This window comes from Sus scrofa, chromosome 13 (genome assembly GCF_054392235.1).
Source record: "Sus scrofa isolate SSC_HxYL_T2T_F1_AM1 chromosome 13, Sscrofa_HxYL_maternal_Yorkshire_Landrace_v2.0, whole genome shotgun sequence".
Classification (NCBI taxonomy): domain Eukaryota; kingdom Metazoa; phylum Chordata; class Mammalia; order Artiodactyla; family Suidae; genus Sus; species Sus scrofa.
In genome coordinates, this window is record NC_139395.1 from 88,912,406 (window position 1) to 89,489,121 (window position 576,716).

Sequence of the window (576,716 nt, forward strand, 5' to 3'; positions counted from 1 at the left end):
TTCTTCACCTGCCCCACCCTGCCAGCATTTGGTTTATAAATCTTGTCTTAAACCACAGTCTGTGTCTCTCTTATTCTTTTTCTTTTCTGTGTCTTATGCCATGTTTTATCTCTCTGTGCCTTAGCCCTGGATGACAGATGTGTCCTCAAACTCACATAGTAACCACCACCAAGGAGGGCTTTCTCAAAGCTGGAGAGAATAAATGGGATTATTATTCACTCATTTTAATATTTTAGTTACTGTTCCTGAACTTGGATCACAGGCCATATTTCGAGGTGAAGTGGACCACATGAAGTCTAAAGGCCTTAGATTGCTCATTTGGCCTTACAGGTTAGAACTGCATTAGAAGACAATTGTTATTTAGTGTTTATTATATTCTTCTACCAAAGGAAGCACCAGGGGACACATGATAGGAAGGTACTTGGTCCTCACTTCCATGAACTATGAAAAACTAACAATTTCTGGTTTTGTCATTTATCTTCTTGACAAAATATATTTTGATTATTTTCCTTACATCATTCTCAGGGGGTGTGGGTACCACAAATTACACCCACTGAATGAAGTAGTACTTTTTCATAAACTTCCCCAACCTCAAGTTTCAAAGGGCCTTCTGCATTCCAGGATTTCAGAGTTGGGTGATCAACTTATCAATACTTCTTTTGATATTGGAAATTGTGATTGTCCCATTTCTTAGCTTTACCATCCTGAAATGAAAAAAAATCTCTCCCTTTATAGCATTTAGTCTTATATGGGAGCTTTCTGTCTGGTGGAACTCTTGCCTAGCTGCCATTTCCTGATATTTTTTTTCCAGGACTGTTGTAGTTTTCTTGAATTTTAGTAACCAAAAATACACAAAGTTTTATTAGAAAAAAAAATATATTTATTTTGAAAGATATTTAACAACTAGCTGATAATTTGAGCTATAGTGCCACATTGAATTAACATTCTGGAATGATATTACTCCTTTAGTCATAACCAATCATGGATAGTAATTCCTTTTGTACATAGATTTTGGATTATTTATGAATTACTTTTTCCTATAATGTTTTTGAATTTGTCATTTAATGATATAGTACAATGATTCTAAATTGTGGTCCTTATGCAAAAGCATCAGCATCACTCAGGAACTTATTAAAAATATGCATTCTCAGTCCTTACCACAGACCTGCTGAGTCAGACACTCCAGGAGTAAGGCCCACTAATTTTGTTTTTACAAGACCTCTGGGTGATTTTAATGTACACTGAAATTTCAGACCCACTGATATAGTCTTCTGTAAGTGTATGTGATAGGGTGATTGAAAAATTCATAGGAAAATACATTTCTACTTAGAGTTAGAAAAATTGGAATGTAAAGGAATGCCATATCAAAAGTATGTTGTTGTATTGCCTTTTTAGCTTCTAGGATTTATGGCTATTGAAAAAAATCACTGGCAATGTGTACAAGGTGTCAGCGGTTCATATTTGAAGTTGTACTATCTAGGTTTGATGATCTTACTATAATTAACAGCGGGGTAGGGGGGAGGAAGAGATGTGAGAATAGACAAAATAATTTAACCTGAGAGGAATTTAAATATTTACACAGGCCTGTATTAGCAGGGAGAACACAGTCAAGCAAGGAAAAGAAATATGAAGGAATGTTAATAATAAACCCTTCTAATAGGTAATGGCAAATGTCTGGTTCAGAGTAGAATCATCAGAGATGTTCACAGAAGTAAAGGGAGGATTCTGAGAATGAGAGCTTCCATTTACTTCATAAGTGTTTACTGAGCACCTACTCTACACCACGCATTGTTCTAGGGGCAATTGATTGTTCTTGCCCAATGCAAGACAAGACAAATGATCCCTGCCCTCGTAGAACTTAGTGGACTAAAACTAAAACACTGAATGGCCAATTTTAATACAATGCAACAGAGGCCATGTTAGGGGACCTGCCAATTAGCTCTGGGAATGCAGAGGGGAGGTGCTGAATTAAGATTTGGGAGATGGAGGGAGTCTATGAAATGGCCATTACATTGTTTAGAGCAGAGGTATATTGCAGGAAAAAATAAGGAAATTAGTATAAAACTTCCCTGAAGATCTCCCCCCCCCCTTTTCTAGGTCGGGGGTTCCTAGTTTAGGGGTCAAATTGTAGCTGCAGCTGCCAGCCTACACCACAGCCATAGCAATGCCAGATCTGAGCTGAGTCTGCAACCTACAACACAGCTCATGGCAACACTGGATCCTTAACCCACTGAGCAAGGCCAGGGATCGAACCTGCATCATCATGGATACTAGTGAGGTTTGTTACTGCTGAGCCACAATGGGAACTGCTGAAGCTCATTTATAATTATCTCTCTGAAGTGGAAAGCATTAGTTTCCATTTGAGGTTTTAATAGAAAATGTGTGTAATAAGGATATGTGACAGAGGGGAGACATCTTGGACCATGGAAATCAAAAGCCTTGACAGAAACACAGTACTAGGTCCACAGTTCTCTTTGAAACCATTTCTAACATTTGAAAGCACAGGTCATGTTGCCAAAATATTGGCTGCCTCTGTTATACCAATGTCAAATAGAACTTTGGAGACAGAGCTGGAGGAACAGAAAAAGTAGCTTTCATTGCCAGGCAAAGAGGGGAACACAGCATGATATTGTCTCAAGGATTGTGCCCCACCCCCCACCCCCCAACAGGGTAGTGTGGAGTCTTATGGTGTTTGAGGATCAGGGCATGATCAGGTCATTGACTTTTTTCTGATTGGTGGGTGGTGAGGTAATTGGGAGTCAATGTCACCAATCTTCTGTTTCCAACTGGTCTGGGGTCTATGTGCTTGTGGGCAGCACACAGTTGACTTCTTCTACCTAGTGGGGGCTTCAGCACCTGCAAAACAGCTTCAAGGACATGGCTCAGAATATTATCTATAGTCTTTGAAGAACCAAAAGTCCTTGACTTTGTTGAATGGCTGAATTATTACTACTGTTTTCCTTTTTCTCGTTATTTTCTCCCTTCCCTGATTAAATTGGTTCTTTGACTAAAGTTTTTCTATAGATAAAAAAGCTAGGTGGAAGACATGAGTTGGGGTCCACTCTGGGAAGACTTCACAGGGTCCTGATTGGTTACAGTCATTGTAATGATGGGGAGAGGGCCTCTAGCCAAGAGAAAAATGAATCTGTTAAAAAAAAAAAAAAAAAAAAAAAAGACCTGAATAGTTTCCCTAATGGGTAGCTATTCTGAGATCCTCTCAGGAGGAATTATAGTCATAGGAGCTCTTAAGCATAAGTAGCTATGAGTACATATGAGGCCCCTTGGGGCCCCTGGTTTACTAACTTTTGTCAGAGGACTATTGCTGATGGAGCAGGAGATGGCTGATGGAATTCTAAGGGAAGCCTGTTATGAAAAAGAAAGAAAATAAAGGGTAAGGGGCAAATGGCCTGTAAACTTACTTTATTTCAATTTTTTGGTTTCTATATTTTTATTTATTTACTGAAAATAATCGATTTTAAAGCAGGTAACACTTACTGAATATTTATTATGTGTCAGACTTTCAGTTAGTTTTAAACCTGTAAATTTAAGTGTAATTGGCCAAGAAATTCACAAGCGCCTGTTAATGTCCAAAGATAAGAAACAACAAAAAGAATAGGGCTGCCATGGGTGTGGCCCTGAAAAGACAACAACAAGAACAACAAAAGAATAGGGCTACATGTAATACTTATCAGATGTAGTCAAATAGCCATTTCATTAAGTTATTTTAAGTCAAGCAAAGCCCTGGAGACTATGACTGAGGTTAAAAAACATTGACTATTTAAACAAAAGTAATTTTGGGGATTATCTTTTCTCAGATCTCTTCTGAACCCCTTTAACAAACATCTACACTTTTATTTATACAAGTCACCCCTCTGAGTGAGAAGATTCTCTCAGTCCTGATGGTTTGTCCATATTGATTTTGTTTAACTTTCCAAAGTATTTTGAGTACATGGTCACTATTACAGTCAAGTAATTCTAACTCACTCATCTTTGTGGAGAGCCTAGGAAAGGAAGTCTCTGTATTATTCCTTCAGTATCTTAATTTGCAGCAAATAATTCAGCCTGTAAAGTATGTTTCTTTCCATTCTGGAGCAAATCCTTTATCCCCCCAAGATGAAAGAATTTCTCTTACTCTTTGAGTGACTTCCTTCCTTTGACATGTTAAAATAATCTTCTTTTATTGCTTTTCTAGACGCAGGCAAGGTGCTCTTCAAAGCATTTTTATTGTAGTTATTATTCTCCTCATTTATAATTGATTGGTTTCTTCATTTTCTTCACATGAACTCCCTTACCAATTTGGGAGAAATGCCCTCTTTTTTTCTCAAATAATGTATAAAGCTCTACAAGATCTCTTTTTAGCCCCTACCTCTAATGCTAGTTACTTTTGCTCCTTGGTATATGCTTTTCATGGAAAGCAAACAGCAATCAAAAAATATATAGGATTTCTTGTGGGTTATTGACTTTTAGAAGTCTTTTCCTTCCATTGCCTTCTAAATAGGGCCAATATTTACCACAGTTCCCTTTTAAAAAAAAATCTAGGATGGGTTTCTTGGTTTTCCCCTGTCCCACGAGGATGTAGAATTTAAATATGCTATTAATTTTTGCCAGTGGCTCACCCACAGCAATCTCTAGGGTCCATTTCTGATCCTGTTTAGGATGAAAGTTCCCTTTATTTCCCTTCCTTGTGGGATTTAGAAAGCAATCCTCAATTTCTTAACATCCAGCCCCCATAGCCCCACCTCCCATCTCTCATCCTGATTGAGCACTTGGTTACTTTGTGTTTGGATAACTAAGGACTCCTATTATTATTATTATTATTATTATTATTATATGGATACATTTTTCTAGCTTCCAAATTCCATTTGACATTTCACGTCTCATCATTTCATTTGAGTAATTTGTAATATACACTTTTTAGGTATGGAGAAGTTTTAACATGAATTGATTTTACAATTGAAAAATTTTATATGAAAAGTTATAACACACATCTGTGCTGTGATGTTTATTCAGTTAATACTTTTTGAGTGTCTGCTATGTACCTGTTCTAGACACTGGGGATAAGCAGAGACTGGAATCAAAATCCATGTGCTTATATCCTGGTGAGGCTTGGGTAGGGAGACAACAAAGAAACAATTTGTCAGATGTTGATAAGAGCTAAAAAGAAAAAAAAATGTAGGATGATAGTTTAAAGAAACCTTTTCTGCCACTTCTACCAGAGAATTAAGCTTTGATGCCCAAAGTCACCCTTTATATACAGTGACTTAACTTCTCTCCTATGCGGCTAGAATGATACTAGCTGTGTGCCATCCTTGGGAGATGGGAGAAAATGGTCACTGAAGTCATTGTCTATAGGGCTTAATATTCTCATGAGACCCTGGTTGAGAAAGTTGGGGTAAGATAGTGACAGTTGTGGTAGGAGGGCTTCTTTGGATCATCTGACCAGGGAAGACCCCTCTGACAAGAAACCCTTCGAGCAGAGACCTGAATTTAGTGAGAGAGGAGGGGCCCTGCAGATGCAAGGTGGGTGGGGAGGGGTAGGAGGTGACAGCTGAGTATTCCAGCCAGAAACTAGAGTGGGCTTGATATATTTGAGGAACAGTTAAGAAGGCCAGTGTGGCTGGAGCTGAATTATTAAAGGACAGAAAGGTGGGGATAAAATCAGAGAATCAGAGAAGTGGCTGGTGAGGGGTGGAAATGGGATGGTGAGATAGGCCAGAGACACTTCAGCTCAAGTCAGTTCAGCAGAGATTTACTGAGCTCCAACTGTGTGCCATGACCTGGGGTTTCACAGGTGAATGAATTGTGGTCTCTGTTCTCATGCAACTGACAATATACAGAATATCACTTGACTTAGACTAAATAAATAGAGTGTGATAAATGCTACACCTTAATAAGCAGACAGGTGGCTACAGGTTGAGTCCTCCCAGAAGCAGAGCCGGAGCCAAGCATTCAGTGCTAGTGATTTATAAAAGAATAATCCAAAAGAGGAGTTCCTGTTGTGGCTCAGTGGTTAACGAATCCGACTAGGAACCCTGAGGTTTGCGAGTTTGATCCCTGGCCTTGCTCAGTGGGTTAAGGATCCAGCATTGCTGTGAGCTGTGGTGTAGGTCACAGACGTGGCTTGGATCCAGCATTGCTGTGGCTCTGGCGTAGACTGGTGGCTACAGCTCTGATTCAACCCCTAGCCTTGGAACCTCCATATGCCCTGGGAGAAGCCCAAGAAATGGCATAAAAAGACAAAAAAAGAATCATCCAAAAGGATGAGGAACTCAAAAGAGCCAAGTAAGGGTGGGATTTCAAGCAAGAGACTCAGCCTGATCTATGGGGGACTCTGTGGTATAAATGACCATGCAGAGTTTGTCACAAGCAAAAGAGCTGCTAATCATTGGCTACAGACTGCCCAACAGGGTGGTGTCACTCTCAGGAATCTTTGGTTCCATATAAGTGAGTCTGGTGTCAAAGGTAATCCTCTGAAGATAATTGGAGAGGGACTAGAGGCTGTGGGGAGGGGTGGGAGAGACAGAGCTGGAGAAAGGGATCCAAAGGTATTTTGATGGGGCAACAAGTTTCCATCCCAAGGCTAACAGAGATCCTCAGCCTAGAGAGTAAGGCTTGAAGGACATGTAGAACATAGTAAGCTTTTCCTGGGTGGAAACCATGCCTATTTGCTTGGTGCTGTGTCCTCAGCATTTAGTCCAGTCCTTACTTATTCACCATATCAAATCCCAGAGGTGTTTCTGAGCAGGAATGAATGCATATATGAATGGCATCCCAGCCCAGGAATTAGCCTTGAGAATTTCTAAGAATCATTTGGAGGAAACCATATGCCTCAATACTACATCTTCAAAGAGGATGCTAAGCTCTTCTGCATAAGAAAGGCAAGGTGGTAGAAATATAGTTCAGAAATCTGGGAGATACAGCCACAAAAATGTCATATACACTTGAGTGTGTGAGCAAGTGAGAAGTAATGCATCTAAGAGACAAAATTCCAAACTACCTAGAGTATGATATGTTTTATTAAAAATGACCATGGAGTTCCCATTATGGTGCAGCAGAAACGAACCCAGCTAGAAGCCATGAGGTTTCCAGTTCGATCCCTGGCCTCCCTCAGTGGGTTAAGGATCTGGTGTTGCCATGAGCTGTGGTGTAGGTCGCAGACATGGCTCGGATCTGGCGTTGCTGTGGCTGGGGTGTAGGCCGGCAGCTGTAGTTCCGATTAGACCCCTAGCCTGGGAACCTCCATATGCCAAGGGTAGGGCCCTAAAAAGTGAAAAAAACAAAAACAAACAAAAAAACCACCAAAAAAATCAGTGAAAATAATCTCTAAATTTTCAAGAAAATATTTAGGTGTGTCAGCAGCTAGTTTTTTTGTGACTTGGTGTTGGACTGAGAGGAACTTTTATCATAGGGAACTTGCTTAAATGTAGACAACAATCAGTACAGTGTCACTAGTGAGTGTCACTAGGATGTAGAGCTCTAAATCAGAGTTGTGTCAGACACAAGAGAGGGCTGAAAGTTCCCCCTGGTGCCAGTTCTGACTGCTTGAACTGGAAGGTCACTAATATTGGGCCAAGAAGGCCGCATCCATGTTTAGGAGGATACTATTAATAATAGCTAACATTTATTTAGCACTTCCTAAGTGACAAACATTGCTTAAGCACTTTATATTATTTAATTAGCTTCTTAATAGCTATAAGAGACAAGTACTTTTGTTGCCATTATGTTTCCATTTTGCAAATGAGAAAACTGTGTAATCATTAATGCAATATCTTCCAAGGAATAAATTGTTCAGGTTTATACAGGTGCTAAGTGGAGGAGCTGAGGATTTGGTCCTAGATTCTATTCTTAATCACTAGAATAGAGCTGAATGACATGCTTGATTAGAAGAGGGAGGAAGGATGTAGCATGCATTTGCCATCCCTGCATTCTGCTTTTTTCCTCACCTTTCAATCACTTTCCTTCCCCTTTCACAGCCAAATTAAACACTTACCCTTCCTCAATGTTCCATCCTCTTGTGCTTTAGTATGGGCTGTTGCTAGCCCCCAAACTCCCTTCTCCTAGCCCTTTGCTGGCTAACTCTTGCTAGTTCTTTGGAATTTGGTTCAAGCATCACTTCTTGCAGAAAGCCTTCCTTGTTTTCATCAATAAGAACTGGTGTTACTTTTCAGTGCTTTCTTATAGTGTATGTGCCTCACTTGTAACACATTATTTTGAATTGTGATGACTTAAAGTGAGCTAAAAGATAGTATTCGTGTAGTGTTTTTAATGGATGAATGTGACTTGATTCCTCACCTTATTTCTGTTCCACCGTACTTGTGTTATCTTCTAAGAGTTACCTGCACAAGTGTTGGACCACATGGAATATCCAGCTCTGTTATCCTTTTATTATATCAGTTTGGGATTCCCAAACATTTTATTAAGAATTTTTCTCATTTATATCTATTATATGCATACAATATGATGTCTTCTTCCATAAACTATTCTCTCTCCTTTGTAGCTAAGCTTAACAGCTCAATCTAAAAGTCAGCTTGTTGGGAGTTCTCGTCATGGCTCAGCTGTCAATGAACCCAACTAGGAGCCATGAGGTTGTGGGTTTGATTCCTGGCCTTGCTCAGTGGGTTAAGGATCCGGCGTTGCCATGAGCTGTGGTTTAAGTCTCAGACTCGGCTGGGATCCAGCGTTGCTGTGGCCGTGGTGTAGGCCTGCAGCTACAGCTCCAACTTCAACCCCTAGCCTGGGAACCTCCATATGCTGTAGGTGTGGCCCTAAAAATCAAATAAATAAATAAATAAATAAAATAAGTAAAAAAATAAAAATCAACTTGGAAGGGGTATATGGGGGCTTTGACTATATGAGTAATGTCTTATTTCTTAAGTTGGGGGAGGTATAGAGGGGCATATCATACATTTAAGTATGAAATATTTTATAAAAATATAAAAAAGAATATTTATCTTTATAAATAACATAAAGAATATAAAGAACATAAACTTACCTTAAAAATTTCCAGTGAGTTAGGTTAAATCTGAACACAGTTATACCACTAAATGAAAAAAAGCTACCAGTTATTAAAACACAGATACATAGACATAAAATGTTATACTGGCTAGATTTATATGACAGATGGAGACTAGAATCTTGGGCAATTTGTGGGTCTTCCTTTTAGACATGCTATTTATTGTTAGATTAAAACATAATTAGAAATCATAAAGCAGTCTCTGGGGGTTCTGATCATCATGGAGCAATGGGTGTATTTCTGGAGACATAGCTCTTTGTATCTTATCTCTTTCTTTTCTTTTCACATATACTTGAATCTTTTGCTTAGCAATTTTGGAGGTGGGGGAAAGCATGGCTTGCTTAAGTAACTCTTGATTTATATCAGATACTAACATATCCATTTCCTGAGATAGGATAGCCAGGTTATACTTGTGAGGCAATCAGACCAAGAAACAGAAAATGAATGAAAGCATGGGTGTTCTTTTTTCAATTTTTTTTTTTTTTTAAGGGCTGCACCTGTGGCATATGATATAGGGCAGAAGTTCCCAGGCTAGGGGTTGGATTGGAGCTGTTGTCGCAGGCCTATGCCACAGCCATAGCAATGCTGGATCCAAGCTGCATCTGCCACCCATGCTGAAACAACAACGGATCCTTAACCCAATGAGTGGGGCCAGGGATTGAACCTGTGTTCTCACGGATACTAGTGGGGTTCATTACCACCGAGCTACAACAGGAACTCCTCTCTTTTCAATTTCTTATCCTCAAGCAAGAATCCATTTCTTGTTGCCTCTTTTTGTAATGATGACACTCATAAAAAGAAATTAAATGCTTTTTTCTAGTTAAAAATTTAAATTACTGATGCTGCTTAAATATCAGCGAAAAATGTCCTTATTTTACCCAGTAGATAAAGCTACAAGTTTACAAGGTGAGAAAAATTTCTCCCCTGGCTTGAATGCCGTGAAATGTATTTTTAAAAGTGTCAGAGAATGGGGAAGTTAGATTGCAGGCTTACACATCAGGCTTTCATATTTCTGATATGGCAAATAAAGTCATTTTCGAGCAAGATGGCTATTGTTGGCAGAGTGTGCCAAGGGGACCTCACTAACTCATTTAAAAACGAGGTCATATTCCACTACAGCAAATAGCACTCCATAGAAAAAACTCTATGCAACAATACCTTTCCAAAATCCAGGCACTAATCATTTTTGTAGCAAAATACAAGAATTTGGTAAAATCCTAGTAAAGAGACTTGAGACTCTCTCGGAATACTTTAAAATAGATTCAACTCCTTTATTTAGTTCTCATGGCAAACTAAATTAATATCCAGCTTGAAAGTTTGTCTTATGTAGGTGTTATGTATCAGGAGGTATAACTTGGACTTAACTAGTGCTGCCTTCAGAACTGTCACAGGAGAGAGGCTGGAGGAAGTTTGGCACAGGGGCTTGGGAATCTGTGTTTTAACAGGGACTTAAGGTGATTCTGTTGCACATTTTGGGAAAAGTCTCAGAGAATAAGTCTTAATAATTCTCAAATAGAAACTTGCTTTTAGTTAAGAAAGGCATAAAACAAATCAAGATATCACCCAAGTTGGTCAGATTGGTGTGGTTAACAAAAGGTAATATGTTCTTTTTGAAACAGTTACTAAATCAAGTGGAATTAACCTTGTCGTGAACCTGGCTTTTCAATTTGGTCCACTGAATAGTCTTTGGAGTATTTATTATCTATGAATTACTTTGGGCCTTTAAAAAATCATTCTCACAAATTATGTGGAAACTTCCTCTGTTTTCAGAGTCTATGTCATTAGTGATCAATATTGTAGAGTTGACTTCTCTTGTTAAACAATGAATTCCTCAATCTGGCAGTTTATGTAGGTGTTTTGAAGCAAGGCTGGATACAAATCACCTGTAGAACTTTTTTTTTTTTTCTTTTTTTCTTTTTAAAGCTGAACCTGCAGCATATGGAAGTTCCTGGGCTGGAGTTGAACTGGAGCTGCAGCTGCCTGCCTAAACAGCAAGACTGCATCTGGGACCTACACCAAAGCTTGCAGTAATACTGGATCCTTAACCCACTGAGCAAAGCCAGGGATCAAACCCACATTCTCAGGGACACTATATTGGGTTCTTAACTTGGTGAACCACAATGGAAACTCCACCTGTGGAACTTTTTTTTTGTCTTTTTGCCTTTTCTAGGATGGTGTATAGAGGTTTCCAGGCCAGGAGTCTAATCGGAGCTGTAGCCACCAGCCTATGCCACAGCCACAGCCACGCTAGATCCGAGCCACGTCTGCAACCCACACCACAGCTGATGGCAATACCGGATCCCCAACCCATTGAGTGAGGCCAGGGATGGAATCCGCAACCCCATGGCCCCTAGTCGGATTCGTTGACCCCTGAGCCACGAGAGGAACTCCAGAACTTTTTAAAACTATACTCATCCAGGCTCCACTCCTCATTCCAATCAGAAACTCTAGGCACAAGTCCCAAAATCTATTTCCTTAAAAGCGTTACTATACACTCAGGCTTAAGAACCACTGTTTAAAGACAGCAAAATAAACTTTCTCTGAGACTTTCAATCATGTTTTTCTTGGTTAGACATTTCTTTCCTCTTGCTGCAACCAGAACCATTGTTGTGCTAGATTCAATGTGTTCCCTGCAACTCTTGAGTTTTGTGCTGTGCTCTCTCTGATAGAGACACTGGTGAACAATGTCTGAGATTGCTATGTGGGTTTCACTTCTGGGACTGATAAGCCAGAGGCTGAAGACACACTGACAAGGGTGAAGTTTTCTCCAAGGGACAGTTTGGTCACTTTGATGAACAGTGAGAGAAAAGTGTTTGAAGCAGTGTCACACCACCTGGTCTGAAGTAGGAAGAAGGTTTTGGAGAATTAAGCACTTAGGCCTTTGAATCATTTTGGTACCCTATTGGGAAATAAGAACTCGACTATGATGAACAACAAATATTCTAGCAGCCAGTCTGAAAATTCTTAAATTTAGGTCAAGTTTGAGAGATGACACAGGTATTAGGCTTCCTGACTTCCAGACTCTGGAATTGCTGACAGAAGGATATCTGGACAATTTTAAAGCTCTCTCCCTGGTTTATTTTGGACAGTTCTGACAGTTTGTCCAAGATGCTGTAACAATTAGCTCACTGAGTGTTACTCCTATGTGCTTCTTACTGAGTTTGCCTGTACAGTTCTGTGACAGACTGCAAGTTTCCAGAAAGAAGAAACTACTTTTGTTACTTCTCTGGCCAAGAGTACAGCACAGTGACACACATGCCCAATATTTTAGGATGACCTAATGTCCTCAATAAGGAGTGTCCACCAAATTGGCAAAGGTTGCTGTCCCATAGACTAAGGGTGGGTGATGAAATTAAACATACTCTTCCTCAGCCTGTGCCCAAATTACGAGTGTCACCGAGGCACCCCATGTTTCGTCAGTCACTGGGATGCTTTCCATCACTTGAGGAAGAGAAAGGTCTTGAAACTTTCAGATAAAATGGAGCAGGGATTATAACCATCATTTTCTGACAGATGCCCTTAAAATCTTGCTATCCAAAGCGTGGTTCTCAGACCAGGAGCATCATCAGCACCTCCTAGGATTTATTAGGCAGAATCTCGGGTCTCCATCCCAGACTTACTGGATCAGAATCCCCTTTTTAACTAGACGTCCAAGTCATTCCTATTTATATTTAGAATTTGAGATGTTAATTGATCTAGTAATTGATCAGTCTACCGCCAATCGTCGCTCCCCCCAAACAGAGACTCAGCCCTTTGTGCACGCCTCGCACCCGCTCCACTCGGTAGCAACCGATCCTCTGGGGACATCGGTGCGGCTGCTGCCGAGGGCAATTTGGTGATTGGCTGGCCGGACCACGTGACCGGAGCTGGCCCTCCCGTGCGACTGGATTGGTTCTCGCGGACGCTGACAGACAGGGCCGGGGAGGGCCAAAGCCCTGTCTGAGGGGCGCGCGCGGGGGCGCGAAGGCGCGAGAACGCGAGTGCGCGTGCGCGAGCGGCTGGGCTTTCTCCTGAGCCGTCGGAGGGAGCCGGAGCGCTCCTCTTGAGGTAAGAGCTGCCGCGCACTCCTCTCCTGTCCCTCTGCGGCCGGGTGCAGGCGAGAGGGGTGGGGAGAGGCCTTGGGTTTGCCCACCCCCGGAGCCTCGCTTCGGAGAGGATGCAGAGTCAGGCTCAGCCATCTCCCTCGGTGCCTCGGTTTCCCTTTTTCTGCAGGCTAATGCATCTCCCCATCCTCCTCACCGCCGCAACGGGTCTGCCGGAGGGGAGTTGCCCACCTGGCAGCCTCGCCTCCGCCTTTGTTTCTCGCCGGGAGGGATGCTGGTATCGGCCCCCTCCCCATGTGAAGGGTGGTGGGGCCGGGGCGCCTCGGGCGCCAGACCTGGGCTGAGGTGGGCGAGAAGGTGTCTTTCTTGTAGTGGGACCTGTCACATGTGAGAACGAAGAGAAAAATATAGTGTCACTTTGGTCAAGCCGCGGGACTCGAACTAATCCCCTGGCGAGCGAAGCCGAATTCCTGGCGCAGCTGTGCGGGCGGGACCGATGGGCCGAGCCCAGGTGCGCCCGTTGACCATTTCTCCGGACCTGCACCGAGCTCTTACCCCAGCTGCACCGAAACTGAACGCTTTTAGCCTGCCAAAGGAATCCAGAGATTCGTTAAGAGACGGGGGGAAAATTTTTTTTAAAAAGCAGTTGAGCACGAGTCGGGCAGGTCTAAATGAGAGGCTACAATGAGAAATTACAGCGAAACTGATGACTGGTAATTGTGAAGGGAAGGATGCCTGCAGTGAACTGCAGACCACACCATCACACTGAGATTCTCCTTCAAGAAAACGGTGTTTGTGTGTGAAGGGTGGGGAGTGGGGGGTGGGTGCAGTTTATTTCTGTAAACTGGTTATCTCTGTAAACTGAGGTTGTTCTGGATGGCTGAAGAAAGTAATGACTTATTTTCAGCCTGTTAAGGGACTGTAGGGAGAAAGGAAAGCAAGGTCTAAATTACACCTGTTTAGATCTCTTTAATTCTTTGAAAAGTGCGTGTTTAAATAGACCATTTGGATGCCAAAAGCTGCCTTGTGCGCTTGGCGAAGGGTGAATGTCTCCTTTAAGTCATACTTTAAAAAGGGAGGCATCCCTGCCTCTTTCCTTCTCCATTTCCCCAGACCTACAGTAGCAAGGGCATGCTGTACATCTTATAAGGAAATATAAGAAGTCCCTTCAGTTTTCCACTGGTTAATTTGTTGGATATAGCTGGTAGTCTGCTGGGTAAGAAATGGTTCAACTGTAGTTAGGGAGATTTTTACTGTATTCTGGAGTTTCACCGTAACTCATTTAGAACTTCTGGTAGGAGAAGGGCAGGAATCACTCTACCTGATTCCTTGGGGACAGCCTGATTCATTTCTAAGGACTTTTTTTACTCTTACCTTCCCCATACAAAGTTTTGTTTCTTTAGAAAACAATGTGATTTTTTTTTTTGCCCAAACATGTAAGACACTCTTCATCTCTGTGAAATGCCTGTACCTGCTAAGAAATCAATTTACTTGTTAAAACAAATTGAAGAGGAACACTTAAATTTGTTAGGGGGAATCAGAATTAACATTTATTAGCAAATCAGTAGCTTATCAACTTTTTGGTGACTTTCTGGGGTAAGTGAAAGTAAAAGAACATGCTACAAAGCTTGTTGGTAATATAGCAGATGACCCTCGTGAAGTGAAATATAGATTGGAACATACAGCAAATTAGTGGGAATAATTTTAAAATTTGTCAGTGATTTGTTTTTTCATTGGTCTGCAGTGAGAGAAGGAAGGAATTCTGAGTCTGGGGAAGATATCATAGGTATATGCTTTTTTTAAAAAAAATTATTGGGAGTATAGTTGACTTATAGTGCTTTTATTTTTAGAGAGAAAAATGTCACTTTTGTTATATAAACTACACAAAGGGCATGCAGTGTTTATGTTTAGCCTGGGGAAGGGAGGTAGGGATTTTGAAAAGGTTGAGAAACTCTTATTAGGTTACACAAGGGAAAAGAGGAAGATTGGCAGGCTTAGTTCATCCTGAGGGAAACAACATACCTCAGTGACCTACAGGACAAGGTTTTGTTCTCTGATTCAATAAAAGCCAACCACTGTTGCTTTCAAAGCAACAACAAAATCATTTCCTTTTGTCGTTTCTGTCCCCTGGGTCAGGAATGGGGAGGATGGAGAGTGAGTCAGAGAGATTAGAGTCAGACCTGCATGCCTAAGCAGTAGTGTCCTTTGAGCAGGATCTGTGTCACATTGTGTAAATCTAAGAGCCTTCACATTTGTGAGGGGTCTGAGCACCTTCCCTGGGACGCTTGCTGTGAGATAGCGTGGGATAACGTTGCTACAGGTGGGGGCATGAGTGAGATCATCTGATACAGAAGCACTGGAGGAAGAGAAAAGCTGGGAAATGTTTAATTCAGTGAGACTGCCTTTGGAGCCTTGGGGAAGCATTTCCAGGCATAGCCGCCTTACTATTGGCTAGCCTGGCTGGCCTTTATATGGCTTCCATGGGACCTGCCATTCACAGTGGAGGCTTCTTTGGAGTTCCGTGTTTCAGGTTGTAAGCATCAGTTATCTTTGTGTTGTGCTCTAGAAAAGGAAGGTCCACAAAGACACAAATCTAGACTGCCATTCTATCAGATCCTTGGCATGTCTTACCCATGAGATTCTAGAAAACGAATTGTGCCCTCCCTACCAGTAGATGGCACTGCTGTCTGGGAATTCCTGGAGGAGGTGAAATAGGGCGCTGGCAAACCAGCCTCTAGAAGATTTTGAAAGGCTGTATCAGTTCCTAAAGAGAATCTCAAAAAAAAAAAAAAAAAGTTATGAAAGCCAAAAATGTTTATATAATGTAGGAATAATGGTTGTGGAGGTTAAGGAATGGGTGCAGTTACTTTGCTGGTTGGGTGTGGGAGAAAGCAGAGAATAAACTGTCAATTAAGCATCATAGCACAAATTTTGAAAGCACTTGGTAGACATGTTGTTGGTTAAATGAAAATGAGTTTGAAATCATGATTCAGTCAAACTTCCCAAATATCTTCATAGTTTCTACTTTGCTTTAAAAACTAGTCTAAACTCCTGGATGGGACTGTGGAAATACACTTGTAACTTTTAAACCTGATCAGTATCCAATGATTATATGCTCTGATCTTAGTGGTTAGGGTATTAGTAAAAACAATGCTTGTTAAGTAGTATACTGTATTCAAGCTGTCCACACAGTGTAGGTCAAAGTATTCTGAATGAGTTTCTTCAAAAACTTAAAAATTCCTAACAAATATTTTTAAGATTTTCTTAGCTGTTTTTTTTTGTTGTTGTTGTTTTTTTTAAGATTTTCTTGGTTGGAGTTCCCGTTGTGGCGCAGTGGTTAACGAATCCGACTAGGAACCATGAGGTTGCAGATTCGATCCCTGGCCTTGCTCAGTGGCTTAACGATCCAGCATTGCTGTGAGCTGTGGTGTGGGTTGCAGACACGGCTCGGGTCCTGCATTGCTGTGGCTCTGGTGTAGGCCGGTGGCCACAGCTCTGATTAGATCCCTAGCCTGGGAACCTCCACATGCTGCGGAAGTGGCCCTAGAAAAGGCACAAAGACAAAAAAAAAAAAAATTTTCTTGGTTAAAGCTGTCCTTTTAAGATTGTATTAACAACTTAAACTTTGAACTTTGGCTTTATTGACCTTATTATCCAGGGTTCATTCATTCCTTCCCCTCTTTTGAAATAGCTATTTTTGGTGTGTTTTGTAATTGACTGCTCTTTGTGATGGATTTTGTAGCCATGCTATTTGAGGGAGGTGGTGCTGTTGCTAGTGAGGTGGGTTACAATGCATATGAGCTTTGACCCTACTGGAGGCATCGAACACTGCTGTTGGGAGTCACCTGCTTCCTCATGTTGATCCAATTCTATGGCTCAGCTTATTTGAGTTTTATTTCTATCTCTCTTCAAGGGGACTCATGAGCTAGTTTTACTACCAATGCTGAATCCTAAAATCCTGCTCATGCTAGAAGGCAATAGACACAACAGTCCAATAGCATTGCCTCATGTGATCTCAAATTTCTGTGCTTTTCTGAACTTCACTTTTTTTACCTGGTCCCTGGGATTGGTGAGATGGGATGCATGTCTTTTAAAATCCCTTCCAACCCAAATTCTAAGGCAAGGTAATTCGCATAAGGTATTTCTGAGGCCTCTGAAAAATTCTCATCTAGGAATTGTTTTCATGCTGTGAACCTAGCGCAGAAAGAAATCTTACTGATACTTCTTCTCAGAGAAATGATTGTCTTAGAATCCTGTTAATTCAGATTTGGAAGAAGCCCTAGACGATTGCTTAACTCACCCTTCTCATTTTGTAGACAGAGATGAGTGACTTGACCAAGCTAACAGAGCTAGTTGTGGCAGCTATTTAGAGAACTAGGACCCAAGCTCAGGCTCACGTCAGTCTTGCCTTTTCCAATCTGTGTTTCCTTACTGGCCATCACTCTACACATAATATGCTGTGTCTACAGGGCTGGAGCCAAGAAAATTCTGAGTAATTCTTTAATGTAGAGTTTTAAAGCCATAACACAGATAATATTGGGTTTGGGCAGAAATTCAAGGTCAGGCTTCTCTTTGCAGCTCATTCTTTTCTTCACTGTCTGTTCCTGAGCAGGATTCTTTACTATGCATCCTTGTTATTTTTTTAAAAAACTCTTCTGCATAACCTTCCTGTAAGAAAAAACTTTCATCATCCTAGAAGTAATTTTCCAATAAGATGATTTTAAATTTGGTCCATGGACTCTTTGAAGGCTGTATGGATAGAAAAATTTTTCCATATCATTGGCTTCCTTTGTAATCTTATGTATATTTCTCTATGCATTTAACAGATTATTCTGAGAAGGAGCTCCTTATGCTTCAATGGATTGCCAAAGATTGGGGGTGGGGGAAATCCTTGGCACAAAAATTGGGTAAAAATTCTAGGGTCCAAAATAGGTTCTGGGAAATCGACAGGATGGGAGAATTTTTGAGGCACTAAAAACACCATGGTGAAGAGAGTTGGGGGTGGAGTATAGAAGTAAACCTATAGAATTTTATAGGACATTTTACCTTTATTAAAGTGCCTGAAATTGCTCACTAGATTAAAATGCTAATAATAGCATTTTACCCATCTTAATGATATATATGCAAATATTGATTTCCATTTATCATTCCTTGCTCAATAAGTACTCCTTCTTTTAAACAATTTTATTTTATTTTATTTTAGTCTTTTTTGCCGTTTCTTGGGCCACTCCTGTGGCATATGGAGGTTCCCAGGCTAGGGGTCTAATCGGAGCTGTAACTGCCACCCTACTCCAGAGCCACAGCAAGGCGGGATCCGAGCCTCGTCTCTGACCTACACCACAGCTCACGGCAATGCCGGATCGTTAACCCACTGAGCAAGGTCAGGGATCGAACCCACAACCTCATGGTTCCTAGTTGGATTCGTTAACCACTGTGCCACGACAGGAACTCCAGTACTCCCTTCTGATTTTACCAGAACACTTTCAAACTTATGTTGCCTTATTGGAGACATGCATACTAAGAGGTTCCCTTCTTCCCCAATCTGATTTGATTTCCAGGTAAGTCAATGCCTTTCTGACTTAGGACTTAAAGGTCTAAGTTTGGACTCTTTATCTTTCATTACTGAGGCCCTACATTTTACTTTCTGCTATTAGTTCCTAGGACTTACCATGATCTCAGAGATGCAAAATAATTCAAGCATCAGGATGAAAAATCTTGAAATTCCTTTTTTTTTTTTTTTTTTGGTCCCCAGGGTTGACCACAGAAACCACTGCTCCTTCTTAGTTAATTATTTCCTTTCCCTCTTTTGTTTGCAACCCCAACTTTTCTTTTTCTAATTTTCCCCAATAGGAGTGATTCAGTGTGTATATAGTGAAAAAAATTCCTGTCTTTGCCAGAAGACATAAAGAAGTTAATATGTGCTCAAATCACATTTTGGACATGTGAGACAAAACTTAGGTGGGGAGCACTGTATTTCGAAGAACATCTTGAAAATCTTGGTCTCTGTTCTATGATCCCTTACCCACATTTGGTACCATGATGACCCATGCTGGTGAATGCCACCTTCTGTTACCTTTCTAGATTTGGACCAGAGTAGTGTTTATGTTCACTTTAACAGAAGAATAGAAATTACTTTTTCTTCTTCAGAAGATTATCAATTGAATTTATGTAATAACAAAAGAAAAAGGCAAATTTCTGCATTCTAATCCCAACACACTGAGTTATTATATGATTTGGGTGGGAGGGCATCATTGACTCTAAGTTTGATTCCTTGTCTGGAAAATAAGAGGAGAGAGCAGTGAACACTTAAATTCTTTTCAGCTCCAAAATTCTGTGGCTATGAAATTCTATCTAGTACCTAGACTGAATGTATCCTGAAAATGCTAGATAGTTAGGAATTCATTGACGAAGTCAGTGCCGGGATAACTCTTTATATCTGCAAATCACTTTGTGGTATACAAAAATATTCTCTAATTTTTTTTTTTTTTAAAAACATCTTTTCTTCTTAAAGTATGGTCAGAAAACAGCATTGCAGAATCTCAGGTCTCACCCAGTATCTACTGAATTGGAATCTGCATTTTATTAAGATGTCCAGATGTTGTGCATGCACATTAAAGTCTGAGAAGTGCTGCTTTGTCTTATTTTGAGTCTGACATTGACCCACAGGTCCATGAAGGAAGCAGGGAAATCAGGAGACTAGATCTCAGAGTTGTTAAGTAGTTAAGTCAAGTTTACTGGGCTGTTGTCTCATCCAGAAAGCCATACTCTAAACCTACTGTTGTCTTCTTGGTTGTGCTGGAGTCAGGCTTGTAAAATACTGATTGTTGACTACCCAGGAAACCCAGGCATGGGTGTGGCTGTGTCATTGAGTTCTAGCCAACAGAATGTGAGTGGAAGTGGAAAAGTGTTGTGGTCTACTTCTAGGAAGAAACACAAAAAGAGGGTGCCCATGTGAGTCCTCCATGCTGTTTTATATTCCTCACAGGATGGATTGGAGAGGACCCCGGGATGAGCATGGAAGTTATCTTTAAGGACTTTTATCGGCTTGGGTGCACAGATCACTGATCAGGGAGGGCCACTCCCCTGACGATTCACTTGTCCAGTATGTACAGGAGCCAGAAACAAACTTACTGAGCTCAAGCCATTATATGTGTTTGGGTCTCTGTGTTAAGTAAGCACTGAGCCTACCTCACTGGAGCAGTGGCTTGGGACTTGAAGTTATGGATCTTCTGGCCTAATGTGTTCATTCATTTTTCATCTTTGGTAGTTGGTGATCGACCATTTGTGGTCCAGCATGCACAAGTGAGTGGTGAAAGGCTGCAGAGCTGATGGGTCGTGAGGATGTAAGTGCGTTTGAAGGCTCTCACACTCTCTACTCCAGGGTAAGTTACAGGCCTTCTCTGCCATTGTTGCTCTGGTTTTACTCTTATCTTAATGGTCTTTTGGAGTCCATGCAATTTGTGTGCCCTGTCTGAAAGTTCCCAAAGCCTTTAATGATTCAGCTCATAGATGCTATTCAGATTAGTACTTACAAAGATAAAACCGTGGTCAGGGTAATGGGAAGGAATCAGTATGTGGAAATATCTCAACACAATAATTTCACTTAGTGACTTTGTATGAGATGTGATTTACATGGGGGCTGTGGGGAGGATGTTGGACCTTCCTGAGATACACTGCAGAGCATCCTCTCTCTCAGCACCCTCCCCCTCCATGGATCACTTTGCATAACTTTTCCTGCATTAATTACCTTTTTTTCAGGTGTTGGGGGGGGGGAACAGCTTGCCAGAGAGTTGATGATTCCCAGTTTCACAGATGATATAGCTAAGTACTAGCAAAGTTTTGCCCAGTGTCACTGGGAGTCACTTGTACCCGCTCCCCCACCTCTCTGCAGTCCCTAGTGCAATGGTGGTGGGCACTGGGAGTATTTTAATGAAAGCTGGCTTTATTTATTTATTTTTATTTTAAAAAGTTTTTTTAGGGCCGTTCCTGAGGCATATGGAAGTTCCCAGGCTAGGAATGAATCTGAGCTGCAGCTGCCAGCCTGTACCACAGCCACAGCAACGCTATATCCAAGCCGTGGCGGTGTCTTACACCACAGCTCTTGGCAAGACTGGAAGGCTGGACCCTTAACCCACTGAGCAGGGTCAAGTATTAAACCCATATCCTCATAGGTAATAGTCGGGTTTGTTATTGCTAAGTCACAATGGGAACTCCACCAAAGTTGGCTTTAGATTTTAATTTGTGCTAAAGATTTTGGGGACCAAAAGAACATCCCATTCACTGTGAGCTCTCCAGCTTCTAGAGCTTAAACTAAAACCAGATTCATTGAAGAGAAAATTATAATTAATAAAAATCTAAGCAGAGCTAAGGATGGTTAGAAAAGAGGGAAAAAGGAAGTTATTTTTTAAAAAAGTACTCACCTGAAAAACTGGATAGATGGTTGTTTTAAGCATTTCAGTTCAATAGTGTGGAGCCCTTGCTAGATAATGTCCCATTACCCAGGCTCAGACAGAGGGCACCCAGAAAGGCTGATGTTCTTCAATGCCTCATATGGATCAGTAAGGAGCGAGTACAATTTACTAAATGAAATAGACAATTAAGGGCTATAAATCTCTGGAGATTCCCGTAAGCATACATTGTTACTGCATTGGGGGGATGCACGTGCTTAGAGATAAGCAAAGCAGAGGCAGTAGCTGCAAGGCTTGTCACAAAATGAAGAGTCCAGGGGAACAGCCAGATGCAGACCCCTGCCTAGTGCCTGGGGGTCACTAAGGAAAGGATTTGGTCTTTGCTAAGCTTTCTCCTTAAAGGAAGGGAGCTAGATGTTGCCAGCTTTCCTCATTTTCTTCTGTGGCTCCCATTTATTTTCTATTCTAAAAGTAACTAAAAAGTATAACATGCCAGAAATAGCACTCAACTGGCATGTTTCTGTTTAAATACCATTCAATGATCAAATTATAGAGGAACCCATTCTTTAACTAGTGATTAGAGGGCAAAGAAAGTAATGCTAGAGATGCCAGAGGATCAGGGATCCTTATCCTCAGCACCATTAACATGCCAAGCCTGGTGATTCTTTATTGTGGGCTGTTCACACATTGTAGCACATCTTTGGCCTCTACCAGCTAGATACTCCCCTTCCCCCACCCCAGAATCGTGATAATCAAAATGTCTCCAGATACTGCCACTTGTTCCCTGGCCGGTGGGGGGCGGAATTCTGGTTGAGAAGCACTGCTGGTGGCATACAGTGATTTAATCTTGCTCTGAATTTCTCTGGGACTGTTTCAATCATTAGCCTCCTTTTGCTACAATTTCCCTACCTGTAAAATAGACACAGCATTTGTAACTCAGTAGCCTAAGGAGGTACATAGTATTGTGTGACTATTTGGGAGCTCATAATGCCAATACCTATATCCTAGTCTTGTGAAGACAGAGGCTGAGGAGCAGGGGAGTTGGAAGGGTGTGAGAAATGCGGAATGGTATTGGATTCTGATTTTACTAGAAGGCTTCCAATTCTAGTTCATTTCAACAATATACTCTTGAACGAAGGCTTGTGGGGGAGGATTAAGAAAGGGGACAATAAAGGAGGGAAAAAGAGGCTATTTAGAAGAGCAGTCAAGGAGATTGCTTTTGATCTGGAGGTGGGGGGTGATCTCTTATCGTTAAAGTGATTTATGTGTAATTAGACCAAAGGACATAAAGAAGTAACCCCCTTGCTCCAAAGAAAAATATTCTCCCAAATGACTACTGATCCTAGAACAGATTTTTCAGGTAATACAACAAAGACTGGAGAGTGTTGGAGAAATCTGTTTTTATTCTAGAACATTTACATTTCTGCTGCTTCTCTTCTTTGGCTTATCAAAAAAGGTCATCTTCAATCCATGCCCTTTGATACATACAATGTTTGAGTATGACACATGCTCTTCTGATACTCTTCTAGAACTCTGTATTGGAATGCTGAAAAAGGCCTATCACCCTGACCCAGGCCTGAGGTGATCACACTATTTTACTAAGGCAGGGCAAGTGCAGGGATTAGATGTAAATTGTCTTGGTAGGTTTGAATTCAGCCTTGCTGTGTTTCTGGTCCCTGTAATTATTAGACATACTCACAAAATTTACAACAATGCTACCTTGTTGACGCAGACTCAGTGGGTCCAACATCAGAGGAAATTCTGTTGGACAGCACTGCTTTAGTCTGTCAGGACCCTGTTTGTTAGAAACCCACCCTTGGAGTGCCAGCATGTGTTTGTTATGAAAAGACCTCACCTCATTTAAAGCAGGATTGTGTTTTGGACTTCTCCATCCTAGGGGGCTTTTCAGTCTGTGAGTGGATCTTGCTGAACTTTTTACCTTGCTGCGGCATCTGTCTGTTAAAGAAATTGCCATGGGCCTGTGTTTCTGACATAACTGAGTTCACTGTCTCTAAAATATTTGCTCTTTAATCCAAGGCTGCTGAACCGTCTCTTTCCATTTGGTCTCTCCATGCCCTAACCCTCAGTGGCAAAGCTTGTTTGTGCAGGATGTCTCTTTTGATACTGCCTAGAGCTTCAGCGTCTGGGAGAGGTGGTGAGAGAGTTTTCACCTCCTCTTCTTTCAAGCCCCAGTGTAGCTAAAAAAAAAAAAAAAAAAAAGTGGATATAAAAGGATGTTAATTCATAAGCTTAAGCTATGAGGAATTATCCCCTAAAGAATTAGTCTTTAAAGTAAATTTTCCAACAGATATATTACAGCATAAATTTAGTAATTAAGCCCTTTAGCAACATGGAAGAATTTCCAGTCAATATTATATATTACTAGCTGCCAACATTAGTTGCTCAGAAACTGTCATAATTAGAATAAATGAAAAGATGTGGAAATAAGTGCACACATTTTAAAAGATGTATTTTAAATCTAACCAAGCCCAAGACTGTTTTGCGTGGGAGAGGGGATGAGAACAAGGAGTTTGTTTGCTGTGAGTTTGTATGTTGCTGGAGGCAAGGGGAAGGAGGTGGCCAGGGCTGAGATGGTCCTTGGACAGCCTTCACTCAACTGCTTCATTAAAAAAATTTTTTTTCTTTATAGGGCCACATCAGCAGTATATGGAAGTTCCCAGGCTAGGGGTCGAATCAGAGCTGTAGCTGCTGGCCTACAACATAGCTCACAGCAACACCAGATCCTCAACCCACTGAGCAAGGCCCGGGGTGAACCCACATCCTCATGGACACTAGTTGGGATTGTTACCTCTGAGCCATGATGGGGACTCCTCAATTGCTTCACTCTTGATGGTGCACTGCTGGTCCTCTGACTGCCCTCTTCTCTTCACTTTGCCTTTCTTTCCTGCTTTGGTCTGCCCAGAGTGTTAGAGGGGAGTCTGTGTTTCTCAGTGAAGGTGCTGTTAGCATTCTGATAGAATGATTCATCATTGTGTGGAACTTTTCTGTGCACTACAGAATGTTTAGCATTCCCAGTCACTAATTGCCGGTATTACTCTAACCAAGTCATTGAGTCAACTAACATGGCCCCCACATTTCTAAATACTGCCTATGATTCAGAATCCCCGACTGCTAGAGAGATGAGTGAGATCTTTTTCTTTCTTTCTTTTTTTTTTTTTAGGAGGGAGAAGTAGAGTTGTGGAAGGTGTACTTGCTTCTGAGGGGCTGGCTCATTGACTTCTGATATATATGACCTGTCCTTTCTCCAGTGCTGGAAGTGCTTTGGGAGCCAGTCATATTCTATGGGCCAGAAGAATCAGGTTTTGCCAATGGAGAATTTGGTCCCTGAACCTTGAAATCAACCTAGAAGACAAGGGGGTGGGGAGAATCTGTCAGTGCCGCAGAGGGTGACTACTACCCCTCCCATGGGGTGCTGGGTTTTAATTCTTGACTTACTGTGACTGAACCTACATAGCTACTGAAAGTAAATGGTGGTCTACATGTGGCAGTGATTGACCAGGAGGAAAAAAAAATGCAGCAAGGGCAATTTAAAAACAATCCAAGGGAGATGGGCTATGCCAACCCTTTCTTTTCATTCTCTTTGATTGTAGGGCAGCCCCTAAATTTGTGAGGTTATGTGTAGGCTATCAGATTGGAAGATCTGAGGTTGTTTCATGGTAAAGAGAAAAGGAACACTTTCATATGTCCTGCTATGTGGCCTCTGTAAATGTTTCTGATCACTAGAGCAGAAACTCATTTGTTACCTTAAGAAATGGAAGGCTTAAGGAAGAATGTGTGAGAAAATGTAACAATGTCAGACATGTGGCACATCGAGAGCAATACCAGAGGCCTTTTCAGGATGAGGTGGTCTGGTCAGATCTCATGGAGACTGGACCTGACTCAGGACCAGGAAGATTGTCCCCCAATCTGTTGCAACTCCAGGATGTGTCTGCACTAACCATTCAGCCATTAATGTGGCTCAACATTTCCATTTTGGCTTCTCTCCTCATGTCTTCCTGATGATCTGTATATGGACCATGAAGGAAAGGAGTATGATAATTCTATAGTAACTGTCATTCCTCTGGCCAAAGCTCTTCTACCAGGCGATCTTGGGTGTACTGATACCCTCTCTTCCTCTGTACGGATGTGGACTAGGTCTTCTTACCTTAGTAAGGACTGTGGTTTCTCTGGAAGGGAGTGATGATGGGGTAGACTGATAGAACACAAGACCTCTCTGGCATAAAGTCTCTGAATTCTTAACTCCCAGAATCAGTATAAAGAGTATTTTGGGGTTGGTTATGTGTATAATAAAAAATTGCAAGATTACTTGCAAGGCCTCGGTAGCAATTGTGAAAAAGCTTGACTTAATCCACTTATTTTTTTATTTTTTATTTTTTCCCTGTTTTAAAAAATGAATTTTATTACATTTATACAATGATCATCCCAACCTCCATTTTTTTTTTTTTTTTTTTTTTTTTAGAAGCCTAGCTGTATCCCAGTGCAGAATGGTAGGGAAATTGCTGGGTTAGAAGATTGGGAAATTAGGAGTTGTATTTTCCATATGGATATCTTATTTTTTGCATCTGTCAAATGTGATTCTTTTAGCCACCTGTGTATCCCACAGGAATAATGGCTAGGTGCTGGTCTAAATGTTGAAAGACGTTTTGACATCTCTGACAAGTGTTGTTCAACAGCTGGGTTTGTAAGATTCCAGTTCTGACAAAGGAAAATAACTGGGCTTATTACTCCAAAAATAAATTCCATATAGATGTTGTCATTTGTGGGATTACTGCCTTACAAAGCAGACTTTAAAATGTTTTGTGTTGTAGTGTGTTTTGTGCATTTACACCTAATCTTGGAGAGTTAGTTTCATTTGAACCGATGATTGAATATGACTTTACAGGGGAATGTTTTCTTATATTGCAGGAGACTCTGTTCTTATTTGTGATTCTGTGACAGAGTAAGAATGATGGTCCCAGCTTCACAGACCTGCACAGCTGTGCGGGGTGTGCTCTGTGGCAACACAAACAACCCATTGGTTCATGGAATTCATTTAAGGCTCTCACACTTATCAAGTAGCTGGAGCACAGTGGTGCCACATACAGAGTATTACCTCAGAGAGATGCAGCTTCTGTTGAAAGAGGCAGAAGAGGAGTTCCACAGGGCTTCCACAATTTCTAGTGGGGGAAGGACCGCAGTGTGATATTAAAGGGTAGCCGGGATTAGCTTTCTCACCCAACTGCCGACTACCAAGGAGAAAAGAGCAGAGGTTGAATCTTTGGCTTGTTTCTCTTCTTACTCTGTGAGGATCCCTATCCCCTCTACTGAATTTTTTTAATGAGAAGGAAAAATAGAGACTTGTATCCAATTAGTTTTAATATATATATTAGTGCTTCTTCTGAACAGGAAAATTTGTATATAGTAATCATATACTGCCAGATTAAAACAATTTTAATTTTAAAGAAGTGCTAATCTTACAGTATAAACTAAAGATAAAGTAACCAAAATTTGTGCATATGTAATTTATTTTTTACAAAAATAAAACAAAATTATGTTTGTTCTCATAGAACAAGGAATTAATTTGCAGTCCCAGCATGAAGATTCTGTAGCAACAGTAGAGACATCTGCTCTCTCCATGGTGTAAAGAGATTCTGAAAGATGGCTGGGAGCCCCAGATCCTGAATCCTGAAATTTTGTCCTGCTATAGGCCACTCCCTGCGAGGCTGTTGGGGATAAATGTGCTCGGGAGGCAAGGACTGTGGACACAGATGCTGGAGAGGAGAGCTGAAGCCTCCAGCCTTGGTGAACTGCCCTGTCCTTCCCATGAGGCACAGGAAGGGGTGATAGATCCTACTCAGCCCCTCCTGAAGGGGTGATAGATCCTACTCAGCCCCTCCTGTACCATTGGATCTCGGCCTTTGCCTTTACAGGAAGTAAAGCTGTGGCTATAGTAATATCCTCAGACATGATCTGTTCCTCATCAGCACACCCCTCTTAAAGGAGCTTCCTGCACTAGGAAGAAGGCAGACAGGTGCATGCTTCCCTTAGCTCTCAAAAGCGGTCCCTGTACTATTGGAAAGAAAACTTATTAGATCACTTCCGAATTTTTGATTGTTGGCATTAGTAAAATATTTGCTAAACATTATACATAGGGCATTATTAGGGACACCCAACTTAGAAAATGTTTGTTTTACTTTGAGAGCCCCAAATCCTATTTTAGTATAGTACTGGGCTGTAACTTCTTATTCTTCCTGGTGTTTCTCTAAATGCCTATTCCATCTTTTCCCTCTTCTCATTAACCCTGTTACCTATTTTATATCCTTTGTCCGCCATCTTATGTCTATCTGGATTTCTAAAGTTCTGTGGTTCCCAGCAGCCTGCAGGGCAGTGTGCTTCTCAACCAGTCACAAAGGCCGTCCACAGTCTGACTCCAGCTTACTTTCTGACTTTATACTCTTTCTATGAACAAATTGCTTTTTACTCAGACTGGCTTTGGTCCCATTGTTGACAGACTTTTGGCCTACTAGCCAGATCTACAAATCTCTTTGAGATTTTAGGAAGGTAACTTTGCACATAATATTTAATTTATTTCAGCCTCAGTTTTCTTATTTATAGGTTGGGATTCATAATATTCCCTTTATAGGATGCTTGTGAGTGTGGTATCTGGGGTGCTCTCATCCGTGTCCTCACTTCTGCCTGCCCAGCATGAGCTCTGCATGAAAGCACATCATATGTCCTTGCTGATGAAGTTACTGAACATCAGAATTCTTAGGGCCAAACCTGTGGCATATGGAGTTTCCCAGGCTAGGGATTAAATCGGAGCTGTAGCTGCTGGCCTATGCCACAGCCACAGCAATGCGGAATCTGAGCCGTGTCTGACCTACATCACATATCATGACAACACCAGATCCTTAATCCACTGAGTGAGGCCAGGGATTGAACCTGTGTCCTCATGGATGCTAGTTGGATTCGTTTCTGCCATGACAGGAACTCCTCCACATTTCTTGAAACATCCTCTGCCTGCCACTGCCACAAACCTTTTCTAACCACATCTTTCTTAGATAAGACCCCAGTCCCTCATCCCTATCAGTAAGCACCTAAAGATACACTTTCCTAGGATGTGGAAAAAAGGGAACCCTCCTACACTATGGGCGGGAATGTAAATTAGTGCAGCCACTATGGAAAAAAGTATGGAGTCCTTAAAAAACTAAGTTGCCATATGATCCAGCAGTCCCACTCCTGGGCATATATCTGGAAAAGACAAAAACTAATTTGAAAAGATACATGAACCCCAGTGTTCATAGTAGCACTGTTTACAGTAGCCAAGACAGAGATAACTTAAATGTCCATGAATAGATGAATGGATAAAGAAGATGTGGTACATATATACAATGAATATTACTCAGCCATAAGAAAGAATGAAATAATGCCATTTTTGGCACAATGGATGAACTTAGAGATTATCATACTAAGTGGAGTAAGTTAGATAAGGTCAAATATATGAGATCATTTACATGTCGAATCTAAAAAAATAGTACAAATGAATGTATTTACAAAATAGAAATAAACTCACAGATATAGAAAACAAATCAATGGGAAAAGAGTGGGGAGGGATAAAAATAGGAATTTGGGATTAACAGATAAACATGACTATAAAATAAACAAAGTCTTTATAGCACAGGGAACTGTATTCAATATCTTATAATAACCTATAATGGAAAAGAATGTGAAAAATAATATCTATGTATAACTAAATCACTTTGCTGAACACCGAAGACATTGTAAATCAACTGTAATTCAATAAAAATAAATAAATAAATAATAATAAATGATTGAATGAACTTGGTACTTTGGAGGAAAAAAAAAGATATATTCTCATCCCTCTCCTTGTGCTAATGAAAATTATATTCCTGAACCCTCATAGTGTCATGGTCTATCTTCCCACATCAGAAATCGAAGGTAATTTCAAGGCTACTCTATACAGCCCTGAGCTGTATATATGAGTATATATGTATATGTGTATATATATGTGTGTATGTGTATATATGTGTATATATTTATGTATGAGATGTATTCATTATCTTCACATTTGTTTCCTTTCATATATGGTGAGATTTACCATGAGGATCAAATGCTATGATTATGGCTGCCATTATAAGGTATACCTCTTTAAAACAAAGTTTTCCAAGACCCAACCAATGAGCTGTTTATTCCAAACATCATTTAATGAAATGCAACATGACATTAACAGGATTGCTTGTACAAACGCTTGAAGTTCATTTAAGCAGATTCTGCCCCATATTGATTCTCAATTATAAGGTTTAGCATGAATAAACCTGCCAGTGTTCTCAAATAATGGTGATGCTCTCCTGGCAGTGCTGCCCTTCTGATTGTGGAGCTGAAAGCATATCAGTGTTTCTTTTCTTTTTTTTTTCCATTTGCATATCAGTGTTTCTTTTTGTTCATTCTATTTCAATTATGGCCTTCCACCTCTTGCACAAATGATTTAAGCCATATGTTAGGTTTATAAATTGTAGTTTCTTAAAAATCTAACTCCTTCCAGTCCTTCTCACTCTTTCTTCCTCTTTTTGCTCCATTTTCCTTATTGTCTTATGCACAAAATAATGCTTAATTTTTTTTTCTACTCAAGGTAAGAATAACTTAAATGCTTTTATTACTTTTCTGATCTTTTTTTTTTTTTAGTTATTAGCATGGGCTGTAATTTCATGTATATATGTGTGTGTGTGTATGTGTGGGTGGGTGGGTCTCATTGCATTAATTTTGTCTTTTTTGGCCTGAGTTTATTGATGAGAGATATAAGTACAACTGCGTGGGTTCTTCTGCATTTTTTTGGTGATATGAATAGTAGCTCATTGAACCCTTACCAATTGACCAGTTGCTTTGACTCTTTTTACCTCACACTTTTGAGGGAAATATATAAAAAGCCATAAGAACAAACACTTAACGATATGAAAGGATCCATTGAAATATACAGTCAGCCCTTCATATCTATGCGTTCTGATCCACAGATTCAACAAACTGCACATCAAAAATATTTGAGAAAAAAATTCCAGAAAGTTCCAAAAAGCAAAACTTGAATTTGCTGCACACTGGCAACTATTTACTTAGCATTTACATTGCATTTACAACAATTTACGAAGCATTTACATTCTGTTAGAATATAGAGAGGATGTGAGTAGGTTATATGCAAACCATTTTATATGACAGACTTGAGCATCCTCAGATTTTGGTATCTAGTGGGCAGGAGGGGCTGGGTCCAGTTCCCAGCAGATACCAATGGACAACTCAGTTGTTCTTTCCAGATCCAGGTGAAGAGTTAAGATATAGGGTTCTTGTTTTTTTTTTTTTGTTTGTTTTTTTTTTTCCAATTGTTTGTTTAGGGTTTTGGGCTCATAGTCAGAAAGATTATTTGGTGTAACTTCTCAGAAGGGAGAGCTTTTATAGGCAGGCAACAGGAACCTCCCAACCACTTCTTTCCATGAGCTCTGATGGTGGGAGTGCCTGTGTGTGAATGTGTTTTAGGGTGGAAAAAAGGGAGAGTGGAAAGGAAGAGACCCCGAGACTGGGTTGCATGAAGCTGCTTGTTAATCCTCCTGAAGGGGAAACACCAGGGCCTCAGCCATGTTTCCTTGCTCAGAGTTATTCAGAGTTGGAGGAGGCAAAAAATACACAGCTTCTGATCAAGTTGGACTTTTTAAAACTGTTGATTTTGAGTTTTTTTTTAATTTTTACTTTTTATTATGAGCACTAGGATGAGGAAAGCACGTGGAAGAAGAGGTACAACAGCTCAGATATGTGTCCATCTTGTAACTTGTGGTAGGGTGGGTATCTTACTCCATCTTCAGTTTTAAATAAATGTCTATTTCCTGCTCTGGGAGCTAATGAGAACTTTTCTTCTCCTGGAAGCTCTCCCCTGTCCCCTCAGAATTTAGGAAGCAGAGAAGACATGACTGAACCCTGCCTCAGAAAGATGGATAGCTACTCCAAGGCTTTGTTCTTGAGGAGGGAAAAAGAATGCACATCTTCATGTCACACCCTGCTCCACCCTCAGGATCCCTGCTCTCAGATTTGCACTCTCTGCCACATCCTTTCTGTCTCGGGTTCCCTTCTCGTCTTTTGTTTGGGTGCTAGGCAGGCCATTGGATGTTGTGACTACTCTTGTGCCTACCAGCCCTCCTCCCAGGGTGGAGAAGATGGAAGAGGGATGCTCTTGAGAGGTGAGAGGCCCCACAAGAAGAGACCACGAGGGGCCAAGGGCAGAGCTCCAGGCCTCCCTGCTTACCTGGCTTTGCTTCTTTGGGGTGTATAGTTTGAGGCCACATTTTGGGACTAGTAGACTTTGTTACTTGCTGAAATTTTTCTCCTCAGTTACGCATTTTTATCCATAGGTAGACAATGAGGTCTCCAAAGGCACGGACCCCTGCCTTGAACTTCTCTTTCATTCTGGTGTGGCCTACACAATTGGAGGCACATTTCAGGGGCTCAGAATATGGGGCTTCATTGTGTTACTAGTTTCTCTTTGTAGCAGATCTTACCCATTCCCTTACCTTCACTAACTTTATTCAGTGACCACTTGCTTGGTTTTCCCTAGAGTGGTGTTTATTTTTCTGGGAGTGTACAAATTTTGCCAAAGCTGTTCAAATGCCTCAAAGCTATCTGTAGTAGGATTGACATGGCTGTATCCGACTTCGTTTGTTGAGCTGAATCTTACCTTTCCCTCTCTTGTAACCTTGCAAAGATCCTGCAGGCTCAGGAACACGAGCCCCACTTTTGACTTAAGGGGCTTCCTTAACTACCAGGAGATGGAAGGGGACTAAATTCTTTTCCATCAGAGCTCTCTTAAATTGGCTGTATGGTTACAGAGTCCACTCACCTCTATAGTGTACTTTCATAATTGAGAGTATTCCCAGATCCTTTTAATTATATCACTTATTCTGTTACTTTTGTTTTCATCAAAGTTGTCCTATTCCTTTGCCCTAGTTGTTTAATGCAGTTTTTCTCTCACTTCTTTGAAGGACAGCGACAAGACCTAATTCTTGTGTATCCTTGGCTGCCCTTTTTCTTCCAATAGACTAAGCATAAGACTGTTCAAATTAGGTGATCCATAAATGCTTTAACATAATTAAACCCAGGCATTTATAGAATTCAACAGGAAGAAATCCCTTTAATACATTAGCATCTAAGCATACCTTAGAGGTCATCTGGTCCATCTTGTTTATTGATCACTTCATTGATTCACATATTTCTTCATTCATCCCTCCCTCCTTCCCTCTGTTTGTGCCAGGCATTGTGTGAGGGGCAGGGAATCTGAGGTGAGTACAAACATAGAGCTTACCATCAATTGGAGAGGACCGACAGTGAATAAACAATTAAGCCTGAAAGCTGTAAGTACTGAGAACTACAGAAGCCCCCCACGGGGAGCTGCCTTAGGGTCCAAGGAGGCTTTTGTGAGGATGTGATGTTTAAGTTGAGGATTATCAACCCAGAGAAAGGAAGTGACTTGCCCAAGGCCAGTCAGTAGCTTCTGCCTAGCAGAGCTTGGCCTTGTTCATTTCTCTGAATTCCATGAGAATGCTGTGAAAGCTCTCATTATAAAAGTACTTTGATCTGAATTTCATTAGCTATTACATGAATAGCTTACATTTTGATAACGAGAAAACCTTATATATTTTTTCTTTCCTTGCCACCTGTGAAGCAATATACAATGTTTTACTTAGTACAATGTTTTACTCCCTCTTGCTGGAGTAGTTATTGGCTCCCTTTCTATTTCCTTCTCTCAACCCTGTGATAGTTTAATTTCTCCCAATTCAATAGGGGATTTTAAATTTTGTCCTACAGGGTTGTAAAAATGAAAGATTCAGGAATTATAGAAATTGAGACTGGCTACAAGGTATGCAATGATAAGTAAGAAATTTAATAACAATTCTAAAATTTCAGAGTAAACTTCAGGAGCTCTCTGAGATGAGACTGGTAGAAACTGGAAGGTGATATTTTTGCCACTTTTTCCTAACTCTTCAAAACTTGTTTGCCATATGTGGGCTTGGCCAGTGATGCCAACTGGCCAAAACTGAAGAGAACTCTACATATTTACTCACAACTCTTTGGTGAATAAAATTTGCCTGGGAAGAGGATTGAGGCAGTGGGAATGGATTCCTGCAGAAGGAAGCTGTTAAATGGGAGCCCGCTTAGCCTGTAGATATAGTGGGTATTTCTGCATTATGCCTGCATGGGTAGTTCTTTGAGAGAAATGTTTTATCATTCTATATTAGTTTTCAGAGAAATGCAGAAAATACGTTTTGTGCAAGCTCACACATCTGGTTAATGAAGTCTTGAACTGTGTGAAATTGTCTGCAAAATGTTTACATTTAAGGGCATTTTTTTCCCTGGGTAGTTTTGGTTTCATCAGATTCTCAAACAGGGTTCTCATCACAGAAAGGTTAAGAATAATGATACTAACAGAAAATACTGATTTTAAAAAGTTTGGAATGATAAAATCTTTCCATATGTGTCATGAAAATCTGAAATTGTTAAAAATTGCTCTTTTATAGCATAATATGTTGAAAATCACTATAAACAAGATTCAAAGATGTGACTAACTGAAAATATTGAGCATGTTTATTTTTAATATCTCTACTATGCAGTTAGAAACACATTGGCAGTGATTATGAGGTTCAACATCATGGTGTTGGTGAGAGTGAAGACCTCTGGAGGACTATGGTTGGGTCTATGTTATAACCTTTCAGGAGCACATATAGCAGTATACATAACTATAGAAGATATGCATACACTTTGGTCAAGCAATTCAACCTCTAGAATTTGCCTAGAGAAGGCAATTGTACAGCTGTTGAAAGGTGCATGCACAGAGACATCCGTTGTAGGTTTTTGTTTGATAAGAAAAAACTATAACTAACCTAAGTATCCATTAGTAGGAAACCTGTCACTAAAAATGGTAACACATCTACTGTGGAATACTATAGACCCATTACAAATGATCCAATTCTGAACAGAGAGCCTGGAAGTGAATCCACACTTGTATGGTCACTTACTCTATGACAAAGGAGTCAAGGATACACAGTGGGGAAAAGACAGCCTCTTCTAAAAACAGTGTTTGGAAAACTGGACACCTACATGCAAAAGAATCAAACTGGACTTTTTTCTCATACCATGTACAAATGTAAGCTCAAAATCAATTAAAGACTTAAATATAAGTCCTGAAACCATAAAACTCTTAGAAGAAAACACAGGCAGTACACTCTTTGACACTGGTCTTAGTGATATTTTTTTGGATCTGTCTCCTCAGGCAAGGGAAACAAAAGCAGCAATAAACAAATGGGACTACAACAAACTTAAAAAAAACAAAACTTTTTCTCAGTGAAGAAAAATATCAACAAAGTGAAAAGGCAGCCTACTGAATAGGAGAAGATGTTTGCAAAGGATATATCCAATAAAGGAGTTAATATCCAAAATATACAAAGACCTCTATACAACTCAACATCAAAAAACAATCCTATTTAAAAAATGGACAGAGACCTGAATGGACATGTTTCCAAAAAAGACATACACATGAAAAGATTCTCAGCATCAGTAATCAACAGGGAAATGCAAATCAAATCCATAAAACTTCACACCTGTCAGAATAGCTATCATCAAAAAGACAACAAGCAACAAGTATTGGCTAGGATGGGGCGAAAAGGGAACCCTTGTGCACTGTTGGTGGGAATGTAAATTGATACAACCTCTATAGAAAATAATATGGAGGTTCTTAAAGCTAAAAATTGAAGTTCCTGTCATAGCTCAGTGGAAACCAATCTAACTAGTATCCATGAAGACACAGGTTCAATCCCTGGCCTCCTCATTGGGTTAAGGATCTGGCATTGCCATGAGCTGTGGTGTAGGTCTCAGACACGGCTTGGATCCTGCATTGCCGTGGCTGTGGTGTAGGCCAGCAGCTGCAGCTCTTCTTTGACGCCTAGCCTGGGAATCTCTATGTGCCACAGATGTGTCCCTAAAAAGACAAAAAAAAAAAAAAAAAAAAAAAAAACCACCAAAAAACAAACAAACAAACAAAAAAACACACAAAAAAACATCACAAGAACTAAAAATAGATGTATGATATGATTCAGCAATTCCACTCCTGGGTGTATATTTGAAGAAAATGAAAATAGTAATTCAAAAAGATACATGTACCCAAATGTTCATAGCATTATTTACAGTAGCCAAGATATGGAAACAACTGAAGTGCCCATCAACTGATGAATAGAGATTGTATATGTGCCACATATATTCACTGCATACATAAATAATGAAATACTAGCCATACAAATGAAATCTTGTCATTTGTGACAAGATGAATGGACCTAGTGGGTATTATGCCAAGTAAATGGGTCACAGAAAGACAAGTACTATATGATTTCACTTACATGTAGAATCTGAAAAAACAAATGAACAAACAACAGAAACAGACTTAAAGATACAAAGAATAAACAGTCTCATTGCCAGATAGGAGGAGGTGGGGGTTTGAGTGAAATAGGTGAGGGAGATTAAGAGGTACAAACTTCCAGTCATAAAATGAGTCAGAGGGATGAAATACAGAGCATGGCGAATGTGGTAAATAAAATTGTGATAACTTTGGTGACAGAGGATAACTAGTCTTATGTGGAGATCATTTTGTAATGTATAGAAATAGCAAATCACTATGTTTTTTAACATAACTAGCATTGTATAGTATGTAAATTATATTTCAATTAAAAAAGATTATGGGTTTTTTTTTGTTTTGTTTTGTTTTTATTATTGGCCACACACAAGCCACATAGAAGTTCCCAAGCCAGGGATCAAACCAGAGCCACTGCAGAGACAACACCATGTAGTTATGATGTGAGCCGTAGAGGAAGTCTGAAAAGATTGTTTTAATCTATGGAAAATTAATTAAAATCAAGTTAAATTAAGTTTGCAGAAAAATTTCAATAATATGAATTCATTTATAAAAAATTTGTTAATAAATATGTCTGTATGTGAACACAAGGAATATTCAGGAACATTTTAGCAGGGTTTTTTCCAAGTGATTTTTACTTTTGTTTTGGCATTTTGCTGTATAATTTAAATGCTTGTACAATGAGCACACCTCATTAAAATTCATAACAATTTTTAAAATCTTGAGAGTTCCTGTAATGGCTCAGTGATAATGAACCCCATGAGCATCCGTGAGGATGCAGGTTTGATCCCTGGCCTCTATCAGCGGGTTAAGGATCCAGTGTTGCCCTCCAGTGTTATGGTTGTGAGTCGCAGGCTTGGCTTCGATCCCGCGTTGCTGTGGCTGTGGTATAGGCTGGCAGCTGTAGCTCTGATTCAACCCCTAGCCTCGAAAATTCCATATGCCTCCGTGTGGCTCTAAAAAGCAAAAACTGAATCAAATCGAATCGAATCTGTGTGGCCCACTGATCAAGTGTTTGTAGCACCATCTAAACAAGGTAGCTCATTAAGTGGGTGGCAAGTACTGGACATAGTTTTTATAGGACATCTGTTAATTTCAGCTGTCTATATATCATGACACTGAGTGCTACCTAGGAGCTTAAAGTCTAGAATAATTCCAAAGTGATATGTTATCAGGTAGGAATGCAGTTCTGTGGCTGATGTATGTATCTGCCTAGGGGAGCTTTTACAATGGCATGTTATTTTTATCTTGAGCATCAACCCAAATGTGAAAGGAAAATCAGTGAGTGCTTTACTTTTCCAACTCCAGAATCATTTAATTAAGTGTTGCTAACAGTTTTGGCATGTATCTTTAAAGGGAACTAGCATTGGGAGGTCCCGTCATGGTGTAGCGGAAGTAAATCTGATTAGGAACCATGAGGTTGCAGGTTCGATCCCTGGCCTCGCTCAGTGGGTTGAGGATCCGACATTGCCATGAGCTGTGGTGCAGGTCACAGATGTGGCTCAGATTCTGCATTGCTGTGGCTCTGGCTTAGGCTGGCAGCTGTAGCTCTGATTGGACTCCCAGCCTGGGAGCCTCCATATACCATGGGTGTAGCCCTAAAAAGCAAAAAATAAATAAATAAATAAATAAAAAATAAAAACTAGGATTTTCTTTCATTGGCAGTTCATTAGGTATCTTAAACATCACAACCAAATTTTACAGCATTTCCATCCCAAACCCTCAGTGCATTCCCCGCCCACACACAACCTATCTCATTTGGAAACCATAAGTTTTTCAAAGTCTGTGAGTCAGTATCTGTTCTGCAAAGAAGTTCGTTGTGTCCTTTTGTCAGATTCCACATGTCAGTGAAAGCATTTGATGTTGGTGTCTCGTTGTCTGACTGACTTCACACAGCATGATAATTTCTAGGTTCATCCATGTTCCTAAAAATGCTGGTATTTCGTTCATTTTAATGGCTGAGTAATATTCCATGGTGTATATGTACCACCACATCTTCTTGATCCACTCCTCTGTCGATGGACATTTAAGTTGTTTCCATGTCTTGGCAATTGTATATAGTGCTGCAGTGAACATTGGAGTATGTGTGTCTTTTCGAGTCTTGGTTTTCTCTGGATGCCCAGGAATGGGATTGCTGGATCAAATAGTAGTTCTATTTTTAGTTTCCTGAGGCATCTCCATACTGTTTGCCACAGTGGTTGCACCAATTTACATTGGCACCAACAGTGTAGTAGGGTTCATTTTTCTCCACACCCCCTCTAGCACTTATTGTTTGTAGACTTTTTGATGATGGCCATTCTGGCTGGTGTAAGGTGGTACCTCATAATGGTTTTGATTTGCATTTCTCTAAGAATGAGAAATGCTGAACATCTTTTCATGTGTTTTTTGGCCATCCATATGTCTTCTTTGGTGAATTGTCTGTTTAGATCTTCTGCCCATTTTTTGACGGGGTTGTTTGTTTTTTGGTATTGAGCTATAGGAGGTGTTTATAAATTTTGGAGATTAATCCCTTGTCAGTCAATTCATTTGCAAAGATTTTCTCCAATTCTGTGGGTTGTCTTTTCATTTATTTTAGGGTTTCCTTTGCTGTACATAAACTTTTAAGTTTAATTAAGTCCCATTTATTTATTTTTGTTTTTATAGTCATTACTCTACACTAAACACCTGCATTTTAAATGTGGTAGCTTGGACCCTGCATCTTCTCCGTGGCAGTGCTGGAAAGTCAGAATGCATTTTCTCTGTGGATGGACATTCAGGATGTTTCCATGTCTTGGCTATTGTAAATAGTGCTGTGATGAACATAGGGATGCATGTATCTTTTTCAATGAAACTTTTGTCTGTATATATGCCCAGGAGCGGGATTGCTGTGTCATATGGTAGTTCTCTATTTAGTTTTCTGAGGTACTGCCATACTATTTTCCATAGTGGTTGTACCAATTTATGTTCCAACCAGCAGTGAATGAGGGTGCCTTTTTCTCCACACTCTCTCTAGCATTTGTTATTTGTTGACTTGTGAATGATGGCCATTCTGATTGGTGTGAGGTGGTACCTCATTGTAGTTTTGATTTGCATTTCTCTAATAATCAGTGATGTTGAGCATTTTTTCATATACCCGTTGGCTATCCATATGTCTTCTTTGGAGAAATGTCTGTTTAGGTCTTCTGCCCATTTTTCAACTGGGTTGTTTGTTTTATTCTTGTTGAGTTACATGAGTTGTGTATGTATTTTGGAGATTAGGCCTTTGTTGCATTATTTGCCAACATTTTCTCCCATTCTGTGGGTTGTCCTTTTGTTTTTTCAATGGTTTCTTTGCTGTGCAAAAGCTTTTGAGTTTAATTAGGTCCCATTTGTTTATTTGTGTCTTTATTGTCATTATTCTAGGAGGTAGATCAAATAAGATGTTGCTGTGATTTATGTCAAAGAGTGTTCTGCTTATGTTTTCCTCTAGGAGTTTTATAGTGTCTGGCCTTATATTTAGGTCGTTAATCTGTTTTGAGTTTATTTTTGTGTGTGGTGTTAGTGTTCTAATTTCATTCTTTTACATGTAGCTTTCCAGTTTTCCCAGCACCATTTATCGAAGAGACTATCTTATCTTCTACTGCATGTTCTGTCCTCCTTTGTCATAGATTAGTTTACCATAGGTGCTTGGGTTTATTTCTGGGCTTTCTGTTCTGTTCCATAGATCTATATTTCAGTTTTTGTGCCAGTACCATATTGTTTCAATGGCTGTAACTTTGTAGTGTTGTCTAAAGTCAGGAAGCTTGATTCCTCTACTTTCATTTTTCTTCTTCTTTTTTTTTTTTTTCCTTTTTAGAGCCACACCCATGGCATATGGAGGTTCCCAGGCTAAGGGTCTAATTGGAGTTATAGCTGCTGGCCTACGCCACACCCTCATCAGTGCTAGATCTGAGCCACATCTCTGACCTATACCACAGCTCATGGCAATGTCAGATCCTTAACCTACTGAGTGAGGCCAGGAATTGAACCTGCAACCTCGTGGTTCCTAATCAGATTCGTTTCTGCTGCTCATTTTTCTTTTTCAATATTGCTTTGGCTATTTGGGAGTCTCTTGTGTTTCCATTCAAATTTTAAAATATTCTGTTCTAGTTCTGTGAAGAATGAGATGTGGTACATACATATAATGGGATATTTATTACTCGACCATAAAAATGATAAACTAATGCCATTTGCAGCAACATGGATGGAGCTAGAGATTCTCATATTACGTGAAGTAAGCCAGAAAGAAAAAAGACAAATACAATATGATATCACTTATTTATGAAATCTAAAATATGGAACAGATGAGCCAATCTAAAAACAAAACAAAACAAACAAACAAAAAAGAGAAGCAAGTCATGGCCAAGGAGAGCAGACTTGGGATTCCCAGGGAGGAAGGGAGAGGGAGTAGAGTGGATGGACATTTTGAGGGATTTTTTAGTTGGCGACTGTCATATATTTGGAATGGATGGGCTATGGGGCCATACTATAAATAAAATTTAAAAAGTTTAATAAATAAAACTTAATAAAATAAATAATAAAATTTAAAAAGTTAACATTACAAAAAAAGAATGCATTTTCTAGGAGAAAAGGTCATTCATTAGCTTTGCAAATAAAATGAGGTTTAGTCATTCTTTCATTCAGTTTTTCTTTTTCTGACATGGATGTTTTCCTCTAGTATCATCATATTTTCTTTTTTTTTTTTTTGTCTTTTGTCTTTTGTTGTTGTTGTTGTTGTTGCTATTTCTTGGGCCGCTCCCGTGGCATATGGAGGTTCCCAGGCTAGGGGTTGAATTGGAGCTGTAGCCACCGGCCTACACCAGAGCCACAGCAACGCGGGATCCGAGCCGCATCTGCAACCTACACCACAGCTCACGGCAACGCCGGATCGTTAACCCACTGAGCAAGGGCAGGGACCGAACCTGCAACCTCATGGTTCCTAGTCGGATTCGTTAACTACTGCGCCACGACGGGAACTCCATCATATTTTCTTTGACATTGGAAAACCATAACCTCTTGAGCAAAGGCACAAATAATGGCCATGAAATCTTTTTAGAGTTTTTGAAAATTTTATTAATTCCCCATTAATAAAATGTAGATCTCATTATTTAGATCTATCTTAATTTTCTGTGGGCTTAGAGAATGAAAACATCTGTTTGCAGCTAGTGGCCAGAGACTAGGAGCCTGTGTTCTGAAGAATCACTTTTAGGGAAAGTTAGTGAGCCTAAGTCTTTAATACTCTCTGCCATCCAATCTCCCCCTTTACTTTTATGAGAATTTGTGCTAAGGAGAGTCTTTGGGATCGTCTTCTAACTCAGAAGAAGATGCACTGCCTTAGAAACTTGAAGCAAATATCATATGAAATGTACTATCACAGAATTAAATTTTGTTTCATTTTGAAACCTGGTGACTTTTTTTTTTTTTTTTTTTTTTTGTCTTTTTGCTATTTCTTTGAGCTGCTCCCGCGGCATATGGAGGTTCCCAGGCTAGGGGTCGAATCGGAGCCGCAGCCACTGGCCTACGCTAGAGCCACAGCAACGCGGGATCCGAGCCGCATCTGCAGCCTACACCACAGCTCGCGGCAACACCGGATCATTAACCCACTGAGCAAGAGCAGGTACTGAACCCGCAACCTCATGGTTCCTAGTCGGATTCGTTAACCACTGCGCCATAACGGGAACTCTGTGGTGACATTATTTAATGCCAGTTCATTTCCGCAAAGATTTATCAAGCCTCTGTGGATTCAGGGAGAAGAAATATGGGAGACAGCACTTTTGAGGAATTTCATCAGTCCCCCAGGACACGTGAAGTGATCCCTGGAGATCTTGGATTTAGAGTGAGAGCCTTCAACAGAATTCTGTCTTTCCCCAGGCTTGTGCATGAATGAGTGGAATGAGGAAGTTGACCAGGGTGTGTGGCTTCACCAAGTGATCAGGTCCCTATGAGTATGAGAGGGATTTCACTCAGGGAGGGACTGCTTGTGACAACTGAGTGTGGAATTTAAGCTGGTGAAGGAGGTGATGCCACACAGGAGGGGGCTGAGGAAAAGTGAGAACTGGTAGGATCAGTGGCTTGCAGTTCTCACCGGGGTCCCTGGAGTTGGGGTACCAGATGTGGGAAGCTGACAGTGTGGTGGTGTTTGGAGAGGAATGTGGAGGATCCTTAGTTAGGAACTGGTTTGTGTTCTTAGGGGGAGGCCAGAGCCTGGGAAGTGGGGCACTGGAGGGATCATCCATGTGGATGCTGAAATCATCTAGAATCGTGGCCATAATAGTGATGGAGAGTAACTGGGAGCCAGGAAATTAGGTCTTCTTGGAATGTGGGGGAGTGAGTGCTATCGCCTGATTTTGTGTGATTCAGAACTCAGAGTTTTTATAGAAGAAGAAAGAGGGGACAGTGTCTAGATGTGGTAAGGAAAAGCAGTAAGGACATCCATCCACCCTACCTCTAAGCCCTGTGGTTGGAGAATATGGAGAGAAAATAGCTACTGCTTGAGAGGACTGGGGGAGTGGTAGAGGAACAGCCATGGAGGAAGACAGAAGGAGCATTCAGAGAGGAAGAGGACCTTCTTCATGGCTGCCCGTGAGTTCCAGAGAGCAAAGGAAAAGGGCTTCAGACACTAGGGGGGAGGGGGTGAGAAATAGGGTCAGGAAAATGAATGAAAAAGGACATGTGCTGGTAGAATTTGGAGGAGTAAGAAGTGACCTGGCTTCTCATTGTGTCTGTTGTCGACAGGATTAAGAGGTGTAATGAAATCAGTCCCGATATTGACAGGGCTACAAGCATAGGAAGTGGGATGGGAGGCAGGCAGTGTGGATATTAGAGCACCCAGAGTTCTGGGTCTCCAAATAGACTTCTGCTTGAGGGGTAGTCTTACACTGAGTACATAGGGCTCCCATTTAACCCTAGCCAGAAGAGGAGGTGTCTTAATTCTAAGCACTCAGTTAATCCTTACACCTGACCAGGGAAGAGTAAAGAGTACTAGAAGGTCATGGAAGGCTGTTCTGTTTTATTCAGCTGCGTGAATCACTTCACATATTTCACCATATAGACAGCATCTCTTTGATTTTAGCTTATTTCTGTTAATTACTTGGTGCCTGATAAAGAGCCCTCAATTTCTTTTTTCTTTCCTTTCCATTTATCCTCTTTGTACTGCTTGTGTCTAGACGGATGAAAACTGTAATGTATGCTGGTCTGAGGGCAGAGTATTGCAATATGCCCTACTAGGCTCTTCACAATCAGATGCTGTCTGTATGAAGGCATTTGGTTTAAAACCAGGGATCACTTCTGCCAATCTCGGGGCATCGGTTCTGTCTTCTGGGCAATCCAAAAAGAATTCCACAGTACAAACCAAAAAACCAAACTCGTGAACTGACCTTTAAGTGATCTATTTTGGATAAATTAATTTGTGTTTAACTCTTTGTGAGTACTGGTTTTAAAATTCAAAATGAACTCCTTGATAAATTCTGTCTCCCTGTGGACAGATGCTAGTGTCATAGAGAATCAACTCTATGTCATAGTCTGGTGAGTCCTAAATACACTCATATGAAGAGATCCAAGAGAAGTTTGCTGAAAGGACCCAATTCTTTTCTCTTACATTTTTAAAAATTAAAGTGTAATTTATTTACAATGTTGTGCCAATTTCTGCTGTACAGCAAAGTGACCCAGGCACTTGGGATATATAATGGTATATCCCAAGAGACTGAATATAGTTCCCTGTGCTATACTGCAGGACCTCATTGCTTATCCATTCTAACAAAAGGACCTAATTTTAATTCTAAGTCACCTTTCTGGAGTCCTGCTACCTTTATAAGGATATCACACAGAAAAGACACTTGATGAGACATTCAAGTGGTATTAACATTTTACTTCTAAAGATATACTTTGAGGAGGACTTCTAAGAAATGATAATAATTTTCAAAATAAAGGGAAATGAAATAATAATTTCAACAAATGTGAATATAAATTTTAGTCAGAGGAGGAAATCCATCTTTCTTATGGAAAATTATAGCATATGGTAGCGGTTTCCGAGATGGGAAGATAATGATGGAATCATGGTTTTAAAGGTACCCCTTCCTTACAAAGAAATCTATCCTATAGCTCACTTACAAGGTACATAAATAATAAACACAACCAAAGTTGATTTACCGGCATTTTTTCCAGCTTTGCATTAAATTTCCTCAGTCTGCAGTATGGTCATGATCGTAGTTCAGCCCCTGCAAGATTCTGAAAGTCCTGAGATAGCAAAGTTAAATCATATCTCTGTGAGGCTGTAAACTTTTAAAAAGAAGGACCAGGCTTATTATATCTTACATAGTGACTTTGGAGAAATGATTTCACCCTTTGAGATGCCTAGATTCCAAAGCCGCAATGAAGTGGTACTTGAATGAATGTAAATGTATTCAATGTATATTTATTCAATAAATTATGGTCAGTGTATTATTTAGTACTTTATATTTTCTAATTCTTTGGGTGCTAGTACTTTGTAGGGAAACGTACAAATATACACACATACACGCACACACGCAGACACACACACAGACTTTCACTGACATAGGAGATACTAGGATATATGTGTGTGTGTATATATATACACACACACACACAGAGAGAGAGAGAGAGAGAGAGAGAGAGAGAGAGAGACATCCTGACTCTTAGCTAACATAATTTTCAATTAGCCAGATTATTGCATTCCCCAGCTAGGCATGCACAATAAGTTTACTGTAAATAAAGTTGTATTCTGCCCCCCCATTTCAGTCTTTTGCCTTGCAGAGGAAACAACCAGATTTAGGAAACTATGTCTTAGGAAATCAAAATCAGACAGCCCAGGAAGGGAAATGTGGCATCTTGTCATGGTAGCTTAAACCTAATCTCTCTGCCTCTGACCTAGTTTTGAAATTTTTAAGCTCTAATTTGTATAGAAGAATCCCAATTTTTTCATACTCTAGAAATTGTTATTTCTGAAAAAAATGAAAGGACCTCATAGGGTCATATTCCTTTAATTAAGAGCTTCTGTGATGCAGGAGGGGATCAAGGTTGGATAGGAGAATGTGGAACTCACCTCTCCCCACAAACATATAAAAAATATATCTATACATGGAACAACACTTCCTGAAAGCTAACTGGAAACTGGCAGAAAGATTCCTGTACAACTGAAGTTGTAAGAAAGATCCACATGGAATTTGGTAAGACAGGAAGAGAAGTTATCAGATCAGGATTTGTGTCTCAGGGAGGAGATTCAAAGGAAAAGGGAGATCATAAGGGCAGAGATCCCCCTTGTGGAGTAAGCCATTTGAGCCACATATTGGGCACCCCAGTCCTGAGGTCTGACACAGAGAAGACAAAACTCACTTGACTGGTTGGAGGGTTGGCAAGACTTAACAGGAGGGCTGTTGGAAGCCTGGACTCCTCTCTTGAGGGGTGCACACCCAGTTTCTTGCTCTTAAGGCAGCGGAGAGACCAACCAACTAGCATGGGTGGTTGCTGGTTTTGTACAGTTGTCCAGGTGTATGCCTCAGCCTGATCCAAGTAAGTGGTTCAGAACCACTTATTTTGTGTCATAGCTACACAATGGAGTGACAGCTTTCCTGGTCAAGAAAAGAGCTTGGCTGTCAGATACAGAGATGAGTGGCTCAGACTCAAAGCAGCATCTGAGCAGGATAGGGACAGCTATTACTGGCACTTGGCATAGACAGTGAATCAGAAGGAGCCTTGAACTCTGTCTGTGGCTAGACTTCCACAGCCTGTACCTCATCATATGCCAAGAATTGTCACATGCTAAGAGCTTATTTGGGCCCTTCTTGCTCCAGCAGTATTGCTGGGACAATGGTGATGTTGCTGGGTGGTAGGAGAGCTCACACTTAAAGGGAAGAGAGCCAGTTCAAACCCAACCCTCAGGGCTTCTACCAGCAACTTAGGATCTGCCCCAGCCCCTGCCCTGATAAGGCAGTGATGGCCATTTAGCAGATGGGAAGCCCTGACTCACACCTGGTTCAGGCCCTAGCCTTTCTTTGTCCAGTCCCTCCTCTCACCTAAGTGATAGCTGCTAACACAACATGCAAAAGATGTGACGTGTGATCACATCAGATCCCACCAAAGCTACTGGGCACATGCAGTCTGTATAAGGATGCTCCTGAATAAGTTCATCCCTTCAAGACCTCAATAGGTAACTGTTTCATCTCACTTTGTAGAGACAGAGGAAGTTAAGCAAAATGAGAAGATAGAGGAATGTCTCAATCAAAAGAGCAAGAGAAAGCCCCTGAAAAAACAGATAATGAATCAGAAATGATCAATTTACCAGATAAAGAATTCAAAGCATTAATAATATTAACTGAATTAGGGAAAAGAATAGATGAATGTGGTGAGAATTTTAATAAGGAAGTAGAAAATATAAAAAAGAACCAGTCAGAACTGAAGAACACAGTAACTGAAACATAAAACATACTAGAAAGAATCAGTAGCAAACTAGATGATAGAGGGGAATGCATAAAAAATCTGGAAGATAGAATGATGGAAATCACCTGATTGGAAGAGCAAAAAAAAAAAAAAAATTTTTAAAGGAGAACAGTTTAAGGGATCTCTGGGTTCAATGAAGCTTACAAGCATTTGCATCATGGGGTCACAGAAGGAGGAGAGAATAGGGGGTTGAAAATGTATTTAATGAAATTATGGCTGAAACTTCCCAAACATGGAGGAGGATACAGATGTACAGGATCAGGAAGCACAGAGAATCCCAAATAGGATGAACCCAAGCAGATGCATACCAAGACATATAATGAAAATGGCAAAAGTAAGACAGAATTCTAAAGGCACCAGTAGAAAAAAAGTCATGTATAAGGGAACCTCCATAAGACTATCAGCTGATTTTTCGGCAGAAACTTTGCAAGCCAGAAGTGATATGATATAGTCAAAGTGCTGAAAGGGGAAAAGCTGAAATCTAGGATACTCTACCCAGTAAGATTATCATTTAAATTGAAGGTGAGAGAAAGAACATGTCAGACAAGCAAAAACTAAAGTTCGTCAATAATAAACCTACCTTAAAAAATGTTAAACAGTCTAGGTGAGAGAGAAAAGGCTATAAAAAGAAGTGAGGACCTATAGGAAAGGAAAAAAATTCTACATATAAAGGCAAATATGTAGTAAAGACTGAGATCAACCACTTAAATTATCTATTACAGGGGTTAAAAGACAAAAAATTCTGAAAGCAGCTGTAATTATAATAAACAGTGACGTGATAAACATGAGGATGGGAACTATGACATCAAAAACAAAATGTTGGTGGAGGGGAGCAAAAAATGTAAATCTTTTAGAATGTGTTTAAACTTAAATGACTACCAGTTTTAAACAAGATGTAGTTTTAGGTGAATGTATGTGAATGCCGTGGTAACCACAAATCAAAAACCTATAATAGATACACAAAAACTAGAGAGAAAGGGAAACAAGCATACCACTAATGAAAACCATCAAACCATAAGGGAAGAAACTAAAGGAAGAAGAAAAGCACACAGAAGAACTACAAAATAACTGGAAAATAAGTAATAAAATGTCAATAATTACATAGGTATCAATAATTACTTTAAATGTCAGTAGACTAAATGCCCCAATCAAAATACATGGAGTGGCTGATTGGATAAAAAATACAAGACCCATCTATGTGCTGCTTACAAGAGATTTCCTTCAGAGCTAAGCCATGCAGACTGTAAGTGAGGGGATGGAAAAAGCTAATTCATGCAAAGGGAAGTGACAGGTAAGTGGAGGTAGCCATACTCATATCAAATGAAATATACTTTAAAACAAAACCTTGGAGTTCCCATCATGGATCAGTGGTTAATGAACCCAGCGAGCTTCCAGGAGGACACAGGTTCAATCCCTGGCCTCGCTTAGTGGGTTAGGGATCTGGCATTGCTGTGAGCTGTGGTGTAGGTTCAGGTGCAGTTCGGATACTATGTTGCTGTGGCTCTGGCGTAGGCTGGCAGCTACAGCTCTGATTTAACCCCTAGCCTGGGAACCTCCATATGCCATGGGTGCAGCCCTAAAAAGACAAAAAACCAAAAAACCAAAAAAAAACCCCAAAGCCTATAACAAAAGATAAGGGAATTATATAATGATAAAGGGATCAATCAAGAAGAAGATATTGCATTCATTAACATATATAACCCAATATAGTTGCATAAATATATAAAGTGAATATTAACAAACATACATGGATAAATTGATAATAATACAATAATTGTAGAAGTCTTTAACACCCCAGTAATGGACATATCATCCGGACAGGAAATCAACAAGGCAGCAGATGTTCTAAATGACACAGTAGACCAGTTGGACTTAATAGATATCTTCCAAACATTCCATCCAAAAAAAAGGGAGAATACACATTCTTCTCAAGCACACATGGAATGTTCTGCAGGATAGATAACACACTAGGCCACAAAACAAGTTTCAGCAAATTTAAGAGTATAGGAAATATATCAAGAATTTTTTTCAATTTCAGTGGTATGAAACAAATTCAAGAAAAATAGGAAAAGCACAAACATGTGGAGACCAAAAAACATGTTACTAAAAAAATAAGTATCTCAATGAAGAAATCAAAAGGAAAATCAGAAAATACCTCAAGACAAATTAAAATGGAAATGCATCATTTCAAAAGTCTATGGGATGCAGCAAAAGCAGATCTAAGAGGGAACTTTATAGCTGTGAAAGTCTACCTCAAGAAACAAGAAGGATCTCAAACAAGCTAACCTGCCTATCTAGCAAAATTATAAAAATAAGCGCAAATAAAGCCCAAAGTCAGCAGAATTAAGGAAATAATAAAGGTCAAAGAGGAATAAATAGAGACTAAAAGAAAACAAATAGAAAAGATCAATGAAACCAAGATTTGGTTTTTTGAAAAGATAAACAAAATTGATAAACCTTCAGTCAGGATCATCAAGAAGAAAAAAGAGATGATCCAAATAAAAAAATAATGAAAGAGGAGGAATAACCAATACCACAGAGATATGAAAAATCATGAAATAATACTATGAACAATTATATGCCAACAAATTGGACAACCTTGAAGAAACAGACAAATTTCTAGAAACACACAACTTTGTGAAGACTGAATCAGGAAGAAATAAACAATATGAACAGACCTATTGCCAGTACTGACATTGAATCAGTAATTAAAGACCTTCCAGCAAACAAAAGTCCAGGATTGGATGGATTCACAGGAGAATTTTACCAGAATATTTACCAATGTGAAGAACTAATACTTATCCTTCCCAAAAGTATTCCAAAAAACTTAAGGAGACAGAACAACCCAAATTCATTCTCTGAGTCCACCAGTACTATGATACCAAAACCGAAAAAGACACAATACAAAAAGTTGCAGGCTAATATCTCTGATGAATATAGATGCAAAAATGCTCAGTTAAATATTAGCAAACAAAATCCAACAATATGTAAAAGGATCATACGCCATGATCAAGTGGGAGTTATTCTGTGGGTGCAAGGACGGTTCAGTATCCAAAAATCAATCAGTGTAGGAAAGGAATCTGAAAGAGAATGAATGTGTGTACATGTATGACTGGATCACTTTGTTGTACAGTGGAAATTGTCACAACATTGTAAATCAACTATACTTCAATAAAACTTTAAAAAATGAAAAAAATCACACAGCGTGATACACCACTTTAACAAAAGAAAGAATAAAAATCACATGATCATCTCAATGGATGCAGACAAAGAATTTGACAGAATTCACCTTCCATTCATGATAAAAATCCTCATCAATGTTGTTATGTAAGGAATATCTCTCAATATAATAAAGGCCATTTATGACAAACTAATAGCTAATATTATACTCAGTGGTGGAAAGCTGAAAGTCTTTCCTCTAAATTCAGGAACAAGACAAGGATGCCCACTCTTGTAACTTCTATTTAATATAGTATTGGAAGTCCAGACAAGAAAAAGAAATGTCATTCATATTGGAACAGAAGAAGTAAAACTGTCACTGTTTGCAGATGACATAATATATATAAAGAGAACCCAAGGTCTGTATAGAGAACCCTAAAGTTTCCACACAGAAATTATTAGAACTAATAAGTGAATTTGGCAAGTTAGCAGGATACAAGATTAATATACAGAAATATGTTGAGTTTTCTTACACCAATATTGAAATATCATAAAGAGAAAATTTAAAAAACACTCTGGTTTAAAATTGTATCAAATAATAAAATACCTAGGAATAAACTTAACCAAGGAAGTAAAAGACCTATACTCTGAAAACTATACCACACTCATGAAGGAGTCTGAAAATGATTCAAAGAAATGGGAAGATACACTGTGTTCTTGGATTGGAAGAATGAATAGTGTTTAAATATCCAGGCTATCAAAAGCAATCTACAACTGTAATGCAGTTCCTATCAAAACACCATGCCATTTTTCCACAGAACTACAACAAAAAATCCTAAAACTTACGTAGAACCAAAAAAGGTCACAAATTGCCAAATCAACCTTCAGTAAAAGAACAAAGCTGGAGGTGTCATGCTCCCTGACATCTGACTATACTACAAAGCTATAGTAATCAAGACAGCATGGTACTGGCACAAAAATCATGGACTTGGAGAATAGACTTGTGGCTGCCCGATGGGAGAGGGAGGGAGTGGGAGGGATCGGGAACTTGGGGTTATCAGATACAACTTGGAATGGATTTACATGGAGATCCTGCTGAGTAGCATCGAGAACTATGTCTAGGTACTTATATTTCAACAGAACAAAGGCTGGGAAAAAATGTATACATGTAAGAGTAACTTGGTCCCCATGCTGTACAGTGGGAAAAAAATAAAAAGAAAAAAAAAACAGATACACAGATCAGTGGAACAGAATAGAAAGCAAAGAAATAAACCCCTGTACTTTTGTCAGTTAATCTATGACAAAGGAGCCAAGAATATGCAAAGGAGAAAAGACAGTCTCTTCAATAAATGGTGCTGGGAAAACAACAACTACATATGAAAGAATGAGATTAGAACATTTCCTCACACCATACACAATAATAAACTCAAAATGGATTAAAGTATTCAATGAAAGATCTGAAACCGTGAAACTCCTAGAAGAGAACATAAGCAAAACACTCTTTGACATAAATCATAGCAATATTTTTGGGGATCTGTCTCCTCAGGCAAAAAAATAAAAGCAAAAAATAAACAAATGGGACTTAATTAAACTTAAAAGCTTTTGCACATCAAAGGAACCCATGGACTAGATGAAAAGACTACCCACTGAATGGGAGAAAATACTTGCAAATGATAAGGGATTAATATGTAAAATATGTAAGCAGCTCATACAACTCAATATCAAAAAGTCAAAAAGTAGAAGATTTGAATAGACTTCTTTTTCCAAAGAAGAAATATGGATTGCTATAAAGCACATGAAAAGATGGTCAGCATCTCTAATCATTAGAGAAATGCAAATCAGACATAATGCACACCAATCAGATGGCTATCATCACAAAGTCTCCAAATAACAAATGTCGGAATGGATTTGGAGAGAAGGGAACTTTTGATGGATATGTAATTTTGTGTGGCCACTATGGAAATCACTATAGAGGTTCTGTGAAAGAAAACTAAACATAAATATACCATATAATCCAACATTTCCATACAAAAAGTCATTCCAAAAGATACATGCACTCCAGTGTTCATAGCAGCACTATTTATAATTGCCAAGATGTGGAAGCAACCTAAATGTCCATCAAAAGGTTAAGGAGTAAAGATATGATACACCCCCCACACACAAAATGAAATATTACTCAGCCATAAATGAATGGAATTCTACCATTTTAAGCAATATGGATGGATCTAGAGGTTATTTAGCTTAGTGAGGTAAGTCAGACAGAGAAAGTCAAATCTTATTACTTACATGTTGGAATCTAAAAAATAAAGCAAATGAATGGATATAACTAAGCAAAAACCCCATAGATATAGCAAACAAAGTAGTGGTTGCCAGTGGGGAGAAGGAAGTGGGAAGGGAAAAATAGTGGTATGGGATTAAGGGACACAAACTGCTATGTATAAAATAGGTAATCAACAAGGATGTATTGTAGAACACAGGGAAATATAACCATTATTTTGTAATAACCTTAAGTGGAATATAAGCTATAAAATATTTAATCACTGTGCTGCACACATAATACTAAAATAATATAAATCAACTATGCTTAAGTTTAAGAATGAAACACATGAATAAATTTTATTTTCATTTTTTTACAAAAGAGCTTCTCTGATGTATTTAATTAATAACTCCTTGATCTTATTTCTGGCAAGTTGTTTACTCATAACTGGGCCAATTTTTTAAATGAAAGGGTTTTTTTTCCATATGGCATTCATGTGGTTATGAATATTTGTATGTAGTATTCTAGGAAATGAAAATTGAAATACCAGCATGTGTCTGTTTCTACATAGTTTAGCCACTTCGAAGGCTTAAAGTGGGTGGAATCACACATCTGAGTTTTTCAATATAATCGTAGGGTAATTAATGCTTGGCAATTTGGGGGTCTGTAAACAGGAAATATACTCTTCTGAAGGTTCTTCTGTTGTGGGTTAATATATTCTCTGAGTTAAGTGTAAGTATTTTAAACAACCATAACAGCTATGAATAACTTAATTTTTACTTCATTAGTGTGGTTTCTGTGAGTTTTTATCATGATCATATTTTTTCGCATGTACTTATACCCCAGTTGCCTTATCATGTTTGGCAGCCCAAGCATGATATTCCTCACTTGATTTTCATTGATTTACTTATACTCACTCATCTTTTCTGTGAAGTAAGGACTTCCCTGGAACTTGAAATTTAATTGGTATTATATTGGGATAACCACCAACTTTATTCCTGTTTCCATCTGGAACAAGCCCCTTTAGTGTTTTGTGTGCCTGGTTACAGGATGATCCCTTCAAACTGTTCTGTATTACCATATTACTTCAACGTATGTCTCATTTATTTCATACCACATCTTGCTTTGTAAAGGATTTACAAGGCTTTACAAAGATGCGTAAAATATAACAAGCTAAATTTTAAGAGTGAATGTGAAAGAAGAAAGAAAAAGAAAGGTAGGGTAATAAAAAAATAGAAAGCTAAGAAAATTGTTGTTTATAGGACTGATGATATTCTGGCTTTTGAGAGGACACACACATGGCCTTGGGCTTTATAGCCAGCATTTTGCAGGGATCTTTACTCCATTGCACAGTATCCTTACTATAAGAACAAACCATTTACTTTTCCTGTAGTTTGGCATTTTTTAATTGTTTAAAAAGAGTCAGTTTAGAGTACTTATAATGTACATGTAAAGTAAGACATGTACTGCCTGTATACCTCTGCAGAGCTGAAAAATAGCACATTACTGCTTCCTTTGAAGCCCCAGCGTGCTCTTTTCCAACTGCAGTCCCCTCCTTCCCCCTTACTAGATGTAATCAATATCTTAAACTTTGCAGTTATTCCTTACAGTTTTTACATTATTTACCTACAAAGTAAAAAAAAAAAAAAAAAAGAAACCACTGTTTTTCTGTAACTCTGGTCTTGTGCTCAGCGTTGAGATTCCTCCATGTTGAAGTTTGTACCATGCTTCCTTCACTTTCCATCGTGTGAGCGTGCACTCTTTATTCCCTTATGAATCACAGTGCTCTCAATGCTCCCATTTGTGCCTCCAGGTTCATGTCTCCCTTGTGTATGTCTTACATAGGTACACATATCTGAGACTTGCCCTGGCTCTATAACTATCAAATTTTTGTCATAGGGATTGTGCACATTCAGCTTCCCTAGACAATGCCAAATTGTTTTCCAAAGTGGTTATACCATTTCATACTCCATCCAGTGTAATGGGATCTCTTGGCCTCCATATTCTGATAATACTTGGTATTGTCTGACTTTTTAATATTTGCCCATCTGGTAGGTGATTGATGTATTCTATATAAAGGTACTACTGGCCAGAAGCCTGACACCAGAGGTGAATTTCCTGCTCATTGGATCCAAGAGACGTTTTTAACAACTTCCCTTTAGTTCCTGAAGTTTTCCTTTATGCTATCCACCAACACTTTAGTATCTCACCTGCTTGAGCTCTCTGAACTACTAATGTTTATATGCTACCATCTGCTTAGATGAAGGATTTGAACATAATGTCTTCAGTTATGGTTTTCTCTATTAATATATAAATCAACAATTACTTGGCACTGCATCTAGTCTGTGTCAAGATATGTGCTCTGCTCTTAGAATCCTTATATGTCCTGTTAGGGTGAGGGCCTTGTTAGGGTTAGGGTGAGACTATAAACAAATTAAAAGATGCTGTGCAGGAAGCATCACATGCTGAGATGGAGAGTACTATGGGAAATGCACTTCAGGTGGTGTGGGCAGAGATGGCCTCTCATACAGGTGAATTTAGCTGAGATATAATGGATAGGAAGAGATTAGCTGGGGGATAAGACTATTGTTGACCCTTTGAAGAGCACAGGGGTTAATCTGCATATACCTTATGGTCAGCACTCTGTACCCATGGATTCAACAGACCAAGAACTGTGTAGTACCATAGTATTTATTATTGAAAAAATCTGCATATGAGTGGACCCATGCAGTTCAAACCTGTGTTGTTCAAGGATCAACTGTATCGTGTGTGTGTGTGTGTGTGTGTGTGTGTATGTGTATGTTGTGGGGGCAGGTTGGAGGAAGGGGAGGATACAACATTTCAGGCCAAGAAAGAGAGAACAGCATGTACAAGAAACTTGAGGCAGGATAAAACCCAGCATGCTTATGAATTGTAAGAAGGCTGGAGTTCCCATCGTGGCTCAGTGGAAACAAATCCGACTAGGAACCATGAGGTTGCAGGTTTGATCCCTGGCCTCGTACAGTGGGTTGGGGATCCAGTGTTGCCGTGAGCTGTGGTGTAGGTCACAGACGCGGCTCGGATCTGGTGTTGCTGTGGTTCTGGCGTAGGCAGTCAGCTCCAGCTCCAGCTGGACCCCTGGCCTGGGAACCTCCATATGCTGTGGGTGTGACCCTGAAAAGAAAAAAAAAGGCGGCATATATGGCTGGAAGGCAGATGCTGCTTTGGTGAATATTGTGCTAAGAGAGGAGCTTGGAGATTAACAGTAAGCCAGAACATGTAGAACCTTCTAGGCAGGGTAAGGAGTGTAGATTCCCACTTTAGTGCAGTAGAAAACTGGTAAAGGGTTTGAAACGGAGGAGGCCAGAGGAGGGTGACATGACCTCGCTGAGCTTTTAGGATGGCTTTTGCTGATATCTGAAGAATGAATTGAAGAACAGGCAGCATGTTCATAGAATCACAAAATTATAAACATAAGAGGTGCCTGTGTTGTCTGTGAGGATGCAAGGTGAAGTCCTTACTCTCCAGAAGTCATTCACAATCATTTGGGATGGTGAAGCACATAAGAAAATTGATAGCACTAAATGCCAGGCTTGCTGTATGAAGAAGATAGGCTTTAGAGATTGAGAAAAGGGAGAAATCACTGTGGAGGGGAGCAACCCTGGAAAGCTTGGAGCAGTGGCCAGGTTCAGTATGGACCTGGAAGCATGGGTAAGTAGCAGTTAAACAGCAGAAAAAAGGGAAGGCATTCTAAGCAAAGCAGCATGGTATAGACCTCTGCATAAAACAGAGGGATGAATTTAGAGAGAGGGAAACCTGTTCCCAGATTGTGAGAGACCTTGAATGACTTCTAACCCTAAAGGTGGCACCACTAGTGGAGCAGTGAACTGCTGCATGCTGCACAGCTTCATAAGGATGTAGCAGACAGCGCTAGTTTAGAAGACTTCACTAGGAGGAGTTTCCTTATGAATAGCACCATTTCATCTTTGATTGTAGACTGACTTTCTTGGTCCTGGACTACTTTCTTAGGGAACTTTACTGAGTCATATGGTTGATTTTAATTTGTCACTGAGTCTTTACATAGAACCAATTCTTTTTTAAATAACCCATGAAGTAATTAGACAAATACAGATCTAGCTAGTAAAATAAGGGCACTTCTCTTACTCCCTCAAGACTTTCCTTTATTTCTGCAGTAGTGTGAAGAAATGGTTGGGGCAACATTCATCAGAGGATTTATGTATTTAAATCAACTAAATGAATAGGATCAAGTCAAATCTGGTGTTCTGAAGGAATGTAAGGTCCAATTCAGTACAAATCCTTTTATTTTCCATCCAAGCCCTTCCCCTCCATATGTCACTCTTTGCATAATGCCCAAACCTCTCTCTAGGCCCACCCTTAAGCTGGAGATAGTGAGACCACTTGGTATGTCATCCTGGATTCTGTCTTCCTTAATTTATTCCCATAGCTGGGAGTGGTCTATGGTTTGAGCTGTCTTTGGTCATAGTCCAGCCATATAACCGACTCATTTCACTCTCATGCTCCCAGCATGTGTATGTCCTTCAGTTCCCTTAACTTACCTGCTTTTCCTCAGTGTCTTGTATACCTGTATATATTCCCTTGGTTTTGACAATTTAATATATATTATTTTTACTCACAAAACCTGATAGAGTTCTGTCCTCCAGGATAATAAATTTTTCTTTGATTGATGCTTCCCAAAGCCTTCCACCTTTAACATGTCCTTCTAAATTTAGTTTCCTATAAAAGCCCACTGCTGCATTTTTACCCATTATTCTCTTTTGTTTCAAAACCCATCCCCTCGCCATACCTCATTAAGTGCTCCTCTCTTGGGGGCACTGAGTGGCACCATCAGTATAACAACTGTTGTAGGTCCTAGCCTATCTTCTCAGCCCTCTGAGAAGAGTGGCTTGAGCCTTTTTGGTACCTGTCGAGTCTCAGATTCAGAGTGACCTTCTACATGCCCAGTGTGTGTGTGTGTGTGATGTGCCTGGCTTCTGGAAGAAGAGGAGTGATGCACAAGACTGGTTTCATCCAGTTGGTGCATCACCTATGTTGAGCAGCCCAGCCTGGGCACTTGCAGGGCTGTGGTGTTCCTGATACCACTGTCCCTTCTCCACAGCTTGTGGGCAGTGATCTGTAGAAGCTGAGCAAATTTTAAGTGATTTTCCTCCAGAAAAGTCTTAGAATTCTGATGCAACTTTTGGGAAGTGCTGTGAATACAGTGGTGAAGGAAAAATATAATCCTGAAAAATGTTTATTGAGGGAGTTCCCTTGTAGCACAATGGGTTAAGGATCTGGTGTTGTCACTACAGTGGCTTGGGTCACTGCTGTCATGTGGGTTCTATCCCTGGCCTGGGAATTTCCATATACTGTGGGCATGGCAAAAAAATTTTTTTTATTAAGAAGAGAGCATTATTTAAATCTCATTATAACATTTCATTATAAGGACTCACACTCTATAACAAAGCACTGTCCTGGCAGATGACCCATAGAAAAAGCTTTTCGCTGGTCTGACTACAATAAACTTTTTGCAAAGAATCGTTTCTCTGATTCTTGTTCACTTAATAGCCACTTGTCGTTAGAAATGAATTGTGTTCTGAGCTGGAGATGGGTACATGGGAGCCAGGCTACAGCAGCAACTCCGAATGTTCTATTCCCTGGCCCCCCTTTTAAATTTTAACACTTAATTGCCCTCAGGGAACTCACCTTGAGGAGATAGGGACATTGGACAGCCAACTAATGCAGGTCTGATATCCTTGAAGGCAGGAGCTTGGACATTTTTTCCCCCTCTGTGTTACCAGTGCTTTGTATAGTGCCTGACATGCAAAAAGTACACAGTAGAAATTTACCTTTTTAAAATTTTGGTTTGGAAATAAATTAAAACTTTTAGAAAAGTTTAAATGCAGTACAGAGATCACCTACATACCCATTACCCAGATTCAGATTCACTTGTTGTTAATATTTTGTCCCATTTGCATATTCATGTACACATACTTTCTCCCTGCCTCTCTCTGTATGTAGGTGGGTGTGTGTATATATATATATTTTTTTTCTTTGAAATTGTTGCATATCTTATAGTTCTTTACCTCTAAACATGTTAGTATGTATTTCCTATGACTAAGGATATTCTTTTAGATGACCACAGTACCATTACCGACCTTGGTAAATTTAACATTGGCATAATACTTTTGTCTGATAGACTGTCCACATTACATTGACCCAGTAAAGTTTTTTTAAAAAATTAAAGTATAGTTGATTTACAATGGTGTGCCAATTTCTGCTGTACAGCAAAATGACTCATATATATATATTTTTTTTCTTTTTCTTGTATTATCTTCCATCATGGTCTGTCCCAAGTGATCCCTGTGCTAAACCAAAGGACTTCATTGCTTATCCATTCTAAATGTAATAGTTTACATCTACTAACCCAAAACTCAGTCAGTCCCACTTCCTCTCCCCTCCCCAGAACCAAAAGTCTGTCCTCTATATCTGTGAGACTCTTTCTATTCTGTAGATAGGTTCATTTGTACCATATTTTAGATTGTACATAGAAGTGCTATCATATGGTATTTGTCTTTTTCTTTTTGACTTACTTCACTTAATATGAGAAACTGTAGTTGTATTTATGTTGCTGCAGATGGCATATTTTGTTCTTTTTTATGGCTGAATAATACTCCATTATGTATATATACCACATTTTCTTAATCCATCTGTCAATGGACATTTAGCTTGTTTCCATGTTTTGACTATTGTAAATAGTGCTTTTATGAATACAGGAGTACATGTATATTTTTGAATTGTAGTTTTGTCTGAGTATTTGCCCAGAAGGGGATTGCTGGATTATATGGTAGTTTTGTATTTAGTTTTTGGAGGAACTTCCATACTGTTTCCCAGAGTGGTTGTACCAATTTACATTTCCACCAACAGTGTCGGAGTGTTTCCTTTTCTCCACACACTCTCCAGCATGTATTATTTGTAGACTTATTAATGATAGCCATCTGACTGGTGTGAGATGGTACCTCATTATAGTTTTGATTTGCATTTCTCTAATAATTAGTAATGTTGAGCATTTTTATCATGTGCCTGATGGTCATCTCTATGTCTTCTTTGGAGAAATGTCTGTTTATTTTTTTCCCCATTTTTTCAATTGGGTTTTTGTTTTTGTTTTTGAATTGTATGAGTTGTTTGTGTATTTTGGAGGTTCAACCCTTGTTGGTTGCATCATTTGCAGCTATTTCCTCCCATTCTGTAGATTGTATTTTTGTTTTTGGTTGGTTTTTTTATGGTTTCCTTTGCTGTGTGAAACGAAAGTTTGTAAGTTTGATTAGGTCCCATTGGTTTATTTCTGTTTTTATTTCTATTGCTTGGGGAGACTGACCTAAGAAAACATTTGTACCATTGATTTCAGAGAATGCTTTGCCTATATTCTCTTCTAGGAGTTTGATGGTGTCTTGTTTTCTGTTTGTCTTTAAGCCATTTTGAGTTTATATTTGTGCATGGCGTGAGGGTGTGTTTTAGTTTCATTGATGTACATGCAATTGTCCAATTTTCCCAGCACCACTTACTGTAAAGACTGTCTTTTTCCCATTTTATATTCTTGCCTCCTTTGTTGAAGATTAATTGACCATAGATGTCTGGGTTTATTTTTGGGTTCTCTGTTCTATTCTGTTAGTCTGTATGTCTGTTTTGGTCCCAGTATCACACTGTCTTGATTACTATAGCTTTGTAATATTGTCTGAAGTCTGGGAGAGTTATGCCTCCTGCTTTGTTTTGTTTTTCCTCAGGATTGCTTTGGCAATTCTGGGACCCAGTAATGCCTTTTACAGCATATTGTTCCCTCCAGTCTAGGGTCACTTATTGCATATAGTTGTTATGACTATTTTCTTTTATTCTGGAAAAGTCCCACAGCCTTTTTTTTTGGGGGGTGTACTCATGGTATGTGGAAGTTCCCAGGCTAGGGGTCAAATCAGATCTTCAACTGCTGTCTTATGCCACAATCACAGCAATGCCAGATCTGAGCTGCATCTGTGACCTACACCACAGCTCATGGCAACACTGGATCCTTAACCCACTGAATAGGGACAGGGATTGAACCCTCGTCCTCATGGATACTAGTCAGGTTTGTTACCACTGAGCCACAATGGGGACTCCCCCATAGCCTTTCTATGTCTTTTATGATGTTACATTTTTTAAAAAACAGCTCTCTTGGTATAGAATTTACATGTGATAAAAATTACCAGTGTAAGCATACAACTCAATAATTTTTAGTAAATTTACAGAATTGTGCAAGCATCACTGCAGTCCAGTTTTAGAACATTTCAGTTACTGTAGAAAGAGCCCTTGTTTCCAGTTGCAGTCAATCTCTGATCCTAATCCAGCTCCATAGGAAACCACTAATCTGCTTTCTGTCATTATATATTTGCCTTTCCTGGACATTTCATATACATGGAATATACAACATGAGGTCTTTGCATCTGACTTTTCATTAAGCATAATGTTTTTGAAGTTCATTCTTGTTGTAGCATGTATCAGTACTTTTTCCTTTTTATTGCTAAATACCATTGTGTGGACATACTATTTTGTTTATCCTTTCATCACTTGATGAGGAGTTTCCATGTTTTGGTTATTATGAATGATGATGCTATGAACATTCATGAAAAGTCTTTGTGTGTGTGTATACTTCTTCATTTCTCTTGAATAGATACTTAGGAATTGAATCATGATATTATATATTTCTTGGTAAGAAACTACTAAACTCTTTTTCTTTCTTTCTTTCTCTCTTTTTCTTTCTTTTCTTTTTTTTTTTTTTTTTTTTTTAGTCTTTTTTTTTTTTTTTTTTTTTTTTTTTATTTTCCCACTGTACAGCAAGGGGGTCAAGTTATCCTTACATGTATACATTACAATTACAGTTTTTTCCCCCACTATTTCTTCTGTTGCAACATGAGTATCTAGACATAGTTCTCAATGCTATTCAGCGGGATCTCCTTGTAAATCTATTCTAGATTGTGTCTGATAAGCCCAAGCTCCTGATCCCTCCCGCTCCCTCCCCCTCCCATCAGGCAACCACAAGTCTCTTCTCCAAGTCCATGATTTTCTCTTCTGAGGAGATGTTCATTTGTGCTGGATATTAGATTCCAGTTATAAGTGATATCATATGGTATTTGTCTTTGTCTTTCTGGCTCATTTCACTCAGGATGAGATTCTCTAGTTCCATCCATGTTGCTGCAAATGGCATTATGTCATCCTTTTTTATGGCTGAGTAGTATTCCATTGTGTATATATACCAATCATACACAATCATCTGGTATACCGAATCCAATCATCTGTCGATGGACATTTGGATTGTTTCCATGTCCTGGCTATTGTGAATAGTGCTGCAATGAACATGCGGGTGCATGTGTCTCTTTTAAGTAGAGCTTTGTCCGGATAGATGCCCAAGAGTGGGATTGCAGGGTCATATGGAAGTTCTATGTATAGATTTCTAAGGTATCTCCAAACTGTTCTCCATAGTGGCTGTACCAGTTTCCATTCCCACCAACAGTGCAGGAGGGTTCCCTTTTCTCCACAGCCCCTCCAGCACTTGTTATTTGTGGATTTATTAATGATGGCCATTCTGACTGGTGTGAGGTGGTATCTCATGGTAGTTTTGATTTGCATTTCTCTTATAATCAGCGATGTTGAGCATTTTTTCATGTGTTTGCTGGCCATCTGTGTATCTTCTTTGGAGAAATCGCTTCTCGGCCTTTTGGCTAAGATCAAGTGTAGCATCTGTTCTTATCAGTTTTTTTTTTTTTTTTTTGTCTTTTCTAGGGTCACACCCATGGCATATGGAGGTTCCCAGGCTAGGGGTCCAATCGGAGCTGTAGCAGCCGGCCTACACCAGAGCCACAGCAACGCCAGATCCGAGCCATGTCTGCAACCTACACCACAGCTCACGGCAACACTGGATCCTTAACCCACTAAGCAAGGCCAGGAATCAAACCTGCAACCTCATGGTTCCTAGTTGGATTCTTTAACTACAATGGGAACTCTAGCCTAAACTCTTTTCTAAAGTAGCTGTTACCGTTTTACCTTCCTACAGGCAATGTATGAGTGTTCTAATTCCTCTACATCCTTACTAATTTTGTTATTTTCTGTCTTTTTAATGATAGCCATCTTAGTGGGTGAAGAAGTATCCCATTGCTTTAATTTATGTTTCCCTAATGACTAATGATGTTGAATCTTTTTTTATGTGTTTATTGACCACTTTTATATATTCTTTGAAAAAATCTCTATTCAGATCTTTTGCCCATTTTCATTTGAGTTATCTTCTTTTTAGTTTTACGTTATTTTTATATTCTAGATGTGACTCCTTTGTTAGATATACAATTTGCAGATATTTTCTATGATTTTTATTAATATTTCCTTTTGATGTGCAGAGTGTTAAAGTTTGATGAAGTCCAATATATCATTTTTCTTTTATGTTTCATGCTTTCGATGATTCTAAGAAATCTTTGAATAATCCAAATCATAAAGATATTTTCTTATGTTTTCTTACATAGTTTACGTTTGTATCTATGATCTACCTTGAGTTAATTTTTGAGTGAAATTTGAGGCAAGGATCCAAATTAATCTTTCTGCATGAAGTTATCCCGTTGTCCAAATACTGTTTATGGAAAACACAGTTCTTTCCCTGTCAAAATGCCTTGACACCTTTGACAAAAATCAGTTTATCATAATTATAATAGTTTATTTCTAAACTATCAACTGACATTCACCTTTTTGAAGAAAACAACATGCCCCCACAGCTTTTTTTTTTTTTTTAAATAAACAAATCTAAAATGAGGAACACTGTGATAGTTCCTCATGAGTAGATTCAGGTTATGCATTCCTGGTCAGGAAACTATGTAAGTTGTATTGGATCCTTCAGAGATAATTACATTTAAAAGTGCTTGATGTCCACCTGTCTTACATTTATGGTGGTAGTTAGTTTACCTGGTCATGATGTCCAGTTTCTCCACTATATAGTTGCTGTTGCAAATATCTTGCTTCTTCTAAAATATTTTCCCCTAAATTTAGCGTGCAATGATGATTCTTACCTAAATCAGTCTTTCCTGGGATTGTTGCAAAATGATTTTTCCAGACCTCCCTGCCCCCACTTTGCATGTTGGGCAATCAGCACTGGACATTTTGCTGTTGGCAAGAGCCCTTCTCTACCATTTATGTGTTTCTCCATCTATCTATGATAGTTGTGGACTGAAGGATTATTTTTTTCAATGGTTTGTAATTCATTACTATCTTTAATTATTTTAGTGCTCAAATGATCAGATTTGGGCAAGTGGAAATTATTTGAATTGATTGTTTATATAAGCTGCGTAAGACTGAGTAGCCTCTTGGGTCAGTCACAGTATAGTTTCATATCCAGAAATTGTCTAACATCCAGCAGTCAGAAATAGTCTGATATTTCACTGATATCAGTGAAAAATGGTTTAAATCTTTCCTAAAGTTTCTTAAACAAGAACCACAGGGGAGTTCCAACCATGATGCCCAGTGGCACTTACACATCCTTTTTCCCTGTCTGTTTTAATCTGTCTCACATATCATGTCTAACCAGCTGCTCCCCCATCTCTTCCCTCTTGAAACTCATGCTTGCTTGTCTTCTCTCTGTTCTTCTTACCTTGAGCTCCTCTCTTCTAAATGACCTCTTTAGAAGAATGCTTATTCAAGACTCTGCCCTTTTTTATTTGGTGGTTTGCTTTTTGATCATGAGTTGTATGAGTTCTTTGTATTTTTTGGATATTAACACCTTATTAGATGTATTGTTTGCAAATATCTGCTCCCATTCAGTAGGCTGCCATATGCCATTCTGATCTTCTCCCCCTAAAGGCAGTCATCTCAGTTTGTTTACGTACATATCTTGTTTGAGTATATTCTAAAATTCATATTGTTTTGTATTCACATAACAAAACCTATTTCATGTCTTTGTCTGCCACTAAACATTGTGTTTTTAAGAAACTATCCATATTGCTATATATACATCTAACCTGCTCCTTCTCTTTTCTGTGCTTCTCCATGACACACCTACCACATTTTACCCATCTGTCCAGTTAATGATGCTCACCCAGATTGCTTCCAGTTCCTCTTCCCCACAAACAATGCTGCCACCAGCAGCCTCTTTTGAATGTGTATGAGCATTTCTTTGGGATATATATACACACACAGGGAATGGAACTGCTGGGTCATACTTAATTTTACCAAGTAGTATTTAATTGCTCTCCAGAATGGCTGTCTTAGATAGTCCCCCCACTAGCACTTAGAGATTTCCCCAAGTCCCACCAATGCTTGGTATTACCCAACCTTCTAAATTTTGCCAGGATGTTATGTGTAAAGCGAAATCTCATTGTTTTTTGCAGTTCTTGATCACTAGTGATTTGAACATCTCTTGCTATTTCGCTCTAATTTCTAGCAAGTTAAAGCACCTTAATTCAATAGTAATCTTACTTCTCAAGGAGTTCACATCATCACAATATTCAGTTGTCATCCTTTCTTTCATCACCCTTCATATCTAGCAAATCCATGTAGTTTTAATTTCTCCTCTCTGGCCATAATTCCTTCTCCCTTTTTCCTTATCCTTTGTGAGGTGGTAGAAAAGTTAGGATATTTAGTCCACTCTGTGTTTTGTTGCTGTGGGAAACAAGGTGCTCTATCCTGCTTTGTACCAGTGGTGAGTCATAGAGGAAGTAACAGATGGTTCTAAAGGTGAGAATAAAAGCACAAAGCCACATGGGAGTAACATTTCTTTAAAAATCAGCATTCAAGGGGAAGCATGTAAAGGAGGCTGAAAGAGTGAGGAAGCACAAGTCAAGCTGCTAGAAAAAGGGGTGGTATCTGGAGACCATGAGGTCTAAAGGAAGGAGGAGAGGATCTTGAAAGGAATATAGCTTTGGACAATGTGGGGCATTAAAGGAGAGTGATTCATTGAGACTTGGAGAGGGAGGAAAGCAGATGTAGGATTTAAGGGTCAAGTTTTCTAATACATGTACTTGTAAATACAATATATGTAATAAAATACATGTAGTTTTAAATACATGTACTTGACCTTGTGATGTATGAAATATACTCTGTAAAATTAAGCCAAGAGTCATATTGTCAGCCCATAAAGGACTACAGTCAGGTAGATGAGCTTTTAATTTCTTCAGAAAATGTGAGTCAGGGAAGATACCAATAGATACTTCTACAACACATACTGAAGTTGTGTGGATACCATGATTCATTCTGTTCCACTCTCCTAGCTGGGGGCTTTTTTCACTCTGGTTGGTAGCGGTGACTGATAGTGGTTGGATGAGTTCTCTAATGTGGTGGAGGAAGGGATGGAAGAGAAGGTGGAGATGAGGATCATGTTTCTAAATGAATAGGCAAAGAGGTCAATGATGCAATAAGAGAAACCTGTCAGAGAAACAGCCCAGATCCACTTTGCCATTACAGAGGCCTCGTTATAGCATCAATGCCTCAGCTTAACTTTTTTGTCCTCCCCACAATTCACAGATTTTAATGATACCTGACCCTCTTTATCTTTCAGTTACAGCCCTCTGAAAACAGCTGATTTCTGAATTTCTCCCTCTTGGTTTTTGAGATCAGTAGTGGAAGTTGCTGAGAATTATGGGCAAGGAACAAAGGAAAAAAACCACGAGGATAGGCTAGGGAAAATGCCATGATTCAGCAAGGATTTGAGGAGGAGATTATAAGGCCCCCAGCATGTTTTTTCCCTTGTCAGACAAGTATTTAAAGCCAATAGATCTTGGTTAGCAGCTCTGAATTTCACTTATTTTACACCTTGTCCCACTAGGGTCCCTAATCTTTGAGTCTAGGAAAGTCAGTCATTTAAGAGCTAAACTGAGAGGCAAGAGTGAAAGGTTAAGATTTGAGAACAGATTAAAGGCAGTGATAATACTCTCTTATGTGTCTGTCATTGCAGCTTAGTGTTGTTCTCACACTTGGAGGAGTCAGGGGTATGACTGCCATCCTCACTATGCTTGCAAGGAGGCTGAGACACAGTGGGGAGAGGGACTTCCTCCAGGTCTCCTGGAAGCTGAGACTGCTCCTAGAGTTTTGAGAAACTTATTGTTTATTTCTGTGACAAAATGCTGGAGATTGGAATGGAGTTCCTGGGCCAGTTGACCATAAACAGGAGAACATAAAGGGAAGGGAAGTTAAAGGATCAGAAAAGCTGCAGAAGCAAAGTATGTAATAAAAATTAAGCTACTCTGCCCTAAAGTTGATGTCTTATAACCTATTTTTTTTTTTTTTGTTTCCTTGGATTTTTTAGCATCTAGAATCAAAATGTTAGAGCTGATTACATTTTTGATTTTCTGTTCCATTTGGCTGAAGGCCAAAAGACAGATTTCCAGGTTAAAATGTAGGAGAGCCTTGGAAGTAGGTGGAGCCACAATTGCCTAATCCCTGCAAAAGGGCTTAGCCTCTTTCTGTGTACTGCATTTCCCAGGCTTACTGTCTGAACCCCTTGTAGCAATGAGTGGTGCTCAGCAAAGCTGCTCTGAATTGCTGAGCTGAGCATACACAGATTAAGCAAGGATGAGAGAAGCGCAAGAAAAAGTAAAGCCATAGTTACTAGATGTCACCCTCTGAAGAACCATGGAATTACTAGTGACATTTCCCATTTTAAATTATTGATAGTGACTCAGTAATTTACGTGAATAACCAACTGAAACATAAGTGAAACTTAGCAGGAAGTAATTAGAAATTTGAAATATTCTAATATTTGAATATTTGAAAACTGGAAGAGTTTTAAGACAATCTATTTTCAGTAATTGCTCTATTTAAATAAGATTAAATTATTCATTTCCTACATGTGAAATGTTCCCCCTTTATAAAAACACATACACACACCCCTTAGTTATATCTTATGCTTGGATATTGTAGAAAAAGTGGAGAAGAAACTTATAAATGGATGGATAGATACATTGATTTAGAAATATAGTTGATTTACAATATAATATTAGTTTCAGGTGTAAAACAGTGATTCACAATTTTTAAAGATTATACTCCATTTAAAGTTATTAAAAATAATGATTATATTTCCCTCTGCTGTACAGTAGATCCTTGTTGCTTACTTATTTTATACGGAGTAGTTTGTGTCTCTTTATACTCTACCTCTTTCCTCACCCCACTGGTAACCCTAGTTTATTCTCTATATCTGTGAGTCTGCGTCTGTTTTGTTATAAATATTCATTTGTTTTATATTTTAGATTCCACATATAAGTAATAATACAGAATATTTGTCTTTCTCTGACTTATTTCACTAAGCATAATAATCTCTAGGTCCATCCACATGGTTGCAAATGGCAGAATTTCTTTCTTTTTTATGGCTGAGTAATATTCTATTGTGTGTACTGTTGTGTGTGTACATATAAACACACACATGTGTTTTTAAATACACATATGCACACACTACATATTCTTTATCCATTCATCTGTTGATGGCAACTTAGATTGTTTCCATGTCTTGGCTATTGTAAATAGTACTGCTTTGGACATTGAGGTGCATGTATCTTTTCAAATTACTATTTTCATTTTCTTCGACTATATACCCAGCTGTGGAATTACTAGGTTATACAGTAGTTCTATTTTCAGTTTTCGGAGGAGCCTTCATGCTATTCTCCATAGTGGCTGCACCAGTTTACCACCTCCTACCACCAGTGTACTAGGGCTCCCTTGTCTCCATATTCTTGCTAACATTTGTTATTTGTAGACTTTTTGATGACAGCCATCTGACTGGTGTGAAGTGGTAATCTCATTGTTGTTTTGATTTGCATTTCTCTAATGATTAAAGATATTGATTATCTTTTCATATGCTTTATAGCAATCCGTATTTCTTCTTTGGAAAAAGAAGTCTATTTACTCTTCTATTTTTTAATTGGGTTGACTATTTGATAATGAGTTGTATGAGTTGTTTACATATTTTACATATTAACGCCTTATCAGTCATATCATTTGCAAGTATTTTCTCCCATTCAGTGGATTGTCTTTTCGTCTAGTCCATGGGTTCCTTTGATGTGCAAAAGCTTTTAAGTTTAATTAGGTGCCGTTTATTTTTTGCCTCAGGAGACAGATCCCCCAAAATATTGCTATGATTTATGTCAAAGAGTGTTTTGGTTATGTTCTCTTCTAGGAGTTTCATGGTTTCAGATCTTTCATTGAATACTTTAATCCATTTTGAGTTTATTATTGTGTATGGTGTGAGGAAATGTTCTAATCTTATTCTTTCACATGTAGTTGTCCAGTTTTCCCAGCACCATTTATTGAAGAGACTGTCTTTTCTCCTTTGCATATTCTTGGCTCCTTTGTCATAGATTAATTGACAAAAGTACAGGGGTTTATTTCTTTGCTTTCTATTCTGTTCCACTGATCTGTGTATCTGTTTTTGTGCCAGTACCATGCTGTCTTGATTACTATAGCTTTGTAGTATAGTCAGATGTCAGGGAGCATGACACCTCCAGCTTTGTTCTTTTACTGAAGGTTGATTTGGCAATTTGTGACCTTTTTTGGTTCTACGTAAGTTTTAGGATTTTTTGTTGTAGTTCTGTGGAAAAATGGCATGGTGTTTTGATAGGAACTGCATTACAGTTGTAGATTGCTTTTGATAGCCTGGATATTTAAACACTATTCATTCTTCCAATCCAAGAACACAGTGTATCTTCCCATTTCTTTGAATCATTTTCAGACTCCTTCATGAGTGTGGTATAGTTTTCAGAGTATAGGTCTTTTACTTCCTTGGTTAAGTTTATTCCTAGGTATTTTATTCTTTGATGCAATTTTATTTTATTTTATTTACTTATTTATTTTGCTTCTTAGGGCTGCACCCACGGCATATGGAGGTTCCCAGGCTAGGGGTCAAATCAGAGCTACAGCTACTCGCCTATGCCACAGCTTTGGCAACATAGGATCCACGCTGCATCAGTGACCTACACCATAGGTCATGGCAATGCCAGATGCTTAACCCACTGAGTGAGGCCAGGGATCGAACCCACAATTTCTTGGTCCCTGGTTGGATTCATTTCCACTGTGCCATGATGGGAACTCCCTGATACAACTTTAAACCAGATTATTTTAAAAATTTTCTCTTTCTGATATTTCACTATTAGTAAAAGGAAACTCAACAGATTTCTGTATATTTATCTTGTATCCTGCTACCTTGTCATACTCACTTATTAGTTCTAATAATTTTTGTGTGGAGACTTTAGGGTTCTCTCTATAGACTTCAGGGTTCTGTCTATCTATCATGTCATTTGCAAACAGTGACCATTTTACTTCTTCTGTTCCAATTTGAATGACATGTCTTTTTCTTGTCTGAATGCTACGGCAAAGACTTCCAATACTATATTAAATAGAAGTTGTGAGAGTCGGCATCTTTATCTTGTTCCTGATTTTAGATGAAAAGCTTCCAGCTTTTTACCATTGAGCATGATGCTAGCTATGAGTTTGTCATAAATGGCCTTTTTATGTTAAGATATGTTTCTTCTTTACCAACTTTGATGAGGATTTCTATTATACATGGACGTTGAATTCTATCAAATGATTTTTTTCTGCAGCTACTGAGATAATCATGTGATTTTTATCCTTCCTTTTGTTAATGTGGATTGATTGATTTTTGAATGTTGAACCAATCTTGCATCCCTGGAATAACTCCCACTTGATCTTTTTTATATATTGTTGAATTCAATTTGCCACTGTTTTCTTGAGGATTTTTATATCTATATTTATCAGGAAATATTGGCCCATAGTTTTCTTTGTTTAGTAGTATCTTTTGTTTTTGGTATCTGGGTACTGGTGGACTTGGGATTGTTCTGTCTCCTTCTATTTTTTTGAGTAATTTGAGAAGGAGAGTTATTAGCTCTTCTCTATATGTTTGGTAGAATTCCCCGGTGAAACTGTTTGGTCCTGGACTTTTGTTTGCTGGGAATTTTCTCTTTTATTATTATTACAGATTCAGCTTCACAACTAGTGAATGTTCTGGTCAGATTGTCTGTTTCTTCGTGATTCAGAACTGATAATTTTTAAAGAACCAAAAAGTTATTCATTTGTCCAACAAATAAATATAGAGATCTTGGAGTTCCTGCTGTGGTGTGGTGAGTAAGGGTCTGGTGTTATCTCTGTGGTGGTGCTGGTTCAGTCCCTGGTCCAGTGCAATGGGTTAAGGATCCAGTGTTGCCACAATTGTGGTGTAGGTCTCATCTGTAGCTTGGATTCAATCCCTGACCCAGGGAACTTCCATATGCTGTGGGTGCAGCCATAAAATGTATATATATATATATATAATTTTGTGTATAGCTCTCTGCTCAAAACTGTGATGAGAATGAGACACTTAAGACATGGTTTTTACCTTTAAGAACCCTTCCGTTAACTTGAAAAATAGTATGAAAATATTTTAGTTATATAATGGTCAAAGACAGTAAGCAGTAGCAGTGGTATGTAATTAGATCCTAGAAGAATGACACAGAAAGAGCTGACATAAGGAGGGAAAGAGAGCCTTGGTAGCTGTGTTTTACCAAATCATTTATTTTCCCCAAGATTTGTTTCCTGCATGTAAAGAATGGGCCTGTAAGGCTAGTCAGTTAAGACAAAATATGTACTGCATACTACATTTACCTGGGACTTTGTCCCAAAGAGTGATCTCTCCAAAATCGCAGTGATCCAAATCTTCCCAGTAATTCTTTGGAGATTGCCGGATATGCACATAAAGGAAGAGCAGATCAGAAGGGCTCATAGTTCCTCTCAGATGAGAAGGGTCCCAGAAAGTTATCCTTCTGAAGTAAATGGCAGATGGAGCAGGCTTGAAAGTAGAGAAGAAAACCTGTCCACAGTTGGCATCTTGCTCATCTGCTGGGATGCAGGTGTCTTCAAGGAAGAACCTCACCAGAGGCATAGCGAAGCTGCTGAGTGCAGCTGAGGTGCTTCTCTACAAGACCAGAAACCTTACTCCAATGCAAGGGGTTCTAGACCTGTTTAGCAAAGGTATTTTCTGGCTGCATGCCAGGGCATAAATAACCAGAAGCAGACTCTCTTCACATACTTTACCTGTTGTCATTTTGTCCAAGGGAATTGTCACTCATAGTCATTCTTTGTTGTATATTGAGTAAGTAGGAATAAGCATCTGAAGGCAAAGGAATAGTGAATTTCAGATTCTTTGGTTTGTGATTAATTTACAGGGGCTTCTAAAGAACTGACTAATGGGAATTGTGATACTGAAAATAAGCAACTCATTTGCATTTTTGCCTTTGCCTTACCTTCTCTGGGCAAATGCCTCCAAGGGAATTTGTGAGTCACCTTTGGTCTTTGACAGTGATTAGGGAAGGAAGGCTTTATCTAATGCTTGTTCCTTCTTCAAGGCCCTATAAACACTTTCTGCCCTGAGATCCTTCCCTGAGTTCTTTAGTTGAAATCAATGGTCTTCTATATCTTCTCATAGCTCTTTGTTCATATCTCTTATGACCACATATTTAGTTATTCACATGTCTATCTATTTCCTCCATTGAATTTTAAGATCCTTAAAGACAGATTCCATATATTGATTTTTTTCACCCTCATTATTATTAGTGTAAAAAAAACTATTTCTGGCTATTATTAGTGTAAAACTATTTCAACACTATTTCTAGCTTCCTGCCTCAGAAGCTAGAAATAGTAGGCATTCAGTGCTATATACTGATGGAAAGATGTTTATATGGAGGATAGCTATAAATAGTGGGCATCCCAGGATAGCCAGTGCAGGTCAGTATTGTTATTGAGAAGTACTATGAGCTCTGTGCATAATTTTTAGGTATTTTCTCAGATTTTGCAAAAAACACTAGGTTCTGATGCTTATGGGGATGTAATTTTGTATCAAGGCAGACCTTAAATGGGATGTCTTTTGTCATATATCAAACAAAATTCAACATCTTCCTCTTTAGCTCCTTAAAACTTTCCCTCTGGGTTCCTCTGTCTGGTCTGATAAAAAGAGCATGGACTGTAAAGCTAACCAGATTCATGACTCGGGTAAGCTGCTCTCCTCTATTGCACCCATTTCTTCTGGTGTAAAATGTGGGTGATTACTGTTCCTTTGCATGGTTCAAGGACATGTGGTTAGGCTTTGTCACTTATGCTTTCATCCATACTCTCATCACTTCTCATCTGGGTGTTTCACTGGAAGATAATTGTGCTGTTCTTTCAAGCCATTCTCTACCCTCTTGTTTGTGGTGCATAGATCTGTCACCACTTTCCTATAGTTCAGTACTCCTTTATGCTCCCAGGGTAAAAGTCAAATTTCTTAGCATGGTACTGGAGGCTCTGATTCCTGTTTCATGCTTCAGCTCTGTAACCTTCTATTTCATGTTGGTCTATTCCTCTAGGAAGCAAATACCAATATGTGATTACAAATGCAAGAAATTTATAGGGAGTATGGGGTGGGGAGGGACACATGGCTGTGAAAGATAATGGGAAGAAGGAGTAGGAACAGGAAGGGAAAGCTTTAGATGTGATGCTGATCTGACATTTGTAGAAAAGAAAGGGGAGAGAAAGGACAGTTGGGTAGGAAGAGCCTCAGACTTAAGTACAGCTCTGAGAAAGTCTTGTCTGACCCAGCAAGAAGCTCTGGGTCAAAAATCACCCATAAGGAATCCCTGCTGGTGAGGAATGTTGAGCCTTGCTCAGTCATTAACTGCAACTGCCTAGGGAGAATATAGCCTCAGCTTGACAGTGGACGCAGATCCAGACCCAGAGCTAGGAGCTGTCAACTAACTGTGCTCCTTGTAGCAGGTTCTCTGTTGAAAATGAATCTGAGCAGCATATCTCATGACTGCTGTAGCCTGCTTTATATTCTCACCTCTACCATGCCACGTTCCTTCAACAACCATTCAACAGATGAGAGTGCCCACTATGCTGGTAACCAAGCTTGCTGAGCAAAACCAGGCTTCTCTGGGGCCTATGGTCTAATGGGGGAAATAAGAGTGTCAGTTGTTCACACTGGCAAGGGCATGACTACCAATTGCACTGAGATCTCTGGCGGAAAGGAAGACCTTTCGATGGGAGCAGGTGACAAAGGAACCTGAATTCCCTGAACTCATCTCAGCCTCTTGCCTTCTGTCTTTGCACATGTTGTCCTTCTGCCATAACATCCTTCCCCTGCTGCTTTGCTTGGCCAACATCCTTCAGTAATATCAATGAACACATGTATAGGGAGACCAAATGTCCCATTTACTTGGATAATTCTGGTAGATTCCTTCTGTTTCAGTGTACGTATTGGCATCACCCTCTCTCATGCTCAAAATACCTCAGTTAGGTCAATATACTATATAGCCATTTATTTGCCAAGAATTTGCATTATTCTAGACCTTCAAAATATTCACTTAATTCTCAGTATACCTTTCACACAATAACTCTTCTTAGAAAGCCAGTTGTTCACTGTGAAAGTGAGAAGAAGTTAAATAACTTGATGACAGTCACAGAGCCAGTGATCCAGGCAGTCTGGCCATGAGTCTGTGCGCTGGGCTATCAAACCATTTTACCTCTCTCAGAGCTGTACTTGTGAAGCCCTCCTCTGATGCTCGGCTTCACCCCTCAGCCAGGCTGAGCCGTTTCTGCATGAGCCTCTGTTGCAGCACATCATGGAGACTGCCTCTCACTCTGTCCCCCCCAGCACTTCATACACACTGAGGGTCAGGAGGTTGGCTGAATGCCCAGACTGAGACAGATGAGAGCGGTCGATGACTACCACGTGGACTGGAAACTGGAACAGCCCCTTGGATGAGCTATTTTGCTCTTTTTTAGATTTTTTCCCTTTATCCAACCTTCAGATGTTATTTACCTTCTCCTCCTGGCTGAATACTGTCCCCAGACCTACCCAGTTAAGAGCTCTGGGGACTAAAAAGGGACCCTCTTTGAAAGAAGTGTATTCCATAGTTTTTTGTTTGTTTTGTTTAATTCTCCTTGTGGTGTCACATTCACTGGGCAGTTTATATTTCTTTTCATGTTCCTGAAGTAATATTTTATTTTTAGATAGTTCTAACCCAGAGGGCATTCCAAAGACAATGATATTTCCAGATTTGTTATAAAGGAATATATAATTAAAAAAAACAACGCATTTTACATTTTGCTAAGACTTTCAGAGGGATGAGACAGTAGAGTAATTGGGAAACGAAGTTGTTTTTTTCCACCTTGACTCTATTGCTTTTCCTTCTTACCTTCCATAGGAGCTAGTCCTGAGGTAATGCAGAAGGGGGATATATAGTAATTCTAAAAACTATTCTCCCTTTGTGTTCATAACCAAGATCTTCCTAAATAAGTAAATTCTTTAAGATGTTGAAGATAATGCTCTGAAGCTCTTGACATGGTTATAGGGAATAGAGATAAGGCATCCAAGAGATTACTCTTTATAACTGAGGAGGACCCTATGGGGCCTTCCTGGAATGGACCCCATGTGCTCTGCTGTTACTCCTCTCTGAAAGTCCCCAGATAATAGTATCTCATGAATAGTTCCTGAGTATCCCAAATACTAAAACCCTCACCAAATGGAAGAAATTACTTACTTGATGATCATGGGCACACAGCCTTCAGACCTTATGGAGCCTGAGGATTGCATCACCATTAGTCAGTCAGATTCTGCATGAGCTAATCACATACCCTGCCTCCCCCTCACTTGGCCTTTAAAAATACTTTACTGAAACCCTTTGGGAAGTTAGGGGCTTAGAGGTCACCAGGTACCCGCTCTTCTTGCTCAGCCCTGCAATAAACCTTTCTCTGCTCCAGACTCCTGTGTTTAGGTTTGATTGACCTCACTGTGCCTTGGGCACACAAGTTTGTGTTTGGTGGCATCTTCAGCCAGGAAGTTTTCATTCATCTGTGCAATCCATACCCCAGGAATATGGAGGATGAGGTTTATTTTCAACCATTAGATATCTTAAAATTTCATAGATTAAAAAATATTAGGGATTTTCAACTGATAAAGATCAAAAGAGAACAATATCATGAACCACATACATGTACCCAGCTTTAATATTTATCTGTCTCTGTCAGTCTTATAACCAGACTTTCCAGCCTAAGTCATGAGTGCTACACTCTCTAGTCAATCAGTTTTATCCCAGTGCTTAATTGGTTAATTAGTTTCCCTTTGGTTTGGCTCCTTTTATTCTTATTTTTTTAAAAAAATCAATCTGTTAGACCTATTCCTACCACTCCTCCCTTGTCTTCTTATTCTAGTGAAAAAAAAAAAAAAGGTCTTACACCATATTTTGGAGCAGGATGCTGTGAAGTTAACTTATCCTGAAATGTGTAGACATCCAGGAGCTATCAAAGGACACAGTGTTGTAGGAGAACAAGGGAGGCAAAGAGGGGCAATTCCTGCTGGAATGATGACGCCCTCAGAGCTGGTCTCTGAAGGATTATTAGCTTTCAGAACTATTTTGGATAACAAAAGAAATAGTACTTGCAATTTTTTATTACCAAAATGACAACAATAGCTAACATTCTTGGCATGCTTACTGTATGCCAGGCACTGTTCCAAGCACTTTAGATATATTATCTCATTAATTCTCACAGCAGGCAAGTGAAGTGCAAGAACTGTTAACATTCCTACTTTACAGATGAGGAACCTGAGGCACAGGGGAGCTAATTCCCCCCAGGGGGCACATAGCACAGGGAGATGGAGGTTCAGACGTCCATGGACTCATAGAGTGGGAATGAAGGTCAAGGAGACTGACCTTCAGGAAACCATAGCACGAGGGGTAAGGAGCTTCTCCAGGATGATAGATCGTGGGTGGCAGGGTTAAGAATCTTATCCAGGAAGAGACTTGTGGCTGCCTGATGGGAGGGGGAGGGAGTGGGAGGGATCGGGAGCTTGGGCTTATCAGACACAACTTAGAATAGATGTACAAGGAGATCCTGCTGAATAGCATTGAGAACTATGTCTAGATACTCATGTTCCAACAGAACAAAGGGTGGGGGAAAAATGTAATTATAATGTATACATGTAAGGATAACCTGACCCCCTTGCTGTACCGTGGGAAAATAAAAAAATAAAAAAAAAAGAATCTTATCCAGGACCCTACCATGGGCCTGGTGTGTTTCAGTTGTACCACACAGCTGTCTCTACTTCCAGAAGCTCCCCAAGAAGTCTTTCAGCTTTTGTTAGGATTGACACTACTCTTACTATCTCTTCCTTCCAGGAATATTTCTTCCTTTATATATATATATTTATCTTAACTCCACAAATTACTGAACTTTGCAAACATTTAGAGAATACAGCCTATTCAAGATGTGGTACAAAGTCAGTGCAAAACTGGGGGCAGCGTCTCTTGCCTCGAAAGGCCTCTTTATCTAAATATAAAATGAATTGTTTTTATTCCTTTTCCCATTTCCTCTGCCTCATAGTCTCAAAGGTATCCGAAGGATAATTTTTTGTTCTGTGCCAAGAAAGGCATTGCCCACTGTGGTGCTGATTCACTTTATTTTCCTTTTATAAGGGAAAAGGGCTATCTATATGAAGCAAAAATCCAATGGGCAAGGAACACCAAAGCACAGCACTGATTCTCAAATCAGAGGCTGTAAGAAGAGATAGGAATATGATTGAGTTATAAGGATTTCCCTTTTCCTTTTTATTTTTTAATGTGTGTTACTGTATACTCATGAGTTTTTTAATCTATTCACTGTGTTACAGTAATAGTCATTTCCCCCTCCCCTAAAGTTGGTCACTGGAAGTTTCTTTAATCTGGTTCCTGTGTCTTTCTGACATAACCCTATTAATCTTTGAGTTGTTCCTTGCTTTCTATGACAATAAAATTTCCCAATAAGATGTCATGTTGAATGTTCTTACTAGATTTTCTCTTTTTTGTAATGACTTTAATTTTTTCTTTTGTGGAAGAATAGAAGGAATAATTTAGATTAATGGATTTTAGAGCTTGAAAAAGTTTGAAAGCCATTAGTTAAATCAGTGTGCCTTCTGTGATTAAAAAAAAAAGTATTTCTGTCTTCAAGAGCAATATTTTTAGAGTGGCACCTTATTTTGGAGATGGAATTTATAAGTTTTCTAAATCAAGTGTTTCTATTTTTTACTAATTTCATCTTTTCTCTTTTTCAACTCTTCCATTCAATTCTCTTTTGCTGAACTGCATTTTTTTAAAAAAAGAAGAGAAAGGATACACTGATAATTGCTTACTAAGGAAATTTCACATGAAAAGAAATAGAATTCTCAGATACTGATCCTGCCCAGAGAATGGTGAAGGGGCTGGCATACCCAAATACTTGCTGTCCCTTGGTGACTGTCTCTGCTTCCTCTGACTTGAGCCCCCTCCTGGACTGTGTCTGGCATTGGCTAGAGGTAAAAGCAGCTTTTTCACTTTAGAGCCATATATACCTAGAGTTCTCAGTTAATTTCTGGAGCATTTTAGTTCCCCCCACCCCACCAAATCTGCAAGTGAAACAAAACCACCCTTGTAAGTTGGAGGTGAGGATTAAATGACAAATGCTACACAGTGTAAAGTACAGGACTGGAGGCATAGCAAGGGTTCAGTAGTTGTTGAATTCTGTCTGCCTTGTATTATATTTACCATGCAGAGTATTTATCTGCCTCATTTCTCTAAAGTTTTTTGTTGTTAAATATAAGACAACTACAACTGCATAAATTAATTAGAGTTTGGTGAACTATCATAAAGTGAGCATTCTTTGAAATATCATCCATGTGAAACAGGTCTTGTCTTCCTCCGTTGGATGAGGTATGCGCTGAAGAACAGGACATGGTCTTGCTTCCACAGAATGGATGATTCTCTAGCACCTTGCACTGCCATAGATCAGACATGGTAATGAGAGAGGACATTTCATTTAGCTACATTAATTTGGCCCAAATCCAGCAGAGACCTTGTTAGCAGAAGGGAGAGCTCTGTGTCCAGGATGCTGTGGTTTGGGCACTGCTATGGGTTAGCTGTGCAATCCCCACCTGACTCCTATAGCTATGGAAGGAGTGGTCTGCTTAATAGTTTTTAAATTATAAAATGACTAGGAAAAATGCAGATGTTCAGAAATCCTTGTCCCAGGAATCCTAAGCTCCCACTTGTAAAAGGTAGCTCAGAACATTGGGAATCCCTGAAGAGATAGACTCAAGTTTAGGAGCTTGGCTGTTCTGGACCTTCACTGAGTGATGTGCAGCAGTGGCTGGCTGCAGTCCTCATGAAGATAAACCTGACTCGTCTGGTCTCCCTCTTCTCTGGGCTCCACAGTCATGCTCCACAGTCATACCCTTTGGCTGTGACTTGATTTGTATCTCCCTGACCTGCTCTCTACTATCTAGAACTCTGGGCTGGATAGAAAGTCTGAGCATGACCTTCAGGAGTTCCCATCACACACTGACTCATCTTTGTAGTTCTGCCCAGTTTGGATCTGGTAACACTTTAGGATAAATCTTCTGGAAACCATGTCCCGGGCTCCACATCTTATAACTACAGCACTGGCCAACTTGCTCTATTGTCCAACACTCATCTGAGAGATCAGACACTGGCTTCTACTGGCTAGGGGTTAACCAAGGGAATGTCTTTTTTTTCTTTCTGTTCATGTTTGCTTTTTTGTTTTCATTTTTGTTTTATGCTGGCCCTTAAAAGTCACAAAAGGAGTTCCCTGGTTGTATAGTGGTTAGGATTCAGCACTTTCACTGCTGTGGCCCAGGTCAGTCCCTGGTCTTGAAACTGAGATCCCATATCAAGCTGCTGCACTCCACAGCAAAAAAAAAAAAAAAAAAAGCACAAAGCTGTGGCATTATGACAGCCAGCTCTCAGTATTGCTCTTCGGAACCAGATGAAGAAAACTTGCTTCCTTTGTTAAGACTGGTTGTGCCAGGCTCACACTGTCTACCCAAGAACACCCTTCTTACATTCCCTGGCATTGCTGATTAGCTTGCCTGGACCTTGTCTCTCTAATAAGACTATAGATATCTTGAGAGTAAGGCCCATGTCCATCTTTCTTCCTTGACACTCAAGCCTTCAGTGCTATATACCATATGTAGAGGCAGCCAGAGGAGAGTTTTGGTTTTGCTTTTTTGTCTTGTGTAGTCATCCTGTGTCAGATTAGGTCTTGCCTATTATGTCATTAAAATCAAGATCGAACTAACTGGTGCCTTCGCAAAATAATGCCTTCATTAGAAATGGAGCCCACTTTCCTTAGATTTTTAGAGAGCTATAGAAAAATATCATCATATTGTATTGTACCTGTTTGACGAAGAAAAATAGATTGTTATTAGAATGTTGAAGTAGACTTTAAAGTTTTTTTGTTTTTGTTTTTGTTTTTCTCAAGGCCCAAATATTTTAACCCATGATAGGCATTTGGGGCAGTACAAGGATGGCCATGGTCATTTCTCCTGAGGTGTCTCTAGTCTTCTTGAGGAGACATGGCCCAGCGCTAACCAGCAATGTAAGGGCATCTGAGAAGAGTGATCTGTGGGCAGACAACATGTGTTGCAAGGCCAACAAGGTCAGAAAAGGCCACACAGAGGTGGTAGAACATGAAGGCCTTAAATTGGACTTTCATAAATGGGATCATTCTTTTATTTATTTATTTTGTCTTTTTAGGGCTGTACCCGAGGCATATGGAAGTTCCTAGGCTAGGGTCCAATTAGAGCTGCAGGTGCCAGCCTGTACCACAGCCACAGCAATGCAGGATCTGAGCTGCATTTGCGACCTACACCACCCACAACTCACAACAATGCCAATCCTTAACCCACTGAGCGAGGCCAGGGATCCATCCCTCATCCTCATGGATACTAGTCAGATTTATTACCACTGAGCCACCACAGGAATTCCCAGACTTTCGCAAATGGGACCATTCTTAAGAGCAGAGAGGAAGGTTGTGGAGGAGGAGACCAAGTTGTGCACAAATGTGCAGGATATAACTGAAGGGACTGAGTAGGAAAATTAGGTAGCAAGAGGATAAGACAAAGAAGTAATAGATAAGTTGAGAAGGGTTTGTCATAGATCATAGGGGGCAGTAAATGCCAGCCTAAGGGATTGGAGGTGAGAAAGAGTGTTCCAGTGACGGTTATGTTCTCAGATTAGCCTTGGAAGAATGTGCTGAGTAGTAGGAATAGGGCGATGCTGAGAATAGGGGAATTGTGGGGCGAGACTGCTGCTGGGACTGCTTTTTTGAGTAGCAAAGCTTAGCTCACTGCGTTCTCCTCCTAAATTAATTCCAAACCATTTTTATAGGTCTGTGCTAGCAGTTCATTACATAAGGAGTTTTTGCATGATTTATGGTGCCAAACAGTACTTTAACACTGTATTTGAATGTTTGACTCAGAATAAATATTGACATTAAAAACTCTTTGAAGGACATCTCAATAGCTCTCTTACTAGAGTCTAAGAGTAGTGTAGCTGTGGCATTATGACAACTCTTGACATTGCTTTTTGGGACCAATGAAGGAGGTATATCTTGTCATTATTATTGGCTGTGCCATGGCCACAGATACCACAAACAGCCACCTTATGTGTGCAGCCTTGGTCATGGTGAACATTGATACATGGGAGGGTCACCATCAGAATGATGTCAGTTGTCTGGTCAATTTGCTAGTTTATGTTCTTTGCCTTTTCTATACTTTAAATATATCATTATATTTTGAATTGTTATTAAAAATAGATTTTAGTTCTTTTAAAGAAAATGCATATGAATCTTATTTGGCACTATAAATAATTCATTTTTATGGCTTTTTTTTTTTGGTCCACTTTGATCTGAATGTGTCTCATGACCCTTTACGATGTTCAGTAGCCAGATAAATTTGGTAACACCAATATAGGTTGTTGCTTTGTATGGACAGTGACTGAGTAGGCAGTAAGGAAGGTGAGGAGAGAAGAGGTTCAGGGACCACAGAGAATCTGGCTTAATGAATATCTACCTTCCTTAACTCCAGATTTGTTCTAGACCATGTGATTTCAGAGATGCATTTTCTGACTCTTGGGGGAAAAAGCCAATGGTCTGTTTATAAATCTTGTTCATTTATAAGCTGACCTATTGAGGGTAGGTCTGAGTATCTTGAAGAGATGGAAAACAGGTCTCTTGGCTGGCTGCATACCAGCATTTGGTGAACATTCCAGGTTCAATCAAATGTCAGTTTAGCATGTGTTCAATGTATGAATTAATTCCTGAACCAGAATACATAAAAATTAAAGGTTCCACTAATGGAATTTAAAGATAAGTTCATACTCTGTCAGCTTTGTAGGTTAAAATAAGACCAGCAAAGGGAGTTCCCGTCGTGGCGTAGTGGTTAACGAATCCAACTAGGAACCATGAGGTTGTGGGTTCAATCTCTGGCCTTGCTCAGTGGGTTAAGGTTCCAGTGTCGCTGTGAGCTATGGTGTAGGTTGCAGATGTGACTCAGATCCCTCGTTGCTGTGGCTCTGGTGTAGGCAGATGGCTACAGCTCCAATTAGACCCCTAGGCTGGGATCTCTATCTGCCATGGGAGTGGACCTAGAAAAGGCAAAAAGACAAAAAATAAAAATAAAAAATAAGACCAGCAAAGATGAAGGACCTAGTAGGGACAGAACAAGACGACCAGTGGGTCATACTGGCAAATTACTGAAACCCTGGAGAGCTTGTGGCAAGTGCTAATTACAAAACGGAACATTCATTACGTGAGAGGGAGATTAGTGGTTTAAATACATACAGATCCCTAAAATTCTGTGTATAAAGCACTGGAGCCAAACAAAAGTTGCCAGTGAACATTTCTGAACCCTCTGGCATCTCAAGGCAGTGATATGATTCTCATTGCTTAATAAATATAACAATTCTTCAGGAGAATCTTTTCTGCTCACTTAATTTTAAAAGGAAATTTCACGTAGCTTCTGTTTTGTTGGGGTATAGTCTATAAGGGTTTGGGAGTCCATGAATCATTGGCTCCCTCCCATGACAGCTCTTGGCAGGACTTTGGGACAAAGCTGTCAGTATGCACCAGTAATTCATTTCTACCATATAAAGATATTATAGACTCATATATTGCCGAATAAAACTTGATAAATCAGTGCACTGCCACTCTTGTGCTGATTCTGTAAGAAACTCCAAAGTTTCATTTTAAGAGTGAGGTGAAGTGATCTTCCATGCAGCCAGCATCTAGAGAAATCTGTTGGTTCACAGTTTGGAGTTTTTCCTTCCAGTATAATTTACATACATATAGCTATATATTTTTATTTAATAAAACTGAGATCATACTGTATATAAGAATATATATATTCCCTTTATTTTTGCACATCATATAATTTATCATGTCATTAAATATTCTTTGAGAAAATGAACTTTTAAAGACTAAATAGATTTCTATGGCTGTCCCAGAATTGTTTTCATTTTATTTTAAATGATTTTTATTTTTTCCATTATAGCTGGTTTACAACATTCTATCAATTTTCTACTGTACAACAAGGTGACCCAGTCACACAGTCATATATACATTCTTTTTCACACATTACCCTCCATCATGCTCCATCATAAGTGACTAGATATAGTTCCCAGTGCTATACAACAGGATCTTATTGCTTATCCATTCCAAAGGCAATGCTTTGCATATATTAACCCCCAATTCCCAGTCTATCCCACTCCCTCCCCCTTGGCAACCACAAGTCTGTTCTCCAAGTCCATGATTTTCTTTTCCATGGAAAGGTTCATTTATGCTGCATCTTAGATTCCATATATGTGATACATGGCATTTGTCTTTCTGTTTCTGACTTATTTCACTTAGTATGAGAGTCTCTAGTTCCATCCATGTTTGCTGCAAATGATATTATTTTGTCCTTTTTATGGCTTAGTAGTATTCCATTGTGTATATATACCATGTCTTCTTAATCTATTCATCTGTGAATGGACATTTAGGTTATTTCCATGTCTTGGCTATTGTGAATAGTGCTGCAACAAACATAGGGATGTGTGTGTCTTTTTCAAGGAAAGTTTTGTGTGGATATATGCCCAAGAGTAGGATTGCTGAATCATATGGTAGTTCTATACTTAGTTTTCTGAGGTACCTCCATACTGTTTTCCGTAGTGGTTGTACCAATTTACATTCCCACCAACAGTGTAGGAGGGTTCCCTTTTCTCCACATCCCTTTTCTCCACATCCTCTCCAGCGTTTGTTTACTAATGTTCCCTTTTTGTTAAGTGATCATTGTCTGCTGTTTTTTATTTGTATAATAGACTGATGGTTATTCTTGCACATTTGACTAGTGTTTTTGAATTTTTAAGATAAATTAATCTAAGTAAAGTTATTGGCTAAATACATACATTTTTAATAAACATTACCAGAATGCTTCCAAAAGGCTGACTCTAGTTTATATTTCATCTGGGAGTGTGAGAGCTTGTCTGTTTTGGTGTGCTACACCAACACTGAGTGTTACTATTAAACATTATTTTTTAAATTCAGACAAAACATTTTAATCGGTATTTTTTTGCCCAAGAAGTTGAATTTTTCATATGTTTGTGTACTTTTGTTTATTAATTTTTTGGCTTATTCTGCACTTTAGAAAGTGATCCTCTTTACAGATTGGCTTCCTATATGAGCTTGAATGATGGGGCAATTATAGTTTATAACTAACCACAAACCCAGGTGAAGTACAGCCATTCTTATGCATTGGATAATTAGATTAGCCGTTGTATCTGCTTTTATATCTACTTAATGCACATCTATCATAACTTTGTGTTCCTTATTCTTCCCCTGACTTTTATTGATTCTGGTGCATAATATGGTATAGTAAGTCATTAAAAGAGCTATCTGATGAATGGAAAATTTTTTCTTTTTATGAATTTAAAACTTCATTGGTACCACATTTGTAAAACTGCATATTTTGTTAAATTCTACCCTCAACTTATTCACCACCAGCCTGTTCACATTCTTTGGCTTGAAGAAGACTGTGAGAAGCCATCAAGAACATTTTTATGCCCTTAGGCAAAAACTAATCAAATTAGCCTGGAAGAGGCAGTAGAGGGAAAGCACCATATTAAGTCTGAAGTCTTCGTTTTGAACCTTGGCCCTATGAATGACCTTGGCCAAGCCAGACTTCTCTGAGCCTTAGTGTCTCCTGTAAAATGGGAATAATAATCCCAGCTTCATTCACCATAAAAGTATTCATTAAAAAATAAAATATGTATATAATATATAAAATACTTTGTAAGCTTTTATAAAGTATAGAAATGGGAGGTATTTGTAGAATTTATTCTCTTATTTCATTAAGGAATTCAAATTCATGAGCTGTGTAAACACTGTTTTGTACATGGCCTTTAGGCCATGTTTTGTACAAAGTTTGGCTCATACCTGAAAAAGCATACTCTAATTCTCTCTATACCTACTAATCTTCTCTTTCTAAAAACTCTGATAAAGATATACTTCTATGGAGTTCCCTGGTGGCTCAGTGGTTTAAGGATCTGGTATTGTCACTGCAGTGGCTCGGGTCACTGCTGTGATACAGGTTCAGTCCCTGGCCCAGGGACTTCTACATGCTACAGGTATGGCCAAAAAAAAAAAAAAAAGAGAGAGAGAGAGAGAGAGAGAGAGAGATAATTCTCTGATTTGAGAGTCATCTAAGAACAATCTTGATAGTATAAGAACATGAATCTATCATGCTTATTTTGATCCTCTCTGAAAATACATACTATCTGATATCTTCTCTTGCTAAATTTCGACTGGTTTGTCCCTGTCTAATAAAATACTGAGTCTTTAAACTATGGTGACTTCAGCAATACATACAGATTCAAAATTGCAAAGTATGCCTTGGGAGAAGGCTTGTAGCTTTTCCCTCTGATGCCAAACTAAGGTATTCTTAGATGACTGTAGAAAGGCAGGGAGGGGAGCCAGGAGGAGACAGTCCATCATTTGAGCCTCTACTTTATGATTAATTAAGTGATGGAAATAAATCAACTGCATTTCAGATCCAAACTGATAAGGAACCAGCTATGAAAAGTCAGCAGATTTCTTTCTCATTGATTATGTGGCATACTCAGAGTGCTATGAATTATCTCTGTTGGTTTCTGAACTCCAGGGTCTGAGACCTGCAGCTGATAATATCTTCAAGCCTCTTTTACCCTAGTGATATTTAAAATTTTTCTATCAAATTTTAAATGTAGAATTTGTTTTAGTTGTACACTTTAAAATGTATCAAAATACTGTAATGGTTCTCTTTTTAGAATCTTAGAAATTTAAAAATAGCATTTGCTAATAATTCTATAAATGCAACCAATGGCTATTATTATTTTTAGTTAATTTTTTACCTTTTTTAGAAATAAGATTTTACAAAATGTACTCATAGATTATATTCAGTATTGTAACTTGGATGTTTTTCCCTTAACATTAAATCCTAAAAAGTTTTCCTAATTCACAGTATAGTCTTAATGTTAAATACCAAGTTAATATTTGTAGCAAATTCATTTTCCTTCAGGTGCTCATACTCTTAACCATTCTCTATTGTGGATATATCCATAGCTTCTAATTTTATAATGATCTTTGAAGCTATATTTATGTTATAATCCAATCATTCATAGAAGCATCAAATATTTAAAATGAAAAAGGATATTATGTAGAAGGAAATGGCACAAAGCCATGGAAATATGTAAAAAGTTCACTTAGATTTACTTGAAACTGTTATTCTGTCACATCAGTGGCTTGGGAAGGAGATAATCTCACTGTTCTATGTTTGTAGGTAAGGATTTGAGAGATCAGAATGAAGTCCCACTTATTGGGACCTAGAACTGTCCCTATCAAAGCCTGAACCCAAGCACACTGTGCTCTGATAGAGGGAGTGAACTCCTTCTCCCACCTTGCCAACATGGAGAACAGAAAGAAAGCTCGTTCCCCAGGCCTGAGGTGGGCAAACAAAGTCTGGAGGTGGAAGATCTGCTTCTGGACTGTTTCCATATGTTTATTTTATATCTCTTGGCCAAGTCACTCTTTCTCTCAACTACTTCCATTTTATGTGAAAATAGAATCAGATCAGTTATCTGTCTAAGATATCTGTTTAAGATACTCACCAACATTCTCTAATTCTGTGCTTTGTAAATATTCTATCTGCTCAACACTACTTGGAGTGGTCTGGAATTATGGGAAATTAATATGACTGACTGAGTAGAGGAAACAATTCTGATGGAGGCAAAAATTTCTCAAGTAGAGATAGAAGGCCTGATGCAACTTGCTTTAAAATGTTTTTATGTCTTTCTTGGCATTTTATGTTTACTGTTGAGACAGCTTATCTTTCTGAATTGCAAATCTGGCTCTGAATAGAGATGCTTTCAATTCGTTTAAACTCAAATGGTGGATCACTGTGACTCCTTTTCTGTTGGTTCCATTTTATCCTGCTGAGAAGGCAATCCTTGACCATCTATGAAGTACTATTTACAATAGTAATGACAGTGAGGGGAGTTGATGTTTGAAGCAGGCACCTTGATAGCTAAGGTCTTAGAAGCTTGAGTTGTTAGAGTTCATAGACCAGCTATTGTATGGATGGCAAATATTGTAGCCAGGTGTCCAGTTAAGTCCTTGTTTCCAAAAGAAACTTCTCTCATGATGTGAAAATGTGCAGGTCTGTGTTTCTTAACCTTCTCACATACCATGTCTCTCTTAATTAACCTCAGAGTCAATCATTCTTTCCTCCTCTACTTTCATGTGTACACATACATATATGAGAAATGCTTCTAGCTAGCTTGTTAACCCTTGGCACAAATGGAAAAAATATTGCATTTATTCATGTCAGGGCAACTTGGTCATAGTCTCAAATCAGCTGCTTACTAGCTCTGTGACCTTGGATAATTTATCAAACTCCTGTTTTCTTTTCTATAAAATGAGGGCTTTTTGGCTAGATAAACTTATACCTTCAGAAGATTGAGGCCTAAGACATAAAAAAGTGCAGGCCTGGCACAGTGATAAAGGAGAACATACTGCGCCTCTGGCATTTCCCCTGTTTCTGCACACCACAAATTTCACTGTCCTTCCCTTCATTCCCCATCCTGTATCTGGCACCCAGTACGCTTTTGCTGCCTCCTGCTAACCGGCTCCTTGAAGCAATAGGTTAGTATTTTTGTGCCAGTTTCTTTAGCCATCTCTCCCACTTAGTGTGTTCATGTGCTAGTTTTCCTTCAGCACTCAGGTTAAATGCCTTCTCTATGAAGCCATATTTGATCATTTCATCTACATTAATCTCTCTTATCTACTAACTTACATAATAATATCCTTTAAAAAATTCATGGTCTTTATTCATGCTTTGTAGATACAAATAGTATTTCTTTTACTGGATTATTGTCCTTCTGAGGGCAGAACTGTATCCCAATTCCTGGTTTATCTGTTGAATGAATGAACAAGTGAATGAGGAAGGCAGTGAATGAATGAGTGAATTAGTTCATCACTGTGTTCCCACTTGGTACTATAGTATTCAGTTAGTGGACCCTCCTTAAGTGTTGGTAAATGAATAATTCCACTTTTCCCATCACTCCCTTAGGTCCTCTCTAGATAACTAGCTTATTAATTTCTGATTAATGAAGAGGTTATTAATAGCTGATAACCTAGTATGTTCCTGCTCAGAAAGGAATTTGTGTTCTAATAGCAGATTTAAAGGTGTGACTTATTAATGGTGTCCATGTCAGAATAATGGACTAGAAGAGGTTTATGGAATGTGTGGGTGCATGTATTCAGATAGGAGGTGGTTCCACCTACTATGCAGGTGCCTGCTTCTCAGCCTCTGTAGAAAGCTGGTCTGACTTACTTGTATTAAATTTTAATTTATTATTAATAAATTATCCACAGAACACTTAATAATTGTGGCAGAGCTGACAGCCAGATACTGTTTTGTTCCCTCATAAATATTCTTTCCATTCAGCTACAGCATTTTCACTTTTTCCCTCTTGGCTATGAGTCTGTAAGCTATACTAAAGGAGGAGAACTGTCTGAGGTTGTCCCAAAGAATGAAGATCTGGTCCTCAAAATTTCTTCATGAAGTGATATCAAAGTAAATCAGCCATAGGTATATACATATCTACTCTTTTTCAGATTCTTTTCCCATCTAGTATTACAGAATATTGAGCAGAATATGTGTGCTATGCAGTAGGTCCTCGTTAGTTATTTATTCTGTATGTAGTAGTGCTTATGTGTCAATCCTGAACTCCCAATTTATTCCTTCCCCCCATGTTTCCCCCTTGGTAATATAAGTTTGACTTTGAAATCTGTTCGTCTACTTCTTAATGAGCTTATTTCTGCAAATAAGCTCATTTTTATCATTTTAAAAATTAGATTCCGCATATAAGTAATATCATATATTATTTGTCTTTGACTTAGCTCACTTAAGTATCATAATTTCCAGGTCAATTCATGTTGCTGCTCTTGGCATTATTTCCTTCTTTTTTATGGCTGAGTAATAATTCATTATATAAATGTACCTCATCTTCTTTGTTCATTCCTCTGTTGATGGACATTCAAGTTGATTCCATGTCCTGGCTGTTGTGAATAGTACTGCAATAAACATTGGAGTGCAATTAAAAATTAGGGGTTTTCTCTGTATATATGCCCTGGAGTAGGATTTCTAGATCATATGATAACATTATTTTTAGCTTTTTAAGGAATTTCCATACTTTTCTCCATAGTGGTTGTATCAGTTTACATTCCCACCAACAGTGTAGTAGAAGTTCCCTTTTCTCTACACCCTCTCCAGCATTTATTATTTGCAGACTTTTGATGATGGCCATTCGGATAGGTGTGAGGTGATACCTTATTATAGTTTTGCTTTACATTTCTCTAATAATTAGTGATGTGGAACATCTTTTTGTGTGCTTTTTGGCCAACTGTCTTCTTTGGAGAAATGTCTGGAGCTTCTGCCCATATTTTGGTTGGGTTGTTGTTGTTGTTGTTGTTGTTTTCGATAGAGAGCTGCATGTGCTGTTTATCTATTTTGGAGATTAATCCCTTGGTCACTTCATTTGTGAATATTTTCTCCCAATCTGGGAGTTGTTTTTTGTTTTGTTTATGGTTTTCTTTGCTATGAAAAACTTTTAAGTTTAACTAGGTCCTTTTATTTATTTTTGTTTCTATTTTCATCACTCTTGAAGGTGGATCAAACAAGATATTGCTGTGATTTAAGGCAAAGAATGTTCTGCCTGTGTTTGTCTCTAAGAATTTAATAGTATCCAGGCTTACTTTTAGATCTTTATAATCTATTTTGAGTTTACTTTTGGGTATAATGTTAGAGAATTTTCTAATTTTATTTTATTACATTCAATTGTCTGGTTTTTCCAGCACCACTAACTGAAGAGACTATCTTTTCTCCATTGTATATGCTTACCTCCTTTGTCATACATTAGTTAGGTGTGTGGGTTTATCTCTGGACTTTCTATCCTCTTCCCTTGATCTGTATTTCTGTTTTTTTACCTATACCATATTTTTTGATGACTGTAGCTTTGTAATATAGTCTGAAGTCAGAGAGCCTGATTCCTCTAGCTCAGTTTTCCTTTATTAAAATTGCTCTGACTAAACATGGTCTTTTTTGTTTCCATACAAATTAAAAATTTTTTGTTCTAGTTCTGTGAAAAATGCCATTGGTATTTTGACAGGGATTCTGTCAGATATGTAGATTGCCTTGGGTAGTATGGAATCAATTGACAATATTGATTCTTCCAATCCAAGAACATGGTATTACCTTCCCCAATGGTCTAGTGGTTAGGATTTAGCACCAGCACCTGCCTCTGCAAGAACATGGTATATCTTTTCACCTTTTGTGTTATCTTTGATTTCTTTCAACAGCATCTTATAGTTTTCTGAGTATTGTTCTTTTGTCTCCTTAAGTAGGTTTATTCCTAAGTATAAACCTTATAGTTTTCTGAGTATTGTTCTTTTGTCTCCTTAAGTAGGTTTATTCCTAAGTATTTTATTCTTTTTGTTGTGATAGTAAATGGGATTGTTTCCTTATTTTCTCTTTCTGATCTTTAATTGTGTAGGAATGCAAGAGATTTCCAAGTAATAATTTTATATCCTGCAATCTTACCAGATTGATTGATGAGCTCTAGTAGTTTTCTGGTAGCATCTTTAGGATTTTCTATATATGGTATCAGGACACCAACAAACATTTTACTTCTTTTCCAATTTTGATTGCTTTTATATCTTTTCTCTGATTGCCATGCATAGAACTTCCAAAACTATGTTGAATAAAAGTAAGAGTGGAATCCTTGTCTTGTTCCTGATCTTAGAGGAAATGTTTTCAGTTTTTCACCACTGAGAATGATGTTAGCTATGGGTTTGTCATACATGGCCCTTTATATATTGAGATAGGTTCCCTCTATTCCCACTTTCTTGGGAGTTTTTATCAAATGGATGTTGGGTTTGGTCAAAAGCTTTTCTGCATCTATTGAGATGATCATATGTTTTTTATTCTTCAATTAGTTAATGTGGTATATCACACTGGTTGATTTGCAGATATTGAAAAATCCTTGCAGTGCCAGGGTAAATCCCACTAGATCATGGTGTATGATCCTTTTCATATATTGTTGGATTAGGTTTGCTAATATTCTGTTGAGGATTTTTATATTTATGTTCACAAAAGTTTTTTGTGTGTGGTATTTTTGTCTTGTTTTGGTATCAGGGTTGTGGTGGCCTCATATAATAAATTGGAGGTGTTTCTTCCTATGATAGAATTTGCCTGTGACTCCATCTGGTCCTGGACTTTTGTTTTTTGGAATTTTTTAAATCACAGTTTCAATTTCAGTACTTGTGATTGGTCTATTCATATTTTCTATTTCTTCCTGGTTCAGTCTTGGAAGGTTGTACCTTTGTAAGAATTTGTACATTTCTTCTAAGTTGTCCATTTTATTGGCACATAGTTGCTTGTGGTAATCTCTTATGATCCTCTGTATTTCTGTGGTAGTATAGTAACTTCTTTTTCATGTCTAATTTTATTCATTTGAAGCCTTTTCCTTTTTTTTTTCTAAATGAGTTTGTCTAAAGGTTTGTGAATTTTGTTTATCTTTTCAAAGAACTAGCTTTTAGTTTATTGATATTTTCTATGTCTCTATTTCCTTGATTTCTGTTTGGATCTTTTTTTTAATAAGCCAGGATAACTTTAATTTCCTTTTATTTATTTTTTAATTTTGAAATTTAATTTAGACTTGCAGAAAAGTTACAAAAACACTGCAGAAAGTTCACGTATACTCTTCTCCTATTTCTTTAAAGTGTACTGTGCATAACCATAGTACAATTATTAAACAAGTTAATTAACATTGAACAATACTGTTAACTAAGCCACAGTCCTTGTTGAACCTTCACTAGTTTTACCCCTAATGCTCCTTTTCATTTGAGGATTTAATCCAGGATACCATATTGCATTTAAGTGCTATAACTCCTTAATTTCATCCAAACTGAGTAATAGTGAGTTATTTTGAAGAATGTTCTTCAGTTTGGTTTGTATGATGCTTTCTCATGATTAGATGGGTATTATGCATTTTTGGCAAAAATATCATTAATGTGGTATTGTATGTTTCTTTAATTTTAGTCTGTCAACTTACAAGAATTTTTTTTTTATTCAAGTATAGTTGATTTACAATGTTCCTTCAGTTTTTGCTAATACAGTGAAGGGACCCAGCCACACACACACACACACACACACACATACACACATAATTTTTTTTTCATACTGTCTTCTGTCACGTTCTAAACCAAGAGACTGTACACAGTTCCCTTTGCTGTACAGCAGGGCCCCATTACCCATCCATTCTAAATGTATTAGTTTGCAATTACCAACCCTAAACTCCCTGTCCATCCCTTTCTCTCCCCCTTCACCTCTGGCAAACACAAGTCTTCTCTCCATGTCCATGATCTGTCTATGTTTTGTAAATGGGATCATTTGTGCCATATTTTAGATTCCACATATAAGTCCCATCAAATGGTATTTATGTTTCTTTCTAACTTACTTCACTTAGTATGAGAATCTCTAGATCCATCCATGTTGCTGCAAATGACATTATTTTGTTATTTTTTATGGCTAAGTAGTATTCCATTGTATATATGTACCACATCTTCTTAATTCATTCATCTGTTGATGAACATTTGGGTTGTTTCCATGTCTTGACTATTGTGAACAATGCTGCAGTGAACATAGGGGTGCATGTATCTTTTAACTACATCGTATCTGGAGGTCTATGATGTTGACATATTTCCTTACTGGTGAGTAGGATATTTGCAATGTATACACTTATTGGTAGTGCCTTTTAAACAAATAAACATTTGGTTTTATTTTAAAAACCTTAAGGCTTCTTCTGCTCTGATTTTTTATGATTTCTTTCCTTCTACTAACTTTGAGTTTTGTTTGTTCTTCTTTCTCTAGTTGCTTTAGGTGTAAAGTTGGGTTGTTTATTTGAGGTTTTTCTTGTTTGCTGAGGTTAGATTTATTGTTCCTTCTTAGAACAGCTTTTGCTACATCCCATAGGTTTTCGATCATTTTGGTTTTGTTGTCATTTCTCTCTAGGTATTTGTTTTATTTCTTCAGTAATCCATTGGTCGTTTACTAAAGTGTTGTTTAGCCTCCATGTGTTTGTGGTTTTTTACAGTTTTTTCCTTATAATTGGTTTCTAATCTCATGGCATTGTGGTGAGAAAAGATGCTTGATATGATTTCAATTTTCTTAAATTTACTGAGGCTTGATTTGTGGCTGCAGATGTGATTTATCCTGGAGTATTATCCATGTGCACTTGGAAATAAAGTGTATTCTGCTGCTTTTGGATGGAATGTTCTAAAAATATCAATTAATCCATGTGATAAAATGTGTCATTTAAGGCCTGTTTACTGTTGATTTGTTCTTTTATAGCTGTTAGCACTTTCCTTATTATTGAGGTGCCCCTATTTTTGGATGCATATATGTTTACAATTGTTATATTTTCTTCTTGGACTGACCTCTTGATCATTATATAGAATCATTCTTTGTCTCTTGTAAAATTTTTTATTTTAAAGTCTATTTTGTCTGATATGATTTTGCTACTCCAGCTTTCATTTGATTACTATTTGCATGGAACTTTTTCCATACCTTCACTTTCGGTCTGTATGTATCACTAGATCTAAAGTGGGCCTCTTGGAGATAGCATATATATGAGTCTTATTTTTGTATTTGTTCAGCCAGTGTGTGTCTTTTGGTGGGAGCATTTAGTCCACTTACATTTAAGGTAATTATTGCTACATATGTTCTTATGGGCATTTTCTTAGTTCTTTTCAATTTGTTTTTGCAGGTGTTTTTTTCTTCCCTTCCTTTTTTTTTTCTCTCCTCTTGTGGTTTTATGACTGTTTAGATTGCTTTTTCTTTTTTATGTATCTATTGTATTTTTTTTTGGTTTATAGTTCACATGAGGGTTTTGATATAGCATTTCAAATATATATATATGTGCATTTCTCATGTCCTGCATTTGTACTTGCTTCTCACAGTTGCTGGTTTTGATATCATCTTTGAGTGTGGATGATGTCATACTCTTACTGTATGCTTCCCTTTACCAGTGAACTTTCCCATTTGTGATTTTCTTATTTCTAGTTGTGATCTTTTTTTTCCTCCACCTAGAGAAATTCCTTTAGCATTTGTTATAAAGCTGGTTTGATTGTGCTGAATTCTCTTAGTTATTGTTTGTATGTAAAATTGTTGATTTCTCCATCAAATCTGAACAAGAGCCTTGCTGGGTAGAGTATTCTTGGTTGAAAGTTTTTCCTTTTTATCCCTTAAGATATCCTACCATTGCCTTCTGGCCTGCAGAATTTCAGCTGAAAAATCAGCTGATAACTAAAGGGGTATTCCCTGGTATATTATTTGTTGCTTTTCCCTTGTCACTTTTAATATTTTTTTGTCTTTAATTTTTATCAATTTGATTAATAAATGTCTCAGCATGTTCCTCTTTGAGTTTATCCTTTATGAGACTCTCTACACTTCCTGGACTTGAGCAAGTGTTTCCTTTCCCATGTTAGGAAAGTTTTTGGCTATAATCTCCTCAAATATTTTCTTTGGCCCTTTTTCTCACTCTTCTCCTCTGGGACCCCATAGCTATTCTCATTTCTTTTCATTCTTTTTTCTGTATCCTTTTCTGTGGCAGTGATTTATACCAGTTTATCTTCTAATTTACTTATTCATCTGCCTCAGTTTTTCTATTGATTCCTTCTAGAGTATTTTTTATTTCAGTTATTGTATTGTTCATCTTTGTTCAGTCTTCTAGCTCATTGTTAAACATTTCTTTTAACTTCTTGCTCTCTGTCTCCATTATTTTTCCCAGCTCTTGAATCATCCTTACTGTCATTACTCTGCATTCTTTTTCACGTAGATTGGCTATCTCTTCTTCATCTTGTTATTTTTGTGGGTTTTCTTCTTGTTCCCAGTGCACATGGATCTTGTGTGCACCCTCCAAAAATGGAGTCTCTGTTTCCCCCATTCCTATGGAGCTCCTGCATTCAACCCCCACTGGGGATTCAATACCAAATGTTCTTGAGGTTATGCCTCCCAATGCCAGACTCTCAGGCTTTCTCAGAGGGCTCTTTTTATGGGGAAATGTTTCTGTGTAGCCTGCATGGATATAGTATTTTTTGGTGCAAGGGCTGTTTTTAGTACAGATGCCTGTTACCACTTTTTTCAATGTGTGCTGTCCATTATTCCCTTGATAGAAGCTGTGAGTGAGGCTATGGTGACCAGAGTCTGCACTCAATATTGAGCAGGACCTCCTCTTTGCTCTGTGGTTGTCATTGCTCTGGCTGGGGCAGGGTCTGCTCTCTCATTGTTGGAGTAGAAGCCCCCAGATCTATTTTCAAGCTGTTACTGATCTTCAGCGTGAGGTAGGCAGGATTAGAGTACTCCCACTGAGAGAGGAGCCACTCAGAATTCCTTTGCTGGGGCTATTCCCCTGTGAGTGTGCTCTGTTGTGCCACCTTTTACCCATTGTGCAGGTGCACAAAGTACACTGTTTTTGACACTTCCCTTGACCCTATTCAACTATAGGAATAGTAATAATCGGCTGTGGTGTCTCTCAGGCATTGTTTTCACAAGGCCACCCGCACAGACCCACTAAAGTCATTTCCCAGGACTGCAATAGTCATGAACCTGGACCCACTGTGGGAGCTAAGGCAGTTCAGACTATGGCCTGGCCTAACCCCCATGTGTGCCCAAAAAGCCCACAGCTGCTAAAGCCACACTCATCTGCAAGAGCACTTGTTTTCTGTTTAGGTATTCTACGAGTACTGAGTTTACAAAGCTGGCAGCAGAGGTTTAAATTGGTAGTTTACATAGCCACAAGTAAGGATTTCAGCTTTTTTACCTTAATTGCATAGCCCCTGGTGCTCTTCTGTGGTTTCAGGCCCACCCCTCTGTGTGAGCTACCCATCAGCATCTGCTCCTGAGGTAGCCAGAGCAAATTGACCTGCCTAGGCAGGAGGGAGCATGGGTGGAGGCTAGGGCACGTGGGCCCACCATAGTATGGGGAACCTGGAGTGATGGCCGGGGCATACAGGCCATTTGGACAGAGTGTGGCTGGATGGCAGTTGGGGAATGTGGGTTTGTAACTCATTATAGCTTTGATTTGCATTTGTCTAATAATTAGCATTGTTGACTGTTTGTATTTCTTCTTTGGAGAAGTATCTGTTTAGGTCTTCTGCCCATTTTTCAATTGGGCTGTTAGTTTTCTTGTTGTTGAGTTGTACACGCTGTGTGTATATTTTAGAAATCAAGCCCTTGTCAGTCATGTCATTTGTAAATATCTTCTCCCATTCTGTAGGTTGTCTTTTGTTTTCTTTATGGTTTCCTTTGCTATACAAAAGCTTGTAATTTTGGTTATGTCCTACTTGTTTACTTTTGGTTTTATGTCTATTTCCTTGGAGACTAACTTAAGGAAAAAATTGGTGTGATTTATGTTGGAGAATGTTTTGCCTGTGATCTATTCTATGATTTTTATGGTGTCATGTCTTACGTTCAAGTCTTTAGGCCATTTTGAGGTTTTTTTTGTGCATAGTGTGAGAAGAGTGTGTTCTAACTTCATTGATTTACATGTGGCTGTCCAGCTTTACCAACACTGTTTGCTAAAGAGATTGTCTTTTTCCCAGTATATGTTCTTGCCTCCTTTGTTGAAGATTAATTGAGTATAGATATGTAGGTTTACCTCTGGCCTTCTATTCTGTTCCATTGATCTATATGTCTGTTTTTGTGTCCCCATACCCTGCTTCCTTGACTACTGTAACTTTGTAGTATTTTCTGATGTCTTGGAGGGTTATGCCTCATGCTTTGTTGTTTTTCTCCAGGATTTCTTTGACTATTCTGGGTGTTCTATGGTATGAATTTTAGGATTATTTGTTCCATTTTTGTGGGAAATGTCATGGGTAAATTGATAGGGATTGGATTAAATCTGTAAATTCCTTTGGGTAGTATGGCCAATTTTTTTTTTCCATTTTTGGCCATATCTGCAGCATTTGGAAGTTCCCAGGCCAGAGATCGAATCTGAGCCACAGTTGTGACCTACACCACAGCTTCAGTAATGTTGGATCCTTAACTTACTGTGCCAGGCTGGGGATCAAACCCATGGCACCTCAGGGACAATGTTAGATCCTTAACCCACTGTGCCACAGTAGGAACTCTGGTATGGCCATTTTAAGAATATTAATTCTTCTAATCCAAGAGCATAGGATATCTTTCCATTTATTTAAATCATTTTCAGTGTCCTTTATTAATGTTTTATAGTTCTCAGTGTATAAGTCTTTTAACTTTTTGGTGAGGTTTGCTCCTAAGTGTTTTATTTTGGGGGGTATGATTTTATAAAGTGTTGCTTTTTTTTTTTTTTTACTTTCTCTGATATTTCACTGTTAATATTAAGAAATGCTGGAGTTCCCATCGTGGCACAGTGGTTAACGAATCTGACTAGGAACCATGAGGTGGCGGATTCAATCCCTGCCCTTGCTCAGTGGGTTAATGATCCGGCGTTGCCGTGGGCTGTGGTGTAGGTCACAGACGCGGCTCGGATCCCACGTTGCTGTGGCTCTGGTGTAGGCTGGCAGCTACAGCTCCGATTAGACACCTAGCCTGGGAACCTCCATATGCCGCGGAAGCGTCCCAAGAAATAGCAAAAAAGACAAAAAAAAAAAAAAAAAAAAAAAAAAAGACAAAAAAAAAGAAATGCAACCAATTTCTGTATGTTAATCTTGTATCCTGGTACCTTGCTCAATTCATTTATCAGTTCTAGTAGTTTTGTGTGGAGTCTTTAGGGTTTTTTATATGTAGTATCAGGTCATCTGTATATAATGACAGTTTTATCTCTTCCCTTCCAATTTGGATACCTTTTATTTCTTTTCCTTCTCTATTTCAGTGGCTAGGACTTCCAATACTATGTTGAATAGAAGAGGTGAGAATGGGCCTCCTTGCCTTGTTCTAGATTTTAACAAGAAGTTTTTCAGCTTTCTGTTGTTGAATTTTATATTGGCTGTGGGTTTGTCATATATTGCTTTTATTATGTTGACATGTGTTCCCTCTATACCCATTTTGGTGAGAGTCCTTATCAGGAAAGAATGTTGAATTTTATCAAATGCTCTTTCTTAGTCTATTGAGATTATCATGTGGTTTTTGTCTTTTGTTTATGTGGTTTTGTCTTTTGTTGATTTGTGTATGTTGAACCATCCTTGTGAACTTGGGATGAATCCCACTTGGTTATGCACACTACAGTTTCTTAATCCATTCATGCATTGATGGACACTTAGGTTTGTTCCATATTTTGGCTGTTGTAAATCTGTGATGAATGTGGGGGTACATGTATCTTTTCAAATTAGTGTTTTTATTTTCTTTGGATAAATACCCAGAAGTGGAATTTCTAGAGTGTATGGTAGTTCTATTTTTAATGATTTGAGGAACCTACATACTGTTTTCCATGTTGGCTATACCAGTTTATGTTAACACCAGCAATACATAAAGGTTCCTTTTTTTCTCCTTACCTTGCCAACCCTTTTTAAAAATTTTTTTTTTGATGATAGCCGTTTTAAGGGGTATAATGTGATAGCTCATTGTGGTTTTAATTTTTATTTCTCTAATGATTAGTGATGTTGAGAATCTTTTCATGTACCCTTTGGCCATCTGTATGTCTTTGGAAAAATATCTATTTAGCTCTTAGGCACATTTTTAATATTGGGTTGTTTCTGGGGTTTTGTTTTGTTTTGCTATTGAAGTATAGGAGTTCTTTATGTATTTTGGATATTAGTCCCATATCAGATACATTATTTGTAAATATTTCCTCCCATTCTGTAGGTTCTGTTTTCATTTCTTGGTGATTTCCTTTGCTGTGCAGAAGCATTTTAGTTTGATGTATTCCCACTTGTTTTATTTTTGCTTTTGTTCTTTTGCTTTTGATATAGATCCAGAAAAATTATTGCCAAGACCTAAGTCAAGGAGCTTACCACTTTTCTTTTGGAAGTTTTATGGTGTTAGATCTTATGTTCAAGTATTTAATCCAGTTTGATTTTTACATATGGTATAAGATAGTTGTCCAGTTTCATTCTTTTGCATGTAGTTGTCTAGTTTTCTAGCAGCTTTTTTCAATAAATTGTCCTTTCCTCATTATATATTCTTGGCTCTTTTGTCATAAATTAATTTACCATATATGTGTGGGTTTATTTGGGGCTCTCTATTCCATTCCATTCATCTTTGTGTCTTTTGTTATGAAAGTGTCATACTGTTTTAATTTCTATAACTTTGTAACATAGTTTGTTGTCAGATAATGGGATAATTCCAGCTTTCTTCTTTTTTTAAAAAAAATTAATTGGAATGTAGGTGATTTACATGTGTACTTTGTTCTTTTTGAATTTATTTTTTAAGTTAAAGTATAGTTGACAGTGTTGTGCCAATTTCTTCTGTACAGCAAATATATATATATATATAGTACATATTTATTTATAATTGTTATATCTTCTTATATTGATCTCTTTATCATTACATACTGTCCTTTGTCTCTTGTTACAGTCTTTGTTTTAAAGTATATTTTTTCTGCTGTGAGTGTTGCTACTTAGGTTTCTTTTTGTTTCCATTTATATGGAATAACTTTTTTCAGTCCCCTCACTTTGAGTCTTTTAGATGTGACCTGTCTCTCCTGTAAGGAGCCTGTAGATGAATCTTGTTTTTTTAAACATTCAGCCACTCTGTCTTTTGATTGGAGAATTCAGTGTGTTTACATTTAAAGTAATTACTGTTAGGTATGTGGTTATTGTAATTCTGCTGTTTTGTGATTTGACTTTCTTTAATGGTATTTTTATTTTTATCTTTTGTATGTTTACTATAGGTTTTTGCTTTGTGTTTATCATGAAGCTTACATATAACCACTTATAATTATACATTCTATTTTAAGTTAACAACTTAAGTGTGTTCCCACTTTAAACTCTATGTTTTTATTTACTGTCCCTCACACATTTTATGTTTTTGATGTCATAGTCTATATCTATTGTTTTATCCCATAGCTAATTATTATAATCAGTTAGTTTTACTACTTTTGTCTTTTAACCTTTACACTAGTTTTATAAGTAATTAATCATTACCTTTACTATATATTTACTTTTCCACTGCAATTTATTCTTTCATATGTGTTCTTGTTACTAATTAACTCCCTTTCTTTTCAACTTAAGTCCTTTCAGTGTTTCTTGTAAAGTCAATTCAGTGGTGAAGAACTCTTTTAGTTTTTGCCTGTCTTGAAAAGTTTTTATCTCCTTCAATTTTGAATATGGACTTTGCTATGGGTAGAGTGTTCTTGTTTGGAAGTTTTTTTTTTTTCTTTCAGCACTTTGAGTGTATTATTCCACTCCCTTCTGGCTTGCAAAGTTTGTACAGAAAAATCTGCTGATAGTTTTATGAGAGTTTCATAGTGTGTGAGGGTTTAGACATCTGGTAAAAGTCTATCATAACCAATTTTTAATGTATTACTGTTTTTTCTGTGGTAATTCCAAGATATATTTATTGTGGTTCTGTGCCATAAGTTTAAGCACAGAGGTGTTGATAATAACCCAGTCTGATTGCTTTTATCAAGCCTGTGAGTTGATTTTCAGTTGCAGTCTCTCTGCATGTTCATAACCTGCCACCTTTCAACTTATCATTTTTTGAAAGAATTAGAAAGGATAAAATTAGAAAACATAATATGCTTTAATAGAGTCATAAGTTTTTTTTCACCTATAAAGTGGTATGATAATATCTTCATCATAGGAGCTAAATGAACTAATAAATGAATGTGAAGTCACTTTGTGAATGTGAACTACTTTATATTTTATTTTTATTATAATATGGAAATATCCTTTCATCTCCAGCTTTTGTCACATTGCCTTTCTGTTTATCTAGCAATCACATGTGCATGTAGGTGGCACTGAGAAGGTTGTTTTGAAATTACCTATTATGTTATTAACATCTATTATATTTACTATTACCTATTTTATTGTTTTACTACTGTATGAATGTTAAACTTCTATGCAGAATTTATTTGTAGTTATACAGAGAGACAGACATGTGGTTTATTGTTACTTGTTTAAGACTAGATCTATTAGTAAAGGAAGATAAGCCTCATCATTTCCATTACTCTGTAAAGATGCCATGCTTAACTCACCCATGACTTTATAAAGAGCTATCTGTGGAATTCCCAATATAGGAATATTTGCTTTAGATTTTTTACCTCAACCTTCTGATTTCAGTTCCATTCTGAGAAAGGCCAAGTGAATCGAGGACAGAGAAGGGCTGCTTTGTGAGGATGCATTTTAAAAATGAGAATTTTAGCCTAGATAGATGCTTCCCAATGGGGATATATGATTTAATCAAGAAAATGGTTAAGGGTTAATATTTGTTAAATACCCTCCCCAAAGGCTACCCTTTAAAACTTTAAATATGCATTAGATTTAGATTCCCCTATTGACTCCATCAAATGTGAAACCTGGAAGTAATTTTTTTCTAATACTTTTCTGATTTTATCAGTAATATGTCAGTTGTAGAACATCTAGAAAATACAGTTGAGCACAGTAAAGAAAATAAAAAACCTATAATCCCACTTCATAGAGACCATTGTTATTAATCACAACCATAATCACTTTGAATACCATATAGGCTTTGTTGTGTTTGTGTGTTTACACCTATATCTAGATATCTGTATCTCTATATATCTATAGCTATATCTATCTATCTATCTATATATATCTAGTTGTGTATATAACTTTAGATTTTCAAAATTGAAATCATAGTGTGTTTATTCCCTTAATTAAGCATATTTCCTCATTTTCACATGCATGTATGTGAAATATTCACTATTTAGATGAACCATAATTTGTCTGTGGACATTCCAAGTTACCTCCCAGGTTTTGTTCTTATACATAATGGAACAGTGAAAACAGTTTTGTATGTAAAAACTTATGTGAAATTTTGTAATTATTTTATTATGGACAGTGCCTAACAGTGGAATAGTGGGGCCAATGGTACCTGTAGTTTTAAGGATTTTGAAACATACTGCCAGATGTTGTCCAGAAGAATGCAGTGAGAGCCCCTATTGCCACCACTTTACCATTGTCTCCCCAGCTTGCCAAGTATTGTTTACTTTATGCACTAATTGCAAATTATGTTCCTCTCACTATCCCAGTCTTAGTTAAAGCCTCATCATTTCTTCACAGGTTTACTTCAGTAGCCTACAGTCTTGACTCTCCAAAGCATTCTTCATGCTTCCATCATGATCTTTTTCAACCAGGATTCTTATCACCTCAGTGGCTTCTCTATAGTCAGTATGTGAACCTGCATATTCCAGCATGTATGCAGAGCTTGTGGGCATTCCCAACTTCCAGCCTCATCTATAGATACTTCCCTCTTCTAGTCTTGCTTTCACTCCTCTCGAATTATGGTAGAAGCCTTCTAATATGAGAGATGATTTCATAATAAAAATATTGGGGGAGTTCCCGTCGTGGCTCAGTGGTTAACGAATCCAACTAGGAACCATGAGGTTGTGGGTTCGATCCCTGGCCTTGCTCAGTGGGTTAAGGATCTGGCGTTGCCGTGAGCTGTGGTGTAGGTCACAGATATGGCTTGGATCCCACGTTGCTGTTGCTGTGGCTGTGGCGTAGGCTGGAGGCTGCAGCTCTGATTCAACCCCTAGCCTGGGAACCTCCATATGCCACGGGAGCAGCCCAAGAAATGGCAAAAAGACAAAAATAAAAACAAACAAACAAAAAAAAAATAAATAAAAATATTGGTTGAAATAGGTAGACATAAAAGTGATATATTAAAATTTTTTATTTTAACTTAAAACATATATTCAGGAGTTCCCGTCATGGCTCAGTGGTTAACGAATCCGACTAGGAACCATGAGGTTGCGGGTTCGGTCCCTACCCTTGCTCAGTGGGTTAACAATCCGGCGTTGCTGTGAGCTGTGGTGTAGGTTGCAGACTCGGCTCGGATCCTGCGTTGCTGTGGCTCTGGCATAGGCTGGTGGCTACAGCTCCGATTTGACCCCTAGCCTGGGAACCTCCATATGCCGCGGGAGCGTCCCAAGAAATAGCAAAAAGACAAAAAAATATATATATATATATGTATATTCACATTTGTTCACTAATCTTTCAACGTAGGGCCAAGGCCTTTCCCTTGAATGTGGGTCCAGTCATCAGAGTCCCTCATCAGTTTTGTTATGTAACCACACCCATGATATGTCACTTATGAGTTCTAGTTTGAATTTCTTTCAAGTAGAGTGAATAAAAAGGCAGCATATTCTAGGTTGTTATGGTATATTTTCCAGTCTTATCCAGTGGCTATCTCACTCACTCATAGTTTGACAGTAATTTTTGGACAGCTAGTCTTTTTGAGTTTCCAAAAGATTCAACCTGGTTTTCTTAGAAACAATAACTCTTTTGGTTCATACTCATATTTCATTGGTTTGTATAATATTGAATTAAATTACATAATAATTAAATTAATTAGACTATAAGTCCAAACACAACTAGCATTCACATGTTGAGAACCAATATAAGTGACTCTTGGCAAGCATATCCCTCAGCTGGGGGAGGGATCATGTGCCCCACCCTACTGGAGAGAAGCTGTCAGTATTCAGCTTGAGATCAGTGAACATGTCTTTCAGAGAGAATGGAGAGTGTTAATTCAGGAATTGGTTTAAGAGAGGTCAGTAAAAGTTTTCCACTGATAATTTTTCACTGTGTTTACAGCCCCTTAAATAAGTTATATCCTTCCCTTTTAATATCTCTGGCCTGGATTTCCCATCGTGGCTCAGCAGAAGTGAATCTCACTAGCATCTATGAGAAGGCAGATCAATCCCTGGCCTTGCTCAGTGGGTTAAGGATCCAGCATTGCCGTGAGCTGTGGTGTGGATCGCAGACGCGGCTCGGATCCTGCGTTGCTATGGCTCTGGCGCAGGCCAGCGGCTACAGCTCCAACTTGACCCCTAACCTGGGAGCCCCCATATGCCACAGTTGTGGCCCTAAAAAGACCACACACACACATACACACACACACACACACACAAAAGCAAAAAAACTCTGGTCTGCTATTTGCTCTCAGATCCTTGCAAATTGAATTCTGGTATCTTGACTCTTCTAGGAGGCTTTTCATCACAATCCCCCCCCCTTCCAGCCAGTTGTTCTTCCTATATGCTCACTTAGCACTGCATGCTTTCCCCAAGTGTCCCTATATTCAACTCTAAGACCAGGGGCAAGGTCATTTATCTCTGATTCCATAGTCTTGGCTTTTAAAAAGTATTGGATGCATTAACTTGAGTTTGTTTTTTTAGGATGATGGTACATATGCTGAAAATATAAGTACATTTCTTATTTATTATGACACGTTTAGTTCCTGAAATTTGAATAGGACTTAAAATAAATGTGTTTCTTTATAACCTTAATAGCTATTATTGAATTGATAGTGTATCTTAAACATCAAAGAAATGAAAGTGAGTAAAGAAAAGTGAGATCACTTTAGGGTCAGCTAAACTTAATGAGCACAGTCATCAAGTATAACAATATTCCTCCATAAACACCCCCTCTGTGCTATTGTAAGAATCTCTACTCTGGGCCTGAGTAAGCAGTATTTCTTTTTGATCTCTTAAGTCCTGAGAGTGGCTCAAGGGGGCTCTGCAGCCTGTGGATAAGAACATGAACAGGGTGGTCAGGGTGCCCGGATCAGGCCTCAGCCGTGTCTCTTACTCTGTGCCCTGGGACAAGTCACAGCTTCACTTTCTCCTCTATAAAACTGAGAAAGTCATAACTTATGATCCATAAAAATCACTTAAAGCTGCTCGACATACACAGTGCTGTCAAGATTAGTTAACAGTTGCTATTGCTATTATTTTTTTTTTTTTTATCTTGTTATGGCTGCACCTACAACATGTGGATGTTCCCAGGCGAGGGGTCAAATTGGAGCTACAGCTGTAGGCCTATGCCACAGCCAAAGCAATGCCAGATCCAAGCCATGTCTGTGACCAATGGCACCAGCTTGCGGCAATCCTGGATCTTTAACCCACTGAGCGAGGCCAGGGATCAAACCCACATCCTCACGGAGACAACGTAGGGTCTTTAACCCCCTGAGCCACAATGGGAACTCCTGATATTATTGTGATAGCAAAGAATTCATAAAAATGTTCCTATAAATAGTATAGTCACAGAAAGATTTATAAAAATGCTTTTATAAATAGTAGCATTCTTCTGCATACTCACTGCAAGGAATTCAAAGAGGAAGAGCAAGGTGGGTAGATATTTGAATCTAGAATCTACTGTTTACCAGCTGTAACATTCTGGACTATTTTCTTAATGTCTCTTAGTCTTGATTTTTCTACCTTTAAAATAGAGATAATGACAATGCAGGACTCAGGGGGTTATTAAATTATAGGATGCATATAAAGTAAGCTTCCTGGAAGACAATAACTACTTGATAAAGGGTATCCATCTCTGGCAGTTATAATCAGTCATAGGCTCAGTATGCAAAATAGAGCTTTATTTATAATTGAATTTTTTTCCTCACCTTTTGAGCCTCCATTTTTTTCATTGGCAGAAAATTTTCATGCCAACCTAGGGTAAATTCAGAGACTTCCAGATACTTCCTCTTAATTTCTAGTTTGAGTAAATACTCATTTGATTTGGGATTCTTTCCTTCTGTCTTCTACTTTACTTCTCCCTTAGGGTAAGTTCCTGGTGATTAGGTGTTATTCTGAGATCTGTGACACTTAGTTCAGATGTAGGATTTCCAGTGGTCTTTGGCTCTGCTGAGTGCACAGTTGAAGGTTTTCATTCTGCCTTCTGGGCTCCAGATCCTGCTGATACCTCTGGTTCTCTGAAGCCTGGTGTACTTTTGGAAAATTCTCGGTGTTCTCTAGCACGTCACAGGAGACCTCAGACTGTACGGCAGCCCTCATGCATGTCCATGCTCCCCCGTGCTGCCATGGCTCTTCCATCCCTCTGGACCCTGCTGGGTGTCTTATCTCCCCTAGAGTTTCTTTTGCTTCATCCCCTATCCACATGGGCTTGGCTTAGAGTACAGATGAGAAGAGAAAGTTTCTGTTTCCTTCTCAGAAACCCACAACAGCATCAACTTTCTTATTCTTTGCATTAATTTTCTATTGCTGCCATAATAAATCACTGGAAATTTAGCAACTCAAAGCACCACACATTTGTTATCACACAGTTATGTAATCCAGAAGTCCATGGTGACTCAAGGCTAAAATTAAGATTCACTTCAGGCTCACCAGGTTGTTGGCGGAATCTAGTTTCTTGCCTTTGTATGACTAAGGTCCCCATTTCCTTAAGGACTGTCAGCCAGGGGTCTTTCTCAGCTTTTAGAAGCCACCCACATTCTTTGGCTCCTGGCTCTCTTCTTCCATAATCAAAGCCAGCAATGGTGGGTCAAATTCTCCTCACATTTTGATTCTCTCCCTGCACTTCTGTCTTATCTTTTCTGCCTTCCTTTTTCCACTCCTCTCTTTGACCCCTCTGCTTTTCAGGGTAAAAGTAATTACATTGGACCTAGCCAGATAATTTCCCTGTCTCAAGGTCAGATGATGAGTAGTCTTAATTCCACCTGCAAAGTCCCTTCAAAGTATCTAGGTGATTGGCTGTCTTAGTAGCCAGGAACAGGTAATACAGGGGGAGGTACATCTTTTGAATTCCACCTGTAACACTCTTACCCCCAAACTTCCCTTGACTTTCCTCTGTCAGTGGAGGGATAAAGTGGCTAGGCATGTATTCCTCAAAAAACATTGCTTGTCCTAGGAGCTCAGCTTTTGATATCTAGGAGATGTTCCAGTGCCAGACTATTTTTTCTGTCATAGGCTTCAAGATACTCTGGTTGTCTAGAACTAAAAATCACCTTTCTCTCTGTAATATCATATGTATCCTGTGTTCAGAAAGCCCTCCCTCTCTCTTTGGATGGTAGTTAAAGGATAAAGGCATGCCAGTTTGGTTACTCACTTATTGACTTCTATAGACAATGTTATAGGAGATTCTGACCTTAAGGAATTTATAACCTAATAGGGGCGAATTTCATTTGAATAAATACTTACTTACAGTAGATGCACATAGTGCTGTCAGAACCTGGAGGAGGATGCTGGGATTTCCAGTTGAGAGGTGAAGCTTTAAAAAGAATTGTTTAAATTTGCTTCTAGGTATTTTTTAATTTCCTGTTTGATTTTTTTCAGTGATCCATTGGTTGTTTAGTTGCATGTTGTTTAGTCTCCACGTATTTGTGTTTTTTGAAGTTTTTTTCTTCTTGTTGACTTCCAGTCGTATAGCATCATGGTCAGAAAAGATGCTTGATATGATTTCAATTTTCTTAAAGTTACCAAGGTTTGATTTGTAGCCCAGGATGTGATCAATCTTAGAGAATGTTCCATGTGCACTTGAGAAGAATGTGTATTCTGTTGCTTTTGGATGGAATGGTCTATAAATGTCTATTAAGTTCATCTGATCTAATGCTTCATTCAGGGCCTGTGTTTCCTTATTGATTTTCTGTCTGGATGATCTGTCCATTGCTGTAAGTGGGGTGTTAAAGTCCCCCACTATAATTGTGTTATTGTTAATTTCTCCTTTTAAGGTTGTTTAGCAGTTGCCGAATATATTGTGGTGAACCTGTGTTGGTTGTGTAGATATTTAAAATTGTTATATCTTTTTCTTGGATTGATCCTTTGATCATTATGCAGTGACCTTCCTTGTCCCTTAAAATATTCATTTTAAAGTCTGTTTTATCTGATATGAGTATTGCTACTCCAGCTTTCTTTTGATTCCTGTTCACATGGAATATTTTCTTCCATCCTCTCAATTTCAATTTCCACTCTCACTACCTACTATTTAACATAGTTTTGGAAGTTCTAGCCACAGCAATCAGAGAAGTAAAATAAATAAAAGGAATCCAAATTGGAAAGGAAGAAGTAAAACTATCACTATTTGCAGATGACATGATACTATACCTAGAGAATCCTAAAGACTCTACCAGAAAACCGTTAGAGCTCATCCATGAATTTGGCAAAGTCGCAGAATACAAAATTAATACACAGAAATCGATGGCATTTCTATACACTAACAATGAAAGATCAGAAAGAGAAATTAGGGAAGTAATCCCATTTACTATCGCATCCAAAAGAATAAAATACCTAGGAGTACACCTACCTAAAGAGACAAAAGACCTGTACTCTGAAAACTATAAGACACTGATGAAAGAAATCAAAGATGACACAAATAGATGGAAAGTTATACTATGCTCTTGGATTGAAAGAGTTAATATTATCAAAATGACTGTACTAGCTAAGGCAATCCATGGATTCAATGCAATCCCTATCAAATTACCAAGGACATTTTTCACAGAACTCAAACAAAATATTTTAAAGTTTTTTTGGATGCATAAAAGACCCAGAATAGCCAGAGACATCCTGAAAAAGAAAAATGGAGCTGGAGGAATCAGGCTCCCTGACTTCAGACTATACTACAAAGCAACAATCATCAAAACCATATGGTATCAGAGTTCTCGTCATGGTTCAGTGGTTAACAAATCTGACTAGGAATCATGAGGTTGCGGGTTTGATCCCTGGCCTTGCTCAGTGGTTAAGGATCCAGTGTTTCCGTGAGCTGTGGTGTAGGTTGCAGATGCGGCTTGGATCCCATGTTGCTGTGGCTCTGGTGTAGGCCAGCAGCTATAGCTCCAATTTGACCCTTAGCCTGGGAACCTTCATATGCTGCGGGAGTGGCCCAAGAAATGGCAAAAAGAGACGAAAAAAAAAAAAAAACCCGTATGGTACTGGCACAAAGACAGAAATATAGATCAGTGGAACAGAACAGAAAGCCCATAATTAAACCCATGCTCATACAGCCAACTAATCTATGAGAAAGGAGGCAAGAATATACAGTGGAGAAAAGACTCCCTGTTCAATAAGTGATGCTGGGAAAACTGGACAGTTACATGTAAAAGAATGAAATTAGAACACTCCCTAACACCATACACAAAAATAAATTCAAAATGGATTAAAGACCTAGATATAAGACCAGACACTATAAAACTCTTAGAGGAAAACATAGGCCAAACACTCTCTGACGTAAACGACAGCAACATTTTCTCAGATCCACCTCTTGAGTAATGACAGTAAAAACAAAAATAAATAAATGGGACTTAATTAAACTTAAAAGTTTCTGCACAGCAAAGGAAAATGTAAACAAATGAAAAGACAACTTACAGAATGAGAGAAAATATTTGCAAATGAATTGACTGACAAGGGATTAATCTCCAAAATTTACAAACACCTTCTGCAGCTCCATACCAAAAAAACAAACAAGCCCATCAAAAAAATGGGCAGAAGATCTAAACAGACAGTTCTCCAAAGAAGACATATGGATGGCCAAAAAACACATGAAAAGATGTTCAACCTCACTCATCATTAGAGAAATGCAAATCAAAACCACTCTGAGGTACCACCTTACACCAGCCAGAATGACCATCATCAAAAAGTCTACAAACAATGAGTGCTGGAGAGGGTGTGGAGAAAAAGGAACCCTATTACACTGTTGGTGGGAATGTAAATTGGTGCAACCACTGTGGACAACAGTATGGAGATGCCTGAGAAAACTAAAACTAGAACTACCATTTGATCCAGCAGTCCCACTCCTGGGCATCTATCCAGAGAAAACCATGATCCGCAAAGACTCTGATGTTCATTGCAGCACTGTTTGCAATAGCCAAGGCATGGAGACAACCTAAATGTCCATCGACAGAGGAGTGGATCAAGAAGAAGTGGTACATATACACCATGGAATATTACTCAGCCATTAAAATGAATGAAATGCCAGCATTCTTAGGAACATGGATGAACCTAGAAATTATCATGCTGTGTGAAGTCAGTCAGACAACGAGACACCAACATCAAATGCTTTCACTGACATGTGGAATCTGACAAAAGGACACAATTAACTTCTTTGCAGAACAGATACTGACTCATAGACTTTGAAAAACTTATGCTTTCCAAAGGAGACAGTTCGGGGGGTTGGGGGGATGTGCTTGGGTTATGGGATGGAAATTCTATAAAATTGGGTTGTGATGATCATTGTACAACAATAAATGTAATAAATTAAAAAAAAAAAAAAAAAGAAGAAGGGTGGTGTACAGAAAGGCCTATAAGAAAAGGGGTGGCTACTCAGCCATAAAAAAGAATGACATAATGCCATTTGCAGCAACATGGATGGAACTAGAGAATCTCATACTGAGTGAAATGAGCCAGAAAGACAAAGACAAATACCATATGATATCACTTATAACTGGAATCTAATATCCAGCACAAATGAACATCTCCTCAGAAAAGAAAATCATGGACTTGGAGAAGAGACTTGTGGCTGCCTGATGGGAGGGGGAGGGAGTGGGAGGGATCGGGAGCTTGGGCTTATCAGACACAACTTAGAATAGATTTACAAGGAGATCCTGCTGAATAGCATTGAGAACTATGTCTAGATACTCATGTTGCAACAGAAGAAAGGGTGGGGGAAAAACTGTAATTGTAATGTATACATGTAAGGATAACCTGACCCCCTTGCTGTATAGTGGGAAAATAAAAAAAAAAAAAAAAGAAAAGGGGTGGCTGGGAAATAATTTTATATATTTGCAATCTACAAAGTACTTTTCTATACTGGGTTTCATTTAATAATCAGTTACTTTTTGTAGCAGGTATTGTAGTATTTGTGTTAGAGACACAGGGACTAAGGCTGAGAGACTTGTTCAAAATCAGATTCCAGTCTTCGGCTGACTGAGATTGAAGCCAGTTTCACTAATTGTAGATCATGTACTTTTTTTTACTAGCCATATTATGGTGAGCAGGAGCAAGAGGGTCAACCCATATGGCAAGGACTGCGTAAGAAAGGCAGTGAGGTGGCTAGTATGGTATGCACAACAGCCAGCCTCCAGTAGCCTCCTATGATCCCCACCTACTGGTATTCACACTTTTGTATAGCCCCCTCCCAAATTGGATAGGGCTGGCCTGTGTAACCCATAAGTTATTATAGAAATGGTGATGTGTGATTTTGAGACTAGATCAAAAAAGTCATTGTAGCTTACTGGTGACTTTCCTGAGTCTCTCGTGCTGAAGGAAAATAGCTACCATGCCCTAAGAGTCCCTTTGGGGAGGTTCATGTGACAAGGCCATGGGAAAGCCATTTTGGCAGCAGACCTTCCAGTCCAGTCCTGATCAAACCTTCAGCTGACCGCAAACCCTGTGGAGATCTTGAGCTAGAGTCAGCCATTAAGTTGCTCTCAGATTCCTGACCCACAGAAGCTGTGTGAGGTATTTATTGTTTTAAGCCATTATGTTTTGGGCTAACGTGTTTCACAGTAGTGGGTTACTAATATAGCATGGTTTTTAAAGAGTGAGTACTTAATCTTATTTAATTGGTATTGAGCAGATTGTAAAAAACTTGCCCTGCAGTCTAGGAACCTTAGTTTTTATTCCTTAAGAAGGAGGCAGACATCGAAGGGTTTTGAATGGCAGAGTGCTTGGAAAAATATACTGTTGGAGAGTCTTGCATATGAAATATTTACAAATTTATTGACTTCCATGCCATTTGGGGCTGGAAATCAGTCACTGAGGATTTAAATACCTTCTAAATACTTCTGTCTCATCTTTTGCTGAGTCTGAAAGTCTTAATATCTGTATCTGACTCTGAATCCTAGGAATCATATTTGATTTTTATTTTGCTAATTAGTGGAGAGCTCTGTACTTCCAGCATTCCTAAAAGCTAGCACAGGCCTCTGAAGGACAAAATGGCCTGTCCTAGAGGCAAATCTATTGGTCACCACCAGGAGGAAGGGTAAGTGGTGTGTAAGCATGTGATGATTAGATTGCAGCTAAACCCAGGCGTAGGGAAAAATGTGCAGTAGAAAAAGTTCCATCTGGAGCCTATACTCTCCGGCCTTCTGGTGGAGTCAGATCTCTGGTAGTTAGCTCTGCCTGAAGCTCAGAGGCAGAATAATACAGCAGGAAGAACAGTGTATTAGAGAGTCTGAAGAGGAAAGGGCTAGTCCCATCATGCTTCTGACAAGCTGCATGATCATGGGCAAATATCGAATCCCCAGAGCCTCAATATCTTTGCCCATTAAATGAGGGAGGGTTGAATTAGATGATCCCCAAGGTTTATTCTAATTACAGTACTCTGTGACTTAGGATTCCTTTTATGAGATATCTCCATCAAAATTGAGTACCATGTATCTCTAGGGAGAGTTTAGAGTGATAAGCTGACTATTTCTAAAGGGAATAGGATAAATATTACAACCAAAAATTATCCTTGGAATCTTTTGCACAGTTAACAGTCACAGTGTATATCCATTTGCTTCATTTACTATATAACATGAGTACTCCCTTGTAAGTATATGAATTATTTTATTTCTAAAACTCATAAAGGTTGTGGTGGGAAAAATTAGAAATGCCATCTGCCATTGCATGTATTAATAATACATAAATCAGTAAGTGAGTCCATGCTATAGGTGTTGTTCAGTGTGTTTTTTATTCTAATTAGTAATTGCAATTTTAATTGTGATTTTTTTACTATCATCTTAACACCTTGTAGAAGATGTGCCCTCTTTCTGCTATTCAGACTGATCTTAGTTTTGGTGCAGCATTAGTGCATAGTAGGATGCTTGGGAATTGTGATTCGTAGCTGTTACAGATTTTCTTTTCAGGGTTGGTAAGTAGAGATAGCACCCCTTACAGAACTCTACAGGATAATGAAATCCACTAATTCATCATAAATCCTGTATTTTAGCTCCCATTTTAATTGTAAGTCTCTTCCCCAAGCTATTTTGCCCACCTTTTTTTGTTTTGCCTTTTTCCCCTCATCCATCTTTTGGAAGATGAGCGAAAATACAATCAGATGAGCAAGTGGATAAAGACAAGGAAGAAAATCAAGGGGCCTAGATGTTGTAAGTGCTACATAAACTCACACTCTGATGATCCTGGAGTTGATTTGAGTGTGGGGAGGGGAGGTAGCAGGGAGGCTGGTCACCAGATACAGTAGCTTGCTTGTTTGAGCATGCAACACTAATTTCAGACACAGGCAGACAGGATGACAAACAGAAGTAAGTAGTTGGTGCTGGCTATGTGAAAGGGAGTATTTTGACATCAGTCCTTCCACTGTGGGCCCTATTTACACACTCCAATTGGTTTTTTTTTTTTTTTTTCTTTTTCTACACTCCTTTAATTCTAAGAGGATTACATCCTTCATTGCTTTCTGTCCACAAATCGTCATGCCATTTGATTGGCATATTTGTGACATTTTTGATTGGATCAAGACTTGACCCATACTTCTAATGGCCTGAGGAGGTGGCAAGTGTTGCTGGGTGACCAGAATAGCCAGAGAGTGGTGTGAATTCTTTGCTAAATAGTGGAACAGGGCCAGAGGGATGGGGGGATTCTTTTATTAAATCAGACCTTTGCAAAACTCTAACTTAAAACAGATGCGGACTCCTCAACCTACTGAAGCAAAACTCTATCTCCTAAGGGTGTGGTTCTTAAACTGAGTTACAAACCCTTAAGCCTATATTTTCTTATTCAGTCACTATGAAATAAGGTCCAATAATTTACACTTCTAAGTCTCCAGGTATGCAGATGCTGCTGGTGCCATTTTGGGAATTGCTGTCCTAAAGGTTCTCCCAACCTAGAGTGATTAGAAATCAGGCTACTGTCCCTGTGGATTTCTCAATTCTCTAACTTCTTTGGGGCCAGCTTGGCTCTGACCACTGTCCCTTGGGTCTGGGGGTCATGGATGTGTGCTCATATCCTGTCCTTCAGACCCAGAACTGAGTACTCTGGGACACCCAACTATCTGAATTTCTGAACATACTATAAAACCAGATTTACCACAAAACTTGTGACCCCCTGAGACCTTAGGAACATTGTTGTTTAATCTTGAAAATAACTCTAGGTGGAATTACCTGCCCAGGAAATAAATGGCTAAACTGGTATTTGAACCCAGGATTATGGCTTCAGTGCCTGATTTTCCTTCACCTACATCTCTCTTTCTCCTGGGTTCCATTTTGAGCTCTTTCCTCATTTTTATGTAGCCAAGATTATCAAGACTCTAATTAGGGTTTGAATTATGACTTACCTATATATGTGTATATATTCATATATATGTGATTGTATATACATACACACATGCTCCTTTGCTTCATTTTTTATTATTTTGTGTATATTTTTATCATAGTTTCTCATATGCATCTTTGAAGTTACCCTAGAGCAGTTTAGGGTCAGGGCAAGAAATACATTTTACTCCATTTTCTTCCATACCTCACATTAAGTCTAAGAAAATATGTCTCTTTGGTTGTCATAGACTTATACTAAGTTCTATCTGTGCCCTTGACTGCCATCCATAGATGGAGTTTGAACTGCCTTTGCTGTTCTGCCCTCCCCCATTCTCCCCAGTACTACTCCATTAAAGGAGAAGATTTAGGGTATTGTTTAGTTCTGGTGGGAGACAATTGGCAGGTCTGTACTGACAAATCCAGTCTGTTGAAAAATAAAAACAAATCCTGAGGGCTTTGAGAGTGTGTCTGTGGTGAGAGCTCATGTACTTTGTCCATATTAATAGCAGTGCAGGTTTATTTTTTTTTTGTTTGTTTGCTTTTTTCTCCCTTTCCTAAAAAAAAATAGCTCTTTTCCAATGGAGGAAAAACAAACCAAGAAAAAAAATTCTGGCATCTACCTTTGAAGGCTGTAGTGAACAAGGAGCTGGATTTCAGGAGGAATGGTGAAGGGAAAATTGGTTGTAGGTACCCGCAGGAATGAAATGACTGGGAAAACACAAAATCACTTGTTTTTATTTTGAAATTTCTTGTGAAAGTGGGCATTGGAAAGGTTGTAGCTTATGAGTTATTGTAAGTGGTGGAAGGAGAGTTGTTTGAAATCTGAAGGGAAATTGTAAGAGCAAATGTGGATGGGTGAGCTAGGTAGCTGGTGGGTGTTAGGGGTATGCGCACATTTGTGGATAGCCTTTGGTTCAGCTATGTGTGGTTTTCTGCAGTCACTTAGTGGCCAAATTTCTCATGGTTGAAATTGTTCACATGCAAACACAAAATTTGCGTTATGCTCAAATTTTTCCCTGGTATGTCAATTACACTGAAACAAATTTGTGTTTTCAAACAGGCATTATAGCACAACTGACTTTACAAGTCAATTCTTAGAGGATTCCCTGTTTCCCTTGTTATGGAGTACTTGCTTAGGGGAGTGTGAAGATGGCTCTTTTATGCATACTTACTTTCCTATCTCTTATAAAATTTTAGATAATATTAAAAAACATAAAGTAATGAGTAAAGTCCCCCTCCAGTGTCATGAAACAGATGTTAACTTTTTTAGGCCACATAAAAATTTCCATATCACAAATGGCCTTGTTAAGATGACATATTCTTGCCCCATCCCCATCCCACCACTACCTTTGAGCCAAGCTGAGTGGGGCTGAATCACTGATGACTGGATGCTGTTCATTTTCTCCTTGGTGATTTTCTTTTTCTGATGGTCCAGAGAGGAGCCTATTGATGTAGCTCTGTATTGTTTGGTGAACTGCATATACTCATTAGTTTTGGATCTCAGGGCATTTCCCAGGGTCTCATTTATTGATTTCAGGATATGGACATGCATATTAGATACTTCTCAGCAAATCCTACATGCAGAATATTTGCGATGGTTAATTCTGGGGGACTCAGGGAGTTTTATCCTTTTCAGTTCAACTTGGGAAGAAGAGAAAATCCACATGGAGAAAGAAGTAGCTTCTCATCTTAGAGCCTACATTTGCAAGGAAGGCATGACTGGGAAAAACATAGTCAAAATGATGTTTTTGGAAGGAGCATCTGGTCATTTTCAACAGGTTCTGTTTCTCTCTCGCAATCACATGTGGCAGCTGGATTCTCATGTGTGCATTCAAATTACAAAGAGATAAATGTTGCACCACTAACATAATTTCTGGGAAAGGTAGTATGCATATAAACATGTAGGAAATGTTTAAAAATCTAGACCTAGGAATAAACTATAAGGTTCTAGAATTTAGGACTGGAAGGAAATGTGGAGAGAGAGGGTATTTTGTCCCATGTTCATCTTTCAATAAGGAATGTGAGTCCCACAAAAGCAGCACAACTAGCCAGGAGATCCTGGCTTATTATAACGTAAACGAACCAGGAGGTAAACACTAGGGTTCCTAGTTCTTCTCTTTGGATTGTGGTGTGGATTTTTGTAATTCATTAAATTCTGACCACTTTAGATTCCAGGAAGCCCTCATTCTGTTGCTCCTTAACCCTAGTATTTGTCACACCTGCTTGATTTTGATTCCCTGGCTGCCCACTTCCATTTTATATTTTAAGGCTGAGAAAAGTGAGGGTTGCTTATATTCAGGACATAGCTACCACTAGCTGCTTTACTTCTTTAGGTGACATCCTTTGTTACTTCAATGAATAGAAATATGAATAAGATAATTCTTGTAAAAGGAGAACAAAAGTGCTAGCCTACTTAGTATAGAAGCCTGTTTTCAACAATTCTGTTTTAACTAGTCAGTGAAGCCTGCAAATGTGCTGCTGGAAATGTAAGGATCTGGGGGAAAACACCCCAGAAAATTTCAAGGAAAATGTTTGCCTCCTCAAGATATTTTTGAAAACCGAGTTGGAAAAAGGTATATTATGAGAAATGTTTAGAATGAAATAAAATAGTTCAGATTAAAATGTTCAGATGCTATGTGGCCTTTAGCCCTTCCAAATGAATTATTAAAACCTTGTAATTGGAGGGCATATATAAAAGACTGTTTTTAATGTCAATTTAGTACAATGTCCATACCCCAAGGACAAGCTTAATCATACTAATAATAGCAGCAGCAGCAGCAGCTAACACTCACTAAGCACTTACTGGGTGCCAGGCACTATTCTGCATGGCTTACAGAGAATCATTTATTTAATCCTCAGTACAATGCCATGAGAAAAATGTTATCATTATTACTCCATTTGATGGAGTGAAACTGAGGTTCAGAGAAGTGGCTTGACTTGCCTAATGCCACATGCTAATAAGTTGAGGAGCTGGGGTGAAAATCAAGGCTGTCTGCTTTCAGGCTTACACTCCTGGTAGAAATGAAGGGAGAAGCTAAGAGCACCTCAGCTCCCTCACTCATTAGGCAACTCATCATGCCTTCATCCAAGCAGTTTTTTCTCCATTAAAGGGGAATAAGAATAATACATAGATTTCCTTCTTACAGATTTGTTGTGATAATCTAAAATAAGGAAGGGAATTGGTGTTTAATGAGCATCTACTCTGAGCAGGGACCCCAGGGGATGAGTATGTTTCACATAGCCTAATTCCTTGCTGCTGTCCCTTCTACTGCTGTTGTGAAGGTCTTTATTTCTCTGGGGACTGCAGAGGCACTGCCATTTTCAGAAGATGGATTAGCTGCCATCTGTTCCCATGTGTGGGTTTTCTTGTTGCCTCTCTTGCCTGTCTTGTTCAACTGATTTCACTGGGGGCGGGAGATTATTTTTAAAGTGATGCAGTTATTTGTAGAAAATTTGGGCAGAGGTTTGAAAAGGCATTTAAGAGGAGGAAACTCAAAAGGCCATCAAACATTGGAAAAGATACTCTAAGTCACCAGTGTTGAGAGATGCAAATTAAATAATGATATCTGTAGCATTTTAAAGAGCTCAGTTATGCTCAGCATTTCTTGGGCTTTGGGGACCTTCATGCATTACTAATAGAAGATAAGACCGATACTGCCATTTTGGAGAGCCTATGACACCACTTGTTCAAATTAGGGCCACTTATACCCCATGACCCAGCAAAACTACACTCTTGGAGATATATGAAAATGTCTTTGTTTTATATGTGTGTGTATATACACACACACACACACACAATATAAATACATATATATATATGTGTATGTATGTACATGTAAAACATCATGATAGGACATAAGAAGGTATTCACACAAGGTTATTTTGATGGTAAGAGGGAGTTGGGGGTAATTTGAGTGTCCCTCACTAGGAAAGTAGTTAGTTCAAATTTAGTTGAATGAACATAGAGGAGTATTGTTCATTCATTAGAAGCAATTGATTAAATGAATGTTTCTCAGCATGACTACGTCTTAAGGGCATAGTGTCAAGTAAAAAAAAGTAAGAAAAATGAGATGCAGTATAAAACCATTTTCCCAAATTAAAATACATGCCCATGAAATTATACTCATGTTGCTGTAAGTGCATATAAAAAAGAGGTACCAGTTAAACCCATCAGAATGGTTGTATGAGGGGCGAGGAGGAGTAGGGAGAGAAAAAGGAAATAAAGTAAAAAAGCACTTTGCAAGAACAATGAAAGTAACGTGTTATAAACAGGATAATGATTAACTCAACCTCCAAAAAGAAAAAAATTAGAACAAAACAAGAAAATAAAATTATGCATAAATCCATTTACAGGTAACTGTTAAAACTTCGGTGTGCATTCTTTTAATATTTTATATACATGTATGTGTATATGTATACATATATTTTATATATATTCACAAAATGTATTTACATAAGTAAATGAAATGTACTCTTTTTTTGTATCCTAGCTGTGAAGTTGTACTAAGTGATCTCTAAAATGCCTTCCAGTTTTAAGACATTCTCCCTTCAGGATAAACACCATATCATCAAATTCAAATTTTAAACTGACTGTGTTCAGAATAACCAAGACATATTTGCTAAACACTCTTGAGAGATTCTAATGCAAAGGAAAATACATCTGTATTTGCATTTAATTCTAATACTACTTATTTTGGCTTGGTTGATAGAGATCCTTTAAGTGTATTCAGACTATTTCACAGGCTGATAGTTTACTGTAAGGTTGAATCACAGCAACGATGAGTGTTGGTCCCAAATGGAACAAGTGAGGTTGAAACTTGGTCTGATGTAGCAGGGAACCTTCCCATGTGTGTGACTGAATGGCTTTTAATAGGTTGGAGCTGACTGTTCAAAAACAAGTAAATTACTGAATAATAGAGTTCTGAACCTTTAGTCTCTGTTTTGTATGTGGACTGTGAATAACCTTTAATAAATAGTACATTCCTTTCTGCCAGAGACAAAAGTCTATCTAGGCCTCTTACAAATGCAGCAGAAACCTCCCAAGAGAGACGCAGATCTTAAATCATTGCACTAGGAGCTAAATATGACAGAGCACCTATTGGCTGCTGTTGCTATGGTAATCATTGCTGACCTCACAGGTCCTTCCTAATGATATTCTCAACAGGTTCACTTGTAGCATTTGCTCTGTGTGTACATGTATGTGTGTATGTGTGTGTGTGTATAGGTCTGTTTGTTTACTTGTGGCTAAGTTGTCATTTTACTTTGAATCTAAAATCAGAAGGCAGTAGGCACCAAGGCCTTGCACATAATAAATGCTAAATGAAGATTCATGAGGCTGGAATTGGTGCATTGGGTTTGGAAAAATCAGAGGTATAAGGAGTTTCTCAAATCTCTGCTGTTCCCAAAGTATATTTCTTGAAACCCATGTTACTGGCTACCTTCTCCCTTGAACAGTTCTAGCTGCTCAGAATATTCAGCAAATGTGTAAGGTTTGCAACTCTCCAACCGCAACGCTCCCCCTCCCTTAGCCGGAAGGGAGTGGCTATATTAAAAATGCTCTTCTTGAGGGTTTATCATTAAGCTTTTAGGGGGAAGGAGCAGCATGGATTTAACAGGCTACTAGCTACTCACCAGGTTGCCTGGTCTCTGGGGGTTGGTTGATAGTGGTTCTCACATCTAACTGAGTATAAGCCCTTTGGTGAGACTCTGGTGCCTTCCAGGTGTGAGAATCACCCAATGCTATAATCTCAACTGTTTTAAAACTTTCCAATCCTGAGATTTCTCCAAACCTAAACTGACATTATAATTCTATCATACTTTTGCTAATGTCTCCAATGAAAAAATCATCTCTCCCATAGTAATATATGGCTTATGGTTGTAGAGTGTCATGAGCCCTAAATAGAATCAGTCTTTCAAAAAAAAGGGAAAGAGAATGTCCAAAATGTTGGAGGTAATTTAATTAATCATTTATGTTAAGTTTGGTGTTTGCAAAATACATGAGTTGCCTCTCACTTACCCTACAAGCCCAACCACTCCTGCCCTCAGTGTACATCTCAACTGTACTAAGAAAAAAAAAATTCAGAACAGCTTATTTACTTTGTACATTGCCCCCAAACCAGCTGTTCCAGAACCTAACAAGTCCCTTGTGAAATCACAGTGAGGCCAAGGGCCACGTACCACCTGTTCTTCTCCACCCAGGATTCTGCTTCACATGGATATAAGAGAGCTACGCCAGGGGCTAGCAGTTTACCCAGGGGTGTGTAAAAAAGCCTTGATAAGTTCTGGGCAGTGTGGTGTGGGAACATCACTGCAGACTAAGTGTGGGAGGGTTGACCTTGACACTGGGCTATATCATTTTCTAATAGTGTGGCCTTGATCACGTCAGTAGCCCCTCCTACTTATAAAATGAAGATATCTGCTTTTCTTGTGTCACAGGTGGTTGTATCAAATGAGTACTATGGATCATTCTTTGCGGCTTCTGAAGTGCTTTGGACATGTGCTAGCTCCATTCATCAGAGTCTGATAATTCTATTCAGGCTGCAAAAGGCGTTGGCACATATGCTTTTCCTGAGTCTAGGTTGTCAGGCTTCTTAGGCTCTTCAGTTTGAACAAGCTGTCAGAGCGTATACCAGAGTAGCAGATAAGAAAGGAAAATAACATAGAAAAGAAGGGGAAAGTGTGGGTACTCCCCTCAAGCCACTTTCCTACTTCATTCAGCACACTGATTTCATTCAGCAGTTCTTTTCTGCTTTGTATGCAAGGACAGAGCCTCTTGTGATAATGCATGTGAGCAGTGGAGTATAGATACTCGTTTAAAAATAAATTGAGATATTGTTGGCTGCAGCCATCTGACAGAACCCTGGATCTCCCTTCAGCAATTTCAGCCATTTGTATCCCTTGATTCATGGTCTTTAATAAGTTTTTCAAGGTAAGTCTGAAGTTTACTTTGTTTTATCTGTGAAGAAAGAACCCACTGAGAAATTGAATCGTGTAAATAAATTTGCTAGGAAACATATTAACCTGCTCAAGAGAAAGGGCTGTATTCAAATGCCTTACTTACATCTATTTATATTCTAACTATGTACTGATTATGAGTGATTTCAGTCATTAAAGTAGTCCTATGAGAATTTCTACTTGGTAATATTTTATTAGCATTTAATTTGAATTACTCTAATACAACTCCACTTATTTAAAACTCATCCACAATTCGATATTGTCAATGAGAATATCTTCCTTCCATCAATATGAATTTGTTGTAAGGTATTATTGTAATTAATTACATGGTTGCAAACTATGTGGTACTATTACAACCCTGAACAAGACTTTCAATTTTCCCTTGGTTTCTTAAGATAAAAATGTCTTGACAGTTAAATGGCATTACTAAAGTTTGGTTGCAGAGAAGAGTTGCATATAGAAGCCAACTAGGAAAGTAAGTAGATAGTACGTAATCTTCACTATGACTGGATCCCAGTCCAAGTAAAAGGCTAACTTCTTCTCCTGAAAACTTGGTTAGATTTCTATAATTGCATTAAAAAAAACCTTTATTCATAAAACACCTTCGGTTCTATGCTTGACCAATAGTAGACATTCAATACATAAATGAATGAAAGTATGAGTATATATGCATCTTTGGAGTTTTCCTTTTTCATTCATATAGTGTCTTAGTGTTGAGCAGTCTACATTATAGTAGGAACTCTGCAAGAGGATTGTATTGAAAGTACTACCTGTGTTCATGACATCCATCCATTTACTCATCTTTCAAATATTTGGGTGTAACCTACTATGGAACCAGCCAGGCATGGAGAAGAGATAGTCTTTGCCCCTGTACATGTCATGTTTAGTGTACACTTAACCTTAAGTGGAGAGATTGGTAGTCTTTTGCCTCTCACTATACTCAGAGTTGCCAGGTGCTCGGTCCAAGTCCTATCCTAGCTGTCCTTCTGTGGTTATTGTTTTGTGCCTGGTTGGGCCACCTGTCATAAGGGAGGTGTTGTGGGCAATAGCTAATCCTACTTTATATTTGTATCTCATAATTTTAACTTTATTCTATGATTATGTAACATCTAGGGACTCCCTAGTATTAGGCATCCACAAATCTAAGTAAATAAAGTAGCTTTGTACTAAAGGTATTAGATAACTTTTTTGAGTGTTTGCTTTGTCCATGCCAGGCACTTTCCTAGGAACATTTTTTATATTCTCTCATTTAATCCTCAGAGTATCCATGAAGTTAGTGTTGTTGTTATTTCTCATTTTACAGATAAGGAAACTGAGTCACACAGGAATATATTTGTATAAGAGAATTTCGCAAAAGCAAACTCTTGCTCTCTTCAATAGTAAGACCATTTTGGCATCCCATTTGTTTTTTAGATTGTTTTCCATGTGTTACCTCACTTGATTTGACAAGTCCATCCCCATTCATTGATGTGGGAGAAGTGGGGCAAATGAGGGTGAATCTCTGCTTTCCATGGTTCTTCAGGCCAAGGACTGAAGTACTTAAGCCAGGGCTTCTGAATCCTGATCTAAGACTCTTCCTCCAGAAACACACTGCCTTCTTTCTGCTCATCTGACCAGATCTCTGATGAAGATGTGGGCCTATCAGTTTTGGGGGAAGATTCAGAATCTTGGTGGCTTTAAGCAGTTATCAGGAGAGCATTATAATATAACATGTTTCATATCCACTCCATTTAGTCAAGGATCTTTCACCAACTCCCAACCTTTTTTCTGCTCCTTTGTTGTATTGTTATCTGGAACCTGCCCTTAGTATCTCTAAGAGTAAGAAGTAGTACTATGCCCAAAAAATCAGTACTGCTTGGGAAATAAAAGAAAAGCTCCAACAAATTTGTCTGTCATTATGATTCATTCTTTCATCCTTTGTAGTACATTTTCAGGGTCTCAGAGAAGCTTCTCTGTCTATGAAGGTGCTTGTTGAAGCATCTTGTTTTACATATGATGAAAATGGAGAGAGCACTTCTTTTGACAGGAAACTTCACTTCTTGTTACTGAAAAACGTCACAACAATCATTATGTCTAGCTTTCAGAGATTTCCTGGAGTTAGGAGAACAACAGACAGTTAAAATGGCAGTGTCAAGAGCATTCTGGGTTTTATAATGAGTACCAGGGGAAATTTTTTTTTTCTTGAGTTGTAAGAAAGGTAAGAATATTTGGGAGGCTGGAATAATGTGGAAATGAACTTTAATGCTCTCTTTTTTAAAAAACAGTGTGTTCTTTCTAACCTTTAGAAGTTGAAAAAATTAATTTTGTACCATGTTTCCCATTTTTCTTGTTACTGAGTTGAAAGTGACTAAGGCAAATTTCTTTTTGGCTGTCCCTCTCTGTATTTTAAATATTCTCCAAAAAAAGACACATTTGCAGCTTTCTGACTTTTTATTTGATTAAACATCATTTAGAGTTCTTGGATCCAGTTTATTGTTAATTTTAATATATATGTTCAGGGCTTCTGAGGCTTCTGATTTCTAATTTAGCAGCAGGAGTTACTTCTCTGCTTCTTCCTTCACCTCCTCCACCTCCAAAAAAAAAAAAAAAAAGACTCAAAAATTAGGAAGAGATGTTTATTTTGGATTTTTTTCCTGTGGCTGCAACCATAACATATGGAAATTTCCAGCCAGGGATTGAATACAAGCCATAACTGCAACCTGTGCTGCAGCTGTGTCAATGCTGGGTCCTTTAAATCATTGCACCGGGCAAGGGATCAAACCCACACCTCCTGTGACTAGAGCCACTGCAGTCACATTCCTAACACAGTGCACCATAGCAGGAACTTCAGTTTTGGCTTATTTTTTGTGTATTGCAATGTGTTTTGCATAATTTTTACCTTAATTTACATAGCTTTAATATAATTTTTTAATTTCTATGAAGTTTTGATATATTTACCATGTTCAGCACATTAAAAGTATAAGCTTTAGGAGCAGGATCAAGATGGTGAAGAAGAAAGACACAGTGCTCACCTTTTCCCACAAACACATCAAAAAAAAAAAAAATCTGCATGTAGAATGATTTGTACAGAACATCTCCTGAATGGTAGCAGAAGACCTTAAATCTCCAAAAGGGCAAGAAACCCTCCACATAACTGGCTAGAACAAAAAGAAAAAGGGGGGGGGGTGTAGGGGGAGGGAATCAGTACAGGACCAGCACTCCTGAGAGGAAGCTGTGAAAGAAGATAGGAACCTGTACCCTAGGTGGCCACCTAACTGATGGATATCAGCTGAAAAGGACGGACTGCAAAGCCTTGGAGAAAATCAGAGCAGCTGGCTGAGGAGGGCAAAGAGAGACTCGCAAACCACCAATACCACTGCCCTAAGACACCACAGCCTAAGATGCTCAGATTGGGGCTGGGCACTGAGACTAAGTATCCAGAGGTCAGTTCTAGGGAGAAGACTAGGGTTGGCAGTGGGGAGAAATCCTGAGGGGCTAGGGAGTGGTATGCCACAGCTGAGGGAACCCAGGAGGAGGCCTGGGACTGAAGGAGGAGCAAGATGCCATTGTTGGGGAGTGTGAGAGGAGGAGGAGTGGGACCACCTTAGGAATATCTTTCTCTGTGCACATGCAGGCTCTTGGGCAATGGGGCACCTCTTTGGCAGGCTGTGGGTGGTGGGGCACCTCTTACATGGGCTACAGGCAACAGGGACAAACCACCACGGCCATCTCAGACTCCAGAAGTGGATGTGGCCTGCAACCAATAGGGCTCCATGAACAACCTGCATCCCCAGTCACCTCAAGGGTCAACACAGAGAAGGGCACTGCAACCAAGCACCACCAGTTGTTGCTCTCACTCCCCTGGGAGTGCACACACTCTGCTGCTGTCACTGAAGAATGCTCTGGGCACTGCCTACACCTGCCTGAGGGTCATTACCACTTCCCAGGGCCCAGCAGCCTGCACCACCTTCCTCCCGTCCTTGACATTGTCAAGGGCCCAGCAACCAGGCACTGGCTACTAACCCTGCCCATGGCCTCTGTCTCCCTGGAAACATGCTCAGGCCCATATATCAGCACAACTCCTATCAAGAGGATAACAGCCTGCACACGCTGAGGAAAGAGACAGCAAGCATCCAAACCAAAAGCAGCCCTCATGCTCCCCCCCAAAAAAGTAAGCACTCACAAAATACCTAGGGGCACTTTCACATATAAGTAGCCCTCTAAGACTACAGTAGTTGTTTTCCATAAACTCACAGAAAAAGAAAAATATAAGCAAAATGAAGAAGCTCAGGAACTGTTCCCAGTTAAAAGAACAGGAAAATTCACCTGAAGCAGCAAACAATGAAACGGACCTCTGCAGTCTAACAGATACCAAGTTCTTTTAGACTGAACTTGAGATGGTGAAAATACTGAAGGAATTACGAGTGGATATGAACAGTAATGCAGATTACTTTGGAAAGGAACTAGAAGATATAAGGAGGAGCCAAGAAAAATTACAAAATTCATTTGCAGAGACAAGCTGAGTTAAAGGCACAGAAGAGCAGAGTGAATAATGCAAAGGAACAAATAAGTGACTTGGAAGATAGAATAATGGAAATGACCCAATCATGGCAGCAGACAGAAAACCACATGAAAAAACATGAAAGCAATATAAGATATCTATGGGTTAATATAAAGTGGGCAAATATATGCATAATAGAGATTCTAGAGGGTGAAGAAAAAGGAAAGAGGGTTGAAAATATATTTGAAGAAAATATGGCTGAAAACTTTCTAAATTTAAAGGAAACATATCAAGATACAGGAAGCACAGAGGGCCCCAAATTAAGTTGAACCCAAACAGGCCCACATCAAGATATGCTATAATGGCAAAAGTTAAAGGAGAGATATCTACAGGCAGCAAGAGAACAAACAAACAAAAAAAAAGAGTTAATTATAAGGGAACTCCCATAAGGCTATCAGCTGATTTCTCTGCAGAAACACTTGCAGGCCAGAAGAGAGTGGCAAGATATATTCAAAGTTCTAAAAGGGAAAATTTTGCAGCCTACCCAGCAAGAATATCATTTAACAGAGCAGGAGAAATAAAGAATTTCTCCAACAGGTCTTAATCTCTAGAATATATAAACAACTTATACAACCCAACAGCAAAAAAGCCAATCAATCAATGGAAAAATGGGCAAAAGACCTGAATAGACATTTCTCCAAGGAAGATATACAGATGGCCAGCAAACACATGAAAAAATGCTCAACATCGCTGATTATAAGAGAAATGCAAATCAAAACTACCATGAGATACCACCTCACACCAGTCAGAATGGCCATCATTAATAAATCCACAAATAACAAGTGCTGGAGGGGCTGTGGAGAAAAGGGAACCCTCCTGCACTGTTGGTGGGAATGTAAACTGGTACAGTCACTATGGAGAACAGTTTGGAGATACCTTAGAAATCTATACATAGAACTTCCATATGACCCTGCAATCCCACTCTTGGGCATATATCTGGACAAAACTCTACTTAAAAGAGACACGTGCACCCGCATGTTCATTGCAGCATTATTCACAATAGCCAGGACATGGAAACAACCCAAATGTCCATCGACAGAGGATTGGATTCAGAAGATGTGGTATATATACACAGTGGAATACTACTCAGCCATAAAAAAGGATGACATAATGCCATTTGCAGCAACATGGATGGAACTAGAGAATCTCATCCTGAGTGAAATAAGCCAGAAAGACAAAGACAAATACCATATGATATCACTTATAACTGGAATCTAATATCCAGCACAAATGAACATCTCCTCAGAAAAGAAAATCATGGACTTGGAGAAAAGACTTGTGGTTGCCTGATGGGAGGGGGAGGGAGTGGGAGGGATCGGGAGCTTGGGCTTATCAGACACAACCTAGAATAGATTTACAAGGAGATCCTGCTGAATAGCATTGAGAACTATGTCTAGATACTCATGTTGCAACAGAAGAAAGGGTGGGGGAAAAATGTAATGTATACATGTAAGGATAACTTGATCCCCTTGCTGTACAGTGGAAAAATAAAATAAAATTAAAAAAAAAAAGAATTTCTCCAACAAACAAAAACTCAAAGAATACAGTGATACTAAACCCATTCTAATAGAAATACTGAAAGGTCTCCTTTAAATAGGAAAGAAGGAAGAAGATACAGGGTGGAGGAAATGACAGTTGGAAAGCAATCATTTAAATAAGGCAGTATACAGATCTAAAAGGAAAAAAAAAAAACCCATTTGTAAAAGTGGTGGTAAACAAAGGGAACAGAAAGAGATAAACATGATGATGTTAAAAAAAAAGTACATCAAAATCATAAAATGCAGGGAAGGAAGTAAGAAAATCTAGACTCTTTTTTGTTTAGACTGTGTTTGAGCCTATATGACTATCAGACTAAAGCAAGCATATATAGGAAGGGTTTAACATACTTGAAAAACAGGGCAACCACAAATCAAAACAATACAATAGATTCACAAGAACTAAACAGAGGACACGAGCATAAAATAAAAGGAAATAATCCTACCAGAAAAAGAAAAAGAAAGGAACAAAGGATAACTTAGAATCAACTGGAAAACAATGTTTAAAATGGCAATAATGTATGTCTATCAAGAATTACCTTAAATGTCAATGGACTGAATGCCCCAATCAAAATACATAGAGTGGTAGACTGGATAACAAAACAGGAGCCTACAATATGCTGCCTAGGACAAAGGACACACATAGAGTGAAAATGAGGGAATGGAAAAAAAAAAATATTTCATGCAAATGAAAGCAACAAGAAAGTAGGAGTTGCAATACTCATATCAGACAAAATAGAATTTAAAACAAAGGCTGCAAAGAAAAAGAAGGACAATAATGATAAAATGATAAATTTAAGAAGAGGATATTATACTCATCAATATATATTCCCCTCATATATGCACCAAATACATACAATAGATACTAACAGACGTAAGAGGAGGATTGATGGGAATATAATAATAGTAGGCAACTTTAACACCCTACTCACATCAATAGACAGACTCTCTAGACAGAAAATCAGTAGGGCAACAGAGATCCTAAATGACACAATAGAAAACTTAGACTTAATTGATATTTTCAGGACAGTATATCCAAAAAACCCCAGAATATACATTATTTTCAATTGTACATGGAACATTTTCAATGATTGACCACATACCAAGGCACAAAACTAACTTCAACAAAATTAAGAGTATAGAATTATTTTAAGCATCTTCTCTAACCACAATGACATGAAACTGGAAATCAACCATGGGAAAATAAATGAAAAAATCTGACTATATGGAGACTAAACATGCTACTAAAAAAACCAGTAGGTCAATGAGAATATGAAAAGGGTAATTTAAAAAATACCTTGACACAAATGACTATATACACATCTGTTAAAAGTCTATGGGGGAGTTCCCGTCATGGCACAGTGGTTAACGAATCCGACTAGGAACCATGAGGTTGCGGGTTTGATCCCTGCCCTTGCTCAGTGGGTTAACGATCTGGTGTTGCCGTGAGCTGTAGTGTAGGTTGCAGACTCGGCTCGGATCCTGTGTTGCTGTGGCTGTGGCGTAGGCCAGTGGCTACAGCTCCGATTCAACCCCTAGCCTGAGAACCTCCATATGCTGCAGGAGCGGCCCAAAGAAATAGCAAAAAGACAAAAAAAAAAAAAAGTCTACGGGATGCCACAGAAGCAGTTCTTGGAAGTTTATAGCAATACAGACCTTCCTCAAAAAAAAGAAGAAAAATCTCAAATCAACAACTTAACCTACCACCTAAAAGAATTAGAAAAAGAAGAACAAAGAAAACCTCAAGTCAGTAGAAGGAAGGAACTTATAATATCAGAGAGGAAATCAGTAAAATAGAAATTAAAAAAACAATAGAAAAAAATCAATAAAACCAAAAGCTGATTCTTTGAAAGAGTAAATAAAATTTACCAGCCTCTGGCCAGACTCGCCAAGAAGAAGAGAGAGAAAACCTAAATAAAGAAAATAAGAAATGAAAAAGGAGAAATCTCAGTAGATACTGCAGAAATTAAAAAAAAACCATAAGAGAATGTTGTGAACAATTATTTGCCAACAAATTTGATAACCTAGAATAAATGCACAACTTTCTAGAGACATACAGCCCACCCAAACTGAATCAAGATGAAATAAATTGACTGAACAGACTGATCACTAGAAATGAAATTGAATATGTAGTAAAAACACTCCTTATGAATGAAAGTCCAGGAACAGATGGCTTCACAGGCGAATTCTACCAAGCATACAAAGAACTTATACCCATCTGTCTTCAACTTTTCCAAAGTTGAAGAAGGAACACTCTCAAAGTCATTCTGTGATGCCAAAACCAGACAAAGATACTACCAAAAAAAATTATATGCCAATATCTTTGATGAATTTAGACACAAAAATTCTCAGCAAAATTTTAGCCAACCAAATATAACAACACATAAAAAAGATCATACACCACTACCAAGTGGGACTCATTAACAAGAAAAAAGTCAAAAACCACATGATCATCTCAATAGATGCAGAAAAAGCATTTGACAAAATCCAACATCCATTCATGATAAACACTTACCAAAGTGGGTATAGAGGGAACATATCGTAACATAATCAAAGCCATTTATGACAAACCCATAGCCAATATAATATTCAACGGAGAAAAGCTGAAAGCTTTCCTGCTAAAATCTGGACCAAGAAAAGGATGCCTCCTCTCACCACTTTTATTCAACATAGTATTAGAAGTCCTAGCCACAGCAATCCAACAAACAAAAGAATTAAAAGGTATCCAAATTGGAAGAGAAGAGGTGAAATTGTTACTCTGTGCAGATAACATGATACAATATATAGAAAACCTTAAGAACTCCACATAAAAACTACTCAAACTGGTCAATGAATTCAGCAAAGTAACAGGATACAAGATTAACATTCAGAAATCAGATGCGCTCTGTACACTGACAATGAAATATTAGAAAACAGATATAAAAATGTAATACCTTACAAAATTGTACCCCCAAAAATTAAATACCTAGGAATAAACCTGATCAAGGAGGTAAAAGACTTATATGCTGAGAACTATGAAACATTAATCAAGGAAATTAAAGAGGGTTCAGAGGAATGGAAAGATATTCCATGCTCCTGGATTGGAAGAATTAATGTCATTAAAATGGCCATACTGCCTAAAGCAATCTACAGATTCAATGCAATCCCTATCAAATTACCCATGACATTTTTCACAGAACTAGAACAAACAATCCAAACATTTATGAACCATAAAAGACCCAGGATTGCCAAAGCAATCCTGAGGGGAAAAAAACCAAGCAGGCAGCATAACTCTCCCAGACTTCAGACAATATTACAAAGCTACAGTAATCAAGACAGAGTGGTACTGGGACCAAAACAGACATACAGACAGACCAATGGAAAAGAAAAGAGAACCCAGAAATAAACCCAGACATCTACAGTCAATTAGTCTTCAACAAAGGAGGCAAGAATATAAAATGGGAAAAAGACAGTCTCTTCAGCAAGTGAGAAAACTGGACAGCTGCATGTAAATCAATGAAACTAGAACACACTCTCACACCATGCACAAAAATAACCCCCAAATGGCTTAAAAACTTAAACAGAAAATAAGACACCATCAAACTCCTGGAAGAGAACGTAGGCAAAACATTTTCTGACATCAACTATGCACATATTTTCTTCAGTCAGTCTCCCAAGGCAGTAGAAATAAAAGCAAAAATAAACCAGTGGACCAATGGGACCCAATAAATTTGACAAGTTCTTTCACACCAAAGGATACCATAAAAAAACAGAAAGACAACCTATGAAATGGGAGACAATTGTTTGAAATGATGTGACTGACAAGGGCTTAATCTCCAAAATATACAAATAACTCATAAAATTCTTTTTTTTTTTTTTTTTTTTTTTGCTTTTTAGGGCTGCACCTGCAGCATATGGAAGTTCCCAGGCCAAGGATCGAACTGGAGCTACAGCTGCTGGCCTATGCCACAACCACATCAACACAAAATCTGAGCCATGTCTGTGACCTACACCACAGCTCATGACAGAGCCCGATCCTTAACCCACTGAGTGAGGCCAGGGATCAAACTCATGTCCTCATAGTTATTAGGTTCATTACCACTGAGCCATGACAGGAACTCCAAAACTCATACATTTCAGTAGCAAAACAATGAAGAACCCAGTTGAAAAATGTGCAGAAGACCCGAATAAACATTTTTCCAGAGAGGACATGCAGATGGCCAATAGGCACATGAAAAAAAAAAGCTCAACATCTCTAATTATTAGAGAAATGCAAATCAGAACTACAGTGAGGTACCCCCTCACATCAGTCAGAATGACTGTCATTAATAAGTCTACAAATAACAAATGCCAGAGAGAGTGTAGAGAAATGGGAACCCTCCTACACTGTTGGTGGGAATATAAATTGGTACAACCACTATGGAAAATAGTATGGAGGTTTGGAGATATCTCAGAAAACTAAATATAGAACGAACTACTGTATGACCCAGCAATCCCACTCCTGGGCATATATCTGGACAAAACTTTCATTCCAAAAGATGCATGCACCACCTCTATGTTCATTGAAGCACTATTTACAGCAGCCAAGACGTGGAAACACTGTAAATGTCCATCAACAGATGAATGGATTAAGATGTGTACATATACACAATGGAATACTACTCAGCTATAAAAGAGAACAAAATAATGCCATTTGCAGCAACATGGTTGGATCTAGAGATTCTCATACTAAGTGATGTAAGTTAGAAAGGGATGGAAAAATACCATATATCACTTGTATGTGGAATCTAATATATGGCACAAATGAACCTATCTAAAGAAAAGAAACAAACTCATGAACATGGAGAACAAACCTGTAATTGCCAAGGGGCAGGGGGAGGGAGTGGGGTGGATTGGGAGTTTAGGGTTGGTAGATGCAAACTATTGCATTTGGAGTGGATAAGCAATGAGGTCCTGCTGTATAGAACATGGAACTATATCCAGTCACTTGTGATGGAATATGGTGGAAGATAATATGAGAATAATGTATATATATGTATGACTTGGTCACTTTGTTGTACAGCAGAAATTGATAGAACATTGTAAATCCACTATAATAAATTTTTTTAGAGTACAAGCTTTATAAACAAGTTATGTGAGCAGCTATTTCCACTTGCGTAGTTTCTCACTTAACACAACAGCTGTGGGTTTGAGGGATTCTTGTATTAGTTACATGGTAAACCTGAGTGATAGAAATACCTCCTGTCTCTATTTTTTGAAAAAAATACTGTTAATCCCTGTGCTATACAGCAGACTTAATTGCTTATCTATTCTAAATTACTTGTGATAGAACATGATGGAATATCGTATGAGAAAAAGAATGTGTATACACACACACACACACGAATGAATGACTGTCACTTTGCTGTATAGCAAAAATTGATACAACAATTAAATCAAGTATGCTTCAATTTAAAAAATTAAAAATACTATTAATATGAAAGCAATTATGAATTATTAACATTTTTAAAGTCTGAATAAGACTTTGTTTTAAAATAAATGGGGGAGTTCCCATCATGGCACAGTGGTTAACAAATCTGACTAGGAACCATGAGGTTGAGGGTTTGGTCCCTGCCATTGCTCAGTGGGTTAACGATCCGGCGTTGCCGTGAGCTGTGGTGTAGGTAGCAGATGCGACTCGGATCCCGCGTTGCTGTGTCTCTGGCATAGGCCGGTGGCTACAGCTCCAATTTGACCCCTAGCCTGGGAACCTCCATATGGCCTGGGAGCAGCCCAAAGAAATAGCAAAAAAAAAAAAAAGACAAAAAATAAATAAATAAATAAATAAAATGGGGACTTTAAAAATGTATAAAGTAAAAAATGTCTTCCTCCCTATTCTCTGATTCCTAAATATCATTATTTAAAGGTATCTACTGTTAAATTTCTGCAAATTCTTCCAGAAATGATCTAATGTTCATCTAAAAACACACATATAAACATATGTATATACATATACATACATACGTACACATATAAATAACATGCATCTATACTTCCATATGTATGTATGGAAATGGATATGGATTCTGTTTTTCCGTATGCTTTTCTTAGCAATATATCTTAGATATCTGTCTATATCAATACATATAGATCTCCCTCATTTTAATGTCTGTATAGTATTCCATGGTGTTGGCATGTCATAATTTAACTTAGGTTCTAATTTTTTTGGCTACACCCATGGCATACAGAAGTTCCAAGACCAAGGATCAATCCTACACCACAGCAGTGACAAGGCTTAATCCTTAACTCACTGAGCCACCAGGGAACTCCAAACTTGTGTTCTATTTACCGACATTTGGGTGTTTCCAGATTTATCCCATTGCAAACAATGGGGCAATAAACATATCTTTTTACGTTTTTTCTTTTTTTTTTTTTTTTGTCTTGTTGTTTTTTAGGGCAGCACCCATGGCATATGGAGGTTTCCAGGCTAGGGGTCAAATTGGAGCTATAGCTGCCGGCCTACACCAGAGCCACAGCAATGCGGGATCTGAGCCTCGACTGTGACCTACACCATAGCTCACAGCAACGCTAGATCCTTAACCCACTGACTGAGGCCAGGGATTGAACCCGCATCCTTGTGGATGCTAGTCAGGTTAGTTAACTGCTGAGCCATGGTGGGAACTCCTCTTTTTACATTTTTTTAGTACATATATTTGTAGGATACCTTCAAAGCAAGGGAATTACTAGTGAAAGTGTGCTCATTTTTAGTGTCACTAAATAGTGCCAAATTGTTCTCCAGAATCACTGCATTAACTTATACTTCCACTGACAGTGTATATGATGTTTTACTTCAGTAAACACTTACTGAGTACTTGTGTTTTCACTGAAATAGGATCTCTAGATCAAAAATTATCCTCGTCAAGTCATGAGAGTGAATTAAAAGTATTTACTAATGTCAAATTTAAGTCCTATTCTTGGCCTAAATTGGCAACAACCCCTTTTGCTTTAGTGGCCTTGCCTTCTTTCTGGAATCAGTAGCTTTTGTTTTCCTCCAGGACCTGCCTTGATGATCTTGTCAATTGCTTTTAGGAGCTTTCACCCACTGTTGGCCTCTGTTCTATAAGGACAACAGGGAAGCACCAAATCCTATTAGTAGAACAGCAGAAAGGCAGGAGAAACATTGTTTATTCATTGTTGAAACTCCTTCACCTCTACAGATTCTCAGAGAAAGTACTTCACTTTAGTGCACTCCAATTATGTTATAGTCACTGAGTCTGTAACTCATTGCCTCTAACGAAGTCAATGAGGAGGAAAATGGGGATCAGTCATTTGGGACTACTTATGTTTCTGATCCCAAAAGTACCTAAATGAGTAATAGACAATTGGTAAGGTAAAGTATTTGGTTGCTAGTCTGGTAAGTAAATCAACAAATAAGAGGATCCTAAGTACATAGCATAATGGATGGATAAACCTGATTTTCTGAATGGAGTCAAATATACTAACAATTCAACTCTTAGAGCCGAGGATGAGCAACATCTGCAGTTCTCTAAGAACTGAAATTTCCCTGGAGCTAGCCCAGAGTGAGCCCTTAGAGTTGTCCACTTTGGGCCCATCACCTTGAGCATGTGGACATTTTACCCTGGGAAGGAGGAGGCTACATTTTGCCCAGTAGCTCTGTGTGCTCCAGGCTGTACCCCAGGAGGCTGTCTTGGCAGCTGCCCTTTCCAAAACCAACCTGCCAGCTCCAAATGTATTCTAAAAGATAAAGAAAAAAGGTAAGCCCCTTTAGAGGGGCTGGAACAGGCCAGTAGTTGCTAAGCAAGTTAAAGTAATTCAATGTCTTTGCCAAATGTCTGTCATGCAAATGGGGAACTTTCAGGGAAGGGGGAGTAAGACTGTGGTGAAAGTTGGTTGCCATAGGAATGTTTTCCTGATTGGAAGGAGACCACAGAGTGGAGAGAGCAAGCTGCATCTTTGGTTCTTTCTGCTTGGGGATGGAGGCCCAGAGTGGGCGGTGGAGCACAGGTAAGCCATTGTGGGGGAAGGAGCAAAACTCAAGGCTGTCTAAGGGTAAGGGTGTGAGAAAGCTAGAAAGACAGTGCATCCTGTGAAGGGAAGAAAGGCCCCAGCTGGTGAGACTGTAGATACTAGCCCTGTGAAACTAATGGTTTCTGAAGCTAAAAACAGGAAGGAGGAGAAAGGATAATTACGTGATGAACTCCTATGCTATTCTGAAGACCTGAGACCTGTTGGAGAAGATATAATTTAGAATTAAGTCAGGGAGAATTCAAATTAGATTCTGGAATAAATCCAGGTTTAAATTAGGTGTAGATTTAAAATAGTGAAACTTAGTGGGACGAGATACTTAATTTGAAGGTATTTTTTAATTTATGTGTATATTATGCTAGATATATCTTTATTTTAATTCATAAAACAAAAGTAGTGATTAAAGATTTGTTAAGTATGCTACTATATTTATCAAGTTCTCTTCTTATAGGGGAAAAAAGCGCAGTTGACCGAATCGTGGGCTGCTGGTATCAAACCTTAGAGACCCTCTGAGGCAGGCTTACCGTTAATGAGTGCCTTACACATTGGTGGCGGCTTCCAGAATGACAGTTAAGGGTCCAAGTGGAAATAAGCAGCTTTTAGCTTTTCCAGTTGTTGAAGCTTGAATGTGCTATTTAACTTCTCTGTGATTGATCAATTACCAAATCTTAGAATGGAGGTGATAGCTAATGCTTGCCTCTCTGGAATGTTGTGAGCCTAGATGCTGCCAGCATTGAATACTATTTCTGGGGTTGGGGGATAATCCCAAGGTGCCTGTGGTGATAATGACGAGCTTAGTTCTTCATAGTGAATTAGGTCAAAGATCTTTATTTTTTAGGTTAAAATCTTAAGGGGACCTTTCTTTGATAAAGTTTTAGTTGTACATATGAAGTATATATAATTATTATCATTTGCCATATATTTGATTCATGTTCAGAGGGTATTTAAAGTAGTTTCTTTTTTAGAATATATGCATGTATATGTATATTGGGATTATGTATAATTATTTCTTTACTTTTAATGTGGTTTCTTTTTGGAGTCATGTAGAAAACTAATAAGAATGTGGTATTTATTATCAAATATTTGAATTATAATGATGTATAAACACAGAAGATTCCATGGGACCCAGATTAGGGTTTACTGTGTTCTGTTTCAGAGCTCACTACTTTCAATGTTTCTTGATCTGCAATTTTAGTGTTATTGTTATTTTAATTGATCAGGTGCTGGTTGATTGACACAAATTAATCTGAGGCAGATTTGTAATCTAAATGTCAAATTTTAGTTTACTGAGAGGGTGAAATTATAAAGACTACCTTTGGGCTCTTCAGATGATATAACTTTTTGCTAGTTTTAATTTTGACCAAGAAGCCAAAATGTATAGTGGTTATAATATTTTTTGAAATAATATTCTTATCTAGACCCTCTAGAATCTAGAACAGCACTGTCCAACAAAAATATAACCTGAACCTCAAGTATAAGCCTTCTTTTTTTTTTTTTTTTTTTTTTGTCTTTTTGCCTTTTCTAGGCCGCTCCCGCAGCATATGGAGATTCCCAGGCTAGGGGTCGAATCGGAGCTGTAGCCACTGGCCTATGCCAGAGCCACAGCAAAGCGGAATCTGAGTGACCTGACCTATACCACAGCTCACGGCAATGCCGGATCCTTAACCCACTGAGCAAGGCCAGGGATCGAACCCACAACCTCATGGTTCCTAGTCGGATTCGTTAACCACTGAGCCACAATGGGAACTCCAAGCCTTCTCTGTTGTTTTATTATTTTTTATTTCATGGCTGCACCCACGGCATATGGAACTTCCCAAGCCAGTGATTAAATCTGAGCCATACCTGCAAACTGCACCATAGCTGCAGCCATGCTGGATCCTTTAACCCACTGTGCTAGGCCAGGGGTTGAACCCATGCCTCCACAGTGACCTGAGCTGCTGCAGTCAGATTGTTAACCCACTGCAGCACAGCAGGAACTCCCCTATGTAATTATAAATCTATTAGTAGCTGCTTAAGTGTAAAAGGAAATAGGTAAAATTAAGTTTAATATATTTAACCAAACATATACCAAAATTACCATTTTAACAGGAAGAAAACATTATTAATGAGATATTTTGCATTTTTCATATTAAGTCTTGAAACCCAGTGTACATTTTTCACTGACAGTGCATCTCAATTTGGACAGTAAATTTTCACAAAAAACACATCATCCGTATTTAGATTAAAATCTACAGTTGAGGAAGTTCCCATCGTGGCTCAGTGGTTAATGAATCCGACTAGGAACCATGAGTTTGCGGGTTCGATCCCTGGCCTTGCTCAGTGGGTTAAGGATCCAGCGTTGCCGTGAGCTGTGGTGTAAGTTGCAAATGCGGCTCAGAGCCCACAGTGCTGTGACTCTGGTGTAGGCTGGTGGCTACAGCTCTGATTCGACCCCTAGCCTGGGAACCTCCATATGCCGTGGGAGTGGCGCTAGAAATGGCAAAAAGACAAAAAAAAAAAAAATCTACAGTTGAAAAAGTGGATTCACATACCCAGTTGGTTCCAAACATTGCATATCAGTCTTCCAATAACTGAATCAGTGTCTATTTCTACACTTTAATTTAACTAAAGTTAAAATTTAAAATAAAATTCAGTTTCTCTGTCTCACTAGCCATGTTTCCACCACTTAGTAGCCGTATATGGCAAGCTGTGGCTGCCATACTGGACAGCATTGAGAGGACTGCTTTTCTCAAGCTTCCTTTCTTCACTCCCACATCCCTCAAATTGAAGGACCCATCTAAGAACTCTAATGGAGAATCTCACTTAATAAGCACAGAACTACAAAGAGTTCACACTCTTAAAGGAAAATTTCCATTCAAGCTATATTAGAACTTGTCCGGCAAGGAGCTATCTATCTGGTTGACTGTACTGAGCCTGCCCTTGCTCCCAAATAGACCCTCATTGTCTTTACAACAGATAGAAACATGCCAGGGTTGACAGTGTGCCTCCTTCAGGCTCCATGCAGGCTCATTTCCATTACATCAGTGCATTTCCTGGTTATAGGCCTGCCTTTATTTTTCTCATTGTTTCATTTTCCATATTTGGCTCTTATTTCTATTTATCTTAGTGAAGGATTCAATTGTTCAAATTCCAGTTTAGGTCTTAATTAAGGTTACAGTGTTTGATTTATGTTACTTTGAAAAAAAATTTTTCCTCTTCTGTCCCTTGCTCCAGATTGCTAGAGTGGCTGAGCCAGTAAAGCTCACCTTCTTATCTACTTGTTCAAGTATTTTTCTTTGGGCAAATCATGGTTCTTCAGTGTGGTCACTTGTGTATGATCAGATCTGTTAATCTTTAAGAACCTCTCTTTTGCTTAAGAGTAATTAAGAAATATGTAGGTAAGGGAGAACAGAATGTCTTGAAAGATGAAGGACTTACCCCCTTAGCCTTGCCAGAAGTTTTTGCCTTGCACTTTGCTAGGGTCATTCCCTTGTTTGGCACACAGTATATAGACCCCATCACCAGGAGTTTTTAGAGCTCAGAGTTCAATAGTTCTTATTGGGCACCTGCCACTTTGGAGGGGTGTCACTGATTACAGTGTTGAAATTCACCCTTTGTGTCCTGGAATATACAAAGTGAAAAATAGAACAGTATGTCAGCCAAATCCTCCTTTGACAAGAAAGCTAGCTCAGAAATTAGGAAATGTTCAATCTGTTAAGTCATTTTGAGTTAATCTGAGTAGAAATGCAGGTGTGCGCCTTCCTCATTACCATCGGGAGCAAATAATTTTAAATAGGGCTTTGAGAAATGAGTAACAGTGACAGCAAAGAAACCTTGGATGTCCATCCCTAGTCTATGAGCTGTGAGAGGTGTGACATCAAGAAAGCCCCTGGCTCGCTCTAGGCCTCACTTCTCACCTGTCAAGTGAGAGTGTTAGACCAGGTGGCCTTGAGAGCCCTCTCACCCATCACATGTTTTGATCATCTCAGCTAATCCCACAGCTCCCCAGATGAAGAACCAGAGGCCTGCAAAGTCACTTCCTGATATCATGTAGCAAATGGGAGGCAGGTCTCAGTCATGTTCTCTGTCCGCACAAGAACTTCATTTATGCACTTAGAGGCTAAGCGAGAACCAGATAAAGTTATCCAGAATGATGGCTGCTTCTGTTTTTCTCTATAGTATCATTTATTTTGTCTGCTCATATTTTTGAGGTTACTGGCCAAAACCTCTAAAACCCCTGGGTTGCCAGTTTATAACTGATCAGTGATTCAACTCAGGCATCTCTATGGCATAAAGTCCCCCCACTGGCCTCTAAATGAAAAAGGTAATTATGTGAGGGAATGGAGATGTTAACCAACCTTACTTACTGTGGTAATCATTTCTCAATATATACTTATATGAAGTTAGCCTATTGTATACTTTATAGATACATATAAGTCAGTTAATACGTCAATAAAGATGAAAAAAGTTCTAAAAAAAGAAAAAGAAAATGTTGTGATTGGATCAAATAAGATCAACACTGTGAACTGACCTTCAGATTTAGCAACTTAGAGGACATTCAAAGGAGCAATTTTGGTGATGTAGTGGGGAAGGAAGTCTAATAATGAAAGGAGATGCACTGGGATGCACAAGGAATATCGTTATAAAGGCAAAGAGAAAATAGGAGACAGCCAGAGAAGGAAGTGAAATCAAGAGAGGTTTCTCTTTTATTTGATAATGGGTGGTTGGAGGAGAGGTAATGAATGAGTGTGTGTGTGTGTGTGTGTGTGTGTGTGTGTGTGTGTGTGTGTCTTGTATATTACATGAAGGCCAACCCCTAGTGCAACAAAGACCATCATAGCCCAGCAGTCTCCTCCAAAGGTAACTTCTAAAATGATGGTCCTTGACTGTGGTGCTTTGTGAATCACTTAATCCCAACTTTTCTATTAAAGATCTTTGGAAGTTATATGTTTGTATCTATCTATCTAGTCAGTTCTTTGTTGCTGAAGATGCATGAAAACAAAGGAAAAAGCAGTAGCTGGAATGCAGAGTTAAATTTGCTCTGCATTTAAACAACAATTATAACAAAGCAGAACAGAGGGCCCCAGTGAAGTGCTTCTGTTGAAGGTCCCTGCGTGGGTTGGAGGCCCACTTTCCAAGTGTGGGAGCAGCACTCATAGATAGGAAGCTGAGCCTCACTTTTTCTGGAGGGCTGCTGTGGCTGAGTAAACCTAGGACCTTCATACTCTTTTAGCCTGTCATTCAGTTAAAACAAACAAACAAACCACAGGTGTTAAGGAAAGGAAACTTATTGATTGCCTATTAGGTGTACGAGGCATGGTTAAGTATTTTTTATGTGTTGGTTCATTTAATTCTGTAACCACCCTACAAAATAGATACATATTATTTCCATTTTACAGATCAATAAAAGGACTCGGGAAAGTTATGTCGCTTGCCTAGGGTCACATAGTAAGTGAGCAGGGATTTTATTTGGCTCTAAAATCTGATTGCTTTCCACTAATTCCACTAATATCCAGCAGCAGTGATTTCATTTTTGTTCCACTGAGTTTCAGGAGGACCCGTGATGCCAGGTTGTAGATACCAGCATAAATAGACCAAAAGGAAAGGGAGTTACAGTCACTGAATAAATTTCATTTATAAGCAAGGGTTGTTAACCTGCCTCTCAAGATCATACTAAAAGCAAAAATATTAAGGAAAATTTTTACAAATAAAGATATCCACTAATCTGCATCCTTGATCAGTAACGAAAGGTGTAATCCTAAATCAGATTTAACTTTCAGAGGTGGTGCTTGCTACTTTTTGAGTGAAATACCATACCGTCATTTTGGTTTTTAAGAAGCTGTGTTGTTTGGGTTGATGGTTCTCAGTCTTTTATCCTTTGGGTACATGAGAGGGTGACATTTGCATTCACTGTCCTTCCCATAGACACTAATGACAGCAGTTATCTAATGCTACACAACAAAGTTAGTATCTTAAAGCAACAACAATAGTTATTTTGCTCACAGATCTGCAATTTGGGCAAGGCTTAGTGGAGACTGTTCATCTCTCAGCTGGGTTAGCTTGGAGGCTTCAATCCTCTGAAGCTCACTCATTCACATGTCTGGAGCGAAGGCTGGGAAGACTGGAACAGCTACACTCCTGCAGCATCTCTCTTTCTTTGTGGTCTCTCCAGCAAAACTGCTGTAGGGTAGCCAGACTTCTTCTGTGCTATCTCAGTGCTCTCAAAGCACATGACCCAAGAGAAAAAGTCAGGCAGGAACCTTATATTTTATGACCCACCCTAAGAAATCGTACAGCATCCCCGTAGTATAAGAATACTGTTCATTGAGGCAGTTACAGAGGCTGCTCAGGTTCAGTAGGAGTGGAAATAGATTTTATCTCTTGATAGGAAAGTGGAAAGTTTCTGGAAGAGCTTATGGAACTGGAAATACTTCAGTGGCCATTTTTGGAAAATACAGTCTGCTACACAGATGAGCCCGCTGCGGGTTATATGCCAGTGGCCAAGCCAGATGTATCTCAGGGCATTTCTCTCCCACCCAAGGGGAGCATATTGTTATACAAGTGAAATATAACTTATTTCTCTATAATTTAACCCAATGTAATTTACACTTTTCAAAAAAGTAAATCATCTGCAAAATGTTGGCACTCTCTCCACTGTTAGAAACAAATTACTTGGAAAACACGAGTGGATTTGGCTAATGAGGTAGATAGTTGACTTTCCCTGAATTTTCCATCATTGAGTCGATGCCTGTTTAATGTTCCTGAATTGTCATCATATTTCTGCTTTTCTTCCTTGCATGCAGTGGTAAACGGCTGAATGTTTATGTGAACACCTTTGCCTAGAAACTTTTCCATTTAAACCTAAAAAGTGGAGACAATTGTACTTGAAATTGAATGTTTCTTGAAGGAGTTTATTCTAGCATTTTACTCCATCTTCTTTTGGAGATGAAATGACTATTTCAAGACATTTATCAAAGTTTACAAAACTTGTATCTTCTTTCCAGCTTTTTTTTTTTTTTAATTTTTTTTTTATTTTCCCACTGTACAGCAAGGGGGTCAGGTCATCCTTAGATGTATACATTGCAGTTACAGTTTTTTCCCCCACCCTTTCTTCTGTTGCAACATGAGTATCTAGACATAGTTCTCAATGCTATTCAGCAGGATCTCCTTGTAAATCTATTCTAGGTTGTGTCTGATAAGCCCAAGCTCCCGATCCCTCCCACTCCCTCCCCCTCCCATCAGGCAACCACAAGTCTCTTCTCCAAGTCCATGATTTTCTCTTCTGAGGAGATGTTCATTTGTGCTGGATATTAGATTCCAGTTATAAGTGATATCATATGGTATTTGTCTTTGTCTTTCTGGCTCATTTCACTCAGGATGAGATTCTCTAGTTCCATCCATGTTGCTGCAAATGGCATTATGTCATCCTTTTTTATGGCTGAGTAGTATTCCATTGTGTATATATACCACATCTTCCTAATCCAATCCTCTGTCAATAGACATTTGGATTGTTTCCATGTCCTGGCTATTGTGAATAATGCTGCAATGAACATGAGGGTGCATGTGTCTCGTTTAAGTAGAGCTTTGTCCGGATAGATGCCCAAGAGTGGGATTGCAGGGTCATATGGAAGTTCTATGTATAGATTTTTCTTATAAAATGTAGGAATCCTGTGTCATGGCACACCACAGACTTAGGTACTTTTTGCATTAACTTGACTATGTTCTAGACCTTTTTTCAAACTGTAAAATATTTCATCCATATAAAAAAAGAATATAGTGAGTTCCTATTGTAGTTCAACAGAATGAACCTGGCTAGTATCCATGAGGATGCAGGTTTGATCCCTCTTCTCACTTAGTGGGTTAAGGATCTGGCATTGCAGTGAGCTCTGGTGTTGGTCACAGATGCGGATCCTGCGGTTGCTGTGGCTGTGGTATAGGCCTGCAGCTACAGCTCTGATTTGACTCCTAGCCTGGGAACTCTCATATGCCGTGGGTATGGCTCTAAAAAGACAAAAAAAAAAAAAAAAAGGAATATAAAATGTATAGGTACAGCTTAAAGAATTAAAAACATGAAAACCTGTGTACATAGCATCCAAGTTAAGAAGTAAACCATCACCTTCCAGTTACACCCTGAAGATCAAACCGTCTTGACTTTTGTGCTAAGCATCCCCTTTCTTTCCTTTATAGTGTTACCATATCTATAGTCAAATCCTTTGTTTGAACCTTCACACAATTCTTTTCACTTCAATTAAAAATATTTCATATAAAAGACTTGCACATCTTTTGTTAGTTTTACAGTTGGCCCTTAAGTAACATGGGTTTGAATTGTGCAGGTCCACTTATAAATGGATTTTTTTCCCAATAAATATGAGTCCCAGCACTACACAATCTGCAGTTGGTTGAATTTGAAGATATGGAATTGTGGATATAAAGGGTCAAATGTAAAGTGATATATGAACTTTCAACTGCTTGGGTGTTAGTGCCCCTGACCCTCGTGTTGCTCAAGGTTCCAGCTGTATTCCTAGGTCCTTTATATTTTTGTTGCTGTTGTTAATGGTATTATTTTGATTATTGCTAAGCATAGACATGCAGTTGATTTCTACATGTTGGTTTTGTGAAAGTCAGATTTGCTAAACTTCATTACTGGTAGACCTTGTTTCATGGTGCCTCACGCCTCACTGTATTGTACTTCATAGATACTGTGGGTTTTTTTTTTTTTTTTCTTTTTACAAATTAAAGGTTTGTGGCAATTCTGTGTCAAACAATTGTATCAGTGCCGTTCTTCCAAAAACACTTGCTCACGTAGTGTCTTTGTGTCACAGTGTAGTAATTCTGGCAATATTTCAAACTTTTAAATTATTATTATGTTTGTTGTCGTGAACTGTGATCTTTCCTGTTACTATCGTAATTGTTTTGGGGCAGCCAGGAACTGCACTCATAAAAGACAGGGAACGTAATAACTGTTGTGTGTGTTCTGACTGCTTCTCCAACTGGCTGTTTCCCTCTCTCCCTCTCCTTGGGCTTCTGTATTCCCTAAGACAGAACAATATTGAAACTTGGCCAGTTAATAGTCCTACAGTTGCCTCTAAGTGTTCAAGTGAAAGGAAGAGTTGCCCATCTCTTATTTTAAATCAAAGGCTAAAATGATTAAGTTTAGTGAGGAAGGTGTGTCAAAAACTGAGATAGGCTGATAGCTTGGCCTCTTGTACCAAACAGTTAGCTATGCTGTGACTGCAAAGGAAAAGTTGTTGAAAGAAACTGAACGTGCTCCTCCAGTGAATACATGAATGATGAGAAAGCAAATAGTCTTATTGCTAATACAGAGAAAGTTTTAGTGGTCTGGATAGACAATCAAACCAGTCAAAACATTCCCTTAAGCCAAAGCCTAATCGAGAGCAAGGTCCTAACTCTCTTCAATTCTCTGAAAACTGAGAGAGATGAGGAAACTGCAAGAGAAGATTTTGAAAATATGAGAGGTTTAAAGAAAGAAGCTATCCCTGTAGCATAAAAGTGCAAGATGAAGCAGCAAGTGTTGATGTAGAAGCTGTAGCAAGTTATCCAGAAGACCTAGCTAAGATCATTAATGAAGGTGGCTACACTAATCAACAGATTTTCAAGTAGACAAAACAGCCTTCTATTGGATGAGAAGTTTCCATCTAGGATTTTAGCTGGAGAGGAGAGGTCAAATCCTGGCTTGAAAGCTTAAAGGACAGACTGACTCTCTTGTTAGGTGCTAATGCAGCTCATGACTCTGAAGCTGAAGCCAGTGCTCATTTACCATATCCAAAATCCTATGGCTCTTAAGAATTATGCTAAATCTACTCTGTGTGTGCTCTAAAAATTGAACAACAAAGCCTGGATGACAGCACGTCTGTTTACAACATGGTTTACTGAATATTTTAAGCCCGCTTTTTTTTTATTGAGACCTTCTGCTCAGAAAGAAAAAGATTCCTTTCAAAATATGAATGCTCATTGACAATGCACCTGGTCACCCAAGAGCTCTGATGGAGATGTACCAGGAGATTAATGTATACATGTCTGCTAACATAATACCCATTCTACAGCCCATGGATCAAGGAGTCATTCTGAATTTCAAGTCTTATTATTAAAGGAATAATAAGGCCAAAACTGCCATATGTAGTGATTCCTCTGAAGGATCTGGGCAGTCAACTGAAAAACTTCTAGAGGGGAGTCATCATTCTAGATGCCATTAATGACATTTATGACTCATAGGAAGACATCAAAACATCAACATGGACAGGAGTTTGGAAGAAGATGATTCCACCCCTCGTAGATGACTTTGAGGGGTTCAAGACTTTAGTGGATAAAGTGCACAGATGTCGTGGAAATAGCAAGAGAACTAGAATTAGAAGTGGAGCCTGAAGATGTGACTGACTTGCTGCCATCTCATGATAAAACTTTAACAGGAAAGGAGTTGCTGCTTATGGATGAGCAAAGAGAATTGTTTCTTAAGATGGACTCGGCTCTTGGTGCAAATGCTGTGAAGATTGTTGAAATCACAATAAAGGATTACATAAACCTATTTGATAAAGCAGCAACAGGGCTTAAGAAGTTTCACTCCAACTTTGAAAGACGTTCTACTATGGGAAAAATGCTATCAAACAGCAAAGCTACAGAGAAATGGTTCATGAAAGGAAGAGTCAATCGATGTGGCAAACTTCATTGTTGTCTTAGTTTAAGAAATTGCCACATTGTGATGATCGTTGTACAACTATAAACGTAATAAAATTCACTGAGTTAAAGAAAAAAAAATTGCCACAGCCACCCCAGCCATAGGCAACCACCACCCTGATTGGTCAGCAGCCATCAACATTGAACCAATACCCTCCACTGACAAAAAGATTATGATTCACTGATGGCTCAGACAATGGATAGCATTTTTTAGCAATAAGTTTTCATCAAGACATGTACATTGATTTTAGTTTTTTTTTTTTAGATATAATACTATTGCATACTTTATAGTATGGTGTTAAGTATAACTTTTTTTTTTTCTGTCTTTTAGGGCCGCATCTTCGGCATATGGAAGTTTCCAGGCTAGGGGTCCAATCGGAGCTGTAGATGCCAGCCTACGACACAGCCACAGCAACGTGGGATCCAAGACGAATCTGCAACCTACACCACAGCTCATGGCAATGCCGGATCCTTAACCCACTGAATGAGGCCAGGGATTGAACCTGCAACCTCATGGATACTAGACAGATTCGTTTCCGCTGCGCCACAATGGGAACTCCAGTATAACTTTCATATGCATTAGGAAACCAAAAACCATAGAGTTCCCATCGTGGCTCAGTAGTTAATGAACCTAAACAACAGATTTCCAAAGTAGAGAAAACAGCCTTCTATTGGAGGAAGATGTCATCTAAGACTTTCATAGCTGGAGAGGAGAAGTGAGTGCCTGACTTCAGAGTTTCAAAGGACAGGCTGACTCTCTTGTTAGGGGCTAGTATAATGAAGGATGTAGCTTTAAGTTAAAGCCAGGGCTCATTTACCATTTCCCAAATCTTAGAGCCCTTAAGAATTATGCTAAATCTACTCTACATGTGTTCTAGAAATGGCCAACAAAGCCTGGATGACAGCACATCTATTTAAAACATAGTTTAGTGAATATTTTAAGCCCACTGTTGAGACCTACTAGTCAGAAAATAAGATTCCTTTAAAAATATGACTGTTCATTGACAATGCACCTGGTCACCCAAGAGCTCTGATGGAGATGTACAAAGAAATTAATGTTCTTTACATGCCTGCTAACGCATTATCCATTCTCTTGCCTATGAATCAAGGAGTAATTTCAAGGCTTACTTAAGAAATGCATTTCTGCATCTCCTCAGAAAAGAAAATCATGGACTTGGAGAAGAGACTTGTGGCTGCCTGATGGGAGGGGGAGGGAGTGGGAGGGATCGGGAGCTTGGGTTTATCAGACACAACTTAGAATAGATTTACAAGGAGATCCTGCTGAATAGCATTGAGAACTATGTCTAGATACTCATGTTGCAACAGAAGAAAGGGTGGGGGAAAAAATGTAATTGTAATGTATACATGTAAGGATAACCTGACCCCCTTGCTGTACCGTGGGAAAATAAAAAAAAAAAAAAAAAAAGAAGTGCATTTCTGGAGTTCCCATCATGGTGCAGCAGAAACGAATCTTACTGGGAACCATGAGGATGTGGCTTCTATCCCTGGCCTCGCTTAGTGGGTTAAGGATCTGGTGTTGCCGTGAGCTGCGGTGTAGGTCACAGACATGGCTCAGATCCCGCATTGCTGTGGCTCTGGCATAGGCTGGTGGCTACAGCTTCAATTAGACCCCTAGCCTGGGAACCTCCATATGCCGCCGGTGTGGCCCTAGAAAAAAGACGAAAAGACAAAAAAATGCATTTCATAGGGCTGTAGCTGCCATAGAGAGTGATTCTTCTGGTGTATCTGGGCAAAATAAATGGAAGACCTTCTGGAGAGGATTCATCGTTCTAGATGCCATTAAGAACATTTGTGATTTATGAGAAGAGGTCAAAATATTAAGATGAACAGTTTAGAAGAGGTTGATTCCAACCCTCATGGATGACTTTGAGGAGTTCAAGACTTCAGCAAATAAAGTGTGCAGATGTGGTGGAAATAGTAGGAGAATTAGAATTTGAAGTGGAGTGTGAAGATATGACTGAATTGCTGCCACATCATGATAAAACTTAAACAGATGAGGAGTTGCTGCTTTTGGATCAGAAGAGAAAATGGTTTCTTGAGATGGAGTCTACTCCTGGTAAAGAGGCTATGAAGATTTTTGAAATGACATCAAAGGATTTAGAATATTGCATAAACCTAGTTGATAAAGCATTGGCAGGTTTTGAGAGGATTGACTTCAATTTTGAAAGTTATGTGGGTAAAATTCTATCAAACATGTTACAGAGAGATTATGAATGTAGGAGTCCATCCAGGTGGTGAACTTCATTGTTGTCTTATTTCAAGAAATTGCCATAGTCATCCCAGCCTCAGGCAACCACCTGATCAGTCAGCAGCCATCAACATCAAGGGAAGACCCTCCACCAGCAAAGAGATTAGGATGCACTGAAGGGTCAGATGATGGTAACATTTTTTAACAATAAAGTATTTTAAAATTAAGATATGTACTTTGTTTTTTTAGACCTGATCTTATTACACACTTAGACTACAGTATAGTATAAACATCACTTTTATATACATTAGGAAACAAATTCATGTGGCTCACTTTATTGTCATATTCACTTTGTTTAAATCTTATCCTTACTGATTTTGTAAAATTTTTATTATAGTTGATTTACAATGTTCTGACAATTTCTGCTATATAGCAAGGTGACCCAGTTATATGTATATATCCTCCATCATGTTCCATCACAAGTAATTGATATAGTTCCCTGTGCTATACAGTGGGACCTTATTGCTTATCCACTCCAAATGCAATAGTTTGCATCTACTAACCCCAAACTCCCCGTCCATCCCACTCCCTCCCCATCCGCCTTGGTAATCACAAGTCTGTTCTCTATGTCCATGAGTTTGTTTCTGTTCTATAGATAGGTTCGTTTGTGCCATATTTTATTTTATTTATTTATTTTTATTTTTTTCTGTTTTAGTTGGTTTACAGTGTTCTGTCAAATTTCTACTGTACAGCAAAGTGACCCATTAGTTGGTTTACAGTGTTCTGTCAAATTTCTACTGTACAGCAAAGTGACCCAGTCACACACACATATATATTCTTTTCCTCACTTTATCCTCCAACATGCTCCATCACAGGTGACTAGATATAGTTCCCAGTCCTATACAGCAGGATCTCATTGCTTATCCATTCTAAATGCAATCATTTGCATGTATTAACCCCAGATTCCCAGTCCATTCCACTCCCTCCTCCTTGGCAACCACAAGTCTGTTCTCCAAGTCCATGAATTTCTTTTCTGTGGAAAGTTTCATTTGTGCTGTATAATAGGTTGATTACTTGGTCATATGGTAGTTCTATATTTAGTTTTCTGAGATACCTCCATATTTTTTCCATAGTGGTTGTACCAATTTACATTCCCAACAACAGTGTAGTAGAATTTCCTTTTTTCTATACCCTCTCCAGCCTTTGTTATTTGTGGACTTATTAATGATGGCCATTCTGACTGGTGTGCATGTGTGCCATATTTTTGATTCCAGATATAAGTGATATCATACGGTATTTGTCTTTCTCTTTCTGACTTAGTTCACTTAGTGTGACAATCTCTAGTTCTATCCATGTTGCTGCAAATGGCATTCTTTTGTTCTTTTTTATAGCTGAGTAGTATTCCATTGTGTACATGTACCACATCTTCTCAATCCTCTCATCTGTCCTTGGACATTTAGGTTGTTTCCATGTCTTGGCTATTGTTATTAGAGCTGAAATGAACATAGGTGCATGTATCTTTTTGAATGAAAGTTTTGTCTGGATATATGCCTAGGAATAGGATTGCTGAATCATGGTAGTTCTATATTTAGTTTTCTGAGGTACCTCCATACTGTTTTCCATAGTGGTTGTACCAATTTAATCCTTACTGATTTTTATTTGCTGAAACTGCCAATTACTAAGAAAATTATATTGCAATTCCTCTCTGTAATCAGTAGTGATTTGTCCATTTCTCTAATCATCATGTCAGTTTTGGCTTTGCATGTTTTCAGATAATATTAATAGATCCATACAGATTTATAACTCTTCTGTGTGTGCATTGTTTCATGTTTTAGATACGTCTTTTACAAGCGACATATAGGGAGATTTTTGTTTACTCAGTCTGAAGATACTTACTTTCAATTAGAAAGTGGGATCTTTTACATTTGTTGCAATTGATGATAATTTAAATTTACTTTTATCACTGTAATTATTTATTTTTGTGAATGTTTTCTATTTCCCATTCTACCCTTCTTGCTATCTTTTGAATTGAAAAATTTTTCCCACTCCAGTTTTCCCCCTGTTTCTTTGGAGGTTATATGCTTTATGTCTACTCCTTAGTATCTGTTCTTGCTGTTTTAGCAGACATACTTTAAAAAGTTTCTATTTAATGAATATGTTACCACTTATGCTCCAAATTTCAAAGACTTACCTCTCCTCAGCCTCCTTATTTTTCCTCCACAAATTACACATTTTTCTTATAGTTTTAAGTAAAGTTTCCTTGGTTTTATCCATCTATTTTTCATTATTTTCCCTTATTACTCTATTCCATTTCAAAGTTTCCATCTGGATTCATTTTCCTTCTTTCTGAAGTGTATCCTTTAGAATTTCTCTTAATGAGTCTTTTTTTAGTAGTGAATTCTGTACTACATATCAGTGATATAGAAATGAATAAGAAACACTCCCATAAAGTACATAATTGCAGGACACTTAGGTACAAAACTCAAGATCAGGACAAAGTGTTGAGAGCACAGAGAGGGGAGGCTGAGTATAAGGAGCACGGGGTGGGGGACATCTCAGGAAAGGCCTCATTAGACATGAAGTACAGGGGCTATGGGCATGGTCATGAAACATTCATCAGCACAGCAGGCTGGAGCTTAGGAGCAGGTGGGTGTCAGATGGAGCTGGAGAGGTTAGCTAGCTAGCTGGTGGGTTGTAGAGAGCCTTAAATGCCAAACCGAAGGCAACAGAGAGTTGGGGGAGGTTTAAAGCAGTGGAGTGACATGATTAGATGCATTATTTACGCTCTGACTGCTTATCAGGCCATGAATGCAACAGCCACCTGGGAGGAGGCTGGGAAACTAAACCAAGGCAAAGCAAAGGTGATGAGAGAAAATTCAAAGTTTTAAGACATTGACAAGGCAAAAATCCAAATAGCAGATTTAAAGCAGAGAGATTAGAGGAAACGCTCCCAGGACTCTGATTTAGAGGCCTGTGGCAAGATTGAGAGCAGGGGGGTGGAGAGAGGCCAGGGAGAGGGGAAGTTTAGTTTGTAACATAAGCCATTTGATGTGTTTTCAGGGCAAACGGTGAATTGGTTTTAGAGAATTAATGTTTATATATTAGGGATATCTACGTGCTGAGAACTTGACAACAATTTCTGATTATGTCTAGTGGTTCTGGTCATTACTGTTTTTCCTTCTTTTGCTTTCTGAGTTGGAATATAGATCTTTGCTTCAAGATGCAAAGGATCTATTTTCAGCAATAAATAAAATATAATTAAATGATAGTTGGGTTTTAGTTAAATTTTAGGTCAGGAATTTGAAATGTAGGGCTGTCTTCACTGCTCTTTGCAAAATGATTACTACTGGGCAGTGTTTGCTCTTGGCTGATGGGACCTCTTGTCAGGGGTCTGTTTTTATCTTAGCACTGTCCACAGGCTGGCAGATGTGACCCAGGGTGTTTAAGAGCATCTGGTAAGACAGGAGGGAATGGAAGGTAGGAAGACAGGGACAGAGCAAGGGAAGAGGGAAGGGGGAAAAATCCTCCATTTAATTAAAGTGTTTGCAAGGGTTATGCTTCTTACCTGCTGTTTTTAGCTGGCAAGATCAGATTCTCCCCCTAGACATTGCTGGACATTGCTCAGCCCCTGTGAGCCCAGATGGGAGCTTTCTTTTTGATGCATGAGTCATCACAGTGATTCAGTGACTTACTCATCACTTACATGTAATGATTGCAGTGGGCACTGCTGAGAGTTGAGAGGAGCTTCTCTCTGCCAGGGTGGTGAGTAGCTTTAATAGCAGATGTGGTGTGTTAATCTGGAACCTGAGCAACTCCTTGCCTTCTACCTGGTGCCATTGTGGACTCAGACTCTGGACTCAGTGATGCAGAGGGTCCCATCACATCCAGGCATTTCTTGGCAGAGGAGGGAGCTGGCCCGGGATTTTTGGGGGGTAAAAAAAACCAAAAAAACATGTATTATGTTTTCTGGAGTTCCCGTCGTGGCTCAGTGGAAATGAATCTGACTAGTAACCATGAGGACACAGGTTTGATCCCTGGCCTCTCTCAGTGGGTTGAGGATCCAGCATTGCCATGAGCTGTTGTGGGGGTCACAGAGGTGGCTCAGATCCTGTGTTGCTGTGGCTGTGGTGTAGGCCGGCAGCCGTAGCTCAGATTCAACCCCTAGCCTGGGAACTTCCATATGCTGTGAGTGCGGCCCTAAAAAACAAAACACACACACACAAAAAGTTTTCTTTTGGGAGCTACTCTGACAGCATCATGATCTGAAATAATTCCTAATCTTTTTATGTTTGACCTTTTAGAATTGACTCAGGAGGAAAAGTCAAAGGTACTCATTTCATGCTGGAAGAAAGAAAGAAGGAAAGAAAGAGAGAGAGGGAAGGAAAGAAAAAGAGAGAGAGAAGGAAGGAAAAAGAGAGAGAAGGAAGGAGGGAAGGAAGAAGAAAGAAAGAAAAAGAAAGAAAGAAAGGGTGAAATTGAGTTCTCAAACTGCAGAATGATTCCTGTAATTTTTGCTGTTGATGGGTTTGTCACTGTAGCACATGCCCCTGGATGGCATTGGTAAGACAGAAAGTTGATGACATAGGTGAGCATGTATGAACAGTATTTTATCTAAATTTTACCTAAACCATCTCATTTAATCAATTGTGCATTTAAGGAAACTCAGAGAAGCTCAAAGAGAATGTAAACTGTCCGAGGTCACTGAGCAGGTGCATTGTGGCCACAGTTCAAACCTAGGTATGATTGGTGGCAAAATTCATATCCCACTGCCTCAGAGAATGTTTTAGTATTTATTTTTTCTTATTTGAGAGAACAGATGAGGTTTCTGTGATGAATTAGTCTCTCCTAGGTGTTTTCCCTTGATAGACACCACCCCTCTATACCTGCCCCATGTTCCAGCCTTCTATCCCTAGATGCTTCCTTTAATTGACAAAAATAGGAAAAAAACCTGAAGAATAATCTTGGCCAATGGTGCAATAGCCAGTCCTATGGATTCTTTGCTTTGCACTCTTTCTTGGATGCCTGTTAGGTTATTTGTCAGTGATTTGCTTAAACTATTAAAGTTTCTGGCTGTCCTTATCACAGAAACAGATTATACAAGGTTCTGAGCAGCAAAGATGTCAGCTGTATAAACACAGGGATTTATTCCTTATTTTTCCTAGCAATTTAAAATTGACTAAATGCAAAGAATGAGCCAAATGTCAATCTATCAGGAATAACAGGAACATATAAAGCTTGTCTTGGAAGCAGGTTTCCTTGGTGCCAAACTAAAGTAGCTTCCTGCATTCTACCAAGCTTTGGGGAAACAGAGCCTTTAATGTACATGGAGTGCTCTGTTGTCTTCAAGAGAACTCATAATCACTTGCTTGAACAGTAGAATTTACAGTAAGAAAGCTTGAGGACATGCATGTATACCCTTTGATTATAGAAAGAAGCTGTGTTATAAAGATAAACATGTTAATAGTTTGGGTTGACAGTTGGAACTGGAGTATATAGCTATGTCATAGTCATATTCCCTGAAAAACCAAACCAGGCACCAAACCGAAGACTGCAGTATTGATAGCATGGATTATCACCCACAGAACACAGAAAATGAAGAGGTAGAACCAGCAGTCCATGCAAAATGGAACAGAAGGTAAGAGGAATGGTTAAGAGCAATGACTCTAACATAGGAACTAGTACGATCCAGTACAGAGTTTATCACCTTTTTTTGAGAGCCCACATCCTGAGGAGCCCCTATTTGTCTCTTCTTTCAAAAGAATTCTCAAGAGAAAAGAGTAAAACAAAGGGAAAGGAGACTAAATTTAGGATAAAGATTGGGGAAGACCTTTGTGTATGTTTGATAAAGGTAGTCCTAAACTTACCTGACCAGTTTGTATTTAATTTTATGTCATCCTTTTGGAGATAAGTGAATTTCAGCAAAGCCCTAAGGAGCCTTTTGTAATAACCTCTGTTGATTGATTTTTCCGCTAACTTTTAGAAACTCATGTTCTTAAACTATACGAAGGCTTTGGTTTTACCATCTGTGTAATAAAGGAGACAGTGCAGATGGTCTGTAATGTTGTATGATTTGTGACCACAGTGGGTAGGTATAAATGAGTTTAGTTAACATTTGATGTGCTAGACGCACAGTGAATATCTAGGGGAAAATCAGCCAAGGACAAATAGCAGGTAGCTTATTAGAGCCTTGTCTGGTCTCTGCTGAGCATGCACAGCTTTCCAGAATACCAGCAATAAGGCAGCTCTTAGCCAGGCTCTTTGCTTGTTTTCTTCCTTGGATCTCCTTATTAAATTTTTGGCTTGTCTGCCATTTTGTGCTTGTCCCAACCAGTATCAAGACCTCAGGCTGCTCATGATGTTATTCTTTCCTGATTGTTTGCCACTGAGATAGCTATTGTTTCCAGCAGTGCTCAGGCAGGAATTTTTCCATGCTCTGCTCCAAATAAAGTCAGCCTCCTACAGCAGGGCAGCAGAACTGCCAGCCAGTTCCCACAGCCCTGTGCATCTGCTGAAGCTTAGATAGAATTTCCAGGTAATGAAGCTGATGTGGGAGGGGGCAAGGGATGGGAGAAACCCCTGTCTAAAGCATCGCCAATTCTCACTGTTCTTACTGAGGTTCAGTAGGTTTTCTCGAATAAATCTTTAATTTGCTGTATACCTTTGGTCAATTTCCAGAGTCTTTAGTCATTTTGTTTTGTTTCCATGTTTTTGTTGAAATATAATTGACATATAACATTGAATTAGTTTCAGTTTTACAACATAACAAATTGATATATGTATATATTTAAAAATGATTACTACAAGGTTTAGTTAATATCCATTACCATACATTGTTCTAGTTTTTTTTTTCTCTTGTGGTGGAACATTTAATATTTACTCTCTTAGCTTCTTTCAAATATACAACATGGTATTTTTAACTATGGTCACCATGCTGTACGTTACATCCCCAAGGCTTATTTATCTCATACATAGAAATTTGTACCTTTTCACCACCATGACTCGTTTCTCCCATCCCTATCCCACACACACACTCTGCCTTTCATAACCACAAATCTGTTCTTCAAACCTATGCATTAATTTTTTTTCCCTTGGATTCCTCATGTGAGTGATCATACAGTATTTGTCTTTCTCTAATTTCACTTAGCGTAGTTCCATCAAGGTCTGTCTATGTTGTCACAAATAGCAAGATTTCTTTTTTTATGGCTGAATAATTTTCCATTATGTGTGTGTGTTTATCAGAATTCCTTTATATGTTTATCCATTGATGGACACTTAGGTTGTTTCCATGCCTTGACTATGATAAATAATGCTGCAATGAACATGGAGGCAAATATCTTTTAAAATCAGTGTTTTTATTATCTCATTATCTTCAGATAAATACCCAGAAATGGAATTGCAGTATCATATGGTAGTCTGTTTTTAATTTTTTGAGGAATCTTCACTTTGTTTTCTATAATGGCTACACCAATTTACATTCCCACCAACAATGTACAAGGACTTCCTTTTCTCCATACCTTTCCCAGTGTTTGTTATTTCTTGTCTTTTTGACAATAGCCATTCTAATAGGTGCGAGGTGATGCCTCATTGTGATTTTGATTTTCATTTCCCTTATTATTAGTGAGCATATTTTCACATATCTCGTGGCTGACTGCATGTCTTCTTTAGAGAAGTATCTATTCAGATTTTCCCATGTCTTTATCATATTATTTGGGTTTTTTTTTTTTTTTTGCTATTGACTTGTATGAATTCTTTATATTATGTGGAATTAGCTCCTTATAAGATATGATTTGCAAATATTTTCTCCTATTCTGTATGTTGCCTTTTCATTTTGTTGATGTTTCCTTTGCTGTGTAGAAGCATTTTGGTTTTATGTAGTCCCACTTGTTTAATTTTGCTTTTGTTGCCTTTGCTTTTGGTACCAAATCCAATGTCTAGACACTTACCCCCTATATTTTGTTCTGGTTTTATGGTTTCAGGTATTACATTTAAGTTGTTAATTTATTTTGTATATGGTGTAAGGTGGTAGTCCTATTTCATTCTTTTGTATGTGGCTGTCCAGTTTTTCCAGCATCATTTATTGAAGAGACTGTTCTTTCCCCATTGTATATTCTTGGCCCCCTTGTCATGAATTTATTGACCGTAAGGCAAGTTTTTTCCCTGGGCTCTCTATTCTGTTCCATTGATCTATGTGTCTGGTTTGATGCTAACCTTATACTGTTTTGGTAAAACTGTATCTTAATAGTGATAGTATTAAATTAGAAAATGTGATCTGTCCAGGTTTGCTCTTCTTTCTCAAAGTTACCTTAACAATTCAGGGTCTTTGTGGTTCCATACAAATTTTAGGACTGTTTGTTGAATTTCTGTGAAAAATGCCATTGGAATTTCAATAGGGATTGCACTGAATCTGCACATTGCTTTGAGTAGTGTGAACATTTTAATATTCTTCCAATCCATGACTGTGGACTATCTTTTTACTTATTTCTGTCTTCTTCAGTGTCTTATAGTTTTCAGTATTCGGGTCTTTCACTTCCTTAGTGAAATTTATTCCTAGGTATTTTATTTTTTGATTCAATTGTAAATGGGACTTTGTAAAAAATTTCTCTTTTCTGAAGTTTGCTTTTAGTTAATAGAAATGCAGTAACTTTTTGTATTGATTTTGTATCCTGCAACTTTCTGAATTTGTCTACTAACTGTAACAGTTTTTCAGTGGAGTTTAGGATTTTACATATATAACCGCATGCCAACTTTTTAGTTTTTGTTTCATTTATTTCCCCTCTGATTTTTGCTATTTTAACAAGTTTCAACAAATTTGGTTGTTTTCGACAAATTTGTCCAGGTTTATCATTGCTTTTGGGTCAAAGTTTTGCTGAGCTCCTCACCCAAACATTTCAGAAATTCTCCCTCTTCTTTATGTATTTCTATAATTTTCTTCAAGACCTATTTTATAGTTACATGACTTGAAATTGGTGCATGTACACTCTAGTAGTAAGCATCTGAGTCCCTTCAGTTATCTCTCTGAGTCCTGCACGTGCAGTTTATCAACTGAAAAAAAAAAAAAAAAAAAAAAAGCACAACCTGAAAGTTGAGAGTTATGTTTTATTCAGCAAACAAAACTGAGGACTTAAGCCTGGGACACAGCTTTTCAGATAACTCCAAGGGACTGCTCTGAAGAGGTGAGGGGCGGGAGGAGGGGGGCACAGGGGGAACCGGGATATATAGAAGTTTTTGTAACAAAGGTCAGATAGTCAGAACATCAAAAGATTTCTGTTAATTAAAGAAAACCAGATTTCTCAAGTTAAGGAATTTAGTGCCTTTCTATGTATGGGAAGAGGTAAGAGCCTGGGCTCACTAAAATAATTGTTTTGATATCCACCTTAGCTATGGGGGGCCAGTATCCTGTGCTTTATCATCCTGAGTGTCCTGAAGGTACACCTTGGGGGCATGGGGTGATGGCTGCAGTGTCTGATGGTTTGAGGTGGGCATCTTCTTTCCCTCCTTTGTTCCCTCGGGGCTCCCCACAGGTGGAAGAAGGCAGCTATAGTGGCTGATGGCTGCAATATCCTTTGTTTACTGATATGACAGGTGGCATTCTTAGTCCACAAGTTTATCATGACTTCATAAGCCATACTGATTTAATGCAAGGAATCAGTTATGTGTATTACCTCATGATCTATTGGTAATGTTGAAGATCATGTCAAAAGACACCATCCCGTGAATGGTAGAATATTTGTATTTTTTTAAATTCAGAGACTAGGTTGATTCGAAAAAATACTAGCTGAGCAATTTTGTACTTAATAACTGACAAGTTTATAAGGTTTTTTTGTTTGTTTGTTTTTGAGAGAAAAGTTTGAGGAGTTAAAGGATGGTAAAGAGTCTTAAAAACACCCTTACTGGAGTTCCCATTGTGGAGCAGCAGAAACAAATCCGACTAGGAACCATGATGTTGTGGGTTCGATCCCTGGCCTCACTCAGTGGGTTAAGGATCCAGCGTTGCTATGAGCAGCAGTGTAGGTCGCAGACGCGGCTCGAATCCCACGTTGCTGTGGCTCTGGTGTAGGCTGGCAGCTGTAGCTCTGACTGGACCCCTAGCCTGGGAATCTGCATATGCCATGATTTCAGTCTCTTCCTGCCATTCATCCCCATCCATTTTCTCCATGGCATAAGAAGTCTTGAGCCATCATCACATCGAGTGATGGAAACACCTAGTACCATGAGACAGAAAATTCAGATGAAATAAGAATGAGATGGTAACCTGTCATAATTCACTTATGTTATAATTATTATAGATTGTGCTATTAGGCTTTTTAGAGTATTTGCATTATGTCCTCCTCACCCCCCGCATTTTGCATGTGCCATCTTGAGCTCCACCTCAGTAGTGAAATGGGCTGTGCCTCTTACAATAGATGAGGGGGTGGGGGGAGGCACTCACTGTAGAGGTTTTCTCACAGGACCCAGCTTAATCAATCACAGTGGTGCTGCTCACATCTTTTGGAATCTAAATTATTAAAAAATACAGGTTAAAATCATCCCATCTATAAGGGAAAAGTTAATATCCAAGAGAAACTTGAGGACAGAGGAACTAAGCCATTGAGGAAAGTAGGCACAGATCTCTCTAATGGTCAGGCTGGTTCCAAAGCTGCAGTGCCAGCAGGGCCATTGAAACAGGCTCGCAGCCAGTGACTAAGGTGCTGGGAGCAAGGCCCATCTCCTGGACAGCTGAGCCTGCTGAGAGTCAGAGGTAGAGGGTGAGGGCCTGAATTTTAGGGTTGAACTGGAGCCCACTTAGGAGTATTGGGCTACTGCTCATTTACAGAGACAGAGCAAGTCTGGTGGTTGGTAAGAAAAAACTGCAGTGAGGTAGGCATGTGGGTGCCCTGGAGTCCACTCCAGTCCCTGTAGATACATCTTGGCAACAGTAAAAAAATTAACCTCAGAATCTACTGCCCAGGTGACAAGCTCCAAATGTCCAAGTAGAAACCTGCGCTGAAGCTGCTAGTGAAAGTCCTTCAGAGCCTATAGCTGGGCTGAGGTGGGAGGAAAGGATGATCTGTATGGTCATCTTCTCAATGCCAAGGAGGTGTCATTGTCTTTATTCAAAGAATTAATCTCTGCTGCTGGTGCTACTAAGGATGACACTAGTACCACAAAACCCAAACAATGTAAAGACAAAATATGCCCTATTGTTTTCAAGATTATTATGCTGGTGTTAACCCCGTGTTGGTGGATATGACCCTTGAATGAAAGTTGAGAATTAGTGCTTAGTTCATTGAGATACTGTAGGAAAAAAATCATGAAATTGGAATGAATCTCATTTTTCCATTGCCCTAGATACTGTTGGACAGAAGTTACTCAGCTATAGTACAATGAATATTTTGAACTAGGTAATTCTTTGTTATAGGAGAGGGTAGGCTGTCCTGTGTATTACAGGTTTTTTTGCAGCATCTCTGGCCTCTACCTACTAGATACAAATAGCACCTCACTTCCCCTGTTGTGTAGCCAAAAATGTCTCCAAATATTGCCAAATGTTACCTGGACAAAATCATCCCCAGTTGAGAACCACTACTGAAGGCTACCAAAGTAGCCTTTGTAAGACATGGCTCTGTTTTTAAGGAATTCACAATCCAGTTGGGTGGACACATCTGATACACATGGATAATGTAGTAATTTTTGCACAATTTTGTTTGGAGTGGCATAGTTCTCAGCATACATATGAAAAGAGTTAAAAACAGAGTTAGGATTGTCTGACATGAGGAATGGTGCTAAAGAGGAGCTAGAAATGGAAGTAACATTTAAGGATGGATGACATTTAACATGTTTAGGGGAAACGGGAGGCCCATTCAGCTAGTGGAGTAAGGGTGGGTGCGTTTGTTGGGAGACTGTGAGAGTACTGCATTGCTCAGGGTGGAGGGTGTGCTAGGAAGTAGAGGGAAGGAAGAGAATGAGAAAAACTGTATCGATCAAATAAACAAGTATGTAGCACTCATACCCATAGCCTCTGCCTCTTGGAAGTCCAAAACTGTTGCCAAGGCATGAGCTTGTCTTCTGGGAGTTTATATTCCAGGGCTGAATTTAAAAGAGGCTCAATATTTGGAATTAATATCATAAACAATTTGGATATGTTAAAAGTACAAGAAACATATCCTGCTTTAGTCATTTTTTTCAACAGGCTCTTTTGAATTTGTCTCATTTCCAGATTTTAATACATACTCCAATTAATACATATTACCTTATATTTATATACCTTTTAGACAAAAAGAAATGATACATTTGTGAAGAAATGACAAGGCAAAGGGATGTGGGCTGGGGGCAGTAAAGTGTGGAGAAGGCAATAGGACATATATGGGGTGGGAGGGGAGGCAGTGGAAGGTAAAAGTTATTTCAGTGTTTGTACAGAGCCATTTCAGCATCAATTACTAGTCTCTGGGGATAAGGATGTTCTTCTCTTCCTGATACAGGGAGGTCACCTTTCTCATAAGAAGTTTTTATGGCCTGTTTTTAGGTATAAAAGGAGAGGTCAGAGAGCCCTTCCCGCTCTTTCTCAAGTGCCTTTAGTTCATAACAATCAATATGCCAAAGTGACATATTTTTAAGTGGCATGTCCTGAACTCCTTCAAGGACATTAGTGACTGAGGAAGTTTAAGAGGTAGTTTAGTCAGTACTGTCATTCCAGTGTTAATTACTTTGTTTACAATTATACCATGGTTATATAAAATGTTAGCATAGGGAAGTTAGGTGAATGGTATATAAGAAGTCAGAACTATCTTTGCAGCTCTTTTTTTTTTTTTTTTTTTTTTTTTTTTTTTTTTTTTTTTTGTCTTTTTGCTATTTCTTGGGCCGCTCCTGCAGCATATGGAGGTTCCCAGGCTAGGGGTCCAATTGGAGCTGTAGCCACTAGCCTACGCCAGAGCCACAGCAACACAGGATCCGAGCCGCGTCTGCAACCTACACCACAGCTCACGGCAACGCCGGATCCTTAACCCACTGAGCAAGGGCAGGGACCAAACCCGCAACCTCATGGTTCCTAGTCGGATTCGTTAACCACTGCGCCACGACGGGAACTCCTCTTTGCAGCTCTTTTGTAAATTATTTCAAAATTAAAAGTTTAAAATTTTTTCTCTCTTTTTTTATTTTTTCCTTGCTTTGCATTTCTTCAGCACTTCCCTTTACAGACCCCACAGGGCCCCAATCCACTTACTTATATCTTGATTAGGAATTATGTTCTTTCAAATGTGTATGTTGCCTCTGATTTTATGTAAGCACTAAAAAAAAGAATTAACTTTTTTGTAACCTCCTTGGTTCTAAATATATTTTTCTCTTAAAATGCATTCTTCTTGGAGTTCCATTACGGCTCAGCAGTAACGAACCCAACTGGTATCCATAAGGATGTGGGTTCGATCCCTGGCCTCGCTCAGTGGGTTAAGGATCCGGCATTGCCATGAGCTGTGGTGTAGTTAGCACACGCAGCTCAGATCCCACTTTGTTGTGGCTTAGGCTGGCAAATGCAGCTCCAATTCGGCCCCTGGCGTGGAAACTTCTGTATGCTGCAGGTGTGGCCATAAAGAGCCAAAAAAAAAAAAAAAAAGGCCAAATGCATTCTTCTTTAATGAATAGATAAATAAATGGACAGGCAGAAATTGATTCAGAATACTGGAAAATTATTGAAATATACCCAGTCAGTATCCAGTGCATGCAGATTTGTTAGTTGGTTATTTGGGGTTTTTTGTTTTCTTTTTATAGCCTCACCTGCAGCATATGAAAGTTCCCAGGCTAGGAATAGATTATGAACTGCAGCTGCTGGTCTAAGCCACAGCAGCGCAATACCAGATCCGAACTGTATCTGTGACCTACACTGTAGCTCACAGCAACACCGGATCCTTAGCCCACTGAGCAAGGCCAGGGATCAAACCTGAATCCTCATGTTCTTAACCCACTGAGCCTCAACGGGAACTTAGGATATTTTAAATTTTACTTTATTTATTTTTTCTTTTTCCTTTTTTTTTGTTTTTTTAAAAAAAATTTATTAGAATATAGTTAACTTACATAGTTGTGTTAATTTCAGATGTACAGCTAAGTGAATCCATTCCTATTCAGATTCTTTTCACATTAGGTTATTACACAGTATTGAATAAATTTCCCTGCACTGTATAGACAGGTCCTTGTTACCCATATATTTTATTTTTTGGTCTATTTTTAGGGACACACCAGGGCATATGGATGTTCCCAGGTTAGGCATCAAATCGGAGCTGTAGCCATTGGCCTATACCACAGCTGTAGCCAAAACAACACCAGATTCGAATCGTATCTCCAGCCTATACCATAGCTCACAGCAACACCAGATCCTTAACCCACTGATTGAGGCCAGGGATCGATTCTGCATCCTCATGGATGCTAGTCAGATTCCTTTCCGCTGAGCCACAGTGGGAACTCCCGTCTATTTTATATATAGTATATCTATCCCAACCCCCTAATTTATCCCTCCTCCTCCCACTTTTCCCCTTTGGTAAATGTAAGTTTGGTTTTGAATCTTTAGGAAATCATTAACAAAAGGAAAAGACAACCCACCAAATGGGAGAAAATCTTTGCAAACAAAGCAGCCAACAAGGGATTAATCTCTAAACATCTCATATAGCTTTATATCAAAAAAAGCAACCCAATTAAAAATTGGTTAAAAGACCTAAATAAACATTTCTGCAAAGAATACAGACAGCCAAAAGCACATGAAAAGGTGCTCAACATCACTAATTATTAGAGAAATGCAAATCAAAACTACAGTGAGGTATTACCTCATACCAGTCAAAATGGCCATCATCAAAAAATGTTTTTTGATTTTTTAAAGGTATTTCTCAACCATGCGTTCCTCTGAGGATCAGTTAGCTCTTTGGTAAATGATTTTTAAGCAAACGGCAGTTTTCTCAATTATATGCATATAGTAGTATAGAACAAGGTCCTCAAGACCCAGTTGGGTCTTAGAAGGACTAGGTCACAGTTTATATGTATTATTTCACTGCAGAATAAATAAGATCTAACATATGCCTATGTTTTCCTAATTTAAAGAATATTCGGGGAGTTCCCAGGTGGCTCAGATGGTTAAAGATCTTGTGTTGTCGATGCTGTGGCTCAGGTCCCTGTTATAGCATAAATTCCATCCCTGGCCCAGGTATTTCTGCATGCCATGGGTGTGGCCAAAAAAGTCTAAAATCTTTTAAGTTAAGCCTAGCAGAAGTCATGACATAGCCTGTTTGAATTCCTAGCCAAATATTTCCCTAGGTTATAAAACTCAACCTCATGTACTATAATTAAATTGTGCTCATGGGATATATGTTGCCTGAAAAGTTTATGATCACACTTTAGTTTTCAGGGATTCTTTAAGAGAAGCAATTAAAGTCCATATAATAGCTGTTTTTCTTGGGGCAGTTGAGAAATGCAAAGGATAACTTTGGAGCCAGAGAGCCTGGTTTTGCTGAGGTGGTTACATTAAATTTTTCCCAAAAATTACTTTCCATGAAGCATATGATTATGCTTCTAATTATATGATCCTAACACTGGACAAAGTCCTGAGGTTACATTTAAAGGTCATCTATGCATTCAGAATATAAGTATACATTAGTAACAGGGTTGCATCATAATACTTCTTTTATTCCTAACGAAGATCATTCAAGAGGGCTTCTCTATTATATTTAGTTTTCTTAGGTACTTCCATACTGTTTTCCATAGTGGTTGTACCAGTTTACATTCCCACCAATGGTGTTCGAGGGTTTCCTTCTTGCCACACCCTCTCTAGCATCTGTTATTTGTTGACTTGTTAATGATGGCCATTCTGACAGGTCTGAGGAAGCAATCCCACTCTTGGGCATATATCTGAACAAAACTTTCCTTGAAAAAGACACATGCACCTATATGTTCATTGCAACACTATTTACAATAGCCAACACATGGAAACAACCTAAATGTCCATAGACAGATGAATTGATTAAAAAGATATGGTATATATACACAATGGAATACTACTCACTAAAAAAGAATAAAATAATGCCATTTGCAGCAACATGGATGGAACTAGAGACTCTCATACTAAGTGAAATAAGTCAGAAAAATAAGGAAAAATACCCTATGATATCGTTTATATCTGGAATCTAATATACAGCACAAATCAATCTTTCCATGAAAAAGAAACTCATGGATTTAGAAAACAGACTTGTGGCTGCCAAGGGGAAGGGGAGAGAGTGGGATGGACTGGGAATCTGGGGCTAGTAGATGCATACTATTGCATTTGGGGTGGATAAGCAATGAGATCCTGCTATAGCACAGAGAACTATATACAGTCCATTTTGTGATGGAAAATGATGGAGGATAATGTGAGAAAAAGAATGTATACATGACCAGGTCACTTTGCTGTACAATAGAAATTGACAGAACACTGTAAATCAACTATAATGGAAAAAATAAAAATCATTTAAAAAGCTGAACAAAAGAGTGCTTCTCAACTTTCAAATGTACTGGTAAGGTTAAAAAATTTGTTTAACCCAGCTTATATAATAATAAAAATGTCTAATTCAGATAGAATTCACTTCACTATAACTTTGGAGAGGAATGGCCAACATTGATTTTAGGGCTTGGTCACCCTTTAGCCCTCGGAAGACAGAGTTCACCTTCTTTAATCTTGTTTCTTTACCTGAAAAGTTAGAAAAATTAGAATGTATGATCTTTAAAGTCCCTTCTAGATCAAGAACATGATTAACTGATAACTTAGCTTATTTATTTACTAGTTTATTTTTTTCTTCTATGTCCTTTTAGGGCCACACCCGCAGCATATAGAGGTTCCCAGGCTAGGGGATCTAATTGGAGCTGTAGCCACCAGCCTACACCACAGCCACAGCAATGCCAGATCTGAGCCACGGCTGCAACCTACACCACAGCTCACTGCAACTCTGGATCCTTAGCCCACTGATCGAGGCCTAGGATCGAACCTGCAATGTCATGGTTCCTAGTCGGATTTGTTTCCACTGCACGGGAACTCCAGCTTTTTTATTTTAACAAAAGTGTTATTTTATACCTAGGAAAAATTCATTCAGTGGTTATGAAATATCTGTAATAGTTTCTAAAGTGGGGCTGTACTAGGGATATAATGATAAACATGATAAATGTAACAATTATTGTTGTATTTTATATATGAAAGTTAGAGAGTAAACCTAAGAGTTCTCATTACAAGGAAAAATTTTTTTTACTTAATTTTTATCTATGTGAGATGATGGATGTTGACTAAACTTATTTAGTATTGTATGCTGTATATGATCATATCAAATCATTATGCTGTATACCTTAAACTTACAGTGTTATATGTCAATTATATCTCAATAAAACTGGAAGAAAAAAGTAAAATAAAATAAGAAATGAAGTCCTGCCCCCAATTTTTTAATTAAAAAAAAAAAAAGATGGGGCTGAGTGGCATTATGTAAGCAGAGAGCTAGTCAGACCATCATCACTCCAGCGGGTACCAAGATGGCAGGAGGCCATGTCCAAGAACGCTCCCGCTTTCCCCCAAAGCCCTTGAGTGCCTCTCCCATAACTTGTAGAATGAGGCCAAACACCTTCATCTTGGCTTCCACAACCTTTCATAATTTGGCCCCAGTTTATCTCTCTTGACCTAATTTTCCCAACGCAACTACAAATTTCTTTCTTTTTGTTCAGTTGCCCTGTGCACTCTCTTCCTAGACTGTGTACTTGATACTCCCACTTCCCAGGATGCTTTTCTGTTGCTTCTTCACCTCTTCTGTTTTATCACCATTTCTTCTAGGCAGTCTAGGTTAAAGTGTACTGTCCATGTGCCCCTTTTAGCACTGATCCCCCTCTATCCTTAGCACCTGGCATGCTGCGGTATATGTGCCTGCTCCTTTTCTGTTGTCCTCTTGGCACTCTAAGCCTGAGGGCAGGGAACATGTTTATCTTGTCCACATCCCTAACACCTTACTCAGTTCCTGGTATCAGGATGCTCAATAAGTACTTGTTGAATAAATTAAAATAATTAATGAGAAATAATAAATCTGAACTAGATTATTGAAGAGATTTTGCAAAGTTCACTCAGGAGGTATTCAGTGGGAAAACCACCATGGAAATAAAATTACAGTCTACCTTTGAAGCGTAAATATTCTTTGTAAGGTCATGTTGTCACTTATATTCCAAGGGGAGTCTGACAGAAACTTGGGGTGGGGGAGGATCATTGGCATGAAGCCCAGTATTTTAAGCAGTGGAAATAAATAGTAACAAAGAACCTATTGCACTGCAGTAAAATAAGCCTTATAGTTTCAGCTAATTTAATGAAGTATTTGAGTGCCAGATCTTACTTTCTTTTGTGTTTATGTTTAAATAGCAATAGAGCAGTTACATGACAGTTCTTAAATATTTTTAATTGCAGATTGTCGTTAAATTTTGTGCTGTTTTCTAACATTAGGTAGAAGTTTGTTTAACCATTCCCCAGTATTGTGGTTGCCTGACACATCAGTTACGTCTTTTAGTGCTAGTGGCAGTAGAACGCAAGGTTGGGTACCAGAATGGGAAGTTGAATGACTTGGTAGCTGCTGACCAGAGTAGACCAGATTCTATTGTGTGCTTCTACAGTTAACCTGCACAGATACTGATGATGCATTTATTTGGTTTTTAGAGACTGTGTTGATGAAAATAGCATCTGATTTCTCAATTCCATGGACAAACTTGATCAGTTGAGTAAGTCCTTCCAAGATACCAGTGTCCATCTTAATGAGAGACTCATGTCACATTTCAGATACAAAAGACAGAAGAAGATATTTAGCTCTCCAGTCACAGTGTCTTTGAAGAATAGCATTGGTTGCTAAGGAACAGCAAATAGCATATTCTTGTGCAAACAGCTGGTCCGCTGGGAATTCACATTACTCTGTCAACCAGGCTCTCTGCCCAGAAGGAGGCAATATCTCTTTTTGGCTTCCCAGTGTGATAGCAACATGCTGACTTCAGTTCACTTCATCTATTTTGGCCAAGAGGTATCTCAGGTGAACCTTTATAAGGGCAGAGGGGAAGCAAGGTGCCATACCTACTCTCCATTTTTATCCTGGAAAGAAAGGATAAAAAGAGGACATCCATCTTTATAGCTGTTTTGGAAATTGCCATTATCTGTTTGGGTAATACCTTTGTCACATGGCTCTTCTATATCTCCCTGGGGTTACAAGGGTCATGATTTATATTTCACAGATAAAGATTTCAGCAGCTCACTTTGGAGGAATTGGAGTTTAACTATCAGAGTCTAGAGTGCCTGGAAACTTGCAGGAATTTGCAGACCCTTGTTACCTGGAAAAACACTTAATGCCCTTATCTAAATCTTTTAAAAGAGAGCCAGTTCAAATCATTTCACTGTAAAGTACATTGCAACATAGCAAGTATTTCTGTTAACTCTTAAAATTCATGCAGTGTGATGGTTAAAGGCAACCTAATTAAAAAAAAACAACTGGAGTTCCCGTCATGGCGCAGTGGTTAACGAATCCGACTAGGAACCATGAGGTTGTGGGTTCCATCCCTGCCCTTGCTCAGTGGATTAATGATCCCGCATTGCCGTGAGCTGTGGTGTAGGTCGCAGACGTGGCTCGGATCCCGAGTTGCTATGGCTCTGGCATAGGCTGGCAGCTACAGCTCCGATTAGACCCCTAGCCTGGGAACCTCCATATGCCACAGGAGCGGCCCAAGAAATGGCAAAAAAAAAAAAAAAAAAAAAAAAAAAAAAAAAACCAAAAACGAAAAAACTGACAGTACCATTAAACTGGTGAGCAAAAAGAAGTAATTTCAGACTAGAGTCCTACTTCTAGGATGCAGAAAGCTTTGATTTAATATTTGGGTTTGTATCCTTTTGTACTCAGGACAGAATTTAACAGTGATGGGTGTTGGTTGTGTTCTATGTGCTTATTAATAAATAGATGGATTTTCAGAAGAAATGAAAGCTAACCAAAGTGAATCAACTTTGATTCATGTGGAGTCAAGTAGACAGCTTCTTTATCATGTCAAATGCTGTTCTAAACAACATGTTCCTCCTAAACATAAAACTATAGTCAAGAGACTTATATCCCATCTTGGCCTCACCATAAACTCTGTGATCCCAGGCAAATCTCTTGAATTTCTCTGGAGCAGGTGGATTTCAAAGCCCTAAAATTTCCTTATATGTTAATATTGGAGCTCAATTGGCTCAAGTGGGAGCATTTGGCAAAATTAAAAAGAAAGTAATAATCAACATTTGAGTGCCCACTATGTATTAAGATTGTTCTAAGTGTTTTTGCATTACCTCATTTAATCCCACAACAACCCTATGTAGTAAATACCATTATTATCCCACTTTACAAACAAGGAAATTGAGGAAAGTTAAGTGGCATGTCCTAGGGGAGTTCAGTCTGTGGTTGTATTAAGGCAAATTATACAAGCTATTAGAGAACTGCTTTCACCATTATCACCTCTGCTTTTTGTTCAGATTTGAGTGCTAATCAAGCACTTGGTTTTTGAATCATCCAATCTTGCCGTATATCCAGAAGGGCTGCATTCATTCCAGTGTTTCCAGTAGGAGTCATCCTAAGGGGATCTGTGGGAAGTGACATTATGATGGCAAAATAACTTTTGGTGAATTCACAGAGGAACTTTTAGAATCAAAACAAAGGAAGTCTGTGCAAATCTGCAGAGACTGTTGTAAGGGTGATGCATTGTCAGTAGTGTGTGGTACGATTTTTAAAAAATCTTTATTTTTTACTGGCACATAGTTGATTTACAATGTTGTATTAGTTCCAGATGTACAGCAAAGTGGTTCGGTATTGCATATACATATATCCATTCTTTTCCCATATAGGTTATTACAGAATATTGAGTAGAGTTCCCTATGCTATGCAGTAGGTCCTTGTTGATTATGTATTTTATATATAGTAGTGTGTATCTGTTCATCCCAAACTACGAATTTATCCCCACTGGCCACCTTTCTCCTTTGGTAACCATAAGTTTGTTTTTGAAGTTTGTGAGTCTCTTTCTGTTTTGTAAATAAGTTCATTTATATTGTATCATTTTTTTTAAGATTCTACAAAGAAGTGATGTCATATGATATTTATCTTTTTCTGTCTGGCTTACTTCACTTAGTATGATAATTTCTAGGTCCGTCCATATTGCTGCAAATAGCATTATTTCATCTTTTGATGGCTGAGTAATATTCCATTGTACATATGTACCACATTTTCTTTATCCATTCATCTGTTGATGGACATTTAGGTTGCCTCTATGTCTTGGCTATTGTGCTGCAGTGAACATAGGGGTGCATGTATCATTTCGAGTTATAGTTTTCTCTGGATAGATGCCCAGGAGTGGGATTACTGAATCATATGGTAGTTCTATATTTAATTTTCTGAAGAACGTCTATACTGTTCTCCGTAGTGGTTATACCCAGTTTACATTACCACCAACAGTGTAGGAGGTTTCCCTTTTCTCCATACCCTCTCCAGCATTTGTTATTTGTAGACTTATTAATGATGGCCATTCTGACAGGTGTGAGATGGTACCTCATTGTAGTTTTGATTTGCATTTCTCTAATAATTAGTGATGTTGAGCATCTTTTCATATGCTTTCTGGTCATCTGTATGTCTTCTTTGGAGCAATTTCGGTTTATATCTTCTGCCCATTTTTGAGGGTTTTTTTAAATATATATATATGGAGTTGCATGAACTGTTTCTATATTTTTGAGATTAATCCTTTGTGGGTTGCTTCGCTTGCAAATATTTTCTCCCATTTTGTGAATTGTCTTTTCATTTTGTTCATGGTTTCATTTTCCTTAAAAGCAAAAGCTTTGAAGTTGATTAGGTCCCATTTGTTTATTTTTTTAAATTCTTATTGTTATTTCCCCAATACAGTTTTTTTCCTACTGTACAGCATGGTGACCCAGTTACACATACATGTATACATTCTTTTTTCTCCCATTATCATGCTCCATCATATGTGACTAGACGTAGTTCTTAGTGCTGCACAGCAAGATCTCATTGCTAATCCATTCCGAAAGCAATAGTTTGCATCTGTTAACCCCGAGCACCCCATCCATCCCACTCCCCCCCCCCCCCGCCCCGGCAACCACAAGTCTATTATCCAAGTCCATGATTTTCTTTTCTGTGGAAAGTTTCATTTGTTCCATATATTAGATTCCAGATGTAAGTGATATCATATGGTATTTATGTTTCTCTTTCTGCTTTCTTCACTCAGGATGAGAGTCTCTAGTTCCATCCATGTTGGTGCAAATGGCATTATTTTGTTCTTTTTTTGGCTGAGTAGTATTCCATTGTGTATATATACCACATCTTCCTAATCCAATCATCTGTCGAGGGACATTTGAGTTGTTTTCATTGCACTAGAAGATGGATCCAAAAAGATACTGCTGTGAATTGTGTCAAAGAGTGTTCTACCTATGTTTTCCTATAAGAGTTTTATAGTATCCTGCCTTATGTTTAGGTCTTTAATCCATTTTGAGTTTATTTTTGTGTATGATGTTAGAGAATGTTATAATTTCCTTCCTTTACATGTAGCTGTCCAGTTTCCCCAACAGTGTGTGGTGTGATTCAATATGACGAAAATGAGATGCACATGCACATCAAATTTCACATCTGTGAAACCTGTGCCTGTAAAGGCAGGTGGCATCTGGAGGATGTCTCCAAATGGCACAGCCTTAAGCACTCCTTAACAATTAAGTAGTTGATTTAATTTATCCAATTGTCTCTTTGTTCTGTGATGCCTGAAACATGGCCTTGGTGTTCTGAAAATAGTGATTCTGCAGGTGTTTTACAAGTCAACCAAGACACACTCAGAAATATACTGCCTTTTATGATCCTATAATGGTTGAGATGCTGTAAAGAACACAGAGGAATATATGACAATATGTCCTCAGGAAACCCATAATTTAGAGATGTAGTATATGTATAATATACATGAAGAGTAATGTAATATAATGTGTTAAATGAATAAATAGTGGAAGTAAATAGCAATGGAATCTACTGCAAATTATGTATACGAAAGTTGTACCTCAGTAGCTTTTTAACTAAAAGATTAAGATTTGGAGTTGCCAAACTTTTTGACTTAACCAGGTGATTTAAACAAGTCTTAATAATCTCTGTGAACTTTGGTTATTTTATTTGTAAAAAGGATGCTGATAGAACCCAAACTGTAAGGGTAGAGTAGAAATGCAATGATATGGAGTTCCCGTCGTGGCGCAGTGGTTAACGAATCCGACTAGGAACCATGAGGTTGCGGGTTCGGTCCCTGCCCTTGCTCAGTGGGTTAACGATCCGGCGTTGCCGTGAGCTGTGGTGTAGGTTGCAGACGCGGCTCGGATCCCGCGTTGCTGTGGCTCTGGCATAGGCTGGCAGCTACAGCTCCGATTAGACCCCTGGCCTGGGAAACTCCATATGCCGCGGGAGTGGCCCAAGAAATAGCAAAAAAAAAAGACAAAAAAAAAAAAAAAAGAAAAGAAATGCAGTGATATAATGAATGTGAAAGAACTTCTTAGATAAGTTGTAATTTAAGATGGCAGTTAATGATGTTCACCAGAAATATCCAGCTTGGCGCCTTTCAGACATATGATAAAATTGTACTGTCTTGTACCTGTGATGTGAGGTATGGATGTGTAACTTACTCTGACCAATGAAATGTGAACCCACATGGACATTTGTCACTTCAAGGTGGAAGTTTTAACAGACTGTGTGTTATTCACTACTTTCTCCCTTCTTGCTCTGTGACTGTATTGTAGAAGCGTAAGAGTACACTTTGTCTAAAATATGACCTTTATTGTGCTTTAAATCAACCTGTCATCCCTCAAGTGGCCATGATGAGCAGAGCTCCCAGCCAACTAATGTTGAGCATAGAACATGACCAAGAAATACATTCCTATCATATTAAAGTAATAAGATTTGGGGTTGTTACTATAGCATAATCTCCTAGCACACTCTGACTAGATTGTGTATCATTCATCCTTAATATTATTTGATTACCTATATATTCAGATTCTAGAATTCTTTTTTTTTGGTCTTTTTGCCATTTCTTGGGCCGCTCCTGCAACATATGGAGGTTCCCAGGCTAGGGGTCGAATTGGAGCTGTAGCCACCAGCCTATACCAGGGCCACAGCAACTTGGGATCCGAGCCGCATCTGCAACCTACACCACAGCTCACAGCAACGCCGGATCCTTAGCCCACTGAGCAAGGCCAGGGATTGAACCCACAACCTTATGGTTCCTAGTCGGATTCATTAACCACTGAACCACGACAGGAACTCCAGATTCTAGAATTCTTGTACTGTCTGTTACATATCAGAGTTGTTTATGCCTTTACTGACTCTACTTTTTCAAAAAAGATATTGGTCAAACAAGGCTTGTTTTTCTTATTTTTCCTGGCAGATATTTAAGGTATCCACATAATAAGAATAGAACTGGGCTTTTCTGTCTACTTCTGTTTTTCAAAATAGAATAGCTTAGTTGAAGGGAAGTTATTGTTGAGGACAGAATTTCTAGTTGATCATAACAATAATTGGAAGACTAGTTAAAAAATAACAAAACATGAGTTACCTTTATTATATGTATTTTTTCTTTTAAATTTTTTAGTCTGTAGTTAACAATGCCTGGGTCATATTTTAGGCAAAGTGTACTCTTACTCAGGTTTCATGTTCTTACTCTACTTGCCATTCTTTTTTCACTTCGTGAGAGAAAATTGGACACATTTTAGACAATACAACTATGAGCCTGTGCTTGAGAGCCATGTAAGGAATGGCATTTTGAATAAGAGAACTTTGAAAACTTCAAGATAACTTCCTCTTGGTTGGTGCCTAAGATAGCATCCCTTTATATTGAAACTTTTTCTGCATGAAAGAGTATGGCACTATCATCTCTAGCCCTGAGGATCTGAGCCGTTGACTAGAATGAGGATTCAAGTGTGCCCCACTGAAGGTAGCTTTCTCTAGGTGTAGGTGAGTGAGATGAATGAGCCCCTTTTTGTTCTTGGATGAATGATTAGCCTGTCCCTGCGCAGTATGATTATGTTGGAAGACTGGTTGGAGCCAGCACTGGAGATAGTGACATGGGCCTTTTGAGTATTTAGTCTTTTCAGACAGAACAGATTAACCTATTTGTGGTTGCAGATACTATATGCCATATGCCACTTTTAAATGGGTTTATCTCCTTTAATCCTTTTAACAGTCCTGTGTCTTATCACCACCCTTTATTTATAGATTAAAACAAACACAAAAAACTGAGGCACGTTTCTCCCTCCACTTTTCTCTTTTGCCTCATATATCTTAAAGATTGGTTAGATTTGAAGTAGGTTGGCCTAAGGAAACAGACTTTTTGTTCTTTTTTTAACATCACAAAAATGACTCATTTTTCATAGATAATGCAAAAAAATGCCAAAGAGTTATTAGAAAAGAAATTGCCCATAAGTCAACCATACCTGAAGAGAAGTTATTGGTACTTGGTCAGGCCAACCCCAGGTGTGCGCAGCATTGCGTGGACGGACATGGGAGAGGGAAGGTCCCTCTTCCAGCAGGGCTGGGAGAACTGAGTATCTCAAGAGTGTGGGGCAGGAGAATTAGTTCAGTAAATAGGCAGTAGTGAGAGATGCTATAGCAGGGCTAGTATCCCTGGTTACTGTCTCCTGTTGACCTTTCCCATGGCTGGCAAATGCCAACCACCTGCCAATCAAGGTGGCGTGGGAAAAGTTGGCTAACACTGCAGAGTAGATTTCAGCCCTTAGGTATATTTACCAGGGTGTAAACACCACCAGCCTTTCACTTTCATGAAGAGTATGACAGTTATTGTGTATCTGTCAAAGAATATAATAAATCACTTGGAAAAGGACAGCAAAAATGCCAGCTTGCCATACACAAAGGAAAAGGTTCATTTCTCCCCAGATTGCATTCATCTTGTCCCCAGATTTTCACTTGTGACATCCCGCTGTTGCTGATAGATGGTCCTCTCTGGTTGTCTCCTGTTTAAGCCAGGTGGTGAAGTGCTTTGCATATCGCTGGTTATCATACTGGTTGACAATGATGAGTAGAAACCCATCACTATGACTATTTTGTGGTTTCCACCTGTAAATTAGTTTTTGTTCCAGTTTTCTTAATTAAGTCAGGTAAATCCCCATAGCCAATTTTCCTGGAATTTAGATATTTTAAAACATTTATACACCTGTGCAATTCTCTCAGTTCTCCTTGGCTGCATTTATCCATGCTCTAAAAGGCTATTTGATTTTCCTCCATCTGCTCAAGGGGATCCATCCTTCTAACTACTTAATCTTTGAGGGTTCTTATACTTTACTTGGCATGTTTCTTATGTAATTCTTTCCAAGCATAGAACCTCAGGTTTACACTCAATTTTAAGAAACCCCAGTGATAAGGTTGGCGATGATGATTAACACCCAGCTCTAACTCTGGGCAGGGCACTGTTCCACATGTTCTTTTTTTTTAAGCTTTTTTTTTTTTTAACTGAAATATAGTTGAGTTACAATGTTGTGTTAGTTTCAAACGTATAGCAAAGTGATTTAGTTACACACAGACAAACACGCACATATTCTTTTTTGGCATTCTCTTCTATTATTGACTCTTAGAAGATATTAAGTTCTCTGTGTTATATAGTTGGTCCTTGTTGGTTATACCAGTGTGTTTATTTTAATACCTGACTCCTAATTTATCCCTCCCCACATTTTCCCCTTTGGTAGCCATAAATTTGTTTTCTGTATCTGTGAGTCTATTTCTGTTTTGTAAGTTCATTTGTATCATTTTTTAGGTTCTGCATATAAGCAGTATCCTGTGATATTTGTCTTTCGCTTTCTGGCTTACTTCACTTGGTATGATAATCTCTAGGTCCATGTTCTTGTTAACTAATGTGTTGTTCAAGTAACACCTGTTCTCTTTAACTTAGTTCTCACAAGAACCCTATGAATGGGGGCTGTTATCCCCATTTTACAGAGAAGAAACAGTCACAGAATGGTTAAATGAATTACTAACTGTCATGCAGCTAGTCCTGGCGGAGCTGGGATTCAGACCCAGGCAGTGTGGCTCTCAGGTCTCTCTACCTGCCACTCTGCTCCCTTTCACTCTGCCTCCACTTTTTACTTTTTCTGAATTTTTTCTCAATTGGGGTGAGGTCTCTTTCTCTTTTGTTTGGTATAAGGCTTCCTCCAAGGCAGGTGGACTTGCCTTAGGGCTCACTTCGTGTCAGGGGCATCACTCACCTTCAGGTAAAGTCTCAAGCTCATGAGGGCTATCATGTAGGGAAACCAGTGTTTGATGGCTGGGGTCAGGAGTTTCCAGCATTCCACAGTGGAGGAGTTGGATATAGAAAGTAGAGCTGGTGGGAGAAGAGGAACTGACAGCATTCAGTAGAATCATGTGAGAAAACAACTATGTTTGCTTGGTTAGTGGGTCTGGGTGAGATTGCAAGAATATCTATGTGGTTCCAGTTCTCAAACCATAGCCACATCTGAAGAGCTTGGACTTGGGTCTAAAACAATACTCCATTTTCATTCTAGGTTGATTATGCAGTCTTAGCAAACTAGAATGCATTCTATTTAGCAATTTAGTATCTTTTCACTTCTATTATCCAGATTCCTGCACTTGGGGGGAAGCTGGGTATAGGGACTGACCATCTTACTATGGATATGGACCCTGTGGCAAAGAAAAGAATGGAGCAGCTTTATGTTAGGTAATAATATAGGCGTTCTATCTCTCCTCCTCCCTTCTACCCCACACCCAGCTTTATGATGTTGTGCAAGGACCTCTGTTCATGGATGGTAAGCCACCGAAGATGGCCGCTCTCTTGCTTTATGTACCTCCCCTGCTCAGCCAGTCCCTGCTTCACCTACATCATACTCACCTAACCTACCTTCCTTCTTAATCATAGAGCCCAATCAGTAAATGCCTACATACTTGCCCTGGCCCCAGCTAGTGACTGTTCTAATCTTTAGATCAGAACATCTCCACCATGACAGCTTATCTAAGGGGTGGTAGAGGATGTGCTCCCTGGTAACCAAATAAACCAACTTGATGTTCATTTCTGCTGTAATTGGTAACCTCTCTCTCCGCACAAACCCTGGAGCAAAGACTGCCACCATGTCCTGCCCACCATCCAGTGCACATGGGTGTCACAGAACCCTGTTTCAGACATGTAAGCTCCCCCGTCCATTAAATCACTGCTATCTCTGTCACTGACACCAGGCTATTTCTTTGGTCTTGAGGCTGAGCAAGTGCAGGGCTTGCAGGCCTAGGGGGTGCAGTGCAACAGTTAGAAACCTAAAGCTTAAACAGAAGTAATTCCATATATGACATATTAAGTCGTCTGTCATCTATAATCCCCATTCAGATGTGCTCTGACTTTGAAAGAATACTTAGATACTTTTTGAGGCTGGAATTGAATTTAGGGAGTACACTGGTCTGGGCTCCTTTGTAAACAATGATCTAGAGGGCTGAAGAGATTTGCTCAAGTTTCTCACAAGTAATTGTCAGGGCTACAGCCCTGATCTCTGGCCTGCCAGCCCAGTGTTCTCTTCAGCTACTTCATTTCCAGCTTCTGCTTATTGCGGGAGGGAACAAATTGTTAGCTGGAGTGCTTTGAAGGTTGACAGATGCCATCTGCTAGAATTTTTTTAACCTGTATTATATTTTAGTATAACTTGCTTAACTGTGAACAAAATCAGATTTTGAGGTAGGCCTCTGAATTTACCCAACCCTGTCTCTTCATTTTTTTCCATGTTCATTTAAACAGGCATAATATCTGGAGTCTAGATTGAAAGAAACCTTTTTCTAGCATGATGGACATTTACTTGGCTTAAGGAGGCAAGGGGGGAAAAGGAGAGGGCAGAGGCAGGGAGAGAGACCTGGAGAAGAGATAGAAAGGTGGGGTAGAAAGGGAAGGAGACGGGGAGGAGGAAGAGAAAGAAAGAAAAGAAACAGGCAAACAAACTAATAGGACTCCAACTTTGTGACTTGGGGAACTTGGTAACTTTTCTCAACATCTAATTAATGTACTAGACTTGAACTACCTTAGTAATTAACTTTTGTTCCCATTTACTTGTATTATTCATTTAACATTGAAATACTGACCTCAACAGGAAGCTGAGGTTTCTGTGAAAACTGAAGCAATGAAAGGGCAAGGGACCTAAAAGCTGCACCATGGCCTTTAACTATACATTTTAGGTCTTTGTCATGAGTAAAGAAGTTGTAGGAAGGTACTTAGGAAAAGGGCTTCCGCTGGGTACTCCATTCTGCCCTCCAGAACTAAACAAGGCCTGGTTTGCACACTGAGGTCCTAAATGTCCCCGAGCCCTAGGACTTATTCCAAAGAGTCTGAACACTGTTTGTCCAGACAAGGTCAAAAATATTTTATTCTTGGACCCTGGGGCCAGGAACCCTAATCAGAGCAAGGCCACCTTGGTCTGCCACCTTTGAATGCTTTCTCTGTGCAGAAAAACTGACAGAGCTTCTCCCAGGGGTGATCTAATCAATTGACCAGGCCTTGCTGTACTGCTCATGGCAACCAGTTTTTCTTTTTCTGTCTCCCAGCTCCCAACCACAGAACTCTCCTCAAAAACCTGTGGCCTGGCTGAGCACCTCCTGTATTGAACCCATTTTCTGAATCAGCATAACAGAAAGTCAGGAGTCAAGCAGGCAGGCCTGGGGTTGGGCAGGTGGAAGTGAGGCCAGGGTATTCACAAGTTCACACACACACAGGGCAAACAAGCCAACTAAATAAAGATCTTAGTGAATTCTGACCTGGATGGTTTTAAGAAAGACTGTACTAAATGGCTCTCTTTGGGGACCACTGAATCTCAGGAACTTCTTATTAGGAACCAAATACACAGAAGGTAAATGTCTTCATTCTTGGTTTTCTGCTGCAAAGCTTTGGGCCCCAGACAGGAGGAGATGTTTCCTATCACAGAGCTCTTCCTCTCTTAGACCCTTACTGACTCTGTTAGCTGTAGTTATTAACTCACTTTATTTCATTTTTAACTACTATGCATTAGAAACCAATCCTGAAAGGGAAGGGAAATGGTTAGAGGCAGAGAAAAGAAGGTGATGCCAAATAGCCTGACGTGAGCAGACCAAGACAAAGTATACTCTCACTACCACGTCCTCACGGCGACCCTGACCCTCAAGTGGGGCCAGGTCCCACTTTATCCCTGACTTTTTTCTCCAATAGTGGGTTCCAGCTTCCAGAGCCATCAGTGTTCTGCTAGGCTCCCTCAGGTCTAGCACACATTGCAAGATAGGCTCTTGAGAAGACAGGATGCTATCAGGGAAGCAGGGCTCTACTCTGCAAATTGCAGGGCTGTCAGGGCAGCTTTCTGGAGCCCATGCTGCTCCAGCAGCTGACCTCAGCTGATTCATCAGGTTATGAGAGGAGCTGGGAAAAGAAATCATTTCCCTGGGGGATCCCCACAGTATAATAACTGTCATTTGTATGCAGTTGAATGATTTGCAGAGGAGCATGGCTCAGAGCTCCCAGCTGCATTCTGTCTGTTTATTTCTGGCAGCGAATGAAACAGTTGGGAATGTGGTTTCCAAAAAAGTGACGTGGGCATTATAGCAACATCTGGGGCTGGGGTTTTCTCCTACCCATTTTATTTTGGTCAGAGGTCTGCACCCAAGAAACCTAGATTGAATAGCTGTGGCCTGCTTTTCAGTCACATGCCTGGTGGTTCTCCCCTGTTTCTACCTGCCACAGTCCCAGCCTCTTGGCTGCCATCCCCGAGTGCCAAGGGAGGGAGTTAGACATAAATATTCATGAGGGAAAGAGTGAGACTCAGAAGGCAGAGGTCAGGGAACCTTTCTACTGAAGTGGGCTTTTGGCTTCTTGTTAGGCTTTCCTTTCCTTCCCATCCATCTTTTGAGTAAATTGACATTTAAAGAGACTGTTATCTTCCCTATCAAGTATGGAAGAGACAGGGTAATGGAGACAATAGCAGGAGAGGTATGGGAACCACAAGTGATCCCCTGGGCGTGGCACAGTGTTTGGCAGCCTGTCTCACACCAGCGATAAGTAAACTGCCTCATCATTCCTCATACATGCCAGGAGTCACGGAGGGTGCGATAAGTAGGGCAGAGAATTACAGGCAGTAAATGCTGTCATGGTCAACAGTGGAGAGGTGGGGGTCGGAAATCCTGTACCTGTTTGCCTTTGTCAGGCCATCTGGCCCTCTGCCCTGGGGACAGTCATTCAGGAGCTCACACTGCCTGCGCCTGATCCCTCAAGCCTTTCTGCACCAAGATAATCAGATTAAGAGGATCCACATCTGCAGTCTCGAAGCTGGTAGGATAGGAAGGGCAGTTCAGCCCTTTGCCTCCAGGAGGGTGGTCGGGGGTGGTCAGAGACGGAATCTTTTTGGAAAAGAAGTATTACAGGTGTATATAGAATATTAACTATAGTTATCATTGGATGATATGATTCTGGGCCTAACTAGACTTTTCTATGTTTTCCAAGCTTTCTGCAGTAAACGTGTATTTCTTTTATACTCAGAAAATGATGACTGTAAGCAAAACTCTAAAGTATTATCTGTGCAGGAAAGGGACTGTGTGCTGCTCACTATTTTATCCCCAGTGTCAGGGCTGTATATTAGAATCACTGAGAGAGCATGTGAACTGTATGGTCTGAGCCTCACCCCTGGAGATGTGACTCAGACTGTAGGAGAGGAGACTGCCAAGGAACGTGGAAGCAGATGCTAGCCTAAGTCATATTGAAGAGTATAACCAGAACCATTATTTCCCATGTAAACTCCAGGTTCATTGTAGCATCAGGCTAAACATGTACTCTAGTTGAGAACTATCACTTTAAGCTTCCTTTTGGCTTCAGTAGTTGTTCTACCTGGGAAGGCTATAGCTACTTCAGTTCCCCTACCCCACCCCCAGATGCCTCATAGGCTCCTGGGATTTGGAAAAGGCAATTATCAATCAAATACCAGATGGCTGTGTAGATTAGCCCTGATGAGTAACCACAATGATGCAAACAAAAGACGTGATTATCTGGTTGGAATAACAATGTACCATCTCTGCACTGGAAACTAGGGGGGTGTTGGATACAAAAGTTTTTATTTTCTTGGGCTCCTTAACATTGGTACACTGAAAGACGTTAACAGAGCTATGGGATAAACAGATAAAAAGTTACGTGCTTTTAGAGAGTAACAATTTTACTTAAGGATGTTAAGGGTAAAATAATGTAGTTTTATTAATGGTAAATAATTAACATATTTTGGTATTAAAATGAATTGTACATATATCAGAATATAAAGTAAAATGTGTTTGGTCTTTAAAACAAAACAGGAGACTTGAAGGAAATTTCTTGCTTAGAGAGGCTACTTTCCACTATACCCTGAGACTCCAGAATGTGGGATTAGGGTAGGGGCAGGTGGTATATATATATTTTTTTTCTCATCTTGTATTAGGTGTTTTTCTGTGAAAAGATTGAGGAGTGCTAGATGAGGGCATCAAGAAAAATAGTATAAAGTTTTGTTAAATAGATGTCCATTTAGTTATAATTATGCAGGGATTCCATTCAGTTACACTTTTTTTTCCCAGAAAAAAAAAGCCTACCATTTATATGAGCCAAGCATAAATCACTACCCCATTTATGAGAACTCAACATTTAGAGATAATTTAAAGAAATACAGACGGCTAGAGTCTCACTATTTCCAGATAGAGAACCATTAGTTTCTTCATTTACCTACTTTAATGACTCATTTACCGCTTTAGGTGTCAGAAGTCCCCGTGATGTACTGCATACCTGGGCTCTGGCTGCTAAAGCTTTTCTACAGACCCTAATGATGATAATCAACACCTATATAGTGTTTGCTGTGTGCCAGGCACTGCTGTAAGTGCTTTTAACTTAACCCACACCAACAACCCTAAGAGATGCAGTTATCCCCCTTTTCCCATACAGGTGAGGAAACTGACGTACAAAGAATACAGGAAATTTTCCAGGGCCATGTGGCTTAGAAATGGTAGAACCAAAATTGAGCCCTGGGTGATTAGGCTCCAGAGTCTTGCTGTAAAACATTACCTTTTCCTGCTTCTGATCATAGAAATTATTAAACATGTACTGTTTACAAAACTAGAGTTTATGAAGTAGTTGGAAGTGATGCTGGAGAACCACTTGAGTTACATGAACAACATTAGCAAATGAGAAGCTGCTAGAGTTAGATAATTGTGACACAGTAGTTGTCTATAGAGAAGAATCATTTGGTGAATAAAGGACATAAAATGAAACCCTGAAATAGACTTTTAAAATACTTTCATTATGTTGTGCTGTGAACATCCCTGGAGAAGTAAGGATGTGGTACTATTGGGCTGTTCTTCTAAAAAACATCCTCCCCAAACCAGCCAATTTTTTCTTTTTTTTTTTTTTCCTATGGCCACACCTGCAGCATATGGAAGTTCCATTGGCCAGGGGTTGAATCAGAGCTGCAGCTGAGGCCTATGCCACAGCCACAGCAATGCCAGATCCAAGCTGCATCTGTGACCAATGCCACAGCTTGCTGCAACCCTGGACCCTTAACCCACTGAGCAAGGCCAGGGATCAAACCTGCATCCTCAGGAGACTTTGTCAGGTTCTTTTCCTGTTAAGCCACAATGGGAACTCCTAATTTATTCTTTATTCAGAGAATTAGCGTTCTTTTCCCAATTGTTTTAAGATAAAGACAATCTGTATTAAAGCGTAGGCTCAAAAGTTATCTTTAGTTATTCGCTCAGGGAGCTAGGCAGCCCAAGGAAGTTGATGGTGCTGAGTGTCTTTACTGACACTAAAGGTTCAGAGGAAACTCACCTGTGATCCATTTTCCTTTCCCAGAAAAGAACCTGAGTGGTCTTACCTATGCCCCATCACTCCCAATTTCATTATTTTTCTGTTATCATAAGAAAAGAGAGAACCCTTCCTCTCCTAGCAACCATTTAGGGGCTACATTGTTTCTTAGGACTGCTCTGAACTTGGAAAGCATGTATGTGCGTGTTTAACTTCAGTCTAGTTCCACTTTCCCTTAGTCCTATGCCATGAGAGGGCAAAATCTGCATTCCTTCTAAATACCGAATGCCCGAGGCCACTTCTTCATCACTCCAGTTGCCCCTCCCACAGCCTGGGTTCAGGTAGAGATTATCCTCTTACTGAAGAGACCCCACTGCAAAGAGAGAAACATTTTTGGGCCCATTTAGGTGGAACATGTAAAGGTTTTCAAGGAGTGATTTTGTTCTAAGAAACTTAAGCTTTTAGCAGACTAAATCCAGAAACACAAATTTTAGTTAAGCGGAGGAAAAATACTTCATTATCACCATATTAATCTTGAATTTTGATAATAAGACCAGAGATTAACCAGCTGACCAACTCAAAGCATTTCTGAGTCCACTCTTGGGAAGTTGTTATCAAATACCTTGTCAATGATCAAAATTAAATTTTAGCTTTTCTGCTTTAGTTTTGAAAATTTGAAGATGGTTGATATTGAAACAGAATCTAAATATTCAGAAGTCTTTTTGCCCAGAGCATTGAATCAAAATATTTTTCAGCCACCATGAACCCTGTAGCAGTAGATTTTGCCTCTGAACCCCAAGTTACCCCACCTAATACTCCACCAGGTAGATCTCACCCTGTCTAGACAACCCCACTTGGTTTGATCTACTGCCATGCTGCCATTTATCTGTCAGATGCACCAAGGTCTAATAGTATCCATGTGCACTTGACTACTGGCTTTTCATTCCAATTTTAATGGAAGCAGATTCATTTCTTCCCAGTGGTAGATCAATTAACCACACTACATTGAGAGCAGGGAAGGTTATCTTTTTAGGACTGATTGTCCTAAGCAGAATATAAAAGATTAAAGTCTCCCCAGAGAGCTCTGAGCAGACTCTTTAAAAAAAAACCAGCTAGGGGTCACCCTTTGGGAAGAACAGCCTGAGATTCCTGTATAGATTTACCACTGGAGACATCTGTGCGTCAGCTGACCATGCGAAGGGAATCCTGGGACTCCCAGGGTCATTGGGTAGTGGTATACTATTGTCATGATGCAGTTTTTATGTCCGCTGCTTTGAAGGCTCATGATAGGCATTTTCTTTTGTTTCTTTCTTAAACACGCCACTTTCTGCCTTTATTTGCCACTGTGTGTGACAGAAACTGCTTCAGCCAGCAAATCTTATTCTTCCCTTGTCTCCAGAGCCTAGGGCCCAACTAGAGGTATGCTGAGTATACCTGTCCTGTCAGTGAAGCCTTCTGGAGTCCAGGGAGCCTACCTCTTGTGAGATAGGAGCCAAGCCCAATATGTCTTGACAATGTGGTGTTTCTGTAGGAGGTACCCCTGACTCAGTTTTGTCCTCTCTTGACACCACCATTCTGACTCTACATTCCCGTCCAGCCATCCGTGTATAACACCAGTAGGTGTTACTAGCTGGAGGTAGAGGAGACTTTATAATAACAATAGAAGTATTAGTTGGGAATGTTTGAACCCTCACTTTGGAATGATAGGTGAATACATAAAGAAAAACAAATAAAGGTATGTTTTCATGGATATTAAATAATATATTTCCACTTCCTTCCCATTGAGTCTTGTCTCATCATAGCACATCCTTCCTAAGGCACAGTGGGCTTACAGCTTTAGTGCAGGAGACTGGTGGGATGGTGCTCTGGAAAGCAGGCAGTGAGGAGTGGGGAGGCCCATGAAATTCCTCTACCTATTCCTTAGGTAAAGAAGACAAGCCTGGAGGGTCTGGCTCCCAGGGTTCTCCCATTGTTTGGAGACTGGATTCAGGAAGAAGGAATAGGTGGTATTAGAGAAATAAAAGGTCTGCAAAGATACAGATGGGAGGAAGGAAATAGATGGAGGGAGACAGAAGCAAGCACAAGAGGGGCATCTTCAGAGTTGTCTCTGAGGTCTGGGTGCTAGGAGGCTGAAGCATTCAGGAGAGCACAGGGCACAGATTCTATCCCTGCACCCCAGGTGGGACTGGGATGTGGGAAGGAGATAACCTCCAACCAGAACTAAGCCACTCAGTGACCTCATAGTAGGGGTGCCAAAGGGAGAAGCAAAAGCATCACAGCAGATGTAGGTGCAGTCCAGGCAGTCAGGGCCGAATGCGGCTGGGGCACACTTTGGGGTCTGAAGCCAGCTGACAGCAAAGAAGAGTTGGCCAGCCCTACCTGGGAGCATTGCTGGAAGTCAGAGAAGGAACAGCCTCATAGTTCACCATCAGAGGCAGAAGGGCGCCTAGTGACAGGGAAACAAGGGGCATTACTGCACACCAGTGGGTGCCAGGCACTGTACATGACAGGACAGGTCCCACTCCCTTGACTCTCCGCACCGCCGCCAGACACTGGGAGGTTGGATGCCATTATAGGAAAGGCAGACACTATCAGGGAATCAATATTTTCTAAAGGAACTTTTAAAATTATTGTATTAGGCTAAATTTTAAGCTGCATTAAACATTTAGTTGCAATAAAAGGCCTTACATCAGAAATGATCAGAGCTAATTTTTTACTAAGTGGTTAAAACAGGATCATAATAAATTAACATATATGTATGTATATATATATATTAAACATTTTATTTTAATTTAATGTAAATTCACATTCACACAGCAGTCTTTTAATATGGGCTTAAGGTCTTTGCTTTGCATACTGATCTTCCAGTAAAAGTTCTGGTGCTCGTTTCTGGCGTAAATCACCTCCATAGAGCTTTGTCTACAGTTTCTTGTTGTATTTTCTTTATTGGGTTGGTGACTCTTTAAGACTTGCAAAGAAATTTAAGCATAGAATCTTAGGTTTTTTACTGTTTAAAAAAATATCTTATGGTTGCCTTGGCAGCTAATTGAAAGCATTGTTAAAGGAAACTTGCCGTAATTGAGTATATTCAAAGCTTTCGGTTTAGTTTTCATACAGACAACTCTTTGTAGATATTTTTTTCTCATTTCACAGTGTTATACTGTGTAACTCATATAACACATAAAATGAACCTAAACATATTTGGAGACACAGCTGACCCTTGAAAGCAGACAGTGTGGAGACACCCCAGAGAAACCTGTGAGTGCTCAGTGTTCTAAGGTCAGTGTGATATGGAGAAGGAATGGGGGGCTGGTTCATTCGGCAGGTCAATTAACTGGGGGTTGGTTATGAGTATGATTAGTGGAACATCTTTTCTCTAACAGCATTTTCATCTCTAACAGATGAGGGCTCAAAAGGAAGGCCATTGGGTTATAGAGGACATTTTCAAAGTTGTGTTCTCCCCTGCACTTCCAGTTTGCAGGCACTGTGGGTTAAACTTTGAAAGCCCACTGCATACATTCTGTATTAATTAACCCAATCATAAATGTATGTTGCTAATTTGTAAAAGGATATTCAATGAAAAACTAATTTTTTTTCCTGCTGATTCTTTTCCATGATATTCTTGACTGCTAAACTGATAGGATTTTTCTTTATTGTCTAGAGAGCCTATTCTAGTTTCTACTTACACCCCTCCTCAAAGGTCTCTTAAAATGTGATTTTCATTGGTATATTTGGAAGGAAGTTTGCTTTCTGCCACAGATTCCCCAGAATTACAGCTGCCTGATCTACTGCTTAATTCAGATGTGGCTTGGCTTTGTTGCTCTGGCTCTATGTTTCTCTAATCTGTGTCCTCTCTCAATTTGATGACCTCATTACTCAGACTAATAGGAGAGGATACTTTCACCTACTTTTGGTTGGAAGAGTAACTCGGGGGTCCCAGCTAGAAACAGTTTTTCCCCCATTGAACCAGGCATATGGGTGCTTTCTGTTTAACTCTTAAATTTCACTCTGCCCTTTACCCTACCTGCACTCCTCTGTCTCCAAAGGGGTGCCTAACTAACCATTTCATGTCCAACACCATGTACACTTCTTTTGTCCAGTGGTCTGAATCCATTTACTTATGCGTTAGTCTAATCCCCACTAAGACCCCCTGAGCAGGTGGAAGGGAGAGTTGGTGAGCTCTTCCTGACATTCTGCCCATGCGTATATGTGTGTGCATGGGTACGTTCAGAGGGAGAGATCCTACAGGCAAATTCCTGGTGCTGGAGCAGGGGCAGAACTTCAGCAAGTGTACATCACTTTCTCCAGCTACAGGAAAAACCTCTCCCAAAAATGAGCAGGTGCCACTGCTGCCTTTGGCAACTGAATTGAGGAGCTCCCCATCCTGTCAGAGGATGCAGTTTCCAGAACAGGGCTAACATTCTTCTTAGGTTGGAAGGTCAGGAGGAATACCCACTTTTTTTGGTTTCATTTTGTTATTGTTTTCTCTAGAGTCAATACCATCCACTTTATTAGGAGCTGTTAAGTGTTGCTTCACAGTGTTGGTAACTATTTGTAATCCATTTGGGGCACATTTCTGAATCTTGCTTTCAAAACATTGGAAGTGGGAGTTGGTTAACTTCCCTCAAACCATTTGACTTGTTGCTACTGTTCTGTTCCTCCTATAGACACAGTTTGTGGGAGTTCCTGTATGGTGCAACCAGTTAGGTATTAAGCTTTAAGGATTAAAGGTTAAGGTTAAGCTCAGGTCGCTGCCTCACTGCCACGGTGCTGGTTTGATCCCTAGCCCAGGAACTTCCACATGCTGCAGGATGTGGAAAAAAAACCCCAAACCCCCCCCCCAAAAAAAAACAAAAAACAAAACAAAAAACCCACAGTTTATAATTTATTTCTTACTGTCCTAGCTCTGAACCATGCCTGCAAAGCCATGCCATGTGAAACGATTTTTAAAAAGCATGGCATCAACTGCTGTGCTGGGGTCAATTTTTTAATACTCTAAAAAGGCTTAGGAATCAAAATCCAGTTGAAAACTTAGTCTGTCCTGTTTGTGAGTAGAAATGGAAATGCCAGTTAAAAGCATATTATGACAAATCTCTGGCAAGTGTGTCACCCATTGGTTTGTGCAATTCTCCCTGGAAAGAGCATATAAGGAAATAAATCTTCCCAATCCAAATTTCCTTTTGAGAAAGCCTTGGCAAAGCATGCAGCTTTTCTAATCCTAGGTTTCAAGTCTTTAAGAATAATTTTGCTGGATGATGCATGCTTTGAGGATATGATATTTTAAGTACCATCATAATGCTTCCAGACATCTGAGGTTTTAACATGCAAATTGGTGTATCATTTCTCCTCTCTTTTCGTGTGTGTGTGTGTGTGTGTGTGTGTGTGTGTGTGTGTGTGTGTCTCCTGTCACATCAAACCACTCGACATATCAGAGACAGACCTTTGCCTCTCAGGGCTATCTCCTCACATTATAATGTGAAGGAGTTGCATTATGTTTTAGTTTAAACATTCTACAGTTATAACATTCTTTTATGGGAAGGAATTTTGAGATCACATGCTTATGTGTGCCCTGCATACACAGACAACATAGACTAAAGTTTATCTCTGAGAGCCTGGACCAATAAGACTCACATATGTACAAGGACTGTCCTCTTACCTTTTGTTGCATATTTTAATATATGTAGACTGAGGGGAGGGGGTAAAAAAAGATTAAGATCTTTTCGACTAAATATTAGATCCACTCCCTAAACCAACTGTCACCATTAGCCCACTGCTGCCAACCCCAGTTCTGGGCTGGAGTCCCCACAAGGTACTCACTAACTCACTAAATTCCATAGTAGTCTTGAGTGTGACCTAACAGGACTACATAGATTTCCCAGCAATTTCCTACCCACATTCAGGAGAGGGTCCTAGCTTACTTTTAAGCTTTGCATATATCAGGGCACTGAAAAGAAAAAAGACAGGAACAAATAATCGATAGGCTTAAAAAGAAATCTGGTACCTCTTGTGCCACTTTTCCTCAGAGCCATTAAAGGCTGTCTTTTAGACTTAATTCTCAGTTTCTAACCTGCTAAGATGAGAACCATAGCTAGTCCTCGCCTCCTTTCTCAATTCTCACACCCCATTAAGACTGAGGCTAATTTGTCACATTGACACTAAAGAATGTTATTATTCAAAGCTGAATTAAAAAGGGAATTTATACAGAACAAAACCAATAAGCCAAGCAGCCTTGACATTTAATTTTCTGAGAAACCTTTCCCATTGAACTAGGAAAGTCTGCATACTATGCATTGGCAAAATGAAAAGTGGTGTTGGAAGAGGATAATGTCCCCATAGAAACGATGAGTGAATAATTTGAAAGAGATTGGATGTAACAGATGATTCTTTCTTTTCCCCTTGTCCTCCTTGTCCCTACCCTGAAATGATATTTGTAAACTCCAGCTTTTAGCTCCAGCTATTTGTTTTATTCCTTTTTTTCATAGACAGGGAGAGTTTGGGAAAATAAAGGATGAGAAATTTTATTTATGTTTTGGCCATCAATTCCAAGTTTGCACTAACTATTAAGAATATTACTTCTTGGTCCTTAAGCTCAGAGGATCAATGAATAGTGTACATCTACCAATAGTTGCCTCAAAATTTTAATGAGTTATGCAAGGTTAGTTTAGGACACTGTTTGGCTCCTTAAGGTAGACTGAATATACAGAAAGGACCATGTTTCAGGATCCATTTAGCTGCATTTTTTTTCAGTTGGGTAGGTAATGCTGGTTCCTTTAACAAAAAGTCAAAAATCTCAGTATTTTGACGTAAAAATTTATTTATCATTCACATCCCAATCCAAGGTAGGTTGGCAGGAGGTGAAGTAGAGAAGGGCCCTGTTCCATTCAGGGACCTAGAGTTTCTCTGTAATGTAAGTCTGTCCTCTTCTGTGATTCAGCATCTCTCCACTAGGTTCTCTGTGTCTACCTGACAGTGAATGAGGGGAAAAAAAATAGAGGATCCTGCAGGTGAGACATAGATGTGTCTGTATCCAGGCCAGAACTGCTTGGTCACATGGCCCCACCCAACTGCAGAGGAGTTCTGGAAAAGCAGTTTAGCTCTGTGACCTGCAGAAGGAAGAAACGAGTTTAGTGAACCCATAGTAACGACTCTGCCTTGGTTCACTTTCCTTTTGCTACCCATGCCTGTGTACACTGTTCTCTTCCTAGGGTCTACCTATAATGACACAAGGGCATTTAAACTGACTGATCTAGTGGTTAGGCTTGTACCCACTTGACCCTATTTTATTCCATTGCTTTTCTCTGGAAGAAGACCATTACACACAGAGGAGGGTTTTTCTCCTTTCAGGATAAACATGTATAAATTCAGACCCTGCTTGAAACTCTATATTTTTAAAGTGGAATTCTACAGGGAGTGGCTGTTGACTGTTCAATATATACTCATGGGAAATCAGAGGCGATATCATCCATTCATCTATTATATTAGGCAAGTCTTTGATTGATTTATCCTCTCCACCAGCTGTTCCTCTGTGGGGAAGAAGAAAACATAGGATTTCAAGATGACCTAATGATCAAAAGAAAAACAAAGCCAGAGAAATGTCAGATTCTATGGTAATGGAATAAAGTAGCACCAAGATGTCTAGTAACAGATTACTTGATTACAACTTTGAGACTCAGTGTTCTAGACAGATTCATTTACACCCTATTTAACCTTATTCCAAAATTCAGGGTCAAAGGAATTGTCAGCTCAAGTTGGTTCTTGATTAAGAGGCAATTCATACATTTTTCTTTTTCTTTTTTTTTTTTAGGGCTGCAGCTGCAGCGTATGGAAGTTCCCATGCTGGGAGTCAAATCTGAGCTGCAATTGCTGGTCTATGCCACAGCCGCAGCAACGCAGGGTCTGATCCATGTCTGCAACCTACCCCACAGCTCACAACAATGCCAGATCCATAACCCACTGAGTGAGGCCAGGGATTGAACCTGTATGCTCATGGATAATAGTCGGATTTGTTACCACTGAGCCACATTGGGAATTCAGATATTAAGAACTTTTTAGATGGGGCCAAAAGAAGTAGAGAAACATATTGACAAGGAACTGATAGGAGGAACTGATAGGGATTGGCTTGTGTACTCTGACTTTTATTGAATCCTTCAGCAGAGCATGGTAAAAGCATAGATTGGGTTTCATTGGGCATGCTAGTGTTTCACAAGGGAAGTTTCTACCTATGGACATTTAAGACCCATCAAATGTGGTTATATGCTTTTGCTTAGAATCCTTTCCCCAAGAGAAACATGGGAAAGTACTGTTTTCTTATTGATTATAGTACTACCTTCATCTGCCAGCAAAAGGCTAGCACTACAAGAAAAATCCCATCTCCATGGCAACAGAGATCTCAACTTTTAACTTGATATTCCATAAAAAAGAAATTATTTTTTCTCTAGCCTTAAAGATTGCAGTTTTGTGGATGTGGGAGTGATCTTTGGCAACAGGGTTTTATTAGAGCATCTGAACCAAAGGGCTAAAGTCCAGGGTGAAGGCCTTTAGGATGTTTAATATGTCAACCCTGATTTTATTTACATCAGGGGAAGAAGTGGTACTTAAGCCATGTTAGATATTGTTTTCCTACCCAAAAACAATGACCTTTTTTTAAATTCCAGAGGTTATCTCAACAGAATAAGAATAAGAAATTTAATTTGTTAAACTTCCTTGAATATTGCTAGACTCCCAGAAATAGAGTAGGGAGGAGCTAATTAAATTAATCTCCATTGGCTGGTACTGCCTTCTTTTCTTACTAACAACTTTTATTGTCTGTCACTAAACCTTTTAATATAGTGGAGTCAGTCCTGTAATGGACACCTGATCACCCTGTTCTAAAAAAGTGAGATTCCCTAGAAGCTGTGCTATGGAGAAATCACCTGCCATCTGTTTTAAAACCTTAATATGACAGTAAGTCTGATCAGCCAGATCTCTTCAATCAAGGCAGGAAGGAGCCTGGGCATCAGAGGAGACCTGATGTTCAATCACAAGCTCTGTACCAGGCACTGTGCTGGCTGCCTGAGGTATTCAGACCAGAGTGTGTCCAGGCTTCCTGGCTCTTATGAACAAGGAAGGACATTGGCTCATGCTGGGTGTCATTAGAGGCAGTCACTTCTATATGAAGATCTAAACTAAGGGTTCAACACGACATTCTATAGTCGTTGGTGTCAAATATGTTGTGATTCCATTAGAGTTTGACTGAGCTGGAATTTCAATTAAACAGTAGTTCATTGCAAAGAACAAAAACATCCTAAATGCACCAATCTGGCCTCATTTTTATTCTTAATAACAAAAACCATTAAACCCTTTTTCAGGCTAATTGAAAGAAGCAACAGAATATATTTTTGAGTAGTACCATTGTAAATAGAATTTGAGGATAGGGATGGGGGTACCATAAGCAAGACAGTGTGCAGAGATTGTTTTTTGCAGAAAAATGTGGAGCATGAAGAGGCAAAATCAGAAAAGGGAATCAGTATTGACAAAGCATAATCCCCAACAAAACCTTAATAACTAGTTTTAAATTCATCGGTTTTTAAAAATTTCTTATTAGACTTGATTTACAGTGTTGTGTCAGTGTCTCCTGTACAGCAGAGTAACCCAGTTACCCAGTTATATATATTCTTCTTTTCACATTATCTGCCAACACATTCCATCACAAGTGATCAGATACAGTTCTTTGGTATATAGAGCAGAATCTCATTGCTTATCCATTCCAAATGCAATAGTTTACAACTCCCAGTCCCTCCTACTCCTTCCCCTGCCCCACAACCACAAGTCTGTTCTCCATGTCTACGAGCTTGTTTCTTTTCTGTAGATAGATTCATTTGTACCATATCTGAGATTCCATATATAAGTGATATTGTATGGTATTTGTCTTTCTCCTTCTGACTTACTTCACTTAGTATGAGAGTCTCTATGTTGCTACAAACAACATTATTTTGTTCTTTTTTATAGCTGAGTAGTATTCCATTGTGTATATATACCACATCTTCTTAATCCAATCATCCATTGTGGACATTTAAGTTGTTTCCATATTTTGGATATAGTGAATAGGGGTGCATGTATATTTTTCAATGAATGCTTTGTCTGGATTATGCTCAGGAGTGGGATTAATGGGTCGGTCATATGGTCGTTCTATATTTAGTTTTCTGAGGTACCTCCATACTGTTTTTCATAGTGGTTGTACCAGTTTACAGTCCCACCAACAGTTTAGGAGGGTTCCCTTTTCTCTACCTCTCCAGCATTTTGTTATTTGTAGATTTACTGATGATGGCCATTCTGACTGGTGTGAGGTGGTACCTCAATGTAGTTTTGATTTGCATTTCTCTAATAATTCGTGATGTTAAGCATTTATTCATGTGCCTGTTGGCCATCCATATTTCTTCTTTGGAGAAATGTCTCTTTAGTTCTTCTGCCCATTTATCATTGGGTTGTTTGTTTTTTTGCTGTTGAGTTGTATGAATTATTTTTATACTTTGGAGATTAAGCCCTTGTCAGCTGGTCACTTGCTTAGTTTGCAACTATTTTCTCCCATTCATAGATTGTCTTTTCGTTTTTTTTTTTTTTTAATGGTTTCCATGGCTGTGCAGAAGCTTTTGAGTTTAATTAGGTCCCATTGGTTTATTTTTGTTTTTACTTCTTTTGCTTTGGGAGACTTACCTAAGAAAACATGTGTCGGTTGATGTCAGAGAATGTTTTGCCTATGTTCTTTCTAGAAGTTTTATAGTGTCTTATGTTTAAATCTTTAAGCCATTTTAAGTTTATTTTTGTGCATGGTATGAGGGTATGTCCTAGTTTCATTGATTTATATGCAGCTGTCCAGTTTTCCCAGCACCACTTGTTGCAGAGACTGTCTTTTTCCCATTGACCATGGGTGTATGGATTTATTTCTGAAAGACTTCCTGCTAAAATCTGGAACAAGACAAGGATGCCCACTCTCACCACTTTTATTCAACATAGTATTGGAAGTCCTAGCCACAGCAGTCTGACAAACAAAAAAATAAAAGGTATCTAAATTGGAAGAAAAGAGGTAAAATTGTCACTCTACGCAGATGACATGTTACTATATATAGAAAACCTAAGGATTCCACACAAAAACTACTCAGACTGGTCAATGAATTCAGCAGGTAGCAGGATACAAGATTAACATTCAAAAATCTGCTACATTTCTATGTACTGACAATGAAATATTAGAAAAGGAATATAAAAATAAATACCTTTTAAAATTGCACCCCCAAAAAATTAAATACCTAGATAAACATGACCAAAGAGGTGAAAGACTTATATGCTGAGAATTTTATAAAACATTAATCAAGGAAATTAAAGAGGATTCGAAAAAATGGAAAGATATTCTATGCTCCTGGGTTGGAAGAATTAATATCATTAAAATAGTCATACTACCCAAAGCAATCTACAGGTTCAATGCAATCCCTATCAAATTACCCATGACATTTTTCACAGAACTAGAACAAACAATCCAAACATCATATGGAATCATAAAAGACCCAGAATTGCCAAAGCAATCCTGAAGGGAAAAACCAAGCAGGCGGCATTAACTCTCCCAGACTTCAGACACTACTACAAGGCCACAGTAATCAAGACAGAATGGTACTGGGACCAAAACAAACATACCGACCAATGGAACAGACCAGAGAACCCAGAAATTCACCAGGTTTTTTTTCCCTGCTATACTCATTACCATTGTTTATAGAGCTAACGTTTACCTCTTCTCCTTTAAAGTTGTAAGAGGTGTTTTTAAAAGTCATCACATCTGCCAGGTAGGCTGATTTACCTTGTGGTAGTAAACAATCACAGAATTTTACTTCTCATTCATGCTACATGCCAACAGAGACGGACTGCAGCTCCACTTACTATCATCTTTACTCCGAGTCATAGGCTGAGGATATAGCCTCTGTCTGGAATGCCACCAGTTTTGTGGTAGAGAGAAAAGAGGATTCCTTCCTGTTATCGAACACTGGCTGTTAAAACTTCAGTCCAGAATTGACACACCTCACTCCTGCTCACATCTCATTATCCAAACAGATCATATCATGAAGCTTGGGCATAGAAGGAAGTCCTTCCTCTCTTTCCAAATTTAATCTTATATACCTTGAACTTTAGGGAAGATGCCCTTGAGCTCTTTCTCCTGGGCTATTTTTTTCCACCTGGGGACCACCTTAAGCCATTCAGAGGTTTTTTTAAAGATTATAAAGGCTATGCCTTTAACTTGGTACTTTGCCCTGAGACTGAGATTTAATTAGCCTTCATTGCTCTAAGGTCTCCTTAGTTTTTTCTATTACATTTTGAGTTTTAAAGAAAGCCTTTGTCTAATCCTATAAGATTTGGAATTTCTGGGCTCTCAGTCTCTTTTATTTCTGCTTTACAAAGTGTTCATTTCCTTTTTTTAAAAATCATCTCTTTCTCATGGTACCTTGTCAAATGCAGCTAGCAGCAATCAGAGGATGCTATTAGCATTCCATTTTTCACCTTCTTCACCTAAAACAATAAGCTCATTAGGTGCATTATATGTATTCTAAGTTGTCACAGGTGACAATTTTAGCAAATGTTTTCCTGCTGCAAGAGGGATTGTTGTTCTTCTAGGCACCACTAAAAGAGTTTCTTCTTAGGACCACTGCCTGGCACCAAGCCAATGCTCTGTGTTTTAAAGCTTTTTGTTGTTACAGGGGCACACTATTCATGATAGCAACAAAAGACCTCCAGATCTGAGTAATTTAAAACAGAGGTGTTACTGTCCCCTAACCCTATATGCCTGTCACAGATCATCTGTGTCTTTACTCCTCTAAGAAAGGGCTATGGGTATTTAACACTATGGTCAACTATGATTATTGACTCAAAATGTTATTTCGCTCATAAAATCTGATTTTGCCCCATCTTCATATACTTGTATTAATACATGCATTCAACAAAAATTTATCGGTTGCTGACTGTGTGTTAGACTCCATTCTTAGGCTCTAGGGTAACAACAAAGAGCCAGGCAGACAAGAGCCCTGCTTTCAAATCAGCCCATCTCTCTAGCCCTTTGACTTTGCTTTAACAAAAGCATTTTCCTTTTCCTATCTATCCCATGAAGCTGTCTTGATCAAACTCCGCACAAAAGATGATATTTAAGCCAGCCTATAAAAATAAGCAGAGCTTGAATAGGCAAAGGAAGAATAGAGACTAGCACTCTAGGCAGAGGACCAGGAAGGACTGGAGTTGAGAGAGTATGAGCCTAGGGCAGGGAGTCCTGGGCTGAGCTCAGAAGGCATTGGGTCCTCTTCAGAGTGGGTACAAGCAAAAGGAAGGATGGTCCCCTGAGGGATCTTGGTTTTCAACTTTTGTCTCAGACCTTTGTTCTGTATCACCTCTGATAAGGTTCATGAAGCAAGAGCTTCCTGAGACAGCTGTCCTTTCTAACTTCCTGTTTCCAGCCACTCAAGATTCATGCCCTTGTCATTGCTCGTGGGTGGGAGCCACGGAAGAATTTAAATGCAGTACCATGGGATCAGCTTGAGCTCCAGAAACTAAGAGATAGGAGGTGGAACATCAGTAGGAAACTATTACAGATGTCTGCCGAGTCTTGGGCCCTGCTGAGAATGCATTAATGGGGAGAAACTGCCCCTTTTTTAAAACATTGCCATGAATGTAGTCATGTCAGTTTGCTTGAATGTGTCAGGTAAGTTTTCCCTGGCTGTTTTGCTCAAATGCATGCATGTCCCATGGCCAAGGATGCCCAGGCTCTGATAGGTTGAAGAACCAATGCTTGGACATAGGAAGGAAAGGATACCCTGAAGTTCTTACCTGAAAAAAGTAAAATGTGAGAGTGTCAACTAGGATTATTAAGAGAATAAGTCCTTTACCAAAATAGGGAACTCAGGGAGATTGTTGAAATATGTACTAGCCGTTTGAATGGTTAACTAATCTTATTCTTGGCACATTGAGTTTGAGGTTGGAACAGGATTCCTCTGAGGAGTTGTAAAGCAGACAGGTGGGAAGCTCAGAAAAGCGTCCACAGCTAGAATGCAGAGGTAACTGAAATGTGAGAGTTTGAAGGGGATTGTATAGGGATAAAATTTAGAGTAAGAAAAGAATAGGGGGAGGCCAGGATAGGCAGGAATGACCACATGGAAGAGGTAGGGAGCTGAGGAAGAGAAGACAGAAAAATGAACTAAGAGAAATGTGGAGAAAAGGGAGATGAACCAGGAAAAGGGATGCCACAGAAGCCAGTCTGTTTTTACATCTGCAGGTAAAATTGAGCCCTCAGTACACTGACCATTGTGACAAAGTTTACTTCTGTTCTGTGTTACATGGAAAGATACTGAAATAATTCTTGGAGTTCCTGCCATGGCACAGTGGTTAACGAATCCAACTAGGAACCATGAGGTTGCGGGTTCGCTTCCTGGCCTTGCTCAGTGGGTTGGGGATCCGGCGTTGCCATGAGCTGTGGTGTAGGTCACAGATGCGGCTCGAATCTGGCGTTACTATGGCTGCGGTGTAGGCTGGCGGCTACAGCTCTGATTCGACCCCTAGCCTGGGAACCTCCATGTGCTACAGGAAACAGCCCTAGAAAAGGAAAAAAGACAAAAAAAAAAAAAAGATACTGAAATAATTCTTGCTGTTTATCTCTTGAACTGTGTCTTCCGAACAGGAGCAATTTTGCCCCAAAGGAATGGAAATTGGTTCTAGGTGAAGAGGCAGGATGGCTCAAGTCTTAGATATGGTGATAGATTGTGGCCTTCCCAAGACTCAGTCCTATCCAACTGAATGTAGCAAATATGTTTGAATTGCCAGAGGGAGGGAAAGAGGACCTTCATGGTGGGTGATTCATACTGAGGTAGAAATGAGCAGCATGAAACTTATGGGTAAATGTAGATGGCTGGAGGTACTAAGTATGCCAGTTTGATGAGGAAGAATGTGCTGGAAAGCAGTAAGAGATGAGATGTGGGAGTTCCCATTGTGGCTCAGCAGGTTATGAACCCAACTAGTATCCATGAGGATGAGGGTTTGATCCTTGGCTCTGCTCAGTGCGGTAAGGATCCCGCATTGCTGTGACTGTGGAATAGGCTGGCGGCTGCAGCTCCAATTTGACCCTTAGCATAGGAACTTCTATATGCTGCAGGTGCAGCCCTAAAAAGCAGGGGAAAAAAAAAAAGATGGGAACATGTGGAGGAAATTTGATGTTTCTGGCCTAAGGAAGCTTACATGGATTCTTTGAAATGAAATTTGTGCTGTATACTTGTGTGATTTCATCAAAAGAAGGCAGTAGCTTCAGGAGAAGCATGGAAAGCAGTGAGAAGGCTTTTTCAGGATCCTGTACCTGTTATTAGTTGCTCTAGAACAGTACCTTCCTGGATGAGGAGAAACTCCAGAACATGTTTGAACATGGTTTTGCAGTCATATTTTATTTCTTATGATGAAGCAAAAATTTGGTGATCTAATCTCCAGTGTTGGAGGCTAAAGAAGAGGTAGAACTTCAGAGATGATTCAGTGAATGAAAAGCATTTATTTAGGAGCCTGTGTAATTATTGATACTGGGAATATTTGATAGATTTGGGTTTTCAAAACTGTCTTTTAAGAAATTCAGTGTGAGGAGTTCCCGTCGTGGCACAGTGAAAACGAATCTGACTAGGAACCATGAGGTTGCGGGTTTGATCCCTGCCTTTGCTCAGTGGGTTAAGGATCTGGCGTTGCCGTGAGCTGTGGTATAGGTCACAGACACAGCTTGATCTGGCGTTGCTGTGGCTCTGGCGTAGGCCAGTAGCAAGACAGGGGAACTTCCATATGCCGCAGGTACGGCCCTCAAAAAAGACAAAAAGACAAAAAAAAAAAAAAAAAAAAGAGAGAGAAAGAGAGGAAGAAAAAAATTTGGTGTATGTTTTTATCCCAAAGAGAATAACATGCTTTGATGGAAAGACAGTGAGTTTCAGAGTCCTGAGTTAACATCGTGATTCTATCAGCAGCTTAACTTTATAACCTTGAATAACCTAAATTTTCTGAATGCCCAAAAAAACCAAAACCACTAATGCCTATGTAATGATATGAAGCCGCAAGTGAAACAGTCCCACCTAGCATGTTGGTAGGCACACAGTCATTGTACAATGAATTTTAATTTCCTATGCTTTTTACCTACTATTTTATTTTTAATTTATTTTTATTATAGTTGATTTACAATGTTCTGCCAATTTATGCTGTATAGCAGAGTGACCCAGTTATACATATATATGTTTCTTTCTCACATTATCCTCCATCCTGATCCATCACAAGTGATTGGATATAGTTCCCTGTGCTGTACAGCAGGATCTCATTGCTTATCCACTCCAAATGCAGTAGTCTTCATCTACTAATCCCAGACACCCAATCCATCCCACTCCCTCCTTCTCCCCCTCTCCCCCACAAACACAAGTCTGTCCTCCATGTGATCCGTTTCTGTCTTGTAGATAGATCATTTGTGCCATATTTTGACTGCACATATAAGTGATATCATACGGTGTCTGTCTTTCTCTTTCTGACTTATTTCACTCAGTATGAGAGTCTCTAGTTCTATCCATGTTGCTGCAAATGGCATTATTTTGGCCTTTTTATAGCTGAGTAGTATTTCATTGTATATATGTACTACATCTTCTTAATCCATTCATCTGCCGATGGGCATCTAAGTTGTTTCCATGTATTGGCTATTGTGAATAGTGCTGCAATGAACATATGGGTGCATGTATCTTTTTCAAAGAAAGTTTTGTTGGATCTATACCCAGGAGCAGGATTGCTGGGTCATGTAGTAATTCTATATTTAGTTTTCTGAGGCATTTCTGTACTGTTTTCCATAGTGGTTGTACCAATTCACATTCACACCAACAGTGAAGGAGGGTATCCTTTCCTCCACACTTTCTCTAGCATTTGTTGTTTGTTGACTTGTTAATGATGGCCACCCTAACTGGTATGAAGTGGTACCTCATTGTAGTTTTGATTTGCATTTCTCTAATAATTAGTGATGTTGAGTATTTTTTCATGTGCCTCCTGGCCATCTGTATGTCTTCTTTGGGGAAATGTCTATTTAGGTCTTCTTTGCATTTTTCAATTGGGTTGTTTGTTGTTGTTGTTGTTGAGTTGTATGAGTTGTTTGTGTATTTTGGAGATTAAACCTTTGTTGGTTGAGTCTTTTGCAACTGTTTTCTCCCATTCTGTGGGTTGTCTTTTGGTTTTTTAATGATTTCCTTTGCTGTGCAGAAGCTTTTGAGTTTAATTAGGTCCCATTTGTTTATTTGTGTCTTTATTGTCTTTATAGCAATATTAAAAAGAAAAAGAAAAAGAAAAAAACGAACTGGAGGAATCAGGCTCCCTGATTTTAGACTCTATTACAAAGTTTCAGTCATCAAAACAGCACAGTACTGACACGTAACAGAACTATAGATCAATGGAACAGGACAAAAAGCCCAGAAATAAACCCAAGCACCTGTGGTAAACTAATCTATGACAAAGGAGGCAAGAACATACAGTGGAGGAAAGACAGTCTCTTCAATAAGTGGTGCTGGGGGTTCCCATCATAGCTCAGGGTCGTGAACCTGAGTAGTATCCATGAGGACGAAGTTTCAATCCCTGACCTTGCTCAGTGGGTTAAGGGTCCAGTGTTGCCATGAGCTGTGGTATAAGTCACAGATGCAGCTTGGATCTTGTGTTGCTGTGGCTGTGGTATAGGCTGGTGGCTTCAGCTCTGATTTGACCCCCTAGCCTGGGAACTCCCATATGCCATGGTTGCAGCCCTAAAAAGACAAATAAAATAAAGATCCTGGGAAAACTGGTCAACTGAATGTAAGAGAATGAAATTAGAACATTTCCTAACACCATACACAAAAACTCAAAATCAATTAAAGACCTAAATGTAAGGCTAGATACTATAAAACTCCTAGAGGATAACATAGGCAGAACACACTTTCCATAAGTCGCAGCAACATCTTGTTTGACCCACCTCCGACAATAAAGATGCCTACTGTTTTAAACTATAGTGTCCATGTATATGGACAAAACTTTCCTTGAAAAAGACACATGCACCCTCATGTTCATTGCAGCACTATTCACAATAGCCAAGACATGGAAACAACCTAAATGTCCATCTACAGACAATTGAATTAAGAAGATGTGGTATGCAATGGATACTACTCAGCTATAAAAAAGAACAAAATAATGCCATTTACAGCAACATGGATGGAACTAGAGACTCTCATACTAAGTGAGTAAGTCAGAAAGAGAAGGACAAATACCATATGATTTCACTTATATCTGGAATCTGATATAGGGCACAAATGAACCTTTCCACAGAAAAGAAAATCATGGACATGGAGAACAGACTTGTGGTTGCCAAGGGGGAGGGGGAAGATGTAGGAGGGACTGGGAATTTGGGGTTAATAGATGCAAACTATTGCCTTTGGAATGGGTAAGCAATGAGATCCTGCTGTACAGCACTGGGAACTATGTCTGGGTCATTTGTGATGGAGAATGATAATGGGAGAAAAAAGAATGTATACATGTATGAGTGACTGGGTCACCTCACTGTGCAGTAGAAAATTGACAGAACACTGTAAACCAGCTATAATGGAAAAAATAAAAAACATTATAAAAAAATAATCTGTAGTGCCCAGGTATGAATGGTGATGCTTTAGATTAGGTTTATTTCTCAGATTACTGACCAACTGGATTAAAGAGATGGGCAAGTTTTTTCATGTAATTAAACTCTTTGTATGAACATTGAGTTTATTATTAAGCTAGTCAAATATAAGCATTAACTGGAATCATATTTATTAAATATTTAATTATAAGTTTCAATTGAAAATGCCTATGAATAGTAGGAACATTAATTTTTAAATTATATCAACCTCTGCTTAATTTAACCTCATCTCTTTTGCCATAAATTAGTACTATAAGTAATTTCACTGATTATTATCTTGAAATCCTACCTTTCCTAGAGCATGTTTATGCCAATTTTGCTGTGGGTAGTCTTCCTCATTTATTAATAATATTTTTTCAAATTATATATCTTCTCTAGCAACTAGACTCATGCCAAACTAGACAAAGAGAAAAACATAAGTTGCATCTTCCTCTCTATTTTTTAAGCCAGCTTTATGAATGTTCAGACTTATCAGCATCAAAAAAGAAAGTAAAAGCCTGATAATATTTTTGTCATTATCAAATCCTATAATTTTATTTTCCAATCAACAGGTAAGCTAATTCTTTCTCTCCAAGTTCACCCATTCTTACTTGTCCAAAAGCTGCCTAGGTGTGGTGAGGAGCAAAACATGAATTGTATACTAACTTCCTGTCGATACGGAGTTACTTTCTTTGTTAAAGGCTTTAGATTTTCTTTCTGGTTATAAATTCAGTTATGAAATTATAAAATCTTTAATACTATTTAACATGGCGAAAATCATAAAAATATAAAAATTTTCATTATAAAGGCATGTTTGTATGTTGGCATAACAGTTACCACAAATACTAACATGGTAAAATCCAGTGTCAGATTTCAGAGAACTAACACTTCATGTGTGTGTGTGTATAAGACAACTAACCTTTTAGTGGTCTGTTATATAAGTCCCATATGATCTTAAGTCTGGAAAGAAAAAAACTTGTCCCATTCATACCTTGAACTTTTTCAAAGAATTTCTTAGTCCTGTTTGCTGTATGTGGAAGAACAATAAAGACAATCATAATTAGACAACTGATTATATCTCTATCATTTATAAGATAGTTCCACATGTATTGTCTAATTTAATACTTGCAATAAGCAACCTCCGAAGGGTGGCACTGTTTCCTGTTCTTATAGGTCACAAAGTGTCAGTAGCATGTGTAAGATCTAAGTAGCATGTGTAAGAACTAATTCGGGGACAAGATCCGAGTAGAGATTTTATACTCTATTCTCTTTCCATCACATTTACTACTTTTTCATTCAAATATTCCTTTAAAAAACATAAGTATGGTCACACTAGCTGTCTTAGTAGTCAACCTGTGATGGATTCACTATAGAGATATCTTTGTATGTACTACTTTTTTGAATGGACAAATGATTAGAATTGATTTGTTTTTTGCTCCTGGTTTTTTTTTTTTAATTTTTATTGAGGTATAGTTGATTTACAATCATGTTAATTTCTGCTGGACAGCAAAGTGATTCAATTATGCGTATACATATACATGTGTATATATAAACATTTTTTCTATATTCTTTTCCATTATGGTTTATCCCAGGATATTGAATATTTTTTCCTGTGCTATACAGGAGGACCTTGTTGTTTATCCACACTCTATATGGTTTGCATGCTTAGAGTTGTTTTGAGTAGAGCTCCCACAGAGCTTTTCCTCACCATCTAGCCTATGAGCTTGAAACCTACTAGTTGAATATTTGAATAGTAGCTAATCAAAGTGTAAACAAATTAGCAAGGTAATTACAAAACAAGTACATTGTACCTTTTTAGAATATATAGTTTCAGTTTATAAGGGCAGCCATGTAGATTGATGTAATTTTTTGTAAAATAATTTAGCAACACATATAAGTTTATGTTTAATACCTCTTTTGACCTGGCAATTTTCTTCTGGGTGTCTAGTTAAAGGTAATAATTCTACAGGTAAAGATATGAATGCAGTGTCATCATGTAGGGGATCATACCTAGTAGTGTCAGAGAAATGATTATAGGAGCTTAACAAAATAAATGTTTACCTTTTTCACATAAGAAGAAGTGAGGAATCGAATATTCAGTGCTGCTGAAGCCTTTTCAGGCTGTCAGCATCCCAGGCTTCTTCAGTGGCTTTTGTCCTCACTGTCCCTTGTGGTTATAGGATGGCAAGTTTATCTTATGTCATTGTTCCAGGTGGAAAGAGAAAAGGACAAGGCAGACAGGTAAAACTTTCCAAGAAATCTCAGATGGACTTTTGTTTATTTCTCATTAATCAGAACTGTGTCTCCCCTAGCTGTAAGGGAGATTGGGAAATTAAGGTTTGGGTTAGGTAAATTGTCAGGTTAACCCAAAATGGGTTTTCTTAGTAAGGAAAATTGGAAAAATGGCTATTGGTAAAATAGCTAGTAATAAATGTACTAAAGATAATGAAAGTAAAATAATAGAGGCATACTTAATATCCATTTGTAGAGTAATGGATAAATAAAATGATCTAACATGTGACAGAATATTCTATAACTGTATTAATTATAGTTAAGTCAGGAAAACAGAAGCCAATCTAGGCATAAAGACTAGGAAATATTTTAATACAGGGAATTAGAAGCTTGCACAACCCTTGGAGGGTTGAAGGAATGGTCAGGAAGACCACTATCTTAGTTTGGATTCCTCCCAAAGCAGAGCCTAAGGCAAGGACTACGAGTGGGTAGTTTACTTGAGAGGTGAGTCCAGAGATCAGAGGTAGGAGAGTAGGGAAAGAGGAATGGCCAACACAGCAATAATGCACAGGAATGGTGCATTATAGAGGTTGCATTATGGCAGGTAGGAGCTTGATTCTGTCAGAACCTGCTGAGAAATATACAGAGTACCTGCCAGAATTGCCTGTCCAAAGAATGGGTGTAAGGTAGGAGAATTTATCTGCTGGTTCCCAAGAATTATTCCCAGAGAACTTAACTTGTATTTCTGAGCTGCACATGTGTATGCGGGCCCAGCTAACTCTCATGACATCTGAAACATTGAAGGAACCCTGAAGCAGGTAATGGAAATGTGCATCCTGCACTTGAGGTGGGATGCTACCAGCATGAAATGAGTTAAAGCTTGTATGGAACTGTGCTATGATGGCTGACATCAGAGGTAAAGCCAAAAGGATATACAAGCCACGGTGCAAGGCATCTGCTACAGCAAATACCAGGAAACTAGGAAACTGGACGTGATGGAGTCATAAGGGAGTAGCCACTAAAGGCCTTAACTGCCTGCAGTAATGCAAATAGGTGGTTCTCTGGTGGATGCTCAGAAGCCTCTGGCAAAGCCTTCCATCTCTTGTCTACCACTCTCCCACAGCTGCTGGTGGGGATAATGACTTCTCTTTACCTTTCAGATGTCATCAAGTGCTTCTGATTAGAGAGAATCTAATGGGAATCCTGATGGCAAGGGCCTCTGAGAAATATAGTTTCCAGGCTTTATGCCCCTCAGGTACAAGAGAAAGCTCAGAAGGGTGGAGGTTGTCCTGAATATTCTGGCCCAACAGCAACTGATGAATTATGGACGAAGCATCTATAAACTCATATAGAACTTGTTTTGATTGTTTCTTATTCTCTTCATGAGTGGGGGAAGGATCTTGGCCTCAGGGTTTAGGGATGGCCAAACATACAACATCCAACACTGGATAGCTGAGGTCTGCAGAAACTGCTTAGCCACATGGACTCATAGCTGGGGAATAAGGACAGGGCAGACCACCTGGGGCACATGGGAGCTGCATTCAGGAACAGTGTGAACAAGGCTGTGAGAGGCAGGCTTTGTAGTATCAAGAGGCTAAGGAGCCCTTAGGTGAGTTTGGCGTGCTTGGAGGGAACTTAAACCAAGAATAAGCAGGAACTATGCCTGGTCCTTTTGATAAGGAGAGTTGCTTGGCTCAGAGACCTTGACCATTGGAGCAGAGTGTGGAAGGAAACTAGCAGTTAGGCCATTCAAGGCCTTCTCAGTTTTACCAGAGGTCAAGGCAGCCTTAATTTGAGGGCTTATACCACATAAATGATAAGAAGTATCCATTAGAGAAAAAGGGCATGTTTTAAAAAATATATTAAGATTAAATGGCTCTCATTTCACCATCTCACTTTGCAGGGCAGCCCTTTCTTCCCAGGGTTTCTTGTGTTTGTGGCAAGCCCAAGAACCTCAAGCCCCAACTCAATCCCAGGGATAAGGTCTTGGACACTCCCCTAAGAAACAAAAACAAGAAGACAGTACCTGGCTCTTAGTGAAGACACTGAAAGATACTTGAATGAGTGAAAATAATTGAATGAAGAGCAGGTGAACTGTAAAGCAAGCCGAGCTGATAGAGGCGCCCGGACTCAGTACTGCCTTTGCTTCTGCAGACGCTTGCTGTCTTTTGACTTCCAGTAGTTACTCTTCTGCCAGCTTTTGGGTCCATTGGTTCAGCACCACCTTGTCTCTGGTGGGGAACGAGTATAGACTCTCTCTCCTCTTTAAATCTGACACCCAGTCTTTTCTGCCTCAATGGCTGCTGCCACAGCCTTCAGCGGGTTGAAGGGAAAGTGGGAAGAATCCAGAGTCCAGGAAGCATTGCCTGCCCAGCCTGCCCTCCCCTGAACCACTTCCCACTGTCAGAAATCATAGATGATAAGTTTTCTGCACCACACTCATGATTTTTCTTTTGTTGTTTTTTCCCCATGCATTTTCCACAGTCACTATAACTGTGCTGTCCAAAACAGTAGCCATTTAAATTTAAAATTCATGTCCCCAGCTACTCTAGTCACATTTTAAGTGCTCAAGAGCCACCTGTTGCTAGTGACCACTGTATTGGGCAGTACAACATATAGAACATCTCTGTTACCACAGAAAATTCTGTTTAATGGCGCGACAATTTTGTGTACAGTGTATCAGTTTTGTTGGGTCATTGGTGCTTGCAGTATGCTGATATCCTACTGTGTGTCTGACTGTATTCTAAGCACTGAGGATACAACAGTAGACCATACAGAATTTCTGCCTTCCCAGAACTTACATTTTAATTTACAAAGCCTACATCCAAATGCTAGTGTATAGCAATAGCTTGAGGAAGGACAGACCTAGAAAACAGATGGCTATTTGTTATTTTAAAAGCTGGCTCATCCCCAGACTGACTTCTTTAAGGTGTAGCTCGGTTTTCTTCAACTCTTAGACCTCTGAATTTTAGACTTCTAATTTGGACTGATTTTCAAGGCCCAAGTGGCTTACACATTTAATTTACCTTTAAGTACTAGCTGCCATTGTTAAGTTTTTTGATGAGAGGTTTATTTGAAAGTAGTTGTTCTAGGATTTAATCATTTAAATCAGTCCTGGCTGCCTGTGTTTAGAATTTTAATTCAGTGCAAGGGCTAGTTCTTACTAATTGTATATAACCACAGCAGAGACAAATACATTGCAATCATTTCATTGGTTTTCCTACCACGAAGCCCATGTTTCAGTACACTTCCCATACAAGGGTTACTTATAGACCATTAATAATACCAGCTTAAAATATTGAATAATAGAAATGGGTGGTATGTCTAAATTAGCCATTAGAATTCAGACACCATGCTAATGCCCTCAACAAGAGCCACAAATGCCAACACCAACAAGCTGGTTGAACTAATGAACTGTAAATGTTTTCTCCACTGGTGAGCTGATGAATTATAGTCTGTTACAGTTGAAAGGGACCTTGGAAATGAGACTTTGGGCTCTAACTCCCTCTTTCCCCGTTTATTGGTTCTTTGACGATGGAAATGATTTGTCCAAGGCAATGGTTGCAGAGTGAAACCCTGCCAGAGTATAATAAAGGGGTCCAGAAATTCCCCTGTGCAAAGCAGGGCTGCTCAGACTTCAGTTTGCTTCCTGGCGCTTGTTGAAGCACAAATTGCTGAGCTCCATCCCCTGAGTTTCTGATTCAGTGGGTCTAGGGTAGAGCCTGATAATTTGCATTCCCAGTAACTTCCTGGGTGCTGCTGGTAGTCTGAGGACCACATTTTGAGAGCCCCATTTCATAAACTATGTGCTCCATAGCTACATAGCGAGCCTAGAGATCTGAGAATCCAGCTGCACTATCCAGTTCTATCCAAGTAGAAATTTGGGTCTGTACCAGCTGGTGGGTGGTCATCAATGCTGAGTAAACACTCTGGGGATGATGCTGGGTCCTGTGGCTATCTGGGACTTCCAAAACAGTGACATTCCAGCTATCACATGGTTAGTACGCATTTATTTTGCTGTTCAGATCTGGGAAGATTGAGCCTTGGGGGCTCACCTTCTGGATCTCTGCTTTCCAACCAGGGCCCACTGCTTCCCTTCAGACTTGTTCTCTCCTCCATATTTCCCTCCCATCCCTAGAAGATGAAATTTTTGACCCAACTCTGTTTAAGAAGCTGGAGAGCCAGTCATATTATATTCAAAACTGCATAGTTTAGGAATTTTAAAGCATCCAGTGGTAGTAGTGGGTCTTCTGTTGTTTAATACACTCATCCAAACTCCTGTCCTCACTCAGCACCATTGCACTTTTCTACCTATACCAGTCAAAATCCTTCTCAACCTTGAAAGTTAATGAGGTTCCATCTCCTTCAAAAATCTTGTCTGTACTCTCCAGAAGACATCATTTTTCCTACTTCTGAAAGGATGGGGAAATTGTTTCATTCTCAACCCTGCAGTACAGGTGTGATACCTGTTTTACAGATAGGGATGTTGAGACAAGAAAGATAACACATTTTCTAATTTGTTATGATTTGCTATAGTATAATGTAACAATTTGTTGGATACAGCTGGTAGGGCTAAGTCTGGCTGAAGAGTGATTTTTGATATGCTTATCTCCCTGCCCACCCACCCACTAAACTGCAAGCTCCATGGGGACAGGGATGGTGTCTCATTGGCTTTTCTTTGCAGCCCTAGCCCCTGCTACTGACATAGTGCATATTACATGGTGGCACTCAATATTTTGCAAAGCATGACTCTCCAAGCTCACTGCTGCTTGTACTATATCCTCCTGCCCTGCTTCTCTCTGTGCAGTTGGCTGTGGTCCCCTGCAGGGAAGGGTACCCTTCAGTGTGGCATCTTCCCCCTGTCCCCACTCAAAATTTGCAGTCTCAGCTCCTTATTCTGTTTCCTCTATGATGCAGTGTTCAGGAAAAGGAATATCACTCCACCTTGGGCACAGGTGACTTGGGTGGTTTCACCTGTGTGCCAGGCTCTTAGTCCGCATGCAACTTCCACACCCTCTTCACTGAGCCTCAGTCTCTCACCCTTTCAGCCCTTATCTCTTAATCTTGGACATTTCTAAGAAGCAAGTAGCAGTGACACATAAGTTTATCAAAGAGAGCGTGAGTAAAAGATCACAGAGTTCATGTTGCTTAAAACTTGAATTGCATGAGAGGCTGTGGATCTAAATATTTAAGAAACAGTGAATCATTCATTTTCTCTTCTGAATATAACTTGCAAATGTGGTTTCATTTATTATTCCACTTCCTCCACCTCTGAGAAAACTGCCAGTTTCAGGAGTAAGAACAAGGGGGACTGGCCTCAGTGGCTCCAGTGCTCTTTTAGGCGGGGGCAAGGACACCTTGTTCTCCACCACCTGCACATTACAATCCCTGAAGGCCTCCCTCAGTCCCTCGGAAAGTCTGATTTGATAGGTCTAGTACATTCCTCCAGGGTTCTGATGTGTGGTAAGGGTTAGAACCACTAGATTCAGTTCTTGGTTTCCATGCCCAGCTTATCATGAGAGCCAACTTGAGAGCCTTCAAAAATTGACCCATATAAGAACCTGGAATTAAAATTCCTGAGGGAAAAAAACCTGGGAATTTATTTTTAAAATAGATTCTGAGGAGTTCCCATCGTGGTGCCGTGGTTAACGAATCCGACTAGGAACCATGAGATTGCTGGTTCGATCCCTGCCCTTGCTCAGTGGGTTAACGATCCAGCGTTGCTGTGAGCTGTGGTGTAGGTCACAGACTCAGCTCAGATCCCGCATTGCTGTGGCTCCGTTAGACCCCTAGCCTGGGAAACTCCATATGCCGCAGGAGCAGCCCAAGAAATGGCAAAAAGACAAAAAATAAATAAAATAAAATAAAATAAAATAAAATAAAATAAAATAAAATAAATAAAATAAAATAAAATAATAAAATAAAATAGATTCTGATCAGCAGCTAGCTTGGGGAACACCAATCCTGGCTCTTCTGGATAGTTTGTCTAGCTCTTCCAGTCATCAAAGCCAGGAAGAATTATCAACACAGTTAATGAGCTATTCAGTATTTCTGGCCCTCACAGGTGAGGTCAAATGTTTTACTTTATTCATGCTTCCTGGAGCGGGACATAAAATTGAGAATCATCAGGAATGCTGGGAATACCATGGCTTCCCTGTGGCCTGAGCTTAATTAACAGTAATCTTTTGATGTTCTGACTGCCTTTGTTGTAAAAATGCTTATATATCTTGGCTCCCCCCTTGCCTTTTTGGAGCAGTCCCTCACAGCTATCTGAGAGGCTGCTTCCTGGGCTTGAAGTTCTCAGAAAATCTCCCGAATAAAACATAATCCTCAACTTTTAGGCTGAGGATTTTTTTTTCAGTCAATGAGTTAAAATTAAAATTTAGGTATTACTATGAATTTGTGAATAATTTCACATACTAAAATGTGTTGCCTGTTCAAAGCTTGCATCATGGGTTTAAGTGCTATTTCCACATGTAAAACATTCTGATAAGAGTTTTGCCTATTTTCTAAGGCCTTGCCTCCCTTTCCATTGTAAAAACTTGGCACGTCTTTCAGAACAAATGCCTGCTGTCCAAAGGAAATACACATGTTTTTTAGATCCCCAAATTCAATTTCTGAGGATGTTTCTCAGGCACTGCAAAAGAAAAAAGAAAAATGTGTGAGTTTGCTGTGGACAAGAAATAATCTTTTTCATAGCAGTGCAGTCAAAATGATAGAAAATGCTCCTTTAGTATTTGGCATTGCTACAATATCATTTAATTCCTTGACCTCAATGTTCAGTCTTTAATACCAAAATCATAAAAAGGGAAGTGTGATATGTATTCTTCACCTCACACAAGCACCTTCTGTCTCCTCAAATGAGATAAATGGTCTTAATACACTTTAATGCCGGAAGGAGGAGGTCTGTGTCATTCTCATAGGCCCCGAGTTTCTGGTCCTATTTTTACCCTGTTGCTGACCTCAGTGTCTGTGGACAGCAGAACACCCTTCCTCAGCAGACACGAATAAAGTCCAGCTGGTCTTGAGGAACATTTAGGCAGTTACCTCTCGGTCCTCCAAGCAGAATCCACATCATTGATTGAGCCCCTTCAGAAGGCCTTTCCTTTGCAGGAGATGAATAATTTTTGCCCTTTTGTTTGGAATTCAGCATCTCAGTGGATCTGATGACCTTCAATATTTTCTTCTTCAGAGAAGGAAGAGAGAAGAGGAAAGAGCTCTGCTAAAGATATTTTTTTATCCTTTAAGATTTACTGAACCCAGAGCTCCTGGAGAACTGGTGGGCTGGAGCTGAGCTGGAAGGCAGAGCTGCAGGCCTCCATCAGTGCCCTTCTCCCTGACCTGCTCCCACTCTGCTCCTCAGCTATAAAAGTGCTGGCTCCTGCAGGCGCTGTGGCAGGAGAGCCTTTATAAGTCAGCAGCCACCACAGCCCTGTTTCTTTTGGCATGTAATCTTGGTCCATATTAATTAATTGCTAGTATTTTAAGATAGGGAGATTCCTCTGAAGTGTCTGGCCTCTTGAACATTTAGGGAAAAAATTTTTGAGGGTATTTTCAGTTTCTTTAAGCCAAAAAAAAACCAGGGAGTTCCCATCTTGGTTCAGCAGAAACAAATCTGACTGGTATCCATGAGGACACAGGTTTGATCCCTGGCCTTGCTTGGTGGGTTAAGGATCCAGCGTTGCTGTGAGCTGTGGTGTACGTCACAGACATGGCTGGATCTGAGTTGCCGTGGCTGTGGCATAGGCTAGCGCTTACAGCTCTGATTCAACCCCTAGCCTGGGAACCTCCATATGCTGTGAGTGCAGCCTTAAAAAAAAGAAAAAAAATAAAAGCAACAAAGACCTGTTTTCCTGCTGACAATTAGCTGGACACAAAACTGCTGTTTTCTCCTGCTTTCTAGTTCACCATAGTTCCCACTACTCCATACATAAACTAAACTCCCAAAATTGAGACAAAGCAATAGTCACTATAATCATGCTCACACTGTTGATCATAGATTCAGAGGAGTGAATTCTTCTTGCACAAAAGTGAGAAAATTGGAAGAAAGACTAGAAGGGCTACAAGTTTTAAGAAAAATGAGAGAGAATATCTGTTCTTTTTGAAAGTAAAGGATATCCCTGTGCTTAATATGCAAAGTGTCTACATCAAAAGAATTTGACTGGAATTCCCATCATAGCTCTGGGGTAACAAACCTGACTAGTATCCATGAGGATGCAGATTCGATCCCTGGTCTTTCTCAGAGGGTTAAGGATCTAGTTTTGCCGTGAGCTGTGGTGTAGGTCACAGATGCAGCTCAGGTCCCACATTGATGTGGCTGTGGTGTAGGCCCACAGCTGCAGCTCTAATTCGACCCCTAGCCTGGGGACCGTATGCTGCAGATGCAGCCCTAAAAAACAAACGCAAAAATTAAAAAAAAAGAATTTGGCTTAAAACACTATTATGACTCAAACCCAGCCCTAGGGGCACATACATCCATTTGTGCACCCATTTGTGATTCAGTGTAAGTAACCCTGAGAAGCCTAAAGAGTTGCCTTTCTGAGCTAGTCCAACAGCTCAGGCCCTGGACTAACTTGCTGAATGAACATCAGTTCCTCCTGTTTTCCTAGTTCTTTCTATCCCCACACAACTGGAAGCAGTGTGTCTGTACACTGTTGGCTTAGGAAAAAGGGAGAGACCCATACAAGATACACAGTAAGTGCTTTATTTAATTTATTCTGTCAGCAGTCAGCTGCTTTAGGTATAAGCCCCATTTATAAAAAATCTGAGACTCAGAGAAGTTACGTAACTTGCCCAAGATCATTTAGCAAAGCTGCTCAGGGGCAGGCCTGCATGACCTTTTCCCCATAGCATGGTGCTCCTGCTGCTTATTGAAATGCTTTCTGAATTACTACTTAATACAGACATTAGCTTTTATAGTGGTTTGGTAAGGAGCAGCCATGGCAAGAATATTCTGTTCGAATTCTATGAAACTGCTATTCAGAATGCTCATGCTTATCAGATTTGTCTAGTGGTCTTTTCTTGGAAGTTAATGGCAGAAAGTTTGTATTTCTGAACAAAATAGAGAATGTACTTCTATTTATGAAAATGGTACTGGCTGTCCTTTTTGCCTTTATTTTCAGGAGGCTCCACGGGAAATAAATGATCTCATTGCATCTTATGTAAAGTGAATACCCCCTTTCTCCATGTAACTCTGGATCTCTCTTTCTGATGTCTTTAATGTGCTTTGATATGTTAATAGTTCTCTTGTACAAATTGCACCTAGTAGTAATTGTCTCAGATCCTTTTTATGGAAGACAAAGGTATACATTATAAATAAAACCCCTATAAGTACTTTCTACATTCAATTTAATTAAGACACTGGATTCAACAAAATGAGCTATTTGGGGAGTAGCCGGAAAGCCTTCGGTTCATTAGAAATGCTTAGGAGAAGCAAACCTAAGAGATAGTTGGTGAGCTCTGGCCTTATGTGTCCTTCTCTTGCTTCTGCTATTGGGTGATAGTTGCTAACTTGCACTGAGCACTTACTATGTGCCAAGTACTGTGAGTGCTTTGCATGCATCATCTCAGTCTTTGCAGCAAGCATATCAAGGATATTTTCACCCCTTACAAGAAATTCAAGGATTTCCAGCTCTAGGTCTCACAGCTAGTAGGTTTGATCTTGAATAAAGATTGTGATTTCTTGGTATCTGTGTCTCTACCTATAAAGTGGAAGAGTATGCTTCTTTCCAGACCTCCTTGCAGGCCTATGATGCCAGTTGATATATCAACTCTCCTATTCTTCGCCTCCTCATTTTCGCAGAGGTCACTCTCTTATGGTATGTTGGCCATCAGCTAAATCAGATCTTCTTTTGTCCTAAAGAGATGGAAAGCAACTGTTGTTTTGTTCAAGCTCCATTCCTTACAAAATATTTTAAAGCTGAACTCAAATACCGCTGATTCTTATTACTCGTAGTAGTTATGGTCTGTAAAGTTGCTGTGAATACTGAATGAATGAATACTGAACCATTGCTCCTAAGGGAAATACATGGTTAGGTTCCTAGGAGCTCGGGTCACATTTTTTTCGTCAACTGATCAATATAGTCTTGTTTTATATGTGCTTCTGTTTAAAGACCATGTGTCATGTACATTGTTCATTCATTAACTTTGAACTCATGGCCAGTTACACTATAAGTAATGCCTGAGCAAAACTTAGCTAAGACATGCATTTTCTTTTAAGGCCTTTTTGCACTTAGCAATACTAGACAGTCCTTCAGCACTATGCTTGGGGCCATTTCAAACAGATATAGACAGCAATGAGAAGCACAAAAATGCTAAAAAACATGGTTCTAAATTGCCTATAGAAAGGACGCTGTTCATAGCATGAGACCTAAAACAGAAGATAGAGCATGCCTTGCTTGACCTCAGCTGGGAATATGTGTGTTGGGTGACTCAAATTTTTGCCACTCTGTGCATATATGCAAATAACTGCAAAAGCACCATGAATATTGATTTTTGAGTTATAAGTAAAATTGAGGGATGGTAATTCTTTACTTGGCATAAGTTGAATGTTTTTTTCTAGTTTTTCATTTGTATTTTCACTTAATTGTAGTTTTTACTGTGTACTTTTTATGTAATAAAGTTTATCTTTTTCCTTATTGCTTCAAACTTTGAGAGTTAGCAAAGCTTTTTTACCCACAAGTAATAAAAGAATTACCCATACTTTCTTCAAGTATTTGTATACTTTACTTTTTTACATTCACATGTCTGCCTCCTTTGGAATTTATGCTGGTGTGTGGTATCAGGAATGAGTACAATTTTATCTTTCTCCATATTACTCTGCCATTATCTCAATATGTTTGCCTATTTATTTATTTATTTCTGTGTTTTTGCCTTTTCTAGGGCCACTCCTGAGGCATATGGAGGTTCCCAGGCTAGTGGTCTAATAGGGGCTGTAGCCGCCAGCCTACACCAGAGCCACAGTAACACAAGACCCTAGCCGCATCTGCAACCTACACCATAGCTCACGACGCCAGATCCTTAACCCGCTCAGCGAGGCCAGGGATCAAACCTGCAACCTCATGGTTCCTAGTCAGATTCGTTAACCACTAAGCCATGACAAGAACTCCTTGCTTGTTTATTTATGTATTTCTTTAAATGATTTTTATTTTTTTCCATCATAGCTGGTTTACAGTGTTTGTCAGTTTTCTACTGTACAGCAAGGTGACCCAGTCACACATACATATATACCTTCTTTTTCTCACATAATCATGCTCTATCATAAGTGACTAGATATAGTTCCCAGTGCTATACAGCAGGATCTAATTGCTTATCCATTCCAAAGTCAAGATGTTTATTTAAAAGCTGATCTTTTTGCCAGCTGATTTAATAATTCTACCTTTATGATATCCTGAATTTCCATGTATAATTTTGTATATTCAAATATCATTTTCAAATTGTTCTAATTACAGAGGCTTTTGAGGGTGTTCTAATGTCTGGTAGGCCCTAGCAGTCCCTCTCTCCCCTGACTCCATCTCTTTTTTTCTTTTTTCTTTTTCTTTTTTTTTTTTTTTTTTTTTGCTTTTTAGGGCCACACCCACAGCATGTGGAAGTTCTCAGGCTAGGGGTCAAATTAGAGCTACAGCTGCCAGCCTACACCACAGCTCATGGCAACACCGGATCCTCATACCCACTGAATGAGGCCAAAGATGGAACCTGCATCCTCGAGGATACTAATCAGATTTGTTTCTGCTGTGCAACAATGGGGACTCCCTGTTTGGGTATTTTTGGTTTTGTTTTCCCAATTTTCCTGGCTATTCTTCCTTATTTCTTCTCTATGAACTTGTCATTCAAGTTAATTTACATATCAAATATCAGAGCTTTTCATTTGGCTCTTTTTACTTCTTCCCTGCTGCATGGGCATTTCTTTTTTTATCTTTTTCTTTTTTGCTTTTTGGGGCCACATCCACAGCATATGGAGGTTCCCAGGCTAGGGGTCTAATCGGAGCTAGAGCTGCTGCTGGCCTACACCACAACCACAGCAACACCAGAACCTTAACTCACTGAGTGAGGCCAGGGATCGAACCCACAACCTCATGGTTCCTAGTCAGATTCATTTCTGCTGTGCCATGACAGGAACTCCTGCGTGGACATTTCTAATTAGAACATTTTAAGGATCTCTGAAAGAGAGATTTCCCTCCTGAGTCAATAGAACTGATACAACCATTCCATTTGAGGCTAAGGAAGAGGCAGTGTTCTAAGAGGCTTGCTCTTGTTAAGGAGTGGTCTGGGTTCTTTGCACCCCTTCATTTCCCCAAGCTAATAATCAGCAAGGTCCCCACCTGTGCCAGTGTCTATGCAGGTTTAGTCAAATGTTTTCATCATTCTTCTCTGTCATTTTTCTTCCCTTCAGCCTTTTGGCTATAAAACCCTATATTTCCTTAGGATTTCATCCCAGAAATTACTTGTCATCCTCGGAGCTCCCAAATTGTTCCCTGAGGGACCAGATACAATTAATGTTTCTGACTATGTGATTAAAAAGAGCCTTTTGATGGAATCTCATTGTGCCTCTCCATCTAGCCAGAGCAGCGCAATTGACCCAAGAGACTTAGCTGAGAAACCATCATTAGAGCTCTAAGTGAGTTTAGTTAGGTCATAAAATGAATATACAAAACTCAGTCATTTCCGTATAGAAGCAATTAGGAAATGTGATGGAAATAGAAATTCCATCACTGTGGCAAAAAGATATATGTGTATATATGTATAAAATGCCTAGGGATTAACTCAACAAGACTATAGAACTTAAATGAAGGGAAAACATTACAGAACTCCACAGAAAGATCTAAATAAAAATTAATTTCGAATAAATACTAGGCCATATGGTGCTTGAAGCTAGAATAGCCCTGTGTAACCCAAATAATCTCAAATGTCCCAGATTTATGTGCTTAGTTGTTTTTTTGATATGTGAATGACATGGCTCTATTACATATATTATGGCAAGTCTAACAGTTTCTCAGAAATCTCTAAGCATTTCCAGAGATGATTGAGGGGTTTGTGTTCCCCTTGATCAACATCAACTACAGCTGTTTCTCAGCTCTCCTGTTACTTGATTATTCATTTGTTTATTCACCTGTTTGTTTATTCTCAGCACATTTGTGGCATGCTTATAGCATCCTGAGCACTCCGTGGATGCCCACCAACATCTTACTGCATCCTGAGCACTCTGTAGATGCCTACCGTAAGCATCTGTAGATGCTCATGGCCCCTGTGACTCCTACCTTTGTTCCTGGTCATCCTTATCTTGGGACATAGTCTCTTCTTTTCATTGCCCAGATGAGCACCACTAATACATGGCTCTTTTGTGTAAGATTTTTGCTGAGGGTTTTGAGGGTCCTAGTGGCAGATAAGTATTGTGGAAGAGAAGGAAGACACATGTGTGTACAAACAGCATAAAATAAGAAGCAATAAAGGAGTTCCTGTCGTGGCGCAGTGGTGAACGAATCCGACTAGGAACCATGAGGTTGCGGGTTCGGTCCCTGCCCTTGCTCAGTGGGTTAACGATCCGGCGTTGCCGTGAGCTGTGGTGTAGGTTGCAGATGCGGCTCAGATCCCGCGTTGCTGTGGCTCTGGCGTAGGCCGGTGGCTACAGCTCCGATTCAACCCCTATCCTGGGAACCTCCATATGCCGCGGGAGCGGCCCAAGAAATAGCAACAACAACAACAAAAGAGAAAAAGACAAAAAAAAAAAAAAAAAAAAAAAAAAAAGCAATAAAAATTAAATATTAGGGAGTTCCCATTGTGGCACAGCAGAAACGAATTCAACTAGGAACCATGAGGTTGCAGGTTCGATCCCTGGCCTCGCTCAGTGGGTTAAGGATCTGGTGTTGCCGTGAGCTATGGTGTAGGTTGCAGACGCAGCTCAGATCCCATGTTGCTGTGGCTGTGGTGCAGGCCAGCAGCTGTAGTTCTGATTTGACCCCTAGCCTGGAAACCTCCATATGCCTGTGATGCAGCCCCAAAAAGCAAAACAAACAAATTAAATATTACACATCTTAAATTTTGTGGGGAATTTCTTACTTTATCCTTTATTCTTGGGTCCCACCTGCTGCTGTCTTTTGGAATTGCCTCTCTTCTCTCTCAGCATCTCTTATTTATCATCTCCTCAGCATCTCTTATTTATCATCTCCTCAGCCTCTCTGATTTCCGGGCCACTCAACACCTTTTTCCTAACTTTTGGGAACTCAAACCTCCTCTTATTTTATAATGGAGAGCAGTTACTCAGCTAGATCACACTCGGGGTGGGAGGAGGAGCATGTTAATTTGCCTAACCAAACATATCATTCAGCTGTTGCACCCTCATTCCCCATTCTGCCCCCAACCCTCTCTTCCCCTTCTCCCCCAAACAAGAGCACTTCTCTGCCTCTGAAGGGAATTCTTCTAATTTCTAGAGAAACAATCTTTAAAATATTATTTTCCCCTCAACCACACTTGGATTTTGAAGAGATTAGTCTCTCCCAAATTAATAAAGATAATTCCATCTATAATCCCAATGATGTTGTTTCTGAAATTTAGTAAAATTATAAGTTAAATTTGGGGGAAAAAACAAACTCAAAAAACAAAGTAAATCTTAAAAAGAAGAGTGATAATGGATAACTAATTCTATCAAGATTTTAATTTAAGCAACCTATATTGTTTAATGGAAGAATGAGCAAACAGAGAAGTAAAACATAGCACAAAGCCCAGAAACAGATCTAAAGGAAAAAAAAAATATACCAGAAGAAAAATAACAGCCAACTATTTACATAATCTTGAGTTAAGTAAAGAAGGCTTTTCTAACCATTGTAATGTATATGTATGTGTATATCATTCTTACAAAAAACAAGTAAGGAAAGAAATAGCATGCTTTTTAACATGGACGGACCTTAAAAACACAATGCTAAGTGTAAGAGCCAGGCGCAAAAGGCCATATATTACATGATTCAGTCTCTGTAAAATGCACAGAATAGGCAAACCCATAGTAGATTAGTGGCTGCCAGGGACTGGGAGAGGGGACAATGGGAAATAACTGCTAATAATAGTGGGAATTTCTTTTTAAGCATGATGAAAATGTTCTGGAATAAGGTACTGGTGATGGTTGCACAACTTTTGGATATGGTAATAACCACTGAATTGCATATTTTAAAGGCTTAATTTTATGATACATTAATTATATCTCAAGAGATTTTACAGATAAATCAGTTCCACTTGGGGCATCATAGGAATAAAATCTAGCATGCCAGTAGAGAATGATTAAAGAATGTCTTTTAAAGATGTTCAATGACACCATTTAGGATGGCAAGGCATACTTTTTTCAGGACCATCTGGATAGTGCAGGAATCACTGTGATGGGATTTTATAATGGGGGAGAGAGAGTGGGCTCCACTCTGAATACAGCATGGAGCAGTGGGAATTTGTAGCCAAGGAACAGGATGGGGGTCCATGGATGGAAATTTACTAAGAGGAAGCATCAGTGGTAAGGGGTTTAGCTCAACTGACCTAACAAGGTTGTTACTGAAGACAGGCCAAGCTAGGGCATGATAGGAGATGATGAATCTGATCAGATATTGAAGATGATTACATATGGGGGGTTGGGATGCTCTTAAACTGACTCGAGGTTCTCGCTAAAACTGGGTTTTACAAGGAAGTACACAGACAGGCCTAAGAGAAGTTTCAGGAGTGTGAATAAAGAATCTTTGTCAATTGTGAATTTAAATTTTAAAAAGACAAATGACTTATAAACCTATAAATGCAAATTAAAGTGATGAGATGAAATACGTACCTATTTATCTGGCAAAGGTGGAAAGAAATTACAAATTTCCATCATTGGGTAGGTTATAGTCTAACGGAGAGTCTCAATATTGTACTGGTAAAGGCAGTATATTTCAAAAGCCTAATATTGTGTCCTTGTAATTCCATTTGTAGGAATTTATCTTGAAAAAATACTGTGTGCCATTTCAAATAAAGTAGTATAGTAACACACAGAAAGATGTTTCTGCTGCTAGGGAGAAAAGTTAGAATGTATAACATATAAAGCAAAACAGACTGATTAAAGTGTGTATTCAGAAGGCTGGAAAGATATGTAATTTGTAGTTTCTTGTACATTCTTATCTCTATTTTGTTTAGCTATGTTCTCCAAATTTCTTTTCTTGAGATAATACTTAATATTTTAAATTAAACTATAATTAATTTACAATGTTGTGCCAATTTCTGCTGTATACGAATATTTTAAATTCAAGGTATCTTTTGTAATCAGGAAGTCATAGAAAAGTTATTTAATAAAGTACAGTTTCAAGTGTGGTGAAGCTTTTTGGAGTGTTCTGTTTATTTGCTTGAGCACCACAGCAGCAATGAGATTAGAAATTTCTTGTTTCTCCTGTTGTAAGACTAGAGATTCGGGGGAGATGAAGTGGAAGTCCTCAAAAGTTCCAAGCTGGATTCTTACTCTCTAGTTGCCCATATGCATGGTATATATGGTTTCAGAATCTAATTGATTAATTGGTGGTTTTATAACATAGGCTGTAGTGGTATAGTGACCCCAAGATTTTTTTCTTTTCAAATCAGATACTTTAGGCTTTACAACCAGGATCACGTTAAGTGGAGTTCAGTCTGATTATTGACTTGAATTATGTTTCCCAGATGTAACAATTTTCTTCTCCCAATTTCCTAGACAGAATCATGAATAATAAACTGGAGGACAAGCAGGACCAGATGATACCATGAAGAGAAGTTTACAGGCCCTCTATTGCCAACTGATAAGTAAGTTGATGTCACATTTATTGTCTTCTAAAAGAGAACCATGTTCTTGTTTGCCCAGTGCCAGAAACTTACACACTTTCTGAAGGAAGACCAGAATATGGTCAGTGAGGGAGAACGGTAAGTTTTTCCTCTCCTTCATCTGGGTATTTGTAGTATCAAGCACTGAGTCGTTCTGTTGCTTTGGGCATTAGTTACAGCGCATATTTCCTGTAGACTTCGTTATAATTCTCCATTGGCATGTTAAGCGCAGTCAATTTGAAAACGAGTGTCAAAATGTTATTACTGCTGGTTTTGTGGCAGAATAAAGGGTGGTCCAGTCTGATCCTCCCTGGGTTCCTCATGAAGAGGGAATGGTAGGCGGTGGGGTTCAGTCACAAGGAACCTGCTAGCATTCAGAGACTCTATAGCCTTTGACTCGGAGTGTTTTGCATAGTTAGACATGTTCTTAAGTAACAAGTGGTGAAAGTGTGGCTTGTTTAGGTTTGGTGGTAGAATGGAGAGCGTTCCATCATGGTTTTCTCCACATGTTGCTCAAGCGTTTGGGGGATTGTGCCACAAAATGCCAATTTAGTGACTGTATGACCTCTAGAGTTGAATTGTTACTGAGTGAATGTAAAAACCAATACATTTGGTGAGTTTGATGTTCAGATGGACCCATTTGGGACAACAGACACTGGCCTCTCCAGATCAGACAAAAGCCATTGAGTTAGGAAAACATAAAATTCACTGAGCTTGTCGGATTGTTGCTGAGATAAACAGAGGAACTATTTTTTTTTTCTAGGCTGAATGGCTCCTTGTTAACTTTTGCCAAGAAAATAACATGAAAAGAGATTGAGATGCAAATCACCACTAAGCCCTTTGAATTTAGTAATTCAGGTTATGTTGCACCTCCAGTGCAAAGCACTTTATCTGCAGACAACATTCTGGTTGGGTGTTTTAATTGACTCATTTTTGCTACTGAATTCTAATCCCTGAAACACAGATCACGTCAGCCTGATTTTAGCCTGGTGGAATGTTGCCAAGAGTTATAGGGGCTCTCTCATGTTCTTTCTCTATGCGTTCTATAGGGTTTGTTGCCTTTTTAAAAAATCATAAGCTTACTTGTTAGAGAAAGGGCTTTATGGATTGAAGAATAAATGTCATCAAGGAAAAATTAATTCTGCCAAGATGGGAGAGGGAACATTTGAAGGATAAGTAGGATTACACACACACATACCCCCTCACCCTAAAGAGGGTGAAGCAAGTTTTGCAGGCAAAAGACACAAGAAATGAAAAAGAGCATAGTATATTTTAGAATATTTGTTGAATTCACCTCTGCTGATTATATGCCCCAAAGTTTGCATAATATTTTAAGGTCATGTATTATCTGAAAGGGATTAGAAAAGTATTCTGTGGTTTGGAGTCAAGTCTCATGCTGTAACAAGGGCCATCCTCCCAGGTTCAGTATAACAGAAAGCTAAAGAGATTTTCCTCAAACCTTGTCTGGATAGCTGCAGAAATCAACCTTGTCTTAACACTTTTATTGTTTGCAAGCTTGTCTAGAAATGCAGCAGCCTGGAGTAGATATTTTCTTGCTAGTTTAGGAGATAAATCATTCTGGTTACTAGATAGCTGTTTGTGGGCTGGAGCTCTGCTTTGTACAGCTCTGAGAAGGTGAAGAACTTGGGCACTACATCAGTTAGTCTGACTTCAGGGAATGGTTTTCACAAATTCATTGAGATAAAGGGCTGCTATTTGTAACATTTTTTTTTCCTCATGAGAGGAATTAAATATTTGATAAGGTCCTAGATAACTTAAACTCCAGCATACATACACACGCAATGTCAAATATGCCATTGGTCAGTCGATTGTTAAATTACTCTTGGATTAACATTGTCCACTAACAGAATTTTTTTAGTAAAAAATAGACTTAAGAACTGCAGAATCAACATAAACTTATTATGTTACTTTATGTAACTCCGCAAACTGGTGTTTTTAACTTGGGGGAAAAAAACTGATGGAGTGTTCTGGTTATCTTTTGTTGTGTAACAAATCACCCCCAAACCTTGTAGCTTAGAATAACAGCAATCATTTCTTTCACTCATGAATCTGCAATTTGGGTACTCTTGCTCCACAGTGGCTGGGATCTGAGCTAGAATAATTCTAACACCTGGGGCTGGTTCGCCATTTTTTGTCCCTCAGGCCCTTCCCCAGGACAAAGTGGGGCTTCCTCACAGTGTAGTGGCCTTAGGGTGGTCAGATGTCTTACATGGCAGCTCACAGCCATGAGGCCAGGGCAAAACCTGCAAGCTTCCTAAGAATTAGGCTTAAGAATCCCAGAACAATACTTGAGCCACATTGTATTGGTGAAGGAAGTCTCTAAAACCAAACCTGATGCAAAGAGAAAGGGATTGGACTCCACCCCTCAAAGGGAAGGACAGTAGGAGTTTGTGGTCCTCTTTAGTTTACTAGAGAGTGACTGTTTAAAAGGAGAAAACCCGGAGTTCCCGTCGTGGCGCAGTGGTTAACGAATCCGACTAGGAACCATGAGGTTGCGGGTTCGGTCCCTGCCCTTGCTCAGTGGGTTAACGATCCGGCGTTGCCGTGAGCTGTGGTGTAGGTTGCAGACGCAGCTCGGATCCCGAGTTGCTGTGGCTCTGGCGTAGGCCGGTGGCTACAGCTCCGATTCAACCCCTAGCCTGGGAACCTCCATATGCCGTGGGAGCGGCCCAACAAATAGCAACAACAACAACAACAAAAAGACAAAAGACAAAAAATAAATAAATAAATAAAAAATAAAAGGAGAAAACCCTGCAGTGGCTCCCCAGTGGATGTGAGCCAGTCCACAAGCCTCATCACTGAAGAACCTACTTCCTCTGAGTGCCTGCTGTGTTCACAGACTGCTGATCTGTTCACCTGCATCGTCTCACTCATTCCAGAGGTAAATGCTTCAAGATGAAGAAGTGTGAGCGATGAGTAAGTTAAGGACTGGCCCAGGGTGGCCAGTGATGAGTGGAGGTGGAATTCACACCCAGGCCTCTCGGACCTCTTTGTTTATGCCTGTTTTTTCATTCCACCTGGTGCCTCCCACACACAGAGAAAACAAATCAGCAGTGTGGCACCTCTGCTATTGCTAGACAGGAGTATTTCTAACCCACGATGGGTAAAGTTTACATCCTGTTAGTGAAATCAGGTAAAGCTTAAAAAAAAAAAAACAAAAAACATCCAGGCTCTCTGGGGATCTCTTGTCATAGCCACCAGTCACTGGGGCTTCTGTGTGCCTGATAGGGGCTCAGGGATGCAGTCTTTGGCAGGCAGGGCAATTGAGGTTTTAATATTTTACTTTTATTACAACTGACTGTCTCTGCTTTTATTTTATTTCTTGGGCTACATTCCACAGTGCAGTGCTGAGTGTTTCCTCCTGCCAGTTTTAGCCCTTTGGGAAGATTTAGCACATTTTATACTATACTTTGGGACACCTAAGAGCTTGAGGATGAGGAGGGTTATGAGAACCTTCATGGTTATATAAAAAACAAATGCTGCCTTTATTTTTCCTTTTTAGACCTTAGTCTTTAAAGTAGGTGTGAAGCTAGTGACAGGAATACCTGGATTTTTGAGTTGCAAACCAGGGTTCTGGTGGTATCCCAGCCACTTAGTAGCTAGCTTCTGTTAAATTACTTAACCTCTTTGTGCTTCATATGTAAAATGGGATATGGCCCACCCACTGAATTAGGTGGGTATTCAGTGAGCTAATATAGCAAATAGAAGACCTACAATAAACACCTGCGCCCTTAGTGGGCCTTCCCCATTTGCAAGAGAAGAATGTGCCTCCCCGGGAGCTCTACTATAATACTTGCATGGGACTTTTTGGTTCATAAAACGTTTTTGCAGAATTTGATCTTTACAAACCTCATAAGTCAAGTAGGACATATATTATCATTGATCTCATTCTACAGAGGAGGGAGTTGACATGATCATGACTGCCTTTCCCAGGCCATTTCACAATTTTTTAAAAAGTAATAATGGGAGTTCCCATCATGGCTCAGCAGAAACGAATCCCACAGGAACCATGAGGTTATGGGTTTGATCCCTGGCCTTGCTCAGTGGGTTAAGGATCTGGTGTTGCTGTGAGCTGTGGTGTAGGTCACAGGTGTGGCTTGGATCCTGCATTGCTGTGGCTGTGGTGTAGGCTGGCAGCTCTAGCTCCAATTTGACCCCTAGCCTGGGAACTTCCATATGCCACAAGTGTGGCCCTAAAAAGAAAAAAAAAAAAAAAAAGGTAATAATGAAAAGTAAAGAGCATTATCACAGACCTTAAGAACATGACATGGCTGAGGAGACACTGAGTTCTGAGTTGACAGATTTGGTCTTTGCCTGAGTTCTGTGTACTAGAAATTTGTTGTGTTACTTCATTTTTAAGAAAACCAAGACAGTTCTTTTGAGTTTATGAAAATAAGTTTTTATATACCAATATTTATTTGAATCAGAGTTGTTTGAATACTTAGAGCTGAGAGATCATGCTTAGTAAGTTAAGCATCTGTTCTGCCTGTAGGCATTTGTACTCTTTAAATTGTGCTCTGTATTACTAATACATCTTGATTGCTCTTGTATCCTCTGTATATACTGAGCTATGTTGACTGAACAAAAAGTAATCCTTTGCTCAGCCCAGAGAACTGTCCACAAACCCCTATTCCTTAGGATGTAGAAGAGAAGAGAACTCCTGTTGTAGATTTGGGCCCCTACCCTGTAGAATTTAGAAAGTAAAAGATACCCCCTTTCTGCCCTCTTTACCTGCAGCATGGGGGTTGCATCTCTATCTCAGACTTGAATTATGCACCTATACACCCCTCAAAATCTATATTACTCACCTCTCTAGACTTTTTCAGGAAGAATGATAAGCTGGTTGAGGGTGGACTTCATTTCTGATGGAGTGATCCACCTCTCGTCTGATTTTTGGAACTGAGCAGAAGCCCCTGAACATACTTTAAAGTGAACAGAATGTACTTGTTTTTCAGCTCTGGCTATCCCTTTTGCCAACCAGCTACCTAGTGACTGTATTTATCCCTCCAATCAGTTCTTAAACTAAAATATCCACATAGTAATATCTTCCACAGGAGATTAACATTTTCCTTTTTTCCTCCGTGCTTATCCTGATAGACCCGGGGTCCCACCATGGTATCTACCTAGGCCAGTTGTCCTACTGTGGGCTCTGATCTGACATTCTCATGTGTTCCATTACAGTGGAAAGGAATCTGAAGTAATTTCTTATGAATGAATGAATGCCAAGATGTGCTTCATTAGCTAAGGAACCTTCAGGTGCTTCTCTATAATTTTTAGGAATATTTGCATTTTTACCTTCTCAAGGCAAATGCTATGTCAGTGTCATTTCAAACTGTATTGAGTATAGCAGTTTAAAGATACAACTTTCCCAGGGCCTGTTCATTTGTCTGGATCCCATTTTCTTTCTGGCTCATCCCTTACCTTTTGGCCAGCTAAAATCAGAAGTGATCTTCCTATACCTTACCTGTACTGTATTATCATCACCATCCACCCAGATTTCCAAGCCCTAAATACCTAAAGTCATCCTGACTTGTTCTCTGTCCCAGCCTGGATGCATTTGGATACATGCTCCCATGGCCTCTACCTTGTTGGGAACCCATTTCTCTGTATCCATACTGTCTCTTCTTAGAAAAGAGCTTCCTGTGGTCCCTTTTAATAGTCTCCCTGCTTGTTGCTCTGATCTCAGGCCTCCTCCTTATAATTCACCCTCACATTGCTGCAAAATTAGCTGCCTATTCTCTGCTGATGGTCTTTTAGTGGTTTTGCATTATGAGGAGCAGCAGTTCTTACAGTGTGGCCCAAGAACCTCTGGAGTCCCTGAGACCGTCACAGGAAGTCTGTGAGGCTCCCTTTCTTCAACTACATGTCTTTATGAAGCCAGATTTTCTTCATATTCTTCAATCATATTGCAACAGATTGAATGCAGAAGCAGGTATGAAAGCCAGCTAGCTGTCTTTCATAAGCTAGATATTGAGACTTACAAAAATATTAAACAATGGCACATTTCTCACTGACTTTTTTTTTAGAAAATATGGTTATATTTTATTTAAAATGTTATTTGTTAACATATAATGAGTTTATTGTTATTTTAATGGATTAATATTTTTTGTTTCTCAGCTTTAATCTTTAGTACAGTAAACATTAGAAGATATAACCCATATCAACAAAGGCTCTTTGTGGTCCTCAGTTTTTGTGTGTGTGTGGATAAATATTTATTGACTACATATAACAGCAAGAAGAAACAGCAACAATAGCAGCAGTACAGTTATTCAACAATAGTAATACATAAATCAGAAAGGGCATAAATGGATTAAATTTTCATAAGGCACTTACATTGTCTAGGAGGAGAATAAAAGTATCATTTAACTATATTTTATTGAAGTATAATTTACAATGTTTTGTTAGTTTTAGGTGTACAGCAAAATGTAGTTATAAACATACATATGTATTTTTTTCAGATTCTTTTCCATTATAGGTTATTATAAGACATTAAATATGTGCTATGTAGTAGTTCCTTGCTGTTTATCTGTTTTATATATAGTAGTGCATATATGTTAACCCCAAACTCCTATTTATCTATATCCTACTCCCCACCACAATCCACAGTGGTAACCATAAGTTTGTTTTCTGTATCTGAGTCTATTTTTAAATTTGTATCGTTTTCTTAGATTCCACAAATAAGTGATAGCATATGTTTTTGTCTTTTTCTGTCTGACTTATTTAACTTAATATGATAATTTCACTCAACATGTTGCTGAAAATAATATTATTTCATTCTTTTTATGGCTGAGTAATATTCCATTGTGTGTGTGTGTGTGTGTGTGTGTGTGTGTGTATATATATATATATATATATATATACATATATATATACATATATACCACTTCTTTTTTTTAATATTTTTTTTAATTTTCCCACTGTACAGCAAGGGGGTCAGGTTATCCTTACATGTATACATTACAATTACATTTTTCCCCCACCCTTTCTTCTGTTGCAACATGAGTATCTAGACATAGTTCTCAATGCTATTCAGCAGGATCTCCTTGTAAATCTATTCTAGGTTGTGTCTGATAAGCCCAAGCTCCCGATCCCTCCCACTCCCTCCCCCTCCCATCAGGCAGCCACAAGTCTTTTCTCCAAGTCCATGATTTTCTTTTCTGAGGAGATGTTCATTTGTGCTGGATATTAGATTCCAGTTATAAGTGATATCATATGGTATTTGTCTTTCTGGCTCATTTCACTCAGGATGAGATTCTCTAGTTCCATCCATGTTGCTGCAAATGGCATGATGTCATCCTTTTTTATGGCTGAGTAGTATTCCATTGTGTATATATACCACATCTTCCGAATCCAATCCTCTGTCGATGGACATTTGGGTTGTTTCCATGTCCTGGCTATTGTGAATAGTGCTGCAATGAACATGCGGGTGCATGTGTCTCTTTTAAGTAGAGTTTTGTCCGGATAAATGCCCAAGAGTGGGATTGCGGGGTCATATGAAAGTTCTATGTATAGATTTCTAAGGTATCGCCAAACTGTTCTCCATAGTGGCTGTACCAGTTTACATTCCCACCAACAGTGCAGGAGGGTTCCCTTTTCTCCACACCCCCTCCAGCACTTGTTATTTGGTACCACTTCTTCTTTATCTATTCTTCTGTTGACAGACACTTAGGTTGCTTCCATGTCTTGGCTATTGTAAATAGTGCTGCAGCAAACATTGTGGTGCATGTATCTTTTTGAATTAGAATTTTCTCCAGATATATGCCCAGGATTGGGATTCTGAATCATATGATAATGCTATTTTTAGCTTTTTAAGGAACTTCTATACTGTTCTCCATAGTGGTTGTACCAGTTTACATTACCACCAACAGTGTAGGGAAGTCCCCTTTTATACACACTCTCTCCAGCATTTATTATTTGTAGACTGTTTAATGATGGCCATTCTGACTGGGGTGAAGTGATACCTCATTGTAATTTGGATTCACATTTCTCTAATAGCAATATTGAACATCTTTTTTATGCTCTTGGCCACCTATATGTCTTCTTTGGAGAAATGTCTATTTGGGTCTTCTGCCTTGTGGTTTTCAATTTTTAAGAGTATAAAGAGGTCATAAGACCAAATGTTTGAGAGCCACTCAGCTATGGATAAAGCCTAAATTCCTTGGGATAGTAGTCTGGTCCTAGACTACCTCTTCTGCCTCAACTCTCAGCACTTCTCTCCTTCATGTATATAAACTCACACACACACACACACACACAAAACCCCTTTGCTTTGTGGATACCTACAATATGCTCCTGCCACCGCAACTGACATTTCATCCTGCACAAAATGCAGTCATCACTCAGTGTCTGTGGAGGTTTAGTTGCATAACCCCCTGCAGATACCAACTTCCATGGATGCTTAAGTTCCTTACAGTCAGCCCTGTGCATTCTTACAGTGGGGTAAGCGTGTATAATTGTTGAAAAAAAATCCACATCTAAGTGGGCGCATGCAGTTCAAACCTGTGTTGTTGGCAGATCAGCTATATTTAGCTCTGGGTGTGCATGTGCTTGTTTCCTCGTCTTCTAGCTCCTCTGCGTGGGGACTCCATTCATCCCCCTGTCTCCTGTCTACTCTACAGCTTGAATCATAGTGGGATGCAATATGTGTTTAATGTAATTACCATATTTCAGAAAATCTAAGATGTCATTAATTGTAATATACACCATCATTTTATGAACCACTAGGAAGAAATGCTTCAACTATGAAACTATCACACGCCATCAGTTACACCTTACAATGGGGAGACACATGTATGGATATAATACGGAATTATTAGGGTGGATTGTGGCTGACTGGGTACTATGTCCCTGGGTTTCTGCCACTAAATTCTCCTTTAGGACCAAATCTCAGCAAACCCGTGTGTATTCTCAATTCCCACCCTAGGCAGGCCCCATATTACAGAGGAACTTCCCTTTGGAAGCTGGAGAAAGATCAGAGTAGCTGGGCTATCACTAACTGAAATTGGTAAGGGTATTCTGTCTTCAGTATGATTTTACTGATAAATGAGAGGAAGTTTTCCCTGAGATTAAGGAGGGAGAGTTGATATATATCATAACTGATATGGAATTTAGGTCCAAATGAGTTTTGACACCAGAAAGTTAGGCTCTTTTAGATGTTACAGACATCCATAAAGATATTGCATATTGAAGGTGCTTCCCTCTGTCATTGAAGGTGCCTGGCCATCACCTCCATGGAGAGTGACACTGTGGTACCCACGGTTAAGGACTCAGATTCTGGATTAAGACTACTTCGGTTCAAATCCTGGTTTGCCATGAATTCTTTTTCAGATGGTTTTCACCCCTTTCCATACAAAACAAGCCAAGTGAGCACGCCTCCACTGCCCAACAGCTTTTGGACTATCTGTCCTCTACCCCTTGCATATTTATCACTCTGGATGCCATTAAAGACTCCCCTCTTCAGAAAATAAAAGAACATGCTCCATTTAGTAGCAAAGCACAAAGTGCTACCCCCAGTGGCTGTAATGGTAATGGTAATGACACATTTGGTCCCCAGTCAGAATCCATTTCATCAGCACTGCTATTTAGTATTTTAACTGGATTAGTCTGATTGGCTTTCATCTGTGTTTCTCAAATCTGGATGTACGTTAGGATCACCTGGAAAGCTTTTAACAATTCCCCTTGCTTAGACCCCACCCTAGATCAGTTAGAACTTTTGGGAGAAGTGAGTGGGGAGTGTGGGGCCTGGGCATCCGGTGATTCTGCTGTGCAAATAGGGTTGAGAATCACTGGCTTAGAGCAGAGTTTTTAAACATAACTATGGTTTTAAACAGAATCATCTGAAAGGCTTGTTTAAACACTGATTACTGGGCTCTACTCCTAGAGTTAATGCTTCAGTAGATCTGGGATGGAGACAATAATTTGTATTTCTAGTGTAATTTTTAGTGATGCTGAAGATTTGGTCCAGGGACTATATGTTGAGAATCTCTGTCTTAGACTAAAGGAGGGCTATCCTGGGGCCAGAGATGCTTTCAGCTTCCTTGCATCATTTGAGCTTCCTAGTGGTAAAGTGGATCTTAGAACAAAATCAGAGTCAGTTAGGAAGGGAGAGGAGGAGAGAAGATATCAGGAGGGAACCAGCAGAATCACAGTGTTGTAGGGTTAGGAACTGTTGGAACTTGAAGTTTCATGTTATTCCTCAGGATACACTGGAGGTTAGTTTTTACTCTGTTTTAAGAAAGGGCAAAGGGAATGTATGAGCTAAGGTTATAAAGCAAAGACAAAACAAAAGAGTGGTCCTGGCACTCACCATTGCAGTGGGCGCACTTCAGAACTGTTATAAGACTATTTCTTCCTCATTTCATGCTGTATAATTCTTCCACGAATCAAGAATTTGAGTATGGATTTTTTTCTTATGAAAAAATTTGCAAATGTTCCCTAGGGAGAATGAGTCTCTTTGGTTCTGAAGGTTAAGTCTTTCACACAGAAAAATTGGGGAAGTAACACTTTGAAATGTGACATTAACCCAGGAAGTTTATGCATACTGGGTCCTTAAAGGTGTCATATTGACTTAATGTCTTTTACATTTTAACCTGTGATTTTTAAATTTGTGTAAATCAACAACTCTTTTATGGATTAAACAAACCATAGACGTTCTTATTATAAGCAATGATGCTAGTGAAGGCTGAAGAATAAAATATTTTAAAGAAACTCAATTCTATGACTTTCAAGTATATTCCATTATATAGTTGGCAGGAACATAGCTGAAGGAAGTCCTGCTCACACTGAGAGCTGTTGACTTATGCAAATTTAAATGTTAACTCTTAATGAATAAATTCAGTTTTCTATATGGAAGTACTTTCGCTAAGACATATGGTGGGAGAGAGCATAGAATTTGGATTTAAAGAATGTACTTTGAGTTCTCACATGTTCTCTTAATAGCACACGTAGACTTTGCACAGAGTACTTAACCTCTCAGAGCTCATTTTCCTTAACTGCAGCACACAGATGATGAGTAAAATATCTACCTTGAGAATTGTTGCTAAATGATACGGTATAAAAACATTTCATGAGTTGTAAAATACCTTCCAAACATAGGTTGTTGTTTTGCTATTGTCCTTAAATAATTTATTTCCTTGGTTGTTTAATCATACTATTGTTTAATAAATCTCATTTTAAAATTTTAAAAAGGAAATATGAAAGGCAATCCAGCATGTCCCCACCCAGATCCTCATTCAGTAGAATGCTCATTAATGTGCAAAGAGATCACCAATGGGGGCTGTTCTAACAGGTGGTATCAGGATCTGATAAATTTCTCTTTCTTTTTTTTTTTTTTTTTTTTTTTGGCTTTTTAGGGCCTCACCTGCGGCATATAGAGGTTCCCAGGCTAGGGGTCAAATCAGAGCTACAGCTACTGGCCTACAACACAACCACAGCAACGCCAGATCCAAGCTGCGTCTGCAACCTAAACACAGCTCAAGCAACACCAGATCCTTAACCCACTGAGCGAGGCCAGGGATCGAATCCGCAACTCATAGTTCCTACTCGGATTCGTTTCCACTGTGCCACAACGGGAACTCCTGAAAAAATTTTCTAAATAAGAGAAGTTGGAAAAGATTTTTTAAATGAAGCAAAGGAATTTTTTTCCAGCAGATTCATATTAGCTTGTAATAAATCTCTTGGGAGTTCCCTGGTAGCCTAGTGTTTAAGGATTTGGTGTTGTCACTGCTGTGGCTCAGTTAAATCCCTGGCCCAGGAACTTTTGCATGCCATGGGTGCAGCCAAAAAAGAAAAATCTCTGAAGTTTTCTGAGAGGTTTAATCATTGCCTTTACAAATGTGATGGACACTGGAGAATCTTCAGGCTAGAATCCAAGAAGTTCTCTAAGCCACATTGCCTTTGCCAGCTCTTCTTTTGTGTCTCCTTTTCCTGTTTACCCATTCCCCTTTCTTTTCTTCGGGTCATTTCTATCACCAGGTTCTCTTTTCTCTTTGCTCTTCCCCTTTCTCCTGCAGGGCATAAATCTGCTGCCAGTGTCCCAACAGCCCCTCACAAGAGAATTTCTTGCCTTTGCTCTGGTGGCACCAGCATATCACTCAGGGTATCCGGGTGCCCTGTGAGCTGTCCAGTTGTATTACTCATTCCACCCCATGCCTTCAGCATCTTCATCAGTTCCCCATCTGTAAAAAGCTCCCTATGGCTGCCCTATCAAATTAGCACAAATGTGGTGGCTTATAACAACAGAATTTTTTTCTTTCACAGTTATGGGGGCCAGAAGTCCGATATCAAGTTGTCAGCAAGGCTACATGCCCTCCAAAAACTCCAAGGGAGAATCCTTCCTTGACTTATCCATTGCGGCAGCTCCAAGATGTTCCTTGTTTTGTGGCTGCCTCCTCCAAACTCTGCCTTGTCTTTACATGGCCTCCCCTCTTATCCGTGTGTCTCTTATAAGTACACTGTCATTACTCAGATAATCCAGCATGATCTCATCTCAAGATCCTTAATTACATCTGCAAAAATACTTTTTCTGAATAAGGTCTCATTAGCAGTTTTGAGGATTAGGATGTAGATAGAACTTTTGAGGGACCAGCATTCAACCAACTAAAGCATGATAGTCCTTCATAGAGTTGTTAACAGAAGTACGTTAAGCACCTAGCACAGTGCCTCATTCAGAATAGTTGCTCAGGAAGTGGTGGGTGCGGGTCAAAGCGTAGAGTGTGAGGATATGGACCCAATGAGTTTATACAGCTTTTTGGAGAAGTTTTACCATAAAGAGAGGGCTGTGTCTGGTGGTGGTTAGAAGGCTGAAGGTTAAAAAGAAAAAGAAGAAATGGTTAATTGAGCCAGTATAAAAGTTCCCAGGAAGGGCTTGCAGAAACAGTGCTGCAGAGCTGTAAGCTTCAGGGACATGAGGTGCATGTTGATGATGAGCCCATAGGTAGTTGGTGCACAGGCTGTTTCCTGACCTTGCCAATGAACCAGTGCTGGGTACATAATTGTGCTGTGTTTGATGAGAAGAGGCAAGAATTAGATTCCCCTGAACTGTGATGCGTGGGTATGGTTATCACTGAACATAAGTGCTTTAATGATTTCCCTGAGATGTTCTCTCAAAGTCAGACAACTGTCTTCCCATGGGGCAGAACCCAGGCTCTATGCTGGCAGCAGTGAGGTCTGCTAATTATTAGGTGGCTCAGGAGAGAGCCCAAAACCCTCTGAAATGAAAAGATGCTACAGTTTACTTTGAAATTCCTTGATTAGGTGAGGAAATGAGAGCATACCCCTCCTTCCCCAAAAACCAGAGTCCAAGAGCCACCTAGATGGGAGAACCAAGTGCCCTAGCATACGGGCTGGATCATGCCCAGGCCTCCCAGGTTGCAGTGGGAGGTGAATGCTAGGGCAAGATTGAAACTCTAGAGTGGGGGCACTTGCACAAGGGTGGCCTGGAGGTCATTATGAGGCATGAAGAGTCCCTGAGGTTGGGGGAGTACCAGCTTGATAGGAAGCCTGAGTGGCTGGCCAGCTTTCTTGTCTGAACATGTGGGGTCTTATCTAAGCAGCGCTCACAAAAGGAGGCTCAGACAAGTCTAGTCCCGGTGTGTCTTTGATATGTTATTATTATTCTAACCTGTGGTAAGTGCAAAATAATTGAGCCAAAAAAAGCATTTATTTTTTATTTATTCCACTAAATAGTTTTATTTACTATTTATTTAAAAAGCTAAGCTATAGAAATTCCATAGGGATAAAAATGTCCCATTCTTAACCCCAAAAATTGATCTGATATTGTCAGGTCATTCAGTTTCTCTTTTGGCAAGTGTCTTCGGTTGAGCTCCCTGGAAGCAGACCTTGAGCCCTGAGAAGTGACTTATTAGCAAACATTCCCAGGAAACTGACAGGGGCCTGGGGGGGGAGGCCTGGAAAGGGAAGGAGGTGCCCTATCCATCAAAGTCCCACAGAGGCTGACTTGGGCTCAGTTTCTCCTGTGAGCCTGGTAAGAGTGCAGGTCACATCTTGGCCTTGTCCTCATCCTCGGTGACAGAGGTGGAACATTGGATTCACAGATCTGTGGGTCAGTGAATGTGCCAGGCACTGTTTAAACACTTTAAATAAAGTGACACATACGTTATCACTTTAATACACTGAGACACGCAAAGCATTTGGAAGAGAACCACGTTATTATTATTCTCACCATTGTTATCAACCCTTCTGTTACTCCTCCCATCACTCTGGACTTAAAACCTTATCTCTCTTTTATCTCTAGGACCTTGTCTCATTCTTATGTACCATATTTACACATGCAAACTATTACATCTCCTGTCTCTTCCTTATGAGTACCCCCTCCTAAGTCTCCTTCTTTGAGAACCCGTCTCGAGTCCCATCTGAGGGCCAGAGGTGCCTGGTGAAGAATTGGTGATGAAGGTACTTGAGTAATTGAAATCCACCCCACCACCACCGAAGTGGTCCCATGGGCTCCTGTCCATCATTGTTAAATTGGGATGATAAATAAGTTTGACCAGGTATTTTCCATTTTAATCTTTTCCTGGAGATGTGGCTCTTACAGATGTGGTCTCCTTGGAAATATTTTCCATAGATGGAACTTTGGCAGAGTCATTACCAATCCAAGAATCCAGAGTTCCCCAGTCAGTGAATACTTCAAAACTATAAGGTTCTGAAAACTAGGAAATCACTGACAGACTTTTGAAGGAATTGTAGTGTAATTATAAAGGAAGAGAGCAGTCTTTTTGCAGGACGTCTAATGGTTCTTGTGAGGAAGCTGGTCCAGGTTTTAAAGAAAAACTTATGTGTACACCAGGGAATTAGAAGTTTACCTTCTGATGCTGTATGAGAATGAGTTGGTTTGATACAGAATACATTTCATTTAAAAAAAAAAAAAGGAAGGGAGAGAGGAAGAGAAAGAGGAGATGTCAGATAAGCAGTTACTAAATCTTGAAAGAGATTAGAGATCAGGATGTTTCCATTTGCGTCCTCGTCCTTCCATTTTCCATAACAGGATTTTATTCCCTAGAATATATGGAAGAGTCCTAAAACCATGCACTTCCAGAGATGAATGGACAATCCCTTAGTAATTGACACCCCACTTAACAGATGAAGAAACTGATGCCAACTGCGAAGATAAAGTAACTTGTGCAAGATGCAAGCCTGGTTGATGTGAGGGCAGAGGCTCAAGCATGGGTCCACAGAGCAGGCGCAACGCTCACTCTAGGCTTTCCTTCCACCATCTTCACCTTGCTCTGGGCTCCAGTCACACTGATTTTCTCTTCATTCCTCACTTATTCCAACAACCTGTCGTGACTGGCTCCCTGCTGCTCAGGTGTGGCCCCCTGACCTTCTCCCAGCAGCTTTCTCACCCCCCAGCCTCTTTCCAGCACATTAAATTCTGCATAGCACATGGAGCTCTCTGATGTTTTTCTTTGCTCTTTATTTTATATTGCCTGTGGAATGTAATCTACAAGCCAACTTGCTATATCCCCGGCATTGAACAGTGCCTGACTCATGGAAGACCCCCAACAATAATGGCATTAAAACAGAATGAACTGGGCCAAGGAACAATGGACAGGTTTCTTGGGTGGTTCATATTGTCAGGTGAGACTCCATGGAGAGAAGGGTGGAATTATGACCTATATCAGCACTATCTAATTAGAGGGTGCAAGCCACAGTTTACATTTTCTAGTAGTCACATAACAAACAGTGGAAAGAAATAGGTGAAGTTAATTTTAGTAACATTTTATTTAATCCAGTATACATAAGGAGTTCCCTTGTGGTGTAGAATCCGGCATTATCACTCTAGCAGCATAGGTCACTGCTGTAGCACAGGTTTGATCCCTGGCCTGGGAACTTCCATGTGCCATGGATGTGGCCAAAAATAAAATAAAACAGGATATTATTATCTCAACATGTAATCAATATTTTTAAAATTCTTAGATATTTTGCTTTCTTTCATACCAAGTCTTTGAAACTCCATGTATAATTGACACTTACAGCCTGTTTCAATCTGGACACTGAATTTTTATCAGAAATACCGGATTGGCATTTAGATTTGATGAAACTTATAGTTGAACAATTAGATTCACATACTTAAAATTTTCTAACAATTGAATTTGTTAGCAGTTTTGAAGTTTAGTTAAGAATAAGTAAAATTTTAAAATTCAGTTCCTCAGTCACACTAGCAGCATTTCAAGGGCTCAGTGCCACCCATGACTCATGGCTGCACCAGTCTATATCAGGGCCATCTGACTGTGGTTTTGAAGTTCCTCTGCCTTCCTGTCCTACCTTAGTCCTGTGGTACAGAGCCTGGTGTGTGGAGCCATGAAGGCAAAACACCAGGGCCTTGTGCCTCTAGCCCAAAAATCTCTGAGCTATCATGTTAAAATGTAGGAGTTGGTAAATCCTTTTAAGTAAGGTTGTTTTATTCTGATTTGTTTCAGAAGAAGAGCAAAGTCAGGGGATTCTCATGCTGCCTACAGAGAACGTGTAGTCCAGGGTTGAGCACAAAACACCCATGTGAGCCTATCTCAAATGAGTGGCATCAGACTCTTTTAGCCTCTCAGGGTTAGAAAACACAGAATCACATAGAGCAGAGGGTCTGACACTGGAGCAGCCTTGCTGGGGTGGCTGTAATGAGGTGCCTTGGAAACACGGAGAATTTCTCTGCCCAGCAAGGCTTCTTCCTCATATCCTCTGCAAGACCCTGAACTAAGAAGTGTCCTGACCTCTGCTTGAATCCTGGCCTGGCAGCACTGTGTCTCCCTCAGTTACCGGGTAGCTTGATGCCAAGGGCAGAAGTTTTAGTTCTCACAGTTTCCCTGTACTTGCTGGAAGGCCTGGGTATCATGCTGTGAGCTGATTTCACCAGCAACTCCGCTGGAGACTTTAATGGAGCTCTTGCATCCCTTGGGAGAAGAACAAGCGTCAGTGTTATACTCTGAAACATTGGGTATCACAGGCTTCTGTCATGCCTCTAAGTTAATTACCAAGTGACACTTCTTCTCTGCTTCTCAGAGTAGCTCTAATTGAGATATCCAGAGCACAGATGCCCAGATAGCCAAGTGCCTGATGTGCAGACAAAAGTTAAAGTTTGTCATGGGGAGAACTGCCTCACATAAATTCTTAAAAACAAACAACTTGCAGGTAGAGCTCTTCCCAAATGAGTGAATTATCAAGAATGGAATTTTTAGGGCTACTTATTTTTTTTTTAATATTTATTTATTTATTTATTTTGTATTTTTGAGGCTGTACCTGCAGGATATGGAAGTTCCCAGGCTAGGGGTCAAATCGGAGCTACAGCTGCCAGCCTAGCCACAACCACAGCAACTCTAGATCTGAGCCGTGTCTATGACCTCCACCACAGCTCATGGCAAGGCCAGATCCTTAACCCACTGAGCAAGGCCAGGGATCAAACCCGAATCCTCGTGGATACTAGTCAGGTTTGTTACTGCTGAGCCATGATAGGAATGTCTATAAGACTTGCCTACTTTAAATCCCTCTCTACCCCCTGGGTAGATCATTTGGTACTCTTCTGTTCTCATTATCTTTCAATTCACTTTCATAAAAAAAAAACCTACTGCAGCTCCGCACTGGTGGAGAGAGAGGCTTTACATAGAGAACCATAGTACAGATGTCATCATGACCCCTTGTCAAGCAGAGCATCTGCTATATGTGTGGTTCTGGGAATACAGAGAGATATAAGGCATAATCTCTACTCTACAGGAGCTTGTAGTATAATCAAGACAGGTACAGAAGATAAAAAGAAAATAGTACTTTTAGGATATAACAAGAACCACGTGGACTTCCCATTGTGACTCAGCAGTAATTAATCCGACTAGTATCCATGAGAGTATGGGTTTGATCCCTGGCCTTGCTCAATGGGTTAAGGATCTTCTGTTGCTACGACCTATGGTATAGGTCACAGATATGGCTTGGATCCCATGTTGCTGTGGCTGTGGTGTAGCCTGGCAGCTGCAACTCCAATTCGACTCCTGGCCTGGGAACCTCCATATGCTGCAGGATGCATCCCTAAAATGCAAAAACAAACAAACAAACAAAAACCCACAGATCAAGCAATGTTCTTATGTCCAACTAGTGATAAAGATGACATTTTGATTCAACTTCTGACTCCTCTATATGTATGTCTTCATGGATTCCCAGATTGGAGGAAGGCAGTGATTAGTCCCTAAAACCAGCACTACAATCCTGAGCCTAATGAAAACAAATTGTTTATACTTCAGAAAGTGTTTTCATCATCCTGACAACCCTATAGTTGGGCATCATTTTTAACACCATGTTACCAGGAAGAAAATGGAAACCAAAGAAGCCAAGTGCTGTGCCTAAGATCCTGCAAGGAATTTGGACACAGGTCTTCTTACTCCGAGTTCAATATCTTTTCCCACAGCCTCTCATATTTTATCTAAATCACTGTCTTTGTACTGGGAATACTGTACGACCCATTGAGGACAGCTATGCTATCTGATTGTGTGTTTCTTCTTGGAGTTTTAAAACTTCAGTCAGTGAACTCCTCCAGCCTTTCCCTTGCAATATGCCACATCTGTTTTAGCAGCTTTGATAGTCGGTCTTTTTGTCATTCCCACCCCACCACCTCTGATTTGTTTAAAGAAATAAAACAAACAGTAGCAGGCTAGAGGTACTGGCTCCCAAGTCAGATGTTGGCTGGGTAATATTTGGGAAAAGAAACGTTGCAAGCTGTTGAGACAGTGGGCCATTCCTTTTATAAGCCGATGAAGCTGGAGTTCATTTAGCCTCATTATTTCTTAGTTAACAAGCTCTAGTTGTGGCATCCTTATGGCTATATTTTTAGAAGTCTTAGATTATTATAGCAACTGTGAAAAGGGATGGGAAAAGAAATCTGGCTCCAGTATACATCCGCTTAATTGTTTCTTGAATTAGATTTGTCTTCATGTAGCCTTCAAAGGACACTGCACCCATCCCTGAAGCTGATTGAAAGCTGCTGCCTTGTGTGGTTGCTGATGGGGCTTCTGGATGATGAGGGCTGTTTCAGGGTGCTGCAGGTCCTCCTCCTCATCCATTGTTTATTCTGGGTACCAGCTGGACCTGAAACGGTAGAGGTGGAAAAGACCGGAAAGAAGCATGGATAACTATGACATGACATCCCCCTCACAGCACCAAGTGAAACATCAACAATTTGTGTTGAGTTTGATGTTCCGGTCATGGCACTTAAGCCTTGTTCAAGCTGATGTGACAAAAGGAAGAAATTGTAATAGGACAACCCCACTGCACATTGGAGAGTGACAAGTAAATAAATATGGCAAACTATTGGGCTGCATTAGAGCAGCCAAGGGCAGGGAATGTTAGCCCTTAAAATGGTTTCTCTCACACTATGGCTAATTATAGAAAAGGTTTGAGAGAGTTGTAGAGGAAAAACCAGAATTCCCTGAGCATCAGAGATATAAACTGACGATTTACTGCCACTGCCTGCATCCTACAGCAGCCATAGCCATCACCCCCCAACCTGCCCTGCTGCTGTCCTGAGCATCTCACCTGCTGTCTTCTCGCTCACTGGGCTCCCTCAGCATCTTTCCCTAGGGAACTGGATTGTGTTTTCCATAAGTCCTCAGCACTGAGAGCCTGTCCAGACAGACTGGTCCCCAGGACTGTGACAGGGAAGCTGACTTGGCCTGGAGTCTTTGGGTGTTCCTAAACTCCACAGGTTTAAGAACTCGTGGCCTGTCCAGCTTAAGGTAGGATATGACACATCCTGTTGGACTTCCCCAGTTGTCAACAGCAACATTGTCTGGAGCGGCTTGGTTTTCTCTAGCTTCTCCCCCTGCCTGGTCTTGGCTCTTCTTTCACATCATCAACAGTTCATTGCTGAGGGGCTACCATGCCTTACTGCCAGACCCATCCAACATAGCTTGTTTTCCTTCAGAATTTACAGTATTTCAAGATATGGTCATGTGACCAGTGAAATAATCTGTTCTGCCTTGTTTCCCCAGAGGAAGGATGATATAGTCCAGTGAGGAGAAGGGAAGTGATAAAAATATTTTGAATATTTTGATAATATTTAAGGTCTAGTTATTGTCTTAGCAACTTTCAAGTATTTAACACAATATTAGTAACTATAATCACCATGCTGTACTTAGTTTCTCAGATACTGGAAGTTTAAGCTCTTTACCCCATACCCCTGGTACCCATTATTCTAATCTCTGTTTTTACAATTTCAGCATTTTTGGATGCCACATGTAAGTGAGATAACACAATATTTATCTTTCTCTGTCTGACTTTTTTCACTTAATTTAGTATCCTCAACTTCCATCCATATTATCACAAATGACAAAACATCCTTCTTCAATGCCCAAGGGTTCCCTCTTTTCTATACCCTTGCCAGTACTTATTATTTCTTGTCTTTTTGATGATAGCCATTCCAATTAGTATGAGGTGATATCTCATTGCGGTTCTGATTTGCAATTTTTCTGGTGATTGGTGATGTTGAACATTTTTTCATGTACCTTTCGGCCATTTGTATTTCTTCTTTAGAGAAATGTCTATTCAGTTCCTCTGCCTATGATTTAATCAGATTGTTTGTTGTTATTGTTGTCTATGGTTTTTGTTTTGTGTGTTTTTTGGTATTAAGTTATTTGAATTCTTTATATATTTTGAATATTAACCCCTTATCAGATGTATAATTTGTAAATATTTGCTCCCATTCGGTAGGCTGCTTTTTCATTTTGTTGTGATTTATGTTACCATGCAGAAGCTTTGATTTGGTTTGGTTTAGCTTTGGTTTGATATAGTCCTACTTGTTTATTTTTGCTTTTGTTGCCGTTGCTTTTGTTTCAAATTTTAAAAAAATCACTGCCAAGGCTGATATCAAGGAGATTTTTACCCATGTTTTCTTCTAGTAATTTTAACGTTTCATGCCTTAGGTTCAAATCTTTAATTTATTTTGAGTTGATTTTTATATACAGTGTAAGATAGGAGTTACATGTATTTTTAAAATATGTATTTTTAAGGTTCAAAAATTATGCCTTCTTGGGATATTAGTACATCATTGTGATCTCCAACTGTAGAGGTGGGGTAGCTTTAAAATTTTCCTAGTTCTCTGAATTCTGATTTGATTTGTCTTCTGTTTTTCCTCTTTTTTCTCTCTTCTCTCAAAGCAGAATTCTTTGGCATTGAGCCACTTGCCTAAAATCATATAATGTATCATTGCAACAAGAATGCCTTAGATTTTGTTTATTTTACTTCATTTGAGGTCTAGTGTGATGTGTACAGTCATGCTGGCATTTCTGGTGGGTTGGTCAGCTTCTCTAGGATCTCAGTCAGTTCATAGCCAGCTATTCTGTGCCGCAAACAGGTGCTGAAAGAGATTCATGACAAAATTATGCCCGGCACTGTACTAGATCCTGGATGTGTCCCTTAAAAACAAGTAAATAAAATCTTTAAAATCTTACACTCCCTGAGAAAGACATCTGAAAATTAACCTTTTTCAAAACAAATTTTCTTGGACATTCCTTAAGCATTTGCTATGAAGGCACTACTGAGGTTATAATGTATAAAGACAGAGTCTCTTCTCATTAAAAGAATCTCATACAACCCACCAACAGATGTTCATTGTTTTAATCAGTATAGGTCATCTGCTATAATAAATAACCCCAAGATCACAATGGTTTAACATAACAAAGGTTTGTTTCTCATTCACCCCAAGTTCCCAAGTAGATATTTCTGATTGGGTGTCTTTCCTCCAAGATTTGTTCAGGAACCCAGGTTTCTTCCATCTTACAATCCCACTGTCTTCAGTGTTGGCCTCCAAGACCATCACAGAAGGGAGCTAGATATTGGATACTTACCGTCTTCTGCCAAGAAGTGATACATATGAATTTCTACTCCCATCCCATTAGTTCAGTTTAGCCGTATGACCCCATGTAGATACAAGGGGACCGGGAAGGGTTGTGTACAGATGTGCAGCCACTTCTCAGGAATAAATATAAGTTTCCTGGGAGGGAAATGTGAATCTTGGATAGTCAGCTAGTCATCTCTGTGTTCTTGGCTCCTCACTTAAAACTGTAGTTGGAAAGATAACTAATGAAACAAGAAGCCTGTTAAGCATTCAATTCTTCTGACAGCCTGTAGGATAGAGTAAAATAAAGGCAGTAGGCATGGTTTTTAGAAATAACCAGTTCTAATCACTGTTGCTATGTAACTCTTGCAGCATTGATTCATTAATAGTTTTCTATTACAGAGTTCTGTTACCATCACTGTCATCATCTGTTGATGTGAGTGCCCTTGAAATAAATGAGTGAGTGACCAGAACCACATTAATTTCAAGTTTTGATAGACTCATGGGAGTAAATACTGCCGTTCACAGATGGAGACGGATGAAAGGAAAGTAAAACATTCATTTCAAAAGAATGTATTAAAAGAGCTGAAAAAGTCTGGGTGTGTGAGATGAATGGAAAAGGGCCATTATCTAAGGTTATTCAGGCTGTGGAGTGCACAGTGGTAGGGGCACCATTCATATGTGGACTGTGTTAATAGTGTCCTCATGGAATTGTGTGGTTGTTCCGTGAAGGACTGAAGGAAAATTTTAGCAATGAAATAGTAAGGGAAAAATAGTGTTTTAGATACAGTTTATGATGCTTTAACTTGAAGTTCACATTAGGACCTAGTAGATAACTTTCCTTTTAGATTTTTCTGATATGTTTTGATCAAGTTTTTCTTGAAACTATGTATGAGGAAGTCTTGTTTCATAAGCAAGTGTTTCGTGTTTCTGTGAAGAAGTAGAAAGTAAAATCAAGAGGACTAGAGTTGAGAATATAATAAAGATAGAGGAATGGAAGATTGAAAGGTCAAGGAACTAGGACATTTTGAGATTTAAATGAGTGGATGGGGAGACCTCTCTGAGCCTCTGGTCACTCATCTGTGAAATGGGAGGCTTACCCTCGGAGCTCCCTGACATCCACTCCTGTGTACAGTGTACAGTGTTCAAAGAAACAGGATGTAAAGCAACCCATTGCAAGGGTTTCTGTTTTACCCACAAATGTCACATAAAACGAGAACTGTTCTGTGACAGAAACATTGGTCTGCAAGTCAGAACAGCTGGATTCTAACACTAACTATGTTACTAATACCGCTCTAATATCACTTTTATAGTCAGTTATTTCATCTTTCTGAGCCTCAGTTTACCCATTTCTAAGGAGTCTCAGTTTATCCACCTATAAAAAGAACTTTTAAAAAAGAACATCAAGTGTTCTACAAGGTTGTTCCTACTCTTAATATTCTCTGACTCTAGAATTTAAAAATGGATGGATGCTTTTGCCCTAAAACAAGGAAAAAGATCCTACATGTCATTGGATCTCCACACTGGAGTCAGGTTGCATGGGAAAAGCTTACCAAAGAAGAACCTAAGTAGGGGCACGCACGTGGTCTTTTCAATTAGTCCGTTCCAAGGGTTACTGCTTATTAAACATGTACCAAACTATCTAACTCTTTAGGTATGATAAGACTGACATGGAAAACTGAAGTACGTGACACCCTTCTAGGCTTTCTCAATTCTAAATCTATAGGAAGATTTCTTTTGCCAGTGGTCAATTTACTTTCACCTGTTTTCATTGTTTATCAAGCTTCCCCTTAACTGGCTAATAGTTGTCTTTAAAAATGTGTCTTGTAGGAGTTCCCGTTGTGGCACAGTGGTTAACGAATCTGACTAGGAACCATGAGGTTGTGGGTTCGGTCCCTGCCCTTGCTCAGTGGGTTAACGATCCGGCATTGCCGTGAGCTGTGGTGTAGGTTGCAGATGCTGCTCGGATCCAGTGTTGCTGTGTCTCTGGCATAGGCCGGTGGCTGAAGCTCCGACTGGACCCCTAGCTTGGGAACCTCCATATGCCGCGGGAGCAGCCCAAGAAATAGCAAAAAGACAAAAAAAAAAAAAAAATGTCTTGTATATTTGAAATTTGCTAAGAAAATAGATCTTAAATGTTCTCACTACCAAAAAAAAAAAAAAAGTAACTATTTGAGGTGATGAATAGGTTAATTAGCTTGACCATGGTGGTTATTTCACAATATATCAAAATATCGCAGTATACACTTCAGATACATGCAATTTTTGTCAATTATACCTCAGAAAAGCTGGGGGGGAAATAAACATCAACAAAAAAAGTGTTCTGTGCATATTGGGCTTTTGTCGTCACCGTGAGTTTTAAAGAAAATAAAAGAAAAAATATAATTGGCCTAATTTCACAGAGCTTCTAGTTATTTCCAATAGGTATGAGGAATAGGTAATTGGAGAGGTAATTTTAAGAACTAAATTGTAAACCTGGCTGCAGCACTGCTGGGGGTCCTAAACACGTCGTGTAGAGGAACATAAGCCATATTCCTATAAAGGAACATATAAAATATATTTATTAAATACTTGTAGGTTGAATACCTGTGCCTAGGAAATATCTACCTGCAACAAAGGCAGCCAATGAATAAAGTTATCAGTCACTCTATGGCTGCTAGTGAAGAAAAATAGTACTCACAGTAGCCTCCTTTGAGAAGTCCAACCTGCTTTCTTGTGCTAGGAATTTTGAATCTATATTACATGTTCAGTATAGGTAACTTTGAGAGGAAATGTAAATAAAAATGGTCCTAGTGATAGCACCTTCTGGGAGCCAGCCAAAGCAAATGGAAATTGTCTTGGTAAAAAAGCATCCTCAACCAAAGGGCCTCAGGATACCTATAGATTAACTTAAGCGAAATACGAGTTCTCAATGGAAAGTTACCAAATATATAAGGAAATGAGCTGTGATAGTAGGGTGTTAGCAGGAGAGAGAGGAGAGATATCAGGTACCAAATAGGAATGAACTGATATTCTCATAATCTGTCAATATGTAATAAATTCCTCCGGAACTTAGTGGCATCAAACAACATTTGTTATACTTATGGAGTCTGTGGGGCAGGAACCCAGGGTCTAGGGGAATGATTTGTGTCAGCCCCATGTAATCTGGGTCCACAGCTGACTGGCTGGAAGTCTGGAGAGATCAACCACTGGCTGCTAGAATACTCTGACGACTCCTTTACTCATATGTCTGGTGTTCATACTGGCTGTGATTGAGACCTTAGCTGGAGTTATCAGCCAGAACTTCCAAATGTGGCCTCAGCTCATGGCCTGGGCTTCCTGACAACCCAGGAGCTGGTTCCCAGAGCATTTGCAAAGAGAGACAGTCAGAAGCTGTGTCTCCTTTTCAACCTAGCCTCAGAGGCCTGACAGGTGACTTGCATGGCCTTCTGTTTATCAAGGAAATCACAAAGGCCTGGCAAGGCTTGCAGGAAAGGAAAATAGACTTTACCTTTTGTTGAGGGTTGGCAAGATTCTGAGAGGGAATTTGATACTAGAAATATTGTCACAACCATTTTATAAAAAATAATCTGTCATAGTAAAAATATTTTAACAAATAAGAGATGGAAATGGGATAAGGTGATCAGGGGATAATAAAACATTAAAATTGACCAGTTAAATTTTTGAAAAGAACATGCTAGAACTTATAGAATTACAGAATATGTAATCATTGGAATTTGAAACTCAGTGGATGGCTTAAATAGCAGATTAAATATCTTTACAAAATAATTAATGTACTGGAACACAGAGTACCTGGAATGTGATGTAGAAATAAGAAGGTACAAAGTTTGAAAGTGATCAAGACATGGAAGATAGTTTGAGAAGGCCTAATAGGTATAATTGGGGGTTCAATATGGAGAGAATAGAGACAGTGAGGAAGAAGAAATATTCAAAGGCTCGGAATATTTTCCAGGATGTGAATACTCAGATTCCAGGAATACTGTGTGAGTCTGAAGAAAAAAATAAAAGGAACTTCACACCTGAATATATAAACAATGAGATTGCAGATAAAGGGATGGTCTTAAAAGCAGGCAGAGGAAGAGGTTACTTATAAAGGAATAGCACCTAAACTGGCAGTGGGTTTCTCAACAGCCACTGCAGCATCCAGGAGACAGTGAAATTACATTTTTTAAATGCTCGTAGTTATGGATCCAGTGAAACAATCTTTAAAGCATAAGAACAAGTGAAGACATTTTTGTATTTTTAATAGAGCATTTCACAGATGGGCCCTCATTTATAAAATTTCTAAAAGATGTACTTGAGGAAGAAGAAAAATTTTCTCAGAAGGAAGAGAAATCGATGGACCATTTCATGTATTAATCAGTATAAGTAATTTCTATTTTGTCAAGTCAAAGAAAAACAAAACTAAAGAAATATACTGGGCAGTAGTAGCATTTAAGTTGGGAGGAATTGAACCGAATCAAAGTCTTTTAACTCCCATGTCATGTTTGAGAGGAAGGAAAATACATCAATTAATTTAGACATTGTCAAGGTAATTAGGCATAGCAAAATTTTAAAGGAAACACTGAAAAATAGAAATAATTTCCAAACAAGGAGAGCAAAAGAAAAACTTTCGGAATAAGAAAAAAATACAGTCCAAAGGAGGGCAATAAAAAATGGACATAGAGAAGGTTGAATAACTAGGACAAGGTAGAAATACACAGAAATATTAGTAAGCACAGTAAATGTCAGTGGAACAAACTAACCAGTTCAGGGCTTCACAGCTCACTTTAAGAGATTACTGTATGTTTAATGTAAAAGTCAGAAAAGGATAATATGAAAAAGGAACATTACTGGGTCAATCTGATGCCTATCAACATAATTGTAAAGTCACGCCTTAGTGGGAGGGCTGGTGTCCATGAAAGCTGCGAAGGGCACAGTGCTTGCAGGTGTCCATCCTGCTTTCAGGATGCCTCCAGGGACAGGACTGGCCTGGAGGTTGGCTGGAGGTCTTTATTGATATCAACTCATTTGAAGCTGTCTCTTAATATTCATGACCTGAGGCTGCTGCACAGTGCCTGTTATATAACAGTACTTCTTTTACAACCCAGGATGTCACAGTCTGATGAGTAATGAGGTGCTTGTGGGAGTTGTAGAAGGATTAACTGTAGACTCTTAACCAATCCAAGAGTTGCAGGAGATGAGGCACCATCATAAAGAATTTATCAAAGTAATTCGTCCCTGCTGCTATGGACAGATTACATTCTCATTCAGTCTCTGAAAGTTTATAACCAGTCTCTGAGTAGTTACAAATGTATTATTAATAATCCTTAGAAAAGCAATACATTTGCATTGGTTTCAGCATTGTTCATGTCCAGAAATATGCAGTGGTCAGACCTGACCTCATAATATCACTGCTTCTTAAAATTTGATCCTCCTGAAACAAAACCTAAAGCAGTAGTGTGTCCTTCCCTTTGAATGCAGAGGATCTGCCTGTCATCTATGCAGTGGCATGTTAAAGCTTGAGTTGACGAATTAGGTTAAAGTTAAAAGTGCGGATTTACCTCTCCTTCCCCTCTCTGTGAGCACTGTCATTGAGTAAAAGGCAAATGGAAAGGGATAAAAATCACTCATAGGATTAGATTGTGTATCTGAACTGGGCAGAGGAGATGATGCCGTGTTGTAAACTTTGGTTAATTCCCAGTGACGAAGGAAACAAGTGCAGGGACTTTTCTTGCAGGCACTGATCTACTGAGCGAATAGCCCTGAGCTCTGCCTGTTGTGAAGAAATCAGAAGCCCAGTAGAAACTAGAGGAAAGGTTCTTCCCAACATAAAGGGCAGAGGGAGCTCTTCCCTGTGTTTCCCTCAGGGACCTTATGGGAAGATGTTGCCATCCCGCTTCCCATTCCCTGCAGCTCAGGGGTAGAGGTGCAATCCCAGTGGCGTTGCCAGGGCCACCTGCCACACTTCTCCATCCTCTTTGGACCTGCCCACTTGGTAGTAGTCAACTTCAGCACTTTGAGGAAAGCAAAAGCAATTCCTGTCTAGAGTGGGCGTGGAAGAGGGGGCAGGGTCAAGGCAGAAAGAGAGTCGGAGAGAGCAAGGAATTGAAAAACATCTTCTCATGCTATGAACAAAGGACAAAACATTATGTATGGACACATTTTTTTCTTGAGGTTAGGTAAGGTTTCTTTTTGTCTTGGAGTGACATCTCTATTGATAAAAGATGTCATTTCAGTCTCTTGGGCAAAATTTGGACTATGAAGAGCAGTTTCAGGATTTGCTGAGTGTTAGTGCAGCTGAGAAATGCTAAAGCAGACCCTTTTTGGACCAACAGACCTATGGACATGCCTGGAAATAGTTGTTAGGTTTTTACCTTTCTGTTGTCTTTTGATTTACAGGTAAATGTAAAATGCTGAGTTACTCATTTGCTGTGTTTTTCAGAATTCTTCTGCCTGATTTTTAGATTGTCAAGGCTGCAGGTGCTGGTAGTTAAAAGTAGCAATTGCATTTTACAGTAGAACTGTGTTGAAAATTTTCTACCAATATCATTATTCTATATGTCTACCTATTTCAACATGACTAGAAGAAGTAAGAAACAAAACCAAACTCTAATATTATGCTAAATCAATTTGACCTTTAATATTACTATTTATGCTTCATTGCCAAAGATCCAAGATTTGTCAGCATTATTTTACTTTAATTTGAGCTGATTATGAGCTCATATTATAAAATATATACAAAATAATGACAAGAGTTTGCCATTTGAGCTTTGAAAAGCTTGGATTGGACCCTTGGTCCTGTCATTCACTAGCTGCCTCAGTTTTCTAATCTGTCTGGAAGGAATACTATAACCTACTGGGTTATATCCCAACCAGGAGGTTGTGAGAATTAAGGGAGATTACTTATCACCAATCAGTTCCACACATAATACCTGGTACCAATAGACACCAAATAAATCATAGAAGCTGTTCATGATTCATGTAGCTCTCTAGTAAAGGCTTTGGGCTTGATGACTGTGGTTTAAGGTTGGATAAGAAACTCTGAGAGAAAAAAGAGCATAATCTCATTCAGACGGAAGTCTAGATGGTACCTGGTGAGGCTGATGCCCAGCCAAGAGCCTGTAAGGTCTGGAGCTGCCTGTGAGAACCACATGAAAGTTCCTTTCCCTTTTTTTTCTACTTCAGACTCCTAAATTTCATAAATTGGACTGGAAATATCAATAATCTGAGCTATGTGAGGCCATAGGAGAAGATCATGAGCTTTCTAACCCTGGCTTTACCAGCTAGAGGACTTTAGTTTGTCTCCTCACTTATTAACTGGGAAAAAGCGTAACTCATTCTCCACTGTCCAGTGAGGTAGCATATGTGGAAATGGCAGTTCCTGTTAAAGATACACGGTGCCTGATGCCCACATTACTTCCTCTCACCCACCCCATCTGCCACACCCCCCTTTGACCTCTCTTTTGTGTTGGAAAAGCTGGTGCTTCCAGCAGATTATCAACTAGTATGGAATAGCTTCTTGGTGGTGTCATGGCACACAGATTGTAAAAAGCATTCTTTTCATAATAGGATTTTAATCCCTGGATTCTGACTTCAAGCCTTCCTTTAGCTATTGCACGTTAACAGGAGAAATACTGAATTATCAAAAAGAAACAATAGGTTTTGCAACAGGAAGAGAAAGGGTAAATCTTTGAGTCCTAATGCAGTACAAAGTGGCCTGTGGTAAGGACAACTTGCACAGGGCAAAAAAAGTTTTTCAATACCTAGAAAGTACAGTGATTCTATAAATAGGATAGGCCTCAGGAAAATAGGTCTGGCAGATCAGTCCTCTGAACTGTCCAGTGGTCCAAGAGGCAGTTCCTGAATTGGCACAGAGTAGGAAGATGCCCACAACAGACTCTCCAGGGTCCAGATAATTGAGTGCCTTGTGGAGACAAAGCCCAGCATCAAGGATACCAGGAACTGCTTTTGTGGGTTCAAGGGATAAGTGAGACTTTTATCAGATGTGGAAGTAACTATAGCAGCTCACCAACTCAGGTGTGCCAGAAGCGAGGTATTGAGGGTCTTTATTAGCACCTTACTTGTATTCAGTGAAGTAGTTTCTTACTCACAGAGCTACTCACTTGTGACTATGGCTTGCTTTTTGTTTTTACTAAGAGTTTTAGGCTTCTGTATGCTGGGCCTCATTCTTGATAGTGAATAAGTTGAGTAAGATCTCTGCCTTCGTGGAGTGTACAGCTGGACAACCCAGACAAAAGGAAATTTTTAAAACACTGGAAAGAGAACCCTAGCCTGCAGAGATCTAATCAAGTTTTTGTGATAATGGGTGACTGGGGAGCTAGTTTGATTAAGTGGTCAAGAAAGGCATCTCAGAGTAGGTAACATTAGCCTCAAATCTTATTGAAAAGAAGCAGCCTGCTCTGCCAAGGGGGAATAAAAAGGACAAACCTCCCAGATAGGGAAGGACAAAAGGGGCAAAGGCCCTGAAGTGGGGACATGCTCATAATTGTTGAGGAACAGCAAGATGGCTGGAGTGCAGTACATGAGAGGACCAGTGGAATAAGGTAAGGTATACAAGGGTGAACAGGGGCAAGAAGTTCGGATTAAACCCCCATTTATTGTTTGAGCTGCTTGTCCACACTTGAGTTTATAAAGAAAATGATAAGTAAGCCTTTGCTGAGCTTGGGGCTGATGTCAGTGCCTGCATTATCTCTAGATCCTGGGATAGCTTGAACAAACAGACAATGAGAAACCACAAGGAAAGAATTGGGGCTCTCTTTGGAAGTGGTAGCTGTTTCATTCATTTATTCATCAAATATTTAATATCTGATATGTATAGATGTAGCTAAGTGCTATAAATAAGTTAGAGCTAGCTAGGAAGCTTACTCCTGTGTCCTTGTAGGAATCTTCAAAAACAGCCCACCTAAAAGTTATATCTTTAAATTGAGATCTCTATGGATACCAAGTCAGTCAATGTCTTTAGTAGACAGAGCAGCCCTTTGATTTCTGAAATGGTTGTGGCCTTTCTAAGCAGGAACAATTTAGGCCTTTTCCCTAAGGCATTTCTAAAAGAGTGCGGGCATCTGTGCTCTTCCTGCCTGCAAAGCAGTGATTGTTCTTCTCACTTTCTCACCGACCTCTTCTCATTTACTCATCCCTGAGACTTACTAGATCCAGTGGCAGCAACTGTGACTCTTTTCCTGGAGGAGTACAAAGGGTGCCTAGAGTGCTCTCTTTTACCCTCATAAGATCCAGGCTGCATTAATTTATCACTGAATATTTCCTTTTAAGAAGCTGTTAATTCCAATAAACACTGATGGAGGTTTGAAGCCCAAACATTTTAATGAAGTCATAAATTAAGAAGCCACAGCAGCTTTCTTCATATGTCCTCACATGGGATTATCTGCAGGATAGGTTTCCTAAGGTGTTCTAGTGCCTACTTTGGGCAGGCAGATACATTCTCAGCTCTAAGCTACAATCAGCACAGTCTAAAAATGGCGTGGAAAAATCTTGTGGTTCAAGTGTCAGTCACCACATGCCCTTTTGTTCCCGTCTCAGATTCTAGCTTTGATCACATGCAGCCTTAAACTTACACATGGCAGGGGACAAGTATCACTGACAGGTGTCTTTGTTTCTTTAGTTTATCCCTGTCCTTTTAACTGCAGTAACCAGTGTACTCACCATTCAGATCAGGTCCCAGATTAGTATCCAGCCTCCACTCAACATAGCCTCCTCAAGTGCTCATGTTTGGGATTCCACACATTCCAACCTTTATGAGTCCAAATGAGAAAGTGTCTTATCTATGGACTGAATTCCCTCTGGTATTTTTTCAAATGTCTTAAAATATTCACTTACTTATAATCTCATACTTAATGCAGTTTTCCTGGGCTCAGTGGATCTCCATTTCAACATATTGTATCTGTTTTATATAGTGTCATGTATTATTTAAATGTATTTATTATATAATGGGACATGCATAGGCTTTGCAGATTGCCAAAGAAGTTGCCCTCTGGGCAGATTTTTCTATGAACTTCATCACTCATGATCTCCTCTTCCTCCCCACTTACATTTACAGAGTATCCTGATACCAGGCGTTACCATAGTAACATAGAAATATTGTTGAAACAAAAGTGGGAGAAAGAGAGAGAGCACTGAGCTTTCATCTTCATGGCTTGAGGTTTCTTTGAGCCCACCAACCCAGACAGAGGTCTGGAGAAAGCAGGGAGCCCTGTCCCCGAGGTTATTGACTATAATTAGAGATAAGAGTGTTGTAATACTTGTGGATTCTGAAAATTCAGTTCATTGGCTATTTAGTAAGTACCCACTGTGTCATGCAAGCAGCAAGAGATATGGTTGCTGCCTTCAAAGGACTTGCAGTCTAGTAATCAAACCCCTTTCATACAAAAGGGTTGTTTAGCAGAAATGTTAACAAAATTTCCAAAGAGAATCCTTTTATTATGAAGCATCTTTTCTCCAACTCTCTTGAGACTAGACCCTTGGTTTATGATTATAAAACAAAATTTTGTCCTGAATAGCCTGCTAATGGGATGAGAATGAGATCCTCTATTTGTAATACTTAAACAAGCTTTCTATGTTTTTAGAAATTCTCTGCTGCTATACACCATAGGTGATGGTTTATAAAACCTTATAATCCAATTGCTTTATTCTTTTGCAAAGATCCTGGCCTATTCAGAATAATCCAGGTGAGGAAGAGGGCACAGAGGTTAAAGAACTCCAGATAGTGGTAAACTGGAAATGCTTGTAGTTTCTTGGAGAAAAATAATAAAAATACCATGGTGGTAAATTAGAATGAATTGGAATGACAAGGGAGAAATTAGCTGAATTCTATTTTCTGCGTAACCAAGTAAATAGCAAGCAACAGTTATGTCATCTGAAGCTAAGTTATTTCTTGGGTGTTTGCTACCTTTGAAAGCTGTGTAGGTCCTTCTGGTATGCTCTATATGGTCCTGTTTACAACATCACAATTTTATCCTAATTGCATTTATAGTAAGTGAGTCTTTTCAGTGCTTTGAAAATCTGACTTATAACAGTAAAATTTCTTCATGGATCTAAAAGTGTCATAGATGAGCTCACGACATCATGTTATTAAGAGACAAATATTAAAGAATACTCACTGATAGTAACAGCTGATTTATTGGTTTAAATGAGTAGCTTATAATCTTGTGTTTACCTCCCTCAAAGCATCTCTGTGTAATAATTTCTTTCACTGAAATTTTAAAATGTCCAATTCCATGTAGTATTTTTTGTGTTGAAAAAGAAAAACCCAAATAAAAATAGAACGTCATTAATTCCTAAAATTTGACCTTCCCTGATTCCTTGAACGCTACATCTTTACTGTTTGACTCATCAGAAGGGCGAAAAGAAGCTTTCAGTGATAATACTTAGAAACTCTAATGATACTAAAAAGTCAGATCCACTGGTTTGAGTTGTAATTCTATCATGAATTCCAGCCTCTAGAAGGATGGACTTTTAAGCAATCAAATGGTCCAAAGTTAGCAACAGAAGCTGGAGAAGAACACAGATAATCCACAAACTGTGTGGTCAAAGCTTGCAGGCAGCATCTGGGCAAGTTGAAGAGGTCAGTCCATCATCCTGTCCTGCAGACCACGTAGCCCCTGCTGGAGGGTGAGGTGGGAGACCTGCTGCCCAGGTCACAGCCAGCCTAGCAGTGATTGTTTTCTCCTCCTCAAGCCTGAAAAAAACTATCACAGAGCAGTTGTTTGCTATGTCCATGAAGTGGTCGACAGCCCATCCTACAAAGAGATAATTGAAATAGAGAATATTAGGAATCTGGAGGTAAAAATGCTTTGAGTTTAGATACTCGACTTTAGGGAAGTAAATTACAGTGTTATTCACCAAAAGAAGGCCATCCTTTAGGTTGTTCTCCCAGTAGTGATAGGTCACTTCAGCTATCCACATTCTCTCGTCTAGTTTGCTCTTGAGAACCTTGAGAAGAACCTCATTGTAGCTGCTTGTCTGTGGTTAGAGATTCATTCTTTGAACTTGGAACTATGACTTTCTCAGCAAGAACACAGCTAACTTGGGATCGAATTTTTGTCCACAAGTAAAAACACCATTTTCTAGCAAAGATAACATCGTCTTCTGCAAATCATCATTACATTCTATTCCTTTCTGCTTTGGGTACAGTTTTATCACAAAAAGAAGGATTGATGTTCTAAGCACATGCTCTAAGCACAAATTTTAAGAATTAATGACATTCTGTTTTCATTTGGGCTTTGGGTAGTTGAAACAGTTTATGATATATGTCTAGATCTGTTTGGATTTGTTTGGAGAAAAAGATGAGACCACGAATATGCAAAGCACTTACCCCAAACAGAACTGAACTTGATTATCTGTGAAACAGGCCATGGTGAAACAGGGTGGCTGAGGGGACTAAAGAAGATAACGCAGGAAACGAGTGCAGGAAGCGGAAATCGAGCATATAGGGATTATGTGCTTAGTAAGCTGTTGGAAAGCTGGGGCAGTAGGAGTCAGGAGCTGTCAGGAGCTGTAGCAGCAACACAGAGTGTAGGAACCACCACAGCAACCACCACTCTCGTCTTGAAGCTCCGGCATGTTGGGCCACCAAGTAAAGCTGCCTCACTGCTTTTCCTTCTGAGCAGCAGCTGATCTGCCAGCAGCCGTAAGAAGTAGGACCGTGGCCTCTCACTTGCTTCTGCCTTCCCAGACTCACAGCACATAGTACTCATCCAGAACATGGCCACACATAGGAGTCTGGGAAACATGGCTTTAAACTCTTCAGCCTCTCCAACTAGGAGGAAGCTGAAATGCAGGTTGAGAAAACCAAGTCACATTATTTACAACAGAAACACACTTAACTACAGGGCCTACTGAAGTCTAGTTACATTACTGTTGCTTTTGATATTTAGACCTCCGGTAGTACTTTTAAGTACTCTCATGTTTCCATCTCATTTCCTAGAGCTCTTTTGACAGGTGGATTTTTAATGGCATCCAGAGACCAAGAATGACTGAGGAGTTGTTGTTCTCCCCGAAGGCTTGAAGTTGACACTCCTGGCTTGGGAGGCCCTGTTGATTTGAGACTGCTGCCACAGCTCTCAGGGTGTGTGACCAGGTGTCCCATGGAACATACAGCTTTCTTGCAGACACTCTTTCCTAGCAGATGAAGTCAGAGCCTCAATTAGTAGTTCCAGAGGAGAAGCAGTTTGCCCCATACTCTATAGAATTGTCTAGTCCTGTGATAACCACCTAAATACATGTGGTGATCAAAATGTAAATTATTTGTAATCAGTTGAAATATGGTGTTTCTCAGGAGCAACATGTAACTAGGGGTACATCATACCGGACAGTGCACACATAGAATAGTTCCATCAATTTCACCAATTTCTATTGCATAGCACTGGTAGAATGTCTATTCACATGTGAGTCAGAACTTGAAAGCATAGCTGAACCCTATAACCTTTGGAAGTTTTCTGAAATATTTGTGGCATGGAGTATCATTTTAGGGTCTCAGTCCTTTCCATTCTGCACCTATAGTCCTCAGGCTTTTCCATGACCCCCAAAGTTGCCCTTTGTGTTTGACCAGGAGAGCCAGGAATTTGGTGGTGACTGATACCTCACTGACCATTTGACCCTTAATCAAAGATTGAGTGCCCCTAATGGACCAATTTGGCATGGATCCACTAGAAATCATCCTAGCCAGACAGACAAGGCAGGATCCTTTGATTATGTGTTCTTTCAACTTACTCCCTCCAGACAGCTGCTTCTTCTTTCCTCTAACATTCTGTATGCTTTTGAGGTTTGATGTTGTAACTTGAAGCTTTCAAATAATTCATTAAATTTGTCCTTGGAGTTTCTGTTGTGACTCAGCAGTAATGAACCCAGCTAGTATCCATGAGGACACAGGTTCTATCCCTGGCCTCGCTCAGTGCATTAAGGGTCCGGCGTTGCCCAGAGTTGTGGTGTAGGTCACAGATGCAGCTTGGATCCCACATTGCTGTGGCTGTGGTGTAGGCTGGCAGCCACAGCTCCGAGTCAACCCTACCCTAGGAATTTCCATATGCCGCAGCCCTAAAAAGATTAAAAAAAAAAAAAAAATTGTCCTTGAGCTTCCAACCTGTTGGTCGACAAAACAAATGCTTCAGGTTCGATGTGATCACTGTATCTTGTGCTACAGTGCAGTGCTCACAGCACTAGCACTTGCAGATAACACATACCCATCCTTACATCACTTGCTGACACTGTAGTGCAAGTATTCTGAGCCCTGTGGGCAGGAACCTTTGTGAACTAATGTAGTTAGCATTCATTACATTCCTCCACACTTTCTTTTCTTTTTCTTCTTTTTTTTTTTTTTTTTGGCTTTTTAGGGCCACACCCATGGCATATGGAAATTCCCAAGCTAGGAGTCCAAAATCAGAGCTACAGCTGCCTGCCCACTCCACAGCCACAGCAATGTGGGATCCAAGCTGCATCTGCGACCTACACCATGGCTCTCGGCAATCCGGATCCTTAACCACTGAGCGAGGTCAGGGATCAAACCTACATCCCCATGGGTACTAGTCAGGCTTGCTGCTGCTGAGCCACAGTAGAAACTTCCCCTCCAGGCTTTCTATCTCCACCTTCTTTCCATGCTTGGCAAGCTAAACTGCATTGGGAGAATATCCCAAGTTCAGACTCAGGAGTGAAGAGATGGCCACTGTTGAGCTCCTACAAAAAAAAAAAAAAAAAAACCAAGTGAGATTGTTTATAATGAATGGACTATTCATAGTTTCCTCCTCCAGGTTCTATAATTTTCTTGTATCAAGCCAGATGTCAAGGAAGCTACATATTTTATTATTTGGCTCTCCACTAGAAATACCTTCACCACCCTAGAATTTAACATTATCCTTTTGGCTTTTGTTGAAAGTAACTGTATTGAAAAGTTTCCTGCATTTTTTTTTAAGTATCAGAGACGTCATTCATTGTATTATTCAATGCTTCTTACATAAAGACTTTTGAGATAATTCCTCTTATAGTTCAATACTAGACCAAAAGTTGTTTTTACTGGAAAACTTTTATGCTATTTATCTCAAATGGTGAAAGTTATATAATCCATTCACATATCTTTGTCTTGATTCCAAGGAAGTGCTAAAATATTTTTGTTCACTTGGAGTAGTTTCTCTAGCCAAGGTTTTCTGATATAATAATCATCACTTACCAAGACCCATCAATGTTCGTATTATACTTCCCTATATTTAAGAGTTTGGGGGGGGGCTATTATTGTTTTGTTTTAGTAATCACATGTTCTTATAACCCTATTCTTTTTGGACATAAATTAAACATCAGTAAATCAATGAATATCAACTTGTGTATGAAAAGTCATCTATGGAGACTTTTAAAATGTGCATGTCTGGTCCTCACCCACAACTAGTGAGTCAGAATCTCTGGGGTGGATACTAGAGCATATATGTATGTGTGTGTGTGTGTGTGTGTGTGTGTATTCTTTCAAATCCATATGTATGTATGTATGTATGTATGTGTGTGTGTGTGTGTGTATTCTTTCAAATCCATATGTATGTACGTGTGTGTGTGTGTGTGTGTGTGTGTGTGTGTATTCTTTCAAATCCCCACAGGTGATTCCCATGTGTTCTTCTGGTTAAGAGCCACTGAAGAAACTCAGTAAATAAGTGGTGTGATAAAAAACTGGAAATTCATCAGTCAAGGGATTGAGTCGTAACTGGCCCATGTGAGATGGCAGGTCAAGCAAGTAGTGGCAGGTGCTTATAGAACTTCCAAGTTAAAGGGATTTAGTTGCTATAAGGTCATGATTCCAGGGAAGTTGACTTCATTCATTTGCTCATTCCAACATATATAAATGCCTGCTCTGTTCCGGGTACTATGATTGGCACTCAGGATATCAAAATGATATAGCCCCCTGCCTCTAAGGAGCTCATAGTCTAGTGGGATTATCAGACATATAGATAATGACTAGACATTGTAATCAATATAGAGTTGTAGGCACACCCAGGGCATCATGGCTGCCCAAAGAAGAAGCATCTGGCCACATCTTGAGGGAAGAAGTCAGTGAGGGCTTCCTAGAGGAAATATATGGAAATCTGGGTCTCAAAGGATGAACAGAATTTATACACATGAGAGGTTTTCCCAGAAGAGGCGTCCGCATCTATAGCTGCACAACACATTTTCCTAAAACTTAGTGGCTGGAAGCAATAAACACTTATTAACTAACAGTTCCTATGGTTCCTGGATTTGACAGTGGCTTAGCCTGAAGAGTCCTAGCTCAGGGTCTCTTATTTGGTTGCAGTCAAGGCATCAGCTGGGGCTGCAGATATCTGAAGGCTTTACTGCAGGTGGAGGACCTGCTTCTGAAAATGTTCACTCATGTAGCTGTTGGCAGGAGGCCTCAGTTCCTTACCATGTGGATTTCTTGACATGCCTGCTGGCTTGTTCATATGACCTGACAGTTGGATTCTCTAATATTAAATGATCCAAGAGAAAGCAAAGCAAAAGCAAAAGTATCTTTTATGACCTAAACTTAGAAGTCACTCAAAATTCTGGTGATTATACAAGTTAGCCCTGTGGAAGATGGGAGGGGACTACACAAGAGCATGGGACGGAGATCACTGAGGAGATCTTGGAAGCTTGCTACCACACAAGGACATCAAGATTAAGATACAGAGTGGGAGAAGAAGCTGGCAAGGTGTGAGGCCTAATCATGAGGGAGCCCAAGGTCCATCATTAAAGAGCTGAGAACTCACCCATGGGCAGCGTGGAGTCACTGAAGGGAGCAGTAAGAAGAGAAGAGTGGCATCAGGTTTATGTTTTAGAAAGGCCTCTTGGACAGTATGGAGAAAGAGTTTAGAACAGTAGGACCACTGAGCTGTCACAAAAGTTCAGTGAGATGATGCAGGCCCAGATCAGTGCAATGTAGATCTTTGCTACTCAAAATGTGGTCCATGGAACACAATGCCAGGCAGCACTGGCATCATCTGAGAGCTTGCAGAAATTCAGGATCCCAGGCATCACCCTAGACATAATAATAGAATCTGGTTCACATGGACCTAAAAGTTTGAGAAGTACTGTTACAGAGGATGCAGTTGAAGTAACTAGGAATGTGAATGCTAAGGAAGAAGGATGACAGAAGATTGACTCCTAATCCAATTCAAAGCTAGAAAGTATACTGTAGACATTTTTACCTGAACATACAGAATGAGTCTAAAGAGCTATGGAGTTTTATGATGTTGCTAATGATGTGATATGATCTAATAACAGGAAGACTTCTCTTTTATTATGAATCATAGTCATATAAATGGTGCCAGTACAGGAAACCTACTGAATACTTACCTGTTGTAAAGCTTCACATTATTTTCTAGCCGGTGTATTTGTTTTGTCTCCGTCTGAAGAACAGATACCTGTGTTTTCAGAAAAGAGGCCATGAAGAATGGATAATATGATAAACAGTGATTTGGAAAGCTACAAGATAATGCACATTCTGGAAAATGTCCTAATTTCCAGGTGACCTTTCTAAGCATTGTCTTTTCTGGGATCAGCTTTGGGAGCCAGTTAACTCCTGGGCCTCACACAGTAAATGTCTGCCAGGAAATCCATTACTTGCATTATGGTCAATGGGAGCCACCACCCAGAGGTTTTTGCGTTTGTTAAGTTCAAGTGCATCCTGTGATGTCTGCCCGCTGGCAAGCACCAGCTGTCACGTGCCAGGTGTCAATCTTTGCTTTTTTCCTTCCTTACTCTACTCCGATCTTTTCAATTTGGAAAATTGTATAAGTGAATTAGTTCTGGATCTCAGAATTCAAAAGATATTAGCCAGTAATGCAAAGAAAGAGGGAATGAATATATAAAAATAAGTAAATCAATCAAACAAACCACCAAGCCAATTATAACCAATCATTGGCACAATAAGAGTATTCTATTCATGGAGGAAGGAGTGTCCAATGAAGTAGTGATCATTTACTGAGTCATTTTTAATTGGCTTCTCACAATGATATGAAGTTATCTGTTGCCATTTAGAGTGATCAGGCAGGTCACTGAGCAGTAAATCTGAGGCTCCCAGATAAATCCAGAGCCTTGGGTAGTAAATCTCTAAGCTGCCTGTCACTGGTAACCTCCTCCTGTGGGATTTCCAAGAATCCCTAGTTGTGTGTAGGGTGTTTTCAGTAGCGCTGCACCCCTGCTGAGCTGTGGGACTTTCATAACAGTACTCCTAACCCAAACCCTTAGTGAGTATTGAAAATAAGATCCACCTTCTCCTATGGAAATGAGCTAGAGTAGAGGAAAGAGCTGCAGATTGAGGTCATTCCCACATCTTATACAAGATAAACCTCATTTTTTCTTTCTGATTATGTCACTTCAACAGGCATCATGTCTCTATTCCTCAGGTTTACTTAGGAAGCCATTTTTGAGATTCCAGATAATCATCCATTAGAATTTGCAACTCACCCTCTCCCCCACCCCTGACTTCAGCTTTCCTACTTCCTTAACCTAATCTGTCCTATTCCATCCCATAATGCTGATCGCCTTCTAAACTACAATATAATGTACTTACCTTTATTATCAAGATCTCTCCACTAGAATGTAAGTTGCACAGGACAAGGATTTTAGTCTTTTGTGTTTTTACTGTATCCCAAGCACCTAGAAGGTACCTGGTTATGTAATAGGCACTCAATAAATATTATTTGAATAAATTTAAGATCCTGAAGGACCTTGAACCTTGTAGCACTTTTGTTTAGAGGTGAGATTCAAACTCTTATCTCTAACCCCCTGTATAGTTTGACTTGGTCACAACAGCTACATAGCTAGTGTAGGTCACACAGCTAGTTTGCAGAGGCAGATTTAAAACTCAAACCCAGGTTTTCCTCTCAAGCCTGTGTCCTTTTCACCACCCCCTGCCATTTCTGGCTGGTGGAGCTGGGTTGGGGAATGGACGCTACTAGTCCTAGTCCATAAGAAGGGACTTTCTGAGGCCTGCCCACATATAACCAGGTATCATGGACATCTGCTCTCAAGAAGACCTTGTAGTCACATGTGGCTGAAACCTTTCATTTCTTGGTCCTATTATTCAATTTCTGCTGCTAGGAATTTCTCCCTGCTTGAACATGGCCCTCACATAAGCACACACAATTCTCCAGCCTCCCCGAGTCAGCATACAGCTCTGTCAGAAAGACTCATAACCTCTGCCCCAAGCCTTTTTGGTGCAGCCTGCGCAGACGGACTGGTGATGGAGTCATTGAGGAGCAGAAGCCCCTTCCCAGCCATTTCCTCCAACAAGCACTGCTCAGACCTTTGAACTACTGCAGGGCTCTACCTACTATGACTCTTTGGTTCTTACCACTCCTGATTACTTCAGCTGATGACACAGCCCAGCTCTGGACCCCAAATCCATACGCCAACATCTGGGAAGTCTTGCTTGCCCTTTCTCCTACCTCATACCATCCTCACCATCACCAAGGAGCCAAAAAAGAAACTTGTAGAAAAAAGCAAGATTGAGGTCACCAACTGAGGGAAGGGTCAAGAGTTCCACAGTAGAAGGGGAAGAACTAGGAAAAAGGAAGAGGACCAGGAAATAGGCAGGGCTTATAGTCCTGCAGAGGAATGTTGTCTCGGGAGCTGAACCAACCACATCATATTGTCATTAGAAAATAGTAACTTTTTACCCAGTGAATACTATGTTCAAAACCTCTCTCACAGGGCTCACAAACTTCCTTATTACAGGGCTGTCATCTTTCAATGGGAATATTCAGATTCAGCAGTTCAGAAGTGATTGCTTGGAAATAATTTCCTACATGATGTTAAATCTCTAGGGAAAAAAAATGTAGATCTTTCTGCCCGTCAGATGCTGTTCACTAGAGAGAGCTTGCATGCAGGAATTAATAGTATGCTTTCTTTGGCTTCACCAGGACTGTCTAGCTAGTGCATGAGTTCACGAAGTGTCTCATTTGCAGGGACAGGATGATTAACACACCAGGTGCTACCCTGGCTCCCCTGGGAGAGAGAGAAGATGAAGCTAGAAGGCTGTATTCACAGCTCACCCTTATGAGCTAGCCCCACCTAGAAGCTAATCCAGCATGTTTTTATTAATTCTTCCTTCTAGCACACAGGCCAGCCTTTTTTCTGCACCCCGTTTCGTTCGTCTGAATCCCTACTGTATGTCAGGCTCTGTACTAAGTATGTTCCACGGAGGCAAAGCTGTCTTCAAAGACAGATGCTTGGTAAAAATATAAGCAGCCGAGAAAATAGTCAACAGCTATTGACAAAATTAATGCGCCATAATAAAAATGCACTGATATTAGCTTATGGGCTCTTAGCTGCTTCAGGAGCTAAAGCGGGCCTTTGAGAGGAGTTGCCATCTGAACTTGGTGCCTCACAATTTCCCTGAAGGCCGTCAGATTCCTAGATTCTCACCAACAAGCCCAATCCTAGGATATCCCCTTCCCTGGGACTTTTTCTATCTTTTCTTTCTTTACTAGACATCTAATTTGTATGGTCTAACACTTAGGGCTGTGAAGGGGCATGCTGGGTCTTTTGTGTCTATCTCAGCCTTGTAGGAGTACTATATACTTTTCTCCCCAAAGAGGATTTGTTATAATATCTGAAAGGAGACTTCTGGCAACTTCCTTGAGGTACAGAAAATCCCATAGACTCAATTCTCATTACTGCATAGAATCATCCAACTTCAGAGCTGAACTGACCATCAAATCACTTCATCTTGTTTACAGTCAATGGACATCAGCCTAGGGAGGCCACAAGGACTGCCCAGGAGGGCCATGTCTGAGACCAGGCCAGGGTTCTGCACGTTTTTAGGTACCTTTCAGGTCCCTCCAAGGAATACATATCTGTTAGCATATAGAGTGACTAGGAACAAGTGTGACACTCAAAGAAGGGGTGATATGTGTGAGGTGTCTCTGCATCATAGGGCTGGAAGGTCATCTCACCCACCTCCCTCATTTTCCTGATAAAGAAAGAAAAGTGGGGGAGGCGAACTTAATTTTCTTAACCAGGGAGGAACTGCCCTCTAAGGGGGATTTAAAAATGTGTATGGGAGTTCCCGTCGTGGCGTAATGGTTAACAAATCCGACTAGGAACCATGAGGTTGTGGGTTCGGTCCCTGCCCTTGCTCAGTGGGTTAATGATCTGGCGTTGCCGTGAGCTGTGGTGTAGGTTGAAGACGCAGCTCGGATCCCGTGTTGCTGTGGCTCTGGTGTAGGCCAGGGGCTACAGCTCCTATTTGACCCCTAGCCTGGGAACCTCCGTATGCTGCGGGAGCAGCCCAAAGAAATAGCAAAAAAAAAAAGACAAAAAAAATTAATTAAAAAAAAATGAAAATGTGTATGATCATTTTGGTGTGTCACAATGACAAGGAGTGATAATGGCACTTAATGGTCAGGTACCAGGGATGCTAAACATCTTGAAATGAGTCCAGTGGAGACTTGACCAGCCCCAGATGTCAGCAGTATGTTGAGAACCACGTGATTAAAATGACTGTGCTTAGAGCGAAAAGGGCCCAGTCACAGCACAGAGGAAACTGGCTCTGTATAGTGGGGCACCAACACCTCTGAGAACTGATTAAGAACATCCTCTTCATGGAAACCTTCACATACACATGAACTTTAATGGGTTATAAGCACCTTTAAGCCCATCAGTGAACCCTAGGTTAAATAACTCTGTCTCAAAAGAAACATAAAAGTAGAAGTTAAATGTGTATGTATTTTCTTATGGATTAGAGTGCCTGCCTAATGGAATGAAGAATACATGTCTTCTTTTCTATCTAGTGGGCAGGGTGCTATCCAGGCTATTAGACTCTTTTATCATTCATCAGAAGCTTTGGATTTTATCCATCACTTGAAAATTATAGCTAATGTTTCCTAGTGAGAGCCCACCAAACACTGAATCAGCTTCTAGCACTTTCCTTTCTTTCTTGTTCCCACATTAGAAGTGCTGGGAGCAGGACAGAGGTGGCAGTGGATACTCACTGTTGGCAGATCTCTTTCCTGAGCTATGAAGAGTCACTTTTGCGACAGCTAAAGAGTGTGCCCTGGCTGAGCGTTAGAAGGGCATCAGGTTTAAAATACTAGTCAAGCTGTAAATTATACACCGTGTTTTACAAGTTTTCTAAGTGGGCTTCTGACTCATTTACTCAGTTACATGGCGAAGCGCTCCATTTCAGGATGCTCTGTTCCTCTGTTTGTGGCAGATAGTGGATTGTCAAGCCTCTGTGTGCTGTTGTGCAGGGGAGGGGAGGGATGAAGGTGGAAGGGAGAGGAAGAGAGGAGAGGAAGATGGGCAGCTCGCTTCCACCCTGTGAGAAAGGACTTCGACTCAAGTGTAAATAACAAGTCCAATAGATATTCCGAATAGTTACTCTTCAAGAGCTTTAATTCACTCACACCTGGCAGAACCCTCTGGGGCATGTTTTCTTATCTGTTTTACTAATGACAAAATATTAAGTAACTTTTTCACAGTTAAATAAAATTCCACCTCAGCCCTGTGTGATTCCTAGGCCAAGTTCTCTCCACCCCAGTGCTTCCCAGACATCCAGCTAGTTCGTGTAAATGAGCAAACACAGCTGATGATGCCTTCAAACAGCTAAAATTATTCACACAGCAGGGGCCTCAGTGCCTACAGATTGCAGAAGCTCCCCAGCCATGGGGCCCTTTTTAAGTTGCTCTGGGTGTTCCAGGATGTTGGGGTGGATGCTGCTAACTTTTCATTTAGCTTTTCGTGATCCATCAAGCCCTACAGAAACCTGTCAAGGTCACATCCCATGGGCTTCCTTCCCCCTTTCTCTTGGCTTTGAGCCTTTCCTTCTAGACTGCTGTGGGAGGCCTGGCCCTGCTGATGCACATGCCTGGGAATGCAGCCTCTAAGGGCTCCCAGACCTGGCTGGAACAGGTCAGGAGGGGGCCTGCATCTACCTTCACTTAGCTGCTGGCTTTGTTTTATACCCCACATTTCCTGTTCCACTCCCCTTGGAGATTTGTTTCTCCCTCAGTTCAGCCAAATAGAGCATGTGCTGGTGGCCAAGAAGCCCTTTCCCACTGTCAAGGGTTGTACTGATTGCTGAATAACGATTCCATGCCCACTCAATGCAGCTAGCATCTTATTACTGAGCACCTAGTGTCTAGAAGGTGACCTTTCTGGGGATAGTGGACCTTTGTTTGTAACATTTGTCAACCAGAGAATAAGACACATATGCTACCCTTCCTTCTGGGTGTGATTTTCCACCCTGGACTGATCTTTAGTGGAGTTGAAGAAGGAACTTGGATCTGATCTGAGTCTGAGTGAAATTCCACCACCCCTCTGGCAGGGCACTCACAGCCTCTCCTTTTCTGAACCTGCTGAGAACTATTGCATCAAATGGAATTAGTGAACTACCAATCTTTCTCATTTGCTTCTCTAAGTCTGTTATGCCTGAAACCCTTGGTTACAAGTTGATGTTTGATTTTTCTTACTTCCATCAGCAAGAATCACCAACCCTCAGACTCTAAAATTGGCCTGAGAATTCCAGTGCCAAATATAGAGCCTACAGACCACTGAGAGGCTCATCCTTTGAGGATTTTCATTCTGGAATTAGGTCTCTTGAAGGGGAAATGGAAAGAGCAAGAGTAAGAAGACCAAAGGTTTAGTTGGACTCAGCAACCAACAGCCCACATGACCTAAGTCACTTTCTCATTTGGTTTCGCCACCTGTAAAAAAGAATTTTACATTTAGATATTCTCTAAAGCACTGCTTTCCACTAGAAATATAACAGGAGCCATATAAGTAATTCTAAGTTTTCTAATAGCTACGTTAAAATAGAAGAAAAGAAATGATAAAATTAATTTTCATAGTATATTTTATATGACCTAATATATCCAAAATAACATTATTTTAGCATGTGGTCATATATTTTATGTTCTTTTTCCCTGCTAAGTTTTTGAAACCCAATGTGTATTTTTACCAACAGTACATCTCTCTTCATTCAGACTAGACACATTTCAAGTGTTCAATGTAGCCACATGGCTAATGGCTACCATGTTGGACAACACAGTTTTAAAGTCTTTCCTGGCTATTAATTTTTAAATCTGCTACAGTTCTTTATTTGAAACATTTGAAGTCAGATGTATGATTCAGAACTTTTCATATTAATAGAAAATACAATATTTATCATATATTATATGATACCCCTAGGGGGTCTGGAGCAGTACTCCATGATCAAACGAATAAATATTTCTGTAGCAGGAAGTATGAAAGTTCACCCTAAGAAAGATAAATGAGGATGATAAATAGTATCTTGTAGGTTGAATGTTGCTGCCAAGTGAGTTAAATAAAAATACTTTTGATTTTCAGAGGGTTTTATCTTTTGCAATTACCATTAAAGGATGTGAATCTGCACCATGAAAGCTGTGTGTGCTTACCTTCAATATTTACTTAGTTGTTTCCTTTATCAAAATTCATTCCAGCATTAGTATGGCAATGCAGTTGTCCATTTGCTAGCCATGGCCGTGGTGTGATGATTGAGTCTTCTCTCTTATTTTAAATCTCAGTAGTGAAGCGGTCTCTAGCAAACTTAAAAGGTGATCGACGGGAGTTCCTGTTATGGCTCAGTGGGTTAAGAACCTAACTAGTATCCATGAGGATGTGGGTTTGATCCCTGGCCTCACTCAGTGGGTTAAAGGGTCCTCATTGCCATGAGATGCAGTGTAGGTTGAAGACGTGATTTGGATCTGGCATTGCTATGGCTGTGGTATAGGCCAGCAGCTACAACTCCAATTCGACCCCTAACCTGGGAACTTTCATATGACGCAGGTGCAGCCCTAAAAAAAAAAAAGAGAGAGAGATCCACAGGGCATAGACTTCATGTTGCCAGAGAAAATACAGGTCACTCATTTAAATTTAAATTTCAGATAAACATCAAATGACTTTTTATAAGAGCGTATTCTGCACACTATTTGAATATCAGATAAAGTTGATCCAAAATTCAAATTTACGTGAACATCCTGTGTTTTTATGTATGAACTCTGGCAAGTAAAATCAACTTCAGAAGTAGATTACTACTTCTTGCATGCTGGTGAAGGCAGTGTGAGGGAAAACTTTTTTTTCATCCTACATCACATTTTCTTAGACAGAATATATAAAGCAGCCTGGATGGTTAAGAAGACTAAAGATCCTTTTTTAAAATCCAGAATCCAAAAAATCTAGACTGATGATGATGCAGTTACTAAGGTGATGTTTGCAGCCCTCATGGCAAAGATCATGGCAGGGGAACTTTGAGCCAGAGGCTAATCTGACAGATACTCCTAATTGACTATCTTACTGTTCTAAAGAATGTTGTCAGGTCATAAGCCACAAACCAATCATGTAACCCCAGATTTGGGGGCTTCTTAATCTCCACCAGAAAGAATTCCAGAAAAACTAGGGAGGGTAAATTAGGAACCATCCCTATTTTTCTAAAATGTGTGGTGGGCAATGGTGGGTATTTGTTTAGAGCATTACTCCATCTCTAAATTCCTCAGAAATCAAGAGGTGCTAAGAGGAAGTGCTCCTTTAAAGCCATCTGGCTCACTCAGGTGCATGGGCAAGGAGGCTCAAAGCTTGCATTGAAAGTGGGCTTCTGGAGTTCCTGTTGTGGCACAGCAGAAACGAATCCGACTAGGAACCATGCGGTTGCAGGTTTGATCCCTGGCCTCGCTCAGTGGGTTAAGGATCCAGCATTGCCATGAACTGTGGTGTAGGTTGCAGATGCGGTTCAGATCTGGCATTGCTGTGGCTCTGGTGTGGGCTGGCAGCTATAGCTCTGATTGGACCCCTAGCCGGAGAACCTCCATATGCCACAGGTGCGGCCCTAAAAAGACAAAAAACCAAAAAAAAAAAAAAAAAGTGGGCTTCAGCTCCTGTAAATACTGTGGTTCCCAGCCTGCCCTACCTAGCTGTGTTTCTCAGAGAGTCGGCAGAGCAGGTGGCAAATTTGACAGATGAAGGAGAGGCCAGTGTGGTACCCACTGGTTCAGTGGGGTGTGCTCAGCATCTCCCAAACTCAGGTGACAGCCTTCCCAATGCCTTGTGAAAGTGCTGGGTCAAAAGCAGCTTGACCCAGGAGGAGCAGTTCCAGATTAAAGGAGACCAGAAGGGCATGGCAGGCAAATGCACTCTACCATCTTGATTGAACCCTGGATCAGGGAAAAAAAAATTGCCATAAAGGACATTATTGAGACAGTTGGTGAAATTTGAATAGAAGTCATTTATTACACAGTAGTTTTGTCATTGTTAAAATTCTTTATCATAGCTCTACTGTGAATAAAAGAAAGTCTTTTTTCCTAGTTTTTAAGGGTAGCATTTTTATAGTTTCAGATGGCTCAGAAAAAAATATATATAATATTCTCACACATATGCACAGAAATGTGACAAAAGTTAACTATTGGTGAGTCTGTGTGAAGGTTACAGAGGTTCATTATACTATTCTTTTAACTTTTAGTAAAAAAAAAATTTTTTTTTTTTTTTGGCTTTTTAGGACCATACCTACAGCATATGGAAGTTCCCAGGCCAGGGATCGAATCAGAGCTGCAGCCTCCAGCCTACACCACAGCCACAGCAACCCCAGATCTGAGCTACATCTGTGGCCTCCATCACAGCTTGCAGCAATGCCAGATCCTTAACCCACTGAGCAAAGCCAGAGATCAAACCCATACCCTCATGGATACTAGTCAGATTCTTTACCCACAGAGTCACAATGGGAACTCCAAGAATTTTTTAATAAAAAAGGAGAAAAGGATGTCAGCCTGACAAAACCCCCAAACAGATGTTTCAAAGGAATAGCCATGGGAGAGGGCAAGGGCCCTGACTCCCTGAGTCAAGAGCTGCCAGAATTAGAGTAGGTTTAGTCTCCTTGCCCTTTAAACTTCATTTTCAATTTCAGAGGTAGTGTGGTGTGGTAATGAGAGCCCACACATCAGACACACTTAGTCCTGGTGTTCTGTTGGGCTACAGGGCCCAAGCTTTTTAACTTTGATGAGCCTCAGTTTCCTAACATGTGAAAAGGGGGCAGTGTAACTAACCTCACAGCTTTACTATAAGGATTAGAGGGGATGTTTGCAAAGTACCTGGCTGAGTGTCTACCATGTAATAGGTATTCACAAATTAAATATATCTTTTTTTTTTTTGTCTTTTGTCTTTTTAGGGCCACATCTGTGGCATATAGAGGTTCCCAGGCTAGGGGTCTAATTGGACCTGTTGCCGCCAGCCTACGCCAGAGCCACAGCAACGCCAGATCCAAGCTGCATCTGTGACCTACACCACAGCTCATAGCAATACTGGATCCTTAACCCACTGAGTGAGGCCAGGGATCGAACCTGCAACCTCATGGCTCCTAATCGGATTTGTTTGCACTGCGCCAGGACAGGAACTCCCCCAAATTAAATATATCTTTATTTCTACAGAAACCCGTGGCTGGCTGGCTCTACAGTCTTTTATTATTATTAGGCACAGAAAACAGCAGTCTGTTGCCAAGTCTGTGAACCTGAGGTTCAGGCTCTGCTGGCTACCTGCCCTGCCCACCCCCCCACCTCCCCAGACCTCTAACTGCAAGCCCTGATGGAAATCCTGTTCGTTTAACTGCTCCAAGCAATGTTTCCAAGCATGATTGATTTCCTAGCAGGAGTAATCACTCCAGACAAAACCACGGCAAGCCCTTTCTAGACTGCTTTTGAAAATCTTTTCTTCCCCAGCTGCTGCACAGCATGAGAAGTGAGACCAGGTTATCAGCTTGAAAGTTTGAAAAGGATGAAATTAACTCTGGACTTTAAATTTGAGACAAATGACCTCACAAGACATGGGAGGTAAAACACAAAGAGCTGTCTGGGGCTGTGAGTAAATGGCAGTGGTGCCAAACTAGAAACCAGGAGACTGGGGTCAGAACACTGCTCTGCCACTTACTAGCTAGGGGTTCGAGGCAAGCCACTCTGAGCCTGCAGCTATATTTATGACATGGGGTGCCAGTGCTTCAAAACTGGTAAGTTCATCAAAGGAGACAGAGGAGCCAGGCAATTGGTAAACTGTAAAGGAGTGTATCATATAAAGCCTTGCTCCAAATGTTCGGCATCAATTTCATAGGTAGACAAATGCAGACTCCTGGGCCCCACTCCAGACCTACTGGATCAGAATCTACATTTTAACACCATTCCCAGGGCATTCAAATAAATGCACAGGAATGTTTGAGAAGCTGAGGTAAAACACCACTGGAGCTGATTCTTAAAGAGGCCTGAGGGGGCTTACTTAAAACCAGACCTTCTGAATTGCTTGTTTACCGAAACTTCAGGAGCTACCTGATTTTCAGTGTTTCGTCTCTTAAGGCTATAAAGTATGCCTTGCAAGGGCCTGGGAAACCAGCATAGTCTCCAATTAACATTAAAAACACACTGAGCATTCTGACATAGCTTTTGCCTCAACATAGCGCCAAGTTCATGGACTTAGGCCTCGTGCCACCTGCACCATCACCCCGCCATAAGTCAGCTCTGAGCTTGGAGACAGGTGTTATTCCCAAGTGTGGCCTTTGTTCTGGAGACCACCGTGTCTGTCATGAGACCATCCTGCTTTTGCAGGGAAAGGAATGTAAGGGCTTAGCCCAAGATCAGCTGCAAGTAGGAATTAGGTCTGTCCATACAGTCTCCCTGTGCTGCCAGAGATAGAAAGTGATGCTGATCCTTATGGTGGATTAAGGAAAAGGCCTGGAATCAGATCCTCACTCCATAATTCTTTTCATCTGCTTTGCTTTGGGCCAAGGCCTGGCTAACTCAGAGCTGTCAAGGGCAGGAGCTGCAGGCCTCTCTCCTGGTTCTCAGCGCTTAGATGAATAATTGGCCCTGATAAATTGCTGCCCAGTGAATGATTTTGATGAAGACTTCAGCACAATGCTTTATCAATGTTAAGTGCTCAGGAAATAGCTATTTTCTGATTGACTAGGCCAGGGCAGACTTTCCTGTTAGGCACCTGTAAGCACAGAGCCCAGAACCTGTGAGTTCTTCAAGGGACTGTGCAAATGTTTGCGACCTGACGATCAACAACAAAATTAATGACTCCAAATACAGAAGGAAAAGTGCAAAGTAAACATTAAAAGGTGTAATTAGCTGGTCATAATATATATCATGTCAGCTAGTCAAGTGCAACTTGACCCTGAGAGTTCTGTACAAATTACATTAAATTGTGAGAAGTGGGCACATTTTAACATGTTACCGTATTAAATGCGGCATGAGTAGACCTCCAAAAGTTAGTGTGTGGGGGTCCAAGAAGGACTCAAAACAGCCCTTCCATAGCAGTCAGGTGGTGTAGCCCCCACCCCTCCCCTGCAAGAGTGTCTGGAGCAGGTGTGGATGAACTGCTGCCTTGTGGAAGGGGACTGAGGCAGCTCAAAGGTAAGGCCCTAAGACATAGTGGCAGAGAAACGGCACAGCAAAAATCAGGGAAGCCAAGATGTTTGAAAAATTATAGGCTTTTCACCCTCTCCCTACATAATTTTCTTAGTATATTTTTTGTAAAGAGAAAATCTTTTGTAAGGAGAGAATTTTCTGCCGCTTGTCTTACTACTCTAGTATTGATTAATGACATGCTCTACATCCTGTGGATTTCTATTTATTTCCTTAAATACAGGCTATAGAGATTGGGGTGGGCTAAGTGTAGGGGAAAGTAGGAATCAAATTTTCATCAATCTTTCCCATTTCCCTATTCCCCTGAAGAAAATAATTTTTGTTCTAAATTCCCATTAAGTTACTCACATTAAAATACTGTACAAAAGTAATTGGGAAGTGTCCCTTTGCTCTGAGAGGCTTAATTTAATAAACATTCCTGCAGACAGTAATAAAGGGTCTATATCAGTTGGCTTTGCATCATAATAACTTCCCTCCCCACTCCCAAAACCTTAGTGGCTCAAAACAACCATCGTTTATTTAGCTCACAGTCGAACCGGGCAGCCCTGTGGGCTGGACTCAGCTGGGTGGTTCTTCTGGTTTTGGCTGGACTCACTCATGCTCATCTGCCAAGTGAGTTGGAGAGCTGGCTGATCTGAGATTCCTCATTTAAGGATGGCTCATCTCTGCTCCACATGGTCTCACTTGCTCCAAAAGACTAGCTCAGGCTTGTTCATAGAGACATTGAGTGGGTGTCCAAGAGAACAGGCAGAAATATACAAGATCTCTTGAAGTCCACCCTCAGAGCTGATACACTGTCACTTCCACTTGATTCTGTTGGCCAAATCATTTCATACACCAGCCCAGATAAAAGAGATGGGGAAATAAACTTCACCTCTTCATGGGAAGAGCTTCAAAGTCACATGCAAGGGGGAGCATATAGCAGATACTATGAAGGGAAGAACTGTAGGCTTTTTTTTTTTTTTTTTGCTTTTTAGGGCTGCACCTGAGGCGTATGGAGGTTCCCAGGCTAGGGGTCCAATCAGAGCTATAGCTGCCAGCCTACACCACAGCCACAGCAACACTAGATCTGAGCCGTGTCTGCGACTCACACCACAGCTCACAGCAACGCTGGATCCTTAACCCACTGAGCAAGGCCAGGGATTGAACCCACAACGCCAAGGTTCCTGGTTGGATTCGTTTCCGCTGTACCACAATGGGAACTCTGAGAACAGCAGGCATTTTTTAAATCTGCCAGAGTCATAACAAAAAAAATACAGCCCTGAATGAAATCAGTAAATAAAGTTTAAAATGCCAGGGCCAAAGAAGAGGTGATGAGGGGTCAGAGGAATTACATATTTAAATGCAGTCAGACTGGTCATTGCACTAGCATTTGCAACGTTAGTTTTGATGGGGAAACAAATTCTTCTTTAGGAAAGGTGTGTGGATGTGCTTCAAAGATATTCAATAGAAGCCTAGCATCAGATAAAAATAAGCCTTGCAATAGACACCATGGACAACTGGGAAAAACCACAACTAACTGAGCATCTTTCTCTGTGCACTGTAACCAAGGACAGAGAGGTTTAAACAAACAAACAAAAAATGTTGCAGCACATAGCTAAGAAAGTGCCAAGCAGAGGTAGCACTTCCAGATGGAAGCATGAGAGCAGTTGGCACGCTGGGTGGTGATGGAGAGGGGTACTGTGGCATGCAGTAAGGGGGTGGTTCAAGGCAACTCTGCTCCTGGTCCTGGCTCTGCCACCAACCATCTCTGTGATGTTGCCCAAGTCACCTTCCCTCTTTGGGCTTTGGTTATCTTCTCTACCGAATAGTAGAATGGGTTTGATCATCTCTGTGGTTCCTCCCAACAGTGGAATTAGAATTAACAGGCTAAATACTTCAACACATAATGGTTTATCTCAGAAGCTATACAGAGGGAAAAGAGTATTCTTAGACCACTTTTAATCCTGGGCTCTAGTCCTTTAATCCTTAGGCCACTTTTAATCCAGGGGCCTCTGCCAAACCCAGTTTGATTATTTTCTTAGAGATAAGAGAGTAATTATGCAAATGAGAATCAGAAGGGACTTCACAGAGATTTAGAAGGTTCTCTCTTTGCCCAGTTTTCCCAGTGGCATTTTAGGCAACACGGGGCTCCCATTGGGGTCCAGGGAGTCAGGATCTTAACACAGTCATCTTGTTGCTTACCTCCTTGTATAAACTGGCATACTTAGAAAACTTTCTTTGACTTGGTGCTTCAATTCACTGATGGATTGGATCACCAAGAAGTCTTCAGATGGTACCAAAGAAGGCTCTCCTGTGCCCGGCACCGATTAGACCACAAGTGCTTGTCCCACTGGTATCCACTTCCATTTGCCCCTCATGATTTCATTTCTTTCTCTATCATTGTGAGTTTAAGAATGTGTTTTCCGGAGTTCCCACAGTGGCACAGTGGGTTAAGAATTTGTCTGCAGTGGCTAGGGTCAGTGTGGAGGTGCAGGTTCCATCCCCAGCCCAGTATAGTGGGTTAAAGGATCTGGCATTCCTGCAGCTGCAGCTTAGGTGACAGCTATGGCTCAGATTCAGTCCCTGGCCCAGGAACTCCCATATGCTACAGGTGTGACCATTTAAAAAAAAAAAAAAAAAAGAACGTGTTTTCTGTCCCCAACTCCATCCATCCTTCTTATAAAGGGTCAAGTTCACTGCAGTAGTATTTGTAACAGTGAAAAGTGGGACAAACCTAAATGCCCATGGGGGAAGAATGTTTTAATAAAATAGGGCCCGAGCTTTTCAAGGGAATATAGTGCAGCAGTGAAAACGAGCAGGGTTTATTGGTATTATTATAAAACATCTTCCAAAAGATAGGCAAAAGTGGGAAGACAAGAGCAATGTGCCTAATAAGGTATTATTTATGAAAAAGTGAACTTAAAGAATGTATTTCAGTGTAAGTATAGATATTTGTACACAGGGAGAGACTGTTCAGGAAGGACACCTGAATAGGTAACAGCAGTTTTTACAGGTCAGCAGAGTGGGTGGGGGATACAGAGAGTAATGAGAATGCTTGTTTATCTGTATTACTTAGATTTTTAACATTAAACATATAACCATATGTAGTTGTGAAATTTAAAAAAAATTAAACAGAATTTTTGTAAATAGGTGGTGATGGTTTATGTTTATGTCTGGATGTAAAAAAATAAAAAATAGGAAAAAAAATTGCTTACTCTTTCTCAGATTAATAACCCAGCACCCTGTCATAAACTTTCTGACCTGCCAGTGTGAAGGAAAATAACACAACAAAGATTGCAGGAAATAAAAAAACAAAACAAAACAAAAAAACGTGTATTCCAACCCGGACAAGAACCATCTAAAAACATCTGCATTCAGTTTTAATTACTGTCATTCCAGCTTTGTTCTCAGAGCTAATTCTGAGAAGTGACAGCTTTTCTCAAATACTGTGCAATTTAATTGCAGCTAACTCCTTACAATTTAATTACAGGAGAGTACTGTTTCTTAGGAATCTGGGTAACCAGAAAGCCCATATAATCAGAAGCTTCCCTCTCTACTCTGCTTTTTGAAAGAGACAAATAAGAAGCTTTGAAATCAGAGAATTCTCCTAAAAGCACCTTTCAGGTTCTGTCATAGAGTCAGTCTAGATGATGCCTGATTTTTCCACCTTCAGCAGTTATAGTACCATGTAGCTGATAACTGCTGTTTATAATGATGGCACTGAGATATTGCAAGTTCCTAATGCAATTCTGAAGATTTCAAAGAAAGTTAAAATGTGAGTGGTATCTGGTGTTGCATTCTGTGTTTTTGAAAATTATAATCCATGTACCATTTATTTGGTGCCTCTCAGGTATTGAGAAAACATAGCAATGGCATCATATCCGAGTCGAGAGACATGGGCAAAAAGACTTGCACAGAGTGTTTCCAGGTATCAAATGTGGAATAGCCACCTAAGCCTGGTGGCTGCCATAATGGTCAGCACAATTCTAGAGCATTCTGATAGGGAGTCTTCCTGGTGAGGGGGGGAGGAGGGCTGTTAGGATTGTGGTGTCTGCTAGAGGAGGGTCTGGCTATCCCCCTGCTAAGTGCTCCCTGGTCCTCAGCCCCCAAGCAGCCAGAGGAGGTGGCATTGTCTTCTCCCCAGTCAGCCCTTTCCTCCACCCTCACTGCCATGGCCTTCCTGGCTCCCATGCCTTCCCAGGGTTCTATCCATGCAGGCATAGGAAAGGCCACTTGTTAAGCGGCAGCATGACTTAGGCCTCCTGCCTCTCTCAGGCGAGCTGTTTCTAAGCACTGGCAATGGGCTGTTCTTGCTCCTTCAGTCAGGTGGCCACATTTACATGGAGGTGGCCCTACTTGATCCTATTCTCATGGCTGCCGAGGCCACTAGCTGACTGCCTAGCGACTGGCCTATGACTTACCTCTTTCAAGAAAAGGCTTTTGTCTCTTCTTTCCATGTGATTTTTTCTGAACTGCTGCCTTTGCAGCTCAAACCTCCCAGATTAATGTCAAAACCCTGACTCATTCAAGCCAAGAAAGAACTACAACCCTTCTTTTTTAGTTTTTGCAAGAATATTTTGCTTTGCCTTTTGTGCTTCACCTGGCTTCATTCCTTGGTTTTGTCTTGAAGTTCTCTAATGACTAAATCACTGTATCACTGTCTAGGGTTTATCCTATGCATTAAAGTTTTTTTTTTTTTTTTTGGTGAATATGTACTTAATTACCAACTTTTTAACTGGTAAATTTTCTTATTCTTTTTTTTTCCTTCTTTTATCATTTCTTTCTCTGTTTTTCAAGTGGAAGGTACTACTTCATTTAGTGTTTTTTTTTTTTTTTTTTCAAATGTATACCCAGAAGTGGAATGTCTGAGTCAGATGGTAGTAAACTATGTCTTTTTTTTTTTTTTTTTTTTTTGGTCTTTTTAGGGCCACACCCATGGCATGTGAAGGTTCCCAGACTAGGGGTCAAATCAAGCTGTAGCTGCCAGCCTACACCACAGCCACAGCAATGCCAGATCTGAGCCATGTCTGCAAACTACACCAGAGCTTGCAACAATGCCAGATTCTTAACCCACTGAGTGAGGCAAGGGATCGAACCTGCGTCCTCATGGATACTAGTTAGGATACTAGTTTCCACTGAGCCACGACAGGATCTCCTAAACTATGTCTTAAAATGTGTGACAAAGTTCCTGCTCCAGAGTAAGATGGTGATCATGGAAAGAGCTATGGGTGACTTGGTTCATAGCTTAATCAAACTATGACTTTGTTGTTTTCCCTCCCTGGAATTTTCACCTGCTAAAAGCTGCAGTAGCTAGAAATGATCCTTTTTTTTTTTTTTTTTACTTTTTTGCTTTTATTACTCAAATGAATTTAGCACGTCTGTAATTGTATAATGATCATAACAATCTGATTTCACAGGATTTCCATCCCACAGACCAAGCACATCCCCCCAACCCCCAAACTGTCTCCTCTGGAGACCATAAGTTTTTCAATGTCTGTGAGTCAGCATCTGTTCTGCAAAGAAGTTCCGTCTGTCCTTTTTTCAGATTCCACATGTCAGTGAAAGCATTTGATGTTGGTGTCTCATTGTATGGCTGACTTCCCTTAGCATGATAGTTTCTAGGTCCATCCATGTTGCTAAGAATGCTGGTATTTCATTCTTTTTAATGGCTGAGTAGTATTCCATGGTGTGTATGTACCACTTCTTCTTGATCCACTCCTTTGTCGATGGACATTTAGGGTGTTTCCATGTCTTGGCTATTGTAAATAGCGCTGCAATGAACATCAGAGTACATGTATCTTTTGCAACTTGTGGTTTTCTCTGGATAGATGCCCAGGAGTGGGATTGCTGGATCAAATGGTAGTTCTAGTTTTAGTTTTCGGAGGCATCTCCATATTGTTGTCCACAGTGGTTTCACCAATTTACAATCCCACCAACAGTATACTAGGGTTCCTTTTTCTCCACACCCTCTCCAGCACTTATTGTTTGTAGACTTTTGGATGATGGCCATTCTGGCTGGTGTAAGGTGGTACCTCATCATGGTTTTGATTTGCATTTCTCTAAGAATGAGTGATGTTGAGCATCTTTTCATGTGGTTTTTGGCCATCTGTATGTCTTCTTTGGAGAATTGTTTGTTTAGATCTTCTGCCCATTTTTTGATGGGCTTGTTTGTTTTTTTGGTATGGAGCTGCAGAAGGTGTTTGTAAATTTTGGAGATTAATCCCTTGTCAGTTGATTCACTTGCACAGATTTTCTCCCATTCTATGGGTTGCTTATCATTTTGTTTACAGTTTCCTTTGCTGTGCAGAAACTTTGAAGTTTGATTAAGTCCCATTTATTTATTTTTGTTTTTATTGTCACTACTCTAAGAGGTGGATCTGAGAAGATGTTGCTGTCATTTATGTCAGAGAGTGTTTGGCCTATGTTTTCCTCTAAGAGTTTTATAGTGTCTAGTCTTATATCTAGGTCTTTAATCTATTTTGAGTTTATTTTTGTGTGTGGTGTTAGGGAGTGTTCTAATTTCATTCTTTTCCATGTGGCTGTCCAGTTTTCCCAGCACCACTTAGGGAACAAGCTGTCCTTTCTCCATTGTATATTCTTGCCTCCTCTGTCATAGATTAGTTGGCTGTAGGTGCGTGGGTTTAATTCTGGGCTTTCTATCCTGTTCCGCTGATCTCTATTTCTGTCTTTGTGCCAGTACCATATGGTTTTGATGACTGTAGCTTTGTAGTACAGTCTGAAGTCTTGAAGCCTGATTTCTCCAGCTCCATTTTTCTTTTTCAGGATGTTTTTGGCTATTCTGGGTCTGTTGTGCTTCCAAACAAACTTTAAAATATTTTGTTTGAGTTCTGTGAAAAAATGTCCTTGGTAATTTGATAGGGATTGCACTGAATCTGTAGATTGCCTTAGGTAGTATAGTCATTTTGATAATATTAACTATTCCAATCCAAGAGTATAGTATAACTTTCCATCTATTTGTGTCATCTTTGATTTCTTTCATCAGTGTCTTATAGTTTTCAGAGTACAGGTCTTTTCTCTCTTTAGGTAGGTATACTCCCAGGTATTTTATTCTTTTGGATGCGATGGTAAACGGGATTGCTTCCCTAATTTTTCTTTCTGATCTTTCATTGTTAGTGTATAGAAATGCTGTCAATTTCTGTGTATTAATTTTGTATCCTGTGACTTTGCCAAATTCGTGGATGAGCTCTAACAGTTTTCTGGTAGAGTCTTTAGGATTCTCTAGATATAGTATCATATCATCTGCAAATAGGGATAGTTTTACTTCTTCCTTTCCAGTTTGGATTCCTTTTATTTCTTTTACTTCTCTGATTGCTGTGGCTAGGACTTCCAGAACTATGTTTCAGAGTAGTGGTGAGAGCAGACATCCTTGTCTTGTTCCTGATCTCAGCAGGAATTCTTTCAGCTTTTCACCATTGAGAATGATGTTTGCTGTGGGTTTGTCATATATGGCCTTTATCATGTTGAGATAGGTTCCCGTTATGCCCACTTTCTGAAGGGTTTTTATCAGAAATGGGTGTTGGATTTTGTCAAAGGCTTTTTCTGCATCTATTGAGAGGATCATATGGTTTTTATTCTTCAGTTTGTTAATGTGGTGCATCACACTGATGGATTTGTGGATATTGAAGAACCTTTGCATCCCTGGGATAAATCCCACTTGGTCATGATGTACAATCCTTTTAATGTATTGTTGGATGCGGTTTGCTAGTATTTTGTTGAGGATTTTTGCACCTATGTTCATCAGGGAAATTGGCCTGTAGTTTTCTTTTTTTGTGGTATATTTGTATGGTTTTGGTATCAGGGTGATGGTGGCCTCATAGAATGAGTTTAGAAGTATTCCTTCCTCTGCAATTTTTGAAATAGTTTCAGAAGGAGAGGTGTTAGCTCTTCTCTAAATGTTTAATAGAATTCGCCTGTGAAGCCATCTGGTCCTGGACTTTTGTTTGTTGGAAGTCGTTTAATCGCAGTTTTAATTTCAGTTCTTGTGATTGGTCCATTCATCTTTTCTATTTCATCTTGGTTTAGTCTTGGAAGATTGTACTTGTCTAAGAATTTGTCCATTTCTTCTAGGTTTTCCATTTTATTGGCATATAGTTGCATATAGTAGTCTCTTATGATCCTTTGTATTTCTGTGATGTCGATTGTTACTTCTCCTTTTTCATTTCTAATTTTATTGAGTTGTCTTCTTTTTTTGTTGATAAGTCTGGCTAGGGGTTTATCAATTTTTTTGATCTTTTCAAAGAACCAGCTTTTCTTTTCATTGATCTTTTCTATGGTTTTCTTTGTTTCTATTTCATTGATTTCTGCTCTGATCTTTACGATTTCTTTCCTTCTAAAAACTTTAGGTCTTGTCTGTTCTTCTCTCTCGAGCTGCTTTAGATGTAAAGATAGCTTGTTTAGTTGAGCTTTTTCTTGTTTCCTGAGGTGGGCTTGTATTGCTATAAACTTTCCTCTTAGAACGGCTTTTGCTGCATCCCATAGGTTTCGGAGTGTTGTATCTTCATTGTCATTTGCTGCTAGGTATTTTTTAATTTCCTCTTTGATTTCTTCAGTGATCCATTGGTTGTTTACTAGCATGTTGTTTAGTCTCCACGTGTTTGTGTTTTTTGAAGTTTTTTTCTCCTTGTTGACTTCCAGTCGTATAGCACCGTGGTCAGAAAAGATGCTTGATATGATTTCAATTTTCGTAAAGATACCAAGGTTTGATTTGTAGCCCAGATGTGATCAATCTTAGAGAATGTTCCATGTGCACTTGAGAAGAATGTGTATTCTGTTGCTTTTGGATGGGAAGTCCTATAAATATCTATTAAGTCCATCTGGGTTAATGCATCATTCAGGGCCTGTGTTTCCTTATTGATTTTCTGTCTGGATGATCTGTCCATTGCTGTAAGTGGGGTGTTAAAGTCCCCCACTATAATTGTGTTATTGTTGATTTGTCCTTTTAAGGTTGTTAGCAGTTGCCTTATATATTGTGGTGAACCTGTGTTGGGTGTGTAGATATTTAAAATTGTTATATCTTCTTCTTGGATTGAGTCTTTGGTTATTGTGTAGTGTCCTTCCTTGTCCCTTAAAATATTCTTCATTTTAAGGTCTATTTTGTCTGATATGAGTACTGCTACTCCAGCTTTCTTTTGATCCCCGTTTGCGTGAAATATAGAAATGATCCATTTTTCACTCTAGTTGCACAAGCAGACGAGCCCCACCTCAGCCCATGACCTCAAGCTATGAGCAAGGTTCTCACCGTGTAGGTACTGCGAGTACCTTTAGTCCCTTTATCTTGCCAGTGTTAGACTCCATCACTGCCTGCCTCCAGACGGATACCCTGGTGGCCTGTGGCCTCAGCTCTATTCACTGCTTTACCTTACTTTTCCATTTCTGGCCCATGGATTGTTTATCTTGTTTTTGAGTTCTGCTGGGTCTTTTTTGTTTTCTCTTTTTATGTTATAACTGATATTCCTTTGTGCTTGAAGCGAGGACCAAAGAGGGAGGTACATCAAAAAACAAACTTACAAAGCTATCTTGACCACTGGTGTCACCTCCAATATATTTCTTTTTTTAATTTAATTTTATTTGAGTATAGTTGACTTACATTGTTGTATTAGTTTCAGGTGTACAGAAAAGTAAATCATCATACATATAAATATATCCATTCCTTTGTCCCATATAGGTTATTACAAATTATTAAGTAGATTTTCCTGTGGTATAGAGTAGCTTCTCTCTAATACATTTCTAATTATATCACACAAGTAAAGAATTTTTCATTCCTATATTCATCAATCCTCAAGCATTTGCTTACAAGTATAAAAGAATACAGGACAATAGGCTCTCATTAAATATTTGTTGAATGACTATATGTAATATCAAATTGAAAGACAAACATTATCTCCAGAGCAGAAACCCACAAATTTCCAATAAGGCCCCATCTGTGTTATCTTAATGGGATGATATACAGTGTATTCAAAACTATTTCACCACGCCACACAGGCCCCTAGAAATAGAGCAAATAGGAATAATTTATTATCTCAAACCAGACACTTTTGAGAGTGAAAAAAAAGGATGTTCTTAATAATTACTCCAGAATAAGACTTAAATTGGGACTATCTCAAGCAAACCAGATTGAATGGGCACCTTACCCTGTGACCATTTCAGTGGTCTGTAGTCTCATGATAAACTAACGCCAAGCATCATCTTCTTTTGCTCACTTTTCTGTTGATGTTCCAGGTGAGGGGCCACAGCAGTTCTTTTACACCTTCTCTTCTCTGACTCCATCCTTCCCTTCTTCAAAAAGATAATGTTTTTAAGAATTCAGTATCCAATATAGGGAAGATATTTTTCCAGATCTCTTTCTTGCCTCCTCCAAATCACTAAAATGGTCCATTCTACACAACACTCAAGCAAAACCCCACACACCCAGATCCCTCTTGAATGTTTTCCCTAACACTTCTCACTCATCTTGGTTTCCTTTCAGCAAAGCCAGCATCACTCTCAGTGGTCTCCTCCAGACCAGCTGTGACCTTGAGACTTTTCAGCTGATCCAGTTCACTAGTCATTTAACAGCATACTAGCCATTCTACCCCAGTATCAGTTAGCTGTAGTCCTAGAAGTAGCAGTTATGGTATGGTGCTGTGAGGCAGTATACCTGGTGTTCCTATAATCTATCGCTGTGTAGCAAACCACCCTAAAACTCAGCAGCTTCAACATTTTATTGAACCATTTTATTATACCTCATGATTTAATAAGACAGGAAGAATGGTGTGCAGTGTTCAGCTGGACTATTCTTCTGCCCCATATGGCATTGGCTAAGAATTCCTGGTGCTAGTCTGCTGGCAAGGGAGTTGGCCTGGAAGATGTGAGATGATTTTGCTCACATAACTTAGCAAGGAAAGCTGGAAGGTCCTTGCACTGTTGGCTGGAGCACCCACATCTGGCCTCGCGTGCAGAATGGCCTCAGGGCAGTTGACTTTCTTGCATGGCAGCTTGGGCACCTAGAGAGACTGTCTCTCATGACAGCTAGGCAGATGCTGCAAAGCTTCTTTTGAGCTAGTCTTGGAGGTCCCAAGAGTCACTTAAATTGCATTTTATTGGTCAAGTAAGTCACTAAAGCAGACTCAGATTTAAATGGAATGGGAATTAGGTACCACCTCTTAGTGGGAGGAATAGCAGAGAATTTGTGGTCATCTTTATCATACCTGACTTTTTAATTATCCTGAAAGGGACTCCAAAATGTGATCCATCTGTTTGACCAGTATCAGTCTAGGGCTATAATAGGATAGCAGCAAGAGGAACAAAGCAATAGTGAAACCTCTGGCCTGGCTGCTGACTGGTCCTGAGCAGGATCCAGTGATCATCCAGGTGGGTCTTGCAGTTCCACCCCTTCTGCCCTAGTAACCAAAAAAGCTTCTCTTATCAGGAAGAGCAGAAAACAGATCAAATGTGGAAAGGAATTGGATTCTGTTATTTGCTTCTCCGATCCTGTGATTATCTTAGATTTTCATCTGATTAATACTCACATTTTGGAGTTCCCGTCGTGGCGCAGTGGTTAACGAATCCGACTAGGAACCATGAGGTTGCGGGTTCGGTCCCTGCCCTTGCTCAGTGGGTTAACGATCCAGCGTTGCCGTGAGCTGTGGTGTAGGCTGCAGACGCAGCTCGGATCCCACGTTGCTGTGGCTCTGGCGTAGGCTGGTGGCTACAGCTCCAATTGGACCCCTAGCCTGGGAACCTCCATATGCCGCGGGAGCGGCCCAAGAAATAGCAACAACAACAACAACAACAACAACAACAACAACAAAGACAAAAGACAAAAAAAAAAAAAAATACTCACATTTGAATATTTTCTATTTTTCCAGTTCCAATATTGAACCCTATGCTTCTCTTTGCTTTAAGATAGGCAGGGAGGAGTTCTCGTTGTGGCACAGCAGCAACGAATCCGACTAGGAACCATGAAGTTGCAGGTTCAATCCCTGGCCTGGTTCAGTAGGTTAAGGATCTGACATTGCTGTGAGCTGTGGTGTAAGTCACAGACTCAGATCTGGCATTTCCGTGGCTGTGGTGTAGGCCAGCAGCTGTAGCTGTGATTAGACCCCTAGCCTGGGAATCTCTGAATGGCACAGGTGTGACCCTAAAAAGCAAAAAAAAAAAAAAAAAAAAAAAGACAGGGAGCCTGGACAAGTAAGAGGGCCAGGTCCCTCATAGTTCTGCCTCACTGCTGCTAGGATTGAGGATATAGCTGGTAAGGAAGTTCTTAGTATTTTTAATAATTCACCTGCTCCAGACAGTTTTATGTAGTGAGGTTCAGGAGATAATGAGCAGATCACTTATAAAGAATATGGATTAAAATTCTCTCAAAACCTTATTTATAAACCTTTTTAGAAGTAAATCAAGGCTGAGCATATTTATGGGTGTAAGTGACCTCAATGATTCCATTAACCCAGGAAAAACTCTTTGAACAAAGCATCATGCAGTATTCAAGTATATGTTTATCATATCTCACATGTGTTTACTCCCTGAACAAGGTAATAACAAATATGATTTTATTGAATTCCTACCTGCCTAAGCTGCATGGAGGTTAGTAGAATTATTTCCAGCCAATTCACTCTGTTTTTTCAGAATGTTTTTCTTTGCTCTTTATATGAAATCACAGGTTGTCTTTTGGGAGGAGCTAGATTAAAATGATGATGTAGTGTTGATAGCAAGTTATAATAAAATTAATGCTTTTAGGGAGGATATACTAATCAGATTACAGAACAAACATCCCAATGTGAGGTATGCTCAGTACCTAAAAGAAATGGATGCTGGTTATAGATGATTTAGTTGTAAACTTTGCCCTTGGGCTAAATAAAACCCAAAGAATTTTAGTTAGGGTATTGCTTAGGTTGGTAAACCAAAGATTCTAAATTAAAAAGTACAGATCAAGCATTTGTTCAGCTTTGTCTAATACAAATGATCATTTAGCTTCTATGGCAAACAAATTCAGGAAAGCTGAATGGAGATTTTTGCTGCAATAGCATAAAAGTCAGAGGCGTGCTTAATGTTCCTGTCATTACTGGGGTGCCTTAGGCTTGGTTCAGGATGATGGACCGAGAGACCCCAGGAGGGCAACAATTAAATTACCTTTTAATTAAGCCCCAGGAGGAAAGGGAAAATTATGTATAATTATTCAGAGAAAATAGCAGTTGTTTCTTGCCCCCAGACTCGTTTGTACACCTGGTGCCTGAACAGCTGGATAAATTAGCAGGTGTGCGCCTCACAATCAGATGTGTATGTGGGCAGTTACACCAAGGTTGGACCTGTCTCCCTAAACTAATTTTTCCTGGTTCTTCCAAAATTGTGCTATTCTAGATGAGCAGTATCCTGATAACTTAAAAACCCTACTGCTTCCGAAGTGCCAGGAGGTAAGAAAGAACTTCATTTTCTCCCTTACCCAGAGAACATTTCTACCCAGAACCAAGAAATAAGAGTAAACTTGAGATGGTTTGGTTGTTTATGAAAAGCATCTGATGCCATTTGAATGTTGTGTATTGTCTTAGGTGGGTACACAGAAGTTCCTTGTGGAGAGAATGTTTGCAGAAAACCTATGTGGGGGGCAGGGTGGGGGGTGATGAGTGCACTTGTAGCAGCCCTGCTCCCTGCAATCATGTGTATTCCTTTATGCTGGGGGACACAAAACGCATTACTTTTTTCCTGTACAATGCATCCCTGGAGGGGAGCAGGGTGCTTATGTATGGTGTTGCTGCTAGTGCTGAGATGACTGTGGAAATAGTACCTAACACTTCAAGATATTCTGCACTCTGCTTAATGCCTTTTACATATATTAATTCATTTAATTCTCAAAGAAACCTAAGAGGTACTGAAATATTTACAGATGAAACTTGAGGCTTATATCTAAATTATGGGAGAACAGAGTATACAGAGTATGGCTGGAGCAGAGTTGGCCGTAATTGAATGGTTCTTGTGTCTTAGTGATGGGAAATGTTTTATTCTGTGTGCCTTTATGTAGGTTTGAAATTTCTTCGTAATGAAAAGCAAAATAAAACCTACAAGGTAGATATTATTATTTTCTGTTTCTTATAGATGGGAAACCTTGCCCAAAGGTTTGCATCCAGCCACTCTGCCCATGGTTCTCAAACCATACCACAGCTCCCCAGGGCACAGCAGTGAATATCTAGGAGGTTTGGGACATTTAAGTTGTGAGTGGTTGGGAGTAGTACCCCATACCTGTCAGAAACCACCTAAACTACTAGCGCGAATTCAGTGTTCATGTGAGAACACATTGCATTCCTGTGATGGTAGCATATTCTTGTGAAGCTGTTTTTTCAGCACTTGTGATAAAAAGCAGGTACCACATGAAAAAATAAATATGGAACAAGAACTGAAGGTACTGGTGTCCAGCCTGATTCTGAGGTTAGAGATGTTGTGCCATTGTCCCTAATAGTGCATGTATCTCATTAGTAAGTAATTGTGGTATTAAAGAATAAAATTAAAATATTTTTCTTTTAATGTGTGTGTACTTGTTTTCAAATTGCTACTAAATTGTTAGAACATAAAAACTTCTTAAGTTTTTTTACCTAAGTGCCCTGTGAATCAGGGGTTTGGGCATTTCTTGCCTAAACTGCCTCAGATGTGAAAACTAAAACATGGAGCATCTAAATGTCCCCTATGCTAAGTCAGCTACCTCATTAAAAGAAAGACAGGTTCACAAAAGACCCCAAATACCCAAAGCAATCCTGAGAAAACAAAGTCAGAAATAGCGTATTTCCTGATTTCAAACTATACTACAAAGCTGTAGTAATTAAAACAGTATGGTACTGGTCTAAAAATAGACACATAGGCCAATGAAACAGAATCAAGAGCCTAGAAATAAATCCCTACATATATAGTCAACTAATATTTGAAAAAGAGCCCATGGGAAAAGAATAGTCTTTTCTACAAATAGTATTGGGAAAACTGGATAACCATATACAGAAAAATGAAATTGGACCTCAGTCTTATATACCACTCATAAAAATTAACTCAAAATGGGTTAAACACCTAAATGTAAGACCTGATACAGTTACCTCCTAGAAGAACACGTAAGAAGAAAGCTTCTTGGCTACGGTTTTGGTAATGATTTTTTGGATACAACATCAAAAGCAAAAAAAAAAAAAAAAAAAAAAAAAAAAAAAAAGCAAGTGTAACTACATCAGACTAAAAAGCTTCTGCACAGGAAAAGAAATGATAAGAAAAATGAAATGCAGTCTCTGGAATGAGAGAGAATATTTGCAGACTATATACTAGATAAAGGGTTAATATCCAAAATATATAAAGAATACCACCACCAACAACAAAAACAAGTAATCCAATTTTTAAAAGGGCGGAAGAATTGAATAGACATTTTTCCAAAGAAAATATCCAAATGGCCAACAAGTACATGGAAGGTGCTCAGCATCACTAGTCATCAGAGAATCAAAACCAAAAATGGGGTGTTCTCACTGTGGCACAGTGGATTATGGTTGCTGTAGAGGTACAGATTCAATCCCACACCCAGCAAAGCAGCTTAAAGGATCTGGTGTTGCTGCAGCTGAGGCCTAGTTTGCAGCTGCAGCTTGGATTCAGTCCCTAGCCCAGGAACTTTTATATGCTGTGGGTGCAGCCATAAAAATTAAAAACAAAAAAAATCAAAAATGAATTTACTGCACACCTGTTAGAGCGGCTACTATCAATAAAACAAGAGAAAAACAAGTGTTGAGGAGAATATGGAGAAGAGGGAACACTTATAGACTGTTGGTGGGAATGTAAGTTGGTTCAGCTACTGTAGAAAACAGTATGGAGATTCCTCAAATTAAAAACACAACTACTATAGGATCCAGCAATCCCACTTCTGGGGATATAGCCAAAGGAAATGAAAATATAGTATCAAAAAGATATGCACATTCCCATGTTCACTGCAGCAATACTCACGATGACCAATATATGGAAACAACCTAAGTGCCCATCAGCAGATGAATGGATAAAGAAAATGTGATACACCCATAGGCATATTATTCAGCTATAAGAAAGAAGGAAATCCTGCCATTTGTGACAACATGAATGGACCTTAGTGAGATAAGTGAGACAGGGAAAGACAAATACTGTGTAATATCACTTAGATGTGTAATCTTTAAAAAGAAAAACTCATAGAAACAGTAAAGTATTGTGGTTACCAGAACCTGGGGAGTCGGGGAAGTGGGGAGATGTTAAAGAGTACAAACTTGCAACTAGAAGACGAATGAGTTCTGGAGATGTAATGCACAGCATAGAGATTAGAGTGCACAACACAGTATTATATACTTCACAATTGCAAAGAGTAATGTTCTCACCACAAAAAATAGAGGGAGTAGTTATGTGACATGATAAAGGTGTTAGCTAAAGCTTCGAAAGTACTCATAAGGCTGTATGTAAATGTATCCACTCAACATGTACACCTTAAGCTTACACAGTGCTGTATGTCAGTTATATCCCAATTTTAAAATGTGGTTCATCCATGAAGTGGAATGTTATTTTGGAAGGAAATTCTGACACATGCTACAAGATGGATCGACCTTGAAGACATTATGTTGAGTGAAATAAGCCAGACAGAGAAGGACAAGCATTGTATGGTTCCTCTTATATGAAGTACCTAGAGGAATCAAATATCAAAATCACAGAGACGTAAAGTAGAATGATGGTTGCCAGGCGATGGGGAGTTAGTGTTTCAACGGCATAGAGTTTCAGTCAGGAAGATGAAAAGGTTCTGAAGGTAGACGATGATGGTTTCACAACAATGTGAATGTACTTGATGCCACAGAAATGCACACTTTTTAAACAAGGTTAAAATTGTAAAATTTATGTTGTATATATGTTGCTACAATTAAAATAATCCTCAATTAATTAATTAAAAGCAGCTTCATTCACTATTTACCCATACTTACTGAACACCTACTACATGCCAGGTGCTGCGATACAGCAGTGTACGAGACAGGCAAAAGTGCCTCCTTGATGGGACTTACACCCTTATGGGAAAACAGATAATCATCAGAACTAATACACACTAAGCATGTGTTATATTAGATTTGATAAGTGCTACGAATGGAACATAGGAAAGGTGGGGCAGGAGGAGGTGACATTTTAGATAAGGTGGCACCAAGATGGCACTAAGACCTAAAAGAGGTGAGAGAACTATTAGCCACTTAGTTATCTCTTAACAAAAAAAGTAAACTGAAACAGAGCGCTGAAGTTGTACAACAAACAGAAAACTAATGAGAACTGGCCTACGTCAGATACAATAATTCATGAGAAAGCAAAAGAAAAATGTTATACAACTTCTCTGTGGATTACCTCACTTCACTGTTTTCAGTGGAACCTGAACTTGGAGAATGAAGGAGCAAATGTAGTAAATAATCACAGCAGCTCAGGCCTACCCCTCAATTACAATACGAAATGAAGAAGGGCCCAGAGATTTTATGCAAATAAGAAATCATATTCTCATGATTTGAGAAGCTAAATGACGCTAGCTAAAATGCGTAGTTGTTTTAAATGAGATCCACATGATACTAACACCAGCTGCTCGCATAATAACAACTTAACAATATTTTGCTTTTGTATGTAGATGTTTTGTGAAGGTGGGAGTGGAGAGCCATGAAGGGATTTTTTTTTTGCACTGCAAGTAACATATAGAAGTCAACACCAAAAATGTTAACAGAATTTAGAACCATCAGTCATTCAAGCAGTAGGTGGTTCTCCTTCTGGCACCCTTTAAAAACCTTATAAATGGAAATATCAGTAGGGAAAAAGTTTAAGTTACCACCACTGGATTTTTTTTTTTTTTTCCATGCAACCTTCATGGAGCTGTGGAATTTTCCTGAGCCTCACCCATGAAAAAATTTCAGATTCATTGATTATTAGCCCTCAGATGTCCTGTGTTCCTCAGCTCGCTTGTTGTCTCACTTCTATGTCCTTAACAAAGCCATCACACTCAGAGAGCAGGGTTCCTAGAGGATTTGGAGCCATTTCAGCTCCTTTGCTTTCTTCCTTGGCCTTTCTCAGCTCCTGACCTTCAGCTAAGTATAGACCTAGATTATCTCTCTGCCACCTCCTCCCAGAAAGTTTGGAGTTCACCCCTCTGTAAATCATCTCTTGTTAAAACCATTTTGCAGGGCAGGATCTGCAGTGGTTTCCAATCCTGACTGCACACCTGAATCCCCCCAGGAACTCTATAAGAACAGAAATCTTTTTTTTTTTTTTTTTTTTTTTTTTTGTCTTTTTGCCATTTCTTGGGCCACTCCCACGGCATGTGGAGGTTCCCAGGCTAGGGTTAGAATCTGAGCTGCATCTGCTGGCCTACACCACAGTCATAGCAACATGGGATCCAAGCCGCATTTGCGACCTACACCACAGCTCACGGCAATGTCAGATCCCCAACCCACTGGACAAGACCAGGGATCGAACCCACAACCTCATGGTTCTTAGTCGGATTTGTTAACCACTGAGCCATGGCGGGAACTCCAGAACAGAAATCTTTATTTAGTACATAGGAGATAGGCCCACAAATTTGTATGTTTAAGTGCCTTGGATGATTTTGTCAGGAAACACCTCATGGGACTCTTGAAGGGTGAGTAGAAGTTTACCAGATAGGCAAAGGGAAGAAGGGAATTCTTTTCATGTGGATATAAAATACCATGGGTGCAATTATGGGCAAAGGCGTATGGGTGGCAAGTTCAAGGAAATGCAGGTTTTCAAACTACTGAAATGTGCTTGGTAGCAAGGAAGCTATTTTGTAAATATCAGAATTCTTGACATTTCTTTTAATAAGAATCTCACTGCCAGGGTTCCTGTTGTGGCTCAGCAGTAATCAACCTGACTAGCACCGATAAGATTGCGGATTCAATCCCTAGCCTTGCTCAGTGGGTTCAGGATCTGGCATTGCCCTGAACTGTGGCGTAGGTTGCAGATGTGGCTTGGACCCCAAGTTACTGTGACTGTGGTGTAGGCCAGCAGCTACAGCTCAGATTCTAACCCTAGCCTGGGAAACTCCATATGCCTTGGGTGTGTCCCTGAAAAAAGAAAAAAGAAAAGGAAAAAAACCTCACAGCCACACTCCTCTCCAACTCTGCTGCTTCAGCCTTACCGGTGGCGGAATTCCTTGCCCAGTCCTCGTAGGTTCAACGCCAGGGTCTGGGTTGGTCTCATGCTTCTCTTTGATCCTACTGTGGTTGCCTCTTGCTTGTCCCTTGGTTTGGCACTGATTGTCATCATAAGGGGGATAAACAACATGGCTGGAACTTGGAACTCAGCTGCTTATAAAATGTTTCAGGCAGTAGCAGCCCACCCCAAAGTCCTCTGTAGCTGGCAATGAGCTTGTGTGGTTTTAGCCTGACCACTATGGAAGCCCCAGAGCAGTTTCCATCAAGTTTTTTCCAAGTATCTATCCCATACTCTCAAGCACAAAGTCCTCTCCTCCTTTGCTCAGACAGACAGATGCCCTAGCCACAGCTCCCCTTTTGTAGAATTCTGAATTTAATATCAATTTGATCAAATGGAGCTCTGTAGACAACTCGGCTTCAGTTAGGTAACATTTGGCTTCCCTTTCTATGTTATATGCTACTTATTTAACTTCAGCCGAGTCACCTGGCCAGACAAAACCTCTCCTGTCTTAGTTCTTCTTTCTATAAAATTGGTATAGTAGTATGCTTCACATACTTTCTGTGGCCAGGAATAATGGAAGAGATCTCATGTGAATGGAGCTTTGAGAAAAAAGGATATGTGCTCCTAATGTGGTACCATTTCTTAAAAACAATAGTGAACCAAACCTTGCATAAGTCAACCTTTTAAGAAAGGTTGCTTTTTCTGAGACACAAAGAAGAATCAATTTACCAGTAGACACCTTTCAGAAAATGTTAGCTCTCACTGATAGCATTTACATCTAGATGATCTGCCATTCATCAGGGAATCCAGCCCCAGGTTTCTTCAACACTGAATCCACACCTAGAGTCAGTCGGGCCTTCCCTTGAGTTCCCACTGAAGGTAGCAGTCCCTCCCTGAAAGCCTTTATCATGATCCTCAAGGGCAGAAACCTCGTTGTATCTGTCCCCAAGCCTAATACAAGCCCTTGCACATAGTAGGCCTTTAACAAATGTTAGCTATTGAACACATGAGCTTGGACACTGTCCAGCATTGGATTAGATGCCCTTTAGGCCAAAGATTAGCACAATACACATTCCTGAGTTGGAATGGATCTTAAGGATTCATCTTACCAACTTCCTGCCCTTACCCAGAGCCAACTTTCAAGCACCTAACAAATCAGGGTCCTTTATTTTCAGTTCCTTCCTAAGAAGGACATTGAGTAGTTTTTTGCTAGCTAACTCATTAGACATCCTTTGTGCAGTTGAAGTCCATTTCCTCTTTCTTCACTTAAGTGAAAGGGGTCAAACATGCCCACATTTTGTGTACAGGAGGTTTCCTATATCATAGAGTCTGATCTAGGTCAGGTTTGAAACAGGGACCATCATTCCCACTAGAGTTCAAGAGAAGAGCTTGTCAACTTGAATTTCAGAATTATTTCCACTGGCAGCTGGTACTGAGGAGGTATGCTGCAGCTTGGAACTCTGCTATCTTTTTTGCCAAAGATAGACTAGACTAGTATGCAGAAGATCTTGGATTTGTTAGGTCTGAATATTAAGTTTCTAGTCTCTGAAGTGTTTAGTCCTCTGTGATGTGATTTGAGTGAATTTAATTTACTAGAAGTGCTGTTTTGGAGAAGGAACATTTGTATTTCTCTTTATAAAAATACTGGGCATCCTCAGGCACAAGGAAAGTGATAGTATTAAACCTAAAGACAAAGGTTTTATTGTCCAGTAAAAATCTCCCAACCCTAGAGCTGTTTTGAGCTGACAGCAACATGGCTTTAAAATTATTTGAACTTCTAGAAGAACGTAGTAATAAAAAAGTGAAACTGCCATTTTTGCTACTTGTTTTACTTTAAAAAAAAAATCCAATTTAGAGTTGAGAAGCCAAAGAAAACTATAAAACCATAAAAACATACAGCACTATATCACCGAGCCATCACCTCATGATGACTCATCTCAGGATGTTTTCTCTACTTCCTTCAAACATGATTATTTCCGGACAATTTAATTCAAATGCTGGTGTATTTCTGGAGATGGGGGCTTTGCCTCCTGTGATAATTCTCTTATCTGCCAAAGGATAGAATCAATTTGATTCCCAAGTAGCAATATGGAGATGTATTTTTATAGGTTTGCTTGATTATTTTTTAAACTCCTATCACTATTGATGGAAACTAATTAAAACTAAATGCACATCAGCTTTTATTAAATGGCTGCTACAGAAATGGTGAAGTTTAGGAAATGGTAGGCCAGCCCATTCCCTTTAATGATGTTGGCTGCTTCACAATTGGGGTAATTTCAGATTTATGAGATTTCAAGCACCCATATGTCCTTACTGTTTCCTGAAGAATTCTTTTTAAAGAAATGAATGTATATGCCATTTAAATCTAATGAGAACAGAACTACCAACTGAATAATGTACATCCCTTGCCTGAAATAAAATTTCACCAACTCTAAGAGTGTTACTGTGGGCAAAAACATTTGGGGTTTATCTATCAAGTTAAAGGCTATTTTCAGCTACTCCCCACTGTGTACTTTTGTAACAAAAAATTATGGAAAATGATGAATTTAGATAAAACTCAAGATGCTAACATCACATATTAGCATGTAGGTCATAAACTTTTTTCTCATGAGTTTCATTTAGAGATTGATATAAGCTATCCAAAATCGTTGATGCAGAAACTTGAGAGAGTTTGCCCTGAACCCTGAGAATCATACCATTTGAGATCTGAAAGGAGCCTTTGAGAACAACTCCCCTAGAGGGAGGGATGGAGAAGTGGGCAGAGCAGAGCTCTGGCTCCATCCATACCCGCTTGCCATTGTCTAGCCATATGACCTTGGGCCATAGGTAACCCCTTGGCCCACAGTTTCCTTATCTGTAAATGGAAATGGTGATAACATCTATTCCAACCTGGAAAGTTATAAGCATGGAATGAAATCACCTGAAATCACATGAACCACAAAGCTCAATGTCGGGGTTAGTCATTGTTGTTATTTATAAAACCCCCCTTTCCAATGAAAAGCAGAAGTATGCATGACTTGCCCAAGAACATTCTTTGGCAAAACGAGGCCTGGAATTCAGGAGGTCCCAACATCCAGACCGGGCTCTTCATATCCACTAGGGACACTGACAGAGCCCAGAAGGAGATTGTGAGTGCAGCTTTAGGGCCACCATTGGCTCTGGGCCATTGGTTATACTACTTTGCTTCATCCACTCCAGAGCGATAAACAATTCCAGGCCAGAGATGCTGCTGCTGGATAAGCAACACCAGCATAGCAGCTGGCCCACTAAAGAGGAGAGAACTTCACAGTGAGGGGTATACAGCTCACCAAGGCCCACTGGATGAATACAGTCTATAGCCAACAAAGGGTAACAGGGCTATTGGGGAACAACTTCTACTAGTAAAATGAAGGAATAAGACAAAGCATTTTAAGACTGGGGAGGACTTTTGTCCAAACTTACTATTTCTCCCTTATTTTCATTCCTGGTTTCTGATAGTCACCCTCATTCCCCCACTACCACCCCTGTGTTTGTCCTGACCATTCTGTGTTGGCTTTCAGCCCCACTGTTCATCAAAGGCCCCAACACCGTCTTTTCCTGCTCCATTGGCCCCTGCCACATTGGTGGCCTTGTTTCAGGTAGGTGCTTCCCCCTACCTGTCCATCTTCCCATAAGGAGTAGGACAGAGATCTAGATAAACATAAACTTCAATGCTCTTAGTATGTGTAATGACTGGGTATCCACCCTAACACTCTGGTTCAAGTATTAGCAAAAGTACCTTTTTTCCTTGGTTTTCTTTTAGTTATGTTGAAGTTTTCTCAAGAATTTTACTTAATACAAAGGCGGGCAAAAAACAAAGCCAAAGTAATAAAAGAAACATTAAAGCTATCAGAGCAGTGAAGTTGAAATTTACATCTCAGAGCATCTGCCCACAAAGCCCTTGCTTTTTTGAGTGTGTTAAACATAAAATAACCATTACATCATTAAAACGGAAATTACACACAGAAGGGAAGGTGCTTAGAATTCTCAGGGGATTTATATTTACACACAGAGTGCACAAAAAATCTGATGCGCAAATCATGTTTCTGCCTGTGTCTCCAGAACTCAAACTATTGTGAAGCCAGGCTAACCAAGAAGTACCATGTAAGTATAAACTAGTAATACCAGGTTACTATGATGCCCAAAATACACTAAGAAAAAGCAACAATCTTGACATTTCCATTGAACTTTATGGTTGTCCAGATCTCTGTCCCACTCCTTATGGGGAGGTGGACAGGTTGCAGGAGAGACCTGCCTGAACCAAGTCCACCAATGTAGCAGGAGCCAGTGGAGAAGACAGGGGGTGTTGAGGACATTGGTGGACAATGGGGTTGAAGGCCAGCACAGAATGATCAGGAGCAAACATGGGGTGAGTATCAGGATGACTTCCAGAAACCAGATTTGAATGAAAACGTGTCTGATTCAAAGGTATAGAATCTAAGCCAACAGCTTTCTCATTTGGTGGGAGGAAGAAGAGAGAATATGAACAATGAGAATGATGGACCCCTGGTGATGTCGGCCACCCCTACTTTCTTGGGGAGCCTGGCCCTCAGATATCTGATCAAGACAATAGAGCAAGTCCCGGGTTTGAGCTGAGTCTCAGGCCCTCTTTTTGATGGAGGTCAGGACAGTATTAGACTAACAGTAGCTTTTCCTTAAATGCATGCAGACACACTAATGATGCTCATTAGGCATGGAGCTCATCGATTTAATTTAGAATGTCTCCTTGTGTCCCTATGCCATTGCCAGGACAGATGTGTGCATGGCTCAGGCATACTTCTCTCTGCCTGAGACAGATGTCAGGATATTGGGCAGTGCTGGAACAATGCCAGTATGTTTACTAGTGACAGTAGATTTTCAGCCTTCCTTTCCCCCAGCCGAGGTTTTCATTTTTGTAGTTAAAATGTCAGTTCCAGCTTAAGGAAAAAAAAAAAAAAAGATTTTGAGAGCTATAGAGGAAGAAGTAGAGTGAAAGTGGAGAAGAAAATAGAAAATGACCTAGAGCTAAAAGAAAAGGAAAAAGCTGTGGGTCAGATGTTTCCTATCACTAAGACGATCTAGGTGATTTATGATTCTCACACATGACTGGTATTCACCTTGGGAATAGCAGGAGATTTAAAATGCAGAATCAGAGTTCCCGTTGTGGCTCTGCTGAAACAAACTCAGTTAGTATCCATGAGGATGTAGGTTCGATCCCTGGGCCTCACTCAGTGGGTTTAGGATCCAGCGTTGCTATGAGTTATGGTGTAGGTTGCAGACACTGCTCGGATCTGCCATTGCTGCGGCTGTAGCATAGGCTGGCAGCTGCAGCTCCAATTCAACCCATGGCCTGGGAACTTTCATAGGTCACCAAGTGCAGCCCTAAAAAGCAAAAAAAGAAAAAGAATCCTGGCCCCACCCTAGAGTTTCTATTTCTTAAAGCCAGAGACCTGTATGTATTTAAGTTCCGCAGGAGTGGTCTATGGGCCAGCCTTGAGAGCCACTGGCTGAGGCAATTTCTAAGGTTTCTTGAGAATCTTTTCTTAGCAGAAAAGAAGAAAAGGGGACTTGGAGATAAACCCAAAGAGCAGGACTGCTGTATCGAAGTTGCTTTATCCTGGGGAAGAGGCTGCCCTCCTGGGAAAGGCTGACAGGATACCAAGGTCAGAGGAGAAGAGGGAAGGATGCTTGGTGTTGGTTTTGGTGGTGGTGTTGGTTTCTTTTGTTGGAATTGCATATTTCATTAACTGTGGACAAGTCTCTGCCTGACAAATGAGGATATTCTCTCCCTACTTTGTGGGTCTCAAATGCTTTGACCTCTTTGATGTCTTTGTCTACCTAACTTGCCAATATGCTCTGAGCTTTCTCCTTCCCCATGGGCCACACCACTAGGCAGAAAGGAAGTGCCTGTCTGCTGACTTTAGTCCCTCTTCCCTGCTTCTGGATGCTGAAACCTCTCTCCCTCCATTAGGTCCCTCTCTGAGAATATTCTTATGAGTAGGTTTCTACTAACTCTTAGTAGACAACCCTCCCAGCTCTGCCAGAGGACCAGGTGACTCATTCCAACCAGGGCCCCAGAAAGAATGTTTCTCTCCCACCACTGCCTCACACACCTTGTCAAAACTTTCTTAAAACTTACAAAAGCTATACAGAATGTCTAAAAAACATAGGATGCCCCTGAATCTCAGTACAAGTGTTTTCATTTTATGTAGTCCCTTGATGAATTTTCACATTCGTATTTTATATAAGGTACTTACGATTTTGTGGGGCCTTTTCTGTTATAAGCATTTTCCTCATTACTATATAACCTTAATAATGATCTTTGTAACAGCTGCAAAAAAAATTCTCCATCTAGGAAAGATACCACTTTGTTTATCGAATGCTTACATAGTGCCTTACATATACCAGGTACGTAAATATTATAATAAATATTTACTCATTTCGTCCTCATAATATTGATAAATTCATTTCACACTCCTAGCACCTCTACTATGTACCTCATGTTCTAGATGAAGAAGTTGAGGCTCAGAGAGGTTAAGTTACCTGCACAAGGTCACACAGTGAATGAGCAGCAGAGACAGGCACACATGCTTGTCTGTGCTCATGACCACTGTGCAATGCCAACAGTTTAATTAGCTGTCTTTCTGCAGTTTAACATTTAGTCTGCTTATGGTTTTTCTTAGAATTATAAATAACTGCAGAGAACTTCTTATTGCTCATGGCTTTTTTTATCCTCTCAGATTTCTTGTTTAGGATAGACTTCCAGGAGAGCTGCCTACCCCATTCCCTGTTTTGAGCTGACGACAGATGTGGCAGTCCTACAAAAGTTCTCATCAGGGAAATATGCACTATTGGGGGAAAGGACACTTTCTTGTGAGATTGTTGGTGTTTGATTCATGGCCAGTGTAATCTCAGTGTAATCGGGGGAAATTGTAAAGCTTGCAGCCTAGTGAAGGTGAAGCCTACAGACATTGGATGAGGCTGGGTGGTCTGCTGTTGCTCACTGCCTACCAGGCCACCTGGAAGCCAGAAAGCCTCTCTTCAAACAAGAGGAACAAATTGTCTCTATTTATTTCAGTAGAGGAAATAACAGAATTACTCTTCAGTGGCAAATACATTAACCAGCCAGTTGGTGAATCTAATCTTTCTCTTTTAATCTGGATGTTTGACAACCTGGAAGCACAATTTGATTTGGAGGTTAACCCCAAATCTCTGGAATTTCTGTGTCGATCGATAGAGATGGGGTTTGACAGTCTTTTTGACTTGTCTTCAGGCCATATTGGTACAAGCACAATTTTTCCTCCTGCAACACATTTATTCAGCAGATGGCTTAGCCTAGAGAAGCTCATGGAAATTATGCAGCCTCCTTGACCCACCACTGTGTCAGTCAGGTCACACTTAAGATTTTTGAATGACATTAGACCAAAACCATCAGAGATCTTAGTGGATCACAGGCATTTCTTTGCTTTTTCTCCCTTGTAACAAAGCCCCACCGGTCTCCTTTGCCTAGGATGATACTATAAATAGCAAAAACAAACTGGTTCCATTTCTTCGAGGCCAATGTATATCCTCAACCAGACACATACACGCTCTTCTCCTAGGCCACCCCAGTGAAAACAATCATATGTCTGTTCCCCATTCTCCCCAATTATAAATGTGATTATCATATCTCATTAGCACATTTTATTAAAACGGTCTTCCTGTCACACAGAAGTGATAACTCTGAAAACCAGAGATCCAAACAGGAGAAGGTCAGAGTGAGAAGAAGAAAATAGGACTAGCTGATTTTTTGCCCTAAGTTTTCGGAAAATTACAGTGCACCAATGAGGCCTGAATGAAGTGTTAATGGCTTGGTTAGAACTCATAGATCACCTCACAGGCCCATGCCTTCTCTTGCTCCATAGCTCATCGTATCACTTATGAAGCCATTGAAAACCTCAAAGTGTTTTTTCAAAAGATAAAGGATTTTTTTTTTTCCATGTGGACAGAGCGGGGAGGAGTTTGGCCCTGACCACAGCTTAAGAAAGCAAAACAAAGAACTAAGGGGAAAAAAAAAAAGAACTAAGTAAATAAGTCTTGAAGGAGAATGATTAATGTCCAGGGGCTATAGGCAGCATACCTCATGGTGTTGCCTGGCAACCTCGGCTATTCCTGGAGCAAGAGAGTCCCAGGTAAAGAGGGAAATCAGGGATGTGTTCAGAGAGCTAATTTACCATCCCTATTCCTTTTTTTTACTCTGAATACAATTGGGTAAGGGCCTCTGTTTTAAAACATACCCAGGGTTTGTTTCAATCAGGTGTAGTAGGACAACACATACCTGGAAATGACTGTCATGAAGGAGTACCTCACAGATCCCTAGAAGCAACAGGCATGGCATGTTACCTAGGGCCAATCAGGAACACCAGGGTCAGTCAGGAGGCCTCAGGGCAGGGGGAAGCATGGGTGAGGATCTTCACTGTGGTTTTCATGAGAAAGAGAGGGAGAAACAGGCTAAACAGAGTAGACACGTTTAGGATTGGCTAGCTTAAAGAAGCTTAGTGGTGTCTGGCCTATAAATTGTCCATATCCTGACCCTGGTATAATTAGGACAGAGGTGGAATGTCCCAGACTGCAAGGACCTGATACCAGGAGGTGAGTTGGGGGCTAGATTTAGGATTATTAAGTTGGTCTGCATGTCAAAGGCAGGCTCACAGGCAATTTCACTGTCCCTACGAATTAGTTAACCCTGGGAGGAGCAGTCCTTCCTCAGATCTGAAAGGCCCCAGATGCCAGAGCATAAGAAATCAAAAAGTAAGAAAATATAGTTGAAAGACGCACAAGCAAATGTTCTACTGTCTGTTTTGTGATGTAAGAGGTGTCTGTGTTTTAGGGGCTGGCATTCCTAGAGTAAGAGAGGAATCCCAAATAGCAACATTAGAAACATCTCCCATTCCCTGTCCCTTTGATGCCCAGGAGCATGGTGAGCACACCTACTAATGTCAAGCAAGGTGCCTCCAGAAAAGCCAGTCTTCTTTCAAGATGTGCATTTAGAACCTAAAGAACCTTGAAGCATTCTATGCAGTACCAGCATGTGGTCCATGAGATACAGGCTTGAGAGGAGTGCAGGAGTATTAACTCCAAGCAGTGCAGGACTCAGATCTGGTCATTTGGATCATCTCAACACAGAAAAGTGGCAAATACTTTTTCTTTAGCTCACCTGACAGATTTAACCAGAGTTCAGGCATGAACTGTGTCATTTCCTATCACACACAGTGAGCATTACTAAAAAGCATTATCTGGGAGTACTGTGTCATGCTGTCGTTGAATTAGTTTCAGTAATGAGAATAAACATTTGCAGAGCCTTTTGTGTTTGTAAAATGGTTTACAAGCACCGGCTGGCTCACTTGTTAATAATGACTTTGGGGGATTCTTAACAATGCATATTTAGGAGATAGAAGTGATGATTTGGATGGGATTAAGGGAAAAGACAAAGTAATAGAAAAGCATTTAGCACAGTTATTTTCAGTTCCATAGTCTCTGCAAGCCTGTACTGATTAACCATCGTTTTCATTGTATTTGTTTACACATTCCTAATATTCAAAGCCCAGCACAAATGTACAAACATGGGGTAAAACAAGTTTTAAACTTTATGTTATTCACTCTTCCTTATTGCCCTTTGATGTCTTGATTTGCATATGACAGGGACGAAACCTAGGAGGCATTCTGTGAGTGCACCTGCCACCCACCGTGGGGCAGGAGACCTGGCCTCTGTGTGATGGATGACCCCAAGAACTTCTCTATACCTTTAAGCCTCAGTGTTCTCGGTTGTAAAATGGCAGAGGGGAGGTACTAAGGGTCCAGGGGATCCATAAGGTCCTGGCTTTTCCATCCAGTGAGTCCATGGTCTTAGCACTTTCATTGTTTGGTATGCCAGTGACTAATTTCAGGCATCTCTTGCTCATTATCTCACTAAAACTTAAACTGACACGTTAGATTATATGAGCATGTGTGCATACAAACACGCACACAGACAGACAGACACACACACACACATTTCCAAACCTTACGTACTGGGCATTTACACCCTTGGTGAACTGAAGGCATATTCCAAAGCCACTCATCAAGAATGTAAAATTTTATGAATCTTCTGAATTTTCATTCTTAATGAAAGAATGTAATATTACATTTAATATTACAGTGTTTTTACTCTAATCTTCAAGTAATAGTAGGCCTCGGGGTCAGCACAGTCCTGTAACATCTGGTGTCCCTGGAGCCCCGCCATGTGCATCATGCCTGCCCTTGAGCAGGAAAAGAACAACACCAAGCCTCTTGTGGCTTTGACCTTGCTGGGCCTTGGAGCCTAAAGTGAGGTGGTAAATGGGGCAGTGCACTTCTTACCTCTGTCCTATTTTCTCTCTCTTTTTTAAAAAAAAGTCTTCATTGGGCCATATCTGTGGCATATCGAAGTTCCCAGGCGAGGGGTCAAATGGGAGCTACAACTGCCAGCCTATACCACAGCCATAGCAATGCAGGATCTGAGCCACACCTGTGACCTGTGTCACAGCCTGCGGCAATACCAGATCCTTAACCCACTGAGCAAGGCCAGGAATGGAATCTGCATCCTCATGGATACTTAAGTTGGGTTCTTAACCTGCTGAGCCACAGTGGAAACTCCTTCTAACTGTCTTTTGTTGAGTTCTGCCGGTAGAGGCCAAAATGGTCCAGGAAATATGGTCACATCCAAAGCCTGTCTGATAATAAGGCTATTCAATGGGAAATTTTTCTACAACAATCATCTCTGATTTTACAATAGAATTCTAATTGTAGACACAAGTGTTCTATAGAGCCAACAGTGGTAGCACACTTCTCAAGAATAATCACTGAATATTTCCGTATTAGAGCTGCCATTTTGAAAACACTTTTACATACATTTTAATAGTAACCACCTTATTTGAAGGCTGAATAAGCTACATTCTCTTTTACGTCAGCCGTGTCAGTCAGAGTCCCCATCCGGAACAGGTGGCCCTCGCAACAGGAAAGTGGGCAAGTTATGGACCTTCCAAAGGAAATATTTCATCATTGTTTATTCATTATTTATTCATTAGTTCTCTAATCCTAATGCAGTATGAAAGCCTGCTTTAACATCATTAAAAAACCACGTACACTTTAAAAATGAACACTGTTAATTTACTGACCCAAAATTGATTTATGGAGGTCAAATCACATGTAATTATGTGACAGTCACTTTGCAAAACTTTACTGCCATCATAATGAAATATCAAGGAAATCCAATTTTAATTGATTACTTTGTTGTCTTTTTTTTTCAATCTACTGGAAAGACAAATGGTTGTATAGTTATGTGGTTGCTATTTCATTTCTGCCTAAGCAGGAAATTGAAATCTCTTTCTGTTAATGTAGTTTCTGACTTTATAACTATTCCTGGCTTAGAACTCTACTTTTCCCATGCCTTGTTATATAAGCCAACATTGCCATGTGGCAGCTACTTCCAATAAGCCTCGTGATGTGAGATCCAGCCTCATCAAGACATTTTAATAGGGCTTTACCATCCTAACAACTTCTGAGCCCAGACCTGCAAAATGGGAATAATTATCATCTTCACTGGCTGTCATGATGATTAAAGAGAACAGATATAAGAAAAGGGAAGTGAGTGACTTTGAAATATGCCTTGAGTTCACTATAGTGCCTGGCACATACTTGCCTGGCTCAATTCTTTACCTTTTCTACATGAGCAATGAAAGAGCTGTGGTCATCTCACTCCAAAATAGTAGTTAATATTCTCATTCAACTGTGAGCATATGAGGATAGTTAGACAGAGTGGAAGCCTTATTATGTATTACACCTTCCTTCTGAACTTGATTATACAGATGGTCTCCAACTTATGCTGGCTCAACTTAGGTTTTTTCGATTTTTTTGACTTTACAGTCGAGTGATACACATGCAGTAGAAATCATAATTTGAATTTTGAATTTTGATTTTTTCCTGGGCTGGTGGTATACAACACAGTCCTCCTTCATGATGCTGGGCAGCAGCAGTGGCTGCAGCTCCCAGTCAAACTCACAACCACAAGGGTGAACCAGCGATACACTGATGACCATTGTCTTTTACTTTCAGTACAGCATTCAGTAAAGTTCATGAGATACTCAACCCAGTGTTAGATGATTTCACCCAACTGCAGGCTAATGTAAATGTTGTGAGCTAGGTAGGCTAGGCTAAGCTATGGTGTTCAGTAGAGTAAGTGTATTAAATGCACTTTCAACTTGTGATATTTTCATCTTAACAATGGATTTGTCATAACTTGGTCCCACTGTAAGTTAAGGAAAATCTGTACTGATTGTTTAAACAACTTTTAAACTTCAGTTTGAATTTCATACTATAAAATTCACCCATTGCTCGTGTAAAATTCAATTATGTTCATAAATGTATGCATTTGTTCAACTGTCACTGTGGTATGGTTATAGAACATTTCTATCACTGCAGAATTTCATCTGCCCATTTGCAGCACCCTGCTTCCACCACTGTCCTAGGAAGCAACTGATCTGCTTGTGTTCTCTATCACTTTACCCTTTCTAGTCATTTGTATAAGCAGAATTATACAACATGTGTAAGTCTTTTATATCTGGCTTCTCCACTGTGCAAATGTTTTTGAGGTTCACTTATGTTGTATTGTTGTATTAGTTTTCCAGAGGAATAGACTAATAGAAAATGGATAGAAATGGATATATAGAAAAAGATTTAATATGAAGGATTGTCGCTTGTGATTCTGGTGACTGAGACATCCCACAATCTGCCATCTGCAATCAGAGGCCCGGGAAAGCTGGTGTTGTGGTTCTAGTGCAAATCTGAAGGCCTGAGAACCAGGCTAGCCAGTGCTGTTAAGTCCTGGTCTGAGTACACAGGTCCAAGGACCAAGAGTGCCAGGGTCCAAAGGCAGGAAAAGATGGGATATCCCAGGTCACTCAAAGAGAATTTGCTCTTTCTCTGCCTTTTTGTTCTAGTCAGGCCCTTAAAAGATTGGTTGATACCCACCCAAATTGGCGGGGCACGAGGGCAATCCTCTTTACTCAGTCCACTGATGTAAATGCTAATCTCTTCTGAAAGCACACTCACAGACACACCCAGAAGTAATATTTTTTCAGCTCGCTGGACATCCCTTAGCCTAGTCAAGGTGACACCTAAAATTAACCATCACAAGCATGTATCGATATTTCATTTCTTTTAATTGCTGAATAGTATTCTATTGTATGGCTATACCGCATGTCATCATCTGTTCGCCAGTTGACTGAAATTTGGATTGTGTCCAATTTGGTGCTATTAAGAATATTCCTGCTGTGAACATTCATTTACAAGTCTTTTTGAACATTTGTTTTCATTTCTCTTGGGTAGACTCCTGAGAGTGAAATTTCAGGGTTCCATGGTAAGTTTGTGTTATCTCTTTAAAACTGTCAAGTTGTTTTCAAAAATAGCTTACCATTTTACACTCCCACCAGCAATGTGTGAATATTCCAGTTTCTCTACCTTAATACCAACCAACTCTTGTATTGTCTTTTTTTGTTAGAGCCAGTCTAGTGGAAATGAAGTGATATTCATTGTGGTTTTAATTTGCATTTCCCTGATGATTAATAATATTTAGCATCTTTTCATATATTTATTTACCATGCATATGTCTTCTTTGGTGAAATGTCTAGTCAGATCTTTTGCCCATTTTTAAATTGGATTGTTTTCAATTGCATTTGTACATTCTAGATACAAGTTTTGTCAAATCTACATTATGCAAATATTTTCTCCTGTAACCTATGGCTTGTATTTTTATTTTCTCAATAGTATCTTTTGAAGCATGGAAGTTTTTTATTTTAATGAGTTTGGTATTGTTTTTGAGAAATCTTTCCAATCCAAAGTCATGAAGATTTTCTCTTCAGTTTTCTTCTAGAAATTTTAACTCTTACATTTAGGTTTATTTGCCACATCGAGTTAATTTTTGTGTTCGTATGAGATAAGGATCTAAGTTCATTATTTTTGCATGTGGCTATACAGTTGTCTCAGCATCATTTATTGAAAATACTCTCTGCCATCGCCACTGAATTGTCCTGACACCTTTATAAAGAGTCAGTTAACCATAAATATGACTTATTCCTAAATTCTCATTTCTATTCCATTGATTTACATACCTGTCCATGTGCCAGTACTACACTGTCTTCATTACTGTGACTTTATAGTAAGTTTTGAAATCAGGTAGTGTAATTCCTTCAACATTGTTCTTTTTCAAAATTGTTTTAACTATTCTAGGAGGTTTGTGTTTCAATATAAATATTATGATCAACTTGTTAATTTCTACTAAAAACCTAAGATTTTGATAGGAATTGTGTCAAATGTATCAATCAGTTTGGGGAGAATTGATGTCTTGACATACTTGGGGCACTTTAAAACAGCTTTTTGTAAGTGCAAACTTTAAAAAAAAGTTTGTAAGAATAGTACAAAGAAAACTCATGTACCCATACTCACTAAATGTTAACAGATTGCCCATTTTCTTTATCATTGTCTCTCTGTATGTGTATATGTAATTATCTCTACAGCATTTGAGGATAAGTTACATATATCATGCCCTTTACCCCTAAGGACTTCAGTACATTCCCAAGAGTGACATTCTCTCATACAACGACAGTACAATTACTGACTTCCCTAGATATGCCTTCATCTGATCCTTAATTACCTATATTCCAATCTTGCCAACTGTAATGTGCTTCATTGCATATCTTCCTCTTGAACAGGATCCAATCGATAACCATACAGGCCATTTAGTTGTCATGTCTTTTTAATCTGGAGCAGTTCCTCAGCCTTTCTTTGACTTTTATAACATTGACAGTTTTGAAAATACATTTTCAAAAAAAACAGGAGTTCTCATAGTGGCGCAGCGGTAATGAACCTGACTAGCATCCATGAGGATGCAGGTTCAATCCTTGGCCTCACTCAGTGGGTTAAGGATCCCCATTACCATGAGCCACAGTGTACGTCACAGATGCAGCTCAGATCTGGTGTTGCTGTGGCTGTGGCATAGGCCATGCAGCTCCAATTCAACCCCTAGCTTGGGAACTTCTATATGCTGCGGGTTTGCCCCCCCCGCCCAAAAAGAAAAAAAAAAATTAGACAGTACCTATATTTTCACAGTTTTGAAAATAATTTTAACATTATTTTAAAATAATTTTTGTTATTTATTTATTTTTAAAAATGTATTTTAAAGTAAATATTCTTTGCTTTTTCTTTGTCTGATGTTTTCTCCTGATTGCCTTCATGTTGTGCTTCTCAAGCTGGAACACCACTTAGGTGATGGTGTATCCTTCTCAGTGAGGCATCACACTGGAGGCACACAATGTCCATCCGTCCCTCACTGATGTTAATTTTTATCCCCTAATCAAGGTAGGTCCAGTTTCTCCCTGTTCAATTACCATTTCTCCTCGCATTTAGTAAGTCTTCTGATTTCTTTTTGGACCAGCATTTCAGATTTTTCTCAGTGCCTCTAAATAGCAGGGAAAGGAACTACTCCTCTGCTTGGAAAAATACAAGTAATTGCTACCCCCTGTGAAGAGATCATTGATAATGGCATTAAAGCCTGAAGACCTTTTTAATGTGTATTTAAGGCTTTTCCCTAATGCATGGATGATTAGAATTAAAGAAAGTACTACCAAATGGATGACAGTTTTCTTATCCACTATAATCTAATACAAGATTAACTCCTTTCCGCTGTTCTATTAATATCTCCAGTCAAAGACATCCCTGGTTTGATCCCTGCCTTGCTTGTTCATGAATAAATGGATGGAGCTGTGTTCCTGTTGGGATTTTTAAGAGTTCATCTTTTTTTTCTATTCCATCAAATCAAGATAAATGAATAGCTCAGAACAAAAGAAATGGCTCAGACGTTATTGGAAAGCATAATACTTGGAGAAAAAAAATAATTTAATAGCTAAGGAAAAGAAAAAGAATGATAACAAATCCAAAGTGTGTGCCACCTCTCATCAGCATCTCAGCATCCAGTTAATAGGGGAGGATGACAGCTTTGTTATTAAATTATGTAGATGCTAATTGAAGGCACAACCAAATGGGAGGTTCAGTTGCCTTCAGAAGCACTTTCAGATTATTAGCTGTGATTTCAGTGATAGAACTCAACTTCTAGACCCACTTCTAATTCTCAAACTGATACTTCTCTGTTTTTTTTTAACTTTTTATATAATGATTTTTATTTTTTTCCATTGTAGATGGTTTACAGTGTTCCGTGTACTTCTCTATTGAACATGCTTGCTAGGGAATGAATGTGTATAGCTAGTCTTCACAGGCAATCCTCATTCTCTAGAAGGCAATCCTCTTCTCTTGCGCTAGAAGATGTGAACATTCCCCCATTATATATCACAGCCGAGGTCACAGGAGTGCTATAATCTGCACAATAAAGCCATTTCTCTACCTAGTCGCACAGAAATAGGGGATCTGCTGGAGCTTTGTAACATGGAATCTATCCTGATGATTAGTGGATGGATTAGAGTTTGCCTAAAAGTCTGTGGAGCAAGGACAGTTTAGGGTTTGGAATGGCCCAATCCTTACAGATGGCTCAATGCACCCATAAAGCTCATTACTATTGATACATCTCTTTGAGAAATACGATGGCAATGACTATCTAATTTGAAGACCCCTTTTCCCTTTGAAAGCATTTTTGGAAATATAGCCAGAATGCTTTCGTGGAAATCTTGATCTCCTGCCTGTGTTATCTTAGAGTTGTCTAAACTTGCTGTGGCTCAGTTTCCTCAGGTGTAATATGGAGATAATAGTGGTTCCCTGCTCATAGGTGGTCATGGGAACTAAATGAGATACTATTGGTAACGTGCTTAGAACGATGCTTGTCACACAAGAAATGCATGATACAGGTGTTGTCATCCTAATATTCTACTGGAGAAGGCAAAGTCACAGATGGATATCCTCTTTTTATGGATAAAAAAGTAGAGGCTAGCAGTTCAGTGACCTGCCTATAACCACAAAGCGATTGTTGGGGGACCTAAGAGAAAAGCTACTCTGAGCTTGTGAGTCTTGCTCTAGGTCCCTCCAGTCTTTTGAGCATTTTTTTTTTTTTTTTTTTTTTTTTGTCTTTTTGCTATTTCTTGGGCTGCTCCCGCGGCATATGGAGATTCCCAGGCTAGGGGTCCAATCGGAGCTGTAGCCACCGGCCTACGCCAGAGCCACAGCAGCGCAGGATCCGAGCCGTGTCTGCAACTTACACCACAGCTCACGGCAACGCCGGATCGTTAACCTGCTGAGCAAGGGCAGGGACCGAACCCGCAACCTCATGGTTCCTAGTCGGATTCGTTAACCACTGCGCCATGACGGGAACTCCCTTTTGAGCATTTTATCACACTAAATGGTTCTGAAGCACAGAAGCCTTGAGGATCCCACCTGAATATGTGAAACAAGGCCTGGACCAGACTGTGTCCCACAGAAATGCTGACTCCTTGCCCAGCCCCCAGGCCCACCAGAGCCTGGACCTGTAGTAGCTGCCAGACACAGATTCAATGAGGAGCTGGGAGATGGTGGCCCCTGTCCCTGCCCTGCCAGGCACCCAGCTACCCAAGCAGGAGATCTCACTGGTGTACTGGTTCCACCAAGCTGGTTCCAGTCACAGTGGCAGTAGCAAATAGAAAGAGTTAGGTTTCCTTCAGAAATAAAGACCATGGAAATATCTGAGAGATGGCTTTTGCAACATCCAATCTGGAGGGAATGAAAATTGAATTTGACACAACTTTGACAGTAGACACCACAGAAGCATTTGTTTGCAAAATCACTTTCATTTCTGTAGTACACATTAAGAGAACAAAGCAGAATATGTGATTGAGCCCAGTATCATCCAGTTATTAAGGGAGATAAAAAGACTCCACACACACTCTCCAGCTTTAGCAAGCACCTGCTCTTAAAGTAAACCACCTTCCTGCTAAGATTCAGGGACAGTGTAAAGCCCTGCATCCTGTTCTGAAATTCACGCAGATAACTAAGGCGAAGAGGACAAACATTGCTTCCAGTAATCAACTGTGTGGGAGTCCCTGTTTCATTAATTATTCCATTAATCACACAAAACAGGAAGGATGAAAGGAAATGCATATATGGGGAGAGGAGAAAAGGACTTAAAACTTAATTAAAAAGAAATATACTCCTCACAGCCTTAAAAAAAAAAAAAAAAAAGAAAGAAAAGACTAAAAGTAATGTACCAAGGGTTGAGTGATTCCCTTTCGGCAGTGAGATTGTGGGTGTTCAGTTTGGATCTTCCTTCTATAGGTACCCTCCGAATTTATAAGAATATAATTTATAATGGAAATTGAAGAAAGCAGTCTCTTTAAAAGAAAATCAGTATCCATTGGGTACCAGCTGTAAAAGTCTGCACTGAAGAGCCAGTGTCTCTAGCATCATCACTTAGGGAGCTGTGTAGATGAACACTAGGTTGGGTTCCATCCTGTTGAGACAGTGCTGAGCTATGTGGAGCCAGCTCAGCAGGTTAGGGCTGATGAACGGGTGCTGTGAAACTTAAGGAAAAGTTAACATAAAACAAGACACAGAGACATTTATCTTAACTAAAGGTGGGAACTGGGGGCCTCAAGGCCTCAGGGACCAAGAGTACTGCCTCAAGAAACCACGCTGCTTTTATTGTGCTCTTTGGGATTACGTCAAGTGAGGAGGGGGCTGTAGGTGCAGGATATAGGTTTTTTTATTATTATTATTTTATAAGTTCTTTTATTATTTTAAAAGTCACATAGCTGGTAGATGGTTAAGCTTTTACTCCAACCTTTAGGCATTTAACAATCATTAGCATTTGAGGAAGCTTGGCCTTAGCTATCTATGCATAGCATCTAGAGACTCATCACTGTGCTTCCACAAATGGCATGCCTATCTGCAGCAACCTGGCATGCCTAGACCAACGCATTATGTCCTCATTCAGCTGACCATATCAATAACTTATGCCTTTAGGTCTTTGTTCTTAAGCTTAAGTCATTTACCAGCACTGCGACTGTTTTTCAAGCAGGAAGATGGGACAAAGTAAAGCAGGACAAGATGGCGTTTTCAGCATAGAGGCTAAGAAAATATTGTAGAAACATGTCTCATGACAGAGTTAGTTACTAAACATCACTTTGCCTGGTAATTAACAATTCAAGAAGCCTGAACCTCAGAAACTGAGGACTTGCCATTACGAGGAGAGAGGTAGGGTGTATAAAAACGCTAGTGGACATCTTTTCTTTGTGAGTAAAGAAATGTAGCCAAGCCATGTATCTCGCCACTGCCTCTGGAATGATTTGGAAATGAGCCAGAGTGTCAGATTCCTCCTCTTACTCAAACAAGTCCCCAGGGGCCAAAATCAGAACTTAGGTGAGCATGTTTGGCCCTCAGTTTACCATATCTAGACCAAGGGGCAAGCTGAAAAGCAGCTTTCAGGAGGTACCAAATCAAAAAGCCAGAAGAGGGAGTTGGTACAGACAGAGCAGGAAAGGCTGGGGGACAGGAATGAAGTTGAGGGTAGGAGAAAGTTCTGTGTGGGAAGGGGAGGCACCACAGAAGATGCGAACGTGGCCTGTGTGGGATGGTTTGTAAACTTTTGCGCTTATCAGTGTGAGAATTGATTCAAAAGTGAACTGCAACTGTTACTGTGAGTGATTTGGAAAGGATTCCAAGTTCCTGGGCTGACAAACATTCTCTGTGTTTCCATAGCCCTGTTATTGCCCATCTCAATCTGACTACAGGGAAATAGAAAGGGGTTTGTATCCCCAAGAAACACATGCATTGCTGTTACTATATTACTGCGATGGCTTAAAAAAAAAAAAAAAAAAAAGTGTTCCATTCCCTTGATACTAAATGCTTGACAGGCTCTCAGTAAAAATGCTGAGCTTTTACTACCTTTGCTAAGGCAGCAATAAACATTATCTCAAAGGGAGGAAAAAGATTTTTCCAAATCTTGAAGATCTTGGCAGATATCAGTAATATGATTTTTATAAGAAATGAGATTCTCCACATTGTGGGTAATGGATTTACAGATTGCCCAGATGGCTTAGGGAATAAGAGATTGGAAACAGAACATAAATTATAGGAACATAAACACAAACCAAATTTTGAAAATAAGCAGAATAGGAATCTGAAGAGCATTAACAAATAGTAATTGCTTATAACCTTTAATGTCACCTTGGCTAGAGATGTGGTTTGGTGTGGCTGCCCCAAATAACAACTGAAAAGGCTTTTTTCAACATAGTTCAAACAAGCAGATACGAATTGAGTGCCTTCCATGTGCCAGACACCATTCTAGAACATGTGGACACAGAGCAAACAAAAGAGCCCCAGTCCCTACCTCGTGATGCTGGCATTCCAGTAGGGAAAGATTAAGCAACAAGATTAAATAGGCAAAATATACAGTATGTTAGATGGGGATACATGCCATGAAGAAATCTAAAGCCAGAAGGGGGAGTAGATGTGTAGAAGGATGGTGCTTCGGCTTGGAAGGGGGAGAAATGCACCAGAGGCCCTAATTTCAGGGTAGAAATGGTTTTCAGAGTGAACACAAGAGGCTCCGGCTGGTCACCCAATTCTCTGGATCACCATTTCCCCATCGTTCAAGTGGAGCAGTTAGACTATGATCTTTGTCACAAACGGGCTCTCACAGCTCTGGTTGATAGCAGTGCTTTGATAAATGCCACAAGGGAAATTAAGAAACAGATTGGATTTCAAACTTGCAAAGTAATTCACCAGATAGTGTTCTCTTGTGCCAGGAAAACAAAGCCACAGCACACCCACAGGGGAGGCTTCTGCTTTGGGTGGGTGCTCCCAGAAGTGGCCACACTGGTGCTTCCACTGCCATGGGCGGCAGATGGGAGGGAAAATGGGGATAACTCTTTTACGTCTTGAGGATGTTATAGACTTATACAAGTTACCCCTTCAACACTTTCTTCTTTGACATTCACCACTTAGTAGGCCTTGTCATTTTTCAAGCCCATTTTATAGGTTAGAAAAATGGAAAATAAAGATTAAACAACTCAAATAAATAAAGATTAAACAATTCAAATTCAGTTACTTACAGTTCCAGGTTTTAAACCCAGATCTCTCTGATCCCAGAATATATAGTCTTTTATTACCCCTGGCCATGTTCTTCTAAACACCTCATTCTTTATCCTAAAAACCTCTCCCAAATGTAGATGCACTCAGCAAAATCCAGAATATGGGACATTATACAGGACAAATTACCTGGCTTCTTCAGCAAGTAAATTTTAGGAAACAAACCTATAGATTACAAATGACTTAAGAGACAACCAATTCCAGTGTTTGGACTTTATTTGGAACTGAATTTGAACAAGTTGTTTAATATCAATAACATATATTCAGGAATTTGAACACTAACAGGAAATTTGATAACTAAAGAATTATTTTTATTTTTTCAGATGTGATGATAATATTGTAGCTATGTTTTTTAAAAGAGTCATTTTAAAGGTGTATACTTATGTATTTCCCAAGGAAATAATAGGGGGTCTGGGATTAACTAGAATAATACATTGGAGGGAGTGTAAGTAAAAAGGTTGCCATGTGTTGGTCACTGTTGTAGCAGTTTGTTATTCTAGTCTCTTCAGTTCAGTACATGTCAATCTTTTGCAAAAACCAAAAGTTCCTGCCATGGTGAATGTGGAATTGGTTGCCCTGACCACCTACCATTGTCTTAAGTGTCCAGGCTCTTCCATTAGCTAAACCAAGTCTAATGGTCAGAGGCAAAAACCAAGTCTAATGGTCAGAGCCCATCTGCCATGTCTGGGGCTGCCTTGGTTTATAAAACTGACCAAATGCTGGACTGGGCGATTCCCTCCCTTGTCCCAGGTCTGTGCTTCTTATGCAACCAGACACCCGGGCCATCTTACCCAAGGAACCAGGCAGTAATGTGATAGGATGAAAAGAATCTAGCTTTACTCTTTAGGAGCTGCAAACCTTGAGCAAAGCCCTTCGTTTGCTGAGCTTTGGGGAGGTGTGGCAATCCAATGGAATAACATTAAACATAAGAGAATAGGATAAACGCTGAAGATCCATCCCACAAATCTGGACTCTCAAATGCACCAGTCAGCTAAGACCTAGCAATGAATGGGGAGGAGTCCCTCTGTGGAGGGACTGACTAACATTTTCTAGATCAGCTCTCCCTCCCTTTAGATCATACCCCCTGAGAGGAGGAACCTACCTGTGCTTCTTAGTGTTCCCAGGATGGTGAAGTGAGAAGAACATGGCCTTGGGGTCAGAGTCCTAGATTTAAATTCTGTAGCTGTTGCTTACCTACCATGGAGCTTCGGGCAATGCTTCTAACTTCCTTATCTGTGAAATAGCAATAATAATGTCCACTAAGAGGATTTAGGGAAAGAAGAATTCAATGCCTAGCTTATCGTTGGGAACTCAGGGACTCAGGGAGTGTTAGTTTTCCACCACCCTCAGGTATTCTCTTGATACTTGGTGAATGACCAAGTGTAACTAGATGTTCCTCTGTATGTGGGTATCTCAACAGCATGGTCATCAGGCACAGTTGCCCAGGCTTTTCACTGAACAAAGGCACCTGGCTGGACTCAAGCCGTGTACATGAGTGTTGGATTCTTTGTCCAAAAGAAGGATGCCTTTGTCTGTTTTTTGTAAAGATGCTGAGTAGGCTACCAGCATCCCTGCTGAGAAGGAAAATGCCAGTCACCCAGAGAAAGGCATTTGTTTTTCTAATGCATGACTCAAGCTAGTGCTGAGAGTCAAGAGGAAAAATAACTCCAGTTGATATCATCAGAGCACTGGGCCTTTTTTGAAACAAACCACATTTTGAGACCATGCTAAAATTTCTTATTGGTTGGTTCAGGTCCCTAGCCTGGGCATTGTGGTACCAGGGTTATTAAAAAGACAGAAGCATGAGGATGCTAGTTATGCAAATGGGCTGTCTGAGGAAGGTGGCCATCATGGAACTGGCTGCACATTAAGATGAACTTCCCCTGGCCCACCCTCAGGTGCCAGTCAGCTCTACACACCCAGACTGTGGGTGCATGGTCGCTGCATGAATCTTAAATAGTGATCGGAGGCCTCCTGGCAAATGCCCATGGGCAGAAATGCCCAAGGGCTATTACTTCCTTTGAAGCATTTAAAGAGGTGCTGCCTCTCCAAAGTGGTATCAGAATCAGTGGGGTCTGGGTAAGCATTTACATCTTCTCTGCCCCATCACAGTCTTGCCACTTCATCTCAGAAGTTCAAGGCTGCAGAGGCTCAGGGGCAGGGGTCCCACCCTTCTAAAAGGAAGGAGCAGCAGCAGAGCCCTTCTCTGTAGATGAGTTTGAGGTAGAGGTCAGAATGATTCTAAAGTCTGTCAGGACAAGCAAAGGCAAAAAGAGAGCCAAGAAATTTCAAAAAGAGCAGTGAGGCTCAATGAAGGAAGAAGGAGATGGGCATAACAAGTGTCCAGTGCGAAATGTGTGTATGGATCAAGTTTTCCTAAATGCTTAACTGATTGTCCCAATACCATTTGTTAGAAGCTCACCTTTTTCCTTTTCCCCAAAACCACCTTTGTAGACTGATTTTTCATCTTTGGTATGTTTTCTGTTTAGTTCCATTCATCTGACTCTGATCACAGGCCAATGTCTCTAGTTGGTATCTAGGAGTTCTATAGTTCAAGGGGGATTTGGGACCACATTCAGAATTAAAGTTATATGTGTGCTTCCTTAAACAGGAATTGCTATCATCTTTCATTTCATTTTTTAAAATTATTTATTTATTTATTTTGTCTTTTTAGGGCAGCACCTCAGACACATGGAAGTTCCCAGGCTAGGATTTGAATCATAGCTACAGCTTCCAGCCTATACCACAGCCACAGCAACACAGGATCCAAGCCGTGTCTGCCACCTATGTCACAGCTCAGAGCAACACAAGATCCTTAACCCACTGAGTGAGGCCAGGGATCAAACCTGCAACCTCATGGATACTAGTTGGGTTTGTTAACCACTGAGCCATGATAGAAACTCCATCCTGCATTTCAGAATCTAAGGTCAGAAGGAACTCTTTCAGGCAGTGGTGTATACACATGGGGGATTAATTATTTGTGCCTGAGTGTAAGAACATACCATGCATGACCTACTAACCACAAGGGAATAAGGGGATGGTAGGACAAAAACTCTAAGCTTGTCACCTATAATTAAAAATCAGAGATTGGAAGTGCCCTGGTGGCCTTGCAGTTAAGTATCTGGCATTGTCACTCCTATGATCTAGGTTCCATCTCTGGCCTGGAAGCTCCTGCATGCCATGAATACAAATTAAATAAATAAATAAATAATCTGGTAGAGATCAAAAGTAGAAATAGAGCTACCATATTATCCAGCAATCCCATTTTAGGGCATATATCTGGAGAAAACTCTAATTTGAAAAGATACATGCATCCAAATGTTCATAGCAGCACTATTTATGATAGCCAAGACGTAGAAGCAACCTAAGTGTCCACTGAATGGATAAAGAAAATGTGGTACATATACACAATGGAATGTTACTCAGCCATAAAAAAGAATGAAATAATGCCATTTGCAGCAACATGGGTAGACCTAGAGATTATCAGATTAAGTAAGGCAAATCAGCAAAGACAAATTATCGTATGATATCACCTATATGTGGAATCTAAAATATGATACATATGAAATTATTTACAAAACAGTAGCAGACTCACAGACTTCAAAAACAAATTTATGGTTACCCAAGGGGAAAGGTGAGGGGTGGGGGGATAAATTAGGAGTATAGGATTAGCAGATACAAACTACTGTATATAAAATAGATAAAAGAAAACAAGGTCCTACTGTATGGCACAGGGACTATATTCAATATCTTTTTTTGTTGTTGTTGTCTTTTGTCTTTTGTCTTTTTAGGGCCACATCCACAGCATATGGAGGTTCCCAGGCTAGGGGTCTAATTGGAGCTGTCGCTGCTGGCCTATACCAGAGCCACAGCAATACCAGATCCAAGCTGTGTCTGCAACCTACACCACAGCTCACAATGCCAGATCCTTAACCCACTGAGCAAGGCCAGGGATCAAGCCCTCAACCTCATGGTTCCTAGTCGGATTCATTTCCACTGCGCCAAGACGGGAACTCCTATATTCAATATCTTGTAATAACATAAAATGAATCACTTTTCTCTATACCAGATACTAACACAACATTACAAATCAACTATACTTCAGCTTTTTTAAGTGAGAAAAAACCTGGTAGAGATCAATGAAGTCCTTGTAATTTGATCAGTTTTTCCTTTCTCTCCATTTTACACCGGTGTGTGAACTCTCACTGCCCTGCTTACTGTGTGGAACCCCCAGCTTGGGGCAGCATGCATCTTCCTTCTGGCCCTGTGAGAAGCAGAGGTTGTTTCTACTAATGTTATAGGCATTTCGTTGTTCTACCTGCCTCACCTCCTGCTGTCAGGCTATCACAGGGCTTCACACAGAGCCAGTCCACTCTCTCAGAGCAGCAGACAGAGGAAATGAGAATGTGTTTTATTTTAATGGCCAAGCTTGTAGCAGGGTAGGTATAATGTAGGACAGAACCCTGAAGAACACTCTCTACGACCTCTGTGCCACAGGTCCCCAAATAGTTGGGGATAGGAGGAAGGAATAAAGGAAGGAGTTGGTTAGAGGTGATTTTCATACCTCCCTTTTCAGTCTCACTGTGTTAAACCCATATTGCTGTTTTAACCTTTATGACATGGTGATAGTGTTTACTTTTTTATCTGTATGTCGCCCACCCACCATCCCACCTTGAGCTGCTTAAGAGTGTCAGGACTGTTTTGTTTTGTTTTTTCTTTTTTGTTATTATTATTTTTTAAATAGTTATTTCCCCAATACAATTTTTTTCTCTATACAGCATGGTGACCCAGTTATATATACATGTACACATTCTATTTTCACACATTATCATTCTCCATCATAAGTTCCCAGTGCTACACAGCAGGACCTCATTGCTAATCCATTCCAAAGGCAATAGTTTGTATCTATTAACCCTAAGCTCCCCAACCACCCCACTCCCTCCCCCTTGCCCTTGGCAACTACAAGTCTATTCTGCAAGCCCATGATTTTTTTTTCCTGTGGAAAGATTCATTTGTGCCTTATATTAGATTCCAGATATAAGTGATATCATATGGTATTTTTCTTTCTCTTTCTGACTTACTTCAATTAGTATGAGAGTCTCTAGTTCCATCCATGTTGCTGCAAATGGCATTATTTTGTTCTTTTTTATGGCTGAGTAGTATTCCATTGTGTATATATACACCACATCCTCCTAATCCAATCATCTATTCTATGATGCCACCATCACCCTAATTCCAAAACCAGACAAAGATACCACCAAAAAAGAAAACTATAGGCCAATATCTTTGATGAATATAGACACAAAAATTCTCAACAAAATTTTAGCCATCCGAATCCAACAACCTATAAAAAAAGATCATACGCCACGACCAGGTGGGATTCATCCCAGGTGCATGAGGATAGTTCAACATACGCAAATCCATCAACGTCATACACCACATTAACAAAAGAAAAGTTAAAAACCACATGATCATCTCAATAGATGCAGAAAAAGGATTTGACAAAGTCCAACATCCATGCATGATCAAAACTCTTACCAAAGTGGGTATAGAGGGAACATACCTTAACATAATCAAAGCCATTTATGAAAAACCCACAGCAAATATAATACTCACTGAAGAAAAGCTGAAAGCCTTCCCACTAAAATCTGGAACAAGACAAGGATGTCCACTCTCACCACTGTTATTCAACATAGTACTGGAAGTCCTAGCCACAGCAATCAGACAAACAAAAGAAATAAAAGGCATCCAAATAGGACAAGAAGAGATAAAACTGTCACTGTATGCAGATGGCATGATACTATACATAGAAAACCCTAAGGACTCAACCCCAAAACTGCTTGAACTGATCAACAAATTCAGCAGAGTAGCAGGATATAAGATTAACATTCAGAAAACAGTCACATTTCTGTATACTAACAATGAAACTTTAGAAAAGAAGTACAAAAACACAATACCTTTTAAAATTGCACCCCAAAAAATCAAATACCTGGGAATACACCTGACCAAGAAGGTAAAGGACTTATATGCCGAGAACTATAAAATATTAATCAAGCAAATTAAAGAAGATGTAAAGAAATGGAAAGATATTCCATGCTCCTGGATTGGAAGAATTAATACTGTAAAAATGGCTATACTACCCAAAGCAATGTACAGATTCAATGCAATCCCTATCAAATTACCCATGACATTTTTCACAGAACTAGAGCAAACAATCCAAAAATTTATATGGAACCACCAAAAAAAAAAAAACCAGAATTGCCAAAGCAATTCTGAGGAACAAAAACCAAACATGAGGCATCACTCTCCCAGACTTCAGGCAATATTACAAAGCCACAGTCATCAAGACAGTGTGATACTGGTACCAAAACAGACATATAGACCAATGGAACAGAATAGAGAACCCAGAAATAACCCCAGACACCTACGGTCAATTAATCTTTGGCAAAGGAGGCAAGAACATAAAACAGGACTGTTTTAACCATTTTCAACAATCCAGTATGGTACCTGGAACATAGTATGTGGTGAATAAGTATTTGAAAAATTAAGTGAGAGAGTCCCAGAGTGTCTGACATCACTAGTGCAACAGTGGAAAACCTTGTACCTATGTTTAATCTGGCAACCTTGTGTGTGGTGAAGGGGTAGATGGGGGAAGGAAAGCATCTCCTTTAAAAAAAAAAAAAATTAACTGCCCCACAGTTACCTAATACCTTAGAACATTTTCCAGGTCTAGTGATTCTAATCACTAAAATCAGAGAAGGAGTCTGGGAATGGGGTTGGGGCTCTTTACTGAGGAAGATAAACATTGTTCTCTAAGCAGGTAACACACTGAGTTCATCCCTGCCTAAAGCCCATGACAACCTGGTGGTAACTGGCAGAGCTTTTCTGGGTCTTGGGATCATGAGGCCTTGTGGAAAAGCTCCAAGGAAAAGGAGGAGAGAATTTCTGGAAGTGGGGAAAGCCTGGTTTCCACTGGCTCCTTCACCCTGCAGCTTCGACTCTGGGCAGCTTTGACAACCATGCTGGAAAGTCGTGGGGGGGCAGATTTTACTTACGCTTGGCTAGCCTCATATTTATTTATTGTTTTCTTTTAAGGCAAAGAAAAAGTTCAAATAACTCATAGCCACATGAAGTAAAGGCCCAGGGCCCTCTGTTCAGCCCCACCCCAAAATGCACACACAGGCAGCATCCCAGAATCACCCTGGGAGTGAATGGTTAGTTGCTAATTAAACCTTCTAGACTATGATCGGGGTTTCCTGGGAGAAGGTTACAGGGCCGTATGTGGTTACATCCTCTCCACAGAAAGATTAAAATTCCCCATAAAGAGAAACTTGGTGCTGCGGAAAATGCAGTGTGGTTCTTATAGGAACAAGTTGCCCTGTCTTTTCCTCCTTTGTATCTAGCAGTCTTGCTTTTGAAAAGAAACTATCACAATAATGTGAAGGAGGGAAAGGAACATTAAAACTGTCATTAAAAACTTCCAACTATTTACCTACCCTGAGATGTGCTGGGTACACACAATTCCTCTTGTAAAAACAACTTTTTTTATAAGAAAGATGTCTTTAGATAAGAAGCTTTATCTTGGCCAGTTCCACTTCCCTGCAGAAGCCTGGAGTACAGTTGCAGGGCTATGTGTCTAAGGCTCCTCTGTTGCTGTGGCCAGGAGACCCCACTGGGGGAGGCAGAGGGACAAGAGAAACATATTGGAGTGTGTGTGTGTGTGTGTGTGTGTATGTGTGTGTGTGTGTGTGAGGTGGGGGTGGGTACAGAGAAACAAAGAGAGAGTATGTTGTATTGAGGCGTGGCTTATAGTTAGTTTTCTTGGAAAACCCTTTTCCAGAATGACATAGGTGAAAACCCTAGACAATAAAACCATCTGGTTGTATAGGAAAGTATCTGATCAGATAGAGGATACCTTGTGTTTGTCTTTTTGTTGCTATTGTTAGTTTCAGTGGCGGTAATTTTGTTTGTTTGTTTGTTTTTTGCTTTTGCTAAAATAAAATACAGTGTTGTGTCTCCCAGCTACAGACAGCCCCTTCTAGAGAATGAAGCTTGCTTTGTGGACTGGATTCTAACTCATGCTTTCTGTGCTGACCAGATCACACCTGTTTGTTTGTTTTTTATTTTTTCAATGTATTAAAAGTAATGAACAAATAAGTTTGTAACATAATACATCAGATAGGGGAAGAAAGGGATCCCTAAAAAGTTTGATATTTGGGATTCACTTCAAATAAAACATTAGAGATGAGAAGTAGACAGTGTAACACATCAGGCAAGGGGGAGAAGAGAGATCCCTTAAAAATAGTTAAAATTGGGAGTTCCCGTCGTGGCGCAGTGGTTAACGAATCCGACTAGGAACCATGAGGTTGCGGGTTCGGTCCCTGCCCTTGCTCAGTGGGTTAACGATCCGGCGTTGCCGTGAGCTGTGGTGTAGGTTGCAGACGCGGCTCGGATCCCGTGTTGCTGTGGCTCTGGCGTAGGCCGGTGGCTACAGCTCCGATTCAACCCCTAGCCTGGGAACCTCCATATGCCGTGGGAGCGGCCCAAGAAATAGCAACAACAACAACAACAACAACAACAACAACAAAAGACAAAAAGACAAAAGACAAAAAGAAAAAAAAAAATAGTTAAAATTGGAATTCCTGTTGTGGCTCAGCAGGAACGAATCTGACTAGCATCTGTGAGGATGCAGGTTCGATCCCTGGCCTTGCTCAATGGGTTAAGGATCTGGTGTTGCCTTGAGCTGTGGTGTAGTTTGCACCTCAGATCTGATATTGCCATGGCTGTAGTGTAGGCCAGCGGCTACAGCTCCAATTCAGCCCCTGGCCTGGGAACCTCCATATGCCACAGGCGTGGCCCTGAAAAGCAAAAAAAAAAAAAAAAAAAAAAAAAAAAGTTATAATTATATAATGTTTAGAAATTTACCTCATTATAATTATATATTGTCTAGAAATTTACCTCAAAGCAATGCAAGAAAGGAGGGAAGTAGATGGGGGATTACCTGAAACAGGACTAGCCAGGAGGTAATAATTGTTGGCACATGGAATCTTCCTAATACTGTTTTGCCTACTTTTATGTGGGTTTACATTTGCCTATAATAAATGGTAAAAAGTTGTATCTGTGTCCCTCAGCCCTGAGATGTTGAAGAAATCACAATAAAAGAAATCAGGCTGCAGGCCACTGAGACATTTTACTAAAAACAAACAAACAAACAAAAAAACCTGACATTTAATGTGGGTGGTTGCTTTATTTAGGGCTGCTCCCAAATTTCTTGGTAATGGAAAAAAGGCTGAAATAAAGAAACTCCTGGTTATGGATTTGATCCAAACTTAATAGGCTCTCTCTGTGCTCATTACCTTATGGGGCAATTTACCATCCTAATGAAACATTCCTCTGATGGAACATCACAGGCAGAGAAACTAGACAAATGACTCTATTTCCCAAAACCAACAGCAAAATATTCAGTGCAGACTTCAGTGTGGATTGAACAGCCAAAACCTTGCCTTTCTCCATCTATTAGAACCCTCTGGGGATATGAAAGCATGTGGAATCTGTCCTTAGCTGCTCTATCAGTGCCATTTATAGGCTGCAAGCTACATATCCACAGGGCCCCCCAGGGACCCATGTTGATTATCATTTCTTTCTCTTCTGGTTTCCCCAGAAGCATGGCTCCCTGTGTTCCATGATGCACGTCTTTCCCTGGAGACAAACCTAATTAAATCTCAAGAATCAGAGGAAGCAATCTTATTAATATTTGTCAGGGGAATTCCAATGATGGAGAATGGGGAAGTCTCAGGAACCAAAAGACCAGACCAGGAGTCAATTTGTGTCAGAAATACATACTTGGAATTCAATTTTGTGGCTGAGAGCTTTGCATCATGATCTGCCTAGATGATTCAGGATCCTTAGAGGGGGCTGAAGTGTCCAATTTGCCACCGGAATAGCCACTTTTTGTGCTGGGAAGGACAGTGTATGAGAGAAGAAAATAATTTCCCTACTGAATCATCTCATCTCTTGGAGGTTTGAGGAAGCTGCAGATTTCACCTGGGTTAAAGATCCCATTAGGAGTAATTCTCTTGAAGGGGGTGCTGAATATCTAGAGAAGTCTCTGTATGTCTCTCATTGTAGCCATGTCAAAAACGGACAGAGCGAATGTCTTGGAATCCAGACACTAAATGTGAATCAGCCCATTCATTCCCACCGGCTCTAGGGGATGGTTATGCTCAACTAATAGGGAAGGCTGGAAGAGTTGGACTGTGCAGCGGGAGACACTGATAGTGAGGCACAGAGACCAGAGATCTCCATCTCTGCTGGAACCCTCCTAGTAGTGTTAGAAAAAAGTCCTTCTGATACTGTGGTAATCAGCCTGTTTGGGAAATGCTTTTGGCCCTCAAATTAAATGCAGAGCCAGATTTTGGTGTATTTCAGTACTTTCTGAAGATGGGGTGGAAGGGAGGACTTGTAAACCTTAAAGCCCTTCAATTGCAGCCTTTATCAATCACCAGAAGAAGATTCAGTCTTCTTCCTATCCATCACGCCGATTAGTCACATTGCACAGTGTGTTCCTGTAACCAAGGAACCACAAGGAACATGGGTAACCACTAGTGTCATCTTTGTGAACTATTTCAGGCAGATAAATTGAGAGAAGAGAGTCTATCACGTAGTGCCGTAAGTGTCGGATCCCTGAGCGTTTGTCATAGAATAAGACCACCTCCTCAGTCCCTGACACTGATCCCTCAAGAGCTCATCTGAGGTGAGGTTTGAATGGCTGCGTATGCCATGATATTAAGACCCTAGGGAGCTCTCTGTGTGATCAAGCCCTCTCCAAGCAGGGTGAGAGCCTCTTCTCTAGAAGCCTGTGGCTTACCTGCAATGCCTCTAGTTCTGTGATGAAAGGTCTAGACCTGTACCTTCCAGTTACATGTGGCTATTAAATTTAAATTTTAGTTAATCAAAAACTCAACTCCCCAGCAGCACTAGCTGCATTTCAAGTGCTCAAGAGCCATGTGTCTTCAGTGGCCACCATATTAAACAGTATAGTTACAGCACATTTTTCATTACTGAAGAGAGTTCTTGTGGCTAGCCCTACTCTATACCATAGATCAGCACACTATGCCTTGTGGCCCAAATTCAGTCTGCATCCTGTGACTGTAGATGAAGTTTTATTGAAAGACAGCCATGCCCACTCTTTTATGTATTATTTATGGCTACTTTAATGCTATATGGGCAGAGTTGACTAGTTTGCAACATAGACTGTCTGGCCCACAAAGTCCAAAATGTACACTCTGGACCTTTACAGAAAATGTTTGCCAGACCTGCTATATACCCTTTTCCCAGAAAAATGTACATAGCTCCATACAAAATTTTACACACAATTTTAGGAACCACTTGCTTCCACCCATGTAAACCAAGCTCGGCTTAGACATTTCTTTGCTAGTTCTATTTTTCTAGAATTTTTTGGTGTCAGTTTCATATCACTGATATCTACAAATGCTATATTTATACAATTTCAAAAGATTAAAAACATTTTAAATAACTAATACCACTGCAAAGTTTAGGGCTGAGCTAAACTGTGTGTACACTTTGATACAGCATCACAGATAAGCTTACCATCATTTAAGAATCTGGCCTTTGCCTCCATTTAATATAAACTCCCTTCCTGCTTTTTAATTCTTCCTTCAAGAGTCTAGATTCAATGAGATTCTATTGTTGGGTTCACTAGCTAAACTGTTATCTGAAGAATGTTGTCAAAATCCTACATATTTCACATCTCTTCTGATTCTTGAGATCTTTATCACTAAATACCTTCATTTAGTCTTTTCCTTCCTCTAGCTATTCTGTTCACTCTCAAATAAGTGCACAACCTGCTGCCATAGTCATACTCAGAGGTTACCACCTTAAGGTTCTAAAGTAAATCCTTGCAAGTTTTTTTGAGTTGTATATTGGTTGGAAGAGAATTTGTACATGTGTATACATGTACATACACACACACACGCTTACCTAGACATTCTCTAAGTTTAGCTTAAGTACCTGGCTCAATTAGTCAAGAAGACAAAATATAATCTGAAGCCATGAGATGTGGGGGTGCACCAGGGGCAGAAGATGATAGTTTTTGCATCATATCTCAAAATACCTCCCTTTAGCCCCCAGAGTCCTCAACACTAACACACAGCTGCGGGTGACATATTGGTCTGTCCAGATCTAAAAAAAACTCTCATTTTTCTATATCACAACATTTTACACCAGCAACTTCCATCATCATCCAGAAAGAATATCATCTAATGCTCTTTGTGCTTCTGTTTAGGGCCCTTTGACAAATATTAGACCTTCCTCTATTTTTTAGACAAACTCTGCATCAGCAAGGCATGAGCATCTTCATTCAATCTGTCATTTATTCTTTTTCATTCATTTATCAAGTATCTGCTATTTCCAGGAACTGTTCTAGCTATTGGAGAAAGGTCAGTGAACAAAATAAAGATAAATGTTACCTTAGTGGTGCTTATATTCCAATGGAGAAAACTGAAAATGAATTAATTTTAAAATAACACAGGAAGTGAGCATAGAAGGAATATACATCAATGTAATAAAGGTCATATGTGACATACTCATAGCTAATATCATACTCAACAGTGAAAACCTGAAAACATTCTCTCTAGGATCAAGAGTAAGGCAAGGAAGTTGCCACTTTTATTCAACAATTTTGTAAGTCCTAGCCACAGCAATCAGAGAAGAAAAAGAAATAAAAGGATTCCAAATTGGAAAAGAAGTAAAACTATCACTCTTTGCAGATGACCTGATACTATACACAGAAAATCCTAATGACACTACCAGAAAACTAGAGCTCATCAGTGAATTTGGTAAAGTTGCAGAATACAAAATTAGTATTCGGAAATTTGTTGCATGTCTATACATTAACAATGAACTATCAGAAAGAGAAATTGAATAAACAATCTCATCTATTATAATCACATCAAAGAGAATAAAATACCTAGGAATAAACCTACCTAAGGAAGCAAAAGACCTGTACTCCAAAAACTAAGTTGCTGCGATATTGAAGTCAACACAGATGGGAAGATATATCATGTTCTTGGATTGGAAGAATCAATATTGTTAAAATAATCATACTCTCCAAGGAAGATTCAGTGCAATCTCTATCAAAATACCAATGGCATTTTTCATAGAACTAGAACAATAATTTTTTTAATTTTTATGAAAACACAAAAGACCCTGAATATACAAAACAATCTTGAGAAAGAAGAACAGAGCTGACGAACTCATGCTCCCTGACCTCAAACTATACTACAAAGCTACAGCCATTAAAACCATATGGTACTGGCACAGAAACAGATACATAGATCAAAGGAAGAGGATAAAGAGCCCAGAAATAAACCCATACACTTATAGTCAATTAATCTATGAAAAAGGAGATAAGAATATACAGTAGAGAAAAGACGGTCTCTTTATAAGTGGTACTGGAAAAACTGGACAGCTACATGTAAAAAAATGAAATCAGAATATTCTTAACACCATATATACAAATAAAGTCAAAATGGATTAAAGACCTAAATGTAGGACTAGATGCTATAAAACTCCTAGAGGAAAACAGGCAGGACACTCTTTGACTTAAATTGCAGCAATGTTTTTTTTGATCCATCTCCTAGAGTGATGGAAATAAAAGCAAAAATAAACAAATGGGACCTAATTAAACTTGAAAGATTTTGCCCAGCAAAGGAAACCATAAACAAAATGGAAAGACAGGAGTTCCCATCATGGCTCAGTGGTTAACGAATCTGACTAGGAACCATGAGGTTGCGGGTTGGATCCCTGGCCTTGCTCAGTGGCTTAAGGATCCGGTATTGCTGTGAGCTGTGGTGTAGACTGCAGACGAGGCTTGGATCTGGCGTTGCTGTGGCTCTGGTGTAGACCGGCGGCTACAGCTTTGATTAGACCCCTAGCCTGGGAACCTCCATATGCCATGGGAGTGGCCCTAGAAAAAGCAAAAAAAGACCAAAAAAAAAAAAAAAACAAAATGGAAAGACAACCTAAAGAATGAGAAAAAATATCTGCAAATGATCATACAGCTCAATTATCAAAAAAAGGAAGAAAACAAAAACAAACAACAACCAAAAAAAACAAAAAAACAAAACAAGCAACCCAAAAAAATCATAGGCTGAAGACCTAAATATAGAAATTTCTCCAAAGAAGACATGGAGATGGTCAACACTCACATGAAAAGATGCTCAACATTGCTAATTAATAAAGAAATGCAAATTAAAGCTACAATGAGGTGTCACCTCACACCAGTCAGAATGGCCATCATCAAAAAGTCTACAAATAATAAATACTGGAGACGGTATGGAGAAAAGGGAAACCTCATACACTGTTTGTGGGAATGTAAATTGGTGCAGCCACATGGAAAACAGTATGGAGATTCCTTTAAAAAAACAAAAATAGAGTTACCGTATGATCCAGCAATCCCCACTCCTGGTCATATATTTGAAAAAGATGAAAACTCTAATTCAAAAAGATACATGCTAATGTTCATAGGAGCACTATTTACAGTAGCCAAGACATGGAAGCAACCTAAATGCCCACCGACAGATGCCTGAATAAAGAAGATATGGGACATATGTGCAATAGAATATTACTCAGCCATAAAAAAGAATAAAATAATGCCATTTGTAGCAACATGTATGGTCCTAGAGATTATCATTCTAAGTGAAGTAAGTCAGAGAAAGACAAATATCATATGATATCACTTATATGTGTAATCTTAAAAATGATACTAATGCACTTACTTACAAAACAGTAATAGACTCACAGACATAGAAGGCAAATGTATGGCTGTCAAAGCAGAAAGTGGGGGCAGAGGGAAAAATTAGGAGTTTGGGATTAACAGATACAAACTACTGTTTATTACAAAACAGACAAACAGGTCCTACGCTGTAGCACAGGAAACTAAATTCAATATCTTGTAATAACCTATAATGGAAAAGAATCTGAAAAATAATGATAGATAGACTGAATCACTTTACTATACACTTAAAACTAACACAACATTATAAATCACCTATACTTCAATGAAAAGTTCTTTGGGAAAAAAAAGACATGTAATATGAACCAAGGTAGAATAACTGTATGGAAAAAAAATAAGGTAGGGTCAGGGGATGAGGCTGATGGGAGTGCACTTTCATTTGTGAGATGGTCATAGGCCTTTCACATGATCTTGAAGCAGAGCTGACATCAAGTGCAGGAGGAGCTTCATCAATTTCAGAGATCCTGAGGGAGGAGCCTGCTTGGAGTGTTGGAAGAGCAAGTGGAAGTCAGTGTGGCTGGAGCAGAGTGAGAGGGGGAAATGGGAAGAAAAGAGGTCAGAGGAAATGTCAATGGCCGTTGTTAAGATTTGGGCGTTTGCTCTATGTGAACTGAAAGTCCTAGAGAGTTTTGAGCAGAGAAGTAATGTGTTATCATATGTTTAACATTCTTTCTCTGAGCAATATTTCTGGCCCCTATTTTTAAGACTCCTGGAAAATATCGTCTCAGGCCACCCCAGATTCTGATTTAATGCTACTTTTTGGGGGGGTCATCTAGATAGGCACTGAGTTGGGTCTGAGGACTTCAATCCCAAATCCATTTCCCCTGGGCCAACCAGCCTCAGATCTTTTCAATCTACCTTTTACTTTAACTGTTGCTGGAGAAATAAGCCACATGGAAAAATAACTGGACAGCTCATGAATGCCACATTTTTCTCATTCTGACTCACTTTCTCTGCCACAGCCATGTGGGATGCCTGTGGGGCCCACTCAGCCCTTCTGTTACATGCATGTTCACTCCCGACACGTGAGCAGGTTAACATCCCAAGAGGCAGGCACCATTTGACTAATGAAAGACAGAGCCAGACTTTCCCTTTTCTGTCCTTGAAAGGAGAGTAAGATATACTCCGTTTTGCTCTTTCAAGGATCCTCAGACAGACTATGTCTCAATTGTCCACAGTGGTGATCAGCTCAATAACATATGCTTAGATGTTCTCTCGCGCCTTCACTTTTTCACTCTTTCCAGTCCCCTACATCTGTTCCTTGAAATCACACTCCACAATGAACTACCAATGTTTAAGGCATGTCTCAGCCTGGTTTGGGGCATAACCAGGGTTAAAACATCCCCTCTCCTTTTGCCTTCCTTATTCTGCTCCTACGTCTTCATTCAAAAAGAAAACACATCAAATAATCTTAGAGTCAGAAAGACCTGTAAGAACATTCATATCCACACCTTTTGGTTACAGATAAGGGTCAGAGGGTCATATTAAAGAGATTAATATGCCTCTGCTTTAACTTGTCTTTGTGAAAAAGATAAGAGCAAGTGGAGAATCAAAAACATGTAAAAGACAACAGAGCCTGGCAGATAGTTCCAAGTTAAGAATAAGGCTTTTTAACAGAGAGAAAAGAGAGCTAACCTTTGGCATGGCATAAAAAGTGCCTAGGAGTTGAAATAGAGAAGTAATTGTACAATTTTATAGTAAATAATAAATTTTTAAGAATATTCAAATTTTGTGGTCAACTGCATCTCTCTGGAGAGTCTAGTTTCTTAGTAAGTGATCTCTATGTTTTCATTGAGCATTGTTTCATTGAGGTTCATAGTGGTGCTTCAGGAGAGTCAAAGGGCATTTTGAAATAGCTCCCAGCAGGCTGGAGATCAGGAAATTGAACATCTAATTATATTTTGGTCGTTAATTGACTCTGTGAACCTAAGCAAGTCATTTTCCCTCTCTGGGATGTGGGTTGGTTTCTTCTTTGTGAACGACTATTGATCTTATCACTAAGTCATAGAATGTTGAGATTTGAAGTGGATTAGTGTTCATCCTCATTTTACAGGTCCAAAGAAATGAGGTATTTCTGCCCTGAAGGGTCCCATAATCAAATTGAGGAGACACTTGACACACAGAAGATACAGATAACAGATAAGATCCAATAAGCAGAACAACAACCACCACTTCTTTGGCCAGTCAAAGAATCAGGTTGTCAGAAAAATCATTGAGATTTGGGCTGATATTTGAAAAAAATGACTGGATGGAAAAGATCATTATGGATGTAGGAAAGTAGCCATAGAAAAGTCATGGACATGGGATCAACCAGGAGACAGTGATTGGTAGGTGGGTGAATGCAGTGGGTGAGAGATGGTCCTGGGAAAGGAGTTCTTGTCACTCTTCTGTTCCTTGAGACTGATCTGAAACTACATCTATTGAGGAGATCTGACTTATTTCAGTCTATAATGAAGGGAAGTAAAATGTGGAAACTGACCAAGATCTCTTGTGAAAATGAAACAAAGGCTAATTTCTAATCTGTCCTCCAGCAGTTTTATTTTTAAGTGACACTTTACACATAAGTGATTCACAGTGTCCCTGGCACTCAGGCTAGTTAGAAAATTCAATTAGTAGAATAATGAAGAACAATTGACCTATTCTGCTGGTAGTTCTTCGGAAGAGACTGTCTGAATAAGTAAACTTATTAGAAACAGAAATAAATAAATAAATATGTATGAGGCCCACTCAGCTTGATAAATTACTGTTTTAAGTGGGATTGGTGGGAAGGAGAGGAAGGGAGTCAAAGTTTCATGTTTGGCATGGATAATTAGAGAAACATAATTATTGCAGGACAGTGGCAGTTTTTATACCTTAAAAACAAAGAGGGAGTTCCCGTCGTGGCGCAGTGGTTAACGAATCTGACTAGGAACCATGAGGTTGCGGGTTCGATCACTGGCCTCGCTCAGTGGGTTAAGGATCCGGCGTTGCCATGAGCTGTGGTGTAGGTCGCAGACATGGCTCGGATCCCATGTTGCTGTGGCTCCGGCATAGGCCGGTGGCTGCAGCTCCGATTCAGCCCCAGCCTGGGAACCTCCATGTGCTGCGAGAGTGGCCCAAGAAACGGCAAAAAAAAACAAAAAAAAAAACAAAGAAACAAGTGAGGAAACATGAAAACAACAAAATAGAAATCATAAAGCAAGTTGGGAGAAATAAGACCTAACATTTATGAAGTAAATATAACTCCAGTTCCTTATTATATGACAGAGATTTCCATCTAAAACAAAACATAGCTAATGTGCTCCATTCACCTAAAACACAATGACACGAAAGATTTGCAGATACAAAGATAGAGAAAAATCAGCCAAAAATAAGGCAGAAGTATGTTTTAACTCCAAAAAGCAAATAAAGAGGCAAAATGACACAGGAGTGGCAATATTGATATTGGTTAGATTAAAATAAGGGGGAAAATTTTTGGATTAAAAAGATTGTTTTGGAGTTCCCGTCGTGGCGCAGTGGTTAACGAATCCGACTAGGAACCATGAGGTTGCGGGTTCGATCCCTGCCCTTGCTCAGTGGGTTAACGATCCGGCGTTGCCGTGAGCTGTGGTGTAGGTTGCAGACGCGGCTCGGATCCCGTGTTGCTATGGCTCCAGCGTAGGCTGGCAGCTACAGCTCCGATTGGACCCCTAGCCTGGGAACCTCCATATGCCGCAGGAGCGGCCCAAAGAAATAGCAAAAAAAAAAAAAAAGATTGTTTTATAAAAGGTAAGATCTGCAAAGAATGTATAATGTACTGTAAATAGAACAGAAATATAGAGATCAAAGCTATTAGAAAACAAATCAGGAAAGAAACACAATTGTTATGGAAAAATTAGCATGTTGTATTTTCAGTAAATCATGTAATAAAAATATAAATAGGATTTAAATATACTTAATAATTGCTTATGTGTCAGACTTCGTACTCTACAGATGATATAAGCTTTTCAAATATTCATAGATCATTTAAAAAATTATTCTACACTGGATCAAAAATTTTAAAAATTCAGTAAATTCAAAAAAAATTGATTTTTCTTCTTAATGCAATAAAAACTAGGGTTAGAAATTTTTTTAATAAAAATTTAAACCAAAAATCTCATGTTCTCAAATATCCTAAATAAATATTAGATATTAGAGAAAGCAAAAAAGTTCAAATATAGATTGCATAGAAAATAGGAGCACAAAAACTGTATGTCAAAACTTATGGTGATTAGAATATGCTGTTTTGTAGAAATAGTGAAGAGTTGAAGAAAGAAATAGTTGTAATAGTGACCTGATAGTGGAAAAATAATTGAAGGAAGATGGATTTGTAATAAGTTTTGAATGCAAACAAACAAACAAACAAAATCCTTAAGGCTCAAGGCTCAGTTCAGACAAATCCATAGCCTTGAAAACTTTCATCATTTAATGAGGAAGAATGAAGATAAATTACCTATGAAATCAGCTGAAAAAATTAAAACAACAATAAAATATACTTAAGGGAAGCATGAAGAAGAAAATAAAGAGAGTAAAATTGTAAATTAGAAAAACAGTCACACCTACAAGTATATTCAAAAGTTGATTATTTGAAAAGTGAAATATGCCTTGACAAATCTATTAAAAGAGAGGGGAAAAACAAAATTCAGTATGAGAAAAGTATATAACAGATAAGGAAATTTTTAAACAAGACTAGTTTGTATGATGTATTTAGTGTGAAAATTTCAAAAAAATTTACAATTTTCTAGAAAAATACAAGTAACCAAAATTATGTAGCAAACCAGATTTAACTATATCATAGAAAGTATTTTATTTTTAAACTGTCAATTTTTTGTTTTTAAGTCATTAAAGAATTTTCTCCAAAAAGGGGGTTTTACCATTTTACAAATAATCCAAAATAAGTTTAATGAACAAATATTTGACATGCTATATAAAGTTGCTCAGATCACCAGAAATACTTAAAACTTCTCAATTTGTATTTCACAGCTCATGTAACACTTAGCAAAACCTAACCTGGTTCCGTAAAACAAATATCTCAAACTTATAGACCAGTCTTAATCATAAATCAGATATAACAATCTGAAACAAAATTCTGTGAGGATCAAATGAGAGTTATTCAAAGAAGGCACAGGTGGATTGCTATTAGTATCTGTTAATGTAGATCATGAAGTATAATGAGAATAGTTGAATGACCAGCTCAATAGATTACAGAAAGTTTATTTGGTTTATTTACTTCCCACTCCTTTAAAAAAATAAGCTCGGAGTTCCCGTCGTGGCTCAGTGGTTAACGAATCCGACTAGGAACCATGAGGTTGCGGGTTCGGTCCCTGCCCTTGCTCAGTGGGTTAACGATCCAGCGTTGCCGTGAGCTGTGGTGTAGGTTGCAGACGTGGCTCGGATCCCGCGTTGCTGTGGCTCTGGCGTAGGCCGGTGGCTACAGCTCCGATTCAACCCCTGGCCTGGGAACCTCCATATGCCGCGGGAGCGGCCCAAGAAATAGCAACAACAACAACAACAACAAAAGACAAAAAGACAAAAAAAAAAAAAATAAGCTCACAATTAGATAGAGAAGGATATTTCCTTAACCTAATAGCTGTTATTATATATAGTGACTCCCATTAAAATTAAGATCAAGGAGTTCCCGTCGTGGCGCAGTAGTTAACGAATCCAACTAGGAACCATGAGGTTGCGGGTTCAGTCCCTGCCCTTGCTCAGAGGGTTAATGATCCAGCGTTGCCATGAGCTGTGGTGTAGGTTGCAGACACGGCTCGGATCCTGTGTTGCTGTGGCTCTGGCGTAGGCTGGTGGCTACAGCTCCGATTCGACCCCTAGCCTGGGAACCTCCATATGCCGCAGGAGTGGCCCAAGAAATAACAATAAGACAAAAAAAATTAAAAAATAAAAAATAAATAAAAATAAATAAAAATTTAAAAAAATTAAGATCAAAACATGTATCTTTAACCCACTTGTGGTATAGTAGGTTAAAGATCCAGCATTGCTGCACCTATGGCATAGGTTGTACCAGTGGCTCAGACTTGATCCCTGGCCCGGGAACTTCCACATGCCATGGGTGTGGCCAAAAAAGAAAAAACAAAAAGAAAACAAGGGTCCCTATCATGATCATTGTTAGGTAACCTTATTCTGGATGTTCAAATCAGTGCAATTAGATGTAAAATAAAAGTTAGAAAGAGTTACTTATGAAAGAGTAATACAGACTATTCATAGGAGTATCATTGTTTTTCTGAAAAACTCTAAACCATTAGAACAAATAAGAGATGTTAATAAAGTGTATGGTTATAAAATCAACATACAAAAAAGTAATAGTTAATGATTCTATTTACATGAGGTTCAAAAAAAGACAAAACTAATCTCTAACAATATGAATCAGAACAATAGTTGCTCTGAGAAGGGGAGTACTACCTGAAGAGTATATAAATTTTCTGGGGGTATGGAAACATTCTATAATTTGGTTGGAGTGCTGATTATCAAATGTGTAATGCACATTTAAAATATGTTGGCTGATTGGGTTAAAAACAAGACCTACCAACATGCTCTCTATAAGATACTTACTTCAGGGCTAAAGACACACACATGGATTGAAAGTGGGAGGATGAGAAAAGATAATTGCATGCAAATGCAAATGACCAGAAATTAGGGATAGTGATACCCGTGTCAGATGAAATAGACTTTAAAACAAAGGCTATAACAAAAGACAAAGGACACCGTATAATGATTAAAGAATCAACACAAGAAGAGGATACTATACTCAATATACATGTACCAATACAGGAACACCTAAATATATAAAAGCAAATACTAATAGACATAAAAGGAGAAATTGGCAGTAAGGGTCTTTAACAACCAACTTAAATCAATGGACAGACCATCCAGACAGAAAATCAGCAAGGCACCCATGGACTTAAATGACACAATAGATCAGTTGGACTTAATAGATACCTATAGGATATTCCAACCCAAAACAGCAGAATTCAAATGCCAAGTGCACATGGAATATTCTCCAGGATAGATCACATGCTAGGCCACAAATTCTCAACAAATTTAAGAGGATAGAAATTATATCAAACATTTTGTCCAACCACAATGGTTGAAACTAGAAACCAACTACAGAAAGAAAAGTAAGCAAAGAACAAACATGTGGTGGCTAAACTACATACTACTAAGAAAACAATGGGTCGATGAAGAAATCAAAGGGGAAGTCAGAAAATAACTCAAGACAAATGAAAATGGAAACACAACACTTAAAAATCTATGGGATGCATCCAGAGCAGTTCTAAATGGAAAGTCATATTGATATAGGCCTTCCTCAAGAAACAACAAAAATCTCAAACAACCTAACATACCACCTAAAAGAATTAGAAAAAGAAGAAAAACAAAGCCCAAAGTTGGCAGAAGAAATGAAATAAAGATCAGATAGGCAATAACTACATATTAAAAATAAACAATAGAAAATATCAATGAAACTGAGCTGTTTTTTTTAATTTTTTTAAAGATAAACCTATAGCTGGGCTCACCAAGAAGAAAAGAGAAGACCAAAATAAACAAAATAAGAAATGAAAGAGGAGAAATAATAATTGGCATCACAGCGATGCAAATAAAAATCATAAGAAAATACTATGAACAGTTATATGCCAACAAATTGGACAGACTAGAAGAAATGGACAAATTTCTAGAAGCATGTAACCTATCAAGACCTAATCAAGATGGAATAGACAATTTGAACAGACTTAGTAGTGAAACTGAATTTGTTATTTTTTTTTTTTTAACCCCCAGAAAACAAAAGTCCAGGACTGGATGGCTTCACAGGGGAATTCTACCAAACGTATAAAGAAGAAGTAATACCTATCCTTCTCAAACTATTCCAAAAAATTGAGGAAGATGAGACATTTCCAAATTCATTCTGCAAGGCCACCATTACCCTGATGCCAAAACCAGACAAAGACACTACAAAAAAGAAAGCTATAAGCTAAGTCAATATCTTTTATGAATATAATATGCAAAAATCCTAGACAAAATATTAGCAAACCAAATCCAGTAAGTATAAAAAGGATCATACACCATGACCAAGTGGGATTTATTCCATTCTCAAGGATAGTTCAACATTCGCAAATCAATCACTATGATATACCACATTAACAAAGGAGGGGTAAAAATTACATGATCATCTCAATAAACACAGGAAAAGCATTTGGCAAAATTCAGTATCCATTTATGACCAAAAAAAAAAAAAAAAAAAAACCTAATGAAAGTGGGTATAGAGGAAACATATCTTAATATAATAAAATTCATTTATGACAAACCTACAGCCAGCCTTATACTCAGTGGTGAAAGCTGAAAGCCTTTCCTCTAAATTTATGGAAAAGATAAGGATCTTCACTCTTACCACTTCTATTTAATGTAGTATTGGAAGTCCCCAATTGGACAAGAAAAATAGATAAACAAAAGGCATCCAAATTGAAAGGGAAAAGATAAAACTGTCACTGTTTGCAGATGATGTGATACTTTATGTAGTGAACCATAAATTCTTCACCCAAAAGCTATTGTAACTAATGAATTAATTCAGCAAAGTTGCAGGACACTAAATTAATATACAGAAATCTATTGCATTTCTGTACACTAATATGAACTATCAGAAAGAGAAGATAAAAAACAATCCTGTTTAAAATCATATCAGGAGTTCATGCTGCAGCACAGTGAGTTAATGATCCAGCTTGTCTCTGTGGAGGCACCAGTTCAATCCGCATCAATCCCTAGCCTGACATAATGGGTTAAGGGTCCGACATGGCTTAAGCCGGGGTATAGTTCATAGCTCTGGCTTGGACCAATCCCTGGCCTAGGAAACGTCCATATGCTCACTCAGATCCTATCCCTGGCCTAGGAAACTTCTGTATGCTGCAGGTGCAAATGAAAAAGAAAAAGAAAATTCACATCCAAAGAAATAAAAATACCTAGGGATAAACTTAACCAAGGAGGTGAAAGACCTATACTCTGAAAACTATAAAACATTGATGAGGGAAATTGAAAATGATACAAAGAAATGGAAAGATATCTCATGCTCTTGGACTGGAAGAGTTAATGTAAAAATGACCATACTACTCAAGGCAATCTACAGTTTCAGTGCAATCTCTATCAAACTAGAAAAATAATCCTAAAATTCACCTGAAACCACAAAATACCCCAAATTGGCAAAGCAATCTTGACTAAAAAGAACAAAGCTGTAAGTATCACCCTCCCAAACTTCAGACTATACTACAAAGCTAAACTAATCAAAACAGCATAGTATTGGCACAAAAGCATACATTTAGGTCAATGGAATGGAATAGAGAACTCAAAAATAAACCCATGCACTTATGGTCAATTAATAAACAACAAAGGAGGCAAGAATATGCAATGGAGAAAAGACAATCTCTTCAACAAGTAGTGCTAGAAAAATTAGACAGCTACATCTAAATAAGATATAACATTTTCACACCATATACAAAAATAAATTCAAAATAGATTAAAGATCTCAGTGTAAGACCTGAAACCATAAAACTTCTATAAGAGAACATAGGAGAATACTCTAACATAAATCTTAATATTTTTGGATCTATATCCTAAGACAATTGAAATAAAAGCAAAAATAAACAAATGGGTCAGATTAAACATTTCTGCACAGCAAAGGAAGCCATTGGCAAAACAAAAAGACAACCTGCAGAATGAGAGAAAATATTTGCAAATGATGTAACCAACAAGTTAATACACAAAACATATAACAGTTCATACTACTCAATGTCAGAAGAACAAACAACTCAAACAAAAAGTGGACAAAATAGACATTTTTCCAAAGAAGATATACAGATGGCTAACAGGCACGTGAAAGGATGCTCAGCATTCATAAGTACTAGAGAAATGTCAGTCAAAACAATGAGATATCACTTCACACCTATCAGAATGGCTATCATCAAAAAGTCTGCAGATTACAGATGTGAAGACGATATGGAGAAAAGGGAACTCTTGTACACTATTGGTGGGAATGTAAATTGGTGTAGCCACTACAGAAAACAGTATGGAGATTCCACTAAACACTATAAATGGAATTACCATATGTTTCAACAGTTCCACTCCTGAGTATATATCTAAAGAAAATAAAAACATTAATTTGAAAAGATATATGTGCTCCAGTGTTCATAGCAGCATTATTTACAATAGTCAAGACATGGAAGCAACCTAAATGTTCATTACAAATTGAATGGATAAGAACTGTGGGAGTTCCCATCATGGCTCAGCAGTTAACGAACCCGACTAGCATCCATGAGGACGTGGGTTCAATCCCTGGTCTTGCTCAGTCAGTTAAGGATCTGGCATTGCCATGAGCTATGGTGTAGGTTGCTGATGTGGCTCAGATCCCTCGTTGCTGTGGCTGTAGTGTAGGCCAGCAGCTGCAGCTCCCATTGGATCCCCAGCCTGGGAAGCTCCATATACCACGAGTGAGGCCCTAAAAAGACAAATAGACAAAAAAAAGAAGAAGAAGAAGAAAAAATTGTGTGTGTGTGAGAGAGACAGAGACAGCAAGATACACACACACACACACACACACACACAATGGAACATAAGCCATAAAAAGAATGAAATTCTGCCATTTGTAGCAAAGTGGGTGGATCTAGAGAATATTATGTTTAATGAAATATGTCTGACAGAGAAAGACAAATACTATATGTCACTTGTATGTAGAATCTAAAATACAATACAAATTAACTTATATGTATTCAAAATAGAAACACATACAGAAAGCAAACCAGTGGTTATATTGTAAATCAACTATACTTCAATTAAAAAATAAAATGTGTTACTGCATGTAAATTGGAATTGCATAGCCTCCAGCAACATCCTTTGGCCAGGGAAGTTCCAGGAGAGGGAATCAGCTGTGACCCATCAGCAGCCAACACCTATTTGAAGGAGGACTGCCTCAGCCTTGAAGAAGGAATCTGAGTTGCACACAACATCCACCACATGATTAAATGTAGAAGATGAAATTATGAAACAAATGGAGGGAAATATTGATAAACAGTCCCCACAATGGGATTGGAAAGGACTTTCTTTTGTGAGGTTTTCCAAGCCATATAAAAAGAGATATAAAACAGCTGTTATGACAATTGGTTTTATCAAGGTGGGGAGTAAAGATGAGAAGAGAAAGCAACGGGAAAACCCACCAGCATCACTGTGGTCTAGGTACAACCTCCCTTGCTAAAAGCCCGAACATCTGAAGGACTGGCTTTTCCTGACAGTGCTGCTTTTCTCAAAGCCTGGACAAATAGAGCACATCAGCCTTGGTTAACAACATGAGCTATTTGCTCCTGGGACTCTCAGGATTACGTCACATTTGTGTATGGTGGGGAGGGGCTGATTTTCAGTCACCCAGAGGACCCTGCTTATTTCAAACTCAACATGCTTGTAAGAATATGTGGTCTCCAGTGAAAGACACTGTCATATGTCATCTCACCAAACCTCCATAAGTCTCCTTTTTAAATAGGAAGAAAGAAGGCTTAGAAGGATCAAGTTGCTCAAGGTCACACAGATAAAAGCACTTTCCTGAGCCACCTGGATGTGAATGAAGAGCTGTCTGATTCCAAAGACCTTATTATTTCTGCCACCTCAGTCCCTCTCTGACTCCATTCAGTGAGGTGGGCTGTAGAGGCCACAGGCAGGAGGCAGTGTGCATCTGTGATTAGATGAGTGATTCTCAGTCTTGGCTGCACATTAGACTCATCTAAAATCCCATTGGTTCCAGTGAGAAGCCAAGGTTGAGAACTGCTTACTAGAGGCACCCCAAAAATTCCCTAGAATACAACGTTGGTGTTATCTTCAAAGTTAATGTTACCTCTTCCTCATGCTTCAAAAAGATTGCATCGCTGGATAATCCTGTGACTATATTGAGCATTTTATGTACAACTTTATTTTCATATTAACCTAACAGAGATGGTAGCTAAACAAAAACATAGCAGCTTCAGTAGCTTAGAAATTTTAGGTACTGCCATGTATCCTCACATGTGCTGGGGAGTCATAGCTCTGAATAGAGTTGGAAAACCTTAGGTTCGTGTTTCAGCCCTGCCACTTACCACCTGTATGATTTGATCTTAGTTTCTCCTGAATCTGAGGAAGCCAGCTAGATTTTTGAGCAGCAGAATGACATGTGGGGTTGGGGTGGGGGAGAACTTCTTTCCACAATATCAGAAGGTGGGGTACAAAGATGTTGTTCAAAGGATACAGGGTATTGATAATTTCACCACCCACCCACCCCCGGAAGCTGAGGGTAAGGAGAGCTATCTGATGCGAATTTTGGCTCAAGAGTTAGAAGAACCTGTTTTTGTTAGGATTCCTTAAATGGAATTTGTTAGTCTTAGCTCTTCCAAAATGAAGATGTTAAGACCCAAATCTACCAGTGCAGTGATATCGCAAGAATCTGATGTGACTTCAGATATCCTAAAGATCCTATCCATCAGGGAACCGGGAGCCAGGTGTCCAATGACAAGGACTGCTAGGTCTGCTTTTGCCCTTTGCAGTCTCCTCATCTCTGGCACAATAAATCAGGACCTTAATCTAACTCAAAGTGGACATGTGGGGTCTGCCCCAGCTCTGTCACCCTCATGCTTCTAGATTGACAGAGAAGTACTAGGTGTAAGATGTGAACTGGGAGAATGGCAGTGCCCTGGAAAGAAACAGTCACCTCTTACACACATGGAGGCAGCTTAGGAGCCAGCCAACAACCTCATTGTTTTCCCTGGTTGCTATGTCCAGGCCCTCCGTTTCAGAAGAAGAATAGTTTTGTGTCTTGCCTACTATCCATTTTAATCCTGCAGCCCATTTCCCAAACTTTCCTTCACAGGCAACGGGCAGGCATGAGACTTCTTCCAGATTTAGTTCCTTGACATTCTGCAGAAGCACCAATTTGCTTATGTCCTTTAAGGTTGCTTAGCAATGGGACCACAGGAGGCAGGGTGAGCAGCATGGGATTTCACAGGTGGCTCTTGCCTCTCCCTGTTGCCTTTGTTCCCACCCTCTGTTTCACTCCTTTTAGTCTTCCTGTTCCTCTGTGAAGTGTTGATCTCAGTTTTTTTGTTACACGACTTAAGTTTGTGCCCATCCTGTTGTAAACTGCCTTGAAGCCTTTTTAAAAGCACGAAAGACTCACGTAAAAAACAAATTATATAATTTTGGACCTGCACATCTGTGGAGTGTGTGCCAGTGAAGCTCTGAGTGGGGGACACATCTGGAGGTTGACTCACCCAGAGGCAGCCAAGAAACCTGGTCAGGCATCTAACAGACTCCTGCTTTGCCAGAGGGGCACAGAAGGATGAGCCGGAGCCCGGAACATTGCATCACTCAGCAACCCCCATCTCCAGGGGAGCATGGCCAGGAAACTTGTTTACTACAGTGGGTTGTACAGAATAGAAATTTTAGGGTTTTGATAGGGATTCCAGCAACATGTTTATGAAACTGTGTAAAGTGGAAAGGACAGGGGTTTGGGGTTGGTCAGACCTGGGTCTGAACCTCAGGCAGAAGAGAAGCACAAGGTCCATAATCAAGAGAAGAGGCCCCCCAGTACAGTGTGTGCTTCTCCCACTGCACCAGCAAGCACCCACACCTTGCCAGATCCCTGCATCACCCCCTTGCCAAACAAAGCCTGGCAGGCCCTCTCGGAGAGGGACTAAAGGAGCCAAGCAGCCTCCTTAACTGTAGCAGTAGTTGTCAGATCTTACTTTAAATGTCATATAACCATTTTTTACATGGATATAAATTTCTAATTTGGCTTTTTCCTTTACACATTCCTTTGGCATATGTGCTAAGCACATGTTTAAAAAAAAACCTAACTGTAGCTTAATTCTGATTTTCTTCCTTTTAAATGATCATCACTCCACACTCTAATGCATTATTCATTAAGTAAACCATAAGAGTTTTTTTGAGCTCACGGGAGGGAGGGCAAGTGTGAAGATACAGTTTTGTGGGTCACATCGTTAGCACCTGCCAAGAGTTCCATAGTCAGACCTGTTTCCATCCAGGTGACTTCCAGAGCACAGATATTCAACTGAAATACCTGAATATCACTGTATAGCATTTGAAAGTGATTACAAAGAAGGAAGATGTTACAACATCCTGCTTCAAGGCAGTTGGTTTCTTCTTTACCTCCTAAAGTTTGAAAATAGGACTTTAGGCACACATCCTCCTCTAGGTTTACATTGTTAGAGAAGCCTCTGTTTGTTTTGACACCTCTGAAACCAGGTTGCATCTGATGGTTGCTGCCAGCCAGATAGTACTCCAACATGGCTCTCATTGCCCATGCGTACGAGTGATTGTTCCCCTTGTCATCTTGCCACTTGAGGCACGTGAATCACTGTGCACCATGAACCGCTGTTTTAAAGTCTTCAAAAAGATTCATTTTGACTCAGCATTGAAACGAAAGGTTGTTCTGTGTGCAGAGGGTGTTAAAGCAGAGGAGCAGGGCAGAAATTTGACGTTTGTGGAACAAATGTTCATGTTCATCACTGTAAGAATGATCTCTGTTTCATATTCCAGAGCCACAACCAAGTTCTAGATAGGACTAAAGGAAAGAAGAAAGACCTTCCACAAAGCAGTTGAACTGGGTTGTGTCTTTTTGCTAAAGTGCTTGCAAAAGGATTGGCAGTTATGTACCACATGATGTGAGTGAAGGGACATGGGGTAAAAGTGTCTGGATAAGTCTAAAGAAGCTGTTTCAATAGTACAGAATGAACATTGTAAATATAAGAAAGCATTGCATTATTATTTAATTGGCAGTGTTTTGTTTTGTTTTTTTTCTCTCTTACTGGTACATAAACCATAGTACAGTTGCTTCTTTTGTTTGATGAAATATGGTACTTAGAAGAGCTAGAATTTCCTTAGATAACTCTTATATCTGTTGCTTGGTTGTTAGCATGAGAACACTTATAAAATTTACTCTCAGAATCACATGTCTGGCCACAAGCTGACACACTCTCAGATGGTTTCAATGTGAGCAATAAAGATTTCATGGACTCCTAGAATGAGGAAGCTGTAAAAGAGTCTTGGGGATTCTATGCTCAAACCCAGAATCCAGAAGCCTGCATTCAGTCACTGGGCATTTATTTAATCAAATGGACCATGAGAATGTGAAGCAGAGATGCCCTTTTCCCAGTGTACAGCTGGACATTTGGGGCTTAGGGAGGAGTGAGCTGGGGGAGAAGGAGAGGAGAAGTGGGAAGGGATAAGGTTTCAGGTTAGGAGGCTATTCATTCAGCCCTTAGCAGGATTTGCTTTTTGTGGACACCTTCCCCACAATTCCCTCTTGTGTTTCCATTCTCCCTCCATCCCTGCCTTCTTCCTTAGCTTTTGTCCACTCCTCTCCTCCCTTCCTGCCCTCCTTCTAAACCTTGAGAAGGCAGATTAGTTATTGCGGGGAAAGGGATGGGTCAGGCAGGGAGAAAATCACACAAACAGAAGGCCTTGAGGAAACATTTTAAAAACTTAGCCGGAAACTTTTCCATCTCAAATCCTACCAGACTCTAGAGCAAGGGGTGACAGACTACAGCCTTCTGCCCTCTCTTTGTAAATAAAATGTTATTGAATCACAGCTGCACCCATTCATTTCCATCTTGTCTATGAATGCTTAATTTAACATAGCAATGGCAGGACTGAGTATCCACAAAGCCTAATGTTTACTAGCCTGGTCTAGATAAGTACTTACCCAGGAGTATTTTGTGGAATCCTGGTTCTGCAAAATGTTAAATAAGTGTTGTTGGAAAGAAAAAGATTCCCAAGTCAAATAATTCTGGAAATTGTGCTTTTTAATTGGGGAACTTCTTAGAGCCTTTAATAGCCAATGTGCATTGTGAATTTCTGAGAGGTAGCTGAAATATACAGGGTTTTCCCAAGTTTATTTGGAACCTTTTTCTTACAGAGCACCTGATGGGTCTAGAGTTCCTCAGAACACACTTTGGAAATGGCTCTTTAACAATATCCAAGATATGTTATTAAAGCTATATCCGTTACACACTCATCAGTATAAAGAATGAAAGGAAAAAATGTAGTTAAGTGTTTGCTTGTGAATGTTTCAATCTCTTGAAAGATCCATAACAAACTGGCACCACCACTTACCTTGAGGTGCATTGAAACGGGGAGGGAGACTTTTCACTGTATTGATTATTTACATTTGGACTTTGGGATCATGCCAATAGACTTCATTACCTAAACAATCAGTCTGTCAATCAACATAATTAAATTTTAAAACAAAAATGTAAAATGGTAAACCACTTTGGAAAACAGTTTGGCGTTTTTAACAAAGTTAAATATATACTTACCATATGTCCCAGCAGTTCTACTCCTAGGTATTTACCCAAGAGAAATGAAAACATATGTCTAAGCAAAGACTTGTAAACAAATGTTCATAGCAACTTTATTTATGATAGTCCTAAACTGGAAACAACCCAAATGTTTATCAGCAAGTGAATGAATGTACAAATTGAGACATAGCCATGTAATGGAATATTACTCAGCAAGGAAGAAGGAGCAGGCCACTGACACACTTTGCAAGTGGATACATTTCACAGAAGTTACACTGGGTGAAAACCAGACACTAAAGATTCTAAATCCATTTATGTGAAAATCTAGAACAGATGAAACAAACCTACAGTGATGAAAATCAAATCATTTGTTGCCTGGAGTGAGTATGGAGGAGATTTTACTGCAAAGGGACATGAGGGAACCCTCTAGGGAGATAGGAATGTACTATATTGTGATTATGATAGTGGCTAAACAAGGATGCACACTTGTCAAACTCATCAGTCTGTATACTTGAAATGTGTGGATTTATTGCACATGCATTGTACCTCAATAACTTTAATTTTTAAATGAAAGAAATAAATGTCTCCAAAGGGAGCAGTGAAAGAAGAAGAAGTATTTGTAATGAGAAGATGAGGTTAAGTTCACCCTCCAGGATGTCTGTAAATGGGCTAAGTCTCCATCCTGTAGTGTAGGAACCCCGGAGAAATGGAGAGAATGGAGCAGACTTTGCCTGACCCAGTTCTTTCTTTGCCAGCTGGGGGTTCTGATCTGGAAACCAAACCAAACTTATTACAGGTTGTTTTTTATAACCTCATATGAGAACTTGGAACTCATAGTGTCACAAGTCTGCCCAGATGAGAGGGAGGGAACATAGACGCCACCTCTAAATGAATATCACTATCACATTGTAGGGGGAACCTGTGGGGTGAGCAATTTTGGTGTAATCATGTTTGGGAAATATAATCTGGTAGAGAGTAAAGTACATGCCATAATACCTGGAACATAGTAGGACCAAACAAATGATACCTATCTGGGCATTACGACCACTGCCACCATGTTACTGCTATCACTTTTGTTGTTAATATTATAGGTTATTGCCAGGAAATCTGATGTACCCATCACTGTTGGTGTTCTGGTGCTTGCTCTTCCTGTGATGGTTGAGAGCCCCAGACCCAAAATAATTTTTAGGAAATTGTTACATGGAAACCTAAATGCTGGCCCAAAATGTCTGCAGCATAGTTCACAGTTAGTAAAGGTGGTATCATCGTCGTGAGTAGAGATGGCTGTGAGTCCACAAGCTGTAGGTGAAACCTGGTGGGTGGGGGGGCAGAGAGCAAAGACAGGCTTCCATGTAAAGATGAGTTGGTTATGTACCTGCAGCCTTCTCCACAGTGATGGATCCCCATGGAGCCCCTTTTGCTCAGCTCTCCCATCCCACTCCCCTAGGGAAAGAAATGCAGCAGGAGCTTCGTAAGTCCTTTAATTCACAGTGGGTGCTACCCACACCCAGTGCCTGGACATCTCTGGACTGGTGTCCCTCTGTATGACCCTACAGAAGACTAACAGCAGAATTTGAGCTTCATCAATTGAAAGGCATCCATTCACTCTTAGCCCAGGAGAAAATAAAGACCACAAATTTAAACTGCAAAATCATGCAGTCAGTGTAGAATCTTTTCCTAATAGAAAAGGATTTCTACCACCACCTCTAATCCACCGTCACCACCACCTCTAATCCTCCGTCAGCTTATGGTGCTCTTGGGAAGCAGCTGTGTTTAGAAGCTGACCCACTTGTCACAGGCAGGCTCCTGAGCTGCTGCCACTTCTTTCCTACAGTCTGTCTCTGAACCTGGGCTGCCCAGTTGGCTCCAAACCCACAACCCTGGGAAAAACAAGGACACCTTTTGAGGTTGTGCTTTACAAATGCAAATTAACTTCACCTCCAGCAGACTGCTCAGATTCCCTTTGTTCTTGGCTCACTTAAGGTTAAAAAGGTGCAGGGGACAAGGAACCAAGCCGGGCTAGACAACATTGTTTCCAGAAAAAGCTGCACCTGAAAGAGCCAAGCAGAGGAGGATGGAGCATTGCTGTAATTCATCTGGCTTTTTTTTTTTTTTTTTTTTTTTTAATCTTTATTTCAGCTGAGTGTTACTGGGTTGTTTTTGTTTGTTTGTTTGTTTTGCGGAGGGGGCGGGGTTGGCCATGCTTGTGGCATACGTAAGTTCCTGGGCCAGGGATCGAACCAGAGCCACTGCAGTGACAATGCCAGATCCTTAACCTGCTGAGCCATGAGGGAACTCGTCACCTGACTATTTTTCTTTCAAACTTACTAAGTGCCTGGACCATTTTCTGTGTGGCCTCCCCACCTGCCTTTTCTCCACTACCATCCTGTGTATGATGACCTGGTCTTCTCCTCTGATAGAGTAGAGGTCCTGATTCCTCTATGTCTAATAGAGATAGGTCCTGATTCCTCTCCAGTCCCTTAGGGAAGCACCTTTCAAAACCTTTGGTGAGATCAGAGTCACCTGGAGATTTTGTTTTTTAAAAAACAAAAATTGCCTAGCCTGTTCCCTGTGTTTCTAATTTAATAGGTCTGGAATGGGGACCCAAGAATCTCTATTTCTCACAAGTTCCCAGGTGATGCTGAAGCTGCTGGTGGTCCACACTTACAGTAGCTCTTCTGGTGGTATATACACCTCTATCGTGGTGTCTGTTATGTTCTGCTTTTCATTGTTATTTTATAGCAGAGACATAGATCAGTACTATCTGATAGAACTGTGACCCACATATACAATTTTAAAGTTTACAGTAGCTACATTAATAAAAAGAATGAAATTAACTTTAATAATATATTTGAAATAATTAAATATATCCAAAGTATTGTTTCAACCTGTAATCCATACCAAAAAAATCAGTGGAATATTCTACAATTTTCATACTAAGTCTTCAAAATTAAGTAGGTACTTTACGCCTACAGCACACTTCAACCTGAACTAACCACATGTGGAGTGCTCCATGGCCACATGTGGCCAGTGGCTACCATATTGGGCAGCGCAGACTAAGATAATGCTTACTGTGCCCTAGATGGTGTTATAAACCCCTTATGTATTAACTCACTTAATCCTCACAGTAGTCCTAGGAGTTGGGCAGTATTATTAGTCTCATTATATAGATGAAGAAACTAAAGCACACAGAGTTTAAGTAACTTGCTCAAGATCACTGAGCTAGAAAGTGGGGGCAGGGGGTTTGAAGCTTGGCAGTCTGGCTTCAGGATCAGCCTCATTACCACAAGCCCCCGCTGCTCAACCACAGTTCCCTGGAGGCTAAAAAAGAAACATGATCTTTGTATGTCTCCATACCACAGACCATGCTTAGCTCAGATGGGACATCCAGTAAATGTTTGCTGGATGAATTAAATGAGACAGGGAGGAAGGTTTTGTCACATATACAGCCAAGAGGATCGGAAGACCATCACTGTGTGTGACTGGGTGAGAGGGGATTTTTTTTTTATATCTTTTTAAAAAATTTTTAAATGATTTTTATTTTTTCCATTATAGTTGGTCTTCTCCTCTGATAGAGTAGAGGAGAAGTATTCTGTCAATTTCTACTGTACAGCATAATGACCCAGTCACACACACACACACACACACATATATATACTTTCTTTTTCTCACATTGTCCTCCATCATGTCCCATCATAAGTGACTAGATATAGTTCCCTGCGCTGTACAGCAGGATCTCATTGCTTATCCACTCCAAATGCAATAGCCATGTGGCTCACAACATAACTACTCGGCGTTGCTTCTACAGTGGCTGTGGCTCGAGAGGGGATATTTTAAAATTAAATGTGAAATTGTCTGTTCTCAAGTTTCTACCAGGCTAATAGAAAGATGTGATAAAATACACAATGACAAGAATAAAGTTCCTACATACTGTAATTTAGATTGGCATTCATGATTATGGTGACCAGAACCAAGAAAGAGATACACTGAGATGGGCTACCCAAACTCAGGGAATCTGTAAAGGGACATTAAGTAAAGGGATATGGTGGGGTACACAGGGAAGCAGTGATGAGAAGGAATAATCATTGTCCTCCCTCATCAGCACTGACTGAGCGCCGTGTGCTGCAGACCTCATTTCCAGGAAGCAGACTATTAGCTGCAGATTTGCCAGAAACACCTTCAGGAGAGTAGTGGATCAGGAGTGGGAATGGGGAGAGGTTGGGCTGTGATTTCGCCACAAAAAAGGCCTCAGCCGACCCCACTGAGAACTTCTAAGCTAGAGTGATCCTCCCAAATTGAGGCAAGGGGACTAGTCACTGGATGAACTGATTGCTGGATGCAAGTTTCCCAGGAAAGAGATGTCACACTGAGCTGAGAGCAGTTCCTGAAGAAAAACTCAAGTCCTCAACTCGGCTGTGTCTTCAGCTGCCGGCATTCCTAGCAGTGATGGAATGAAGACCTCCTTGTTGGAAAGCAGGAGGAGGAACTAGGTGACAGACAAGTGTTTACTCTACCAGTTCAGAGCAAAATGTAAAGAGCCAACAAGAGAACATCATTACAAATGGGAATCATGGGACAGAGTCACGGGGAATTGATGCAAGGCCTGACAACTATTGAGTGAATTTGTACTTAGTTCTGTTTGGGTCCAGTGTCCATGCTCTCTCCATAACTCTCCAGGAAAGAGGAGAGAGAGGTGAAGAATAGAGCTTAAATGCCCTTTTTGAACAAGTGTCTTGTTCCTAGATCTGTAGTATTCAGACACCATATGTCCTTGATTCTAAAAGAAACCTGGAGGAGTTCCCATTGTGGCTCAGTGGAAACAAATCCGACTAGGAACCATAAGGTTGCATGTTTGATCCCTGGCCTTGCTGTGTGGGTTAAGGATCCGGCATTGCCGTGAACTGTGGTGTAGGTCACAGATGTGGCTTGGATCTGGTGTTGCTGTGGCTGTGACGTAGGCCAGCAGCTGTAGCTCTGATTTGACCCCTGACCTGGGAATCTCCATATGCCATAGGTACGGCCCTAAAAAGACAAAAAAAGAACAAAAAAAATTTTTTTAATTAAAAAAATAAAAATAAAAGAAATCTGGACACATTTGGGGGCCACATTTACCCATGAGTACCTGACTTGTTGACTTCTTTGGCTGGGGTGAGGGGAGAACAGCTAAGGAAATTTCAGTGACAGGGAACCATCCTCCTTCTCCCCCGCTGCCTAGGAGGAAGCGGCAGCTACTTTTCTACTACCAAGGAAGGTGTCTACAAAAGACAGCATTCTCGGAGTTCCCATCGTGGCTCAGTGTTTAGCGAATCCGACCAGGAACCATGAGGTTGTGGGTTCGATCCCTGGCCTTGTTCAGTGGGTTAAGGATCCCAGCATTGCTGTGAGCTGTGGTGTAGGTCGAAGACACGGCTCGGATCTGGCATTGCTGTGGCTCTGGTGTAGGCGGCAGCTACAGCTCCAATTGGACCCCTAGCCTGGGAACTTCCACATGCCATGGCTGCAGCCCTAGAAAAGACAAACTGACAAAAAAAAAAAAAAAAAAAAAAAAAAAACCAACATTCTCAAGTTGGACTTTGAGGGTGGTCCCCACACCACCCCCAGTCTCGACCTGGGGATCAGAGCCTTTCATGGATATGCCTCAGTTTTGGCACATTTTCTTAGGTTCAGATGAGAGATAGGGTTTGAACTATGTGCCTGGAGTGGAGCCAGATCAGAGTGGAACAGCCTTTGAGAGTCTGACTCTGCATGATCAGCCATTTGTCCTCTCTCCAAGGTCTGCTGAAACTAGGAGTCCTTTGATCAGGTGGTAAGCTCCCTGGGAGCAGAAATAATCAAGTGTTACCATTAAAGGGCTTTTGCAGTTGGCAGTGTCCACTGAAAATAGAAAAAGAGAAGGAAAGTAGGGGAAGACTGAAATATTACATGTGCATCATGGGTCCTCCTGGAATGTATGACCTTGAATAAATCCTTTAATCTCTCTGTACCTCAGTTTGAGGGAATGAGACCCACCTCACAGAAACTTTTATGAGTATTAAATCAGTTTATAAGAGTGAAATATTTGCAAATATAAGAATGCTTATTAAATATGTGTTGTTATTCCAGACATTAGCACACTACAACATGTTTCCCACTCATGGATAAACTTACCTTTTCAGAATTTGCTAGAATTTTCTCTGCCAAGGTGCACGTTATTACCTATGGTGGCAATGGGGTAACAGCAGCCATCTCTCTGGCTGAGACCAGGATGCAGGTTTATCTGAGAAACACAAAGCCACACTCAGCTTAGCCCTTAGAAAATGTTTGTTGAATGTGTGACTGAAGAAATAGGATGAATAGTGGAATGGTAGTAAGCAGATGCAGCTTTTCCTCCAGAAAGCCTTCCTGGGTTCCTCCAGCTTTTGTGGGTTTCCTGGCAAGCTGCTGCACATAAAATCTGCTCTATCCAACACAGTCCTGTATTATATAGACCACCTTCCATTGTTCTCTCTTTGTTCTGTGTGTGTGCTCATCTCCTTGGTGTCAACAAGATGGTTTCATTCTTTTTTCCTCCAGAAAGCTAACTCTAAGTCCACATTAAATTATTCATTTACCTAAATCCACAGGTTTATACCCCTAAAGAGAATAATAAGGGGGTAAAGGGTGAGTACCCTTATAATTATATAGGATATGGGTTGAGAATTATTCTTTCTTATCTCAGGGTTTTGTGAAGACTAAGATGACATGAAAATTTCTCAGTAGAGTGCCTTGCATTTATTTAGTAGTACTCCATAAGTGGAAATTTAGAATTAGTGGTAGTATCAATATCCATATTGGGGAGGACAGAGGATGAGGTGGGAGGAGAGGGAACGAGGTACGAGAAAGCTTTCATGCCCAAGCACGCTCAGCCTGGAAGGCTGACTTTCAGAATTCAATTGTGAAATCTAACTCAAGCCCCAAACCTAAATTATACCTTGGGCTATGGCCACCCTGCCTTGAAATGGGAAATTAGACAGTTTCACAAGGATGCACAGCTGTGTTGCCTGAGCCATTTGTTCCAGGGAAACTGGAACAGGCGGTGAACCTTTGGCAACCAAGGAGAGTGTTGCCAGCCAGCCTGCAACCTGCCTGACTGGAGCTGGTCCAGCATACCAAGCAGCCAGGGCTCAGGAGAGGGCGGGTGCCAGAGAGCGAACACCTCCTTGACGTCAGCCCCTCCCCAGTCGCCCCGCCCTGCCTGCCACTCCTCCCAGACACCTTGCCACCATCCTTGCTACATCTCTGCTACGTCCCTGCCAACCTCCTCTCTCCTTGGCAAACTTGCGAGGAGGGGCGGGCGGGTGCTGAGAGATGACACTGCAGACAATCGGCAAGCCCAAGAGGATGACAGGTCGAAGGCCCCAATGTCCTTTTTAGGTAAGTGACTATCAGACATGATCAGACTGGGGCTTTCTCTTCTCCTCTGGTTTTGGAGAATTTGGAGCTGAGGGTAGATAGATGCCTACATGCTCAGGTCGGGACCAGCCTCTTTTGGCAGGTTCTGGGACTCCCCAGGGCTTCCTCAGGGGTCCGAGAGATCCTCTTTTAGTTGCTGAGGCACCCACTGGACCAGACTTCAGGCGGCGGGGCTGCAGGCTTGGGGAGACTGGTCTTATTGGGTTTGTAGGAGCCACGCACTGGGAGACACCACAGCTTTGTAGGGCATGCGAGCCCTCCACAGGCTGCCTCGCCAGCTGCCGCCCAACAAAAGTCCTGTTTGTCCTGCTTCCTTTCTGCTCTTATCAAAACCTCCTGAGAGCACACACTTGGAGGCAGGAAGCCAAAGCTGGGACTTGTCTTTAAAACACAAATCCTGGCACAAATATTCACACAACCAGTCAGAACTTTAGAAAGACGTGAAGGCCGACCTGCTTATGTGAGGAGAAGCGGTACCGGCTGCAGCAGGTGCACGCGTGCACTTGGGTCTCGGGAGGGAACTGCACGTTCCATCCTTCTCAGCCTTCTCTGGCCTTTCTGGCTATGAGACCTGTGTTCATTTAACCTGTTCGTGTTAATCAGAGACAAGCAAAGTGAGAATGATATGTGCACACACACATACACACACCCCACGCTCCCACATCATAGGACTCATTGCTTGCTGTTTTCTTTTGTTGATGTTGTCTTCAAAATACACATGGATAATTTCATGGTAAGCATTCAGCTGCAAATAACTCAAATGAATGGAATTCTATAAATATTCTTTCATCCTCACATTTTTTTAAGAAAACATTATTGTACTCTTGATACAAGTCAGACTGTAAACTCAGTTCCAGGGGTCCAGATGCTGAAGAAGCTCAGGGTCCCAGGGGAATGACCTAAATGTAGCAGAAACTGGATTTCCACAGTGGTGCAGTAGGTTAAGAATCCAGCTGCAGCAGCTTGGGTCACTGTGGAGAAGTGGGTTCAATCCCCACCTGCCTCATTGGGTTAAGGATCCGACATTGCTAAAGCTACAGCATAGGTCATAGCTGCAGCTTGGATTCAGTCCTTGGCCCAGGAACTTCCATATGCCATGGGTATGGCAAGAAAAGAAAAGAAAAAGGAAAGGGGAAAAAAAGTAAATGCAGCAGAAACTAAAAGCAGTTTCCACTTGTTGAATCCAGGCCCTGTCTGGGGCCTCTGTACATCTTCACCTCATATTCCCAGCCCTGAAAGCACCATGAAGGGAGTTGTCTTCCTTACATTAGTCCAGGGGAAGAAAGCTGAACTAATCTGCCTGAGGTCCCACCGCTAGGCAGTTACAGAGCTGGGATGGACCTAAATCCCACTGACCCCAGGTCCCCACACCTTCCTGCCGCATTCTTGGTGGAAGGGCCATGTGGAGAGAAGGGCCACATGTGAATAGGAGCAGGGTCCCCTGGGAATACCAGGCAGGAAGCCACCATTTCTGATTGGACAAATTAAGGAACTGTGACCTCATCAAGACAATGGAGCAGTCAGGGTGGGATTTCAGAGATAGTTACATTGTTACCTAGCAGGAGAGGGGTGTGGGCAGGACTTTGAATGAGTATGCGTATATCCATATGCATATATGTGTGTGTGCATATATCGTCACACCTCATAAGGCTTTCATGTTTAGACAGCAGTGCATTGTTGCCTTGTCATAATGATGAATAAGCTTTGAGTTTCATGCAGCCTGCTTCCTTGGTTAAGACAGTTGGAGTTCCCTGGTGGCTCAGTGGTTAACAAATCCGACTAGGAACCATGAGGTTGTGGGTTCGATCCCTGGCCTTGCTCTGTGGGTTAAGGATCTGGCATTGCCGTGAGCTGTGGTGTAGGTTGCACACGTGGCTCTGATCCCGCATTGCTGTGGCTCTGGCGTAGGCCAACAGCTACAGGTCCAATTTGATCCCTAGCCTGGGAACCTCCATATGCCACAGGAGTGGCGCAAGAAGTGGCAAAAAGACAAAAAAAAAAAAAGAGTTTATATTACAAAGGTAGCATGTAATATAAACTGACCCCTCAGCTGGAATTTGAACAGGTTAAAAAACCATGTATTCAGGCTATTATTCTCCTTGGCCATTTCACCTCCAGACTCCACACTCTGAATCAGAATATTTTAAATGGTGAGAATCAGAGGGAATATATATATATACATACAGATGCAGCAGTAGTCATGGGATTTTCCACCCTATCTAAGTGGCCTCCAAAGTGTGTCTGTGGGCACATGCTTTCTCACCAGGGTGCTGGGAAAGTTTCCCGCAAATCTCCTTTCAGCAGTCTCCTTCCAGGACACACCCTCACACACTCTGTGCTGTCTGACCTCCATGGAAACTTTTTAAAATTAAAGAATAGTTTGAACTTACAGAAGAGTTGCAAAGGTAGAACAGAGAGCTCCTGTGTAGCCTGCACCCAGTTTCCTGTTATCACCATCTTACATTACTAATGACACAGTATTGATACATTATTATTAACTGAAGTCACACTTTATTCCTATTTCCTTCACTTTTCCCCAGTGTCCTTTTTCTATTCCAGGACCCCAACCAGGTTACCACAAGACATTTAGTTGTCATATCTCCTCAGGTACCTTTTTTCTATGAGTGCTTCAGACTTTCCTTATTTTTATTTTTATTTTTTATTTTTTATTTTTTTATTTTTTGGCCACATTCATAGCATGTGGAAGTTCTGGGGCCAGGGATCAAACCCACGCCACAGCAGTGACCTGAGCCACAGCACCAACAATGCCAGATCCTTAACCCACTGAGCCACCAGGGAACTCCTGGATTTCCTTTTTTCTTCTTCTTCTTCTTCTTTTTAGGGCCACACCCATGGCATATGGAGGTTCCTAGGTCCCATGCTAGGTGTTGAATCAGAGCTGCAGCTGCCAGCCTACACCACAGTTAAGGGTAACGCTGGATCCTTAACCCACTGACGAGGCCAGGGATTGAACCCTCATGGTTACTAGTCGGGTTTGTTACTGCTGAGCCACAATGAGAACTCCAGGCTTTCCATATTTTGATGAACTTAATGAGGAGTGCTGGTCAGATATTTTGTGGAATGTCCTTCAATTGGGATTTTTCAGATTTTTTCTTCTGATTGAACTGAGGATATAGATTGGGGAAGGAAAGCTACAGAGATTGAGTGCTATCTCCATATCCAGGGTTCATACTATCACCATGACTTTGTCACTGTTGATGTTGACCTTGACCACCTGGCTGAGGCAGTGTCTGCTGGGTTCTCTAATGTAAAGCATGAACCATTTTTATAAGCCTTTTCCTTTTAGTTTGGGAGAGAACAAAGCAGTCTGGACTGGTGCATTTGTGTTCTTTCCCATGATGTCAGCGAGATGTTACCTGAATTTTAATGATCCTGTTATTTTATTAGGAACTGGGCTGACCTTTTCATCCATCTAATTCTGACTCTCATTGTTGTCAGAGAAAGTCTTTGAGAGAACATCTTTGGTGTGTGGGTTTGTTCCCCCTCACAGCTAATTTTCAGATGGCAGCTCCTTGGCAGAAATGGTCATGTCTTCAATATACAGTCCCATTATACTAGGCTCCTCTTTATTCCATCTCCCCCCACCCAGCCACGAAATGCTTGTGTACCAGCAGTTTTCATGCCAATGCTGGTATGCATTTGTTCCTTTTGTCCTTTGGGGGAACTTGTAGCTATAGATCAGAGAAATCAGGATGCTATAGAAAGAGCCCAGCCTTGAGATGCTTCCCTTTTCTTAAATCTGGGAAGGAGAGGAGGAAAGGAACCGAACCCAAGTGAATATCAGCCTGTTGAACTTTAGCATTTTAAAAACCTGATGCTTAAATCCAGAATGGTCACTACAGAGCCTTAATTATATTTCTCCATAGATGGTATTCAAGTTACTCCTACTGCCTAACAAACCACCTCAAAACTTGTGGCTTAAAACCCCAGTCATCATTTATTTTGCTCATAGCCCAGTTGGGCAGGGATCACTTATCTATGCCCTGCTCAGACTTGCTGGGGTAGCTTGAGTGGGGCTGGAAGACTCACTTTCAAGATGGCTCACTCCCTGGTGAGCAAGTTAGTGCTGGCTTCATCTGGAACTTCAGCTGAGATGGAAGGCCAGGGGTCTTGATTCCTTTCCACATGGACCCCTCCATGGACTGCTCAGGCTTCCCCTCAGCACAGTGGCTGACTTCTGAGAGTGTGGACTAGGAAGTAGTTGTGCCATCCTTTATGACCTGGCCTCAGAAGTCACGTAGCATCTTTTCAACCATAGTCACAAACCCACCCAGATTCCAGGGGGTGGAACATAGACCTCACCTCTCACTAGGAGTGAGGTCACATTTAGGAAGAGTATGTCGGTTAGGATGTGCTGTGGTGGTTATTTTTGAAACACATAAGTTGTCACAGCTGGCTAGTGATTGATTTAAAAGAGGCTTTTTTGGCCAGTTTTATTTAGTTGTAATTGACATGTAACATTGTATTACAACATGATCTTATATATATATATATATATATATATATATATATATATATATATATATATATATATAATGAAATGATTACCACAGTAAGTTTGGTTGACATCAGTCACCTCACATAGTTACAAATGAACATGATGAAAACTGTTAAGATTTAGTATCTTAGCAACTTTCAGATATACAGCACATATTGTGAACTATAGACGCCATGCTGTACATTATCCCCAAAATGTATTTATTATAACTAGAAGTTTGTACATTTTGACCACCTTCACCCATTTCCCACCTCCACTCCCCACCTCTGGTAACCACCAATGTGTTATCTGTTTCTGTGAGCTTAATTTTTTTAATTTTTTATTTGTTTTATTTTATTTTTTCTCTTTACAGTCATACCTGCAGCATACGGAAGTTCCTGGACTAGGGGTTGAATTAGAGCTACAGCTGAATGCCTACACCACAGCTTACAGCAACGCTGGATCCTTAACCCACTGAGCAAGGCCAGGGATCGAACCCACATCCTCACAGAGACAACATTGGGACCTTAACCTGCTGAGCCACTGCAGGAACTCTGTAGCTTGATTTTTTTTAGATTTCACATGTAAGTGAGATCATGTGGTATTTGTCTTTCTCTGTCTGACTTATTTCAGTTAGCATTATGGCCCTCAAGGTCCATCCATGTTATTGAAAATGGAAGGATTTCCTTCTTTTTGTGTCTGAATAATATTCTTTAGTGTGTGTGTGTGTGTGTGTGTGTGTGTGTGTGTGTACACCATATTTTCTTCCACTCATCCATCAATAGACACTGAGGTTGTTTCTTTGTCTCAGTTATTATAAATAACGCTGCCTTGAACATGAGGCTACAAATATCTCTTAAAGATAGTGATTTTGTTTCCTTCAGATATGTACTCAGAAGTGGAAATGGTAGAAGTTCCTGCTGTGGCACAACAGGACAGGCAACATCTCTGCAGCACCAGGATGCAGGTTCAAACCCCGGCCCAGCAGAGTACGTTAAAGGATCCAGCATTGCTGTAGTTGAGGCATAGGTTGCAACTGCAGCTTGGATCCGATCCTTGGCCTTGGAGCTCCATATGTCATGGGGCAGCCAAAAAAAGAGAAAAAAAAGTGGAATTGCTAGATCATATATTAGTTCTATTTTTATTTTTTTGAGAAATGTCTATCCTGTTTTCCATAATGACTGTACCAATTTACATTCCCACCAACAGTGCACAAAGTTTCCCTTTTCTCCACATCCTTGCCAATGCTTGTTATCTCTCATCTTTTTGATTATAGTCATTCTAACAGATATGAGATGATATCTCATTGTGATTTTGATTTTCATCTCTCTGATTATTAGTGATGTTGAGCATCTTTCATGTACCTGTTGACCATCTGGATGTCTTCTTTGGAAAAATATCTTTTTTTTAATATTTTTTTTAATTTTCCCACTGTACAGCAAGGGGGTCAGGTTATCCTTACATGTATACATTACAATTACAGTTTTTCCCCCACCCTTTCTTCTGTTGCAACATGAGTATCTAGACAAAGTTCTCAATGCTATTCAGCAGGATCTCCTTGTAAATCTATTCTAAGTTGTGTCTGATAAGCCCAAGCTCACGATCCCTCCCACTCCCTCCCCCTCCCATCAGGCAGCCACAAGTCTCTTCTCCAAGTCCATGATTTTCTCTTCTGAGGAGATAGATGTTCATTTGTGCTGGATATTAGATTCCAGTTATAAGTGATATCATATGGTATTTGTCTTTGTCTTTCTGGCTCATTTCACTCAGGATGAGATTCTCTAGTTCCATCCATGTTGCTGCAAATGGCATGATGTCATTCTTTTTTATGGCTGAGTAGTATTCCATTGTGTATATATACCACATCTTCCGAATCCAATCCTCTGTCGATGGACATTTGGGTTGTTTCCATGTCCTGGCTATTGTAAATAGTGCTGCAATGAACATGCGGGTGCATGTGTCTCTTTTAAGTAGAGTTTTGTCCGGATAGATGCCCAAGAGTGGGATTGCGGGGTCATATGGAAGTTCTATGTATAGATTTCTAAGGTATCTCCAAACTGTTCTCCATAGTGGCTATACCAGTTTACATTCCCACCAACAGTGCAGGAGGGTTCCCTTTTCTCCACAGCCCCTCCAGCACTTGTTATTTGTGGATTTATTAATGATGGCCATTCTGACTGGAGTGAGGTGGTATCTCATGGTAGTTTTGATTTGCATTTCTCTTATTAGAAAAATATCTATTCAGACCCTCTGCCCATTTTTTAATCAGATTATTTGGGTTTTTTGCTAATTGAGTTCTTTATATATTTTGGATATTTAGAAGGGTTTCTTATTCTTCAGGAATAATTTGTTGTGGCTAACGTGCTGGACTAGATATGGGGAAATAACCTTGATCCAGATAGACTCACTGCCGTCTGGCTGCTTAGAGTTCAGACAGGGAAACAGACAAGACACTGGGCATATCTATTCAGAGAGATAGGGCTGGGGCAGGAGTAGGCTTAGAGGTTACATGCACACAACAAGGGACTCCTAACAAAAGCTTCAAGGCCCAAGAGGAGTTCTAGGTGGGAAATGCTCATCCCAAAAAGGACTGAATGACTTAAGGCAGAGAAGCAAAAGCCAAAGATAAAAGGGGATGTGGTTGCCTAAGTGTTTCTGCCTTTGGGGAAAGTTTTGTCTTTTAGTTGCGGTCATCACAGTGGTCACTGTTGTTTGTCTTCATAAAGCATTCTCCTGCTCATGTAGCACATTTTCACAGATCAAAACTTTCTCAAGACCTAGGGTCTGGAGCAGCCAGGACCAGAGGAAGCTAGGTGGAAATCCTGGTACTGCTGCATGTGACTGTTTTGACCTTAAGACAAATGACTTAATTGGAGGTTAGCGTGGAGGCGATAGGAAGCCTCAGGCTGCACATTTTTCTTTCCTGTCTCTTTCCTGCCTGCTCCCAGGAGAGGACCTACACTGTGTATCTGTGTGAGTGTGTGTGCTCACTTGTGCATGCACAGGTTTTGGTTTGGAAGCTGTGGTCTGTCAGCGTCCCAGAGATGAGCTCATGCTAGCCGGAGGCCATAGATGTGTCTGGGGCACCCAGGTCCCATCTTGCGTGGTTTCCTAGCTCACCTGTGTACTAGAGATTATACTTTGAGCAATAATTCCCAGTGGAGTCAAGGACCACATCAGCCCAAGAACCAATGATCTCCAGGCATTTCTGGAGCCCTGCAGGCAATGGCCTGAGGGGTCTCTAAGAACTAAGCAGCACTCCTTGTCTTTTAGCCCTGTGACCTGAGGCATGTCCCCAGCAGGACTGGATGGGAGGGGACATTTGGAATGCAGCTGCCTGGAAAAAGGGCAGCAGCAAAGATGAGTACCCACACTCCTTTTTTTTCTTTATGAAAAAAAGACCCATAGAGAAGCTCAAGATCACAAAGGCCCAACTAAGTTCAAAGGGGAGAGGAAACAGACTCCACTTCTTGGTGGGAGGAGTGTCAGAGAACTTGCAGACAGGATTCTAAATCACCACACCAAGCATCTGGGATGGCCACGCTGCCATCTTGCTTAGTGATGGGGGATGGCTTAGAAGACGTCTCAGACTCCTGTGGTTCTGTCACAGAGTTGAGAGGCAATGGAGAAAATACCTAGCAGTGGAAACCTAGTTTAATGGAGAGGGAGGCTCTACTTAGCAGGTGTTCTAAATCACAAGGAAACTAGGGAAGGATTCTGTTCGTATGTGTGAGGGAAAATGCATACATGTAGGCAATGTGTCTTGTGTGTGCAGGCAATTTTAAGAGAAAAATTATACTTTTTTTTCTCTACAGCTGCACCTGCAGCATATGGAAATTCTAGAGCCAGGGATCGAATCAGTGCTGCACCTGCTGGCCTAGGCATAGCCAAAACAATGCCAGATCCGAGCCACATCTGTGATCGCAGTTTGCAGGAATGCCAAATCCTTAACCCACTGAGTGAGGCCAGGGATTGAACGCACATTCTCACAGAGACAACATTGGGTCCTTAACACACCGAGCTGCAATGGGAACTCATATACAATTCTTTAATTAAACAGTGGTGTGCCTGAGATGCCAGGATTGAAGAGAATTAAGGCAGGGGTATCTAACTTTTGTGCTGTACAAGTTCCCTCCAGTTACTTACAAAAATAAAGTTAATCGACTAACGTGTTAAAAGAACATAGATGCTAATATAGAGCCCTGAAATGGAGCTAGAAGAAAACAGGTAAGAGGAAAGAAAAGTCAAAAGACCAGTAATAGAAAACCAATTCCCAAAAGATTGTGGACCATTGCTTCTGAATGTGCAGAGCAGAATCATGAGTGAATGAGGTTGAGTATAGACTTGGGCCAGGCTGCCAGGTTCAAATTGCATCCCCAGCTGTGTGGAAGGAGGCCACTTCCTATGTCTTCCGGTGCTGCTTTTCACTGGTTGCAACAGGGAGCTAATGATGATACCTGCCTCATCAGGCTGTTGTGAGGATGAAATGTGTCAGAACAGACTTAGCCCTTGGAGCAGCACGTGGTATGCAGGAAGCACTCAGTATGGATTAGCCATTTCTCTCTTCACCAATTCCCTCCTGGCTTTTGCCAGATGCAGATATCATGCCCAATATGGACTGTGGGCAGCCAACCAAATAAACAGAAGGAGGAAGGCCCTTCCCTCCCTTGGGTCCTGGAATGGTGTATGCATTGGAATTCTAGGTAGGAGGAGGTCTTCCTGTGACATTTGGGCACCCATCAGTCTGCAGGTGCCCACTCCCTATGCTTGTCCTTATTCCAACATGCTTTAAAAATTGGTTCCACATTTAAAACACATCAAGTTAGATTTTAGTTAGAGTCTCTCTTATGTATTTGGAATTGGAGCCTCCAGAGTCTATTATGCAAATATATGCAAACTATATGCAAAGAGGCAGTAGCCCCAGATTGCAAAGAGGGGAGTGAGCAGGCCAGCACAAAGGGCCTAGAGTGAAAATTTGCATCTGTTAGGGGAGCCCTGGGTTGAAGGCCTTGCATAGTTATTGTGACAGAGTGTTCCCTTGCATTCAGTCCTTAACCTTTTGTGCCAAGGAGGGCAGACGATTGCCATAGTGAAGGTGACAGTGGAGGTTGAGGCATTTGGGCAGTGCAGTGTTGTAGCAATTTTTATGATACAAGCGAAAAGTTGCTTTGAAATAATGTCTTGTGATCTAGGCTCTGTCCCCAGCCAGCTGTTCTTAGACTTATGTTCTTAGACAAGTCACTTTATTCTTCACTCCTTCAGTTGCCCCCTCCAAGAAATGAGGGAATTGGACTAAGTTGCTTCTAGGTCCTTCTCACTGTGACAGCTTAATGTCGTCCTCCAACTGAAAACCCTTTGCCCCAGGATGGCTATATCCGTTCATGGTACCAAAGGTTTACTTTAACATCTAAAGAAGGAAGAGCTGAGAGGTAATTTAACAGTCCTCCTAGAGAGAAAAATAACTTCAGGAAATGCTGGCTAGTAAGGAGAGGCACAGCAAAGGCAAAGTTTAGTTCAACTGCAGTAAGTCATACAGGAGGAAGGACTCCAGTCATACACTTCCCAGCCAGGAGGATTTTAGCCCCTGGGATGCCTGTGGTGAGAAAATCAGGGGAATTTCTTTCCCTGAATATTTTAAAGACCAGGATGCATTAAACCCCTGCCTCTAGAATCTGCAAAAGTTCTCCTGGAGACTGAGCTGCTCTTCTCCCACCCCAGCCTGTTCCTGTGGGCCATCAGGGCCTCCCTGAAAGTTTCATGTGGCACTTGATGCTTCTGCCAAATGATGGCAGTGTCCTTGGTCTTCAGCCACAGAAGACCAAGCATATCTGTGCTCCACTCCAGGAATCCTCTGGGCCCTTAATTTTAACTCCAGCTATCACAGCAGCCACCAGCCGGACACAGGTATGAGCTGACAGCCCCCTGCCCAAGTGTCTCTGGTCTCTGACTCAGCCATGTGGAGGAGGACAGGGGATGCGGGGACAGCTGGTGGTAAGAGGTGCTCAGTTTGAGGTGCGTGTGCTCAACTCCTCAGAGATCCCCAGAGGACTTGAGTCACACCCTGATCAGCCTATAACCTGTCCTTGGATTGATTTTCCCTGTTTCACTCATCTCAGACTCCCATGGCTGTCCTGTTGGGTTGCCACCCCAAATAAGCAACCTGCACCACACAAGCCTTGGTCCCTGCCTCTCCTTTTTTTCAGGATCTCTAACATGAGACATGTGTATCAGTCTGCTTGGGCTACCATACAAGGGAAGACAGGCTGGGGGGCTTAAGCAATGGAAATGTATCTCCTCATACTTCTAGAGGCTGGAAGTCCAAGATCCAGGTGCCAGCGGGGTTGGAGTCCTTGACGCCTCTCTTCTTGGCTTGCAAATGCCTGTCACTGCCTCCTGCCTATGGGAACACTCCTGGCCTCTCTGTGTCCTAAGCTCCTCTTCATAAAAGGACACTGGTCAGATTGGGTTAGGACACACCCTAACAGCTTTGTTTGGCCTTGATGACCTCTTTAAAGGCCCTGCCCAACATACAGTGCTGTCTGAAGTGCTGGGAGGTTAGAGCTTTAGCATACAGCTTTGAAGGGAACAGTTCAGTCCATAGCAACACTTCTATTGAACCAGGATGCTTGCGAGCCAGAGGCTTATAAGGAAATGTACCCTAAAACCTCAGCAGCCACAACTACCAGCTCTAGGGCTAGATTGTCCCTGTGGTGTTAAACTTCCAGGGAAGAGTTGGAATAACCCTGAACCAGTCAGAGCATGAGGCACATGGCTCCTTCTGGGGCTGCAGCTTTCTGTCCTCTTCATCTCCTTCTGCATCACTGGTGGTGAGTGACCAGGACTGCCATGTGTTATAGATACAGCCCAAGTGTCATATACTACTTCTGCTACTGAAGGACTTCAAACACGTTACTCAGTCTCCCTCAGCCTCAGCTTCCTGCCCCATCAAGTGGCTGTGAGTGTTAGGTAGAGCATGGAAGACAGGGCCAGAGCAGGTGCTCAGTAAACAGTTTCTAGGATTGACCTGGATAAGCAGAAAACACTGTGTGAAAGTTTAGAAAAATGAGGTTGCTTAGGGCAAATTGTTGGTCCTGGAGATGTGGGTACTACAGTCTCTGTTCTAGCTATGATCACTCAACCTCCCCCACCCACTAAGTGAGACGTGCAAGGTGAGGGGACACTAGTCCAACCCAGCCCACCCTCCCCTAAGTTGAAGGAGGCCTCAGTGGTCTTGTTTCAAAGGCATCAGAAGGTCTCCTCCCCCTCTCTGCTTCCAGAAACTGACCTGGGCCCCCGCCTTCCCCCATCAACTTTGCTGACCACCCCAGACTCCCTGGAGTCACCGCCAGGGCCCCTGCTTTGACCATTCATGCTTCTGAGATCTGGGGAAGAGAGACTCCCAGGCTGTTACCAGAGGCTGATTGCTACCCTTGTCTTGGCAGCTAGCAAGGCTGAAGGAAGGGCATGAGGGGGAACAAGCAGAGGGTTCACATGAATAGGGGGCAGTTCTCAGGTCAGAGTAGGGCCTCAGAGGTCTGTCAGGTGCTTCTCAGCATAGAAAGAGGCTCTTCCCAGCCCCTGTGTCATATAGATGGTGGTCTTCTGCTCTATAATCCAAACAGATCCTATGTCTAATGTTGATGTCAGGTATTATTTTTAAAGATAGGCCCATGCTGATATGATTAATAAAATCCACATATATTTAGAAGAGTATTTAAAAGTATACATTTTTGTCCTTGTGCATTTTCTCAGTGAAATTTTCTGAAAAGCATACGTACTGGCCATCGTGCAAAGTCTGTGGTTTCCTTTTAATGCTCAAAAGAGCTCCTTCTACACAGAAAGTCTGGGCACCACTAATGGGTTTTCCACAGAAAGTTCAGCCTCACAAGTGCCTAAGGACAAGCAGTTAACATGATGACTGTGGTCATAAACCCGAGGCATGCTTATGGAATGCATCTTCTCCTGCAGGCACTGTGCTAAGTGCTTTACTGGAGCCCGATCTGGTTGCTTTCTGGACCCCTGTCCCCTTCTGCCTGTCAAGTGTCCAATGGCACTGAGACATTTCTGCCTTATTTTAGGATTGTTTGAGGATTTGTACGAGCTGACCCAAGGGCCAGGTCAAGGAGAGGGTAGACCCTCCTTAATGGTTTGGTTGGTGGGCCTGAATGAGCCAAGGTCTAGCATTTGTTCCTTTGTCTAGATCATAAATGGAAAATTCAGAAAAGGCATGGGAGCTGGTCAGCTCTACCCACCCAAGCCCTCCTTGCTGACTCAGGATTCAGAGTTGCCAGTTTCCCTGTGGTCACTCTGGCCTTGACCACTCCCTGGGGCAGAGGGCCAGCAGGCACTCAGAAGCCACAAGCCTTCTTCCATGCACCTGGCCCCTCAGCCTGCTCTGAGCAGTGGCCCCTGGGTGAAGGGCCTGGCATCTCAGAAGCTTTTGGGAAAAGGTGAGCCAGCCAGTTTCACTGGCTCTGGTTCCCCTGCAGCCAGGGTATGGGGAGCCCCCACCTAATAGACCTGCCCCAGCTCCATGTGGCCCCATGTCTGGTGTGTGTGGTCCTTAAGGATGCTGCCCAGTGCTTACCTAGCATTCCCAGGGGTTTCAGGTTCGTGGGTGAGGAAGGCCCAGGGCTGAGCTGATCCTGGGTATTTCACCTCTTCTCTCTGTCTCTCTCTTAAGGCTTCCTCCTGACCTTGGCACTGACTGAAGCACTGGTATTTGCCGCACAGGAACCATCTTCCAGGGACTCTGTTCAAGTCCTCCCCTCAAGCACCACCCCAGGCACCATGGTAACAGCACCCCTCAGCTCTACTAGACAATCCTCCATGGTGGCTGCTCCCACCTCCGTGGTGACACTGACCCCCCATCCCCATGGACCCTCCTCACAGACCGCAGCTCCCAAGGCAATGACAACGCTTCATCCAGACGGACGCCCTCCTACAAATACCATCTCTACCATCATGGCAGCAGTAACCACCCCCCATTCAGAAAGCCCACTGTCCACAGGGCCACTTCCTGCTGCCATGGCAACCACATCTTCCCACCTAGAGGGCCACCCCCCAGGTGAGACTCTGCCCACCATCCAGCTGACAAAGCCAATGGAAGCCACCAGCCGTCCCCCTACAAACCCCTCCCGGGCTACCACTCGCAGGCCCCCCAGACCCCCAGGCTCTTCCCGAAAAGGAGCTGGCAGTTCACCACGCTTTGTCCCACCTGCACCCAGCGGTCACCCCTGGAGGAAGGAAGGCCATCGAGGACGAAATCAGAGCTCCACACAACCGGGGCAGAAGCGGCCCCTGGGGAAAATCTTTCAGATTTACAAAGGCAACTTTACAGGGTCTGTGGAGCCTGACCCCTCTACCCTCACAACCAGGAACCCCCTCTGGGGTTACTCCTCCTCACCACAGCCCCAAACAGTGGCCGCAACCTTGGCGCCAAGCAGGACCTCGTGGGTACCGCCCACCACCCCCCTGGTACCTAAGGAGGACCAGTCCGGCCTTAGCAGAGCAGATGAGGGGGGTGGTCCCACCTTCACCAGCCAGGGAGGGGAGCTGGACGCCAAGGCAGCCTCAGGCACCCCTGCCAGTCCACACCCTGCCCCAGTGCCTTCTCCACACCCCCGTGGTGACCCACAGGATGGCCCCAGCCACAGTGACTCCTGGCTTACTGTCACCCCCGGCACCAGCAGACCTCCTTCTGCCAGCTCTGGGGTCTTCACAGCCACCACGGGGACCATCCAGGCTGCCTTCAATGCCAGTGTCTCAGCCCCTTCTGAGGGGCTTCCTCAGGGAACATCCTTGGCCCCACAGGCCCCAGCCCGCCCCCCTGGGGCTTCAGAAAGCACTGTTTCCCGAGCCGAGGAGGAGGCTGCGGCCACCCCCACCTCCACCGTGACCAGCAGGGTGCCCAGTCCTCTCTCTACAGTGGTGTCCACAGCCACAGGAAACTTCCTCAACCGTCTGGTCCCCGCCGGGACCTGGAAGCCTGGAACAGCAGGGAACATCTCCCATGTGGCCGAAGGGGACAAACCCCAGCACAGAGCCACCATCTGCCTGAGCAAGATGGACATCGCCTGGGTGATCCTGGCCATCAGCGTGCCCATCTCCTCCTGCTGTAAGTGCCTCGCCTTCTCCCTTTTCCCCCACCACGACATCAACTTGCCATCCCCAGAGTTCCTTTGCCACACACTGAGCAGTTCCCACCAAGTGGGCTGCAGGGGTTATCCCTACCCCTGGTCCTCAGCTCACCAGGCTGTGGCTTGGATGCCCACTGATCATAAAGACACAACATAAACACACACAGGAGCTGGGGACAACCTTACAGGTAACCAGTCTCACTCTGCATTTTGCATAAAGAAATAACCAAACTCCATGAGAGGGGATATGGCTTACGCCAGGATCCCAGAGTTAGTGAGGGGCAGGGCCGAGATGCGAGCTCAGAGTGCCCGTCTTCCAGCCCAGGACTCTTGTGACACCACCCTGAGTGTGCAAGCCTGCAGCGACCAAGAACCAACACATTGCAGATGAAGCTGGTGCTTCCAAATTACAGCCTCCAAGCAGCAGGACCCTCGCCTTCCTCCTCTGCCGCATTTCTAGTCTCTTTCCTACCATTCCTGCCTCTCTCACCTCTCCCCTCTTCTGCTGTGTCTTCCCCCAAGAAAGAAGAGATGAAGCTTTGATCTTGCAGGAAGTTCTTTTAGCCTTCACAAAAGCAGAGCTCTTGCAACTCCACTGAAGCTAGAGTTTCATGTAAATTTAGCTATTCTGCCCCTCCCTCCCTGTTTTATTTGTTCATGGGTGGTGTGAGCTGATGCTTTGTGGACCTGGTCATGATCGTCATCTTTTGCTCCCACTGATGGGTGGAGAAGGGCTCCCCCAAGGCCACCGGCACCTCTTTGCTGCTGCCATAGCTCCTTTAATGCAGAGTCGGAAGATTTCCTCCCTGACATTTCCATAGAGAACCTGATGCCCTCCTCGGGACCTGAGGGGTTCCTATTTTCCCCCAGGACTTGAACCTATGTTCCTAGAGTTTCTCCGATAGCCTCACAGGAATCCTCATTGTCCTCAGCCCCTCCCCACCATCCAATGGCCATCGTCCAGGCACCCTCTGCACCCTTCAGGAGTGAGCACTTTCCTGTGCTCCCTCCTCATCAGCCTCTTCTCCTGTGACCCCTCTGGTTGTTTCCAGTTCTCCTGGGTGCTTAAAATTTGCCTCCTTTTAAGCTCCATTCTTTGATCCTACCGTGCCCTCTGAAACCATGTGAAACAAATGCATCCCCAAGCTCTGTGAAGTGGCTCGCAAGGGCAGGCTGTCCTTTTCCGAGCTGCTCATCCCTGTTCCTTCCTGTCTCTTCATAGGACCTCCTGGCCCTGCCTGCATCTGCCTGCCTCCCCTACATGGCCTCCAGTTTATGTCTGGGGGCTGCTCCTCCAGAAGGAGCATGACGATGCCTGTGCCCAGGATGGCAGAGGAGAGTGGGTGGCAGTTCCTCCATTCTGGTCACTTTGGTCACATTCAGGCAGCCTGCACTGGCTCTGTTGGTTGCGTAGTTGCACATCACACGATGGGCTCAGCCCTGTCTCAAGAGGAGCAAAACCTCAGTTTTCTTTGTGCTGTGGGTCAATCAAACATCAGTGCAGGAGGTGTGTGCCTTTAACATGAACCTGATTTCTGCTTGGCATTGTTCTCAAGCAAGATCCTTTTTAATCTGGAGTCTGGACTCTTTCCAGGAGCCACCTCTCCCAGGTCTCTATCTCCTAGTTGGTAAACAAAGCAAACTTTCCATGTCAGGAGCAGCCTGCTTCTTCTCCTCCCAGTGCAGGAAAAGTGAAAATGTTTTCAGGTTGCATATTTCATTCTTTTAATAAGCAGCTTTGTTGCTGCTCATGGAAACACATGGGTATTCTTAAAGTTGTGACTGCTCAAGTCTAAAAAGAATGATAATGAGAAAATGTAACACATTCTTAGCCATTAAATTCTTAATAATGGTCATATTTGAGAAGTAACCACATTAGAGACAGCTTTCTAATTTTCCATTCTTTCCATGTGTCTAGAGGCTCTAGTTTACAAAGTGAGCTCCCATTATTTTGAAGCATTCATCCTTAAAACAGACTAGCCCAAGGTATAAAATAAAAACAGACAAAGCAAACACACTGCCCAAGGAACATCCTGTACGCTGGGGAGTATGTCATCAGGTGAAATGACCTGACCTGGGTCCCAGTCACACCTGAGTCAGCCCAGATCTGGTGGTAGAATGTGTCTGGTTCAACACAGTGTTGCCCAAGTGCCCATCGCGTGCCAAGCACTGTTCCAAGCACTAGGGAATCAGAAATACGTGAGGAGGCTCAGCTGCCAGAGCCCTCCCCTCCCCCACTGGCAACCACACAGGCCACGCCCACCTGGGTTTGCAAAAAACCGACTTCTCCAACCCTTTTGCTGTGTATGAATTTGAAGTTCGATCAGATTTTACTGCAAAGCAGAAAACCCACGGGCTGCCTAAACCATGCGTAATATTGTCGGCCAAGACAGAAGCAAGGATGCAGCCTGGAACAGCACCTCAAGGATGCTTCTGGCCCTGACAGGAGCTCTCAGCTGCTGGGATAGAGCCTATTACTTCACAAAGGAAGATTGCCCTGGGGAACTGCAGCCCTGCCTCCGTCTTACATTTCTACTGTCCAGGGAGGCTCTCTCAAGCCCTCACTCACCAAGGTACCTGCCTCAGCCTGGCTCCCCCATATACAGCTCCCTGTCCATAGTCATGGCCTGACTCCTGTGGGACCGTCATTAACTCTCTGAAGGCCCTGATGAGAGGGACACTGAGATAGACGAGTATTTGTCCAGCTTCACAACTTTGTGCTCTTTCAAAGCACAGATGAGAAATATCTAGGCTGTTTTCATAGCTCAACCCCACTTGAGTCATCAGGCAGGCACACCTCTTCCAGGTCTAAGGGCCCCACATTTCAGTCCTTCCCAGCAGCTACATTTATCCTAAAGCATATTCTCCAGCCCTCCTCTCTTTGCTACTTGGTCAGATGTTTCAGGCTACCTGTGTTGGTAGCAAAGTGCACACATAGATTTCCTCATCTGGCTTTTCAGATCAGCCCTGGCCTGCTTTGCTCCATCTAGCAGAAGCCAGCTTTCAGATGGCCAGGGGTGCCAGACAGATGGGTGAATCCCCAGCTTCTGGTGGAAGCAGGGACTGATCATAGCAAGTTGGAAGCCCGTCTAAGAAGGGATGTCACCACTTTCACGTGCCCTTCCTGATGGTGAGCCCCGCCCAGTGGCTGGAAGGATGTACGTTGTGCCAGGTCTGAGAAATGCTTTGTCTCCTGAGCCGCCCCGGAGACAGCCACACACATTTCCCTATGTACTAAGAACCGAAATTGATTGAATCCAGGCCACATTTGGCTGGGGCCAGGGAGCTGTGTGGCTCCTGAGCTGGTCTCTGCTGCCACCGTCAGGATACACAGCCTCACCGCCTCCTGCCGGAAACCTCTGGGCCTGGAGCTGAAAGGTCCCTGCTCACAGCTGACAGTGCTCTGAGTTTTCAGCAGAAGGTCAGTTGTGTGGCTCTACTAGGCTCCCTGGCCTGTCTTGCACATGCCGCGTCGATTCTTGAGAATGTCTTCAACCAGCCTCCCTGAAAGAAATGGAGGTTTTATGGGGGGTAGGCAGAAAACAAAGCCAGCTCCTGATGCTGTTCATCATCAATCCAAGTTGAGCCATCCGAGCAGAGGAGGTGCTGACCCCAGAGCCATGAAGCTCTGTGTGCACCGTACCCAAAGCAGTCAGTCCTCCTCCAGACCTATAGTAATGCTGCTGGAGTATCAGGCCAGCCCTCGATGATAACACATCCTGAGCTCATGTGGCTCTTGACTATAATACCAGTTCTGTGAATAGTATTCAAATCAAGGTATGTGTGTACCTTTTACTCACAGACCCCAGTGACTTTGTAGTTATTACATTTTTAAAAACCGGGGTTGGAAGTGCTCTTTCCAGTAAAAAGAAGAGATTAGGATGGAAAGGAAGTGTGACCAGGAGGGCCTGTGCGTCAGTTGAAGGGGGTGCAGAGCAGCCTTAGGACAGGGAGGTTTGTCTGGGGGTGTTCCTGCTGCCGGACCAGATCATAGCCACCCTCTCACAACTCCTCCCTGTACTTCCCAACCTGCAGCCCCTCCAAGAACCCCCTGGCTCTTCCTCAGACATTTCCACCAGGATGGTAGGTCAGACCTTTCCCCAGGCCTATGGCCTCGTGTCCAGCCTGGTCTCCTTCCTCACCCTGGGGCCTCCCCTGGCCTCCTCCCCAACCCCCAAAGGGGGGAAAGGGTTTTCCATAGCTGGTCTTGCACTGCTGGACTAATCCTTCCCTTGAAGGTCTCCAGTTTCTCATCTGTGCGAACTGAGATGTCGGAGCTCCCTGCCCTCTAACTTTCCTAACTTTAAACCTGCATGAATCACTTGAGAGGAGCCTAGTGTGACAGGAGGCCTTGGCTTAGGAATCAGACATACCTGGACATAACCCAGCTTTCCCACTGTCGCCTGTGGGACGTGGGCCAGTGTTACCTCACCCATGAAAACAGGACTAATATCCACTGTGTTAGTTTGGGGCCTTTGGGAGACAGATACCAAAGTGGAATGAGGCCTGCAAGAGATGTACTGCAGAGACACCTGTGCAGTGTAAATGAAGGGGCTGGAGAGGCAGGGAGAGCCTCAGGCGCAGGGCAGATGTGACTCCCTAGCAAGGAGGAGGCTGGAAAGGAAGAGACTTGGATGGCAGTGCAGTCCTGAACAGGCCCAGTAGTGCGGCCAGCACGCACGTGTTCCCCTGCAGCAGCGAAGCTGAGCAGGCACTTCCAGGGCTGGCCATGCACAGTAGAGACCATACATCTGCAGTCTCATCACAGCGCCTGCCACAAAGAGGTGCCTGCTGAGGGCAGTGGTCAGATGGTGATTGTATTCATCTCGTTCTTAGCATTTGCTGTGCATCCTCTAGCAGGCCATGGAGGGCACCTTCAGCAGGTGTTTGGAAAGGCGATGCCCTCAGGGTCCTGTAGGCTTTCGTTTCCACTTCCCATCACACAGAAGGTCCCAGCCCTGAAATCAGGCCCCCCCAGAAACGTTGACACAGCACCCAGGACTCCATCCTCCCAGTCATATGCCTGACAAGCTATGGCTGATACCCCACAGAAGTGCCTGGGAAGCCAAGAAAGCTTGCATACCTCTCACTCCAGTTTTAAAACTTGAGGAAAGAGGGATCTTATTGACCTCCTCCAGAATCTTAACACTCTTATGTTTGGAGAAACAAAGCAGTTGAAGTTTTTGATGACATCCAGGCAGGGCGGCTGACGCCCTGTGTGCAGAACTGCATGTTTACTCCATGCCCTGCCTGCCTCAGGTTCACCCCCTCCAGTGCTCAGGATGAGGTGGGACAACCATCAGTCTGAGGGTCACAGAGACCTGAGTTCAAACTCCAGTCAGTATCTGGGTGGGCAGGATCATTCCTCTCAGCTTCTGTGAGTTTCAGTTGCCTCTTCTGTGAAGGGAAGAGGGCAGGCACCTTCTTCAGACTATAGAACATCTGGGAATAGAGTAGAGACTCCATAGGTCTGATTGTACTTTTTTTTCTGGCATGAACGGTCAGACCCCATAACAGTGACAGCGCTAAGCCACAGATGAAGCCTTGACCTGAATCATCCAACAGTCGTGCAGCCCAGTTTTCCTTCAGGATCTCTTTTTTGGAGGATGCTAGGAGAGCAAGAAGGAAACTCTTAGTAGTTAAGCACCTATTGTGTGTCAGGCAGCGCACTTGGCATTTTTTTAAATTATTTTCTTTTAAAAATTGTATTAAAGTATAGTTGATTTTGGAGTTCCCGTCGTCGCTCAGTGGAAAGGAATCTGACTAACATTCATGAGGACACAGGTTCAATCCCTGGCCTTGATCAGTGGGTTAAGGATCCAGTGTTGCCGTGAGCTGTGGTGTAGGTCGAAGATGTGGCTCGGATCCTGTATTGCTGTGGTTGTGGTGTAGGCTGGTATCTGCAGCTCTGATTCAACCCCTAGCCCAGGAACTTCCACATGTGATGGTACAGCCCTGAAAAGACAAAAAAGAAAGTATAATTGATTTATGATGTGCTAACGTCTGCTGAAAGCAAAGTGACTCAGTGATACACATTCATACATTCTTTTCTTAAATACTCTTTTCCATTGTGGTCATGCTAAACAGTAGGACCTTATTGTTTATCCATTCTGTATATAATAGTTTACATCTATTAACCCCATATTCCAAGTCCATCCCTCTCCTTTCCCCCTCCGCCTTGGCAACTACAAGTCTGTTCTCTGTGTCTGTGGGTCTCTGTTTTGTAGATAGGTTTGTTTGTGCCATATTTTAGATTCCATATATAAGTGATATCATGTGGTATTTGTCTCCCTCTCTCTTACTTCACTTAGTATGAGAATCTCTAGTTGTATCCATGTTGCTGAAAATGGTATTATTTTATTCTTTTTTATGGCAGAGTAGTATTCCATTGTACATATGTACCACATCTTCTTTATCCATTTATTTGTTGATGGACATTTAGGTTGTTTCCAAGTCTAGACTATTTAGCAGTGCTGTGAACATAGAGGTGCATGTATTTTTTAGAATTACTGTTTTGTCTGAGCATATGCCCAGGAGTAAGATTGCTAGTAGTTCTGTTTTTAGTTTTCTGAGGAGTCTCCATACTGTTTTCCACAGTGGTTGCGCTGGCTTACATTCCCACCAGCAGTTTAGGAGGGTTCCCTTTTCTCCACACCCTCTCCAGCATTTATTTGTAGACTTTTTAATGCTGGCCGTTCTAACCAGTATAAAGTGGTACCTCAGTGTAGTTTTGATTTGCAGTTTCTCTAATCAATAGTGATGTTGAGCATCTTTTCAGGTGCCTACCAGGCCATTTTGCATTCATGATCTCTAGCTTGCCTTACAACCGCGTGAAATCCATAGTGATCAGCGTGATAAAGTGACTCGCTTAGTGTAATGCACAGCAGAGTGATACTTAAACCTGGGTCTTTTCTTCAAGCCTGTGCTCTTCCTACAGCCAGACTGGTTTCTGGGTATGTCAGTGAAATGGTGTTTGAGAGGCACCAGGCACTCCCTCATAGACATGTAAGCAGGCTGGGAACACTAACAACATGGGAGGGGGAGGAAGCTAGGAACAGAACTCCCTGTTCCAACCCCAAGCCATTCCTGCAGGGCAGGATCCTGGTCCTACATCCTAAACAGGCCCAGGCTCTGGGGCGGGGGCAGTGTAGGCTCAGAGAACCTGGAGTCTGCAAACCTCGCCAGCCCAGGTGAGCATCAGGGTTCACTGCAGCCTGCCCTCTCCTTACGGCTTGGGTTTCCCCAGCTTGAACTCTCCTAGGCTCTACCATCCCAGTGAAAAGTAGTGACCATGAAGGACAGACTCCAGGAGAAGGGAGAAGGGACCTGGAGCCTTGGCTCAGCCCTGCCACTGACCTATGGCGAGTCAGCCAGATTCTTTGAACCAGAGACTTCTCATCCATAGAATAAGGAGGTGAACCCTAAATGAGCATATTTTCAGGCCGACTGTACAGCCTCCCTCCTCACCCCTCGTCCTCCTTTAAACACTTGAACAAGGGGGCTCTTTGGAAGGAAGGGAGGAGACCCACAAAATAAAATTTCCTTTAGCTCAAATACTCAGAAATCACCTTTCTATTTGTACAACATTTTTTAAGGGGACTGGGGAGAATGGTCAGCAAAATACAAGTGTTTTGATCCAAGCAGATGGGATGGAATGAAAACTTGCCCAATCTCTTGACCTTGCGTGGAAGCCTTTTCAGGTTGAGATGCCAGCAAGGCCAGCAGTGGGAAGAGCAACAGAATCCTCAGTCAGCCACAGGCTCTGGGCTGTGGGCCCTGAGGTCTCGGCCTGTGTGGGTGCCAATTTTTGCAGCTACTGCACATCCTGGCATGCACAGGCCTCCTGATGCAGGCCAACCCTTCAAGCTGCTGTGGACAGACCCAGGCCTGCACTGCCCCCAAGTGGCCACTTCCACCACGGTGCCGGCCTCTGTGGGCCTCAGCCTGGGCCCCCAACTCCCCCGCGCAGATGATGGCCAGGATGCTGGTTGCAGCCCTGTCCACCCCTCGCCCACAGTTTCAGTCACCCCACAGGCTGGTGATGGCAAGCTAGGCAGGAGGTGCCTGGTTTTCATTTATTGACTTTTCCCCAAGAGGTTCCTGTCACCCTGGTCATTGCATCACCCCTTCCACTGTGTGACCCTGGACAGGTCACCTCCCTCCACCTGGGAAGCCTTCCATGTTGGCACATCCAAGCAACTCTGTTCATACCTGGTTTATCAGCAATGTCCAAATGTGCTCCTTCCTCCCAGGGCCCTAGGACCAAACAGACAGGGTAACATGTATTGCTGTGTGGAGCCCCAGTCAGGCCCATCTGTGCAGCTTATGCTTTGCATCAGCATTTGGTATGTCTTTGTGAGGCAAAGTCTTGTATGGTTGAGAGCACAGACTTTGGAGTCTGGGTCTGCTCTTCGGCCAGTCACTTCACCTCTCTGAGCCTCTGCTTTCCTGTCTGTAAAATGGGGACCGTACTAGCACCAACCTCATGGAATTATGTGGCGGATTAAATCAATTCATATTTCTAAAGTACTTGGAACCTTGCCTGCCACATAAACGCTATAGAACTACTTAGCAGCTATTTATTTTTGACAAGGATGTGGGAGTGATGAGGCCAGAGCAGCTGTTTTATCAGGGTCCAAGACCTCTGCCCAGAGATCTTGCTATGTAAGACTCTGCCATCCAGGCCCTCTGTGGAAGTCAAGGCTCATTTTGTTAAGTTCCCTGGGTCCTGCCCGTCTCTCTGCCATGCTTGTGCTCTGAGAAAGCTCCTTAGCAGTCCAGCAGCGCAACTCGGCACCCATGCCGTTATATGCATCCTCTGCAGTCAGGCTCCAGGAGCCATCTCAGCAAGTCAGCAAGGCCTTTCCTTAGAGCAAACTCAAGGGGTGGTGCTGCAGCAGGCACCGGGATCCAAACCCATATCCTCACCTCTTGCCTCTAAGCCCATGGATGCAGCCTCTAAGCATCGCTCTGGCCCTAGCTCCTACCTCACTTCTCCTCGCACACCGCCCCCAGCCATACTGCTCTTTCCTCACACACATCCAGTTTGTCCCCACCTTGGGCCCTTTGCATGTGCTGTTCTCACCACCTGGAACACACTGCCGCTGTTCCACACATGACCAACTCCTTCCCCACATTCTAGTCTCAGCTCCAAGGTCACTGCCCAGGGAAGCCTTTCACAATGGCTCTAAAGCATCCTCTCCCCCAGCTGCCCTCCACTGTCTCTCACATCACTGTTTTATCTTCTTCGCCCAACCCTTCTGTATCCCTCTGTACATACACTAGGAAGGAAGCTTATGAAAGCGGGGCAGTCTTGTCTTTTCTTCTCTCCTCTCCCCAGCTCCTGCCACAGGTGGGCGCTCAACATTTAGATATTTGTTGAACAAACGAACAAATGAATGAAAGGAGCAAGTGGCTGAATGCAAAGACTGGCCTCTGTACTCGCAATGTGATGCAGCCCCTGCTTGCCCCACTCCCCCTCCTCTCTAATGGGCACTCTCTCTGCAGCTGTCTTGCTGACTGTGTGCTGTCTGCGGAGAAAGAAGAAGCCAGCCAACCCAGAGAATAGCCTGAGCTACTGGAACAACGCCATCACCATGGACTACTTCAGCAAGCACGCTGTGGAGCTGCCCAGGGAGATCCAGTCCCTGGAAACCTCTGAGGTAATGAGCCCCAAACCAAGGGCTGCTGCAGGGAGGGCTGCTGCTGCAGTGAAGACCACAGGCTCCAAACAGCCCCAGGCACCGCCTGGCTCCTCCAAGCCTGGTGCCTGAGGATGTAGACCTGTGTTAGTGATAATCCCTAGTGCCTTCTGCACATGTTAAAGTTTGGACCATCTGATGGCAGGCACTCTCTGGAGCCATGAAGGGGAGAACTTGCTCTCAAGGGGCCCAGGCTCCAGATGTGGTTGAGGTATGAACCCAAGCGTCATTCAAAAGCAAAGAAAACTTGGATTTTCCATCGTGGCTCAGTGGTTAACAAATCCGACTAGGAACTATGAGGTTGCAGGTTCGATCCCTGGCCTTGCTCAGTGGGTTAAGGATCCGTCATTGCCGTGAGCTGTGGTGTAGGTTGCAGATGCTGCTCGGATCCTGCATTGCTGTGGTTGTGGCATAGGCCTGTGGCTACAGCTCCAATTAGACCCCTAGCCTGGGAACCTCTATATGCCACGGGAGCGGCCCTAGAAAAGGCAAAAAGACAAAAAAAAAAAAAAAAGAAAAAGAAAAAGAAAAAAAAAGGCAAAGAAAACTAGGGGAGATACAACAAAGTTACAGAGAGCCGTGACAACCAGGGGAGGAGAGCCTCATGGTGCAGGTGCTGGGAGGATGAGCATCTTCCCCAAACACCCAGCTGTGCTTTGAACCCAGGTCTCTAACCACAGATCCCTGCTTTTTCCACTCTCACATGGAAGGTGGAACAGAGGCCAGGGTGCACCATGATCAGGCACGGTCTTGGATGGGGTTGAACAGAGTTGGTGCTTCAGTCTTGGGCAGCGGAGGGTCATTGAAAGCTATAAGCTTCTTACAACCAGGTTGTAGAAGGATCATGCTGATGGCCTGGTGAGGGCACTCTACGGTCATCAGTGAATGGATAGGAAAGAAAGGAAGGGTGGTTTAGTGGATGGATGAATGCATGAGCGGACAGACAGGAAGACTGATGAGAAATACGTAGGTCACCTGGGATGCAGTGGCCCAGGAAAAGGATGTGGACATCTAAGTCAAGGGCAGTCTAGTCCCCTCCCCCTGCAGACCCATCCCCCAAGCAGCCAGATGAGCTCCCCCCTCCTACTTTTCAGGGCTGTTCCCACGGCATATGGAGGTTCCCAGGCTAGGGGTCTAATCGGAGCTACAGCTGCCAGCCTACACCACAGCCACAGCAATGCCAGAACCGAGCCACATCTGAGACCTACATCACAGCTCATGGCAACACTGGACCCTTAAGCCACTGAGCAAGGCCAGGAGTTGAACACACATCCTCATGGGATACTAGTCCAGTTCATTACACTGAGCCACGTGAGAACTTCTAGATGAGCTTTTATAATTGTAAATGTGATCACATCACTCCTATGCTCAAAACCCCACAGTATCCTTTTTTAAGTTAAAGTTCAAAGCCTTTTCAGGGTCTTCGAGGTGGACCCAGCCCCGCTCAACTCTCCACTCTCATGTCATGCCCCCTCCTTCTCCTTTGCTAAGCTCCAGCCACATTAGATTTCTTTTCAGTCCCTTATGGCACCAAATTACATTCCACTCCGTGGCTGTGCATGAGCCATTCCCTCTCCTGGCACATTTTCTGTGCGCCTCAGCACCCCCTTCAGTGTTGACCACAGTGACTCCTGCCCATCACTCAGGGCCCAGTCTAAAGGTCAGTTCCTCGGAGAGGCCCTCCCTGACTGCCAGGCTGGGTTCGCTGTCCTATCATATGGTCTCAGCTCCCTGTGCTCTTCCATCCTGGCACTTGTCAGGGTGGTAATTATGCAGCTACTGGTCTGATATTATAGTTTAGCATCTCTCTCCCACTAGAATAACCAGTTACTGCCACATTGCTAACCCCAAAGGGCAGTTCTGGGTCCTCATTTCACTCTATCTACCAGCAGCATCAGCAGAATCATTTTCTCCTCAAAATGTTTCTTTGCTGGCATCCAGGCCCCATCCTGTCCTGTTCTCCCCCACCTGCCAACAGCTCCTCCTCAGTCCCCATCATTGGTCCCCTGTCCTTTCCCCAACCTCCAACCCTGGGAGGGCTCCCTCTGCTTCTCTCCTCTTTCAACTCAGCTCCATGACTTTAAATCCCACCATGACTACCAGGTTCTGCCCTAGCCTTGCCATCTCCCCTGAGCTCCAGACCCATGTGCCCAGCTACAGATGCACATGTCTAGTGGGCATCTCAAGTTCAGCAGCCCAAGACTCAACTCTCAGCCTCCCTCTCCCACCCAGATACCCAAAAGTCCACCTGGTGCTTTTAGATGGCACTGCTGGCCGCCTTCTCCTCTCACACAGCGCACACCACATCTGTAGCAGACCTGGTTGGTTCTTCCTCCACGCAAGCATGTCTCACCACCTGCCCTGCAGCCCCTCTTGTCCAGTCTCTCTTCTACCCTCTGCCCCCTGCAGTAGGGCCTCCACACAGAAGCCAGGTGATCTTTTCAGGAAGAACCTCACAGCAGCCACGGCTCCTAAACCTCACCCTCACAGGGCACCCCTTTGCACTTTGGACAAAATCCAGATTCCTCTTAGAAGGCATTTCCCAGGCTAGCCCCGCCCACCTCCTGCCCCTCCTGCCCCTCCTGCCAGGCCTCTCCCCCACCCCACCCCCATGAGCACAAGCCCCAGTACCAAGCATGAGATCATCTTTGTACCTGTCTGAAATGCTCTTCTCCTGGCTCTCTCCATCCCTCACCTCCTCCAGGCCTCTGCTACAATGTTACATCCTCAGGGAGGCCTTCCCTGGCCATTTTACACAGGCTAAACACCCCCCTTCCACCACCTGGGTGCTTTGTCTCTGGCCCTACTTTGTTTTTCTTCAGAGCCCTTCTCACCACCTGACATGCACCCTTCTCTCTCTGTTGACTGGTGTGTATCTGTCTCATCCACTAGAACATAAGCTGCTTGAGGGCAGGAGGCTTGTCTGCCCCGGTCACTGACTAACCTGTGCCCGTCACTGGTACTTGGTAAATGGTTATCACATGAGTGAACTTTGCTCATGATGTACCCATCACCCAGCCCAAAGCCTGACATGCAGTGGATGCTCAGTAAAAAAAAATTAGCTGAAGGACAGAGGGAGAGGCCTCATGAAGGCACTGACCTTTAGTGTGGCCAGGGCACACTTTGGTGGCAGAAGTATTCCTGAGAACTGTTACAGTGTGAGAAAATAGGTCCCTGAGCCCCAGGGCTGGCCTACTTTGAGGGTGGGCTGCGAACCCCTGGACCCTAAACTCCTCATTTTCTCTCTATAGATTGGTAAATGAAAACCCAAGCCAGGGGATGGTGCTGCTGAGTGCACTGTCACCAGTATGCACAGCACCCAGATAGTCATCCCAGCCCAGAGCACCCGCCTGCTAAGGAACACAGGCCAGAGCCCTGCTAGAGCCATCATCTGGCTTCAGAGTGAGTTTATCACCCTGCCCTCGCAGCCAGTCCACTCTCCTCATTCTGCTGCAAAGGCTCTTGCCCCCTCCCTGTGCATAGAGGGCCTACCTCCCACCCTCCCACCCACAGAATGATCAATCATAGGGCACATTCTAGCATCTGCATCCAGGCCATGAGCTCAGTGCTGAGCTGCCAGCTTTGGAGGCTGCCAAGTGCTTTGCCTAAGCAAGTTTCCCTGCTCCCCTTCTGGGCTGATGCAAGCAGCAAAACAGAATCCCGGCTGTATGGGCAGAACTGCAATGCTCGGAGAGGCTTGGAAACTTTTCCATGCTTTTTCTTCTTCTTCCCTCCCCTCCTCCTTTTCTTAGTTATTTTCTGCATAACTTTCTCTTTTTCACACAAAGGAAGTTCTCCCATGTAGTTCACCCCTGAACGCTTCCTTTGTGAGAGCTATAAAACCACAAACCAGAGTACAGGCTCCAAAATTTCCATCCACAGCTCAACCCCAAAGCCCAGTGGAATATGTGGATTCCTGTCCCCTCACTGACATGCTGCCCTATTCTTACTTAGACAGCTGGGGCCACATCCACCCCATGGATGGGCTCTCAGCTGATTCCAGACAGTGAAGGAAATCCCTATCTTCTGAAAAGACATTTGACAACAAATGGCCTTCTTCCTTTCTCTTCTTATTACCCAGAAAGTAATGCATGTCAAAAATCACATGGGGGAGTTCCCCTCATGGCTCAGCAGTAACGAACCCGACTAGTATCCATGAGGATGCAGGGTTCGGTCCCTGGCCTCACTCAGTGGGTTAAGGATCTGGCGTTGCCATGAGCTTCAGTGTACATCACAGATGCAGCTCAGATCTGGTATTGCTCTGGCTGTGGTGTAGGCCAGCAGCTGCAACTCAGATTCAACCTCTAGCCTGGGAACTTCCATATGCCACAAGTGCAGCCCCTTAAAAAAAAAAAAAAAAAAAAAAAAGACAAAAAAATTGCATGGTTTGTTCAAAAATAAACTTCAGAGTATTAATTGTGACTTCTTCAAGTGAAGCTGTTTCCAAGCTGGTCTGGCCTACGCCCTTTGCCCTGCAATCGCCTGTGGTCCATTGTATAGCATTAGAGCAAACTATGACTTTTTTCCTCTAAGTTAACACCTGGGCCGGAGTCTGAGAACAGTTGCTTCACGGCCCACCAGATGCCTGCAGTCCCTGGCAGTTAAGGCCAAAGGCATTCAGATGACACAAGGAGCAAATTTTCCATGTCTAGGCTCTTTTCCACTCCCAGGACTGTGTAGACGACTGAATTTTTCACTCATCACCAATTGTGCAGTTGCACAGAGATCCAGATCTAATCAGCTCAGCACACCCAGTGCTGCAAGAAACGGACTGAGAATTCTGACTAGGCTCTGGGAGGATATGGGAGAAGCAAGAATGAGCTTTGAAGACTCTGACAGGTGGCAGGAGAGGAAAAATGTGGGCAAGTGCAGGGTGTGTTCAGGAAGGAAAGGCAGCGAGGCCTCCCAGAGGTCCATGAGAAAGAGGCTGGATGGGGAGTCTGGGGCCCACATGGACCAGGTTTTGCCCACCAGGGCAGTGACCTGTGTGCTGTGTGTGTCGAGCGTGGAGAGCAGTACCATCTCTGGCAACTTAAGGTGGAGGTGATTCAGGAAGCAGGAAATCTTCTTTGGAAGCTGCTGTAAAAATCTGAAGAAAAAAAGAAGAGCAGACAGGGCTCTGGATCTCAGCTTCAGTAGGCTGATGAGAAATGGTTGTGGTGGGGGGTGAAATAGGTGAAGGGAGTTAAAATGTACAAACCTCCAGTTAGACAAGAAGTAACACTCAGGAATGCAATGTACAGCATCAGGAATGAGATCAGTAATACTGAAAGACACATGGTTATTAGACATATCACGGTGACCACTTCATAATATATGTCAACGTCAAATCACTGTGTAGTACACCGGAAACTTACCTACTATTGCACGTCAACTAAATTTCAGGAATTTTGTTATGTTTCACAAGCCATCCCACATGGAAGTTAATGTCCCTGTGGGTATGTTTCTTTAAGAATGGCCCCCTGATGACCCCTCCCCAGCTCACGCCACCTCCTCCCTTTGTCCCCAGGACCAACTCTCGGAGCCCCGCTCCCCAGCCAATGGTGACTACAGAGACACTGGGATGGTCCTCGTTAACCCCTTCTGCCAGGAGACACTGTTTGTGGGAAACGACCAAGTGTCCGAGATCTAACCACAGCAGCCCTCGCTTTGCTGGTCCCGACTTTTCGTCTCTAAATTATCAATATACAAATATATGTTATAAATATAATCTTTGTGTAACACTGACTTAATGAAAAACATTTTCAGCTTTTTTTCCCCTAAGAATTGTCAACATCTTTTTTATAAGTGTGGTTTAAAACAAAAAACAAAAAACTACTTTACAGAACGATCCGTGGCTTTATAAAATAAAGGTATTTCTAAACAAAGCAGTTGCATTGATTGCTTCTCTTAATAACTGTCCTCAAGCATGTGGGGGTCCCAGCAGCCCCAGGCAGGTGAGGGAAGAGACTGGCCTGTACAAGTGGATATGAAACAGCTAAGTGCATGGCCTCTGGTTCCTTAGAGTTCTGATTCCTCTTGAGTCAATATGATGAACCCCATTTCCACCCCTGAGGCTGCATACCAATGACAGGAGCTGGGCTGCCTGGAGGGACCGGCGGACTCGTGCACAAAGCAGGAAGGGGGAGCACCTTGTCACCCCAGGAGGAGCGCCCTGAACCTTGCAAGGGCATTAGCACCAAGGCTGGAGGATAGCAGCATCCAGGCCACATCCCCCTAACATCCCACGACAGGGAGCCTCCAACTGTGCTGACTACATGACTGCTTTCCCTCCTGGCCCAGCCCTGCATCCTCCCCACTGTTCACATCTGCATTAGACACTCGTGCCTTTCTCTGGAGAGGGTTTGGATGCAGACCTCAGCCCTGGAGCTTCGGAGTGCTTGCCCTTCTTCAAGGATCCAGTGTTTACTGGGGTTCACCTTCGTTTTCTCAAAAGGCCATCCCATCATGTCCCTGAGGAATGCATTTGTAGAAGAAGCCTTGGGGTGTGGAGCTGTGATTTTCTAAACCTCTCTCCCAAGATCTTAAAAAGACAAGGCTGCCGAAGTGGGTCACTCAGGAGAAGACATCACTGTACCTGTGCTCGGCATTGCAGACTTGCCTGGGGCTCACAGTCTCCCCTCACTGCTCTCTCCATCACTGGTCACCTGCTGCCCCCAAGCCCACGGCCAGCGGGTCAGACCCTCAGAGACACAAGAGGGCCTTGCGGAGAGGGCTGCTTCTCCATTTTTCCCCAATACAACGTGGCTGGAAGAGAAGATAACTGCTTTGACACTCCCTTTCTCTAAAGGAAATATAGTTTGATAGTATATTTTGAATATAGATGTTCTTATAGTCAGACTGGGACCCAAACTTGAGTGTTGATTCATATGTTCGTGCTATCGCTGTGGTCTTCTTATCATAACTTTTTCCTTTCTTCCTACATGTTCCTTTAAAAAAAAAAAAAAAAGATGGCCTTTGAAAGTGTGTGTCCTCAGTGTCCTATGAACCTACTTAAACTGAGTTTGGTGATTGTCTCTCTTCAAAGACTTCAACCTACAAAGAAGCAGGTTACACATTGCTCTGAGATTCATTTCCCAGCATCCTGCTGTCTGGTCTCTCAACCTTATCATAATATTTCTGTCTGTGATGGCTTTTAATATATCAATGTGTGTGTATATATAGAGAAAGAAATCTGTAAAGTAAAATTTATATATAATATATGTAATCAGAGATACATATGTTATATATATATATATATATATGTGGGATGTATGACTTATTTTTCCTTATCCACAGAATTCAGCTACCATGTATATATAAATAAACTTATTTTATTAGCCAGAGGATTAAGTTGCTAATACATTTCGCATTCTTTTAATTTTTAAATAACTTTTAAGTCTTCCTTTAGTACCGACACCACCTGTCCATCTGTTTGGTTTTTTTTTTTTTTTTTCATTTATTTTAACAGTATGTGGGGTTTTATCAATGTGATAAGCTAATGGATTAGCCATTTATCATCTGGGGAAAAAAAATCCCTTAGAACATGTTTTCTCCCCAGAAAAGTCATGTATCTCCAGGTCTTTGGAGACATTAGTGTCAAGATATAGCCCTCCTCATCCTCCCGTTTCCTGGACTCAGGGCTGTATCTGCAGTCAGAGAAATCCAAAGGCAACCTTGCCACTGAGTGTCACCTTTCCATAGAGTAACAGTGACTAAACATGGCACCTCTGCAGACAAATTAATCAATGGCTGGAGCCCTCCATTTAGTCTTGGACACATCCTGAGATTCCTGCAGCTCCTGGGACCTGTCAGCATCACCTGTTTTAGGTGATGTCATTATAACTCAGACTGGTGGGATACAGGGTCTTTCAGGGTGCACCAGAACTGGTGTTCACAGCAAGAAGGCCAGGGGGCACTGCCAGCCTTTACTTGATCAGGTTGATTCCTTAATCTGTTAATCACATAACAACATTTGATATTTGTGAAGTACTTTCCATGACATCTCAATTAGAAAAAGTAGAAGGAGGGAAAAAAAGGAAGAGCACATGGAGTATTTCAGTAGGGATCAGGGTTTTTATCTCTGCCTGTGTGACCTTGGGTAAGTACCCTGTTCTCTGGGTGTTGGGAGACAGAGGGAGTCCTAGATAACTTCTCATCCCAGCTCTGCTACTTTCTGGGCAGGGGCCCTTGGGAAAGTCACTGCAGCTCTCATCACACAAGGAAGGATAGCCCATCTCAGGACGTGTGATGCTACTTCTGGAATTGTGCAGTGTGCAGCCCCAGCAGCAGTGCATGTCAACCCCGAACCTACCTCCTAAGGTCGAACTAAGAAGTCAGTGAAGTAAGGTGTGGAAATCTTCACAGCACTGATGGGTTCAGCACTCACAAGCAGCCGACCCTTTCCCCTTCTCTCCTCAAGGTATGTTCTCACGTTCCAGGATCCGGGATAAATATCCATCTCTGGGTTTTGGCTACTTCATTCCTCTAGGGTTAAACTTAAATGCAGTGGTTAGGTCCATTTTGTTATCCTGGGGGCTGCAGGATACTTTTTGGCTGCCTAGGGCATGAATTAAAGCCCAGTGTGTGTCATACAGTCCTAACTTAGAGCTCCCTTAAAGATCTTACCAGAAAACCTCTTTATTTTTATTAGTTTTCTGGCAGATGGGAAAACAGAGGTGACAGGAACATCCAGAACATAATAGGTGGCCAACACACGTGAGGCCTGAATTTGCCCACAGTCCCTTGTCTAGTGCATTAGAAAGTAAGGTCTAGAGGGTGAAGCAGTGTAACCAAGGTCAAGCAGCTGATGAAGGCAGGGCTCAAGGGGAGAAAGGGGATAGGGAGCGACCTGAAGCTGCGGCAGGGGACTGAGGGAGGGTGGAGGGAGCAAGGCACTTAGTTTGTTTCTCTTGAGTCCCTGGGGCTGCCTTGGGCATGGCTGGTTCACAGCCTTCTACAGCCACGTTTCCACACCCACACCCACAGCACAGGGAAGGATGTAGAAAGCCCTGACTCCAGCCCTAAACCCCTAGAGTCAGTCCTGGCTCAGCCACTCATGACACTTGTGAGCTGAGGCCTCAGTTTACTCATCCATGAAGTAGGGCTGCTGTGTGCCTGCCTGGCCCTCTCTTAGACACTGCAATACACAGGCCCAGCTGAGCCACCCCTGCAGCCTGCACTGATCCAGCTTCCCCACCACCCACAGAAAAATCTCGGAGGTCAGGCATATGACCCTGCAGAGAATGCTTGAGCGCCTCTCTGCACACAGCCCTGGGCGGGCCGCTTCCCTTTCAGCTTGGTGAATGGTGGAAACTCATGGAAAACAGCAGACAAAGCAGCCCTGGCATAGGGAAGCTTCCAGAGAGGCCCGGTCACGGGGATGCTGGGGCTGGAAACCAAAAGGCCACTGGGCTCTGTGAACCCACTAGGCACAGCAGAGACAGAAGGGGCGATGAGCACCAGGCGAGTGGTGGTGGACGTGCCCACAGGGGCCAGCCCCAGCATGCCTCTGCAGAGGCACAGGGCTTCCTTCAGGGGAGCACAGTCACCATCCTCCCTGGAGGGCCTCCCAGCCTCCAGGACCATTGCCGTGGGTGGTCTTGTCCGAACACCCAGGGTCTATGTAGGGATGACACCCAGTGGGTCCACTGGTGGCCTGGGTGCCCGGGTGACCCGCCGGGCCCTGGGCATCAGCAGCGTCTTCCTGCAGGGCCTGCGGAGCTCAGGCCTGGCCACGGCGCCCACTCCAGGCCTGGAGAGGGACCTCAGTGGCGTCGAGGACCTGGGAGGGTGCCTGGTGGAATACATGGCCAAGGTGCACGCCCTCGAGAAAGTCAGCCAGGAGCTGGAGGCAGAGCTGCGGATGCACCTGGAGAGCAAGGCCACACGCTCCGAGAGCTGGGGTGCCCTCCGGGCCTCATGGGCCAGCAGCTGCCAGCAGGTGAGTACCAGGACAAGATGCTAACAGCTGCCTCCTGCACCGTCTCTTGGGTGGGATGGGGAGGGGGGTCAATATCAGAGAGCAAGAGTGCTGAGGCAGGGGGCAGGGAAGTGAGTGGTCTGAGGCCAGAGAGACTGACCCTACACGTTCATGCTGAAAACATTAATAACTGGAGTTCCCATCATGGCACAGCAGAAACAAATCCGACTAGGAACCATGAGGTTTCAGGTTCGATCCCTGGCCTTGCTGAGTGGGTAAGGATCCAGCGTTGCTGTGAGCTGTGGTGTGGGTTGCAGATGAGGCTCGGATCTGGCATTGCTGTGGCTCTGGTGTAGGCTGGCACCTGTTGACTCCAATTAGACCCCTAGCCCGGGAATCTCTGTATGCTGCAGGTATGGCCCTGAAAAGACAAAAGACAAAAAAAAAAAAAATTAATGACAATGATAACTGTAACAGCGGCTACCATTTGCTGAGGTGTACTCAGGGCGGGGCCCAGGCAGGAACTGTGTCCTCAAGTGTTCAAAGCAATGCCATGTGATGGCTCATTCATTGATTGCATTTTTAGATGAGGTAACAGAGGCCCAAAGAAGCATTGTGCTCAAAATCATGCAGCCAGTTGGAGAGGTGGAGCTGAGATTTGAACCTGAATTTTTCCAGCTCTAAAGCTTGCATTTGTCCCATCAGCCTGGGCTGACTCTATAACCCTTGTGTTAAGAGAGGAGTTTTACAGCCATCATCCAATAGAATACCACCAAATGGATGTGGCATTGGGAACAATGGCTAAATGGAGGGGTGTTCCTGTTTCTATCTCTACAGCGCTGGCCCATGGAAATTAGAGCCACGCAGAGAATTGACAAGTTTACTACACACAGTAGTTAAAGTAAAAAGAAACAAGTGAGGTTACTATTAGTATATCATATTTAACTCTATTTTAAATGTTATTTCAACATGTAATCAATATAAAAACTATTAGTGAGATACGTCACATTCAGATAGAAATTCTGCAATGATGGAAATGTCCCTATACCTGCACCGTTGTGTCTGGTAGCCACCAGCCAGCTCTGGCTATGGAGCACTTGAAGTGCAGCTAATGAGGCTGAGAAATTGACATTTTTATTTTCATTCATTTACATTTAAATAGCCACAGGTGGCCGTGGTTACCTTATTAACCAGGGCAGGGCACAGAGGCTTCCTCTCTGTCCCTTGTTTGGTCAGGACCTGCTCTCCTGGTAATTCTGCAGGGCGCTGAACTCATCTGTCACATCTGGCCTGTAGCCTGTGGTTCTGACACTGGGGCAGCAGTCAGCTCTGCACATTTCATCTCATCTGTCTCCTTTCCCCTCCTCCCACAAATGCTGGCCTTGGCATCCCTCTGAGCTAAATCAGCCTCTAGCCTGGCCAGGAACTGCCAGCTCAGACCCCTTTCACCTGGGGGCCCAGCATACAGCCCCCAGAGAGTCACAGACTTTCATTCGTGTGTGGGTGGGTAATGCTGGTCAGACACACTCATGAGCTTCCCATTTGCCCCTCCTGCCTCCCACTTCACCCCAGGATGCTTCTCCTCCCCTGCCAGCTGGTGCCAGCTACCGGCACTACACATATGACACCCAACACTGTTCTCTCGGCTCTCCCCCAGAGCTGCTGTTCTGCCTACATCTATCTGGGCTGTGAGGAGAGCCATCTCAGAGCAGTCCACGGCCTTAGACCCAGCAAGTCAAGCAGCCATTCCTCTAGTGTTCTCTCCAACAGTGCAGATTCCAAATATGCATGTCCTGTAAGCCACCAGAACACCCCTAGATAGTCCAATATCTCAGCATCTGCCAGGCAATTTCATGCACTCAGATGCTACACAGACTTTTCATGAGACGTCAGGTGTCCCAATTTGTAGGTCAAAAAGTATGGCCACAAAATAGTCTGTTCTGTCCTGGTCTGGATCCAGAGGCTTAGGCAACTTACCCAACTTCCCTGAGCCTCAGTTTCCTTATCTGTAAAATAGGTATAATAATGCCATGGATATTCCAACAAATCCATTGATAACTAAATTGTATAGGTCCTGCCTGAAGGTAGACCACAGACTAGAAAAACACACAATGAGAGCAGTATAGGTCCAATGCTATGGGCTGAACATCAAGATATCCTCCAAATGAGAGTCATTTTCCTTTTTTTCTTTTTTTTTTCTTCAAACATGAACTTGAAGATACAGCTAGACCAGCCTATAAAATGGAGTTACTTCTGTATCACACGGCCCAGCTCCAACCATGTTTAGCTCTGTTCCATCAAAAAGGACAAAAGAAAATCCTAAATATCTGGGATATACACATGATTTTTCTAATGTTGCTGTTGCACAATTAACCCATGCAGGGTACCCAACTCTGGCCTCCACACAGGCTGTGAGATGGCTTTGCTGGTAGCTGCTCTCCACCCAGTCACCAGAATGATCTTTCGGAGACATGAGCTCTGACTGCACTGTCCCTGCCCCCAAACCCTCTGGGTTCCTCCTACCAGAGAGGACACAATCCATGACCCTGCGCTGAGTCCACAAGGCCCTTCTGAAGCCACCTCTGGCCCTGCCATACCACCCACTTGGGAGGCCGTGAATATACCATGTGCCCTGGCCTCACTGCTCCTCTGAGCTGCCTTCCCACTCTTTCCATGACCTCGTGACTGCCTGTACACACATCCACTGTGGCAGCTACCAGTGGTCCTTGTCATTTGCATGACTCGGCCTTCACACTCCAGGTTCACTTGAGCAAGTGAAAAGGGCATAAACTGGGAATCAAGGGATCTTGCATTTGGATGTTGGCTCTGCTGCCTACTAGCTGGGTGGCTTTGTATCAGTTACTTAACTTCTCTGAGATTGTTTCTTCATTTGCAGTTTGGGGATCACTATATGTGCTGTGGGGGGCTATGAAGGGGGTTCACTGAATTTTATGTACTAGGTGAAATCAGAGGCTAACAACCTAGAAAGGCAGCTTCAGTCTCAACACTGCAGATACCTATGGCCACGTACGCCATCAATACTCAACACTGAGTGGGCCCTCCCTTCAGATCCTGGTTCTGCCATGTATGTGGACCAACCACTCATCTGCTCCATGTCTCCCTCTCCCCATCTTCGAAATGGACGACCACCTTTCAAGGCCCCTGTGAGCATGAAATAAGATGTGAAAAGGAGCTGTAGGAACTGTGAAGTGTTGCAACATCTTCAATCAGAGCACCTGTCCCCTAGGGGATAGACCTCAGGCCAAGGGCTTACTATGGGGGGCCATGGTCCCTTCTTTCTGCCTCCCCCCAAATAGTGTCCTTCACCCACAAGCCTCGGGGAGACAGCTCCCTCCTAAGCCTATCTGTACCCAGACAGTGGGCCCAGCTTCCCACTGGAGAATGGGGTCCCACTGCCTCCTGGGGGGTCTGGTCATGGGGGCTGTCCACTCACCCACAACCAGTCCCCACAGAGCTCAGGAGGGACCCACCCTACCCGGGCCTCACCCCTTCCTGGCCCAAAGAATAGCCCCCACCTCCCCGCAATCCATTTATTCAGAAAGTGCTGCCTTCTTCTCATGGGGCTCCAAGGCTGCCATGCGCGCTGTATTCCTGGACTCCAGAAATCCAAAGCTCTCGTTTCCCTGCCCTCACATGGGCTTCTTGGCCTGTAGCTTCCTGCCCGTCCTGATTTCCCCTCCTTTTCCCACCTCCAGCAGAGGCCTGGTCACAGGGAGTATAAAGGTGGCATCTTGGATTGGGGCACAGATGCAGGGCTGGCAGCACCATGGTGCATTCAGTAGGCAACTGACAGGAAAGGGTGAGCCTCTTGCCCACCCTTGATCCAAGTGCCTCCAGAGTGGCCCTGAGGTTCTGTACTCTCGGGGGTCCCCTATCTTCCATAGATTAGGGTGGCTGGTCTGTGGGAAAGGGGGATGCCTGGCTGGACATCCCCACCACTGGGCAGGACCTGGCACATCAGTCCAGTGGCTGGCAAGAAGGTAGAGTATGGTAGTAATGGGCCACACAGCACCCCAAAGCATGGAGCATGGCCACCATGGGGGCCTGTGAGGCTGCACATGCCCCTTGAGTATCCCTGTGCCCAAAGGATTGCAAGATTAAATAACAAAAATTACCATAACAGGTCAAGAGAAAAACCAAGAAGGAAAATTTTAGTACCTTTAAAGGCCCTTTTTTTCCTTGGTTTTTGAACGAGGAGCTCTGTATTTCCATTTTGCACTGAGACCCACAAATTATGGAGCCAGTCCTGGTTAGAGTTAAATATATGTGAAGTTCCTTTTCAAGTCTAAACCTCTCTCTCCACTCCCCAGTGTTAGAACCTCTCAGCTACTTCTACTAAGCAGTAAAAACAAATGGGAAAACTCCCAGGTGGTGGCCCCAGAGGCCAACAAGGATCCAGGCACCAGCCCACCACTCAGGCAGAAGGGGGTCCTTTCCCTGTCTGGCTTTGCTGAGTGCTCTGGCTTTTCTTGCCAAGCGAATAACGCTGATAATAAGCTCTGGCGGCAACATCAGGCCCTTTCATCCTCAAATAGGCCAAATGCAAGCTTGGAATTAGGCAGCCTCCTGCCTCGGAGCTGCAGATGAAAGGAGAGTGGGGACAGAGGAAGTACAGCCAGAGTCACAAAGTACAGGGAGTGAGCGGAGGCCAGGGCCGGGGAGGCGCTACCCAGGGAACAAAGTGGAACGTGGAGGTTTAAGTCTCCACCGAAATTAGTGGTCTCCATGGGAGAAAACAGTGGCTCAGACTTCCCACAGCAAAGGCTGTCAGCTGGAGGAAAGTAAAAATCGAAGTTATGGAAAGGCAAGAGAGTTAGAATTTTAAATGGGCCTGATTTAAATATTTTCCAATCACAGTCCCTCTTTCTGTCCCTCGCAAAGAGAGAGAGAACCCATACTCTGGGGATTTGCCTGTTTGGGGAAACTGCTAGAAAAAGGCAATCTAGATCAGGACCAGGTTTCTCTCCCCACAGCACCATGGTCCTAGCTGGTTTTTTTTAAAAAAAAGACACAAGAACTAATCCCTCCCCACTGAATAAAATGAAAGGCAATGGGTCATTGTTCGTGATTCACAACCTGGTGTCCCTGAAACAAGGAGGGGAAAGAACCTGAGCTACCTTAGTGCCTGCAGAGGCTTGAACACATTTACCCAAGACAAACCACTCAGTCTGCTTCTCAATAAATACCATTCCTTTGGTGAGAGCAGGCCAATAAGGTAGTTACTCTGAAGGGACACTGAAGTATCATTAGAAATGTAACTACACAGAGAAAAATATATTGAGAATTGCTCTGAGGGAGACCCATGTGTAAGATTGGAAAAAAATAACCCTGGTCAGAGCAGGGGAGGGCAAGAGGGCCTGAGGCTCTTGGTTGAGTAATAGAGGTGGTTACTAAACTGCTTTCTGAGAAGGGTGATATCTGATTTCCTGGGGGCTCTTGTTTTGCTACGCAGTGTCTGGGAGGGAGCAGAATTGCTAAAGAAAATAGGGGTGAGACTGAGTCCTGGCACTCGGGACCTCTCTGTGCCCTTCCCAAAGGCTGAGCTCAGCCATTCATAATCTCTTATGATCTCTTAAGGTGTGAGGTCCATGTTGAGTAAGGGGACAGAGGAGTATAGATAATGAAAAATAAGGGGTGTGCTGCAAAGACTGGAGAACACCAGAGAACTCCAAGGTCAAACTCAGGCTCCACATGACCTTGAGGCAAGTTCTTTCTTGATCTCTGCACATCTTGATTCCTCATCTGGATAATGAGGGTGTTTAGAGATTTCTTGAATGATAAATTGCCTCTAAAAAGACAACACTAATGGCCTTCCTGTAGAAATTGAAAAGGACAGGATGCATAATAACTCCACTCCTATGTTATGTTGGTCAGAGGTTGTAGTCAATGTGATTAGACAAGACAACACAGTTGGAAAGTGCCAAGAATTGGAGCAAAAGAGGGAAAATTCTGGTCTTTCTGGACAGCCCAAAAGGATCCATGTGAAAACCATACAACAAACAATAACATGCTTTCAGTAAAGTAGCAGGTTACAAAATAACATTAAAGATCAATTACCCTCATATCTATAAACAACAACAAAAAAATGGTATACTGGAAGAGAAAATCTCAATTATGATAGCAAAAAATAAAATGAAATGCCTTTAAATAAATTTGAGAGATTTCCAAAATCTATAAGACTACCATAAAACTTTGCTAAAATACACAAATGGAGAGAAATTCCATGTGCGCCATATGCTATGAAGACTCCATAGCATAAAGATGTCAGTTCTCAGAGTTCTCGCTGTGGCTCAGTGGCAACAAACCCAACTAGTATACAAGAGGATGAGGGTTCAATCCCTGGCCTCGATTAGTGGCTTAAGGATCCAGTGTTGCCATGAGCTGTGGTGTAAGTTCAGACACAGCTCAGATCCTGCATTGTTGTTGTGGCTATGGCTGTGGTAGGTCAGCAGCTTCAGCTCTGATTTGACCCCTAGCCTGGGAACTTCCACATGCTGCTGGTATGGCCCTAAAAAGAAAGATGTCAGTTCTCCTTATTAATTTATAAATGTAACAGAATTCTATTTTTAAAATACATAGTTGGGTTTTTTTAGAACTAGATGGGTTTATTATGAATTTTATTTGTGAGAACGAAAATGCAAGAAGAGCCAAGAAGAAAAACTAAAAAAGAAGAGCAAGGAGAAGGGAAAGCTCTCCCAAATAATAAAACATACTAGGAAGTCCCAATCATTAAAGCAGTTTTATATTGGCACATAAAGTATAGGAAGGCCAATGGAACAGAAGATAAAAATCAAAAGTAGGCCCCACTGTGTATGGAAATTTAGTATTGATAAAGGGAGCATGTGAAACCAATAGAGGACTTTTTATTAAGCAGTGATCAGGGAACTGGAGAATCATAAAGAAAATAATAAAACTGGATCCATTCTCTCACTGTACTCTCAGATCAATTCCAAATATATCCTAGATTTACATGTGAAAGAGGGGAGTTCCCATTGTGGCTCAGCAGAAATGAATCTGCCTAGCACCCATGAGAACGCAGGTTCAATCCCTGGCCTTGATCAGCAGGTTAAGGATCCAGCATTGCCGTGAGCTGAGGTGTGGGTCACAGACACGGCTCAGATCTGACATTGCTGTGGCTGTGGTGTAGGCCTGAGGCTACAGCTCTAGTTCGACCCCTAGCCTGGGAACCTCCATATGCTGCTGATGCGGCCCTTAAAAAAAAAAAAAAAAAAAAAAAAGACAAAAAAAAATATGCAAGAGGAAGCCATACAAGTAGAAAGCATGGGTGAATTCCTTATTTTAACCTTGGTGCAGGACTATTTTTCCTTGATATAATTTAAAAATTTAAAGCGGTTTATTGATTTTTTCAAAATATTGGTAAATTTGATTATCAAATTTTTTAAATTTTGCATTGCAAAATAATACCATAGGCAAAACTAAAAGATAAATGACAAACTAAAAAGGAAGTATTTGCAACTTAGAATATAAAAGGTTAATATTCCCATTCTATAAACAGCATTTAAATTTTGAGGTTTTAGGAGTTCCTGTCGTGGCTCAGTGGTTAACGAATTCGACTAGGAACCATGAGGTTTGATCCCTGGCCTTGCTCAGTGGGTTAAGAATCCAGCGTTGCTGTGAGCTGTGGTGTAGGTCACAGACACAGCTCAGATCTGGTGTTGCTGTGGCTCTGGCATAGGCCCGCAGCTGCTGCTCCAATTTGACCCCTAGCCTGGGAACCTCCATATGCCGTGGGTGTGACCCCAGAAAAGACAAAAAAATAAAATAAATGTTGAGGTTTTAAAAAAAAGCCCTCAACAATCTTATTTTTAAATAAGCTAGAGATATGACAGACAGTTGACATAAAAATAAATGAAAATGATTCTTCACCATATAAAAGGATGCTCAACTTCACTCATAATAAAGACATGAAAGAAAGAAAGAAAGAAAGAAAGAAAGAAAGAAAGAAAGAAAGAAAGAAAGAAAGAAAGAAAGAAAGAAAAAGAGAAAGAAAGAAAAAGAGAAAGAAAGGAAAAGAGAAAGAAAGAAAGGAAGACAGACCTACCTGAGATACCATTTTCACTTCTCAGATTGGCAAAACTCCACAAGTATGTGAATCTATTTAGTTGGTGAAGCTCTAGGGAAACAGGCAAGTTCATACAGTTCTGATGAGAACAGAAAATGTTATAACCCCTTGTGGAGAAGAATTTGGCACTACCTAGACAAATTCATATCCATTTATGTATATTTAATTTGATCCAACAATCCCACTTTTATGAATCTCTCCCAATGACATATTGGCAAAAACATGAACAAGAAGTATGCATAAAACTATTTATTTCAATCCTATGAATAATGCCAAAAGTCTGGAAGCAACCCAGATACCTATCAATAGGGAATTAGTTGAACAAGCAGTGATATATCCACAAAAGGAATGAGGAATAACTATAGCCTAATGCAAAGATAATCTCCAGAATATATTTTTGAGTTAAAATGCAAGGTGGAAAGAGTATGTATGTCATTCTACCACTTCTCTAAGAAAGAGGAGGGGCTATAAATATATGCATATGCATTTGCTTATAACTGAAAAAATGGGAAAAAGACAAACTATAACTTTTAGGGCTGCACTTTTGGCATATGGAGGTTCCCAGGCTAGGGGTCAAATCAGAGCTACAGCTGCTGGCGTACACCACAGCCACAGCAACGCAGGATCCTCAATCCACTGAGCGAGGCCAGGGATCGAACCCACAACCACATGGTTCCTAGTCGGTTTCATTTCCACTGTGCCACAAAGGGAACTCCCACTACAACTGTTTTTAAATGATCACTTATATAAGGAGGGTAGAGGAAAAAGGAATAGACACCAGAGTTGTTTTAATTTATCTTATTATGTGGAAATGGAACTTTGGAACCAGGCAAACATTTTATGGAATTATAAAACAAAATTAAATCTTAAAAAGCAAACTCTAAAAAGCAAAAAAAAAAAAAAAAAAAGAAACAAATGAATCCAGTTATATATCAAATTGATGGTACAATAACACAGAGAAAAACTATTTCAAATGACTTTTTAAACCACAGTAATTTGCCTGTATATGCCTAGTAGGTATGCAAGAGAGTACTGCAAAAAGAGTCTTAAACCATTTCGGTAATCATACTGCCAGTGGTAGGTTGGTATTATCCTTCTGACACTGGTGTGTATGTGTGTATGTGTGCGCACTTGCATCTTCTGTGGGATAAAGCAAAAGAGCACGTTTGTGTCATTGAGAACTGAGACATTTAATGTGGGTGAAAGGAGTCATAGCTGTAAGGCTATAAAGTTTAGTGACAGGTTTTAGTCCTGAATTTGAATTGGAATTATCAGTATAAAATCATGATGTATGTCAACATAAATATATACCCACTTCCTGCCTCTGGCCAATGAAAAGACCTAGAAACAATGTTCTTCCAGTGTACTGAGCATTTTTAGCTTCAGATTTTGGTCTCCAACCACCATTTTTCACTACAGAAGAGAAGCTCCTTAGAGAAATGGCTGGATCCACGTTTTGGGGCAGGAAATGTACAAGATGAGCCTAAGAAACCAAGGAAACTATAGGGAACTCCCCCATTGTGGAGCAGCGGAAACGAAGCCAACTAGGAATCATGAGGTGTGGGTTTGATCCCTGGCCTCACTCAGTGGGTTAAGGATCTGGCATTGCCGTGAGCTGTGGTGTAGGTCTCAGATGCAGCTCAGATATGGCATTGCTGTGGCTGTGGTGTAGGCTGGCGGCTACAGCTCCTATTAGACCCCTAGCCTGGGGACCTCCATATGCTGCCAGTATGGCCCTAAAAAGACCAAAAAAAAAAAAAAAAAAAAAAAAGTTAAAAGACCTAAGAGCCAATCTAAATAAGTTCCCACTAATCAAAGATAGCTAAGTGTCGATAAGAATATTAACTATGATAGATTGACATACATCAAATATGTTTAAATCTATGAGTTCAGTATTATATATGCCCTCCCACAAAATCTCACTAAGTAGTTACCTTGGAGTCTGCTGGGGAACCAACTCATTTTTTTGGAAAAATCATAGATAATGAGAAAGAACCAGACCTTTTTCCTATCTTTCCTGTAAGACCTGTGGTGGGCACATCATGGTTGGGGAAAAAAAAGAAAAGAGTTGGAGAGGACATGGTTTTTTATAGAATTATTATAGCTAAAAAACCAATAATAATTTATTTATTATAATAATTATATAAAATACAATACATAGTTGTATAATTTGTATAAATATACAAATATATAATAGTATAGTATAGTATAGTATTGTAATAATTATTTTATTTATATTTATCACTTTTAAATTTTTTTAAATTATGGTTGATTTACAATGTCTGTCAATTTCTGCTGTACAGCAAAGTGACCTAGTCATACATATACATACATTTTTTTCTCACATCATGGTCTATCACAAGTGATTGGGTATAGTTCCCTGTGCTATACAGCAGGACCTAATTGCTTATCCATTCTAAATATAATAGTTTTTATCTACTCCCAAACTCCCAATCCATTCCACTCCCTCCCCCTCCTCCTTGGCAACCATGAATCTCTTCTCCATGTCTGTGAGTCTTTCTGTTCTGTGCCATATTTTAGATTCCACGTGTAAGTGATGTCATATTGTATTTGTCTTTCTCTTTCTGACATATTTCGCTTAGTATGAGAGTCTCTGGTTTCATCCCTGTTGCTGCAAATGGCATTATTTTGCTCTTTTTATGGCTGAGTAGTATTCCATTGTGTATATGTACCACATCTTCTTAATACATTCACTTGTCAATGGACATTTATGTTGTTTCCATGCCTTGGCTATTTGGAATAGTGCTGCAGTGAACATGGGGGTGCAAGATTCTTTTTGAAGGAAAGTTTTGTCTGGATATAAGCCCAGGAGTGGGATTGTGAATCATATGGTAATTCTATATGTACTTTTCTAAATATAGAACCTCCATACTGTTTTCCATAGTGGTGGTATCAATGTACATTCCCAGCAACAGTGTAGGAGAGTTCCCTATTCTCCATACCCTCTCCAAAAATTTTTCCTGTATTTTCTATAAGCTCTGTAGTAAGTACATCATGGTTGGAAAAGAAAACAAAAGAAAAGAATTGAAGAGAGGACATGTTGTTTTGTAGAAGTACTATGGCTAAAAAAACAAATAATGTATTTAGTATAATTACATAATATATAGTATATAATTATACTACAAAATATATTTATGTAATTTGTGTAAATATATAGTTACATAATATATAATAGTATATATTATATTAGTATTTATTATTATTAATTTTATTTGTATCTGTCATTAAAATTAATTCTTAAAACAGAATTTGAATATCACCATTTTGCAGCCATAATAAAATAATGGATCTAGGCAATAAGAATCATCAAATAACTACTAATATCACAAAAAGAGAGACCAGAAGACATGTACCTTCTGGTGGAGCACATCCTCCCCAAAAAAGAAAGGAAAATTGCAAGTGGTTAAGCCTCAAGATAGAACTACTAGTTTACATGAAATACAGAGGTCGGATGAACACATATGTGAATTGACACTACAGAGGTAAAATCAGCAAATCCAGACTGTGGGAAACTGTAGAAACCAACATCCAATTTTTTTTCAACAAGCAAAAACTGCAAGGGAAAAAAAAGAAAGATGGGAAAATCTGTAAGTTAAAAGAGATTAAATTGACGTAACCCATTGAAATGGATTTTATTTGGACCACTATTCAAAGAAACTGTTAAAAAAAAATACATCAGACAATTGAGGAGAGAGGAACTGGGTATTTGATAACATTAGGAAGGTATTACCTTTTAGAAGCTATTTTTAGATTTGTAGAAATTATGTGATTTTTTAAAAGCATCTTTACAATTTAGAAATACCATACTGAAATATCTAAAGAAGAAATCATTTGGTAGCTAGGATTTGTTTAAAATAATCTGGGGCAGAACAGAAATGTGAGGGGATATTGGTGAAACAAAATAGGCCATGTGTTTATAATCATGGTGATGGGTACATAAGGGTCCATTATAGCCTCTCTCTTTTTATGTATGGTTGACATTTTCATAATAAGAATGAAGACAGAATATCTACCACAGAGGATTGGTCCTGGAGTATTAAGTGAAATAATGTATGTAAATTACTAGGCGCATAATCAATACCCACTTAAAGTTTGTGGAATTGAATAAATGAGAAGATAGAGACATTAAGTGGGTAGTAACAAAAACAACTGTGTTTACATACATGATTCACGAGAGGTTCAAATCATAGATGCTGAAGGAGTTTAGAGAAAGAATGGGGTACTGACCAGTCCTCAGAAGGACCCCAGGAAATGGAAACGAAATGTGAAACCCAAAGAATGTGCCTCTAGAGGGTGGCCCTTCAACACGGCACCTAGTGTTGACCAAGTTGGGAGTCAGGACCAGGCATGACCATCTGCCAGGCAATCTGAGTATGGGGCCCAGTTCCTGATTGTTGAAGGGAAACTGCACTTGTTAAAATCAGCAAGACAGGTTTTTTCAGACCACAGAGGTAGGGGAGAGAGACTCAGAATCAAACTGAGCTCAACTCCACTGAAACAAAAGGCAGAAGGCTTTTTAAAAGCTAGGGTGTGCTAAAGGAAAATACTGAAAGAGGTAAGGGGAGTCTGGTCCATGTGATTTGGCCAGCTGTGTTTGCTAACTGGCGCTTATCCAGAGAAGAAACCCTTCTCATATCTTCATGACAGGAGCAAACTGGAGTAAGACGACTCTCAGAGTTAGCATAATACCCTCCCACAGGAAGTGGGAAATGGGGCAGCTAGATCACCAGATGTTTGCATTTCACAGAGATGACTTCCAGGTCCTAGAGGAAATATTCTGGGTTGTAGGAGATTTCCATCTTGGGGCGGGCCAGGTAGAGAAAGGATTTACAATTCCAAGTTTCCTAAAGTAATACCTAAGAAAAGGTAGGTCAGGGGCCTCTTGTCAGGTTTCAGATGAAGGTCTGGAGCAGATGGAAGCCATGCTAGAGTTTGGTCAGGACCTCTAGTGGGTGAAGGCAGGTGTGGAGGGGCTGGGAATATCGAGCAGTTTGCAATTTCCTCCTCCAAATGTCAAGCTCTCCTGGTATCTGCCCCCGCCCCTCAAGTTTCTATTCCAAGGGCCTGGTCTGGAGTGGGCACCATAGCACACAATGGGCAACCCATAAGGGGCTGGGCAGTGAGGGCTGAATACAGAACCAGACAGGCTCAAGGTTTCAAATGAACTCAGGGTCAGAGACCTTTCTTCAAAGTCCACACCAGAAATGAAATACTGGAAATAGCCTAAAGGCCCCACAGAGCTGAATATTGCAGCAGAATCCTCTGCAACTGTAAGACAGAAACAAGGAAGCCTTTTATTTATTTTTTCTATTTTTTTTACTTTTTCTTTTTTTTAATTTTTTTCTTTTTTCTTTTTTTTGCTTTTTTTAAAATTTTTTTATTTTATTTTATTTTATTTATTTATTTTTTGTCTTTTTGCCTTTCCTAGGGCCACTTCCCACGGCATATGGAGGTTCCCAGGCTAGGGGTCAAATCGGAGCTGTAGCCTCCGGCCTACACCAGAGCCACAGCAACACAGGATCCGAGCTGAGTCTACGACCTACACCACAGCTCACAGCAACACTGGATCCTTAACCCACTGAGCAAGGCCAGGGATTGAACCTGCAACCTCATCGTTCCTAGTCCGATTTGTTAACCACTGTGCCACGACAGGAACTCTAAGGAAGCCTTTTATGTAGTGATGGCAAACTAGTATATATATATATATATATTAATGAAAGGCAGCCTGCAAAACCTGTCTACTATGTTATCTGTTTACATTTTAAACAAAGGAATAAAAGAAGGAAGAGAAAAGGGAGCAAGGGAGAAAGAGGAGGAAGGAAGGAAGCAGGAGGAAGGAAGGAAGGTGAGAGGCAGACCCTCTTTGGAAGCATACACAAACTGGTAGCAATGGATGGCTCCAGTCCAGGGCTGGGTGTCTGGAGACAGAGGTAGGGGCAGGCTTTCTTTGGACTTGATAATTTTTTGCAGTGTTAGACTGTTTTACCTTAAAAGAAAATGAAGTTATATAAAACTCCTACCAATGACTTGTTATTCACGGGGGTGGGGAGTGGGGCAGCTCCAGCAGAGTCCAGGGCTGGTGAAGCCTCCACAGCCTCATAGCCTCACAGAAACCCCAAAGTAGGTGGGAGGGAAGAAGACTTCTCAACAGATTCCTCGCAGAAAAACAAACAAACCAACCCCCCTCAATAGTCACGTATAGGAGCAATAGGAAAGACACTGATGGCCTACACTCCCCAGAAGAACTAAATTAAAACTTAATCCAGGCAAGAGCAGAAGGCAAATGTGATGCCTCTTTATGGGAGTTATTGAAAGAACAGCTGAACCCAGCACAAGGTAATCCAGGGCCCCTGGCTTTCCCCCAGAGGATTTATGCTGATCCACCGAAGTTAAGGACTCAATTTAGGAAAATAAAACCTAGTTTATTGTCATCTGGCTGGGGAAAAGCATATAAAGACTCATTTGTCTGGCTGTAAACGAACTGGTAGAGCTGACTGTCACAAATGCACATTATTCAGCAGAAATGAGAAGTTATTTCAGCCATTATCAGTAAGTAATGAAAAGCAGTAGACAGGGAGTGGAAAATTCCATCACAAACATGAACTGCAATTGAAAAACAACTGGTAATTCTTATTTATTCATTTCAGGGACCAGTGACTAACCATCTAAATAAGTCTTAGGGGAAACACTACAACATAGAAAGAGAAATGAAGTTAGAAAGCCCCCGCCCCAGCAGACTCTGGGCAAAGTTGCACTAGAGCAAAGAACTCTCAAAGCCCACACCTGCCTGCATCCCCTCCCCCAACACCCGGCCCCACCCACAGGCCCTGGCCCCGCCCCCATTCAACCTCCTGCTGCCTGGATCTCCTGTCCCAACCTCACCCTCAGCCTTGAATTGCGCCACCTCTTCATCATCTCCCACCCCTCCAGTAAGAGGCCACTGATAAGGCTTGCTCCCACTCAACTGTGAGAAGGGTTATCTGATAAATGAATTGATAGTTACTTGGTGTGTGTCTCTTAAACTTACTAACACTGGATTGTATGCATTATGAAGGTGAAAAAACGGCTCTCCTCTCTGTGAGTGGCTATGAAGTGTGAATGAGACAGGGAAGGGAAGTTCCTGGCCCTATCCCTAAGAAGCTGAAATCCCTGGTAGGATTTCAGCACCCACAGTTGTCTGGGAGATAGCCCCAGGCCCCCAGAGTGAGTCCCACCCAGGGCAAGCCAGACCTGGCATCAGCCTCAATGGGCTGCCCTGGGCAACCCCTCAGTGCCAGGTGGTTTGCCAGCACCCAGCCACCACCTGGAGCAGGAACAGGTGTGGGTTCTACAAGGTTCTCTCCAGTGTCTCCTATCTGAATCCTACTCTTTGATTAGACTCATAGAGATAAACTGGGCATGTTCACTGTGAACTACAGGCCTCAGGTACAACACTTGTGTCTGTGTAACACCTGCAAGTATTAACAGGAATTTTATTCACTGTCTCATTGGATCTTCTCCACAATGTTGTGTCACCCAGGAGATGGGAATATGCTCACAGTACCACCCTGCCAGGGCTGCCATGTAAAGTACCACAGACTGGGTGATACTGGGGGTCTTAGACAGTTCATGGTCCTGGAGGCTGCAAGCCTGAGGTCAAGGTGTCTATGGAATGGTTCCCTCTGAGGCCTCACTCCCTTTCTTATACATGGCTGTCCTCTTCCTGTGTCTTCTCAAGAGTAGTCTTGTTCCCACTGCTCACCACTTGCAATATCAACTCCATATTCGCAAATTGTAGGAGAAGAACATGCCTTTAATCAGAATGCTGGCAATCTGGGGAGGTGGCGGACTCATCATCCCCCAAAAACCACCTCCAAAGATTCTGCTTGGCTATGAAATTTTAAAGGGAAACAGAGAAGTAACCTCAGTTAATCATTGAGATGGGGGTCAGCATTGTTGCCATCCCCCACTGTGTGCTGGCTTGTCCACTCCTGGTGATCTTCCTCTAGATGTGGTCTTATTCACACAGTTGGTTCATGAAATTATTGAAGGGGAAGCTAGGGAAGAGATCAGGTCATCTGTTAATTATTTATTCTTCATTTCTACTTCTTTGATCTATGGAAAGAACTGAAAGTTAGGCAAGGTATTGTGTGATATGAAGATCTGAATGATGTGCATGGGTGGAGATGAATAGAGCATGGGGGTGCCTGGTTTAAAAGTTAGTTACCACATGGCTTTGCCAAAGTGACAAGGAAAGGGGCTCCCAGCTGAGGGTCTTTTCCTGCAAAGAGGTGCTTACAGTCTTCCCTCTACACCTGTGTCCAAATATCCTCTTCTTGTTAGGACATCACTCATTTCAGACTTTGGTGACCTCATTTTCACTTAATCACCTCTCTCCACATGCATTTATTCTGAGGTACTAGGGGGTTAGGACTTCAGCATACATAATGGGGTGTGGGACACAGTTCATAACACCCATTTTATAGACAAAGAAACTGAGGCCCAAAGATGGATGAGTAGAAGGACTTAAGCTCACTTCCTCTTATAAAAACACCAAAATTACAAATAGCTGCTGAATAACAATCAACAAAATAGACTAGAAACTACCAAAAAAGATATCCTACACCCAAAGACAAAGAAGAAGCCACATCAAGATGGTAGGGAGGGGTGCTTTCACCATACCCACTGGATGGGCAACCTGCAGACTGGAAAATAACTATTGCAGAGGCTCTCACATAGGAATGAGAGTTCCAGGCCCCACCTCAGGTTCCCACATCTGGGGGACCGGCATTGGGAGGGGGAGCCCCCAGAGCATTTAGTATTGAAGGCTAGCAGGGCTTGTATACAGGAGCTCCACAGGACTAGGGGAAACAGACTCCATTCTTGGAGGGTGAACAAAGGCTTTCATGTGCACTGGGCCCCAGGGCAAAGCACAGACTATATAAGAATCTGGTCAGACCTACCCGTGGGTCTTGGAGGATCTCCTGGGAAAATAGGGGGTAGCTGTGGCTTGCTGTGGGAGAAAGACACTAGAGGCAAAAGTCTCTGGAATAATTGTCAGTGTGAACTCCCTTGGAGGTGGCCATTTTGGAAAAATCTGGCCCCAGCCATCAGATCTGAGAAGCCCCAGGCCAAACAACAAAGAGGGTGACAACACAGCCCTACCCATCAGCAAACAGGCACATGGCTGCCTCCTAGGCACACAGCCACCTCTAATCATACCCAGAGACAAAGCCCCACCCACCAGAGGAGAAAGAATCAGCTCCACCCACCAGTGAGCAGGCACCAGTTCCACCCATCAAGAAGCCAACACCAAGCCCCTGTACCAACTTCACCCACAACAGGGAAGACAGTAGAAGCAAAAGAGGCTACAACACTTTAGCCTGCAAAAAAGAAAACACACAAAATGAAAAGGCAAAAAATGTGACCCAGATGAAGAAACAAAGGGAAAAAAAAAAAAAACAGAAAAACAGTTAAGTGATCTGGAGATAAGCAACCTCAGTGAAAAAGACTTTAGACTAATGATAGTAAAGATGATTCAAGATCTTGGAAATAAGAGTTTCCATTGTGGCTCAGTGGGTTACAAACCTGACCAGTATCCATGAGGATGTGGGTTCAATCCCTGACCTTGCTCAGTGTTGTAGGTCATAGATGTGGCTTAGATCTGGCATTGCTGTATCTGTAGCTCCAATTAGACCCCTAGCCTTGGAGCTTCCATGTGCCATGTGTGTGGCCCTAAAAAGACCAAAAATAAATAAATAAAGACAAAGAGGAAACACTGAAAGCAGCCAGGGAAAAGCAGCAAATAACATACAAGGAAACCCCAATAAGATTATAGGCTGATTTTTCAGCAGAAACTCTGCAGGCCAGAAGGGAGTGGCACTACATACTTAAAATGATGAAAGGGAAAAAAACCTCCAACCAAGAGTACTCTACCCAGCAAGGCTCAGATTTGAAGGAGAAATGAAAAACTTTACAGACAAACAAAAGCTAAGAGAATTCAGCATCACTAAACCAGCCTTACAACAAGTACTAAAGGAATTTCTCTAGGTGTAAAAGAAAAATTACAAATGAGAAGGCTCACCAGTAAAGGCAAACATATAGGAAAGGTAGAAATCATCCACATACAAATGTGCTACCAAAACTGGCAATCATGAGAAGAGGGGGCTACAAATGCAGGAAACTAGAGATTCATTTGCAGTTAGAAGACCAGCAACACAAAACAATCTTGTATATAGATAGACTCCTATGTCAAAACCTCATGGTAAACACAAGCCAAAAATACACAATAGATACACACAGAAATAAGAAAAAGCAACCCAAACATAACACTAAAGGTAGTCATCAAACCACAAACCACAAGAGAAGAGAAAAAGAGGAGGGGAACAAAAAGACCAAAACAAACAAACAAATCCAAAACATTTAACAAAATGGCAATAAGAACATACATATCAATAATTACCTTAAATGTAAATTGACTAAATGCCCCAACCAAAAGACACAGACTGGCTGAATGGATACAAAAATAAGAACCCATATATGTGTTGTCTTCAAGAGACCCACTTCAGTTCTAGGGACACATGCAAATCGAAAGTGAGAGGATGGAAGAAGATATTCCATGCAAATGGAAATCAAAAGAAAGCCATAGTAGCAATACTCATATCAGACAATAAAGATCTTAAAATAAAGAATGTTACAAGAGACAAAGGACATTACGTAATGGTCAAAAGATCAATCCAAGAATATATAACAATTGTAAATACATAGCCAAGACATGGAAACAACCTAAAGGTCCATCAACAGAGGAGTGGATAAAGAAGATGTGGTACATATACACAATGGAATATTACTCAGCCATTAAAATGAACGAAATACCAACATTTTAGCAACACAGATGGACCTAGAAATTATCATACTAAGTAAAGTCAGTCAGACAATGAGACACCAACATCAAATGCTATCACTGACATGTGGAATCTGAAAAAAGGGCACAATGAACTTCCTTGCAGAACAGATACTGACTCACAGACTTTGAAAAACATATGGTTTCCAAAGGAGATAGTTTGGGGGGTGGGGGGATGTGCTGGGGTTGTGGGATGGAAACCTATAAAATTGGATTGTGATGATCATTGTACAACTATAAATGTAATAAATTCATTGAGTAATAAAAAAAGAATAATTGTAAATACATATGCACACAACATAGCATTTCAATACCTAAAGCAACTGCTAACAGCCTTAAAAGGAGAAATCAACAGTAACACAATAATAGTGGGGGACTTAAATATCCCATTTACAGCAATGGACAGATCATCCAGATGGAAAATCAACAAGAACGCACAGACCTTAAATAATGCATTAGACTAGATGGACTTAATAGAAATCTGTAGAATATTCCATCCAAAAGCAGCAGAATACACATTCTTCTCAAGAGCAGACAGGACATTCTCTAGGATAGATCACATTCGGGGTCACAAATCAAGCACTGGTAAATTTAAGAAAATTGAAATCATATCAAGTATCTTTTCTGACCAAGTGCTATAAGACTAGAAATCAACAAGAAAAAAAACTTCAAAAAACACAAACACGTGGAGACTAAACAACATGCTACTAAACAATCGATGGATCACTGAAGAAATCAAAGAGGAAATTTAAAAATACCTAGAAACAAATGAAAACAAAGACACAACAATCCAAAACCTATGGGATACAGTAAAAGCAGTTCTAGGAGTTCCCGTCATGGCCCAGCAGAAAAAAATCTGACTAGGAACCATGAGGTTGCAGGTTGGATCCCAAGCCTCTCTCAGTGGGTTAAGGATCCAGTGTTGCCATGAACTGCAGTGTAATGACACAGACGTGGTTCAGTTCCTGTGTTGCCATGGCTGTGGTGTACACCAGCAGCTGTAGTTCCAATTGGACCCCTAGCTTGGGAACTTCCATATGCCTTGGGTGCACCCCTAAAACAAAGAAAATTTAAAAATTTTGAAAAGCCAGTTCTAAGAGAAAGATTTATAGCAATACAAGCCTACCTCAGGAAACAAGAAAAAGCTCAAATAAACAACCTAACTTTACACCTAAAGCAACTAGAGAAAGAAGAACAAACAAAACCCAAACTTAGCAGAAGGAAAGAAATCATAAAGATCAGAGCAAAAATCAATGAAATAGAAATGAAGAAAACAATAGATCAATGAAACTAAAAGCTGGTTCTTTGAAAAGATCAGCAAAATTGATGAGCTCTTAGCCAGACTCATTAAAAAAGGGAGGGGGTATTCAAATCAATAAAATTTGAAATGAAAATGAAGAAGTTACAATGGACATCACAGAAATACAAAGTATCATAAGAGACTACTATAAGCAACTTTATGCCAATAAAATGGACAACCTAGAAGAAAGGGACAAATTCTTAGAAAGGTACAATCTTCCAAGACTAAACCAGGAAGAAATAAAAAAGATGAACAGACCAATCACAAGTACTGAAATTGAAACTGTGATTTAAAAACTTCCAACAAACTCCAGGACCAGATGGCTTCACAGGTGAGTTCTATCAAAAATTTAGAGAGGGGGGAGTTCCCGTCATGGCGCAGTGGTTAACGAATCCGACTAGGAACCATGAGGTTGCGGGTTCGGTCCCTGCCCTTGCTCAGTGGGTTAACGATCCGGCGTTGCCGTGAGCTGTGGTGTAGGTTGCAGACGCGGCTCGGATCCCGCGTTGCTGTGGCTCTGGTGTAGGCCAGTGGCTACAGCTCCGATTGGACCCCTAGCCTGGGAACCTCCATATGCCGCAGGAGCGGCCCAAGAAATAGCAACAACAACAGCAGCAGCAAAAGACAAAAGACAAAAAAAAAGACAAAAAAAAAAAAATTTAGAGAGGAATTAACACTTATCCTTCTGAAACTATTACAAAATACTACAGAGGAAGGAATAATCCCAAACTCGTTCTATGAGGCCACCATCACCCTGTACCAAAACCAGACAAAGATACCACAAAAAAAATGAAAATTACAGGCCAATACCACTGATGAACATAAATGGCAAAAATCTTCAACAAATTCTAGCAAACCAAATCCAGCAATACATTAAAAGGATTGTACCCCATGATCAAATGGAGTTTATCCCAGGAATGCAAGGATTTTTCGATATCCGCAAATCAATCAGTCTGATACCTCACATTAACAAACTGAAAAATAAAAACCATATGATCCTCTCAATAGATGCAGAAAAGGCTTTAGACAAAATCCACACCCATTTCTGATTTTTAAAAAACCCTCCAGAAAGTGGACATAGAAGGAAACTCCCTCAATATAGTAAAAACCACACATGACAGACCCACAGCTGCCGTTCTCAATGGCAAAAAGCTGAAAGAATTCCTGCTAAGATCAGGAACAAGACTAGGATGTCCGCTCTTGCCACTACTATTCAACATAGTTTTGGAAGTTCTAGCCATGGCAATTAGAGAAGAAGAAGAAATAAAAGGAATCCAAACTGGAAAAGAAGAAAAGCAATCACTGTTTGCCGATGACATGATACTAAATCTAATAAAATTTGAAACAAAAATGGAGAAGTTACAACAGACACCACAGAAATGAAAAGGATCATAAGAAAATCCTAAAGATGCTACCAGAAAACTGCTAGAGCTCATCAATGAATTTGGTAAAGTCGCAGGATACAATTAATACACAGAAACCTATTGCATTTCTATATACTAACAATGACAGATCAGAAAGAGAAATAACAGAAATAATCGCATTTACCATTGCATCAGAAAGAATAAATACCCAGGAATAAACTTACCTAAAGAGACAAAAGACCTATATACTCTGAAAACTGTGAGACACTGATGAGAGAAATCAAAGATGACACAAACAGATGGAAAGATATACCATGCTCTTGGGTTGGAAAAAGCAATACTGTCAAAATGAGTCTACTACCCAAAGCAATTTATAGATTCAGTTCAATCCCTATCAAATTACCAATGGCATTGTTCACAGAACTAGAACAAAATATTTTAAAATTTATATGGAAACACTAAAGACCTGGAATAGCCAAAGCAGTCCTGAGAAAGAAAAATGGAGCTGGAGGAATCAGGCTCCCTGACTTCAGACTAAACTACAAAGCTACAGCCATCAAAATAGTTTGTACTGGCACAAAAGCAGAAATATAGATTAATGGAACAGGAAAGCCCAGAAATAAATCCACACACCTATGGTCAACTAATCTATGACAAAGGAGGCAAGAATATGCAGTGGAGAAAAAGTCTCTTCAATAAGTGGTGCTGGGAAACCTGGACAGCTACATGCAAAAGAAGAAAATTAGAACATTCTGTAATACCATGCACAAAATGGATTAAAGACCTAAATGTAAGACCGGACCCTATAAAACACTTAGAGGAAAACATAGGCTGAACACTCTGACATAAACCACAGCAATATCTTCTCAGATCCACCTAGAATAATGACAATAAAAACAAAAATAAACAAATGGGACCTAATTAAACTTAAAAGTTTTTGCACAGCAGAGTAAACCATAAACAAAACAAAAAGATAGCCCAAATAATGGAGAAAGTATTTGCAAATGAAGAGACTAAGGGATTAATCTCCAAAATATATAAAACTGCAGCTCAATCTAAAAAAAAAATCAAAAAATGGGCAGAAGATCTAACAGATATTTTTCCAAAGGAGACATAGGATGGCCAAAAACACATTAAAAGATGCTCTACATAACACTAATTATTAGATAAATGCAAATCAAAACTACTATGAGTTACCAGCTTACTCCAGCCAGAATGGCCATCATCAAAAAGTCTACAAACAATAAATGCTGGAGAGGGTTCAGAGAAAAGGGAACCCTCTTACACTGCTGGTGGGAATGTAAATTGGTGTAACCTCTATGGAAAACAGTATGGAGGTTCCTCAAAAAACTAAAAATAGAATTACCATATGATCCAGCAATCCTACTCCTGGTATCTATCCTGAGAATACCTTGACTTGAAAAGATACATGTACCCCAATGTTCATTTAGCACTATATACAATAGCCAAGACATGGAAGCAACTTAAATGTCCATTGACAAAGGAATGGATATACAAGATGTGGTACACATATACAATGGAATACTACTCGGCCATAAAAAATGAAATAAGGGCATTTTCAGCAACATGGATGGACCTAGAAATTATCATACTAGTTGAAGTTAGTGAGAGATGGACATTGTGTGATGTCCCTTGTATGTGGAGTCTAAAAAAGGGATATGAGGAGTTCCTGTTGTGGTGCAGTGGAAACGAATCCAACTAGGAAGCATGAGGTTGTGGGCTCGATCCCTGGCCTCGCTCATTGGGTTGAGGGTCCCAAGCTGTGGTGTAGGTCATAGACTCAGCTCAGATTCTGCATTGCTGTTGCTGTGGTATAGGCTGGCTGCTGTATCTCCGATTCAACCCCTAGCCTGGGAACTTCCATATGCTGCAAATGCAGCCCTAAAAAGCAAAAAAAAATTTTTTTAATAAAATTAAAATTTTTAAAAATTAAAAAGGGATATGAATGAACTCATTTGCAGAACAGAAATAGACTCACAGACTTCGAAAAACTTATGGTTACCAAAGGGAGGGAGGGATTGGGGATGGAAATGTTCTAAAATTGGGTTTTGATGATGGTTGTACAACTATAAATATAATTTTTAAAAAAAGAAACTGTGGGGAGTTCCCACTGTGGCACAGTGGAAACAAATCCGACTAGTAACTATAAGGTATAGGTTTGATCCCTGGCCTCACTCAGTGGGTTAAGAATCCGGCGTTGCCTTGAGCTGTGGTTTAGGTTGCAGACACAGCTTGGATCCTGCCTTGCTGTGGCTGTGGTACAGGCCAGCAGCTGTAGCTCTGATTCAACCCCTAGCCTGGGAACTTCCATATGACATAAGTATGGCCCTTACAAAAAGAAAAAAAAAAAAAGAAAAAAGAAAAAAAAGAAAAAAAGCTGAGGTCCACAGAGATTAAGTTCCTCATTGAGTTAATGTCCCAGCCAGGACCAGTTCAGTGTTCTGCCCCCAAAACCTATGAAAAGCCTCCTGTTAAATTCATTTAAAAGATTTCAGGAGTTCCCTGGTGGCTCAGCAGGTTAAGGATCCAGTGTTGTCACTGCTGTGGCATGGGTTCGATCCCTGGCCAGGGAACTTCTGCACACCACAGGTGCAGCTGAAAGAGGAAAAAAAAAAAAAAAAAAAAAAAAAAAGACCCTAGACTGTAAAGGGTAAACGGGCCACAGGGATGCCTTGAGTGCAGAGTGCTATTTGATAAGATTGAGTCATATAGTCAGCGAGGGCCGCCCTCTGAGAGAGTTTAAACTCTGGAATGTGCCTCCTTTTTCTCCGCTTCTCTGCCTCTTTTAATTTGGGAGAAACTGCCAGAAACTGTGATTGATCCTTACCCAGGCTCGCTCTAACTGCAACTAACTGCTTTAGCAAGGATGCGTGAAGCTGGGCATCTTGCAGCTGTCAGACAGCTCAGTACTGGGACTTGAAAGTTTAACAGCTTGGCTGTTGGTAATGGTGCAGCCTCCCCCCTCCCAACCCCAGGGATTTCTATTTTTCTTTTTCAGTGATTTTTAATGCTCAGAAAAATGTGCTGAGCAGTCAGCCCTGGAGGCAGAACCTCTTTATCTGAACAGAGTTGAGGAGCTCCCCTCCATGGGGGCTGGACGGCTCTGTCGGGGGTTGGGGAGGCTCCTCCTAAAAGGCACACCTACATCAGGTGCTCTGGTCCAGGGTCCTGGTTCTCTGCAGGGGTGATCGCCTCCCACCACACCTAGATCCACCTGCCCCACCTAGATCTACCTGCCCCTTGAGGCCAAGGGCCTGACCCCAAGGGCCTGGGTCTGGGGTGAGGCAGGCACCTGTTACCGCCAGGCAGACCACTAAAAGCACACCAGTAGAGGGACAGAGTCAGGTTTATTCACTCACTGCAGCAGGAGAGAAACACTCTAGGGAGCCTGGGACTTCTTGGGAAAAGGCACTAGAAGGAGCTTGTGAGGTTGGGTCGTACTGGTGATTTGGGGGAAGCTGAGTAAGGACTTGTTCTGAATTTGATGCTCGCAGAAACTGGGGGCACTGGGATGACTGGGTAGCTTACAGTTTGTATCCAGTGGACAGTTGTGAAGCAGGCCTGTCGCTGTCATGAGTAGACAGTAGTCCCTCGCACTGCTGGCTGGAAGGAGCATGTGGGCTGTGGGGTTGCAGAATGTCCTTTCCTCTCTGTTCACATGCAGTCAAGGCATGGTCTTGTCTCTGTCCCTGCCCACCAGGATCACAGAGTGACCCGTCTAGTGGTCGTTGATACTCTGTGAATATTTGTGTACAGGAGAGAACCTCAGCTCCCTGCTATTGGGGTGGAGATTTACTTCCTCCACCCACACTGGGCTTCCTAAGCCCCTGTCCTGGGCAGCCGGAGGGCTTGGAGACAGAGCGAGTGTGTTGGGGTCTCCCCTCACACTTGGCCCTGCAGGGCCCTGCAGGCCGGGGCTGGAGTGCCTTCTCTTTAAGAGGCAGGACCCACTCTGTCCTCAGAAATGCAGGGGCCCCGCACGCCTGCCTGTGTCACTGTCTTGTCCCCGGGAGTCAGTCACATGCCTGCACTGTGAATGAGGGAGAACAGAGTGAAGAGAAGGCAGGGTACTGGCCTCAGACAGAGCTACCCAGGCCCGACTGTGTCCTTCCCTGACCCTGTGAGGCCCTGGTCCAGTTACTAACACCCTAAAAGTCAGTTTCCTTATCTCAAATTAAGGGGAGAATGACCCCTATCTCAGAGAACTGTTGTGAGGACTCTGGGAAATGATGTAGGGGGACTAGAAAATAAACTTCCAGGAACTTGGCCTCTCCTTCTCTGGTGCCCTGGACAGTGCCTGGTACATAGTAGCTGCACAATAAATATTGATTAAATCAACAAAGAGCCATGCCCAGCAAAGTAATTAGTTAATAAGAGGTTTTTCTACTTCTAATATATTTGTTTTCTAGGGCTATCGTAACAAATTACCACAAGTTGGGTGGCTTAAAACAACACAAATGTAGTCTCTCACAGTCCTGGAGGCTACAAGTTGGAAATCTAGGTGTCAGCATATCTATATTCGTATTTATTTAACAAATAGCAAAAATGTGGGGGTTTTTATTTGCATTTTAGGGCCACACCTGCAGCATATGGAAGTTCCTGGGCTAGGGGTCAAATCAGAGCTACAGCTGCCAGCCTGCGCCACAGTCACAGCAACACAGGATCTGAGCTGCATCTACTACCTATATCACAGCTCACGGCAATGCCGGATCCTTAACCCACTCACTGAGTGAGGCCAGGGCTCAAACCCTCATCCTCATGGATACTAGTCGGGTTTGTTACCACTGAGCCACAATAGGAATTCCTGCAAAAAATGTGTTTAACCTATGCATATATTATGTTTGCTGCTAAGGTTTCAAATGATAGGATATTTACATACCTCAACAGTCAAAACTACTTGAGTTTGAATTTGTGTCATCAACTTAATTGTTCTCTTTTAAATCTAAATAAGTTAATCTAAATAATCTATTATTAATCTAAATAATTTATTAATTTATTAAATCTGAGTTTAGCTAAAAATGAAAAAAAAAATAGCCCTTCGGAGGGAGAATCTGTTCCTTGCCCTCTCTTCCACCTTCTGGTGGTGGCCAGCCATCATGGCATTCCTTGGCTTATAAATCCATCACTTCAGTCTCTACCTTCCTTCTCCCTGTGTGTCTGTGTCCAAATTTCCCTCTCATAAGGACCTCAAGTCACACTGGCCTAGGGTCCACCCTAATGACCTCAGATTAACTTTGACTACATCAAAAATCTTCTTTCCAAATAAGGTTGCATTTATAGGTATTCGTTGGAAGGGTTAAGACTTCAACATATCTTTTGGGTGACACACAATTCAACCCACAACAGTAACTATTGTTTTCATCACAATTATAGTCCCAATTTCCAACATTTCATCCTATTTCCTCAAATGTCACTCTAAAGGTTCCAGAAGTGCCAGTACTTCTGCACCTAATCCACTTCACCCTCACTTCCTTTTGCGCTGGAAATCAGATTCCAAATCCTATGAAACCACGCAGAGCTTGGGGTTCAGAAAGGAATTGGTACAGAGAACCCGAGAGAGTACTGTTCGTATAGCAGAAACACAGTAACTGTCACTGTGTGACCTTAGACAAGCTACTCCACCTCTCTGAACCTCAGTTTCCTCAACTGTTAAATGAAGAGATTAGGTCAAACTGACATCTCTTCGAAGATGCCCAGGGAAGAGGCCAGATGCCCTCTCACAACTTCAGCGAGGAGGTGCACTTTACCACCCTCTCCAGGGACAGGTAGTGGCCAGGTACTGACTCACATGTCTGTCCGCACTTTGGGCTGCTAAGTGGCTGTGTGCCTTGTGGCAAATCCCCTTTTGCTGTGAAGCCCCTCAACTATAAAGGAGAGGGTGGAATTCTCTGATTTCCCAAGCCTTGGCCCTAGACCTTTCTGGCACTGATCCCCATTATCCCCAGGCAGTGGAGGATGCCTGAGAAAAGCAGCAGCTCTCCCATGGGCCAGGTTCCCTAATCCTCTGTGGCTGCCCTAGTGGGCCAGTGGGAATAGGAATGTTCAGTACATACTGGCCACCTCCTTCATTTCTGGGGGTCAGGTGGTGGCCTGGGCCCCAGCACTGGTGAAGCAGTTTTATTTAGTTTTGTTGTTGCTAGTGCTATTTTATTTTATTTTTAGATAATTTTTATTTTTTCCATTATGGTTGGTTTACAGTGTTCTGTTAATTTTCTGCTGTACACCAGCAAAGTGATCCAGTCACACATACATATCTACATTCTTTTTCTCACATGATCCTCCATCATGCTCCATCGCAAGTGACTAGATATAGTTGTTCCCAGTGCTATACAGTAGGATCTCATTGCTTATCCATTCCAAATGCAATAGCTTGCATCTATTAACCCCAGATTCCCAGTCCATCCCACTCCTTCCCCCTCCCCCTTGGCAACCACAAGTTTGTGATGAAGCAGTTTTATGGAGCTCTGACACTCCTGCCAGAATATATCCCAGGTCTTGCTAGCTGGCAGTGAAGGGAGAAATTGGCCAGATAGGGGGTAACTGAGAGAGCAAGCCCATACCCGATCCAAGAGCACAAAAATCCGGATTAAATTAAACCAACATACACCTGGAATTTCCAACTCGAACAGCGCCAGCATCGTGCCTAACCTAAAGGTGGTGCAGGTTACAAGTAAACCTTCTTTCCCATTCTCAGAGAAACCACCAGCGTGCTCCCATCACCCACCACTGTCATTCATCCCTAAGAACAGAGGTATGATCTGACAGGTCCTGAACCTGGCACAAGGCCAGGCACAAACAGAGCACGGGAGGGAGGGAGGAAGGAAGACAGACGGAGACAGTGCCTTACAGCGATTAATGGTACCAACCACAGAGCCCAAAAGAACTGCATTCACATTCTGAATTTGCCATTGACTGTGTGTGTGACGTAAAACACATTTCTTAGCCTCTCTGAATTTCAATGCTCTCATCTGTGAAATATGGATGATATTTACTCCACAGGATTGTCCTGGGAATTAAATAATTCACTTGGAGCATTTAGCATAGTGTCTGGCCAAGCAGGCACTCGATAAACTGTAGTAATAATTTACGTCATTGTTTGTAGTGTTTAAAATGATAATAACTGCTTGGATGGCAAGGCTATTACCATCTGCTCAGCCAACTCTGCCCTACCCCAGGGTGAAGGAATTAGCAGTTGCACAGGGATAATCAAAGACGGACCCTTGGTGTTTGGGAAGAATCCACCTTGTGGCAGATATCCAAGAGTAGCCTCCAGGCTAAATCCCAGTGGCCTGGGAGCTGGAAGTGGAGTCCCAGGTCACTGCTTCTGACCAGGTTCTCTTGGCAGGTGGCACCATCTTCTGGCTGCTATGAGAACTGTCTCACACCCTTAGTCACCCAGCTGCAAAGTGTGATTTGTGCCAAGTTCTGGATGCCTATAATCATCCCTTCACCTCTGAAGCCGTTCTGGTACTGAGAGGCCAGCCACACACTTCACGCTGCCCCGCAGTCACTCTATTCACGTCAGAAATCCCATGACAGCTCCCAATTTCCTGAGGATTATAAATCAACCATAAAATTTCACTTTGCCCTGAGACTTTCTTTGCATATATTATCCAGCAAGTCTGTACTTATTCTCTCCTGCTTCCCATTTGTGATGGAAGAAACCAACCCCTCCTTTTCTCTTTCAATTACATTTTCTGTGGCTTCCAGTTTGGGGTGAAAGCTTGAGTTTGGAGTCGGGGTTCCTGAGTCCCACCTAGTCTCAGCTCACCAAACACTGCCTGGGTCCCTAACCTCACCCACCTGCAGCTTTTCATCATGTACACAAGGAGAGAGATCATTGCACCTGCCATCATGGCCCCGACTCTTTTGAAATTTAAGGAGAATAACACGAGGGGGAAAAGGTTTTGTCAGTGTCAGAGATTCGGCTGCAGCTCCTCAGCCTGTGGGTGTAATTAGTGTCACATGTAAGTACAGAATCTTAGCGATGTTGGCGTGCACCGGCCCCACCTCCTTCCTCATCAGCAGGCTCCACAGTGTAACCTTTGTCAGGGTCGCTGCTGTGAGGCTGGCTCAGAATTCAGTTTGATTCTGTTCTTTCATCAGGCATTGAATGTGGGTCTACTCTGCGCCAGGCACTATGGAATTCAGATATTAAAGGCTCAGAATTCTCAGCCTCCAGGACCTGGAGGCCCAAGAGAGACGAGGAGTAAATAAATAAATCCACACATTGTTGAGTGCCTGCCGTGTGCCAAGCACAGCGCTGGGCGTGTGATGAATGTCAGCTGTGCGTTGAACAGGAGGGACTCATGAGGTCTAGTTACAAAAGCAGCTTTGGTTTGAAAGGAACCCCTTCCAAGGTCCCTTTCAACGTGATCAGTGGGAGGTAAAGACAGTCTCCTGCCCCAGATTCAGAACATGAATGCTCTCAGGATTTTTCTGATTGCTTATAAGTAATTAAAAATTCCATGCTCGTTTTAAGTCACAGAACACCGTCTCAACCCAGTAAACAGCACGTCTGGTCAATATATTATTCAACCCACTCACCCTTGTTTTCACCCCTCCCCAGGTGGGCCCAGTGCTCTCCCACCCCCACTCTGGGCTGCCGGTTCTAACCCAGCCAGAGTGTGAGCAGCATGGAAGGAGAGGAAGGGCCAGCAGGAAAGTTCTTTCCTTTTTTTTTTTTTTTTTTTTTTTTTTTTTTTTTGCTTTTTAAGGCTGCACCCACAGCATATGGAGGTTCCTAGGCTAGGGGTCCAATCGGAGCTATAGCCGCCGGCCTACACCAGAGCCACAGTAATGCGGGATCTGAGCCACGTCTTCGACCCACACCACTGCTCACAGTGATGCCAGATCCTTAACCCACTGAGCAAGGCCAGGGATCGAACCCGCAATCTCATGGTTCCTAGTCGGATTCATTAACCACTGTGTCACCACCAGAACTCCAGGAAAGTTCTTTCTTGAGAGACACTGTGGCTTCACAATGTCTAGGTCTGGCTGCAGGTTAAACCAGATTCCTTCTCCTGGGGACATTTTTCTGGGTTCTTCTGAGCACACCCCCACCCCCATTGGACCAAATGCAGGCAGAGGCCCTCCTTTGGCTTGTTCCCCCAGTGTCCCTAACCCTTGCAGATGGCCAGGTGCTCCCTCGGCGACCCCTTTCAATAGAGCTCAGGTCGCCATGCCTGCTACGGGTCTGGCCTCCACTGCCCATGATCATGCATCTCTGGGGCCCTGAAAGACAAGTCAGTGGCTCACCAGACTGGGGTCAGGCAATGTAACATTCTGTTACATATTCACGTATTTTCATCACTTTGCTTCTTCTGGGAGAAAGTTTCCTTATCCCCATTCTACAAGCAGGGATTTTTAGAGTGTCACACATCCCCAGGTGACAGAGACAAGGTCTGAAGCCCTGTCCCTCTAGTTGAGGCCCAGTTTTTCCATAAGTCCTTGCCATGGGTGCTAAAGGGAGGGGACTCTGGGGCCTGGGACAGTCTGTTACATCTCTCTGTGCCCTGGTTCTTCATCTTGTGTGAGCTCACACAATCTCTGAGAGCCCTTTAGATTCTAAAACTGTGTCATGAAATTTGTGTGTATGTGTGATAAGAAGTGTGTGTGCTGGGTGAGGGGCAGTTCTTGTTGTGGTGAAGCAGAAACAAATCTGCCTAGTATCTATGAGGTTGTGGCTTCAATCCCTGGCCTTGCTCAGTGGGTTGAGGATCCGGCATTGCCATGAGCTGTGTAGGTCACAGATGTGGCTTGGATCCCATGTTGCTGTGGCTGTGTCATAGGCCAGCAGCTGTAGCTCCGATTCAACCCCTAGCCTGCAAACTTCCATGTGCCCTGGGTGCGGCCCTAAAAAGAAAAACAAAAAAAAGACAGCGGACTTTGCTATAGAAGACTTGTTGTCAGTGAGTTCCTTTGTGGCTCAGTGGGTAAGGATCTAGCACTGTCACTGCAGCAGCTTGGGTCACTGCTGTGGTGCAGTTTCAATCCCTGGCCTGGGAACTTCCACATGCCTTGGGCATGACAAAAAATAATAATAATAATAAGGGGTGTATGTATATGTGTGTGTGCATGTGTGAGAGAGAGAGATTTCTGAGTTGAGGTTTCCTGGAAGCTGACGGCAGAGAAATCTGCAGGGCCTTACCCCCCAGTGAGTGTGGGAGGCTGCCTGCAGCTTCTCTCCACCTCCTGCTGTAAGGCCCTGTGTCTCCTATAGGCCTGTACTTTGAACAAGTGTGTGGGAGAGAGGGCACCATTTGCATGATGCTGGCATCCTGCTCCCTCAGTGAGGATGAACCCAGTACTATCATGAGATGGGAGGTGTGAGTTTGTTTCCTCTTCAGTCAGGTTCATTTCTCATAGGACTTTCCTGGTGAGATGGTTGGGTCTTGCTGAGTATGATACTGGTGTTTCTAGAGAGGAACTTTCAGACAGCCTGACTCCTCGTTTAAGCCAACTGTCTCATCTGGAGAAAAACCCCATCTGTGCTGGACTTGCTGACCGTGGATTCCCAGAATGGCATCGTCCAAGGGCTTTCCCAGGAGAGGCTGGGCCATGCATGGGCAGTGTTGTCCCAACACTGGCTCTGGCACCATGGACAGGATTCCAGGGCGCAGCAGCTCACAGCACCAGCCTATTCTCTGCTGCATCTCCCTAGATCCCCACAGCCTCTCTGTGGAGTAGACAGCAGGTGTTATTACCCCCATTACAGGTGGGGAAACTGAGGCTCAGGGATGAGAAATACACGTCTACTGAAAACCAGCACTGGGTCCGCCCCTCTGTTTTCTGTTCCAAGACAAATACTTTGAGTTCTGTCTTCTCTTTCCTGCTGACGTTTACACCAGACTGAATGAGCAATTCCTTCCCTCCCTTAATTGTCTCCCTCCTAAATCCCGTTCCTGGACTTGGAGCCCAAACCCACCTTCCTGCTGCTCAGCCAGCCCCAAATGGGAGGTGGGGTGGAGTCTCAGGCAAATGAAGAGTGAGGATTCTTCTGTAATTCCTTTAATAGACTCTTGGCTGCATTCATGTTACCAATCTGCTGACCGGTCCTTTCCACACCATCGTAATAAATTGAGGTTGTGTCCACATAACAGAGAAGGGTTTGTCCCTTTCATTAAATTAACCTGGGTTTGCAGACCCAGGCTCAGAAGTAAAGCTTATTAATTCCTGATGGCCCCTAAGTGTCCCTTAAGTTCCAACCGAGGTTAACAAAGCTAACATTTATTGAGCACTTACTATATGCCAGAATTTGTTCTCAGGTGTTGCATATCTTAACCCATTTAACCTCACAACTCTCTGAGGCTGATACTTTTCTGACCCCTTTTTTAAAGATTAGAAAGCTGAACACAGAGCAGTTAAATAATTTTTGCAAGGTCACACACCTACGAGGTGATAGGGACAAGACTTTCAACTTGGGTAGTTTGATCCCAGAGCCAGTGTGCCCAACACAACCGTCTAGACAGATGAAGGCTAGAGGCATCCTGACCATGGAGAGTTTCTGGGAGGAGAAGAACGCTTGTCTTAGATGGAGTCCCAAGAGGCAGATCCCAAGTCCAGGACTCTTTAGCAGGAGACATATTGTGGAGATGTCCCTGGATAACCTGTGAAGTGGGTAGCAAACAAGCAGACCATCTCAGGAGTCCCAGCTACATGGGTCAGGAGGGACATTCCACCTCAGGTTGTCCCAGACTGCCAGCATTCCCGAAGGACTAGCTGGGGAACTGACAAATGGGCCCTGCTGACTTGAGGGCTCTACTCCAAACAGAGCTCCAAGTGCTGACTGTGAGAAGTGAAAGCCCAGAGAACCTGGGGTGCAGAAATGGTGGCAGAAACAATGAAAGGGGATGTGAGCAGGTACTGATAGTGTCTGCTCCAGCAGCCACCCCTGAAATGGGGAAGAAATGCTTGTAATTCAGTTTAAGCCTCAACAAGTCCCCAGAGTATTTCTGAGCAACACAAATTGCTCTGCTGTTAGCCAACACCCAGGAAACAAATCTTGTCAGATGATAACTATTTCTGCTGAGCCTCCTCTGGGTAAACACAAAGTGCCTCTCAACGAGCCCATGCAACGGACCATGTCCATGTGGCAGCCGCCTGCCCACACCTCACCCACTCCTCCCGCCAGCTCCCCACAGTGAGTCCACTCAGGAAACCCACTCCATCTCCATCCCCATGGCCCAGAGGCATCTTCTGGAGCCCTAGACATCTTCCCCTGTCCTCTGCCTGGTCATCTCCTACCACCTTCGACCTGCCTCCTCCACCAACCTGTCCCCGCCACTCCTCTCAACATGTTAGGGGCCCAGGGTGTGCCATGCATGGCACCGATTTTCTTTTCCTCATTGTTTTGTGATGTTATCTCTCATTCTTAATTACAAAATATGTCAAACGTATAATAAAGGGTACCCAACATCCAAAATTGTCCACCTTAATGTTATTTGCTACAGACCTTTAAAAATATAAAATCAAGAATCCCCATCATGGTGCAGCAGAAACGAATCTGACTAGTATCCGTGAGGACCCAGGTTTGATCCCTGGCCTCACTCAGTGGGTTAAGGATCTGGCCTTGCTGTGGCTGTGGAGTAGGCTGGAAGCTGCCGCTCTGATTCAACCCCTAGCCTGGGAACCTCCATATGCTACGGGTGCAGCCCTGAAAGAAAAAAAAAAGCAAAATAAATAAATAAATAAATAATTTTTTAAAAACCCACAAAATTGAAGATTTCAGATACAATTGAAAGCTACTTTGTCCTGTTCTGATTCCATTCCCCTCCCCAGAGGCCACTACAGTTCTGAGTTTGGCATTTATCATTCTCAGCAATGTTGTTCCAGTTTTCCTAAATATGTATGTAAATCCTTCATGGGACTATTTTGCATGATTTTAAACTTTATCTTCAATTATATTCTACTGCGTATTATCAGGGTTCTCCAGAGAAACAAAACCAATAGGATGTTTCTACAGAGAGATTTATTTTAAGGAATTGGCTCATGCTATACTGGAGACTAGAAGTCTAAAATCAAGGTGTCAGCAGGTTGGAGACTCAGGAAGAACTGTTGCTCCACTTTAAGTCCAAAGGCAGGCAGAATCCCTTCTTCCTCGAGGGACCTCAATCTTTGTTCTATTAAAGAACTCCAACTGATTGAATGAGGCCCACCCACGTTATGGAAGGCAATCCTCTTTACTTAAAGTCTCCAATTCAAATGTTAATCTCATCCAGAATAATGTTTGACCAAACATTTAGGCACCATGGCCCAGCCAAACTGACACATCAAATTAACCACCGCATACTGCTTCCTTCAACTACTTGCTTTCTTCAGTCTTCATTTCGATTCTGAGATTTATCCATGTTGATACATATATGTAGCATTTCATTGTATTTCTACCATAGGTTATGAATTTTTCTGTTCATGGATGTAGGTTGCTTTCAGTTTCACTGGATGGGCATAAACCTTGTGCACACATGGGAGAGTCTCTCTAGGTCAGAGGTGGGCAAACTGTAAGCAGCCCAAATCCAACCAGGCACCTGCTTTTGTAAATAAAATTGATGAGAACAGAGTCATACCCACTCACATGCTGATTGTCTACGTCTGCTTTCTTCTTCTTTTTTTTTTTTTTGCTTTTTAAGGCTGCATATGGAGGTTCCCAGGCTAGGGGTCGAACCAGAGCTGTAGCCACTGGCCTACGCCACAGCAACACCAGATCCGAGCTGCATCTGCAACCTACACCATAGCTCACAGCAATGCCAGATCCTTAATCCACTGAGTCAGGCCAGGAATTGAACCTGTGTCCTCATGGATGCTAGTCAGATTCGTTTCTGCTGAACCACGACAGGAAATACTCTACAGCTGCTTTCATACTTCTAGGCAGAGTTGTGTAGTTGCAACAAAGACCCGATGGCCCAGAAAGGCTAAAGGATTTCCTACCTGGCCCTCTACAGAAAAGATTTCTTACCTGGCTCCAGGTCAGTACCAAGGAGCAGAATTGGGTACATCCATCATCAGCTTTTATATAGCATTGCCAAATGGCTGCCCAAAGCAGCTACACAAATTTACCCTCCCAGAAACAGTGTGTGAGGACCCCACTTTTCTTGCATCCTTGCCTCCCAAATGTTTGCCAATCTGATACTCCTGAATTGGTTTCTCATCATTATTTCACATTTGGCTCTTTAAACATGCATCACTTACTCATTCGACACACACCTATTAAAGTACTACTGTGTACCTGGTACTATCAAGATAAAGCTGCCCTATTTTACAAGAGAGAATACTGAGCTACTTAGTGTTAGAATCACAATCCAAACATGGTGGTGAGGCAAGGTGGTTGCGTGTGGGTGTTGCAGGCATACCCTTCACCATGAAAAATAGTCAAATAGCTGACATTGTTCTGCAGGCCTGAGGATGCTCGGTTGGGAAATAAAACAACAATTTGGCTCTCTGCCCACACCTTCTGACAGTCAGGGGCAACTCCATTGTAAGTCTTAGCAGAAAGAACCTATATTTCACACAAACATCAGTAGAGTTATTTAGTAATTAAACTGGTTTTCTGTCTTCTCTTTTGACCTTAGAAAATAAAACATCTGCAATTATAAAAGAGAGAGTGAGTGTGAGAAAGAAACTGTCCATGATCGATACAACAAGAAATAGAGCTTTATTATTTAAAGTTACCAAGATAGCCAATAAATAATGGAAAAAGGAGGTGGAGTATGTGCTAAATCTTCATTTGTCTGCCGTGAATTCAATAAATAATGCCCCTGTCTGATTACTCAAACAATCAGGAAACTTGTAGAAATACGGCACAAGCTCTGGACAAGCAAACAGCTGGGGACTAGGGTGCAGAGAGAGAAAAATGTGGGGTAGGGAAGCACTTTCCTTTATAAACCTTTATAAACATTTTTTTTAGTATTGTTTAATTTTTTAAACCAGTGTATCATTGCTTTGATAATTTTTAAATTGAAATACAGCAAATACATCTAATGTAATTATAGATGAAGTGATATCTCTGTAATCTCAGAAATAGGAGTAGAGGTCAGTATAGAAGTGGTTTTTTTTGTTTTGTTTTTTTTTAACTTAGCTATGGATTTTAATTGTTGGAGTAGTGTGGTGAGTCTCACTCTTCCTTTATATGTAGTTTTATGTAGTTGAAAATTCCCATAATAAAAAGTTTTTTTAAAACAACGGAGTTCCCTTTGTAGCAGGTTAAGAACTCGACATAGTGTCTGTGAGCATACAGATTTGATACCTGGCATGGCTCAGTAGGTTAAGGATCTGGCATGGCTGTGACTGTGGCATAGGCTGGCAGCTCCAATTCAACCCCTGGACTGGGTGCTTCCAAATGCCATAGATGCAGCCCTAAAAAGAAAAAGAAAATAAAAAAGAAAAAGAGCATGGGCTGTGCCCCCAGATAGATGTGTATTAAATTCAGCTGGGCTACTTAGTCCTGTGGGCAAGTTACCGAGTTCTTTGGGCCTCAGTTTCCTCATCTGTATAATGGAAACTATACAGGCACACCCATTTTGTATGACTGTTCACGTTGAGTGCAAGGATTAAATGAGATCCTGCCTGTGAAGCATAAAACATGGTAAGCCCATAAGAAGTGTTTGGACTCTGTCTTTTTGCTTCTCTTTTGAGTTTTATAAAGTTCGACTATAAATTTTGAGCTCTGCTTCTCAGGCATCTTATACTTAGTTCCACACATCTGACTATGTTCTGCCTTATATGTCTGTGTTAATTTGCTCTCCTCTGCTAGCTTACTTCATCTACTCAGTCCACATTTATTGAGTACCTGTATGCTGGGCACTGAGCTCTGCTGAGGAGGCAGAGATGAGAGACTGTCCCATCTAAGGGACACACGGGTCAGTGGTGGGGAAAGACAGAAAAGGGTGAGGATAAAGTCCAGCATAACAACTACAGTGATAGAGATATACCCACAGGGGATATGGGGAGTACAGAGGATGCCCAGGGCAGCCTAACCCGGGTTTTGAAGGATAGGTAGGAGTTCACCTGGCAAAGAAAGAAAGCATGGAGGCCAGGTGACCTGGTTAGGTCACAACATGCAGCAGTAGCAGCATGAGTCAATGTCTGGAGGCTGAAAAGTCCTGTGGCTGCTCAGAAAAACAATTCAGCTCATAGCAGGGGAGGAAAGAAGAGATAAAGCCAGAGTGAAGAGCAGGGCCAAGTCGTGGGAGTTTATTCAAGAGCACACCCCTGAATACATTCAAATTTGTATCTTAATTAATTCCAGCAGAAATGAGAACAGAAAGGTGGAAAGCAGTTCCTCCAAATCTAGAACTCAGAGAGAAACAGAAAGTTAGAGAGTCAGGAAGAGAGAAAGAGATGTCACGGAGGGAGACCAGCTGTCAAAGCCCCCCAGGGTCACCGTATCTTGATGTGCCTGGTGCTCAAAACAGATTTTATTAGGGCAGCTGTAGAAAATTAGCCCCTGAAAGGGCAGCTCATGAAAAAGAAACCCTTCTGACACAGTGCTCAGGATTACTAGTGATACGGTGCTGTTTAAACCCAAAGCAAGCCCTCCCGTTTCCAAGGTAGCTGGAGGCAAGCTGCTGGGTGAGCTTAGAACCAGAAAATGTGTGGGGTCAGGGAAGGGGAGACCTCAGGGAAAGTGGAGCCCAGGGAACTTTGTCCTTCTCATGACAGAGGGCAACCTTTTGGGACCGGGTGCTCCTGATTGATCACCCAACACTGTGAACACCTCCATCCATGCTCATCCGACCTTCCCTACAAAGACCTTTCTCCCTTGGCCAAAGCACAGCCTGATTGATCACCCAACACTGTGAATACCTCCATCCATGCTCATCCGACCTTCCCTACAAAGACCTTTCTCTCTTGGCCAAAGCACAGTATGAGGACAAGGTCAAGGCTTGCTTGCGGTACAGACTCAGAAGTGTCCGTCATCCTGAAAGTCCCAAGTAAGACCCAAGCTTAGCTCTCGGTGTCCCCGATTCTCCCTGGATCCCCAGAGGCTGTGACTGTGCTTAGGGGCAGCTGTTGGGGAGGTGGCACCCTCTCCAATATCTGATGACTTTTCCCCTGACTCCACTGGCAGGTGTAGCCTTATCTCCCCACATGGGCTTCATATTCTCAGCCTCAGGTAACAACTATCTGGTTGAATCAGAAATGAGAGGATTAGGGTTCAAACAAAGGCTGGATGAGGGATGGGAATAGAGGGAGGCACATGATTGTGGGGAGTTGATATGTTTAAAGCTGGGAGGGAGGAGGAGGCAGGGCTGAAGGTGATTCTCAGGTTGGAACCAGGTAGGAACTTGGTTGTGCCCTGAGGGCCTCCTCCCCCTAGTTGTTCATGAAGAGGCAGCACTGTGGCAGGGCTCGTTAATCCCACTGGATGTCCGGTACCAGACACTGTGCTGGGGATGGGACAGCAGCAGGACAGAAAGGCAGCTCCTGGCCTCAGGGAATTTACATTCTGGCAAAAAATTCGGAGATAACAACCAATAAACCAATGAACAAAAACTGGTATTAATTGTGGAAAGTGTCTTAAAGAAAACAAGGCAGAGAGGGGAAAATAAGGAAAATAAGGAAGGAGGTCCTACCTTGGGCAGCAGGAGAGAAGCCCATGTGGTCTAGGAAGGCCAGGCACCTGTGTGGCTAAGCCCTGCAAGCTGTGGGAGGATGGACAGGTGTGGGGCCTCAGGGGCCACTGTCAGAAGTATGGATTTTATTCGAAGCACAAGAAACACCACAGAAGAATTTTTATTTAATTTAATCATAGCAACGTGATCTGACATGAAGAGTTGAAGAAAATTACTCTGAAATCAGGATGAAGAAAAAAATAGGATTCGAGAAAGAGGGGTTAGGATGTTGCTGAGGTTCCGTGGAGCATGATGTGCACCAGGGTGACAACAGTGGAGATGTGAGAAGCAGCTAGATTTGCAATACATGGCGGGGCGGGCCGTGGGTGTAAAATTGAGCAGCCCTGGTATTGCATTAGATGTGGGAAGTTAGAGAAAGTATAATGCCACTGAGAAAGCATAATGCCAAGATCCCTAGTTTCTGGGGAGAAAGCGTAATGCCAAGATCCCTAGTTTCTGGGTAGAGGTTTGTATTGTTTGTTTACTGGCTTAGAGAAGTTGGAAGGGCTGGTATTTGAGGGAAAAACTTCCATTTAGGTCATGTTAGGTTCAAGATGTCCGGGTTACGTAGAGAAGATGTCAGAGAGAGAGTGGTGCACAAGCCTGGAGTTGAGAAGAGTGGTCCAAGCTAGAGATATATGTGCAGAAGTCATCAGTACACACATTTCAATCCATGTGAGTGGATCGGATCACTTAGTGATGAAAAAGAATAAGCCCTCAAGACTCAACCCTGAGAAACTCTAGCATTTAGAGTCAGACAAGGGAGAAACTTTATGAAGGAGGTCATTGAACATGACCAATGAAGGGGGAGGAAGAGCAAGGGGGAGTGGTTCATGGAAGCCCAGAGAGGAAAGGACGCGGTGCATGACAACTGCTGCAGGCAGGTCCGATGAGCAGAGAGGCATCTTTTCGGCATGGTGACATGGTGGTCTTCACCGTCTTGGTAAAGATGCAGTAAGAGTGGGTATAGGGACAGATAATGATTCATTGTTCTTACTGCTAGAAGCAAATCATGCTGGACATTTATCCTAAACTCAAAAGTCAAATGTGAGAAGTGTTTCCAGGGCTCTGGCATCTGCCAGTGCCCCTGCTGAGTCTCATTTCCCCAGGGAACCCAGGCTTGCCTACCTCCTCCCCCACCTGCAGCTCTTGCTGACTCCAGATAAAGCATTTATTATACATACCCTTGGGCCCAAATGATAACCCTTTTGAAAATGTCACTTGTCCTTGCATTTTTAAAGCATAATGAATGCACCTGCCAACACCAGCTCCACTGTTTTAGTAACTGTATCTTCAGTGAGGAGGGAGTAGGAAGGGGTGAAATACTCATCATCATAGAACCAGGGTTCCAGGGCTTTTCAAATGACTATGGATGGAAAACTGAAGGGGAAAAAAATGAAGCCACTAGAGAGAAGTCTTCATTGAGTTGCCTGTGCATCCAGAAAAAGTGAACTGGGGACAGTGCTAGACCACACACTAGTGGACCACAGCAGCGGTCTTACCCCCCAATCCTTGAACAATTGCTCTTGCCCAAGACAAATAACAGTAAAGCCATAGTGACCCTTCGTGGACGACTTCCTCTACGCCAGGCAGTGGGCCCAGTGCTTTAGGTGCCTCACCTCATTTAATTCTCACAACTACCCCAAGAGGCGGGGAGTGGTATTATCCACATTTATGGATGAGATCACTGAATCTTAGAGTCGCTTATCCAAGTAACTAGCCCAAGCTGGTGAGGGAGGAACTGGATTCAAGAAGAGGCCAAACATGGTTGTTTGCCTACATGGTGTTTATCCTGCTTGGAGAGGTGGGGACGTGTTCCTCAGGGTGGGACGTGACTCAGAGGCAGAACTGATCAGAGGAGGGAGGAAGGGAGTCAGCAAGCTCCCGCCCGCCTCCAGTGTATCCAGTAGCTCCGGCTAGAAGCTTAGAGGCTTCATCCTCAAATCCTCTCCCTCGCTCTCCTCATGTGCCACCCCACTATCCCTACAACCACCCTAGTCAAATGCCATCGAGTCCCCTGGATGAATGCAGGACCCCCCAACACACACACACACACAGCTGTGTCTTCCCTGCAGGAGTTGGAGGGATCTACTTACCATGTAGGCCACCCCTGTGCCCTGCTCGAAACCTCCCAGAGGCTGCTCAGGAAATGCCACCTCCTTTCCACTGTTCCTGAGGCCTTCCCCCAACAATCTGGCCCTTGCCTGCCCTCTAACCATGTCTCCTGCCGTAGATGCTGATTCCCCCAAACAGGGCAGAGCCTGGCACAGAGGAAACAATCACATGCTGAAGACATGAAAGCAGGTGTGAGTGAGTGGATGAATAAAGAAGCTTCATAGAGGAAGCCGTATTCGAGACAAGCATTAAAGTGGGAAAGGGTTTCTCGGGCAGCAAAGGCCAGGGGTGTCAGGTGGTATGACCAGGTTCTAGACAGAGGCGACAACAGAGGCTGGGACAAGGAGTAGGTCCTGGAAGAGCCTCGTGGGCGGCCATTCAGGACGGGAGGCAGGTCTTTGCAAAGCAGAGGTTCCCAAAATCTAGTGTGCATTGTAAACCCCTGAAAAGCATGTTAAAATACAGATGGCTCAGCAGTAATGAACCCAACTAGCACCCATGAGGATACGGGTTTGATCTCTGGTCCCGCTCAGTGGGTTAAGGAGCTGGCATTGCCGTGAGTCATGGGGTAGGTCACAGATTTGGCTTAGATCCCATGTTGCTGTGGCTGTGGCTGTGGTATAGGCCTGAAGCTGCAGTTCCAATTTGACCCCTAGCCTGGGAACTTCCATAAGCCGCAGGTGTGGCCCTAAAAAGCAAAAAATAAATAGATAAATGAAATAAAATACAAATGGGTAGGACCCACTCCAGAGATCCTGACTCAGGCATCTGAGAAATGGTCCAAGAATTTGCATTTCTTAGAAGTTTTAGGTGATCAGTCCAGGGACCACATTTTGAGAACCACTAGTATAAGTCTGCTGAGGAAACCTACCTAGGGAGGTGCAGAGGAAGATAGCTCCAGGGAAGTCAACTGAGGTAGCTGCAGGCTGAGCCCAGAGCAGTGTGAGGAACGCAGCCAGCAGGCAGCCCTCCCTCTCCCCTCCCTGCCCACCCCTCACAGAGAACCTACCTCTGCCCACCTTGACTTCTGACTGCTTCCCCTGATTATCAGCCTCACCTGCTCATTCACAGCATTTTATGCTTTGAGGGTGACTTTTGTTTCTGGCTCCAGCAGAATTAAGAGGTCCTGAGTCCTAGTCGCTCAAGATCAGCTAATCTCACATAGCAGTTCACACTGATACTGCTGACAGTGTCTTTTTTTTTTTTTAATTTTATGTAAGTGGAATTTTTTATATACACTATTTTGTGACCTGCTTCTTTTTAAAAATTGTAGTAAAATACACAGAACATAAAATTCTCCATCCTGGGAGTTCCCATCATGACTCAGTGGTTAACAAATCTGACTAGGAACCATGAGGTTGCAGGTTTGATCCCTGGCCTCGCTGAGTGGGTTGAGGATCCGGCATTGCCATGAGCTGTGGTATAGGTCACAGACGCAGCTCGAATCTGGCATTGCTGTGGCTCTGGTGTAGGCTGGCAGCTATAGCTCTGATTAGACCCCTAGCCTGGGAACCTCCATATGCCATGGGTGCGGTCCTAGAAAAGACAGGCAGACAAATAATAATAATAATAATAATAATTCACCATCCTAACCATATTTGAGTGTGCAGTTCAGTGGCATTAATTATGGTTACATTATTATACTATCATCACCACTATCCATTCTCAGAACTCTTTCTTTTCTTTTTCCTTTTTGCTTTTTAGGGCCACATCTGAAGCATATGGAGGTTCCCAGGCAAGGGGTCTAATCGGAGCTACAGCTGCCGGCCTGCGCCAGAGCCACAGCAATGCCAGATCCAAGCTGTATCCACGAGCTACACCACAGCTCACGGCAATGCTGGATCCTTAACCCACTGAACGAGGCCAGGGATCAAACCCAAAACTTCATGGTTCCTAGTCAGATTCGTTTCCACTGCACCATGATGGGAACTCTTTTTTCTTACAAAAGGGAAACTCTGTACCTGTTATGCAATAATTCCTCTTTCCCCACTCCCTCCAAACCCCTGGCAACCATTCTACTTCTGTTGCTATGTATTTGACTAATCCAGGAACCTCAAGGGGAATCATACAGTATTTATGCTTTATCAACTGGCTTATTTCACGTAGCATAATGTCATTAAGGTCCATCCATGTTGTAGCAACGTGTCAGAATTTCATTACATTTTAAGGCTGAAAAATATTCCATTGTTTGTATAGACTACCTTTTAATTATCCATTTATCCACTGAGGGCCACTTAGGTTGCTTCCCATTTTGGCTGTTGCAAACATGGATGTGCAATATCCCTTCAAGTCCTGCTTCCACTTCTTTTGCGTACCTACACAAAAGTGAGATTGCTGGAGCACTGGGTGGTTTCTAGCTTTAATTTTTTGAGGCACTGCCGTACTGTTTGCCACAGCTGCAGTTCTGTTTTACATTCCCATCACTAGTGCACAAAATGTCCAATCTCTCCACCTGCTCATCAACACTCGTTATTTTCTGTGTGTTTTTTTAATAGTGGCCATCTTGATGGGTATAAGGTAATATCTCACTAGTTTTGAGACAGTGTCTCTTTTTAACAGGAGGCCCCATGTTGAGTTATGTGGCCTTGATGGTAGGGGTCCCAGCTCTGTTTGGGCAGAAGGACAGAGAGAAAGAAAAGATATCATCTGCTAGGGTCCCCAGCATGCCATGTGCAAGCAGCCAGTTGCCTTAAATCCGCCCTTGAGTTCAGTGTTATATCAGTTTATACTTTTCTCCTACTAGAAAACCATGCAGGAGTGGTCCCAGGGTTGGGACTAAATGTGCTGGCATTCACAGCATCGATCAGGGACTGTACATCTTAGAGTCTGGTATTTTTATTTCCCCCGGATCAGAGAAGTGAGGTTTATTTGCATCCACTTCAGCCACCAATCCAAGAGGACCAGACCGTCACTGTCTGCCTCTCGCAGTTTTAAATACCAATATCTTTCCTCTCTAGGGCCTGGCAGTAAAGTTCACAGCAGCACAAGCCCCTGGAGAGTCAGACCCACAGACCTGCCCCAGCTCTTCTCAGTTCACAGCGTTTGGAATTGAAAGCACAAGGACTTGGAGAGGGAGGTGGTTTGGTTTGATTAGTTAGCGTCCCCCCCTGTTCTGCCCAGGGAAACTAGCTCTTTATCTTCATGACATGGCCCAAATAGGAACCAAGAATCCTGACTGTTCTGTGTTACAGCAAAGATAGAAAAAAATCCTTCATAATAGAGTCTCTCTTGACTCTGATGTGCCTTTTAGTTTCCCAAACTGATGACAAAGATACAAACACTTTCAAGTCACATTAACCTGATCAGCCTGCTGGCTCTGCCACTTCCCAGTGGTGTGATTTGGGCAATTTTTATATGTTCTCTGAGTTTCAACATCTTTCACCCGCAAAATGGGTGTGTTGATATCAGCATAGGAGGGGTGCTGTGAACATTTCGTGAAGTCTTTATTTTATTTTATTTTATTTTATTTTATTTTATTTTATTTTATTTTATTTTATTTTATTTTATTTTTTGTCTTTTTGCCTTTTCTAGGGCCACACCCGTGGCATATGGAGGTTGCCGGGCTAGGGGTTGAATGAGAGCTATAGCCGCCGCCAGCCTATGCCACAGCCACAGCAACATGGGATCCAAGCCGTGTCTGCAACCTACACCACAGCTCATGGTGATGCCGGATCCTTAACCCACTGAACAAGGCCAGGGATCGAACCTGCAACCTTATGGTTCCTAGTTGGATTCGCCAACCACTGAGCCATGATGGGAACTCCTGCGAAGTCTTGAATGTTAATTATTTAGTGAAATGTGGGGCACAGTCAGTAAGCTGGTATCTGTATAACAGTTGGCTGGTGTTCCCATCATGACTCAGTGGTTAACAAGTCTGACTAGCATTCATGAGGACACAGGTTCGACCTTTGGCCTCGCTCAGTGGGTTAAGGATCCAGCATTGCCGTGAACTGTGGTATAGGTTGCAGACATGGCTCAGATTCTGTGATTCTGTGGCTGTGGTATAGGCCAGTAGCTACAGGTCAAATGGCACCCACTCCCTATGCTGCAGGTGCAGCCCTAAAAAGAAAACAAACGAACAAACAAGTTGGCTTTCCATGGATTAAAGGATCTGCTTTATAGTGTTTGCCAATTTCCCTAGTGTAAATACTCTCACCCACCTATGTAAATGCAGAGATGGGAAGAGATGCATTGTAGGACACGGTTTTATAGTGCCCCCCATCAACTGAAGAAAAAAGCACACCCTAAAAGTTGTCTTATTTAGGGACCTTACTGAGGATGATAGCCTAGGAGATAGTCTCTCAGCTAGCTCTAAGGAACTGCTCCAAAGAGGTAAGAGCCAAGATATAGGAGTTTGGGATTGGGAAAAAAGCATGTTGTAGAATATCAAAAGATTACAGCTAACCACACACACACACACACACAACTGCTATCTCAAGTTAATGAATTTAGTGCTTTTCTATATAAAGGAAGATGCAAGAGTCTAGCTCATTGAAATTATTCCTTTGATATGCACATTAACCATCTAGGGCCAGTATCCAAAGCCCGAAAAGATTTCTGTTTTTCTTCATCCTAAATTCCCCTCAGGGTGCACCATGGGGTTGGGGGCAAGGGGTGGGGGCTGCAATGGCTGATGGCTTGGACCTTGTAGAATGGTCTTTGTTTACTGGGATGGCAGGGAGTATTCCCTGTCCACACATCATATGAATATAATAGAAGCAAATAACCTCAAGAGCAGAGATGACCATCAAACATAGTAAAACAATGAGGAAGTGGTGCGTATTCATTACCTTTGTGTTTTCGGTATTTATTACCTTTGTTTTTAATAAATGGTAAGTTCACATAATTAAAATTTTCATGATGGCTCTGTTTAACAACCAGCTCATGAAACTGCTGAAATGTTTAACAGTCTGCCCTGGCAAGCCAGTACAAGCCAGTACAAGCCAGCTCCAGAACATGGGTGGGACACATCTGTAGGTGGGCAGCAAATCCACCTTCCTTCCCTCTTCCTTCTCTGTCCTCAGTCCACAGGAGGATTTCAGGGTTTTCTCATGTGTGATGACAAAGACGGTCCCATCTCACTGCAGACTCCCCACTCTCTTTTAGCCTTGGCTCAGCCTGCTCTGAATGTAAGCAAGGTCCCAGCCCTGGCCCCACTGCCTGGCCCTTCCTAGGCTGGGGCCCTGAGCCACCACTGACACCCAGAGGACGTGGCCTCTGAAAGGCTGAGGGGCCACGGGAGGACAGAGGAGGACTTTCTGTGGCTTACTGGTGGACTGGAGGTTTATTTTAGGATCCGGCCTGTGGAGGTGCGGAAGCATGGCCAGCAAGCTGTGCTTTGGCAAGTCAGGGCCTATAATTAGCCTCCACTTGAGGTTTGAATAAATCCCTGGTTGTTACTAAACAAGAGCAAAAGCAGGAAGTCCTCCAACTTCCCTAGCCCAGTACTTCCCAGCCTCCTAGAACAGACACTGGACAGAACTACCCCATCTGCTGGGCGGCATCCAGAGTATCCCAGGCAGCCTCCTGTCCTTGACCCGGAGTGAGGAGGCGGAGCAAGGACAGAGCCCTGGCCTTGCCTACAATCAGAGTAATTCCCCCAGGTTTCAAATTTGTCATCTGCAAAATGGCATCGCTGAGCATCCAAAGACTAGGAAGAGGGGGGTTCCTGAATGTGGGGGTGGCAATGTGTGAAGAGGACAAAGAGGGGGCTGGCCAGAACGGCCAAAGACAGCCCTCAAGGGCCTTACGTAAACAGAGCCCTCAAATGAAATCTATTCAACCACATTAACTATGTTTTCTTATTTTCTGAATTCTTGACGCTCTGGCCCTCACTATCAGGGAGAGACTGCCGCTTGTGGGGCTGGTAAAGCCTTGAAATAGTAACTTGGGCACACAAACCAGCTGATCCTGAGTCAATACCCCACCTGCCTCCCCTCTCTGGCTCTCACATTCTGGAAGGCGATATTCCTCTTCCCTAACCACCCCAGGCCAGGACCAGACAACTAGGGACCACCCCTATAGCCCAGAGACAGCTAAAATTAGTCAAACCAGCCAATCCCGGCAGCTTACCCTGCCTTGCCCATTCCTTATCATGAAAACCACAACAAAGCTCTTGCCCATGCTTTCCCCTCACCCGTTCTGCTTCCTGGCCACCCCTGCTGCATCCCCTTGCAGCCCTGCATGGATAGCTTCACCCTGCCATGGGAAGTGTGAGTAACAAATGATCTTTTCAGTATTGGTCATCTCCTGATCTGCTGGCCTCGCCACACCAGAATAAAAGCAAAATCCCAGGGGATTTTTGGGGGCTTCCAGAAAGTGATCTCCAGACTCACCTGGCTCACTCATGATCTCACCTTCCTCCATGCATGCATTCTGTCAGCAATCATTGATGGAATGTCCACCACAAGCCAGAGCTTGGAGACACTGCAGTGAACAAGAACTGACCTAGGAAGAGACACATCAGTGCAGTGAGATGAAGGCTCTGCTGGGGAAACTGGGGGAGCAACATAGCCCAGCCCTGAAACACACTGGGGACCCAGCAGCTGGGGTCTCTCTTGCCCTGTTCTTTCTCTTCTCACTCTGGTTGCTGAAGTCTGGTGCCAGATGTCTTCCCCCTAGACAGCAAAAAATTTACAACTCATTCCCTTTCAAGAGCAAAGAACTGATAAGAGCTTAAAACAGTGATTTGCATCCTTCCCTTGTTTTTCATTGTATATATTTTACATATATAATTGTATTGTATATATTATACATATATAATTTATGTATAGTTAAATACACAAATCTTTAAAGGCACAGCTTAACAAATTTTTACCTGTTATCATCAGTGTAATCTCCAGATCCAGATATGGAATATCTTTATCACTCCAGAAAATTCCCTCAGATTTGCATCCTTTTTTTGTGTGTGTGTGTTATTAAGGCTGCACCCTCGGCATATGGCAGTTCCCAGGCTAGGGGTCGAATCATAGCTACAGCTGCTGGCCTACACCACAGCTATAGCAGTGCTAAATCTGAGCCACATCTGCAACCAACACTGCAGCTCACAGCAATGCCAAATCTTTAACCTACTGATTGAGGCCAGGGATTGAATCCACATCCTCATGGATACTAGTCAATTTCGTTACCACTGAGCCACAATGGGAACTTCTTACAGCCTTCTCTTAAAATAAGTTATTTTATCCCCTACCTCAAAGACTGAAGATTATAGCAAAGCCAGTATGTAAAAATTACACTTTTTTTCCCTCCGGCTGCACCCATGACATGTGGAAGGTCTCTGGCCAGGTATCAAACCCTCACCACTGCAATGACAATGCTGGACCCTTAACCCATTGCACCACAAGAGAACTCCAAAATATAATGTTTTTTTAAAAAAGGAAGTCTCTCAGGTTAAGAAGAAGGACATCCCCCAGTCTCCACCTGTGAGGAACCCTGAGTGGTACTGGGTGGTAAGTTTGAAAAGTTAGACTCTGTGAAACCCCCAAACCGAATATACAATGCTCATGTTTACGTGTATGTTTTGAGAGTCGCGCTATCCAATACAGTGCCTGCTGGCCACCTGTGGATATTTAAATTTAAATTATTTAAGTTTAAATAAGGTTAAATGTTCAGTTCTTCAGTCACCTTTACCACCTTTCGAGCATTCAGTAGCCAAGTGTGGCCACCAAGTTGGACAGCAGATGTAGAACACTTCCTTCATCACAGAAAGTTCTATTGGGCAGCACGGGTCCAGAGATTTCATCAGCTTCTCAAAGGTATCCATGAAGAGAAAATGTTAAGAGATCCTAAACCAAGCCAGTGAAACTTCATTTATGGAGCCAGAAATTTTGCTGGAGAGCCGAAAGCTCATCGTTGTGGCAGAGGTTACAAACAAGTCTGCCTTGATTAATTTTTTTTTTTTTTTTGGTCTTTTTAGGGCTGTACCCTTGGCATACAGAGGTTCCCAGGCTAGGGGTTCAGTCGGAGCTGTAGCTGATGGCCTATGCCACAGCCACAGCAACCCCAGGTTCAAGCTGCATCTGTGACCTACACCACAGCTCATGGCAACACTGGATCCTTAACCCACTGAGCGAGGCCCGGGATCGTACCTGCATCCCCATGGATGCTAGTCAGATTCGTTTCTACTGAGCCATGGCAGGAAATCTGTGCCTGGTTTTGGTTCAAAAATCCAACCCTAAAAGCTCTTAAAAGATATCCAGGTTTTATACTTTAATGTCCTTCTCCTCCCCCTTTTCTGTCTGCCATGAGAAAGATGCTCTCAGCTCCCAGGAACCCATATGTCCAGCTCCAGGCATGGCAGAAAGTAGGAAGACATTGAGGTGACTTTGTCTTTGGTTGCGCTCATTCTAGGTGGGCGAGGCGGTCCTGGAAAACGCACGGCTCATGCTGCACACAGAGAATATCCAGGCGGGTGCGGATGACTTTAAGGAGAGGTAATGCTTCAGCACAGAGGGGACAGTCCCTCCCCACCCCAGACTCCTGGGCCACTCTGGTAATGTGGTCCTGCAGTCTGCAGCAGGCACCCAGACTTGTGGATGGCTAAGAGGGTAACAGAGATTCTGGAGAATCCAGAGTCAAGACTGTCTGTCTCAAAACGCTTGCAGGCCTAAATCAGGGTCTCAGAGATTTTTCCAATGTCACTTGTTTAGTTAGAGCAGGGGTCTTCAAAACCTGGTGTGCATCAGAACCCCCTGTGGGGCTGATGGAAAACTCAGATTGCTATGCCACCCCTTAGAGTTTCTGATTCAATAGGTCTCAGGTGGGACCCAAAACTTCCATTTCTAACAAGTATGTTGGTCCTGCTAGTCCTGGGAATACACTTTGAAAACCACTGGTTTAGAGTAATGCTTCTCACTCTTGGTTGCTTATTAGAATTACCTGGACACTTAAAAATGCCAGTGCGCAAGCCCCAAAGATTAATTGAACCAGAGTCCTGAGTGTGGGGCCCAGCTTCTCTCCTTTTTAAGTTCACCAGGTTTTCTTTTCTTTTAAGGGCAATACCTGTGGCATATGGAAGTCCCCAGGGTAGGGGTCAAAATGGAGCTGCAGCTGCCGGCCTATGCCACAGCCACGGCAATACCAGATCAGAGCCACATCCGCAACCTATGCAGCTTGTGGCAATGCCAGATCCTTAACCCACTGAGGGAGGCCAGGGATCAAACCTGCATCCTCATGGAGGCTAGTTGGGTTCTTAACCCACTGAGCCACAGGGGGAACTCCTTATCAGGATTCCTTGATGTCCACCCATCCTTGAAAACCACCTCTTTGGAGTCTAATACAGTGTTTCCTACAATGTGGCTCATTTTAAGTCATGTAAAGATATTTTATTTTAATAGTCATGTATTTATTTTTATAGTTACCTTCTGTTTATGGCCCATGAAACTGTCTTTCCACTCTAGTATTACCATTTATAGGAGCAATTTAAAATTTATTTAATATAGAAAGCTCTTAAAGTTTATTGATTTCAGATTTACTCTTTAAATAGACAAATATAAGGGACAATACAAAGTAAACAATGATACAGGAAATACATGTTTAGGGCTAAATCGTGAAGGAGAGTGAGGTTTGTGAAACACTGGCCTAATGGAGAAGCAAAATGGAAAAGTTGCTTTCATGGATGAACACAGTGATTTTGAGAATATTATGTGGGGAAGGTGTCCTGGGAGTTGAGCAAATGGGTGGGTAATGTTATTCCCTAAGCAGCAGAGATGAAGAAGAAAGGCATATAGTTGGGAGTCTCTGGGGAAGACATGATGCGACAGCCACACTTTAGGAATATAAGTATATTGTGAGAGTTCCCACAGTGGCACAGTGGGTTAGGGATCTGGCATTGCCCCATCCATAGCATAGGTTGCAGCTATGGCTTGGATTCTATCCCTGGCCCAGGAACTTCAATATGCCGAGGTGTGGCCAAAAAAGAAAAAAAAGGGGGGGGGGGATGTTGTGATGAAAAAGGGAATCTTGGAAGTTCCATTGTGGCTCAGCAGTAAGAAACCTAACTAGTATCCATGAGGATGCAGGTTCAATCCCTGGCCTTGCTCAGTGGGTTAAGGATCCAGCACTGCCATGAGCTATAGTGCAGGTTGCAAATGCAGCTCAGATCTGGCATTGCTGTGGTTGTGGTGTAGGCCGGCAGCTGCAGCTCCAATTCAGCCCCCAGGCTGAGAACTTCCATATGCCACAGGTATGGCCCTTAAAAGCAAAAAAGAAAGGAAGAATGAAAGGAAGGAAGGAAGGCAGGCAGGCAGGCAAGCAGGACAGCCTGCCTGGGATGCAACAGTGTGCAGGCTTGAGGGATGGGTTGAAGAACTAACCAGCTAGATTTGAAAACTGACTACATAGACAGCCTGAAAAGAGAAGATTAAAGATAAGTTCCAGGCTTTGAACTTGAGTAATTTAGAAGACCGGTGAGTCTACTGAATGAAATAGAAAACTGGGGAGGGAGGCTTGTCTAAATTCCAGGGGTCAATAATGAGTTTGGCTTTAAGGAAGCTGAGTTGAGCTGATGGTGGAGCAAAAAAGCAGAAATGAGGTGACACCATAGGCAGTGTTGGGTCAGCGTGGCCTATAGGTCAAGGCAAGACAGTTCTGGATGTCATGAACACCCAGGAGTTCTAACTGCAGCACCATTCCAAGTGGGGGGGGGGTGAAAAAAAGCTAAAAGCTTAGAAGCATCTTTGGAGGATATCATAGAGATAATTCATATCCTCAGAGGACTTCCAAAAAAAATGGTCTGTAGAAGACCAAAACCCCCATTAATGCTGAATGGATGTGCTGGAAGGGACAAGGCCTCACCTAGAGAGGTGAGCAAAATAGAACTCCAGAGGTACGTAGGGGATTCTTTCAGCTTGGGTCAAAGGGACCAGTCCCACAGCTACATGTAAATCAATGAAATTGGAACATACCCTCACACCATGCACAAACATAAACACAAAATGACTTAAAGATTTAAATATAAAACATGATACCATGAAACTCCAGAAGTGAATATAGACAAAACACTCTGACATGAATTGTACAAATGTTTTCTTAAGTCAGTCTCCCAAAGCAGTAGAAATAAAAACAGGAGTTTTTGGATCTGGCTTTGCCGTGGCTATGGGGTAGGCCGGTGGCTATAGCCCTGATTGGACCCCTAGCCTGGGAACCTCCATATGCTTTGGGTGTAGCCCTAGAAAGAAAAAAATACAAAAAAAAAAAAAAGAAAGAAAGAAAAGAAAGAAAAGAAAAAGAAAGAGAGAAAAACTGCAAAAATAAATAAATAAAGCACACTTGATTAAAAGGGGTGGAGGGGGCATACAAATCCCAGTTACATGCATGAGTTTCTACTTCAGCTGGAAGGACAGGACTTATTTCCAAATGGACTAAGTGTTAAAAAGAGTACATTTATGTAGAAAACCTAATTCTACATATAGAGTACAGAAAAAAATGCTTCAGAAACCTTCCCCCAAGTGCTGATTCAAAGGTACAGGGCCAGCTCTGAGGAAAGTCTCTGGTAGGATGCCACAGGACTTGTCCTTGGTCCCTTCATTTACTATTTTTAACTACAAAGTGCTCGAAAGTAAAGTGGTAGATGATACAAAGCCAGCAGGGTTGGTGAAGAGGAGAATGACAATCATGATTCAAAATGACCCCAACATGTTGGAACAATTGAGATTGAAAGAGAATAAACATGAACTCCTATTTTGGGGTTTAAATACCAGGTGCACCCAGAGAGGACAGGGCAATTGGGCTTAAAAGCAACTTGTGAAAAAATGCTCCAGTGTTCTACTTGGTAAGTGACTCAATATTAGTCAGCAGCAAATAGAGCTGGTCAAAATGAAATTAACAAACATACAAGGAAACGAAAACCCACAATGCAAATCTTAGGGTCCATGATGAATAGAATTAAAGGACTGAAAAAAAAGATTTGTTCAGACAGTCCCACAGGACTCTGAACTAATCAGGCAACATCTGGAGTTTTGCATTTCATTTTTCATTCCACATTTTTAAAAGGACGTAGAGCAATTGGGGCATTTCTAAACATTCCACAATTACATCTTAAAACTGGTGCTGGGAATCAAAGATGAATTCGAAGGGTCATAGTCTCTGCCCTTGGTAATGATGGATATGGAAGCCATGCAGAATGAAGAAAAGAACTGGGAACATTGAGTTCTTGAGGTTCATGAGGTTGTGGGTTCAATCCCTGACCTCGATTAGTGGGTTAAGGATCCAGTGTTGCTGTGAGCTATGGTGTACGTCGCAGACATGGCTTGGTTCCTGCGCCGCTGTTGCTGTGGCATAGGCTGGTGGCTACAGCTCCAATTTGACCCCTAGCCTTGGAACTTCCATATGCCGCAGGTGCGGCCCTAAAAAGACCAAAAAAAAAAGAAAGAAAGAAAGAAAGAAAGAATAATGATGGCAACACTGGTCCCCTTACCTGGATCTGATCTCTTGGAGAAGCTTTCCCTGGAGATCTGTGTTTCCAGTGCCCCGTGAGGATGGCACCCTGTTAAGCCATGTACCCTGTTATCAGAGAATGGCCGAAATACTTTCATTTTAATATATCAGCATATAACAATTGCATTAACAGTGTCCTCAAATCCTGGAACAGTGACTTTAAACACACACTGCCTATCTCATAATTGGCCTGTTGGTCACATTGATAATCGGATTGTTTTTCTTTGGTGTTGCCCAGCTCTGCTGATTGAGTTCCTTTACCTGCAGATATGAAAATGAGCAGCCATTTCGAAAGGCAGCAGAAGAGGAAATTAACTCTCTGTATAAAGTCATTGATGAAGCAAATTCAGCAAAAATGGATCTGGAGAGTCAGATAGAAAGCCTGAAAGAAGAACTTGGCTTTCTGTCAAGGAGCTATGAAGAGGTAGGCGGGAGCTGGGTTGCCTGCAGGACCAGAGACCCTCACCTGTCTGGCTGAGCTTCACAACACAGATGACGGCAGCCTCTTGGCTTAACCCGCCCAGGGCTGCAGGCAAAACATGAGTAAAATATTTTCAAATCCTTGGAGTGGGTGAGGTTACCCTGAGTCTCAAAATCACATGGCTTCAGGGACCAGGCTGGTACATAAATGAGGCAGCAGCAGGTCCAAGCAGGAGTGAGTGACAGATCCTACATTAAACTGGAGGGAAGAGTTCCTGTCACAGCTCAGTGGTAACGAACCTGACTAGTATCCATGAGGATGCAGGTTTGATCCCTGACCCCGCTCACTGGGTAACGGATCCAGTGTTGCTGTGAGCTTGTGGTGTAGGTCGCAGACATGGCTCAGATCCTGCGTTGCTGGGGCTGTGGTGTAGGCCAGCAGCTGCGGCTCCAATTTGACCACTAGCCTAGGAACTTCCATATACTACAGGTGTGGCCCTAAAAAAAAAAAAAAAAAAAAAAAAAGGGAAAGAAAGAAATTGGGGGGAACATCTGCTAGGCTGCAGTTTAGACTTTTTTCCAACACTGGACAAGCAAACAAAGTAACTCCAAGAATAGATCCAGGCCGTGGTTTAGTCACACTCCCCAGTGAAATTAGGTCAGATTCCTGAATGACAGGACTGAGGGGACCGCCAATGATGATGTGGTCCAGTGTCCCACAGAACTGCACTGATTCTAAACTGCTTCACACCTGTCACTGAGCCAAGACCTAAAGTGCTTGCAGTGGAAAAAGTCAAAACCACTTAACCACGTTCACACTGGGAAGTTCCTTCTTTTGTCCAACCTTGAGCTTACTGGGGACCAACAAGCCCACTTCTTCCTGTTCTTAGCTCACCACTCTCCAACAGTAACCCTTTAAAACCTCCGCAGCTATCTTTAAATCTCCTTCCGCCTACTTGATGAAATTTATAAATCTCATCTTGCTCTTGTTGCTTCCTTAGCATTCTTATTTCAGTATTTATTTATTTTGATTTTTGCTTTGGGTGAGCCTGGGCTTGTGAAGAAGACCAGCCTAAGAAACACATCCCGAGGAAAGGAGACTATGGTGCCCATGCTGGAAAGAGGACCAGGAACTTTGCTCGTTTCTGTGAAGCCCCACATTTGGCCGCAAAGTATTGCTCACAGAGCTGGGCTTCAGATGGCTAAAATTCTGTGTCTTTTCTTTCTCCTCTGGAACTCACTGGGGTGTATGTTGTCGTTTTCAGGATGTGAAAATGCTCTACAAACAGCTGGCAGGGTCTGAGCTGGAACAGTTGGATGTGCCCATTGGTACTGGCCTGGACGACATCCTTGAGACCATCAGAATTCACTGGGAGAGAGATGTCGAAAAGAACCGGGTGGAGGCGGGAGCCTTGCTCCAAGCCAAGGTGAGAGGCAGGACCAGCATCTTCACTCTGGCCTGTGCAGAAGGAGGCCAAGCAAAGACGAATAGCAGGGGAAGCTAGGAAGGAGAGCAATGGACTAGGAGTTTGTGGGGCAGTAGATACAAACCATTACATTTAGAATGGATAAACAACAAGGTCCTTCTCTATAGCACAGAGAACTGTATTCAATATCCTATGATAAACCATAATGGAAAGGTCTATGAAAAAGAATGTATATGTGTATATAACTGACTCACTTTGCTGAACAGTAGAAATTGGCACAACATTGTAAATCAACTAGACTTTAATTTTAAAAAATTTTTAGAAGATAAATAGCAGCCAAAATCAAAAGAAGAAATGCAACCATTTCAATCTTGTTAGACAGAAAAGACACACAAAAATAATGGCTTATTATTTACCTGTCTAAATGCCAGATATGTTTAAAATGGTAATACTCAGGAGTTCCCATCATGGCTCAGCGGTTAATGAACACAACTAGGATCCATGAGGATTCGGGTTCAGTCCCTGGCCTCTCTAAGTAGGTTAAGGATCCAGCATTGCTGCAGCTGTGGTGTAGGTCAGCAGCTGAAGCTCCAATTCAACCCCTAGCCTAGGAACCTCCATATGCCTTGGGTGTGGCCCTAAAAAGCAAAAAAAAAAAAAAAAAAAAGTAATAATACTCAATGCTGGCAAGCACATGGAGAAGTGGGTGATATTCTGAGCTGTTAGGAAGCACAACCTAGCATGGCATCTTTGAGGAAGGAATTTGATGATTATGCATTGAGAGGCTTAAAATACCCCTACCTACCATTTGAATAATCTGGACCCCATCCTAAAGATGTAATTGAAAATACAGATAATAAAGTTCACACCCAGATATACCCACTGAAGTATTTATTATTACCAGAGTGAAAAAAAAATTGGGAGGAAAACAGACAAATGTTGAGTAATAGGTAGGAGAAAGACTAAGCTACAACCTAACCAGGCAATGAAATATCTGGCAGTTTTCAGAAATGATGTTTATGAAGCATTTAGAGCAATACAGGAAATGTTCATGCAATAAGGGAAAAAGGGGGAGGGGGAGGAAGAGAGCACAGAATGGTATATACCAAGGGCCAGCAAACTTGTTCTGTAAAGGACGCAACAGTAAATACTGAGGCTTCCTGGGCCAGCTGGTCTCCAGGCAGTACTCAGCTCTGCCGCTATGGTGTGAAAGCAGCGGTAGACAGGAGGTAACCAGTGAGAATGGCTGTGTTCCAATAAAACTTTATTTATAGAAACAGGAAGTAGGCTGGATTTGGCCTCTGGGCTGCAGTTGCCAATCCCTGCTGTACACAGTAGGTAAAGCACAGACAAAGAAACTAGGCATCAGGATTAACAAGCAGTTTATTGTACTTCAGTTACACTTCAAGGAAGCTGTAAAAAAAAAAAAAATCAGAAAGAAAACACTAAAATATAAAGGTATTAGCATTAGCAGTGGTTGTCTTTAAGTGGGGGAACCCATTTCACATTGAGATTTTTTTTCTTGTTTCTGACTCTTTCTCAAGTTCTTCTTAAGTAGTGTGAATTACATTCGTGGAGGGAAAGCATCTTTTAATGAAACTCACAAATAAGAGGAGTTCCCGTCATGGCACAGCAGAAATGAATCTGACTAGGAACCATGAGGTTGTGGGTTCGATCCCTGGCCTCGCTCAGTGGGTTAAGGATCCGGCATTGCCATGAGCTGTGGTGTAGGTCGTGGAAGCAGCTCAGATCTGGCATTGCTGCAGCTGTGGCACAGGCCAGCAGCAACAGCTCCGATTAGACCCCTAGCCTGGGAACCTCCATATGCCATGAGTGCAGCCCTAAAAAGCAAAAAATAATAATAATAATAAATAAACAACTCATAAATAAGAAAGAAATTAATCAGAAAAAAGAATGCACAGGGTTTGTTCCTTTCTCCATCTCCCTCCCATTCATGACTCTGGAATTCTGAGGCAAGGATGAAAAGGGCAGAAAAGGAAGGAAGGTGTGAAGGAAGTGGGGAAAATAAAGTAGCACTTGAAAGAAGGCAAGAGGTCTTTGTGCTGCTCCTGAGGTCTTGGTGACTATTGAGTGGGTCTCAATCCTGGCCTCACAATAAAATTGTTTCAGGGCATTTTCAAAAACACTCAGGCCCAAGACCAGTTAAATCAGAAGAAGGAAAAGGACTTCATGGGTTTTAAGCTCACTGATGATTCTAATACTCAGCCAGCATCAGGAGCCACGAGAGTTGATAAAAATTTACCAAGAAAAAAACCAGGAGCAACTTTTCTGACCCGTGTTCTTCCAGGCCCCCCTCAACCCCTGCCCTACAACTATTAACAGGAAACTTCTCTGCAGGGTTTTCACCAAGTCAGGATCCCCCCCAGTGCTCTCCAACCCAGAAAATGTTTTCCACTCCCCAATTCTCCACCCCCTATCCCTTTTCAACAGCTTTTCTTTCCAACCTTCAGTTCTTTGGGCCAGGTCACTACAGATAACTTCCATAGCCAATAGTGCTTAGTAACACCATGAAATGCAGTCCCCACAATCAGTGAGAATTGAAACAACACAGAAAGAAAGTGAAACCAAATCATGGATTGGATTTGGGCCCATTGCTTCTTAGGGGATTTATGAACCCTCACAATGAATGACCCCAGGGAATCAATCGCCCTTCCTCATTTTAGAGGTGAGGAAACAGAGACCTACAGAGGGCAGTTGATGTCCTGAGGTCACACAGCTAGTTGTAGCACCACCGCTCATCTCTCATGGCTCTCGATCCAGGGCTCTTTTCTCTGCGCTGGGCTGTCACTTCTCCTTGGCTAGGTTCCCAAAGCTAATTGCAGTGTCCAAGCAGTTTGCAAACTTGCGTCTGTCCCAACACTCTGGGGATCCACACCACACCACAGTGATCATCTCTTTGGGAAAGGGTGGAGGGGCATCGTAATTAACAGAAATAAACACAGCATGGTGTGGAAAAAAAAGCTGGTCATTATTATTCACCCCTCACCCTCTTGAGAATCATTACCAGCCCAACAGTGATTCAAACATTAATTCTGAACAGATTCGTTAGTGTTTTTTTTTAATAGAGTAATCTGAAAGCTACATCTCAGGGAAAACAGGTAGTATTTGTTTCAGTTTGGCTGACGCTGCCCAGGCCTCTTGCAGAGAGGCAGAGCTCAGAAAATATTTGCACAATGAGTGAATTCCTCCGATCATCAGCGGAGATCAGAACTGACAGCCAGAAGTCCTCCAATAAATAGTTTTGTCAGTTGCCGCCATGCCCTGGGGGGCTGACTCTTGCCCAGCCTCAGCATCTCTTGCCGGTTTCTTGGCGGCAAAGCATAGATAGGAAATGGCTTAGCACACGCTGCTTTCAAAAACCTTTTGCAGAGGGAATATAAACACTTATTTAATTATCTCTCAGCCCGGGGAGGCTGAAAATTAATTGACATGATTAATTTCTGTCTTCATTTAGGTTCCCCCAGAAACTGATCCTGAGACAAATATTGAAGCTAGGTGGTTTGTTTGGAAGTTGGGGGAAGCGGAGAAGTGAAACAACAAAGAACACGTTATCCAACCAGCTCCTGCTGAGGGGAGACTGGAGTGTCCCCATGGGGGTCTGGAGAACAGTACAGAATATAGGAGAGGGGGGAGGCAAGGAAGCTGGGGTGGTAACACCACCTCCCTCGGTTATCTGTCATCTGTTAGCAGGTGACCTTTCAAAGACTTCCAGGCAAAGAGAGCCTCCAGGCAGAGGTACAGAGTCTAGCAGTAGGAAGGAAGCTGGGGGAGCTGAGGGGTTGAGGTGGGTGCCATCAGCATCCACTACCACTTATCTGCCAACTCTTCTTATGTCTTAATCAGTAAACACTTAGAAAGAGGTTCTGGCTGGGTTTTCTGGATGTTATGGATGTCAGGAACCTCACTGGTCCAGGTTTTGGAGCTTCTCAAGTTGAGTGATTCAATGATTGAGGGATCAGATTAGTCCAGAGAATTTCCAAGGGTTTTTAAGTCTGGCGCTCCTTTTCTGTTTGTTGTAGTCACCCACCTCAGGGTATCTGAAGATTCTTCAAGAACCTCCAACGCATGTCATTCTACCCTCCAGACCTCCTGGCTAGACATGGAACATACTCCCCAGTCTGCAACCAACAGACCTGCAAAAGGCCACCTTGGGGAATCTGAGGGGATCACTGTTATTATTCACCTGTTTCCTAGATTCATGCCCTGAGACATTTGTGCCCTTAGAGTGACAAACAAAAAAGAGAGTCCTGAGTGCAAGTATGCTCTTCCTTGACCTTGGCCCCATTTAGGTCCCTTAGTGCCCTTCTTCCCTAAAACTTTTGTGGAACTTATTATAGGTGCTTTGAAATCATCTGTCCATCATTGTTAGACGACCTCGAATTCAATAATGAAACTGATAACCATTTAAGGCCGTTGGTGCTGGCTGGACTTTTGGCAAACTTTCTGCTCAATTCTCACAACAGCTTCAAAAGCAGTAACTATTGTTATTCCCATTTCTTAGATGTGTTTATTGCTAGAAGGAAGGGAGGGAGAGAGGGAAGGAGGAAAAAGAGGCAGGAGCTTCTATTTTCCCTGCTGCTGGGCTGTTTCTACTGTTTTTCTTTCACAAGTGCAACCATTTCAAAAGTCCTTTATCATCAACAGGAAAATGATATTCTGGGTAGCCAAAAAGACACTTTTAAGAATATGGAGTTCTTATGTAGCTCAGCGGGTTAAGGATCCAGTGTTGTCACTGCTGTGGTGTGGGTTTGATCCCTGACCCAAGAACTTCTGTATGCCATGGGCATAGCCAAAAAAAACTCAAAACGAAAACAAAAGAATAGTATGCAGTTATCATCTTTTATGTCAGCATCGGTCCATCATGATATACATAATCACATGTTTCTTCCAACTGACCTTTTCCGTACAATATGTGATCCTCCTGGAAACAGGGCTGCCCTGTAGGCTGAGGGCTCCCAAAAGTTTCTTTTTTTTTTTTTTTCTTTTTAGGACTGCACCACAGCATATGGAGGTTCCCAGGATAGGGGTCGAATTGAAGCTGCAGCTGCTGGCCTATGCCACAGCCACAGCAATGCCGGATCCTTAACCTACTGAGCAAGGCAAGGGACTGAACCTATGAACCTACAACCTAGTCGCATTCGCTCCCACTATGCCATGACGGGAACTCCCTGAAAGTTTCCGAATCAAGCTTAGGTGACCTTCCCCACTTCAGTTTGCCTATTGATGGAACTGAAGTCCCTCCCCCAGTTCCCAGAAGCTGATCTCTGTCCCTTATTCATTGCAGCTGGATGAGTACAATGACCAAAGACTTATTCAGTCACCAGCATGAGCTGGTGGGGTGGGAGGCCCTCATGAGTCCCTCAGGGCCAGGAACTCTATGACAGATAGAATGCTGCCACGCAACCTGCCCTGAGACGAGGTCTGCACTTGCCTCTGATCCTTTTAAGGCATTTGTGGTCAGAAACTTTATCTGAGTGGTAACCATCCAGCCTCAAACAGTCAGGATGACAGATCGTGGAGACGGTTAAGAATGAAGAGAGGTGAACAGATGGAGATGCATTGTGGGCTTTCTGATTATTGATGGTCTTAGAACTGGAAGAGCCCCTGGAGACTGACTAGAGCAGTGCCCTCTGGTAGAAACTTCTGCAGTGACGAAAGTATTCTATAATTTTGCAGCAATTCAGTGTGGCAGCTACCAGCCACGTGTAGGTTATAGAGCACTTGAAATGTGCCTGATACAGCTAAGAAACTGTTTTCAATTTTTTTTTAATTTTTATGAATTCTAATTTAAATAGTTACGCGTGGCTAGTGGCTGCCATATTGGACAGTATCTACCCATGAAGAGACTGGAAACCTTGGATAACATGTCACCACATCAACTATTTTCACAAACAGTAACTTACCCTGTAAGGACAAATATTTTACATAGGCTCTTATGGCTATGCCTTTTCTTTGTTTGCTTTTACCAAAAGGGTCAGTATTTTCTGAGATATGTGAAATTGGATTAAATGGATTTCTGCTACTCAACTGAGGTCACTGGCTGTAGTCTGTGAGATGGCTGGATGTGGTCTTGCCAGGACAGCTGGCTGGGAGAGTTTCTTTCAAGGAGAATAGAGAGGGCAGACCCCTGAGAGCATCTGTGATCTGGGGGGCCCTGTGTGCTTAGGAGTGGCTGTAATCGCCAAGGGCTTTACAGTGAAATCAGCCCTGAAGGGTGCACTCACAGACAGCACTGGAGGGGAGTCACCTAGTATTTCTTTTTGTTTGTTTGTTTTGTCTTTTTGTTTTTTTTTTAAGGGCCACACCTGCCACATATGGAAATTCCCAGGCTAGGGGTTGAATCAGAGCTGTAGCCGCCAGCCTATGCCACAGCCACAGCAACACAGAATCCGAGCTGTGTCTGTGACCTACACCACAGCTCACAGCAACGCTGGATCCTTAACCCACTGATAGAGGCCAGGGATTGAACCCATGTCCTCATGGATGCTAGTCGGGTTTGTTAACCCCTGAGCCACTATGGAATCTCCTAGCATTTCTTATACCTCATACTATGTCACAGAGCGAACTTTGCTGAAGGGCCCCAGCTTGCTTTTTATTTCCTTTTTATTTATGCATTTTAATATATAATACCTTCACTTAGTTCAAAATTCACAATGTACAAAATGATACACAGTAAAAAGTGTCATCCAACACCCAGTCTCTGTTATGGGATCAACAAGTATTCTCCTTTACCTCTGTGTCCTTTTAGAGACATTTTATGTGTATGCAAGATAATACATATCCATTTTCTCTCTCTTTTTACAAAAAAAGTAGTATTCAGAACATACTGCTTTTTAGCTGCATAATATTGTACCACAGGGGGCAGCAGACTACGGCCAACAAGCCAAATCTGACCCAGTGCCTATTTCTCTCAAATAAAGTTTTATTGGAATGTAGCCATGCTTACATTTACATATTGTCTGTAGCTGCATTTGCATTACGCCTGCTGAGTTGATTAGTTGTGACAGAGACCATAAGGCTTGCTAAGCCTAAAATATTTACTATCTGGCCCTTTAGAGAAAAATCGCCAACCTTTGCTCCAGCTAATGGGTATTCCAGGGTTCATTTAACCTGTGCTCTGCTGATGAATATTCGGGTGGCTCCAATCTTTTGCTATTATAAATAAGACTATTCACTGACTTTGGATGTCACTCATTTCCCAATATAGAAATGTGTCTGATGTTTAAATTTATAGACACGGAATCACTGAGGTGAAAATGATGTGAATTGGTAATTTCGACAAATATTGCCAAATTACCCTCTGTCAAGGTTATAGCAATTTACATTTTCATCAGAAATATTTGAGATTCCTGTCCTCCACATCCTCACTGATACTGAGTTCTCACATTTTGTGATCTTTGCCAATATTATAAGTTAAAAATGGTTTTTCAGTATACTTTTATTTTGCATTTCTCATATTATGAGGAAGGTAGAACATCTTTTTATATGCTGAATTTCATTCATATTTGCTTTTGTGTGTCCTGGAGATCATATCTTTTTCCCTTTTTATTAGATCTTGCACTGTTTTCTTTTTGTGTTTCTTTCTTTTTCTTTTTCTTTTTTTTTTTTTGGCCATACCTGTGGCATGAGGAAATTCCACTGATGCAGCATCCTCACCCCACTGACCACATGGGAACACCAGGTGTTGCATTCTTTATTACTGGTTTGTAGCAACCGTTTGTGCATTGGAGAAATCAGTCCTCTCTCCATGACACAAGTTGCAAATATGCTTCCAGCTTGTCACTTGTCTTTCCTTAAGTTATGGTAGTTCCAGCTGGCTTTCAAAAGATATTGTTAGCCAGTAAGGAAGGGTTCGTATAAGAGCCAGGAGACCAGGCTTTGGTTGCTGTAGCTGTGAGCCATGGTGGTGTGTCCCAGCTGGGATCGCTAGGGCCAGGGGTTGGGGAATGTCCACTTGAGCCTTGGGCAGAAAGCTCTTCCCAGAAGAATTATTTTCTGAGTGTAAGATTGCCTTTTCTTATTCACAGTGGAAACACAGATCTTAAGCAGGCCAGGCCACTCATCTGCTTTGCCATTTAGGCTTCTCCAATAATTACTTTAAGAAGAAAAATATATTTTCCTCCCCAGAGTAACACTCATCACTGAGCCTCTTCTGTGTGCTTGCTCATGACCAAGAAAGTGGTCCAGCAGGCCAGGTGCTCCTCTGTGTTTCCTTTGGCAGCTTCCGCTGAGGCTGGGAATTGGTCCTACACCCTAAAGAGAGCAGCTTCAACAGCCAAGCAGTTCTCGCATAAATTCAGTCTTGGTTTGGCCTATCCAGGCCAGCTCTTTTGCCAATGTTAGCGTTTCTTTTTAATTCCCACTAAGGAGAACCCATGTCTCTAATAAAGACTAGGTGGCATCCAGCCTTCTCCCAAATAACTCCTACATCTGGCTGGGGTAGTGCAGGCAGGTGTATACTGCATGTGAAAAAAGCTAGCCTGAGCTAAATAACGTTTGTTTGACACCAGGTGACTGTAAAGTGCCTTACAATCATTATAATGGCAGGCAATCCTCCTAATGAAAAGATGATTTGATTTAATTCCATCCCTGGTATATCTTCCCTTTTTGTACTCCCTGTTATGTGCCTAGGACACATCACAGACCTTCAGCAAACCTTGTGGGGCATGTTCTAGGTGTAAAAACCAGGTTAGAGCCCCCTGGGGGTGGGGGGTGGGGATTGAGATGTAAGTAAGGAGTTCCTGCACACACCGTGCTACAATCTAGTGTGAGGTGGGCTGGGGGCAGGTGGGAGGCAATGGACAGAAGGACCACTCTTCTACAAGCAGAATGAGCTGTGCCAGGAAAGCAGGACCAGCAGAGCATTTATTGAGTGTTTGCCAAGTGCCAGACCATGTCCTGAGCACTTGACAGGCCTATTCTCATTTCTTCTCCCTAACACAAGATAGTGTTATGATTTTATTCATTTTATAGAGGAGGCACAGAGAGGTTAGGTAAATTACCCAAGATCACACAGTTAGAATGTGGCAAAGTTGGGATTCAAACCACATGTTCTTTTTTATTTCTTTCTTTCTTTTTTTAACAGCCATAGAAGGATATGGAAGTTCCTGGACCAGGGGTCGAATCGGAGCTGCAGCTGCCCTCCTACACCATAGCCACAGCAATGCTGGATCTGAATTGCATCTGTGACCTATGCTGTATCCTGCAGGCACGCCAGATCCTTAACCTATTGAGCAAGGCTAGGGATTGAACTTGAATCCTTGTGGATATTAGTCAGGTTCTTAACCTGCTGAGCCACAATGGAAATCTTTGAGTCAACATTCTTAACTTCTAGCCTGACCTGGACAGATCCCATGGCATGGGGGAACCCTGATCCCTCCTCTTTTTTAAGGATAAGCAAGTGACATCTTGTGTGAGGTTGGAAGGGCTTTGTCTTGAGGGACCAAAAGGTTATGCCAGACTTCTGTCAGGAGCTTTCTAGACCACAATTCTGTGCCTTCCCTGTGGATAAGATCTTTCTGTGATGCAAGACCGGGAAGGCTTATAACCCCGAGGAGCCCTCTGCTGCCCCTTTCTCCATGAGAATAACCATAATGAGGTCAGGGTGATCCTGGGAGATCTGAGAATCTTAAGAGCAAGGCAGCAGGCTGTGCTCTGCCACAGAGCAGTGCTCTCATAAAGCTGTTCCCCAGCTGCAAAAACCAGCTTGTGACTTGCTGGCACCCACGCAGCCACTGCTCGGGGAAAGGCAGACTGCACACATCCACCCCTGAGTGTGCAGCCTGGACACTCGTTCTGCTAAGAACACGCCAGCATCACTCCCTCCGATGCTCTGCCTCCTCCTAAACTCAAACTCTCCCCTCACACCTCAAAGCCATTTTTTTTCCAGCTCCAGGTCATCGCCAAGGGTGTTTGGGGAATGGCAATGCTAATCAGCAAACAATTGGTGTTTGGAGATGGCTCTTTCCCCTCTGTTTGGAGATCCTCCAGTTCTTCATTCTGATTTAAAAAACAACATGCTGCTCTTTTTCTCTCACTGCCCTCCTTCATGTGCACCAACATGCCAATTTGTAAATTTTAATTTGAAAAGTCTTACCATATTCCAAAATGCCAACATGCTTTCCTGCCCCCACCCCCCAAACATAGCTGGAGTGCAAACTTGGGCAGCCCAGCTCCTGCACAGTGGAGCCAAGATTTCAAGCTAGTTTGAAAGCCTGGAGACCAACATATTTGAATCTCAGTACACATCCCAGCAACTGCCCTGAACAATAGAACACACACCTCCCATCCCATGCTTAGGGGCTAGAACCGCACACCCACTGGTCTGTGAGAAGCAATCTGGAGACGCTGGGTTGAAATGGAAATAGAAGTACAGTTGTTATAATCATGAGAAAACAGAAATCTAAAAAGCTATTGGAGAAGAACATGTAATACTTTTAGGTGAGTTAAAGAACTAACTGTCCCTGGAGTGCCCCCATCGTAGCTAGTGGAAACGAATCTGACTAGCATCCATGAGGACCCAGATTTGATCCCTGGTCCCACTCAGTAGGTTAAGGATCCAGCATTGCCATGAGCTGTGGCATAGGTCACAGAGGCAGCTCAGATCCCATGTTGCTGTGACTGTGGCATAGGCTTCAGCTGCAGCTCCGATTCGACCCCTCGCCTGGGAACCTCCATATGCCTCAAGTGCGACCCTAAAAAGACCAAAAAAAAAAAAAAAAAAACCAAATTAACTGTCCCTGATGAAGGGCAAGTATCATTTTTTGTAAGCTGAGGTTTGGGACATGATATAAAGCAATACCGAAATTTATAGTGATCCAGTTAATTTCTTTTTCTCTCTTTATCTTAATTAAGTGGTATAGGAAGGTTTTTGTTGGAACTCCTGTTGTGGCTCAACAGCAATGAACCCAACTAAAAAAAAAAAGAAAGTTTTTGTTTGGTGCTGGGACATCATTAACACTTCTCTAAGACTTATAAATCTCACCTTTCAACAAAGAGAAGGCCAGCTTTGAGATATAGCAGCTTGGCAGGCAACATTTGCTGGAATATACCACAGTAACTTGTTTTTAATTTTATTAATTTTTTAGTTATCTTCTATCTATGGCAAGTGATAGTTTTATCAGTTTCTGTAGAAGTCTAGAACTTTGCTTCCACGGCATCAGGAAGAAGTTTTATTTTATTTATTTATTTATTTATTTGGTCTTTTTGCCTTTTCCAGGGCTGCTCCTGTGGCATATGGAAGTTCCCAGGCTAGGGTCGAATCAGAGCTGTAGCCGCCAGCCTATGCCACAGCCACAGCAAAGCGGGATCCAAGCTGCCTCTGTGACCTACACCACAGCTCACGGCAACGCCGGATCCTTTACCCACTGAGCAAGGCCAGGGATCGAACCTGCAACCTCATGGTTCCTAGTCAGTTTCGTTAACCACTGCGCCACAACAGGAACTCCCAGGTAGTTTTAAATGAAGATTCCTGGGACTCACTCAGGATCTCCTGACTCAGAACATGCATTTTCACAAGGTCCCCCACATGATGCTGACACACATTAAAATCTGAGAACTTGGAGTTCCTATTATGGCTCAGCGGGTTAAGAACCCAACACAGTCTCCATGAGGATACAGGTTAGATCCCTGGTCCCACTCAGTAGGTTAAGGATCCAGCATTGCTGTTAGCTGTGGCATAGGTCACAGATGCAGCTCAGATCCCATGTTGCTGTGACTGTGGCATAGGCTTCAGCTGCAGCTCTGATTCGACCCCTCACCTGGGAACTTCCATATGCCGCAGGTGTGGCCATAAAAAGAAAAAATTAAAAAAAAAATTGAGAATCCTTAACTACAGTTTCCATTTTAAGGACATTTATTTACAAAGAAAAAGAAAATTGGTTTAAATAAAAATAGTTTGAATTATTCAGATATGTGACAAACCACGCTGGTTGTCCAAGAATATTTGGGAAACACTTCAGTACAGCATTCTGGTAATAAACCTGAGACGTGGGGATTCTTTTCTCCAGAGATCGGTGAGTACTGAACCATGGAATACAAGCCACTCATTGTCTGGGTTGAAAGGAGGGACAGTTCACATGGGGCCATGGCTATAGACTTGGCCAGCAGTTTTACCCCAGACCTGCCCACCAAGGCTTTGAAACGTGCCTCCATGAGACTGGACTTTCCCTCACACCGGCTCTTACCCAGGCTGTGCTGGTGACATTTCCAACTCTCTCTGCAGGGGAATGTAAGCATATGTATTTATAGGCTAGTCACATTCATACTACTACTTAAAGGTAACAAAAAATTTCTGTTGATGTCTTTTTTTTCTTTCGTTTTCTTTTTTGGCTGCGCCCATGACATATGAAAGTTCCTGGGCCAGGGATCAAACCCAGGCCACAGCAATGACCTCAGCTGCTGCAGTGACAATACCGGATCCTTAACCCACTGTGCCACAAGAGAATCACCTATTCCTGTTCTCATGATAGAATTTTAGAAATACCAAGTTTTAAGATAATATGCTTTGTTTTTCCGTTTGCACATATAGCTTCAGTGTGACTTGCTATTTTTGTAACATCTGCCAACCATTTTTATAATCATTTATATCTCATCAATAGTAGTGACATAAAATCAGATTACAGAAAAATGCTTGATGATTGATATCTGATTAAGCCAAAAGTCAATCACATCAGTGATTGAACAAGGATAGCTCTGCTAGAATTTGGTTGATATTTTCATTGACCTGACTGAGCTCATTCATCAGTGTTGTGAGAAACTTATTTGTGAATCACATAATAATTTTCAGGGAGTTCCCATTGTGTCTCAGCAGTAACAAACCCAATTATTATCCATGAGGATGCGAGTTCGATCCCTGGCCTTGCTCAGTGGGTTAAGGATCCAGTGTCGCTGTGAGCTGTGGTGTAGGCTGGCAGCTGTAGCTCTGATTTGACCTCTAGCCCAGGAACTTCCATAGCCATGGGTGCAGCCCTAAAAAGACAATAATAATAATAATTTTCAAATACTAGAAAAATAGGCTGTCTAATTTTTGTGCCATTCACAATGCAAGAGCTACAGACATAATCTACTTTTTTTTTTTTTTTGGCTGTGCCCATGGCACATGGAAGTTCCTGGGCCAGGGATCAAACCCATGCCACAGCAGCAACCTAAGCTGCTGCAGTGGCAACACTGGATCCTTAACCTGCTGCACCACAAGCAAACTCTAGACATGATCCACTTTTTTTCCTTTCTTGCTTTCTTGCTTGTTTCAGGGCTGCACCTGCAGCATATGGAAGTTCCCAGGCTAGGGGTCAAACTGGAGCTGCAGCTGCTGGCCTACACCACAGCCATAGCAATGAGGGGTCCAAGCCACATTCATAGCAACACCACAGCTCATGGCAATGCCAGATCCTTAACCCACTGAGCGAGGCCACTGATTGAACCCTCCTCCTCATGGATAGCAGTTGAGTTCATTACCACTGAGCCACGACGGGAGCTCCTAATTTGGGGAATCTTAAGTTGAGGCATTGGTGGAAGTGGCGGCATTAAGCACTGGTTAAGAGCACAGCTCTGGGGTTGGCTGCTGGGCTTGAATCCCAGCTCTGCGCCTCATAGAACACATGATGTTGAATAAAGAGCTCAACTCTCTATGCCTCAGTTTCCTCATGTAAATTGGAAACTGCAATGACAATTGTTTCACAGGGTTGTAAAGATTAAATTATATATGCACTTAAAGCAGTTAAAAGAGTGCCTGGCACAAAGTAAGTGCTGAACATATGTTAGTTATCATTGGTATTATTCACCGCACAGTGGCTTTTACAAACGCATTTGTTTACTCTTCCCTGTTACATCCAGAAAATATACACAGCCAGTATTCGCATTTCAAGGTTCTAAAAGCTTTACATGCATAACCTGATGGGGGCCTGATGGAGGCAGTTCCCATATGATTCCCCGCTCATTGTCACCTGTGGGCATGGACTGGGACTCAGAGAGGCTGAATGATGGCCCAGGGACACAGAGCTGCAGGTACCCCGTCAGAGTCGGGCACATGGTTACTGTTCTTCAGCTGCTCCCAGGCCTTTGATGTACATCTTTGTTGGGTTCTTTATAGCCCTCAAACAGCAAGAACTGGCAGAACTAGTATTGAGATATAAGCCTTTTGACGTGGAACTTCTTAGCCAGTCAATGAGGTTGGACTGCTTTTGCATAATTCTGTAAATACGTATTCATACGTGGTAAAGATGGCAAATTCAGAAAGCCAGTGACCTGGGAGAAAAGGCAGTTGATTTTCTCCTATATTACTGGCTTGGAGACATTTCATCAGATGGTGCTGAGGGTTAATGAGGGTGAGCTCTTGTGTTTTCCCTTTTCCCAGCAAAGAGGAGGAAAAGTGACCTGCTCCCGGAATGTATGGGAAGAATCAGAAAATGCCCATCTTGCTCTGGGGAGAAGTTTCAAAACACAGACCTTCCCCCTGTATTCACAATTGTGGCCAGACAGGTTTTTACAGGGAAACCGGGGACTATCAGATCAAGTTGGTTCATTCCTTGTTTGAAAAAGGTGTGGGGCAATTGGAGTGCTAGAGGGGGTTACAAATTCTCTTAAGGGCAATTCAGCCCGATTTTTATCACAATCATAGATGCCTGCGATTTGACTCAACAGTTCCACTACAGGAATTTACCCCTCAGAGATCCTGCCATGTATGGAAAGTGAGGATTGCACTATGGCTCATAACAGGCCAAGACTGGAAACAAGCTAAATGTCCATCAGTGGGGACCTGCCAAGTAATTACAGTACTTCCAGGCAAGGCAACGCTATGCAGCCCTTGCAAAGAATGTAATTCATCTCTGTATACTGATACAGAATAATTGCTAAGATATGTTAAGTACCAAAGCAAGGGAGGATGAGCATACAGATTTATTTTTAAATGTATGAAATATTTCTGGAAGGAGGTATAAGAAACTAGAAACAGGAGAACAGAATAATTAGGGCACAGGAAGAAAAGGAGACTTTCTCCTATATATCCTTTAGAAACTCTTTGGAATTTTATTCTATTTGGTTTCATTATATGTTCAAAACTAAGTAAATATTGGAATACAAGGCACTCCATAGGTGTGGTATCCCAAAGCATTTCTATAGGTGTGGGCACCTATAGAAAAAGTGATTTTTAAGACAAACGGCTCTTTCCTCTGTGTTAGAGGCAGCAGAGTGGTAACTGGAGAGGGTGCGAGGGAAGGCCGGGTCGGGGCCCTGGCTCCCTCCTGCTCACCGCTGACTTTCCACAGCAACAGGCGGAGGTGGCCCGCAGGGCCCAGACCCAGGAAGAGAAGCTGGCCGCTGCTCTCAGGGTGGAGTTGCACAACACTTCCTGCCAAGTCCAGAGCCTACAGGCTGAGACGGAATCCCTCCGGGCCCTGGTAAGTGGGCCAGGAAGAGCCCTGGCCTTTCCTGAGCCAAATTTAACTCTCGACTGTCTAATTGTACTCATACGGGAACATAGGAGTTTGAGGCCTGCAAAGGATCGTCCGATACCAAATGGCAAGTGTAGTAAACACAGTTAGTGTCCCATCGAAATACCCTCCACCAGGGTGCTGCCCTGAAACCTGGTCCCTGACCGCCATAGAGGCCCAGGGAACTGCCCTCAGCAGAAGACACCTGGCCTAGGCCCATAGGCCCGCCCCCAGACTCAGCCATCAGCCAGTGGCTGACTGACAGGGTTTAAGAGCCCAGCCCACTTGCTCCAAAGTGGATTCCTCTGTGGAGAAATCCTCCTGCTCAGGAGCTCTCCACTGGGTCAGGCTGTAGCCGGATTCCAGCCGAGACCACCTCCTGGCTTAACACTTTGCATTGCTCTCCCTAGCTCCCCATTTTTCTGAAAGGAAACGCTTCATTACTGACATGTGCCAGGATCCCTGTGTCAGGCTCTGCTTCTGGGGAATCCAAGCAAAACTAGTAAGCGAGTTAGCTCTTCAGACTCATTGTGGTGTGTGAACAGATTTCTTGCATTATGAATTAGTATTGTTGGTTAAAATAATTATTAATAATACAGCAATCTACCCTCGGATCTCTGGGATGGACTGAAGTTGCATCCCAGGGGGTCAAGCACAGCTCCTCCTGGATGCCCCCTCCTGGGGGCCCTGTGTACTGATTCAATCCCCATGTGTACTGAACACACCCAAGTGCACGAGGAATGGTTCATGCAATCCCTGCGCAGCTGAAATAGTCTGGACTTCACTGAGGTCCAAGAAGCCCCTCTTCCCCATCAGCCTTAAGCTGTTGGCTGTTCGAGTACCCTTTCTTCCACACACCCCATGCACCCTCATCTCAGTATTGCCATCTACATCAGCTCTATCACCAAACCATCAGCCCTGCCCCCCAGCCCCCACTGGAGCCACAGCCTGTCACCAAGTTAGCTCATTCTAGTTGGTTCCCCGCAGAAACTACTTTTCCTGCTGCCAAAAATCACCCCATCACCCCAGTTCCCTTCCTTCAACTGTCTTCAGTTCACTTAGTCCCTTGTCCTCGGCCAACAAGGCCACAGCACACCCAGCCAGCTCAGAGGAGATGCTCAGTCTTTGCCACAACACGACACACATCTCGTGGCTCCACTTCTCTCCCGGTCATCCTCTGACAGGACCTGGGTCAGTGCAAGGGGGTGTGAGGAAAGGGTCTGGGATGAGAAAGATCAGGCAACTACAGCCTAAAGCGATGCTGCTTTAACTAAACAATTGCCTGAAAGAGATTGCAGTGTTCAGAGTTATGTGAATGTTATGCAGATCAATTTTGCTCACCTACCATAACCCTCGATAAACATCCTAGTGTTGGGAGTGCTGCCTTTTGCCCCAGTTGCTTTAGACACAGTTAAAAAAAAAAAAAAGGCTGCCATTTCTTCCCCAGACGTCCTTGTGGCTGCCAAAATAGCCACTCTTCTGGTGACAGAAAGTTCTGGGCAAAAGGTTAGGGACATATCCTCAAGCCACATCATCAAAAAAAAAAAAAAAAAAAAAAAAAAAAAAACAGCCTGGAGAAATCTCCGCCTAAGTGGTGAGAGTCAGGAGAGGTGATCATGAGTTGAATGTTTCCTATCCTCAAACACCTATAATCTGGTTGGGAAATGATAACCTGTGCATGAATGATGGATCAAAGGAAGGGAGGAAGGGTACTGTGTCCCCAGAGTGGCTACTCCCAGCAGTCTCCATCCACACAGCCCCAGGCCCCCCTTACCTCTGCCTCTCTGCAGAGGCTGTCACATGCACTGGTCTGAAGAAAAGATGAATGTCCCCCAACTTAAAGGTCTTCAGCTTCTGTCTCACACCTCAAAACATCTCTGAAGCTTTCTCCACCCTCTCCCACCTTCAGTAGACTCCACTGTCCACTGGTGGATCATCTGGGACATTCCTCTACCATCCCATTCTTCTGCATTTTCAGGGTCCCCACCCCCTAGGATTGCCCTGTGGCGGGTGGGGGGGGGGGAAATAGACTTCCTTTGCCAGATCTTCCAACATCAGCCAACCTGGGCTTCATATAAATGTCCAGAACTCATCCTTCATTTTCTTACACTGGATCCCTTGGATGTGTTCTCCCCATGGCTGGAGAGAGATCCCTGCCTGCGCTCTGCCCCCCACCTGCTCCTGTCATCCACAGCCTGGGCACAGGAGAGGTGGGGCTCACTGTCATCCGCACTCACCTTGAAGCCTAGACCCTGACTCCACAGCAGGGGTGACCCCTCCCACTTGCCACCCACTCCCCCTCAGAGGCCTGTGGTCCCTGTGGTTATATCAGCTCATCCACTAAAGTCACGTCAACTCCTCAAGGGCAGGGACCATTTCTAATTAGTTTTTTGTTTTTTTTGTTTTTTTTGTTTTTTTTTGTCTTTTTGCCATTTCTTGGGCCGCTCCCACGGCATATGGAGGTTCCCAGGCTAGGGGTTGAATCGGAGCTGTAGCCACTGGCCTACGCCAGAGCCACAGCAACACGGGATCCAAGCCGCGTCTGCAACCTACACCACAGCGCACGGCAACGCCGGATCGTTAACCCACTGAGCAAGGGCAGGGACTGAACCCGCAACCTCATAGTTCCCAGTCAGATTTGTTAACCACTGGGCCACGACGGGAACTCCTCTAATTAGTTTTATATGGAGTTCCTGTCATGGCTCAGCTGTTGATGACTCTAACTAGTATCTGTGAGGATGAAAGTTCGATCCCTGGCCTCGCTCAGTGGGTTAAGGATCCAGCATTGCCATGAGCTGTGGTGCAGGTCAAAGATGAGGCTCGGATCCTGTATTGCTGTGGCTGTGGTGTAGGCTGGCAGCTGTAGTTCCTATTGGACCCCTAGCCTGGGAACCTCCATATGCCTCAGGTAGGGCCCTCAAAAAGCAAAAAAAAAAAAAAGTTTTATGTCCCCAAAGCACTTGGTATACTGCCCAAAACAATTTCTTCAAAGAGATGCTAGCAGTAATAAGAGTACGCTCACCTGCATTCTCCTGCCAGAGCCTCATGGAGACATTGAGAAGTGGGCTGGACTCTGACTGCATCCCATTTTGCAGAAGAGTAACAAGCAGAGGGGCTGAGCTTTCCAGCTCCATTATCCCACTAGACCATGACAGTGCTATGAAGTTGGGATGGGCACTCAGACTCTGGAGTCTTGAATCCTGGTTCCTCTACTCATCAGCTGTGTGACCTCCCTAGGATTCCATCTTCTCACCGTAAAGTGAGGATCTGTTTTGGTTATCCTCTCTATCTGCTGTGTTATTGGCTTCAAACAACAGCAAATGATTTGCTCATTCATTCAGCAAGGTAGGGTGAACTCAGCAGAGATGGCTCTTCTCTGTCCACGTGGTCTCCACACATAGCCAGCTTTGGCTTCCTCCTATCATGGCAGGCTTACACAGTTGGATTCCTGACATGGCATCTGGCTCAGAGGGTGAGCACAGAAGCTACCAAGCCTCTTAACACCTGGGCTTGAAAGTCCCAAGCATCACTTACACAGCCTTCTGCTGGACAAAGCAGTCACAGACCAGCCCAGATTCCATAGGCAGGGAAATCAGTTCTACCCCTTGATGAGGCATTGGTGAGATCACAGACAGAAAGAGCAGGTGGGTTGGAAATCATCTTTGCAGCTGCCTTTAGGAATGTGATCGACCACTGAACATCATAGAATTTTCCTCATAAAGTCATTGGGATGATTAACTTGATAATGCATGTCAAGCCCAGCACAGAGTGAGCAGTGGATAAATCGCATTTATTATTAATTATCATTATAAAATTATTATTATAACCACTAGTATACTAACCTGAAATTGGCATCACCTGATCACCACACTTAAACCCCGTGGTCCTTACTATTGGAACAAATGGGACAAGAATTCACCCCCCAACAAGAAGACAGAGCAGTGGTGTGCTGGCTGGGCTTGGAACCTAGTGACCCTAGTAGATCAGAGTTCTGGTCACTTACAGCTAAGTTTAGGAGCACAAATGAGCTAGGCAGGTAGCGCACTGCCTGCCGCTCTCCAACATGGCAGAGTCCTTCCCTCTTATGCTCAGTTACAGCAGCCTGTGCATACACAGGCCCCCACAGCTATATAAGCCTCAGACAGCCAAGCTCGCCATACTTTTTGCCCCTTTGCCAATACGAAAGTACTGTTCATAGTGACCGCCAGTGTTCAGTCCCCTCAGGTCAGGAATGGCATTCAAGGCCAGAAATCACAGAAGCTCACTATTTTACTCTCTGGAGGGCTTAGCAATTCCAGAAAGACCTTTTAGATCTTTAGAGATGAGAATAGCATGCTCCTATAATCTCTGTTTGCTTGCTGGTGCTGTGTTGCTGAGTGGGCCAGGGCAGGAGACCAGCAACAGCCGCTAATCATACAGACCCAGGTGCAAGCCACTCTGTAACAACCAGGCCAGGAAATCAGGGACACAGGTGGGGGAGCTGGACTTGGACTCTGAGGGTGGGATGGAAGGGACAGGGCATCTCTTATGGAGGTTCCCATGAACCCACCTTTGGCAGTGAGTCCTAAGTCTTCAGAGGAAAACCCCAGGCCACATGGAGACATCATCATGAACATGGGACAAAAGCTATAGACAGATGATGCAAACATTATCCCATGAAAGGTTTTTCCAAATCACAGGTGTTAAAGATTCAATGTCAACTGCCACTCAAATGAAGCAACTTTCTGATAAACAAAGGAAGACGACCCAGAGGGGTTGGAACAAATGATTCTCAAAATCCAGGTGGCCCTTTCTGCATCCTCACTGCCATGGAGGGGTTTTCAGATCTCACCAGCAAAACAATAACCCTAGACCAGACTCTGGTCTACATCTACTTTCTACTGATGACATTTTGCCACCAGTAGACACACTTAGGATGGGAATCTGACTCAATGTCCCCACATCCTACGGAATTAGAAAGACTTCAGTAAGATAGTATGGCGACCCCTGCTTAACAGCAGCCATGATTCAAGGTAACATCATGACCAAGAATCTCCCATTTCAGCCACAGAGGTCAAAAGAGTGTGGAAAATCTCCTGCTGGGGGGAAGGGTACAGAAACTTGTTTCATCAAAATTTGACTCAGTCCAATTTAGAAAGATATTTACTTGTTTTTTATGTGTTATATGAACAGCCAGATGCTAAATTATAGGTGCATCATAATTGGAACTGCTAAAAAACTGTTAAAGAGGAGTTCCCTGGTGGCCTAGTGGTTAAGGATTCTGCTTTATTACTGCTGTGGCTTGGGTTCAATCCCTGGCCCCGGAACTTCTGCATGCCACTGGCACAGCCAAAAAAAAATGTGAAAGACAGATGCACACAGTTCTTTAAAAAGGTGTATGTTGCTCAGCCCTACAGTTTTCAGAGCTTAGTATTGAGAAGATAAGAAGGTTTCAGTCTAATGGGGAGACAGGGTCAATAAATGTAACCATAATATAGTGCTGTCATCTGGGCAATACACACACACACACACACACACACGTACTCTGTCCCAGGCCCTGTCTTGTCACTGGGGTTATAGGGACTAGGCTTCTGCCCTCAAAGAGTTTAGTGTTTTCTAGAGGAGACATGCCCCTGAGAAGCTCGGCCCACTATGACAAGTTCAAGGGTATGCCTATGCTTGGGCAGCAGTGAAACCCAGAGGAGGGGCTCCTAACCCAGCTTGGTGGTGGCTGGGGCAAGAGGATATCAAAGAAGGCTTCCTAGGAGAAGTGACCCCTGAGCTTGGGCATCAGATAAGTAGGAGTCAGCCAGGTGAGGAAGAGGAGGAGCTCCAAGCCCAGCTTTGGACTTTAGACAGAGCTCTGTGGCTGCTGTGGGGGCTGCAGAGGAAGAGGAACTGCAGGCAGGGAGATGAGCCAGGAGGCCATGGAGGTTACCATGGAGATGAGAGGTGGCTGCAGAAGAGGGAGGCACAAATAGGAAAACGTTTCAGAATATACAAGAGGCAGGACTCTGTGATGATTGACAGGGAAGCAGGTCTAGAGATATGGCTTTGACACAGGCCGGAGCACAGCTCAGAGAGAGACAGGCTCAGGAGGGCATGCAGGGCAACAAGGCGAGGACGGGTTAGCAAGATACGCTCCTAAACACTGAAGAAAACCTTGCTGGGTACGTAGGAGCCAGAGATGTTCCGTTAGACTGTGGGAATCTGGGAAGAGCGCGGCCAGGCCAGCATTCTGACTGCATGGTGGGTGGGGTCACCGTGGAGGGAAGGGGCCTCCAGGGTGAGCAGTCAGGAGCAAAAAGGCCCCCAGGCAGTTCTGGGAGCAAGACTTTGAAGAAACACCTGCAAATTGTCTCTCCTGTGCGTGTGTGTGAATTTCTCTCATTTTTCTTCTCATTCATCTGCCTCTCGTTTTCTCTCATCATTCTGTCTCATCACAGTCTCCATTCCTGTCCCTCTCCCCTCATCCCTTCTCTACTCTCTCCCCACCCCCCCCCACCCCCTCAGGAAGAATCAGTAAATTAGACTAAACAAGACTCCGACCTCCCCAGGAACCTTTTCAGTCCCTTAAGGTCATTGTCCTGGGAGACATGGACAGCCCCAGAGACGCCAGCCCCTCCCACTGCTCCGCCCACCTCCCTCTTCCAGGGCCCTGCCTGGCGGCTTGGGATCTGGACCGCATTCCTTCTCTCCTAGAAACGAGGCCTGGAGAACACCCTGCACGACGCCAAGCACTGGCATGACATTGAGCTGCAGAACCTGGGCGCCGTGGTCAGCCGCCTGGAGGCGGAGCTCCGGGAGATGCGCTCTGAGGCCGAGCAGCAGCTACAGGCCCGCGAGCACCTTCTGGCGCATAAGTGCCAGCTGCAGCGGGACGTGGCAGCCTACCACGCTCTGCTGGACCGCGAGGAGAGCAGGTGCGTCTCTGCCTGGCTTTTGTCAGGAAAGGAGGACACACCCGTGGGTTTCAATTAAACATTTTTTCAAACACTATAGAAGCAACTAAGGTAAAAAGGAGAAATCGGGAGTTCCCGTAGGTAGCTCAGCAGAAACCAATCCAAGTAGTATCCATGAGAATGTGGGTTCAATCCCTGGCCTGCTCAGTGGGTTAAGGATCTGGTGTTGCTGTGGTTGTGGTGTGGGCCAGAGGCTGCAGCTCTGATTGGACCCCTAGCCTGGGAACTTCCATATGCCGCGAGTGTGGCCCTAAAAAGCAAAAAAAAGGACAGGAGTTCCCGTCCTGGTGCAGTGGTTAACGAATCCGACTAGGAACCATGAGGTTGCGGGTTTGATCCCTGCCCTTGCTCAGTGGGTTAACGATCCGGTGTTGCCGTGAGCTGTGGTATAGATTGCAGACGCGGCTCGGATCCTGCGTTGCTGTGCCTCTGGCATAGGCCGGTGGCTACAGCTCCGATTCGACTCCTAGCCTGGGAACCTCCATATGCCTCGGGAGCGGCCCAAGAAATAGCAACAACAACAACAACAACAAAAGACAAAAAGACAAAAGACAAAAAAAAAAAAAAAAAAAAAAAAGGACAAAAAAAAGAGAGAGAGAGAAATCACCCCACGGGCTTCCCAACACCCACCCCCACTCCCACTGTGTCCTCCCAGGATATTCTGTTCATATATACATATATCCATGAATCTATAGACAAATATATAATATATATGTGTGTATAAATATACGTATGGGCATCTGTATACATTCACACACCCACAGACAGTACCTCTGTGTGTTTTCACGTACATCGTACATACATGGAATCTGTTAGGAATGCTTTCAGCTGCACGTGAGACCCTAATTAGTGCTCCTGAAACTTTAATGACCCTAAACCTGGGCATCTTTTTAAAAATGCAGATTCTGCTTCCGGTCTGGGATGGGGCCTGAGACTCTGCACTTAAGATAAAACTCTCAAGTGATGCCTATACTGCTGGTCCAAAGACCACACTTTGAGCAGCCAGGACATAAAACATGTTTACCTAAGAGTTCCAGAAATCAAGTAGGCTAGGCTGCTCAGTGATGTCAATCAGGTCCCAAGCTCTCTTCATCCCTCTGATACACCATCCCTTCATCTTTGTCACCCATGATTGCCAAATGCCCACCACAGCTCCAGGCAATATAATCCTATTTATGGCAAGAAGAAAGGGAGGGAGGAGGGCACAGAAGGGAGGCTTTTCCCTGTGTGGCTCACTCACCTTTCAGTTAAGGCCTCCAGTGGACCTTCCCTTCTATCTCATTAACAGGAACCTGCTTACATGGCTTACCTACAAAGGATGCTGGGAAGGCAATATTTAGTCTTTCCAGCCTCCATAATGGAGAGAATCGAGGTGTTGAGAATGGCGTATATACGTCTATGTATGTATGTGTGTATGTGGTATAGATACACATATATACATATAGGTATACCCATGCACATATATGTATGCATATATGCAGTCTTTTTTAGTGAGTAAGGATTCCTTGAGCAGATGCATGAGTCTCGGGACTTAGTTTCCTTGCCAGTTCTTTGAGGAAATTCAAGCCTTTATTTTATCATAATTCTGTATCTTCCTATTGCCTTCCAAGGTCTATGGCATACACTGAATGAGGAATAGAATAGCAGGTCTAAGGAACAACTTATCAACTATTTAGTATGACCCTTCTTGATTCCAGAATAAGAAGGCCAGAGCAGAGAAGGATTTGCTTGTGATCACACAGGGAGGGGGAGGGGGGCAAGCTGTCCCAGAGCCCCGATCTCCTGGCTCTGTGTGTGCTCTGTACCACCCCTTTCTCAGAAGGCAAGAGGGCCACTTCCCTAACCCACTCGCCTCTCAAACAAAAAACACATCATCTGGCTCCTTTCCAACTATCTTTTTATTGGATTGATTTCTGTCGATTAGAGAAGCTAGATGTTTGTAACAAAGCTAATTTTTTCAGCTGCCTAGGAACATATGAATACACAAAATCACATCAATCAAATTCAAAAGGTAAGAAGATAGGCTACATTTACTTCAAGACTAAAAGAACTCCATTCAGTGAGTGCCTGCCATGTGCCAGCATGGTCCTAAGTTCTTTGTGATCTTCATTTCTCCTCAAAACTCTTCCAGAGCTACAGCATTATCCCCATTTTACAGACAGGAAGCAAAACCTCAGAGAACTTATGTCACATGCTCAGGCTCACATAGCTAAAAACCTTGGAGCAGGGGTTAGAAACCCAAACCTGTCTTGTTCCAAAGAGCAAATTCTTTCCATAAGACCCCCGCCTTTCTTATAATCCTATTTGCTAATGTTCATCATCCGTGGTTCTCTCACTCAAATAAATGTTTTTGGGTTTTGTTTATTTCAGCTAATGGAGAAACAGCCTCTGTTCATGAAGAAAATGCTGCCTTCCTCACTGAGTGACCAATGAAGTTCCTTGAGGAGCCACCACCCCCACCTGCATCTCCCCTTCCCACCCCCACCCCAAGCTGGATTCCCTGCTGGATTCACCAGTTGATTCAGCTTGAGCTGAAAAGCTTCCTGGAAGTGGAGAGGGTCCTCCTGCTGCCTTAATTCAAGTAGTCTGTAGCTTGAGCAATCTCCCTTGTCCCTCTCCAAATAAATGCTTTGTGTGCGGCTTCCAGTCTGCCCAGCTTGTTCAGCCCACTAGCGGATGGAGATGGAAATCACTTTACTGACCTGGCCTTTCTTCATGGGGCCATTCGTAAAGGCTTCTGGAAGGGTCCTTGAGCATGACACCATCTGCCTCTCTGTCACTCAAGGGTCAGCTGCTCTTGGGCTTATCAATGTAAATGTGCTTCTTGGCCAAGAGTTGTGCCCATGGTATGCAAGATGCCACCGTTGGGGGCAAAAACAATGTTCTTGCTAGAGAGGGAATCAGCATGTGTCATGATCACAGGCACCACAGAGCATTCAGGTGTCTTTGATGTGCTTGGCATGGGTAATTATGCGCAGACACACACATTTCACTGCTGTTGGGAGAGCACGGCTCAATCAGTTTAAAGGTAACTTCAGTTTAAGTCTGTAGGGTATGAATTAGGTTGTGGTTGCCTATGCTTGCAGCCTCCTTTTCTTCCAGGGTCCTTCCCCAACCCTCTCAGGGCCCAAGCCAGCCAAATATAGTTCATGAATCTGCCACCTACCCACACAAGGCTCCCTGCCTTCTGATTAAAACTGAAACCACCACCTGTGTCCTCGAGCAGGCTCTCAGTGACTCCAAAACCACACACACACACACACACACACACACACACACACACACACACACACACACACACACACACACACACACACACACACACCGGCCCAAACTTAATGTCTTTATTCTTCCCCCAAGCTTCTGTCAGTCCACCTGTCACACAGAATCACAGACCAAAATACCCGAGCTGAGGTCTGTCCTCACATAAGCTGCGAATAGAAGCAGAAGGATGTGTCTCATTCAAAGACACTCTCCACAAGGACTTGGGTTTCCAAATAGTCAAAGCCAACATAAATAAAAGAAACCTTATTTACCCTTAAGAAAGCTGGAAAGAGAAGTGAGGCCATGGGGTCTCCTGGTTGAAATTGCTCCAGCTGGTTTCCCTTTTTGGCTTCCAGGATCAAAAGAATTGTATTAATAAGTCATGTGGGCAGGATAGCTATTTACAGTTTGCATGGCACCTTTATATAATTCTGTTTATCAGGGCACAGAAATAGTCAAGACACCACCTAACGCTGCATTTCAGCAAAGGGCCAATCCCTTCTGTAGCTGCACAGCCTAGGAGTGCCCAGGACAGAACCACTGGGGACCAGGGCCTCCCCAGAAGAGAGTGTGTGTGGCTGGCCCATTCACTGAGGTCTGTTTCTTTTCTTTCTTACTTTTTATAATGAATTCTTTGCCCCCCAGCCAGAACCTAAATCCCTAACCTAAACACAACTGGAGAGTCCCAGAAGGTCAGCCATCAGAAGGAGGGGCTTCTGTGTCTGAATGGTTGCTCATTTTCCAGAACCTGGAAGCTGGCTCAGCTATGAGGAAGGGGAGAATGGATTTGCACACCCTCCCGAGTTTCCACCAGCAGGAAGCTGTGCCAGGCTGTGCATGCTCGCCCTCCTTCGCTCTGTAATCTCAAACAGCAGCTGCTCTAAATCATTAAGTTAATCATCCTTTGGCAGGGAAAGCCCAGCAGGCTGGTGCTTCCAGTTCTCAGCACGGTTTCTTGCTGTTTCTAATGAGGCTTCATTAACAGGTAAGAAAAGGCACTGCTGGCCCCCCTGACTCTGCCAGAGCCTGATTTAACTCGGGCTTCCTCTCACAACATCCGCTACAATTATACTCTGGCAGGGAGGCTGCTGCTTGTGTTGGCTTTGTTCTGGTGCAGACCAGAGAAGGGCTTCCGATGGACTCCTCTGAAAGCCCAGACAGGCTCTGCTTCCAGACCAGGTAAACTCCTCTGGGCTCTGGCCTGGCTCCTGGAGCTCAATATAAACTCCCATGGCTAGAATATCCATCGGATTTCAGACTGAGGTCCTTAAGCCTCACCTTCATTACCCTCTATCTTCATTGTCTTCCAAGCCCCTGCTGGTACCCCATTTTGTTGGACTTTGGGGATCCCAGTAAAAAGACACATTTTCTGCCTTGGTGGGTTTACGGTCTCATTGAGGAGTTTACATGTGCACATCAAAGGACAAAGTATGTCAGGCAGAGCAGCCCAGTATGGTTTGCATGACCCCTTCACATAATTCAGTTTGTTGTACAAAGCGTGAAAATAGACATTCAGATCTGATCTCGGCTGGGTTTTGGTGAGATGATTCCACAGGAATCATCATGCACCAAGCTAGTTTCTGATTGTCTCCAAATACCCCATAGATTTTTCCCCGGGGTTCATTGAGATATAATTGACATACAGAACTGTGTAAGTTTAAGCGTACTGATTTGACATGTATTTTGAAATAACTACCACAACAATCAAGTTATTATGATTATATAAAAATGTAACATCCATCATCTCACATAGATTTTTAAAAAAAGAAAAAGAAAAATTATGCATTCTCATTATGCCCTAGCAGGTTAAGGACATGACATTGTCTCTGTAAGGATGTGGGTTTGATCCCTGGCCTGGCTCAGTGGGTTAAGGATCTGAGGTTGCCAGGCTGTGGCTCCAATTCAACTCCTAACTGGGAATTTTCATATGCCCCAGTGTGGCCATAAAAAGAAAAAAAAAATTTTTTTTTTCCTTGTAATGAGGACTCTTAGGATTCACTCTCATGTAGAACATACAGCAGTGTCAATTATATAATCACGTTGGACATTACATCCCCTGTATTTAGCTACCTTATAACTGGAAGTTCATATATTTTGACAACCTTCATCCAAGTTCCCCTCCCCCAAGCTTCCACCTATGGTAACCACAAATCTGATCTCTCTTTTTATTTTGCTTTTTAGGGCCGCACCTGAAGCATATGGAATTTCCCAGGCTATGGGTCCAATCAGAGCTGCAGCTGCCAGCCTACACCACAGCCACAGCAACAAGGGATCCAAGTTACATCTGCAACCTACACCACAGCTCATAGCAATGCCGGATCCTTAACTCACTGAGTGAGACCATGGACTGAACCAGCGTCCTCATGGATGCTAGTCGGGTTTGTCACCACTGAGCCACAATGGGAAATCCTGATCTCTTTTCTCCATGAGTTTGTTTTTTTTTTTTAAGAATGCCTCATGTGGAGTTACCATCGTGGCTCAGTGGTTAACGAATCCAACTAGGAACCACGAGGTTTCGGGTTCAATCCCTGGCCTCACTCAGTGGGTTAAGGATCCAGTGTTGCTGTGAGCTGTGGTGTAGGTCGCAGACACAGCTCCGATTCAACCCCTAGCCTGGGAACCTCCATATGCCAAGAAATGGTAAAAAGACCAAAAAATAAAGAAAGAAAGAAAGAATGCCACATGTAAGTGATATAATACAGCATGAGTCTTTCTCCCTCTGACTTATCTCACTTAGCATAATGCATTCAAATTCCATCCATGTTGTCACAAAAAAGAAAGATTTCTTTCTTTTGAGGCTGAATAATATTTCTCTGTGTGTGTGTTACATCTTTATCCATTCATTTGTAGATGGACACTTAGGTTGCTTCCATGTGTTGGCTATTATAAATAGTGCTGCCTTGATCATGGGGCACAGATATCCCTTTCACATAATGTTTTAATTTCTCTCAGAGTCCCAGAAGTGGCCTTTTTAAAAGAAACTCTATACTGTTTCCATAGTGGCTACACCGGGTTAGAAGCCAAACAATGGTGCACAAGGGTTCCCTTTTCTCCACACACTTACCAGCATTTGTCATCTCTTCTCTCTTCCTCTTTCTTTTTTTTTTCTTTTTGGAAAATTTCCAGGCTAGCCACAGCCATGCCAGATCCAAGCTGCATCTACGACCAATGCCGAAGCTTGAGGCAATGCATGATCCTTAACCCACTGACCCAGGTCAGGGATTGAACCCACATCCTCATGGATAGTAGTCAGGTTCTTAATCAGCAGAGCCACAACAGGAACTCCTCTTTTGGATGCTAACCATTTTAACAGGTGTGAGGTGATCTCATTGTGGTTTTGACTTACATTTTCCTAATGATTAGTGATGTTGAGCATCTTCTCATGTACCTGTTGACTGTTTGTCTATCTTCTTCGGAAAAATGTTCATTCACATCTTTTGGCCACTTTTTTTTTGCCATTTTTAAATTATTGAGTAAAGTTGATTTACAATATCGTGTTAGTTTCAGGTATACAGTGCAGGGATTCAGTTATACATGTGTATACATTCTCTTTCAAATTCTTTTCCCTTATAGGTTATTACAAAATATTGAGTATTGTTCCTTGTGCTATACAGTAGGTCCTTGTTGATTATCTGTGTAATTATGTATAATAGTGTGTGTATGTTAACCCCAACCTCCTAATCTATCCCTCCCTCCCCTTCCCCTTTGGTAACCATAATTTTGTTTTTTGTTTTCTATGTCTGTCTGTCTCTGTCTCTTTTATCTTTTTCTTCTTTCTTCTTCTTTTTTTTTTTTTTTTTTTTTTGCTTTTTAGGGCCACACCCATGGCATATGGAGGTTCCCAGGCTAGGGGTCAAATTGGATCTGTAGCCGCCTACCTACGCCACAACCACAGCAACACGGATCCAAGCCGAGTCTGCGACCTACACCACAGCTCATGGCAACGCTGGATCCTTAACCCACTGAGCAAGGCCAGGGATGGAACCTGCATCCTCATGGATCCTAGTCAGATTCATTTTGCTGCACCACAATGGGAACTCCCAAGTCTTCTTATCTTTTGAAAATAAGTTCATTTGTATCCCTTTTTTTAAGATTTAGATTCCACATATAAGCAATATATTTGCCTTCCTCTTCCTGCCTTACTTAGTATAATAATTTCTAGGTCCATCCGTGTTGCTGCAAATGGCATTATTTCATTCTTTCTATGGCTGAGTAATATTCCATTGTATATATGTACCACATCTTCTTTATCCATTCATCTATCAATGGACATCTAGGTTGCTTTCATGTCTTTGGCTATCATAAATTGCACTGCAATGAACATTGGAGTGCATGTATCTTTTCAAATTACAGTTTGCTGCAATTATATGCCCAGGGGTGGAATTGCAGGATTATACGGTAACTATTTTTAGTTGGGTTATTTTTTAATTGGATTATTTGGTTTTGCTCTATTTTACTGTGTGAGTTCTTTATATAATTTGGATATTAAACCCCTATCAGATGTATAGTTTGCAAATACGTTTTCCCATTCCATGGGTTATTTATTTACTCTGTGGATTATTTATTTTGTTGTGCAGAAGCTTTTTAGTTACATGTAATCACACTTGTTTAATTTTTATTTTGTTTATTATGCTTTAGCTGTTATATTTTTTAAAAAATTGGAGTTCCTGTCATGGCTCAGAGGTAATGAACCTGACTAGTATCCATGACGACACAGGTTCAATCCCTGACCTCACTCAGAGGGTTAAGGACCTGGCATTGCCATGAGCTGTGGTGTAGGTTGCAGGTGTGGCTTAGATCTGGCATTGCTGTGGCTGTGGTGTAGGCCAGCAGCTACCGCTCTGATTCTACCCCTTGCCTGGGAACCTCCATATGCTACAAGTGTAAAAAGACCAAAAAATAATAATTATTGTCAAGACCCATGTCAAGGAGATTTTTTTCATATGTTTTCTCCTATGGTTTTATGGTTTCCAGTCTTACATTTGTCTTTAATCCTTTTATTTTTTTTTAATTTTTTTAAATTTATTTATTTATTTTGCTTTTTAGGACCATACCCATGGCATATGGAAGTTCCCAGGCTAGGGGTCAAATCAGAGTTGCAGCTGCCGGCCTAACCATAGCTCATGGCAATACCAGATCTTTAACCCACTGAGCGAGGCCAGGGATTGAACCCGTGCCCTCATGGATACTAGTCTGCTTCATTTCTGCTGCACCACAATGGGAACATTTTGAGTTAATTTTTGTGATTGATATAAGGATCTAGTTTCATTCTTTTACATGTGAATATCCAGTCATCCTAGCACCAGTTATTAAAGCAAATGTGTTTTCTACATTGAGTATTCTTGGCACCCCTGTCAAATATTAGTTGACCATTTTTTGTTTGTTTGTTTTTGTTTTTGCTTTTTAGGGCCACACCCACGGCATATGGAGGCTCCTAGGCTAAGGGTCTAATCGGAGCTACAGCTGCCAGCCTACACCACAGCCACAGCAATTCCAGATCTGAACTGTGTCAGCAACCTACACCACAGCTCACAGCAATGCTGGATCCTTAACCCACTGAGCAAGGTCAGGGATCAAACCTGCAACATCATGGTTCCTAGTCAGATTTGTTTCCTCTGCGCCATGATGGGAACTCCTAGTTGACCATTTGAGTGTGGGTTATTTCTGGGCTCTCAATTCTGTTCCATTGATCTATGTGTCTGATTTATGCCAGTACCATACTGTTTTGATTACTGTAGTTTATAATACAGCTTGAAATCAGTAAGTGTGATACTTCTCCTTTTGCTCTTCTTTAAGGACTGCTTTAGCTGTTCAGGGTCTTTTGTGGTTCCATGTACATTTTAGGATTGTTGTTTCTACTTCTGTGAAAAATGCCTTTGGAGGAGTTCCCATTGTTGTTCAGCTGTAGTGAACCCTACTAGTATCCTTGAGGATGTGGATTCAATTCCTGGCCTCACTCAGTTGGTTAAGGTTCCAGCATTGCCAGGAGCTGCGGTGTAGGTCACAGACACAGCCTGGATCCCGAGTTACTGTGGCTGTGGCGTATGCTGCCAGCTGCAGCTCAAATTTGACCCCTAGCCTGGGAATTTCCATATGCTGAGGGTGAGGCCCTAAAAAGAAAAAAAAATGCCATTGACATCTTGATGCAGAGTACATTGAATTTCTAGATGGCTTTGGGTAGTATGAACATTCTAAAAGTATTAATTCTTCCAATCCATGAGCACAGGAATACCTTTTCATTTGTTTGTATCTTTGATTTCTTTCATCAGTGTCTTGTCATTTTCAGTACAGAGCTCTTTCACCACCTTGGTTAAAGTCATTCCTAAGTATTTTATTGTTTTTGTTGCTATTGTGCCACAGATATTCTTTCAAACATCATCTGTTTGTTTTGAGAAATGGCAAAAGAAGTTTGTGCCTCTTTGGGGAATTCTAGCATCTAACCTAGAGTTGCTGGAGTTAGCAAATAAAAATAATTTTCAGTAGAAGTAGGTCCACATATTGCATGAGTCATACTTCTGACAAAAAATTATCAGGCAGCCCCAGTCATATCAGACGGAAACACTCCACTTCATATTCCTTCACGTAGTTATCAGACCTCAAATGTTACAAAGTCTTGTCCAGAATTTCTAGCTTGGATACCACAACATACAAGAAGGGAAAGGGGTGACCCAGGCCATGTCCTTGCCCAGCCTTGACTGAAAACTCAGTCTCGACTCAATGGCAGGGCAGGTCCAATAATGTTCAAGAAATTAATCTGCTAACTGAGTGATGAAATTCATCAAACTCTTTTCTCCACAAAGCGACTGGCTTAATTAGATCATATAGACTGGTTATTTTGAACAATAGGTTGAGCAGGAACCGGAGTAGATCCCAACATAGATGAGCTGTGCTGCAGAGTCAACAGAAAACCCAATTTTCCCCGTCATGCCCAAGAGGAAATACTCCATTTTCTCCTGCTCTTCCAGAGTGGGAAAGGTAATTCACACCACAGGGCATCAAACTTTCCTTGTACTTCTACGATTGGACACAAAAGCCATGTTGCATTTTAGACCCTTGCAGAGTGGATGAGCAAAGTAACTACCGAATTTCTTTGGACAAATCATAGGTACTTTGGTTTTGTTTTGTTTTGCTTTTACAGAATGAAATACATACATTTACACACAATTACATTCACACAGATTATTATAACATGGATCTTAAGAAACAGATTAAGTGACTCTCACTGGAGAAGTGGAATGGAAAATATGCTGAGACAAATAGGAAATTTATTCTATACTTTATCCCAATTTTATGGCTTTCATCTTTACTACTTAGTTTTATCGATTACATTTCAATTTTTCTTTAAAAATTAGCATTATATTAAATTGTTATATTATGCAACTAAAATTTATAAAGAAGAAAGCCTTATATACCATTAAATATTTTATATAGCATAGTAAAAAGAATAACAACTGGTAAGCATAACAAAAATAATACACCCTCTGAAAATAAGTAAAATATAAAATGCATAAGTTGGTTAAAAACAGTGTAACTATATAAATATGTCCTCACATTTGTTCCATCTCATTGATTCTTCAATAAAGGCATTACACCATTCTAGGTGATGTGATAAACAAGACATTATAGACTTTACATTGTACCATGGACAGAAATGGTTATTAATAATAAAATTGTAGAACTGTATTATTTAATTGTACAGTGGCATTATTTAATTATAATTATCATAAGTTCTTTGATGGAGAGGAAATCAGAATCAGATCTAAGAAGACTTCAGCATTCCAAGAATGATGTCAAATGACCCCCTTCATGGTGGCTTATGCACTTATTTACTATGAGATATATTTCTTTTCCAGAGATTCCTTGTTTGTGTATCAATTGTAGATTTTTGGTTTGCAGTTATTCTGAAGTTTTGATGTAAGAGTCTATATGTATATGAGATTGTTTTAAGTTGTTGTTCTCTTAATTGCAAGTTCATCTCCGGTGTCCCGCATTTGTACCCACCTCTTCTCATGATTTCTGATTTTGATGGTATAATTGTGCATGGATGATTTCGTATCTTTACTGTATATATACCTTTACTGGTGAGCCTTGTCATTTGTGGCATTTTTGTTTCCTGTTGCTGATCTTTTCTTTCCTGCCTAGAGAAGTTCCTTTAGTATTTGTTGTAAGGCTGGTTTAGTGTTGCTGAATTCTCTCAGCTTTTGCTTATCTGTGAAGGTTTTTATTTCTCCTTCAAATCTGAATGAGAGCCTTGCTGGGTAGAGTATTCTTGGTTGAAGGTTTTTTCCTTTCATCACATTAAGTATATCATTCCACTCCCTTCTGGACTGCAGAGTTTCTGCTGAAAAAATCTGCTGATAACCTTATTGGGGGTTCCCTTGTATGTTACTTGTTTCTTTTCCCTAGCTGCTTTCAAGATTTTCTCTGTCTTTAATTTTGGTCAGTTTGATTATTATGTGTCTTGGTGTGTTCCTCCTTGGGTTTATTTTATATGGTACTCGTTGTGCCTCCTGGATTTGAGTGAGTGGTTCCTTTCCCATGTTAGGGAATTTTTCAGCTATTATCTCTTGGAATATTTTTTCTGTCCCCTTCTCTCTCTCTCTTCTCCTTCTGGCACCCCTATAATATGGATGTTGGTGCGTTTAACATTGTCCCAGAGTTCCCTGAGACTCTCTTCATTTTTTTTTTCAATCTTTTTTCTCTTTTCTGTTCTGCATCCGTAATTTCTTCTAATCTGTCCTCCACCTTGCTTATTCGTTCTTCTGCCTCCTGTATTCTGCTGTTAGCTGCTTCTAGTGAATTTTTTATTTCAGTTATTGTATTTTGCATCTCTTTTTGTTTGTTTTATATCTTGTATCTCTTTGGTTAGTGTTTCCTGTAAGTTATCCATCTTTGCCTCCAGTTTATTTCCAATGTCTTGCATCATCTTCAGCATCAACAGTCTAAAGTCTTTTTCCTGGAGGCTGAAAATCTCCTCATCAGTTAGCTGATTTTCTGGGGTTTTTCCTTTCTCCCTCATCTGAGTTATAGTTCTCTGTCTTTTCATTTTTATAGGTTTTTGGTGTGGTGACCTTTTTATAGATAATAGAGCTGTAGCCTCTCTTACTTCTGGTGTCTGCCCCCCTTGTGGCTGAAGTTGGTATGGGGGGCTTGCTGTAGGCTTCCTGATGGGAGGGGCTGATGCCTGCCCACTGGTAGGTGGAGCCGATTCTAATCCCTCTGGTGGCTGGGGCTTAGTCTCTGGATGAGATTAGGGGCTGCTGTGTGCCTGAGGCTCTTTAGGTAGCCTGTTTATTGAGGGGTGGGGCTGTGATCCCACCTGGATTGTTGTTTGCCCTGGGGCTTCTCAGCACTGACTAACGGGTGGGGCCAGATTTTCCCAAAATGGCCACATCCAGAGAAAGGCAACTGCTGAATATTCCCAAGAGCTTTGCCTTCAATGTCCTTCCCTCACAACAAGCCACATTCACCCCTGTTTTCCCATGATGTCCTCCAAGAACTGCAGTCAGGTTTGACCTAGGTTCCTGTGGAGACCTTGCTCTGCCCTGGGACCTAGTGCACATGAAAGTCTGTGTGTGCCTTTTAAGAATGGGGTCTCCATTTCCCCCAGTCCTGTGGAGCTCCTGTGCACAAGCCCCACTAGCCTTCAATGCTAGATGCTCCAGGGGTTCTTTCTCCCAGTGACAGATCCCAGCATGTGGGGGTTTGATGTGGGGCTCAGAACTCTCACTCCTGTAGGTGAGTCTCTGTGAGCCAGTTAGTTTTCAGTCTGTGGAGCTTCCCACCCGGGAGGTATGGGGTTGTTTATATCACGAAATCACCCCTCCTACCTGTGGATGTGGCCTCCTCTTTTTCTTCTGGAGTAGGGTATGGGTTTCTGGTCCATTTTTGTGGAGATTGCTCAGTCTTTAGTTGTGAATTTTGTTGTTTTTAGGAGAGAAATTGAGCTCCAGTCCTTCTATTCCGCCATCTTAATCCCGTCAAATCATAGGTACTTTGTTGTTTTGTTTTGTGCAGCTAAATTTCTTACTGATGGTCTGCCTAGACAGGACAAACGTATAAATGAGAGTCACAATTTTAAACTAAAAAGCCTACTTGGCAAACCTGACTAGCTAATTAGGACAAGTTGTCATCAACTCCCTTTGTGACAACCAGTGGTGCTCTGGGTGCTTTGAGAAGGAATCAAGAACAGGGGGGCAGGAATCAGTAGTCAAAGGGGAGGTTTAGCACCTCAAAATTTAACTATTGATGACCAAGAAAAAAGAGGCAAGAGAAATATGTTAAGGTGATAAGCTGCCCTGGGAATGTGAAAGAGTAGTTTTACACATTATTTTGGGAATTCAGTCTTAGCAGTGTATCCATCACACTCAGTAGTGGAAAACTCACTCTGGGATTAAATCCTCTTCCTTGGAGTTCCCACTATGGCACGGTGGGTTAAGAATCTGATTGCAGCAGCTCAGGTCGATGCAGAGGCATATGTTCAATCCCAGCTGGTACAGGGGGTTAAGGATCTAGCATTGCCATAGCTGTGGCAGAGGTCGAAGCTGCAGCTCAGTTTCAGTCCCTGGCCCAGGAACTTCTATATGCCACAAGGGCAGCCACTAAAAAGAAAAAAGAAAAAATTCTCTTCTTCAGTAACCGTTTATGCTACCCTGCTACACGTTACCTTGAAGGTGCCAAGGACAGGGAAATGTACAGAATGTGGACCTGACTTCAAATAATCTGGATCAGCACTGTCCAACAGAAATAGAATGCAAGCCACGTATGTCATTTTAAGCTTTCTAATAGCCACACCTTTAAAAGCAGGGCGGCGGGTAGGATCCCATTGTAACCCAACAGAAACAAACCTGACTAGTATCTATGAGGATGAGGGTTCAATCCCTGTCCTGGTCAGTGGGTTAAGGATTCAGCGTTGCCACAATCTGTGGTGTAGGTCACAGATGTAGATCCAACATTACTGTGGTGTAGGCCAGCGGCTACAGCTCCAATTCAATCCCTAGCCTGGGAACTTCCATACTTCGCAGGTGCAGTCCTAAAAATTAAAAAAAAAAAAAAAGTTTTCCTTTGATGTTTACAACTGTATTGATCATCTAGAGTCACCTTTTTCAGAGGAATGCATTTAACTTTGAAGCAAAATCATGTCAATTTCAAAACCACACCTGTCCAAGTTAGGTAAATCCACTCCCTCTTGTATACACTCAGGATTACTAATATCATGTTTAAAGAGGTATTGCATCAATTGAAAATCAATTCTAAGTCTTTAAGTTTCAAAAATGCAACATGTTGGAGTTCCCGTCATGGCTCAGATGGTTAACGAATCCGACTAGGAACAATGAAGTTGTGGGTTCAATCCCTGGCCTTGCTCAGTGGGTTAAGGATCCAGTGTTGCCAGACATGGCTCGGATCCCTCGTTGCTGTGGCTCTGGCGTAGGCCAGTGGCTACAGCTCCGATTAGACCCCTAGCCTGGGAAATTCCATATGCCTCGGAAGCGGCCCTAGAAAAGGCAAAAAGATAAAAAAAAAAAAAGAAAAGAAAAAATTCTAGGACAAATATTCTATATCGCTTCAATTTTTAAATAAAAATATTAATTAAAGTTAAATCACACTTCAAATGCAGTTTCTCAGCCACATTAGCCATATTTGAAGAACTCAGTAGCCACCCATGGCTGGTGGCTATGATATTGGACAGTGCAGATTAAAGTTGAGTAGAGGTGGTTGGGACGTGTGATGGGCTTAACCACCTCATGAAAACAACTGAGGCCGTATATGTGAGCTTATTTGTGAGGACCCCTGCTTTCACTTCCCTGTGGATGTCTGAAGTGCCTGGCAGGTGGGTAGTATCCTAAGTGGGTGTAAACCGAGTGCTTCCATTCCAACAGTTTTTCAGGCTTCTTCCCGGTAATCCTCTGCCATTGCATTGTTCCTCAAAACCAACTCTCTTGGAAAGAGTTCTCCTAGCAGAGCTCTTAGCCTCCTGTGACACAAGCCTTTCCTTTTATGCCACGTCTTTCTCCTTTCTCTGACCTTCTAACTTACTCAGGCGCTGGTGGGGTAATGAATCAAAAGAGGTTCACAGGACCTCACGTCTAGCTGCCACTTGCTCAACTGCCAGTTCCTTCTCCCTCATTGTGATTTTTCTCTCCCAGGTCCCATAGCCTCTCCCTCAGTCAAGCTACATCAGGACTCACCACTAGCCATTTTAGTTCCTTAGACAGATGTGACCCCACATCTAGGCTGAATTCATATTCTTTCTTCAGCCCCATGCAAATCATGGTATGTAATCAGGCATCTGTTTCCGTGTTCTCAAATATTTCCTGAGTTTTAAGAAATTCCTGAACTATCAATTGTAGTTAGCGGGATAATCTCCCCAGAGCACAAAAGGGACCTTAGGGGATAGTGCTGTCCAGCTCCACTGGGTCTTAGCTAGACCAGCCCAAATGCCCACATATACTATGTTCATGGAACTTAAGGCATCATTGATTATAAAATGTAAAATGCATCAATCCTGGATGTAACACTAAGAAATAAAACCACTCCAAATGGAAGTCTACTACGAGACCCCAGATAGAGCTGAGACACTAAAGCCATTAGAATAGAGGTAAATGAGAAATATACAGAAAAGAGAGAGCAAGAAAAAGATAAGCAGAGGGGGACAACAAGAGAAGTTGCATGTTTTGATTTCATCTCTGGGTGGAGGAGGTGAAATATTTTCCCAGATTGTTTGAACCCCAAGTTGGTTCTCACCCAGACTGTGGTACTACTGTGCAATCCAAAAATCCCCAGAGAATTTCATTTACAGCAGCCTCATGTGATCATGAGTTCCCTGGCATGGCCAGAGCCTAAAGCTTATACAATTGGGGGCCATCTTTAAGAAAAGGAACATAAAATATCTTATTCTTACAAATTTTACAAAAACAGATGAACATAGGAAGCTGTGACTCAGGCCCTTTGCAGGGCTTTGGAAGAGTCACACAAGTGAGGGGCCCTGAAGTTTTAGTTTCATTGGCTTCAGGTAGATCTGTCTCTGCTCCAAAGGGACTGGCAGAAGCAAACAGAAATCCTCTGTGAATGAACTCCATTTTAATCCAACTGGACAGCAGTAACACACCATAAACTGTTATCATTACTTGATTTCAGAGATGCTGAAGAATGAGATGATGTGCTTCTTAGGATCAGTGAAATATGGTATTTAAAAAGGAAAGGGATCGGAGTTCCCTTCGGGGCACAGCAGAAACAAATCTGACTAGGAACCATGAGGTTGCGGGTTCGATCCCTGGCCTTGCTCAGTGGATTAAGGATGTGGCATTGCCATGAGCTGCGGTGTAGGTCGAAGCCTTGGCTCGGATCTAGCGTTGCTGTGGCTGTGGTATAGGCTGGCAGCAACAGCTTTGATTATACCCCTAGCCTGGGAACCTCCATATGCTTTGGGATCCGCTCTAAAAAGACAAACGACAAAAAAAAAAAAAAAGAATAAAAATAAAGTATTCACATTTCTTTTTTTTTTTTTTTTTTTTTTTTTGGTCTTTTTGCCATTTCTTGGGCCGCTCCCGCGGCATATGGAGGTTCCCAGGCTAGGGGTCGAATCGGAGCTGTAGCCCCCAGCCTATGCCAGAGCCACAGCAACACGGGATCCAAGCCGCGTCTGCAACCTACACCACAGCTCACGGCAACGCCGGATTGTTAACCCACTGAGCAAGGGCAGGGACCGAACCCGCAACCGCATGGTTCCTAGTCGGATTCATTAACCACTGCGCCACGACGGGAACTCCAGTATTCACATTTCTTATATACTTATCTAGCTCTAGGAATTTTGACTGGCAAACACTGAGACAAAAACTTAAAATTTTAGCTGTATTATTTAAAAATTTATAAAATTAGGTAATGATTTCAAATTCGTGGACTTTATTTTTAAATGGTTAGGTTTACGGAATAGTTGAGCAGACTGTACAGAAAGTTCTTGTATACTCTCTCTCCCACACAGAGTTTTCCCTGTTATTAACATCTTGCCTTGGTGTGGTACATTTGTTACAACTGGTGAACAAATATTGGTATATTATTACTAACCGAAGTCCCTAATTTATATTAGGGTACACTCTTTGGGTTTCGACAAACATAATGACACGTATCCATCCACATCACAGTGTCATACAGAATAGTGTCACTGCCCTAAAGGTCCCCTGTGCTCTGCCTATTTGTCCTTTCCCCCACTCACCCTGGGCAGCCACTGATCTTTTCAGTATCTCTATAATTTTTCTTTTTCCAGAACGTCATATAGTTGGAATCACATAGCACGTAAGCTTTTCAGATTGCTTTCGTTCACTTAGCACTATGAATTTAAAGTTCCTGCCTGTCTTTTCGTGGCTCAATATCTCATTTCTCTGTACTGCTGAATGATATTCCATGGCATGAATGACATAGGGCATGCCAACTCGTTCATCCGTTCACCTATTGAAGGACATCTTGGTTGGTTTCAGCTTGGGGCAATTATGAATAAAGCTGCTCTAGATATCTTTGTGCGGGTTTTGTGTGGTTTTCAACTTACTTGGTTGGAATATTATGTATTACTTTAAAATATATGCTTCAGTTTCATATAGTATCAATTCTCTATATTAGAGAAAATGTCATTGTTAGCACAAGGACACACGTTCTCCTCTTTCCTTCTTAGTATTTTTTTTTTTTTTTTTTGGCTTTTGTCTTTTTAGGGCTGTACCCATGGCATATGGAGGTTCCCCAGCTAAGGGTCAAATTGGAACTGCAGCCACCGGCCTACGCCAGAGCCACAGCAACACAGGATCCAAGCTGCATCTGTGACCTACACCACAGCTCACGGCAACGCCAGATCCTTAACCCGCTGAGCAAGGCCAGGGATCGAATCCATGTCCTCATGGATACTAGTCGGGTTTGTTACTGCTGATCCACCACGGAAACTCCCTGCTCACATTATTTTTACTTAGGGTTTATCGTATTCACATTCTTTTCTGAAACTATAATTCCTTTTGTTGTCCAGCCGTCACCTGCCTGTATTTAAATACACTATAACCATAATGTTGTCATTCCTGGATTGTGTTTCATCTCTTGGTTAAATGGATTGATCTTTAAGGAATTTTCCAAGAAGTGCTGACGGCTGATGGGTACTTGACTTCCTGATTTCCCTGATGTTTGAACATGCCTGTTTCTGTTATATTTGGATAAGAACTGCCTAGGTACCCTGCTCCTGGGTCATACTTTGTTTCCCTCAGAACTTGGCAGACGTTGTCCCACAGTCTGTTGGCTTGGGCAGTTGTTGTGAAAAAGTCTGAGGCCAGCTTAACTTCTCCTTCTTTTTTCTGGACACCTGAACAATTTTTCTTCATTTTTCAAGTTCTTAAAAAAATGAGAATGTGCTTTGATTACCATCATTCCCAATCAGTTTTTCCAAGTATGTGATATGCCCTTTCTGCCTAAAAAATTTATTCTTATTTCAAAGAAAATTTTTGTATTATATCTTGGTATTTTTCCATTCCATCTGTGAACATCTCTGCTTCAAAACCTTCTTATATGTCTATCATCTCCTCTCTAGTTTTAAAAATCTTTTTCTGGGAGTTCCCATTGTGGTGCAGCAGAAACAAATCCGACTAAGAACCATGAGGTTGCAGGTTTGATCCCTGGCCTTGCTCAGTGAGTTAAGGATCCGGCATTGCCCTGAGCTGTTGTGTAGGTCACAGACGCAGATAGGATCTGGCGTTGCTGTGGCTGAGGCTGTGGCTGTGGCTTGCAGCTGTAGCTCCAGTTCAACCCCTAACCTGGGAATTTCCATATGCAGCCCATGTGGCCATTAAAAGAAAAAGAAAAGGGAGTTCCCGTCATGGCTCAGTGGTTAACGAATCCGACTAGGAACCATGAGGTTGCGGGTTCAATCTCTGGCCTTGCTCAGAGGGTTAAGGATCCGGCGTTGCCGTGAACTGTGCTGTAGGTTACAGACGTGGCTCGGATCCCCTGTTGCTGTGGCTCTGGCGTGGCTTCAGCTCCAATTAGACCCCTAGCCTGGGAACCTCCATATGCCGCGGGAGTGGCCCAAGAAATGGCAAAAAGACCAAAAAAAACAAAAAGAAAAAAGAAAAGGAAAAAGGGGAAAACACACACACACACAACTGTGGTTTCTGAAATAAGTAAATAAATAAATATATTTTTATCCCATTTCTTTTCATTCATTGTGATTATCTCAAGATTATCCTGGTATGACTATTCATAACTGTATCAGTTTGTTGATTACACATCTAACAGTATTAACTTTTATTTAACTCTACAATATTCTCTTCAACCCATTCTGCTGTCTTAGCTTATTATCTCATAGATCTTATTATATTAAGAATACACCTGTTCTTATAGTGCCCCTATTTAAGGCTGTTTTTTTCTTCTGTGTTGGTATTTTTCTATGTCATTTATATTTGAATCATGTATTCAACATAGATTTGAGTACCTACTACTGAAAGACAGTGTTTCGGTCTCTGGCAATACCACAAAACAGAAAATGTTCTTGTTTTCATGGTGCTGATGTTGTGTGGGTGTACTTGTGTGTGTCCACAGTGTGTTAGTATTTAGGTTTGCTACGATACATTTACATAATAACTACACCATTTCTTGCCATTTTACTAATAGTTAACCTGTGCTACCCAGATCTTTCATTTCTCTAATGAAGTGAGATTGAATTTTCCTTGGCATTTATTGTTTTCCCATTTTCTGGAACCAGTTTGAATTCCCTTCAGGGTTTCAGATTAAATTATCCATGTTGATTTTAATCTACTTTTCTGTGGCCTGAGGATAGAATTGCTATGATTAAATTTATGGACTTTAACCTTACAAATAGGAATTCAGTTTGTTGTCATAACAAACTTTTCTTTATAAATTCTTTTTTTTTTTGGCTGTGCTTACAGCATGTGGAAATTCCCAGGCCAGGGATCCAACTCAAGCCACAGCAGTAACCCAAGCCACAGCATTGACAAGGCCAAGTCCTTAACTACTAAGCCACCAGGGATCTCCTAAATTTAATTTTAATTACATATATTATGTGTGTGTGTGTATATATATATATATATATATATATATATATATTACATTTTCAAAAAGTTGGAAAAGAATAAAGTCAACAATTTGTGAGTTTAGGGGAGTTCCCATCGTGGCTCAGTGGTTAACAAATTCGACTAGGAACCATGAGGTTGCAGCTTCAGTCCCTGGCCTTGCTCAGTGGGTTAAGGATTTGGCGTTGCCGAGAGCTGTGCTGTAGGTTGCAGACATGGCTTGGATCTGGCGTTGCTATGGCTCTGGCATAGGCCAGCAGCAACAGCTCCAATTAGATCCCTAGCCTGGGAACCTCTATATGCTGTGGGAGTGGCCCTAGAAAAGACAGGAAAAGAAAAATACAATTTGTGATTCTATTGGACTACAATTTGTATGATTTGTTGCTGTTGTTGTTGGTAAATGGACCATTACCTAAAAATGAAAAAGCAGAGGAACCAATAGAAGGAGCCCCCTGGTCTCCATTAAGAGCATGCATTTGGAGTTCCCTTTGTGGCTCATCGGAAATGAATCCGACTAGCATCATGAGGATGCAGGTTCCATCCCTGGCCTTGCACAGTGGGTTAAGGATCTGACATTGCCATGAGCTGTGGTGTAGGTCGCAGACTAGGCTCGTATCTGGCCTTGCTGTGGCTGTGGTGTAACTGGCAGCAACAGCTCTGATTTGACCCCTAGCCTGGGAACCTCCACATGCTGTGGGTGTGGCCCTAAAAGACAAAAAAAAAAAAGAAGAAGAAGAAGAAAAAGAAGAACATGCATCATTTGACTCTGAAAACTCCTTGTTGATTGCTTAGAAGCAAAACGCTAAGCTGCTTCTAACAGTTCCACGCAAGTGAGGAATCCTGAAGGTGTTCCATCTCTTGGTTGTATTTCACAACAAAAATAACCATAGGCAAGTGTAATTTCATTTCTGTCCAAACTGGAAATACAGCTTCCACCTTCTCCTTTGTCTTCCTCTCAGTCAAGAATCATGTTGGTAGATTTTGCGGTGGAAGGGAACAGAATGGTGTCAAATATCAGAAATAAAATGTATCTCTAAGATTGTCTCCGAAACCAGAGAAGTCAAGAGGCAGGACATTTGCAAAATCAACAAACACAAAATTGCCTTAAGCATTCACAAGGAAACTGTTCAAGGATTGGCATTCAGAGTAACGAAGTACAGAATAATAATACCAATTCAGATGAAAGAAAATTCCTCCTCCAATTGTAAAATGTATCTCTGAATTTCCTGGCAGCCAAGGCAAGAAGAAAAATAAAATATGTGTCACTCCTTTTGCCTTATAAATGAATGTCTCCAACCTATTATAAGATTCCAAATTTTTCCCATCTTTGCCCTCTGAAAGAACAATTTTTATTTGGATCTTTATATATAAGATCATAAACAATGGAATAGATAATATTCCATAAGTCCATTAGGTCACTGATGTCTCCTATGATCCCAGATGTAAAGACAATAAAGCAAGATGTAGTTTTATAACGTCAATGCCACAAAAGGAATTCTTAGAAGTCCTGTCTAGATTAATGAATCCACTGTGCGACTTTCTTCTTACTCAGTGTTCTGTTTTCCACTGCTCCTGCCTTTGTGCATTTTCTCTGATTCTGTTTCTCTCTTGAGCATGAAAGCATCATCTGTTACAAGCCATTGTTCAACAAACCATTCTGACAGCCAGAACAGAATGAGTAAGCTGTTGTCAGAGGCAGGTTGTGGCGAAAGCAGGAAGCAGAAACCATTCTCCTTTTGATGCTCTCTCACCTCTGCATGACCTTTATATCCACCCCCCACAGTGGGTCCTCACTGCTCTCTCTGGGCTTAGAGCTCCCCACTGCAGTGTCCTATCCAGGCTCACCTCTCAAATATTGCCCAACTTTAAGATCATCTCCTCCCTTTATATTCTATCATAATTTCTCTGCCCTCAGGGCTGGGTGCAGCATCAAAAGGAAATTATGTATATCAATCCAGGTTCACTCAGGGAAGCAAAACTGCAATGAGCTCTGGGATAAGGTATTTGGAATTAGACTTTTTACAATGATGGGAGAAGCTGGGAAGTAGAGGTCAGAAAGGAGTGAGATGAGAGAGTCACCAGCTGGTCAATCAGTTACATCCGATGCGAAGGGGAAGCTGGTCGAGAAGTGTGTCCGCAGCGGTGCCTATGTTGGTTGTGGGTCCGCAGACTGGCATCTGGTGATGGGCCTGGGGCTGCTGTTGGTCATCGGGGCAGCGCTTGGAAAGAAGAGCTGGTCTCAGAGAGCAGGAGGGCCAGGGCAAGCCAGAACCCACCAGCACCTCTTCATCTGTCACTGCCTCTAACCAGGATGACACTCACAGCGTAATGGCAGCCACTTCTCCTCACCTCCCAAATTGGGTGCAAGGTCCTCTTTTGCCCAATTCTAACCTGAAACCATGCAGGAAAAGGGATTCTGGAAACATACTTTCCAGTTTACCCAAGTGGACCATCGAACAATCCAGCAGAATGTGTTTAGATAAATTCGCACTGAGTAGCAAATGTCTGATACGCTCCATGAACTCCCCTCGGGAAGATACTTTCCAGTGAAGAAGCCTTTGTTCAGGGCTGGTGAGCAACATCCTGGGAGGGAGAGGAGCTAGTTTCCTGCTGTGCTTCAGACCTCTGCACCCTTCCTACTGACAAGCCCCAGACTGCAGAGGACAGTAAATGCAGACTCTAGAGGACACACACCAGAGCCCGAAGAAGCCCACCACAGACTCATAATTTCTTTGACATTTTCTGTTTTATCTTCATTATTCCTGCTAATCCTCTGTCTTACTTTGCTAGTTTTAATATTCAAATAAATTTTAAGTTGCTCACTGGATACATTTTTTAATATTCCTTCCCCTGACAGTTCAGCTATATGCAAGAAGGCACGCATATTAATCCACTGGCTTCAAAAACTATCATGTATCCCCTAGAAAGTTCACATCCAAGACAGAGAAACATAGGCTTTCCCTTGAAAGCTAGGAGTTCCCGTTGTGGCTCAGCAGGCTAAGAACCCAGCTAGTATCCATGAGGATGCAGGTCTGATCCCTGGCCTCGCTCAGTGGGTTAAGGATCCGGCGTTACTGTGAGCTGCAGTGTAGTTTGCAGATGCGGCTCAGATCCAGGCTGTGGTGTAGGCCAGCAGCTGCAGCTCCAATCCAACCTCTGGCCTGGGAACTTCCACAGCCACAGGCACGGCCCTAAAAAGAAATAAAGAAAAATGGCTCAGCTAATCAGCCACCTCCCTGCTTCAAACATTCAAAGGCTCCTGACGACTCTCAGGATCAAGTCTAGCCTCCCCAGCCCAGCACCCCTCCTGACTCCTGAAGTCTGCCTTCCAGCACATTCCCGAGGGTCTCTGACCACCCTGTACTCTCGCTGCTTCCACACCCTTCCTCATGCTGTTCCCTTTCCTCTGCCCATTTCTTCGCCTGAGGAAACCTTCCTCAAGCCTCAAGACCCAGCTCGCAAGCCTGTCTCGGGCACATTCAGCCCATCTTTGTTAGCACTATTGGTGCCACAGCTTTCATTCCTTCACCTGTTAGTGTTCTGTCTGGCTTCCCAAGTGGCCTGAGAGCTCCAGGGCAGACACTGCCAGAAGCCTACCAAACAGCCATCCCGCCCTTCCTTCTTGCTAACAGACAGCCAATCATACCTAGAGGATCACAGTTTATCATGGCGACCCCGTAGTCCTCTGCCACTGAGTGACAAAAGATTGGACATGACTCATTTCCTGGCATAGATGTATAGAAGGGACGCCAGAGAGCTCTCCCTCTGCCCTCAACCCCCCCCCCCCCCCCGCCATGTAGGACACAATGAAAAGGCAGCCATCTGCCAGCCAGGAAGAGAGCTCTCACCAGAAACTGAACCCTACCAAACCCTAACCTTGGGAGTTCCCATTATGGCTCAGTGGTTAACGAACCCAACTAGCATCCATGAGGACAAGGGTTCAATCCCTGGCCTTGCTCAGTGAGTTAAGGATCTGGCATTGCCTTGAGCTGTGGTGTAGGTCACAGACGCGGCTCAGATCCTGTGTTGCTGTGGCTGTGGTGTAGGCCGGCAGCTGTAGCTCTGATTTGACCCCGAGCCTGTGAACTTTCATATGCCATGGGTTTGGCCCTAAAAAAAAAAAAAAAAGCAAACTTTAATAGGCTCCTAAAACGATTATATGCCCTGGCATTGTGCCCACATCCTCCCAGTCCTAACATATGTGTTGCCCCTGGGTTATAACTGTCACAATCCCCATTTCATAGAGTTTAATTACTACCTGATGATCAAACATCTTGAAAAATGATAGAACCAGGATTAAAATTCATACTAACTCCAGTGCCTGTGCTCTTAACTGCTCTATCAGGGTTTTCAAACATCGTTGATGGTGACTCACAATAACACAGTGTGATACACACACGCACGCACACACACAAGGGAATCAAAAGGTTCATGTAACAATGTTTACCCTTACTGCACATAATTCGTGCTGATGTTTTCTATTTTATTTGGTTCTATTTCATTTTTTTAAAATGCCAATTGCAGCCTGACAGAATTCACAACCCATCAATGTATTGTGACCCACAGCTTGAAAAACCATGCCCTCCACTCCAATACCATTAATAAATATTTGTTGAATGAATGTTTTGGGTAAAGAGACAGGATAAGGACATCACTCAACACAAATATTTTCAGCCAAATAACTATCCGTTTCATCTCTTGAACAACTGAAATAACATGAAAAGGAAATGTGTTATTTTAGAAACACAATGCCAGTGGTTGAATATTTTAAAGTATCTCCTTCCTAGAAAGAATGTGGTAAGGGCTCTGATTTTATGCGGTTTTTGTCTTGAATAAGTCTTAGCATTCCATTCTTCTTAAGATGGAGCTTGAAAATGTGCTTCACAAAACTCAGGAACCTGGGGCTAAAACGAGACAGCTCACTCCCTTGGGTCTGTGTTTGCCTTTTTTCTTCTTGATTCCTTAAACACAAGCTTTTAATCTGGTTTCCTTAACTGTGTGCTAGGGGAAAATGTGAATTTCAAGCTGGCTAGTTAGCTGAATAAGGATTACTTAACTAAACCCAAAAGGAAGATCGGGCCATGTAAATATGCTACTGGGGTGATTTAAAATTATTCTGAAGTCTGCAGGACTTCTGAACCCCTTAACAAAGAGGCTACTAATATTAATTAGATATTCTCAAGAGACCCTGAGGGGCTGGCTTTCCTGTCCTTCCACATCTGGGGATTCATCTTGATAAAGAAAAACCTTCATTCACCAGGACCCTGGGATAACTAGCTGTACACCAATGTCCAGACTGGCAGTGGGTACCGCATAGCAGTTGGTCACTGATGGATGAATTAAGGCCTACACGAAAGAATGAATGAGTGTTGTTGGCACAAGCTGGAATTAAGGAAGTTCAAACCAAGAAGTTATAAAACCCAAGTTCTCAGAGTAGGAGTGTAAGCGAGCAACTGACAGGGATAGAGTAGGCACAGGTGGTTGTAGAAGTCCCAATAGAGGATCACAGATAAAGAAGGACACCTGGAGGATGTTGGGAGCCCACTGTAAGTCCAAGAAAGCCATCAGCACAAGGCAGCCTTGCTTGATTAGTGGAGGTGCGAGAACTGCCTCAGGTCATTGGGTGGGGGATGGGATGAGGCCTCCAGATTCAGACCAAGGGCAAGAGTTTGAGGACCGCCCTTCTGCTGAATACACACCTGACTTGAATACACACCTTAGCGGATACTAAGAAGGAGCTACTACACTACTACTCCTGGAAAGGAAGAGGCGGGCCTTTCCAACCCCCTTGCCCCTTGGATGATAAAACTAAGGCCCACGGGATCCTCGGGAGAGCTTCAGTGCCTGCCCGCTTGCATCTCTCAGGAGCACCCCATCCTAGTAAGTCCGTTTCTTGCCTATTGCTTTGTCTCTCGCTGAGTTCCTTCTGCGCCGAGGATAAAGAACCTGAACCTTAGTGAGTCCAAACACAGGATAACTCAAACTTAAAACTATGGGTTTAAGTGCTAATCTGGCTTTAGGTTGGGTTTGCGTCCTGGCACGTGGGTTCAAGCCCCAATCTGTGTTCTGGCTAGGTTCAGGCAGTTCATGCTGACCATTTCACAACCATTAGTGAGGGACTTTTAGTGGTCCTGCTCAGCCATTGGTCAACATTGTAATGAGCCCTTCCCCCAAGCAAGTGACAGTGACAGAGTGACTGTTGACTCCTCCCTTTCCCCTTTCTCGGTAAAAAAGGAGCCTGAATTCAGACTGAGGCAAGACGGGATTTTGAGACAATAGTCTGCCGTCTTCTCGGTCTGCTAGCTTTCCGACTGACGTCATTATTCCTTGCCCCAACAATACGTCTCCAAATTTAGTGGCCTGTCATGCAGCCAGCAGAGTGAACTTGGGTTCAGTGTGGGGGTGGGGGGTGAGGCAAGAGGAAGAGGGCAAAGAACAGCGGAGGATGTAAGGATTATGGTGGAAGGGTCCAGAACAGGCAGGTGGGGGCGAGGTTCTGTCAGTTTTGGTGTGTAGCTTGCAGTATGATTGTGACCATTGATTTCACTTTTGTGACCCTCAGTTTCCTCACCAGTAAATCAAGATGTCTCCACCCACTGACATGAAAGGGTCCTTTCAGCTCCCAAATTTCAGAATTCCCCACATCTGAACACTGAGGGTCCTGGCTTGGAAATTTTTTTTTATAATGATTTTTATTTTTTCCATTATAACTGGTTTACAGTGTTCTATCAACTTTCTACTGTACAGCAAGGTGACCCAGTTACACATACACATACACATTCTATTTTCTCACATTATCATGCTCCATCATAAGTGACTAGACAGAGTTCCCAGTGGTACACAGCAGGATCTCATTGCTTATCCATTCCAAAGGCAATAGTTTGCATCTATTAACCCCAAATTCCCAGTCCATCCCACTCCCTGCCCCTCCCCCTTGACAACCACAAGTCTGTTTTCCAAGTCTATGATTTTCTTTTCTGTGGAAAGGTTCATTTGTGCCGTATATTGTATTCCAGATATAAGTGATATCATATGCTATTTGTCTTTCTCTTTCTGACTTACTTCACTTAGTATGAGAGTCTCTAGTTCCATCCATGTTGCTGCAAATGGCATTATTTTGTTCTTTTTGATGGCCGACTAGTATTCCTTTGTGTATATGTACATCTTAATCCATTCATCTGTGGATGGACATTTAGATGGTTTCCATGTCTTGGCTTTGTGAATAGTGCTGCAATGAACATGTGGGTGCATGTGTCTTTTTCAAGGAAAAAAATATGCCCAAGAGTGGGATTGCTGGGTCATACAGTAGTTCTGTGTATACTTTTCTAAGGTACCTCTAAACTGTTTTCCATAGTAGTTGTACCAGCTTACAGTCCCACCAACAGTGTAGGAGGGTTCCCTTTTCTCCATACTCTCTCCAGCATTTATTATTTGTGGACTTATTAATGATGGCCATTCTGACTGGTGTGAGGTGGTATCTCATGGTAGTTTTGATTTGCATTTCTCTAATAATCAGTGATGTTGAGCATTTTTTCATGTGCTTGTTGGCCATCAGTGTATCTTCTCTGGAGAAATGTCTATTCATGTCTTCTGCCCATTTTTCCATTGGGTTGTTGGCTTTTTTGCTGTTGAGTTGTATAAGTTGTTTGCATATTTTAGATATTAAGCCCCTGTCTTCTGCATCATTTGAAACTATTTTCTCCCACTCTGTAAGTTGTTTTTAGGTTTTTTTATGGTTTCCTTTGCTGTGCAAAACCTTGTCAGTTTGATTGGGTCCCATGGGTTTATTTTTGCTTTTATTTCTGTTGCCTTGGGAGACTGACCTGAGAAAACATTTGTAAGGTTGATGTCAGAATGTTTTGCCTCTGTTCTCTTCTAGGATTTTGATGGTGTCTTGTCTTACGTTTAAGTCTTTAAGCCATTTTGAGTTAATTTTTGTGCATGGTGTGAAGGTGTGTTCCAGTTTCATTGCTTTACATGCAGCTGTTCAGTTTTCACAGCACCAATTGCTGAACAGACTGTCTTTTTCCCATTTTATATTCTTGCCTCCTTTGTCAAAGATTATTTGACCATAAGTATCTGGGTTTATTTCTGGGTTCTCTATTCTATCCCATTGGTCTGTGTGTCTGTTTTGGTACGAGTACCACACTGTCTTAATGACTGCGGTTTTGTAATATTGTCTGAAGTATGGGAGGGTTATGCCTCCTGATTGGTTTTTGTTGCTCAGGACTGCTTTGGCAATTCTGGGTCTTTTGTGGTTCCATATAAGTTTCTGGCTTGGAAATTTTGATGTTAGAAAGAGGTCTTCAGGGAGTTTCCTTCATGGTTCAGCAGAAATGAGTCTTACTAGCATCCATGAGGGTGTGGGTTCTATCCCTGGCCTCACTCAGTGGGTTAAGGATCCGGCGTTGCCATGAGCTGTGGCGTAGGTCGAAGATGCAGCTTGGATCTGACCTTGCTATGGTGTAGGCCGGCAGCTGTAGTTCTGATTAGACCCCCTAGCCTGGGAACGTCCATATGCCGTGGGTGGGGCCCAAAAAAAAAAAAAAAAAAAAAAAGGAAGAAAGAAAGAGGTTGGAGTTCCCACTGTGGCTCAGCAGTTAACGAATCTGACTAGCATCCATGAGGACACAAATCTGATCCCTGGCCTCAATCAGTGGGTTACAGATCTGGTGTTGCCATGAGCTGTGGTATGGATCACAGATGTGGCTCGAATCTCAAGTTGCTGTGACTGTGGTATAGGCTGGCAGCTGTAGCTCCGATTCAGCCCCTAGCCTGGGACTCTCCATATGCCATAGGTGTGGTCCTAAAAAGCAAAAAAAAAAATAATAATAATAATAATTAAATAAATAGGTGATAAATGGATAGATAGGTGGGTAGATGAGAAAAAAAATTAAGAAATAATGTGTATCAGGAACCTAAGATATGTCAGGACTGCCAACCCTTCACTCCAATTCTATTTCCTCTTCCCCATAGTTAGAGCTAGGCTGTATTTCCATGTCTTCTTGGGAGTAAAGCATGCCTATAAGGCTGATCTTAGCCAGTGGAATGTGAGAAATGAATGGATACCAAGCCTGGTCTACAAAAACCTCTCCATTGCCTTCTTCATGCTCTTTCCCCGTATTAACTGAATGCAGAGGATGGTCATAGTCAAGTGTTGGCAGAGCTGCAACATGGAAGAACTCGAGTGCCCTTGAGTGTGGGGGACAGCCCCCATTGACATGTCCACCTTGGACAGTTACAGCAGCAAGATAAAATTCTGTCAGTTCAAACCATACACTCTTCATAGTCCCATCTTACACTCTTGAAAAGTATTGAGGACTTAAAAAGTTTCGTTTATGGAAGCTATAGCCAGTGTATTAGCAATTAAAACTGAAAAAAAATTAGAAGACTTACTAATTCAAGAAGAATAAATATATTACATATCAACATAAATACATTTTTCTAAAACCACTCTATATTTTTTTAAGCAAAAAAATATAGGGAGTTCCCATCGTAGCTCAGCGGAAACGCATCTGACTAGTATCCATGAGGACACAGATTCCACCCCTGGCCTCACTCAGCAGGTTAAGGATCTGGCGTTGCTGTGAACTGTGATGCAGGCAGGCAGCTATAGCTCTGATTTGACCCCTAACCCGGAACCCTAAAAAGACAAAAAATAAACAAATATATGTATAAATATATATATATATATTTAGTGAGTTCCCTTGTGACTCAGGTTAAGGATCCAATGTTGTCACTCCAGTGGCTCAGGTCACTGCTGTGGTGCAAGTTCAGTCCCTGGCCTAGGAAATTTCATATGCTAGCACCAAAATACATGTGTATGTATATTTTAAAATTTCTTTAACATCTGGACCCAAATAGAATATAGACTAGATTGTCATATCTGATGCATTTAATTGATAAGATAAATTGTTTTGTTTTAAATAATGAAAAAAAGCCTCACACAGGTATGCAATTGAGAAAGAAGAATTTTAATAAGTTTTCTCAAATAATTTTGGATATTCTTGTATACTACATCTAAACTCTACAGACGATAGCTTCTTAAATAGTTGCAGTGTGAAATCTGAAACCAACAATAAACTTTCACATTCTGTTAAATTAAAGCCATTCATTTATGGTATATTCTGGTTTTTTTTTTTTTTTTTTTTTTTTTTTTTGCTATTTCTTGGGCCTCTCCTGCGGCATATGGAGGTTCCCAGGCTAGGGGTCGAATCGGAGCTGTAGCCACCGGCCTACGCCAGGGCCACAGCAACGCGGGATCCGAGCCACGTCTGCAACCTACACCACAGCTCACGGCAACGCCGGATCGTTAACCCACTGAGCAAGGGCAGGGACCGAACCCGCAACCTCATGGTTCCTAGTCGGATTCGTTAACCACTGCGCCACGACGGGTACTCCCCTATGGTATATTCTGAATGGATTCTTTTACCCATGTATAATTTTATAATATCCATTGATCGCTTGGAAAATAGTGATTCCCTGAACCACAGAGATCTTCCAAATATTAGCACATTTTATTACACATTTTATTTTATTTACTGTACTTTTAGGGCCACACCCGGGGCATATGGAGTTTCCCAGGCTAGGGGTCAAATTGGAGCTACAGCTGCTGGCCTGCACCACAGCCACAGTTTCACAGGATCTGAGCCTCATCTGTGACCTACACAGCAGCTCACGGCAACACCGGATCCTTAACCCACTGAGAGAGGCCAGGGATCAAACCTGCATCCTCATGAATACTAGTCGGGTTGTTAACTGCTGTGCCATGACAGGAACTCCTGTTACACATTTCAAAATCACATTTGCGGAGTTCCTGTTGTGGCGCAGCAGAAACGAATCCAACTAGTGACCATGAGAAACCATGAGAAAGACTGAAGAAGAAAGACTGAAAATATAAGCTAGAATTTTAACCATTTTCTTGCCGTTTTTCTGATGGTCTGGTCTTTAAAATGATACATTTTGGAATTCCCTGGTGGCCTCGTAGTTAAGGATTTGGTCTTGTCACTGCTGGGGAGTGAGTTCAATCTCTGGCCCAGGAATTGAACATACCGTAGGAACGCCCCCAACCCCCAAAAAGAAACATTTTGATATGGTCATATTTTATGAAGTCTTCCTTTCCTTCCTTCTTTTTAAAATATCCTCGGAGTTTCCGTAATGGCACAGCAGAAACAAATCTGACCACTATCCATGAGGATGTGGGTTTAATCCCTGACCTCACTCAGTGGATTGAGGGTCTGGTGTTGCCATGAGCTGTGGTGTAGGTTGCAGACACAGCTCCGATCCAGTGTCGCTGTGGCTGTGGTGTAGGCCGGCAGCTGCAGCTCCAGTTCAACCCCTAGCCTGGGAACTCCCATATGCCTCAGGTGTGGCCCTAAAAAGCAAAAAAATAAAATAAAAAATAAACGTCCTGGTATTACTAATAACAGTGCTGCCCCCAAATCATCAGGACTTATTAATTTTATAGCAGGACCCCCAAAGACTTCTGAGAAATTCTTGGCCTGCAAAAGAAAGGAATTCCCTTCTCTGGGAAAGCTGCCTCTACTCCTATATGATTAAAATGGCCATGTGCAGCAACAGCGCTAATAGAAGCCCCACAGGTGAGAATTCCTGGCCTCCTCCCCTTTCCCTATGTTCTAGGCCCCCACCTGGGGAGATTTGACTTTCTCTTTTTTCTGCTCTTTTCCCACTCCAGGTTTTCAAGCTTCTGACCCCCTGAATTTGATTAGCCTTCTCCCTCCTGGTTACACTGACTATGGAAACCTCACAAGATTCTCTTACTGAACCCTCTGGTATTTGTTATCCATGCTTCAGTATATAGTTCTTTGTGTTTAGTTATTCTTGTTGGCTTGGAAATTTGACCTATCGTATTTGCTCCTCTTCATCACATATGCTGCCAGTTTTCTCAAATGATTTTAAAATTAGAAGCCTTGCACATTATGGGAGAGGCTTTCTGTAGTATCAGCATGGCTCAGCTCACCCCTTCCTGAGAACTGCCTCACCCACCTTCAGGAAGGGGACATGGCAGCCATTTGTCATCTGGACCTGCCCCTCCCTGACCAGAGCTGACTGGGTCCAGGGTGAACAGCTGTCTGAAAACCAGTCAGTTTTCTCCCCTAAATGTAGAATTGGGCTTAAAATAAATGAGTCCATCCGCTGGTTGCTGGACTCAAAGATGGGCCAGCTCAGGAGCTGTGGGTGGGCAAAGAAATCTAGACGGCTTGGAGTTCCCGTCGTGGCACAGTGGTTAACGAATCCGACTAGGAACCATGAGGTTGCGGGTTCAGTCCCTGCCCTTGCTCAGTGGGTTAACGATCCGGCGTTGCCGTGAGCTGTGGTGTACGTCGCAGACGCGGCTCGGATCCCGCGTTGCTGTGGCTCTGGCGTAGGCCGGTGGCTACAGCTCCGATTCGACCCCTAGCCTGGGAACCTCCATATGCCGCAGGAGCGGCCCAAAGAAATAGCAACAACAACAACAACAACAAAAGACAAAAAGACAAAAAAAAAAAAAAAAAAAATCTAGATGGCTGGTCTACTGGGGGAAGACAGGAAGCAGGTGTGCAGACAGGATGAGAGACAGAGACCTTGCAGCTTTGCGGAGTCAGATGAGATCTCTACCTGGGCTCCCAGAGTCTGGACAGCTCTTGGTCCCAGGCCCTGGGAGACTATTTACTGTGGGTTCCAGGAAAGCCCATATTTGCTCCAGAAAACTTACCCTTTTTGCTTTGACATACCTCCAATTTGACCAGGAGCCTTGGTAAATTCTTTGCCCTGGTTCTGGCTGAGGCAGGAAAAAAGAAAGTGTGACTATTAATTCCCATAACAGATGCTTCCTGAGCGTTCACAACATGTCTCATATGTTCAGAAGCTCCTGGGCATACAGACCAAGAGTCCACAGTCCCTGTGGTCAAATAACTTATGTTTATGGAGAAAACTAAGTTTTATGGAGATACTCAATTCCCATGGAACTAAGAACACTGCCCTCCCCCCGCCCCCCCGCCAAAGATGTGGCTAAATGGGATTTAAAAGTGATCTCTCAAGTAGGTATGGATATGTGCAAGATGCAGATAAATATAGACACATAGGATGCTTGTAACATCCTGACATAAGTATTAATTTGCTAGGGCTGCCAAAACAAAAGTCCACAGACTGAGTCACTTTAACAGTAGAAATGTATGGAGTTCCCATTGTGGTGCGCGAAAACAAATCTCACTAGGAACCATGAGGTTGCAGGTTCGATTCCCGGCCTTGTTCAGTGGGTCCGGTGTTGGCATGAGCTGTGGTGTAGGTCACAGATATGCCTCAGATCCTGTGTTGCTCTGCTGGTGGTGAAGGCCAGCAGCTGTAGCTCCAATTCAACCCTTAGCCTTGAAACCTCCATATGCCATGGTACAGCCCAAAAAGAAAAAAAAAGAAATTTATTCTCTCATGGTTCTGAGGCTAGAAGTCCAAATTCAAACTGTCAGCAGATTTGGTTTCTTCTGAGACCTCTCTCCTTGGCTTGCAAATGCCTACCACATCCCTGGACCTCATGTGGTCTTTCTTCTTTGTGGGCAGGCTTCCCTAGGATCTCTGTGCGTCCAAATCTCTCCAGTCAGATTGGATTAGGACCGACTCTAACAGCCTATGTTTAACTCAATCACCTCTCTAAAGGCACTATCTCCAAATAGTCACATTCAGAGGTACTGGGGGTAAGAGCTTCAATATGTAGATTGGGGAAGGAAACACAGCTCACCCCATAACAGTGCACAACAGCCAAACCCTTTAGAACCAACTGAAATATCTAATGATAGGCTAATGATTAAGCTCATTCAAGAAATATATACTGAGTGCTCCCAGGGCCAGCGCTGTTGCTGAGTTCCTGGCCACAGTCTAGTGGGGGCAGGGGGTGGATAGACAAACCATAAAAGAGACAGCCTGGTATGGTTCTCACAGCACAGATTCTGGACGGAGACTTCCTTGCTGCCCTACTTACTAGCTGGATGGCTGGGCAAGCTGTTGAACCTCTCTGTACCTCGGTTTCCGCATCTGTAAAGTAAGAGCACTTTCCTCTGTTTTAGGAATGAAATACTTATCAAGTACTTAGAATAGCAGCTGGCACATAGCTCTATGAGTGGTAAATAGATAAATTTGTGAACCTCTGTCCCAGTCTGGCCTTGAAAATCAGGTCTGTGTTGGAGTTCCCATCGTGGCACAGTGGTTAACGAATCCGACTAGGAACCATGAGGTTGCGGGTTCGATCCCTGCCCTTGCTCAGTGGGTTAACGATCCGGCGTTGCCGTGAGCTGTGGTGTAGGTTGCAGACGCGGCTCGGATCCCGCGTTGCTGTGGCTCTGGAGTAGGCCGGTGGCTACAGCTCCGATTCGACCCCTAGCCTGGGAACCTCCATATGCCGTGGGAGCGGCCCAAGAAATAGCAACAACAACAACAACAAAAGACAGAAAAAAAAAAAAAAAAAAAAGAAAAAAAGAAAATCAGGTCTGTGGTAGACGGCATTAAATGGGCTCCAGTGTGACCTCCCTCCTCACAGCCAGGCCCTTTGCCGTGTTGCTCTGTAATTTTTCAATATGTGGTGGAGTTTGCTTCTTTGCCCCTTCCCTTCAGCCCATGTGACTTGTTCTGGCCAGTGGGGTGTTAGCAGATGTGAAATTGGTAGAGATTTGAGGTGTGCTAGTGGGTGTGCCCCCTTTGTGTTTCTCTCATTATCCTGAGAACCTGCAGGAACTAGCCTGCTCATTCACTAGGAACCATGAGGAGACATATGGACCAGAGTCACACAAACTGACCCACAAACACCTCAGTGAGAACTAATTTGAGACTTATTTCATGACATGAGGAAATGGCCTCAACGAATTACATGATGGCCAAAGAAGATAAAACAATTTATAAGCAAGATCCTATATTTATTTCAAGTAAATATGTGTACGTGTTTGTGTGTATCCGTGCAAAAATATAGACCGAAATGTCAATTAGTGGTTGTCCCACTGGGTGGTGATTTTTATTTTGTGTGTGTGTGTTTTCCATGCTTTAAGTAAGCTAAATGACCATGTTTGGATTATTTATTTATTTACTTATTTATGTATCCATCTTTTGTATTTATTTGTTTATTTATCGGTCTTTGTATTCATTTATTTATTTATTGGTCTTTTGTCTTTTTAGGGCTGCACCCGCAGCATATGGAGGTTCCCAGGCTAGGGGTTGAATCAGAGCTGTAGCCGCCGGCCAACGCCACAGCCACAGCAACACAGGATCCGAGCCGCGTCTGCAGCCTATACCACAACTCATGGCAACACCGGATCCTTAACCCACTAGGCAAGGCCAGGGATCAAACCTGCAACCTCATGGTTCCTAGTCGGATTCGTTAACCACTGAGCCACAACGGGAACTCCTGGATTTTATATTTAGATTGTGAGACATTATTTGAAAAGATACCTAGATGGATGGAGAGATGAATGGTAACTGGGTGGATTGAAGCTGTCCCTCCCTGGTTGGTGCCTGTTCTTTCATCCCAGATTTTGGTCTGGATTCTGCTGTGGTGTCCAAACCCACACTGCAGTAGGGCTGGAGGCCACACAGAATGTCTGATTGAAGGAGTTTGGAAAATGATTTATAAGATAGCCTTTCAAGGTGACACAACTTGTTGAGATTCTTTGAGGCCCTTGGAATGGTTCCTGTAGGGCTTGGAACATCATGTTTAAATGCATTTGGACACATGCCAGGTCAGCATGAAATTAGAGGTTAACATTTAGTTTAAGAACAAAACAAGAGAAAGCCTGAGGAACAAGCTCGAAATATCAGCTCTGCTTTCTCCAATTACTTCATTTTAGGACACACTGTCCCACACTGTTGACTTGCCGTCCCCCCTCCCCAGCCCCCACTTCAAGGGTGATCAGCCCTGGTAGGTGGCACCTGGGTGTGCAGGGCATGAACTCTTGAGCTAGAGCAGGACAAATTGTGCAGCCTTGGCTCCATCTCACTCTGGATTCAGAATCTACCCTGGCAACACTGTGGTTTCCAGGCCTTGGTAGGAAAGACAGTTGGTATGTTCTTTTCTGATACCTTTTTTTTTTTTTTTTTTTTTGGTCTTTTTAAGGCCTCACCCACAATATATGGAGGTTCCCAGGCAAGGAGTCTAATCAGAGCTGTAGCCACCAGCCTACGCCAGAGCCACAGCAGCTCGGGATCCAAGCCACGTCTGCGACCTAAGGATCACGGCAATGCCAGATCCTTAACCCACTGAACCAGGGATCAAACCCGCATCCTCATGGATGCTTGTAGGGTTTGCTAACTGCAAGCCATGTTGGGAACTCCACGATCCTTTTTAAAATCCACTCTGTCGAAATCTAATTTAGAGACAATAAAATCCATCCATTTTAAATGTACGGGTCAGTGAGTTTTGACAAATACACGCATTCTTGGTATTCCTGCTGTGGTGCAACGGGATCAGCAACGTCTCTGCAGTGCCAGGTCGCAGGTTTGGTCCCCAGCCCAGCACAGTGGGTTAAAGGATCCAGTGTTGCCACAGCTGCAGCGTAGGATGCAACTGTAGCCTGAGGCTCAGATCTGCTCCCTGGCCCAGGAACTCCATGTGCTGCAGGGGGACCAAAAAAGGAAAAAAATATGTACACTCTTGTAGCCACCACCACAATCAATATATAGAACTTCACCATCAACCTTTCAAGCTCCTGCAGGTCCCTTTGTAGTCAGTCCCGATCCCTGCTCCCAGCCTTCAGCAACCACTGATGTAGATGAGGTTTGCCCTTTCTAGAATGTTACATAAATGAAGTAACACAGTATGCACCCTTTTGCATCGGGCGTCTTTTGCTCAGCATAATGTTTCTAAGATTCATCCAAGTTGTGGTATCAATAGTTCTTTTCTTCTGTTGCATTGTATGGATGAACCACACTTTCTTTATTCATTCACCTTTTGATGGACATTTGGGTGATTTCTAGTTTGGGGCTGTTATAAATAAACTTTTCTGTCTTTTTTTTTTTTTTTTTTTTTTTGCGTTTTGACTGTACTTATATGATAGCTGTTAGGGGACTCAGTAGCTACAGAATGAATAATTCCATTGCTTTTGCACCAAGAAAAAATATCTGATCAAACAAGTTGATGATTCACTCTATTTTTTGAACCATTCACTCAAGAAACCATTTATCCACTAAACATTCACCTGCCACCTACTATGACTACCAGTAACCTTCTTTACTGAGTGCTTAATAAGGTCACCACGCTTTGAATGTTATTGGGATTTTCACATTCATCTCTCACGACTGTCATATAGGGTAGCTGAGAACTGGTCTCAGCTTAAGGTGCTTCTTTAACCATAATGTGCTATGCAAATAGCATATTTTTCAACAAAAGAATTTTCTCTACAACTTAGATTTTTTCATTTATGTCCTGGCCTGCCCTCCTCTCTCTCATTCCACTTGCCGTGAATTGATGAGGTTTTATGACAATCTCTCCTCTAATCAGGACCAAATGGTCAATGACATAGCTCAGGCTTTTGTGTTTATTGGCTGACACCAAGAGGAAGACATTACACTCCCGACATCCCTGGCATCAGAGCCAGATTGGTATTCACTCCAGACGCACACAAAACACTCCATCTTCCAGACACACGATTGCGCCAAGGTCAATCGAGTCAACAAAATAAGTAACGCACTGGAAAGCCAAGGGCAGTCCTGTCCTTACGTGGCACACAGAAATAGAGTTAAATTTCTGAGTTCCTACCGAAAGCTCATCAGGAACTTTGGGAAAAGAAAGAAAATGAGAAGATGAAACAGAGAAAGACTTTCTTAAAGAGTTGAATTGGAGTTCCTGTCGTGGCTCAGTGGTTAGTGAATCAGACTAGAAACCATGAGGTTGCAGGTTCGATCCCTGGCCTCGCTTAGTGAGTTAAGGATCTGGCATTGCCATGAGCTGTGGTGTAGGTCACAGACATGGCTTGGATCTGCCGTTGCTGTGGCTCTGGCTAGGCCGGCAGCTATAGCTCTGATTAGACCCCTAGCCTGGGAACCTCCATGTGCCGCAGGAGCAGCCCTAGAAAAGGCAAAAAGACACACACACACACACACACACACACACACACACACACACACAAAGAGTTGAATTAGTATGAGAGCCAAGAACAAGCTGAAAGAAGAGTTATCAAGAAAGTATAAATAAGGGGAGGAAAAGAGCACATCAGAGCTTCTACCATCTGTCAAACACCGTGCTAATCCAGGTGTTCTCGAATTTGGCTGGTCCACAATCCCCTAGGGGGGCTTGTGAAAATACAAATTGCCGGGCCTCAGACCCAGAATTTCTGATTCAGCAGGTCTGGAGTTTGAGCTCAAGCATTTACAGGTGCTGTTGATACTGCTGGTCCAAAGACCACACTTTGAGATGCACTCAGATTTGATAATATGTGCTAGACCCATGTAGATCCCATGAGCACTATGAAGTAGGTCTCATTGTCCCCATTTTGCACATGAGGAAAGTAGAGCTCAGAGAACTTTGAGAACTTGACTTGGGTCCATAGCTAGTGAGCAACAAAGCCAAATTTTGGGGGAGTTTGTGTTTTGTTTTGTCTTTTTAGGGCCATACCCACAGCATATGGAAGTTTCCAGGCTAGGAGTCAAAGCAGAGCTGCAGCTCCTGGCCTACACCACAGCCACGCAACACCAGATCTGAGCTGTGTCTGTGACCTACACCACAGCTCATGGCAATGCCAGATCCTTAACTCACTAATTGAGGCCAGGGATTGAACCCACAACCTCATGGTTCCTAGTTGGATTCATTAACCACTGAGCCATGATGGGAACTCCTGTTTTGTTTTTGCTCTCACATGTATTATCAAATTTAATTCTCACTGTAGAAATATTTGAATACACATCAAGTTTACTGAGTCAACAATAAAAGTGAATGGAATATCAGGGAGTTCCCGTCGTAGTGCAGTGGTTGGTGAATCCGACTAGGAACCATGGGGTTGCCGGTTCAATCCCTGGCCTTGCTCAGTGGGTTAACGATCTGGTGTTGCCGTGAGCTGTGGTGTAGGTTGCAGACGCGGCTCGGATCCAGCGTTGCTGTGGCCCTGGTGTAGGCCAGCGGCTATAGCTCCAATTCGACCCCTAGCCTGGGAACCTCCATATGCCACGGGAGCGGCCCAAGAAATGGCAAAAAGCCAAAAAAAAAAAAAAAAGTGAATGGAGTATCACAATAGCAAGACATGGAAACAAACTAAATGTCCATCAATAGATAAATGGATTAAGAAGATGTGGTACATATACACAATGAAATCCTACTCAGCCATAAAAGAACAAAATAATGCCATTTGCAACAACATGGGTGCAACTTAGATTCTCATACTAAGTGAAGTAAGTCAGAAAAAGAAAGACAAATACTGTATGATATCATTTATATGTGGAATCTAAAAAATGGCACAAATGAACCTACCTACAGAACAGAAAAAAACTCATGGACATGGAGAACAGACTTGTGGTTGCCAAGGGGGAGGAGGAGAGACTGGGATGGACGGGGAGTCTGGGGTTAGTAGATGCAAACCATTACATTTAGAATGGATAAGCAATGAGGTCCTACTGTATAGCAGAGGGAACTATATCCAGTCACTTGGGATAGAACATGATAGAAGACAATATGAGAAAAAAATGTGTATATATATATATATATATATACACACAGACACACATATATATGTAAATTGTAAATCAATTATAATAGAAAAAAATTTTAAAGTGAATGGAGGCATTCCACAGAAAGTCATGATCCTTGGAAGTCCCCATTGTGGCTCAGTGGTAACTAACCTGACTAGTATCCATGAAGACCCAGGTTCCATCCCTGGCTTCACTCAGTGGGTTGAGGATCTGGTGCTGCTGTGAGCTGTGGTGTAGGTCAAAGACACAGCTTGGATCTGACATTGCTGTGGCTGTGGTGTAGGCTGGCTGCTACAGCTCCACTTGGACCTCTAGCCTGGGAACTTTCATATGCCACAGGTGCAGCCCTAAAAATAAAATAAGTAAAATAAAATTTTTAAAAGTGAATGGAATAAACCCTACAGGCAAGCAGGAACACTTTATAATCCTCCAACCAACCATTCCTCATTTATCATTTATCTTAATGGCAGAAAATTTTGAATGTCCAGATATAGAAATATAGAAATACCTTTTGTTCCCTAATTTTGTTTTTGTTTTACTTTTTAGGTCCTCATCCGTGACATATGGAAGTTCCTGGACTAGCGGTCGAATTGGAGTTGCAGCTGCCAGCCTATGCCACAGCCAGAGCAATACCTATGCCACAGCTGTGGCAACACCGGATCCTTAACCCACTGAGCAAGGCCAAGGATTGAACCTTCATTCTCATGGATACTTGTTGGGTTTGTAACCCACTGAGCCATGATGAGAACTCCCTGTGTCAAATTTTATTTTATTTTATAGGTATTTATTTGCTTTTTGCTTTTTTTAGGGCCGCACTTGCAACATATGGAGGTTCCCAGGCTAGAGGTCAAATCGGAGCTGTAGCCGCTGACCTACATCACAGCCACAGCAATGTCAGATCCAAGCCACATCTGTGACCTATACCACAGCTCACAGCAACACCAGATCCCCAACCTGCTGAGCGAGGCCAGGGATCAAACCTGCATCCTCATGGATGCTAGTCAGATTCGTTTCCACTGAGCCACGATGGGGATTCCCTTGTGTCAAATTTTAGATTTCGCATGTAAGTGGTATCATATGGTATTTGTATTTCTCTTTCTGACTTAATTTGCTTAGTATGAAAATCTCTAGGTCCATCCATGTTGCTGCAAATGGCATTATTTTATTCTTTTTAATGGCTGAGTAATAGTTATATTCAATACATATTTTGAACATATATATAATGGGATATATATTTGGAATATATATGATATTGCTATATATATTCCATTATATATACATTTTATATATATATATATATATATATATATAGAATGCCACTATGAACATTGGGGTGCATGTATTTCAAATTATAGTTTTGTCTGGGTGTATGCCCAGCAGTGGGATTGCTGGATCATATGGCAACTCTATTTTCAGTTTTTTGAGGACCCTCCAACCCAACTTTAAATTTGGGTCTGTCTCACTCTAAAACACATGGTTTTCCCACTATTTCAAACTTCCCCCACACTCTTCCTGGAAAAGCAGACCTACACTATTATCTAAGCTAGTCAGTGTTGTCAGAATCTCCAGTGTTTAAGAGTAAACAGGTACAGTGACATCATGTAGAGTCACATGCTACCACAATAATAGGGTAGGTAACTGAATGGTTTGGAAAGGATCCAGACTGTAGGAGTCAATGACCCTGACCAAAACTACCTGCTCCTTTGAAGTTAACTCAGGAGGCAGAAAACTCCAAGGTGACCCACCAGCCCCAGCTTCCTCCTTTCATAAAGACAGAGCCTGGCTACAAATCAGATTTTCATCTGACTTCTGATCTCCTTTCTGCTTCCCATAAGCCTCCAGCTGAATTCATTTAGCGTAAGAAACAATGCTATAAAATATGTAAAAGCAAAAACTTCAAACCTCGGTAGATTTCCTCATGTGAACAAAGAAATTCTATCTTCCTGTTGAATTTTTGTCTTCTAAAACACTTTAATTCAAACAAAAATTACCAATTTGAGAAATGAGAGAGGAACTAATGTTGTAGATTACAAAGATAAAAGGATGATAAGAGACATTTCTGAACAACTTTATGTCAATAAATTTGACAACTTGGATGAAATAGATGAATTCCTTGAAAGACACAAACTACCAAAGCTCACTGAGGAACAAATAGATAACCAATAACATCTATTAAAGAAATTGAATTTTTAGTTTAAAACTTCTCCACAAAGAAAACCATAGGTCCCTATGGCTTTATAGGTAAATTCTACCAGACATGTAAGGAAGAAATTATATGAATTCTATCCCAGTTTTTTTGGAAAATCAAAGAGAAATTATTTCCCAACTAACTATGAAGTTAAAATTACACTGAGGGAATTCCCATTGTGGCTCAGGGGTAATGAACCTGGCTAATATCCATTAGGATGTGGGTTCGATCCCTGGCCTCGCTCAGTGGGTTAAGGATCCAGCACTACCATGAGCTATGGTGTAGTTTGCAGACATGACTTGGATCCTGTGTGGCTGTGGTATGGGCAGGCAGCTGCAGCTCTCTTTCAACGCCTAGCCTGAGAACCTTTCTGCTCTAAAAAGAAAAAAAAATTAAGAGGGGTGGGAAGCAAATCACAATTTTAGTAATGCCGGACAAGATGGAATCCTCAGCCTCATAAAAGCTCCAGGAAGTAAGCAAGGTTCATATGTGTCCCTGCTTTGCAGGGACAAGGAAACAGGATGGGGAAAGTTTGACCTACATAGCTCCCCTCTGGTGGTAGGGAAGGTAGAGATAGACAGCAGGACACCCAAAATAAGCTATTTCATGATTTCCCTGTGGATGAGGTTAGAAAACCTTCAAAGTCACCAGAGGGTATCATAGATGGTCCCTCGAGAAGACTCCGGAGATGGCACTTCACCTCATGGGAAGATTTTTTTTTTAACTTTTTACTATAGAGAATTTCAAATGTATCTACAGGAGATACAGCATAATGATGTCCCACACTGCTTAGCCTGCACCAACCAACAGCCATCAACCAGCTTGTGCTTCTAGGCCTCCACCCATTGCCTCTGTCACATACAGTAGTCCCCACAGTGAGTGGTCCCCCTTTTCGGTGGATGCCTGAAACTGTGGATAATACCGAACCCTATATATATGATATATATAGATAAAGTTTATAAGTTAGGCTTAGTTAGGAGATAAATCATAATAACCAACAGTAAACTAGAATGATTAACAATATACTGGAATAAAATTTATGTGCATGTGGTCTCTGTAAAACGAAGGTTGCTCGAATACCAATACTGTGATACTAAGACAGTTGATCTGATGCCCTAGGGGCCTGCTAACAGAATAACAGGGGGATACCCTGGACAAAGGGATGATTTACATCCAGGGCAGGACAGAGTGGGATGGAGTGGGACTTTACCATTTGACTCAGAATGACATGCAATATAAATTTTCCATGGGAAAATTATAGATATATGATATACATGTAGAACTGATCCCCTTGCTGTACGCCTGAAACTAATACAACATTGTAAGTCCACTCTAACAATTTTTTTTCATTTTTATTTATTTTATTTTTCTTTTTTAAGGTCCTAACATGCAGCATATGGAAGTTCCCAGGCTAGGGGTCGAATTGGAGCTGCAGCTGCCAGCCTCCACCACAGCCACAGCAATGCCAGATCTGAACTACACCTGTGACTTATGCTGCAGCTTGCAGCAATACCCAATCCTTAACCTACTGAGCAAGGCCAGGGATAGAACCCACATCTTCATGGGTACTGGTTGGGTTCTTAACCTGCTGAACCACAATGGGAACTCCCAATAAATTTTTTAAAGAAATAAAGGAAGGAAGGAAGGAAGGAAAGGGGGTAGGGAGGGAGGGAAGGATGTAGGAAGGGAGGGAGGAAGCAAGAAAAATACAAAAAACTAAACTAAAATTTCCCTTGGAGTTCCCTGGTGGCTCAGTGGTGAAGGATTTAATGTTGTCACACCTGTGGCTTGGTGCAGCTGCTGTGGTGCAGGTTTGATCCCTGACCTGGGGAACTTTGGCCTGCCATGGATGTGGCCAAAAATAAAGTAAAATAAAAAAAATAAATAAAATAAAATTTCCCCCAATGAGCAAGTTCTTTACATTAGTAATGGTCACCTGCAAGTCTAGGTGAATAAGATTCTGAAGCCCTGTTAAAACATATTAGAGGAGGAGTTCCTGTTGTGGCTCAGTGGTTAACAAATCTGACTAGGAACCATGAGGTTGCTGGTTCAATCCCTGGCCTCACTCAGAAGGTTAAGGATCAGGCATTACCGTGAGCTTTGGTGTAGGTCGCAGACACAGCTCAGATCCCGAATTGCTGTGGCTGTGGTGTAGGCCGGTGGCTACAGCTTCTATTAGACCTCTAGCTTGAGAACCTCCATATGTTGCAGGTGCGGCCCTAGAAAAAGACAAAAAACAAACAAACAAAAAAAAAACCCACATTAGAAAGAAAGGCGGGATTGATGACTGATATCTGACATGGGCATGTGATGGGACGGTAGTAGAGATTTATATTCCTAATCTATTTTACTCCCCTCTTTTAGAAGTCTGAATAGAAAGAAGTAAGATCATTACATGTGGCTTAAGAACAGAGTGTTGAATGTGATTATGGAGTCAGGGCAGGCTCAGAATCAAAGTGGTTATTTTTCTTTTCTTTCCGTGTGTGTGTGTGTGTCTATGTCCACAGCACACAGAAGTTCCCAGGGCAGGGACTGAACCTTTGCCATAGCAATAACCTGAGCCACAACAGGGACAATGATGCATCCTTAACCACTAGGCCACCAGGGAACACCTTTTTGCTTTTAATGATAATTCCCAGTGCTGATAATGTGCAAGAAAATGGCACTTTCAGATACTATTTGTGAGAACATAAACTGGTATAATTTTTCAAGAGGACAATTTGACAATATGTAACAAAAACCTTAAAAGTTTGCATATCCTTTGATCTAGAAATTCTACAGTCAGAAATTTATCCCGGGAATGTGCAGAAAGACTTTATGAAGTTGTTTGTTCGACCAGTCTATAGTAATAGAACATAACATCAACCTAAGGGTTTGCCTGTAGGGAATTCACTTAAGGCAGTATGCTATCTCATCAGTGACCTTTCAGTCATTCAAATATCACAGAATACGTGTAAGGGCACAGAAAGAGGTTGATGACATATCATTGAGTGAAAAAAAAAAAAAAAGGTCTAAAGTAGTGTGTTCAGGGAGTTCCCATTACGGCTCAGCAGAAACGAATCTGATTAGCAGGTTCGATCCCTGGCCTCACTCAGTGAGTTAAGGATCTGGCATTGCTGTGAGCTGTGTTGTAGGTTGCAGATGTGTCTCAGATCCCGAGTTGCTGTGGCTGTGGCGTAGGCCAGCAGCTGCAGCTCCAATTCAACCCCTAGCCTGGGAACCCCCATATGTCTCAGGTGTGGTCCTAAAATACAAAAAAATAAAATAAAATAAAAGTAGTATATTCAGTAAATCCCATTTTTTATTTTTTAAAAAGGGATTTATGCATATAAACATGAGTGGAATAAGAAGTCTCACAGAGAACTCTTCCTCATATTCTGCGATAATCTATATGGGAAAAGATTCTGAGAGAGAATGAACATGTATATGTGTATGACTGGCTCCTTTGTTGCACAACAGAAATTATCACAACCTTGTGAATTACCTATACATTACTAAAACTTAAAGAAAAACATGTCTCAGTAGTTCTACCAAAGTATTAATAGTTAATATTAGAATGTTAATATTACCTGATGGTAAGAGTAGGGATAATTTATATTTTCTTCCTTTTGCTTATCTGATTTTTCAAAATTTTCTAGAGGGAATTTAATTTTTTTTAAAGATAAATGCTTTGGAGTTCCCTAGTGGCTCAGTAGGTTAAGGACCTGGTGTTGTCACTGCTGTGGCTCCAGTCAATCCCTGGCCTGGGAAATTTCTACATGCCATGGGTGCGGCCAAAAAAAAAACAGGAAAAAAAGCTTTAATAACAAGTACTTTAAATTACAGTTGCCAGATACCATGGGATATACATACACCAAAAGATGATTTATTGTTTAATCTGAAATTTAAATTTAAGAGGGTGTTTTGTATTTTTATTTGCTAAATCTGACAAACCTACTTTTTATTTTTTTTGGCCATGCCCATGGTATGTGCATCAAATCTGCACCACAAGCGGCAACAGAGACAACCCCAGATCCTTAACCCACTGAGGCACAAGGGAGCTCCAGGAAAGACTGCTTTTAATGCAAAGCAATCAAAGGGGAGCTGGGGCCTGGACCCCAATGTGCTGGCCACTTGGAGGACCGGAGGAGAGTCATGGATTGTTTCAAGTCTTTTAAACCAGGAAATAGGAAGGGAGATGCATTTGGAAGCCATATAGATGATACCTGGACTCTGCTACCACCACCACCATCCTCACTCCCCCACCCCAGCCCCATTCACCCCACAATCTGGATGTTCTGGGGCAAGTCCCTTGTCTCCCCTGAGCCTCAGTAAATTATTAGCCTGATTTGCCGGCATCAAATGAAAACATGTGTGTGCAGGCACTTTGTAAACTGCAAGTGCCAAGCAGCACATTATTATCATGTGAGTAAATTATACACACAAGGACACAATGAACAGGAGCAAAACATCTGCACAAGACAACTGCAGAATTGTTCCTTGCAGCAGATTTTTAATGGCTCTCTGAGGTCAAAACAACTCAAGGTTTAGTCACTCCAGGACCGAACCCATACATTAACATCTATCCAGATTGTTCTTACGACCCTATTTATAGATGCACTGATCGTTAAATAGTGTTGGAACACTTGGCCACAAGTCGGTTGTTAAATGTCTTGGCGAGTGGCTCAGAGGAAGGCCGCGTGCTTTACGAGGCTGGCAGCTCATAACTCCAGGCCCTCACCTTATCCTCGCACAGCAGGCTCAGTCACCTTGGAAACTGCCCTATTCTAGATGCAGAGCACAGAGCGCCCCGGCTGACATGGAATTAATCAGCAGCCGCCTTCTCTTCTGGTCTCTGTTACTGAAAAACAGTCAGTGCCTCTCCCACTGCTTTAGGAAGGATCCAACGGTGAGGTTTCAAGGATTTTCCAGGGGGAATTAAGACAGGAGTTTGACAAAATAGAAAAACAACATGAAGGAGAAAGAAATTAAGGGAGAAGGAAAGCGGAAAGGAGGGAAGGAAAAAAGAGAAGGAAAAATCAGAAGGAAGAAAATGAGAGCATTTATCCTACTTTATAGATGAGGAAAGTGAGGCCCAGAGGCCCAAGGTCACATGACCAGCAACAGCTCCTCCTGGGAACCAGCAACTCTGGAAAGAGTGACACAAAAATGCAGCATATTAGGAGTTCCTGTCGTGGCACAGCGGAAACGAATCCAACTAGGAACCATAAGGTTGCAGGTTTGATCCTTGGCCTCACTCTGTGGGTTAAGGATCCGGCGCTGCCATGAGCTGTGGTGTAGGTCGCAGACGTGGCTTGGATCTGGTGTTGCTGTGGCTCTGGCTTAGGCCGGCAGCTGTAGCTCCTATTGGACCCCTAGCCTGGGAGCCTCCATATGCCACGGAAGTGACCCTAAAAAAAAAAAAGACAAAAATTTAAAAAAAAATGCAGCTTATTTGCAAAGTGGTAGAGCACAGGGGAGCAACAGTGAGAGGCAGCCCCCACCCCCACACACACACACCACCAGCCCTCACCAGACGCTACCCCAGATCTGGGACTCCCCAGTCTCTAGAACTCTGAGAACTAGATTCGTTTAAGCCACCCAGTCCATGGCATTTTGTTCTAGAAGCCCAAGAGCGGGCTAAAACACCTGCTACTACTGTTTAACTTTATGGAGGAACATGCAGGGAAACCACTGACAACCACCAAGGTCAACCTCAGCTCAATTCTAAAGACTCACCCCCAAACCTCTGCAATGTAGCAGTTCTCGCCTTTCCTGCTTTATCCCAAACGGCAACTTAGAAACTGCAGCCACTGCGTCTCTGCCGTCTTTCTTAATGTCTTCATTCATCCCTGCTGCGTGAAGCCACCTTCTAGTCCAAGGTGTTCGCTAATCTTCCAAGGCAGAGGGAAGAGAGTCACCTTGCAGGATTGAGGGATTTGCCTCCCTATCCCCACGCTGAAGCAGGGCCTGAACACAAGTGGGCAGAACTAGGTTTCTCTTCTCAGCCAGGGTTCTCAGTTGCCGAGTTCAGTAAATTTCCAGAGAGCCAACTTTTATGGGTCCTGCAATTGCCCGTTTGTACGTTTATGCACTTTTTCAAAAATCCATGATTTGTTTGGAGGCTGTCAAAAGACATGTAAGGAAAGGCCAGGATCCAGGATCTTAGCAATTTTTTGAGACCCTGAGGAAGGGGTTGAAGAGATTGTTCCAAAAGACCTGACCTCTAAAGGTCACAGTAATGCAAATGCAAATGAGTTACACCCTCCTGTTGTCTGACTCCCAGAATGGTAATTCCATCTCAGATGGTGATCAGATAAATGACTCTCACTTCACTTACAAACTTACCCTGAGCCTTTTATTCTCAAGGGCACTGAGGAAACTGAAGCTTTTTCCTGAATTCTTTTAATCAGAATGAAGAAAACTGGCCCAGGATGACCTCAAGACAGGAACCACTAGTGTCAAGGAATCCTTTTTTTTTTTTTGAGGAGGAGGAGGGGGGACTGCACCCCTGGCATGCAGAAGTTCCTAGGCCAGGGATCAAACTGTCACCACGGGAGTCCCACTGGGACTCAGCTGGTTTTGAGCCTGACTAGTATCCATGAAGATGAGGGTTTGATCCCTGACCTCACAGGTTAAGGATCCTGCGCTGCTGTGATGCAAAGGCAGCTCAGATCCCAAGTTCTGTGGCCGTGACGTACATAGGTCAGCAGCTGCATCTCCCATTCAACCCCTAGCCTGGGTACTTCCAAATGCCACAGGTTCAGCCCTTAAAAGCCAAAAAAACCCCAAAAGAACAAACAAAAAAAATAACACATGCCACAGCAATAACAAATGCTGGATCCTTAACCAACTGAACCACCAGGGAATTCGCCCGTGAATCTTTACTAAGCACCCACTATGTGAGAGATGCACAGCCAGAAAGAAGAGCCGACTGCACAGATGCACATGACTGGAATTAGTCCCCAGCCCTGGGACAACCACCCCTCCTCCAGACTGTCTATTCCACTGAGGTTTGGGAAACCAATGTCTGTAATGTAAGGAATCTGATCCACCCAGCAATTCTCAACCCCATCAGGAGGCTGCAGCTGCAGCAAAGCCCTTACGAAGATCTACTCAAGTATGAAGTTAGAATGGGTTCATCTTTCATCAACGCACTTGAGAGGAATAGGCACTGGAGAGGGCTGGCCCCACTCAGTGGGTGGGCAAGGTGGGCCTCCACCTGGGGAGCAGGAGGCTTGGCTGAAAAAATGATGGAGTGTCCTTGGAGCTCAGGACTTTGCATGCCCTAAATCTTAGGTATTTTTGGTTGGGGCTGGGAGTCAGGGACCAAGGATATTGAGGGAGTGAGGCAGCCTGCCATGGCAGGCGGGGGGTCACCAGCTTCAACTTAACCTCTGATAGGTGGGGGGACCGGGGGACCGCAGCAGGTCATTTCCCCTTTCTGACCTCAGCTGCCTTGTCAGTAAAAGATAAGCTGGGTGGAGTTCCCGACATGGTCCAGTGGAAACGAATATGATTAGCATCTACAAAGACCCAGGTTCAATCCCTGACGTTGCTCAGTGGATTAAGGATCAGGCATTGCTGTGGCTGTGGCGTAGGCCGATGGCTACAGCTCTGATTCAACCCCTAGCCTGGGACCCTCCATATGCCGTGGGTGCGGCCCTAAAATAAAAGACAAAAATAAATAAATAAACAGTCATACAATGTATGGTCTTTGCAACAAAAAAAATAAAACAATAAAAATAAATAAAAAGACAAAAAATGAGTTGGTTGTTCTAGATCTGGTGATGGGAATTTTTTTACATTGTACTGTAAAACTCATATATATGTATTCACAACATAAAGCTTGTCATTACTTTTAGACAACGTTTACAATGTCGTGTGACTGTCACTCCTCTCTAGTTCCAGGATACTTTCTTCCCCCACAAAAGAAGCCCCACACTCCCCTTTACTCAGTTCCTGGCCACCACTAACCTTCTTTCTATCTCTTCTCTATGGATTTCCTATTCTGAATATTTCATATAAATGGAATCATACAATAATGTGGCCTTTTGTGACTGACCTCTTTCACTCAGCATAATGTTTCGAAGGTTCATCCATGGATCAGCACTTCATTCTCTTTTACAGCTAAACAACACTTCATGGTAGAGATATACCACGTATTAGCCATTCATCAATTGATGGACATTTGGGTTGTGTCCACCTTTGGGTTGTTGTAAACAGCTAAACATTCTATAGATGTTTGTGTGCAACCATTTGTTTGAGTATCTGTTTCCAATGTTGGGGGATGTATATCCAGGAGTAGAATGGTTGAGTCATGTGGTGTTATGGATTGAATGTTTGTGTCCTCCCAGAATTCAGATGTTGAAGCCCCCATCTTCAAGGTGATAGTATTGGAGGTGAGGCCCTTTGGGAAGTAAGTTTAGATGAGGTTGTGAGCGTGAGGCCCCCAGGGTGAGATGAGTGTCCTTATGAGAAGAGAAAGAGACCAGGGCTCTCCTCCCAAACACCCACCCCTGCCACCCATGTGAGGACACAGCCATCTGTAAGCCAGGAAGAGTCCTCACCAACAGCCTAAACCTGATCTTATACTTCCAGCCTCCAGAACTGTAAGAAATAAGTGTCTGCTGTTTGGGAGTTCCCACTGTGGCACAATGTTCGACTAGTATCCATCAGGATGTGGGTTCAATCCCTGGCCTTACTCAGTGGATCAAGGATCAGGTTTGCTGTGAGCTGTGATATAGGTCACAGATGCAGCTTAGATCCAGTGTTGCTGTGGCTGCGGTATAGGCCAGCAGCTATAGGTCCGATTAGACCCCTAGGCTGGGAACTTCCATATGCTGCAGGTACAGACCTAAAAGGCAAAAAAAAATTGAAAAATAAATGTCTGCTGTTTAAGACAGTCAATCTATGGGGGTTTTTGTTTTTTGTTTGTTTTGAGGTTTCTTTTTTGTCTTTTTAGGGCCATACCTGCAGCATATGGAGGTCCCCAGTCTAGGGGTCCATTCTGAGCTGCAGCTGCCGGCCTACACCAGAGCCACGGCAACATGGGATCCGAGCCGCATCTGCAACCTACACCATAGCTCATGGCAACGCTGGATCCTTAACCCACTGAGCAAGGCCAGGGATCGAACCTGTGTCCTCATGGATGCTAGTCAGATTCTTTTTCCTGAACCATGACAGGAAGTCCTCAATCTATGTTTTTTTGCTACAGCAGCCTGAGCAGACTATGATATACAGTAATTCTGTTTAATTTGTTGAGGAAACACCAAACTATTTTTTCCAATGGCTGCACCACTTTGTATTCCTGACACTGAGATAAGGTTTGAGAATTCTTTTTGCTCCTCATCCTCACTAACCTGACAATTAATTTTAAGCATGGAGGGCATTTAGTAGTAAAACCTTTTCTTCTAATGAAATCTGTCTTGGAAACTTATGATAATAAATCAGATTACAGGGGTTTCCATTGTGGCTCAGTGACAGCTCTGATTAGCCCCCTAGCCTGGGACTTTCCATATGCCACAGGTGCAGCCCTAAAAACAAACAAACAAAAATTTTAAATAAAATAAAATAGATTACAGAGAAACCGCTGGGGTAGAGGTGATAGCACTTCTAAGGAACCCCCTAGTGTTCTAAGAAACACAGTTCGAAAACAGTTTGCTCCAGATGGGTTTGTTAGAACCTGAGGATCCCACCTTGATCCCCTTCTAAGGTTCATCCTAGTGTCTGGACGTCTGGCTTAGATAGGACTCACCCCATCTCTATGCTTTTAGGAAAGGCCTCGGATTGCAGTGCTGTTCAAGGTGTGGTATGGAGTCCATCAGTGAACGAATCAGCTGGTTCTTGCTAAAATCTCTGGGAACCCACTCCAGGCTGACAGAATAGGAATCTCTTGGGGAAGAACCCTGGAATTTGCATTTTAACATACTTTCCAGTTGATTTTGAATCCTCCAAATTTAAGAACCACTGAAGTGGAAGAGACTGAGAGGTGAGGGTTATGAGAGTAAACACCTAATATTGATAAGACCACCATCTTACGGGAGTTCCCGTCATGCCGCAGCAGAAACAAATCCGACTAGGAACCATGAGGTTGCAGGTTCAATCCCTGGCCCTGCTCAGTGGGTAAAGGATCCGGTGTTGCCGTAAGCTGTGGTGTGGGTCGCAGAACCGGCTTGGATCCCACGTTGCTGTGGCTGTGGTGGAGACTGGAGGCTACAGCTCCGATTGGACCCCTAGCCAGGGAACCTCCATATGCCATGGAAGCAGTCCTAGAAAAGGCAAAAAGACAAAAAAAAAAAAAAAAAAAAAAAAAAAAGACCGGGAGTTCCCATCGTGGCGCAGTGGTTAACGAATCCGACTAGGAACCATGAGGTTGTGGGTTCGATCCCTGCTCTTGCTCAGTGGGTTAACGATCCGGCGTTGCCGTGAGCTGTGGTGTAGGTTGCAGACGCAGTTCGGATCCTGCGTTGCTGTGGCTCTGGCCTAGGCCAATGGCTACAGCTCCGATTCGACCCCTAGCCTGGGAACCTCCATATGCTGCGGGAGCGGCCCAAGGAATAGCAAAAAGACAAAAAAAAAAAAAAAAAAAAAAAAGCCCACTATCTTACTGAACTGTTGTGAGCTTCCTCCTCTGCTCTTGGAGTGGGAGAGAGAAGTTGGATTTTGTCTTGAGATCTAAGTGCCAATTGGGGCTACCCAAAGGTCATACTGGCACCACCTCCTGCCCACAGGATTGTGAATTTCCAAAAGATAACCACATTCTTAGGACCCTCAGGAAATGCACACAGTGTTTAAGCATTTCCCAGTGCTGTTATTTTTTAAATGATGGTTATTATGGTTACTTTTCTGAAATTTAAAAATATAGCAAATCAGTCATAACGTGATGACTGTTTATAGGAATTTTTGCAGCATTAAGCAATGCCTTCTTTGTGTTGAGACTCAACATTATTTACTTTGGGAATCTTGCCCAGATTTCTGTTAACTCCTTTATACAATTTCTCCTCCCAGACTAGTGACTCAGTGAAGTTTTCCCCATCTGGGACAGGGAATAAGGAAAACTGTCATGTGCAGACCCAGCCTAGTGCACTGAACTCATAAGTATCATCAAAGGTCCCCTACCCCAGAGCAGGAACCCCTTCTTCAGCTCTGCTGGGCCTCATTCAAGAATGAGCAGCTCCCCACCTGTTGTGGTTACCCATTGCTATGTAACAAATCTTGCCAAAGCTCAGTGACTTAACACGAAAACTATTTTATTATTACCTCTCACTAGTCTTTGGGTTGGCTGAACTCAACTTAGCAGTTCTGCTCCTTGTGATGATGGTTGGGGCTGCAGCCATCCGGGGGCTCAAGCGGGCTGAAGTATTCGAGCTGACTCATTCACATGGCTGGGAGCTGATGCTGGCAGGCAGCTGGCAGTTTAGCTGGGGCTATTGGCTGAATTGTCTACACACAGCCTCTTCATGTGGCTTGGGATTCCCACAATATGGCAGCTGGGCGAAAGAGGGCGTATCCTAAAAGCAGGTGTTCCAGCAAGGAGGAAATGGTTCAAGGCACTGATTTGGCTCTAAGGCCTTGGATAAATTACCTCATCTCTTGGATCCTAAGCTTCTCCATTATCAAATGAAGACAATGCCTTCCTCATCAGGTTGATGCAAAGACTGAGACAATGTAAAGGCCTTCACACAGGGCGCCATAAACAAGAGTGGGTTATCCTCATGGACGCACCAACACTCAGTCCTGGTACATCCTTGACAATACCTGCTGCACCTCTCCATTCTTTTTCCTAGGCTCATGCACATAGCTGAGTTTCCATCACTGACTTGAAGAAAAGGGGACAGTTGCCCTCTTTAGTGGGCTCCTACAGGACTAGAGGTAGAACTCAGAAACTATGACATGACTCCTTGGAATGTGTCTTAAAGGGAAAAAAATCTTACAAGTATTTAAATATATTTGAATGTTCATTGCAATGGTGTAAAATGTTATCAATAAAAGATTATCAAGGTGAAAATCTGTCAATAGGGGATGGAATATTATACATCCATATTCTGCTGGATATTTGTTGCTTTGAGGGTTTCTAGTATCTGATCCTTTCTTTTAGAGAAAAATTCTAAGATAGGGAAGAAGCACCCCTGCTTTCTATTACAGAAGCAGAAAGAAGACACATATGCCCATTCCCGGGACAGGAAGGTACAAGTATGTGAGCAGAGTGGCCAGTGAGAAGCCCCTGCCTAAGCTTTTGCCTACAAAGGCATAGGGACAGTTGGTGCTTTTCAAGATTGCCAGTTGGCAGTGGAACCTAGATTCCAGTGGTCCTGAAGTCAATGTCTGGTGAGGCAGAACTGCCACAGGGACCTAGACCACTCACCTTGGGACTGTTATGTGTGGGAGAAATAAACTTCTATATTCCTTAATCATTCTAACTTGAACTGTCTTAGTTATGGTAGCTTAGCTTATCCTAATGATGATGATTTTAGAACATGGCCACAATTTCTTTGATACTCCTCCCTCTAAGTAGAGTCTATATACCCTTTCCTTGAATCTGGGCAGGGTTGAGACCACTTCAATCAATGGAGTATGGTAGAAGTGACTTCCAGGGCGAGGTCAAGAAAGGTCATGCAGCTTCCACCCAGCTTGCTAGAGCCCTAGCTCCTGGAGCCCTCAGTCACCTACTAAGAAGTCAGCTTACCCATAGGCTGCCACACTGTGAGGAAGCTCAAGTCATACAGAGAGAACCTATATAGGCATTCTGATAATCCCCACTCAAGAGTTCCCATTGTGGCTCAGTGGGTTAAGGACTCAACATTGTCTCTGTGAGGATGCAGGTTCGATCCATGGCCTCTCTCAATAGGCCAAGGATCCAGTGTGGTGTAGGCCATAGATGCAGCTCCAAATCAACACCTGGCCCGGGAACTTCCACATGCGGCAGGGACAGCTATAAAAAGGAGGAAAAAAAAAAAGGTGCCCACTCACCTCAGGGTTGACCGAATGCCAGCCCTGTCTCCAAACCTGTGCTTGAAGAAGCCTCCAGATGGTTCTATCACCCAACCCCCACTCCAGCCTTTCATCTCATTCCTAGTTTGTGACATTGTGGCATCATTTCTGCTGTGCTCTGTTAGAATTCCTGATCCACAGAATTTATGAGTATATTAAAATGGGAATTGTTTTGTTCCACTAAATTTTGTGATTATGTGACAATAGCTAATGGAACACTAAACAGACATTTCATAGATTCCATACCTTCAAAAAAATTTCCTTTTTTGCTAATTAAGTTAACCACTATGTGTTCCTGTTGTTGCTATCAAGAATCTTGGTAGATACACAATGAAACACTATGCAACCTTTAAACTGAGGTAGCTCTATATTAACTGTCACAGAAAGATGTTCACAATGTAGTTTTAAGAGAAAATGGTAGGTTCAAAATAGTAGATACAGAATGACTCCATTTTTTGTAAAATAAAATTATTATTTTTGCATAAAATAAATTCTAAGATGCTAGGTATCAAAATATAGCAGTATTGGAGTTCCCATCGTGGCTCAGTGGTTAATGAATCTGACTAGGAACCATGAGGTTGCGGGTTCGATCCCTGGCCTCACTCAGTGGGTTAAGGATCTGGTGTTGTTGTGAGCTGTGGTGTAGGTCACAGATACGGCTTGGATCCTATGTTGCTGTGGCTCTGGCATAGGCCGGTGGCTACAGCTCCAATTAGACCCCTAGCCTGGGAACCTCCATATGCCACAGGAGTGGCCCTAGAAAAGGCAAAAAGACAAAAAAAAAAAAAAAATATATATATATATATACACACACACACACACACATATATATACATATATATATATATATATATATAGCAGTATTTAGGTATTATAGGGTTTTTTTCCTATGCTTACCTGTATTTTCTAATTATAATGAACATAATTACAGTTACATGTGTAATTTTTAAATTAAAAAAAATTTTAGGGAGTTCCCTTCATGGCTCAGCAGTTAATGAACCCGACTAGGATCCATGAGGACGTGGGTTCAATCCCTGGCATCGATCAGTATGTTAAGGATCCAGGGTTGCCATGAGCTGTGGTGTAGGTCACAGATGCAGCTCTGATTCTGCATCTCCGTGGCTGTGGCATTAGGCCAGCGGCTGTAGCTTCGATTGGATCCCTAGCCTGGGAACTTCCATATGCCGTGGGTGTGACACCAAAAAGTAAAAAAAAAAAAAGAAACTTTTTTTAAAAATGGAGATCACTTTACAAATGAGGAAACTGAGGCACAGAGAGGTTAAGTAACTTACCCAAGTCCTCTCAAATAAGTGGTGAAGCCAGGCTGTCTGATCCCAGAGCCTGTATTTTCTTTAAAGCTGTGTGACTTAGGATAAAGCCTGTAATATTTCTATCCTCAATTTCTATCTATAAAATTGAGAAATCTGGAGTTCCCGTGGTGGCGCAGTGGTTAACAAATCTGACTAGGAACCATGAGGTTGCGGGTTCGATCCCTGGCCTTTCTCAGTGGGTTAAGGATCTGGCATTGCTGTGAGCTGTGGTGGAGGTTGCAGACGTGGCTCAAATCCTGCGTTGCTGAGGCTCTGGCGTAGGCCAGCGGCTACAGCTCCAATTCACTCCTTAGCCTGGGAACCTCCATATGCCGCGGGAGCAAGCCCAAGAAATGGCAAAAAAAAAAAAAAAAAAAAAAAAAAAAGACCAAAAATAAATAAATAAAATTGAGAATTCTTTTTTTTTTTGTCTTTTTAGCATCACACCTGTGGCATATGGAGGTTCCCAGGTTAGGAGTCCAATCAGAGCTGCAGCTGCCAGCCTACACTACAGCCACAGCAACGCCGGATCCTTAAACCACTGAGAGAGGCCAGGGGTCAAACCTACATCCTCATGGATACTCATCAGATTCGTTTCTGCTGAGCCACAACGGAAACTCCCTAAAGCTGGGAAATCTTTGTGAGGATTAGAGATAATGTACATAAAACGACTGTCAAGGCAAGAGCCTGGCATTTCATGGATATTAACCATTTTCACTAACTGCTTAGTACTATGAGTTGAATGGTGCCTGTGAACCTGAACTTATTTGGAAATAGGGTTTTGCAGATGATAGTTAAGATGAGGTTGTTAGGATGAGAAATTTGGACACAGAGACAGACACAAAAGGAGAGTATCATCTGAACACAAAGGCAGAGATTGGGATGATGCATCAACAGGCCAAGGAACACAAAGATTGCCAGCAAAATTTCCAGAAGCTGGGGGGAGGCTTAAAGCAGATTCACCCTCACAGCCCTCAGAAGGAACCAGCCCTATGACACCTCCAGACCTGGGAGAGAAGACACTTCTGTTGTTTTTGGCCACCCAGTTTGTGGCACCTTGCTATGCAGCCCTGTGGCACTCAGGGCTCAGTGCATGTACCTGTACCTTCACTTACTTTGCAGTGTGTCTCTGGGTTTCGGGGTACAAAGCTGCTGAGCGTTCTGGGTGCTCTGCACAAGTGCAGCCCTGCAGCCTAACTGTACACAGAGGCTCCTAACACAACATTAGGGGTGGACCAAGGTCAGCTTTTCGGGTCCTTCCTGGCTTTTGGGTTCCCCTAGATTGAGCTACAACTACTCTTAGGCTACCCTGGGCAGGGCAGAAAGTAACTCAATAAACTCATTCAGAAAAAAGGTGCTGGTGGTTAGGGAGTGCCGCAGAGTACTTGCAGGCCCTACAGGCCATGCACCCCATGCATTGCTCTCTGCACAGATATCCATGTTGCTAGAGATCAAAGCAGACGTTCTAGCACAGAAGGTGATTTCAGCAATCCAGGCCTTCAGGGAAATCAGGACAGCCTCAGAGAGCATTTCAACCTGGGGAGGCAGAAGAACCTTGTGAGCCCAAGAGACTCATTGTTACAGCATGGAAAACAATTAGAGTCGGGATGCTCTCACCCAGCAGCAATCAGGGGCCCTGCCTGGCACTGTTCTTTAGGAACTCTAGAAGTAGAATTCCCTCGGGTTGATTTCCAGGAAAGGAAGAAATCCCCAAACAGAAAGATAATCACAGCTGTTTAAAACAAGGGGATGAGTTCTTATTGGGGTGCAACGAGATTGGGGGTCTTGGGAGTGCTGGGACACAGGTTCCTTCCCTGGCCTGTACAGTGGGTTAAAGAGCCAGCATTGCCACAAGTGCGGATTAGGTGCTGAGCCACAATAGTTAAGAACCAACATGGCAATTCCCATCGTGGCTCAGCGGAAACAATCTGACTAGTATCCATGAGAGCACAGGTTCAATACCTGGCCTGCTCCTTGATTAAGGATCAGGTGTTGCCATGAGCTGTGGTGTAGGTGACAGATGTAGCTCGGATCTTGCTTTGGCTGTGGCATAGGCCAGCAGCTACAGCTTTGATTCGACTCCTAGCCTGCTAGGAACCTCCATATGCCACGGGCGTGGCCCTAAAATAGCAAAAAAAAAAAAAAAAAAAAAGATAAAAAAAGAAAAGAAGCAGATAATTTAAAGGGTTCAGAAATGTTGTCTTTAATCTTGTTCATTATTCATTATTACACATACACAACTTAGAGAAGTGGAAGAGAATTGATATTTAATTGAGCTCCTAATTCGATTTCTGCCTGGTGATTTTATATGCATTATCTTATTTAATACTCAAGACAACCTAGCTTGTATTGCTATCTACCTTTTTTTTTTTGGCTGCACACACAGTATGTGGAAGTTTCCCAGCCAGGGATCTAACCAACACCACAGCAGTGACCCAAGGTGCAGCAGTGACAACTCCAGATCCTTAACATGCTGCACCACAAGGGAACTCCACTGTCTACATTTTTTAAAAAAGAAAAAGAAACCAAAGCCCAGAGAAGTTAAATAACTTGTAGGTGATCACACAGCTTATGAGTCAAGAGAGTGGGGTTTGAATGGCCAGTCTGTCTATCCAGTTAGAAAATCCATGTTTTTGTCACTGTTTCCTATCCCCACACCACCTCTTTTGGCTCAGACAGTGGTCTACATTCCACTTAATGTGACAGCATATGTGCTTTTTCATGTTGTTGCAAAGCCTCCAAAACCTTCCTTTTAAATGGCAGCATAGGAGTTCCCACTGTGGCTCAGCAGTTAATGAACCTGACTAGGATCCATGAGGACGTGGGTTCAATCCCTGGCATTGCTCAGTGGGGTACGGATCTGGCCTTGCTGTGAGCTGTGGTGTAGGTCGAAGATGTGGCTCAGATCCTGTGATGCTGTGGCTGTGGTGTAGGCCAGTGGCTACAGCTCCAATTAGACCCCTAGTCTGGGAACCTCCATATGCTGTGGGAGCAGCCCTAAAAAGACCAAAAAAAAAGGGCAGCATATTATTCCAAGCATAGTTTACACACCATTCCTCTATCATTGAATATTTACTCTCCTTCCAAATCTTTTTGCCATGAAAAGGAATTCTGGGAGTTCCCGTCGTGGCTATGAATCCGACTAGGAAACATGAGGTTGAGGGTTCGATCCCTGGCCTTGCTCAGTGGGTTAAGGATCTGGTGTTGCCGTGAGCTATGGTGTAGGTCACAGATGCGGCTCAGATCTAGAGTTGCTGTGGCTGCGGTGTAGGCCAGCAGCTACAGCTCCAATTAGACCCCTAGCCTAGGAACCTCCATATGCCGTGGGTGCAGCCCTAGAAAAGACAAAAAAAAAAAAAAAAAAAAAAAAAAAAAAAAAAAAAAAAAAGATAAAAGGAATTCTGACAGGAGTTCTCTTGAGGCACAGTGGGTTAAGGATCATATGTTGTCACTGCAGTGGCTCTGGTCACTGCTGTGGCACAGGCTGGATCCTTGGCCCAAGAAATTCAACATTTGTTTGTGGCCAAAATATATAAATAAAAGGAATTCTGACAGTTGCATAATGTTGACATAGATAGGAATTGGGGGGGGGGGGGTTCCTTTGGTATTACCAGGAATCTCATCTACAGAACTCCTCCTCCAGCCCCCTCCTCACCCTGACTGCCTTAAGGAACATACTCAAGAGAGTCAGAGAAGGAGAAAAACAATTCCCATCGAACTCACACCCATTCAGGCCAGATGAGTTATATCACCTTTTAACAATTTAAGGCAAGACCTCATCAATCTTAAATAGTTTTGACAACTGGCAACATTAAGATTGTGTCTGGGTTCTTGTTGGTTTTGAAAAGACTGTAAATCCTCTTATTTCAAAAGGGCCAGGTGGATGGTTTTTAAATCCTGTTAAGAATTTCAGCTAGTATCCCAGAGCAAGAAGTAACCATTGAATGGTTTAAATGAGAAGTGATAACCTGATCTGATATTTCAATCCAGAAAAAAACACCCTGGTTTAAAGGGCAGGATTTAGTGATTAATAGGGTGGAGGGTGGGGGGGGGGGGGGAAACAGGGAGTAGTCTAACACAACCCCAGGGCTCTGCCCAGGGCAGCTGGGTGGGTAGGATGAGAAGCAGGAGAGGGAATGATAAGAAGGTAGTTCTCTGTGGACCAGGCGAGCTAGGTGGGCTGAGGGTGGGCTGAGGGCAGGGCCGGCCTGGGGGCTCTGCTGGGGCAGGCAAGTCAGCTGACTTCAGACTCCACAGGCCTCAGGGACTCTTGCTGGCTGGCCACTTGGAACACAAGGGTTACAAGGACTCAGGACCAGGCGGGAGGGCTCCATAGGCCAGGCCAGCCCATGGAATCAAGAAGGTTCTGGGAAGCCGGGGCTGTCCCAGCTGAAGAACTGGGGGTACTGGGGAAGGCCCTGTGTCATGAAGCCTCAGTAACCCAGAGACTGTTAATCCCCTCCTTCCTGTGAAGGGACCAGGACTACCCTATATTCAGGGACCATTTGAGCCAGAGGTCCTCAAGTCCCTGGAGACTTTCAACGATGAAGATTATGAATGATTCTCTGCTTAAGGGAAAACACTCCAGCCGTAGCCCCAGGAAGATCCCAAAGATCTTCAGCCCACCTGGGACAGAGATCTACAGCCCCTCCCAAAGATCTATAGCCCCCTGGGACAAAGGCCAAGATGAAAAGCACAGGCTGGGATCAGTGTTTTAAGGGAGATACAAAGTCTCAGGCAACCTGGGAGAGATAGAGTTTAATCCCACCTAGGCACCTGGAAAGGTGAAGTGATGGGGCCCCAAAAAAATTCGGCATATACAGGAGTTCCCCATCATGGCGTGGTGGAAACGAATACGACTAAGAACCATGAGGTTGCAGGTTCAATCCCTGGTCTTGCTCAGTGGGTTAAGGATCCAGCGTTGCCGTAAGCTGTGGTGTAGGCTACAGACAAGGCTCGGATCTGGCATTGCTGTGGCTGTGGTGTAGGCCAGCAGCTGTAGCTCTGATTTGACCCCTAGGCTGGGAACCTTTGCACGGCCCTAAAAAGACTAAAAAAAAAAAAAAAAAAAAAAAAAAAATTGACATCTACAGTAGACAAGAGCAGGCAGAAAGTTCCCAGAAGAGCCAATGCAAAGATCCAAAGAGGAGAAATACAGGACATGTGGAGGCAGAAAAGCTTTGCAGTGGCCTGATTCTTTCTAGATGCAAAGAAATACAGTGGTCTGTACTTCTGAGACTTGCATGATTGTGAGGATCAGGGGCAATAATCCAACCCTGGCCCCCAAACCATCCTCATCATCAGTGTCTAAGATAGAAAATTCCTGTAGTGTCATCTGGAGAAAATGCTAGGAAGCTCAGTCCTGAACTCAGACCTGTCCTCGCTTCCAAAAGCAACTTTCCAGAGCCTTTGGATGTACATTTTTTGTGCTAGCCTCATCTCTCTCTGCTTTCCTTTCCTACCAGTGTTTTTCCTTTTGCCTTCTTTTTTTGTATCTTTTTTTTTCCCCCTTTTTTGGCTGCCCCTCTGCATATGGAGTTTCCAGGCCAAGGATCAGATCCAAGCCACAGTTGCTACCTAAGCTGCAGCTGCGGCAACACCAGTTTGTTAACCCACTGTGTCGGCCAAGACGGAAACTGTGTCCCAGTGTTCCCAAGATGCTGCTGATCCGGTGGTGCCATAGCAGGAACTCCTTATTTTAAGTCTTGAGATGAGGGAATAATATATGTACAAATAAACCTATAAAATACTAAACCATATTATCTTCAAAGCAATTCCAGTGTCCACCTCCTCTTGAGAGGGGCCTTGAATCTCATGGGTGGAGCCTGATGGGGCAAGGAGCCCAGAGAGGACCTTAAAGGAAGTGCAGGAAGGAGAAAAGCCTGGACAGGGGACGCTGGGGACAGGGCTTGGAGTAAGTTGGAACCTAACACAGGAAATCCTCAGGGAGCTCAGAAGGTTATCAAAGTCGACTGGCACGCAAATGTCATCTTCCACTGAGGCTGGTCAGGCAAGACCAGATGCCAGGTCATTTTCATCCAAATGTCACACTCTAGGGTAGAGGAGATTTTCAGGCGTAACATTTTCCACATGCAAGAAATGAGGTTCCCTTTCATGGGAAGTGTGAGGACCTTGGGACCTGAGAATTGGGTTGCGATACGGTGATAAGGAGTCTTGGTAGCATCATGGATTTGTTGCAGTTTGGCAGAGCAGGGCAGGGGTAGGTTGGGGTCCAAGTGCCTACATCATGGATTTGGGGATGCGGGAGGGTGAGGGGTACCACAGCACTAAGAACTTTTGTGCGTGTGTGTCTTTTTGCCGTTTCTTGGGCCACTCCCTCGGCATATGGAGGTTCCCAGGCTAGGGGATGAATTGAAGCTGCAGCCACCAGCCTACACCACAGCCACAGCAACATGGGATCTGAGCCACGTCTGCGAGCTACACCACAGTTTGTGGTAACACTGGAGCCTTACCCCACTGAGCAAGGCCAGAGATGGAACCCACATCCTCATGGATACTAGTAGGTTTCATTTCTGCTGAGCCACGGCAGGTACTTCGCCCTCCAATTTAATTGGAGCATAGTTGATTTACAAAGTTATATTAGTTTCAGTTGTATAACAAAGTAAATCAGTTATAAATATACATGTATCCATTCCTTTTCAGATTCTTCTCCCATATACAGTTATTACACAGTGTTGAATAGGCTACCCTGTGCTATACAGGAGGTCCTAGTTACCTACCCATTTTGTATACAGTCGTGTGCATATGTCAATCCCCAACCCCCTAACTTACCCCCCACACACACATTTCCCCTTTGGTAACCATAAATTTGGTTTCAAAACATTTGAGTCTGTGAAATTTTTTTTTCAATTGTCAACAAAATCTAGTGATTGTTTACTATGGGGCAGACACCCACTCAGCAGGCACTGAAGACCCAATAATGGTCAAAGAGGACGGATAAAGGAACAGTCACCAAAACCCCCATGTAACTATAAATCATGTTATGCACCTTTGTAATACCATGACCATTATTAATAACTAACACTAACTCTCAGACGCCTACTTGGGGGGTCTTCAATTCATCCTCTCATTGAATTCTTACAACCCCATGAAGCAGATGTATTCATCACCCTTATTTTACGAATGAAAAAAACCTAAGATGTAGAGAAGTGAATTGCTAGGAAGAGGCAGAGCTGTGATTTGAATCCAGGTCTGACTCTAGAAAACATGCACTTGATGGTAAAACAAATAGCAAGGTGCCTGAGAGAATGCGACGGACTTGCCTTCCACATGGAAAGCTCTCTCCATGCTCCGTACACTCTCACCCTTTCTCTGCTTGTTTAACCCAAGGAAGATGACAGTACTGCTGACCCACTGACCTGGTAACCAGGATGGGGCTGGCTCTGATTCAGAAGCAGAAAATGGCAGACAATTTCACCTCTACTTATTGGGTCATGAAATAGGATTACGACTGGAGTTGGGGTCAAGGACAGGATAATGGTGCCTTGCCAACATAATTATATCCATTGCACTCTGTGATCAAAATGATTGAGTCAGAAGGTTTTGCTTTGTCCTGGAGTCATCTGACTGGCTCCCACAGAGGCCATCCAGGGTAGTTTCACCTTGATGAATTTACCTCAGAGCTGAACCTGTTTCACAGCCAAGTTCTGAGGTTTGCCTAGAGAAACCTCAGACTAGAGAAGACTGACTCCCAGCAATCCAGCTCACAGGAGACTGAAGTATATGACTGGATAACCATGTATTCATTAACAGCTGGTGTTAGTCTTTCAGTAACTAGACAGCTCCTCCCTCAACTGAAGCATCTTTTCCCAAGATCAGCAATCCCAGCAGGCTGGTTGGCGAGTGTATCCCAAGAGGGAGGCAGATTCCTCCAAGTTGGGGTGGGGCTGGGTGAGTCATCTCCGCCTCACAGCAGAGCACTGTGTGAGCTCCAATTTCATATTGCTCTTTCCTGGACAGTGGTGGGTAATAAGTGCCAACTTCTAGACTCTTGGCTTTACCCTACTTCTTTTTCCTTCCTCTCTCTTTTGGCCAGCCTCATTCTTTGTTTCCTGCTTTCTCCATACAATGCAACTGATTAGGTTGCTGATTATTCAATCATCATCACATTCCAGCACTATGCGCCTGAGATGACATTAGGGTCAGGGACATTGCCTTGATGGGTGGGTTGGTTGTTCCCAAGCTCTTCATTCATTTGCCAAATGTTTGTGTTTATTCTCAGATATATTAGGTTGAACCATGTGAAACTGCTGTTTTGGTAGGTCAACAGCAGTCAAATAGCAGCAACTTCACGTGGCTAAACAAACAGCAGACCAGATCCACTAGGGGTAGGCTTAAGGAGTCCAACTCCCTTTTGCAAGCCTAGTGGTAGGTGTATATCTGGGTGTGCTTGGCTTATGCATGGCAGCCCTTTACCTCTTTTTGCCAACGTTTTGTTTTATTTTATTTTATTTTATTTTATTTTATTTTAGCTTTTTAGGGCCTCACCCACAGCATATGGAGATTCCCAGGCTAGGGGTCGAATCGGAGCTTCAGCTGCTGGCCTACACCACAGCCACAGCAACGCCAGATCTGGGCCACATCTGCAACCTACACCACAGCTCACGGCAACACCAGATCCTTAATCCGCTGAGCAAGACCAAGGATCAAACCCACAGCCTCATGGTTCCTAGTCAGATTCATTTCCGCTGAGGCAAGACAGGAACTCCTCTTTACCTCTTTTTGCAAAAAGCCTCTCCTGGGTGTCTGGGGCCTCATTCCTCTTGCTGTCCATTCATCTTCCAACTAGAACCTTAATGTCAGGGATGAGCCAACAAGGAACTTGAGGCTGAAGGAGAAGGTCAAATATGTGACAAAATATATATTCTGAAGCCAACAAAGAGCAATGTCAAGGAACACTTAGATAGTCCATGGTTTGTGCAATCCTCTGTTAATGTGGAAACAGAGGACTAGTGGAGACATTTTACAAACTTTGGTCAAGGCGTTCTCTTGTGGCTTATCAGGTTAAGGATCCAGCTTGGTTTGCTGCTGTGGTGCCGGTTTTATCCCTGGCCTGGGAATTTCCACATGTCATGGGTGTGAACAAAAATTTAAAAAAAACTTTGGTCAAATGCCTATGTGGGAGTTCCTGTCGGGACTCAGTAGTTAACAAACCCAACTAGTATCCAAGAGGATTCATGTTTGATCCCTGGCTTTGCTCAGCGGGTTAAGAATCCGGCGTTGCTGTGAGCTGTGGTGTAGCCTGGCAGCTATAGCTCCGATTAGACCCCTAGCCTGGGAAACTCCATATGCCATGGGTGCAGCCCTAAAAAAACAAACAAACAAAAAAATTGCCTATGTGATGTAGGCTGTATGCCCAACACCATTCCTACCTTCAAGTGTCTCCAATGTGTAGAGCACATTGAATTATATGTGTATTTGTGTGTCTGCTGCTGGCTATCAGCTCACTGTATAGGAGGCTCTCTGAGGGCAGGGCCTATATCTGACTTACTTAGCTTTAACTCCTAATTTCAGGCCTGGCATACAATAGGTGCTCATTAAATAAATATTTTACATAAATGAGTGAATAAAAGGGGTTAAACAATAAATAAATCATGGGAATACCAGGAAGGCATTAAACACCCATATGAAACGGAAGGTCTCTGGGCCTTTAACGATCAGGATCCAGGCTGTGTGTAGAAGTCAGCAGAGGTTCCCCAGAGGAGGTGACGTGAAAGTAGTTGCTCCCCCATTGGAAGAGGTCAATGGAAGAGCCCAGGCAGTAGCTCAGTCCCTCACAGATGCGAGAGAGGAAGCCACAAATGAAAAGCTGCTCCCCATTTCTTGGCAAGCTCTTTGGCCAGCATGAGCTGCATTCCTTTGAGCTGAGCATGTGTGGAATTTCCAGCCTAGGTAGCAGAATGGAACTTAGAACAAATAGCTCAGCAAAAAAGAACCCGGGACAATGGGCTGGGCCCAGCTGCCCTGTGCCAGCTCTTGAGCTCACGGAATACTGGAGCTCAGTGGGCCTTGTCGAGGGAGTTAAATGATGGCCTTTGGATTGTACTACTTTAGAGGATTCAGAGAGAAATTTCCATGTTCAGACAGCTTTAGGATTCTTAGAACATGTGCTGTAATTCCTGGGAATGGTCTGAGCACTCGACACTATTCAGTTTTCCATCTACCAAGGACAAATGAAGGTCGGTTTTGCTTTAAAGATGGGGAGGGTCCAAACATTGAGATCTGGAGGATGCTTCATGATAAGGGTGGGGTGATGATGAGGGGTGTGGCAACAGTAGGATTTAGGACTCTGTGTAACCCATCTGGAGAGTAGGAATATATGTGGTCAGTTTCAGGGCAGGGGATTCAAAGAGGAGAGACTAACTTTATGGAGGAGAGGATTAACCACAAATAGTGACACAAACACAAAGATCCTGGTCCCTCTACAGGCTTGGCCTGAGATTCTTATATATGATCAAGGTTGGGGAGCACTGAAAGGAAATTTTGCTGTGTTAACCCTCAACTGCTGTTCCTTCTCTGCTTTTTCCCATCATTAATTCCTTCAAGACACTGATACATTGATGGGGACATAGGAAAGGGAGGACTGAACTTATTATTCATATTAAGATTTTTTTTTCTTCTGGATTATAAGGGAGTTGAAGTAGGAACAACAAATTATGCCTTGAATAAAGCACATTGCCTTAAATAATAGCTAATAGGTCTTTCACAGATGAAAGAACAAGAGGAAGGAAGGGAAAAAGGGAAGGGAGGGAGAGAAAGGAAGAAAAATATTTGATCAGAGATATTAAGGAAGATGGGGGTAGGGGCAATGCTGAACTTGGCCTGCATCACAAGAAAAGTGGTGTCACAGAAGGAAGTAAACTAGAGACTCATCCTGAGTGGTTGAGGGCAGTTTATGTCTGGGGAATAATATGTAAGCTTGCTGTTGGCCAAGGCCAGGTCTTTGATTTGCTTCCTTGACATATTCTGGACTTAGTGCTTTAATAGTAGTGTTGGGGGCGGGGGGGGGGGGCGGGGAGTGACAAATTTTAACAGAAAAGCTATAAAGGAAAAGATCAAGAAGTAGTTCCATTTACTGGCTGTGCTCTATCTACCCCACAAGGCTACTAACATACGTCTGAGTCATTTCCTCAGTGGTTGTGACAGTTCTCTACTCTGTCTTTAGAAGGAGGAAGTGGAACGTTTAATAACCTTACATTAGACCCTTTTTTCATATGCGAGGATTCATTTCATTCTCAAGGCCCAGAAAGTATTTAAATGGTACAGCTAGGTATAGCATGAGCACATTTGGTCCCCATCTCTATGTTCCATTTCCCTCCTCTTATCAGGGATAAAAGCTAATGATAGATTACAGTCATCATCTAGACTCAAGCCAGGGCAGGAGGTACTATTTAAATGTATTAAAAAAAATCATTTATTACATCCATTGTGTTTTAAGCACTACACTGGGCAGCTAACAGTTACTCTTTCCCCACATATCTTGCAGGAGCTAACTTCTCTGTTTTACAGATCTAGAACTCAAAGCTCAGATTTATTTAGCTTGATCTTAGTAGCCATATCCAGCAGAGGGTGGAGTTCAGATAAAATCATTTCTCTTTTATCTACCTACCGGCTTACCAAGATCATTTAGGAAATGAGAACTAAACTTCAAGCTCGGGCTCCTCACTTTCGTAATAATCATCGTGTATGATGAAGATGAGTAGTTGCCAGACCAGAAAGGGTGAAAGTACAGAGAGCAGCAGAACGGATGGTACCGTTTTTAACATAGCTAGCTCAACACAGTGCTTTTCCGTTTCGATAACGTTCAAAAGACTACAAGGCCATAGTTAGCACTGGACGAGCAGACACACGTGTACTCTACGCATGCGCCCTGACGGACCTACCCGCCCCTTCAACCCGACCTGTTTAGCCAAGTCACCAATGAGCCCTCCAAAAGCCCGCCCTCAAGGCTAAACCCTTGGCCAATCGAGAGACAAGGGTCATCATGACGACACTTATTTAGCATAAACCCTCTCCCCGCCCCCAAGCCACGGCCCCGCCCCATCTGAAACAGGGATTGTCTCCTAAGCGCTTCATCCTGGCATCTGATTGGCTACCTTGCCAGCCCCACCTCCGTCTCCTCCCACCGCCCTCCCCTCTACGCTCTCACAGTAGCGGGCGGAGCTAAGTACGCAGGCGCGGGCGCTGCCTCTCTCTTCTGGTGGCCCGCCCTCCCTCCTCCCCTTCCCACCCCTCCCCACCCCCTTTCCCCTCCTCTCCGGGCCTGCGTGCGCGCGTCGTCCTCCTGCACGCGCCGCCGCTAGCCAAGCACTCTCGCCAGAGCCTCCGGCCCGCGCGTTCCTTTCCCTCTCCGTCTGCGGAGCGGGCGGGATCCTACGCCTCGGTGTTGGTAGCAGCCGCAGCCGGACGGGCTCGGGCGGCCTCAGCGGCACGCGAGCCCTTAGGCGGGCCGTACCATCGTTCGCCAGCACACAGGGGAAGCCATCTGCCCCACCTCACACGCCTTGGCGACCCCACGGGGCTGAGGCGTCGCCGCGCCCGGGAGCGTGAGCGCCGAGCCGGCCTCGACCCCGAGATCGGAGCCCCGCGGGCCGCGCCCGCCACCGGCCCCACCCATCCGGGCCGAGGAGGCAGCGGCCATGGCTGAGACAGAAGAACGGAGCTTGGACAACTTCTTCGCCAAGAGGGACAAGAAGAAGAAGAAAGAGCGGAGCAACCGGGCGGCAAGCGCCGCGGGCGTCGCCGGCGGGAGCAGCGGCGCGGCGGGAGCCGCCAGCGGGAGCAGCGGAGCCGCGAGCGCGGCGGGCGGTGGGGCAGGCGCGGGGGCCCGGCCGGGCGACGGCGGGACCACCGCGGCCGCGGGCCCCGGGCCCGCAACCAAGGCTTTGACAAAGGTGAGGGGCCAGGGAGGCCGGGAGTCGGGGCCCGGGCCGCGCGCTTGCGCCCATGTGCCCGCCCCCGCCTGCCGGCCTGCCTGGGGGAGCGTCGGGGAGGGGCCACCGGGGCCGGCAGGCCGGCAGGCCGGCTGGCCGTCGGGCTCAGGAAGCTGCCGCGTGACGCGGGCTTCCCACTGCCGGCGGTCTCGCGCTCCCCGCGGGACCCCCGCCACCCTGCTCCTGACCTGGGTCGCCTGGCTCAGGCCAGGACGCAGTCAGGCGGTGGCACCCTCCCGGGGAATCGACCCGGGTCGGAAGTGCATCTATCGAGTGACGTAGACTCTCAGTAATTTAGCCTCTGACTTCAGCCCAGGAGTCTGAGCCGAATTTTCTAAGCATCACGTTTGGGGCGGCTTGAATTGACACGACTTGGTCTGAAGCCCGTGAAAGCAAGTCTCATGGCAAGATTGAGCTAGGCGTTTAGTTGTGGGAATACTATTGACTTCATTCGGGGTTTTTTGGTGCCTTTTAAAGTGACCCAGCGGAAGTAACAAAGTTTAGTCACGTTTGTCCTCCAGCCTGGATTGAGCAAAGGCTTTGGCCAGAAAATGAGTCCACACTTTACCCTAGGCTCCAGCCACTTAATCCCTTTTTCATAGTCTGATAGTTGTCTCATTACAAATAGCTTTGATTGATGAAATGATGCCTCTTTTACAGGAGGAAGATGAGTGGAAAGATTTTGAGCAAAAAGAGGTTGATTACAGTGGCCTAAGAGTTCAAGCAATGCAAATAAGGTATGGTCTGGGTACAGATGTGTTTAGTTAACCCACAGGAGAGATACTGTGTGTTTGGGGCTTTTGGCCCCCAGACTGCATCACAGTAATTTTGTGCCTTAAATATGCTAATGGAATGTGTCAGTTACTACTCCTTGCTGATGGCAGCCCTTCTATATACTGATCAAATTAGCTGCCAGCCCCAGAATCCTGTGAGAGCTTGCCTACTTCGAATCTTGGTTAGGTCTTTTTATTTGAGACAGCTAAAATGGATTTCGTGGTTTCAAAATTTTTACCTTTAATATTGGTGGGTGGGAACTTAGTTTTTCTTTTGTTTCAAAAATGATATTGGTGGTTTTTAGGTCCTCTGACAAGCAGTAGATACATAAAGCAGTACATATGTATGTGTGTGTTTGTAATTGAGGGAAATACAGATTTTACGCATTCATACTGTGAAACCAATTTGTGTAATCGGCACTGAGGTCAAGCAACTGAGCTTAACTGGAAGAAAGCCCCCCTCCTAACCCTTTGTAGTCACTGTTTTTGCCCCGAAAGAACCATTATCCTCACACTATGGATTAATTTTCCCCAATTTTTATAGGAATGGCATCATAGTCTGCATGTTTTTAAAGTTCAAGGAAACTAATTTCTGAAAGTTGGGTTGGTTGGTTTAGAGGATTTGAAATTGACATTTTTTTATCAGGTCTAGTCTGCAGTAGTCATATGAACTTGAGATTCATGTAAATAAATGTCATGTTTTTAGGGTCTTGTAGGAAAAAGCAGGTGAATATATGGTTTCATTGGTTGCGATTAAAAACACACTTTATTATTCCCAGCTTTAAGAAATCAGTGATCCAAATGCACAGCCTTTCCAGCACAGTGGAGGAAGTAATTTTCCTTAGCTGAACCCTGTCTTCTGATCACTCTAGATGGTAATATTACAATGTTTAAAAACTTACTTAAAAACCAAGGCTAATATTTGACATTTGTTGAGTATCTACCACAGCTAGGTGTTCATTCCTAGGTTCTTTAACATCCTTTGATGAACTTAAGCAAAATGAAACCTGATTGATGGTGGGAAACTTTTAGGAAATGGAGCTTCTCCACACTTGAAATACCTTTATGGTACTAGAGGACATTAGACTGGAGTTTTTTTTCCCAACCACTTCTTGGATTCCTTCTTTTTGAAGAGGTATAGTTTAGAAAATAATCAGTTTTATTTCTCCTGGGGAGAAATGTGGAGGTAGGGATATGAAGTTACTAACAGCCATTTGTGGCCGTGGAACTTCCTGTGTGTTTAGTTCCTCTCTGTTGTAGAGTATGGTTCTTGCTCTGCCTTTCCTGACTGCTCCAAGCAGCCTTTTCTTGGCTGCTCCAAGACGTGGAATGAGAGTCATATTGAACTTACTGAGTAAGAATAGCACTTTATGAAGGAAAACGTTTCACGTTCACTGAGTGCTGGAAATTGCTTTTGTTATAATATGGAGGATGTTTAAACCATACTTTTGTCAATGAATATGTAACTTCCATTTAAGATTTTTTTTCTTTTTTTAATATTTTTTTTTACGTCTGCACCCGAGGCTTGTGGAGGCTCCCATGCTAGGGGTCAGAATCGATGCTACATCTGCCAGCCTACACCATAGCCACAGCAACACGTGGTCGGAGCCACATCTGCAGCCTACACCACAGCTCACGGTAATGCCGGATCCCCAACTCACTGAGCAAGGCCAGGGATGGAACCTACAACTCATGGTTCCTAGTCAGATTCATTTCTGCTGCACCACATAGAGAACTTCAAGATTTTTTTGGAGTTATATATTTTTTATTCATTTTTGGTTTCTACTGAGATGGTGAAACTTTTCTTAAATCCCATATATCTTCCCCCTTTGCCAGGGGCATAAATAAATCCCAACTAGTATGAGCATGAAGTTCTACTTGGCACGAAGTAGACCAGCTTCTGTACTGTGTTGTGATTTCGTTTTTTTCTGCCTTCTTTTTTTGGCCGTGACTGTGGCATAGGTAAGTTCCTGGCCAGGGATTGAACCCATGCTGCAGCAGCAACCCAAGCAGCTGCAGTGACAACATGGGATACCTAACCCACTGCTCCACAAGGGAATTCCTATACTGTGTTTTTTCATTATTCTTAGCATCTTGTCATTGCCCCTAGGCCACCATCCAGAGGTCTTTCTCTTACCTGCTAACTTTGAAAAACACCTTCAGGAAGCTGTTTTCGTGGCTCTTGAGTCACTATGGAATCTGGGGTCTATTTGTGTCCTTCATAAATCAACAAAGGGGAATAAATCTTAACCAGCATCCAGGAAAGGCTTGAGAGGGGAGCCATCAGAGGTTTAATAATAATGACTGGAATAAATGTAAAATATAAATTGATTTTATGTACCTGACCCATGAACAACTGGGTTTGAATTACATACATCTGCTTATACATGGATGTTTTTCTTTTTTTTTTTTTTTTCCTGCCACAGCCTGCAGTGGCTTGATAGGATCTTAGCTCCCAGACCAGGGATTGAACATGGACCACTAGGGAACTGCTGTGGATATTTCAACAGTAAATGATTTCACCACATGCAGTTGGTTGAATCTGCAGAAGAATCAAAGGATGCAGAGGAACTGGAGATGAAGCATATTGTATACGGAATATCTTTGTAAACTTTTGTATTAAATGTTCTTGATAGTGAAACTCAGCAGGTGTGGAAGTCCTCGAGGAAAGACACTTTGGCTCAATAGAATGGGAAGTAGGTTACTTTCACACAAATAGGATGTATGTAGTTGATAGTTTGGCAAAAACAGACTTTAGGGAAAGACAAACCTGGGCATGTGCGACCTTGGGCAAGCTACTTTACTTGCGAGTGTTTTACTTGCAAACTTGAGATGACTGCTTGGAATTGTTGAGGATTTTGAATATTGTCCACTTGGTTAATGTTAATCAACTTCTCCATTCAGCAGGTAAATTAGAATGGCTTACTTTCCTGGGACTTTCCTGGGAGTTGCTCTGCTGCTGAACCATGAGGCACCTGGTTTATAATACCAGGATTTGAGGAGAAAGGATGGGGAGGCACATAATATCATGACCTAAAGTCATACTCTGGTGAATCTGTGGACACTTGAGTACATGGGAATTTCCATTGTGGCACAGTGGGGTTAAGAATCTTGACTGTAGCCGCTCAGGTCTCTGCTGAGGCAAGAGTTTGATCCTCAGCCTAGCGCAGTGGATTGAAGGATCCAGCATTGCTGCAGCTGTAGCTTGGGTTCATTTGCTGGCCTGGGAACTTCACAGGCCATTTTTTAAAAGAGTTACTGTGTGGCTCCGTGGTAATGTACCTGAACAATACCATGAGGATGTGGGTTCAATCCTTGGCCTTACTCAGTGAGCGTTGCAGTGAGCTGTGGTATCTTAAGTTGCAAACATGGCTCAGATCTGGTGTTGCTGTGGTTATGGTACAGGCCTGCAACTACAGCTCCAATTCAACCCCTAGCCTGGGAATTTCCATGTGCTGCAAATGTGGCCCTTGAAAAACAAACAAAAAATACACACAACAAAAAAAACCCAGAAATGTTCAGGTTGGCCTTAATACAACTAAACAAAAATCCTTCAGAATTGCTAGGGATTTTATTTTAGTCTTTTTAGGGCTGTACCCGCAGCATATGGAAGTTCCCAGGCTATGGCCAGAGCCACAGCAATGCAGGATCCGAGCCACATCTGCAGTCTATATCACAGCTCATGGCAATGCTGGTTCCTTAACCCACTGAGCAAGCCAGGGATCAAACCCTCAACCTCCTGGTTCCTAGTCGGATTCGTTTCCGCTGCACCACAATGGGAACTCCAGCTACAGATTTTAAATGGTTGTCTTTTCTGACTTTGTCTTACCTTTTGGGCAGAAGACCTTAGAAGAGGGAAATGAAATCTCTCTTTAGGATTGGAGGGGGCGCATTTAGGCCTTTTTTTTCTTTTTTGATCTTGGGGGGGGCACCTGTGGCATATGGAAATTAATCAGAGCTGGACCTACACCACAGCTCATGTCAGTGCCCCCTCCCTTAACTCATTGAGTGAGGCCAGGGATTGAACTCACATCCTCATGGATATTAGGATTGTTAACCGCTGAGCCACAGTAGGAACTCCACTTCTTTGATCTTTTTTTTTTTTTTTTTTTTCCCAGTTAGGCCTTTTAATTTGTTAACTTTTCTATCCAAGAGAGGCAGCCTTGCTATTTCAGTATGTGACAAGGGAAAATGAAACTTTGGAAACTGGCTTAAAATATCTTGAAATTCTTCATCTATAGGTAGTCTTTTTTTTTTTTTTTTAAATCTTCCAGCTTCTCACATTGAAAAAGAACCTCAAAAGTTTCGAGAGTAGTAGAATAAGTAGCCTTACATGCTTACTGAGATACCAATCACTTTTGCCACATTTGTTCCAACACAAGTTAGCTGCATGCAGTTTGGTTAAAGACAAGTTCTGAGGGGGAAGACATTGAGATGGTGATAAAACAAGGGGCCTAGTGCTTGCTGGAACTTGAGTTATTGCTTGATAGTAGAAACTAACTGTAGGCCTCTCCCATCTTTAAAGTGGATTTGAGGGAGAAAGGTTTCATTTAGTATTTGTTACTAGGTGGTGAGTAAGCATTTATCCTGCTTAAATTTGTCCTCAAAATACTGAAATTTTCTGTATCATATATTAGCTGTAAGGAGCATAAAATGCAGTAAGAGGCAACCTGAAAGAATGTGGGCTCTGGAATCCCACTAACTTGGCTCTGCTACTTTGTAGCCCTGGGGAAGGTACTTAAGTATCTGAATATAAGTTTCCTCATAGGTACAATGAATCTTCTCCCTGCATTAATGTTATTGAAAGGTTTAACTTTGTAAAGTGAGTACTACAGCTGCCTGGCATAGTAGATACCCAGTAAGTATTCCTTTTTCTAGCAGTCATCATTCCCTTTGCTTCACCAGTAGTGCCTTACAGACTTAGGCATATTTAAGACAGTATCCTTTGTATTGTGAAAATGAATTTACAGTAGCATTAAAATTTTTTTTTTTTTTTTTTTTTTTTGGTCTTTTTGCCATTTCTTAGGCCACTCCTGCAGCATATGGAGATTCCCAGGCTAGGGGTCGAATCAGAGCTGTAGCCACCGGCCTACGCCAGAGCCACAGCGACCCAGGATGCGAGCCGTGTCTGCAACCTACACCACAGCTCACGGCAACGCCAGATCCTTAACCCACTGAGCAAGGCCAGGGATCGAACCCGCAACCTCATGGTTCCTAGTCGGATTCATTAACCACTGAGCCACAACAGGAACTCCATCAAATTAGGCTGTAAATTGTATTTTGGTCAAATAGCAAATTTAGCCTAGTTGTCTTCTGTGGAAATTTGCAACACGTTTCTTTTTCTTTGGCATTTGGAAGTTTGACATTTTTTGGAATATGTAAATATGAAAGAATAGGATACTTGAAGTATTTCTTTTTGGTACTATGGCATTTGGCAAGGCTCTCAGTATCTCTGGGCCTTAACTTCCTTCTGTTGGATGAAATGTCTTGACTAGACAATTTCCAGGGCTTAGTTTAGCTAATATTTCAGAATTTTATGAAGCCAAAACACTTAGTTGTTTTGTGCCTATTATAAATTTACAATGCCTCTAAATCAGATCACTCTTATTTTTTAGTAACGGTTTATAATCTAGAGACATTTTAAATTTGTGGTTATTTTAATCATTTTTTCACTCATCTTTGAGGGTGAAAAGGTGATGAACACTAGATAGTAAAGGAATCTCTTTTTACTTTGGATTCTCAGCATTTGGAACATTTGAAAAGTGTATTTGTAAGTATTATAATCTCTTTTGCTTAGGGATAATCAGTGTTAAAATCTTTTGGTTTTAGTTTATTGCAAGCCAACTAATTCTGGAGTTTGAATATATTAATTAGCCAGATACTTATGGTTTTATATATGCTGCTTATATGAAAACTCAGATAAATATTTAAAAGCATGTAATAGTGAACACTTAGAGTGATCACTGTGTGCTAGGCACTATTCTCGGTACTTTGTGTCTCTTAACTCAGTCTTCGTTATGCAGCGCCATTTTATACATGAGGAGACTGAGGCACACAGAAGTTAGGGGCTATACTCAAAAGTCTGACTGGCTAGAAAATGGCAGAACCTGGTAGTATTGAACCAGGCAGCCTGATTTTAGAATCTGCTCATAGCTGCTTTCTGCATTAAGAAAATAAAGTCATGCATTCTAACACCCACTTTTTTTTTTTTTTTTTAAACGGCCGCACCTGTGGCATATGTAAGTTCCCAGGCATAGGGGTCAAATTGGATCTACAGCTGAGGCCTACACCACAGTCACAGCAACGCTGGATGAATCTGAGCCCCATCTGTGACCTTTGTTGGGTTCTTAACCTGCTGAGCCACAAGGGGAACTCTGCTAGCACTCACTTTTAAACATTTGCACTCCCCCAAATCCTTCTAAATATCTTTCTACTTAGGTACACAGATTTTGTTTTAGTACATTGTTAGTTTATGTGACGTGATTATTCCATGTTAGTATAGGACTAACACATCATTTAAAATGACTGCAGTGTGAAGATGGAATACATATACACAATGGAATATTACTCAACCATTAGAAGGAAAGAAAGAATGGCATTGGCAGTAACATGGATGGACCTAGAAATTATCATGCTAAATGAAGTCAAAGAATGAGACACCAACATCAAATGCTATTACTTACATGGTGGAATCTAAAAAAAGGACACAATGAACTTTGCAGAACAGATACTGACTCAGGCTTTGAAAAACTTAGGGTTTCCAAGTGAGACAGGTTGAAGGATGGGGAGATGCCCTGAGGGTTTGGGATGGAAATGCTATAAAATTTAGCTGTGATGATTGATGTACCACTAAAAGAAATAAAATGCACAGAGAGGGAGGAAAAAAGTTGAAAAAAAAAGTGGCTACAGTGTTAGAAAAAAGAAAACTAAGGCTGGCTTGGCCAAACTCCATCCTTTTTTCATTTTTCCCTCTCAAACTATAGTCTTAAGGAAAAAGGAAAACAAAACTATAGTCTTAAATTCCCATCGTGGCTCAGCAGAAACAATCTGACTAGTATCCATAAGGACACAGGTTTGTTCCCTGGCCTCACTCAGTAGGTTAAGGATTCAGTGTTGTCCTGAGCTGTGGTGTAGGTCACAGATGCAGCTCAGATCCTGTGTTTCTGTGGCTGTAGTGTAGGCCAGCAGCTGCAGCTCCGATTTAGCCCCAAGCCAGGGAGCTTCCATAGGCCACAGGTGGGACCCTAAAAAGCAAAAACAAACAAAAATTTGATCACTAAAAATATGCTTACTATAAATGTCTGTTTTTGTATGCTTTGGTCTTAGAAAAATCTAGTAATTATATCTTTAATCCTTCAAGTTGCCCTTTTCTCTAAATAGTTAGATTGACCTCTCTTCCCTCCCCCAGTAGGGGCTGTTATAAATAGATTATTAAAAGTCTGGCATGTCAGTATGTTAAATATTTCTAGACGTTCTGAAATGTATGAAGTTTGCAAAAAGGAAAGTAGAGACCGACCGAGTGGTTTTCTAAACATTTTTCAGCAATGAATCCTTTTCACATGAAGCTGAAGTTGGGCCTCAATGCACAAAACAGACAAAATCCCCCACTTCTCCTCCCGCTTTTTATTTTTTATTTTTTTATTTTTATTTTTTTTTTGTCTTGTCATTTTAGAGCCACACCTGAATCATATGGAGGTTCCCAGGCCACAGCCACAGCAACGTGGGATCCAAGCCACACATGTGACCTACACCACAGCTCACTCCGGACGGATCCTTAACCCACTGAGTTAGGCCAGGGATCGAACCTGCATCTTCATGGATGCTAGTTAACCACCCAGCCACGACAGGAATTCCTCCACCTTTTTTTTTTTTAAACAAGTGAGGCATTTGGGCTCGAAGAGGTTAATTTAATTAATACCTTATCCAATGTCACAGAGATTGGCTTTCATAGAACTAAGTATTTGGACTGCTGGTTTTCTGATGTTTCTGAAATTGAATTCACTTGTTTGCTTTTCCAATAGTGAAAAGGAAGAAGATGAAAATGAAAAGAGAGAAGATCCAGGTGATAACTGGGAAGAAGGTGGAGGTGGTGGTGGTGGTGTAGGTGTAGAAAAATCTTCGGGTCCCTGGAATAAAACAGCTCCAGTACAAGCACCTCCTGCTCCAGTAGTTGGTAATTTTATTTATTTATTTTTATTTTCTGTTTGCTGATAACTAACATTTTATTTGGCAGGGGATTGCCAGAGCAGAAGTGGAAAAAAAAAATAAGATAAATGCAAACATCTCAGAAGGCAAAATTATAGTTTTTTTTTTTTTGGTCTTTTTGTCTTTTTAGGGCCGCACCCGCAGCATATGGAGGTTCCCAGGCTAGGGGTCTAATCGGAGCTGTAGCTGCCAGCCTACACCAGAGCCACAGCAACATGGGATCTGAGCCACATCTGCAACCTACAGCACAGCTCATGGTAACACCGGATCCTTAACCCACTAAGCAAGGCCAGGGATTGAACCCGCAATCTCATGGCTCCTAGTCAGATTTGTTTCTGCTGTGCCACTATGGGAACTCCAAAATTATAGTAAATTTTTAAGTTCAAGAAAGATGGGAACATTTATTTACTGAACATAGAGCAAAAGATAGATGTTTATGGCTCATGTAAAGTAATGATAGGAGTTCCTATCATGGCTCAGCGGAAACAAACCTGACTAGGATCCATGAGAATGTGGGTTCTATCTCTGGCCTTGCTCAGTGGGTTAAGGATCTGGTGTTCTGTGGGGTCTGGTGTAGCCGGCAGCTACTGCTCCAATTCGACCCCTAGCCTGGGAACTTCCATATGCCGTAGGTGTGGCCCTAAAAAGGGGAAAAAAACGTAATGATAATTTTACCAGCATAATATCAAAAACAAAAAGTTCCTAAATATTAGTTTGGTATATATTACTGAAGCTTTTACATTCATACATTGCTGCATAGTTCTTTTCAATTAACTTACATTGCAATTCTCTGAGTAGCTAATGACAAGTCTTATTACCCCATTTACAGATAGAAAAGGCTGTTCTTAATCCCTTCTATTACCTTTGCCTCCTGGGGTAATTTTAATATTTCATTTTCATAAAGATATCTGTATAATTTTACATGCAGTCAACTTCTGACTCAGTGCATGCTTGCACTTGGTAAGTGAGCTCTCCTTTCCATTCCTAGGGGGAAGAGAGAGTTTTGTCTGTCTAAAGACTTTCACATCCTAAAAATAAAGGAATTTGAGATTAAGGCTGTAGGCTCCTTAGGAGTTCTCATCATGGCTCAGTGGTAACAAGCCAACTAGTACTGTGAGGATGCAGGTTCGATCCCTGGCTTCTTTCGGTGGGTTAAGGATCCCACGTTGCTGTGACTGTGGCATAGGGTGGCAGCTGCAGCACAGATCCGACCCTTAGCCTGGGAACTTTCATATGCCATGGGTGCAGCCCTAAAAAGACCCCCCCCCCAAAAAAAAAGTTGTACGCTGCTTAAATCTAAATGTAAACTGCCTTCCCAAATTTACATGTTAAAGCTTTTTTTTTTTTTTTTTCAATTTTTGACAGCTATTAAATAAGGAATATTGGGTATCTATGGTTTTTGTTTTTCCTGTTTTCCATTTTATTGTCTTGGGTGAATTCTCAGGAGTGTGGATTTTATCACCCCCAAGGGGATGAAAAGTGCTTGGGTGGAGGTAGTGGGGGCAGTAAAGAAATCTTAGGTCTTACATATGTACGGTGTATGTGTAGTGATAACATTTCTTGGTTGGAGGGCAGGGGTACTGTTTAGGAAAAAGATGTCCAAAGGGGGGGGTTCCTCCATGGCGTGGTGGAAACGAATCCAACTAGGAACCATGAGGTTGCAGATTGAATTCCTGACCTTGCTTGTGGATTAAGGATCCAGTGTTGCCATAGGTTGTAGACACTGCTTGGATCTGGCGTGGCTGTGGCTGTGGCATAGGCCAGCAGCTGTAGCTTCAGTTAGACCCCTAGCCTGGGAATCTCCATATGCTGTGGGTGCAGCCCTAAAAAGCAAAAAAAAAAAGATGTCTAAAAAGATTGCTTAGGAAGGCAGTGATGAAAAAAAAATTTGAGAAATACTGCTTTAATATATACCCATTATTTTATACAGAATAATAAAAAGAGTAACATCACTGTCCAAAGATCAGATTATTACTATCAACATTTTTCTTTGTGGCTGCATTACACTTGAGCTAATAATGATGTTGATGTTCATTTGAAATGAAGCTTTTGATAACTGGAAAACATGTATAAAACACTGATTCCGTATTGAGGATGGGGGAGAATGATACATAAGAAAAAGCTGGAAGGCTTTGTCCCTAAAATCTTGGCCACAGCATAAGACTGGGCTGCTCCCAGGTCTGCCTATTTTTTCCCCCCATGTTTTATCAGAAAATAAGAGGCAAAAGAACATTAATCAAGGAGATCGTTGAGGATGTAAAAATGGTCATATTCTGAAAGGCAGCCCCTACTAAGGCCTGCTCCCAGGTCTAGCAGATTCCTTTCCCACTTGCAATAAGTTGACTTAATAGAACTCATTACATAGGTCGTTAAAATTGTATATGGAAGAGAAATTAGAGGACCACTTTACAATAGAAAAATAGGCTTTCTCTTTTAGACATTTTCTCAGATAACTTTCCTTCTGATGTTCAGAGACTCTTAATGCAAGTATTGGTTTTTTCCAAAATTGTTAAGTGATAGGGAATTCAGGAGTAGCTTATTGAAATGCCAGGCATTTTTGAATAGTTTCTCTAACCTGCTATGAAACGTTAGTTTCAGAAACCCCAGAACCCACAATGACTAGTGGCGTGTATAGGCCTCCTGGGGCCAGGTTGACCACAACAAGGAAAATACCACAAGGACCACCAGAAATCTACAGTGATACACAGTTCCCATCCCTGCAGTCCACTGCCAAGCATGTAGAAAGCCGGAAGTAAGTGCTCTCAGTGTTGTATTTTGTTTTGAAGCCCTCCTATCCCTTGGCTGCGGAGTCGGGTGTAGGGAATTTGAAAACCCACCTGGGGGTTGTAAAGCTCAGGCTGCAGCTGAGAATTATGACGGGACTTAACTTTGCCCAGGATTGGGGGGAGGGGGGAAAGGCCCTGGAGGGAGCAAGGGGAAAGAGCACCAAAGACAAACTACTTTATCTGCAAAAGTTTATTTTATCACTAGTTTGTCATTCTGCAGAAATGACGTCTCATCTAGTTAGAATTCTTAATAAATATTAAGTATATTATTGCTGCTTCTATGTTTCTTGTAATATAGAAACTAGAAAAGAGCAATGTTTCATTGTATTCCCAGTTAATGTGAGTAGATGAAAGATGTTGGCATTTATAAATCTAATGTTAAAAATAATCTTATTTCAGCAGGTACTTAAAATGAATGCTACCTGGAGTTAAATGACCACATATGGCACATCCACCCACATCTTATTTAGGGAGATGGATTTTTTCTTTTAAGTAAATAAAATGGGAAGAAACATAAATGACATCAGATGGAAGTGTTTTTTCGGGTGGCTTTTAAAATGAAATCCTGGCCTTTTTGCCTCTTTGAGAGCACAGCTGGCCTGAATTTAAACTTCCACTTTGACTTGCTCCTTAGCTCTATCCTGTACAACAGGGGCAGTGATTCACCACATTCATCTTTCTTTGATCCACTCTCATAAAGTAGAAATTAGGAGAATGATGAGTAGAACTTTAATTGAATGAGAACCATCATTGCCCTTACTTATGCATAAAGAGAGATGTATTGTCTATTATTTGCTAAGAGTAAAAGGGAGTTATTAGAAGGAATCTCCATGTCATTATACAGCTTTTTAACTTAGCTATTGTCGTGAATCTGGTCCCAAAATAGGTTTTGTTTAGTATTCAGAGATTTGCTACTAAGAAAATAGAGCTTTGGTACAGTATTCTCTATTTTCTGTTCAATTGAAGCCTTAAAAATGATTTTGATAAGGATTTTATATAACAGTTTTCCTCTTCTGTCCCTTAAGACTTTTCCAAGGGGTGGCCTTTTTTATTTTTTTAATTGAAGGAAGGATATTTTCCAAAACAACCTAGTGAAGAAATGTATTTACTGATTACATTTCTTTTCCCTTAGGGATAAAGAAATGGAGAAGAGCTTTGAAGTAGTAAGACACAAAACTAGAGGTAGGGATGAGGTTTCAAAAAACCAGGCCCTTAAACTTCAGCTAGACAACCAGTATGCTGTGCTTGAGAATCAGAAAAGCAGCCACACACAGTACAATTAAGGAACGGTCTTTGGTAACCCTTCTAAGGTAACTAGACCACAACTAACCATCACGGACAGCCATCCATCATCTGATCTCTGCTGGATCTACAACTGATGCAGACCACTCGGTATACACGTGATCAGCCTTATTGCACTATGGAAGTTTTAAAGTGTCACAGCTGCTCTTTGTGTATTGGATTTAGGGGGATTTTCAATGTTACATAAAATGCATGAACTAGATTCAGCAGTCAGTGTTCTTTCCTGATTACTCTTCACATACTCAAAAGTCAAAAACTGCAGCCAGTGGTCATTTCAAAATCTTTTTATGTTCAGATACTGAGCCTTCGTAAGGGTTGACTACCTCAGATTTGCTGCACTCATTGTGGACTTCATGTGGATCACAACTTCTGGATAAGAAGGTTACAGCTATTAAGTGTCGGATGTGAAACTTGAAACCAGCTCTACTGGATTCCTATCAGAAATCCTGCAGAAAGTCAGCCATCTGGGTTCTGATCTGCTGTAAAAGATGAAGATTTAAGTGACCTTAATTAACCTGTCCTGTGCCCCTTCCATAAGGAATACTCTGTAGTGGGCTGTGGCTGTATTAGACTTCCTGGAACATGCCGCTCTCAAAAGAACTGATGTATTCAGATAATCTATATAGGGCTGTGATTTATAATTTAAACTTTGAGTTGTATTCTGAGGTAACCACAAATTAAATTCAACCAAACTTGGGTCCACCAAGTGGGAAAAGGGGTAAGGGAGGTAATAATCTTGTTTCTTTTAGTAATTTTTTATTTGGATAGTGCTTTTTTTCTGTGTTCCATATTAAGGCCGTTTTTTCTTTTTCTTTTTTTTTTCTTTTCTTTTTTTTTTTTTTTTTTTTTTTTTTGCTTTGACTTGGAGTAAGTTTTTTTGGCAGAGCATATTGCTTGGTTAAGTAACCTAAAATATGCGTTAGAATTGTGAGATGTCTCATGAATTTGCCAATCCCTAGAGTGGAACCAAATAGCCTTTGATGTAAAGGGCAGTGGCTGCAGGGGGCTCTACTTCAGGTGCTGCTAAAGCCTCCTCTAATCAGGTCTAAACTGTGTAGTAAACTGCAGTGGAAAGAGGATGGTTTCTGCTCAGGCCAAGGGATTCACTGATCTGTCCTTACAAATTCAGAACAGTGTGAGCAGAACCTCAACCCAAAACCCATTTTTTAACGTTTCATGGATCTCACATGATCTTTGACAAGGATTCCAGATATACTTGTGCCCAAAGGTATTGAACAGTGATTGTCCCAATGTAGTTCTGTTATCAACCTTCTTGTGTCTTTATATTGTTTGTTTGGAGAGTCAGGGGCGAAAGACAGGTGACGTAGCACTTCTGTTTTTAATAATTACAGCTTAAACTATCCAGTAATTTTTAGTCCTAAAAAGGGACATCAGGAAGTTACCCGGGATTACTGACAAAAGTCTTTCCATTTGATGAGATAGTCTGGTAATTTCCTAGTTTTGTATCTTTGGTTGAGTAAAAATATTTCAAAGTGGCATGTGACCACTTGATGCAGAGTCTGGGTTTCTCTATAATAAATCCCTTTGCCAAATGCAGGAGTTGCAGACTTGCTACTGGCAAGAGTGAAGCAAATGGGTGAGTAAAACTATCCTGATGTGGGAACATTTTTTCTCTAGGAGTTGTCTTGATAAAGGTGACAATGCAGGAATCGCACTTCTAGGAGGGCTACAGTTTCACCTGACAGGACCTGCCAACCATATCTGGGCAATAATGTTGGCATTATTTGAGGTGGTAGGCAGGATGCCTATATTCTAATAGATTTGGTTGAGTAGCTGAGCCAGCTGAGGAGAGGTTGGATGATTGAAAAACAAAGGATTCTTGGTTAATCTGAAGGTTTCGTTTGGGAACCAACAGTCTTTTAACAGAAAATCTCCTGGATCTTGAGCTACGTGTTTTCCCTGAAAAGTATGCATTTTTTCCAGCAAAATTTTGCTGGGGTTATGTTTTTGAAGAATGAACTGAGATGAATATGTGGAACTGTTATTAATGGCATACTGTCCTAGAAACCTGGAGACCTGCAGGAGATTGAAAAATTCCAGCCCTTGTTATAAATTTTTAAAAGATTGTGAAATTATCAAAATGCACATGAATCAAGTTTTAATATGCTGTATGATGGGTGGATGAGGCTGTCCATTATACCATTTCTTTCTTTGAATTCTCAGGCATGGTTTGGCAGTGCAAGAACTCTGTAACATTAACAAATTCAATAAAAAGTAAATATATGGATCTGAGTCTGGTGGTTTTTACTCTTAATGGATAACTTACCCTCGAACTGTGAAAGTGGCATATTGATGTCATGCCTCCTTTGCTTAGGAGAATGGCCATCTCAGGAATGAACTTTTTCATTTTACATAAAACCAGACCTAGAATGAAAAAGACTGTGAAGCTGTGATGAATATTCCTTTCTAAAGATAAACGCTGAAATGATCTCGTCTTCAGACTATATTAAATGTGTTGCCTTAAGCTATGGCAAGGGAATGTATAGTCTCTAAAGATTTGAGTTTTTCTCCTCTGGGAAGAAATGAGAACCATTATAGTTTCAGATTAAATCTGTATTGTAGTCCCTAAATTTCTAAATTAAAAGTAAGTATATTTTAAGTTTGTTTTTTTTTCTTTTGGCATCACCTGTGGCATGTGAAATTACAGGACAAGGATCAAACCTGTACCACAGTGGTGACTTGAGCTGCTGCAGTAACAACACTGGATCCTTAACCCACTGTACTACAAGGGAACTCTTGTTTTAAGGGTTTTTTGGTGGTTTCTTTTTTGTTTTTGTTTTTGTTTTTTAGGGCTGCACCTGTAGCATATGGAGGCTAGGGATCAAATCAGCTGCAGCTGCCATACTACACCATGGCCACAGCAAAACCAAATCCAAGCTGCATCTGGGACCTACACCACAGTTTGGCAACACCAGATCCTTAGCCCACTGATCAAGGCCAGGGATCAAACCCATGTCCTCATGGATACTAGTCTGGTTCATTACCACTGAGCTACTACTAAAGTCATTTTTGTTTTGGAGTTTGAAATGTCAAGTTTTATACAAGTTTTTTGTTTTTTTGTTTTTGTCTTTGGGGCCTCACCCATAGCATATGGAGGTTCCCAGGCTTGGGGTCCAATCTGAGCTGTAGCCGCTGGCCTACGCCACAGCCACAGTAACGCCAGATCTGAGCCACATCTGCAACCTACAACACAGCTCACAGCAATGCCAGATCCTTAACCAAGTGAGCAAGGCCAATGATCAAACTTGCATTGTTGTGGGTACCAGTCAGGTTCGTTTCCACTGAGCCATGACGGGAACTCCTTCAAGTGGTTTTAAACTGAACTTTTCATTTTGGAATGAAAATATATATATATATATTTTTATACCTATGACTCATTTATTTTGTACCTGGAAGTATGTACCTGTTAATCTTCATCTATTTCACTCAACCCCCTTTGGCAACCATGTTCTGTTTCTGTGACTGTTTCTGTTATGTTGTTTTGTTTTGTTTTGTTTTTTTAAATTCCACATAAAAATGAAGTCATACATTATTTGACTTACTTCACTATGCATAATACCCTCCCAAGTCCATCCATGCGGCAAGTGGCAAATTTTCATTCTTGGTGGCTGAGTGGTATTCCATTTTACCTATGTAACTTTTTTTTCTTTTCGTAGGGAGGGGACTGCACCTGTGGCATGCAGAAGATCCCTGGCCAGGGATCAAACCTGCACCACAGCAGTGACCTAAGCCACAGCAGTGTCAGTCTGTCTATTGATGCACACGTGGGTTCCTTCCATGTCTTCACTGTGGTGAATAATGCTGCGTTGGACATAGTGATATACATATCTTCAAATTAGTGATTTTGTTTTCCTCAGATAAATACCCAGGAGTGGAATTTGTAGATTCTATGAAGAATCACCATACTATTTTCCGTAGTGGCTGCACCAATTTACATTCCCACCAACAGTGCATGAGCGTGACAACACTTATTTGTAGTCTTTGATAGTAGCTATTCTGACAGGTATGAGGTGGTATTTTCGTTTTGGTTTGCATTTCCCTGATGATAGCAATATTGAGCACCCTTTTATCTGTTGGCCATGCGTATGGCTTCTGAAAAGTGTCTTAGATGCTCTATCCGTTTTTAAATCAGATTGTTTGGGTGTTTTTGATGAGTCATTTTTGTTACCACTTATTATGTCCATCGTAATATCTTCTCCCTTTCAATAGGTGGCCTTTTCATTTTGTTGGTAGTTCCCTTCACTATGTAAACACTTTTCAGGTTGAGGTCCTATTTGTTTTTGCTTTGCTTTCTCTTGCCTGAGGAGACAGCAGATATCTGTGTGTGTGTGTGTGTGTGTGTGTGTGTGTGTGTGTGTGTGTATCTATACATAAACACATATATATATAAATGAACAGTGGTAAAGGGCATACTGCCATTGTTTTTGTTTTGTTTTGTTTTTTTCTTGAAATTTTATGGTTCCAGGTCTTACATTTAAGTCTTTTAAGCCATTTTTAGTTTATTTTTGTATATGGTGTGGGGAAGTATTCCAGTTTGAGCCATTTAACTGTTCAGTTTCCCAATTCATTCATTAAAAGGGTCATTTTCCCATTGTTTGTCTTTTATCAGAGATTAATTGATAGTATAAGTGTGGATTTGTTTCTGGGCTATTTTTCATTGATCTATATCTATATATCAGAGCAGAGGACAATCTCCTGTTCTTTTTTTTTTTTTTTTTTTTTTTTGCATTTTAGGGCCTCGCCTGCAGCATGTGGAATTTCCAGGCTCGGGGTCGAATTGGAGCTGTAACTGCCAGCCTACACCATAGCAACGCAGGATGTGAGCCGCGTCTGTGACCTACACCACAGCTCATGGCAACACTGCACCCTTAACCCACTGAGCAAGGACAAGGATCGAACCTGCATCCTCATGGATGCTAGTCGGGTTCGTTAACTGCTGAGCCGTGATGGGAACTCCCTGTTGATTCTTTCTACTGCATTTTTTTTTTCAGTTATTGTATTCATCAGCTCTGTTTGAGCCTTCTTTATATTTTCTTCATTAAACTTCCTCTGTGATCATCGGTTCTTCTGGGTCCACTGAGCACCTTTATGATTAGTGTCTTGAACTCTTTACTGGGTAGATTGTTTATCACCATTTAGCCCTTCTTCTGGGGTTTTATCCTATTCCTTCGTTTGGAACATGTTTCGCTATTTCCTCATTTTGCCTTACTTGCCATTTTTATTTCTATTAGGTTAGTTATGTCTCTTGGGAAAGTGGCTTTATGTAGAAGTCCTTCATATCCCAGCAGCACACTGTCTTCTGATCTATATGATCTAGAGGTGCCCTCTCTATGAACTTCTAGCTTCTTCTGATATGGTGGAGCAGACCACTGTGGGCATGCTGGTAGGCATGACCGAACCCTGGTTCATTGATGGGCAGGGCTGGTTCATGGGCAGCTGGCTTCAGGGAAGCTTTAGGGACTAGTGCCAGCCTACTGGTGAGACAACCAGGTCCTGGGATGGTTGCTTGCCCAGTAATGGACCAGGTGTCCCACAGCTGTTGTCTACCCACTGGTGAGTGAGGCCAGGTCCAGGGCTAGTGCTGGCCTACTGGTGGGCACAGCTGGTTCTGGTTCCTGGGGTCTCTGGCTGCTGGGATTCAGGGTTCTAGAGCTGGTATCAGCCTGCTGGTGGTTGGGGCTTGGTCTTGACATGGCTAGCTTAGGAACCTTGGGGGGTCCTATGGCTAGTGCTGACCCACTGGTACGTTGAGCCTGCTTTTGAGTTCTCTGGTGTTGGGGGCCAGGTCCCAGGACCTGGGGGGGCTGCAAGGGGACCCGCAGCCACTGCTGTGGCCCCCTGGTAGGTAAGGCTGTATCCCTATGCACATAGCTGTTTGGCTTGGGGGGAGTGAGACTGGTGCAGACCAGCTGGTAGGTGGGGCGGGGTCCTGGCACTCATAAGCCAGAGGGAGGACTCCAAAATGGCATGTGCCAACACCAGTGTCCTCATGATAGACTGAGCTCCCCAGAATGACTACCACCAGCTGCTAATGATTACAATTTACTATTTGGTCATGTTTTGACTTGATTGAGCCTTTTTTCAACAGTCCTATTTAAAATAGAACACACATAATAACTCACACTTCCTATCACTCTTTTCTAAGTTCCTCATAGTCGTTTGTTTTTTTACCAACCTTTTTTTTTTTTTTTTTGAGATGAAAGTCACCCTTTTAAAGTATACAATTAGGAGTTCCCTGGTAGCTCAGTGGGTTAAGGATCTAGCATTGCTACTGCTGTGGCTCTGGTTACTACCACTGCACAGGGTCCGTCCCTGGCTCCTGAATGTCCACATGTCACAGGTACAGCCAAAGGGGGGAAAAAGTGTACAATTAAGTAGTTTTCAATATATTCTCAAAAATTATGCAACTGTCACTATTTTCAGTTCTGGAATGTTTTCATTATCACCAAAAGAAATCCCACACCCATGCGCAGTCCCTTCCCACTTCCCTTCAAATCCCTAGCCCCAGGCAACAACTGTTCTTTTTCCTCCATAGATTTCTTTATTCTGGACATTTCATACAAGTAGGACAATATAATATGTGCTCTTTTTTTGACTGGCTTCCTTCATTTGGCCTGCTCTTGAGATTCATTCATATCAGTACTTCATTTCTTTTTATTGCCAGACTGTACTTAATTGTATGTATACACCATATTTTATTTACCCATTCATCATTTGATGAACATTTGTCCTTGTTATGAATAATGCTGGTATGAACTTCCATGTACAAGTTTTTGTGTCAACATGTTTGTCAGTTCTCTTTATATAGTTAGGAGGGTCACATGGTAACTTTTTGAGTAATTGCAACTCTTTTCCAAAATAGCTGTGAAATGTCTGAGGATTTTGATTTCTCTATATCTTCATAATTACTTGTTACCTGCCTCTTTAATTCTAGATGTCCTAGTTGGCATGAAGTGCATCTCACAGTTTTGATTTGTATTTTGGTAATGATTAATGATGTTGAATGTCTATGTATGTACTTATTGGCTCCTTGCATATCTTCGGAAAAATTCATTTACTTAAATCCTTTGCTAATTTTTAAATTGAATTATTTGTCTTTATACTATTGAGTTATAAGATTTCTCTATACTAGTCCCTCACTGGATATATGATTTGCAAATATTTTCCCCCATCTTCACTTTCTTTTTTTTTTTGCCTTTTTGTCTTTTTTAGGGCTGCACCTGCAGCATTTGGAGGTTCCCAGGCTAGGGGTCTAATTGGAGCTACAGCTGCCAGCCTAGCCACAACCACAGCAACACTAGATCCAAGCTGCGTCTGCAACCTTCACCACAGCTCACGGCAACTCCAGATCGTTAACCCACTGAGCAAGGCCAGGGATCGAACCCGCAACCTCATGGTTCCTAGTTGGATTCATTTCCACTGCGCCGTTTCCACTGCGCCACGACGGGAACTCCTTTACTTTCTTAATAGCGTCTTTTAAAAGGTTTTTATTGAAGTATAGTTGATTTACAATGTTGTGTTAATTTCTGCTGTACTTTTTCATATTCTTTTCCATTGGGTTTATCACAAGATACTGAATATAGTTCTCTGTGCTATACCAGTAGGAACTTGTTGTTTAGCCATTCTATATATACATGTTTGGATCTGCTAATCCCAGGTTCCAAATCCTTCCCTCCTCCACCTTTCTCCCCCTTGGCAACCAGTCTGTTCTCCATGTCCATGATCTGTTTCTGTTTCATAGACCTGTTCACATGTGTTGTTGTTGTTGTTGTTTATGGCTGCACCCACAGCATATGGAAGTTCCTGGGCCAGGGATCGAATCCGAGCCACAGTTGTGACCTACACCTTAACTGTGGCATCACCAGATCCTTTAACCCACTGCTCCAGACCAGGGATAAAACCTGCACCTCCACAGCAAACCTGAGCTGCTTTGGTCAGATTCTTAATCCACTACACCACAGCAGGAACACCTGTGTTGTATTTTAGATTCCATATATAAGTGATGTCATATGGTATTTTTCTTTCTGACTTTGCGTACTATGACCATCTCTAGTTCCATCCATGTTGCTGCAAATGGCGTTATTTCATTCTTTTCAATGGCTGAGTAATACTCCACTGTGTGTGTGTGTGTGTGTGTGTGTGTGTGTGTGTGTGTACACGATATCTTTATCATCTGTTGATGGATATTTAGGTTGCTTCGATATCTTAGCTATTATAAATAATGTTGCTATGAACATGGATGCATGCTTGTTTTCATATTATACTTTGGTCTTGGTTTAATGGTGTCTTTTGAAGCACAAAACTTTTTAGCTTTGATGAAACACAATTTATCTTTTCTTTAGTTGCTTCTGCTTTGAGTATAAGAAATCATTACCTAACCAAAGTCACAAAGATTTATGCTTGTTCTAAGCATTTTGTGGTTTATTTTTATTTATTTATTTAGTCTTTTTGTCTTTCTAGGGCCATACCAGAGGCATATATGGAGGTTCCCAGGCTAGGGGCTGAATTGGAGCTGTAGCCACTGGCCTACACCACAGCCACAGCAACACAGGATCCAAGCCGCATCTGCGACCAACACCATGGCTCACGGCAATGCTAGATCCTTAACCCACTGGGTAAGGCCAGGGATCAAACCCGAATCCTTAGAATCACACAGATAATCTAATCATTAGTGCCCTGAAACTGCAGGTGTATAAAGATTTTAATTCATCACCCAGCTACTGTGACAAGACACAATGGGGCTTGCAGAATGCAGGCAAGTTATGAATTGCTTCTTGAGCTTGATATAAAGATAATGAAGATTATGAAGGATATATTAATCAAAGAACATAAATAACTGCTTTAAGTGTTTTCATTCTCTAAAAATAAACGAGAGGGATTATCTCCACATCAAGGATTTAGAATATATGTGCATGTAAATAATAATTAAGGTAGTTTAAGTCTGAAATTATAGCCCAACTGAGAACCAGAATTTTTTTTTTTTCCATGCCTGCAGCCTGCAGAAGTTTCTTTCTGGGCCAGGGATTGAATCCGTGCCACAGCAACAACCTGTGCCACAGCAGTGACAACTCCAGGTCCTTAACTGCTAGGCCATCAGGGAACTCTCTGAATTAAAATTTTAGACAGTAACTGGATAAATGAGGAGATGAGGAGAACTTGTCAACTCTTCCTTCACCTGTGAATATCCTCCCCACTGAATAGCACCCCCAACTGTACCCTACAAGGATCCAGTCAGAGCATGCAGTAAAAAAACTTATGAAGTGGTAAGATCCTTTGTCTACAAATGTGATGGAATATAGTGTGTAAATATGAAAAAAGCAGCATCTGTAGTCTTTCTTCATTGGTAATAGGCTTGAGCAGACAACTTTAGTATCAGCTACTGTCTTCCTAAAAAGTAGCAGATTCAACAGAAAGAATGACTTTAAAAACTTATTGCAAATATTTAGGTTGGTGGTCTACATTTTTACAGTGGGGACGTATTAGGAAACATGGACCTCTGGTTTTGTTTTTCTTTATATTTTAAAAATATTTGTTTTGGGAGTTCCCGTCGTGGCGCAGTGGTTAACGAATCCGACTAGGAACCATGAGGTTGCGGGTTCGATCCCTGCCCTTGCTCAGGGGGTTAACGATCCGGCGTTGCCGTGAGCTGTGGTGTACGTTGCAGACGCGGCTCGGATCCCGCGTTGCTGTGGCTCTGGCGTAGGCCGGTGGCTACAGCTCCGATTCAACCCCTAGCCTGGGAACCTCCATATGCCGCGGGAGCGGCCCAAGAAATAGCAACAATAACAACAACAACAACAACAAAAAAAGACAAAAAGACAAAAAAAAAATTTGTTTTTATTTTTGTTGCTATTGTTATTTTGGGTTTTGTTTGTTTTTCTTTAAACCTGAGCAGTTTTTAAACCCCAAGCTCTGAGGTTTTACAACTTAAAACCAAAGTACTTTACCTTTTCTTACTGTGTTATGACAGAGTGTCTGGCAATAATTTTCTAGACCATCTCTTACCTCCTGTTGTATAAGTTTATCTCCCCCCCTCCTGCCCAGAAAACTCAAACTTTGATTTTTTTAATCTTATTTGTGTGTGGAAGCAAATACATAAAACACACTATTGATAGTTTTGGATGTGAGCATATGGAAACTCACAACATTACCACAGGACACAGACTTTGTGTTCTTGATTTTCTTTTTTTTTTTTTTCTTTTTCATTTTTTCACTTTTTAGGGCTGCACTCGCATATGGAAGTTCCCAGGCTAGGAGTCTAATCGGAGCCGTAGCAGCCAGCCTACACCAGAGCCACAGCAACGCAGGATCCAAGCCACGTCTGAAACCTACACCACAGCTCACGGCAACACCGGATCCTTATCCCACTGAGTGAGGTCAGGGATCAAACCCGCATTCCCATGGATCCTAGTCGGGATCGTTAACTGCTGAGCCACGAAGGGAACTGCATGTGTTCTTGATTTTCAGCTCCAAAGTTCAGACATCATATCATCCCTCAAAAGACTGCAGCTGAAATTTTCACCCTATAGTGATTTTCTTCATAAGAAGTGAGGCAACTCTATGGGTTACGTCCACGGTTCTCAGTCTTGCATTTGGGAACATCCTGGAGATCTTTTTTAAAATATTGACACCTCACTCCCACCCCCAGGCAGTCTGACTTTATTGGTATGAGATGTGGCCCGCACATAGGAAAATTTTTTTTTTTAGGAATTTTTTGTTTTTAATGCTCCAATTAGTTCTAATGTGTGGCAAAGTGTGGGAATCACTGGGTTATGTCAAAATGAGAGACAAACGATCTGTGACTCAGTTGGAAAACAGTCACAGAGCTGGAATTCGTAGGAAATCTTTTCAATTTCTTAGCCCAGAAATGATTGTCATATTTCTAAATGTATTTTTGGAGATGGTGAAATGGGTGGAGATGGTTACTGAAGTGGGGGAAAGAGTTGTTGGATTTTGGCAGAGGGGCGGGGAGTTGGCCTAGCTCATGGCATGCAGAAGTTCCCAGGTCAGGGATCAGACCCATGCCACAGCTGCAACCCGAGCCATAGCAGTGGCAATGCTGGATCCTTTAACCACTAAGCCACCAGGGAACCAAACTCCAAGTTTTAAAAAAAATTTAGGTACACTTTCTATAGTTCAGTAATTATCAATATAGAGACCAGGTTAAATATTTCCTGTCATTTCCTAGAAAACTACCTCACCATCAGTATAATTGTAGTTACCTTGTTTCCCTCCTCTTAATTTGATTTGCATCTTGACAGTAAATCTGACCATTCCAGAATTTACTCACCGTAAGTGTTAATCTCCTTTGCACGACTCCTTGTTTATTTTTTTGGGGGGGGGGCACCTCTGTGGCATATGGAAGTTCCCAGGCTAGCGGTCAAATCGGAGCTATAGCTGCTGGCCTACGCCACAGCCACACCAGATCCAAGCCGTGTCTGCAAACTACACTGTTGCTCATGGCAACACCAGATCATTAACCCACTGAGCAAGGCCAGGGATCGAACGCACATCCTCATGGATCAGAGTCAAGTTTGTTACCACTGAGCCAGGACGGAAACTCCCTCCTTGTTAACTTTTAATTTGCCCTTCTGTTAAGTTGCCCAGTGATAACACCTGTGATTTTTAAGGGTTTCTTTAGAATTCTGTAGCTCCCCCGGTGACTATGAGATGAACATGATCAACTTTATCTTTAGCAGTTGCAGATCCTGGGGCTTACCTCCTCAGGCACTGGGACCTCGGATGCTCGTAGTGCCTACAGGCCTGGCTGGTGGTTCACTTCACTCACCAGCCCTTAACTTCTAGGGGTCATGTCGTTGCACTGAATCATCCTTCTGAATGGTGTGTGGGCACTGAGAGGGATCCTCTCAGGCTTTAAACTCCTGGTGAAACTGACAGCACTAACGGGCTGAACCTAGCCAGAACACAGATTGGGACTTAAACACACGTGCTGGGACTTGAACCCACAGTTTTAAATTAGAATTACTCACCCTGTGTCTGGACTCAGTAAGGTTCAGATTCTCTGTGCCTCTGCACATAAGGAATTCAGCAAGAGACAAAGTAATAGGCAAGAAACAGATTTATTAGGATAGGAGGCTTGTGAGAGATGCAATCGGGCAGTCAGGGAAACCCAGCCCGGGGAGGATCTGGTGGGCTACAGACTTATCATCCAAGGGGCGTGGTGGTTGGAAAGGCCCGCCTCTTCCTTTCTGGGAGTAGTAGCTCCTCCTTGGTATCCAGTAAGGTGTGTATTCAAATCAGCAGAAGGGCGGTCCTCAAACTCTTGCCCTTGGTCTGAATCTGAATGCACGCCTCATCCCTAGGACCTGAAGCAATTTTCGTACCTCCACTAGTCAAGCAAGCCTGCCTTGTGCTGATGGCTTTCTTGAACTTGCAGTGGTCTCCCCACATCCCCCAGGTGTCCCTCTTTATCTGTGATCCCCTACTGGGACTTCTACAACCACCTGTGCCTACTCTATCCCTATCCCTGGGACCATTGAAATTTTCTTCCTCACTTTCTCTGGTTTTAGTTCAGATGGATGCCCTTCATTAGGACCTGAATTAAACTTGGATGTCAGAGACTCCCAAATCTCCGTGGCATAGTGTTAGTGTAATGGGGGTGAGAACGGGATGCAGCTTCTATTATATTCCCGTGTCCTTTTCTGAACTCCCTTCTTCCTTCTCAAGAGTGTTACATGGCAAATCATTAATTAAGAGTTTTTAAAAATTACTCATGTAACATTTAACCTTGGGCCAGGCACTCTTCTCAACAGGTAACAAATGGTATTCATTTAATTCCTGGCAGTCCCTGATGAATGGGAAAATAGGTTCTGAAAAGTTAGGTAAGCTTATCTCAATCACAGAGCAGGTGATGAAGAAGCCAGGATTCCACCCAGGTGTTTTGGCTCCTGCACGTCCTTAACCATGAGGCTTTGCTCCCATTCTTGGCTTGAAGATGCCTTTTGCTGCATCCCCACCCCAGGTCAGTGTGAAAGGCCTACAAGCTGGTTTCCTTACCGTCTCCCTCTCAAAGCAGCAGAATAGAGAGTTCCTAAGGCTGAGGTAAGTTATATGACCTTTAAAAAATTTTTTTCTGGCTGTGGGATTTTACTTTTAAGGATGTTTTATGATGACGGATTTCAAATACTTAGTACAGGGAATAGTATAATAAATGCCCTCAAACCCACAAACCAGCTTCAACAATTACTAGTCTGATGGCCACTTTTATTTCACCTGTGAACACACTTGCCATTTTCAAGATTAATTTAAAGCTAATTCTAGACCTATTTCATCCATAAATATTTCACCTACAGATAGAAATTCTTAACCCTAACACTATTACCACACCTTAAAAACTAACCTTTTTTTAATATCAAATATTGTGTTGGTATTAAAATTACTCTAATTTCTCATAGTGCTTCACAATTGGTTTGTTTGAAACAGAATCCAGACCAGGTTACCCACTGCATTTTAGTCTTTAAGGCTCCTGTAGTGTTTTTTTTTTGGGGGGGTCTTTTTAGGGCTGCACCCATAGCATATGGAGGTTCCCAGACTAGGGGTTGAATCGGAGCTGTAATCACTGGCCTGTGCCACAGCCACAGCAATGCCAGATCCTAGCCATGTCTGTGACCTACACCACAGCTCATGGCAATGCCGGATCTTTAACCCACTGAGTGAGGCCAGGGATCAATCCTGCATTCTCATGGATGCTAGTCAGATTTGTTTCCACTGAACCACGAAGGGAACGCCAAGGCTCCTGTAATTTTCCCATTTTATTCCTAACATCATTCTGTTTATTTGTCCTGTAGAATTATCCACATTCTGAATTCATCAGGTTACTTTCCTACACTTCCTATAAATGAGTAGCGCCCCGGTTGTAATAGCTTTTAGCTTCTGAAGCCGCCTTTTCCCGACATTGCAATGGAAGGAACTCAGGACCCGGTACACATCTCCCCTTTGCCAACAGAGGGCGCTGGAGGAACACTAGAGTTAGCTGAGGCCATGACTTTCTCCAGGACCTTTTGGGCAGGTTGGCTTGTGGAATTGGGATGTTCATCTCAGCAGCCCTTGCGGTTCAGCCATGGCTCACACCCTCCTGCTGTTCCTGTAGCCTTTATCCCCCAGCAAGTTCCTCCACTCAGGGCAGGTTGGATGTTGCAGGGCAGCCATGCTCTCCCCTCACAGATTTGAACCTTAACTTTGAAAGGGATGCTGCCTTTATTATATTTTTTATTAAAGTATAATTGATTTACAATGTGCCAATTTCTGCTATACAGCAAAGTGACATATATATGTTATACACATATATACACAAAAACATACATATATATATTGTTTATAGATATATATTTTATACTATTTTCCATCATGGTCTATCCCCGGAGATTCGATATAGTTCCCTGTGCTATATACAGTACATCCTCATTGCTTATCCATTCTAAACGTAATAGTTTGCATCTATTAACCCCACACTCCCAGTCCATCCCACTTCCTTCCCCCTCCCCCTGGGTAAACACAAGTCTGTTCTCCATGTCTGTGAGTCTGTTTCTGTTTTGTAGATAAGTTAATTTGTGTCTTTTTTTTTTTTTTTTCCAGGGCTGCTCCAGTGGCATATGGAAGTTCCCAGGCCAGGGATCGAATCAGACCTACAGCTATCAGCCTACACCACAGCCACAGCAACATGGCCTCCGAGCTACATCAGCGATCTACACCATAGCTCACAGCAATGCCATATCCCCTACCCACTGAGCGAGGCCAGAGATCAAACCTGAATCCTCATGGGTACTAGTCAGATTTCTTTCCATTGTGCCACAATGAGAACTCCTGTGCTATATTTTAGATTCCCTATATGAGTGATATCATCTGGTACTTGTCCTTCTCTTTCTGACTTAATTCAGTTAGTGTGATAATCTCTAGTTCCAGCCATGTTGCTGCAAATGGCAATATTTCATCCTTTTTATGCCTGAGTAGTATTCCATTGTATATATGTACTGCATCTTAATACATATCTGTCAATGGACATTTAGGTTGGTTCCATGTCTTGGCTATTGTGAACAGTGCTGCTATGAACATATGTGTGCATGTGTCTTTTTGAATTGCAGTTTTGTCTGGATATATGCCCAGGAGTGGGATCGATGAATCTTATGGTAGTTCTCTTTTTAGTTTTCTGTGGAATCTCCATGCTGTTTTCCATAGTGGTTGTACCAATTTACATTCCCACCTACAGTGTAGGAGGGTTCCCTTTTCTCCACACCCTCTCTAACATTTATTTGTAGACTTATCAATGATGGCCATTCTGACCAGTGTAAGGTGGTACTTCATTGCAGTTTTGATTTGCATTTCCCTAATAATTAGTAATGTTGAATATCTTTGCATGTGCCCACTGGCCATCTGTACGTCTTCTTTGGAGAAATGTCTATTTAGGTCTTCTGCCAATTTTTCAATTGGATTGGTTTTTTTGTTGTTGTTGAGTTATATTTTGTCTTTTTGGGTTGCACCCATGGCCTATGGAAGTTCCCAGGCTAGGGGGCAAATTGGAGCTGTAGCTGCTGGCCAATGCCATAGCAACGTCAGATCTGAGCCACATATGCACCCTACACTGCAGCTCACTGCAATGCTGGATCCTTAACCCACTGAGCAAGGCCTAGGATCAAAGTCACATCCTCATGGATGCTATTCAGGTTCGTTACTGCTGAACCACAATGGGAACTCGTGTTTCTATATTTTAGAGATTAAGCCCTTGTCATCAGTTGTATAATTTATAAATATTTTCTTTCTTTCTGTAAGTTGTTTTTCATGTGTATGTGGTTTCTTTGCTGTGCAAAAACGTAAAAGTTTGATTAGGTTGCACTTGTTTATTTTTGCTTTTGTTTCTATCTCCTTGGCAGACTAAGAAAACATTTGTATGGTTGATGTCAGAGAATATTTTGCCTATGTTCCCTTCTAGGAATTTTATGGTATCTTGTCTTATGTTTCAGTCTTAAAGCCATTTTGAGTTTATTTTTGTGCATGTGTGAGGCTGTGTTCTAGTTTCACTGATTTACATGCAGCTGTCTAGTTTTCCCAACACCACTTGCCAAAGAGACTGTTTTTTTCTCATTTTATATTCTTGCTTCCTTTTTTGAAGATTAATTGACCATAGGTGCCTGGGTTTGTTTCTGAGTTCTCTATTCTGTTCCATTGGTCTGTATATGTCTTTGTACCAGTAAGTACCACACTGTCTTGATTACTGTAGCTTTGTAATATTGTCTGAAGTCTGGGAGAGTTATGCTGCCTGTTCTGTTGTTTTTTTTGCAGGATTTCTTTGACAATTCTGGGTCTTTTGTAGTTCCATATAAACTTTTGGATTATTTGTTCTAGTTCTGTGGAAAATGTCATGGGTAATTCGATAGGTATTGCATTAAATCTATAGATAGCTTTGGATAGTATGGCCATTTTTTTTTTTTTTTTTGGTCTTTTTGCCATTTCTTGGGCGGCTCCCACGGCATATGGAGGTTCCCAGGCTAGGGTTCAAATTGGAGCTGTAGCCACTGGCCTACACCAGAGCCATAGCCATGAGGGATCTGAGCCGTGTCTGTGACCTATACCACAGCTCACGGCAACGCCAGATCCTTAACCCACTGAGCAAGGGCAGGGACCGAACCCTCAACGTCATGGTTCCTAGTCGGATTCGTTAACCACTGAGCCACCATGGGAGCTCCCTAGTATGGCCATTTTAATGATAGTAATTTTTCCAATCCAGGAGCATGGAATATCTTTCCATTTCTTTGAATCTTCTTCAGTTTCCTTGGTTAGTGTTTTGTAGTTCCCAGTGTAGAAGTCATTCAACTCCTTGGTCAGGTTTATCCCTAGATTTTTTTTGGTGGGAGGTGTAATTTAAAAGTTATTATTTTTTAATATTTCTTTTTTCTTTCTTTCTTGTTTGTGTGTATTCTAGATTGAATAGTTTTTTGTGTAGTCCTTAGAGTTTTCTATATCGTGTCATCTTCATATAGTAACAATTTTACCTCTTCTCTTCCAATCCCAATTTAGATACTTTTTCTTTCTTTCTTTTTTTTTTTTTTTTTGGTCTGATTGCTATGGCTAGGACTTCCAATACTATGTTGAATAAAAGTGGTGAGATTGGGCATCCTTGTCTAGTTCCAGATTTAAGCAGGAAGGCTTTCAGCTTTTCTCCATAGAGTATTATATTGGCTGTCGGTTTGTCAGAAATGGCTTTTATTATGTTGAGATATGTTCCTTCTATACCCACTTTGGCAAGAGTTTTTGTCATGAATGAATATTGGATTTTGTCAAATGCTTTTTCTGCACCCATTGAGATGATCATGTGGTTTTTTACTTTTCTCTAGTTAATGTGTTGTATTACATTGATTGATTGGCATATGTTGAACCATCCTTGTGATCTTGGGATGAATCTCACTTGGTCATGGTGTATGAACTTTTTTATGTGTTAATTCAATTCAGTTTGCTAAAACTTTGTTGAGAATTTTTGCATCTATATTCATCAAAGATATCGGCCTATAATTTTCTTTTTTGGTAATATCTTTGGTTTTTTTTTTTTTTTTTTTTTTTGCCTTTTTTTAGGCCTGCACATGTGGCATATGGAAGTTCCCAGGCTAGGCATAAAATCAGAGCTGCAGCTGCTGGCCTACATCACAGCCACAGCAATGCCAGATCCAAGCTGGGTCTGTGAAACCACAACATGGCTCACAGCAACACCAGATCCTTAAACCACTGAGTGAGGCCAAGGACCAAACCTCTATCCTCATGGATACTTGTTGGGTTCTTAAACTGTTGATTTAATTCACAATGGGTATTCCTTTGGCTGGTTTTGATATCAGGGTGATAGTATCTTCGTAGAATGTCTTTGGGAGTGTTCCTTCTTCTTAAATCTTTTGGAAGAATTTATGAAGGACAGGTATAAGTTCTTCTCCTTTTTTTTTTTTTTTTTTTGTTTTTTGTTTTTGCTTTTTAGGGCCCTCCCTGTGGCTTTTGGAGGTTCCCAAGCTAGGGGTTGAATCAGATGGAGCTGTAGCCACCAGCCTACACCAGAGCCACAGCAATGCCAGATCTGAGCCATGTTTGCGACCTACACCACAGCTCACAGCAATGCTGGATCCTTAACCCACTGAGCAAGGCCAGGCATTGAACCCGCAGCCTCATGATTTTTAGTCAGATTTGTTTCCACTGAGCCACAACAGGAACTCCATAAACTCTTCTTTATATATTTGGTAGAATTTGCCTGTGAAGCCATCTGGTCCTGGACTTTTGTTTATAGGGAGTCCCCCCCCCCCCCGCCCTTGGGGTTGCATCCATGGCATTTGGAATTTCCCAGGCTAGGGGTTGAATTAGAGCTGCAAATGCTGGCCAGCGCCACAGCCGCAGCAATGACAGATCAGAGCTGTTTCTTCCACCTACACCACAGGTCATGGCAACGTCGGATCCTTAACCCTTGAGCAGGGTCAAGGATCAAACCTAAACCCTCATGGATACTAGTTGGGTTCATTACTGCTGAGCCACAAGGGGAACTCCTGTAGGGAGTTTTTTAAATTACATATTCAATTTCATTTCTAGTGATTGGTCTGTTCAAGGATCTATTTTTTCTTGACTCAGTTTATGGTGGGCTGTAAGTTTCTAGAAAGTTGTCTATGTCTTCTAGGTTGTCAAGTTTGTTGACATATAATTGTTCATAGTATTATGATTTTTTTGTATTTCCACAGTATCTGTTGAGATTTCTCTTTTTTCATTTCTTATTTTGTTCTCTCTCTCTTCTTGGTGAGTCTGGACAGAGGTCTCTCAATTTTTTTCACCCTTTCAAAGAAACTCGCTCTTGGAGTTCTCATTGTGGCTCAACACTAAGGAACAAGTATCAGGAGGACATGAATTCAATCCCTGGCCTCGCTCAGTGGGTTAAGGGTCCAACATTGCTGCCATGAGCTGTGGTGTAGATTACAGATGTGGCTCAGATCCTGAATTGCTGTGGCTGTAGCTAGGTCGACAGCTACAACTCTGACCTGACCCCTAGCCTGAGAACTTTGATGTGCTGTAGGTGTAGTACCTAAAAAAAAAAAAAAAAAAAGGCAAAAACTAGCTCTTGGTTTTATTTTTTTTCTATTGTTTTTTGAATCTCTGTTTTATTTATTTCCCCTCATATTTTTATGATTTCTTTCCTTCTGCTAATTTTATGTTTTGTCTGTTCTTCTTTTTCTAATTCTGTTAGGTGGTAGGTTAGGTTTTTGATTTTTGAGATTTTTCTTGTTTTCTGAGGAAGGCCTCTATCACTATGGACTTCCCTCTAAGAACTGTTTTGTGGCACCCCATAGATTTTGTATGGTTGTGTTTTCATTACTGTTTGTCTCAAGGAGTTTTTTTGTTTGTTTTTTGTTTTGTCTTTTTAGGACTGCACCCATGGCATATGGAAGTTCCCAGGCTAGGTGTCGAATTGGAGCTGTAGCTGATGGCCTACACCACAGCCACAGCAATGCCAGATCTGAGCTGCTTCTTTGACCTACACCACAGCTCATGTCAACGCCAGATCATTAACTCACTGAGCAAAGCCAGCGATCAAACCCTCATGCTCATGGATACTAGTCAGGTTTGTTACTGCTGAGTCACAATGGAAACTCCCCCATTTGTTTTTTAGTAGCTTGTTTTTTAATCTCCATGTAGTCAGTTTTTTCTCATTTCTTTTTCCTGTGGTTGTTTTCTAGTTTCATGCCATTGTGGTCAGAGAAGATGCTTGAAATAATTTCTATATTCTTAAATTTGTTGAGGTTAGTTTTATGCCCCAGTATATGGTCAATCCTAGACAATTTTCCATGTGCACTGGAAAAGAATATACATTCTGTTTTTTTTTTAAATTTATTTACTGTCCTGAAAATATCAATTATGTCTAACTGTTCTATTGCATCATTTAGGATCTCTGTTGCCTTATTGATTTTCTGTCTAGATCTCTCCACTGATTGTGAGTAGGGTGTTAGGGTCTCCTGTTCTTATTGTATTCCCATCAATTTCTCCTTTTGTGTCTCTTAATTTGTTGTATGTGTTTCGGTGCTCCTATATTATGTGCATATAAATTGATAAGTGTAATGTCCTCTTCTTCAATGGATCCTTTTATTACTAAATGGTATCCTTCTTTATCTTTCTTTACGGCCTTTGTTTTAAAGTCTATTTTGTTTGATATGAGTATTATGACTCCCACTTTTTGTTTTCATTTGCTTGAAATATCTTTTTCCATCCCCTCACTTTCAATCCCATGTGTCCTTTGCCCTAAGGTGGGTCTCTTGTAGGCAGCATATTGGAGACTCTTGTTTTTTTATCCAGTTTGACACTCTGTCTTTTGATTGTAGCATTCAGTCAATTGATATTTAAGGTAATTATTGATAGACATATTTATTGCCACTTTAAGCCTTGCTTTCCAATTGATTCTATGTTTCTCCTTTGTTCCTTTCTTTCTGTGGTTTGATGATTTCCTTTTATTTTATGCTTATGTCCTCTTCTTTTTGGTTTTTGTGACTCTATTTGTCTTTGATTTGTGCCTGCCCAGTTTTTCAAGTATGTTAACTCCTTTCTATATCTACTTGCTTTAATAGTGATATATTCTTTTTATTTTTATTTATTTATTTATTTTTTGTCTTTTTGTCTTTTCCAGGGCTGCTTCCCACAGCATATAGAGGTTCCCAGGCTAGGGGTCTAATCGGAGATGTAGCCACCGGCCTACGCTAGAGCCACAACACGGGATCTGGGCTGTGTCTGCAACCTATACCACAGCTCACAGCAATGTCAGGTCCTTAACTCACTGAGAAAGGCCAGGGATCTAACCCTCAACCTCATGGTTCCTAGTCGGATTTGTTAACCACTGCGCCACAACGGGAACTCCAGGCTCAGACACGTTCTTAAAAAAAAGAGTCTAGGTTTTCTTACTCTCCTCCATGTTTTATGTCCTTTTTTACATCTTCATGTTTATTCTTTTGCTGTTCCTTGTGTTTAACATCGCTTTCACAAATAAGTTTTGTGGGAGTTCCCAACTAGGTCTCAGCGGGCTAAGAATCCAACTAGTATCTATGAGTTTGTGGATTTGATCCCTGGCCTCACTCAGTGGGTTAAAGGATCCAGCATTGCTGTGAGCAGGGGTGTAGGTGGCAGATGCACCTCCAATGCAACCCCTAGCCTGGGAACATCCATATGCCACAGTTGGCACCCTAAAAAGAAAAAAAAAAAAAAGTACTTTTTAAAAAATCTGTATACTAGTTTAAACGTTTACTTTCCAATTGTGATTTCCTCCATCCTCCATCTTCTTTCCTGTGTAGAAGAGACCTCTCAATATTTTTTTTTAAGGATAGGTTTAGTATTGCTGTATTCTTTTAGTTTAGTTTTTTGTTTGTTTTTTGTCTATTTGTCTCTTTAGGGCCACACCCATGGCATATGAAGGTTCCCAGGCTAGGGCTTGAATTGAAGCTGTAGCTGCCAGCTTACGCCACAGCCACAGTAACATGGGATTCAAGCTATGTCTGCGACCTACACCACAGCTCATGGCAATGCTGGATCCTTAACCCACAGAGCAAGGCCAGGGATCCAACCTGTGTCCTCATGGATGTTAGTCGGATTTGTTAACCACTGAGCAATAATGGGAACTCCTACTGAGAAATTCTTTATTTCTGCTTTTTAAATGATAATCTTGCTGAGTAGAGTATTCTAGGCTGCAAAATTTTCCCATTTAGAAGTTCAAATATTTCTTGCCACTCCCTTCTAGCATGTACTTTTCTGTAGAGAAATCAGCTCTTAGCCTTATGGCCATCCCCTTGTAATTTACTTTTTCTCTTGCTGCCTTTAGAATCCTCTCCTTATCTTTATTTTTTTTTATTTATTTGTTTGTTTATTTTTGCTTTTTAGAGCTATACCTTCGGCCTATGGGGGTTCCTAGGCTAGTGGCCTAATCAGAGCTACAGCTGCCAACCTACACCATAGCCACAGCAACACAGGATCTGAGCCGGGTCCTACACCACCGCTCACAGTAATGCCAGATCCTTAACCCACTGAGCAAGGCCAGGGATCAAACCCACAACCTCATGGTTCCTAGTCAGATTTGTTTCCACTGTACCATGATGGAAACTCCAGAATCCCCTCCTTATCTTGTAACTCCTGCCATTTTTATTATAGGTCTGTTTGGGTTCATCTTGTTGGGAACCCTCCTGTATCTGAATATCTGTTTCCTTCTTTAGATTTAGAAAATTTTCAGCCAAAATTTCTTTGAGTATATTTTCAATCCCCCTTTCTCTTTCTTTTCCCTCTGGGATCCCTATTATGCATAGATTGGAATATATATTATATTATCCCATAGATCTCTTAATGTTGCTTTCACTTATTTTTTCATATGGTTTTCTGTCTGCTGTGCTGACTGGGTGATTTCCACTCTTCTATCTTTCAAGTCACTTATTTATTACTCTGCATTATTCACTCTCCTGTTCAGTGCCTTTAACTCAGCTTTCAATTATTTCCTTTTTGAACTTGGTGTCTGTTAGACTGTAGAGCTCTGGTTCATTATTTACTCCTTCAGGGGAATTCTCCTGAGCTTCTTCCTTTTGCTTATCTTTTTCTTAGTCTGTGAATTGAAGGAAGACAATTATCTACTTAATCTTGGAGGGCTATTTATATGCAGGAGCATCCCTGAGTAGCTTGTGTGGGTTAATTTTTTTTTTTTTTTTTTTTTTTTTTGCTCTGAGGATTGCTTTTGGTTTGGATGCTTCTGGTCTTTATCCTCAGTGTGGGCAGGCCATTATTCTCTTGAGAGGGGATGTGCATGTGCATGGCCTGCCCATGCTTGCAAGGAGGGGCAATGGGCGGCATCTGGTTGCCAGGCCTTTTGGCAGTGGCAGTGACCCCCATGGAGGTGAGGGCAGCACCTGGCCCTTGGCAGCAGCAGAGAGTGTACATTCCTGGGGAGGTGAGGGCAACAGGCAGTGTTTGCTTGCAGGGCCCTCCACAAAGGCAACACTTGGGGTGACTAGGGCAGCAGACAGTGTTTGGTCACAGGATCCTCATTGGTGGTGGGCTGTACCTGCCTCTGGAGCACAAGATGCCTGCAGCAGTTTGCATCCACCCCTGCTGCACATGCAAGAGCCCCCACCCCAGAGCCTGTGTGTGCCCAGAGAAAGAAGTTCCTATGTAGTGGGCTCATCTCCCCTCCTCTTGCACTCCCCAACAATGGCACCTTGCTTCTCTAGTGGGCCCAAGCCTTCTCCTGCGCTCCTCACCTGTGGCACACTGCTCTGTAAGCCCCCTCAGGCTGTCGCCACCCAGCCAACCCTAGTCCTCTCCCAGGAACTGACCTCCAAGGCCCAAGTCTTAGCACCCAGCCCCTGATCAAGTGTATCACTGGACATGGTCTGTATAGCTCTCTCTCTGCTTTGCCCTCCTCAGACCAGCTGCTGCCCTGTTGTCTGAGGCTCAGAGGCTCTCCCTCTGTCTTCATTGGTCTCCCCATCAGTTAGGTGGCCTCCCAGGGTGTAGATACCTTTCCTCTTTCACATTTCCTTCTCAGGAGCTTTTTCCCCTCTTCTTTCTCTCTCTCTCCTTCTCTTCTACCGAGTTAGGTGGAGGTTTTCTTGCCCTTTTTGGGTGGAAGTCTGTGGTCTTCTGCCAGCATTCAGTAGCTGTTCTGTGTGAACCATTCTACATGAAGAATTTTTTTTTTTTTCTTGATGCGTTTGTCATGTCCTACTTCTCTGCCATCTTGATCCCGGATCTCAGGATGCTGCCTTTGTATTTCTGATTTCCTTCTTGTTCACTCTTCCTCAGCTCTAGGGCTAGTGGCTGCTTTCTATAATTGCTACTGCTTATCCTTAGCACATTTCTTTTACACTACTTAGATGTTAACCACTTTTACTAGTGAATAATTCTTTATATTTTTCCTGTCTAAAATTTTTCCTGACTGTTGGCTGATGAAATGTTACCAGGAATGATCTCAGGAGAACTTCAAAGACTGGATTTAGGGATTGGTTTGGTGCTGCCTTTTTTTTTTTTTTTCTTTTTTTTTCTCCTCTTTTTGCCTTTGTCTTTTTGTGTGTGTGTGTCTTTTTCAGGGCCACACCCACAGCATATGGAGGTGCTCAGGCTGGGGGTCAAATCGGAGCTGTGGCCTCCAGCCTATGCCACAGCCATACAGGATCCGAGCCATGTCTGCAACCTACACCACAGCTCACAGCAATGCTGGATCCTTAACCCACTGAGCGAGCCCAGGGATTGAACACACAACCTCATGGTTTCTAGTCAGATTCGTTTCCACTGTGCCACAACAAGGAACTCTGAAAAGAAACTTGGAATGGCAAATTATGGCTGGGCTCAGACTAAATTGAGAGTGTTAGTATGTAAGGTCTCTCATATTTGAGAATGGACCTCATTTACCCTCCTGTGTTAGCTGAGAAGGCTAACCTTTTTTGAAAATCCTGAAATCCTTCACTTGGACCAGATTGCCTTGCACAGACATTGCTCATTCTCAAGAATTTCTTTGGTGCCACTATACCCATAGCGAGTGACCACAAAGGAAAACAAAAATTGTAGGATTTCCCTAAGCTGTATGAGCAGAAATCTGGAAAAACATGTGTGGGAGTGTATGTGAAGAGTGTTAAAGCAAGGAGAACAGAACGTACTACTAGATTTAGAGCTGAATCCATTGATATGGGTGCACCTATCAGAGATTCTGGACTTAAAGTATTAGATCTTGAGGCTCTAAGAGCTTACTTGGTTGGTTGATTGAAACTTGGATTCAGTGGTAGCCTATATATTTTTTGTTTTATTTTGTTTTGTTTGACGTCAATGACATGTAACATACTAGTTTCTGGGGTACAACATAATGATTTTATATGTGTATATATTGCAAAATGATCATCACAGTAAGTCAACATCCGCTACCAGGAGCTCCTGCTGTGGCACAGCAGAAACGACCCTGATTAGTATCCAGGAGAATGTGGGTTCGATCCCTGGCCTTGCTCAGTGGATCTGGGACCCAGTGTTGCCATGAGCTGTGGTGTAGATCACAGACAGCTCAGATCCCACATTGCTATGGCTGTGGTGTAGGCTAACGGCTGTAGCTCCAGTTAGACCCCTAGCCTGGGAACTTCCGTGTGCTGCAAGTGTGGCCCGAAAAAAGAAAAAAAGAAAAAAATCCATCACCACACATAATTACAAAAATTTCTTTCTTGTGATAGAGATGGAGGTTCCCAGGCTAGGGGTTGAATCAGAGCTATAGCTGCTGGCCTACACCACAACTCACAGCAACACTTGATCCTTAACCCACTGAGCGAGGCCAGGGATAGAATCCATGTCCCCATGAATGCTAGACAGGTTAGTTAACCACTGAGCCATGATGGGAACTCCTTGTGATGAGAAACTTTAAGATCTACTCTCTTAGCAGCTTTTAAATATGTAGTACTGCATTATCAACAGTAATCACCATACTGTACATTACATCCCCAGTACTAATTTATACATTTTTTTTCCCTTTTTCAGCTGCACCCATGGTATATGGAAGTTTCCAGGTCAGGAGTCAAATTGGAGCTGCAGCTACAGGCCTATGCCATAGCAACACCAGGTCCAAGCTGCATCTGTGACTTATGCCACAGCTTTGCGGCAATGCTAGATCTTTAACCCACTGAGGGAGGCCAGGGATCAAACCTGCATCCTCATAGAGACAATATCAGGTCCTTAACATGCTGAGCCACAATGGGAACTCTTCTCTGCCTGTTTTTAAATCAGATTGGTTTTTTGCTATTCAGTTGTATGAGTTATTATAAAGTTTGAATATTAACCTTTTATCAGTTATATGGTTTGCTAATTTTTCTCCCATTCAGTATGTTTTCTTTTCATTTTGTTGATGGTTTCCTTTGCTGGGTAGAAACATTTATCCCACTTGTTTATTTTTGCTTTTGTTGTCAAGTCCAAAAAATCATCACTGAGACCTATGTTAAGGAACTCACTGCTATGATTTCTTTCAGAAGTTTTATGATTTCAGGTCTTATATTCAAGTTTTTAATTCATTTTGTGTTCATTTTTATGTGTGGAGTAAAGTAGTGGTCCAGTTTCATTTTTTGCATATGGCTGCCCAGTATTCCATAACCATTTATTAAAAAGAGCATCCTTTCCCCATTGTATATTCTTGGCAGCTTAGTTGTAAGTTAATTGACCATGCATGTGAGTTTGATCTTTTTTTTTTTAATTACTCAAATGAATTTATCACATCTGTAGTTGTATAATGATCATAACAATCCGATTTCGCAGGATTTCCATCCCATAACCCAAGCATATCCCCCCACCCCCTACACTGTCTCCTCTGGAGACCATAAATTTTTCAATATCTGTGAGTCAGCATCTGTTCTGCAAAGAAGTTCAGTCTGTTCTTTTTTCAGATTCCACATGTCAGCAAAAAGCATTTGATGTTGGTGTCTCATTATATGGCTGACTTCACTTAGCATGATAATTTCTAGGTCCATCCGTGTTGCTAAAAATGCCGGTATTTCATTCCTTTTAATGGCCGAGTAATATTCCATTGTGTATATGTACCACATCTTCTTGATCCACTCCTCTGTCGATGGACATTTAGGTTGTTTCCATGTCTTGGCTATTGCAAGTAGTGCTGCAATGAACATTGGAGTACATGTGCCTTTGCGAGTTGTGGTTTTCTCTGGGTAGATGCCCAGGAGTGGGATTGCTGGATCAAATGGTAGTTCTATATTTAGTTTTCTGAGGAATCTCCATACTGCTTTCCACAGTGGTTGCACCAATTTACAATCCCACCAACAGTGTACTAGGATTCCTTTTCCTCCACACCCTCTCCAGCACTTACTGTTTGTAGACTTTTGGATGATGGCCATTCTGGCTGGTGTAAGGTGGTACCTCATCATGGTTTTGATTTGCATTTCTCTAATAATGAGTGATGTTGAGCATCTTTTCATGTGTTTTTTGGCCATCTGTATGTCTTCTTTGGAGAACTGTCTGTTTATATCTTCTGCCCATTTTTTCATGGGGTTGTTTGTTTGTTTTTTTGGTATTGAGTTGCAGAAGTTGTTTATAAATTTTGGAGATTAATCCCTTGTCAGTTGATAAAAATATGGAACACTTCATGAATTTGCATGTCATCCTTGTTCTGGGGCCATGCTAATCTTCTCTGTATTGTTCCAGTTTTAGCATATGTGCTGCTGAAGCAAGCACCTGTTCCACTGATCTAAGTGTATGTTTTTAGGTCCACACCATACTGTTTTGATTATTATATCTTTGTAATATAGTTTGAAATCATCTTCTAGTTGTATTATTCTCTCTCAAGTTGCTTAGGCTCTTCTGGGTTTGTGGTTCCATACAAATTTTAGGACTGTTTTTTTCTATATCATGAAAAGTGTCATTGGAATTTTGATTTGAATCTCTATATTGCTTTGGGTAGTATAGACATTTTTACAATATTAATTCTTCCAATCCATGAGCACAGAATATTTTTCCATTTATTTGTGTCTTCTTCAGTTTCTTTTATCAATGTCTTAGAGTTTTCAGTGTATAGATGTTTCACCTCTTTGGATAAATTTATTCCTAGGTATTTTATTCTTTTTGATGTAATTATAGATGGCATTTTAAAAGTTATAAGTATAGTTGACTTACAATATTATGTTAGTTTCAGGTATACAGCAAAGTAACAGTTTTATCTATGTTACATATATATACATATATATATATGTATATATATATGAATATATATATTTCAGATTATTTTCCATTGCAGGTTATTAAAAAATATTGAATATTTTTCCTTGCGTATATAGTAAATCATTGTTGCTTATATATTTTATGTGTGTATCTGTTAATTCTATACTCCTAATTTATCTTTCACCCAATTCCCTTTCCCCTTTGGTAAATATAAGTTTATTTTCTTTATCTGTGAGTCTATTTCTGTTTTGTATGCACATTCATTTGTATTATTTTTTTAGATTCGACATATAAGTGATACCATAGAGATACCATAACATCTTTATCTGATTAAGCATAATATTCTCTAGGTCCATTCACATTGCTGCAAATGGCAGAATTTCATTCCTTTTTATGGTTGAGTGGTATTTTCTTGTATGTATATACTACATCTTTATCCATTCATCTGTTCTTGGATACTTGGGTTGCTTCCATATTATGGCTATTACAAATTGTGCTGCTATGATAATTGAGGTGCATGTATCTTTTTGAATTAGAGTTTTTGTCCTTTCTGAAAAAAAAAAAAAAAGAGTTTTTGTCCTTTCTGGATATATGCCTAGGAGTGGAATTGCTGGGTCATATGGTAACCATTTTCAGTTTTTGAAGGAAACTCCATGCTGTTTCCCATATTTGGGAAAATATTTGTAATACTTGAAAAAATATTTGCAAATGATATTTGGGAATATAAACTGGTGCAACCTTTGGAAATATTTTTTGCAAATATTTTCTCCCAGTCTGTGGGATGTCTTTTCATTTTATTTATGGTTTTCTTTGCAGTGCAAAAGCTTATGTTTGATTAGGTCCCATTTGTTTACTTTTGCTTTTATTTCTTTTTGCCTTCAGAAAAAAGATATAAGAAAACATTGCTACATTTTATATCAGAGGATATTTTACCTATGTTCACTTCTAGGAGTTTTAATGGTGTCGCATCTTATGCTTAGGTCTTTAAACCATTTCAATTTTATTTTTGTATATGGTGTGAGGGAGTGTTTGAATTTCATTGATTTACACGAGGTTACCCAACTTTTCCAACACCATTTGCTGAAGAGACTGTCTTTTTCTTCTTTGTATATTCTTGCCTCCTTTTGTCAAAAAATTTTTAAATAAAAAAAATTTTTTAAAAGGGAGTTCCTGTTGTGGTGCATCAGAAATGAATCCAACTTGTATCCATGAGGATGTGGGTTCAATCCCTGGCCTCACTCAGTGGGTTGGTGATTTGGCATTGCCATGAGCTGTGGTGTAGTTCGCACATTTGGCTCAGATCTGGTCTTGCTGTGGCTGTGGCATAGGCCAGCTGCTGAAGCTCTGATTTGACCCCTAGCCTGGGAACTTCTAGGGTGGGTATGGCCCTAAAAAGCAAAGAAAAAAAATTGATTGAGGGAGTTCCCGTCGTGGCGCAGTGGTTAATGAATCCGACTAAGAACCATGAGGTTGCAGGTTTGATCCCTGCCCTTGCTCAGTGGGTTAATGATCCGGCGTTGCCATGAGCTGTGGTGTAGGTCACAGACGTGGCTCGGATCCAGTGTTGCTGTGGCTCTGGTGTAGGCTGGCAGCTACAGCTCCGATTAGACCCCTAGCCTGGGAACCTCCCATATGCCGCGGGAGCGGCCCAAGAAATGGCAAAAACGACAAACAAACAAACAAACAACAACAGCAACAACAAAAAATGGATTGAATGTAGGTCTATGGATTTGTTTCTGGGTTCTCTGTTGAATTCCATTGATCTGTATGTCTGTTTTTGTACCAACACCACCCTGTCTTGATTACCATAGCTTTGTATAATTGTCTAAAGTCTGGGAGGGTTGTGCTTTCACCTTTTGTTTTTTCCCTCAAGATTGCTTTGGAAATTCTGGGTCTTCTGTACTTCCATATAAAATTTAGGATTATTTGTTCTAATTCTGTGAAAAATACCATGGGTAATTTGATAGGAATTGTATTATATCTGTAGATTGTTTTGGGTAGTATGGCCATTTTAACAATATTAATTCTTCCAATCCAGGAGCATGGGACATCTTTCCATTTCTTTGGGTCATCTTCAGTTTCCTTTATCAATGTTTTATAGTTTTCAGTATAGATCTAAGATTGTTTTCTTAATTTCTCTGATAGTTCATTATTAGTGTACAGAAATGCAACTTATTTTGCATAATGATTTTGTATCCTCCATCTTTACTGAACTCAATTTTTTTTTTTTGGTTGTAACAGTCTTTTGATGACATCTTTAGGGTTTCTTTTTTTTTTGCTATATAATATGTCATCTGCAAACAGTGAGAGTTTCACTACTTCCTTTTCAATTTGAATGCTTTTTATTCTTGCCTAATTGCTCTGGCTAAAACTTTCAAAACTATTATGAATAAAAAGGACTTTTTGTCTTTTTTTTTTTCTTTAGGGAGAAAAAAACCCTTGTATGATGTACCATGAGGTATAAAGAAATTGTGATATGAATATAAGTAGAGGCATATCTCAGAGAGATTGTGCCTTCAGTCCCAGACCATCACAATAAAGTGAACATTGCAATAAAGTGAATCACATGAATGTTTTTATTTCCCCAGGACATAAAAAGTTAAATTTACATTATATTTGTAGTCTGTTAAGTGTGGAATAGCATTATGTCTAAAAAAAGGACATACCTTAGTTAAAAAATACTTAATTGCTGAAAAATGTTAAACATCATCTGATCCTTTAGCAAGTCATAATCTTTTTGCAATAGTAACAGTAAAGATTACTGATCACAGGAGTTCCCGTTGTAGCACTGTGGAAACAAATGTGACTAGGAACCATGAAATTGCGGGTTTGATCCTTGGCTTTGCTCAGTGGGTTAAGGATCCAGCATTGCTGTGAGCTGTGGTGTAGGTTGCAGACATGGCTCAGATCTGATGTTGCTGTGGCTGTGGTGTAGGCCGGCAGCTATAGCTCCAATTCAACCCCTAGCCTGGGAACCTCCATATGCTGCAAGTGTGGCCCTAAAAAAGCAAAAAAAAAAAAAAAAAGATTACTGATCACAGATCACTATAAAAAATAATAATAATGAAAATGTTGTATCTCTGGTTTGTTTGTTTATTTGTTTGTTTTTATGTCTGGAACTGCTGAATATGGAAGTGTCCAGGCCAGGAATTGAATCTGAGCCACAGCTGCATCCTACATTGCAGATGTAGCAATGCCGGATTCTTTAACCCAGTGTGCCTGAGCCAGGCAAACCTGTGCCTCCACAGCAACCCAAGCCACTGTAGTTGGATTCGCAACCTCCTGTGGCACAGCAGGAGCTCCCTGGTTTGTATTTTTTTTAATTTTTTTAATTAAAGTACAGTTGATGGAGTTCCAGTTGTGGCTCAATAGTTAACACATCCGACTAGGAACCATGAGGTTGCGGGTTCAATCCCTGGCCTTGCTCAGTGGGTTAAGGATCTGGCATTGCCATGAGCTGTGGTGTAGGTTGCAGATGTGGTTTGGATCTGGCATTGCTGTGGCTCTGGCGTAGGCCAGCGGCTACAGCTCCAATTCGACCCCTAGCCTGGGAATCTCCATATGCCATGGGAGCGGCCCAAGAAATGGCAAAAAGACAAAAAAAATAAATTAATTAATTGAAGTACAGTTGATTTACAGTGTTGTGCCAATTTATGCTGTACAGAAGTGACTCAGTTTTATATATATATATATACATATACAATATATATATATACTATATATATATATATATATATATATATATATATATATATATATACATACACACAAACACATGCACATTCTTTTTTTTTTTTTCTTTTTACTTTTTGGAGCTGCACCTGCAACATATGGAAGTTCCCAGACTAGGGGTCAAATCAAAGCTACAACTACTGGCCTATGCCACAGCCACAGCAACCCAGGATCCAAGCTGCATCTGCCACCTACACCACAGCTCATGGCAATGCTGGATCCTTAAACCACTGAGAGAGGCCAGTATCAAACCCACATCCTCATAGATCCTAGTTGAGTTCATTAACCACTGAGCCATGAAGGGAACTCCCACTCATATTCTTTTTTTTAAATATTCTTTTCCATCATAGTCTACCTCAGGAGATTGGATATGGTTTTCTGTGCTACACAGTAGGACCTTTTTGTTTATTCTTTCTAAATGTACTAGTTTATGTCTATTAACCCCACACGCCCAGTCCATCCCACTCCCCTCCTCCTCCTTGGCAACCACAAGTCTGTTCCCTATATCTGTGAGTGTGTTTCTATTCTGTAGATAGGTTCATTTGTGCTGTATTTTAGATTCCACATATAAGTGATATCATATGGTATTTGTCCTTCTCTGTCTGACTTGCTTCACTTAGTATGATAATCTCTACATGAATGGGCATTTTTGTCTTGTTCTTGATCTTAGAGGAGAAGCTTTAAGCTATTCACCATTGGGTATGATGTTGGCTGTTGGCTTGTCATGCATGACCCTTTCTGTGGTGAGGTACATTCCCTCTATACCCATTTTTTCTGAGAGTTTTTATAAATGGATGTTGAAAAGCTTTTTCTGCATCTATTGGAATGGTCATGTGATTTTTCTTCTTCTTCTTCTTCTTTTTTTCTTTTTGCTTTTTAGGGCCACACTTGCAGCATATGGAGGTTCCCAGGCCAGGGGTCTAATTGGAGCTACAGCTTCTGTCCTACGCCACAGCCACAGCAATGCGAGATCCAAGCCACATCTGTGACCTACTCCACAGCTCATGGCAGCACCAGATCCTTAACCCACTGAGCAAGGCCAGGGATCAAACCCGCAACCTCATGGTTCCTAGTCAGATTTATTTCCACTGTGCCACGACAGGAACTCCTATTCTTCATTTTGTTAATGTGGTGTATCACATTGACTGATTTGTGGATATTGAACCATCTCTATCCTTTGCATCCCCGGAATAAATCCCATTTAATTATGGTATATGATTCTTTTAATGTATTTTTATTTCAGTTTACTTATATTTTGCTGAGAAATTTTTTTTTTTTGTCTTTTTGTCTTTTCACCATTTCTTGGGCCGCTCCCATGGCATATGGAGGTTCCCAGGCTAGGGGTCTAATCAGAGCTGTAGCTGCCAGCCTCAGCCAGAGCCACAGCAACGCAGGATCCAAGCCGCGACAGCGACCTACACCACAGCTCACGGCAAAGCCAGATGGTTAACCCACTGAGCAAGGGCAGGGATCGAACCCGCAACCTCATTGTTCCTAGTCGGATTCGTTAACCACTGTGCCACAATGGGAACTCCTGCTGAAGATTTTTTGCATCTGTGTTCTTCACTGGCCTATAATTTTCTTTTTTTAATTTAAATTTTATTGGAGTATAGTTGATTTAATATGTTGCATTGGTTTCATGTGTTCAGCAAAATGAATCAGTCATACATATAAATATATCCATTCTTCTTTTCCCACA

The 576,716-nt window shown here is 41.5% G+C and overlaps 3 protein-coding genes, 1 non-coding gene and 1 pseudogene across 12 annotated transcripts; 4 read left to right on the forward strand and 1 right to left on the reverse strand.

Moving 5' to 3' along the window:
- The first annotated feature begins 13,009 nt into the window (after positions 1-13,009).
- On the forward strand, positions 13,010-378,989 carry TMEM108 (transmembrane protein 108). Of its 6 annotated transcripts, none has more exons than XR_014823936.1 (6): positions 13,010-13,060; positions 20,324-20,438; positions 218,616-218,704; positions 361,966-363,399; positions 372,929-373,475; positions 374,338-378,989. XR_014823936.1 is itself a non-coding variant. In XM_084989747.1 (6 exons), the coding sequence occupies exons 3-6, from the start codon at positions 218,665-218,667 to the stop codon at positions 378,752-378,754; spliced, it is 1,752 nt and encodes a 583-aa protein (XP_084845873.1). In that variant the 5' UTR covers positions 13,010-13,060; positions 20,324-20,438; positions 218,616-218,664; the 3' UTR covers positions 378,755-378,989. The 6 variants fall into 6 exon arrangements, 4 of the variants coding, with proteins under 4 accessions (XP_084845873.1, XP_084845874.1, XP_084845875.1 ...); XM_084989747.1 differs by having other exon boundaries at positions 372,929-373,083; positions 378,632-378,989; XM_084989748.1 differs by having other exon boundaries at positions 218,620-218,704; positions 372,929-373,083; positions 378,632-378,989.
- Positions 61,511-61,602, forward strand: LOC146397460 (U2 spliceosomal RNA; annotated as a pseudogene).
- A 2,296-nt stretch (positions 378,990-381,285) lies between the features above and the next one.
- BFSP2 (beaded filament structural protein 2) lies at positions 381,286-463,753 on the forward strand. Of its 2 annotated transcripts, XM_084989751.1 has the most exons (8): positions 381,286-381,523; positions 382,814-383,044; positions 432,789-432,871; positions 437,142-437,298; positions 438,560-438,721; positions 454,006-454,137; positions 460,852-461,072; positions 463,482-463,753. In XM_084989751.1, the coding sequence occupies exons 2-8, from the start codon at positions 382,910-382,912 to the stop codon at positions 463,483-463,485; spliced, it is 894 nt and encodes a 297-aa protein (XP_084845877.1). In that variant the 5' UTR covers positions 381,286-381,523; positions 382,814-382,909; the 3' UTR covers positions 463,486-463,753. The 2 variants fall into 2 exon arrangements, with proteins under 2 accessions (XP_084845877.1, XP_005669898.2); XM_005669841.4 differs by having other exon boundaries at positions 381,286-383,044.
- A 66,109-nt stretch (positions 463,754-529,862) lies between these two features.
- CDV3 (CDV3 homolog) lies at positions 529,863-545,825 on the forward strand. 3 transcript variants are annotated; one of them, XM_084989753.1, is made up of 5 exons: positions 529,863-530,472; positions 531,172-531,248; positions 539,306-539,457; positions 542,082-542,241; positions 542,675-545,825. In XM_084989753.1, the coding sequence occupies exons 1-5, from the start codon at positions 530,218-530,220 to the stop codon at positions 542,688-542,690; spliced, it is 660 nt and encodes a 219-aa protein (XP_084845879.1). In that variant the 5' UTR covers positions 529,863-530,217; the 3' UTR covers positions 542,691-545,825. The 3 variants fall into 3 exon arrangements, with proteins under 3 accessions (XP_084845879.1, XP_084845878.1, XP_084845880.1); XM_084989752.1 differs by having other exon boundaries at positions 543,408-545,825; XM_084989754.1 differs by having other exon boundaries at positions 543,873-545,825.
- A 24,870-nt stretch (positions 545,826-570,695) lies between these two features.
- Positions 570,696-570,802, reverse strand: LOC146397461 (U6 spliceosomal RNA). The gene has a single exon (XR_014825407.1). It is a non-coding gene; the product is annotated as a U6 spliceosomal RNA (small nuclear RNA).
- Between the last annotated feature and the right edge of the window lie 5,914 nt (positions 570,803-576,716).

Bases quoted from the DNA above. Each gene is read 5' to 3' on its own strand.
- CDV3 (XM_084989752.1), top strand. From the start codon at position 530,218: ATGGCTGAGACAGAAGAACGGAGCTTGGACAACTTCTTCGCCAAGAGG. The intron at 530,473-531,171 runs GTGAGGGGCCAG...CCTCTTTTACAG, and splicing joins CAACCAAGGCTTTGACAAAG to GAGGAAGATGAGTGGAAAGA. The intron at 531,249-539,305 runs GTATGGTCTGGG...CTTTTCCAATAG, and splicing joins GTTCAAGCAATGCAAATAAG to TGAAAAGGAAGAAGATGAAA.
- TMEM108 (XM_084989747.1), top strand. From the start codon at position 218,665: ATGAAGAGAAGTTTACAGGCCCTCTATTGCCAACTGATAA. The intron at 218,705-361,965 runs GTAAGTTGATGT...CTCTCTCTTAAG, and splicing joins CCTCTATTGCCAACTGATAA to GCTTCCTCCTGACCTTGGCA. The intron at 363,400-372,928 runs GTAAGTGCCTCG...CTCTCTCTGCAG, and splicing joins CGTGCCCATCTCCTCCTGCT to CTGTCTTGCTGACTGTGTGC.
- BFSP2 (XM_005669841.4), top strand. From the start codon at position 382,484: ATGCTGGGGCTGGAAACCAAAAGGCCACTGGGCTCTGTGAACCCACTA. The intron at 437,299-438,559 runs GTAGGCGGGAGC...TGTCGTTTTCAG, and splicing joins TGTCAAGGAGCTATGAAGAG to GATGTGAAAATGCTCTACAA. The intron at 454,138-460,851 runs GTAAGTGGGCCA...CTTCTCTCCTAG, and splicing joins CGGAATCCCTCCGGGCCCTG to AAACGAGGCCTGGAGAACAC.